General features: G+C 41.2%; 4 protein-coding genes, 1 long non-coding RNA gene and 1 pseudogene across 10 annotated transcripts; 5 read left to right on the forward strand and 1 right to left on the reverse strand.

Moving 5' to 3' along the window:
- Positions 1 to 20,603: 20,603 nt before the first annotated feature.
- Positions 20,604 to 47,961, forward strand: PSMD11 (proteasome 26S subunit, non-ATPase 11). 2 transcript variants are annotated; one of them, XM_020963284.2, is made up of 14 exons: positions 20,604 to 20,631; positions 24,284 to 24,385; positions 28,922 to 29,046; positions 34,601 to 34,672; positions 35,153 to 35,210; positions 37,575 to 37,769; positions 38,917 to 39,061; positions 40,318 to 40,378; positions 42,196 to 42,258; positions 43,637 to 43,762; positions 44,545 to 44,580; positions 44,815 to 44,866; positions 46,035 to 46,177; positions 46,302 to 47,961. In XM_020963284.2, exons 1-13 carry the CDS (start codon positions 20,619 to 20,621, stop codon positions 46,175 to 46,177), a joined length of 1,191 nt encoding a protein of 396 aa, XP_020818943.1. In that variant the 5' UTR covers positions 20,604 to 20,618; the 3' UTR covers positions 46,302 to 47,961. The 2 variants fall into 2 exon arrangements, with proteins under 2 accessions (XP_020818943.1, XP_020818942.1); XM_020963283.2 differs by lacking the exon at positions 20,604 to 20,631 and adding an exon at positions 21,784 to 22,285.
- A 4,860-nt stretch (positions 47,962 to 52,821) lies between these two features.
- CDK5R1 (cyclin dependent kinase 5 regulatory subunit 1) lies at positions 52,822 to 57,592 on the forward strand. 2 transcript variants are annotated; one of them, XM_020963359.2, is made up of 2 exons: positions 52,822 to 53,069; positions 53,436 to 57,592. In XM_020963359.2, exon 2 carries the CDS (start codon positions 53,616 to 53,618, stop codon positions 54,534 to 54,536), a length of 921 nt encoding a protein of 306 aa, XP_020819018.1. In that variant the 5' UTR covers positions 52,822 to 53,069; positions 53,436 to 53,615; the 3' UTR covers positions 54,537 to 57,592. The 2 variants fall into 2 exon arrangements, with proteins under 2 accessions (XP_020819018.1, XP_020819017.1); XM_020963358.2 differs by having other exon boundaries at positions 53,439 to 57,592.
- A 1,653-nt stretch (positions 57,593 to 59,245) lies between these two features.
- Positions 59,246 to 469,468, reverse strand: MYO1D (myosin ID). The gene is made up of 22 exons (XM_020963220.2): positions 469,273 to 469,468; positions 343,027 to 343,235; positions 331,622 to 331,715; positions 328,838 to 329,003; positions 327,228 to 327,281; positions 322,155 to 322,250; positions 321,438 to 321,554; positions 319,611 to 319,814; positions 317,042 to 317,187; positions 316,848 to 316,962; positions 310,897 to 311,067; positions 304,305 to 304,375; positions 301,906 to 301,980; positions 297,756 to 297,888; positions 283,788 to 283,954; positions 269,456 to 269,663; positions 221,421 to 221,644; positions 215,155 to 215,299; positions 213,885 to 213,989; positions 202,810 to 202,923; positions 179,480 to 179,634; positions 59,246 to 62,224 (listed from the first exon to the last, which is right to left on the reverse strand). The coding sequence occupies exons 1-22, from the start codon at positions 469,365 to 469,367 to the stop codon at positions 62,068 to 62,070; spliced, it is 3,021 nt and encodes a 1,006-aa protein (XP_020818879.1). The 5' UTR covers positions 469,368 to 469,468; the 3' UTR covers positions 59,246 to 62,067.
- Positions 112,033 to 131,440, forward strand: LOC110192209 (uncharacterized). 2 transcript variants are annotated; one of them, XR_013486835.1, is made up of 5 exons: positions 112,033 to 112,394; positions 116,156 to 116,279; positions 118,006 to 118,072; positions 126,203 to 126,285; positions 128,959 to 131,440. It is a non-coding gene; the product is annotated as an uncharacterized LOC110192209 (long non-coding RNA). The 2 variants fall into 2 exon arrangements; XR_002320111.2 differs by lacking the exons at positions 116,156 to 116,279; positions 118,006 to 118,072.
- LOC110192208 (adenosine 5'-monophosphoramidase HINT1-like) lies at positions 350,942 to 351,387 on the forward strand (annotated as a pseudogene).
- A 34,888-nt stretch (positions 469,469 to 504,356) lies between the features above and the next one.
- TMEM98 (transmembrane protein 98) lies at positions 504,357 to 533,342 on the forward strand. 3 transcript variants are annotated; one of them, XM_020963336.2, is made up of 8 exons: positions 504,357 to 504,419; positions 510,005 to 510,060; positions 513,766 to 513,960; positions 517,040 to 517,171; positions 518,390 to 518,423; positions 519,535 to 519,650; positions 528,560 to 528,619; positions 530,444 to 533,342. In XM_020963336.2, exons 3-8 carry the CDS (start codon positions 513,830 to 513,832, stop codon positions 530,649 to 530,651), a joined length of 681 nt encoding a protein of 226 aa, XP_020818995.1. In that variant the 5' UTR covers positions 504,357 to 504,419; positions 510,005 to 510,060; positions 513,766 to 513,829; the 3' UTR covers positions 530,652 to 533,342. The 3 variants fall into 3 exon arrangements, with proteins under 3 accessions (XP_020818995.1, XP_020818994.1, XP_020818996.1); XM_020963335.2 differs by lacking the exon at positions 504,357 to 504,419 and adding an exon at positions 508,370 to 508,504; XM_020963337.2 differs by lacking the exons at positions 504,357 to 504,419; positions 510,005 to 510,060 and adding an exon at positions 508,370 to 508,504.
- The last annotated feature ends 43,374 nt before the right edge of the window (positions 533,343 to 576,716 follow it).

Below are 576,716 nucleotides of genomic sequence, written 5' to 3' on the forward strand. Positions count from 1 at the left end.
CAGACCTCTCAGTGAGGTTGGTATGTGGCTTGATTTCTTTCTGCTCCCCAACTCTCAACCTTAAATTAAGGAATTTCAACATACTGATTACTCAAATGCCATAACCCCTCAGTTCCTTGTCCTCACTTCCCATGACCTACTCCCCCAGCTTGCCTCAGCCACATACACAGTCATCTCTTTGATCTTGCCATCACCCATAAAACATATTAAAGCATTCCCAAATCTTCTATTTAACCATCATCTATTGGCTTTCTGCCTCTTCACCCCTTACCAAGCCCTCATCTGCGTCTACATTGTGATCTCCAGTTGTAGTGCTCATTCCTTTCTCATCTTGACCTCATGGTGAACCAGTTCAGCTCTGCACTCTTGAGTCTTTAGCCCTTATATATTTGCAGTTTGCAGCCCCTGGCCCCCCCCACTCAGCCTCAGCCTTAGCCTTGAACCACTCCCACAAATCTGCCACCTTTGCGCCTATGCAGTGTGCTGCTGAATGAAGGTGAAGAAAATCATGCATCAACTCTGACTTGTCTGCTACAGATTTATGTCACAACTTTAACTGGGCTCTCACTAGTGTTGGGCAATCCTACAGCACCTCCAGCAGTTCAGTGCTACTCTCTTCTTGTGACAGCTAGGTGGCATGGTGGATAGAGTACCAGGTCTGGAGTCGGGAAGACGTGCGTACAAATCTGGCCTCAGACACTTAATAGCTTGGCAAATCATTTAACCCTGTTTGTCTCAGTTTTGTCTTCTGGAAAATGAGCTGGAGGAAGAAATGGCAGAGCTCTGTAGTATCTTTGCCCAGAAAACTAAGGAGTCACAGAGTCGGGCGTGACTGAAAACTGGCTGAGCAATAACACAAGCTCCATGCAAGGAGAGACTGTTGTTTTCATTTCTGTATTCCCCGTTATTTAGCACAATTCACTGGCAGCTATGTGGCATGGAGGGTGGAACCTGACCCTGAAATTAGAAAACAATATATACATTAAGTGCTATATAAATAATGTTATTCTTATTAAATGGTGGGCACTTGATGTTTATCGAATAAATATTTGTCATTTTTGTCAAAAGTGTAGTCAAAAGTATCCATTTAACTTACCCAAAAGCCCAGGTTCTGTAGTGAGAAATCCAGTGAAATTATATAACTTTTTTTCTGACTTAGCCGCTAGAAAGCCCTGAAATAAGTTCAGTTCTTATTTGCCCTAACTTGTGAAGGAGTCCAGTGTTCTTTTTTCTGTCCTTTAAAGATTTTAATTCATCTTGTTTTGGGGTGTATCATTGTATGTTTTAATTTTGCATTCTGTAGTGCTTTTTGCAACGTACATAATCTAGGCAAAAACCATAAAGGTGGTGGGGGGAAGGAAGGGGATATGATGTAGTTGAAAGAACAATGCATTTGGAATCAGAGGCTGCACTTGTCAAGGCCTAGCCCTTCCACTAAGTCTTGGCTCTCTGCCTATGGACACACTCTTAATCTCTGAGCTTTTTTCCATAATAATATTTGCCTAACTCTCTACCTAACAGGGTTGTATGACCCAATATTTTTCTTTTTTCCTTTTTCGTAAGTAGTATTTTATTTTTTTCCAATTACATGTAAAATAGTGTCTAGCATTCATTTTTTATAAAGTTTTGTGTTCCAAATTTTTCTCCTCTCCCCAAGACAGCAAGCAGTCTGATATAGATCATACATGTGCAAATATGTTAAAACGTATTTCCACATTAATCATGTTGTGAAAGAAGAAACAGAACAAAAGTGAAAATCCATGAAGAAACAACAAAAAGTGAAAATAGTATGCTTTGATCTGCATTCCAACTCCATAGTTCTTTCTCTGGATGTGAATAGCATTTTCCATCACAAGTCTTTTGGAATTGTCTTAGATCATTGTATTGCTGAGAAGAGCTAAGTCTGTCATAGTTGATCATTGCACAGTGTTGCTGTTACTGTGTACAATGATCTGGTTCTTTTCGCTCAACATCAGTTCATGTGTGTCTCCAGGTTTTTCTAAAATCTGTCTTTTCATCATTTCTTGCAGCACAATAATATTCCATTACATTCATACACCACAACTTGTTCAGCCGTTCCCCAATTGTCGGGCGTCCTTCAGTGTCCAATTCTTTGCCACCACAAAGAGCTGCTATGAATATTTTTGTACATGTGGGTCTTTTTCTTTTTAATATCCCTTTGGGATGCACCTAGTACTGGTATTGCTGGATCAAAGGGTGTGCTCAGTTTGATTTGCCCTTTTGTGATCCAGTATTTTTTTTAAATTTTATTTGTTTTTAGTTTTCAGCATTCACTTCCACAAGATTGTGATCCAGTATTTCTTATAAAATCTTTTGTCAGCACTAGGTATTAGTATCAGCCAGTCACCAAGCATTTCTTAAGCACTTACTGTAGGTACTGGCGAAATGAAAATCAGACTCCCTGTCTTCAGAGTAACTCATATGCCAAAGAGGCATGGACAGGTTTATTTGTAAGTTTTGTGTATGTAAAAGAAACATAACCACTGCAAAAGCACAGAGATGGAGTGGGGGGTTGAGGGGGGAGGAGAGAGCATCGATAGAACCACAGTGCAGGCCAGTATAAATTAATAGATTGGACTAAACAAGTGTTAGGGTCCCTCCTAGCTCTCCTGTTCTGTGATCTTTCTCAGGTTGACCTTTAGAACCATACCATTTAATGATTTTTCATGTGGGGGTGGAGGAGACAACGATAATGATTCTTAGGTAGAAGGGCGCTAGCTTTATGGTCCCAGGCATTGCTCATATATAGGTCATGAAGTAATTTTTTTCTAACGGAAACACTTTTATTCCTGCTCTCAGCATTTTGTAGGAGTCACATGTGTGATCTATAGCACCAGCTCAGTGAGTGGTTGGTGGCTGTGGCTGTTATTGTGAGAAATTAACTTGAAGTCATGTTAAGTTTGTTGAAAACAGGCTGTGGGGTAACAGATCTGATGAGTATCATTCCCCTAATCTCCATGTCAAGATCCAGAGCATCTTCACAATTCTGCTAGCTTTCATTCATCTGAGAGTTAAGTATAGATGATAACATTAGATGTTTATAAAGTTGGGGTTTTTTTTGTTATTGCACAAATTTTAAAGCTATCGTGTCATCTATTTTTAAAAAAATATTTAATTTTCAGTTCCAAATTCTCTCCCTCTCTCTACATTCTCCCCCACCTATTGAGAAAGCAAAAGTCATGTCATCTGTTATCGTTATTACCTTTCGCCATGGGAAAAGATTCTGATAGATTAGCCAGGGTGGTTCTTTATCATGTTGTACAGATCTAGTGTGACTCCAAAGCTATTTGGTAGTCTTATGGCAAACTCGAAATGTTTTGGGCAATTATGGTACAATAACAAATCTCTCTCAGCAAACCAGGCAGAAACTTAATCAGTCAAATAGCAAAGCATCTAGGGACAGAATAGCAAAGTATGTAACAAAGAAAATCAAGCAGCTGAATCATTTGACTCTCCCGTCCACCGTATACAAAAGGGTACAGATTCCCGTGTTAGTAGGGAAGGGAACTTGCTCTTTTGAGGGAGGTTAGTGTTATCCCTGAAACATTTCTCAGGGTTCTGTTTTCTGGTAACCCACTATGCCTTGCTGCCCTTCCAATCTATCTCTATCACCATCTGCTGGGGATGTCCCCAGCTACTATGATAGAAGTTTGTCTATCAAAGTTAACATGAAACAGTATGTTAAAGACAACATGCCATCTGTGGAGCTGTGAACTGGTACCCTCTCTCAGGAGCAAAAAAATGTTATTTCTCTTTTGTGGGATTCCTCCAGGAGTTTGGCATGCTTGAAGGTGCTAATCAGCACATTTTCTGCTCTTTTTTTGTTTAAAGGGCTTCACCTTGCCTGGCTGACAAACAGGTTATCAGGATCTTTTTCTCCCTAATTCATAACACCCTCTAGCCCCCCAGTAGAAATTCCCCAACTCTCTAGTTGGGTTAGGGTGAGTGAATCTCTTCAATTTCAGTCCCATCAGTCTTGTCCTTAGCATCTGGCTGTATAATTAACTTGAAGTTTCAGTTAAGCCTCAAGAACACACAGGGTTGGTTGGTTATCCTTGCCCTACATACCTGCTGCTATGACAAAGGTGCTCCTTTTAGACCATTTCTCCATCTGTGAGACAATTCTAAGATTTGGTGGGTTCTTTGTGAGTCGCAGTGTCCAAAAGCCATGGTTATATAGTTTGGGGTATATATTTTTTTGTTTTAAAATTTTAATTTTTCTTATTGACAAATGTTTTCTCTGCCTGCCACTCCTCCTTGTACCCTATTGGGAAAACAAAAACAAGGTCTTTGTAACAAATATGCATCATCAAACAAAACAAATTGTCATTGGCAGTGTGCTAAAAATGTTTCCTTCTGTACCTGGAGGCCATCACCGCCCTGTCAGGAGAATGTGAGTAGCGTGCTTTGTCATCTGTCCTTTGGGGTAGAGACTGGCCATTGTGTCGTTGATCATAGTTCTTAAGTCTTCCACGGTTGTCTTTTTAATGTTGTTATCGTATAAATTGTTCTTTTGATTCTGCTCACTTCACTCCACATATCTGAAACTTTTTTTTCCTGTTAAGATTCCCATGTGCTGCCATGATGGAATACCACCTTTCTACGCCATGAATCTTGTGCTGAGTGACTCTCTCCTCCCTTACCTCTGGTTTAAGGCCTCTGGAATGCATCATGTGAGAGACATTTGGGGCTTTTATGCTTCCACTGAGCGCTCTTTCTTTTAAATTTTTTCTGTCATCTTCTGGTGTGCATGTGTGCAGCAACTCCCGCTCAAAACGTCCTCTTCTGAACGTGGTGCTCCTAATGTGACCCAGCGTAAGGTTAGCGATGATTTTTACTGAAGCTTTGCGGTTTTTTCAGGTATCCTCCAAACAGAACACGTATTTCATCCGTGAGGGGAGCATCCGGAAGTCTCGTTAACCCGTACTTTGCCTGGGTCTTGTGGACGTTGTTGTTCACAAGAACAAACCCTAAAATCTAACATAGTTTTAGCGAGGAATTTATTAGGTCATTGAGCTGGAGAGGAGGCATGGCTTTCTCTCTTCCAGCCTCTGGAAGGTTTTCATGATGTAGGATTTAGACAAGGGCGCTGCTGCACACAAACCACGTGTACACAGTTAAGGTGTATTGAGATAGATGTGAGTGGCTGTAACTGTTCAATAAAAGCCAAGACACAAGCTTGGGTGATAACCCAAAACGAGAATGCTTTGGGTAGATCCCAGGACCTGAGAGAACCCAGAATACCTTGTAGTGATCTTCAGCATTCCTAGAGTCGTTGGGGTCAGGGACATTCTGGGTATGGCATTCTTTAAGCAGTATAGTAATTGTTGCTGAGCAATATAATAATCATTTCCCCACAAGATCATGATACAAGTTCAGGTCCATGTAATTTTTGAGGAACACCATTTTTTCTTCTTTAAAAGGTCCATCTTTATACGGATTCAAGTGTATCATCCCATGCTCATGTCCTCCTAGAAGTCAAGTAGAGGAAATTTTTCTTGATCTGTCTTTATTTCAGTTGTGGTGGTGCTGAGATGCTGCTTGCTTACAGGTTTGTAGTGAAGGTTATAATTGGGGACTCACGACTATGTCTGCTCCCAAAGGTGAGGAATATACTTCAGTAAAGGTATGTGACTGGTCAATGCTGAGTCATCACTCTGTATATACAAGATGCAAATAATGTTTGTTAATATGCTATGTAAACTTTAAAGCATGCATAAATGTTAGTTATGTTATAAATTATCATTAAAGTGGTGTTTACAGTAAATGTATATTTGTAGGTTGACAACATCTGATGCTACTTCAAGGAATCCTGTTGAAGTTGGAACCTGTCCCATTACACACTTCTTCCCTTCTCCCATCACCCCCTCCAGGTTCCATATATACTTATTATAGGGGGAAAAATCATAGTTGAATTTTGTTCTAAGATGTTAGGGACCAGAATTCATGTGTTCTTCTGCATCTTGTACTATATTATAGTTGGATTGGTGGTTGTCTATACACATACACTCACATGCATTCATGGTCTTCTTTTTAAAGGCAGCATTTTCAGGAAAGGTTTGTAGGCTCCAGTGGTACTCAAAGCCCACACAATACCAGTAGACATTCCAGCTTCAGGGAGAGATTAGATGCAGTGGTGGAAAGCACCTAACAGTCATTGCTGAGAAGAATCCAAGAACGGTTTAGTCCAACTTTTGATGGAGCACCCACCATTTCACCTGATTATCAAATGAGATAATGTGTCAAAGGCTTTGCAAACGTTAAGGTGCTGTACAAATGTTAGTTATTATTTCTTATTGGTTCTGGAGTTTCAGGTTCTTCAACCACCTGTCAAATTGTTGAAACTGCCCACCCATTTTACTGGAACAGTCTTGTGCAGGCCACTGGTCTGGAAGGTTTTGTTCTCCTATTTAACAAACAGGATCCTGCCTAGGACTTATCTTTTGTAATTCTTCGGGGTAAAAAAGCATCAGTAATTGCTGCACTGTCATACCTTTTCAGCTTATATACAGGCTACCACTTCCTAGTAACCACTTCTTTCACTATAAAAAAAATCATTCTTGAAAATATGTGCAAAGGGAAATTTGAAATGGGGCATAGTTTTTGATATTCCCCCACCACCACCTTTTTACATAAAAGAGCTTGTTGTCTCTTGCTTTCCAAACCTCTTCTCAGTTTGCCAGATAAGGCAGACATTAACCTTTAATGACTCCTCAAGCTGTAGGAACGATTGAAACCCTTCATTCAACAACTACTTATTAATCACCTTTGTACAAAATGCTGTATGGAGGCCTACACCACTATGGAGGTTGGTGCTGGTGAATGAGTTCTCTAAGTGGGAGATTTGAATAAAAATAGTATACTAAGTCTTTACTGTATTTACATTGGGCATGACAGGGTGAAGAACATACAAAATTTAAGATAAAATCCTTGGTTTTTTTTTTGTAATTTCTTATCTAGTGGAGGGTTAAGATACACCCAGGTATGCAAGAGAGGGGCAAAAAAATTACTTTTCATCTAAGGGGCACATCATTACTTAAAGGGGGAACAGGGATAGCAAGTAGTCCAGTTTGGTTAGACCTATGTGTTATAAGCCTGGAAAAATGGGCTGGTTCCAGACTGGGGTGGGGTGGGGGTGGGGGGTGGGGGGCTTGACTAGACTGATGAGTTTGGACTTCATTTTATGAATAATATGAATAATAGAAGGGTGAGATGATCAGATCTTTGCATAAGGATTACGTAGCTACATCAAGGATAATTGGGAGGGCCATAGACTAGGGAGACCTAGTTAGGAGGCTATTGTGGTATCAATCCCAGGCAGGCTGTAGTGAGGGTTTGTAATTGGATGGTGGCAGGAAGATGTGTTCAAAAGACATAGCAAAGATACAGTTGACAGGCTTTGGCAACTGATTATCTATAGGAGATGAAGGAGAGAGAAGAGGGTCATTGAGGTTTAGAGCATAGTTGACTGAGTAAATGTTAGCACCAGTGACAGAATTTGGAAAGTCAGAAGGTATTGCACATTTTGAGAGAGAGACGTTAAGCTCTCTTTTGCATATATATTGAGTTTGAGGCGCTATTGGGACAATGAGATATTTTTAACCATCAATAAAATTTTGGAAGGACGTAATAGATTGAAATTAATTTTTAATTTTGATCTGTGAATTAATACTACATTCCATATTTCAAAATCCCACTGAAGCGTCATCTACTTCTACATTAGCTTTATTGTTGGTATCTGGGTTCCTGTGTGTGTGTAAATGTGTTCTACTAGGAATCTTCCTCTTTAAGAAGGAGAAATCGGTGGAGTATGGCCTATCTCAGTAAAGTATGAGTGGTGGCTGCATGTGAAAGTATCCTCAAGATCTGGCTGGGTACTACATCACCAGGTCCATGATGAGCCTATGTGTCACAGGTTCAGTAAACATGTCTCACATTCTCTAATTGGAGACCATTTTCAGTCCTATAGAGGGTTCTGTCTATGTAGGATAACAACAGTGGCATCATGAAATCGACACTTGTAACCACAGAGGGAACGCAAGGCTGAGTGAATGATCTTGTGGGTGCACTAGGGATATAGCACAAGCACCCAGTTCAGGTCATGGTGGCATCTTTGTTGACACCCCTGTCTGTGAGATAGCTGTGCTACTGCTCTGACTCTTTTCTCCTTATCTTGCCAGGGTCATGGGCAAATTGACATTTAAAAAACTTTTTCCTTTTTTATTCACTGGGGGAGGAGAGGGGGGTTGGAGAGAAAATATTTATTAATTGGAAAAATAAAATTTAGACTTTAAAAAAAGAAAGCTCTGGATAAGCACATGTAACTTCTATGTGTCTCTACCCCAAGACAACCATTAAGAGTTAACCTGGAAGGAAAAGACTTTGTGCACACACAGACTTCATTCCTCCCTTTCTCCCCACAAAATTCCGCTTACTTGCACTCTGGTCTGTCCTTTGAAGAAATGAAGGAGAAGAAAAGTCCAAAAAAGGGGACAAAAACACTCTTACTTTCCTTTATAGTAGGCCGGTAGAAAAGGAGTGAATTCTACAAATCTATTCTCCTGAGTCCTTGCTAGCCATCCATTTTAGGGGCAGCCCCAGTTGTTGGAAACTGATCAAGGCCTCAGTAATGGAAATCAATCAGGAGTTGTCAGTTGTCCTCTTTACAAAGTTGTGACATGCATGTCCAAACTTTTGAGGAAAAATTGCGCTCAAACTGGGATGCGGAGTGGGGATGAGAATCACTTTCATCATATTTATCTCACATATAAGGTTGCTGTGAATGTCTTTGAACTGAGATGTGTGTATATTTTAAATGGTACATTCAAAGTATGTTTCCAGTAATACAATTATAGAAATAATAAAATTATCCTTTCCTTCCCCCCAGTGAATGGAACACTGGACCTGGAGTCAGGAAGACCTGGGTTCAAATTTGGCCTCAAATCCTAGCTGTGTGATTTTATGTAAATCACTTAATGTTTCTCTGCCTCAGTTTCCTCATCGGTAAAATGTGGATAACAATAGCACCTGCCTTACAGGGTTGTGAGGATCAAATGATACAAGATTGGAAAGGGTTCTTACAAACTTTAAAGTGTTGCATAAATGCTCTTCTTTTCCTTCTTCATTATGGGGGAAGAAAGTCCCCTTTCAATAGAAGTGACAGTTGGAAACCATTCTGGTTTTAAGTATAACATTAGATGACATTGAAATAGCATTTTAAGGTTAATAAAGCACTTTCCATATATTATTTTAATTTGTGCCTCATGGGGATTTGAGGTTTGGACCTAGGTAGTAGTATCCCCATTTTACAGTTGATGAGACTGAGGATTAGAAGGTTAAGTGATCCTAACTCATGGGCTGCATTGGTAGAAGGAGTTCTCTGCACCAATGGAATCACGATTCTACAACCAAAATAAATGAGCAAAATGATACAGAACATTTTTAGGCTCTATTATGTTATTACCTACGTGATAGGAGGCACGTCATTTTCCCCTCTGCAGCTCTAAGTTGGACCAGAAGATCTCTAAAGCCTCTTATATCTTTAAATCTTCTTACCTGAATTGAGCGGGAGAAGCATACCATCTTCTCTTAATGTGACACCTGTCTCTTTTGATCATGAGTCCATAACCCTGGCACCGTGTTCCACCTGATGGCAGTTGTTTAAACTACAAACTTGGATACTTTGATGAACTTTTATCAGAATATCTGCATATTCCCTTCAGCAAATGCTGTCTGGTTTCTGGCCCCTGCTTTCCACTCACACCACCACCATTTTAATTCAGGCCCTCATCACCTGCCACCTAGATTTTGCAGCAGCCTCCTCATTGGTCTCCCTGCCTTGAATCTCTCACCTCTCCAATCCATCTTCCACATTGGGGCCAATGTAATAATCTTCCTAAGCCCAGAGGCTTCCTATTGCCTTTTGGACAAAGCAGAGACCACTATACCATGGCTCCAACCTACTTTTCCACCTCTTCGGAGTTACTCCCCTGCCAAACTGGGGAGATCCGGCCAAACTGGCCGTATTCCCTTTCCTCACACACCCATGCCATTTTATAGCCCACCCCCTTGCTCCTAGGCTCTCTGAACAGTAGTGGGACTCTCCCCGCTACCTTGTCTGGTCCTGGGCCTCTGCCCTTGAGTGTCTCATTCCTGTTGTGCCCCCGTCATGGGGCATAGCTTTCTGCACCACCACCATGCCACCTACCTCCTGCCTCTCCCCTAACCCCCAGCTCCTGAGGGTTGGGGACCCAAGGTTGTCATCTGTACTGCAAGGTCATGGACCGTACCCAGTCTAGGGGGACTGGTTGCCCTTTCTCCCAATATAACTGCACCCAGTTAGGGCATAATTCCTACCGCCACACCTAACCAAGCATTGTTCAAATGAATTTTCTTCAGGTCTGCATGCGGTGTCTATATACCAACATATGTATGTACAGTATGTGTGTAAGTACACACATGTTTAGACACAGTTGTACATACACGCATGTATGCTTGGGTGTGTGATTTTGTTTTATCTTCTAGAATTTTGGAAGGAGTTGACATCAAGCCTAATTGGTCTACAGTTTGCAAAATCCACCTTTCGCCGATTAAAAGAATCAGGATATTGATAAATATGAAGCTTTCTGGAACTGATCCCATCATCCACAGCTTCTAAGAGCTTACTTTCTATAATTCATGTGTCACATCTCCAAGATTTTTTAATACCTTGGGGTACCATTCACCTGGACTCCAACTCAAAAGTTAGTATGAAAACAACTAAATCTCTATCAATTTTGGACTTCTGAAATCACCTTTACATAATCCTTCCTAATCATTTTCCTTGATGAAGAAGGTAGAATATGGGTTGGTTGAATTTCCTGCTTTCTTTCTGTTGACCACTGACATCTTACCATCTGGCCCTAAGCAGTAGATACGTAATTTTCTGGGCCTTACTTTGAACCCGTTTAAAAAAAATTGTTCTCTATTTTTTTATAACCTTTAGGCTAATTCTGGATTTTTGCCTTCTTGACACTAGAATGCTTTGTAAACCTTAAGAAATGTTAGTTATTCCTTTTGTACATGTTTTTAGTTCTGAGCTCATCAAAGAGCTCGCTGTCAGTTAATAAGCTGTTATTAATTAGCACCTGCTTTGTGCTGGAGACACTGGGCTACAGAGAAAAAAAATGAAACCATCTCTGCCCTTAAGGAGCACACATTCTATCTGAAGTCAGTGTGTAGTCACCCATTTAGCTGCATCTTTTTTTTATCTTTCATCTTTATTTCATTCATGATTTTCTTACTTGAATTTCATTTTTGAAAAGCTCTAATCCCTCTTGAATCGTCGTAACTTACCATTAGCCATGAAATGACTGCAGTTTATTTGGCCTCGAATTCTTTCCTTAAAGTCTAGAATACAGATTCCATTTTGTCTGATGTGACAGCCTCCTTGGCTGCTGTAAACTGACGACGAGCTCATTTACCCCTCTCTGCCTGCCGAGGTTCCTATTGCTTAACACTTCACCAGTTGTTTTTCCTCATTCATTCATTCAGCAAAAATTAAGCACCTGTTATCTAGTATAAGTGGTGGCGATTGTTCAGTCCGTGGGGTTTTCTTGGCAAAGACTCTGGAGTGCTTTGCCATTTCCTTCTCCAATGAATTAAGGCTAACAGTGGTTAAGTGACTTGCCCGGGGTCGCACAGCTACTGTGTCTGAGACTGGATTGGAACTCAGGTCTTTCTGACTCCAGGCTCAGCACTCTATCCACAGAGCCACCTAGCTACCTCAGTATAAACTGCAGCACGGTGCATTAGGCAGTTTCTTGCCATGAAAGCAGGAAGACCTGGGTTCAAGTCCTACCTATGACACCTGGTTGTGTGACCCTGGGCAAGTCACTTTAATACCTCAGTGCTTTGGGCAACTCTTCTTAGACTGTAAGTGGCAGAGCAGATGCCATCTGAATTGGGAGACAAAATTCCTTCATCTAGAAGTTCTCAGTATCAGTGAAATAGTCTATCCTATGTACATCACACAATATTAGGTCTTCAAAAGTATATTAATCACTCAATAAAAATTTATTAAGTATGTATTATGTGCCGGGCACTGTGCTAATTGCTCGATACAAAAAGAGGTGACAATCCTTGTTCTCAAGGATCTTATGATTTAATGAGGGAGACAACAATGTGCAAACAAATATGTACAAAGCAAGGTATATATATATAGGATCAATGGGAAGTAGTTAACAGAGGGAAAGCACTAGAATTAAGAGGGATTGGGGAAGGCTTCCAGTGAAAGAAGGAATTTTAGTTGAGACTTACAGGAAGCCAGGAAGGTCAATAGGTGGTGTGGAAGAGAGGAGAGCATTCCAAGCATGTGGGATAATTAGGGGCAATGCTCAGAGCAGAGAGATGGAGTGTTTTTTTCATGGAACTGCCAACAGGCCAGTGTCACTGACACTTGACAAGAGAATATGTTGGGGAATAAGGTGTAAGAAGACTAGAAAAGTTGAGGGCTAGGGTATGAAGGGCTTTGAATGCCAAACAGATAACAACAATAAATAAAACATGGGCCCTGCCCATAAAAAGCTTATAGTTTAATGTAATTACATAATGGTTAAGACAGAGGAAGAGGTTGCTGTTACTTCTCCTACCTTCTAAGATGAAATTGTTGGCAAAGCAAGTTAAGTGTAATGGGCATGGAGCAAGCTCAGCTGTGTCCATGGTTGTGGTCAACCACCTGGAAGCTTTGGGTCTTCTTCCAGCTGTGTGATGACCCACTGCTGAAAGGGATTTCAGAATGATGTGGCAAATACGAAGTGGATGCTAGGTCTTTCCCCACCCAGTGAGAATAGCAGGGGATGAGATGCTGTGTCTATTAAATTAAGAAATAGGGTCCAACTCACCCTCTTAGCTTTGACTCACCTCATGACAAATATATCTCTGCTTTTACTCCACTATGCTGAAAGAAAGGGGGATAGGTTGTGTTCTTCCCATTCTTCCTACCCTGCCATATGAAGCTTATACTCAACTGGGTCAGCTTGTGCCTGGGCCCCTATCAGCTTTTTCTGCTTCCTATGTTCTTGTGTGAGTGGGATGCTTTGTGAAATCAAAAGGTCCAGAGGTCCGCATGTTAGCAGCAGAATCCACCAAGTTGAGGTGGCAGTATCCATCAGGACGTTTGAATGTGGCAACAGCAGGTATAGGACTGTGGAAGCAGCTGAATTAAAAATTGAGAGGAGGATCAGGTTAGCAGTGGAGTGATAGTATGGAGCCTAGGTGGAATGTGAAATGCCTAATTAGCAGATGTGCAGACTGCTTTATATTCTGATGAAGTTAAACATTAGCCTTCTAATAAAGTGTAACAGTCATTATCAGTTACTGAATTCTGTTCAAATAATTTTGTTAATGCGTATTTGGATTCTTTTATGTTTACCATCCCTTTTTTGCGTGCAGGACTAAATTACCTGTCTCATACCCTGATTCATATTGTTCATTGAGTACGTCTTTCATTCTCCCTTTTGGGGAGACCCAGACACCAACCATGATAGAAGTATTAAGCAATTTTTCCTTTGGCCCTGGGATAGGGGACTTAATGAGCTGAGAAGTATGAAGAAAAAAGGAGACTAATCCTCTCAATAGAAGAAGGTTCTGGAACTGACTCCCATCACAAACTGCATGGCTGGTTACAGGACAGGGAAGAGTGAACTGCCAGACCCCTATGGGCCCAGTCTCAGCACTAGATAAGAATGTATGAAAACCTATTTTGCTTGACTGTGTTTATTTATTATAAGTAAGGGTTTATTGGTGGAGAGGGATTGAAGGGAGAAGGGTTAATGATAATGATTTCCAAAAATAAGAGAAAAAAGAAAAGTGCATCATTGAAGAATTTTAAATTTAAAAATGGAGAGGAACAGAAGGCATTTCAGAGAGAGAGAAAAATAAGCAGGGCAGCTTTGAAACTAACATGTTGATTTATTTTATATTTTAAAATAAGCTATATGTGGGACATCTCGATGGTGTGTGGAAAGAGCTCCAGCCTTGGAGTCAGGAGGACCTGAGTTCAAATTCGGCCTCAGCCACTTGACATTTACTAGCTGTGTGACCCCTGGGCAAGTTACTTAATCTCGATTGCCTCACCAAAAAGAAAAAAAAATAAGCTATATGTAATAGACTTATGGTTTCATATGGCTTATTTTTCTGATCTTTGTAGGTGGAAATCTTTATATTTGTGTTTATCAAGTTCAGAATAACAAAAAATTAAAAAGGATTTACTAAGTTCTCTGCTTTCATTAGCATAAGAATCTGAGGTTTTGCATTAGTCATCCACTATTTCTAGAAGTAGTCCCTTCTTGACCTGTATTTTGTATGCATTGCTATTTGTTAACTTCGCATTTATGTTGTATATAGTTTACATGTACTTATCTTCCCAATTAGAATGTAAACTCATTGTGATTAAGGATGATTTCATTCACTGTATTTGTATCCCCAGGGCTTAGCCCAGTGTCTGGCACATAGCAGATTGACTGATTAATAGCTGAAGTTTCCTGTCATTATTGTAGCTTATCTCTGTGTCATTTTTGAGGGTTTATTAGCAAAGTATCATGCATATCCTCTTTCTGCCTGGGCAGTTTGTAGTATATGTCTACAATGTTGTTTCTTTCTCCATTATAGCTCATTAAAATATTTTCATTGTTGGTCCCTTCATTGGCGATGTCGCATGTATGTTTGTAACACTGCTACTCCTGTGTTCCTTCTATCTATCCTTCCTCCTCTCAATTTTTAATTCAGCTGCTTCCACAGTCCTATACCTGCTGTTGCCACATTCAAACGTCCTGATGGATACTGCCACCTCAACTTGGTGGATTCTGCTGCTAACATGCGGACCTCTGGACCTTTTGATTTCACAAAGCATCCCACTCACACAAGGTTTGTCTTCCACTGCTGCATTCTCATTATTAATCCCATCTCGAGACTTAGTAATTCTTACGATATCATATTTGCCACTTGGTATTAAAATCTCAAGTTAATTTTTGTTTTTGTTTTTAGGCAATTGGGGTTAAGTGACTTGCCCAGGGTCACACAGCTAGTAATTTGCAAGTGTTTGGTCTGAGGCCAGATTTGAACTCAGGTTCTCCTGACTTCAGGGCCAGTGCTCTATCCACTGCGCCACCTAGTTGCCCCCTCAAGTTAATTTACCTTGTACAGTGTTACTAATAATAACTACCCTTGCATCTGTGCTGCTTATTATTATCATCAGTGACTTAGATGAAGACCTAGATGTCAGCATGCTTATTCAATTCAACGAATATTTAAGTATCTGGTATGTGCAAAGCACAGTGCTAGGTGTTGGGGATGTATTTATGTCATGTTTTGCAGCAAGGAAGTTATCTTATCTGCATTATACAAGTCAGGAAAATGACACTCTGACATCGTCACTTGCCCACAGACATACAGTTAGTAAGTGATAAAGCTGGAATTTGAACATGGATCTCGTAACTTCCAGCTGTTGATGCTTTTGGTATCACCTCTCTGTGAACTGGTATGTAGACACGTGAATTCAAGAGTATTATTCCTCAGATTGCCAAACTCTTTCCCAGTTTATCTCTTCCTGTGAATTACTGAGCAGTTTTGCAAATATTTTTCTTCCTTTCATAGTATCTTGTTTTACAGTGTCAGCTAAATATCTCTGTTTTCTTTAATTTCGAGTTAATTTCATGAGCTGCACTCTACTGATTTTACTACTAGATAGTGATACTTGGTAGCAATCAATCAGTCAGAATTTATTAGGTGCCAACTTGGTGCCAGGCACCAGGGACAGAAATACAAAAGTGAGACAATCTCTGCCCTCAAGGAGTTCGCAGCCTACTGGGGGGATACAACTTGCTCACAGATAAATAGAGGATGTGTACAAAAAATTCAAGGATTATTGAATTTTTGGAAGAAATTAGAAAGGCAAATTATAATTATTAAGCATGGACTCATCGAGGATAGGGCATGCCAAGCACTGGGGATGTGACAGTTGCAACCAGAGATACCCTGTTATCTAAAACACACACACACACACACACACACACACACACACACACGCATTTTGTAAGTCTTTATTTTTCATGTTTGTATTTTTATAGTAAAGCTTTGTTGCTACTGATTTTTATTTCAGTTATGTTTTAATTTGATTAATACAAAAGATTAACAAACAAAAAGTTTATTATGACTGGGGATTCAATAAATGCTCACTTTTAAAAAAATAAAATTCTTTGATTAAATAAGCCAATGAGATGTGCTGTGCATGTTTATGGTGTTCCTGAAAGTTACAAGTGAATTAAATAAAATGCAAAAATTTTTTAAAACCCATGCCAGATTTAGCTCATTTCCCTTTTTGACAAAATTATTAGACTGGCAGATTAGAGAAACGTTGCATACATAGTATACCTACATTTTAGTAGGTAGAGATTTAGAATTTATGAGTCTTCTGCTATTATGAGTCTTATGCTATTCTTATGGACAAGATGAAGGAATTCGGGTTAGTTCATAGAGGTTATGTGGATTCATAGCTAGTTAAAAGACCAGGCTGAAAGAGTAATCAATGGATTAAGGTCAATTGAGATTGAGGTCTCTAGTAGAGTGTTGTGAGATCTACCTTTGAATATGAGCTGTTTAATTTTCTTAACAATGACTTAGATGAAGGCAGAGATGGTATACTTATTGGATTCAGCAAATATTTTAAGTATGTGCAAAGTACCTGCTAGTTGCTGGAGAAGTAAAAAACAGAAATGAAAGTCCCTGTCCTTGGGCGGTTGCTATTCTGCTGGAGGGGTGGTGGTGGTGGAGTGAACCAACATCTATGCAGATAAATAAATACAAAGTAATTTGGGAAAAGGATGAACACTGACAACTGGGGCAGGGGCAGATGAAGGAAGGCTTGTATGACGTTGAGTTGGATGAAAGGCTTACATTTGCAGGCAATGAAGCTAGCAAGGATAACTAAATGTGCTGAGTGAGAGGCCAGCATCCCAAAAGGTGTCAGTAGATGAAAACAAGGGGCCAAATAGCATAGTATAATTTTTAATAGGGATAAAGAAAAAGTTCTGCATTTGGATTAAAATAATCAGCTTTGCAAATACAAGATGGGGGTGTATACCACTAGATGTTTCTTAATGAGTAAAGTGTTTGACTCACGATCAACCCAAAGCCTGTCTTCCTCCTAGAGGACTTTCCACATTATGAAAGCATATAGCACCAAGGCCTATTTCTATTTCATGTCTTTCCTGATCAGAGGGTCTTTGAACTGGATTATTTCTGTTATGTCTTTCAAGTTTTGAATGATTTTTGATGTATGGTGGAGAGACACTTCATTGCAAAAGAGCCTGTAAGCCAGTGTTTTCTTCTCCTCAATCAAATAATTTCTCATAATTAACACACATTAAACCCAATGGGCTTACATGGTCTTCAGCTTTCAGTCAATTACAAAATAGTTAAGATGCAGTCCATTGTTGAATACTGATTCCAAAAGCCGAAGATGTTCACATTTTGATGGAGGGGATCCATCACAGATTACAAGTTGAAGATTTCTCTGTGGATGCTTATGTCCCTGAAATGCATTTGTTTGTCAGTAAATCCCTGGAACACTGCAGAGTCTCCTGGAAGAAATATATAACCACCCAAAAGAGTTTGGCTTCTCCATACATGAAGGAAAAACTGAGTGAATGATGAATATCTGTTGCCCAGATTGTGACATGTATTTGGATGGAATACGTATAAAGCTTCTTCATCAACACTTCTGTCTGGAGTGGACAGTATAAATGAGCAATATATTGGTCCTGGATTTGAACAAGAGGAGAGTGGGCAGGATTGCCCACTACAAAAAACTACAAAGCTCTTTTATGACCCCAAGCTTTCCATGGAAATAAAACCCCATCTATTTAATACCAATGATCTGCCAGCATTTATTTCTATGTGGTGGCAAGACATGGAAATATAAGTGACTGAAGAATTAAGAACGAATATCACACAGAAGGCAGTGGAGAGGTATACAGTGGGTGTGAACAGGCTGCAACATATAACCAACACAGACCTGTGAAGAAAAAAGATTTCAAGGAGATGTATGCTAGGAAGAGAAGATGGACTGGTTGTAGCGAGTAAGGGATGACAGGTGGACAACCAGAATGTTCCTCTCACTGATAGCCTTGGACTGTCAGGAGAAAGTCAAGAAAGCTTCTACCACATAGGTTGGGTCTCCTGTGATGAACAGATAGACAAGAGTTACACAATGTGGGGAGGCATGGATGGGATGGATCTGCAATGGTCGAGGCAACTTCCATATTGATGAGGTCATAGATTCGTTTGAGTATTTGAAGATTCCCTAAACAGAGATTATTATTTCCCCATTAAGCCTACTCTTCTTCCAACCACTCCCATTTGTGTTGAGGACACTGTCATTCTTCTAGTCGCCTAGGTTTGCAAACTTGGAGTTACCCATGACTGTGACTTCTTGCTCGTTCCTGAAGTCAGACCTATTCTTGATGCGACCTCCACGGCATCTCTTGTACCTCTCCGCTTCCCTCACTCAGGTTGAGATTCTCGCCTGAACTATCGTAATCACATCCTATTTTGCCTTCTTGCTTCTAGAGCTTGTTTCTGAAATGTAATCTAGTCTTCACTCAGCTGCCAAAATAGCCTTCTGTAGCTCAGGTTTGACTGTGACTCCCTTGCTCAAAACCATCCCTGCTGAGTCTAGGATAAAATACAAACTCTCTATCCCACCTACTTTTCCAGCCTCATTCCACACTCCTCACCTTTGCACATTCAGTATTCCAGCCAATGTGAAATACTAGGTGTACTCTGACTTTGACACTCTGTCTCTTGTTTTTGGGTATTCATACAAACAGGTCCCAGGCCTGGAGGACGTTCATTCAGCCTCACCTCTCAGAATTCTTCTTTCACCTCAAAGCTCAGCTCAGGTGCCCATATCTTCTATAAGGCCTTCCCTGGTTCCCCGAGGTGTTGGCCCTCTCTCCCTCTTCCATTTTTCTTGCATTTATTGGAGTATATATTTGATGAAATAACAATTCTGCACAAAACACGAACAGAACTTCTATGTGTGCATGTCTTGCTTCCCCCTCCAGTATAATTTAAACTTGTGGGAAAGGACTGTTTCCTTTTCATCTTTGAATCTCCATTTCCTGGCATGGAGCAGACATTTAATAAAAGTTTACGGAAATGTTTTGTTGACTTGACAAGCTGAAGAGAGTTCAGAGGATGGTCTGGGTGGATGGTAAGTGTTCTGGAAACCAAGCCATGGAGGAATCTCTCGAAGGAATGGGCAGATTCATCCCCGAGAAGAAAAGATGGGGGAAGGGGCAGGAAGAGGGCACGAAGAATCGAAGAGCTGTTACATGGAAGAGGGATCATATTAAGAAGATCTTAGATTTAAGAGCTGGAAGGGGCCTGAGGTCAACCCTCACTTTATGGGTGTGCCACGAACAGTGCCAAACACTTATCCCCTTTGGTCCTCACAACAACCCTGTGAAGTGGGTGTTATTATTTCTCCCATTTTACAGATGAGGAAATGGAGGCATATAGAGGGTAAGTGACTTGCCCAGGGTCACACATCTAGTAAGGGTCTGAGGCTTCATTTGAGTCAGGTCTTTGTGACTCCAGGCCCAATGCTCATTGTGGTGCCCCCTAGCGCCTGGAAACTAAGTCCGAGAGAGCTTAAGAGAGCTTGCGTCTTGGTCGAGTTTACCCAACTGGCTAGTAAGCACTTGGGGCAGGATTTAAACCAAGATGGATAGATAGAACGTTGAAATGCTTATTCTATGCCAGACACTGTGTTGAGTGCTGGGGATATAAATAAAAGCAAACAAGAGAGTAGTGCCTGCCTTCAAGGGGTCAGCATTCTAATAGATGACAGTAGACCATCCTGCCTCTTGACTTTGTCAGCAAACATTTATTAAGCCCTATCTGCTAGACACCATACTGAGGGTACAAAGAAAGGCAAAACCTACTCTTCCCTACTCTTCAAGGTGCTCATGTTCTAGGAAGGGAAACGACACGCAGAATGTCGTACATGCACAATAGAGACTGTACAAAGGGGAGGCAGTCTATAAGAGGCTGGGGCTGGGGGGTGAGGTGCGCAGAAGGTGGGATCCGAGCTGAGTCTTCAAGGAAGCCAGGGAGGTCGGGAGGCAGAGATGAGGAAGGAGAGCATGCCAGGAAGGGAAAAGGCAGGAGATGGAGGAGCATGTGTGCGAAACAGCAAAAGGACCAGCAAGTCACGTTGTTGATTTGCAGTCTATGGAGAGAGGTAAAGTGTAAGGACTTTAGAAGACAAAAGGGGATTTTATCTAATCTTGGAGTAATAAGGAGCCACGGGAGTGTGTGTGTGGCTTACGTGGTCAGATACGGCTTTAGGCAGATCACTTTGGCAGCTAGGTGGAAGATGGATTGGAGTGAGAAGAGACTTTGGGCTGTAAGCCACGGTGAAGACATGCATGAGGTGATAAGGGCTTGCAGCAGGGTGGTGGTTAAGTGAGAGAGGACTTAGAGGAGAGTTGTGAAGGCAGCAATGCAAGACTTGTGGAGAGACTGACTCTGTGAGTGCCACTGAGCTGACGAGGATGACGCTGAATTGTGAGCTCCGGGTGACCGGGAGGATGTCGGTACCCTGGGCAGTGAGAGAGAAGCTGGGAAGAGGGAACTGTTTGGGGTAGGAGGATAAGTTCAGCTTTGGACACGGAGAGCAAGGCAACTGGTGGTGCAGAACCGGAGTACGTGGGGAGAGAGCCCCGGGCTGTGTCCGGAGATCTGGGAAGTCACCTGCATAGTGACACTGATTGTGATGAGATCACCAGGAGAGGAGAGAGAAGTTAAATGCCCAGGACAGCGCTGTGGGGGGGACCCACCGTTGGTGGACACGACCTGGAGGAAGATCTAGCAAAGGGGACTGGGAGAGGAGAGCGCTCAGAAGGGGGGGGATGGTGTCAAAGACAGAAGGCTGAGCATCTGGGAAGGGCCATAGAGGGGACAATGGAGAGGGCGGGGAGCCGGACCGAGGGCGGGGAGGGCGGGGAGCCGGACGGAGGGCGGCTTCAGTGGAGTGCGGAGTGGGGGGAGGAAGGAAGGAAGGAAGGAGGGGGAGGAGGAGGAAGGCCAAATTATTGTTCGGTGCTGGGGGCGGGATTAGGAGTAACTGGTCAAAACTACAGTGAGGCCCCGGAGGGGGTCCACGGACCCCCGGGCGGCCCGGATAGATTTCCGTGAACTTGGGTGCAAAAAATACACCGTGGTGTTCACCGACCTCTAACTGAGACGTAGTTATTTCCTTTGAGTTTTAAAAAGCTACCACAGCTTTCACCACACTGCGGAGGTGGTGGTGGGGGCAGCACACAAAAAAGGTGGGTGGGAAACGGTCCGCGCCGAAAGTTAATGAGCTGTGGGAGGTGTCGTGTCCTGTTCCGGGAGGCAGGGACTGTCCTCTGGGGGCCCTTCTAACGTGGCAGGTGTTGGGGAAGTCGTCCTTCCTTTGGGACGCGCCGGGCGTGAGAATGCCAGCTCGGGGCTGCCATCGCTCCAGAAGCGCACATGACTCCCTCGCTCTCGTTCGCGCGCTCGCTCACCCTCCCTCCTTCGCCCCGCCCCTTTCCCCCCTCCCTCGCTCGCGCTCCTCCTCCCCGGCACCTCCTCCCCTCTCTCGTCGGCGCTCGCGCTCAGCATCCCTAACACTTCCTCCTTCTCCCTTGCCCCGCCCTCCCTATCTCGCTCTCGCGCCCCGCCTCCTTCTTCCGTCTCTCTCATTCGCGTCCCCCTTCCCCGGCGCTTCCGCCCTCCTTCCCTCGCCCTCGCGCCTCCTTCCCCTCTCCCAGAACTCGCGTGCTCCCTCGCGCTGTCCCTCGCCCCGCCCCCAAGCCCTGCTAGTCCTGCCCTCCCTGGCTCTGGCGCCCCCTCCCCTCCTCCTTTTACCAAACTCGCTCGCCCTCCCTCTCCCTCTCCTTTCCTCGCGCCGTCCCTCGCCCCGCCCCCTTCCCCATGCCCCTCCCTCTTTCTCCCCTCGCGCTGCCTCCCGGCCGGACCCTTCGCCTGCCCGGAGGAAGGACTACAACTTCCATGATGCTCGGGGAGGCAGGGGGCGGGCCGGCCGCGCTGGTGCTTCCGGCGGCGGCGGCGGCGGCGGCCGGGGACGGTGTGAGAGGTGGTAAGATGGCGGCGGCGGCGGTGGAGTTCCAGAGAGCCCAGTCCCTGCTCAGCACCGACCGGGAGGCCTCCATCGACATCCTGCACTCCATCGGTAAGCGCCCGGCCCTCGCCCGGCTCCGCCGCCGCTGCCGCCTCGGTGTGCGGGCCGGGGCCCGGGGCCGGGGCCGGGCCGGGGGCTCCGGGCGCCGCTGCTGACTCACGGTGTGTGAGGGGGCCGGGCTCGGCCGGGCCGGGGCACAGGCCGCGCCACCGCCGCCGCTGCCCGGAGAGAGGGAGGGACGGGCGGAGGGACGGGCGGACGGAGGCCCGGGCGTCGCCGCCGCTGCTGACTCACCCAGGGGCCCCGCCGAGGCCGCTGGCGGGACGGACCCTGGGGCGGGCGGACGGATGGACGGACGCACGCGCGCTCCCGAGGGCCTCCCCCCCGCGCGCGGCCGCCGTGACTTTGGCCGCTCCGAGGCCCCCCCCCCGAGCCCTCCAGCCCGGCCGGTCCCCGGGTGCCCCGCGATCTGGGAACGCCGCGAGGGCTGCCCCGTGCTGGAGATCAAAGGATGTGGATTAATCGTGCAACAAGTAGCCGGGCGATTGCGGAGGCTCAGCTTGGTCACCTTCCGTGGCCCGAGGACAAAGGTGCCCCGGCCTGGCGTGGGGTGCAGAGCAGGGTGCCGAGCCCCGGGCGAGGGCCGGCTCCCGAAGTCTGGGAGGGAGCTGGAGGAGTGAGTGGTGGGGCGGTGTAATACCCCCTGCCAGGGGAACCCGAGAACTGGAACACCAGGCCGACCCACCCCTTCATTTGACCAAAGAGGAAACTGAGGTCCTCGTAGGCCGAGACTTGCCCAGGGTTACATAGTAGTCAGCATCAGAGGTGGGATTGGAATCCAGGTTCTCCCAACTCATTCTCAGCTGATTTTGTGAGAAGTTTTCCGTCCCGTCTTCAAGCTGACAAGAGTAAGGCAGGCCTAGGGTCTGCAGTTTCAGATGTGTTTTTTCTTCTTTGGAGAAACTGAGCTAGAGTGTACTTAGATCTTTGTGTTTCCCTGGGCTTCATAGTATATTTTAGGAGACCTAGTTTAGCTGGGATTGCAGTGACAACACTGTACTTAGACCGGGTCCTGTGGTTCCAGTCCTAGGAAGAAGGTAAACTTGAGACCCAGGAGTGACACTCAGCTGCACTTTTTCCCGGCTCCGTCATGGTGCATCTACACTTGGTTTTGTCAAGTCATGGTAGCCTCTAAAATCAGTGATAACTAATGGGAATAGTTATTCTCTGGTTGGTAGTTTGGAAATAGTACTTTTATCAATAGCTGGACTTTTTTGTTCTGCTCTGGTAAAGAAAGCACCAAGTTGTTTTAGCACAGTCTAAATCTTCTCCAGAAAAACCTCCTTCAGTAAATGTTGTATAAATCGGACACTGAATCTTGATCAGTGCTCTACAGGCTGACTTGTTTTTGTTTTGTTTTGTTTTTTAATGAATGACTTTGTAGAACTGCTTGTATTTTTACATTACCTCTAGCTTCCCTATTACCTGGCCAGCATTTTTTATATTAAGGCTGTTGACCTTAGAGTATTAAGTATCTTGTGCATTTTGATTATAGTTTGCTGTCTGCTGAGATGTTGATTACGCTGGGCATATTTCATGGTTTTATGTTGTAGGAAATAGCTTTTTATTATCCTGCCTTGGCCAACATAAATCTGTGGCCATGGTTAAGGATAGCTGCTACAAGCTGACATTCTGATTATTGGGGAGGAGAAAAGGGACTTCCTTTTGAAACAAGAAAAGTTTGTTGTTTTTTTTTAAAACGGGTTTCCAGAGTTAAAACTTTGTATCCAACCTATTTTCATTACATAGATTGGACCTGAATTGTCTTTCAGCCTTGTTTAGAATTTACATTGTTTCAGTATTGTGATTTTAAAATTTTCACTTAATTCTGGGATAGTACATCTCATTAAGTTTTACTTTACATTGATCTGTACCTTACTTATTTTGTTAGGTAGTTAAGGGTGAAGTGAGCTAAAGCTGAGTTTGCTGAGAGTGTTGGGTCTCAGTCTTCATTCAGAATTTCAAGAGGGTTTTTCATTTTTCTCCTAGTGAAGCGTGACATTCAGGAAAATGATGAGGAGGCAGTGCAGGTCAAAGAGCAGAGCATCCTGGAACTGGGATCGCTTCTGGCCAAGACTGGACAAGCTGCAGGTAAGTGAGACAAATTCCAGTGCCTTCTCTTGGCTCAGGAAAGAATCATTGTTTACAGTCTCGTTTTTTTGTATAAATCAAGATGCATAGAAAGGTATACATAACTCAATTCTGTGGTCATATGATATGTTCTGTTTTCCCAGATAAGTTTGGGAACTCTGTGGACAATAAACTGAGGTCAGAGTTTTGTTCTGGGCAAAGTTCTTGCAGTCGTAACTGTCAAGTCACTATTTTGCCTTTGGTGTGATTCATGACTTTTTTCCAATGCCTTTACTATTCTGAGACTTCACATACTGATCTGAAGGAGTACTCAGTGATCTCAGCAAACAGCCTTGGTATGTGTATGATGGGCTTTAGGATCTTTAACCAAGACTGTAAAATAGCTGGGACTTTGCATTTCTGTGTGACTCACCATCCTTGCTGTCCAAAATGAGTAAGAATCTAGTTGGACAAAGCTTTCCTGAAACTTCTGCATTGAGACTCAGTGCTCTGTGCATGTTGCTGCTCTGAAACTACAGTTGGAGTCAGCTCATTGACTGTCAGATCCTGTACGAGGTAGAATTCTAGGTTGTTGAGAGATGCTGCAGGCACTGGTCCTGGTATGCCCTGCAGTTAAGAGAGCGGTGCTGTTGCTTCTTAGGAATGGATTTTTCTCAGACTGAAGTTTGAAAAGTCCTCTTCAGTTCTTGGTGTGGAGTTAGACAGAGTTAGCATAGCTAAATCAGGTAAATGCTGCTAACTTTAAAGGAAGCTTGTCTCTCCTTTAAAAAAAATAAGTGCAGAAAAAGTAACTTGATTAGTAATTTGCCCAGATCATAATTTGATGCTTAGAAGTTGATACCCTAAATTGGCACATTCCCTTGATTTTGATACTTTTAATGTATCAAATCAGAACAGAACTCACTTCATACAAGTGGAGTTCTGTTGGTGGCTTGATGGCAAAATAATCTACAGGGTGCATTTGTGTGAAATTTGTGTCTATTTTGTGTGTGATTTCACTATACTTATATAGTCAGTTTTCAGTTATAAGAATTGTCTGTTAGAAATTTTTAATCCTAGACCAGCTTCTATCTGCTTTTGAGCCACTTCTTGCATTCAGTTGGTTATGAGCTTTAAGAATGCAAACTGGTGCTAAGATTTGTGGAATTAAACCATAATTAAAATAATAATTTTGTGGAAAAGGCTTTTGGCTTATCTGTTTTGAGTTACTCCCATCTGTAAACTTGAATAATGAAGAATTAATGATATGAAACATACTATTGTCAAATAGTTTTCCATGAAAAAGATTGTAACTGATCCTTAAAATTTTTTGTCCCTTTTGTTCTCTCATCCATCCCACTCACTATCACTGACACTTAAGACCTGTGGAGTTGGGAAGGGTGAAAAGAATGAAGGTTGCTAGGAAGTTTGCTGTTTCTGTGGCCATAGTCTATGGTGTATTGGTGTATTCTCTTATGCCCCTAACAAAGTTATGAGTCTTCCTTCATTGATGTGTGTATGGCTAGATAGAGTCTATCTTGTTTCTTTTTATTCTAAACTCTTTGAAGATAGGAACCATATCTTTTCTGTCAGTAATTCATCAGGTACTTATGAAATCCTGTGTGTCTGCTAATATGTGAGGTACACGTAATGTGACCTATCCCATGCCTACAAAGATATTTGAGTCTATTTTGGGAGACTGGATGCATTTGTGAATCCATCAGTGAACAAGGCAGTATTTTATGTATCAGCTTTGCATAGTAGCAGCTTTGTCCCAGAAGGTAGAAGTAATGAAGAAAGCAGCTACTTTGTTTATTTATTTGTTTGTTTATTCATTCATTCATTCATTCATTTATTTAATTTTGGGCTAGGCAGTGGGGTTAAGTGACTTGCCCAGGGTCACACAGCTAATAAGTGTTATGTGTCTGAGGCCGGATTTGAGAACTCAGATCCTCCTGAATCTAGGGCTGGTGCTCTATCCACTGTGCCACCTAGCTGCCCTGAAAGCAGGTACTTTGGATTTAATTCTGACCAACAAAGTTTGGTGATCTGAGAGTGAGTGACAGGAGCCTTGGGAGAAAGTGACCAGGCCATTTTGGAGGTCAGACATGTACCCTTGGCTTCAGGGAAGTATATTTTTGAAAAGTTAAGTATCATTTCTGTTGCTAGGGAATAGAAAAAGGAACATGGCTCAAAAGGGTTGAGAGGTACTAAACCATAGTTACTGACCTTATTATCTCATTTGTCCCTGACAACACCCTAGTGAGCGGGATGCTGGGCTGTTAAGTGAATGTTAAGTGAATTGCCCCTGGTCACATAGCTCGGGTCAGAGGCATGATTCTGACCCAACTCGTTCTTGATTCCTCTTTCAGCACTGTATTACTTCTGATAGGAAGTTGGGAGAGAGAGCTATATGGCAGATGAAGGCAATCTAAACCTTTTTAGACTAGAATGTTAGTAGAATCAAACAAGATTACATTTATCCCGATTTAATTTTAAGCCCTATGTTTAGACTTAAAATAATTCAGTCAGTATGGAAAAGACTATTTAGTAGTTTGTGTGGAAAAGACATGGGGAGAGGGGAGGGTTCAGTTGACCATAGGCTTAATGGGAGCCAGCAGTGTAAGCTAGCTGCTAAAAAATGGCAGTGTAGTTTTGGGGCATATGAATAGACATTTCAGGTGTGTGAAAAGAAATTTAGCGCAAGGGAGGTTTTAGTTCCCCTGTACTCTGTGCCGGTCAGACATCTTGGAGCATTGTATCCCCTTCTGAGTATTATACTTGCAAGTGGGCCATTAAGAAACTGGAGAGTCCAGAGAGTAGTGGCCAATATAATTAGAGAGGTGTGGAAAATTGTCATATGAGGGAGGGGTCAAAGGAACTGTAACTGGGCATAGATGTGGGGGGAAAACTTCATAACTGCCTTCAGATACTTGGAGGTCAGTCACATGGAAGAACGTAGCAATTTGTTCTTAAGGGAAAACTGGACAAATTGCATAGAAGTTATAAGGAGGCAAATTTTTGGTTCAATATAAAGAACCTTCTAACAATTAAGACTGTCTAGCATTGGAATGAGAAGCTACTCTAGTGAATTCTCAGTCCCTGAAAATATTCAGACAGAGGCTGACTGTCAGGAAAGGGATTTCTATGTTGGGTGAAAGGCTGGACTGTTTTGCTTTTGAGATCCTTTCCAGTTCTAGGAGTGGGCTACTCTGTAATAAAGCACTCAGTTGTGTGGTACAGACAATAAATAACCAAAACAGAAATTAGCAAAAGGAGGTGTTTGGAGTGGTCATCAAGGAAGACTTCAGGGGAAGCAGGAACTGAGTCAGGGTCTTGAGGGCTGAGAAGTGGCCCAAGAGGTCATCAGAATTTCAGGTGGGAGGAGTGTTGTGACCAAAAGCATGAAAGCAGTAGTGGGAGAGGGGGTTTTGAGGGGACTGTTGAGGAGGCAGATCTTACTGAGAGCAGAGCAGGTTGGGCACTTGGAGAAATCAGAGTCTCATCCCTTCTTTGCAAAGTCTCTGTAGTATGTAATAAACTACAATACAGTATGTAATTGTGACACACTACTAATACAGTACTTAAATAGCTAGCATATGCTAGTTATTTAAGTCTTGGCTAACGAGGACTCCAAGGACCTAGTGGTAAGAATAGACCATGTCCCTGAACTGTGGAAGGGTAAGGTTTTTATTGATCTGAGGAGAGAAACATTAAATTGAAGACTTATCTTTTGATCTCTGATTCTTCTGGATCAAGAAGATTTGGTCTTGATTTCTGTAAATACTTGGAGATCTGTCTGAGATGAAAGACCATTATTCCTGGGGGTTTGGGCTGAACCATTTTCATAGTTTCATACTTTTTACAAGCAAAACTCTTGCTTTGACCTAATTTTTTTTTAAGGCAGTTGGGGTTACGTGACTTGCCCAGGGTCACACAGCTAGTGAGCAGCAAGTGTTTTGGTCTGAGGCCAGATTTGGACTCGGGTCCTCCTGACTTCAGGGCCTGTGCTGTATCCATTGTGCCACCTAGCTGCTCCGTGACCTATTTTTGTTTTTAAAGAAAAACTTTCCTTTGTAACTTTGATAATACTGATCATTATTTTAAAAAGGCTTATGTTCAGCAGTTTAATTATGAAGTTTTGAAAGGATGTCATAGCTCTTTAAAGACTGACAAGCAAGAAGATAACCAGGGAGAGTAGTGGTATTCCCAAAAGAGGAAGGGAATCGTGTAATTTCAGGTGTGGAAAGGATCATAGGGGCTGCCCATCCAGGCCAACCTGAAAAACTGATCCTTGCTACAATAAGGTGGTCTGGAACTGAAAACACTACCTAATAAAAGTGGGAGACTTAGAAATGACAAGCCAGCTACTTAGCTCCTTCCTTCCTCTGCCACTAGAACATTTCATTTCAAGGTTGTGGGAAGGTGACAGAAGCTCCCTAAGGTGAGATCAGGAAGAAAAGGCATGGAGAAATCGTGTCCTCAAGACTGTTTGGTATTTGTATTACATCCTGAGTGACTAACAGTTTTCTGTTTTCTGATTTGCCTTACGTACAGAGCTTGGGGGGCTCCTGAAGTATGTGCGACCCTTCTTGAACTCCATCAGCAAGGCGAAGGCAGCTCGTCTGGTCCGATCCCTGCTGGACCTCTTCCTTGACATGGAAGCAGCCACAGGGCAGGAGGTGAGTCACATTGAGTGCAGGGAATAAACAAAGAGAGAGCCGGTTTGGTTGAAGCTTTTTGCTTCAGCTGTGGTGCTGTTATAGAAGGGACAAGTGCAAGGGCAGACTCGGGCCTGATCACATCAGTTTCCCTTTGTTACAGGGTATTTGATACTTTGGGTCTGTTCCATGCTTGGCTTTGTAAGTGGAGATTGACAGTGGTCCCTAGAATCCTCATTACATCAGGGTCAAAACCAGATTCTTGTCTTTGAGGTGTTGTGTTTTGCTGTGCCTTTGTAGTGTCTTCTGCTTCTGTAGTACCTTTCATCATCTGTCACAAAGCCGCTTGGGAACACTAACTCTTGAATTGTGTCTTTTTGGAACATTTCACACCTTGGCTCTGCCTTTTACTAGGGATCAAGCATCTTTCTGTATGTGTCTACGCACGAGTGACTAGGGCATTCTTGTCCATGAAATTAGACCAAAGGCTGTAATGAAATTTGAGTTTTGGGCGTCAGTGATCTTGTTTTCAGACTTTTTCAAAGGTAACTGCCATTTTTTTTTCATTTTGAAGAGAAGGAAGTGAAAAATTACAAAGTTACAAAGTGAAAATCATGCTGCAGACAGTTGTGGATTCATTTTGGCCACTGGTTTCTTTTTGTAGAGCTGGTGCTATTGGGGTCCCTTGTGGAGGTGGAGCTGACTAGTGGTCCTGGGTTGTTTAAATAATTGAAATTAGCTCTGACCTCTGTGGTATAGGAGAGAAAGAAAAAGTCACATCAATTTATAGGGCCGTAGTTCTGTGGTGTCAATGGTGGAAGATTTGTAGAAAGCTTTGAGCCAGTGAGGTCTCATCTTGATCTCCCAACTTTTTAAAAATATCTGATTTCTTATTGTGACATCTCTAAAGTCTAGTTAACATGTCAGGTACTCAGAAAAAATTAATTCTGGAATAATTGATTGCCAAATTCAATTATATTGTTTTTGGCAGGGCCAAATTGTGTAATAAGTCAATTCATTAACATATTCTCTTAGATGTTTATTTTTTGGACATTGGTATTAAAATATGTTTGATTAATTTCAGATAAAAAATAGTGATGTTAGAAGTAATCATATTCTCATTGATTATTCTCTTTTCATTAAGTGGTATCAGTTATTTGGAATATCAGAACTTACCATGGGCTGATGGACTGATAAATGCAATGTTAATTTGGAACTCTGCACAGCAGAATTACAGAAACTGATGTGAGGTTTTTTGCCATTGCTGTCTTTCCTTAGAATCTTTGATAGTCTCTTAACATTGAGCTGACTCATTGGAAGGGGTCGCAGTTATTGAATGAGCTATAAGATTTCCTCTAATGCCAGTTTTGGGGGCAGATTTCTTACCAGAGTTATAACTTGGTCTTTTCCTGTGTAATGCATTCATTCATTTATTTAGTCAGCCAGCAGGCATTTATTAAGCACCTGCTATGTGCCAGGCACCGTATGAAGCGCTGGGGTTACAAAGAAAGGCAAAGACCAGTCCCGGCCCTCGAGGAGCTCACAATCTAATGGAGGAAAAAAACTAAACAACTACAGACAAGATATATACAGGGTAGATTGGGTGTAGTCTCAGGGGGAAGGCACAAAGAGTGAAGACTGGGGAAAATTGCTTGCAGAAAGTGAGACCTCAGGTGAAACTTGAAGGAGATGATGAGGAAGGAATGCATTCCAGGTGTGGAGGACAGTCTGTGAAAATGCTTGGAGGTGGGAGATGAAGGCGTATCATGTGTGAGAAACAGGGAGGCCAGCCTGAGCGGAGAGTGTGCAGACGGATGTAAGGTGTGAGAAAACAAAAGGGAGTAAGGGCCCAGGTTGTAAAGGAGAAGTTTGGTTTTGATCTTGAAGGTGGTAGGGAGCCATTGGAGTTTATTAAATGGAAAAGTAACAGAGTCAGACTTGTGCTTTAGGAAGATCAGTTTGACAGCTAAATGACCACTGGAGTGGGGAGAGACTTATGGAGGGCAGACCAACCAGCAGGCTGTTTTGACAGTCTTTGTGTGAGGTGATGAGGGCCTGTACCAGGGTAATAACAATGTCAGAGGAGACAAGGGGGCACATACAAGAGATATTGGGAAGCTAGAATTGTTAGGATTTGGCAGCTGTTTGGATATAGGAATGGAGTGAGAGAGAAAGAAGAGTTGAAGATGACAAACACCTAGGTTATGAACCTTAATGACCGGGAGGATGGCTGTTCTCTTGACAGTAATAGTGAAATTAGGAAGAAGAGAGGGTTTAGGGCAGGGATGAGGACCCTGCAACCTCAAAGCCACATGTGGCCCTCAAGGTCCTCAAGTGTGGCCCTTTGACTGAATCTAAACTTCACAGAACAAATCCCCTTAATGAAAGGATTTGTTCTGTAAAACTTGGACTCGATCAAACCATAAAACCTAATCAAACTTTGGGTGGCCACATCCAAGGACCTGACCTGCAAGGCCACATGTTGCCTTGAGGTGACAGGTTCCCTACCCCTGATTTAGGGGAAAGAATAGCAGTTGTTTTGCACATGGTGAGTTTAAGATGTCTACGGGCTTAAAGTTCAGGATGTTTGATAGGCAGTTGGAGATGTAATACTAGATGTCAGTGAGAATCATCTGCATGGAGATGATAATTGAATCCCTAGGAGCTTATGAGATCATCATGTGAAATAGTATAGGTGTAGAAGAAGGTCCAGGACAGAGGTTTGGGGGACATCCACCATTAGTGGGTACAACCTGCCTGAAGATCCAGCAAGCAAAAGGAGATTGAGCAAGAGCAGTCAGATAGGTAGGAGGAGAGAGCAGAGAGGGTCCAAGAGAAGGGAATGATCAGCTTTGTCATAGACTCCAGAAAAGAAGGATGAAGATTGAGAAAATGCCATTAGATTGAAAAATTAAGAGATCATTAGTAACTTTGGAAAGACCAGTTACCATTGAATTATGAAGTTGGAAGCCAGATTGCAGAGTTAAGAGAGTGACAAGCACCTATTACAGATGGTCTTCTCAAGGACTTTAGCTACAAAAGGAAGGAGATACATGGGATGATAGTCATTGGAGACAGATGGATCAAATGAGAATTGGTTTTCTTTTTGTATGGGCTGGGGGAGACATGGGCATATTTGTAAGCAGTAGGGAAGCAGCCAATAGACAGGAACAGGTTAAAGATTGAGAAGACAGGACGGAATGGAATCACTTGTGCATGCATCACTCGGTCTTCATGTGAAATGGGGGTGAAAGAGAAGGTGGTGGCATCTGAGTGATGTGAGCTGAGGAGGAAGAGGGGAGAAGCTAAGGGTCTCAGTTTTGCCAGTGAACTATGAGACAGGGTGTTCAGCTGAGAATATGTGTGGGAGCTATGGAAGTTTGAGGAGGGATGAAGAGGTTTGGAAGAGAGAAAGTGTTTTGATTAGGGACATATAAAAGGATTGCCTTGCTGTAGTGTGGGTCCAGTTGAGATTACATAGCATAATTTGTACTGGATCTACTCAGCACAATTTCCTAATTTTCTCTGGCTTCATTGGGTAGCATGTGAATTCATGAGCAAAGACTGGGTAGTGGTGGGAGTAATCCAAGTGTGGGGTTTGGCAGGGCAAGATCTTCAGTAGGATCAAGGGGCCAGGAGCTTGAGAGAGTTGAACTGGGTCACCAGAGAGTCAGCATTGGGAGAGAAGGACAGCGTAGGGGTGATGGCTTGGGAAAGAACTAAGAAGTGAAGGGATTGGAGGTTGAATGTTTGGAGGATGAAGAGAAGTTAGAAGTTGCAAGGCAGAGGGAAAAGTGGAATGACAACAGATGATGAGGAGATAAAAGCATTTCAGAGTTCATGAATGTGAAAGTGGACTGCTTATGGGTGATCAAGGGTCTCACTGGCCATCTTTTTGTGTAGCTGAGGTGGGAGGAGGAGCAGGTCATGGGAAATGAGTAAGCTGAAGAATTGGGAGGTTAGGGGGGTTTGAGGGAGTCTCTGTGTATATGTTGATCTCCCCTTGTTTTAGGGCAGGAGTGGGAGTGTAACTTAGGTTTGCTGAATCAATACGCCTTCCATTTTGGTAGTCTTTTGGGGTGGTGATTTTAGAAATTCAGAGTTGTGCAGCTTCTGAAAAATTCTTCAAGCATTTATCACTTTAAGGCAGTGGCCAGCAGGGACCCCTGATAAAGACCTGTAACTGTTTGATTGATCTCATCTTGCTGGGAGAGTACTGTGGTATTGAATACTTTTAAACTGTCACTGTTATTTGCTAAGTTTAGTCTTTTGTCTGTGACCTAATGGCCAATAAGCAGGCTGATGGAACAAGGACATATTTTTTAGAGTTTCTCTCCTTCTAGTGGTTCTTCAGGAATCCCCCAGTACAATGAGAAATTTTTATTGGATAAGGCTAGCCTCTCTGCTGAGTTCTTTCCTCTCTATATGTCTGGGGCTGTAACGATGGTTCCCAGTTAGGAGTCATGATACGCTATACAGAACCACAGTGCTGAATGGTTTTGTTCCTTGTGCTGGCATAAATTTGAAAAAGTTGATGGTAACAGTAAGGGCCAGCAGCAAAACCATTGACCCTCTGATTTTGGTCCTGTTTCTGTCTGCAGTTTAAGAATCTTTGTGTTTATGATAAGATCCAAGGACCTCTGCTTTCTTCTCCTGGTCCTAAAGCTCATTCTGCATACTGAGTATTGTCTTTCCTGTGTCTAGATTCCTATAGGTTCAGCTGCAGTAGTTCTTTAAATGTCAAAATTTAGATCAAATATCTGCTTCTTAGATATTGGTTAAAAATTACTTACCCTCCCACATTGCCTCAGTGTTCCTTCTTTTGCAGGGTCCCTTCTTTACCTGGGTAATTAATGCAACAGGAAACACAGGTGACTTAAATAAAACTTGGAAAACCTTTTTTGGTTGTAAGCTTATTAGAAATTTTGTTCAGTGTATTTAATAAACAGCTAAGTTTGATATGTCCACAAGAGTGCCCATGAATTGGCTAGTTGTTCTGCCCAGAATCTGAAAGGGAAATTGCCCAGCTGGGCCTTTTGAGTCTTAGAAGCAGCTGTTGGAAACAAAAGCATTTATGTTGGAACTGTGACTCTCTGCTCTTTACTCTCACAGTGTGCGGACATTTGGAGGAGAACATTGTTACTTTAGATCTTCATTGCAAATTTACAATGACTTGCTAATTCTGGGAAGGTTCTTCAGAACCACCTCAAGACTGTTTCCTCCTCATCTTGCTAAAGGGACCTCAGCAGTAGGGGGAGACCAAGTGAATGGTGTGCTGCTGGAGCTGTCCATTTCCCAAAAGACTACTATTTAGCCAAAAGGACTTTTAATATTTCGAAAACAAAAACAGCATAGTAAGGCCCCGTTTTAACACAGCTTGTCACACAGCTTGGGATAGTCTGCAGACTAAATATAACTATGTGGAGCAAAAATCTGGGACCAGGACGAGAAGGCCTATAGCACTGTGTAGTGTTGGTATTTACTCCTACCCCTCCAACTAGTGTTACAAGTCGGTACTCTGTGATGGGACTGGAAGGATTTAGGTTATCGCATGTATTTTCTCTTCCCACTATAGGTGGAACTATGCTTAGAGTGCATTGAGTGGGCCAAATCTGAGAAGAGGACTTTTTTACGTCAGGCTCTGGAGGTATGTGCCCAGTGGATATGACATAGGCCTCAAATATCTCATATCTTTGCTGAATATACAAAAGAAATTTACCTTCTTTTAACAACCCAGATCTCCTGTGTTTGGCAGAGTTGTAGATTGTATCAGGGTGCTCCATTGTGAGAAGTGCCTAAATGATTAACTTGATTAGGCATGGCTCTTGGAATTAGCAGGACAAAGAAAGATTTTGCCTTTCCTGCTTAGAAGTTCCGGAAGTCCAATTCCAGCATTGAAGCAGATGCACTGCGGGCCTAGATTTGGTGGTCCTGCAGTGGCCTCATCAGTCAGCTAGCCATCCTGTACATTCTGAGCTGCTGCTGTCGATCACATCACTTCTTAGGTTGGAATTAGTGTCACCAGCAGGAATTACATACTCATCATTAGCAGCTTGGCGACTCTTAATCTCTGGTTCCTTTCTCCAGCTTTTCCCTCCCTCATATCAGTCACATTTTTCTTTTCTAGGCAAGGCTGGTGTCTTTGTACTTTGATACCAAGAGGTACCAAGAAGCATTACAGTTGGGTAAGTGATCTTGTGGAAAGCAATAGGCCTTTATGATAGTACAAAGTTCAACATGTGGTGACTCTTCCAGGAAGTTTGAAGAGACACCCTTGACTTAACCTTCTTAATTTAGGGATCTCAATGATAAGCATCCTAATTAATCCAAATTTAGAGAAGCAAAGGATGATTCTATTGTAAAAATTGAATTTTACTGAATTTTTTTTTTTTTACTAAATCTTTAATTTGCACATTGTCATCATCTCTGAGTCTAAAGTTGTAGGTGCTGTGCTGGGGATTGTAATAACGACGCCTCTCTTCACATTTGTTTTTAAAAAGTTCCACTTAGCTGGGGGCAAGAAACCAACAAGTTGATGAGGACCAGGTTAAGTGAATCTTTGCTCATTCCCTCACGTGGAGCTCCTGCCTTCCTTGTGCAGTCAGTTACTGCTGAATCCATGGAGCCTTCATGCACTCTGAGCTTTAGCATTGCATGCTTATGGTTCTGGGCTGTTTTGAGGTGTGTGACTTCTCACTGGAGAGGCAGTGGTGATGGTAGTGGAAAGATTGTTGGGTTTGAGATCAGATGACTCAGGTTTGGATAATACCTCTGCCATTTATGGTTTGTATAACCTTGAGCAAGTCACTTAATAACTTCTCTGGGCATTAGGTTCCTCAACTATAAAGTGAGTGGTTGGATGAAATGGCCTTTCAGATCCTTTTCAGCTCTAGAGCTATGATCCTATAATCCAGATAGAAAAGAATGTTTTCCGTAATTCAGTGGCCTCTTGCAAAGTCAGGTGGGAGTAGCTGTTCTGGAATTATATTTGTGGGTTTACAAAAAGTTAGTCTGAATGATGGTCAGGGAAAATGAACCAGGGGAACTGGGTAGCTAGAGAGCTTCTGTGATTGTGGGGAGACAAGACTGGTTGTGATGTCTCCTTGTTTCTGTGTCAGTATGGCCTAATTAACACTGATGGCCTGGTTAACTGACTGAGAATTAGAGCAAAGAAACACTTTGGCCAGGCAGTGTCATGTAAAGTGATTTACTGCTTACCATCTGGAGAGCCAGCAAACTGCACCTCAGGGAGGCTCCCAGTGACTCCTGATTTCATGGCAGACCATGGAGTCCTTGCCAACCCTCACTCTGGTGTTGTAGGCTCACAGCTACTACATTCAGGTTTGCAAAGCACTTTACTTATATTTTTTCATTTGATCTTCACAACAACTCTAAAAGGTAGGTGCCATTGTCCCTTTTCAACAGATGAGGAAACAGGCTGAGAAAGCTTAAGTGACTTGCCCAGAATCAAATAGCTAGTAAGTGTTTGAAACAAAATTTTTAACTTGGCCATTCCTCTTTTCAAGTCCAGTACAGTTTCCACTGTGTTACCTAGTTGGTGTTTCCATGTACATCACATGCTTCTTTCTTCTTAACTAATTTTGAATATTGCTTTGTTACTTCCATAGCTATTCATGCCAAAAGGTTTCAGGCTCCAGATTTGCCTGTTGGGATTTGGTTCCCTTCTTTTAAATGGAGAGGAAGGTTCCTTTGGAGGGACACCAAATACCTGGAGAAACTCCCTGTCTCCTCAGCCTTTGGGTCTACTGTTTTCTCCTGTAGTCTGAGAAAGCTAGACAGGTGAGGTCAGGTGACAGGTGAGGTCAGGGGGCCCTGGTCTTTAGATGTGGGCATTCCTGCTATCTTTAAGTCCTAGAATGGGCCTGTTTGTGAGTTCATGTTATCTTTAGAAAATACAGAGCGCACAGGTACATTATGGACTGAATCCCTCATGTCAGCTAAAAATCTCCTTATATACCTCTTCTTGGTTATAGACCTAATACCTCCGCTTTGAGGTCCAGGCAAGACCTCATCTTAATCCATTTTGTTTTCCCTGCAGCCCTGAAGGCAGTTCCATGCATGTACTAAGTATTCAATCACTAACATTTATTAAGTGCCTCCTGTGTGCTAGGCCCTGTGCTGAGGAGACATAGGGATTTAAAAGGGGCCTGTCAGGTGAGAGATGTTCTGAGCTCAGCCCTCCCCTTAAATGGAGATCTGGAGGCCAAAGCCCCACCCTCCTAGCTGAAAAGCTGAGGAAGGTGATGAGGTAGAGTTCCAGGGCCCTTCAGTTTTGAAGGATGATGAGGTTTTCCTAATGAGCTTTCTGGGGACTGGGGGAGAAGTAGAGAAGGCCCAGAGTAGTGACCACAACAATGAATGAAGGGTTGCGGTGTGGAACATTTGGTGTTTGGATCCCCTACTCCTTAGAGGCCTGTGCCTAAAGGAGAAATTTCTTTGGGAGGAAGAGGGCAGCACTTAATCAGTACTTAACATGTGATGGTTTGAAAGGAATCTAATAGAGGGATTATGCATCTTTTACTCGCTAGGCTCTCAGTTGCTGAGAGAGTTAAAGAAGATGGATGACAAGGCCCTTTTGGTGGAAGTGCAGCTCTTGGAGAGTAAAACATACCATGCCCTGAGCAACCTTCCCAAAGCGCGAGCTGCCTTAACGTCTGCTCGAACCACAGCAAATGCCATCTACTGTCCTCCTAAGTTGCAGGCTACCCTGGACATGCAGTCAGGTAACAGCCTCTTACCTACCTTGGGGAACCGTTGTCTTGGATTTTCAATGATACAGCTCTTTTTGATGTGTTCTCACTCTTTCCATGGTGGGCAAAAGGAACTCTTTACCATCCTGCCTTGTCCTCTGACTTTGTTTTACTATTCATTGGTATTAGTCTTTGTGGAAGGTGGAGAAAGAGGGACTATTATTTGAGGATCACTGGCACTTCACAGTTCGGTTCAAGTAGAAAAAAAAAACATTCATTTAGCACTTACTGTGTTCGGAACATACCATTTCCCCCTTCCTAACTAGCTGCTTCCTGGGCTCCTGACACCTCCTCATACCTAACCAATGTAGAATGAGTGCTCATATGTGATCAGCCAAGGAACTTGACATTTAGGGGAAGAAACTAGAAGGTGGATTCCAGAACTGTAGCTTTGGTTCAACTTTTGACTCATCCAAGATTAAAACAAATTCCTAATCTCTCTCATTTTTAATTCTTTGTTTGGTTGCTGGAATAGTAGCATCCCTATCCCAGGATCATCAGACTCAGATCAATTATCATTTTGAGGGCCTTTTGGAAGATGCCTTTTGCCCAGTGCATGTCTAGGGCCTGGTACCTTGTTGTACCAAACCAAAGAACTCAAGATGGCAGTCACTAGCCTGGAGCAGCAGCCAGACTGGGGGAGGGGGAAGTGCTCAGAGATCTGGGGTGGGTGGTGGCGTGACCACCTGGAGGCGAGCAGATCACCCGGGGATGTCGCCTTGCTGGGCTAGCATCGGTGTTGTGTCAGCCATCCGGTTGTCTAACATTGTCTGTAGAGTAAAATAAAAGAAGCATCATCAGAGACGCCGAAGGCTAGCCAAGGGTCACAGTGGGCCTGTAATTTCTCTCCACTTTGCCCCGTGTTTATCAATGACTTGAAAAAAGTCATGTTTACCTGTTCTGAAAGCCATATTCTACATTTTTAACTAAATTTGACTCAACGTTTAAAATTTACCAGCTTGTTTCCTATATGACTTCTTTTTAGACCTCCTCTCTTTTCTAGTCCTTGGCAGTGAGGGTGAGGCAGTACCAGTTTGTCCAGCTGATGGAGTTTTTATTGTAGGATACTGGGGAGAAGCTGAGTGAGCTCCTTGTGATTTGAATCTCTCTTTATGCCTAGGTATCATCCATGCAGCAGAAGAGAAGGACTGGAAAACAGCATACTCTTATTTCTATGAGGCATTTGAAGGCTATGACTCCATTGACAGCCCCAAGGCCATCACAGCACTGAAGTACATGCTGCTTTGCAAAATCATGCTCAACACGTAGGTACCTGAGCGGAAGGGACGTGGGAAGGGGCTGCAGGAGGGAATGGGGGGGACGGCAGGGCAAGAGAAGCAGGGTTAACGTGCCCTCAGCGGCCTCTGTTATTGCTTAGTCCATGCCTGCCTAGTGGTAGGCGTCCGAAACTGTTACCCAAACCTGTACTGCAGTTTTTCTCACATGGTGGATGGCTTGCCCTAAGAGGCAGCTGAGCATTGGATAAGGGATAGCACTGAAGATTGAGTCTGATGGCTTGAGTTCAAGCACTCATTCTCCCCTACTGTGAGCCTCAGATTCCTCCTAAGTAAAATGAGAGAGGCTGGTCTAGATCAAACTTTTGTAATCTCAGGAGTCCTTTACACTGGTAAAAATTATTGAGGATCTTCCCCTAAAGAGTTTTGTGTATGTGAGATATCTATAGATATTCACCATATTAGAAATTAAACGTGTTTGTATTATGAAAATACTTTTGACCTCATGAACTCCCTGAAAGGGTCTTGGGTTTAGAGGTCTTCCAACCACACTTTGAAAACGACTGGTGTAGATGATCTTCAGGGACTGTTCCACCTCTGAATTCTGTAATACTTATCTAGGGCCAGCTCAGTTGGGCTGTTTTCCAGAGGTTGTGGCCTCACACCACATGGAATGGAGATAAGGAGAATATGTAGTAGAGAACAAAGTATGATAGCTGGTTAAATAATGTTACGAAAAAGCTCCAAGAGACTACCCAGATGCTTTGCTCTACTGAAATTTAATTTTTTTTTTTAACATTGAAATAGCCATTATTGGGGCAGCTAGGTGGCGCAGTGGATAGAGCACCGGCCCTGAAGTCAGGAGGACCTGAGTTCAAATCCGGCCTCAGACCAAACACTTGACACTTACTAGCTGTGTGACCCTGGGCAAGTCATTTAACCCCAGTTGCCTAAAAAAGCAAAAAAAAGAAAAAGAAAGAAAAAAGAAATAGCCATTATCATTTGGGACTAAATACTTCATTTTATAGGATTTTGATGTAATCGGATTCTACCTGTGTCTTACTTTTGTTTTTTCCAAAGCTGCTTTCTTTGTAACAGTGCAGTGAGAAGTAGTCATAAAAATCTAGGGGCTCATTTGCATTTGTAATGAACAAATTGGATTGAGAGTCTAGGGCTGGCTCTGTTCTGGAGTCTAGTCTCACATCTAGGGCTCAGGGAGAACCACGGCTCAGACAGGATTGACAGGCGAGTGACCCACTGAAAGGGCGTCTCTTTTTTTCCTCCAGGCCGGAAGATGTCCAAGCCTTAGTGAGTGGGAAGCTTGCACTGCGGTATGCAGGGAGGCAGGTAGGAAAGACCTTTTGTGTTCTGGGCGAGCCCGCTGCAAGGTGCGGAGCTCAGCTAACCCCGTCCTCAGTTGGGAAGGCTGGAAAATGTGGTTGGTGCCATGTTCTCTCGTTCGCTCAGCAACTCCTTCCTTCCCTACCAATCTCAAGTCATTATGACTTTTCCTTCAGTTCTTGTCCAGAGTCTGATGTTCTTAAGAGTGTGGCCCTGATCTGTTGTGATTGTAAGTTTGAGTAAATAACAGGCACATGTAAGATGAACATTGATGCCAGGCCAGTCACCATTACCCGACTCTAGCCTTTAGCCTGGATGGCCTGGTCGTAGTATCTCTGTGTTCAGCCTGTGAAATTGTGGGTGACCCCAGAGTGATCCAGCGTGCCGTAGAGCCCTCACGCATGCTGCTCTGATCCCATGACTCGGTGCATTAGGGTTACTGTGTGTGCATCCCCTTAGAAATAATGCTGCTGCCGCCTCCGCTTGGGGAGCTGTCAGTACAACTTAGTCTGTACCTTTTTGCTGGGTGTGGTTAAAAAAAGAGGGGTGACACATGCTCTTGTTTAAGGTAGCTTAATGCCGGAGTAGGTATGAATCATTTTCTTGGAAAGGTAGTATCTTGGTTTCTGTTAAAATTGCGCTCTAAGGTCTGCTTCTGTGCCTCCCCATCCCCCCCACTTCCATCTCCTTTGATTCGAGCAAGCCTCTGTCCTTTTGGGTTCCAAAGACAACTGGGACAGCTGAAGGTGATCTGTTGTAGTGAGCACTTAGCTCTCTAGGGAAGCGACGATACCGATACCGTAAGAAAGAACTTTCCCTCTTCTTCACATAGAACCTTAATTGACTTTACTTCGAGAGGCGCTTCCAATGTCAGCCACAACTGCACTCTTTATTATAGTGGTGAAAGCCTCACCACGCTTACTATTTATTGGCAGTAAACCACAGAGATTCAGTGTAATGGACTGGGCATGTCCTCTTCGGTTTCTCCACCTCTCCTTCTCTCCCTTTCTCCTCTCATACACACACCCACACTCATAAGAGATGGGCAGAGATTGATAGAGTGAGCTTCTTGGTGGGTCAGGGGCTTCAAGGCAAAAAATATCTTGAGTCATTTTTAACCTTTTCATGAAAAGTAGCTTCTCCTTTCTTGTGTATTAGCTTTCCACTGAGAATTAATACTTTCTGACTTGCCTTATGGGTGGGTAGGTAGGTAGTTGCCTTTAACACCTAACAGCCTTTTAAGATTTCCTATAACAAGAATGTTATGCTGTTACAGGTAACATAATATTCACTTGTTAGCACTGGACCTTGTTCATAGTGGATCTCTTAGTTGTGACAGCTCACCCTAAGTCCGCCTCCCAGTACCTTCTCTAGCAAGTAGGATAGTACCAGTAATGTTCCTGGCCTTGGACCAAACCCAGAATTCACTCTGTCCCCAAGAGAATATGTGGTGTAAATCTAGAAGGCACATGCAGAATAAGGACAGTCTTTGGGGAGCAGCCTGACCTCTCAGTCTCTGGGGATGGTCTTTGGTTGATTGGAGAATAAACTGCTAACTCTGCTAAAAGAATCGTTCCTATTTTTAGCTCTACCTATGCGGGCCTGCCATTTGTGTTCTTAATTATGCTGAGGTCAGTGTCAAGTTTCTCTTATTATGCCCAGGTGAAGAAAGCCAGATTGAATGTTCTGTCTTTGTAGTCAAAATTTGTATGGAAATCACACTGCCAGAAAGAAATAGAAGGGGAAAACCCAAGACGTTTGTGTTTGGATGAGTGTGTGAGTGTGCAAAAAGATCACCTCGGCTCTTTCCTCCTTGTTTGCAGACAGAGGCATTAAAATGTGTGGCTCAGGCTAGCAAGAATCGATCGCTGGCAGACTTTGAAAAGGTGAGCCCATGGGTAGTACCAGACTGGGTTACGAGGTGGGCATGGACTTGAATAGCTAGGAGGCACAGTGGGTAGAGTGCTGGCCTTGGAGTCAGGAGGACCTGAGTTCAAATCCTACCTCAGATACTTACTAGCTGTGTGACCCTGGGGAAGTGTTTGCCTCAGTTTCTTCATCTGTAAAATGGCTGGAGAAGGAAATGGCAGAACTGCTCTACCATCTTTGCCAAGAAAACTTCATGGGGTCACGAAGAGTCGGACATGACTGAAAAATAACAAAATGGACTTGAAAGATTGCAGCAGAAAAGAAGATCAGACTGTCATTTGATAATTATGGATCAACTGGCATCTGCTTCTAGGTTTGCTCTCCTGAAACAAATCTGGATGACACCCTTATGGTGCCAATACATTTTCTGAATCCAGAATTTATAATTTCTCTTGCTCAGAGCGATTAGTGATTTAAATGGAAGCGATTTGCATTTTTTTCCTAAATAATAAATGCTCAAAGTATTTTTCTTAGAAGAAATTAAGTTTTGCTGTGAAAAATCTCTTGGAACAAAGGATGTCTCAGGCATAAGCTAAGCCTTCCTGCTCTGCTTCCTTTGGCCTCAGTAATTACGTTCATCACTTCATGTGACCCCTTGTTAGGCCTCGTACCTCCAGAAAGTGTTTGGCCCATTCCTTGTATGGATAAAAGAAGAAATATTGATGTTTGAACATGGGCAGAAAGAAGCTGTGGGCCTCAGAATGAATGCCAGTGCATCTGTATACGCATTACATAGCACGGCGTGGAGAGGCAGCCTCTGAGCACAAGGGCCTGGTCTCCAGACCCCACACGCTGGAGCACTGGCTGTGTGACCCTGGCCAAGCACCTGACTGCTAGTGCTCCAGGAAGGGGCTGGCTCACCTGTATTGGTGGAGGACGTTTCCTCTCCTTGGAGTTCTTTGTGCCAGGGCGGTCAGGCTCAGACGCTTAGCCCTATCCACATGAGGTGGTATTATGTACAAGAGCTTCCCGTGTCATAAGCAACTGCCATTATTGGCCTTGAAAAGTTGGCCGAGACCCATGAGCTCATTTCCCTTTGATTTAAGCACTTACTGTTTGCTGGGCACTGTGCTGTGTCCTGGGAATACAAAGACAAAAATGAACCAATCCTTGTCCTCAGGGGACTTACATTCTATTGGAGTGGGGAGACGTCATGTCCATACTAAGTATATACACCAGTACAAGAGAATTTGTTGGGAGGCCCGCACCCAGCCTTTCTGAAGGGCTGTCCCCCATGGTCGTTGTCTTTGGACTGTGCGGAGGTGACTTTACGCCCCACGGGATGAGCAGTGGTGATGACCTTTCCCATTCTTTGTTGATGTTTTTCTCCTGTAGGCACTGACAGATTACCGGGTAGAACTCCGGGATGACCCTATTATCAACACTCACCTGGCCAAGCTGTATGATAACTTATTGGAACAGAATCTGATCCGTGTGATTGAACCCTTTTCCAGAGTCCAGGTAAAACTCTCCTAAGGACAGCAGGCAGCTGAGGGCTCCGGGTGGGCAGAAGGCATGTGGGGTCAGATGGCATGGAGGGCAGGCCTGGATAGCTCAGTCTCCAGCTGCTCCCAGGGCTCACAGACTCTCTGAGCCACTGATGATAGCTTTTGGACTTGTACTGATTGGCATACCTTCTGAAGGGACTCTGATGGTTAAGGGAAGTCACTGACTGTAGCACTTGAAGAAAAAGAGGATGGGAAAGGGTGATGTGTGATCAGACTGCTACAGAGAGATAGAGAGGCTTCTGAGGATTCAGTTAGACATGATGCCATGGCTGGCTGGATATTTGAGTATTTGGGAGGTGACATCCTTGTTTCTTAAGAGCTATAGTCTTCATTGCTACCTTTTGTTTAGCACTCGCTGTGCAGTGTGAGGGCGAAATGTTTCCTGTTTATATTTTAGAGGGAGACCTACACGTGCACATGAACAGTTGCAGTGCCCAAGGCCTTCCTTTCCTTGTTCTGAAGTGAGGATAGTTTTACCTGTCTGGGGGCTCCTCTCCCATTTAGTCAGTCAATCACAAGCCCAGAAGATAAAGGAGGCCTGAGTTGTTCTAGAACAATCCTAGGACAATACAATTCTGTCGTGTTCATGGAGGATGAAAAAAAATAAGAGCTGTAGAGAGACAGACTGAATCAGTACTGTCCAGTTTCTTCCTTCATCTCCCTTTCCTGCCTTATTCTTTTGGTTGAAGGCACACATTTCTTCTTAACTGTTGCTGCCTTTGCCTTTCCTTTTAGATTGAACATATATCCAGTCTCATCAAACTCTCTAAGGTAAGTTAGTTACGTGGAGTCCTTGTGAAGCTCCGTGGGAGAGGGGCTGTGGAGTGGGAGGGGAATGTGCCATGTGTGCCTGCTCGGTCCTTCCCTAGACGAAGACGGCTTCTCTGTGCTTTTGCTGAGGCCTGGAATTGGCTTTGGCCCTTTCCATTAGTTCTGATATACAAACCTGGGCTTTCTGGTTAGTGTCTGGAGACTCGTCTCCTTAATCCTGTGCTTCGATTTTAGGCCGACGTGGAAAGGAAACTGTCACAGATGATTCTTGACAAGAAATTTCATGGTGAGTGAGTGAATAGTTAGTTGGGAAAAAGGGGATGGAAAGGAATTGAAGGAAGCACGCTGTGTGATCTGTCGGTCCCCAGATTGTTCCTGTCTCTGTGTCCGGGCCCTGCTCTGCCCTGGTACCCTGCAGCCCAGCCTGCGATCCTCACTTGAGGACTCTTGCTACTTAGAAATGAGGCTAGGGCACTTCTCAGAGTAATAATAGCAGCTAACATTTATAAAGTGCTTTACAGTTTCAAAAGCCCTTTATTTCTATAATGGTACTTCATTTGGTCCTCACAACAGCCTTGTGAGGTAGGGGCTGTTATTACTCAGCAAGTTTTCCCTGTGCTTTTCTGAGGTGGAGAGATATAGATTTAGCTGTCTAAGTTGAAGAGGAATTTGGCATAAAAAGCCAGCCCTCTAGTTCAGCCCCTCCATTGATGTGCCCCAGCATCACCTGCAGTCCTTGGTGAGGCAGCCTGGTTTAGTAGAGGGCTGGCCTTGAAGCCAGGAAGAGCTGGGTTCAAGTCCAGACTCTGAGCTGTGTAGGCTCTGTGACTCGGGGCGAGTCACTTCCAGTCTCCCTGGGGGCAACTCTTATGAGATTATACATGATAGAAATGGTGCTGACCTGCACTGATAAGGGGAGTTCCCTGTACCAGTGCAGTCATGAGGCATAGTCTGTAAAGAGTGGAGAGTGCCGGCGTCCAAGCTTTTGTGAAGAAAAGATATGAGAGAAGTAGAAGTGGCCAATAAGTGCACAGTCCTAAGATGTTTTACAACCTGAACATTCAAGAATGGGTCACGTTAATTTGTACATCAGTAAAGATTCAGCAAAGGGGAGGGTTTGTGGTATGATCTCGGAGCACATTGTCCCACAGATTTTTTGACAAGGCCATGGTTAGTTTCAGTATTGTTTTGAATAGACTGTAGTGTTTGACTCAATACTCCCATTTTTTACTGATTTCATGAGACACCGAATGTGTGTGCGTGTGCGCGCTTGATTAGTAAATTCATCAGGAAGGCCAGTGTGAATAGGATATATATGTGTGTGTGTGTGTGTGTGTGTGTGTGTGTCTCTCCCCATTTCTGGAGAAAGGAGAGGTGATTAATCTGCTGATGTGGAAATTCCCCATAACGGGCCATGGTTTTTATGTTAGATGCCCTTGTTGTCTTTCCCACAGGGATCCTGGACCAGGGGGAGGGAGTCCTGATTATTTTTGATGAACCTCCAGTAGATAAAACGTACGAAGCTGCTCTGGAGACGATTCAGAATATGAGTAAAGTAGTGGATTCGCTCTACAACAAAGCCAAGAAGCTGACCTAGGTGAGTGCAGGCTCCGGGACCAGGGCTAGCGACAGCGTGCTGTCTTCTGCCTGGCGAGACGAAACGCCTCCTCCTTGTGCCCCTGCGGCTTCCCCGATTGACACTGCTCTGTCTTCTCTTGCAGAGTTGGATTTGGTAGCTGTCGTTTGGAGAGTGTGTGTGGCAGGAGAGTGAAACCTTTGGGGAAAATGCTAGGAGATTTTTTTTCTTTTTGTTCTACTTTTCGCTCGGAAAGTTTTTAAATTTCCTCATTCGGTGCATCTGTATTCCAGCCGATAGGTGTGCCAGTTTCCATGTAATCTTTACTGGCCCAACTTGGGAGTGGGGAATATTGTTTAAAAAAAAAAAAAGAAAAAAAAGAGGTTATTCTAAATAAAAAGAAAAAGGCTTACACTACCTAATAGCTGTGCTCTCTGCCTCCTGGGAGAGGGCCACAAAGGCGGGCATCATGGCCGACCACCAGGGTGCAGGCTCCATCCGCCGGGCTGTCTCTCTCCTCCTCTTGTCAATTGGATATTTGCTGACCGTCCAAAGCAGCCAACTTTATATTCTGTTTGTACTGAACCAAAACAAACGACGGTGTGTGTAGACTGCTCTTTTCTTTTCTATTGGAAATGAGGCATCTCAGTGTTCTTTCCCCTGCCGTGCTTCGCCCCCTCCCCTCGGTCCCCCAAGAACGTGGCTCCAGCATCCGGGCCTGAAGGGCCTGGCAGCTCCAGTTTTTGGGGCCTGGAGCTGGCCTCCATCATGGCCACTCGAGGGATCATTGCAGGCCCTCCAGACCCCTGGGGCCTGCTGTGCATGTGGCTCTTACTCTTTTTAAAACTCGAACAGAAAACTAGACTAGACTTCAGTGTTTTAACGGCCCCCCTTTGCCCCTGGCATACCCTGGACCCCAGTCAATAGTGGAGGCTGTCAGCTGTCTCCTCCTCTCCTTCTCCTGGCAGTCTGTGTGTGGAGGAGAGAGGCTGTTCTGAAATTGACCAGCTTCTCTTCATCTCTTCCACTCCCCTTTCTCCTGCTGTCAGATGGATTTATTCCTTTTTTAAAACGATGAACCTTGGAAATGAGACTGTGGGGGTGTCTTTAGGGTTTTTCTTTTCCTTTTGTAACCGTTTGCGGGGGGTAGAGTGGGGTTGGGGTTTCAAATGACCTCCTGTCACCCTCCCAGGGAGCTTATTTATTTACCTCTTAAAAATCCAATTGGTGGGAGGCGGAGCACTGTATTCCAGCATGTCTTGTTTTATGATGAGATTACTCAGCAAGGTTTTAATGCCATTTGGGCAGTGTAAGCTTCTGCATCTTTGTTGTGCTGAACTCTCTTATTCTTCCTCTCATCTTTCTCACCTGTGCCCATTTTCTCTCTCTGGTCTAATCTCTTTTCATGTCTTCTGCCTTCCCCTCTCCTCTCTCCTCTCTCTTTCTCTCTGTTTTCTTCTCTTTCTCCTACTTTCTGGTCCTTTTTCTCACCCAGATTTTCTTAATAAATTTATATTTTGTAAAAGGATTTTGTTGTACCCAGTTTTGCATCTTCACCTGATCTCTGACTGGCTAAATTCCTTTTTCCATCTTCCTGTCATTCCCTGCCCTCCTCCCCCTTCCAGAATCATTTCTTTTTGTTCTTAACATCACCTCTGCCCCCTTTCCTTACCAGTCCCTATCATGTCCAGTCACTGTTTTGGTTTTGGCACCATCAATATCAAATGTACAAACGGTTCTTGCTAACCAACACCAGGTATATCTGATGTTCAGATGAGTTCCAATAAAAAGAATTTTTTTTTCAACCAGTGTCATTTCTTGAGTGTTGGAAACCCAGAGTGCCTTCTGGGCATTCTGAATCCCTGACACCCTTGAGTGTCTGGATGTGAATCTTGGGTCCTAGGCATTATTCTGATCAGAAAAAGATAGGTTTTTCTGTTAATAGGAAGGGTTCATGGTGAGATATTAAGTCCAAACTGGGGTTTGGGGAGAATCTTCTAAACTGAAATCCAGGATTTCCAGGATGGTAACCAATCTTTACGTCTTGAGAATCCTATAAAGCAATATTTCCCAACTGGTTAGCCACAGAATACTCTTGATAGAATTTGATAGGGCTTGACAGAACACAGAAATCTGAGTCCTGAGGTATTGAGCGCTTTGGGGGTGAGAGTGGGTGTGGTTGTGGAAAATTTTGGAGCAAAATGGAGGAAAGTAAGCCTGTTTTCATACTGAAAAACTGGCACATGTCAAAAAGCATTTTTGTTACATAATTGCATGTTAGAAACATTTTAAATGGGAAATAATCATGCGTCAGATGTTCTCGGTGTAACTCCATTCACGTTTCTTTTTTGGGGGGAAATACTCTAAAGGGACCTGGTGGGGTGGGTGGAGGATGTCAGGTCAGTTAATTTTCACAAATACAGAGTATCGAGTATCTTATAGGCTAGTCTTAGGTTCCTCTCTCCCCATGCCAAGCCCCTCGATTTCCTCATTCTTTGTTCATCACTTTCCACCCCCACATGGGACCTCTAAGGGAGCTGGGAAGCAGCTGAAGCTTTTGTATCCTGCTCAACGAGGCTCCTTCCCTTGGGGCCTGTGTTGTGCCCTAGGGTCTAGAGGAGAAGGCTGGGGCCGGATTCACCTGTTAGGGGCTTATTGTGAAGGTCAGGCGAAGAAGACGCACAGCTGGCTGTAAGCCACGTGGTTGCGCTCAGGGGACAAGGAGGCTGCCGGGCCAAAACAGCGAAGCCATGTGGTCCACTGGATACACGCAGTAGTTTCGTGATGTGTTGCTTAAAAGAACCGCTAGATGTCGCCCTAGGATCCCATTAGGAACAAAGACTGGTTTGGTGGGATCTTGCTTGCCGTTACAGGCCGGGGTTGGGAGGGGTGACGGGCACGCAGGATGGTGAAGGGCTTCATTTCTTCCCTGATTTATGGCGATGGGCCTCAGGGATCTTACTGTACTGGGCTCTTAGGATAGGGAAGAGAAAAGCAGGCCAACCCTGGCCTCTTTGATCCAGACATTTCTGGCTGCATTGTAACACACAGACAGACACACACACACACACACACACACACACACACACACACACACACACACACGAAAGAGAGAGAGAGAGAGAGAGAGAGAGAGAGAGAGAGACTGTTGTGGAAAGTAGGCTCAATTCCACTGGGCTGGTACTAAGTGAGGTTAATTGAGGGGTATAAAAACTATAACAGGAGAGGGCCAGCTGTCTGGCCAAGGTGGTGGCCTGCTGCATAACCCTTCTTCCTCTGCAGCCATTGCAGAGCTGTGATAATGGAAACACTTCTGGACTTGGAATCTCAGAAGACTTGGGGTTTGTGAGGATTTGGGTTTTACTACTTGACTGTTACCTGTGAGACCTTGGAGAAATCACTTCAATCTTTTGGGGCCTCCCTTTCTTCCTCTATAAAGTTACTGGATTTTAGAATGTAGCTAGGGTCTCTTCCAGCTCTAAATCCTGTGATCCTTTGAAGGCAGTCACTAGCCTGTTCCAAAGGTGCCAACATTAGGGGCAGCTAGGTGGCACAGTGCATAGAGCACCAGCCCTGAAGTCAGGAGGACCTGAGTTCAATTGCAGCCTCAGACTAAATACTTGACACTTACTTGCTGTGTGACCCTGGGCAAGTCACTTAACCCCAATTGCCTAAAAAAAACCCAAAGGTGCCAAACCTTTAAAACTACACAGACTTGGGGGCACCCTATAGAATGGCTACAACCTCCCTATTTGGAGGGCAGGAATGGGGCCTATGTGGAGAAGGCGCAGATTCAGCCAAGGGATGCCTCATTCTCATAGGTCAGGATGTTATAGAACTTCAAAATGTCACAAAAACAATCCTGATGTGTTTAGGGGCTTGTGAAAAGGAACCTTTTCCTAAGGTGTGTTGTGAGATGGTTTGGAGAGGAGTGGAGGGTAGTACTCTTTCTAAAATTTTTTTTGGAGTCCAGTAATTAATTCTCTTTTGCCACTGAATTTGAAAGCAAAATCTCAGACTTTTGTAGAGCATTGTAGAGAATTCTAGCGTAGCTGAATTTTATGGCAGAATCAACAGCCTGTCTTATTCCATCATGCCTCTTACCTAATTTTTGCCCCCTTAAGATTAAAGGGACAGACCTGACACTAGCTAAAAAAGTAGCATAGGAAAGGGCCAGAGGCTTAGAAGTCAGGAGGCCTGAGTTCTAGGCCTATTTTGGCCCCCTCTAGCCTGGGGAACTTGGAGTCACTTCTCATTAAGCCTCAGTTTCCCTATTGGTAAAATGATGAGTTTGGACCAGATTATTTTTAAGGTATTTTCTAGTTCCAAAATTCTGTTCACATCTGGATCTCAACTGAATGTTTTCACCCTTGACTACCAAATCCTTATCTCAAAATTAAAGCTCCAAGGTGAAGTAAATTCAAATTTAAGGGGTTGCCAAGAAAGGATCCCAGTTACTGGTCTATGGGAGGAACAGTTGATGGGGAAATGCTTTTATTCTTTCTTCACTTTCTGCTAAATGAAAAGCCCCATGTCATTTGGGACTGTTTTGGATATATCCCACAAAGTCTTCAGTCCGTGTATTTGATTTTTAAAAATTTCAATAAGAAACTCGTTTGTGATTTGGAGGAGGGGTCATGGGGTTTGGCATTTATGAAGTAAAGAGAGACAGACTCAGGTCTTGTGTGTTGCTGGTAGAAAAAGGTGGGATGTGACTTCAGTAGTCTTAGGAACTTGCCTCCACCAATACCACCAACTTGGTACTCTTAAGAGTTACCTAGAACAAGCTAAGTTAAGTAATGCCCAGGGTCACAAAGCTAGTATGTGTCAGAGAATTTGAACTGAAGGCTCTTTAACAGACAGGGCTGGCTTTCTTCATATGTCACATTACCTCTCAACAACATAGAAACACCACGTGAGCTCAAAGTCTTAAAACTCCTGTATTAGAACCTCCTGTCACTTTCACGTGGCAAAGGCTCAGGGCCAGCTTCTTTGCAGACATAGTGTACTTTCACTCAGGTTTTAGTTCCTAAGTGCCAAGGCTTGGCTCTGTTCCAGTGTGTGGTATAGAAAAGCTACCTTTGTACCCGAACCCGCATTTGAACTGTTCTCAAACCACATTGAGCCTCCTCTGGCTTGGCAGAGGCCCTGTCCTAGTGTGAGCGACAAGGGGTGCTCTGAAGACACAAACAACTCCAGGGAAGAATGTGCTTTATTTGTGAGGTCATTAATGTAGGGATGGAAGGGACCTTAAATGAGTTTAGTGCCCATTATGGGAGAAGCAACAAGCCTGCTGCTGTGAGAGCATTTCGGGTGGGTGTGTGTGTGTGTGTGTGTGTGTGTGTGTGTGTGTGTGTGTGTGTGTGTGTGTGTGTGTGTGTGTGTGTGTGTGTATGTGTGTGTGTGTGTGATCGATCGATTTTTTTGACGAGTGGCCCAGGGATGGTCTATTGTCTACAGACCAGCCTGCCTAAATTCCAAGGGGCTCCTAACAAGGGGGCCACTGTCAGCTCTTGTTTCTCTAACTTGCAGAGGGGTCATCGATTCAGAGCTGGCAGGGCACTTACCCATCATCTAGCTTAGCTCCCTCATTTTAAAGAGGAAAACCGAAAACCCGAGAGATTTGAAGGCACCCGGGCCTTCTTTGAATCCATCCAGTGCGCTTTGCCCAAGCACAGGTGTCATGTCGGTGATATCACCAATGATGGAAGTATTGGTTTTTTCTTTTGTTTTTGAAGGGTCATGAGAAAGTAGAAAAGACTCCAGCGCCAGTAGCCCGACTGTCAGCCAGATGTCTTCCTTCACTAACCATTAACGATCGCCCGCCTGGGAGGGTCTGGAAGTGACTTGGATGGGGAGAAGGGATCTAGCCGCCGGTGCCGGTCCCCGCCTCTCGCCCCGCTTGGTGGGGGCCGGGCGATCCTGGGGTGGGCACCGCTAGGCGCGGTGACTGGCAGCTCCGGCAGGCGGGGCTACTGCGGGAAGACTGCGGGGAAAGGAGCCCGGCCAAAGGCCGGCGGCGGCTTCCCGAAGCGGAGCCCCCAAAGCTGGACGAGGGCCGTCGGCCAGGGGCAGCGCCCTCCTCGGGCGGTCGGTCTGGGTCCCTCGGGCTCCGCCTCGGGTGGGAACAAAGGCGGCACGTGCGTGGGCGGGGCGGGGCGGGGCTGGGTCTCCTCGGCCGCAGTCTGGGAGCTGCGCGATTGACAGCCCCCGGGACCCCGAGGCCGATGCGGCAGCAGCTGCTGCTGCAGGAGCTGCGACGGCGGCCAGGGGCGGGGAGAGGAGGCGGAGCTCGGGGGGCGGGGCAGGGGCGGGGCCGGGGCCGCGTGCTGCTGCTGCCACCGCCTCCGCCGCCGCCGCCGCGGGTGTCTCGGGATTCTGAAATGGAACGCGGACACTAGAGGCGCTTCCTCCGGCTCCGGCTCCGGCTCCGGCTCCGGCTCCGGCTCCGGCTCCCGCCCCGGCCTCCGAGCGGCGGCTGCGAGCGCGGACAGCGGCCACGGCCACGGCGGCGGCTTCCCCAGCGGAACGAGGCGGGCCCGGGGGCTGGTCGGCCGGCGCGTGGGCAGAGCGCGCGGCCCCGACTGGGCGCTGGGCTCCGGGAACGCGGCGGCGGCGGCGGGGGCGGCGGCGGGGGGCGGCGGGACGGCGGGGGACGGCGGGGGGCGGGGCTGGAGCAGCCGGCTGCAGAACCTTGGACAGAAGCTTGAGCCAGAGCCGGGAGCCCCGCGTCCCTCCGCGCCCTCCCGCGCCCCTCCGCGCCGTAGCCGCCGCTGCCCCCGCTGCCGCCGCCGCCGCGGGCGGGCCACCGAGGGAGCGGCTCCGGGTGCGCACTGCGGAGGGCGGGAGCCGAGCCAGCTCCGAGGAGGAGCCGCGCTGCGCTGCTGCTGCAGCCGCGGGGGCCGCTCTCCCGGTAAGCCGAGCCGCCGCCCGAGCCTCTGCTGGCGGGGACTACGGGGAAGGGGGGGGACTGGGGGACCGGGGCTCCGAGTCCCCCGGAGCGCTGCTGGGAGCGAGCAAGGGATGCAGCGGGGGAAGGGAGGGAGGGAGGATGGGAAGATGCTGCAGTCAATGGAGGCCGGAGAGGGATGCTGCGCCCCGAGGGGGCTGCGGCGGCTGCGCCCGGCCGAGGCGGGGAGGGGGAGCATCCCCCGGTTTGGCGTGGAGTAGTTCGGTATCTTATTCCTTTCCCGAGGAGAAGGGTGGGCACAGAGAGATTGAGGATCCCGGGAGGCTTCAGCTTTCCTGATGCTAAGAGAAACCATCTTGTTTTTATCAGCAGATCTGAAGGGGGCCGCTTTTCATCAGAGTCCAGCCCCTCCCTGAGTCCCAGCCCCCAATCCAGGGGCACCTAAGGAGAGGCTCTTCTGGAACGGGGTTCTGGCCCTGGCAGGCTGGGCCCCCAGGTGGACTGTCCCTACCTCCTCCCAGCCTCCGCTTGTGCTTCCCACCTGACACCATGGGCACGGTCCTGTCCCTGTCCCCCAGCTACCGGAAGGCCACGATCTTTGAGGATGGCTCGGCCACCGTGGGCCATTACACCGCTGTGCAAAACAGCAAAAACGCCAAGGATAAGAGCTTGAAAAGACACTCCATCATCTCCGTGTTGCCCTGGAAGAGGATTGTGGCCGTGTCAGCCAAGAAGAAAAACTCCAAGAAGGTCCAGCCCAACAGCAGCTACCAGAACAACATCACCCACCTGAACAATGAGAACCTGAAGAAGTCGCTCTCTTGCGCCAACCTGTCCACGTTCGCCCAGCCCCAGCCCACCCAGCCTCCGGCCCCCAGTGCCAACCAGCTGTCTGGTTCCCAGACTGCTGTGTCCTCCGTCAAGAAGGCCCCCCACCCCAACTCCACTGCTCCTGGGACGCCCAAGCGGGTCATCGTCCAGGCCTCCACCAGTGAACTCCTGCGGTGCTTGGGGGAATTCCTGTGCCGGAGATGCTACCGCCTGAAGCACCTGTCCCCCACGGACCCAGTGCTCTGGTTGCGAAGCGTTGACCGTTCGCTGCTTCTTCAAGGCTGGCAGGACCAGGGCTTCATCACGCCGGCCAACGTGGTCTTCCTGTATATGCTCTGCAGGGACGTCATTTCCTCCGAGGTGGCCACGGACCATGAGCTCCAGGCTGTCCTGCTGACCTGCCTATACCTCTCCTATTCCTACATGGGTAATGAGATCTCCTACCCACTCAAGCCCTTCCTGGTGGAGAGCTGTAAGGAGGCATTTTGGGACCGCTGCCTCTCCATTATCAATCTCATGAGCCCCAAGATGCTCCAGATTAATGCTGACCCCCACTACTTCACTCAGGTGTTTGCCGACCTGAAGAATGAATGCAGTCAGGAGGACAAGAATCGGCTCCTTATCGGACTGGACCGGTGAATTCCACTCACACGTGTGCGGCTTATGGGAACAGTACATTTTTTTAATTTATTATTAAACGCAAAGTTTTGTGAACATATGTGTCTAGCAAAGCCACTGAAGGGCCTCCCTATTCTTGGCCTCCCCCACCCTGGTTTAGTCCAGCCCTGGTCCTTAACTTCTGACTCTCTGGGGAGCATTTTTTTTTGGGGGTCTGGGAACCTTTTGCAAAGTTTAGGTGATGATTTCCAAGTTGTTTTCTGGCCACCGAATCCTTGCTCTCCGTAACTTCTAAGTACTGGCTATCCTTGCCCCTTATTACACCCCCTTCGCCCCCTCCCCTTTGCCTGGTCCTGGGAATGGGGTGAGGTGAGGAGGTATTGAACTTTGAGATGGAGAGGCCTTAGCTTATCTCACAAGAGACCCCTTGTCCTAGAAATAGATCTTACTCTTCCTGGCTGAAGTCCCCTTACTCACCCAGCTCTACCCCTATCCCCTCGTGCAATCCCAGGGAGGGGGAGGAATTCATTTCCCCAAATGGCAGCTGTGTCCTGAATGACTGGGGGCTCCTCCCAAGGATATCAGCCTGGGCCTTGCTAATACAGTGAACTGGAACTTGTCAGTTCCTGGCTGCCCTGGAACCAACTTGTAGCCCACATCACTCTAATTAGCAGAAAATGGCTGCTAGAGGGAAGAAAATCAATCTTGAATTTTTTTAAACCTTATGTTATTATGCTGGGTGTTTTTGGGGAAATTTCTCAGAGTGGGAAAAGGGAAGGCCTGTAATTTAGAGTTCTACCCTCCCTGTCCTGCTTCTTATTTATCCCAGGCCCTAGGTGTTCACACCTGTCTAGTGAAGCTGGTCAGGCTCATTAGACTATCTGGATTATGGGTAGCAGCTTCCTGAGTCCCAGGACACAGTCCCTGGGACTCTGCTTAGGGATACCTTCTTTTTTTTTTGGAGAATAATTTATCTGAATAATGCCACTGAGTTACCTTGTGTGTCATACCTATGGATGGGGGATACTGCTCTAGCTGCCTGGCAGCAGCCTGGCTCCCTTGAGTTGGTGCTTAGCTCAGGACGGGGGCCACTTGCAGGTCCAAATGGCACAGGGCCTGCAGAGCTCAAGCAGCTGGTTCAATTGATCTGGGCTGGCCCTGGTGTCAAGGTGCCTCACTCTCCCCCTCCCCCCTGCCAATTTCAAGTTGTTTCCAAACAGCTTGTATGAAGCCCCCACAGGCCCCAGGATGGGAACTGGATCTCCTAGACAATTATGAAATCGGGACTCACACTCTAATTGCTTCTGGAGCCTGTTCAGTTGACAATGTGTCATCCAAAACCACTGGTCCTCACCTTTTCCAGTGGCTGCCATGGACACCACATTTGTGACATTGCAGGTGCTTGGCCCCTTAAGGTATCTTTAGTAGCTCGGGTCATTAGGGACAATGAGAGGAGGAAGCAGGTCTGTTTCAGTAACCCTTCACCCTGGCCGTGAGAAACAAAGGTGACTAACACTACAAGATGTTCTTCTCTTTGGCCTGGCAACCCAGGGGGAAGGTTCGCCCTGTTGGTGCTGGAATTCGTCCACAATGGGAGATAAAGGGTCATTTTGTGTAGGGTTAGGTAGAACACTTAATTAGATGGTTGCTGGAGTCAGCAGCAAGCAGTTCTGGAGTGAAAAGTCAAAATGGATTTTTTTTTTAACAAAAAAAAAAGGAAAAAAAGGAAGAGAAAGCTGTGAAATCGGCCTTTGTCTTATGATGTCTGGAGCAGGCAGCCAACTTGAGTCAGCCTGCGGTGCCCAGATTGCACAGGTAAGGAAGGAGAGCGTCTGCCCAGCCTCAGAAGTGAGGCCTAAACTGAGCCATTAACGTGGACTGGAAGATATTCTTTGGATGAGGAACTGGAAGAAGGAGCCTCTGCAAAGTGACCAGCACGACGCCCAGCTGGACAGCTGGAGTCTCCCTTGATTGACTTTTTCTGTGGTTTATTCCCCAAAGGAAGGAACTTTGGGTGCCAAGTAACTGAAAGAAGAATGAAGGTGACTTGTTTTTAATCCCAAGTCGGGCTAGCTGAGCCTGGACTGAAACTCTCTGGTTGAGCTCCTTTGATTGGATTCCGGTTTGGGGTCTGTTCATCCTTCTCTTTCCCTGTATTTATTTATTTTTTTTTCCCCTAGGGGAGGAGGAGGAGGCAGAGGTGCAAGTTTCAGAGGTGGTTGGGGCCTAAAGGAAAAAGATTCAACCATGTAGTTAAATCATTGTAAAGTATATTGTTCCCTGCCCCTCTCCTTCCCTGCACCGATCACCAGTGTTGTGTAAAGGACCAACTGATATACTTGAGTGTGCAAGCAATGAACACGACTGACATGCTGCTATGAAGAATACTTTTAGAACAAAAAGAAAAAAAAAGAAAAAAAGAAACTAACCGACAAAAAAACAAAAACAAAAACAAAACCAAGACAACCCCTTTCTTCTTTGTTGCTTTTACAGTGATCTTGTGCATGCAAACAGGCACATTTTGTGTCTTCAGAAAATAATCTTAGAACAGATGGCTGGGAACATGTACACCCATGCACAAACCAAGTCAGAGGAATCTCTCTCAGTATCTGGTTTCTCTCCTTCCCCCCCCCCTTCTTCTTCCTATCAGCCCTCGGGGGGGATCGATGGATTTCTTACCATGCAGTTTTTAGGGTTCAGTTTGATTCCAGCGATTGTTAAACTTGCAACGGAAAAAAAATGTGCCGTTTCCCCCCTTCTTCCCTTGCCTCCCCGACTTGAAATGATCCACAGCTGTATATTTGAAACTGCTAATTGCCCATGTGCGTGTGGTGTATGTTGGTTTCTTTTTTAGTGCAATTTCCTCTGTAGATCTCCTTTGACCAAATTGTGGGTGTTGTTAATATTAATTTATATTTGTCTCATTTTGTATGTATGTGTAGCGTGTTTGTAAGTATGTGTGGTTTATAATCTGACAAAGTCATGAAGCTCAGTCTGGCTGTAATTTAATTCCCTCCCCTTATTTTTATTTATTTTTGTACCGTGCTGATTAAATAAAATGCACTGACCATCCATGATGCAGCCCCAGGCCCCTCTCTGTGGTTGGTTATTCAAGGTGTGTGTATGGGTTGGCTTCAATCTAGGGGGAGGGAGTGACTCCCAGGGAAAGGAGGGGACATAATTATACTGGCACACCCTCAGTCCCTGGGCTTTGATATTCGAGGCAAGAGGGCTTGAATGGAGAAGCAGGATCTCCAAGTGGACAGGAAAGCAGGAAGGGGGGGGTTTCTGAGAGATTTGACCTGGAGCCAAGTGGGAGTGAGGGACATCCCCATGGCTAAGCAGCTGTTAACAAGGTTTAAGGGCTGGCTCCACTCAGCCTGATGGGGGAGGAGGGAGGGTGACACTTGTGTCTGCCTCCCATTCTGACACTGAGGTCCCTGCTCCAGGTGCTGTTTGCTCATGCCATTTCCTGCTTCCCGGGGAATTCTCCATATGAATTGGGTTTGAATCTTTTTGCTATGGCCCTCCTGGGTCTGTCAGTTCCATTCAACTGATCCTTGTGAGACAAGCTAAGATCAAGGTCTGGGAGTCCAACTAAGGCCCTATAAGCTGGCAATGTCTCACTGGAGACCCAGAAGGTTTCAGGATCTGTGATCATGGCCACATTTCAAATCCTGATAGCAAAAATAGGGATAAAGAAAAGCCCTGCTTTTCTTTTTCCCAGGTTCTAATAGCAATCATCTGCTCAAAGTTAGATCTGTCCTTACAACATTTCGATGAAAATCATCCCTATACTTCAGGGAAGAGAACCAAGGGAGAATTAAGAGCCCTCTCATCTTTTTTCCTGCAGGCCCAGCTCCCTGGTGGTGGCTGGTAATAGCAGCAACTGAGGAACTCCCCCTCCCCTCAGCATCCCCACTCTGGGCACTAACACAGCTGGATGGCACTGATGCCCCCCCATCTGAAAGGCACAGGAGAAGGCGTTTCCTGTCCTACGGCCTGCCAGTCAGAGAGCCGTGATGGTCTTTTGTCTGCAGAACCACTGGGCTTTCCCAAGGCTATCCTCATTACTTCATATAACCGAGGGAGGGAGGCTAGGCACATGTGGTCTTCTCTCTGGGAGGGAAGGAGTGGCACTGAGTTCCCTACTGGGCATAGATTACCCTGCTGGTTCTGTGGCAGACCTAGGAAGATGTTTCAGCTCATTCTGGCCCCCCCCCCCAGTTTTTCTCCTTCAACCTCATAAAGTTTGGTTTATTTGCTTTTCCCGCTTCCCCTTTGTGCCCACTTTGCATTGGTAGGGGCTACAAGGTGGTGGCCTGGCCTTGTTCCAAAGTCTTCGCTGGTGTTCTGGGAGAAGTGCGCTTTTCAAATGGGTCGTTGCCACAGAGCAAAGGATAAGGAACTGGAAAGTGCCCATTCAGAGGAGACGCCTCAGCAAGGTGGAAGACAAACTTCTGAATTTAGCACTATCTTGATTGTCTAACTTGGTTTTGCCATTCAATCTTTTCATTCCAACGCCCTAGACCAATTCTCCATTTTATGTAACCTGCCTTCCAAAGTCCTTCAGCTGACCTGGAGCTGGCCAGCTCCTGAAGGGTCAGTCTGACATCATTTGTTTTTGTAGCCCCAGTGCCCGGTACAGAGTAGGCACATAGTAAACATTTGTTGCTCTAGAAGACCCCACCCCTACCCCCATTTAAAAATGACACAGAACTAGAACAACCTTAAAAATAAGATTCAATGCTTTATTGCTCTTCGTGGTGAATCAAAATAGGCTTTGGAAATAAAGTTAATTTAATGAAAAATAGGAATATATGCACCAACAAAAAAAACCTGCATTTAATTTAATCAAGAGAAACACTTCATTACATACAATCACCATATATATCCCTTTCCTCTCCCTCCTCCTCCCTCCACCACTGCCCAGATGCCAAGGCATTATCAGAGCTCCAACTTTGCCCTTCAGTCACAGTTTCCTGCGACCTCTTTTTGCAGCAGATCAGAAGCATGAGCTCATCGGACAGCCAGGCACTCCCCTGGCCCTCACTGCGGCGGTCCTAGGCTGGGGTGGGGACTCTGGCGCTGGGCCAAGAGAAACAAAATAGATCTTCCAAAAGAAGGGCCTCCCTTTATTTTTCTTGTCAAGAAGAATTAAAAATAAAAATCTGAAAGGCCTCCTTCACCCCCGGCCTTGAAGACGGCTCGTTTGGCAAGTTTTAGGAGACTTTAACAAACGCGTAGTTCGAAGTAAGATACTTGGGTGAATATATGGAAAGGAAGGAGAAGGTTATCATCGGTCTGTTCTACAGGCATCTACAGGTAATCGGCACCACTGAGAGTATTGCTGAACTCGGTATCAGGTGCCCGCTATTAAAGCAGCTGTGAGAGGCTTGCCTCTATTTGCCAATGTTTGATATGGCTTCTTTAATAAGATTAAAAAAAAAAGGAAGGCAACAAGGAGAATGCCAGTGGGAGCCCTTGTGGGGGAATCCCACACAGTGCAAATGCAGGTGGGCACCTTTGGGGCGGACCCCGTGCAAGGGGGACAAGCTGGAACCAAGGGAATTTAGGGAGCGGGACCTCAGGTTGGGCCAAGGCACCGGCAGGCACTGGCGACTTGCCGCTGCTCCCTTCCCTCTGGGCTGCACAGGGGAACTTGGCTTGTCCTTTGTGGGGTCGGAGGAAGGCTGGGGGATGGGGAAAGGATCTAGAGGAAACAGGAGTGAGTGGCTAAAGAGAATCCCAAATACGAGCCCTTCCCCCCTCCCCCAATCATCCAAGCTCCTAGGGGCAGAGTTCACTTATTCTTGCTCCAAGATGGAGTCCCCAGTTTTTGCCTTCCTTTTGAGATGCTAATGAACCATCCTTCCCTGGGTAAGCTCATACCTCAGCACTCTTTTTTTTTTTTCAGTGACACGTGAGAATGCTCAGCCCAGGGAAGTGCTCCTCTCTACCGATCTGATCCCAGGTTTGTGCCACTCCCAGGACAACAACCATTTCTTGGCTTGGCCGGCTTAGAAAATAAGATATGTAGTCTTGGGAGGGCTTTTCTCCCTGCTTAGGCCTGATATGCATATACTTTTAGCTGGGCACAGAAAGGCAAAATGGTTGCATTTCTCTACTCTAGGGATCTTTGCCTGGTTTCATATTATCAGGCTTTGTGCAGCATGAAGGGTGGGAGTCCTGGCCTGGCCCGCAGTGCCAGGATCCATCACTAATCTCTAATTATTAATTACTTATTAATCTCCCCACTTTCCATAATCCCATAATGCCACTTCCTTCCCACCACATTCATATATCTCAAAATAAGCCCAGTATACAATCAGATGTACTAAAAAAAGGCTCCCAACCCCCTGAACCCCTCTGGCCCCTAACCTACACCTCTCATCAGTACTGACAAAAAGTGTTTTACAGAAAAGGCATCTGATGAAGAAACTCTCACAACAGTAAAAGTAAGGGCTGAGACAGGTTATATGTGCAACACAGAGAAGGGAATGCTTGGTTAACTAAAGAGAATGGTTTTTAGCATAACACACTTCTCCTCCACTGGACAGGTGATAGAGAAGGCCTCAGTGGGGTGGGGCAGCCGCCCAGGTACAAGCATGATAGATAGGCAGGTGGTGCAAAGTGCAGAATCCCTAAATCCGACCTTTTGTGTCCTGGGCTGGGAGAGCCGCCTTGCCGGGAGATTTGGAACTGGGGGAGACCTTGGCTTTTGGGTTCTGAACACGATGGCCTGCTGTTGGGTGGTGCTAGGGAAAGGCAAAGCCCACGTGCAGGGCTTTCAGCCTCCCATCAAGCCTCCGGGCCCGGAGATAAGTGTCCCAGGCAGACATTCCTGAAGGCACAGCTGACGTTTGAGTCGGGGGATGTGAGGATCAGAGGCCCTAGCCAGGTAGGCACCACTCAGTTCCAGGTCTGAGCAGGTTACATTCCCAATCCTTTGGTGCTGTTCTCTAAAGAACACCCTTTTAAGATGTGGGGCTCCTTCTCCCCATCCTTTTACAGGGTTGCATCATGCTCACTAGTTAGAAGTAGCAACCTGAGCAGTCAGGGGAAGGCTTTAAGTTACTCTTGAGTTGCCAATGTGATTTGGTTGTTAGCCTTGGTGCTGTGGGTGAGCCTCCCCCCCCCCCCCAGCTCTTTGGTTTCTCTAGTGGAGGTGACAGAACATTGGGAAAGAGGAAGTGGAGGATAAAAGGAAGCCAGAAGAAGAAAAGTTCCCTCTCGGGAGTGGTCATGGGTCAATGGAAGGAGGGGTGAGGGGGAGGAAAGAGAAGGTACAGTCAGAGCGCTCTCCCCCCGAAAGCCCATTCTGAGTTCATTCCTAGTCAGGTTGCCTGAACCACATTAGCAGGCGATTCAGCAGATTAGATTTGAATCTATTATGCTTAGCAAGGACAAAAAGCTTCCTGGGAGTCTGCTCCCTAGCCTCCAGGCGATGGGGGTGTAGGGCAGCAAGCCTCTGCTGAGCTGATTGAAACCTCCCCCCCCCCCCCCCCCCCCGGCCAAGGTCTCTGTCTCTCTCCAGCTTGGGGGCTGCCAGCTAGTTCCCTGGCACACTGAGAGTGAAGCCCGAGCGGTTCTTGGTGAAGTCGGGCTCCGGCTGGTTAATGCGTGTTTCCACGGAGACGGTGCACTTCTTGCCATGCAGGCTACACTGAACGGGGTTGTTGACGTTGACTTGTAGGTGTCGTTTCTCACTGAAATGACAAAAAATCAAAAACCGCACACACATCAGACAGGCAGGCTTCCAAGTCAATGTTACCTCCCTCCCAGCCTTGTAGCCTTGGCAAATCCCCGCCCTGCCAATGCTGAACAGCCCCTTTGGGGAGGAGAAGGGCCCCTGATAGACTGCGCGGAGGCAGGTGGGCTCCCAGCAGGCCTTGGAAATGCTAACAGCCCCGGACCTCAGGGGGAGGATGAGCAGGAGGGAAGGTCAGCCACTGAGCCTCTCCGTTCAGCCATCTCCAAAGGGAATCTGGGACGGAAAGCCTCCGTCTGCCCCGCAGTCAGGTTCCAGAAAACACCCAAGGGTTAACCGAGGATGTGCAGTGAACTGGAAATTGCTCCAGCCTGTCTGATGGAGAAGGAGGCTAACACCGACAGTGCATTTCTGGTGGAGATTCACACATGGGTTTGCCATCTGACTGGGATGCAGCCTGGGTGGGAGCAGAGCCCTGTGGGGCTCCAGATGGCTTTTTTTTTTTCCTGGAGAGGGGAGGGGAGCCGATGTAAGGATCACTTCTACTTACATACATACACACACACACGCAGAACAGTCACACTCATGTCTTTTTTTAGCCAAATAATTTTGTCTCTTCCACCTCCTCCCAACTGCCTGGCCTTGCTCTGCAGACAAAAACTAGCTATGCCCATCCTTGTCTCAAGCCTTTTGCCCTCCCACACTGGAGCTGGGCCAAACAAATGGGGTGGGCCCACAGTTGCATGGAAAGATAGGAAGAGGTCAGGTGACCGATGGCCCATTTTGTTTCCCAGTCCAAGGCCAGGGCAATGAGCCCTGCTTCTTTCTCCCTCCTTGCTCCCCATATAACAGCTGTGCTGGGAGTTACAGATCTATTTTTTGCCCCTGGTGGAGGCCCTGTTGATGTTGAATTGTTGGCTCAGTCAAGCTTTCTCTTAGCTGCTGAGATGCCCCAGTTAGACTTGAGGTGGAAGAACTGAGAAAAACAGCCCTCTCTGCCTTGGCTACCTTCTTGGGGTACAAAGAAGGCACCTCCCCATCACTGAATTTACTTAAGAAGCTGTCTGCTTTAGAAAAAGACAAAGAAACTTGTCAAAGTGGGCTGAGACCCAATATTTACTATCGTCAGGTAGAGGCCCAGGTGAGCTAGCTGGGGTCCTACCTTCTCTGAGATGCTCAAGGGGAGCCCAGAGACATATAGGTCTCAGGTGGGTGACTTGGGTGGCCTTGAGTTTGCAGGATAGGACCTTTCTTGTGTGTGTGAAGGCAATTGGGGTGAAGCGACTTGCCCAGGGTCACACAGCTAGTAAATGTCTGAGGCTGGATTTGAACTCTGGTCCTCCAGGGCCAGTCCTCTATCCACTGCACCACTTAGCTGCCCCCAGTGTAGGGCCTCTTAAAGACACGACTCTGACATAAGACACTGTCTATGATTATTTGTGTGTTTTCTATATGATATGTACAAATATATATAGGGCACATCCAAGCCAGGTCTTCCTCTGGGTGTTCATCTGGACTCCTTGAACTGAATAATGGGGTGCAGAATAGGTAGGGGCCAGGCACTATGCAGAACAACAGGGATACAAGTGCAAAGAATGAAACAACCCCTGCCTACGATGGGCTTCCATTCTAATGGAATTAACCAATGGTCCTTGTCTTGAGTCTTACCCCCCAGGGAGTCTGCAGTGACAGGGAGCTTTTGGACAGCTCACAATGCTAAGAAGTTTTTCCTTTTGTCAAACCGGCCACGGTGCTACTGGGTCTTCTCTCTAGAGCCAAGCTGAATAAATCCAGTCTCTTTCCCCACATGACATTCTGCCTTCATGGTTCCCTTAAAGCTACTTTGAGCTGGGCCAAGCATTCCCAGTTTTTTCAGTTGATTAATTATCTCAGGCCATCCTCTTACCATCCCAGTTGCCCTCTCTTCTGGATATACTCTAACTCGTCAAAGTCCTGCCTAAAACATGGTGCCCAGAAGTGAACAAAGTGCTCCAGTTGTGGTCAGACTAGGGCAGAATATTAGTGGGGCCTTTTACACCCTAAACACATTTATGTAGGTAGTGAGTAGAGTCAGGAAGATCTGAGTTCAAATATGGCCTCAGACACTTATTAGCTGTGTGACTCTGGGCATGGACAAATTTTTTTTTCTTTTTGGCTTAAAAACTTTTTTGAAAATTAAATTTCATTTTTTTTTCAGTTAATGAAAGTGGACCTTCTTTTCTTCCCCCTCCCCCACTGAAAAAAAGAAATAAAAACAAAACTCTCATGACAAATATGGATTGTTGAGAAAAATAAATTTTCTGGGCAAGTCATTTAACCATTGCCTGCCTCAGTTTCCTCATCTGTAAAATGGGGTTAGCAAATAACATCTACCTCCCAGGGTTGTTGTTAGCACTGAATAATATTTATAAAATTCTTTTTAAACCTTAAAGCACTATATAAATGCTAGCTATCATTATTATTATTAAGGTAGCACTACTATTACTAATTATATTATTAATTATTACAGTTATATAGAGCTTTAAGGTTGGAAAACATCCTATAATGGGGGTGAGGAAACTGTGGCCTCGAGGGCCAAATCCCTTTAATTTAATTAATTAAATAATTAATTTAATTTACAAGGGATTTGTTCTGTGAAGTCTCAATTCGGTTAAAGGGCTGCCCTTGAGGACCTAGAGAGCCACATGAGGCCTCGAGGCTGGGCAGGTTCCCCACCCCTGCCTCCCACAGATCATTTCATTTGATCACTTTAAACAGGCTAACTCCACTGAGCGTCTGTGATGGGGAGGATGCTGGGCTGGGTATCAAGGTGGAGACAGTGGTTACAAATAACACCTAGTTTCTGCTCTCCTCAGGCTTCTTGCTCAGTAGCTTTCGCTATCACCCTAGGCCGACCTGACCATTGTGATGGAGCGTTTGGGTCTGCAAGTCATCAATGGCCACTTCTGCTGCAGCCAAACAGGCCCACTGTAAGGAGCTGACCTGCAGGGAGTCACTCAGGGCGAGTGGAAGGCATCACAAATGGCGGCCAGGCTGTGTATCATGACTACGTGGATGAGTGTTCCACTGGGTCTTGCTGAGAGTAAAATGATTGGAAAGCGACCAGCTCCCCAAACCGTCTCCAGCCAGTGTTCTACTGGCGCACTGCAGGCATGCTGATCACCTGACCATGGCCAGAGAAGCAGCCTGAATTGTGGGATGCGTGTCTACTAGGATTTTCTGCTCATCTCCCTCACTGTGCATGCCATGGGGGCAGAGGCCAGGCCAGAAAAAGACATGTGGTCCTCACTAATGGGATGTCAGGTATTTAATACTGAATGTATTCTTGCTTCAGTCAGCTGCAGCAAAAATCTTGGCTTAGGGAGCTATTTTTAGCCAGGCCTGGCCACAAAAATAGCAAAGCCCGTTAAAGGCACTGACTCGGGCACTTTTCCATTAGAGCTTGGAACTGGGGCCACCTACCTCTAGACAGGTAGACTCAGGAAGGCTCCAGCCTCCCTGGCAAGGCCACCACTTGCCAAGCCAGCCATTGGCACAGGCCACAGAAGGGGGGCAATGCCTGGGGGCCCTCCTGGGCACAAACCAACCAACCAGAGCACTGGTGAATGTGGCCCCTCCGCCCTAGCCAACCTGGTCTCCCTGCCAGCTCTGCTCTGCCCCCAGGCAGCCAGTCAACAGTCACTCTACACCTCTGCTCATTTGCACCTGTGGTGAATGCACTATTTTCCTAGCCCTGGATGGCTCCTCCTGCCTCTGCCAATTCCGGGCAATCACTTCCTTAATCATGCTTCTCAAGACTCACGTTTGATAAGAAATGTTTCTTAAGAACTCCACCCTGACCAGAGCACGTTCTCGGCCTTTATGCAGACAATGTTATCGTGAGATCCTGGATGCTGAGCTGGAAGGGGCCTCACAGGTCACCTGATCCAACCGTCTCATTTTACAGGGGAGGAAACCGAGGCCCAGAGAGGCTGTCACTCGCCCGTAATCACACACCATAGGAAGTGTCTGATGGAGAACTAGAACCCAGGTTCTCCAATTCTGGAGTCAGGGCTCTTCCCATTGTACCAAACTGGATCACTGGTTTATATGTTACTTGGAAAGAACTATGATTTCATAATTATATATTATTAAGTATATTATACATCTATATAATATATTTCATAATTATATGTTATGCACTGCTTCATGAAATCATGATTTCATAATTATATACATCATTAAATATATTATATTGTATTAATATATAAAACTATAACATATTAGAGATTTCATAATTATATTATGTATTTGCTTATATATTACTTGGAAAGAACCATTTCATAATTATATATTATTAAATATATTATATAGTTATATTAATATACAAATATATCATATATTATATAATTCTGTATTATATGTTTACTTATATATTACTTAAAAAGGACCACAATTTCATAATTATACATTATTAAATATATTATGTATTTATATTATACTAACATAGAACATATATATTTCATAATTATATATTGTACATTTGCTTATATATTGGAAAAGAACCACGAGTTTATAATTACATATTATTAAATACACTGTATCGCTATATAACATGCAAACACGTAGTTCACAGTTCTGTATTATGCACTTGCTCATGTTCCTTGGGAAGACGTGAAGGTGGCAGGCCCCCCCAGACCTTCTCCCTCTCTAGGGTTCTCATGCACATTTCCTTATGAATCCCCCCCAGAGAAGCCTTTGGAGGGTATCTTTCTCTTTGCTTTTTGGTACCTCAGGAGTCCTGGGTTCCTAGACCAGGAGCTTGGAGGGGGCCTCAGAAGCCATCCAGTCCAATCCTCTCATTTTACAGATGAGGAAACTGAGGCCCAAAGAATTTAAGTCATTTGCCCAAGGTTAAGCAGGTAGTGAGTACAAAGGCAGGATCTGAACCTCGTCCCCTGACTCCAAATCCAGCATCTTTTCCACTGAGCTATGGGACAAGAGATTGTCACAATTGGTCAATTTTCCTCCCTCTCCACCTTTTGGGCCCACTTCCTTTTCCAGCCATATATAGACTCAATGATGCTCGCACCCACTGCCTTGGGATTTTTCCTAGTCATTTGACACATGTGCGTCTTATCTTCCTAAATAGACTGTAAATTCCTAGAGAACACAATCTCTATCTTCTTTTTATATCCTCAGCTCTCCTAATAACATTTAATATAGTAATTTGCCACATGGCAAATGTATAATTCAATTCAACGTTGATTAAGCACCTACTATGTCCAAGGGACTGTGCTGGGCTCTGGGGTTATACAAACAAAATAAAAGTCTCATCTGTTAAAGAGATTACATTCTGAATGCTCATAGAATGAGTGAGTTTGGTGGGAGGGCCCTGGAGGAAAAGCTGCATGGAGCGTCTTGTTCGAGAAACTTACTGGACCTTGCTCCAGCATCATAGAGCGGAAAGAACCCTGGATTTGGAGTCAGAAGACTTGGGTTTGAATTCTGTCTCTGCTTATTCCTTGAGTTGCCTTGGGTAACTCAGTCTAACCTCTTGGAGACATCTACAAAATGATGGAAATGGCCCATATGATCTCTCTAAGGTACCTCCCAGCTCTGAATCTTATGGTCTTCTGACCTTGGTGCAGAGCAGGGGACACCTTAGGCCCACTGTAGTCACAGGAAAGGTGTGGGTTTTAGTGGGAAGGGAAGGTTAGGGGTGCTGGCATGGCCTCATCCTTGGCTCCTCCTCGCTGCCGCATTCCCAAATTCAATGCCAGCAGGCCTTGTGGTTTGTGGCCCCCCAGTGCTTGGAGAGGATGCTTCATACTGTGGTCCAAGGAGGATTTTGGGTGGCCCCTGACTCTAGGTATCTGATAGAATAATAACAATAATACTAATCCTACTAATAATAGCATTTATATAGCACTTTAAGATTTGTAAAGAACTTTACATATGTTAACTTGTTCGATCCTCATAACAACCTTGTGAGAGTGATATTATTGTCATCACCATTTTTCAGAAACTGGGATCAAGTGACTTGCCCAGCGTCACAGTTAGTAAATGTCTGAGGCAGGATTTGCATTCAGATCCTCAAGTCCCAAGGTTTATTGAATGTGATATCAAACTGCCTGGAAGAATGAAAATGAAGATGTTGGGTGGCCTAGTGGATAGTGTGCTGGCCCTGCCTTACACACTAGTGGTGTAAAACCCAAGGAGTGAAAGCTATGCATGATCCAAAGTCAGTCAGTCAGTCAACGAGCATTTGGTTGTATTTACAGTGTGACAGGAGGTACAAAGAAAGGTAAAACAGTGCCTGCCCTCAGTGAGCTTCCGTTCTAACAGAGGAAACAATATGTACATAAATAGTCTCATTTGAGATGGAAGGTCACCTGAGAGCAGCAGGCGCTAGCTGCATGAGGACAGAGAACTGGGACAGGCCTCCCACAAAAGAAGGTCTTTGATCTGAGTCCTGAAGGATGCCATGAAATCACCAGACAAAGGTGAGGAGAGAAAGCGTTCCAGCACGGGGATGGCCAGTGCAAAGAAATGCGTGATGAGTCATGTGTTCGAGGAGCTGCAAGTAGGCTGGGGGAGGAAATCATCATGGAGAGATGCAGAGTGGGCGTAAATAGGTTCTAGCATGTTACCAACAGTTTTTGTTCAGTCTTTTTCAGTCATATCAGATCCTTTGTGACCCCATTTGGGCTTTTCTTGGCAGACATACTGCAGTGGTTTGCCATTTCCTTCTCCTGCTCATTTTACAGAGGAGGAAACTGAGGGAAATGGTGAAGTGATGCCCAGGGTCACACAGTCTGAGGCCAGATTTAAACTTGGGTCCTCCTGACTCCAGGCATAGAGCTCTATCCACTGCACCATCTAGCTGCCCTTACCATCAATAAATACTTGTGCGTGAAAAGTGGCAGGAAAAACCTAAGTGAATAGATCATGTCATCAGACGGAGGGCACTTATGGTGCCAGGTGCTGGGCTAAGCACTGGGGATACAGAGAAATACTCCTCCCCGAATGCATCTCATCTCAAGATTAGGTTGGCCTTCCTGCGGATGCAGGCTAATCTTAGTATCATCCTTGCTAATGGCTCCCACTATTTGTGTGAATGTGTAAGAGTTGACCGGTTCCTCCTCTATAGTCATTCTGAGCTCTTGTGTGCCTGTCCCACTAGGAGCTCCTCCCAACACCCCTAGTTTGAGAAACGGTGACCTAGAAAAAGTCAGCAGACAGATTAAAAAAAAGTTCTCTTGCGTGAAATTTCACTAGTCCTAATTTCACTAGTCCTCATCACCCGCGTTGGTTTTACCTCTGCTGCCCCCTCTCAGCTATTCTTGACCCTCTTCTTACACCCTAGACAATAAACATTTGTCCAAGACAAGCAGACCCAATGTCCCCTTCCTGATACACATTTCATGAGAATCAATTATGAAGGCAACCAAAACAAGCAACAGCATTGACTAGTCTTTTTCGGCATGGCCTTCTGCTGGGCTTTCCCCAAAACTGCTCTGAGGACTCTCCCCATTTCTCTGCTGTCTTTTATCACATGACAATTTATCAAAGGCTGTTTGGACTCTTCAGAAATGGTTCTCCTCCCTTTCCCACAGAAATGCAGAGAATTACCCAAAACAAGGCCAGGGAAGAAGGCTGAACGACTTGCTTCTGGGCACGGCCAACCACATGCCTCATGAAATCAACCTGTACCGAACAAAATGAACTAAGGACGGAATGAACTCATCTCACTGTCTTTCAAATGTCTTTCTCAATTTGGGTTCCTTCTGGTAGCCGGGTTCTTTCCTTTTTTAAATTATGAAGCTGAGATAAAATAACATTCAGGTGGCTTTCAATAAGGTTCTTAGGATCTCAAAGGCCCAATCCCCTGGCCAGTGCAGACATCCTTTTCACAGTATCTCTCACAAGTTGGTATCTATCCTCTACTTGAATACCTCCAGGGATACGGACCTCAGTACCTCATATGGCAGTTTATTTATGTCAACTGAGGCAGCTCTACTCTATCCCATCTCATCCCACTCCCCAAACGTTAAACACCAATGATTGTCCAACGAGGTCCTATGTTAGGTGGGAACAGAAGACAAAAAAGAAAGAGGATTACATGCCCTCAGTGAACTCCAGAAGAAGATAAGGACTTGGCCATACAGATAAGACACTGATAAGCAAATACAAGATCACCGGAGTGGGGAAAGAACACTCACAAGTGAGAGGGAGCAGAGCCTGGAAAGACTCTAGAAGTAATAGTAGGGAAGGGAAGGAATGCATGGGGACAGGACAGAGAGTGTCACATGCAGGCAGCAGCGACTGCAGCAACCTGACTGCTATGTAGATTTCATGAAGGGGAGGAATGTGAAATAATTTGGAAAGATTAAGTAGGAAATAGATTCTGAAGGGTACCCGGTGGAGAAGTCTGTATTTTATTAAAAAGGCAATTAAATAGGGAACCAATGAAGGTTCTGATGCAGGAGAGTGTCACAGTCATAACTGTGTTTTAGGAAGATGGATTTGGTTGTTGTATGGCAAATGGACCGGAGAGGAAGAGGCTGGAAGCAGAGAAAGCAATTAGGAGGCTGATGCATAGTCCAGAGGAGAAGTGATGAGAGCCTGCACCAGTAGCAATGGAGAGAAGAGGGTACATGCAAGAGATGTTGTGGAGGTGAGACACAATGAGATCTGGAAGTGGACTGGATATGGTGGGGAGGGAGAGGAAAGAGTTAATAATAATAGTGACAGCTGGCATTTATCGGCCTACTGTGTGCTAGGCACCTGGTTTAGCCCGTCTGCCAAGGCGTTTTGCTGGGCGTGGCTATGGCACATGCCACAGCTACTTGGAGCTACTGGTGAAAGCTGGGTGAAGGTAGACACCAAAGGTGGACAAGCAGCTCTTACTTGGAGAGCCCTGGCATCTCCCGGGTGAGGGCTTGCCAAATCCTTTTCAGGGCGGCTCATCCAGGTTAACTGGGAGGAGATGGATAATTATCCAGAAGAGATGAGGCCGGTTGTTAGGAAGTATCTGCTCTGCTCTGTAGCCCAGCACCCTCTTGGATAATTGCCCTTTCTGGGCTGTAAGCCCCAGAGGAGCTGGGAGCAGGCCTTGTTCTTGGATTCTCAGAATCCGTGAAGTCTCGTGCCCCCTTGTGCTCTACTCCGAGGGCAGCCCTTGTCATTCTTACAGCCTGGATCTTTCAATCACAGTGCACTCACACAGCAGTTTGCTTTCCACAGTCCTGCCCAATTACAGCCGTCACTGGGACAGACCCAGCAGCCTCCCTGTTCACTGCAAGTGTAGAAATGGGAAAACTGATGAATGCGTACAGTTGGTAAATAAGGTAAGGGAGTGGCTAAGGTCACCAGGCCTCATTGCCTCAAGTTGAAGGTTGGACAGTAGGATCATGGAGGAGGGGACAGGTCCCCATTTTGGGTCCATTGCCTTGTACCGAGTGGAATTCCAGATTTACCAGGCAGGGTTCATGGAGAGGATTTCTGGGCCTCTGATGCTTTCCTGAGTAAAGTATATCATCAAGGAAGCCTGTCCTGACCTGCCTGTACATTCACAAAATGGGAAGAGAATGGGCAATCCTTAAACCACAGAATTTGCCAAACATTCTCTCCTGGAAATGGGAGCCCCCCCCAACTTCAGCAACTGTATAGTAGGGAGTGTGGTAAAGCAGGCACACAAAGGAAGCCTTTGGCCCCTAGAAGTCTACATAATTAATCTGCAAAGACTTTCCTTTCCTGAGAGCATCCCCACACCACTCTCCAGGCTTCTCATCATTAGGAGACAAAATGTTTGCATAGCTTAGTCTGATAAGAAAAACAAATTAGGAGCTTCCTCTCCTTAATTTCATTCAAAACAACACAGCCCAGGAAGGAGTTACTTGTGTCTCTTTTGGGGGCTGGTCAGCAGGCAGGAAATGGGCACACCAGGGATGTGAGACTTCATGTTACCATCTCTCCAGCTTCCTCACAATAACATTGATCAGATCTCTCTTTAGAGCTTTTTGTTTAAGAAAGGAAAAAAAAAGGTTTCAGTGCATTTTTGGGAATGGGGTGTGTTTCTTAGCCTTTGGGGAAAACGAGGGAGAGAGAGAGGGAGAAGGAGAAGGAGGAGGGGAAGAAGAGAGGAAGAGAGGGAGATGGAAAGAGGAGAGAGAAGGAGAGGGAACACGGTTCCCTTTACTAGCTTGGCAAAGCAAGCGACAATCACTGATCGGGCTGGTTGGGGGGGTGTTTTTTTCTGTTACTAGGATCTAATAGCTTCACAAATTTGCTCTAAACCATGATGGCAGGCCACTGACCTTTATCCAATTACCTGTCCCTTCTTTTTAGATTGAAGCCACTGTCCATGTTCAAGAGAGGAATCAAACGGTCAGTCCTAGATTTCTGACACTTTCATGTAATGTGTAAAGCATAAATGTGTTTCGACATCTGTGGTATGTCTGTGTGTGATAGCAGCCTCTGCAGAGAGGGGGAAGTGGCACCGTGTGTGGAAATATGTGGTCTGACACGGAGATGAAGGCCCCTCCCCCAGGTGGGAAGTCGGAATTGGTCACAGATAGAGCCAGGCGCTCTGGAAGGCCTGACTCTAGAGCAAACAGGAGGCTTACAGGTCATCTAAACCAAGGATTCTTAACATTTTTAGATGGCACGGACTCCTTGGGAGCAGTCCCTTCTTAGAATCATGTTCTTAAAGGCATAAAACAGAACACACAAGATTACAAAGGAAATCCATCATATTGAAATATAGTTATCAAAATATTTAAAAAACCCCACAAGATCACAAATCCCAGGGTTAAGAACCCCTGATCTAGTCCATCCTGTACAGGAATAAGAATCCCTTTCAATAGCAACAGTTCTCAAAGTGTGGTCTGGAGACTTTTTCAAGGGGCACATTAAGTCAAAACTATTTTCCACAATAATACATCTTAATTTTTAACACAGTAAATGTTGATGGATCTAACCCATATAAACAAAAGCTTGGCTCCCCACATTTTCTCAGACTATCCACCATGCTTTGGAACACTCTCCCTCCTCTGACTACTGACCTCCTTGGCTTCCTTTAGATCCCAACTAAGATCTCACCTTTCTACAGGAAGCCTTTCCTAACCCATCTTAATTCTAGTGCCTTCCCTCTTTTAATTATTTCCTATTTATCTTGCATCTAGTTTGTGTTGTACATATTTACTTGCATATTGTCTCCCTGTTAGAATGTAAGCTCCTTGAGGACAGGGACTGTCTTTTGCCTTTTTTGTATCCCCAGAGCTTAGCACAGTGCCTGGCACAAGGTAAGCACTTAATAAATGTCTATGCATTGACCGATTAAGAGTATAAAGAGGTCCGGAGAACAAAAAAATTGAGAACTATTATATCACAACATCCTTGACCAGTGCCCATCCAGCCTTGCCTTGAAGACCTCAAGTGCTCCCCCAGCAGCCCCTCCCACTTTTGGAGAGCTCCAGTTTTTAGGAATTTTCCCCCTATTATTAAGTTGAAACTGGCTTTGATGTGCTTTCCCCTCCAGGTTTCTAGTTCTCCTCTGGGGGCCAAGCAGAGAAAACCTAATCCCCCTTTCACAAGATGGCCCTTCCTGTTCCCTGAAGGCTTCTCTTTTGACTAAATACTCTTAGTAGCTCCCATAGCTCTTTGTACGGCCTTTCTGAAGGCCCACAGGCTTTGCCAACTACATTAGCTCCTCCTGTAGCTACTGATGGCTGTGTAGAAGAATCAGGCTTTGGTCCCCTGACCATATCATGGCCCCCTGACCATATCATGGCCCCTCTTCTTGGGACACATAACAGTTTGTCTAGCTTTCTTTTTTTTTTTTCTTTAACCCAAGGTGGCAAAGATTTATTGTTATGCTTTTCAGCGGGCATAGCTTTCTTCTAAAACGTGGTGCCCAGACCTAAACACAATATTGCCAACATGGACCAGCCAGGGTCAAGGTCAGCAGTTCATTAAAGTCCCTTATTCTGGTCACCTGGCTGTTGTTACTGCAGCTGAAGTCTCCATTAGTCTCTGAGCTGCCGAATCCCACTCCTGACCTCACTGAATGGTCTTCAGCTCTGTAGCATCTCTCTGGTTCCTGGGATTGATCAGGGGGTCACATTCTGAATGGAACTCAGGAACCACATGGCAAAGAGCTTTTGGGACCCTGGCCTGCAGTCCTTGAGGCCTGGTAACAACTCTTCGAGAGCGGCTAAGGGGCCCTCTTCCTAATTGATCTTGGGTGCCAATTTCCTACCAATCAGGTTTGTTCCATAGCTTTGAAGAGAAATCATTTTTCTTGTTAGACTAAACCGGAGCCTAGGAAAGAGGAAATAGTTTTTCTTTCTCTTTATCATTCTGAGAATTCTTTGATTTTTCCTTCTGCCTCTAACATAGCTTAAACAAAAACACAAATTCCCATACCTATTTTCCTCCTACCCTTAGCATACTTGGCAGATGTCAGTTCATCTGGGCTTTGGCCTTCCTGGCCATCATATGGAGGGACATATCCCTTTTCTATCCATCTTTAGTTGTCTGCCGAGCAAAAGGCAAAAATACTTTTTATTTACAAAATGAGAATTTCTGTTTTCCCTTTCACTGGAAGACTAGAGAACACATCTTCTGTGTATGTTTTCCCAAGCCCTAGCACATCCTGAACCTTCATCGGGAAGCAGCAGAGGCCCACACAAAAACTCAGCAGTTTCTTGCTATACTAGTTCTTCCAAATTTGGGCTGACAGCAATTCACATTTAATAATAATAATAATAATAATAATAAAAACCTGTCTCTGTTCACCTCGGTTTCCTCATCTGTAACATGGGGATGATAAAAGCACCCACCTCCCAGGGTTGTTGTGAGGATCAAATGAGACAGTATTCGTAAAGTGCTTAGCATAATGCCTGGAATATAGCAAGCATTATGCAGGCATTAGCCATTATTATCATCATTGTAATTAGTGTTTACCTCAGTTTCCCCAACTGTAAAATGAGGATCATAATAGCGCCTACCTCCCAGGTTTGTTGTGAGGATCAAATGTTTAGCATGGTGGCTGGCCCACAGTAAGTGGTATAGAAATATTAGTTATTATACTACTATTATTATTATTTCCCATACCACTGTGGCTTTTCCTCAGAGCCAAATGAAAATCAGGCCTGGCTTAAATAAATGAGAGAAAAGACATAAAAGAAATTCTAACAAACTCTGTTTCTTTCCTTCCTTCCTCTCTTTCTTTCCTCCTGATAGTCATTTCCCATAAACTCTAACTTAAGGTGAGGCAGGATTTGCATCATAGGTGAGCCAGGGGAGGCAGTGACTGGCAAGTCTGGGAGGGGTCGATGCAAATTTCATCGACTGGTGAACGTTGGTGGGGAATCCAGGGGGCTTTTCTGTCTGTTGAAAGGGAAGTACAATGTTTTTTCCTGTTCAACCACGGCTGTTGCTGTGAAATGCCCAGCCTGGCACCAAGTATAATACAGGCAGGTGCTTAAATAAATACTTCTGGAAATTATGACATTATTAACCATGTTTCCTTATAAACCCTGGAGTTATAAAAGATAATCTATTAGCTTTTTTTTCCCCCACTGGGGTATCATTGACAGGAAATCAACTCACTTCTGTTCCTACCAATGAAAAAGAGCTCTTCATATTAACTTCTGCACAGTGTGTAAATACTGTTTATGATGTATCCTACTTCCTTTTGAAAAGTACACCCAAGGCCCCTATGCTGATGTCAAACCACAGAGAACATCTCTTTCAAAACCCAGACTGAAGGAAGTCTATTTTGGTGTTTGCTCGGCATCAATGAGAATGCTTTTACCCTATTAAATTTTGAAACCAAAACTCCAGAGCTCATGCAATTAGAAAGTGATGGCTTTGGACCACTTGGTCTTCAGGAGCTCTTACAGTCTGAACCAGGAAAGGAGCATGGCAAACAAACCTTTTCTTTAGAAAAGGAAAGTTCCTGTCCTCCTTAGCATTGGAAGGGAGGAGGGAAAAGGAAGTGTCTCTCATGGGCCCTGACCCTTAGCACATCCTGAGTCTTCAATGGTAAACATCCTCGGCCCAGACGAGATGCATTGGCTAACTGCTCTATAAGGAATTGACCAGAGCCATGACCGGGCCTTCTCCAAAGAAGGAGGGTCAACATGAGCTGTAACAATGAGTGGAGACCAAGGTCCCAAAATAGAAACAAGGCTATGCCTGAAAAAGATCAGGGAATTGGGACATCTTGTACAATACTCCATATAAGGTGGGGTTCACTTTAGACAATTTGTGCTTGGGGAAAGCTGTGTGCAATGGAATTAGGTACTAGGGAGCTCAACATTTTAAGAATCGTTTTGTGAACTGGAGTCTTTCTGTAGGGTGAATAATCACTCTAATTTACTACCCTATTTTACAAAATTAAACTTTCACTGGGTTTCGCTTAAAATCAAGGTAGGCCCATGTTGGACAGGGGATGGAGACGGGACTTGCGATCTTCTTGGTCTAGGAATCTTTAGGGTGAAGAAATTCCCTTTGCCCATTTGGGATGGTGCCTCTTTTGCAACTCATAGTCTTAAAGAATTACCTTGACCTCCAAGATGTGACTTGCCCAGCACCACACGGCCAGTAGGTAAAGCAGCCAGGAATTTCTTTAGTCAAATTTGGGATGAACTATCTAATTTGAAGAACGTCTAACTTTGACAGATGCCCACAGGGGATAGGAACTGGATCTCTGATTTCATTGGTGCATGGAGCTGTTGGGAGAGAAAACCTCATCTCTGCCAGTGAAGATTGGTGCCATGGTTGCAATTTATAGTCTTAAGAGCTGAGTATCAGACACATAACACTTACTAGCTGTGTGACCCTGGGCAAGTCACTTAACCCCATCGCCTAGCCAAAAAAACAAAAAAACAACAAATGAAGAGTTGAGTAGATCACTTATATGTTAAGTGGCTTTATAGGTCCACATTGCCAATATGGGTCGGAGGTGGGACTTGAACCCAGGTCTCTCTGGCATCAAGGACAGTATGCTATACTCTAACCGTTGGGATCTGGGGAAACAGAAATGCCTAGCAAAGCATTTTGGCTGGGCAACTTAAAAAAAATCGAGCCCCACCCAAAAGCAAGGTGCCCGAGCCCCAGAATGCACACAAAAGAGCACAGTGTACCAGCTGGCTTTGGTTTCTGGAATCCTGACAACGATGAATTCACAGCCAGCTCTATTCAGACCTTCCAGAGGCATCTCAAGTAACCTGGAGACAGGTTTCCACTCATCACATGGTTTATTTCTAGCCTGGGCCAGCATTCCACTGCCACGGTTGTGGGGCCAGCAATGTGAAGGGGCTAGAGGAATAGCAGAAATCTTGATGGGAAGGAAGGACTGCATCCAGCTTGAACCCTTCAAATTCCTTCTTTTCAGGGAAAAAAAAAAGGCATGACTACCACTGTTATGGCTGGGGTTGTGTTTTTGGCTTTGCATTAGGGCACTCTGCTCCCTCTAATCAAAGCTGAGTTTTGGGAGGGTTGTCAGGTAAGAAAGGGAGGAGAGTCACACCCAAGCTCCAACCAGTCCCAGTGTGAGCGTTACCTGGAGGCAGCTGGGCCAGAGCTCACACATAGGGTGACGAGTCGCTGCATCGGTGCCCAACATTCTCCGATACTGGCTTCCTGTCATTCATGACTAATCCTACTAGTCTCCTGGCTGCAGGCCTATAAACTGCTCTCACATATACCATCTTGTTTGTTCCTGACATCTACCATGGGAAGTACTATTATACCCAATTTTGCAGACGAGAAGACCGAGGCAGAGACAGAAGTGACTGGCTCAATTTAACTTAGCTGAGGAGTGAGAAGACCAGGATTCCACTTTAGTTTTCCTGACTCCCTATTTGCTGCTTTCCCTACCATCCTACGCTGCCTGGGAGGGCCAAGAATTCTCAGGGTAGATGTAATCGTGACAAAGCTGGTACCTTATAATCAACCATCATCCCAGGATTAAGTAGCTATGTTTACTCAAACGCAGTTGGTCCCATTCTCCAAGGATCTGCCCCTTCCAACCCTATTTCTGATGGTTATCTCCCCTTAGATTTCATCTAACCAAAGACTATATAGGTAGCCTTGCAGGGAGAGATGCCATGAAGTCACCTTTGACAAGCCTCTACCCTGCATCTTACTCTTGAACGGATGCTGGCTTTTGAGGTGGTGTTTCCACGGGAATCGATGGCCTCCATGAGGTTTGGGGATCCTGTGTTTGGCACCTAACAAGTCTTTAATTCCTCTGGATTCTAGTCAACTCTAGTCCAGGGGCTCTTCCCCTTTTTTTGGGTCATGTACCCCCTTTGATATGCTAGGTAGGCCTATGGACTCTTTCTCTGAATAATGTTCCTTTTTTTAAATTTAAAGCATTTTTACTTATTATTACTTTTGAATAATGTTCTTAAAACCATAAAATAAAATAGACAAGATTACGAAGGAAACCAGCTATACTGAAATACAGTTATCAAAATATTTACAAAAACAAAGAAAGTCACCGGTCCTGGTCTAGAAACGAACTGCTGAGCAGCAGAGCTGGGCGGCGCCTGGGCATTCATCTGCTTCCCTCTCTTGTGCCAGGTCACTTCCTCACTCTCACTGCATCACACAGCTCCAATGGAGGGGCCTAGAGGCGGCTGCTTGACTTTCGGTGACTTGGCTTTTCTCCCTCACTGGTGCAGACAGTGATGTGGGTACTACAGCTAATTTTATAAACTTTGGAATCTGGGTCTCTAAATATAAAAATTAATGGTTTCTATTGTGTAATTTTTTGAGGGGGGGCTAGGTAATGGGGTTAAGTGACTTGCCCAGGGTCACACAGCTAGTAAGTGTCAAGTGTCTGGTCTGAGGCCAAACCTGAACTCAGGTCCTCCTGCCTCCAGGGCCAGTGCTCTATCCACTGCACCACCCAGCTGCCCCTATAATTTATTTTTTAAATAATATTTTATTTTCCCCCCAATTACATGTAAAAATTTTTAAACTTTTTTTTTTTTTAAGTTTTGAGTTCCAAATTCTCTTCCTCACTCCTCCTGCCCTTCCCTGAAATGGTAAGCAATCACATAATTTATACAAAATTAATGGTTTTAAGGAACCTTTTGGAAACAAATTAAAAGGATAATTCCCTCTTCCCAAAGAGCTATACCAGGGAATCAGCATCAGAATTCTGAAAAGTTTGATAGCCGTCCAGGCATGACAAACCTTCAAGGAAACCTATAGGCTCTCTGTAGGCCATAAAGATCCTAAACCAGGCTGAGAGGAGAAAAGTTGAAGTACATAAGAAGGATATGGCCAGCTGAAGAGGACGGGTGGCATTTCTCTTTAAAAACTCAGCCAAATCCCTTTTCAGTTAAATTTCTTTTAATTGACTTGATTTGGTTTTGTACTGGGGAGCTAGCCCAGGTACCAGGAGACTGATATGAGAGACAGGGAGCAATATTTTCTCTATCAAGTGGTTAGTGGCTTGGAGAATGCAATCTTTAGGGTCAGCTTCTAATTCTGAAATGATGTGGTTTGAAGTGATAAAGATAGATGAATCATGATGTGGTGAAAAGAACATGGGACTGTAGGTGAGGAGCTCTAGCTCAGCCACTAACTTACTGGTGGGTATCAGACAAGGCAATTTCCCTATTTCTTTTCTTTTTTTTCTTTTTTTAATTTTTTTAGGCAATTGGGGTTAAGTGACTTGCCCAGGGTCACACAGCTAGTAAGTGTCAAGTGTTTGGTCTGAGACCAGATTTGAACTCAGGTCCTCCTGATTTCAGGGCTGGTGCTCTATCCACTGTGCCACCTAGCTGCCCCTCTAGTTTCTTATTCTGTAAGTTAAGGGGGTCTGTTCTAGGTCAATTCTAAGGCCCCTCCCAGCTGAGTCTCTATTTTAAATCCCTAGTGCACCATTTTTTTCCTGTTGCTTTTGCCCATCATGTCACATGGACTTTAATTTGTCATAAAGTGCTTTTCTTCCTTTTTTTCTTCCTTCCTTCCTTTCTTTTTTGAGGATCTTTCCCCCTTTGTTCTATTAGTGACATTTTAAATTTTAGTTATTTCCTTCCCACATTTCTACCTCCTTCCCCCCTCTCTTAGCCGTGGTGCCAACAGCACTTCCCAATTTAGCACCATCTGTGAACATTGCTAGCGTGTTATTTGCTTGCTGTTCACATCATTAATGTTCGTCCAGGCTGAATCGAACCCAGCCCCAACAGATCCTCTCTTTTCACTTTTAACAGAAGATGATTTGGAATGACTTATTAGGAATAACATTCTATATCACTTATTCTACTCATTCTCATCAAACAGCATTTTGAGTTCATTTTCTTCCAGGGGTGGAAGAAGAAGATGGTAGGAGGAGGAAAGGGACTATAGCGAGTTCAAGCATTCATAATTTTTGCCCTTAATAACTCAAGAAATTGGTTACTTAAAGCAGATCACAAGTAGACCCAGCCACTGAAACGATGCCTAAGCAAATAAAAGCAATATTTCTATGAGATTCTGGACATTGGATGGGGTTTGGAATAGAGGGTTTCTGAACAGTGTTGAAGGCTAAGGAACATGGGACTGGAATACCATGTGTATTATTTAGCCCTAGTGTATTTATTTAGCTCTTGCATACAAAGGTGGGAATGAAGAGCGTTTCACAAATGCAACAGAGAGAGCTGTTAGAATGCAGTAGAATAGAGTCTCCATAAACGTTCTGTGGTAGCATCTCACCAGAGGCACACTCTGAGATGTACTTGGAGCAGGAAAAGGTTCAAGCACAAGCCTGGGGGAACACTGTGTGCCTCTGCTTTCTGAGGACCAGCCTCGCTGACTCTTGTGAAGCTCACCACCAGTGGGTTAGCCAGTACAGGGTGACTCCCAAACAGCCCCTATTCCTTGTGAAGCTCCCTCTGACTACCTGTATAATCCTGGCAGGTCACTTAAACTCGCTGGGTCTCAGTTTCCTCCTCTGTAAAATAAATGAGTTGGGCTAGGTGGCCTGTACATTTCCTTCTAGCTCCAGATCAATGATCCTATGAACCTTTCCTCCTCTGCAAAGGGATGGTGACAGAGATGCAGAAAATGGGGCAGATGAATGATTCTGATGTGGAAGTGAGCACAGGAGAGTATTGTGAAAAGCTATGGTGGAAACGAAGAAGTCAGGGAGGCCAAAGGCTTGTAGGTTAACTCAGAAGGTTTATGCCTGTAAATTATGGTTACATTCTTCAAGGAGACAGCAGAAGGGCATTGGATTTGGCAAGCTCTGAACAATATTATCTAAAAAAAGAAAGTGACATTTTTATCAGTGATTTGGACAAAGGTATAGATTGGGGTGTGCACCCAATGTGCGGATGCACACTGGAAGGATCCTAGAGGATGTTGATAAGTTAGAGCACTGAGTTGGAGCTAATAAGATGTAAGTCAACAGGAATAAATGGGTACTAAAAATAAGCAAAATTGGGCAGCTAGGTGGTGCAGTGGATAGAGCACCAAGCCTCGAGTCAGGAAAACCTGAGTTCCAATCTGGCCTCAGACACTTCATGGCTTTATGACCTTGGGCAAGTCACTTCGCCTTATCTGCCTCAGTTTCCTCATCTGTCCAATGAGCTGGAGAAGGAAATGGCAAATGACCTCAGTATCTTTGCCAAGAAAACCCCACATGGGGTCATGAAGATTCAGACACGACTGCAAACGACTGAACAACAACAATATATTTGGACTCTACCCTGCTCAGCACTGAATGTACTATGCAAGGAAGCTAGCAAGGGCAGAATCTGACCCAACACACGCAGAAGAAAGCTTTATTTGCGGTGATACAATCTAGACACTTTGAAAGACAGGAGATGGCAAGAGAAGAAGGAAAGATGCCATAAGCCCCTTAAGGGCAGAGACTTCGGTCTTTGCCTTTGTACCCACCAGCACTGCACACCTGCTACACAACGCTGGCTCGGTTAGTGTTTGTGGAATTGAACTTAACTGATTGTAGCCATTGCTTTTACAAAAAAAGGGGGGAGGAAGTAACCAAGAAGGTATTAGCAACCTTATGAGAACAGTCTGAGTACACTGAGGGTGCCCTTGATGAAAACCAGGCCTTCAGAGGCATTCTTCTATAGCATTCCACAGCTTTTTGGTCTGTCAACTGACACAGGCAGAGAGAATTTAAGATCTTGGCTTGTGCGGATTTTTTTTAAATGGGGGAAAAAGCATTTGACTTGATAGAACTTGAGGGCTCTCTGCAAACAAGGTGTTTATCACACATATGTAGAATTATGTAAGGCTGTGACGGATGTCGCTGCAGAGACAACTTATAAAGAAAAGTAAAACTGGGTGTGTGGGGGAGTACGGTGTGCTGCTGAGCTATGGAGTTCACGGTCCCACGAAAGGTATACTTGGCAGAATGGAGTTAAAGTATGAGTTTCCTACTCATTGAGGGGGAAGTTCTCCCATTGGTCAGTGATTGCACTCATGAGCTCTGGAATACTCCAAAGCCTCTGCAGTGAAATCCACAGCAATGGAAAAAGAAACAGAAAGAATCTAGACCTTTAGAAGACCACCTACAGCTGGATGGCAGTCACACTGAGCAAGTCCATCAATAGATGGACGCAGCCCTCAAAACCTTAGTCCCATTTTAAGATTTAATAACACCTCTATTTTGGATGGGGTGATGTAGAGGGATCACAGTATCATGGATCTGGAGCTAGAAGGAAAATCCCAACCTATCCAGTTCAACCCAAACATTTAACACATGTGGTAAATGAGGAAGAGGGCGATTATGACTTGCCCAAAGTCATACAGGTAGTAAGATTCCCAAGCAGGATTTGAACCCAGGTTCTCTGGATAATGATCTAGGCTTGGAATTGTACAGTAGAAGGAAACAGGTCTGGAGTACATTTAGGAAAATCTATAATACTTCCCATGACCCCTAAATTGCTTGCTATGGAAAAATTTCACTTCTAACAACTCAGGTTTTCCTGATAATTTTATGTTGCTGTGAGTCATAGAACATTACCATTTTGGAAGAACCAAAATTACAAGTGACCCAAAGGGCATAGGAAAGACATAGGGTAGGTGTCAGTAACCTGTGGCATCTTATTGATGGTGCTATGTGCTAGAGGTAGCAGCAAAGAAATCACTGAAGTCATGTACAATTGGGAAAAAGAATCTGAGCTCTTCAAGAGGGAGGGAAGAATGAAAACCACCTGCCACAAGGCTACACAAAGCTATTGGGGTGAGAAAAGCTTCAGAGGAGGGCCTCTGGAAGGATTCCCATGGAGGGCTTTGGGAAAGACATAGACAAGGGGAGAAGAAAGGAAAGCTCATTGATGAAGTGCCTAGACACTGTGCTCATTGGTATCTTAGTAAGATACTAAGATGATATCAAAGCATCTCATTTGATAGTAGGTAATAAGAATCACATAAGCTGAAAAGTTGTAGGCAGAAGAATTCTTTCTCCTGATGGATATCACAAAGGCAAAGAAGAAAGCAATGTTTCTCTTCCCCAAAAATCTGTTATAAAACTAACAATAACTAGTTGTAAAGGGAAGAGAAAGGAATATGCCTTTATACAATGCCTGCTATATGCTAGGCACCGTGCTGAATGCTTTATAAATATTTGATCCTCATAATAACTCTTTGAGGTAGGTGTTGTACTGTTATTACCTCTGCTTTACACTTGAGGAAACTGAGGCAGACAGGGTTAAATCACTTGCCCAAGGTCACACAGTTAGTAAGTGTCTGAGGCTGGATTTGAATTCAGGTCTCCCTGACTCCAGATCCTTCGACCTCTCCACTGTATCTAGCTGCCTCTTGTAGTGAAAACCTTTCTAGCAATCCCCAAATAAAAGGGGTTGCCTCAGGAAGTGGTGCTTCCTCTCCTAAAGTAACAGGGGAATGTGAGAACTAAGAAATGATTGTATTTCCGTATAAGGAAACTGAGAGGAAGGTAGGGTCAGGAGCTTCAAGAACCAGCTAAAATTGGGTGAAACTGGTTGTTTGATTAAAGAGGCTGGCAGGAGGACAAAGGTTAAGCTTTACTTAGAGTGTGTGGGCTTAATAGGCTCATGAACACCAGCCTCTCCACCTCCGGGTGGGGTTAAGATGCCATTTTCTTTGGGGTTTTTTTGGCTAGGCAATGGGGTTAAGTGACTTGCCCAGGGTCACATAGCTAGTAAGTGTTATGTGTCTAAGGCCTGATTTGAACTCAGGGCCTCTTGGCTCCAAGGCTAGAACTCTATCCCTTGTGCCACTTAGCCGCCCCAAGATGCCATTTTCTAAACATGTGATGTATGAAGGAGGGAGGAGAAACATACCAAGGCGAACATGTGGTAGGCGTTTCAGAAAGTCTGTGACCTGTGCTGACTTCTACCAGTGAAAGTCAACTAGGAGGGACTTACGGCCAGGAATAGGGATATAAGGTTTACTCTCCCTTCTGTAGGGTGTGTGTGCTTTAATACACTTCCACACCCGGAAGTGTGTGAAAGGTTTCAACTGCTTCACTCATCCTGAGTCTGTCTAACTTACTCTGTCTATTTAGCCACCAGAGGTTATTTCCAACAGTAAGATTCTGGGACTTAAAGGGGAAAAAAAACCAGACCTTTCATGAAACAAGGGCGATACTACTCAAAATATTAATAATGATCTTGGGATATACTCAACATGGGACCTTTGGACTTTAGTTTCCTTGTCTAGTAGGTTCAAGTGAGATTATATTTGTAAAGCACTCAGTACAATACTTAAAAAAAAAAAGATTTGACTAGGTGATCTTCTAGCCCAACATTTTACATTCTGATGAGACGAAAATCCAGAAGGTGAGAACGCAGTCCAACAGTACAGACCTTAGGCAGCATAGTAAAGTCCTCTAACTTTTGTAATTTCAATATATTTTTACCATCCAGTACTTTCCTTAACATTCTTAACTTTGCATCTGACGAATGTGTTTACATTTTGGTGACTTAAACTCATTGGATTCTTCGAAAAAGAATTAGGTTATAATAATAATTAAGTTATTTCCACTGGATAACTCCTCTATAGTTTTTACAGTATCTTTGAGATGGTGGAAAAAACAGAAGATAAAGCTAAGCAATGAAATGTTGAACCTTTGCTTAGAATGGAGATTCACTCCCACTGAGCATTGGGGACCAGTGGCTGGCTAAAATGGTGATGGTACAAAAATAATCAGAAAATTAATAGATTGTGTGTGTTCACAGTTAGGATCTGAACTTAATAATAAGAATTCCATGTGGTTAGTGTCCTCATTAGGGACAGTTAGCATATCGAAAGTGTTTGCCGAGCCTGGCAAAAGGCTGAGCATCAGTACCGTTTGTTAGACATTTTGGCAGTATGGTTATAAAACACGAAGGAGTGGGAAGCTACTTCAGAGGCCACAGTGGCAGGGAAAGGATGAGACCTCTAAATTCTATAATTTCTGGGGATGGTTCCCAAGAGTCAACCTGTGATTTCAAGTTTGGCTAACCAAGAGGCCCCTTTCCCTGCCCACAATTATATTAGCCAACTGTCAAGGAAAACATCACGTTCTAAGACTGACTTGAGGACTGAAGCCCCACAGAGCTTCCAGAGAGTCCCCCTTTCACCTGAGTGATTTGTAATGCTCTTTCTACTGGCCACAGACTAGGATTAATTTATTTGTTAACAGTTATAATTCCCCAAAACCTGACATCCTACTACTAAATTCAACTCAGCAGCCCTACTGAAGTCTGTCGCTCAGCCTAGCAAGTTACCACAATCAGGAACATTTGATTAGCAGCTGAAATAACTGATAGATTCTATTCTACAGGGAATTGAAGAGTTTTCAAGTGATTTTAATCTTTTGGAATTAGGAGTCTACACCTGTCGTTCTACTCACTTTTCCACTTTAATCCCAGCCCCAACACTCTACTGAAACTGTTCTTTCAAAGGCAACCTTTCTCCTCATCAACTGTATTGCCATTTTTGCAGCCCTTACATTCCCTGACCTTTCTGTAGCATTTAACAATGGTAATTACCCCTTCTCCATTCTTAGCTTTTGTGATCATTCACTCTTTGAGTTTAATTACTTCTCTGATTGTTCTTCTCTCTCCTCTTTTTTTCTTTCTTTCTACCCAGGGTCTGTGGCTGGTCCTCTTCTTCCTTCCCTCTCTCTATACTAGGACTTCTTAACCTGGGGTCCATTAATTTATTTTTTAAAAACCATTCTGATAACTGTCTTTGAGTATAATTGGTTTCCTTTGTAATACTATCTATGTATTTTATTTTATGCACTTACAAACATTATTCTGAGAAAGAGTCCATAGACTTCCCCAGACTGCCAAAAGGTCCATGACCCACAAAAAGGCTGAAAGCCCCTACTTTATCCTCTCTTCCTGGGTGCTCTCCTCCATTCACCCAACTCCATTTGCACAATTCAACTACCACCTCTCTGCAGATGACTCTCTAATCTCTATTGCCAGCCCCAGTCTCTCTCCAGTTTCAGAACCGTATTTTCAAATGATTGTGGGCTATCTCTACCTGGACATCCTGTTGCCATTTCAAATACAACACATTCAAAAATGGACTCACAATTATCCATCGAACCTGCCTCTTCCCCGTCTTCATTAATGACACCGTCATTCTTCGAGAACAGATTCAAAACTTTTGATGCCTCCTCTTTGCACTTCCTCCATCCCCCATCTGACCAGTTGATGCCAAGTCCTACGTATGCTCTGTAATCCGTCTCAAATCTGGATCCTCTGTTCAATTTCCACTCCACCAAGCCTCGTCCAGGATTTTGTTAACTCTTGTCAAATTGGTCTTCCTGTCCCCAGGCTCTCCTCCCTTCAATCCTTCTTATAAATGGAATCATAGGATCCCAAAGTTAAGATGCCATCCATCTCACCCTATACCTGAGTAAAAATCTCCTACATAAATCAGATGAATGACACCTGAATATAAATACCTGATGTAAATCATGCCTGAAAAGTGGTCATACAGCCTTTGCTCGAATTGAAGATGCCAAGTGAGGGGGACTTTGCTACTGCTGCAGGCAGCCCACTATACTCTTTTTTTTAGAGTCTAAACCCATGGTCACACCAACACTAAAGAACCATTGTTGGGAATCAAACTGAGGTCCTCAGGATTCAAGAACACTTCTCTTTCTATTTCACCATGTGGGCTCTTGTCCGATATACTGTTTCTCCTCATTTGGTACTGAAAAAAATCTGAACTTTTTAGTTTAGGTTTTAAGCCATGCTCTATTATCTGACTGTAACCCACTTTTGTAGACTTATGTTCCACAACTACCTTCTTCTCATCTATACTCCAGTCAAATTGGACCATCTATCATACTACAAACTCATCTCCTTTCCCACCACTGCACCTTTGTTTATACTGTCCTCTATGTATAGTGTGCTTTTCCTTCACATCTTTGCCCAGTGAAATTCTTCCCATCTTCTGAGGCCCAATTCAGGAGCCAGCACCTTCTTGATGACCTCCCCCCTAGTCTGATAGCATCATTCTGAAGCAATCTATCCCCTCCAATAGTCCTTGCTTTGTGTTTTTTATATATATTTATAATCTATTTTGAATTGTAGTCATTTATGAACATTTCATATCTCTCTTGTAAGCTCCTTAAAGGCTGGGAGTTTTAAATAGTCTTTCTCTTCTTTTTAGCATCTTGCGTAGTATGTTGTACATAGCAGCTGCTCAATAATTGTTGAATTGTAGTTAAATTAGAAGCAAACATTTCTACAATCTAAAGCCATTTGCTAAGAGAACAAGGTCCCAGGTACCCATTTTCTTCACCTTGTTGCAGAATGAAAGGCACAGTAATCAGCACTCTAGCTATATAGCTACACCCTCTTTATCCTGGGGAAACATTAACCATTTGTGTGTTCTTAATGGGAATTCCACCCCTCTCCCTTATGATACTATTCTAATGGATACAATATCCCATGTAGCTTCATTTTCTTTTTCCTAGGCCAGGACATCTATTTTGGGGCTAGAATGAGAGACATACTGGTGGCTAGAGCCCAATTCTTCTTGGAGGAGGATCCCACATCACAGGACCTTTCTTCCACACTGGCCTTTTTGCTGGTAGACACATCAAAGATACAGTGGGATTTGCTCTTTTTTTTTTTCTTCCCCAGAAGGAAGTTGTCTGGATCCAGCCTAGGGTGTGTGTGGCTGGAAACAAGGGTGTGTGCACTCTCTTGCCACATCTGCACTTTTACTGCCTACCCTGAAGAGTTTTCATTCTTTTCCTCATCACTGATTGATAGCAATCTATATTTTCCTCTCTCTATGCCCACCAGGAGACTTCAATCTGAAGGATTTCCCATGCTGCCTCCACCTGAATTGGACCTGACTTTTAATAAAGATATTCCTCTGTTAAAAAGCCAATTGCTTGAGCTTTTCCTCTGGGCAGTTTAGGCAGTTTTTCCTGCTGTGTCTGTCGATGGTTTTAGTGACTTCCAATACAGGCTTCATGTACCAACTGTAGGGTTCTCTGGTTGTAAGAACACAATTCAGCTCCTCTTTTAATCACAAATATACTGTCACATTTTCCAGTGATTTATCCTATATACTTGGTCCAGAGGCCTACAAGGGTCAGAAGGGAGTTAGGTATGACTCCATTTTACAGATGAAGAGATAAAGACCCAGAAGGGTGCAGAACACTGCTGAGGATTTGAGCCCAGGTCTCCTGACTCCAAGTTCTGACAGAGTGCTTTCCACATTAGAGTTCAAATATCCAGAACAACTGCTCCCCGACCTTTGATCTTTACTTATTTCGTCTCACGTCAAGAGAAGTGCATTATAGGGGGCAGCTAGGTGGCACAGTGGATAGAGCACCGGCCCTGAAGTCAGGAGTACCTGAGTTCAAATCTGGTCTCGGACCAAACACTTGACACTTACTAGCTATATGATCCTGGGCAAGTCACTTAACCCCAACTGCCTTAAAAAAAAAAGTGCATTATAGATGGCACATTATTAAGGTTGACTGTTGGCATAAGTGATGTAAAGGAAGAATCGGTGTCAATGAACACCCCACCGGAGCATTTTTCAACAGAGAAGGCCACTGACGTGCCTAGCAATGTTGGCACATTGGTATCGGCATTTGAGTTGTCAAACCCAGTGCTGTTCTTCTTTTGGCCGGTACATCAGAATCCTTACTTAATATTTAGGCCAGCACTCCACAGGCTAGCTGCAAAAAAGGTCTGTGCCCTGATTAGACAGTTTTGTGTTTGTTTTAAATGGCTGTCCTGGGAGAGTATCTGGGGATTTCAGGGCAAAGAAACGCTCTAGGAACAGAACAAAAATGATAAAGTAAATAACACCCTTGTGATACTGATCAGAAGGGAATGATACATCTCATTTTTGCATCAGAAGAGCAATGAAAATCTTATCTAAAGGTTTGGAGTAGGCACATGACCTTTCCTCATTTCGTCCTCTCTTCCCCTTTGTGGGTGTGTTGGGGAGCGGAGATCACGAGTGAGCAAAAATGTCATCTCTACTTGAGATGAGCAACAGGAGTGTCCTCTGCCTCTGATGTGTACACAAATCTCCTGTCCTAGAGGCCTTGCATTTTCACAGTTTCTAATAAGCCTCAGTGTATCAGCACAGTGAAGAGTCCAGATTTCCAGAAACGTGAGCGTAAATCTCATTGATTGTATGCAAGCATTTTCAGTCTGAGAGTCAAGACTCTCAGACTGTAAGACTGTGGAACCTGCATATGATTTATTTCTAAAAATAAAAAAAATGTCTTTTGTTTTTACATTGCATTCATTGCTTAATACATCTGTCCTCCATCCTTTATTCAGGGAGCTTTCCATTATAATGAAAGATTACCCCCCCCAAAATCTGTACAACCCACTGCAACATACACGTGCATCTTCTAGCATGTGCGACATTCCGCATCCATAGCTCCCCACCTCTTCAGGGAAAAGAAGAATGTTATTCATTTCTTCATCTCTTCTCAGGAGCCAAGGTTGGCTATTATTATTCCACAGAATTCAGTATCATTTTATTTGCCTTTTAATTACAATGTTGTTGTCATTATGTGCATGTACTGGGTCTGTTTACTTTATTCTATATTAGTTTATAGAAGTCTTCCCATGCTTCTCTGAATTTCTCATATTCATTTCTTCCTTTTTTTTTTTGGCTAGGAAATGGGGTTAAGTGACCTGCCCAGGGTCACGAAGTTAAGTGTCAAGTGTCTGAGGCCAGATTTGAACTGAAGTCCGCCTGACTCCAAGGCTGGAGCTCTATTAATATTCATTTCTTTAAATTTTTTTTTCTATTAATTTTTTCCTCCATCCCATTGGGGAAAAAAAAAAGGTGAGGGGGAGAACCAACCTTGTAACAAATATTCACAGTCAATCAAGACAAATTCTCACATTGGCCATGCCCCCAAATGAATGTCTTATTCTGCATCTTGAGTCTGTCACCTCTCAGTCAGGCGGTGAGCATGCATCCTGGTCTCATGGGTCCTTCTGGAAATGAGATTGGTCACTGTGTTGATCAGAGTTCTTAAATCTTTACGCTGTTGTTATAATATAAATAGGTTTCATGCTTCTGCTTATTTCACTCTGCCACAATTCATACAAATCTTCCGAGGTTTCTCTGAAACAGGCTCTTTTGTCATTTCTTATAGCATGTTGCAAGTAAAATTCAACAAAGGTTAAACTGAGGCATGCTTCTCTGAGCAAGCTATTTTATTAATATGAGCTACCTGTCAATAAAAGGGTCAGTGGTTTGCCTCCACTTATGCCAAAGACCCGAGCTGAAGACTTAACTCATTTTTATAAGGTTAGAATAAAGAACAGAGCCTCAGGGTGGGTGACATCATGGGACTGAGGACAACATGACTGGTTACATGGCTGAGCTAAGAGGAACAAGATGGTTGGTTGGAAGTTGGGAATTAGTGGTCTAGCAAAACCCTCCTCTTGCTCTCTTGTGACTAAGAAATGTTCACTGTTCGAGTCCACCTCTAAGTCCACCAGAGACAGTGGACCAGACTTCTCTGGATAGCAAACTAGACATCGTTGAAGGATGGCTCGGTGGCGTTGAAATAGTAGACCCAATTCCTTGACGCCCACCTGCATCCCCCAGGGAAAGCAGAATTTCTTGAGGTGAGAATAGAACAGTGATTAGCAGGAGAGCTGGATTTCTAAACTTAACTCATTACAGGCCAGATGAATTTTGACACTAGATTCAGAGATAAAGAACCATGACTTAGGCAGTTATAGGACAAAATCAATTAATTGTAAACAGGATCAATAAAAAATTTTAAAGAATCAATTTAATCTTCTCAAGCATGATATTATATATTCATTATTTCTTAAAGCACAACAATAAATATTTCATTACATTCATGTGGTGTTAATCAATGGGCACCCACTTTATTACTAGTCTTTGCTGATATAAAAAGGAAGCTATGAATATTTCGGTGTGTATGGGACCTTTCTGTCCTCGACTTCTTTGGGCTAGAAGTTCAGTAGCAGGTCAAAGGACAAGGATATTTTAGCCAATTTTTTGGGGGGGTTAATTCTCAATTATTTTCCAGAATCAGACCAATTCACATCCACCACTGAGGCATGAGAATGTCTGTCTTCCTGCAGTCCCTCCAACACTGGGTATTTATTTCCATCTTGGGTCACCTTTTGTCAAATTTCTGGGTAAAAGGTAAAACTGCAGAGAGGTGTCAATTTTGCACATGGCTCATTAACACAAGCTTGATCACTTTTGCCCTTTCCATGCCTCCTTCCAACCATTCATTTATTAGATTTTATTTCTGATCGAGAAGCAACAAAGGGACATGAAAAGTGCCGGGTTAAAAAAGTTGGTCAGGGGGCAAGTAGGTGGTGCAGTGGATAGAGCACTGGCCCTGAAGTCAGGAGGACCTGAGTTCAAATCCGGCCTCAGATCAAACACTTGACACTTACTAGCTGTGTGACCCTGGGCAAGTCACTTAACCCCTAAAAAAAAAACTAACAAAAAAAGTTGGTCAGTTACTACACTAGGACTATATCAAGAGCAATCCAGGGTTTCTGTGTTTCCATCACAAAATGCCTTTATCTACTTGTTACGTGTCTGCCTGGCACATAACAGCTAATTAATAAATATTTATTGAGGGACTTATTGATTATAAGTTTCCCAACTGGTCTCCCTGTTTCAAATGTCTCCCCTCCACACAACTGCCAAAGTGATATTCCTAAAGCACAGGTCTGGACCATGTCACTCCTCAGTAAATTCCAATGGCTCCCTAATCCTCCAGGATCAAATGGAAATTCCTCTGTTTGGTGCTGAAAGCTCTTTATAACCGGGACCCAACTTATCTTTCCAGCCTTTAAAAAAAATTTTTTAAAACCCATTTCACACACCCTATGGTCTAACTCAACCCTGACTGGCCTTATCATTGTCCCTTATAGGTGGTATTCCATTTTCTGTCCTACGCATTTGCAGCAGCTGTCTCCCATGCTTAGAACGCACGCCTCCCTCACCTCTGCCTTTCTGAGAATCTTTTTGTCTCCTTCAAGTTGTCATCTTCTATGAGACCTTTTCTGATTCATGTCCCCTCCTCTCCCCTAGTGCCTTCCCTCTGTGGGGTGTGTGTGTGTGTGTGTGTGTGTGTGTGTGTGTGTGTGTATATGCCTGTGCACGTATACACATACCTGTTGTCTCCCTCAACAGGACGTATGCTCTTTGAGGGCAGTGAATGTTTAATTTTGCCTTTCTATCCTCAGCTCCTGTCACACAGTAGGCACTTAAAAAATGCCTGTTGATTGGTTGATGAAAAATGATCTTTTTAGAATGTGGTGTGAGATCACATTAAAATTTATTCTTAGATCAGTGTATTTAACCTAGATAGTTTATGGACCCCCCATCATATGAAAACACTAGAGAAAAAGCACTAAACTTGGGAGGCAGAGCTCTGAGTTCCGATCCAGACCCTGCTGCTTACTAGCATTGTAACTGTGAATGATGTATTTGACCTCCGTGCAGTTCAGTTTTCTCATAGGTAAAATGGACATCGCATTTGCCCCACTGGCCTACCAGGCTGCGAGGAGGAAAGCCCTTTGTAAATCTTACAGACATGATGACAATTCATTGTCCATAGTGTCATCCCATTCACAATCACTTGATGCAGTCTGCCTTGTATGCCTCACCTCGGCGTGGAGGTGACCAAGGGGAAGGTGTTCTACAAGGTTATACCTGTGGAGCTCAAGTCCCTGCAAATCCAATCCAGCTGCAGGCCCTTCTCCTCTGGTTTCCCAATGGACTACTGCTGGCCAAGAATCAACCTGCTTAGGTTTGGAGAGACTTCGTGCTGGGATTAACTATAGACCCGATGAAGATTTATTTTGGTCCCAGCAATTCCTGACAACTGTCTACTAAGGGTGGAGAGGGCTGCAATCTATATATATATAGAAGGGATGCATACCCACGTTGATGCAATAATGGATCCTGGATGCTCCTGAGTGGCAGCAGACCGGCACCTTTGCATTGGCAAGGAAAGGGAATCACGTGGCGAGGCTAGAATGCTCACATAAATATGAAGCAGTCAGAAATTTTAAACCAGTGGTCCCCGACTGCTCTGTTCCTCTTAGGGAAATAATTATAAAGAGGATGGTGATTGGTTCCCCTTGTTACAAAGTCCCAGGATCCCTTTTGTTCACTCATCATAACGTGACTTACAAATGGCAGTCCTATGCTGGTCCTTTTGTTCTGTCTGCTAAGCTCAAACCTCTGAAGCCGCCACCATCTCAGGCGGGGGAGGGGCACCTTCATCTAGAGCAGGGAATGGGAACACCGAGTCATCGACAAACGCTTCGACTCGGGTTAGGGAAGCCATGGAGCCGTCCGTGGCAGAGCTGGGATTGGAATTCTGCTCTCATGCCTCCCACTCCTGTCCTGAGGCATTGGGCATCAGCGACATAGCTGGGAAAAGAACCCGGAGATCAAGGCTTTTCCTCCCCCTGCTCCCATATGAGTGCACCACGTGACATCCACTCCCATTCAAAGGAGAGAAGCAGAGGGGGAGCATTAATCTCCTTGGACCTTTTAATTGTTGGTTTTCATTCCTATATGCCACATTTTACTGCCTGCAGGAAAACAGCCACCGTCAGGCCCAGCAGAGGCTGGAGCCGGGCAGACCACAGGGCTAGGAACCGTATGCTGCTACCGACCCTTCTGTAAGCCCTACAGACAGCTTCCTGGGCATCCATCTGCCTCTCCTGTCTACTTTAATATCTTGTCAACTATGGTTGAGGATATAATAAAAACAGGAGGAAAAAACAGCCATGTGAGATAGAAGGAAGGGTCTGGGTTGTACCTCCATTTCCCTGTAAGGGTGGGGACCCCTCTGGCAGGCAGTGTAGTGAAGCCTATGCACCCTTCTCAAAAAAGTGTTTTTAAATTCATAAAACAAAATACATAGGATTGCAGAAGAAACCAATTATATTGAAATAAAGACGTAACTTTTTTTTTCCCCTTTCAAGGTCACAGACCCCTCGATCCATGAATCCAAGGAGTCCTTAAGAGTCTGTGGGTTCAAGATTAAGAACCCCAGCTTTAGATATATCTCAAGGAAGGTTCTGATGGAATTATGTGTATATATATATATATATATGTATATGTATATATATTAAATTTGGACGTGATCACTGTGGGAATATGCTTCCTTCATTATAAAGGTTTTCAATTTCTTTTTGTTGTTAGATTAGAGGGGCAGTAACTGAGGATAATAAATATTTGCATAAATGAATTTTATTTTTAAATTTTAAAGAAGGGTTCTAATTACTCCAATTCAAGAGATTCAATTCTACAAATATTTACCAAAGTATCTATGATGTGCAAAGCACCCTAGCAGGAGCTTTGAAAAATAAAATATACAGCTTAAGGCCGGCCTCAGACACATAAAACACTCACTAGCTGTGTGACTCTGCCCAAGTCACTCAACCCCAATAGGCTCACCAAAATACAAAAAAAAAATACACATAAGAAAGTCTGGGATCCTGTTTGCAGGCACGAGAGAAGAGGGGGAGTCCACAGGACACCCTCGCTTAGCCTAGTTTAGGGCAGTATCCTGCACAGTCCCAGCCTAGCACCGCCGCCCCCCCCCCCCTCGCGCAGAGTGAGCCAGGAGGTCCCTTGATTTTGTTTTTTTGTTTTGCCCACAACAGTAGCATCCAGAAGTGCTGGCTCTACTCCCGGGCAGTGCATTTTTTTTTTGTGTGTGTGTATGGAATTGCTTCAGCCCTACAGACAGCGGTGGGGGTTAATGGCACTGCCTCCATCGCATTCTGGACACATCCTGCTCTGGGGCAAGAGAATAGAGCCCGGGTAGTGGTGAGCTCTCTAACAACCTGGGAGCATCTGCTGCTGAAGAAGCTTATTCAGCAGAGAGCATCCCTTCAATCAGAGGACTCCCCCTCCCCCCCTTCCCCATTATCCCAAGTGTGCCGCGCTGCAAGACAGAGGGAGCCAGGGAGGGAGGGGGGGAAGGAGAGAAAGAGACAGACAGAGAATAGGAACACAAGGTTGGCCGGGGAGCGCGTGGGGGGAGTGAAGCGGGGGAGGAGCTGAAGCTGCCGCTTTTAGCTCTATAGCTGCCTCGGTCACTATGGCAACCTGGACATTAACGATTCCATCTGACATTAGGATTCTGCCGCCTGACTGGGGGGGGGGGGATGCTGTGTACAGTGGGCAGAAACATGTGCGCTCTTGTGCACGCCCACAGAGGAGGCCCTGCAGTCTGTTGTTTTATGCATCATTAATGGTCCCCTCCTTCCGCTTGCTTTGGTTTATCTGCCTCTTCTGGGGAAGGTGATTGTCTGGGGCTTGGATCAGGCAATGCCCAGCTAGCTGATGGGGCCAGGAGGAGGCTGAGGATTTGGCCAAAAGAGAATGAGAGTGCAGATTCAATTCAGTGCTGGGTCGGCTTAAGACACACACACACACACACACACACACACACACACACACACACACACACACACACACACACACACACACACGAGCAATGATAAAAACAACAAATCCCCTAAGAAATGGATCCTTGGGGCAGAATATCAAGCTTGTTAGGGAGATATATCAGAGAGGAATAGTCTGAGGACTATTGGGGGGAGGGGGCGGCGGTTCTTAGCCTTTTCTATGCTGAGGTACCAGCCTGGGAAAGCCTATGGACAGGCTCAGGATGTTTGTACATGCTGAAATAAAATATGTAGGATTGCAAAGGACACCGATTATACTGAAACAGTTATCAAGATATTACTATTATTTTTTAAGATGTCTGAACTAACGGAAATCTTGAAGAAACCACATTGGCCCAGTGCTACAGCCTCCCCCTGGAAGCGATGAGCTCAAGTTTTCTCCAGGAGGCCGGTCAGCACTGGGTAGATAGGCCTGGTGCCTGCCTGGGGCTGCCCTGGAGCTTCCCTCTCTGCCTTTCCCAGCATTTCTGTGTAGGCAAAGAGGCAGAGAAGGAGGCACTGTTACAGAATGGGGCCTGGGAGGCGACTTGGATGAGAGGACATCTGTCCAGATGCACCAGGGAGCTAAGCTCAGAGAGAAGGACATCTCAGCTCAAACTGCCTTAAAACCAAGGCAGAAGGGGTGTGGTTATGTTTCAGAAAACCAGCAATCCAGGTTGTTCAGTACCTACTGGAACTAGGGCAGGGGCTTTCTTCCCAGAAGACATGGTATGACACATCTCACCTAGCTTTAAGCCTGGGGGTAGACAATAGAAATGTGCCTTGCTAAAAGACTGGTGGGGAACCCTGATGTCACATGATTCTTTTCTCTTGAATTAGACCTGGTTCACAGTTGATGCAGTATTGGGATGGACCCCTGGGGACGGTAGTGCTAGCCAGGAGCCCATCCTCTAATATTTCATAATTATATTGCTTTTTAAAAAAAATTATATTGCTCCCCCCCCCACCATTTTTCATGAGGCATTAAGTGACTTGCCCAGGGTCACACAGCTAGTGTCAAGTGTCTGAGGCCAGTTTTCAATTGAGGTCCTCCGGACTCCAAGGCCGAAAGCTCCACCCACTGCGCGGCTTAGCTGATGGGGTTTGCATCTAGGCCCCAGAAAGGAAAAACCCTGGACTCTCCCACTAGGACAAATCTCTGCCATTTACCTGAGGCTATAATACCAACAACTGGCCTTTCATTGTAGCTACATCCAATCTATTAACCTAGCCAGGCCTTCCTTTGTTTTACCTCCCTATGTGTGGCCCCTGGCCATTTCCCACCCTTAATCCTAGCTAGGCTCCATTCTCCCTAGGCCAGGAGGTCCAGGTCCCAGGAGTTAGGTTCATCCCAGCTTACTGGCCACTCCTAGGTCCCTCCCATAGTCTTTCTGTCTATAAGGTCTACCTTGTCTCCATTAAGATGCTCAGATTCCTAAAGTCTAGTCACTGCTTACCCATGTTCAGACTCCTTAAGAGTCTGCCCAACATGATGGATGTTCTAATAAACCTTGCCTTTGGCTGAAAGAAGGCGTGGGTTGAATTCATTTGGGCAGGACCCACGTGTCGTGATTTTGGGGTCCCAGCACCCCCAAACCTCTAAACCTCAACAGTATCCTACAGTCAATAAACAAATGTTTATTTAAGTGCCTACTACGTGCCAGGTACTGTGCTGAGCACTGGGGGAAAAATATAAAAAAGACAGCCTCTGCTCTCAAGGAGCTTACAATCGAATAGGGGAAGACAACATATGAAAAAGATAGCTGAAAAAGAGGGAGGGTGGGGGGAGAAGGTACTTTATAATCCTATGTTTTTTTACATATAGTCTTTATGTATTTTATTTTATGCATTTAAAAATATTATTCTGAGGAGGGATCTATAGGCTTCACCAGGCTGCTGACAAAGGAGTACAGGACACACAAAAAAGATGAAGAACCCCTGATCTATGACAGTCTCTCTTAGTATAGTCCAATAGACCTAAAGTGCTCCTTGATAATTTTGGAAGCGACTCAAATGTTCTAGGGTAGAAAGTCTGAGTTCTTTAAAGATGGTGCTGCTGTGGGCAATGGGGGAGCAGTAGGTCCCCAAGCATTCCCTGGAGGAATGCCCAATCATCGTCCTCTTGAGATCCTAGCAGGATTTTCTTTTCAAGCTACCTCCTGGCTTTTAAAGCTATTGTATGAATCAACTTGATATTACATCAAACCACCTGCAGAAAAGCCTCTGGGGCTTAGCTGGCTACAGCATTGAGGGGATAAATGAGCTGGACAGGATCACACAGCTAGGAGGTGTCAGAGGAAGGACTTCCTGGATCTGAGGTCAGTTCTCTACCCATTGTACCACACTGCCTCTCAATTCTTTCATTTATTAAATTAATTTTATTAAATCTATTTCTTAATTTAAAATTTAATACATTTGCATTTATTAAATATGATCCTTACATTTAGTAAATACCCACTTACGTATGGCACACTATATGAGATGCTAGAGGGAGAAACAATGCTTAGGGAAGGCAGTCTCTGCTGTCATGGAACTTATGGTCTCTTTCTCCTTGCAGCCTGTACTTGAACCGGGCTGGGGAAGTAGAATACCAACTCACTTCTTTTCAATGGAGCTTAAAATCATTCCACTGTCTTGTAGTACACTTATCTTTCCTCTTCCTCTTAACTCTACTTTGTAGTCTGGTTTGTGATCTCGTCATTCAACTGAAACTCCCCTCGCCAAAGTCACCAATGATATAACTGCCCAATCCAATGGTATTTTTCTCATCCTTTTTAACCTCTATGCAATCTTTGACTGCCAATCACCCTCTTTTCTTTCCCACTCTCTTCTCTCTAGGGTTTTCTTTCTTTTTTTTTTGCCTTTGTGGGGAGGGTACTTTTCTCTCCTGGTTCTCCTCTGACCTATCTGACCACTTCTCAGTCTTCTTAGATGGATTGTCATTCAAGTCTTGACCACTAACTGTGGATGACTCCCAGTGCTCTGTCCTGGGCCCTCTTCTCTACTTCCTCCTTTTATTTTTCTTGGTGTCCTCATTGGCTCCCATGGATTGAATGATCATATCAACACAGATCTATTTATCCAGCTCTGAACTTTTTCCCAACCTCCAGTTTCACATCTCCAACTGCCTGTTGAACATCTTCAACTGGATGTCCTGTAGACATTTTAAACCCCAAGTGTCCAAAACCATTCTCATCTTCTCCTCCAAACGTCTCAATTACTGCCGAGGGTACCACCATCCTCCCACTCACCTGGGCTCAAACCTTATACATCATCCTCTAGGTCTTCACTCTCCCCTTCCCCTCCACCCCCCACTCCCCCACCTCCATATCCAATCTGTTGCTAAGGCCGGTCAATTCTACCTTCATAACATTTCTCAAATACATGTCCTTCTTTCCTCTATTACTACCCCCACCTGGTACAGACCCTCATCATCTCACTCCAGGACGACTGCAATAACTGCTGGGGGCGGGGCGCGGCGCGGCGGCTCTGTCTGCCTCAAGTCTCTCTCCATTCCAGTCCATCCACCACTTAGCTACCAGAGTTCTTCCTACAGTGAGACTTGGACACAGCACTTCGCTACTCAACAGACTCCAGAGACTCCCTATTACCTCTAGGATCAAATATAAAATCCCCTCTTTGGCTTTTGAAGTCCTTCCCAATGGGCCCCTTCTCATCTTCTCACACCTTATTCCTCTTCACATGACTCCATGGTGGAACGACACTGGCTTCCTGGCTTTTCCTCACACAAGATTCTCCATTTCCTGACTCTTCACTGGCCGTCTTTCATGCCTACAATGCCCTCCCTCTTCCTGGCTTTCCTGGTTTCCTTTCTGCAAAAAGTCTTTCCCATCCCTCTCAATGCTAGTGTCTTCCCTCTGAGATTAATTGCAATGTATCTTGTGTATATATTATATGTAAAAGTTGTTTGCATGTTGTCTCTCCCGTTAGACTGTGAAATCCTAGAGAATGGGGACTGTTTTTGCCTTTGTATCCCCAACACTAAGCCCAGTTCCTGGCACATGCTGTTGTTATCCAACTCTTCTTCATTGTCGTCATCGTTGTCATCGTCATCATCATCATCATCATCATCACCATCACCATCACCACCACCACAACAATAAGCATTTATATGGTGCTTGAAGGTTTACAAAGAGTTCTTTTTTTTTTAAACAAAGATCTCAATTTATCCTCACAACAACTCTGGGAGGTGGATGTTATTATTACCCCCATTGTACAAATGAAGAAACTGAGGCAGACCTAGCGGGCTGAGTGACTTGTCCACACAGCTAACAATCAGCTCAGGTCTTCCTACCTCCAGGTCTAGTGCTCTATCCTCTCTTGCTGTTGTTCAGTCGTTCAGTTGTGTCGGACTCTTTGTGACCCCATGGACCATAGCACCCCAATGCTGTCCATGGGGTTTTCTTGGGGACAGAGATTCCACAACACCCTGTAGTTAGCCATTCTGGGGCTTCATCATCCTGACAGTTAGAAGTTCTCCCTAAACCATGACAACCCACCTACTCCTTAGAAACACATCTAAAATAAGGGAAGAGAAGCCAAAAATACAGCCTTGGGGATCTGTAACCTAGAATGAGTTTTTCTTATCCTGCTGAAGCACAGAAGATTTTGTCTGGTGTTTTTAGGTGACAGAATCATAAATTCTACCCTCTCCCCATAATCGGGTATGGATTCCCCATAAAGAGGGAGTCTGAATGAAGTTAAAAGGATTTCAAATGCTATTGAACAGCTCTTGAATTTGGGATCAAAGTGATAATAAAATTTATACCACAGTGAAAATAAAATGGAGACCAATAATTTAGAAGGTCTTTACCAGAATGCCTTACAAATATTGATCAAATGTTTTACAAGTTACAAAGGAGCTTTTCAAATATTTGATCTCATTTAGGACTCACAACCACCCACTGAGGTTGGGGGTGGGGAGGGGCAACTGGACATCTAATTCCCCATTTAGGTAAGCAGACCCACAGTCCAGAGAGGTCAGGTCAGTTGGTCACCGTTCCTGAGTTTGCTAGTGACAGAGGTAAGGAAGGCCTGGCTAAACTTATTGTTTTCCAGACTGAAAAGAATGTGGAAAAAACAAATTGCCTCACGTAGGATGATACTGCAGCAGATTTCAACATTAGAAGCATCATAGAAAACATTTGTGATTTCTTCCTCATTCGTGAAAACTCAGGTACTTAGACTAAGTACAAGCCCAAGCAGACAAAGTGCATTCAAAAATACATATTTTTTTATACTGAAAAGTGCCCTGAGCCCCATGCCATCCAAATGCTAATTTTAATGAGATGCTTAATAATAGTATTTCCATTGTGCCTTAAGGTTTGCAAATCACTTAATATAGGTTACTTCATTTAGTACCCACAACTCTGTGAGACAGTTATTCTATTTTACAGATAAGGAAACTGAGGCTGAGAAAGGTCTTGCTCAGGGTCACTCAGCCAGTAAGTGCTTGAGGTTAGATTTGAACTCAAGGTTGCCTGACCCCAGGTCCAACTCTTTTTTTTTTTTTTACTTTTTAGGCATTTGGGGTTAAGTGATTTGCCCAGGGTCACACAGCTAGTAAGTGTCAAGTGTTTGGTCTGAGGCTGGATTTGAACTCAGTTCGGTCCTCCTGACTTCAGGGCTGGTGCTCTATCCACTGCGCCACTAGCCACCCCCAAGTCCAACTCTTTACCCACTACATGCCTGATGCTTTTATACTTTAGGAATGATATTATTTATGATTAATCCCAGAACTACCTCCACTTCCAATCTCCATGAAGAAAATACTAATAACAAAGGGACAAAATAAACTATTTCCACCACTAGTCCTTTCCCCCAACCTCTTTCATGATTGTTGTCGAGGCAGTTGGTGGTGTAGGTATAGTGAACAGAGTACCAGGCCTGGAGTCAGAAAGACCGGAGTTGAAATCCAGCCTCAGATACTTCCTAGCTGTGTGACCCTGGGCAAGTCACTTAACCTCTGACTGGCTGACCAAATGGACTCACCAGATCCACTGGAGAAGGAAAAAGCAAACCACTTCAAGTACCTTTGCCAAGAAAATCTCAGATGGGGCCACAGAGGTTTGGACATGACCGCAATGACTGAACAACAAAACATGGGGATAATAATACGTCTCCTTGCCACGGCTGCCGAGAAGATCAAATGGGAAAATCTATGCAGAGAGATGAGGAAACCTGAAAGTGCTCTAGAAATATCTGCATTGGCAAGAACTTGTATATAACAGATTTGCAGTTCCATGTGCAATCATCTTTTTAAAAATTATACTGTTATGAGAATTTTAAATAAAATAAGTAAAAATTCAAAAATATTTGTATCTGCTCCTATTAACAACAGCAGCTGCACAGCTGGGCCAGGAGCTGCGCGACCTCCCGGAGCAGTGCTATCATTAACTGGGGCTCAGAACCTCGCTTTCTACTTCACCTCCCAGGACAGCTGCATTATTGACACCATCAAAGAGCTGGCTGTCAGGGCCGTGGGCAGTCCTGAGCTCTGCAGGCTCCTGAGGGTAGCCTTGAGCATTACTAATAAGGCCTTGATCTCCCCCCATAAGACTGCAGGGTTGGTGCTTAATCCATCTTTGTCTCTTCCATGATTAGCATAAGAGTTTTGCACGTAGAAGGTATACAGCCAATGTCTGGTGAATTAGAGTCAGGTGGTCCATAGTTCTGGCTTTGGCATGGAATATCTTCATGGGCTTTGGGGTAGGGCCAGACCACTCAGAAACTGAGGAGTCATCTGCCTGCACAATATAATTTCAATGGTAATGAGGGGGCCACTCTGTTCAAAAAGGTTTCTCACAGCGGCCACGGGTCTTTCCTTTAGGACCGCCGTGAAGGCCTTAATACATTTACAATGGGTTGAGGCACGCATGTCATGAGAGAGGGAGCATACCTTGGTTCTAGTACAGGGGCTCTTACTTGGCGCCCAAGGCATCTGCAAATAGATTGGGGGGGGTGGAGGTTGGGAGGTGGGAAAAATGACATCTTTTATTTTCGTTAATGTCTAACTGAAATTTAGCATTTCTTTCAATTATTTAAGAACATTATTCTGAGAAGGAGTCTATTAGGCTTCACCTGATATGCCAAAGGGCACAAAAAATAGTTAAGAACCAGTATTGTCTAGCAGAATGAAAGTAAGCTCCCTGAGGACAGGGACCAATTGTTATTATTGTTTCTGTCTTTGTGTCCCCAGGACCTTAAAACAGTGCCTGGTACCTAGTAGGTATATTTGTTTAATTAAATTTTTGAATTAGCTAATGAATACATTATTGGAAACTAGCAAAACACTCACTGTTCCCCAGCAGAGAGTAGGGCCTAGTGGAAAAAGGACAGGAAGGTTTTGATTAGTGGTGTGGGTGAGAGAAAGTTTTGACCAGAGGGTAAACCTGGTCAGGCTAGTGGGGTGCTAGAACAGTTTCTCTGCTGGAAAGTACAGAAAAGAAAGAAAAAGTGAGGGCTGTTGTTTTTTTTTTTTTTGGCATGTGTGAGAAATTGCAATCATTTTTCTTCTTATAAAGAAAAGCATCCCTCTGTTAACAGAAACCACCTTTGTGATCAGTGGAGCCTGCTTCCTGCTGGGTCAGCTTACTTTCCGGCCCCTCACCCTGACCCCCATCTGGTAGAAAGTCTCAGTTTCAAAACTGCCAAAGTCTCCGTTATAGTCACAGAGTCACAAACCTTTTCTGACAGAACTGAAATGGGCTTGGTCTGTCACTGACCCTATGAACAAACCACTCATTTGCACATTTCACTACTGTTATTTTTTCTTAGTAGTAGTAATGATAATAACCATTCACATCTACCGAGTGTTATATTTATAAAGATCTTCCTTATAATAACCCTGCGAAGTAAGTAGTCCAAGAACTTACTACCCTTTTAAATGGGTAAACTGAGGCTCTGAGAGTTGACACGACTTGACCATGATCACAGAGCTGAGGAGAGATTTGAACCCAGGTTCCCTGACCCAAATCTAGTGCTCTATCCACTAAGCATAATACTCTGAGACAGACTAGCAGGTACGCCCAGATGCTGGATCTAAAACTGCTTGGGCGGTGACTTGTTAATCCTCTGTTTCCTGGCTTTCTTCAAGTCCCAGCTAAAAGCTCTCCTTCTATAAGAAGCCTTTCTGAATTCCCTTAATACCATCCTTCTTTCTTCTGATTATCTCTTATTTATCCTGTCCAGAGCCTGTTTGTGGATTGTTGTTTGCATGCTATTTCCCCATTAGACTGTGAGCTCCGTGAAGGCAGGAATAGCTTTTGCCTTTTTTAATATCTCCCGAATGTAGCACAGTGCCTGGAACACAGCAGGCACTTAATAAATGCTTACTGACTTTTGGGATAAATTCAACACCTATAAAATGGGGATGCATATGATCTACTGAACAGCTGCTGTGACTGAGCAATTACTGCCCCGGGAGGGAAGCTCAGATCCCTGGCTCCATCTCATCTGTCTTTAGGAATGATGGTATAAGCTTGGGCTGACCCTCTTGCCTCAGCCTGCTAAGTGGGCTGCTGTGGGCATCCCATCCAGAGGTGTTATTCTAGGGCTGGTTTTATATTTCTGCATTTTTTTTGGCCTCAATGATTTTTCAAAGCACGTTGCACTGGGGCCTCCATCTGTGCTGCTGCTATTCTTCATTTGGCGATTATCCTGCTCCTTCTGATTTCTCACTTTATCTGAAATTCCTTTTCACTGTTCAGAAGATCTCAAGAGCTAATCCATTTTTTTTCCTCTGGGTACAAGGAGTGATCACTCAATGTTCCTTTTAATAAAAATAAATGTTGGGGGAAAAAAGGCAAATACCTGAAAGCTGGCATTAAAACTGTGCAAAGGCTAAGCTTCTTCATATCAAAAACTGTGCATTTTCAGCCTCCCTCAGGAAGGGAAAGTCATTCCAACCTTCAGAATCCACACTTCCCAGTTCTGCAAAGAATAGATCTTTTCATTTAAATGGGCTGGCAAGGACGGATGGGGGCACCTGCTCCGTGGGTTACACACAGCCTAGCAAAAGCCTTTTTGGCCTCTCTGGCTTCCTCAACTGGGCCTAAAGGTGCTAAGCTGTTCTCCAGCCTTCTCAGACACCAAAACAGGAGCCAGAGAGACAATCCCAGGCAGGGGACAGCTTGAAGGAATGGCTCTGCATGCCCCCCTTTCAGCTCTGCTTTAGCTCGGCTCCAGTGACAGCAGTTAAAAAAAGCATTAGCAAGGGAAAAAAAAAAGCATCAGCCGACGAGGAGAAGTTGGAAAGAGAGGCCCGCTGCTCTTCAATTAGGCAAAGCGGCCTCATTTTATCCTGCCTTTGGTTTTCTCTTTTATTCGCACCTGCCTCTCTGTCTCAACCTGGCTAGATCCTTCCTCCATCAACAGCCCTTGTCTCTCCTGATGTCAATCAATTCATCAGTGGGCATTTGTTAACCACCTACCATTGGACAGGCACCATGCTTATCCCTGGGGAAAAACAGGGTCCCTAGCCTCAAGGAACTCACATTCTAGTGGGGGGCAGGAGGAAGACAACTATACGTACAAGACACATATAGTGTAAATGGGATGTGGTCCAGAAGGAAGATGCCAGTGGTGAGGTGGGGGTGAGAGAGGGACAGAGACAGAAACAGAGAGATACAGAGAGAAATAGATAAAGAGAGAGAGGGAGAAGAGAGGGGAGACCAAGACAGACAGAGAGACAGACAGAGAGAGAGTGGGAGGAAGGAGAGGGGAGGGAAGGGGAGAGAGAGACACACAGAGATAGACAGAGAGAGAGAAGGAGGAAAGGGAAGGGGAGAGGTGGATGGGGGGATGATGAACACAGGAAAGACTCCTCTCACCTCTCTTCTCCCTTCAGTCCTTTCCAGGACTCACTTAACCCTAATTTAGCTAATTTGCTTCACTGGGCACCGCCTTCCCTTCCTCCCCACTATCTACCACACTATTTAGGTCCCTCCAATTCAGTGAATATTTCTGAGCTTAAACTCTTCCAGCCCCGCTACAAATGTCAAAGGTATGGGAACGCAAACTAACTGGCAGAGACTGCCCTCTGTAAGACAAACACTGGGGAGAAAATGGAAAGAGTTAACTGTCGCGATATCTGGATAACTGAAGTACCTAGATAGCTTTCACATGTGGAAATTGTATGACCACAGCCTTAAGCAGGCCATAGCCATTCTGAAGGTTAGTGGTATGTGTGCACATGCCCATGGGACATGTGTTTGTGGGTCTGCCTGTACGTGTGCCTCTACCTGGAATGTGTGTGGTGTGTGTGTACAGTATATGTGTTTCCTGCGTGTGGTGTGTGTGTGCATGCATGTGCCTCTGTGTGGCACGTGGGGGGGGGGTGTGTGTGCACGCGCCAAGAAAGGTCTTTTGATGACCATCTGGATCTGTTTTTCTTCTCTGTTTCAAGATAATCCTTTTTACAGTAAAGAGGGCGAAGTTTTCAGTTCAATATAATTTCCATGGACGCTCTTCCTTCTCCCCGCCCCCAACCTTCTGCCTTGTGCAGATTGGGACGATGCGGAGCAAACATTATTGGCAATTCCATGCAGCCCCAGTGCCGGTTTCTCCACAGCAAACCAAACTTGCCTCCAGGGACAGGGGTGCCATGGGCTTGGGAGCCCAACATCCTTCCCTGCTCCCAAACATCTCGCAGTGTTAATAAAGCAGTGTGTGCCACAGTGGGTGCTCTGTGTGTGTGTGTGTGTGGGGGGGCGTTCCCTCCTCTTCATTCCCCCCAAATCCTCTGGCACAGGGTTAACCTTTTGTTTGTCCAAATGGATTTGTGGAAAAGATTATCACAAGAGGGAGGCTTCCAATGAATGCCATTTGCATTCTGAGGATTTGTGCCCAGCACTGTGAAGCATTTATATGTACCTGCTATGTGTCAAGTACTATGCTAAGTGCTTCACAAATATTATTTCATATGATGATATTTGTAAAGTGCAGAAAGTATCCGAAGCTGGATTTGAATTCAGGTCTTCCTGACTCCAGGCCTGGTGTTCTATCCATTGGGCAACCTAGCTACTCCTTAGTTGTGAAAATCAAAGGAAATAGAAGGTATAAAATGCTTTGTAAACCTTAACGGACTTTATACACATAATATAACTAATAATATAATAATAACTAATATAACTATTATTATTATTTCATCTCTAGTTCTGATTCTGGGTCTGACCTCTCAGGTCACAGCTACCAATCAGCAAGGCTTCTCTTACTTTACATCTTCCCCCACTTTTCCTAGTCTCTTCAGGGTAAGCTCTTGGTAGGGTTACACGCAAAAGGAAGGAGAAGTGGTCAAGCACCTTCTGTACTTTCTCTCCTTAGTCCACTGACGGTGGTCAATTCTGGTCTCCCCTACTTCTTGGCGCAGCTAGGGGGGCACTGGTATCCCCTGGCTGGGGGACAACAGGAGAACAGTATGGCCCCCTTCTTTGCTCCCTCGTGGCTGGCAGGGATGTACCTTAGGCCGCTGGCTTCTGGACAGAGCTAAAGTATTCCCTGGAGCCTTGGTACACGTGCGTCTGGGTGAGTGGGAGGAGCAGATGTGACCTGTGATTCAGCTTTCCCAAGCGAGCGTTATATAAGGTAGGACGGACAAATACGAACAGCAAACATTTTGTATTAATTTGTTTGAACACAGTGATTCCTGCCGTGCCAGGATCAAACCCCCTAATTCAAATGCACAGCCTGACTCCTAATCAAGAGTTCCCCTCCTCTGAACTGCTGTCAGCAGTTCAGTTTTCTTACAGGGATGCGCCAGAAAGGGAAGCTGTGAGCAGAGAACATTTGGCCCTGTCCCACAGCCTACTCTCCTAATCCCAACCTCCTCGGGGTGGGCTCCTGGTGAGCATCAATGACAAACAGTGGGAAGAAAAGGGAGGGGGCTGTCAGAAAGGCAGATGGGAGTCAGGCTGAGTGTGAGCAAAAAGGTGTCAAAGCAAATAGCCCAGGAAAGACAGGAACATCTCAGGAGGAAGAATCACCTTCACCTCGACACCTAAGGCCTTTCTGGAAGGGTCCCAGCAGTCCCCTAACTCAGGCATCTGCACTCCCAAAAAGTGAGGGCAGTGGGATAGTTTATTTCAAGTTCTGCCAAATGTAAGGCTCAGGGATTGTTGGGGTGGAGGTGGGAGGTGCTCTCAGAATGGGTGGTAGGTGGGGCCACGGGGATCTCGTGGCCTTTTGGGCTGGGTGGCAGTGGGGTATGTGGCATTTCCTTGGGAGGGGCATTTGGCACTGGAAAGCTAGAAAGGCGAGGGTGAGGCCCAGAGAAGGAAGTGGCCTTTTCTGGCTTCTTAACATTTACCCTAAGAGACAAAAGCAAAGGGAACCACCAATTTTCCTTCTAATTTGTCCAGTCCCAGTCAGTCCAGCCAGTTAGTCAGTCAACAGGCATATCCCGGTACTCCGGTTAACCAGGTTGTGGCCACTGCCACCGTCTTCTGCAGAGGAACACGGAAACAAAAGGCGCTGTAGACGTACCCGTGCTGTCAAGCGCTCTCCCATTAGTTATGTCGTATCTGGCAGCAAGACTAGAAAGGTTAATGCAGCGAGGCACGTACCAAGCACAAATAACTATCAACAATCTCGCCCAGTACTGCAGTCAGAGCCAGTCCGTCTAAAATGACTGAAAACATCAGGCCCTTGGAGAATGAAGGCATGGTGAAGAGACTGCAGACCTAGGCAGCAGCAGCTCCACCCAAGCATCCACATCAGCAACGGAACCGGCATCTCTCAAAGGGGTCGCGCGTCAATCAGAAAGCCACCATCAGACCTGCTGGCACAAATGGCTGATGCCGACCGGAACGAAGAGGTTATTTGTGGCAAAGAAAGTGATGCGTTATTAACATCCTGCAGGAACTCATGCTCTCAAGAGGGATGCTCACAGAAACCTGTAGTGAGAGATTTAGGTCAAGCTGAGAAGGATGGATGACCAGTGGGAAGCCGAGAGGAAAGAGGTGCAGGTTACGTCGGTGACCAAATGAAGTACTCTATGTAATCCTTCCAGCGAGGGCCGATCCATGTTTGGACACCTACTCTCAAGGGTCAAGCAAGATCTCCTAATTCCTAAATTCGCTGACCTTTTCTTTATCCTCATTTTCCAGTGTAGCATAACGAAAAGAGTGATGGACTTGGAGTCAGGAAGTCTTGGGTTCAAATGCCACTTTAGACACTTACTAGCTGTGTGACTCTTGGCAAATCACTTCAATTCTTTGTACCCCAGATTCCTCATCTGTGGAACGACAGCGTCAGACTTGATGGCTTCCAAGTTTCCTTTTAGCTCTAGCTCTGTGGACATGGTACCCATGGCCAGCCACGTGACATGACTGACCAATCCCTTTCCTTGACATTCTCTTCCTCCTTGGATCAGATAATCTATGCAAAACATTTTGTAAACTTTCAAGTGCTACATAAATATCAGAATCATCATTACTTCACTGTCATAAATACCTACCTTGCTGACTGTTTTTCTGTCTCTTCTCCTTTCCACCGCCTTAATGTCCTTGGTCCTCTTTTCTTCTTTCCCTCCATCTCCAATTCTGATTCCTAAAGTTAGTAGCACTGGGCTCCAGTCTTTCTCCTGAGTTCCAAGCCACACATTTCTAACTGCCTACTGGACACTGCCCCCTGGATCTCCTGTTGGCACCTCAAATTCACCGTGTCCAGATTGAATTCATCATCTCTTCTCTCTGACCCTGAAATCTTCCCTTCCTCCTAACTTCTATCATTGGGTCAAATTGTGAATTGTGTTCAGTTGTGTCTGACTCTTTGTGACCCCATTTGAGGTTTTCTTGGCAAGGGACTGGAATGGTTTGCTATTTCCTTCTCCAGCTTATTTTGCAGATGAGGAAATGGAGGCAAACAGGGTTAAGTGACTTGCCCAGGGTCACACAGCTGGTACATATCTGAGGCCAGATTTGAACTCATTAAGATGAGTCCTTCTGACTCCAGGCCTGGCACTCTATCCACTGCATCACCTAGCTGCCCAAACTATGAATGGTCCTACCAGTTCCCCAGTTACCCAGGCTTGAAATTTTAGAGTCATCTCCAGACATCTCCCCTTCATTGTATACTTCTAATCAGTCACCAAGTTCTGTTGATTCTACCCCCACTGAATACATTCCCAGCACCACCACCCTAGTTCATCCATTCATTACCTCTTGATGGAATAATAAAATAATCTAATTAGTCTCCTGCCCTTCAGTTTCTTCCTTCTCCAATGCATCCTACAGAGTGTTACCAGAGGAACCCTCCTAATACATGGCCCTGATCATGTACCTCCCACCCTGCTCAAGACTCTTCAGAGATTCTCTACTACTTTATGAATAAAGCCCAACCATCACAGCCTGGAAACTGTTGAACGTATTGAGTTTCACAGCCTGGTGTTAAAGGTTGGCTCCACTCCTCTTCCTCTTCATATATTTTATGCTCCAGCCAAAATGGAATATTTATGGTTCCCCAACCTCCTCCCACCTCTATGCTTTTGCTTAGTGTCTCCCCTACTCTAAGAAAAAGATGGGGAATGCAAGATTCAGGGTGACTTGTAACTGATCCAAGAGATGATTGGAAGGGAAGAAAGTGCTGGGCTGCAGTTCTGCGTCTAATACCTAATGAAATCCTTCCTGTGCCCTTAAAATGATCCCAAATGATTCCTTTTTATATGTGGAAAAATCCAATCAGCCTCCCCAACCTGAAGCCATCTCTCTGTCCCTTGGACTGCTATAGCAATTTATTTCCCTCTCTCCTACATTTAAATTTCAAGTCATGATTTCTTTTGGGTGAGTGTCCCCTCCAACGACAGAACCAAATCCTCTGAGCATTAGCAGACAGGACCTCACGAGTGGCTGTGACTAAAATAGACAATCAGGGGGTGGCCATGAGCCTCTATGATCTTAGCTGAGCCTGGGTTCTCAGACCACAGACATACAGTCAAGCCCTGTGTCTGTGTACTTGAACCATTTTTAGCTTGGGAGGTCCTACAAGAGCTTACAGTGCCTGATGTAGCTTTTGAGAATTCAGGGTCACATGCCTGCCATGATAGGGCATTAGAGCAGGAATGTAGTAGAGGCCTAAGCACTAAGAAGCCCAGATTTAGATCATGACCAATCCTGCCCTCCTCCTCTTTTTTTTTTTTTTAGTGCAGGGGTACAAAGGGGGAAGCAGGGAGTATTCCTCAGAGGTTGTAGTAGGGACAAAGGTTTAGAGGTACATAAAACAGATAAATTAATAGAAAGGCATAGATTTTATGGGGCAGGTAGGTAGTACAGTAGATAGAGTGCTGGGCCTGGAGTCAGGAAGACTCATCTCCCTGAGTTCAAATCTGGCCTCAGATACTTACTAGCTGTGTGACCCTGGCCAAGTCACTCAAGTCACTTAACCTTGTTTGCCTCAGTTTCCTCATCTGTCAAATGATCTGGACAAGGAAATGGCAAACCACTCCAGTACCTCTGCCAAGAAAACCCCAAATGGGGACACAAAAAATTGGACATGCCTGAAAATGACTGATTAATAACAAATGGATTTGATAATTAGGTTTTTAAAAAAATTAACCATTACTCTAATTCTTCTTTACAACACGACTAATGTGAAAATATGCTTAATAGGAACGTATATGTAGAGCCTATATCAGATTGCATGCTGTCTTGGGGAGGAAGGTGGAAAAGAAAATTTAAAACTCAAAAGCTTATGGAAGTGAATGTTGAAAACTAAAAATAAATTATTAAAAAAATTAACCATTGCTCTGTAACCTATAATAATTGTGAGTGACCTCTATAAGTCTCGGGTCAATTTGCATAAGGCATACCAAGCCTGAGTTTGAATTGAACAAAGGCACCTCCCCTTTGGGTGTGTCTCAATGTGGCATGCAGGTGACTAGCTTTTTCAAGGCTATGTTAGTAGAGGCTCATTAAGCAGGAAGACTTTTAGGTGTGGAGCCCCAAGATACACCACCATCTGAGACCAGCACCAGGACCCCGAAACCTCTTGAAAGAACAGAATGTGGAACTGACTCTAAAAAAGATAAGATTGAATGTAAAGCCTTTATTGAGGGCCAGGCAAGAAGCTCTGGGCTTGAGTTCTGCCTTTGAAATGTACTAGCTGTGTGACCAAATGCCAATCAGGTAACCTTCTTTGGACAAATCTCCAAGGCTATAGGTTACAGGAGTCTGCAGGAGAAGAGTTTTCCTACTGAGATGTCTTTACACTACTGAAAACGCAGTTCTGGAACAATAAGTAAGTGATTACTGTGTACTAGGCCTGTACCAAGTGCTGGGATTACAAAGACAAAGATGAGATAGTCTTTGCCATCAAAACGAACTTATAATATAGTGAGGAGAGACAGCTTGTACATACGAGGTTCTTAATTTTTTTTTTTTTGGTTATGGACCCCATGGGGAGTCTAGTGAACTAGTTTATGCTTTTAAATGCCTAAAATCATATACATGGGACTGCAAAGTAAACCAATTATATTTAAAAAGAGAAGGTCATGGACCCCAGGTTAGGAACTCATAATATAGAGGTATATAAAAATAAATCCGAGATTTTTTTTTTTTGTGAGGGGAAGGCAATAGCATGTGGAGGGACCAGGAAAGGCTTTATGTAGAAGGCAGCATCTAGAATTTCTTGAGTATAAGAGTGACATGTTCACACCTTGGGCAACTATGGGGAGAGTGGATTGGGGTGGAGAGACCAGTGAGGAGGCAATTGTAAGAGTGATGAGGGCCTGGCTAGGACGGCAGCTATGTGAAGGGACAGAAGGGTTACTACCAAGGTAGAAACAAGACTGGGCAAAGGATAGGACACGTAGGGTTAAGGAGAGTGAGGAGCAATGTCTTAGAATTCCGGAAAGTCATGACGTAGTAAGATTCCGAAGGGCTTTAGACACCACAAAGGGGAGTTTGTGTGTGATCAGAAGAACGACACATTTAGGCTTGTGCTTCAGGAAAACTAATTTGGCAGCTGAGTGGAGACAGAGGATTTATTAATAGCTTAGTATGAGATGTTGTGGCAGAAGAAATCTGCCAAGTGATTAGATTTGGGAGGTGAGGGGGAGTGACCAGTAGAGGAGGATTACAAGGGTGACTGAAAGAATGACGGTGGCCTAAAAAGAAATGGGGAAATTGGGAAGAGGGGAGGACTTTGGGGAGAAAGATAGTGGGTTCGGTTTTGTTGTTGAATTTAAGATGCCTATGATAAACCTAGTAGGAAATGTCCAATAGAGAGTTGTTGATACAGTAATGGAGCTCAGGAGAGAAGTGAGGCTGGATATATAGATCTGGGAGTTATCTATAGACAGATAACAATGGAATCAATGGGCACTGAAAAGATCACCAAGAAAGGAAGGTGGGAGAGAGGGGGGAGGGGGGAGGGAGGGAAAGAGAGAGACAGAGAAAGAGAAAGAGAGAGAGAGAAAGGGGGGAGGGAGAGGGAGAAAGAAAGAGAGGGAGGGAGAGGGAGATGGAGAGAGACAGAGAGAGGGAGAGAGTCCAGAACAGAGTCTTGGAGATCACCCACTGTTAGGGGCTAGGTCATGATTAGTCCATATTTAGATCAATACAATACTCTTCCCTCTCCCCACCCAAAACAAAAAGTATGGGTAAGTATATTGTATGTTACAAGGCCAACTTTTTTCCAACTAGAATGATCTACCAGCCTTAGCTATAGTACTCTCAGTAGACACCCCTGGTAATTTGGTGCCAGCCACTAGAGGTAAAGGCAGAGTATCTGGAAGGAACGAAAATAATTTCTCAAATCTAAGACTTGACGTCAAACCTCAGTGATGAAAATGTCATTTGAGTAGTCAGATAATTCTGCAAAGATCTCATTAACACAAGCTTTCTTTTAAGCCTGTTTTCACTACAGGTGGTAAAGCTCTTGAAAAATTCTAAGGACTCGCAAAGATGTTAGAACTTATCTCATATGTCTTTATCTTTATCTTTTTTTTTTTTAATGCTTGCTGATGTTTTTTACACATGTTCTGTCTTCTCTCTCCCATTTGACCTCTTTGGGGGGAGGGACTGTGACTCTTACTTCTTTGCATCCTTTTTAGTACCTAGTACATATAACACTCTAAAAACATTTATTGTGAATGACCAGTTTGGGAGATTTTCAGCATTATGATCTCATGTACTTTAGGTCAATGGCACATACACTGTGCCCATTAAATTCCAGAACAGCAGCGTGCCTTGCAGAACACCATTTATTTATTTGGGCCAAGGCTGGGCTTATGGTTAGGCTGAGGATGTCTTGGAATTTGAGATGGGCTGGAAAGGTCCTCCACCAGCAAGGGCTCTTTTTATTTGGGTGTCTCATGCCTCTAAAATCCCACTCTTAGAGATTTATTTCTTGAGTGAAATACTGGCCTCCTTAAAGTCTCCTCTTACAAAATGAAAATACATGTTAAAAGGTTAAGATAGGAAATATTTAATACATTACAATGAATCAAGATAGGCTAACCCTTTCTACCATGACAGGAAGGGTGTACTGGAGACTTTGGAGAAAGGGAGGAGTGGGAAGTGGGAAACTAAAGACCAACTATTCCACAGCATTGCCTAGGATCGATCAAAGGCCCATGTGAACAGTAAGTCATCCCTACCAGAAGGAGACATTTAAGGAGGTAGTGTGGCGTAGTGGAAAGACCTATTGGACTCTAGAGTCGGAGAACTTTGGGCAGGATCCTGGGGTCACCGGTTTAGATCAAGGTCCAACGGGACCTTGGAGTTTTGAGTCAAATCCTCTCATTTTAAAGGTGAGGAAATGGACATTGAGAGTGATTAAGACTTGCCTTGGGTCCCACAGCTAATAAGTGCCTAAGGAAGGATTTGAATTCAGGTCTGACTCCAAACCTAACACTCAACCCGCTATGCCGCCTTGCTGCTCAGATGCTCTCTCTGTCACCTACCTGTGTGACCTCAAGTCATGTAACCTGTCTGGGTCTCAGTTCTCTCCTGTGCAAAATAAAGGGGGGGAGGGAGGTGTGTGTGGTGGAGTCAGTGGCCTCAAAGTTTCCTTCCAGACCTAGATGTTGGAGCCTATGACCCACATCTCAGGGGTCCCAGCGCTCAGGTCCATTATTTTATGGGAAGTTACAAGTCTACTTACATGGTATGATCTCATAAGTAATGATGATGAAGGGAACTGAAATGAAGTCACTTCATTATAGCAGATGAGTTAAAAGTAAGAAACAGCTGAAAGGGGTGGGGGGGGAGTTCTTGCCATCTCTCCACTGACAAATGCCAGAGCTAATATTAATCTCTCATTTTTCAATAGGTGGTATGTGTGTGTTTCTAAGCCTGAACAAATCCCTCTTCATTTCTCTCTTCCTTCTCCCTTCCTACCAAGCTCCCCCCCCCCCACCCCATGACGTGTGCACATGCTTTTGGTATTATTAAACCAGCTGGAGGAGGCCAGAAAGAAATGGAGCCGAGAGAGCCCAGAAAAAAAAAGGAAGAAAGAAAGAAAGAAAGAAATCCAACCCCTAGTTAACTCTCTGAAACCCCAGCTGCTGCTGCTGCAGTCAGCAGGGGACAGCAGGTGTCCTTTCATTCAATCTGGGCATGGACTTATAAATAGAGACTAGGAATTTCAAATACAAAAGTTTTGTCCCTCAGAAAAAAGTAAAACCTTCTCGTCCTGCTAAAAGACCTAACCTTTGAGCAGCTGAAGAAAGTGGCCTTGGATACTGGGCCTGCCTCTATGGAGGAACACCAAGTGAAGTAAAAAGTCAGGTTCATGGGACCCTTAGTTCTTATACGTCAAAGTGGTATACGATATGAAACCAGGTTCGCCCCATCTGGAGTAAAGACTCATTTCAGTCCTGATTAGAGCACGGGTGCTATTTAGGAGAATTTTCAAGTCGTGCTCAAATGTAATCAATTGCATTTTTTAATAGAAAACAATCCCAGACCTGCAGCTCACATAAATATTCGTTGATCTGATTAATAATGATCACTTACATTAGGTGCATGTCTTTTTCTTTCTTTTTTTTTTTTTAGTGTATGTTTTTGTAATTTAGAGCATCTCAGAGCACTCATCATTCCATTTAATCCTCTCAAGAAGCCTGGGAGTTAGATACTGAAAATGTCATTCTCTTCAGTGAAAGGATCACAGGATCATCAGGTCAGAGGCCACCTAGCCCAAAGTTCTCATTTCACAATTGAGGAAACTGAGGCAGAGAGAGGGGAAAGGACTTGTCCAGGACCACATAGCTAGTATCTGAGGCAGGATTTGGACCCAGGCTTTCCAGTCTCTAAGCATGGTTCATTCCCTATGCCGCTTAACTGCCTCAACAATTCATAGGAGAAGACACAAATTCTGAGATGTTAAGTGGCCCATGGCTAAAAGGGAAGTGAGTGACAGGACGAGGATTCAAACTCAGGACTTTTGACTCTAAATGAATGACTTTCTCCTATTCCACATCTCTTCATAATAAAAAAGAAAAGGCTGGGCTGTGGACTCCACATTTCTAGCGCTTATTGTGATATCACGCTTCTTTTCCTACAGCTGTGGGGGGAAAAAAATGAGACCAGTACGAACTCAGTCAGAAGTGATATCTTGAAGGAACAACAAAAGAAGCGGCCAGTAAGTGGCAGGCCGTTTTGTACGGAGTTGTCCTTTGTCATTACTGCCGGGTGAAGGAAGTCACTTCTCACTGGTTCAGAGCTCAAATTAAATGAATTCTAAATAGAGCTGCCTGGGCTTGTTAATGACTAGTTTTATGGGCAGAGTTAATCTCCCAGAATCTCTGATGGGTGATCGATTAGTTCCTCAGAATTTTGGATCTGGCTTGGAGATCAGAACTGGGGGGGGGGGAGAAACGGACGCCAGGGAACAGAAGCCACTGCATCTGGTGCTATTTTTAATACCTAGACTCTCTCTTTGGAATCTGACCCATGTCACAGTCATTAGAAATGAGACAATTTGCTATGGTTCCCCCCACCTCCAATTTTAAGTGTTGGTAATTTTCCAACGGTGATTATAGATTTTACTTTTAGATTTCATTATGCAAAACTTAGATCCCATGAACTGAATTCTTTCACAATTAGAAGGCTAAAGGCTCACACTTCTTGTCAGCAGGAAGTGGAGGTTGGGGGCCATTCTAATTTGGGAGATGAAAAGCCATCTTTAACCCAGAAAAAACGAAGTTAGTTGAGAGAATCTCTCTATTGCATCTGACATGATTTACCCACAGACCAGGGAAATGTGAGAGGGCAGTTTCAGAGAGGGATTCACCTCCTGGGGCTCTGAAATGACCCATATTTCCTGTGCCTCAAGGACTCTGCAGTTACTCTTATCTGTTTTGGTCTAGCAAAGCAGAAGGAGGGCCAAGATTCAGAGGACACGCGGAGGGTTTTCAGGCTGGACACCAGAATGAGTGATAAAAAGCAGATGATGTAAATACATGTGTCATTAATATTGCATTTTTAGCGCAAATTCTAACAAAGACAGCCAACATTTTAGACCCTTAGGTCGTGAACTGAATGAGCTGAACTGGGGCAATGGAAAAATTATGAATTGATAATAATAGCTCAAGTCAGTGCGCATTTATTAAGCACCTACGCTGCGCCAGGCATGGTGATAAGCACTGGAGAAAGTCCTCGTCCTGAAGGAGCTCACAATACTGTATCATGCTTTACTCTTCCTTACTGTTTTCTCATCTAAGGACAAGAGTCCTTACACTACCTATGTTGACAAGGGTGTTTTGAGGAAAGACTCATAAACTGTAAAGCACTATATAAACAGAGGAAGTTTTTTAGTTGTTTTTCAGTCATGTCCAACACTTTGTGACGTCATTTGGGGTTTTCTTGGCAGAGATAATGGAGTGGTGTGTCATTTTCTTCTCCAGCTCATTTTTACAGATGAGGAAACTGAAGCAAACAGGGTTAGGTGACTTGTCCAGGGTCACACAGCTGGTAAGTATCTGAGGCCAGATCTGAACTCACATATTCTTCTTGTCTCCAGGCCCGGTGGCACTCTATCCAATATACCACCTAGATGCCCAATAAGGGAGAGTTCCTATCCAATGTCTGTCTATGTATACAGTGCTTAAAATTTATGGATAATGATAATATATCATTATATAGCAATATATAATAAGTATTTGTTCCATTTGTAATAACATTAGCTAGCATTCACATAGTGCTTTAAGTCTGGTAAAATGCCTTGCAAAAGTTAACTCATTTGATCCTCATTACAACCGTGGGAGATAGGTACTACTATGATTCCATTTTACAGATGAGGAAATAGAAATGCTTGCTCAGGGTCATAAAGGTAGTAAATGTCTGAGGTCAGATTTGATCTCAGGTCTTCCTGACTCCAGGCTCAGCGCTCTGTACACTATAGCACCATCTAGTCACCTCCTAACAATACTCTGATAAAGGTAGTGGAAGCACTATTACCATTGTTTTACAGTTGGGATAAATAAATGAGCCACTGTGTCAGTGGCTCAGAGGGGTTGACTGAGTACTTTTGAGTCATGAACCTTTCTGGGGAGGCAGTGCAGTATAGCGGATAGAGGACTGAGTCAGAAAGTTCTGGGTTCAAATTCTGGCTTTGCTACCTGGGTGACCCCTGTCAGTAGTGGGGCTCTATCTACTACCCCTACAGACCAAAAGAGCTGGGAAAGGACTAGGTACTGAAAACTATAACTCCCCCTCTTGGCCAATAAACTTGGGATTAGGATGGTTCAGAAGATGAGTGGGTATGTGATGAATTACAAGTCATAGCCAGTGAAGTTTCTGATCAGTGTTGGGAGGGGGTGAAGAGGGTCCACTTAAACATCTGAGAAGCAACTTAATGTACAGAACCAGGGGAAGGGTGAGAGGTTAAGAATGAAGATGTCAGTTCCTGCCCAGAGGAAGGAGGTGATGCCTGAAGGCAGAGAATCAGTAGCACACAGGCTACATTTTTGTTTGGGAATTTTTAAAAACAACTGAGCTTGTGATTCCACTGGTGTAGGACATTTTTGGTGAGCAAACACCCTCTTCCAAGGTTACTATGGGTGAAAATGCTTTTCTGCACATTAAAAAAATGTAGGAAGATGGCACAGGACCATCAATATTTTAATGGGAAAATTCCCAAGGGTTTCTGTGGTCCCTTCTGTAGCCTATGTGAATGGGGAGGAAAGAAGCGTGGAGAAGAGGGAGGACCAAAATCTCTTTCTATGTGATTTTCTCTAGCGGCTTTGACCTGTGGGTCAGAAAATACACTTCGAAAAAAAATGTCTCTGAGAACAGATTGAGTGGGTTAGCTCATTTTGGAATCAATCTCATGGGAGACACCTACAATCACAGTGACTTATTCTGACTTATGATTTATACATGAACGAGAAACTTCTATTTTCATAACTTTGATATATATAACACCTCCTTGCATTAAAAAAAATATTGTTGATTGGAGGCACTCATAATTACAGGACTCTATTACTTCAAGTACCTTTTCTGTGAAGAACTCAAGGTGTGAGACAGAAACTTGTTCATGAGGAATACAGCTAAGTATCTCAGAGATGACAAAGAGGAGGTGGTGGTGATCCCCCAGTATAATCCTAGAATCTAGCCTCATAGTCCGAGGAGGGTGAATTTTAAAAAAATCTTTTAAAAAATCATGAACTTAATTGTCAACAGACATGAACATTTCAGCATACAAAGCACAATGAGTAATTTGGACAATGTAGGTTCAATGGGAAGGGAGTTACCTATCTCACAATTTCAAGCACATTTATTTCTCTTTCAGTATGTCCAGGTCCTCAGAATAGTGACATCATAAGCCTAAGTGTCTCTATGGGTCACTCTGGGGTGGAAGAGGGACTCATTAGAATATGTGATACTGGGGCAGCTAGGTGGCACAGTGGATAGAGCCCTAGCCCTGGAGTCAGGAGGACCTGAATTCAAATGTGGCCTCAGTCACATGACACTTACTAGCAGTATGACCCTGGACAAGTCACTTAACCCCAATTGCCTCACCAAAAAGCAAAAAACAAACAAACAAATAAATAAATGAAAATATGTGATACCAGGGAGGGGTGTTGCCTGAAACGTGTTTCCCTTTTGGGGAGGGAAAGGGAAGTCCAAACTATAGGATGTCGCTAATATTCTGGGAGGATTGCATGTATACCTGTGTAAAGTAGTGTTCACTGAAATGTTAAGGGCAGCCCCGTTGGCTACCCCAAGTTCAGTCCCCTGCCAAGATGAGTCCAGTGTTTAGGGTATTACTAAGTGCCAAGGATTTTAGTACCCTGGTGGAAAGCAGGATTTAGGGATAGGACAATTGTACTGATTATGGGCTACTGTGAGTCATTACGTGTTTTCTGCATTTGTTAAGGGGCTTGCATAAGTTTTAAGCATTTTCTGTATCTTTTATGTGGTGCAATAAATGTACCGTTACCCTGAATGCTGATATGGGATCTGAGGGGCTCTTTTACCTGCATCTGTGGAGACCTTGACATAAGCTATACCTGGAGATTTTCCTAGGGTAAACTCTGAGGGGGCCATAGTGATCCAGCAATGATCAGATCAGTCTTGAGTGCTGGGTATCACATTTTAGGAAGGACATTGACAAGCTGGAACATGTGCAGAGGAGGTGCCTGGGTGGTGAGCAGCTTCAAGATCATGCAATCTGAGAATGAGCTGAAGGAGCTGGGGTGGTTTAGTCTGAAAAGAAGACTTAGGGGGATATGATAGTAATCCTTAAATATTTAAAGAGCTGTCAAGGGGAAGACAGATTACACATGTTCCATGTGACCTTAAAGGGCAGAATGGGGAGCAAGGGGGATAAGTTGCAGATTTCAGCTTGAGGAAAGGAAAGATTTCCTAACCACTGGAGCTTTCCCCAAAGGGAAAGGGCTCTTCAGGGAGTCAGTTCATCCCTTCTCACTGGATGTCTTTAGGCAGACGGATGATCCAAGGCCAAGTAAAGATTGGACCAAATAGCCTCCGAAGTCCATTCCAACTTGGGGATTTTATGATTCTGCTCAAATTTAATTTGGCTTCAACAACCACAAAACCGAATCCCTTTAAGAAGAAAAAAATAAATCATGCTATTTCCGCTTCCCCTTGATTACAGAGCTGCTTTGCCTCTTTCTCTGGGGCCAGGGAGTCTGGTGCTACTCGCTTTGTGGCTTCTCTTAATTGAACAGCACATGTTCAAACATGCTAGCCTGCTTGCTTTCCAAAGACTGTGACAAGGATCCTGGGGCGCATCCCTTCTCCGGTAACACTGGCCAGGCAGTGAATTTCAATTTTGGCACTGTCTCTTCACATTTCAGTGATTGAATATGGCTCACATTTGTATAGCATTTTATATAGTTTACAAGGAGCTTTCCTTACTGTCCTTGGGAGTAGTTTAAATATAATCATCCTCATTTTATAGATGAGGAAACAGAGGCTCAAAGGTATGACCTGATCAAGGCATACAGTAAGTCTCCTGACTGCTATCCCCTCCAACTATCTCCTTATTCACAACTAGACTTAGAGAAAGACTGTCTGTGCTTGTGGTCTTCATTCTTCACCGCTAACAAACTCCTCACCTCCCTGCAGTCAGGCTTCCAGCCCCATTGCTCTAAACAAACTGCTCTTTCACCTTCAATTCCAAACATATCTATTCCCTGACCCTACCAGAGAGCTATATACTCTATAAGAAGAAGGGGGATGGGGGTGAAGCAGTCAGGGATACTAATCAACATACTGTGTCTGACAATCAACGCAATATTCTGTACCCAGTCCCCTACTTTTGTGTGTGTATGTGTGTGTTTGTTTTTTGGTTTTTGTCTAGGCAATGGGGTTAAGTGCCTTGCCCAGGATCACACAGCTAGTAAGTGTTACATGTCTGAGGCTGGATTTGAACTCAGGTCCTCCTGAATCCAGGACCGGTACTCTATCCACTGTGCCACCTAGTTGCCCCTCCAGTCCCCTACTTTTGCAAAGAATGGAGGAAGATGAATTTTTTTTAAAGGTACATTTTCTCATTTCTATTTGAGGACCAAGCTTGGTCATTATATTTATACAGTGTTCAGGTTTTTCTTTTTTGTAGTTCTTCCCATTTACACTGTTGTAGTTATTGTATATATTGTTTTCCTGATCCTGCTTGATTAACTTTGCATCAGTTCATGCACGTCTTCACATGCTTCTTAATAGCCATCCTAACAGCACACTCAGATTCTATTTCATTCATGTACTACAATTTGCTTAACAGTTCCATAAACAATGGGCATCTACTTTGTTTCCAATTCTTGCCTACTACAAATAAGTTACTACAAATGCCTTTATCTTTAATCTCTTTGAGGTATAAGTACAACAGTAGAATCCCTGGGAGAAAGTGTATACGTATTTTAATCACTTTCTTTGTATAATTCCAAACTGCTTTGCAGAACATTCGGACCAGCTCACAGCCCCACCCATAGTCTGTTAGCAGGTGTCTCCTTCCCCAGCCCTGTCAACACTGATCATGCCCATCTTCTGTCATCTTCACCAATTTGGGAGCATTTCTCTTATCTTAGTGACTTGTAGCAGTATTTAATGTGGTAGCTGATAGCTGGCAATGTTGAGAACTGTTTATTCATGTTCATATTCTTAGACCATTTATCTGCTGGGGCACAGCTCTTTAACCATTCCTTCCTAATCTTTTCCCTTGGTTTCCATGAGATTGTTTTGTCTGAGCTTTCCTTCTACCATCTCTAGGGATGATCCAAGATCCTTTGGAACCCTTAGTATGAGTATCCACTGACATTCCATCTCTGAGGTCTCCCCTCCTCCCTATACAATCTACCCGGGGATTTCTTCTACCTTCATGGCTTTATTTGTTAAATCTACATTGATGACTTCCAAGTTAGCTAGTAGACCCATTGTGTGTGTATTACATGTAGGTAGATACTCCTAATTTCTCAATTCCAGTTCCTTACCTTCAAGTGTTTGCTCTAGTCTAGATGCTCTGCCAGCTGAATTAGCCATCTGACCCTCTTCTCAATGACCCTATTTCTTTCAATGACACCTTGTGCTTCCTAGTGTTAAAACTTTGGCTAATTCTTTCTTCTCCCTCATTCCCACATTGAATCAGTAACTGAGGTCTGTTGATTCTCTCTTATCTATCCCTTCCTGTCCACTCGAAGTGCCAGCACCCTAGTTCAGACCCTCATCACTTCTATTGCAAAAGCTTCTTAACTAATTTCCCTGATTCTAATCTCTCCTTTTTTCAATTTAACCTATAACACAGTTGCCAACATAATTTTCTTAATGGATAGTTCTTCCTGTGTTACCACACTGCTCAAAAACCTTTGCTGCTGTCCTGTTGTCTCTTGAATGATAAACTATAAACTCCCCAGCCTGGCATATAAGACTTTCTATAACCTCATTTTAACCTACCCTTCCAGTTTTACTTCTCACCAGTCTCTTTCACACAGCCTACATTCCAGCCTCCTGATCTTTGCCCTCTTGTATTATGGCAAGTTGGGTGGTGCAATGGATAGAGGCTAGACTTGGAATTGGGAACTAGACCTAAGTTCTAATCCTACCTCAGATACTTAGTAGCTGTGTGATCCTGGGCAAGTCATTTAATCTCTGTCTACTCCTGTTTCCTCATCTGTAAATGGGGATAATAATAGCACCTACCTGCTATGGTTATTGTGGGCAATAAATGAGATATGTGCAAAGCATTTTCCAAATCTTGAAGTGCTTTCTAAAAGTTGCAGTGATGAAGATGATGCTCTCCTGCCTCTGTGCATTTATATATAGGCATTTGTTGTTCAGTTGTTTCAGTCATGTCTGACTTTCTTGGCACAGATACTGGAGTGGTCAGCCATTTCCCTTCTAGCTCACATTACAGATGAGGAAACTGAGGCAAGCAGGGTGAAGTGACTTGCCCCAAGGTCACAAAGCTAGTGTCTGAGGTTGGATTTGAACGCGGGAAGATGAGTCTTCCTGATTTCAGGCCTGGCGCTCTATCCAGTGTGCCACCTAGCTGTTCCTGTGCCACTGAGATTCTTCTTCAAACGTTGAAATCTTTGTTCCAATCCTTCTCTTCCTTCAAGATCCAGCTCTACTGCTTCTATGAAGTCTTTCTGACTGTTTCACCTGCCCCATCCCAGCTGCAAGTGTTAACTCCCTTGCTCCATCACTCTATACCTTGTGCTGTAATGATTTGTATGCATCTCATATCTTCATATTGAAGTCACAACTGCGAATTTTCAGTAATGGAGAAAAACCGCATGTACCCACTTTAGGCTAAGTATAGTGTTTACCGGATACTGATGCCAGCCACAAAGAGAACATTTATTTAAACGTGCCTTGGGTTGTCCCGGGTCACTGGCTGGTTCCAGAAAGTACATGAGTTGGTAGCTAGAACCCAGGTAATCAGCATGGCCTAGGCAATCAGTTGGTTCTGGATGGTCCAAGGCTGTTTAGAGGCAAGGCAGTTTTATGTGAGCAGAACCATGGGAGGCTGGCTTGGGGGCTAGAGGCATCAATGTAAAATTAAAAACAAAACAAAACTTGGGGCAGCTGGGTGGAGCAGTAGATAAGAGTTCTGGCCTCGGAGTCAGGAGGACCTGAGTTCAAATTCGACCTCAGACACTTCACACTTACTAGCTGTGTGACCCTGGGCAAGTCACTCAACCCCAATTGCCTCACCAAAAAAAAAAACCACTCCCCTGTTTTTCCAATTATATTTGAGTCAAGAAAGGCACATTTGGATTGGTTGGCATGCTGTCTTGAAAGCCGGTGGCTCTATTACCTCCAGCCTCCCCAGAGAGAAAAACTGCTGAGCCTGCCTGAAGTAGCCAGCATCCCTCCCAGATTTCCAACTCCTTGAGGGCAGAGATTCATAGCATGACTGAACCACCTTGGCAATATCTTTTTCTATAGAGGTCATTTGAAATGGGAAGGACTTGGGTTAATGTATATTTGGTTAGAATAAAGCACTGTCAGTAAACATTATCAAGCTTATTTACTTCAGTATCTCGTGGCTGCCATCATTTTGGGGGGTAGGGTAGGAGAAAGGTAGGGAATCCTGATGTGATCTCTCACACTCAGTACTTTTCATGCATAAAGACAAACGGGCCACGCATTTACATGCTCTTCATATATATGCCACTAGACAGGTAACTGCTTCTATTTTTCTTTATTAAGACAGAAGGTGATAACTTAAAGAACAACCTTAAATCACACTTGATTCCACATATCTGTGGATTCTATACCTTTCTTTTTATTTTAATTTTTAAAAATTTTAAAATGCTTTGTTAGCACTTTTTTTGGGGTATTTATCACTGTTCTACCAACCAACTCTCTCCCAAGTACCAAGCAACCAGTACTAAATTGCTTTGGTGATTATTTCTTTGCAGTATAGTTTGAGATATAGAGGACCTCCCCCTTCATTTCTACTTTTTCCATTATTTCCTTCAGATTTTCCACCTTTCGTTCCTCCAAACTAAAATGTTTATTTTGTCTAGATCTACAAAATAATCCCTTGATTGTTTGATTGGTATGGCACAAAATCTGTAAATTAATTTGGGTAATAGCCTCATTTAAATGTAACTCTCCAGTTATATATCTTATTTCTTTTCTGGAAAAAAAAAGTATTTTGTAGTTTTAGTCATATAAATCCTGAGGTTGTCTTGGAAGATGAATAACCAGATATTTTATATATTCTGTACCTACTTTGAATGAGATTTCTTTTTCTATCTTGTCCTGATGAACTTTAATAATAATTTTCAGAAAGGCTATAGATTTTTATAGGTTTATTTTATATCCTATTACTTTATTGAAGTTATTGTTTCAATTAATTTTTAGTTGAATATCTAGGCCATAATATCATCTGCAGATAGTAATAATTTTATTTTCTCTTTGTCTATGAATATTCATCAAAATACTTTTTCCTGCCTTAAATAATAGTGGTGACAGTGGGTATCCTTGTGTTACCCCTGATCTTATCAGAAAGACCTGTAGTGTTTCTCCATCACAGATAATGCTAGTTATTGGTTTTTTTGAGACACCATTTACTCATATTTTGAGGAAAGGTCCATTCATTCCTATGCTTTGTTTTATTGTATTTTGCAGATTCTGCAGTTTTGCATCAAGCAAGTCTATTGGCACCATTTTGCCAACACCTGTGTTCACCTGTGTCTCTGTGACACATTTTGGTAATTCTTGCAGTATTTCAAACTTTTTTGTTTTTTGCTTTTTGGTGAGGCAATTGGGATTAAGTGACTTGTCCAGGATCACATAGCTAGTAAGTGCCAAGGGTCTGAGATCGGATTTGAACTCAGGTCTTTCTGACTCCAAAGCTGGAGCTCTATCCATTGTACCACCTAGCTGCCCCTTATTTCAAACTTTTTCATTATTATTATATCTGTTATGGTGATCCGTGATCAGTGATCTTTGATGTTACTATTGTAATTATTTTGGGGTGCTACGAATTGCACCCATATAAAATGGTGAACTTAATCAATAAATGCTGTGTGTATTCTGACTGCTCCACCAGCCAGCTGTTCTCTCTCCCTGTCCTTGGGCCTCCCCATTCCCTGAGACACAAAGATCTTGAAATCGGGCCAATTAGTAACCCTAAAATTGTCTCCTTTCAGGTGAAAGGAAGAATTAATTAATGTAGCCAACTTCATTGTTGACTTATTTTAAGAAATTACCACAGCTACCCTAATCTTCGGCAACAACTACACTGATCAGTCAGCAGCCATCAATGTGGAGGCAAGACCCTCCTAGAACAAAAAGATTACAACTCACTGAAGGCTCAAATGATGGTTAGCAGAAACTTAGGCCCTGGGGTTCTGCCACACTAATTGGTGACTGCCTCTCCCAGACCACTATCCCCAGCCACCATACTTCACTTCAGTCCTTCCTCTCCAATTATCTCTTCCGCAGTTTTGCCAGCTACCTTGCTGCTCACCCCTCTCCACTTCTAGAACCATGAACCACAATCAAATCAACTCTACCACTTTTCCTGGTGGACTGTGTCATTTACTTCTCTATGGTCCACCACTTACCATCCCTGTAACTTTCATGACCAAAATGTCCTTCTCTGTCCATCACTTCCCTTTGTGTACTGTTTCTCTCATTAAAATTCAAGTTCTTTGAGATCAGGAATTGCATTTGCTTTTGAATTTGTATTTGTATCACGAGTGTGTAACACAGTGCTTAGAATGTACTTAATAAGTGCTTTTCCGTCCATTCATTTGGTCATTCATCATAGTGGGCAATCTTTTTAATATGGTGCTCTAGCTTCCTGGTGAATATGGTTGTTTTTGGGCTAGGCAATGGGGTTAAGTGACTTGCCCAGAGTCACACAGCTAGTGAGTGTTTTGTGTCTCAGACCGGATTTGAACTCAGGTCTTCCTGAGTCCAGGGCCAGTGCTCTATCCACTGCACTACCTAGCTGCCCCCTCCTTGTGAATATTTTACTCAAAATTTTAGGATCTGCATATCTATATATATTAGCTGTATTTATTAGCTATATAATTGAGCTATAGCTTTTTTTTTTTTTGTTCCCTGCTTTATCTCTCTGGTTTAGATATCAGGATCACATTTGTTTAATAGAAAAAAAAAATGGTTGGATACTTTTTTCTATTTTTACCAAAAATTTATGTCATTTTAGAATTAATTTTTAGTTGAATGTTTGATTGAATTAGCTAAGAGACCCATTTGGGCCCATGGTTGTTGTTATTGTTTTTTTGAGGGGGGAGAAGTTTATTTATGGCTTGTCTAATTTCCTTTCTGGAACTAGGTTAATTGTTCTATTTCTTGTTTTGCTAATCTAGGCATTTTATATTTTTGTAAATATTCACCTATTTCTTTTAAGTGATCAGTTTGTTGGCATATAATTGGGCAAAATAATTTCAAACAATGTTTTTATTTCCTGTTCATACGTTGTGATTCTTTTTTCCTTTTATTAATGGTGATTTGGTTTTCCTTTTTTTTTTTTTTTGGTGAGGCAATCGGGGTTAAGCGACTTGCCCAGGGTCACATAGCTAGTAAGTGTCATGTGTCTGAGGCCAGATTTGAACTCAGGTCCTCCTGACTTTAGGGCCAATTCTCTATCTACTGCGCCACCCAGCCGCCCCAATTTTCCTTTTAAAAAAGCAAATCAACTAATGGTTTCTTTTATTAATCTTAATTTTGTTTTCAATACTGTTTATACATGTCTTGCTTTATTTTAAAATTTTATTTTTTTTGTGTTTATTTGGGGATTTTTGATTTGTTGCTTTTCTAGTTTTTTTTCTTAGTTGAAAGCTCAATTCATTATCTCTTGATTCTCTTTTTTGTTGATGAGTATGTTTAGATATATACATTTTCCCCTCAGCACTGATTTGGCTGTATCTCACAAGTTTGGTGCTATCTCACTGATACCATTTTTCTTTGCACAATTTAATTTTTTCTACAATTTGTTCATAGACCCACAAAAATATCTGGGATGATATTAGTCTCCTTTTATGTCTTAATTCTTTCCTCAAATTACCTTTATTGTTTATAATTTTTATTACATTATGGCCAGTAAAGAATTTGTTTGTCAGTTTTTTGGGGGGCCCTGGTACATGTTCAATTTTTTTGAAGCTGCCATGTATAGCTGAGAAGTAAGTATATTCCATTTGCTTCCTACTTACTAATCCCCCAAAATTTATCATATCTAACTTTTCTATTCAGACCTTTATTTGACTTAACTTTTCAGATCTTTACCTCTTTATTGTTTATCTTTTGGTTAGATTTTTCCAAGTCTGAAATGGACACATTAAGTTATTTGTTTGGAGGTGATGACTGTTCACTGGATTCTGACCATATTTTCCTCTCTGTTTATTGTCTTACAGGCTGCTCAACAGATGCCGGATAAACAATATACAAAACTACAAAGTTGCAATTCTATTCAACACAATTATGGGCCAAAATTTTTTCCCCCCTTTTCTTTACTGCTAGAAATCTGGAGCCCACGCGTCTCTTTTAAAAGTTTCATTGCTACCATTTGTTTCATATCACATTCATTTCCTGTTATCTCCCTACCCCCACTTTTCTCTTTTATCAAAGATCACTCCTCACCCACAACAGTTCAGCCAAAGCAACTGATACATATCTATATCTATATATCTATATCTATCTATCTATCTATCTATCTATCTATCTATCTATCTATCTATCTATCTATCTATACACACACACACACGGTTTTTTTTTTCAGCAGTCCTCTTGGGACTTAGGGATCTTAGAGGACTCAGATGTGTGGAAGGAGCCCCACTGTTCAAAGTTCATGTGTGTACCTGAATGTGATCACCAACATCATTGGCTTGGCCCTCTGCCAAGCTAATAAGATAGTCTTCTGACTATATACCTCTCATATCCCTGAACCATCATCATATGATGGCCCTAAACACCATATGGCTTCTGATCCATAGGCTGGGGATTACTGAATTTTCCCCTCTTAAATGCAAATGGTATATAGGAACCCGGCTGCTGTTATCCAAAGGAGTTCAGATGAAGCCCACACCCAAATGCTACATTGGTTATAAATGGCTTCCTCTATATAGATTCAGGGTCTCAGAGGATTGAACAGTAGCTCATCTGCTTTCATGTTTTCCTTTGGAATTCAGTAATGAACTCATTAAATCACCAACTTGTTGTGACAGAAAGTCATTCAGATGCTGATGCCATTGCCATGGAAACCACTCCTCTGCTCAGGAGATCTGTCTGTCTCTTCCTGAGGAGTGCTGGCTCCATAATTACCAGCACCCCAAATAACACAGAGGTATCACGACTGCGAGTGCATGCAGATCCCAAAGTGGGGATGTAAAGCAACTCCACAGAGGGGCTGTTTCTTCCTGTTTCTTCTCCCTAGGCCTAAGTGGGAAGGGGGTGTCCTTGCTCAGTGCAATTTGATGGTTAGCAAATAGCTCCCATTGAGAGAGCTGGGCTATACCGCCAGCTGGTCCACACCGCCTTCCAATTTTCCAAGCTGCTGGCTAATGACGTTTGGACTTGCACCGAACAATTGCTTTGCTTGGTATCTGACAGATCCTAGAAAGTCAGACAAAGGCTGTTCTTTTGGAAGCCTCTCAAGGCTGCTCTTATAAAGTGAACCTACTGTTCCCTTATCTCTTTATGTCTTCAAAACTCACAGAGGTGGTCTCAGTTGTGATTATTCTTGAATTTTTAGATACCAAGCAAGCTACTGTGAAGCACAAATTCAAATGCCATTCACTGGCAATTGGGAAAATTGCAAAGTAGTGAGGACCAGTGCTTTCTCCATGCTGCTGTTTGCTCAACATGTCATATTTAACTAAACTTCCTCTTTGCCCTTCCCACCTACCCACGGGGAGAAAAGATGGATAGAAGCAATACGTCTTTGGATCTCAAGCTACGATTTTACAACGAGATTGTGACATCTAGCTCTTGCCCCTCCCCATAGAAACATTAATGGCTAAAAGTCAAAAGTAGATGAAACACTTCATTAACCTATTACTGCAACTTCTAGACTAAGCTTGTATTCCTTTATCCAATCCCTCTTTGGTGAGGTAACATCATTTTGTTTCTAGTATTGCATATATCCAGATGGATCACAACTAGACCCAAAGGTCAGTGCCAAAATGTATTCCAGAGACAATACAAGGATCAGTGTTTTCACCCTTAAAATTATTCTTAATTGAAAGTCGATGAATTTGCGGACAAAAGAACCATTCTGTAGGTCATTAAATATTGTATTAATGAGAGGAGGGATCATGTCTTTAATGAGGTATACAGAATATGGCACACTGAGAATGACTATAACATTTCCTCCATATATTTCCTAACCTTTGTCTGCTGAAATCCTTCTCCTTCTTTCAAGGTCCAGGTTGAGTTGCATCTTCTCTGTGAACTCTTTCCTGGTTCATAGAGCAGAAGTGACCTTTCCCTTCTCAGACCTTCCTAGGGGACTCTCCCTTGACAGCCTTATGGTCTAATCACACTCTACCTTATGTTACATTTATTTACATAGTGATCTTTCCACTATTAGATTTCAAGCTCCTGGACAGTAGGAACTTCTTCCCCCCCCCCCCCATTTTTGGATCCCAGACCTTTAACAAATACTTGTGGAATTGAATTTAGTAAAACACAGACCTGAGAATATCACTCTCTTGTCCACAGGCATAATGCTAAATCCTGTTATTTAATGTAAACGGTTACAAGTACAATGAGGTATATTCCTTGAAGCTAAGAATGTGGCTCACTCAAGGCCCTCCTCACTCTAGCCCTAGCTTATTATCACTTGTAGAAATCCCTTTGGGACTGGAGCAGTGTAAGAAACAAATCTTGCCAATCACATTATGTTGAATTCATGTATGTGTTTGTGTGCATGCTCGCGTATGTGGTAATTTGGCAGGGGAGGGGAGTGGAGCAACAGCATTGGGAAACAGCCCAACTAGGGAAGTTTCAGTAAAGTGTTTTTTTCAGATTTTTTTGAATTAAGAAAAAAAAGAGCTCATGGAATTCCTGTTATATTGTCTCACTTTGACTACAAAGAGGAAAAAACAGTTCATCAGAGACTATGGGAAGATTTTGGTTGTGAAAAGCCATCAAAGGGGTGATGTCTAGTTTTTCTTACAATTCATTCTCCAAATAACAGTGTGGCCATTGTCATATTAGCAACACGAATACTCAGAGGTAGCGTGTAGAACACTAGTGATCCCAAACCTCTACTTCACTTCTAATTTATGGGTTAAATAGTTTGTGTTGGTACCAGGTTACGCATTTTGGTCTGATTAGTTTCTCTCTGCTTAGACCGTGAGCTTCTTGAAGGCAAAGGCTTTTCTACAGACACACAAATTAACTGTATGACCTTGGGCAAGTCTCAACTTCATAGTACCTGATGGAACGATGTACTTAGCTAATACTGCTCAGTAAATGCACATTGAAGTTGTGTGCTTCAGGTCTCCTGTTGACCAAACAGGGCTAATATCTCCTTCCTTCAGAACAAAAGGGAGGACATGATGAGCAGTGAAACAGTGTGTGAAAGCCCTAACATTCTATAATTCCAAGCATCTACTAAACAGGGGCAGCTGGGTGACATAGGGGATAGAGCGCTGGGCCTGGAGTTAGGAAGACTCATCTTCCTGAATTCAAGTCTGTGTTTTTATTTGCTGTGTGACTCTGGGCAAGTCACTTAACCCTGTTTGGGGTTCTTCATCTGTCAAATGATCTGGAGAAGGAAATGGCAAACCACTCCAGTATCTTTGCCCCAAAATCCCAAATGGGGTCACGAAGAGTTGGACGTGAGTGAAATGACCGAACACCACCACCAAACACACACCTATCATCGCTTTAGGTTCTGTGGGGGATCACCAAAGTAGTGGAAGACAGGCAGATTTAGACTTGACAAAAGGAAAAACTTACTAACAAGAGGGCTGTGGAAAGGAGAAATGGGACTTTCCATCCCTGATGGACTCTTTAGTCCAGTGACACTGGCCTCCTTGCTCCTCTCACAAGACACTCCATCTCCAGACTCTGGGCATTTTCGCAGGCCGTCCCTTATGCCTAGGATACTTTCCCTCTTCATCTTGATCTCTGGACTTCCCTGACTTCCTTTGAGCCCCAGCTAAACTCCCATCTTCTTATTATTATTTTATTTTATTTTTTTTTTGGTGAGGCAATTGGGGTTAAATGACTTGCTCAGAGTCACGCAGCTACTGAGTGTTACATGTCTGAGGCTGGATTTGAACTCGGGTCCTCCTGCCTCCAGAGCCGGTGCTCTACCCACTGCACCACCTAGCTGCCCCTAACCCTAAACTCCCATCTTCTAGGAGTGGCCTTTGCTGATGATGTTTGTTACAGCACAGAGCCTTGCACATAGTAGGTGCTTCATAAATGCTTATTCCCTTTCCTTTCCCCTTTAATTCTAGCGCCTTCCCTCTATTGATCACCCCAAATTCACTCTGTTTATGCCTTGTTTGTATGTTCTCTCCCCTAACCCGTGAGCTCCTTGAGGGCAGGGGTTATCTTTGCCCTTCTTTGTATTCCCAGCGCTTGGCACACTGCCTGGCACACAGCACACATGTGATAAATGCTCATGGACTGAGTGACTGAGGAGGTAGGGAGTTTCACACCTCTGGAGGTCTTGGAGGAGAGGCTAGCTCATGCCTTATTTTGTGTGTGTGTGTGTGTGTGTGTGTGTATGTGCTGCAGAGCTGATTCTTATCTCAGTATAGATTGGACTGGGTGGCCTTCGAGGTCCCGTCCAAATCTGACGTTTTGAGAAGAGGATAAAAACGCAGACAGCTCTAAAGCGGGGCCACGTCCTAGTGTTCCCATACGGTGCTCGGCATGTCGTTGTTTCTGACATATTCTGTTTGTATAAACAACTTGACGGAAAATTCTGGAGGAATAATATCAACGTAGGCCTAATCTAATTATCACAAATATAAGAAAGGGGTATTTTCACTTCATTTTCATATAATTCAGGCCCTATTTAAAATTGATAATAGCTAGAATTTAAATGACATCGACTATGTGTTAGACATTGCGCCAAGTGCTTTAAAAAAGCTACCTCATTTGATCCTCACAACAACCTTGGAAGGCGGGTGCTGTTATTATCACCCCCATTTTATAGTTGAGGAAACTGAGGCACGCAGAAGTTAAGTGACTTGACCAAAGTCCTGGAGTGAGGAAGTGGCTAAGCCCTTTGAATTCAGGTCTTCCTTATGAAATGATAATATAATATGTGCAATATATTATATATAAAATGTATAATATACAATCCTGTAATGTGGGTGGCCCCTTGGTGTTTACTGTATCATGAGCAAGCATTCATCAGAAGGTCTTACGCCGCTTTTCACAGTCTCCATCAGCAAATCAAAGTGTAGCACTGAGACACGAAGCATCGGTCCAGTTTCTACGATGCTACACCATTCCAACAGAACGAACCCCCATCACCAAGGTGGCCCACTGTGTTTGCTTCCTTTGGCTTTGTTTTCTAGGGAATTTTGTAACCATCAGCTTGCTTTTCCACTCATGCCTTCTCATCTCAGCACCCAGGGATAGCCTTGAGTAACACATGTGACCCTACATTTTTGGACACTGAAAATGTTATCGTAATAACTAGCATAGATAGCATGGTTTACATTTTGCAAAGCCTTTCCATTTGTCATCTTATTTGGTCCTCCAACTCACTCTATGAAGCTAGGAGTATCCCTGTTTTACAGACAAGGAAACTAAGGCTGAGGGGGGTGGTGAGTTGCTCAAGGTCACTGAATTCACTATCTTCACTATGACTCAACAGGCAGAGTATAAAAAACCACAGCTTTGTGGCAGCTTGTGAAATAGTCCAATGCTCGGATACAAATGCTACAGAGATTGAATGTCAGCCTCATTGAGGGCGGCATTATTCAGCTCTGCAGAACATGCCTGGGACACATGTTTTGTTTACATCCAGAAGGGTACGTAGACAGTCCTAGGCAGAGTGTCTGGATTAGGGAAACCACACCAAAAGAGGATGACTCATCTGCCAGAGACAGGAAAAGTCTTCCTGGGCTGACTGGTTTCACAGACTTCACCAAGCCTGATTCAGCCTCGGCTTCCTTTTGATTTATCCTTAAAGCACACCACCTTGTCTGACTAATAAAGGGGAGAGGGGTGGGGCAGGGAGAGACATCACTGCCAAGATACAGGCCTCTGACATACAGAACCTCAAGATGTATGGAGTCAGCTCTTGTTTACCCACTTCAGCGGAATCAGCGCTGGCACAGAGAATCCGAAATCCCCAGAAAATTCCAAAGCACTTCTTTCTGGCTTTGGGAGACATTTTCTGTCTTTGTAGTAGCACACTTAATTCCCTAGTTATGTTTCCTTTGGACTGTGTTAAATGTTAAAATCAGTTTGCTTTCCCTGGTCATGCATCAATTGATACTATAAGGAAATGGAGAGAATACCAGATTTGGAATAAGAAGATATAAATCTGAATTTTAGCAGTGCCAATAACTATCTGTGTGACCTTGGGAGAGTCACTTAACCAACCAGGGCTCCAGTTTCTTCATCTACAAAATGAAGGTGACAGAAGTAGATGATCTCTAAATTTGCTGGCCCTGGGGTGTCCTAGGTGTGACGTGGTGAGAGAATCTGATAGAGGGTTAAGTATTTGCTTTAAATAATAGAGATAAGCAGGAACTCATTGTAACATGTTTATTTGTTTGTTTTCTGCTTTTTGGTGAGGCAGTCAGGGTTAAGTGACTTGCCTGGGGTCACACAACTAGTAAGTGTCAAGTATCTGAGGCCACACTTGAACTTAGGTCCTCCTGACTCCAAGGCCAGAACTCTATCCACTGAACTACCTAGCTGCCCCTTGTAACATGTTTAAGTCAAAAGTTTCTCATAGTTCATCAGAAAAAAAAAGGGTTGGCAGTTTATAAAGGAAAAAGAAAAACATTTTAACTACATTTTTGTGTAATCACGAGGCTAGTAGTTAACCCTTTCCTAAATCTTGAGTTCCAAATAAAAAAACACAATAGACACGTAGGACTGAAATAATGTGAGAAAGGTACTTATAATATTTTTTCTTTTTTGGGGTATACATGTATACAGAGCCTGAAACCTAAATACCTGAGCCATGGAATTTAGAGGTTTTTTCCTGGCATTATGCAGAAAAATGCTCACTAGTAATGCTCTCTTTCCTTTGTATTATATTTTTCATTTCCAAAGATCCAAAAGCATCACCATCATTATTGTCATTAAAATTAAGGTAATTTGAAGAAAAAATAAATGGTAATTTAAAAAGCTTACAACAGGCATTTTATTGTAGAATGAATTTAAAACCTGAGATATTAATCAGTACAATCATATAGATTGGAATGAAACTACTTTCCACTTTCCACTCTGTGGGCTGGGTCTCTGAAAGTACAGTCCTGTTGGAAAGCACTGACCTACTCCAATGGTCTACTTCAGTGGAGTCTGCCCATATGGCGAAGCCATTCCCCAGGCGGAGAGTATGGCGAGGTACCTGACATGGATGGCCTTAATTCATTTTATAACTTATGCATTTTGGAGGAAGAGCTAGGGGATATGATACATGAGATGGCAAAGCACTCAGGTAAAGAAGAGCTAACATTTAGAGATAGTACACTTGGATTTCAGCAGGGCATTTGGCAAAGTCTTGCACAATATCTATATATATCTATATATTTTTTTGGCACAATATTTTTGTGGACAAGATGGAAATATATGATTGAATGACTGGACCAAAGAGGAATGATTACTGGATTTATGTTAACCTGAGCCCGTGGTGTGTCGGGGCCAGCTTCAACTGGGCCTATTGTTAAACATTCAGAGTGTCCACGCACACCTCACAGATCAGCAAACACTACTTACTAGTCAGGGCTTAATTTATTTCCTGCTTGGTTGCCTAGACTGTAGGCTTAAGAAGTTGAAAGAGAAAATGTGAGTAATGTAGTTTACTTTTAAAAGTGTGTCACGCATATGTTGCCCCCTACACCCTGGAAAGCCAGTTGTTAGATGTCTACTAGCAGACCCCTGACCAGAAGGGGCTTCTCTGGTAGCTCAACCCAGACATCTACACTCTTAGCTGTGTTCAGGTTGACATTTTTGACTCTGAGGAGGGACTATCAATGCCTTTGACCTGGGTCTTTTTTTAAACCTGGGTCTGGTTTTTGTTGTTGATATTTTAGTTACTATATTTAACACGTTTGAAATAATCATCAAAATAATTACACTATTTTTATTGTGGGCATTTCCCCAGACACTGTTGAGAGGTCCATAGGCTTCACCTGCCCGTGGAAGCCCATACCCCCAAAAAGGATTAAGCACTCCTGACTCTGCGGAGAGCATGGATACTGTGCCTACTACATCTGCAGGACATCCAAAGCTGGGACAGGGAGCCTGGTGGATCACAGAGTCAGGATCCAAGGTCCTGACATAAATCAGATGATATTTAAAAGGCATAAATGGTTAGGCTGAAAACTCTCCCACCCAAGTGCTGGAGAGAGGGGGCATGACTTTGTGTAGACACTGGATGACCAGCTGATGGGGATCCTGGAGAAGGGATTCCTATACAGGTGTGGGCTGGACCACACGGGGAGTGAGGCCCTTCTGGCATCCGGGCATAGGGCTGGAGGGCGCTGTGCACTTTGTAATTCACTTTCACATCTGTCTCACTGAAAGTCTCCCCTTCTCCCCTGACGCTCCCACATCAGTGCACGTTGTGGGGGGTATGTGGGGTATTCGTTACTCTGACTTTACAGAGAGATAAATGATTTTTTCAAGATCACAGAGCAAGCACAAAGTACAGAGGCAACTTGAACCCTAGTTGAAGTCAAGGGGGTCTTTCTACTACAAAGCATTCATTCACACAGCAAGAGGGGCTGTGTGGTAGAGCGGATGGTGAGCCAGCCCTGAAGCCGGGGTTGTTGTCCTTTGTTTCCGAAGAGGACCAAAACGACATCGCTATGATAGCGCCAAGTTTTAGAGCGTCCAACTGTGGCTGCTCAGACCAGTACAGACTTGGAACGTTCAGGTCGGGCACAAACAGTCCATGTGAACCTCGGGGGTGGATTCTCTAAGTTTGTGTATCTTGCGTTTCTCTCTAGCGATTTCAATTCTGCTTTGCTTACAGAGCACAGCACCTTCTCTGACCAAGCTCCACCTCTGACACATCCTGCTGGGTGATCCCTGGCAAGTCACTGGACCCCTCGACACTCTAGGCAATTCTCCAAGACCATAAGTGGCAGAGGTTTCGATACGCATTGACAGAAGAAGTTCCTCAAATGGGAATTCCACATATTAGTCCAGTTCCTACCCTTGGGTTTACAGAACATGTAGGTGGCACATTGGATAGGGAGCTGGGCCTGAATCTGGATCTGAGTTCAAATAGGACCTTAGTTACTAGCTATGTGACTCTGGGCAAGATATTTAACTTGTGTCTGCCTCAGTTTCCTTATCTGTAAAAGGGGGATAATAATAGCACTTACTCCCCAGGATTATCGTGAAAGAAAGCGCATCAATTGTTTGGCAAACCTGAAAGCATTATATAAAGGCCATGATGCTTATATTACCTTGCTGCACTCCCTAGCCCCATTGTGAGGAAGGCAGAAATGCAATGATCCATGAGATCTTCAAGCGCCTCTGACTAGAAATGAACCAAAAATTGTTAACATTTCCGTCAAAATACAATGCAAAGTAAAGATGCCTTTTGGGAGGGAGGGGTTGCTTTTTTGTCTTTTAAAATCTGATGAGAAGTGTCTTCTTTCACACTTTTACGAAGCATAGCCTCCACTCAGAGAAAACAGACAATCAAAGAGTGCTTGGCCATCATCATATGCTCATACCTGTGGTTTGAAACCAGCAAACAGATCTCTTCACATTCAAGAGTTTATTGTCAGACTCACACAACTGCTGACAACTGAGAGACCAGAAATAGCCCTGCTTTTCACAAGAGAAAGGCTTCTTGGCCAAACCCCACTGGTTTTGCTGTAGAATAAATGAATTCCCAGGGATATGAGAGGAAATACAGGTCATTCAAAAGGTCACATGCTTCTACCCCTTTTCATCCTCTCATTCTCAGCTGGCTTCCTCTCTATTGCTTGGCTTAACTATTTCTTGACCTCTTTCCTGAATACCTGAACTTATCTTATTTGGACACTACAGTGTGGAAGATCCCAGACTTCCTGCCCTTTGTTGGTGCTGAAGACTCCGGTTGGGGGTGGGGTGGTAGGAGGACAACCCTGAATTTCAGAAAGGTTTCAGTGCAATTACATGCTTATAATCAATAATCAATCAATGTGTGTTTATTAAGCACCTATTATGGTGATGAGTACTGTGCTAGGTGCTAAAGAAAAAAGTGAAACAGTCCTTGACCTCAGGCAGCTTACATTCTATCAAGACACACACACACACACACACACACACACACACACACACACACTCTCTCTCTCTCTCTCTCTCTCTCTCTCTCTCTCTCTCATACATCTCTCTCTCTCTTTCTTTCTCTGTCTTTTTCTGTCTCTCTGTCACTGTATCTCACATAAATACAAGCAGTTCATCTCAGAAGGAACCAAACTTGAGGCAATCCTTTGCCATTCTGCTAAATCCCTCTCTCCCACAGAGTCCTGAATAGTTCTACCCATACTCATAATGATTTGGTTTTCTCCAGAAGGCATAAAATACTTTAGACATGGTGGCTAGGTAATCTTTTTTCCTATTAGTCCCTGTATATTTACTTCCTGTAATGTCAATGTTCTGATCTGTCCTCCCCTTCTTCTCCTTGCTCCATGTTGTGAATTTACTCTCCAGTTGCAGGATTCATGAGGATGATTTAATTCTGTCTTCAGAAGAAACTCTCCTTTCTCTAGAATGTCTGATTTCCAAGCATTCAAACTGGGAACTCTGGAGGGTGGTGCTGCCCAGGTAAGATCCATTTTCTGGCTAAAAGGCTAGATTCTAGGGTCATGATACCGGGGAAATTCAAACCCCCATTCTTCTACACCAGGGTAGAAGGTGGCGTTCAGGATCATTGTCCAATACCCTGTAGTGTCATTTGGGTAAACATATGCTTACCTCTACCATGTATTCTTGCCCTAAGTTGCTGGGTGAAGTTCAGAAGAAAGGCACAAGGAGAAAGATAAAAAAGCAGGATCCCCCCCCCCAAAAAAAAAGATCACAAAAAGGGCTGAGAGCAGTGTTCCTTTTTAGTTGTCTTTTCTTTCTTTCTTTCTTTCTTTCTTTCTTTCTTTCTTTCTTTCTTTCTTTCTTTCTTTCTTTCTTTCTTTCTTTCTTTCTTTCTTTCTTTCTTTCTTTCTTTCTTTCTTTCTTTCTTTTTTTTTAACAAGAGTTTATCTTCCTGAGTCCCAGCCCATCAGGCATCTTGGGTAGCTCCAGTCTCTGAGGGTCATTCGGGAGTTGTCTATGTCATCTCAACAACGCACTAATGGTCATGCTCACGTTCTACATAGTGAGAGGCTGTCCTGATCTCAAAGGTTCACACTCATTAAATCCATCAGCAACTCCTCTGATCAATACCCCTTGCAATCATTTCATTTCCCTGTTGGTTATAATACTTTGGACTTTATCATGCCCACAGGAACTTCATCTTTTAAGATCAAATTAGCCTTGTTATTCATATCTAATCAGTACCGTCTTCCCCGTGACCCTGATTAATGAAGGGTGAAGCTGAGAGTACCTCCCAAAAATCTCCATTTAAAGTGGGCCCCCAGGCCAGTCACCTTTTCATTTCCTAACTGTCTAGAATATTGTAAATGGTGGTTAGCCCATAAAGCCTGACTCCTTACATATTTGAAGTGTAGTACTCTAATACAGAACCCAATCACTATGTAAAACAATGCTTCTATGGGAAAATGCTTAGGCACCCCAGGAAAATGTCTCCTTTTGATAGAAGAATAGATACTTCTCTAGCTCCAAGCCATGAATGGTAGCTGGCACCTGCGCATTGGGGGGGCCGAACCAGAAAGATCTGAGTTCAAACTTGACCTCAGACATTTGCTAGCTGTTTGGTCCTGGATAAATCCCATAAACCTTATTTGCCTCAGTTCCTCATCTGTAAAATGGGGACACACTGGAGAAGGAAATGGCAAACCATTCCAGTATCTCTGTCAAGAAAACCTGAAGGAAAAGAATCAGATGCAACTGAATAAGTGAACAACAAACTTGGGCATTGGAGCAGGGAGAGGAGAGGTAGTGTAACTTTTTCATCTGGCCCTCTTGCTCAGGACCTCTTCTTCAACTCTGTGGTAGAGATAACAGAGCTCAGACCAACACCAAGTATCAACCCAAGATGACCAGAGGCTGTATAGGGTGTTCCAGAAATCTCAGTGAGTATCACAGTATTACAACTCATTATTTTGGTTTGACTGGCTTCCTGCTAGGCTAGAGTCTGTATGAATCAGTAGAAGTAAAGAGTGATCATGAGAAGTAAGAAAATTACTATAATCTACTCTACTTAGCTATGTCGAGAAGAATTTGAAAAGTTTTCTAGGTATAATTCTCTCCCCGATAAGTGCAGAGGAGTTGTCATACAACACATGCTTTCATAGAAGGAAATGAAAATGAAAATAAGAATGTTGCCTCAGGACAAAGAAGGCCAGTGATGTTGGCTTGTTCAAGCTAGTAATGACCCCCATCCCATTAGGATTAATTGTCTATAGGCAGCAGGGCTGAGAAGGATGAAATGTAAGATGTAGGCCTATATGACTATTCATTTGCAAATTCTGATTACTCAGAAAATCTGGAAAAGAAGTTGACTCATCTTTTTCTACTCTCCCTTACAAAGTCATTTACATTTGGAAATCTAGGTCAACATGTGTGGCCATCCTTCTTTCTTAAGCTGACACCATGTGCTTACTAATGATGATTAATTGTTGTATCTTTTTATTTTGGTTGGATATTCTACATCCCAGTAGCTACAGCAGATCTTCTCTTCCCCCTAATAAGATCCATTCTGTGAAGGTCCATTCTAAGCCCAGAGGCTGACACATTAGAAGGAAAGATCATCAAGCAATTCTGAAACACATCTGCTCCCCCTTCCCCCAAAGGGCCTAGATATATTAATTCCAGAAGACCAAATAAAAATCATCTTGGATCCACAAATGTACAAACATTCCATCATTCTCAGTGAGAAATCTTTCTAACTCAAAACCCTGATATATCTTTTTAAGCAGTAGAATTCCAGATTTATTTTGTTCCTTAGAAAACCATGCATGAAAGACTTAAAAAATGTATTAACTTAACAGGTAACTTGGGATATTGTTAAAATGTTAACTTATCATGAGAAGGGATTGTTTCCTTTACTATATTTGTATAGTGCCTGAATGTTGGTAGATGCTTAGTTGAGCTCAGTGCCTGGCACATGATGAAGGCTTCATTAATGCTTGGTTGCTTGATTGATTATGGCCACGCCAATTTCTTCATTACTGCCGTAAGAGGCAGCAAGGTAAAGTGACTGGGAGGATGGCCAATCTGGTCGGTCATGTCTGCACTGATGGGCGGTGGCTCTGTGATCATGGACAAATCTCTTAACCTCCCAGTGCCCTACACAATTCTCTAAGACTATAAAGTATAAAACAGTTGCTTATCTCTCTTGCTACACAAAGTTTTCTCACTGGCAGTTCCCTACATGAATGAAACAGAATTTTTTTTTTTACAGAAAAGTTTGGAGGTAGTGGAAACAGTGTGAGGGAGAAGATGGGCTAGAAATGGTTCTTGGTCTGTCCAAAGTGGACCCTCCCCCGTGTGCTTCCTTTCAATCCCTTTCCTTTCTCCAGGTTCTAACAATCCTCCTTTCTCTTTCTTGTATCTTCAATCTCTCCTCTCACTCCAGCCGCTGAACTCTTTCTTCTCTGCTCACAAGCTCAGGTTTTCCCTCTCTGCTTTCCCACAATCCAACTTCTCTCTCACTGAAAGTTCTCCCTCTCACGCCACACTTCTTAAAGCAGGCCACACTGGTCACCTGCATTTGTTTTTTGGCTTCTGTCCTGCCATCCTATTGAGTCCTTATTCCAAGAGGTCAAATCCAATGGTCTTTTCTCACTCTCCCTTCTTGATTTCTTGGCAATATTTGGAACTGTTGATTTTCTTTTCCTTGACATTCTTTTAAATTTGATATTATCCTAGTTCCTCTACATGGATCCTACTGAGAAAAATGATTATTTTCTATTACATTAATAGCCAATTTTATATACCAGAACCAAAGATTCCCTCTTTTTTTCTTGCTCATTCAAAGCCCAGCCTCTCAAGGACATTTCTGACCTCACCCCAAAATTCACCGGACCCAGATCATCTTATCTAGGTGGAATTCTTAACGCAAGGCATCATTGTTCCTGGAATGATTGGGGTGGAGATGAATCTCTTTGTCTAATAGTAACGAGATCAGAGTCATGTCCCCTAGCACCTCATTAGAATAAGCCCACCTTTCATTATAATAGTCATCCTTCATCAATTGTTAACCAATCAGAATTGATTTTCACCCTCAGGGACACCTCTTTTCCAAGGGTGTTTAAACATTCAGCAGCCTCTGTGCAGGACTCTGGTTTCTGAGAGAACCACTGACATCAATTTATTGATTATCTGCTATCCTAATTAATAAACTGATTATTAATTACCCAGAAACTCTGTCAGATTTTCATTCTTACCACTCTCTGTTTTTCAATGTTTCCTCTTCTGCCTACTCTGCCCTTAATCCCCTCAAGGCTTTCCTTGGCCTTTTTCTTTTTATATATCTCTAGCCTCAATCTTTCTTCTGAGCTTTAGATCTGTATTCCTAATTGTCTACTGGATATCTCCACATTAATGTTCCATGGGCACCTCAAACTCGACATATCCCAAACTAAAACTGGTATGGTATTCCTTAACTCCCAGTTTCTGTTAATGGAACTACTCTTCTCCCAGTCACCCATGCAACATGCTAGCAGCATCTTTGGCTTCTCATTTCTTTCCCCACCATTAATTCTAGCACTCCATTATCTGTTATGTCATTTCTTTGGCACTTTCTATCAGCTGCTTTGCTTGGTTTTAACTTCATGGACATCATGCCTCCCCCCGGGAAAAGCTCATCACCTGAGATCTCATCATCATGAAGCATTGACACCTAACACCTTCTGAGAACCTCCAGTTTCCTCTGCTCTCTGATCAGAGGGACTAGAGCACATGCTTCTTTTTGTGTATTATTTTTCCATTAGATTAGAAGCTACTCAAGAGCAGACATTGTCTTTCTTTTTGTTATTTGTATCCCTAACACTTAGCACAACATTTGGCACATAAGTAGTCAGATCTTAATAAATATTTATTGGCTATTGACTATTCTCACTGCCATCACTCCAAGCAAGATATCCATCATATATACTCCATTAGAATATTCATTCATTCATTCATTCATTCATTCATTCATTCATTCATTCATTCCCACTAGCTTAGACTGCTGTAATAGCTCCTTAACTGCTATCCCAGGCTTCCTATGGCTGCCAGAAATACTTAGCCCTAATGATAGAATTATAGAATGTTGGAGCTAGAAGCAAACATAGTAAACATACAATAAATATTTATTGAATATTTAATTCTATTACAACTGAAACGTGGCTCTTTGTGAGTCTATTGCTAATGTACTCCCCCCCATCCCAAGTGGTTTCAGATCCTTCTCAAATATGTCTCATAAGTCTTTGTAATCTCTCTGAGAGGTAAAGAAGTAGACCTGCAGGTAATTAGTATCATCTGCAGGAAGTGACCTGTTAGGTATATGCAGCTGAGTCATAGCATTTTTCAACCTTGCAAGTCTTTTTTTTTTTTTAATTAGAAGTGAATCAGATACTCCCAGAATGAATTCCTGGCCAAGCTCATTTTCAAAGTATGCCTGAGTTCCAAGGCAACTGATAGCAAATTGTTTTTCCTTCTATAGATAAATTTCCCAAACAGGCTTCCTGGGTCCTTTTAAGCAGTACACTATAACATATATTTTGAAGGAGTAAAATGTCTATATGATATTTTCTCCCATGCTGCTGATTAATGTAGCAGCATGAAGACTGCAGTAGGATTTTCTAGACAATATGTATATAGGGAAAAAGAAATATCCTACGTGCAATTTATTTTCTCAGCAGTGATGATGCGAACAGGAATATTTCACTCCACATTGTTTTGTTTTGTTTTTAAATGGAGAACATGGAGAGCATTGCTCCAGGCTAAAAAGCTGAATCACCTAAGTAGTAACTAACTGGAAATTCACCAAAAGTCTCTTGTATTCTGCTCACCTGGCTGAGGGATTCTCAGATGTTAGTGACAAATTCTGGTGTAATGTCTGGTTTTCTAGGAGCCTGGTCCCAGGTAATATTGTTTTGAGGCCTTTCCTTACCTAACCAGTTTCTTATAATAGTGAACACCCATGGACAGTGATGAATCAGTCACATTAAAAAATCCTACCTCCCACTGAATGAGCAACGGGGTGGATATACACCCCAAAGTGCAAAATTCCTGTCTCAGTAATGTTTTTCCCCTTCCCAAGGCATTCCTCTTGAAGTGACGAGCAATGTATTATAAACTGATATATCTAGACATGACCTGTATTTCTTTTGTAGAGGTGGGGTAGTAAATTCAATTAAACAAATATGGTCACCTCTCCTGGATCACTGTCTTGCTAATGTGCACAGGCTTGAATAGCTCAACGAAACTATAAGCTATGCCATGCAGGGTGACCCAAGATGGACAAGTCATAGTGGAAAGTTCTGACAAAAGGTGATCCACTGGAGAAGGAAACCACTCCAGTATCTCTGCTAATAAAAGATATGACACCAGAAAATGAGGCTGTCAGGTTGGAAGGTGTCCAACATGTGACTGGGGAAGAGCAGAGGACAACCACAAGTAGCTTGCTGGGCTAAAGCCGAAAGGAAGCTCAGCTCAGCTGCGGATGTGTCTGGTGATGAAAGCAAAGGCTGATGCTGTAAAGATCAATACTGAATAGGAACTTGGAATATAAGATCGATGAACCAAGGTAAGCCAGATGTGGTCAACCAGGAGATGGAAAGATTAAACATCGACATCCTCAGTAACAGTGAGCTTAAATGGATGGGAATGGGTGAATTTAATTTAGGTGATCACTACATACACTACATATAGAATCCCTTAGAAGAAATGCAGTGACCTTTATAGTCAATAAAAGGATGAGGAAGGCAGTACTGGGGTATAGTCTCAAAAAGGACAAAATGATACCTGTTCAAACTGTTTTATATCACAATAATACAAGACTATGCTCCAACCACTGATGCCAAAGAGGTCAAAGTTGATCAGTTCTACGAAGACCTGCATCTTCTAGAAATAACACCAAAAAGAGATGTCACATTCAAAATCAAAAGATAGTGAGAATAACAGGCAAGCTTGGCTTTGGAGTGCCCAGTGAAGCAGGGCAGAGACTAACAGAGTTCTGTCAAGATGACTCTCTGGCCATGGCCAACACTCTTTTTCAACAGCCCAAAAGGTGGCTCTACGCACAGACACCACCAGATGGTCAATGGCGAACGTGGACCGATTAGCTGCTCCGCATGCAAAGGTGGAGAAGCTTCATACAGTCAGTTAAAACAAGACGCGGAGCTGAATACGGCTCTGATCATGAGCTTCTTATTGCAAAATTCAGACTTGAATTGGAGAAAGTAGGGAAAACCATCCATCAGGTATGACCTAAATAACATCCCTTATGAATATGAAGTGGAAATGATGAATAGACTGAAGGGATTAGATCTGGGAGATAGAGTGCCTGAAGAATTATGGATAGAGGCTTATAATATTGTACAGGAGGCAGCAACAAAAAACATTCCGAAGAAAAAGAAGAGCAAGAAAGCTAAATGGTTGTCTGATGAGGCTTTACAAATAGCTGAGGAAAGAAGGAAAGTAAAGGGGAAAGGAAAAGATATACCCAACTGAATGCTGAATTCCAGAGAACAGGAAGGAGAAATAAAGTCTTCTTAAATGAGCAGTACAAAGAATAGAAGAAAACAATAGAATGGGAAAGATGAGGGGATCTCTTCAAGAAAATTAGAGATATCAAGGGAACATTTCATGCAAAAATTGCCATGTTATAAGACAAAAACAGTAGGGACTTAAAAGAAGCAGAAGAGATTAAAAAGAGGTGGCAAGAATACCCAGAAAAACTGTACAAAGATCTTAACATCACGATGATGGTACAGTTACTGATCTAGAGCTAGACATCCTGGAGAATGAAGTCAAGTGAGCCTTAGGAAGCATTATTAACAATAAGACGAGTGGAGGTGACAAATTCCAGCTCAGCTATTTAAAATCCTAAAAGATGATGCTGTTAAAGTGCCACATTCAATACGCCAGCAAATTAGAAAACTCAACAGTGGCCATTGGATTGGAAAAGATCAGTTTACATCCCAATCCCAAAGAAGGGCAATGCCAAGGAATGTTCAAATTACTGAACCACTGCACATGCCAGCAAGGTTACGCGTAAGATTCTTCAAGCTAGGCTTCAGCAATATGTGAACCGAGAATTATCAGTAGAGCAGGCTGGTTTTTGAAGAGGCAGAGGAACTAGAGACCAAATAGCCAGACTTCTACAATGTTTTAAGGGATACAGACGGACTTTCCTTACAACCACCATCCGAGTTTGACAGTGCAAGTGTGAGCATCTCCATTTTTCAGATGAGCAAACTGAGGCTCAGAGAGGTTGACTACATGTCCAAGGGTTACATAGTCAGTAAGTGCTGGACTTGGTTTTCAAAGCCTCCTGACTTCATGTCCAGTGTTTGTTTTGCTCCAGCACTCTCTCCCTCTCTAGCCAACCTCCAAAGCCTTTCATCTCCATGACTCTATGATGATAGATTCAGAGTTGGAAGGGACCCGAAGGAGTGCCATTTTGCAGATGAGGAATCTGAAGCCCCCAGAAGTCAAGCTTATCAAGCCTATCACAGATCATATGGCAGTAGCTGAGTTAGAATCTGAACTCAGAACCTCTGACCTCAAATGCAACTCTGTCCACTGTACCATACTGCCTCTCCATCTTATCCCACAAAAGATTAGAAAATCAAAAAATCAGAATAGACCCTCAATATATAGTCTGGCTTAGTTCTCAGACAGGTCAATGCATAAACCATATGGATGGTTTTCTTTCCTACTGCTAAGCCTCTCCAGGGACAAAAAATCTCATAACCTCTTTCTGTAGCTTATTCATATTTAATTACTCTGATAGTCACAAATGCTCTTCTTTAATGGAACTATTTCTTGCTACCATTTAAACTGCGGTGATGGTGTGCAACTTTTTGGATGTCATCCTTATAAGACCAATAACATGAATAGCTAACATTTCTATAGCTCCTACTATGTGCCAGTTACTATGCTAAGTGCTTTAAAATTATTATCTTATTTGATCTTCATGACAACCCTACAAAGTAGGAGCTATTATTATTCCCACTTTACAGATGAGGAAACTGAGGTTAAGTGACTTGCCCAGGGTCACACAGCTAGTAAGTATGCTACTGCTGTTGTTTAGTTGTTTCAGTCATGTCTGACTCTTCATGATCCCATTTCAAGTTTTCATGGCAAAGATACTGGAGTGGTTCGTCATTTCCTTCTCCAGCTCATTTTACAGATGAGGAAATTGAGGCAAACATGGTTAAGGGATTAGCCCAAGATCACCCAGCTAGTAAGTGTCTGAGGCTGGATTTGAACTCCTGAAGATGAATCTTCCTGATTCCAAGCCTAGTGCCCTATCCACTGTGCCACCCAGCTGCCACGTGGAGTTCCATAGACTAATAAAATGAGAGAATGTGCAGAGAATGTAAGTAAAGGAAAATAGGGGTAAGATGAGTGGGAGATCAGAGAAAGTGAGTCAGTAGATGAATGGAAAATTAATTGACTATAACAATCTTGTTAAATATACATTTTTACTACACCACATGGTACCTTTACAATACAACTATTAATTATTTATTAAGCATATATCCAGAAATGAATTATTTGTTGGATTCTGCTATGATACACCTAGTCCCTGCAAGTTCACTCATTATAGCTTTTGATTTTCCTCTCCTTTAAGGCCCTAAACAGTTCAGATAAACTGGAGCTCTTAATAGGTGTGTGCCTGTGTGTGTGTGTGTGTGTGTGTGTGTGTGTGTGTGTGTGTGTGTCTGTGGTGTGAGATATCAGAGATTCCACTATCTTTGCATTTGGCACCAGGTTCCTTGTATTGGATGAGGGCCACTAGACATAGATAGAAAGCCTCCTAGAAGCACTGAACATGTTTTCCATAAAGAAAGTTGCAGACAGCCAACCTTTTCATTTAGCCGAGGATGGCACACTTCCACTTTCCAAAGTATTGTACACCTGGAATTGCTTGGCATCTTTTGAAGAAATTAGGCTTTTGAAAACTTAAAAGGATTTTTAAAAAATCCAGACAGGAGCTTATTTTTTCCCCCCTGGTAAGAACCACATTTATTTAGCTCTTAGAACAATCTGTTATTGTCAAGGAAATTCATTTTTAAGAAAAATGATCCCCAAATACACATTTTAAAATGTTATAGCCTAATGCTAATACTTGGGCTCAAACCCCAATTCTGAAACTCTTAACAATGCTGGAAAGAGACGTGATGTGCATAGCTTAGCATCAGCTTAATCAGGGAGGCTCTTTTTATCTCTAAATTTGGGTGTCAATCTCTCAGATTACTTAGGGACTAAGAAAGTGAGAAAATGTGTTGGTTTTAAAGGTTTTTCAAATAATTGAGCCAGAACAGCTTCTCACAGATTTACAAAGCAGGCAAGGGGGCAAGCATCATAACTTGTCCTAAGAGTGTGAGTATCAATTGAGGTACAGAGACTATACTGGTAAAGCTCACTAATTTGGGTTAATTAGTAGGAAAAGAAATCTGAATCATAGAATATTAAAAAGACAAATTTATCATTAGCACCTTAAAATATATGCAGCTACTCCAATTAGCTGCTTAAAAAATATCGGCAACTAGAGGTTCTGCCCACTCTGCTTTAATGAATAGGTAAGACTCAGTTTGTAATTAGCACATTAATTACTTGGACTTCCATTCATATGCAAAATTCTTGTCACTTTAATTAAGGTGAAAACTCTACTTTGTTTTATTATTGCTATTAATTTGCACAAATAAGCCTTTCTTCAAAGATAAAAGAAAAGTATCCCTAGCTCAGGTCAAATCACCAGAAATTCTAAATCTGTGGAATTTAAATCAATGAGGCTTTACTACATGCAAATTAAGCACACAGAAATGTGAATACTCTGTAAAAATGATGTAACTGTAAGGTAATGAGGCTGATTTCTTTGGGTGGTTTGCACAGGCCACCATTATTTTGCAATAATGTACTAAATACAGGCACTTTTCTATTACCCAATATGCTTTGGGAACCTTTCCTTCACATTGAATCAATCTTTCGGCAGTTATAAACTCTTCTCTTTGTACATGCCCTGTCCCTCCCCCCACCATGGTGTTTTTCTGTTGCTTTCTTTGCAACCATTCTGTTGGCACAAAGAGCTCCAGGTTCTTAGGAGCTTGCCTGAGTCGTCCATTGGTTGTCTGGATCGCACCCTGTTGTAACTCTTGCATGGGATGCCCTCTCCCTCCTCTCCCCTCCTCCTTCTTCCCTCCTTTCCTTTCTCTCTTCCTCCCTTCTTCCATCATGACTTGGGTGCATGGCCTGAGCTAATCAGCTGGCTAAGGTTCCAAACCAAAAAGAACTAAACAAGATCCCAAATAGGAAAAGTTAAATGCTTTGCTGTGAAAAAGTGAACACTGGGGGTAGAAAGTCTATTATTGCAAATAGGTGCATGAACATCCTGCAGTCCCAGGTGCTCAGGGTTGAGTAAGTATGGACATGGCCATGGGGTAGGTTAGGTGGGGATAGTCTGGGCTGGCAGATGTCAGTAGCTTATTAGCTGTGGTATAACAGAGAAAGCACGGTGAATTTGGGGTCAAAAAGCATAGGTTCAAACCTCGGCTCCATCACTTACTCCTGTGAGACCTTGGTGAACTTACCCAAGCTCTTTAGGTCTCTGTAAAATGGGGGATTTGAAGGTCCTCTCTAGCTCTAACTCCTATGACTCTATGAGTGCTGTTAAGTGATATCTAGCTGGAAGGGCTTAGGGAATAGAATTTTGCAACAGGCTTCAGATTCTGTAGCACAATCACTTACCCATTTTGCTCTATAACTCCTAGTGTTCATGAGTCAAAGGATCTCAGATTTGTTGGGGGTCTTGGAGGTCTTTTAGTCCAAATTCCTATCTGACGTAAGAATTCCTTCAATGATATTGCCCACAAGTAGTCATTCAGTCTCTTCTTAAATACATCCATTCATGGCAATCCTCATTGCCTCATGATATAGTCTATTTCATTTCAGGGCAGTCTAAATGGTTTTATGGGTTATGGATGTACTCTTTTGCCTTATGACTTCTACTGATGACCAATCTAGTGGCCATGAGAGCAACTAAATAGGAAAGGAGATTTGAAATGGGCAGATCACCCATTTTATCTGTTAAATCACCCCACAAATCAATGCGAAGCTGTGGAAGGAAAACAAGTTTATAAGAGGCTTGGGGAAAGACTCAACAAACCCAAATCATCCTGAAAACGTTTACGCATGAAATTAGGAAGACAATAGGCAGATGAAAAGGGATTTCTAAAAGAGGCTCTGTTCTCCTACCAATGAGAGTGAAACAACCACAATTGGACTGATGAGTTACATGAAAACACAGACATGTAAATAAAGAAAAAACAGAAGGATTATACAAAACACGCAACGAGGAAGGCTGTGCTGGAACTAATACAATTTTGAGGGCACGTGAGGCATTCCTTCTCCTGATATACGGAAGAGGGGAGGATACTGAAATCCTGGAAAACAACATGGGTTTTATCATCACTAAAAGATGGTGACTTAGGAAATAGCAATAACTACTCATTCAAATGCCCACTTTCCCACTTCAACAAAAGCCTTATGAGAACAACTGTGGACACCTTTGATGGAGAAGAAAGGCAGGCTTTTATAAACAATACAATATGGCAGACTATATCTTTACAGTCAGTATAACTGACTAAGGTATAGAATACAAAGCATCCCACTGCACTTAGTGTCTGTTGACTTAAAAAAGCACTCGATTTGGTAGAGCAAACCATCATCAATAATTTGTCTTTCACGCGTATGTTAAAAGCATACAAGTCTAAGAAAGATGTAACAGACACAACTTTGTTGTATGTCCCTATGACTAATAATATTAAGTAAGGCATAAACAGGGAGAAATACGTTCATCAAAGGAATCTGTCACTGTCCTGTAGGATATCCACTAGGAAGTACAAATGGAAGAGGGATTCCCTATAGAAAGTGAGGTCCTCCAGATATTTCCATTTGCAGATGACAATGTTCTGATGGTATCAAGCACTAAACACACTACACAGCTTACTAAATAAAATCCAGGAACTGCTCAGAAAAGTTTGGCTGAACTATCTACTTGGTAGAACTAATCTACAAGTGGATTAACAGTGCCTATTATGCATCTTATTAATATACCGCTGAAAGGACAAGTCATGACAAGTCACAGAGCTGGTCCATCAGTGTATATCTATATATCTCTCTCCATCTATCTATCTCTTTATCCATACATACACACATGTATGTATGCATGCATGCATGCATGTATGCACTGGACAGGACAGAAGATAAAATGGTCTCGGTGGTGTTGACTAGGAGAAAATGAATGGGCTAGATTGCGTTTGAAGAGCTATCCAGTTCTTTTAATGATATCAGGATTCTCCCTTCAGTGAAAGAAAGGCTCACAAAAAAAATCATTAACTCCCTCGTTATGCTATATGTCCAAGAGTCAAGGAATACCACAGTCTGAACAATTAAAGCTATAGGTCAAAGGACAATGGGGAGGTCCATGGGAGACAGAAGTAGACTGAGACACATCACCAATGAAAAGCTGGGCAGGGGAGGTGGCATAAATCAGAAACGAGTGACCAGTAAAGGAAGGCAGCTGGTCACGTAGTGAGGTGGAGGGATACCTGATGGAGCTCTCAAGATCTACCACAGTTTACAACAGGAGGAGGTCTACAGTAAGGCCCCCTACCACTGAAGGCAGTCTTCTAGGATGGGTGGAAGACATGGATATGAGGTACATAGCATGAGAAGATATAGCTGGTTGTGAACTGCACTGTTGGAGAGATCACAGATCTGACGACCCGAGGTGTCAGTACTCCCTCTTTCCAGACAAAGGGAAGGCACATTTAAGTGTGATAGAGTAACAATGTATCCCTAAAACCTGCTGCCAGCAACAGTTGGCAAATCTTCTGAAGAAGCTTCTGACTCTCCCATGCCACTCTCACAAAGGAGAGATGAGGAGTTTTCTAAATAGTACAGAAACTCCAAAGCAAAGCAAAGCAAACTCCACTGCTTAGAATTTGGAAACGTTATTGCGTGGAATAGGACTGAAGAATGCAATGGTCTTATGTGTGACCAAGATAATGGGTTTGTTCGGAGCTCATAATTTTACAATCTAATCGGCCTTGTAATAAGGACTTCCTTTCTTTTAAAAAGAGTAAGTGATTTGGAACTGAGATAATACACCACATTGAAACATTAATCACAGCCTGTCAGTGGCACAGAGGTTTTTCTGGCAGATTTCCATTAACTGGAGATACAGTTTCAGGCTTGGGTTTTGCTACAGCACACAAGATGCGTATCATGCTACCTAACAACACTGAGTTTATTTACTGCTCTGATGGACTCGCTCAGGCTCCTTCAGGACAGGGTGGCTGTAGGGAACTCCAATGGGAATAACTTGGAAAACGCCTCCAATCCGAGTGTTTGTGGGGGATCTCGAATTTTAAAAACAAAATTTAAGGGAATGAACTAAATTTTGTTATTCAATTATGAGTTTTTGAAAAACAAACAAACCAACCAACCCAGCAAAGATTGTTCACAAGAAGAATATCATTTAGTTCCGAGATACTGTGGAGAGAAATTACATGAAAAAAGTTTCTAAAGTACATATTAAAGCAGATCTTGTATCTATGCTACCTCGTTTCTTCATTCAATCAATCAACAAGCATTTAAGGGCCTACTATGTGCTGGGCACTAATTGGAGTAGTAGATGCAAAGACCAGTAGAGGTCTCTGCCCCTAAGGAGCTTATATTCAAATGGAGGAGACAATATCTGCATAATAGGCATTTTAATTTTTTTTTCTTTTTGGTGAGGCAGTTAAGTGACTTGCCCAGGGTCACACAGCTAATAAGTGTCAAGTGTCTGAGGCTGGATTTGAACTCAGGTCTTTCTGACTCCAAGGCCAGAGCTCTATCCACTGTGCCACCCAGTTGCCCCCATAATAGGCATTTTAAGTTTTAATAGCTCAAACCTCTACCAAGACTTTTGGGACATTTTGTATAATAAACCACATATGGTACGAAAATGGACTCAAGGTAACCTGACGGATGTTGGGGAGGAGGCCCTAGCTCCTGGGGGGACCAGGAAAGGTGTGGGCTTGAAGGAAATCAGGGGTACTAAGAGTTAGAGGAGGTGAGAGAGTGCATCCCATTCACTGGCACAGCCAGCAAAAAGGCAAGGAACGAGTACTTATTAAGTGCCTACCATGGAGCAGCCTGGTGGCACAGCAGCCCTGGAGTCAGAAGGACCTGAGTTCAAATCTAGCCCCAGATACTTACTAGATGTGGGACCCCGGGCAAGTCACTTAATCCTGTTTGCCTCAGTTTCCTCACCTGCAAAATGAGCTGGAGAAAGAAATGGCAAACCAGTCTAGTATCTCTGCCAAGAAAACCCTAAATGGGGTCACGAAGAGTCAGACATGATTGAACTGTAGACCTATGGGTCAAGTATTGTACATCTGACCAATGTTACCTCACAGAGTTGGGAAATAGGCATAGACTAGGAGGAACACCAAGAAGGATGGTTATGTGAAGTAGGGAATAATGTGCAATAAAGATGGAAAGTTAGGACAGAGCTCTCTTCGTAAAAGAAAAAATTCATTCTGTATACATACACATATAAATATATATATACATGGATGTGTACATGAAAAGTCTATGAAGTCTACAAGTCTTTTTTAACTTTGTGTGACAAAAATTATACAAGGATTCATTAATAGGTATTGCTGCTGAGCCAGAAATTCTCTTATCCCAAGTGAAACACAATTTCTATCATATTTTTGCCATATTCTCTTACGGCCACCTTTGTGCTGAAGTCACAGAATACTGAATTACATGTTAAATAAATAATACTGATAATACCACACACTTAATATAGTGCTTTAAATCTTATAGCACTTTCCTCACAACAAGCCTTTGAAATTGGAAGTGTCAGTATTATTACCTCCCTTTTACACATGAAGAAATTGAAGTTTAGAGCAGCTGAGTGACTTACCTAAGGTCACACATATAAGTGTAAGAGCCAGGAATTAAATCAAGGATTTTTTTAAAATCCAAAAACCTTGTGACTCTGTGATAAGAGAACTTTAGTACTGGCTCTATTGCAGTCACTTCTTTGAGAAAGCAAGTCATGTCTCTATCTGGAATAGGCAGAATTTAGCTGAGACATCAAACTCGATTTCAGGTGAGTGACAGGAGAATTTCTGGCTCAGCTTTCTATCCCTATTTACTTAAGATGAGCATTTCCTGTCACTAGCTATAGCTTTGGTGTTGATGGTTAGTCTATAAATTCCAGCTTTCCCTCGGATGTTTACTGACCAGTTTATAATTTTACCTGATACAGATCTTCCTCTTCTGCTATCTGTTCTTTGATATGGAAATCTTCACCTTCTGCTTCTGATCTCTGTAACATTCCATCGTATCTATTCTGTCCACGTAACTAAAACCTATATAAGGTAGCTGAAAACTACTGCTCAAGGACTACAGGGCTTTGTATACCCTAGGTTTAGGGAGGCACATAATTAAAGAGTTATTCAAATGTCTCTATATGCTGAGAAGTATGACTGGCAGCATCAGCTATCATTGAATCCTTGGATAATTTTTATATCAATTTCTACTGCACCTTGCTGCAATTTAATACTGGTAGAGGAGAGGTGTCAGACTCCCTCATGGCCCAGCCACCCAGATACCAGCAAAACTCCTGAGTGAAGCCTGTACTAGATCAAAATGTAATTGGGGGAAAGATGGTGGAGTAAAGGCAGGGACTTGCCTGAACTCTCCCAAATTGCCATCTAATGTTAAAATAACAACTCAGAATGAATTCTGAAGCAGCAGAACCAACAGAAGGACTGAGTGAAGCAATTTTCCAGCTCAAGACAACTTAGAAAGTAGGCAATAAAAAAAACTGTCTTACTGATGTGAGAGTGGAATGCAGTCCAGGGCAGGCCACTCCCTGTCAAGCCAATAGCAGGCCTTCGGGGTGACTGAATTGGCAGTAGGTGCTTCCAGAACTCTCAGTCCACAGATGGTAATGTGGTCCATTGACAGGTCAGAAGAGGTTTACAGGTGACCCATTACTGGCACCGGTAGCAGGACTCTGATACAGTTCCATGGATGAAAAGAGTGCTTATGCAAACAAAGTCAATGCAACCAAGATTAGGAGGGAAGCAGAAACCTGGGAAAGAATTTTTTCAACCAGTGTCTCTGATAAGGGCCTCACTTCTAAAATATATAGAGAACTAAGTTGAATTTATAAGAATATAAGTCATTCCCCAATTAATAAATGCTCAAAGGACATGAACAGGCAGTTTTCAGATGAAAAAATTAAAGCCATCCATAGTCACATGAAAAAATGTTCTAAGGGGCATCTAGGTAGCACAGTGGATAGAGCTCTGGCCTTGGAGTCAGGAGGACCTGGGTTCAAATCTGATCTCAGACACATGACACTTAATAGCTGTGTGATCCTGGGCAAGTCACTTAACCTCAATTGTCTCACCTCCCCCCTCAAAAAAAGAATATCAAAAAATGCTCTAAATCACTATTGATTAGAGAAATGCAAATCAAAACGACTCTGAGGTACCACATCACACCTATCAGATTGGCCAACATGACAAAACAGGAAAATGATAAATGTTGGAGAAGATGTGGGAAAATTGAAACACTAATGCATTGTTGCTGGAGTTGTGAAATGATCCAACCATTTTGGAGAGCAATTTGGAACTATGCCCAAAGGGCTGTAAAAATGTGCATATCCCTTGACCCAGCAATACCATTTCTAGGGCTGTATCCCAAAGAGATCATAAAAATGGGAAAAGGACCCTCATGTACAAAAATATTTATAGCAGCTCTTTCCGTGGTGGCCAAGAATTGGAAATTGAGGGGATGCCCATCAATTGGGGAATGGCTGAACAAGTTGTGGTATATGAATGTCATGGAATACGACTGTGCCGTAAGAAATGACGAGCAGACAGACTTCAGAAAAACCTGTAAAGACTTGTATGGACTGATGCTGAGTGAAGTGAATGGAACCAGGAGAATGTTGTACACAGTAATAGCTATGTTGTTAGATGACTAACTAACTTTGATAGACTTAGCTCTTCACAGCAATGCAAGGATCTAAGACAACTTCAAAAGTCTCATGATGGAAAATGCTATCCACATCCAAAGAAAGAACTATGGAGTTTGAATGCAGATTGAAGCATATTATTTGCTATTTTTTTTCTCCTGTTTTGTTTTGTTTCCTCTTTCTTGTGGTTCCTCCTATTGGTTCTAATTCTTCCTTACAACATGACTAATGTGAAAATATGTTTAATAGGAATGTATATGTATAGCATGTATCAGATTGTGTGCCCTCTTGGGGAAGGAGGGGGAGAAAAATTTTAAACTCAAAAGCTTGTGAGAGGCAGCTAGGTGGCACAGTGGATAGAGCACCAGCCCTGAAGTCAGGAGGACCTGAATTCAAATCCAGCCTCAGACCAAACACTTGACACTTACTAGCTGTGTGACCCTGGGCAAGTTACTTAACCCCATTGCCTAACCAAAAAAAAAAAAAAGAAGCAAAACACTTTTGAGGAGGGACATAAAGGGTGATATAAGCATATTACAGGAGCATGAAAAAGTCAGATCAATGGATAAAGGAAGAATTTAAGAACAAACAAAAGAGAGATCATTACAAGATGTAAAATGGATAATTTTCATTGTATTAAATTTAAAAGTTTTTGCACAAACAAAACCAATGCAGTCAAGATTAGAAGGGAAGCAGAAAGCTGGGGGAAAAATTTACAGCAAGTTTCTCTGATAAAGGTCTCATTCCTCAAATGCATAGAGAACTCAGTCAAATTTATAAGAATACAAGTCATTATACACCTGATAAAATGGTCAAAGGATATGAACAGGCAGTTTTCAAATGAAGAAATCAAAGCTATCTATAGTCATAAAAATGCTCTAAATCACCATTGATTAGAGAAATGCAAATCAAAGTAACTGAGGTATCACCTCACACCTATCAAATTGGCTAATATGACAGAAAAGGAAAATGACAAATGTTGGAGGGAGTATAGGAAAATTGGGACAGTAATGAACTGTTGGTGGAGTTGTGAACTGATCCAACCATTTTAGAGAGCAATTTGGAACTATTCCCAAAGGGCTACATAAAACTGTGCATACCCTTTAACCCAACAATACCACTACTAGGTCTGTATCCCAAAGAGATTAAAAAAAAAAAAAGGAAAAGGACCTATGGGTACAAAAATATTTATAGCAACTCTTTTTGTGATTGCAAAGGATTAGAAATTGAGGGGATGGATGTCCATCAATTGGCAAATGGCTGAACAAGTTATGATATATACTTGTGATGGAATACTATTGTGTTATAAGAAATGATGAGCAGGAAGCTTTCAGAAAAACCTAGAAAGACTTACATGAACTGATGCAAAATGAAGTGAGCAGAGAACCAGAAGAACACTGCACAGTAATACTGTACGATGATTGACTGCGAATGACTTAACTATTCTCAACAATATAATGATCTAAGACAATTCCAACAGACTTGTTATGAAAAATGTTACCCACCTTCAGAGAAAGAACTTATGGAGTCTGGATGTAGATCAAAGCATACTTTACTTTCATTATTTTTCTTTTTTCACAACTTGACTAATATGGAAATATGTTTTGTATGACCAATATCAAATTGCTAGCCTCCTCAATGAGGGGGTGGAAAGAAGGCAGAGAATCTGGAACTCAAAATTTTAAAAAACAAATGTAAAAAATTTTTACATGTATTTGGGAAAAATTAAAATATAAAAGATGCAATTGAGAAATGTTTAAGAAAATAAATAAAAATACAGTACAAAATAGATAATGTTAGTATGTGGTTTTCTAAGCCAGTACATAGTGGCAGAAATAACTTCTATTTGAGTTTGACGCCATTGTGGTAAAATCTCTTAGAGGCCATCTAGTTCAACCTCCAAAAACTATGGCTATAGAGAAGCTTCATCTGTAACTTAGTCCAAAGTGACATGATTAGTTAGGGCAAAGCTGGAATTCAAACTCAGTTCTCTTTCCTCCCAGTGCAAAGCTATTTATACTAGACCAGTTAATTCAATTCATATTCTAAAGGGAGAAGCTCGAGAATATTGTGCATTAAAGAAAGCACAGTTCTGGAAAAGCACTTTCCCCAAGAGTTGCCGGTTTAGAACGGAATGCTTCCACTGATTTTTGCTTAGTTTGTTTTGCTTGTGTATATTAGCTTGCAAAGATCTTCCTAGAATAAATGGTTCCTTCACCTTTTGTTGACAAGAATTCTTCGTGGCTTGGTTACTCTTTTCAGGTTTATATATAACTTTCTCCTCTCTTCATACTTTAAGCCAAGATTCCTAGCTTCATGATATTGCTGGTCCCATGTTCTTTTTCCCTTAATATTCTGCAAACACTAGTTTTTCTTCAAAACACTCTACTGTCTCAGTGTCTATTCGATGCTCCTTTCCTCTACTCTAGTTAAAAATATTCTGTTCTCTCCTTCCATTAAGATCTTCTGATTCTAGGGACCCTTGCCAACCAGGTCCCGCTGATTATTTTGAGTCAAGGAAAGGAAATTTCTAAAATAATTTTCCATACAATTTTAAGCCAAACAAGAAAGGTATATTTCCATATTAAAAGGAAGAGCTCAAAAAAGAAACTTATAAATGGCAAAACCAGAAAACATATCCTTTAAAGGAGAAAAATACTCTGGTTGTTGGGTGACTGTGGTAGTGAAACTCTTTTTCAGTTTTACCATTTAATTTTAACATGAAGAAATGAAGGCTTGAGGCAATTTTCTTCAGATGGTAAGGGCAGTTCAAGTGAAGCAACTAGAGTTTTTAGGGAAAGTCAGAAAATGGGCTTTACATGTGACAAATGCTTTACCTTTATAAAAGAAAAGCCTCTAATCCCTGAAGAGTCTTTTTTGGAAGGAAAATGCCATGAGTAGAGCTGAGAAAAAGAGAAGCACTTGCCTCTCTATTTTTCAAAAACAGATTTTTTTTAAAAAAGTAAAAGTGTGAAGTGAAAGACCTGAGAAAACATTCTCTTACGTATAATTTAAAGGGGGAAAATTTCCAGTTATTTTGGATTGAGGTTACTTTAGCTTCTCTGTAATAAAATCTTTCTTAATTCTGAATGCTTAAGGTAGAAGGCCCCTGAGAGGTCATTGTAGTACAGTCTCCTTCCTGATGCAGATATCTGTATAATAATCTGATAAGATGGTCATCCAATCTCTGATTAAAAAAAAACGTTCAATGTTGGAAAACTCACTACCTAATACAGTACTATACTAAAGCATAGTTGCTAAGAATAAGAATGTTCTTTATTTGTTTAATTTTCTTTTCGTATCACTGTTTATTACTAAAAGTGATCTGTAGTTCTTTAATTTATCTCTCCCTGGTTTGGGTACCAGGTCCATATTTTAAAACTTGTAAAAATGAGTTTGGTGGAAACCTTCCTTTCTCTATTATTTAGAACAATTTTTGTAGTATAGGTAATAATTGCTCTTTAAACATTTAATAGAATTCACTTGTAAATTTATGAAGACCAGGAATTTGTTTTTTCCCTTTTGGAAGTTCATTTATGAGATGCAAAATTTCTTTTTCTGAAGTTGTATTGTTTAAGATGGCTATTTCTTGTTTTGTTCATCTGGATATCTTCTATGTTTGTTGATAATCATCTATTTCCTTTAAAATTTCAGTATTTCTGGCACAAAATTGGATATGATAATTTCTAACAATTCTTTTTAATTCTCTCTCTATTCATTGTAACTTCACCTTTTTCATTTATTATTTTGGTAATTTGATTTTCTTTCTTTAAAAATTGGGTTAACTAACAGTATACCAATTTTGTTTACATTTTATAAAGCCAGCTGTATAGTTTTAAATTTTCTCTATTTTCCATTTTATTTTAAAGATTTCTTATTTCACGCTCATTTTCAAGTTAATTTGTAGATTTTTCCGGTTTTCAAATACTAAATTTATTAATATTCTTTTTGTATTTTGATAATGTTTTCAGAAATAAAATTTTCCTCTTATAATTCCCTTTACTGTATCACACAAATTCTGGTATGATATGTCATTGTTATGTAGTTATTTATGCTATTACTTAATTTCCATTTAGGTCTGTTCCTTTTTCTCACAATTAATTACTATTTTTTTTTAATTGTATTATGGTTGGTAAAGGACACGTTTAATATTTCTGCCTCACTATGATTATGACTTCTTTATGCTCTATATAATAATATACGATTAATAATTATCATATAGTAATTTTTTTGTCTGGACCTATGATTTCATCAGTGTATGAGCTCTTGGTGAGTAAACACCTTCTACTAATGCAGACTGAAATTCATCCTCTCAGACAACTGTCTGGGACACTGAAAGGTTCAGTGAAATTACCCATCTATCAACAGCCAGCACACGTCAGAAACGGGACTTGAATCCAGGTAGTCCTGACACTAACGCTTGCCCAGTCTATCCAATGCTCCCTACTGCATCTCCACATGATCAGTCTTTGTTAAGCCACAGTGAAGATAATGATGACCTTGGACAATGACACTGATAGAGAATGGCAGGGAAGAGGCTGAACTACATGCTTAGATGGGCACAGAAGGAGAAGGGTCAAAAATGGGGGAGAAGGAGACAAAGAAAAGAGGAAAAAAGAAAACAGCAATGTAAGTAAATTTAACGAACTTGAGACAAGTCAGGTTATTCAGAAATCAACACAGAAGAAACAAAAGGAAAACACACGCCTAATAACTATAACCTTAAGTGTAAATGGATTAAGTAAGCCAATAAAATAAGTAGCAGAATGGATCACAAAACGCAATCATGTTCCATATACAAGAAACACATGAAGAAAAAGGCCTATACTGACTGGGAAAAAAAGGAAAAGTGGAGGGTTAGTGTTAACAAGGACCTAATATTCATCAGAGGCTAGAGGAGAAGAGGAAAATATGAGGAATGATAAAGAAGGTCTCTGAAATGTGGAGCAGGGGAGAAGTGAGACCTTATGACAGATGGTCTCTTTTCTCAGGAACATAGGAGAGTTAAGTCCTCTGCTGAGAGACACAGGAACTGATTAAAAAAAAAAGGCTTAAGGAGGATGTGGGAGAGAATCAGGGAAGAACAAAAGGATTTCTGAGCAACAGTGCAGGTCCAATTGAGATCAGACAGCACAACTATATGAACTTCTTGCAGCGTTTAGCCATACATGAGTAGGTGTGGAGAAGGCAGATGGGGGCAAGGAGGGTGGTAACCCAGAGCTAGGATTTTTTGGTGACAAAACAAAGGGCTAAGGGATTCAAGTGTGGCTGATGGTTAACCTAGTTAAGATGGTGAAGGGATTGAAACAAGAACAGAGCAATAGTGATGGATTGGAGGGCAAGTTAAGGATGAAGATTAGGTTTTGGAGAAGTAATGAAGATAGAGATATTGACAAAACAGAATATTATGATCAGAAAGAAATTTTGGAATTCTGGATCCGAGGGATGGACCACTTAGGAGTGATGCTCAGATCAAGTGGATTTGTCTGGCTTACATATAATAAAGATGAAGGCTGTAGTCATGTAGGAATTTAAGAATTGGGAGGCCTTAGCAGACATTGCCTCTAAGTCACAGGAATGAGGGGAACAGAAGCTGGGAATTCTCAGTCATTAATCATCATCTTTTAGTTTGGTACAAACAAAGAGAAAACTTAAGCAGTCTTGGCTGGTTGTGAAATATAACACCTTTTAGCTTTTTACAAGCAGTTTCACAATCAATGAAATTAAGTGAGACAAACTACATGCCCTAACAACACTGACTAGACTATATACAGAGAAGTCTAAGATTCTATTTTTAATGTTACTATGAACTGTCGCCCTGCTAAAGGTACCATGATTGACTGAGGAAAAGTTTTGACATTGTCACCCATTCTAAGAGTCACACTTTTGATTATGAGATGCCATCAGCAACCAGGTCCCAGAGCAGGTAGTCTGTCAGCACTAAAACAAAGCTGGGTGTCCACCATTGCTAGGCTGGGCATTCGAGAACAGAGGACAGTAAGTTATTTAAGGAGATGCTACATATAAGGGGCTGATGGATGGGAGGGAGGGGGATCTGTAGCAGGTTGGGCACAGGAAATACAATGACTGTATGGAAGTACAAGTTTAACAAAAATACTTGTCATTATACATGCTTTATCTTTTTTATCTATCTATCTACTGACAATTGGGGTTAAGCAACTTGCCCAGGGTCACACAACTAGTAAATGTCTGAGGCCAGATTTGAACTCAGGTCCTTCTCACTCCAGGGCCAGGGCTCTATCTATTGTGTGCTTTATCCTTTTTAGAGAAGTGTTGTGGAAACAAAGAATTCTGGGTTGAGAGTAAAGAGATGACATTATGGTCTTACTTCTGTGTCTTTTGGCAAGTTTCTCAGATTCGTTTTTTCATCTGCAAAAGGGGAGGGAGGGTGGGAATAGATCAGAAATTGTTAACCTGGGGTCCATGAACTTGTTTTTAAAAGAGTTTCTTAGGCTTCACCAGACTGCTGCCAAAGGAGTCCAGGGCAAAAAAAAAAAGGTTAAGAAACCCTGAAATAGGTGATCTTTAAGGGCCTTCTAATTCTAATATATTATGTATTTGCTTTTTAAAAAGGTTTTTATGGATATCTTTTATTTCAACATCACCTAGATTTTCTCCTATATCTTTTCCCCTCCAGAGAGCTATCCTTTCTAACAAAAAGATTTAAATTTTAAAAAAAAGAAGAAAAAGAAGAGAAAAAATTCAGCAAAACCGATCAATATATTGGGAAAAAACCCTGTCATTATATGCAATGTTCCACACCTGTGGACCCCTTCTACTCTACCATCTCTGCAGTGGAGTGGGGAGAGGTGTCTTCTCACAGCTCTTCCTTGGGACCAAGCATGTTCTTTATAAATCTGAGACATTTATTTTTGATTTTTTCGTGGTGGTTGTTTGTGTTTGCATTGTCGCAGTTATTTTGTATGTTGTTTTCCAGATTCTGCTTACCTCATTTTGCCTAAATTCAAATAATTTTCCTTGCTTTTATGCATTCATTATGTTCATCATTTCTTATACCACAGTAATGTTCTATTACATTCATGTAGAACTTTTTTTTTTAGCCATTCTCCAATCAATTGGCTTTATTTCCAGTTCTGTGCTACCACAAAAAGTGCTGTCAGAAATGTATGGATATACATTGAGCCTTTCTTTTTGTCAAATGCATCCTTGAAGTATATGCCCAGCAGTGGAATCTCTGAGTCAAAGCTTAGGGACATTTATTCATATAATTCCAAGTTGATTTCCAGAAGTTAATACAAACTTACAGCAATGTATTAGCGTGAATACTATGCATTTTCAAAACACTTTTATTTCTATTTGCTTCTCTCATATAATATAAGGAGCCTGTGAGGAAAGTAAGACAGGTTAAAGTTAGGGTTGCAAATGAGGAAACTGAGCCGCACATTCAAGTCAACAAGCATTTATTAAGAACATACTATGTGGAGGCAGCTAGGTGGCGAAGTGGATAGAGCTCTGGCCTTGAAGCTGGGAGGACGTAAGTTCAAATCTTGCCTCAGACACTTGACACTTACTAGCTACGTGACCCTGGGCAAGTCACTTAAATCTGATTGCCCCACCAAAAAGAAAAAAAATTAAAGAAGTTACTATGTGCCAGGCACTGTGCTAAGCACTATGGATACAAAGGAAGGCAAAAACCAGTTCCCATTCTTGAAGAGCTCAAAGTGTTTTGGGGGATAACATGTAAACAATTATGTACAACATCCATCTATCTGTCTCTCTGTCTGTCTATCTATCTACACACAGGATAAATTGTAGATAATCACATTACCATACAGGAGTTCAGGAAAGGCAGCTGGGCTATCCAGTGGATGTGGTGCTAGACTTGGTGTTAGGAAGACCCAGCTCAGATCCAGTCTCAGATACTAGCTGGGCAAGTCATTTAACCTCTGTCTGCCTCAGTTTCTTCAACTTTAAAAAAAGGAAAATAAAGCACCTACCTCAATGGCCCTATATCACAGGGTTGTTGTGAGGATCAAATGAGATAATATTTGTAAGATACTTTGCATAACGTCTGGTACATAGTAGGTGCTTAATAAATGCTTGTTCTATTCCTTCCCTTCCCTTCTTGTAGAAGTTGGGACTTGAAAGAAGCTGGGAGGCAGAGATGAGTAGGGGAAAATACTTGGAGTTGGGAGGTGGAGAACCTTATTCAGGGAAGAACAGAGTGTCACTGTACTGCAGAGTATGGGTGGTGATGTGTGTGTGTGTGTGTGTGTGTGTGTGTGTGTGTGTGTGTGTGTGTGTGTGTGTGTTTCAGGATTAAAGCATAAGAAGACAGGAAAAGTAGGAACAGCCAGGTTATGAAAGGCTTTAACTACCAAATAGAGGATTTTATATTTGATCTTGGATGTATCTGAAAGAATCAATGATCGTGAAGGACAACGAAATTATCACCTGAATGGAATAGCTATCTGTTTTGTGCATATTCTATTTTCTTGGCTCTTAGATACAATTAAATTTAGGAGAATGAACAATTAGTTCAAATATAGGGCTCAGATTTAAGTGAGGGAAATCACTAGTGAGTAGGAAAAAAAGTAGCATTTTGAAGAGGAATTCATGTGGATACTAATGGTTTCCAATTCAAGAGGCAGCTTGTTAGACGGGAAAGGGCAGTGGACAGACTTGGAGGTTAGTGTAGCTGTGCCACTAACCAGTTGTGTGATATAGGTCAAGTCACTGGATTGTATTATGTCTCATGATGATAACACCATCTGCCTGCATACCTTCCAGTCAATCAATCAATCAATGAGCATTTATTAGGTGCCTAACAGTGCTAGGCACTAGGGTTACAAAGACAGAAATGAACAACAGTCTGCTCTCCAGGAGCTTACAATCCAGTGAAAGGAGATGCTATGTATATCCTAGGGATGTACAAAACAGATCCAAGAGTTGCCATGGGGACCAAGCAGAATAATGCATATGCCCATGCTTTATAAATGGAAAGTGTGATGCAAATGCATTACTAATATTATGTTAGGTAGCAGCTCTCCTTTCCTGGAATATCTGCAAGAATTATCCTTTAAAAAGTTGGTCTATTTTTTTAATCTCAAAAAATTGACTTTTTGCCTTAAAATATGATAGATTTACTCAACTGATTTTTATCATTATTCATTGATTTACTCAGACAAGAAACAATGAAGACTCCAGGCCAAGCTCACGACACCTTTTAAAGCACAGAGACAGGGTAACTTGCTCGAGATTTTGACAAGACCTCTTAAACAAAGTAGTAAACAAGATTTCTACAAGTATGTTAAACTGAAAATGCAAACGAGATTTAACACTTCCTCTACAGGGAAAAACATTTTCAAAGAGAAATAAACAAGGGTGGGAATGGGATAGTTTAGTGACGACTCACTGTGTACCCCTAACCAGGTGACTTCCCTTTGAAGAAATGCCATTCTCAAGCCTGGTGCTGAGGTTCTGTTGTTTTTTAGGTAACGCACTTTTTTAGGTACTATATTTCTGTTAGTAAGAAGCTCTGAAAAGGTTAGTGATTACAAATTATTCCAACCTGAAGGCTATGTGGATAGCTATACAAGCCCACATGCAGAACAGGTATATTTGCTCGGCACAAAAGTCTTTACGAAAAAAAAGAAGTTTTTTATGATTGTGTACAAATAATTGTCCTTTAAGTAACATTGGAGGATATTTCACTTCTAATTTCAGCCTTTTACATTGTAGCGTAAGGGAATAGGCCAGTCAAGTGTTTGTTCACATAGGATAATATTTGCTGTTTGGTTGTTTCAGTCATGCCTGACTCTTTGTGACCCAATCTGGGGTTTTCTTGACAAAGATACTGGAGTGGTTTGCCATTTCCTTCTCCAGCTCATTTGACAGATAAGGAAACTGAGGCAAACAGAGTGAAGTGACTTGCCCAAGGTCACATAACTATTAAGTGTCTGAGGCTGGATTTGAACTTCTGAAGATGTATCTTCCTGATTCCAAACCCAGCACTCTATCCACCATACCACCTAGCTGCCCCCTGGTACCATATTTAAGATTATTTAAATTTATTTGATTTAACTATTGTGAATTAAAAAAATTTTTTTTGGTCATCTTTGCCAATCTAGTGAGTATGAGGTGGAACCTTAGAATTGTTTTAATGTGAATTTTTCTCTAATTGTTAGTCAGTTGGAACATTTTTTAAAATTAATTTCATTTTTTTCAATCAGCAAAAATCTGCCCTTACTCCCTCCCATTCACATTTCCAATTGATAATGAAAGAAAAACAAAACCCCCATTATAAGCATGTACAGTCAAGTAAAACACATTTCTGCACACGCTATGTCCAAAAGGGAAAAAAAAAGAAAAAAGTATGTACACATATGTGTGTGTGTCATTCTGCCTCCTGAATCACCTCTCCGCCAGGACGTGGGCAACACGTTTCATCATCAGTTTCTTAGAACTGTGTTTGGTCACTACTTTGAACAGAGTTCCTAAGTTCTCAAAGTTGCTGGTCTTTACAATACTGCTGTCATTATATAAACTGTTCCACTGATTCTATTCACCTCACTTTCCATCATACAGTCTTCCCAGGTTTCTCTGATACTATCCTCTTGTTCATTTTTTATAGCACAATAATATTCCATCATATTGATGTACTATAACTTATTTAGCCATTCCCCAATTGATCACCATCCCCTCAGATTTCCATTCTTTGCCATTCCCCAAAGAGCTATGAATATTTTTGCACATTCTTAGCCAGAGTTTGTTATGCTTAGGACCTCCCTTAATGTATTGTCCCTGGAATTTTCCCCTCCCTCCTTTCTCCCCTATTTTCCTGTTGAGTGAAACGTATTTCTGTACCCACCTATGGATGGATAGCCTCTCCTTTGACCAGTCTGGATGAGACTGAGGTTCCAGTTTCAGCTGCTCACATTCTTCTTCCTTATTTGCACAGACTTGTGAATCCTGATTATATATAGTGATTTTACTTAACCTTCCTTTCTCTTCCCCTCTTGTGCCAGCCCCGGTGTTAGTCTCTTTTCTTCTCTTTCTATTTTTCTTTAAAGACCATCAAGAAATATCAGACCCATTCACAGGCCTTCTGTCAAATAGACTCCCTCTGTGATGCCTGATGATGACAGGATTCAGAGGGGACACATGTATCATCTCCTTATATTAGAATGTTAAGTAGTTTATCCTTATTTAGTCCCTTATGATTTTCCTTTTTTATATTTCTTTTAATTCATGTTTTGAACTTTACAATTCCTCCACAGCTCTGGTCTTTTCATCAGGGATACTGAAAGTCCTTTTTTCTTTTTTTTTTTTTGGCTAGGCAATGGGGTTAAGTGACTTGCCCAAGGTCACACAGCTAGTAAGTGTTCTGTATCTGAGGCTGGATTTGAACTCAGGTCCTCCTGAACAGGGCCGGTGCTCTATCCACTGCGCCACCTAGCTGCCCCTGGAAGTCCTTATTCCATTAAAGGTCCATATGATTATACTTAGTTTTGCTGGGTACATTATTCTTGGCTGTAAGTCTCCATTCTTTACCTTTGGAATATTATATTCCAAGCTCTCTGCTGCTTTATAGTGGTGGCTGCTAAATTGTATGTGATCTTGATTGTGGCTTTTTGGTGCTTGAATTCTTTCTTTCTGGAGGTTTGGAGTATTTTTCCCTTTGTCTGGAGGCTTTGGATTTTGGCTATGATGTTTTTGGGATTTCTTTCAAGGAGTGACCAATGGACTCTTTCTATTTCCATTTTGCTCTCTGGTTTGACAGAGTATTTATTAAGCACTGATTATGTGTCAGGCACAGTGCCAAGCACAAATACTGTATAACCATGCAAGACAGTCCCTCAAGGAGCTTCCCTTCTAGTAGAAGAAGAAAACACAAAAGATGGAGCTGGGAAAGGGTGGGGTAAGGGGTATGCATGCAGTGGCATTGTGGAGACCACTGAGAAGAGGCTTGGAATTTTCTGGGAAAAATAAGGTGAAGGTTTCCCTATCAGAGCCTGGCACCCCAAGCACAGGTCTGCAGTGGGGTTGGGGGAAGACAGGGATGATGGCATAGTGTAGGGAAGAAACAGGAAGGTCTGGTTCCAGGTAATTTGTGTCTTTGTGAACTTTTAGTATGCAGTAGGTGATATACTCTATCAGCCTTGGTATTATACATATTTTTAATATCACTTACTGAGCACATGTTGTCCATGGGTATAGCACCAGAGCTAGGCTAGTGTCAGTGGCCATTCTTGCTTGATTAGGGATAGGTCTGAATATATACCCATGAATTGGGTAAAACTAGGAACCTGGAACCTGATTGAGCCATGGCCCCCAGTATCCCGGAACAGAGATAAACCTTGCTAGCTAGATGGAAGAACAGCATGTGCCCGGAAACTTGGGGCTGCTGACAATAAGAGTGAAATAAGATTTGGGGAAACTGCTTTAGATCTAGGAAACAAGAGCCTTCCGTTTAGTTGCTAGGCAGATACTTTGTTAATGCCTTAAAAAAATCATCTATATTTTTTGTGAATTTTCCTATGAGTAAATCCCTTGCCTAAGACACCATACTCATTCAAATCTATAATCAGGGTTGGGGTAGAGATTCCCAGGGCATCTTGGTAGAGGGGAGTGCTAGGAAAGGTGCCAAGAAGGGATTGGAGAGGAAAAACGTGGGACTTCAGGACCAATACTAGTGAAAATATTTGTCCTGTGAGTGACAGACTGCTGGGATTGGACCCTGGCTCTAGCATCATGCCACATATTATGGAAATGGATTGTGTTCCAGTTAACAGTTTATTGCAAATTGATATTGTTTTTTAATTTAAAATTGTAAGCTTCTGGAGAACAGAGACAGAGTCTGTAATTATTATTATTTTTTATGCACCAGGCTAGCCATAGTGTGAATACTAAAAAAAATTTGCTGAATTAAATTTGCTCAGCTGTCTGTGCCATCAAGGCAGAATTCTGAAAGTCTAAGAGAGTTTGACAAATATCTACCTGTCTGGCATAAATAAGCCATTCAAGAACTTGAAGGAGCATTAGAAGTGGTTTAGTCCGATTTTCTCACTTCACAAATAAAGGAACCAAGGCCTGGGGAGGGGGTTTGGGGAAGGGATGGGTTAAGTGACTTCCTTGAGGTCACATGGGTAATGGGTATTAGAGCCAGGACTGGATTCTGGGTTTCCTGACTCTTAAGCATGCTGCTTTCTACTAGACTTCATCACTCAGAGGTTATGACATTTATATGGACAATCATACTCTTCCAAATTCTGATGTCATTTATGCTACAATTTTAAACGGTCTCTACAACTGTCACAGCATAAACACTGATTCTCACCTTGGCGTGCCTAGCTGTACGCTAATACACTCACCTCAATATGACTTTACCATAAAGAGAACGGTTGACAGTGGTCTATTGAAACTGCTTTGTATTGGGGACTGGAATAACCAATGTGGAGAAAGGAACGCAGAAATGCTGTAAGAGAGAACCCACCATGTGGTGCAGCTGTGGGCTTTGATCACACATTGCCTTGGGATATTTCTTGGTCCTCTGTATTGTCACTTAGTATTCTCTGTATTTCTGCTTCACCTCCTCAACTAAGCTGTAAGCTTCTTGGGGGCAGAGACCAATTCTTATTAATCTTTATATGCCACATGGAGCCTAGTATGAGGCCTCGTCTGGGTTGGACAATCACTGGATTGACAGATTCCAACATGTTAGAATTAGGAATTGGGTGGTTGTTTTTAGTAATGGTTTGAGGGCAATTACCATCACGAGAAGTAGAATTAAAATCATGAACAGAGTCTGTAAACAGCAGCTGTGGCCACGGATCAAAGAGCAACGTGCACATGTGCATTTTAGCACCCACCATATGCATAACATTGAGACACTAAAGGATGCAAAATAGGTGGGAGCAAGTTCATATTTTTTACTCCCTTCACCCTGGGACAAACAGGATTCAAACAGGTAAATTCTGATCAGGAGAATAATAGCACCTGACTCTAAGTCAGAGAGAGAGAGAGAGAGAGAGAGAGAGAGAGAGAGAGAGAGAGAGAGAGAGAGAGAGAGAGAGAGAGAGAGAGAGAGAGAGAGAGATTTTGTGTGTGTGTGTGTGTGTGTGATGGACCTCTTTGGCCAGTTTGGTGAAACCTGCATATGCCTTCTTAGAATAAGGTTTTTAAATGCACAAAACAAAATATACAGGATTTAAAAAGGAAACCAATTATATTTCAATTGTATTTCAATATACAGTGATCAAAATATAAAAAAAAAAAGTTCATGGATCCCAGGTTCAGAACCCCTACTCTAAGTAGTGCTTTCTAAATTTGCATACAAATATATAATGTTTCAAGGGTTGGGTTTTTTGTTGTGGTTGTTTTAAATAGAATGCTTTGCAAGTGTATCATCAAGGTCAGGGAAACCCAGTGCAGTTGGGAAGTCAGGTTAGGGTACTCTGCAAGTTGGGAGGTGGCTGTGAAGGATGCTTCTGGGCTGGGGCTACATGACCAGGTTGCCTTGGGATAAAGGCTTGGCAATCTTTTGCTTCTTTCCTCCTGTGTTTCTGTTTCTCTCTCTCTCTCTCTCTCTCTCTCTCTCTCTCTCTCTCTCTCTCTCTCTCTCTCTCTCTCTCTCTCATATCTTTGCTTTCCTTTCTCCTCATTCTTCTTGTCAATCCCCCCTTTATCCATCTTGGTGCCAACATAGCCTGAGAGGCTGGTGTGATGAATCTTTGTCTGAATCTGTTCCTCTTTTTAGAGGAGATCTTAAAAAGCCCACAAGTGAAGTGATCCCTAAACTCAAGAAACCAATGACAGAGAAATAGGTCAAATTTCCAGCCTAAATTCAGTGATCGTACTTTCCCTCCTCCTTTAATTAAGCAAATATTAAAGATATTAAATGTGAAAAACAAGAGGCAGATGGCATTGACTTGCTGGCTCCCTTCCATGAAAAGAGAAGAGGAAAAAGAAGAAATTTCTATGCTTGAGATTGATGTGATGCTGAGACTCCCGGCATATAGACAGGCAAATGCCTGGACAGCTGCTTAAGGCAGATGGGTCCTTTGAGAGCTTCATATTTGCCAAGCTGATGGTGAATCCATAGTCAGGGCAGCCAACTTGAGACCATCTGTTTACTAGTGGGCAGAAAGGCTTCTAAACAGCAGGTAGCTGCTGCTCAGGGTGAGAAACCAACCAAGAGCTAAATCAGCAGTATTTATAACCTCTGTAAAGCAAACACATCTAGCAAACAGCTGGCACGCAGGCCATAGAAAGGAAACCTCATCTTGGGTTTACGCCATCCCCAGCAGGGTATCATGGGCCACAGGATTTCAAGAGATTGCATGTCACAGTACTCAGCTATTACAAGATACACCATTCACTTAAGAATGCTCTTTGGCCTTTTCTACTTGCCTAACTGGAAAAAGATAAGAATAACAACAATAATCATACATCTTATTTACACAGCAATTTCAAAACCAGGAGTTGTGGTGTAGCAAGTGTAATCAGCACAAAGCAGGGCCATTCAGGAAGACTAGATTTATGAAGATGCAGAAAACCCGCTATTGATGAGGACACCTTCCAAAGATCTGATGGTTTCTCAGAAGATTTTGATCATAATCAGAAGTAGAAATAATGTAAGAGGAATAAAGCTGCACAGCGGGATGATGAAGAGAAATTATTACATTAAAAATTTGAAACATGAAGTGAAATAGAATCAAATGTGCCAGGAGACAAAAGCTGCAGCTGAGATTTCTTGGGGGCAGTGGTGGTGGAAGGCAGCCACTGGGGACAGATAAAGAAGGGTGTGTGTGTGTGTGTGTGTGTGCGTGCGTGTGTGTGTGTGCGTGTGTGTGTGTGTGTGTGTGTGTGTGTGTGTGTGTGTATAAGGTCTACAGAAGGGAGATCTTTGCTACAGGATGGACATTAGGTACTAGAAAAAGACAGAGATAGGTTAAAGGCTTCATAATCATAATCACTTCTTTTTTTACAACATGACTAATGTGCAAATATGTTTAATATAATTGTACATAGCCTATATCACATTGTATGCCATCTTGGGGAAGGGGGAGAGGAAGGGGGGAAAAATTCAGAACTTAAAATCTTATAAAAGTGAATGTTGAAAATTAAAAATAAACAAGTTTAATAAAAAAACAATAAAACAAAGTTAAAAGAATAAAAAAGACATCATTATCAAAATCATCATCATTATCCCCACCATCAATATTTCCATGGACTATGCCTTTCAGGAAGAAAAGGTCCTCCTGTTTAGGGGAGAGGAGGAAGGGAAAAGTGGGCCAGTCATGGCAGTTCAGTATGACTTCAGGGCCACCCTGTTTCCCTCAAACAGTCAATTGCTGATATTCGCAATTCCAGTTCCATCAAGAAAAGGGAAATGGGAAAAGCCTTCTACACCACAGCTCCCGATAAAGAGCCTAACAGGGACAAGGTGGAGCTACAGTGAAACCTGAGTGAGAATGAGTTTCTGTGGAGTGTTAAACTATCATCAGTCAGTCCATCAACAAGTAGAAGTGAATGGTTCGGGAAAGGCACTAGGCTTCTGGAGGCCATTGAGGGCATACCACTGAGAGACTTAAGAAGGCCAGAAAGACTGCACTGGGAACAGGACAGCTTCAAAACTGGCCAGGTCTAAACTTCCGACGGATTTAAACAGAAACTTCTCATTGAAGTATTTCTGTCATGCAGTTACAAAGGCAGGCAGTCTGCTTTCCATTGTTTGTGATATATCTTTCTTTCCTTCTCTCCTCCCCTTTCCCTTCTCTCTGTCTCTGTTTCTCTCTCCTACCATCTTCTCCTCCCTTTCCCTCCTTCTTTATCTCTCTTTCTTTCTATTTCTCTCCCTCTTCCCTCCCCTCTCAATACAGCTGATTTTGTATGAAAGAGATTAATTCCCAGGGAATTTACTATTTGAGGCACCAAGGTACTGGGTCCTGTCTATCTCAGATAAAGCATTCTAGAAACTGCAGTTTCCAAGCATTTTCATTCTTGGGGGAGGGGGACAGGAAGGGTGAGCAAGGCCTTCTTTTAGTAAATAACACGTCTCTTTTTTCACCCTCATTTCTTCCTTCCATAACTCCACTAAGAATTTGCCTGTCTACTTCCACTCCTAATTTGTCCTTACAACTGCACACACTTATTTCCTTGAGGCTGCGACCCTTGGTGTATCTCCAATCAAATTATTTTGATTCTGTACCTCATGTCATCCTTGGCCAATGAACCATAACCTTCTTCTCACTGGGAAGGTGATCTGGAAGATAAAGCACTTCTCTACTGTTCTGCCCTCAGCTCTCCTATCAAATGATTTTTGTGACTATGAGTCATCTTGCTTCTTTGGTCTTCAATTTTCCATTAGTTAAAAGAAGATAAATGAAAGAATCTGGCTTGTAGAACTGTGGTAAAGCCCCATGGAAGCTGGTATGCTGATACGACAATTAACTTGGCAGTTCTCTCTCCCTCAAAAGAGAAATTTGCAGGTAGACAAATGTAACCAGAGGCCCAGTATTTATACTTACGAAATCAGCTAAATGAATGAATGAATGAATAAATAAAATATGTGTGTGTATGTGCATACATACACACACACACATATGTTGGGTTATGTAATTTTCACTTAATCATAGCCCTAAAACACACTTTCTTCTAAACCTTATGAAGACTATGTAATTTCCTTTTATACAATCAGGGATGCTCCAAAATCTACGAATTTAAAAATCTTCAAACATGTCCAAGGGAGTCAGTGTGTATCTAAGTTTCATCCCAAATGTGTGCACAGAGAGAGAACATCTTCATTAGTCTCAGAGACAGAGAGGCTCATATGCTTGTGGTTTTGAAGGCAGACTTGGGCTTCTTGCTTGAACTTTGCAAAACAACAATGGCAGACTCTCTGCATCACTTGTGCCTGCCTGAAAGGAAGTCTCTAAAGGCCCCAGAGTTAAATCTTGGTCCTCACTCTTGTATTCCCTTCCCAGGACTCACCAAATTGGCATTTTTGCCAAGGCACACAGCCCATACCAACAAGCACTGTGTTCTGGCTCCCAGGTGTGTTTTCCTTAAGGACCCTTAGGTACAATAGCTTTCCTTTGTTTTGAACATTCACTGTGGCTAGGTGAAAAGTAATAGTTTAAATAGACTACTCACTTTTTCTAATAATACCCTTATAATTGTTATCTATTCTCTTTCTCCGCTAAATAGCCAGTTAAGTATTGATGTAAGTAGATGGTGAAGTAAAGAGAATTCTGGGTTTGAAGCTAGGAAGACCTGAATTAAAATCCTACCTCAGATGCTTACTAGCTGTGTGACCTTGGGCAAGTCACTTAAACTGTTTGCCTCAAGGGTAAAATGAGGGGGTTAGACCTGATGGCTTATAAGGGCCTTTCCAGCTCTGAGTCTTCAATCCCATGATTCTCTGGTTTAAAACACATCGGATCCCATGAAAATGCTGAAAAAATTAAACTGAACCGGATTTTAAAGTTTAATGCCATACAACGACCCTGACTGACTTCCATCCATAAATAAACTCTAAACATTTATATGAGGAAATGAACAAAGCTGAGTCAGGCAATTGTGCACCTGGTTCCAAACAAATGACATCTGAATCAACTTTGTATTGAAAAATCCAAGTTAATGAGGACATCATAAAATGGTCATAAAATATCCTTAGCAGTTCAGGAAATATCATTTAGCAAGAAGAAGTAATTGGCTATTTATGTAATTCTGTTCCTCCCCTCCTTTTTATAGACTGGACCTGGGATTTCATTGGTATAGCAAACCTCTCCATGCGGATCACTCTGTAGCTTACACTCTTAGCAACTTGTTGTGGGGATTGAGTGGCTAAATGACTTGCCAAGGGACAGTAATATTAATACTAATACTAGTTATTATAATTTTATTATTAATGATTTAATAATAACATTTATATAGTGCTTCCTATGTGCCAAGCACTCTGCTATGCACTTTACAATTATTATCACATTTAATCTTGACATCAAACCTGGAAGGTAGGTGCTACTATTATGCCCATCTTACAGATGAGGAAACTGAGGCAAACAGAGGTTAAGTGACTTGCCCAAGGTCACCCAGCTAGGAAGTATCTGAGGCCACATTTGAACTCAGGCCTTTCTGACTCAAGGCTCAGTGTTCTGTCCATTAGGCCAACTTAGCTAGGCAAGCCAATATACATCAATACAGATATTCTAGATATGAAGGCCTAGCCCTCTATCCATTATTCCACAACAGTCCTCTACTTACTGACTTCCTTAAAGACTGAGTTGTAATATGGAGTTTCCCAAGACCGGAAAAGTTTGGTTGGAAGCATAGACAGAATCTTTGGAATGACAACTGATGAAAACCCATTCCAAAGTACATACTGAGAAGATAAATGGTGTGAGGGTTAAGAACTGCGATTTCATACTGAAGCTCTAACTTCTCAACTTAAAAACAAAAACATCTTTTAAAATCCTCACCTGGAAGGTTTCCTTAATTTTTTAAAAGATAATAATGAATGACAAAAGAGTCAGGATAGACTTGCTGATTAACGTGTCTCAAGAATAATATTTAATGACAGAGAAACACAATTACATAGTATAGTGGGAAAGAATCAAGTCTCTTAACTGTTTTAAATAAATGAATGGAGTCTATGAAGCAAACGCGACATTCTTAATATGTATGTTTGCTGCCCTAGATTTTTTAGTGCCAATAGAATTTAGGTTTGAAAGGTTTTCGTGATTGTGGCATATTGTTGTTTAGTTGTTTCAGTCACGTCTGACTCTTTGTGACCAACTCTTCATGACCCACTTTGGGGATTTCCTTGGCAAAGATACTGGAGTGTTTTGCCATTTCTTTCTCCAGCTCATTTAACAGATGAGGAAACTGAGGCAGACAGGGTTAAGTGACTTGCTCAGGGTCACACAGCTAGAAAGTGTCTGAGGCTGGGTTTGAACTCAGGAAGATAAGTCTTCCTGACTCCAGGCCAGGCACTCTATCCACTGTGCCACCTAGCTACCTCCTTATGGTATGTATCTCTTTAATAAAATTGTCACTAAATCTCAACTTGTAAATTAGTTGCATAAGAATAAATAAACTTTAAAGTTTTGGCCTACAAATAATATTTTTAAGATGTTCTGATAATGATTTCTCATACACCATTCAACTACCTTAAGCAGGGGTCCCCAAACCTGGGATCTGTGAACTTAACTGATTTCCTTTGTAATCCCATATGTTTTATTTTATGCTTTTAAAGCTATTCTTTTGAGAAGGGGTTCATCAGACTGCCAAAGTGGGGGAGGTCCATGACAACAAAAATAAAGACCTCCTGATCTTGAGTGCATCCCTAAGACCAAGCAATTTACTTCATAGCTAGGCCTTGAATTTTGCCTCCCTACATATACAATAAATTAATGAATAGATGTAAGAAATCAATATTTGACACCTATTGCAATTAAAAAAATGGGTTCATTCTATGGGTATAAAATGAAATCCCTCTGTGATTCCTCCCTAGCAACACTGAAATTCTTTCGCACTGCTAGGTGATAGCTTCATCCATCCTAACAACTGTAAGATTTTTTTTTAGGCTATCTAAATTATATAACAACCTTATATAACTCAGGATCTGCTGTCTACATTAGGTTTTCCTTCTTTTTTCCCTCCAGATTCCAGTCCTTTCTTTACCCTCTCAGCCTCTAAAACACAGGCTACTGGGCATAGGTCAAAGTCACAAATTGACAACTCACATTTAAATTTCACAAGCAGCCTGAGGAATGGAGAAGGATGTCAGCAATACTGTGGACAGGGTCAGTTATTCAGAACTTGGAGATCCTTGGACATCATCTAATCTAGTACTGGCAAGCTCTGTTCTATTCTGTAGAAGCCTGACGTTCTGCAGGATACGAACAGGAGTTCCAAGAAAAGACTGTCATCAATATAATTCAGAGCCAGCCTAGTGCAGTGGAGACAGAGTTGGCTCTGGAGCCAAAAAGATCTGAGCTCAAGGCCCATCTCTGATCCATACTGGCTTTGTCACCCTGGGCAAGTCACTCGACCTATTAGTGCATCTCTAAGTAGCAGAGAAGGTGCCATTAGGCACCTGGAGTTCTGCACATCAATGAAATCACAGGTCCAGGTCCTACCCCATATTATCCTTACTCATATTTGAAACATTTTTAGAACCTAGGATCTTCCCTCCTTTATCCTTCCACACCCATCATCAAACAAACAGAGACTTGCCCAAGCTCACACAGCTAGTAGGTGACTGAGGCTGGATCTGAACTCCCAAAGATGAGTCTTCCTGACTCTAGGCCAAGCACTCTATCTACTGCAACGCCACCTAGCTGCCACCTTGTGGTATGTATCTCCTTAATAAAGTTGTTACTAAATCCCTACTTGTGGTTCAACTGCATAATCTTTCCCTCCACAATCTTTTTTTTTTTCCAAATTCATTCCTTCCCATCTATTTTCACAATCACTGTCCCTCTCCAAGCCTTTATCACCTCACATTAGGATGACTACAAGAACCACCACCTTCTCCCTTTTAATGTCAGAACAATCTTCCGTAAACAGACTTCATATCATGCTTCTAGTCCCAAGACTGCACAGTGATTATTTATGGCTTTTTTCTACCCAAACCAAATTCCTCAGCCTCGTATTCAAGGCCTTTTGCCAAAAGGTTGCCTTATTTCACGTAACTCCTCACCATAATACTCCATTCCACCCAAGACAATTTGCTGACCACGCCCTTCCCTCCCTTAATCTGATTTCCATTTTCTACCTCATCATTTAGATATTAGAGTTATACATTTTTTTCTTTACTTAAAAACAAAACAGTGAAGTGGATAAAGCACTGGCCTTGGAAGCAGGAGGGCCTAAGTTCAAATCCAGCCTTAGATACTTACTAGCTGTATCACTTTGGGCAAGTCACTTAACCCCAATTGTCTCAAAAAAACAAAACAAAACAAAATGAAATAAGATTCATAAGTTGTTTTAAATTTGTAGTTTCTAACTGGCAGGCATTAGGTATCCCCTAATTCTTTTGTACTTAGAGACACCAACCGATTAAGGAGAAAGGATGGCTTGATTGGGGTTTAATAGTAGAATTCTCAAGTATTTTTTCTATCTGCTAGATTTCATTCTATGTGGATTAACAGGAAAGAGATTTTACTTTAAGTGTGACGTTTTATTATTGGTTATGCTGGAGGAGGGAAGATCTGGGAACAATTCCTAATCTTGAAACCAAACCAAGCGTTGACCAAAGTATTCTATGTGGAACTTTCTTACGTTAAATAGGCTCTCTTTAGAGAAGAAGATTACTGGACAAGATTAAAATGGCATAATGTAAGCTCATCAATAATTGCAATGAAAGATTTCAGCTCTCTTAGCTTGCTTTCCGGAATGAAGTAAAAACTCACCTCTTGAAATGATTTGCCAGAACGCCTACGAGTTCACCAATTCGACTCTCATTGGTTGGCTGTTTGCTGAAAAGGCAGACAATGAGGTCTTTGTTGTCTTTTGTATGGAAAACCACAAGCTGGTCCTTTCCATTGGAGACACTCAACCCAGTCAACTGCAAAGAGTTAAAAAATATTACAAGGTTTGTTTTCAAACATGTGATCAACATACTTATATTTGGTATTTCTTCTGTCCACTTGTGATTAGAAACAACCCAGAGATCTTTTCTAGAAGAGCACAAATGGTTCTTTGGTCTTTTTTTGTCTATGCTGAAACTATTCCATTAAAACCTACACCTGATGTTTACACCTTCACAACCATATACACTGGTGCCTTCCATTGTAAATATTAACACTTTCCAGAAACAAGGTGAGGATTTATGTGCAGAAGCTAGATGAATACAACACATTTCTCTCAGTAAATTTAGTTCTGTTCTTGCAAACCCACTACTGTCTTTTTCAATTTTGGAGATTATTACTCAGAGTTATTATCATGAACTATGAGGTATCACAAATAACAATAGTCAAAGACTTTTAAAGATGAGGTTTAGTTCCAGGGTCCCAGTATTAGGCAAAAACCTATGAAGAATCCTTGGAAGACTGAGAAAAATGAAAATAGTTAAAACACTGGGAAGTAGCATCCATGAAAAGCTAACAGAATGTGTCTTATTTAATCTGAAAAAAAAAGAAGGGGTCCTAAAAAATTTTACAGAATGCAGAAAAGATTTGTTACTTGTGGTAGTAAACACTGCCTTCTCATTTTCAGAAAGATGAACTTAAATTGCAGCAGATTATAATCTAAATCAGGAGATTTATGTCAGACTTCAGAAAATATTTCTTACATAGATGGATCTTAAGTGTCTAGAATAGTGAAGCTTGTAGAATCTTCTTAAAGACTTCATTGAGCTTCTTGTCTGTAACCAAATGGATAAACCAAATCTACTGGGAAATTCTGTGGCTATTGGGTTGTTTCTGTCATGTCTGACTTCTGTGACCCTATTTGGAGTTTTCTTGGCAGAGATAATGGAGTGGTTTGCCATTTCCATCTCCAGCTCTTTTTACAGATGAGGAAACTGAGGCAAACAAGGTTAAATGACTTGCCCAGGGTCACACAGCTAATAAGTACCTGAGGCTGGATTTGAACTCACAAAAATGAGTCTTCCTGATCCCTAGTCCAGTGCTCTATCCACTGTGCCACCTTGCTGCCCACTGAAAAAATAGGGTTCCCTTGTTCTGATAGTCTTCTCTGTAAAATAAAACAGACTTGCAGAGTGGCCTCTCCAATTGTGTCCTACTTGTATACTGCAGAGAACACTGAAGTGCCCCCTTCTGGTCACTCTGGTATGTCAATAATGATGGATTCTTTCTGTTCTATAGCACATAAGTGTGTGTGTGTGGGGTGTGGGGAACCCTTTCAGAAGTCTCATGGACCCCTTCTCTGGAAGAATGTTTTAAAATGCATAAGATAAAATACAAAAGATTAAAGAAAAGCAATTCTATTACAACCGAGTTTAAGGACCCTGGATTAAGGACCCTTTGATAGTCTAGAAGAAAAGCCTTTAAGGAGTTTATAATCCAGCTGTAGAGACAGAAGAGAGGTGCATGAAATGAGTGAAGCATACTGTTGCTAGATGCAAAAGCACATAAATGGCACAGAGAATCACAGCATCACAGACTGTGAGATGAAACCACAGGTGAGGCCCCAAAAGGTTCAGAGATTTGTCTGAAGTCTCACAGATAATAGATAATAGAGCTAGGATTTGAACCCAGGTCAGTGGATTCCAAGCTTGGTGCCTTTTCCACCATCTCATGCTATAAATACTGAGAAAAGTAGTTAAAAACTGGGTACAATAGAATGCAACAATGAGGTTTTGGCTGCTTTTAAAAAGGGAGTAAGAACATGGGCTCATGGAGAGGTGGGGATAGGTATTCTAGGGGAAGGGAATGACTCCTTAAACCTAGGTAGATATGTATTATTTCTACTATACCACACTGCCTCAATATAATGTAAATTGGCTGCCCATATTACCTTGCTCGGGCAGCTAGGTGGTGCAGTGGATAGAGGCTTGGAGTCAGGAAGATTCATCTTTGTGAGCTGAAATCTGACCTCAGACACTAATATGTGACCCTGGGCCAGTCACTTAACCCTGTTTGCCTCCGTTTCCTCATCTGGAGAAGGAAATGGCTAATCACTCCAATATAACTTGAGGTTATAGATTTTACTACTAGATTATACTCTCCATGAGGGCAGGGGCTCCATTTTCTCTAAACTTTGTCTCTCTGATAGTACCTACTCTAGCAGAGGGTACTCGGAATATGGCTGCTTAATTATTGTTGAAATAAAGTGCCTAGCCCCTCAGGAATGGCCTCATTCAAATGATTTAAAATGTAATCTAATTGAAACGATATTTTATTTTCTATTAAGTTCAGTACCTGAGCTATCTACTCTCACCTGGTGATTTTACATATGACATTAGGAAGTGAGATTATTAAAAACATTTCACCAAAATGTTTGATGACAATCTAATAAAATTCCAAACCCAGATGTCTGGGGGTTTTGGCTCCAGGAGCGTTAAATGCAGGACTAGAAATGGAGAAATCTGGTCTTCCAGAGGATGATCCAAAGGTCTCTTGAACAAAATCAATTCAACCAATATATTAATATGTGCAAAACACTGAGGGAAGGGGACAAGGTCAAGTTTAGAAATAACTGATATGAAATATAATAAGGGCACATAAGGGGGACAAAGAATTATCTACATGAGCTCCAAAGAGGCAGTGATTGCTTCCAAATGGAAGGAATCAGATAACCTTTCATGGAAGAAATGGCATTTGGGCTAAGCCTCAACAGATGGGTAGGATTTGAAGAGCAGAGTCATGGGAGGAGGGGGAAGAGAAGGAGACAGGAAAGGAAAAGGGATGACATTCCAGCCACATTTATACTGGGCCTTTGAGTTTTTACATACATATTACTTCATTTGATCTTCACTGAGGAAAGAAGTTTAAGTATTATTTATTATCCTTATGTAAATGTAAGGGACAAGGTATCATGCTCCCACAATTTAAGATAACCTTCAACATCTTACAACATCAGCAAAGAAGTTAGTAATAATGTAAGGGCTCCCACAATTTAAGATAACCTTCGACATCTTACAACATCAGCAAAGTTAAATTGTTTTAACAAGCTTGCAAAACCTTGAAAGGGCAAGCCCATGAGAAGGGCCCTAATCTTGTGATAGACCCCAAAGTTCTAGAAGGCAGAACCGGTTATAACCAACCCTAAGTAGGACAAAGAGCACGGGCTGATGAGGGATGGGGGACATGAGATGGGTGGATGTGTAAGATTGTAACCTGGAAAGGAACAGACCAATCTGGGCCTGGAAGGGAGGAGCCGAGGCATTCTAACAGTATAAAGCTGTCTCTCCCTTCTGTATTGGGCACAATCTCTTCTGAGAGATGTGCCCAGGGAGAATTGTAAATAAATGATTCTTCACTCACTCCAAGCTTAGTTTCGTTTTTAACTAGAAGGCTTTATTTCTCTAAGGTCTTATTTCTAACATAAGTGAGGAGGAAATGAAGGCTCAGAAAGCTAAAGTGAATCTGAACACTTGTTTTTGACTCCAAGTTGTATTATTTCTACTATACCCTACTGTCTCAACATAATGTCAATTGGCTGCCCCTATTACCTCATTAAGGGGCCCAGTGAATACAGCACTGGGCCTGGAATCAGGAAGACTCATCTTCTGAGTTCAAATCCTGCTTCACACACTTACAAGCTGTGTGACCCTTGGCAAGTCGAGTATCTGTTTGCCTCAGTTTTCTCAGCTGTAAAAATGAGCTGGAGAAGGAAATGGCCAACCATTCTAGAATCTTTGCCAAGAAAACTCCAAATAGGGTCATGAAGAATCAGACTGAACAACAAATTTACCTCGTTAAGTATGTTTAACCCCTAAGGTGACTGAAATATCTTACATCTGCAATGAATATTGACATAAAACAATATTGGTCTTCTAATCTCCAGTGTTTAGTACAGTGCTTGGAACAGAGTAGATATTTAATAAATGTTTATTGATTGATTGGCTCACTGTTTGTTGAATTGAAAATAGAAAAACAGTGAAAATGAATTAAATGTTTTATTTATCTAAATTTCTGAGAAATGAGGTAAAGCTAGAAGCCTGAAGAGAACTAAATACTTTAAAAGGCTTTACTGAGTGCTGGATTCCATTGTATACAAAGGAGCTGGAAGCATGGGATTGAAACCCTGAGTACAAAAAGCAGCAAGACTTTATAAAAATAGTTTCAGGAAAGAAACCCAGTGTGAGCAGAGGCTCTCCATCTATTCTAAAGGCAGCCGAAAGGGGCCTTTTAGAAATCCAAGTTGGAGCAAGAAGAAAGTCAAGGACGAGATATGTTTTATGTTCAGGGGAGAGGGGACAATAATAATAGACGATGGTGAGAAGACAGAACTACTCTTCTTTTGCTTCTGTTTTCTCTACCAAAGCAAATTATCTTCAAACTGGTAAGGACAGAACAAAAATAGCTACCTGGACATCGAAAACAAAGGTAAATAGTTACTTTCAATGAGTTCTAATCACCTGGTCCAAACCTTGAGTGACCTGCAAGCATACTGAAAAAAAGAGGGTGTGATCACTGAACCACTTTTTATGATGTTTAAGGAAATGAATTGTGGGAGGTGATCTATGGAATTAGAGGTAGGGAAAATGTCTCATTCACTTAAAAAAAAAGCAATTGACTTTGATACCTAGTAATTTTTCTAAAATACATAAAAACCTCCACCAGTTTCGGGGTACTTTGCAAAGGAGGAGGTAACCATAATGAGACACCAATGGCTCATTAAGAGCAAAGTCATACAAAACCGAGAGAAGAACAAGTCATTTCTCCAAAGGACTCATGATGAAAAATGCTATCCACCTCCAGAGAGAGAACTGATGAGCTCTGAATGCAGACTGAAGCATATATTTTTTCTCTTTCTTTCTTTCTTTTGCAATAGAGCTAATGTAGAAATGTGTTTTGCATGATTTCTTATGTATAATGGATACTGCATTTCTGGCCTTCTCACTGGATGTGGGAGGTGGAGAGAGGGAAAGAATTTGGAGCTGAAAATACAAATAAAAATTTTAAAGGAGAAAACAATCTCCTTAATGGGAGTATATTTGACATAGCACAGCCATCTATAGTTGTGGATTTCAGTAAGGCATCTGGCAAAGTTTTACATATCTGTTTGTGTGAACAAGATGAATTATAGTATTCTTAGGAGAGTTTAAGACTAGCTCAGAACTAATGGCAATGATGGCTGGATTGATATCAACCTGAAAGGAGTTCACTAGTGAAATGCTGCAGGACTCAGTTTTCAGATCCATTCAACATTAAAATGTTAAATGAAGGCATAGGAAGGCATAAAATCCATTAATTACACAAATCTAGAAGAGAGAGATTTGGGATTCCAAAGATCTCAATGGGCTAGGAGATAGAAAAAGATGAAATTTGATAGGAATAACTGTGAAGGTCTGCATATGGGTTCAAAAAGTGAACTGCTGGCAAGAAAGATGGCTGGCAAGCAGTTCACTGAAAAGAACTGGGTATTTTAGTGGATTGTGAACTCAATATAAACCAGCAATATTATGTGGCAGCCAGAAAAGCTATTGCGGTTTTCTAACAGAAGCACAAAGTCTAAAGTGAATGAGGTGGTAGATCTGCTCAGCTCTGTCCTGGTAGGACCAGACCAAAAATACTGTGTTTAGTCTTAGATATAACACTACCAAAGAGCTATTGAAAAGCTAGAACAGGTTCAGGGAAGAGCAATTAGAAATGCTGCCTTCTCAAACAGAATATACGGTAGTAAAAGAACATATGGGAAAATTGGGAAGAGAACAATAAGGAAAATGATAGATCTAAGTGATGATGAAATGAATTTTAAAAAGCTCTATTCAAAATAAAGAAAATATGGGAAAATGTTCAGAATAAATATTTTTAGAGAGTTATTTTGTGTTTTCTTTCTATTGCATATTTATATATTTTTTCCTTTTCAGAGAGATTTCCATCTTCTGTGCTTGTGTCTTCTCAGGGGCTGTTCCCCATGTCTAGAATTCCTTCCTCCTTAACTTCACCTCATGGAATGTCTAACTTCCTTCATCACGTAGTTAAAGTAGCACCTTTTGTACAAAGCTTTTCTTGATTCCCTCAACTGCTAGTGCCCTGCTCCCAAGCTACTTTGTATTTAACTACCATATATTTATTTTTATACATATTTTGTACATAATTATATACGTCCACAGGGCTGATTAGAGGGCTAGAGGGTGGAGAACCAAACTCTTCCCAAATGCCTTCCTTTGTAAAGGACAGAAAGTGGACTTCTTTTTGGTTCACTCCACTCTGCATCTGCTGCCCTACCTGGTTTCAACTCCATGGCACAAGATTGCCCCTGTGTTGGGTTTGCCTCCCCCCCAAGGAGATTGGGAACTCCAGTGCCTAGCACATAGTAGCCACTTAATAAATGTTTATTGGATTGGATTATTTTCCTGGATGGAATGTAGTTTCCTTCACAGCAGGGATGGTTCCTCTTTCTCTCTCTCTCTCTGTGTCTCTCTCTTTCTCTCTCTCTCTCCCTCTCCTTCTCTCTCTGTCTCTCTCTCTCCCCCTCTCTCTCTCCCTCTCTCTTCCTCTCTCTGTCTCTCTCTCTTCCTCTCTCTCTCCCTCTCTCTCTCTTCCTCTCTGTCTCTCTGTCTGACTCTCTCTCCCTCTGTCTCTCTCTCTGCCTCTCTGTCTCTGTCTCTCTCTCTCTCCCCTCTGTCTCTGTCTCCCCCCCCCCCCTTTGCATCTCCAGGGCTTAGCATACTGTCTGGCAGGTTGTTGGTGCTTAATAAATGCCTACTGACTAAAGGTATCACCTACATGATAGGTGGCCTATATTTGCAAGAATATCACAGATTCAACATGGGTGGACTTGGCTTTTACTGGGATGACTCTGGCACCAGCAGAATTTTTAACATTTGAGCTACCTGAATAGTCAGTCAGGAGCACTTACTAACCCCCTACTATTTGCCAGGCATTATGCTAAGTGCTATGGATATGAAGACAGTAAAAAGCATGATTCCTGCTCTCAAGGAGCTCAAAATCTAATGGGGGATAATATAGTTATCCCTTCTACATCTTGACTTTCCCCACTGTGGTTTCAATATATGGTAGGTTAACATAAGAGATTAAATGAAAAATTTTTGGGAGTTCTGTGGAAGCCTCAGATCACATGTGAAGGCCAGCAGACATCGCAGAGCCTATGACCAAGTACTTAACTCAAATTTTACAATAAGGTACTGTAAACATCCCATAAAAGAAAAAGAAAGAGTCCACTTCTCTGGGATGAAGGGAGGGCCAAAAAATTTTACGCAGATTTTCTGGATCGTGGGGACACCTTATTCCTAACCTCTGCAATGTGGAAGGGATAGCTGTGTATAAATATCTATGCATACATACAGTGACTTCCTGGTGCATACTGAGAAATATCACAAGTGTAAATTAATATACTGAGTATATAAATGCTGAAGAAACTCAATAGGAATGAGCAGACAAAGGTGGAATTCATTAAGATGGGATTCCTGCATCCAGATGAGTTTTGAGATGACATAATAGTTTATTTCTGCATATTAAATTTATATTGCCAATTATTTGTATTGATAACACTTATGTTCACATAAATAATTAAAATAACATTGTAACAATTTATAATTACTTATAAAACTAAGCACTCAAGAACATGAAATAAACACCAAGAGTCTTTTATCTACTAATTCTTCCCACCCCTCTGTTATGTTGCTCATGACATAGCCATAGGTCACTCTGTGTGTGTGTGTGTGTGTGTGTGTGTGCGCGCGTGTGCGTGCACGTGCGCACGTGTGTGTTTGTTCCATTTCCCCAAGGAGGCTGGATTTCTGAAGGCCAGGGTCTGTGTCCTCTTTCCTTTGGTTTCTCTTCTTTACATGTGCTGCTGGCTGGAACTCATGGATCTATAATTCTCTCTCTCTTGAGCACTACCATGTATCACAGATAGTTCTAGACAGACAGACACACACGCACGCGCACACACACACACACACACACACACACACACACACACAGATTTGTTTAACAAAGAAATGACCTCCATGGAGCTCTCATCATATTTTCTTTATGTGTCCATGAAGTTTGACTGACTGGACTGACTTTTGGGCTTTACTATTCAGAATCTCAAATTCAGATATTTTGTATAACTAAAATATTTATGCACTTCTGCTCTCACTGAATAGACTTTCCTGTTCAACAATGAAGCGTACTGTTTTCCACTGAGAAACTCAGAAGGTGAATGCTCCCACATTTTGTAGACTGCCTGGGGCAAATAAAACCTTAGCTATATAGAACCCTGTATAGAATGAGTCATTGTAGAGAGCCCAGTGCTGGGTATGTGGGGGTTCCCCTCTTAATTAACAAAATCTTTTATCTTAGCTGTGTTGGATGGAAGTCTTCCTAAAATGTACCACATGCTGCCCTGCCTTCTTTTAAACACAACTTACTGGGTATAATTTGGCTTGCTGTTGACAACCAAGGGTCACCCTTATGAAGATAAATGACTATACTGTGCTGTAATACAATAGGGTCCTAAGGGTCTACTGAGTAAGGTAGGGTGATTTGCTCACATATTAAATGTCCTCAGACTGCTTTATGTGCACAGCCTTTGTGGCATCTTTTTAAAATTTTTCTTTTTGGACTGCTCAGAAGTTGTTTTTGTTTGCTCCTTAATTCTCAGCTATGTTCTAGACCAGTGGTCTATAAACATTTTTGATTATTCATCCTTTTTGAGCCACATTTCAATATATTTACAAGTGTTATTATATATGACATATGTTTTAAGGTATATACAACCTAGAAATAAAAATGAGATAAAGATGAAATAAATATTTAAACTATTATTTTAATAGTGAATACCTTTTGCTCTCACTAAATATAGAATTATTACTTATTAAATTTTCATTAGAGTATTTTAGTGTGAGCAATGTAATTGATAGTTTTCATTATTTTTGAAAATCTTGCTTTAATACTTTAGGATACAGTGCCTAAAACATCTGGTTATAACTTCAGTTTATTTCAATACTCGGTTTAATGACTGATGTAGATGACACTACATAAAGATATATAGATTCAAATGGAAGAAATATATTGGTGGCTGTGTTTACTAAATCATGACACTTGTTTTTCAATCTCACCCACCAGTTACACAAAATTTTTTGTTGAAATTCAGCAGTAAAGATACTCCTTTACTAATGTCAATTATTTGTGCTGAAAATTATTTGGAATGTGTAGCATTACTTTTTTTTTTCTGTCAAGAGTTCAAACCCCATTGGAATCCTTCATTTGGAAGATTTTTAAACAGGTTAGAAAACTCTATTTTCAGACTAAATATGCAGATATGGGAGTTTTTATTGGTGACATACTAAGGTATCTTGGCAACAAAAGCTTAGTTTTTTATATATCTAGCTAATTTTGATGGCTTCATACTCTCAATGGCCAAGCATCTCAAGGAACAACATATACTTAGGGCAACGTTCAGCATTTATAATATCTTGCATAAATCTGTCTTTGGAATAACCTTGATCATTTCAAACATTCTCGCCTGAATTCTTGTTAGCTCTGATTAAATCGTAATTGCTTTTGCCTTGTAATGTGGTTGACAATGAACCCGGAGGACTTAGGCAGATGGGTATCATCCCCTCTGCCATTTTCTCATTGTTCACTATAATACTAATGCTCATGTTATTAGTATTATAGTCAATCCATGAGTTCTTTGCAGGAAACTTTTAAAGATAATTGTCTCTCTTCTTTTTTGAGGATTAGTTTACTTAAAACTATACAATATAATCCATTAACTCACTTAACCAAGTACACATAAATCATATTCTGCTGCAGACACCATTGTCATCTCCAACACATTGTACTCCCATTCTTTCCTCAGGATACACTGAATACCACCTGTAATGTGTGACTCTGATATACAGAGTGAATGATGGAACCACTGTCAATTTGTCTATTAAATAATAGTAAAGCTTAATTTTAAAAAGATATAATAAATGTAAATTGGAGTTCAGCTATTTTCTTCCCACTCCTTAAGGGATCAATGTTGCATATTCCACTTTGGAGACCGTTATTCTAGAATATAAGGCGATTGGATAAGTGAATTCTAGTAAAGGGAAATATTACCGTATAACTTTTTAAAAAATTGCAATAATTGGTTAGAATGCCAAGTTCTTTATTTTTTTAGTTTTGAAAGTAGGTAAGCTGATGAATATACTTGAAGATTTAAAAAAGAGAAATAAAGGTCCCATATAGACCAAAATATAACCAATATCGCCTTCTGTGGTAGCAAAGAGCTGGAAACAAAGTGGATGCCGATTCGGGAATGATTGAACAAGTCATAGTACTTTACTGAACTGTAGGAAATGATGAATATGAAGAATCTGGAGAAGAATGGAAGGATGCATACGAACTGCTGAAGAGTGGAGTAAGCAGAAACAGGAAAACAACATACACAGCTACAACATTGTAGATGGAAAATAAAAAACCACCAGCAACCCCTGAAAGTCAACACCGTAATTTCAACCACTAAGCTTGAAGCCAAGTTGGAGAAGAAATGGAGAAAATGCATCTCCCTCCCTTTGCAGAAGTGGGAGGCTATGGCTGTGGAAACCCACATGTACTATGAGATGCTGTTGATGTTAGAAAGTTTTGCTGACTCCACCTCTTTCTTTTCAGTTTTTTTTCTTACAAAGGATGGCTCAGTGGGTAGGGGAAGAAGGACGGCTATATTAAGAAATGAAGGTGATGCAAAAGCAAAAGCTGTCAGTACAAACTTAAGACTGACAAAAAGCATCCACCCACTCTCACCACTGAATCTCTGAATTTGTTCCATCTAGAATGCCCTTCTTTCTTTTCTCTGACAAACCATTCCCCGCTCTACTTCAAAATATGCCTGCTGCGTGAAGCTTTCTCAAGTTAACCTTGTTCCAGTTAACTCAGTTACTCTTGGAAACTTCGGTGGGTTTTGTGCGACCAGTGGAACACTTGTTTCTCTTGTGGGTCTTAAGTTTCTTGTTGTCGTGTAGTACGCAGGCCGTCTTTGCGCTCTATTATCAACCCCTTTGTAAGTCATGTCTGTCTTGTTACAGAGCCACTTGGCGCAGTTCATAGCTCATTGGACTCGGAGTCATTCCAAACTAAGTTTGAGTCCTGTCTCTGATACTTCTGGCCGTGTGAGCCTGGGTGGTCTGTAAAATGGAGATAATAAAAGCACCTGTCGACCTTAGAGGGCTGTTGGAAACATCAGATGAGATCACATGAACGGAGCACTTTGCAAACTTGGAAATGCATATAAATGTTTAGAATTGGTTATTATCAGCAATCACTAGCAATTGATAGCAGCGATTATTATCAGCATTGTTAATACTACTCCTTCAATGTTTTCCCACAATTCCCCTGACAGCATAACACATCACAGAGTAGGCATTCAGTAATCACTCCTGAAACGTCCAATTTATTTGAAGGTCTATCAGTCAGTCAACTAGCATTTAGTAAGCACCTACTATGTGCCACTCCTTGACCAAAGTTTGCCAAAATCAGGGTTGTTATTAGCAGAACGATATAGTATCTCTGAAGAATCCACCAAATATCCAATCAAGTCCAACAATGATCCACCACAAGGCTGGGCCACATATGTGCTGTAAAGCAGCAATTTTAGATAACAATTTTGGAAGAATATGAATAACAAGGAAAAATGTGGGGGTGGTCTTAAAGGTCCTTTAAGGTCCCTTAAAGTTCTAAATCTCTGACCCTATGACTATGATCTCCATGTGAAGTGGTTATGTTAAATTCTTCTTCCAACACTAGGTATCTTTTAAAATCTTCTGCATTTCACTAATAGTAATTAAATTATAATGTGAGGCTGCTTTCAAAGCTTCTAACAGTGATGTAAGAATAATTCAAATGCACACATGCATCTCCTTCTCTGCCAAGTTGTACCACCCTTTAAAATGAATTTGCATACATAAGTATCAATCTAGGCTTACAATAGGATTCCACAGATTAGTACTCTCCGGGCTTTAAGTGTGCGTCCACTGTGGCAGAAAAATGAGTAAGTTGTTCACTGAATTCATAAAACCTTATTTAAAGACTGATGATTAGCTGAACCATGAGAGATAACTAATACTGCCTAGAGCCAAGCATTTCTTTTTTATATCTGCTCTTGAAATATAACTGAACTGGACACAGGGGCACAGAATATAAAGAAAATTTATAAGCCTCTTCAGGAATTACTTATGGAATATCATTATAATTTAAAAGAATTTCCCACATATACCAGAAAACTAAAATATGTGGCAAACTTCCAAGTGAAATGTAAGGTTTTGCTGTGCTTTAACCAAAATATCCAATAGATAGAAATTTAAACTTATAAAGCAGGCAATATAGAGGGTGATTAGAAAAGGATTTTTTTGCTTTAGAGTCATTGCAGGAATCCTCTAATTAGCTATGCCGTAATTAAAAAATGATCTGACTGCAAAAGAACCCCATTTGTTTGCAAAAAGTGAGAAACAGGCACGTCGAGGTAGAAGCCCAATTTTTCCCTCTTAACCCATCCGGAAAGATTTCCCCTGTGACTCAACAAATAAGGCTGAAAATGTGGCTTAGACGCTGCTTTTGTCACAAGGTCTTCTAGAGAAAAGAGCTGACTTAAATGCTAAAATCACCAAAGACATCTTAAAAATAATCCTCAAGTGCAGAGCAGGGGAGTTTTATAATTCTTCCCCACCCTTACTAGCAAAAAGACAGAAAAAAAAATCTGGAGCAAAATATTCTAAAAACCTGCTGACTGCAGCACACTTATAAATTTCTCATGCTTCATTTTTATTAGTTCTGCTCCAGGCAAAAATAGCACCTTCCCTAAGAATACAGTTTTTCATATGCCTAGTGTTTCTAAGGAAGTACTTTTGTTATCCAAAGTAGAGACAAAATATCAACACCAACAAAGAGATTAAAACCACTTCTAGGACCTGCAGAGTATTAATTGGGCTGACATTAAAGGATTATATACTTCCCAATAAAGAAGAGTAATAAATAGAGTTTAAAGGCCAAGGGGAGGTAAAAAAGGGGGTAGAAAGCTCACAAACCTCTGGGTGCTCTTTTTAAACACACACAAGCCAAGGCAGTACCAGACGTCAGCTGACAGCCTCCACTGAGATTACCATGGAAACAACATCCCTTGGGATGTTGCCATGTGGGTAGGGTGCTTTAGAAATGGTGATGGTGAATATTGCTGGCAGGCAGATGAGTGTCAGTGGGGTTCACTCCTGTACACATTACAAGGGCAATCCATCTTTCAAACGAAAACAGATCTTTCTCGTGAGGCATATCCAATGGAGTAAGAAAGCACTGAGGCTGGTGTAATTCCGATCCATTTACCTCTACAAAACAGTCACATCAGTCCAGATAATCGTCTCTTTCCTCTCCCCTGCCTGGCCCTCATTCTCTAAGAACTAAAAGACGGATTTGTGTAATTAATTGGCGACTTCCTCAGCCATCATGCACATATGGATCCAAACCAGGACTGTATCAGAACCCCCATTAATGGGCAGATTTCAAACATTCTTCAAAAACACACTGGGCAAAGCCAGCACAAGTTACCATCAGAAAAGGGGTAGGAGGACTCTAAGCCCAGGTGAGTTCATATCATCCAAGCAGAAAGAAAAACATCGACTGGATTTTATGTTTATGCAAATTAAATCCAATCCCGGCAGCTAGACTCACATGGACCCATGTCCATAGGAAATCAGGAGCATAGAAGTGCTGTTATTCAAGGAACATGTCTGAGCTCTGTGACGCCATCTCTCCCATCCATTTTCTAGTACTCCCCAGGGCAATTCATAGTGTTCCAAAGACCCTGCCAGCTAAGGGAACTGTGCAAACAACAAGCCAGATTCACCGCTTTCTCCTCAGCTTCTGTTCACAAAAAAGCATTTACCATATCAAGAAGGCAGGATCTTATGTCTCCCAGCTTCACAGAGCCCTCAAAATCTGATCTCCAGGCCCTCAGCTAAAAATTTCCAGACATCTTGACAACTACATTGGGACTGGTGCTTTTCAGTAATAGTTGGTTCCAGGCCACAAAGAGAGAGAGCCCTGAAGATTGAGGTGACAGAGCTAGAAGGAGCCTTAGGGTTCATCCCCTCACCAGCCCTCTTCATTTTATACAAGAAGAAACTAATTTGCCCAAGGCAGCACAGCCCAGTGGCATCGGAGATAGCCCTAGAATCTGGCTCTCCCCTTCCTTTTCTACCACTCCACAACCGCCTCTTTCCCAGAAACACCGATTTGTTGTTTGGCTGAAACCTGTCCATGAGTGGCAGTTGAAACTATCCAGGCAATCAATACTGTCTGTGAAGGGCAGGAATCTCCTGCTCCATCCCCCTCCATATAATCTTAGCTCTCCCTGGAGCAAAAGGCACCAGCCTGCCTCGGCCATCATTGACTTAGAAGAGGCCCAGGTTTGTACTAAGTGCACAGGGATAGAAAGCTGAAAAATGCCAATACAGAAACTTGTGGGATGGATGGATTAATGAGGACAGTTTTAACCTGGGTGGGAACACTAGTTAACTAATTAACCCATGTGCCCTTGAGGAAGCTACTGTACTGGGACTCAGTTTCTTCATCTGTAAAATGAAGGGAGCAGGATTAAATGACATCTGAAGTCCTTTCCAGCTCAAAATCTATCATCCAGGACAGGTTCCTGCAGAAGTCTTAGTACAGTTTTGTTATTAAAAGCTTAAAGCCACATTGAGACTTTTGGGACAGTCGTATCTATATCTGCACACACACACACACACACACAAAACTCAAATACAAATTAGAAAATAATTAAGTACATAGGAAAGGTAACTTCCTTGTTTAGAAACCTTTAATTGTTCCTCATTTGAATAAAATCAAAATTCCTTTTTTATTTTCGCATTTACAAAGCTACAATCTGTCTCCAACCTACATTTTCAAGTCTTACTTTGTTTATGGTACTTCTCTCTACAATAATAACAACGAACCCCTTGTTGTGGCCAACCTTCACCCAATGGTGTGCCGCTTGGCCACAGGGATAAAATCCTTCTGCTTCCCAATCTAGTTCTGGTGCTACGTCCTCCATGATGATGATCCCTGCAGTGACCTTCAGAGACAGAATGCTGCACTGGAAGTCAGGAAGAGCTGCATTCAAATCCAGCTCCAGTCACTTATCAGCTGTGCCTCCCAAGTAAGTCACAACCTTTCTGAGTGTCTGGGATAATAACAGTACCTACCTAACAAGGTGGTTATAAGGACGGAATGAGACGCTGTATGGAAAGTGCTTTGTGAATACAAAAGTCATATATGAAAGAACTGTTATTTCCTGCCATCCTTTCCTGTTTGAATTTCTCTATTTGCTTCTTCTTATACATTTAAAAACGACCTAACTTACAGTGTAGTTGTGTCCATGTCTCAGGTCTCTACCAGAAGATATGTTCTTTGGGAACAGGAATTGTGTCATTTTTCATTATTTGTATTCCCAGTATCTAGCAGAGGGCCTTGCACAGAGTAGACATTGAATGCACGTTTGTTAAATTGGATAGAATAAATGAGTGGCACGTTTACTCATCTAAACTTGCAACACATTTGTGACAAGGGGGTGAAAACTGAAAACCTTCTTTAGCCTCTGGTACAATTTCCCGTTTTTCCTTTTACATCTTCCTGAATGCTCCTGAAATGGCAATAATATACTGTTTAAACCTGTCTTTGCTGAAGGAAGGAAACAGTGACATTCCACTTTACTTATTTAGTTAGCAAATATACCTCACCAATTATATTTTGCTTAGGCTTGCAACAGAGTGAGTTAGCAACAGAATTAGTCTGAGGCTGCTAAGTGCCACAGTAGGTAGAGGGATGGATTCGGACACAGGAAGATCTGAGTTCAAATGCATCTTCAGTCACTTCCTAGTTGGGTGACTGTGCAAATTGCTTAATCTCTGCCAGCCCCAGTTTGTCTTAATTGATTGATTTATTAGAGACAATTGGGGTAACACAGCTAGGAAGTGTCTGAGGCTGGATCTGAGCTCAGGGCCTTCTGATACAGCACTGCTCTATCCACTTTGCTACCTGGCTGCACTCCTCCTCCCAATCAGTTTTTCTAAATTTAGACCAATGCTTCTTTCAACTTAGGAACTGGTTATGTTCTAAAAGTCAGCTGCTTGGAATTAAGAATACATTTTCCCATAAAACAGTGTAATGGTTAGAATCTTCTTTAAGCTCACAAACACTCTAACGTATGGCACTTATTATCTATAACAATTATAATGATTTTGTCATAACAGAGGCAGATCTGAATCCTCTACCCCTCTCTGAGTCTTCAGTCACCCTAAGTCATGGGAGCGATGAAACAGAGGGGTGGGATCTATGTGGATAGCAACACTGGCCTCCTGGCTATTCCTCACATGAGATGTTTCATCTCTGAGCTGCAGTCATTTTCACTGGGAGATGCCTGAAGCTCTCCCTCATCTTCTCTACTCCTTGTTTCTGTGGCTTCCTTCAAGTCTCAGATAAAGCCTTCCCTTCTGCAAGAATCCCTTCTTGATCCACTTTCATGCCAACGTCTTCCCTCTGTTGAGTATGGAGACTGTCTATAGTTTGTTTGTACATGGTCGTTTGCATGTCACCTCCCCATTAGCTCCCCAAGGTGAGTACCTTGAGGGTAGAGACTGTCTTTTGCTTTTCTTTGTAACTCCAATGCTAAGTACAATGCCTGGCACACAGTAGGTGCTTAATAAATGCTAGGTAACCGACATGACAGTATTGAGAGAAAATGCCCAAAGCAAAAAGATGGGGAGCATAGGGGGAATGGATGGCAGGGGATTTCTCTGGTTGTTTCCAAAGAAATAGCAGAGGGTTCTGTTGACAAGTGAGCTGTTTCCAAGTCAGATGCGTGGTGAATGAAGAGCATTTCAAAGTAATGTGGGATCAATGGACCTTCCTTAGGCAGGTGAATTTGGAGCAGAAGTTTTCAGATTGGTAGAGTCCCAGATTAGCACTGAAGAGAAGGAATGGAATGTGAAGCGAGGAAATATGCGAGTCAGAAGCAGCAATAAGCAATCACTTATGAGGGATGGAAGGCAAACTCTTGATAAGAACAGACTGTACAGATCAGTAATAGAAGGGAGGCTTGTATGGTGGTGGAATGGGGGAAGAAAGCAGGCCTTGAAGACCTCTGAATACATGATAAAATGGGTATATGAAACCATTACAGCTTTCTGTGGAGATGGGAAGGTGGATGGAAAATTTTAGAGAAACGGGGCAGCGAGGTGGCACAGTGGATAGAGTCAGGAGGACCTAGAGTTAAAATCTGGCCTCAGACACTTACAAGCTGTGTGACCCTGGACATATCATTTAACTGACTGCCTCAAAAAAGAAAAAAAATTTTTTTTTTTTTAGAAAAACGAAATCATCCACAACAGAGATGTCACACTCAGGCACCTCAGATGCTGTGTTACCAGAACTGGATAATATAATTGGGAAATGTTTAACAAAATAAACATACAATACAATATGGGATAATGCTAATCTGTAAGTGTTCTAAGCCAATATGCAGCCCGCAAGGATCTGTTTCTATTTCAGTTTGATATCACTGATCTAGAAGTTCACCACAACTAATCCAAGGGTAAGATGATAAAGGCTCTAAGTGGGGTAGAGGGGATAGAAATGTAAAAAAAAAGCACAGCACTGAGACACCAGGGAACAAATCTGGAGGGCTGGGATGACTTGATGGAGAGAGAAGAGAGATGAAGGTAATATAATCTGGACATGTCTCACGAACCAGAAGGCTCCAGCTGGGGTACTGACTAGGAGGGAGGAGGTCTGGCACCCCACTCAGGCTGTACGTACTTACCTAGCCATGCGACAATAGGCAAATTACTTCATCTTCCTGAGGCTGTTTTTTTATCTATAAAATGTGCCTGGACTTTCTGTCTCTAAAATTCTGCGATTCTGAGTTGAGAACAAGTGACCAACTGGGGATGGTAAATGGTTAGGATGACTTCACTTTGTGACACATGATGCCCAGATAAGAGCAGGACATCCAGATGGAGATGACCTGGAGACAGCTAGAGAGAGGCCAGATTGAGTCTAATTGGCTGATAGCCAGCCTGTCACTAAAAATGTGTCCAGAATGATACAGAAAGGAGATTAACTCAACTGTGGATAACCTACTGGGGACAAACATGCATGCACCATTTTATATGAGTAAGTGCTTCTGCAGCAATACTTGCTTTATTCTCCTCTTAAGCCTTGACTTTCATGCTTCAGGATGTGGAATAAGAAATGAAGACTGGGACGAAGTTCTATTTCTCAGGTAAAGGAAATAGGGGACAGATTCATTTTCAAGGAGATGTAGGACAGGGCTAAATAGTCTACACAAATGATTACTATCTACCTAACCATTTTGCTGCAAAGAATGAGTAGAGGGAACAGGAGTAGGTGGAATGTTATCACCTACACTGTACATTTGTACAGTTTTCAAAGTACTTCCCCCCACATATATTAGTGTCTCCCCCGGATCCTGATAACAGTCCCGAGGTAGGCAAGGTGGGAAACTGGTATTCTCATTGTTCTAATGAAGATGGTGAAGTGTGGAGATATAAAGAGACATATTCAAGATTTTCAGAAGATTTGAAGCTGAAGGGGCCTTAGAGATTCTTGTGGGCCAGGGGTTCTTTACCTTTTTTGTGTACTGGATGCCTTTGGAAGTCTTGTGAAACTTATGGATCCATTCTTAGAATGATGTTGGTAAATGCATAAAGCAAAATATGTAGGTTTACAAAGAAAACCAATTTATTTGAAATATGATTACCAAAATAACAATAATAATAATTTGAAAAAACGAGCTCATGGACCACAGGTTAACAACCCCTGAATTAGGCTGAGTCCTTTATTTTATATATGAAGAATCCAAGGCCAAGAAGCCATAGGTGACTTTTCCAAGGACACACAGGTGAACATCAGACCCCTCACTGCAGAGCTTCTTACACTATCCCACAATGCTTCTCACTGTCAGTGGGGATCTACAGGAGAAATGTAAGAACCCCACACTGCATAATTAAGCAAAAATAGGCTTCTAATTGGATTTGATATCAATCTGAATTTTGTACTTTTCTCTAAAGCACAAAGGAAAAAAAAAGAAGCACTAGCTTTAAGTACAGTTTTTTTTAAAGTTTTACTTTGAATATGTATCTTTGCTAAGAAAATCAATCTGAACTCAAAAGAAGAAACTACTCAACATTCCACTGACAAAGTCTTTTTGGACAACTATGAGATTTACGCCAGCCCAGAACAATGTGAGTCGTAGAAAACATTCCTACAGCCGCTCCATAAATGTCAAAGATGTAGACAAAGCAAAGGTGTCTAATGTTACCAATGGAAAAATCAGTAACTGAACTAAAATTCTGCAGCAAAGCGCAAGGTTTCTGTTCTTCCTTTCTTGGAGCTGGCTCTTCGTCCAAGGTCACAGGAAGAACCACATGACCAATGACCACCTGAAACGCTGTTCAAACGCCCCGGAGCAATGTGATGAAAACATCGCTAAGATGCAGCAGTCACACTCTCGCTAAAATGGCAACAGCAGTGAAAAACGGTAAGACTCAGTAAAGGTGGAAATGTAAAGGAGCCCTGTTTTCTGGTGGAACTCTGAATGAACTGGCGTGACTCTTTTGGGAAGTGTTCTGAGCATATAAAATTAGAGCTGCCGCCTGTTCATACCCTGTGGCTCAGTGAACCCCTTACTAGGACTGTGACTGGAAGATATAGTTAAAATTTTTAAATGACCATATCTATAAAAATACTTTTACTCCAAACAGTCAAATGGATCTCTGAACTGGGTTGATGTGGGTAGTGTGGCTTAACAGCTAGTTGGACTTGATATCAGGAAGACCTAGGTATAAGCCCTATCACTGACACATACTGATTGTATAATCTTGGACAAGTCATTGAATCTCTCAGTGCCCAGGCAGCTCCCTAAAACCATAAGTGGGGGAGAGGGGACAGCATTTTAATAAACACCTACTATGTTCTGGGCATCGTACCAAGTGTTTTCCAAATATTACTTCATTTGATCCTTATAACAACCTGGGAAAGTAGGTGCTTTTATTATGCCCATTTTGCAGATAAGGACATTGAGCCAGACAAAGATTAAGTCACTTGCCCAGGGACACACAGCTAGTTTAAGTGTCTGCCGTCATATCTGAACTTGGGCTGTCTTGATGGTAGATCCAGTGCTCATCTTAGCTGCCTTATACTATCTTTGCTGTTTGCTACTATTCAGTGATTTCAGTTGTGTCCGGCTCTTTGTGACCCCATGTGGGATGTTCTTGGCAAAGATACTGGAGTGGTTTGCCATTTCTTTCTCCAGCTCATTTTACAGATGAGGAAACCAAGGCAAACTGGGTTAAGTGACTTGCCCAGGGCCGGACAGTTATTAAGTGTCTGAGGCCAGATTTGAACTCAGGAAGATGATTCCAGGCCCAGTGGTCTATGCACTATGGCGCCACCTACCTGTCCCCTGTAGTATAAGAAGGTGGTGATCCACCCAGGTAGAGAGAAATTTCCTCACTAGGAACCCTCCACACCAAATGAAATCACAAGACAGGACAATCCCCTTGCATAAAGCAGATCATGACCCGTCCAAGCCTGCTTACCCTGTGTCACTCTGGTCCATGGCTTCCCAGAAGTCTGCGTCCAGGCCTACAGATGGGAGCCATCCTTGAGCTCTGCTCACATCCAAAGGACGCAAAGGAAGCAGGCTACTAATCCCTTGTTCTCTCCATATGATCAGTCCTCAGCTTGTCCCCTGAAACACTTCTTTGATGCCATCCTTTCCACCATTTCTTTTTAATCCCTGGTTTGTAATGAGTTACAAACTGCTCAGACTCCCACTGCATGATCCTTTGTTACTATTTTTAATTTTTTTAAAAAAATGACAGTAAGTCTCACACACACAGACACACACACCAGACCACATCTTTACTATCATGCAGCTGCACTGAAAGACGGTGCATCAGTTTTGTATTGTGTTTGTTGTCTGTTGGAGAGCAAACAAAACCTTTGATTCTGCAAAACAAAATGCTGCCTTCAATGAGTCTTCTTGACTTTCAGACACGTGGAGAAGGAAGCCCCTATCACCCTCACAATTGTTTTGTCTTCAGCATGTTATCTCCTCTATGTATAATTTGGTCTGCTCCAGTGCCTTTCCCTTCTCTGTTCTCTTAGGCAGCTAGATGGTGTAGTGGATAGAGCCCCGGGCCTGGAGTCAGGAAGACCTGAATTCAAATCTAACCTTACACTTACTAGCAGTGTGACCCTGGGCAAGTCACTTGACTTTCATATCCTCACCTGTAAAATAGGGATAATAATAACACCTACTTCAAAGGGCAGTTGTGAAGATCGAATGAGATAACACTTGTAAAGTGTTGGCACATAGTAGGTACTTAATAAATTCTTGTTCCTCTCCCCGATTGTGTCATTCCTGCCTTCCCCAAAATTGGTAGATAGCCCAAGTGTCCCACTGGCATCCTCATGGAGAGGATATATGTCACAGGAGACTTGGAGCCAAGTCCCCAGGACATTGGTGGCTTGCAGGAAGTCACACATACAACACTTGCCCAGGATGGGCGGCCAGGGATGGGAATGGCATAAGTCACACTGACGAGATCATAGACCCATTTGAGGGTTTGAGTTAAAGTTAATAAACTCTTAAACATGTGTTTAAGGATGCCATGTGCTCCTTGAGGCCAAGGGCTGTTGGGTTTCCATCTTTGTATCTCCAGGGCTGAGTACATAGTAGGTATATTAAAAATGCTTATTGACTTTAATTCAACTTATTTTTGCATATTTATTGTGTTAGTTATGAAACTTTTTAACATTCAAAATAAAACCTCTTCCTAAAGATTAGGAGCATCCAGAGTGTGGTGGAAAGAGTAAGGGGTTGGTTATCTCTTTTCTCTCTATGATTTCTCTTTCTTGGTGATCTCGGCAACTCCACTGAGTTCCACTACCATCTCTATGCAAATGACCTCCAAGTTTATATACACAGCCCTCACCTCTCTTCTGAGCTCCAGTCCTGTAATCTCCAGTGCCGGCTGACCATTCCACCTGGATGTCTCTTTGGCATCTCAAACTCAATATGCCACAAACTGAACTTGTTATCTTTCCCCCTAAACCCACCTCTCCCTCCAAACTTCCCTGTTTCTATAGAGGGCATCACCTTTCTTCCAGCACCCAGGGAAACTTCGGCACCGTATTTGATTCTTCACTCTCACTCACCCCAGGTATCCAATCTGTTGTCAAATCCAGAGGATTCTAGTTGCTCTCCACCTCTCACATCTGTGCCCTTCTATACACTCACACCACAACCATCCTACTTCAGAGCCTCTTCTCCAAATCCAGGGCTTTTCCCAATGTACTAAATTACTGCCTCAACACTGTACCATCATGAAGGAGTGCTGGGCTTGATGGAGTCAGGAATATGTGGGTTCAAGTCACAACTGTGACACTGAGCTGTATATGACCCCAAACAGATCACAACTTCTCTGAAACCCAGATTTCTCATTTATATAATGATGATTACAAATCTTTATAGTCTCTACCACCTAGAGCTGCCGTGAGGCTCAGCTGAGATAATTGTGCATGGCTAGCATTCTGGAAACCTCAAAACACTATGCTAATGTCACCCATTAGTGTTATTCTTATAAATTATTTACCAAAATGAATGGAAGCTTCAAAAACAGAGTCTCTATTTATATAACAAGATATCAGGGAAGACGACAGTTAAAATAAACTGAATAATGAAAGGCAGACAGGGAAACACAAAAGTAACTTACTTCTCTAATTAGACATTGACCAATGAGCTATGTATTCCCAAGATACAAAATTGTCATATTGAGGCTTTAGTGATAACTAACAAGCATGAATGTGAATAGGTACCCAATGGAAAGGACTCTAGTGAACTGTGGGAATCTTGTAATGGCAACTGTGTTATGTGGCCTCCCTATGACATCCTCACTTCACCTCCTCTCCCTACAACTTCCAATTTTAACACAAAATCAGACAAGAGGAGCACTATGATATTCATGTCACTGGACAAGGCAGTAAGATCAGAGATGCACAAGAACCACAGGGACTGGTCAGTAGTTGGTACTTACATTATAGAGGGGGATGGTTTTCATCACTTTATACTGTTTGGTGGGGTCCATCTTGTACAGGTGGCGATCTGTGACAAAAATTGCTCTATCTTCCACTTTACTAAATCGATTTACCTAGGAGAAAACCAAACCAGAGAATCCCCTTAGGCAGGAAGAAATGTTGTCTTAAAAAACATCCAGAAGCTATGAGGAGTGGTTTTCGAGACCCTAGGAGCAGACTGTCAGCAGCATTGACTGATTTAAGTCTATGATGTTCAAAAGACTCTGTGCGGAGCCCTAAGATGAAAGAGACAGTTTCTGCATTTGTGGGATTTTACATTTTAATAGGCCAAATGCAAACAGCAGCAAAAAATACCAGCATAATGAATAGTTATACAGGGTGTCCCAAAAGCCTTAATGCACTTGTTAAGCTATTGAAGCTTATCTTTAATGACAGTAACAATATTATGATTCTATGACAGTGATGTTAAAGATAAGCTTTAATGGCCTAAAACTGCACTATTTTTGTATTGAGGAAACCCGGCCTCCTATTATCCAGTTAAGTCCAGGAATTCCTTCTTGTTTCTACCCAATGGAGTCCCAGAAGATTCTAGTTCATCTCATATCTGATTGATTAGAACACCGTACCCACTTCTCCTCATCCTAAGGTTCTCTCCTACCCACTGCATACCAATGTCTGTACTGATCTTCTTGAATCACTGTTTTTTTTTTGTTTTGGTTATGAAATTGCATGAAGATGGATCATATTAGAGGAGGAGAAGAGAAAAAGGAGGCCTTAGAGATTGGTTATAATGTATGATATAACATATATACAATATAATAGCATGTATCACATATTATATATCATTATACACATATATAGTAACATACAATGACATATTTAAAGGGCTGTCATATATATAATAATTATACACATATATAGTAACATATAAAATAACATTTAAAGGTCTGTCATATTGGATTATATTATATGTTACATTATAACTGAAGTTAGTTATGCCATTAAGTTTCAAAAATCCACTGCATAAAGGCCAAACCACTCCATAATCTACCTGATTAACCTAACTCAGGAGTCAGGAAGCCTGGGTTCTAGCCTCAGCTAACCTCTTTAGGCCTTAGTTTTCGCATTAATCTTTTTTTTTCCCCCAAGGAAACTGGATGAGGTGAGCTCTTCAGTCTATTTCTATCTCTGTGATTCTAACCTCATTTCCGACTTCTTACCAACACACTCTTGTCCCCTAGCTCTGCAATACTCAGTCCCAGCTGACAAAGATGTTGTCTCATCCTCTTTTGCTAATAATCTCAGGCCCAGCTCAAGCCCCATCTCCTCGCTGAAGATTTCCCCAATGACTCTAGACCCACACTTCACTCCCCTTCCTGAACCCGGACAACACTTAGAAGCAATACGGCAGTTTGTCCTTTACTGTTCATTGCTTTCCATAGGCCAGCTTTCTTCCTAAGCTCTTTGAGGGCAGTGAAAGGGCATCCTACTCTCTTGAATGGATCGAGTGCCGGTACTCAATGATGAGTTGTTGACTGGTCCTAATGCTACTTCTCTTCTCACACCTGGTGGGATTTTCAGGAATCCCTGCTTCCCCTTCTCCTGTCCTGAGTACTATCAGGCCAATTCAGGATGCTGGGGAAAGTTTTATAGGACCAAAAAATTCCCAAGTGCCGGACAGAAGAGCCCTCAGGAGGTAATTTCTGAAAGTTCCATGTGTTCAGCTTGGTCTCAGGCCAGAGCTTCACCTTTGGATTAATACAAGGGAACAGTGCATTGGTAGCTTTTAATTAGTAATGCCACAGCTCTACTTTATTACTGTAGCTAATTGAGATGTGAGTATATGGCTGTTCACAAGTGGCCTGGGAGTTTGTGGAGAGTGATTTATTTATTTAGCGATGCCCCCTCCCCCCAGGGAGTCGGAAGTTATTTGTATTAATTTATTTCAACATCCATTCATTAACTTCCTCTTGTGAGTGAAGGATTGGCCTAGGTGCTGAGTGGTACTAGCGGCTAGATGCTGAAGGAGATTAGATATCTCTATCTAGGGGCCTGCCTTCAAGGACCTTATAGTCTATCAGGGAGCTATAACACATACACAAACAACCACAATACCACCTCATTAATAACGTAGTCATCGATGCCTGTGAGGTGGTACAGTGGATTGAGTGCCAAGCCTACAGTCAGGAAGACTTGAGTTCAAATCCTATCTGTGTGATCCTAGGCAAGTCACTTTTAAGTCTGTTTGCCTCAGTTTCCTCATCTGTAAAATGAGCTGGAAAAGGAAGTGACAAACTGCTCCAGTATCTTTGCCAAGAAAACCCCAAATGGGGTCATGAAGAAGAGTCAGGCACAACTAAAAACTACTGACCAACAAGAAATTGCTGCCTACCTTCGTCTCTCTTTCCCAGACCTCCCAGATTAGCAATATTATCTTCCCATGATTTGTAAAGTCATGACAATGGTACATTTTTGTTTCAGTAGCCTGAAGAAAGGTACTAATAATGTAGAGCATTGTCTGTACAGCAGCCACTTTAAAAACAACAACAACAACAACGATTTGGAGATTTCCACAGAAGAAACAGGGCCAATAGCATGAAAAAGCAATAGGCCTTTATTATGGGAGACATTTTGTCTCATACAAAGGAAGGCACTTAACTTGAAACACCAGGAGTAGAGGGAGGAGTAAGGGAAGGTGGGGCACTACTATCCTAGATCCCAGGAGGGGCTGTCTACAATATATATAATGTAGTCAGCGGAGAAGCCTGGGCAGTGGATGAAAGGCTGCAGCAAAAGGAGGGTGCTGGTGACTGAGGACACAAGAAGGATCCTGAGGGATCAGGACCCAGTCCCGAACCTATACCAGGCCCTCACCCTTCCTCTCAGTTTGCTGCCTGTACCACAGACTTGTCCCATACAGAACTGCTCACTGATGCAGAAGTGGGTCAGAGGCTTTACAGGGAGGGGCAAGAGACTTTACAGGTTGTCTGGTTGGTTTCCTGCATCTGATGTCACAGACAGGTAGGAAAGTGGAAGTGTCCACTATGGAAGAGTCCAAATATGGGTTAAGGAGGGGCAGTTTCCACAGAGAGGGAGCAAGGATACTATGAGCAAGAGTTAGTAAAACTGGCTCTCTAAAAACAAAAGGTTTTTTTTTCCCCTAGTACTACATATCACTTTTGGTTTACTTTTGGCCTATTAGGCCTAATTTAAATCAAGCTATAAGCCCAGGATGGCGTCTAGGTGGCTCAGTGGACAGAGTCTTGGAGTGAAGAAGACTCATCTTTGTGAGTTCAAACCTGGCGTTAAACACTTACTGGCTGTGTGACCCTGGGCAAATCACTTAACCCTGTTTGCCTCAGTTTCCTCCTCTGTAAAATGAGCTTGAGAAGGAAATGGCAAACTACTCCAGTATCTTCACATCTTTGCCAAGAAAACCCCAAATGGGGTCATGAAGAGTTGGATATAACTGAAAAACAAGTTAACAACAATACCTGAAAAGAAATTGAGGCTAATTTGGTATAGCAGGCTTAAAAATCTTAAAAACGAGAGAGAGAGAGAGAGAGAGAGAGAGAGAGAGAGAGAGAGAGAGAGAGAGAGAGAGAGAGGAGAGAGAGAGAAAGTATTTTGCAGGATCAAGCAGGATGCTGCTTGCTCAAATTTAAAATGACCTCTGAATTTACCTGGCCCAACCATGACCTCCTTTAGACAAGCTTGCTGCGAAAACAACTAACGGAGGGCTATGCTTGTCAGGATGATGGAGTTTCTGGAAAGACCAAGGCTTTTATCCAAACTCCCAGGACACTTTTTACTTTGGAAGAACTCCATGCCCAGATGACTGTAAGGATTGCTCTCCGTCTACAAAAGGTAACTTTCCATTTAATGTTTAAGGACAACTCATTCCTAATTCCATAAAATTTTTCTATTTTTCTTATTTCTCTTACTCTAAATCAGTGATTCCTAGCATTGCTTTTTGGATATCTGAGTGTCATTTCCCTTGTTTTCATCTGTAAAATGAGAGGGCTATTCTAGAGCCTTCCTAGCTTGAAATGCAAAGTCCAGCAAAGGCAAATCCAAGGAAGGCAAGGGGACAATGTGGACCAAGAGAAAGAATACAGTATTTGGGATGGAAGGACTTGAATTTGGGTTCTAGCTCTAGCATTTGTGATCTGTGTTATGTGACTGTGTTATCAGTCAATGACCCTCTCTGGGCCTTAGGATCATAGATACAGATACAGAGCTGGATTAAGCCTTAAAGGACATCTGATCCAACCTCTTCATTTTACAGAAGAGGAGACTGCGGATCGCAGCAGTTAAGTAACTTGGCCAAGGTCAGACAACAGTTGGTGGAAGATCTGAATTATGGTCCACTGCCTCCAAATTCAGTGCTTTTTCCAGTGGACCATCTTAGTTTCTCCATCTGTAAAACAAGATGTTTCACTACATAACATCTTAAGGTCCCTTTCAGAATTGGAATGGAGAAGTTGATGACTCTGTGGGGCATCAGAGAAGACAACATGAAAGAGGTGTTGAGTGGGGACTCAACAGTCACGGTTTTGGGGAGAGGCATGTTCAGAGGTGAAAGAAGTCATCCTGGCAACAGTCTGATCAAAGGCAAGGGGGATCACAATGTGTGTATATGGTGGATGGGAGTCCAGTCAAAGTGATGGTAAGATCATACAGAGCATGTTGGGTAATACTGCTAAAGTGGGAAAAGAAGTGGTCCAGATTCCTGATGGCCATGAGGGTTAGCCTACGGAATGTGAACTGACAGCAAGAAAGAGCCACGATGGGATGTTTTTGAACATTAAACTGTTGAATTAGAAAGACTTATTTGGCAGTAGGGAAAATCTAAGTAGTGGAAAGACCATTACTAAGAGGATGTCAAAATAACCTTCCTAAAGAGCAGGTCTGATGACCTTGGCACCCTGTCTCCATTCAATAAACTTCAGTGGTTTCCTATTGCTTCTAGCATCAAATATAAAATCCTCTGTTTGACATGGAAGGTCCTTCATCACCACCATTCTTACCTTTCTAGTCTTCCTGAGGTTCTTTCTCCTCCCTCTCCCCAATACTTCCCGATCTAGTCACACTGGCTTCCTTGATGTCCCTTGAACATCCATTTCCCAACTCTGGCCATTTTTACTGGCTGCCCATCATACCTGGAATTCTCTGCCCCTTCATCTTCACCTGGATTCTCTTCCTTCCTTCAAGTCCCAGCTAAAATCCAGCCTTCCACAGGAAGCTTTTCCAAAGCCCCATAATGTTAGTGCCTTTCCTCTCCTGACTATCTCCAATTTATTCTATCTATAGCTTATGTGTATTTTGGGTTTTTTTGCATTTTTTTCTCCCCCATTTAGACTGAGCTTCTTGAGAATAGAGATCTACCCCCCTCCAATATTCCCAGAACTTAGCTCAGTGTCTGGCATATAGTAGGGTAGGCACTTAATAAATGTTTATTTGCTTATTGATTTATAGCATCTCTTTTCATAATAAATTAGAAATTAAAAAAAAGCACCTATTTGAAGTCTTGCCCCTATTTTATTACACCTGCCAGTTAAAAACAAACTTCTATTTTATTATTAAGAATTATTAATACTCTCAATTATTAAGCATTATTATTAAGAATTTCATTGAATAGCTACATTTTATTAATGGCTGACTTCTTTTTACATCCCTTTCTTGCCACCTACACACTATAATAAGCAGGAAATGTGGTTTTCATATAATTGATATCCACTTAAGGTATATTTTGCATGCTGACATACAAGTAAATCACAGGTTTAGATTCTAGGCATTGCTTAGACTGGCAGCAAAAGCTTAATGCAGAACTAGTCCATGGCAAACAATTGCCAATTTGGTAAATGTGATGTAAGGAGACTGTTTACCTTCAACAATGGAACAGAACACTGTATCTGATACATAGTTTTATGGAACTGATACAGCAAAACTTGAATTTGATAAACACTACTTGAAGACTGTTCTAAAATTCTGCAACTGAGAGTTTTAAAGTTGTACATTCTAAAGTCATATCCTAACTTAGAATTCTATAAGATTAAAAATTTCCCATATCAAGGGATCCTTGAAATCACAAGGAAGCCTTGCTCCTAGGAGACAGAACTCTTTCCAAGGCATTTTAGAATTCATTAGGTACTTGCTGGTTTGGGTCATACAATCTTGTACTTGGGGAATTTTTTTTAGCTAAGGCAATTAGCCTCCAAAACTTCAAGCTGCCTCCACAGAATGTTTTTCAGATGAGATAAATCATAGTATTTGAGAGAAAAGGAAGAAAAAGAGATGGAAAAAACTGGAACTACCCAAAATAAGGAGAAAAAGAAGCACATGCAAATTGTTCAAGTTGTAATAAGAGAAATAAATCTTCCTAGGGAAGAACAACTGCCAGGTAACAAACAGGAAACACTGAGTGGAATCAAAGGGCCCCATATGACAGACTAGTGACTTGTAGGTAATGTAGAAACTCTCAAATTCTCATGTATAATGGCCTCAGAAAGAATACTGGGTCCAATGACTTTTGGTGTGAGGGTGACTATCAGTGATACGGAATCCCCTTGAGAGCAGTTTGCTGAGTGTTGGTACCAGAGCACGAGAGAGAATTTCAGAGTTGATTTTTAGAGACCATCTAGTGCAGGCGATCCTTAACTGCCCTGGTGTCTCAAGACTCCTTTTGGCAGTGTGGCAATGCCCATGTGTCCATTCTCAGAATCATATTTTCAAATGTGTAAGATACATAGGATTACAACGGAAACCAATTAGGCTTAAATGGAGTTATCAAAATAATAATAATTTTTTTAAAACCTAAAGTGAAGTACCTCTGATCTTGTCCAACCTCCTCCTATTGCAGATGAGAAAACTGAGGCCCAGAGAAATTAAATAACTTGCTTTATGGTCACATAAGAAATAGAAGTAAGATTTGAATCCAGAAGCTCTGACTCTAATTATAGCACATTTTTTTAATTAAAAGAAATTAACATTCATTTTAACATTTTGAGTTCTAAAATCTCTCCTGCCACTCCACCCATTGAGAAGGCAAGCAGTATGATACCACTTACACATGTGAAGTCATGCAAAATCGATTTCAATATTAGGCATGTTGCCAAAAAAAAAAGCAAGAAAAATAAAGTAAAGTGAAAAACAGCGTGTTTCACTGTGCATTCAGAGTTTATAAGTTCTCTCTCTGGAGATGGATAGCACTGTTCATTGTATTGATCAGAGTAGCTAAATCTTTCACAATTGATAATCATTTCAATATTGCTGCTACTACACACAATGTTCTCCTGGTTCTGCTAACTTCACTTTGCATTACTTTATTTAAGTTTTCTTAGCTTTTTCTCCCTCCCTCGTCATTTCTTATAGCACATAGTATTCCGTCATAATAATTTAGCACAACTTGTTCAGCCATTTGCCAATTGATGGGCATTCCCTCAATTTCCAATTCTTTGCCTCTACAAAAAGAGTTGCCATAAACTTTTTTGTTCATATAGGTCCTTTCCCTTTTTTGTTAATCTCTTTGGGACACAGACCAAGCAGTGGTATTGTTGTGTCAAAGGGTATGCAGTTTTACAGCCCTTTAAGTGTAGTTGCAAATTGTTCTTCGGAGTGGTTGGATGACTTCACAACTCCTCCAATACATTACATTAAGGTATCTGTTTTTCCCCATCTCCTCCAGCATTTGTCATTTTCTTTTGTCATGTTAGCCAAGCTGATAGATGTGAGGTGGTACCTCAGAGTTCTTTTTAATCTGCATGTCTTCAGTCAATAGTAATTTAGGCTATTTTCCCCCTATGATTATTTATAGTTTTGATTTCTTCTTCTGAAAACTGCCTGCATATCCTTTGACCATTTATCAATTGGGGAATGGTTCTTATTTCTATTAAGTTGGCTCAGTTCTCTATAAATTTGAGAAATGAAGCCTTTATTAAAAAAACTCGATGTAAAACACTCCCTGCCTCAGTTTCCTGCTTTATTTCTAATTTTGGCTATATTGGTTTGATTTGTACAAACCCTTTTTAATTTGATGTAATCAAATTTATCTAGGATTCTTTCTACCTCTTCTCTGGTCATAAACTCTTCCCTCATCAATAAATCTGACAGGTAAATTTTTCCATGATCTTTTAATATCTTCATGATATCACTCTTTCTGTCTAAATCATGTATTCATTTTGATCTTATATGGTCTGAGATGGTGGTCTATACCTAGTTTCTACAAGACTTCTTTCCAGTTTTCTCAGAAATTTTTGTCAAATAGTGAGTTCTTGTCCCCAAATCTTGGATCTTTGGATTTACCAAACATTAGATTACTATAGTAATTTACTACTGTATATTTTGTACCTAACCTATTGCACTAATCTACTCTTTTATTTCTTAGCCAGTATCTGATTGTTTTGATGATTACCTCTTTGCAATGTAGTTTGGAATTAGGTACTGCTAGGCCACCTTCCTTCACATTTTTTTTTCATTGATTCCCTTCGTATTCCTGACCTTTTGTTTTTCCAGATGAAATTTATTATTATTTTTTCTAGCTCTATGAAATAATTTTTTGGCAGTTTGACTGTTACGGCACTGAATAAGTAAATTAATTGAGGCAGAATATTCATTTTTATTATATTGGCTCAGCCTACCTATGAGCAATTAATAGTTCTCCAATATTTTTGTAAATGTGTTCATATAGTTCCTAGGTATGTCTTGTCAGGTAGACTCTCAAGAATTTTATACTCTGCAGTTGTTTTATTTTATTGAATTTCTCTTTCTATCTCTTCCTGCTGGGTTTTGTTGGTAATATACAGAAATGATGATGCTTTATGTGGGTTTATTTTATATTCTGCTACTTTGCTAAAATTGTTAATTGTTTCAACTAGTTTTTTTAGTGGATTTTCTAGGGTTCTCTTAGTGTATCATCACATCATCTTCAAAAAGTAATAGCTTTGCTTTTTCATTGCCTACTCTTATTCCTTCAATTTATTTTTCTCCTCATTGCTATAGCTAGCTTTTTTTTAGTACAATATTAAATAGTAATGGTGATAATGGACATCCTTGCTTCACTCCTGATCTGACTGAAAAGGCTTTTAATCTATCCCGATGAAAGATAATGCTTGCTCTTGGTTTTAGATAGATACTACTTATTTTAAGAAAAGCTGTATTTATTCTTATGCTTTCTAATGTTTTTAATAGCAATGGTATTGTATTTTCTTAAAAGCCTTTTTTGCAAATATTGCTATAATCATATGACTTTTGTTGTTTTTGTTATTGATATGGTCAATTACACTTAGAGTTTTCTTACTACTGAACCAGCCCTGCATTCATGGTATAAATCTCACCTGGTCATAGTGTATGACCTTTGTGATATAATGCTGTAGTCTCCCTGCTAGTATTTTATTTAAAATTCTTTTGCATCATTATTCATTAGAGAAATTGTGTGGTCTATACTTTTCTTTCTCTATTTTTGCTCTCCCTGGTTTAGATATTGAAACCCAAATATAGCACTCTTTCAAGAGCGCTAGGCAGTCCTCATTACATTTGAGGACTAAAGAAAATCTTCAAGAAGAATAAAGGCTTGCAATTAACAGTAGTGGGGAAAATTAATGAAATTAATAAAAAATTTTGTTACTTGATAAAAAAATTTTTAAAAAGCAAAAAATTTGCATAATGTAGCTTAATTAAATCTAGCATAAAGGATGCCACATACATATTTAGATCTGTCATCCTTAGATCTGCTTCTAAGTAAAATAGTAATGGAATAAGAAGAGCATTTTTCCTTCACTTAGCTTCTAAGGCAACTGAAACATTAAATCATGGGAGGGCTAAAAGGTACATTCAAAGTTATTTAATCTAAGCTCCCACCTGATGCAGGAATCCTCTCTACAGCATTCTTACCATTTTTGTCAATCTCCAAACACTTCCAGTGATGGGTAAGTAAATGACTTATATCTACAGCACATTCCGTTCACGACTAATTATAATGAATTGAATGTTGCTATTTATATTAAGCTTTAATTTAATCTATAGAACTTCTACCTTCTTGGTACTGTCAAACACATGAACTTAAGAAACTGGTATGATTTTATTAATGGGCCTGGAATTAAAGATGTGTGACCATATGGTTTGCCACTACATCCTGAGGAGCCCTGGGCCTTTCCATCTGACTTGCAGCTGAAATTTCCTTCCTGTATATCGTTTCCCCCTATTGGAATGTGAGCCCACTGAGAGGAAATATTGTCTTGTCTTTCTGTTTGTTGCCCAGGGAATAGTTGAGTGTTATAAATGGTTAAGTGATCAATAAATGCTCATTCATTCATTCATTTGTGCCTAGATGCCCAGCATGCCCCTCCTTCTTTATCACCAGTTCTAAGATGGCCTGGTCTCTTCCTCCCCAGGTTCCTGATAATTCTGTTTCACTAGGCAGGTCATCCTTTGTGTATCCAGGTGGTCAGAACTGTCCCCTCTCCCTGCAATTATTTCCTCTGTCTTCTGAGAAATGAAATTGTCAATAGGACAGATCAAGAATCAATCTACTTTTAGCAACCTGACTTCCAGCTCAAGTCCAAGGGCAGTTGAAGTCCCCCAATGATGCTCTATCATTTGTCTCTGTGCCAGGTTTCTATATCTGTAATTCAGCATCAGATTCTTCCATTACAGTGGGTAGTCAATAATATATTTCCACAACAATAATATTTCTCTTTTTCTCATTTCACCCTTTCCCTTACGTTCTCCAACCTATTTCTCCTGTCAAGTTTGTGAATTTTCACAAGATGTATAGCAAAATGGTACTTTTGTTATTGAGTAGGACATCTTAATTTAGGGTCTTTAGAGGAGTAACTCAACCTTTTTTGAATCATAGATCTCTGGCAATCTGGTAAAGCCTAAGGACCCCTTTGCAGAGTAATGTTTTTAAATGCATAAAATAAGATATGTAGGATTACCAAAGGAGCCAATTCTGCTGAAATACAATTACCAAAATATTTTTTAAAATGAAAAATTTTCACAGAACCACAGTGAAGCTTAGTCTTGTTCTAAGGTAACCAAATCAACACATGCTTGTTCTTTTATCTTTCCTTACCTTACGGACATGGCAGGAAAACAGAATGTTCATGTATTTGTCCTTCCGTTTTAGTTCATTGGCCACAGGGACAAAAGTGCCTGTGGTCTGAGGTGTGTCTGGCTTCTGGAAAGAAAAGTAAAGCAGAATAAGCTGAGGTGGAGATTGATGAGAGGATGGGTAGAGATAGCTGAGGCATGGGGTCTGTAATGCCTCACAAATATTCACTATTACCATTTACCACACACACACACACACAAAATAACAACTCCTTCTGATATACTTCTTTGTAACAACATTCATGCCACTTCATTCACGTCTCTTTTTGGTCTTCCCACTTAGACTCTAAACTCTGCAAAAGTCAGTGGAAGTCCAAGTTGAGAGAGGTCTCCTGGGCCAGGGGTTCTCCACCCTGCTTGTGTCATGAACCCCTTTGGCAGTCTGGCCAAATCTATGGACCCCTTCTCAGAATCGTGTTTTTTTTTTAATTCAAAATTGAAGGGAATAGTTGTCATGGTTGTGAAAATAAATGTAATTTTTTTTTCGCTACCCAAGTTAATGGACTCTATGACATCAATCCACAGACCCCAGGCCTAGATACCTTGTTTTAGGCAGACATAGGGAGAGGGTCAGAAGTCACAGATGTAGATCTGTAACGGTGGAGTAATTTATATATGAGTAATAACTGAAAGAGAGAGCAGACTCCCTAAGGAAGTAAATAAAGAGGAAGAAGAAAAAGGGGTCATTGATGCTCAGAAGAATACTGATAAATATGCATGTGTCATAGTGATCAAATTTTTTTTAAAGGTGGTGAACCTGAAAGGCAGCTAGGTGGCGCAGTGGAGAGAATGCCAGGCCTGGAGTCAGGAAGACCTGAGTTCGAATGTGAACTCAGACACTTACTAGTTGTGTGACCCGTAGCAAGTCACTTAACCTTGTTTGCCTCAGTTTTCTTATCTGTAAAATAAGCTGAAGAAGGAAATGGCAAATGACTCCACTATCTTTGCCAAGAAAACCCCAAATGGGGCCATAAAGAGTCCAACAGAACTCAAAATGACTGAACAACAATGAAGGATTTACCAAACACAGTATGTTTGAGGTATACGTTAATTTAGCAAATTTTCACCTTAAGGAAAATCTGTCAAATTATTTAAGTTATTTTCTTTCAACAGTTTCTCAGAGAAAAAAATGTATGTGTGTGTGTATGTGTGTGCGTGCGTGCGTGCATTCATGCACATAAGCGAGTGCATGCAGAAAAAGGGCAGATTTCCATTTCCATCACTATACTCACTGCTGCCAGGTAGTTTCCCTCCCAGGCTCTCTGGAGGCCAAGGTCAGCTCTGTGACCTTTCAGCATCTCCATGGCAGCAACCTTTGCCCTCACTTGGGGCAAGTCTGCAGGGGGGATGCTCCGGATAAGCTGGGCTGCTCTCCATCTACAAGAAGATCAGAAAAGATGGAATACATATCAAAATGACATTCTTGTGACCTTTGGCAAGATCTCTCCGTTCCTAGAACAATTAGATTTCACATTACACAGGGTGAGTCAAAGACACCTGTCCTCCTCCTATCCTGAAAAGGGAATACTAGAGGCCCCTTTGAAACTTATGGTAACTTCGACAAAACACAAGCAGCTGGAGTCAATAAGTATTTACCAACTGCCTACTAGGTTCAAGATATTATCCTTCTTTCTCATAAATAAATATAGATACATCATAATGAGAAAAGGGCAGAAGGAGAATCAAATGGAGAATCATGGCAGTGGGAGAGGGAAGGATCTCATGTAACTGGTGAGATCAGGGAAAATTTCATAGTGACAGAGCTAGTTCTCCAAAGCAGAGAAGGAATTCAGCAGGCAAAGATAAAGAGGGACTCTCTGCAGAGGTGGGGGAAGGATGTGCAAGTGCACAGAAGTAGCAAGGACCGTTCTAGGATGGGGAATGCCTCATAGTACAGTGTGGCTAGATGATAGAATCCATAATGAGAGACAGTGTGAAACAAGGCCATAAAACTATGTCGGAGTCATATCACGATTATCAGAGAAAGAAGTCTGCATTAAGTCTGTGGGCAGTGAGGAAACAGAATGTTCTGGACCAAGGGTGATGTGATCAGGCATGCATTAGGAAAATTATTTTGGCAGTGCGCATTGTGAAGGACAGAGTGAAGAAGGAAGAGGCGTGGGGCAGGGAGGGCAATGAGGAAGTCGATAGCATAGTCTGTGTGAGAGGTAAGAAAGGAGTGATTCAGGAGGGGAGCAATCAGGATAGAAAGCCAGGAGAGGATATACATGCCAAACAACAGGTACAAATTTAACGGCTGTGGGAATTAAAATGAACAAGAGATTACATGGACAAATGTTTATGTGAAAATGATGTTGCTTAAGGCTTGAGTGTTTGGGGTAGAACAAGCACCTGGTCAGTAGTATAGGACCTCTGACAGTATTTATAATGGAAGGATAGATTGAGAAGGGACTTTAAAGGACATTGAATACAACTCTTTCAATTTGTAGTCAAGGAAACTGAGGCTTGGGGTTGTGGAGGGTTACATGTCTAGCAAATGTCAATGACAGGACATGACCTCTCTGGACTCTAAGTCTATCCACTGAATCCCCAGGCCATCTGCTTTGCTCGGTGCACAGAATCTTTGGACATACTTACGGAATATCATTTTGTTCTTGCTACTTAGACAAGAGAAAATAGAGGTAATGAGTAGAAGCTTTCATACACACACACACCCCCTTTTAAATGCCATCTCTTTTTCAAGTTTCCACAGGTCTAATCTTTACATTGACAATCCCCATTTGGGGCATAGCCTCAAGCCCCATTATAGTTACTCTGGATGCTATCTCTTGGATAAGGATTTGATATGATCAAGGTGATTCTGTAGCTGGGTTTGGACAACTTAGGGTGCTCAGATGGCCACTCACACTTTGAGGAAGGTTTCTGAACTCAGTGACACATGACAGTTGACCTGGAAAACTAGCACCAAGAGTTGTTTTTCTCACAAGGGGAAACATCTCCAGAAGAAACTATAGCCAATGCTTATTTCTGTTCCTGTGCCTTCATTGGCACAGCTCGTGCTCAGTTTACATTCAATGACTTCTTTTTCAGAATAACGACAGCTGTTTTCATTGCCTCCAGAGCATCCTGGGGCTCCATAACACAATGTATGCCTCCCCGAAGGAGCTTTAATGCTTAGCTATCCCACTGTCAGCAGGACACGTTCGGAAGCTTTCTTCTTTGGTGATTATTAGAGGTGAAGCTAAGCCATGTTTTGGCACTCATCTGACATACCTATAACATCAGTGATAGCACTGGAAGCAGAAGATTCTGCCATACCATTTATTTGAATCAGAGTTGCCAAAACACCAGAGAGGAAGAATTTGAAAGGTGACTTTTGCATTAAGAGACTGGGAGTAAAGAGTTGAAAATTCCCTTCTGCTTAACTAATGCTCTATATTAGGATTGAGACTTCAGGTGATATACAACTAGATTCAAAAACATTCCACAGAGAAAAGAGATTAAGGGAGCCAATAGATAATTGTCATGTTCTCAAAGTAATAGACTGGAAATCCCTAACAGATCAATAATTAATCTTCGGGTTTTTTGAGTTTAGCTTACTATACTTTGCATCTCCTATGAAGTAGCACTAGTTCCTTTATTTCCTAAAAATCTAAGATGTGCTTTGGTGTTTACTGTTAATACCCATTTCCTTGAGGAATAATATTCTATACTCGTGCTCCCAATTAAATTACTTTGACTTCATGACAGAAATGATGGACTAATACACAAAATAAGAATAAGAGATGCATTTTCAGATTGTCCTACGTGAGAATGTTTTGCTTGATTGTGCTCATATGATACAGAGGACCCTCCCCCCTTTGTTTCCATCCCAGCAGTTAAAGAGAAGTGGTAGGAGAAAAATGAATGCTTGATCATTGTAAAAAATAAAAAAGACATGTATGAACAACATATAGCATTTTTCTTCAAAGGCAGTACAGGTGTTGTTATTCCCATTTTTAACCAATGGGGAAACTGAAGGTCACAAATATTAAGTGACTTGCCCAAGGTGATACAACTAACAAGTGTTGGAGCCTGCCTTCAAGAATATCTCTTTGCACTATGTTACACCATCAGTGTCCAAGGACTTATTATACTGGACATTAAGGGAATTAGACAGGTTGATACCTGCAGGGGGGTTGCTCAGTCCTAATGTAGTTATGATAGAAATAGTTTAAATCAGTTTTCTATTTTAAACAATCTTGTTTCAATGTTGTGGTTTACCTTGTTCTTTTCTGTTTAATGCTGGTGGTCCCTTTAACATGTAACTGAGGCATTTTGTATTCCACATTTTCAAATTTCAAATTTTGTATTTCAAAATTCAGGACCATTAGAAAAATAAATAATTACCATATGTAAATAAACTTCAACCTAAGCAGCAGCTTCCATGAGAGAATAACAAAGGGGAGAAAACCAAGAGTAAAATGGAAAGATTTCAGGCTGAGGTAGAACAGTCCAGGGATTGTCATGCTGTCAGTGGCACTGCACCAATACTTAGCTCTCTGCCTTCTCTTTCTTCTGCTTCCACATGTTTAATTCAATTTTTTCCAATTCAACAAACATTTTCAAACATCTATTCTGTGTAAAGCATTGTGACAGAGAGAGCTCAGGGAGCAGAGAGGCTAAAAGGCAAGCTACGGCCCTCCCCATGATGAGCTCAAACACAGTAAGCTAGAGAATAGACTGCCCATGGCTAAAACTGAGATAAGCAATCCCAGGGCACACTCAGTTAAATGTGAAGGCTGAGGACAAACCTCCGGAAAGGACTTTTGATCTGAGGCTAAAATTCACAGTAATTTGATAAAGTTAAAGATTAGGAAGAAAGGTACCAAATTGTACTTATGAATACATCTCTTAAAAGCCTGCACTAGAATTCTTTTTTTTTTCATTCAAGTGATTTCAATTTCTCTATTTTAGTCAAGAGTTTGAAGTCTGCTAATAAACCAAGGTACGAGAAAGCATATTAACCTTCTCTTATCCAGAAACAAATGCTATCTGATGGACGTGGCAAGCCACTGCTACCTGGTGGCAGGATACCTAAATTCCAGGTATAGTTATTTTGAGAGGTAAGTAGATCCCCTTCCATTAAATTATCAAATATATTCATTAAGTGCCTACTATATGTAATATATGGCATACTACTATTTTATAGATGATACATAATATTTATATGTAATCTATATATACATATGTATGTATATTTATATATGTATAAATGTTGTATACGTGTGTGTATTTACACACACACACACACACACACACACACACACATACACACAGAGTACCAGGAGCTGCAGGAGACGCCAAGATAAAGAAGAGAGTGCTCCTGCCAACAAGGAGATTACCTGAATCTGGTAAATTTCCATGAAGTGACAATCAGTCAACCATGCCTTATTAAGTATTGACACTATGCTAGGTGCTGGGGATGTGAAGACAAAAATCAATCAATCCATGGGAAATGTGTATACACATATTAACAGATACAAAATATAGATGAAGTAGACCAGAGGTCATTTCAAGCAGGGACAAGCAGCTGGGGGATCAGGATGGGCCTCAGGAATGACACAGTGACTGAAGGAAGCTTGATATTCCAAGGAGTAGAGGCAGAAAGGAGTGCATTCCCAGACCTGGAGAGACAATGTGTTCTCTCTTAGGAGACAAAGTACCGAGTGTTAGAAACAGCAAGAAAGGCCATCGAAAGTAATGAATAATAAATATGAAAGGGTAGACTGAGACCAGACCGTGAAGGCTCTAAATTACAAAAAGAGGAATCGATATGTTATCCAGGAGTTGATATGTTATCCTAGAGGTAACTGGGAGTGACTGAAGTTTCCTGAGCAGGGGAGTGACTTGATTCAACCTGTGCTTTAGAAATATCACTCTGGCAGTGCCAAGGATAGGCTGGAGTCATGGATGCCATTAGGAGGTTATTTCAGTAGTCAAGGAAGGAGGTGATGAGGGTCCAAACTAGAATGTGGCTGTGTGAGTAACTAGTAGGTGATAGATGCAAGAAATACTATGGAAGCAGAATAGACAAGCCTTGCCAATGTTTGATGAGTGAGAGTGAGAAACAGAGGGTAACTCTCAGGTTGTAGACAGAGGGTATTTGAAAAGATGGAGGTGTCCTCAATGGAAACAGGAGAGTTTGGAATAAGGGCGTGTTGTTATTTTTTTTTGGGAGGGGGAAGTGAGGGAAGCTTTATTATTCAATCAATTAATTAAATTAATAATTGATTATCCTGTTTTAGATACATATTGAGTTTGAAATGCCCATAGAAGGCAGGAAATGGATCCAGCACAGAAGGCTGACAGGAGTATCAAGAAAGAAACCCAGAGAGGAAAAAATGCCCAGGAAAAGAGAATGGCCAATGTAGTGTAAAATACTGCTCAGAGTTCGAGACGTACAAAGGCTGAGGAAAAAACCCAACCCAATAACATTTGACTTGGCAATTAGGGGATCATTGGTAACTCTGGAGAGAAAAGTTTCAACTCTGTGACAAAGTCAGAAGCCAGACCATGAGGGGCTTAGAAGTCAGTGAGAGGAGAGCAAGGAGAAATGTGTAGCTCTTTTCTAGGAGTTTGGGTATGAAAGGGAGGAGATAAAGGACAATAGCTTGAGGGGATGGTGAGATTAAAGGGTGGTTTTTTTTTTAAAGGATGGATAAGACCTGGGGATGTTTTTAGTCTTCAGGAAAATGTCCAATAGATAGAGAAGAAAGATTTGAGAGAGAGGAAAGCTTTGGTTGTGGGCTTTATCTGCTAGAAGAGATGAGAGGGGATGGGACCAAGGGTAAAGGGGTTGGTCTTGGTAAAAGAAGGGCCATCTTTTCATCTAAGCTTGGATTAAAAGAAGAGACAATAGGGGAATAATACCAAGAGTTTTTGAGATTTAGAGAATGGGAGAAGAGACAGATATGAATAGTATCTATTTTTTTCAGTAAAGTATAAAGTGAGGTCGTCTGCTAGGGGAGGGAGGAAGTAGGATGATATGGTATGGGAGGTTTAAGGAGAGAAGAGAAGGTTTGGAGCAGCCCTAGTGGGGAATGTGATGTAGAGTCATTTAGGGAGGAGTAAAAAGACTTGCTTGCTACAGGGAATGCCCAGTTAAGATTAGGTAACAAATCTATAGTAGACCTAGTTAGCATGACTGCATGATTTCCTTCGGCTTCATTCAGCAGTACTGCTTAGAAATGGAAGAGGTGATCTTCCATCCAGAGGTAGATCTTGAAGGTAATGCAGGTTTAGGGTTTGGCAAGGTAGGAACACTGAGAGAACAAGAAGGCAAGGCTCTCAAATGAACAGAAGGCTATATAAAGAGGAAACAGTTAGTTCAAGAAAACATTTCAGACCAACACCAATTGTATCATTCATCTTTTGCAAAATACACTTTGTGTCATCACCACTTTTGCATGTTATAGGACACAAAGCAGAGATAACCTTTTTGCTTTGAAAAATGAGAACTAGGTTGATGTAATAAATGGCACCAATATGTTCCTACCTCTGATAAATTGCCTTGAGGGCCTCTTCAAAACAATGCAGAACTTTAGGAGGAGTTGGCCACTTCACATGCTTCCCATAGTCCTTCATGTTCCTAACACCCTGCAAGCGTCTGTTGACCTCCTGGATGTACGCCTTGACTTTGTAACGCCGATGGTACCTGACAATGGTCAGGGCAGCCTTCGTTCTCTTGTATTTTATTCGGGCTATGGTGCCCCTCCACACCTTTATATGTAATAGAAAGAGAAGTGAAAAAGATGAAAATTGTACATTTGAGAGTGGCCATCTTTGAAGTTAAACAGGCATATTCAAGTCATAACAGAATACTACACAGTTGTTATTTGTCATAGATCTTTTGTGGAGGAGTAAAAGAGAGAGATTAACTTTGGGAAATGGAATTGTAAGAAGTTCAATCAATTCTCAATTAGTCATATAAATCATGGTGAGGGGAGAGGAGGAAGACTAGTACCAACAAGCCAAAATTAATTTATATTTATCTTTGGAATATCTCCTGACATTTGAATGAGCACATTGGATTTCCTAAGATTTCATAATATATACTTCCAACAGAATAATGAGATTATGCTGTGCACTGAGGAAGAACTTGAAAGTAGTCATACTTTTCCAATATGCTCTCTAATTCAGTAATCAATGAATCAGCAAACATTAAGTGCCACCGTGTGCCAGACATTGTGCCAGTTATTGGATATACAAAGATGAAAATGAAACAGCCCTTGGCCTCAAGGAGCTTATATTCTATTGATGAAGGCAATATGAACATATACAAGTAAGTATATACCAAAAAATACCAAATAAATGCAAGGTTTTTCTTTTAAAGCTCTAGTTGCTAGGGGGTAAAGGCTTCATGTAGGAGGTAACACTTCTATATTTCTCAATTCATGGTGAGGACAGACGGCATCAAACCTCAAACTATTGCAAATCACTAACTTAAGTTTGACTGCTACCCAGTTCATAGCTCTGGGCAGGATAGAAAAGTTAGAACTAAATGCTTTACTTTATTTTTAAATAATTAATTTAATTTTAGTTTTCAGCATTCACTTCCAGAAGGTTTTAAGTTTTAAATTTTCTCCCCCTCCTTCTTCTCCCCCCTCCCCAAGACAGCGTGCAATCTCATATAGGCTCTACTTACACATTCATAAGTAAATGCTTTACTTTAAAGGGAAAGAATTTTGAGCCTTCTTTTTTTTTGGGGGGTGAGGCAATTAGGGTTAAGTGACTTGCCCAGAGTCACATAAGGTAGTGAATGTTATGTGTCTGAGGCCGTATTTGAACTCAGGTCCTCCTGACTCTAGGGCTGGTGCTCTATCCACCGCGCCACCTAGCTGCCCCTGCGCCTTCTCACATGAGTGACAATGCAAGCCAGAATAAAGACAGATGCTAATGATAACTATCAAAAAGAGATACCATTTTTGCATTTTTGATACTAAAATTTTTTTCTTTTTGATTATTAACTTGACAAATATCAACAAATGTGATTTTTCCTTATATAAATGGCAGAAAAAGATGACCTTATATGACACTGGGCATCAATTATGTGTGTACATACGTACATAAAAGTATAAAATAAATATAATAAAGCACTGTCAATACTGACTGTCCTGCTTGCCCAACTCCTCTTCTGAAGTGCCTCATCTACTCTTCAGATATTGAAAATATTTCATTGACATTCTTCTCTTTTTTCTTCTTCTTCTTTGTTTGGAAGCGCCAGTACAACCATTTCCCTCACCCTAATGGAACTTGCGTAACACCTTCTAAAAGCCTTTCATTTTAACAAATATGTATAGTCAAGAAAAATGAACCTACATACTGCTCATGAATGAGGATATATATCTCATTCTTCACCTTCAATCCATCACCTCTTTGATAAGAGGCAGGAAGTATGATTCATCTGCTCCTTTCATTCATTCTGTGTTAATTCATACAAGTCTACCAAGGTTTCTCTGAATCCATCTTTTTAAATTTATTACAGCAAAAAATGTTTCACTTTGTTCAAAATTAGACCCTTTCCTTTCTAATACCAAAAGCTATTTAGCGATTCTCCAACTAAAGAGCATTTCCTTAGTTTCCAGTTCTTTGCTACAAAAAAAGTACTGCTATAAATATTTTTGCACATCTACATCCTTTCCTTCTTTCTTTGATCTCTGCATATCTATCGTATGTAACACACACACATGCACACGCACACCCACACAGAGTATATATACTAGTGGTGTCACTGGACCAAAGTATATTCATTTTTAATGACTTTCTGGTAAAATTTCAAATTGCTTTCAAGAATGAATGTACCATTTCATAGACCTAACAATACATGAGTGTTCTTATAGTCACATAGTTTCTCCAATAAATAATTTTCCTTCTCTGTCATCTTTGACAGGCTGATGTGTATGAAGTGGAACCTCAGAGCTTCTTAAAATTTGTATTTCTATTATTAATAATTTGAAGCATTTTCTTAAATAATTGTTGATAACTTGGATTTCTTTCCTCTAGAATTGCCTGCTCATATCCTTTGATCATTTATGTGATGGGGAATGGCTCTTATATTTACACACATGCATAAATTAATTATATATCTTAGACATCAGACATTTATCAGAGTAATTTGCTGCAAAATTTTTTCTAGTTCACAGTTAACCTTCCAATTCTAACTGCGTTGATTTAGTTGTGCAAAAACTTTCCAATTTTACATAATCAGAACTGTCAGTTTTATCTCCTCTGATTCCTGGGTTAGTTAAAAACATTCCTTCTATTAATAGAGAAGAAAAATATCTCTTTTTCTTCTCTAATTTGTTTATATACTGTAATCTTTTAGTCATGTATCCATTTGGAGTTTATTATATTGGGAGATACGGTATCAACTGCTGGTCTAAATTCAATTTCTGCTAGAGTGTTCACTAGTATTTCCAGCAGTTTTTGCTGCATCATATATTCTCTGTAGTGAGGTACATGGCTTTATCAAATACTATATTATTACTGCTCCTGGATCTTATATATCAAAGCAATTTCAACGATCAACTTTTCTTTTTTTTTTTTACAACTAATATCAAATAGTTTTGATGATTATTCCACTGTAGCAGTTTAAGATCACTTACTGCTACTTCCCCTTCCCACTTTTTCCACCATTTTCTTTGAGATTCTTTACCTTTTGTTCCTCCAGATGAATTTTTAAATTAATTTTTCTGGTTCTATAACCAATTTATAGTTTGATTGTTATGGTGCCAAATGTATAAATTAAGTATTTTAATTTTTTTCTATATTGGTATAAAACAACTATGAGCAATTGTTTAATTCTATTTCTGTAAAAAGCGTTTTATAGTTATATTTCTATAATTCCTGCATGTGTCTTGGTAGGTGGACTCTCAGATATTTTAAGTTCTCTGTTGTAATTATGAATTACATTTTTTAATATTTTCTTATTGGGTTTTGTTGGTAATGTTGAGAAATTTGTGTAAATTTATTTTATGTCCTGCTACTTTATTAAATTATCATTTTAATTATTTTTTTTAATTGAATCTAGAGATCTGTTAGCCAAAAGCGATAATTTGCTTCCTTTTTGTCCATTCTTATTCTCTCAACTTTTTTTTTTTTGGTCTTATTGCTGTAGCTAGGATTTTTAGTACTACGTTAAATAACAGTGTTGACATTGGACATCTATGATTTATTTATTATCTTATTAGAAGGTCTCTGGTGTTTTCCCTTTAAATATATCCCAGCTCTTGGTTTTAGATAGACACTTTTTTATTTTAAGGAATGGTACAGTTTAAAATGTCATTTAATTTTTTTTACATAAATAAGTGTTGTTATTTTGTCAAAAACTTTTTGGGTTCACCTATTTTTATTGTTTTTGTTACTATTATATTACATCATTTTGATAGATTTCCTAATATTGAATCTACCATCCTGCATTTCTTGAATAAATGCAACCTGATCACAGAGTACAAATAAATGCAATTATGGCCTCTTTGCTAATATTTTATTTAACATTTTTGTATTGATAGTCATTAGTTATACTTTGCTATCATTTTCTTTCTCTGTTTCATGTCTCCCTGGTCTTGTTAACAGAAACGCATTTGTCACATAGAAAAAGTTTAGTAGGATGCCATATTTATTTTTGCATACAATCTATATAATGTTAGAATTAACTGGGGTTTTTTTTGGTATGAGAGAATTAATATTAAATTCATCTGGTCTTGGGATTTCTCCTTTGGGAGTTTCTTTATGGTAGCTTAAAATTATTTTTCTGTTTTTAGTTTACTGAAAGTCTCTATTTCTTGTGCGGTTAATCTGAGTATTTTATATTTTTGTAAACACTCATTCATTCTGTTTGTTAGCAGTTTTGTTGGGAGATATTTGAGCAGAATAGTTCGTAACAGTCTCCCTTACTTCCCCTTCATTTGTTGTAATTCTTTTTCATTTTTATAGGCACCTAGATGGTACAATGGAAAGAGCACTGGAGCTGGAGTCTGGAATATCTGAATTCAAATTTAGTCTCTGACACTCATTAGATATATGACCCTGGGCAAGTTACTTAAACTCTGTCTCAATTTTCTAATCTATAAAATGGGGAGAAAAGTAGCATCTAACTCCCAGCATGGTTGTTAGGATAAAATGAGATATTTGTGAAGCACTTTGCAAACTTAAAAGTGCTATATAAATGCTAAGGATGTTCTACTTTTTGATAGTGGCACTTTAAAATATCAAATTAGTTAAAGGTTTATATATTTTATTTTTTTAAACAGATCTTAGCTTTATTAGTTCAATAGTTTTTTGTTTCCAATTTAGTTTATCTCTTTGGGATTTTAAAAATTTCTTTTTAGTTGGGGCAGCTAGGTGGCGCAGTGAATAGAGCACTGGCCCTGAAGTCCAAAGGACCTGAGTTCAAATCAGGTCTCAGACCAAACACTTGACACTTACTAGCTGTGTGACCCTGGGCAAGTCACTTAACCCCAACTGCCTAAAAAAAAACAAACCAAAAATATAGATAATTTTTGGGGCAGCTAGGTGGCGCAGTGGATAGAGCTCTGGCCTTGAAGTCAGGAGGACATGAGTTCAAATCCAGTCTCAGACACATGACACTTACCAGCTGTGTGACCCTGGGCAAGTCACTTAACCCCGATTGCCTCACCAAAAAGTAAAAACAAAAACAAAAACAAAAAAACAAACGCTCACAAAAAAAACAATTTCTTTTTAGTTGCATGCTCGGTTAATTGACATGTTCTTTCTTTTTTTTTTCTTTTCATTGATGAAATTAAGAGATATAAATTCCCCTCTAAGGATTGCTTTGGCTAAATCTTAAAAGTTTTGGTACATTGTCTCTGTGATGTTACTTTTTTAATATCCATTATTTGTGTTATTTGTTCTTTGACCTACATGTTCTTTAAAATTAATTTACTATCCCTCTAAGTCTAAATCCTTTTTTCAAATGCACTTTACTGATTATAGTTTTTGTGTTCTGGTCTCTAAAGAATGTGTTTAATATGTCCTCTCCCCCCGCCTTTGATTATGAGGTTTTTATACTATAGCATCTAGTCATTTTTTGTAAGGGTCACATGCTCTATTGAATAACATGTATATCCCCTTTTTTTCCCTCCACTGACTAATTAGTAGAGAAGTATCTCATCCAGCTCTTTGAAAATCCTACTCAGGTACACTCACTTCTTTCTTGCTTATTTTTGTTACATTTGTCTAGGTCTGAAAGGGGCACAGAGGTTCCTACTTATTAGAGTTTTTTCTGTTTCCATCTATAATTTGATCAACTTTTCCTTTTTGTATTTAGATGCTATGACATTTGGGGTGTGTATGTGTGCGCGTGTGGGTGTGTGTATTAAGTACTGATATTTCATTGCCTATAGTACATTTAAGCATAACGTAGTTTTATCTCTTTTAATTGTCTTTTTATTTTTACCTTGTCTAGAAACAGCAATTTAAAATGACAGAAATCAAGTGTTACCTTTGGATAATTGACAGTTGACTGGATTCCACTATTTTTGTGCTCTTTGTAATAGCTTCCTTGATAAATTCACTCTCCAGTCTCCTTTCCTCATTATATGAGTAATTCCCAAGTCACGGTGACCCTTGAGAAAGCAATACTAAACTCATCACCATCCTCCAATTGCGACCTTGCTCTTCTACCTTTCATCTTCAAGTTCTTATAAAAGGTTATCTGTAGCCATAGTGTGATTGTTCCTTCAGTTGATTTGTTTCTGAATCATCAACAAATTATTTCTTAAACTCATCACTCTGCAGAGCATGCTACTAATCACGATGATGTCCTCTTTGCTTCCATATTCAATGAGTTCTTTATCATCTTAATTCTCCTTACTTGACAACTATTAACACCATAAACCATTATTCATTAATCAGTATTCTCCCTGACCTCAACATCCAAAATACAGTCTCCACTCATTTTGCCTTGTATATGTGTAGTCACTTCTACTAAAGGTCATCCATCAAAACCACCCATTGGCCATGTGGTTCACCCAGGACTTTGCCTCTTATTCTTAACAACAGGACCTTACAATATTAACTGTTACAGATTCAGTTATGATCTTAATGCACATGTTACACGAAACTATTTATAGATCACTGAACTTTTCCTTTCAACTGCTGGGGAGATATAAGACATTTCTACTTAGATATCACATTGCTAATGTCAACTAAACATGGTTAAGGCCAGAGTTACTTATCTTCTATTGTCAGGCCCTCTCTTGGGCCAGTACTTCTATTTTTTCCAATCCCTCAAGGAAAAATATTGAGATTATCTTCATAATTTTTTTAAAAAAGAATTTATCTTGAACTGAGTAGTTTGGACTCATTTCTCACCTCCACCTCTTAGATTTCCTGGTTTCCTTCAAAGCTCATCTCTAGTGCCACATCCCACATGTGATTGAGCCCTCATCTGTTAGTGCCAGCACCCCAAATTATCTTGTATTTACTCTGTATTTTGTGTATTATTAAATCAGTCAATCAACAAACATTTATTAAGCACCTACCTTGTGCCAAGCATTGTGCTAAGTGCTAGGGATACAAAGAAAGGCTAAAAAAATAAATCCCTGATTTTAAGAAACTCATTGATTGTTTTCCTTGATATACTATAAGTTTCCTAAGGGCAGATGCTTTTTCATTTTTGTCTTGTATGCTCAGTATACAGTAAGCACTTAATAGAAAACTGTTTGGCAGCTAGATAGAAAAGTAGATACAGTGCTGGTCTTGTAGTCAGGAAGACTTTGAGTTCAAATCTAGCTTTAGACATTTACTAGCTCTGTGATTCTGGGCAAGTCACTTAACCTTTCTTTGCCTCAGTTTCCTCAACTGTAAAATGAGGATAATAATAACACATCTCATGGGGTTGTGAAGATAAAACGAGATATTTGTAAAATACTTAGCATAGTGCCTGCTCTATATTAGGCACTATATAAATGCTTATTCTTTTTCTTTATCTTTCCCTGCTTCTATATTCTCCACCTCCTTTCAAGTAAACTTGTTCAGTTTCTTCTTTAGTCAACATTTTACTCTTGCTCCAAACTTTCTCCTAATAAACTATTATATCTTCTCTATGCTTCCAGTCTACTTCACTGCAAAGTTTGGTTTTTTAAATGTTAGTTGCCAGGAAGCCATCACATGAGCCACTTATGTGAAGGAGCGCCCAAAGAGTCAAGAGAAAGCAGAATATATATGGAAAACATACCATTTTTAGTTCCTTTATGATGAACACCTGCCATCAAAGAAGCAAGGTACATCAAAATAGCAGTATTTCATGTGGCCTTCACAAGCCATCCAGCCATCTCTAGGCAACAGTTATTCCCATTTCCCATCTAGCCCAATACACTGTGCAGATGGCTTGTCACGCCTCCATGCCAGCATGAAGGTCTTTCCTTCATTGTTCTTTGAAAACCAAAGGGCTGAAATTATAGGGTGGAAGTTCACAGTGATTCAGTTACCTAACCAAAATGCAAAATGCATTTTAAGTTCCAAAATTATTTTTTTGTTGCTGTTGTTTGTTTTTTTAGGGAGGAGGAAAGATAGGAAGATTGGAAAAAAATTAAGTTCCATAGAGTAAAAAAAACTACAAAGAAAAACATTTTAATTGAAACAATTTACCATTCCTTTAGAACTCTTTAATTTATTTAAAAGTTTTAGCTAGTATCTATTACTAAACTTGATTACCAGTTTTGGGGAAAAAATTTGTTTCCTGAAAATACTAATTTCTTTCATTTTGCACATAAAATATAAATAGGGGCCAGTCACCAATACTGTTCAAGGGGCAGTCTTTTTTTGATTGTTCCCTTTCACATTTGGCCCTCTGGTAGCTTCTATAGATTATAGCTCACCTATAAGAAGGAAGAATGCAATATAAAAAAAAACCCAAACCAACAACCCCCCCCCCAACATTCAGATCCCTGAGAAACCAGTGCTGGAAACAACAAATGATATCTACAGCCTTCGTGAATAGCACCTTAAAAAACATGTAGATATTAGAAACTAGTCAGAATCATGTAATCTGCTCATCAAAGTGTCCAACTATATATAAAGACTGATTGAGATTTGTGCATTTCATATGTAAGATCAGGGAAGTGAACAGCAAAGGGGAAAATCTGTAAACACAGGAGGAATGATATGTGGAAGATAGCCTCTTCTTCTTTGATCAAAATAGATTGATTTATTTTTCCAAGTGAGTTTATTAGTCAGGCACGTGGCATATTTATGTAATCCTCACCACTGGGGGAGAATGTGGCTGGTGGACTCAGGAATACTGAGTTGCAGTAGGGCTAAAGCCAATTTGGGGTCTATACAAGGTCCAGCACCAATATGGTGAGCCTCTGGGAGGGGAAGACACCATCAGGTTGCCTAAGGAGTGGTGAACAGGTTTATGCTGGAAATGGAGCAGGTCAAAGCTTCCATGCAGAACAGTGATGGGGAAAGTCAACGAATAGCCTTGAACTTCCAGATCCAGTGAGACATGGAGCTGTTGAGTTGTTTCAGTTATGTTTGACTCTTTGTGACCCCATCTGGGGTTTTCTTGGCAGAGATACTGGAGTGGTTTGCCATTGCCTTCTCCAGCTTATTTTACAGATGAAGACACTGAGGCAGACAGGGTTAAGTGACTTGTCCAGGGTCACACAGCTACCATGTGTCTGGGGCTGGATTTGAACTCAGGAAGGAGTCTTGATTCCTGCTGTCTATTCACTGCACCACCTAGCTGCCCCAAGATGGGAGGGAACAATCAAAGCAGTGCTGAGGTTTGGACAGGTAAATTTTAACTTGAGCTTGAGCTGGAAGAGATGTCAGAAGCCATCAAATCTAACACTCTCATTTAACCAATAAGGAAACTGAGGGAGAGGTCAAGAGACTCAGCCAAACTCACACAGGGAGTTAAGTGCCAGAGGCAGGACTTGAACCCGGATCCTCTGACTCCAGAACCAGTTTTCAGTTGGCTAGATTTAACTTCACAGCTGAGAGAGATCAGCTTTGAATTTCAGCAGCAAATCTTTCAACCCTGAAGCCTCTTTTGATACTTCATCTTAATAATCATCGCCTCCTTAAAAAAGAAAATGACTTGTATGGCTGCCTCAGCAATGGTAATGTAACAGCTGAGCTTGCTATGGGACTGAGGGTTCATGGAGCGCTTGACACACGTGGCACATTGGAGCCTCCCAACAATCCACTGGAGGCAACTGTCAGGACTATTGTTCTTCCTAGTTTAATAGATGAAGGAACTGGGAGTCAGGAAGACCCAGAGTCCTGCCCTTAGGTCTTCTGACTCTAAACCCAGAACAGCTGTCTTCCTACATCAGACAGTCACACTGAGCAAAACAACCTCAACTAGCCTGTCGGGAAATACATGAACATTCTCCTAGGACTGAGGAGATTTGCCCAGATTGCAGCATTTTATTGGCTTTTGGGACAATAGGTTAAATGTTTCTATAGAAATATTAAGTTCTATGCTAGTACCTTAAACACAGATACATAAATACATGTACATATATGTGTACCTAATTGTGCGTGTATATGTAAAACATACTTCATAGCTCCAAGGAAGTAATAAGATTAATGGCAGCAGCCTGAAAGAAAGTAAGAACAAAGGCAAAAAAAAAACCAAACCCATGGCTTGGTTTAAGAAATAAATATATCTATTCCAATAAAAATATGCTGGGTTTTGCTCATTTATTTTTCATTTTGTAATCTGAGATAATAGACATGTGAGACAGTCCATGGATACCAGGGTAAGAACCCTTGATCTCAAGGAAACACTTCCTTTACTCTGTGTGTGTGTGTGTGTGTGTGTGTGTGTGTGTGTGTGTGTGTGTGTACAGACATGAAATTTTAAAATAAATTGTAAAATGAAAAATTTAAATTATGACATGAAATTTTAGAAGAAATTATGACATTTTAAAATGCATTATAAAATGAAAAATTATAATAAATATGCATTTTATATATTTATACATGCATATATTTATTATGAATTATAAAAGGAAATAGTTTACTATGCATGTAATGAATATTTAGCCCTTAGCAAAACACTAAAACCCTGGGGAAGGTGGGGAGCCACCATGATCAAAGCAGATTGGCTTTAGGATAATGGGTGGCAAGCTCCACGTGACTAAAATAATTTCATTCATTACATTACAGTTTAGTTGTATGTCACTCTTTTGTTGTTCTCATAGATATAAAACAAAACATGTTGCGCTTTCTTACGTATGTAATCAAAGTAATAAAAGAAAATCCACAGGTTCTCCTAAGGCTGATGAAGTATCTGCTTTGATTATAGAATTTTTTTGGCCCCATTGTTTTAAATGTTTATAACATTATGGATTAGAAGTTGCAGTGACCTTAAAGGTCATCCAGTCCACCCTCTCATCTTACAGATGAAGAAACTGAGGCCCAGAGAGGCTAAGCAGCGTGCTTCAAGTCATACAAATATTACATGGAAAAAGCAGGATTGAAACCCAGATTCTTGGACGTCACGTCCCGACTGTTTTCTGCCTCACCACATCACATGTGTGAGCTAAACCATCTTCTGTGCCAGAAACGGGGCACCAGCACAAAGGCCTGGTGGGTAGAAAGAGTTTCTGACTGGACCATGGAGTTCAGGTAAGTAAAACATACAAACAAACTACTTTTAATACACTATTCCTCAACACTTTGTCCCACCATTTTGGGATGTGAGCTTGGGCTTACCATCCCATTAGGTAGCTTGATCAATCTCATGTGTTACCCATACAAGATAACACACATGAGATAATGGCTAAAAACAGGCCAGTGTTCTGACATATCATTTATCACTTTAGTAAAGATAGGTGCATTAGGTCGACTACATCTCACGAAGGGAGGGGGCTGTAATTCTCCAGAGAATTTTCTATCCCCAGGTGGATGATGAGAATATTTTAGGAAATGCCATAAAAAAAATTAAAATGCTACCAGGGCAAAATTTGAGGACATGGATTATCCAAACCTCAGTCACGGAAATTAGGAGGAAAAACATACTCTTTATCACAGCTGACCCTGTGATTCAGTCCAATTTTGTGAAGAACATCACATGAAGGCTAAAAAAGAAAAAAAAAGGTCCAAGCAGGGGAAAATCCTGGCACAAAGCTCAGATAACATCAATAGCACAGTTTCAGTGGGACACCTGAGATTGACTCAAAGGCCCTATTTTTAGACTGCTCTAAATATCCACCTAGGTTTGATAGTTCAGGATCTGTAAATAGGCAAACTTTATAAGCCTCAGAGAAAAGGCAGTATTTTTGTCTCTTCTCTTTCTTGGATGGAACCACCACATCCCTGCCCACCTCTCTGAAACTTTAGGTGATAGGACCTTTCACAGTAGGATTTAATCATCATCATTATTGCTATTTTTGGTATAATTTTCAAACAACCAACTCCAAATATTTATTGAACACTAAAAGTACTGTATTCAGGGTTACAAGGAATGTAAGTTGTCAAAAGACATGATCTGAGCACAAAAGATGTTTATAATTATATGAAAAGTTACACATATGAAAAAGAAGCAGTACAATCATGTATATAATAAGTACACAATTAAGTGAAGAGGAGAGAGAAATCCTTTCACGCTATGGCAGCCAAGGAAGGCTTCTAGAGGAGATGGAATCTGAGCCAGGTGTTAAAAGGCTTGGTATTGTTTGAATATGTAGAAAAGAAGTGGCGTGTGAAGGCATTCCAGAGGCAAGAATGCAGATAAATTTAGGGCCAATAAATTGACCAACTTGGAATAAAACGGAGGGTTCATGTTGGCAACTACCAAGAGACTATGGTGGGAAAGTAGGTTGGTGTCAGAGGGAGGTGAGTCTCAAATACTAGACTAATGAGTGTGGATTTGAAAGTTTAGGTAAAGAAATTCAAATTATTAATAGCCATTTGAAAATATTCTCCAAATCATTAATAGAGAATTGCAAGTGCCACTCTGAGGTCCTTATCTCACACTCATCGGATTGACAGAGTTGAAAAAAGGAAAATAACAAATGTTGGAGGGGCTGTGGAAGGCAGGCACATTGACACACACTTGACATGATGTTCATTTTGGAAACTATGTCCAAAACATTACTAAATTTTGCATATCCTTTGACCCAGAAATACTACTACTTGGCCTATACTCCAAAGAAATCAAAGAAAATAGGAAAAAGACAATATGTACAAAAATATTTTAGCAGCAATTTTTTTTTGGTGGTGGCTAAGACCTGGAAACCGAGGAGGTATCATTAATTGGCGAATGGCTGAACAAACCATGGTATATGAATGTGACGGAATACTGCTCTGTCACAAGAAACGATGAAAGGGATGTTGATGTTGAGGGGCAGCTAGGTGGCGCAGTGGATAGAGCTCCAGCTCTGAAGTCAGAAGGACCTGAGTTCAAATGTGGCCTCAGACCAAACACTTGACACTTACTAGCTGTATGACCCTGGGCAAGTCACTTCACCCCAATTTCCTAAAAAATAGCAACAACAACAAAAAAACCCCATACAAACAACAAAGAAAACCTGATGTTGAATGAGGTGAGCAAAGCTAGGAGAACAATTTATACAATGACTACAACATTGCAAAGATAAACAGCTTTGAAACACTTAATAACTTTGATCAATGATCAGCTATGACCCTTGAGGACCAATGATGAAACATGCTGCCCACCTCCTGACAAGAGAGATGATGGACTCAGGGTGCAGAATGGGACAAAAATTTGTGGAAAGAGCCAATGTGAAAATTTTACTTGATTTTTTTTACAAGGGTTTTGTTTTGTTTCTTCTAAATGGAGAGAGTAGGTAAGAGAGAAAATAAAATGCTTGATCATTGACATTTTTTTTTAAACAAAAAGAAGTTTTAGGAAATATAAAGCCTTTGAAGCCATGGGTTGGGGCAGAGGAATGAAGTGGAGAAGGTAGCATTTGGGGATAATTTACCAGGTGGCACTGTTCTGGATGGACCAAAGGAGAGACAGCATGAAGGTGAAGAGATCAACTGGGGGAATCATCACAGTCCAAGCTACTGAGGAGCTCCAATGCCCAATCTACTGCACTACTTCCTTAGAAAAGCTGCCTAATCAATGCCTCAATTAAATGCACAAGGCTGTAACATTGGGAAGGCATAGGTGACGCTACTGCTGGCTTTGGGTAGGAAATACAGCAGGGGTTCCTGAGGCAATACTGGAGTGATTTGTGTTAGTTTTAACTATGGTAGGGCGGTTATGGGCTGGGTGCAAATTAGGAATATAGTTTTTTTTTCCTTCATGTTTTTGTGATGCTAAAATGTGTTCAGCTAGTAGTCTGAGAATATTCATTTCCTTTTCCCCTTTTTGGGGGGGAGAATGGGGAAACACGTATCTTTTGGCACTTGATACACTGATCATAAATCTCCAGTTGCTGACCTGCATGGGATGCTTTCAGGGAAACCTGTTCTAGGAATTAGGAAAATGAAAAAGCAACAAGAGGGTATGAGGGGCCAACAAGATCTAGGAATTTGAGACCTGGGTTTGCCATAATATCAATTGTTGGCCAGGCTGCTAGAATATCATCTATGGATTTCACGTTAAATAGACCGTTTTGGGTACAGTCTTTCTAGAGCATGGATTGCTCTCGTTCTCTCTCTCTCTCTCTCTCTCTCTCTCTCTCTCTCTCTCACACACACACACACACACACACACACACACACACACACACACTGTGTGTGATGGACCTCACCGACAATCTGGTGAAGTTCATTTACCCTGCATATGGTTTGTTTTGTATATATTTGTTTACACGTTCTCAGGATATCATTTCTAACGTCCTAAAACAAAATACATGTTTACAAAGGACACTAAAGGGTGGTGAGGATAAAGACGTAATTTCTTCCCCTCACAGTTCATGAACCCCCTGAAGTGATTCAGTGGACTTCAGATTGAGAACCTCTGCTCTAGAAATATAAATTTCATTTCTCTCACACTTTGATCACTGCAATAGCCTGGGGGGGGGGGGAGAGGGTCTGCCTGCCTCAAGTCTCTCCCCACTCCAACTTCCATTCAGGCACTACCGCAATTTTCCTAAAATGTAAGGCAGATCATGTCATTTTCCTGCTCAGTAAGTTTCAGGGGCTCCCTGCTGCAGCCAGGAGCAAATGCAGAACGCTTTGTTTGGTCAAAGCCCCTTCATGACCTAGCCTTCTCCTACCTTTCCAAGCTTCTTATACTTTATTATTCCCTGACCCATACTCTTCAATCAGTGACACTGGCCTCCTGGCTGTTCCACAAACAAGACACTCCATCTCTTGGCTCTGGGCATCTTCTCTGGTTATATCCTACGCCTAGAATGCTCTCTCTTCTTTGTTCTGATGACTGACCAGTCTGGCTTCCTTTAAGTCCCAACTAAAATCCCACTTTCTATAGGAAGCCTTCCCCAACTTACCTCAATTCTAGCGCCTTCCATTAATGACTTTCTATTTATTCTGCATACAGTTTGTTTTGTACATATTTGTTTGCATATCATCTTCCCTTGTTAGATTGTAAGCTCCTTGAGGGTAGGGACTGTCTTTTCCCTCTTCCTGCATCTCCAGGGCTTAGCTTTGTGCATGGCAGGTAAGAGGCACTCAGCAAATGTCAACTGATTGAGTACATTGACCAGGTGATGGAAATAGCTTTAGCATTCTAATTATATGAAGGCCAAGAGACAAGACTAGCTAAAAGAGACAAAGTGGGGATTCCTAAGCCTCCAAAGGATGGATTTTAGGTATAAGGATGGTGGTTATGGGGCTCAGGAACCACATATCAGTCTTTTTTTTTTTTTTTGGTGAGGCAATTGGGGTTAAGTGACTTGCCTAGAGTCACACAGCTAGTGAGTGTCTGAGGCTGGATTTGAACTCAGGTCCTCCTGACTCCAGGGCTGGTGCTCTATCCACTGCGCCACCTAGCTGCCCCACACATATCAGTCTTTAAAAATAAGCTCTGTCTAGCTAATACTATAATAAATTTTATTTTACCTATAGATTACCAGAAATTATTTACTGTAACATTCTGGTTAAGCCAAAGGCAGAAGCATATTTGGTTCTCATGGTTTCCTCTATTGACTTTTGAGGCTATGTGGTCAGAAAAGAGGGCTGTATGCTTACAGTATTATATATACATATTTTTAAAAAATCAATGCTTGGGTCAATTTGATGAAAGAAAAAAGCTAATGTCCATTTTTATACAAGTACAATAAAATCCGATTAATTTTTAATCAACTCCTTCCTCCCCTCCCTGAGCAAATTTGCCTTTGCACGATACAGAAAAGTGCTAGCTGAACAAATTTATCGTCTATATAGGACAGCAGGGAGACATTAACATATGGGAAAGAACCAACTTTTCAAGTGTTCATTCTCAGACAAGATACCAGTTGCCAAAAATTTTCATCTATTTATTCTAGTATAAAATGACCTCTCCTTGGCAACTCGGTGTTAATTATTAGCTTGCCTTAATGTATTTATCTTAAAGTAATGCTAAATTTATTTTTTTTAAAGATATTTACTGTTTTGGAATAATTTTTCCCATTCCCAGGGAGGCCTGACTGTAACAATTACATTTTTATTCAGAGCTCTTTGTTCACTGATTTATTCAGCAAACACTTACTGAATGCTTATTATGTACAATGCACTGTGCTAGTTTCTACGAGGGATTCTTTAGTTCTTTGATGTGGGAACACTCAACTAGTACAGATTGTAACACCTCACACTGTGTGACTCTCTTCCATGTACTCCGCAGAATCTTTGGAGGTGTGAAGGCTGTTGCGCCCCAAGAATTGAGAAGTGTTTACCTCTCCTGGCATTGCAGTGGGTACCAAGGAAGCACAAAGAGTGTCTTTTAATCATCCCTTGTACTTGCTCTATGTCTAGACTATATCCTTTCTTAGTCATTTTCTCACTTATGCTGCTTTTCCTGCCAATTATTTGTTGGCAATGTGTTTTTTTAAAATAAGTTTTTATTGAAGTGTTTATTAATGTCCTTTTAAAAATATCACCTAGTTTCCCCAGTACTCCTTTCCTTTTCCATTCTGCTCCCCTTCCCAGAGAGACATCTCATATAACAAATTGTTGACAATATATTGAAGTCTACTCATTTCTACCATGCACTTCTCTATTACCCTTTGGGTGACTAGTAAGTTAAATTCTTCAGAGACTTTGGTATTCCATGACTTACAGATGTTCAGTAATCAATAAACATTTATTAAGCACTCTCTATGTGCCAGGCACTGTGCTAAGTGCTGGGGATACAAAAAAAAATGGCAAAAGAGCCCACCCTCAAGGAGCTTACAATCAAATGAGAGAGAAAACACACAAATATATAAAAAGCAAGCTATATACAGGATAAAGAGGAAATAATAAAAGAGAGAAAAGCATTGGAATTAAGAGTGGTTGGGGAAGGCTTCCTGTAAAAGGTGGGATTTTAGTTGGGATTTAAAGGAAGCCAGGGAAGTCACTAGTTGGAGCAGAGAAGGGAGAGCCTTCTAGCTGTGAAGGACAGCCAGAAAAAATCTCCAGAGCCAAAAGATGGAGCAAAAGATGTTTGTGGAACAGCCAAGAGGAACCACTGGATAGAAGAGTACATGTCAGGGAGTAAGAGGTAAGAAGCCTGAAAGGGTAGGAGGGGGTTAGGCTATGAAGGGCTTTGAATGTCAAACAGGGCATTTTTTGTATTTGATCCTGGAGGTGATGGGGAGTCACTAGAGTCTCTTGAGTAGGGGACTGACAGTTTGGACCTGTGCTTTAGGAAAATCACTTTGTACATGTACAAAAATATTTATAGCAGTTCTTTCTGTGGTGGCAAAGAATTGGAAATTGAGGGGATGCCCATCAATTGGGGAATGGCTGAACAAGTTGTGGTATATGAATGTTATGGAATACTATTGTGCTTTAAGAAATGATGAGCAGGCAGACTTCAGAAAAAACCTGGAAAGACTTGTATGGATCGATGCTGAATGAAGTGAGCAGAACCAGGAGAATGTTGCATACATTAACAGCCACGTTGTACAATGACTAATGTTGATAGATTTAGCCCTTCTCATCAATGCAAGGATCTAAGACGTCTCCAAAAGTCTCATGATGGAAAATGCTATCCACATCCAGGGAAAGAACTATGGAGTTTGAATGCAGATTGAAGCATACTATTTGCTCTTTTTTTCCCTTTTGTTTTGTTTTGTTTCTTCTTTTTTGTGGTTCCTCCTATTGGTTCTAATTCTTCCTTACCCTATGACTAATGTGAAAATATGTTTAATAGGAATGTATATGTAAAGCCTATATCAGATTGCACACCATCTTAGGGAGGGAGGGGGGAGAAGTTTAAAACTCAAAAGCATATGGATGTGATTGCTGAAAACTAAAAATAAATTAAAGAAAGAAAGAAAGAGAAAATCATTTTGGTGGCTGAATGGAGGATGGATACATAGATAGCGTCATTGGAAGGATGTTAAAAAAATTAGCAAGAAGGGTCTTTGTTTCAGAGAGGAGCTCTGGGCCATTTAAAACACAGCTAAACATCTGACTATGGGGCATGTACCTCAAGGATGTCAAAGGTAGAAAGTAAGGTCCTATAGCCACCACAATTTTCATAGTAGCACTTTTTGTAGTAAAAAAAAAAAATTGCACCCGAGCTGCCCAAGGAGTGGTGAGTGGCTGAACAAACTTCTGTCTGTAAATGTAATGGGATGTTATTACACTATAACAATCAGCCAAAATGAGGAATTCAGAGAATTCATGTAGAGTGAAATAAGAACAATATCCACAATCACTACAACAACATAAACAAAAACAACAAAAGGAAGTGAAACTGATTCATTATAACTGCCAATCTTGGGTTCTATGAGAACATAGGATGAACACAAACAATTCCTCGTCTGTAAAGAGGTAGGAGATGGTGAGCACAGAATGCTGCACACACAGACATCGTTGCTTTGTTGATTAGTATTACTAGCCATTCTTTTGTTACAAGGCAGTATTTAATGGTGCTGGGGTATATTGAGAAATGACTGGTATAAAAATAAAAAGCATCAATAACACTTAAAATGCAGGGCTACGAAGGAGTCGAAGAAAATATTAACTCCCATTTACATAGTACTTTTGCAAAGCACTTTCCTCACTGCAAACCAGTATTAGGCACTACAGATGTTATTTATTATGATCTTCACTTTACAGGTGAGGAAACTGACAAAAGCTTAGATGATTTGTGTAAAGTCCCATAACCAGGAAGTATCACAGAGGGGATGTGAGGCCAGATCTCACCTAATTTCCAAGTACAATGCTCTTTCTCTTATACTACCCTTTCTCCTACTGAGGAAATAAGGAGATGGCCTCTACTGTGAAAATTCTTTCTTAATTTCTTCCTTTTTTAGGGGGGGACGAGAACTGTGATTTCATTGGTATATGCAAACCCTACTTTGGGAACCTGACTTTACTAATGTATATAAGCACCTGTTCTGCAATTTAAGAGTCGCCAGAGGGCAAATGAGAAGTAAAGAGATTTTCTCGGAATCACACAGTGGGAATGTGTCAGAGTGCTGACTATGAGGTTAGCTCTCTATCTACTATCCCTGTCTCTTTCTTCTGTGAAATTTATTATCTAGGGAGACTAAGCATAATAATTAAAGCCATTATTATCATAATCATTGTAGCTATATAGTGTTTTAAGGCAGACATTATTTCATTTGATCCTCATTAACAGCTTTCTGAGCCAGATACTGCAGGTATTTATTCCCATTTTATAAATGAAGAAGATGGAGCTTAATGAGTTGTTCTCTTGTGAAGTGATGTAGTAGAAAGAACATTGGTTGGGTTTCAGGAGACCTAAGTTACAGTCTTCACTCTGCCACTCATGAACTGTATATTCCTGGCCAAGTTATAATGGGTTTTAGCTTTCTTATCTATTGAAGGCAGGGTTGATAGAGAATTTGTAATTGATTTTTAAGGCCCTTTTCAGTGCTAATGCTTTATGGTTCTAAAAATTAAAATAGTTATAAGTTGTTGATGCCCCAAAGAGGGAAATGGATAAAGGAAAGGGCATTGATATCAATTAGAGAAATTTTATGCAGAATTGCCATAATGAGAACAAAAGAGCTTAGAAAAAATCTGATCCAGCAAAACATTTGATTTCTTTACCAAAAAAGGAAAAAAAGTGGAAGCAAAAGGTAACACCAGCTTAGAACAGAAACTGGTTTGTAAAATCTACTAATGAGAATGGGACAGCGAGCAGTATTGTCTCATACACTAGTAAAAAACAGTACAAAAAAGATTAAAGTAAGCTTGACAAGAAGCTCTCTAAAAACTTATTACAGTTAATGTATCAAAACTGTATTGTAATTTCCTATTTAAAATGGGCACAGAAGTCATACAATTGTTGACATGGGTCTCCCTGCAACTAGGAAGAGTGCTGGACCCTTGCTCTCCTCTGCTGCTATCTCCTCCAATAGACTAGATTATCCCCATAATCATTTCCTCTTATTGCTGTATTCAATTTCTGGCTTAATCCCTGCTACCTATAAAAATGCTCTTTAAAAATCCTCACTTACCACTCCCATCCCCTTTCTCTTTTCCCTTTCACAGTCAAACCTCTAGAAAAAGTTGTCTACACTCATTGTCTCTACTTCCTCTCCCCTTACTCTTTGACCCTTTGCAATCTGGCTATGGACCTCATCGCCCAACTGAACCTGTCCTCCCCAAAGTAACCAGTGACCTACCCCTTCACTGCAAAACTCAATGTTCTTTTCCAAGCCTACATTCTTCTTGACCTCTCTACAGCATTTTACACTATGGAAAACCCTCTTCTCCTTGATACTCATATCACCTTGGGGGTTTTTGTAACACTCCTCTCTCGTGGTTCTCCTCCTATCTGTCTGTTGCTGGATCATGATCTCACATGATGCCCACTAACTGGGGGACCACCCCAGAGCTCTGTCCTGGGCCCCTTCTCTGCCTATGTTTTCTCTACTAGTAATCTCACCAGCTTTATCATCATCTTTATGCACATGACTCCCAAATCTATATATCTAGTCATTCCCCCCACTCCTCCCCTCCCAACCTCCACTCCCACATCACCAAATGTCTACTGGGTTTTGAACTGGATTTACCATAGGCATCTCAAATTCAATATGTCAAAAAGAAAGAGGAAGAGCTCATTATTTTTCCTCCTCAAATGCATTCCTCTTTTGAATTTCCCTCTTTCTTCTAAGGATGCTGCTACCATCCTTCCAATCACTCAGGACACAACCTCAGAGCCATCTCAATTCCTTAGTCTCTCTCACTTCATAAATGTAATAAGTTGCCAAGTCTTAATTGATTCTTCCTCCATGACATCGTCCCTTCTTTCCCTCACCTTAGTTCAGACCCTCATTGCTTCTCGCCTGAAATGCTGCAGTAGTCTTTTAATTGGCATCCTTGACTCAGGTCTCCACACTCTCCAACCTATCTGCCATATAGCTGCCAAACTGATGTTCTTTTTTTAAAAAATTCATTTTTACAAAATTGTGAGTTCCAAATTTATCTCTCTTCTTCCCTGCCTTCCCCTCTTCTGAAAATGTAGGCAATCTGATATAAGTCACACACGTGTTAACATGTAAAACATATTTCCCTATTAGTCACAGTCGTGAAAGAAGAAACAGAGATCAAAAGGAAAAAAGCCACAGAAAAGAATAAAGTGAAAAAAAATATGCTTTGATCTGCATTCAGAGCCCATCAATTCTTTTATCTGGATGTGGACAGTACTTTCCTTTGTGAGTCCTTTGTACTTGTCTTGGATCGTGGTGCTGCGGAGAAGAGCTGAGTCATTCATAGTTGATCATCACACAATGTTCTTGATACTGTGGGCAACGTTTTCCTGGTTCTGCTCATTTCACTTTGCATTCCAAACTGATATTCTTAAGACAAATCTTTCCTCAATAAAGCACAACTGACTCTAGGATAAAGTACAAACTCTCTTGTTCGGCATTTAATGCACTCCAAAATCTTATTGAAACCTATGTTTCCAGCTCTACTTACTTACCCGTCACACATTCTACAGCAGAGTCAAACAAGCTTTGATGATCCTTCTAACATTCCATCTCCTGCCTCTGGGTCTTTGCAGTGGCAGTCCCCTATGCCTGGAATACCCTCCCTCCTCATCTTTGCCTCTTATAATTCCTAGCTTCCTTCTAAGTTCACCTTAAGTGCCACCTTGTATTTTGGACCTTTTCTGATTTTTCCACTAGCTAGACCCTCTCCCAGACCCCCTCAAAATTACCTTAACATTTTTTTCCCCACATCCTTTTGCACAAATGTTGTCTTCTCTGATAAAATGTAAGCTCTTTGAAGGCAAGGACAACATCACTTTTATCACAACGCCAGAGAGGAGGCACTGTACAAATGTGTGTTAAGTGAGTAATTGGCCCGGAGGCAGGAAGACCTCAGCTGAAATCCCAGCACTGACGCTGGCCATGGTACTGTGAGTGAGTCAGTTCACTTCTCTGCATGTCAGTTTCTCCAACCATAAAAGGAAGATAACACCTGTAGTGCCTACCTGGCCAGACTGCTGAGATTCAAATGAGATAATGTATATAGGGATCTTTGCAAACCTGACAGTCCTATATAAGTGGTAACTAATGCTTTTATTATTTTGCATACTTCTGCTCTCTAACAAGCCCACAGCTTCAATTTGCATCTTGAAAGCTACTGCTATGTGACAGTTCACTTACTGTAAATCCATCATAACAGAAATAGTAAAGTAGGGAATAAATTAGACAGATATTCTTGCAGGTAATGGATTTCTGCTGGCAGACGCACAGCTTTAGAGAACTTTTCCCCATATCTTTATTCAGCGGTCCACATCTCATTGCCATGGTGATCGGCATGCTGTTGATGCTTGCCTCTCCCTTCACTGAAGCCTAATTCTGTTGGTCCTGTGATTTCATATAATAGCTCACACGAATATAAATAATGCTTTTCAATTTACCAAGCATTTTCCTCACAACAATTCTGTGAGGTGGAAAGTCGGCCTATTATTATTCCCATTCTCTTTTCTTTTTCAAAGCAAAAGCATTTACTAAGATGGCCCAGCAAGATCAGTAGCTACAAAACATCCCCCCGACCCTGTAAATGTGTGCCACACTCTCCCACACACAGACACAACACCAGCAGAAAGAATGTGCGTCAATTTTGAGTACACTGGTAGAAAGAAACACAATCACCTGGTTATGGTAACTCACACCTCTCACACTCAGAGCCCCAATGGCCTTTCTCTTCTTGTCCTTTCTTTTTCTATTTCCCCCTCAGTTGAGTCACTTTTCTGGGTAGGTAGCTCATCTGGGCTCCAGAGTCTGTTCCTCTCTATACCTTGACTCTGGATTGCCAAGACTAGTTCTATTTGGAATCCAGTCATCCCTCTTCCCTGTGGCCAAAGGTCATACTCCTTGAAGCTCATTCCTGCCACCGACTGTCTGTGTGTCCTATAGGACAAGTAGTTTCACCAAAAGATACCATGTCTTGTTACCAAATTTAAGTGTTTCTGTGACCTCTGGAAGATGTAGTTAAACTGGAGGATTCCATGGGCCAGTGAATAAAGGAGAAAGGAGAACTCCTTCCTTTCATTCTCTCTTTACAGATGAGACTATTGAGTGGCTAAGAGATTAAACTGTGGTCACACAATTAGTCAATGATGTCTGGAACTCTAAGAAGGCCCAGTTTTTTGGCCTTGAAATCCAGCATCCTTTCTACCATACCAACTCACAGAATATGAGCTTCTGTTCAGGACAAGACTCTTTCCTATAAGAAGACTTATGCCTTGGGGCAGACACTGAATATTTCTGCTCCTCTTTTATGCCTGCCTTATACTGTAAAGTCACAAGGCAAGAATATCAGAATATGGAAATGAATCTCCTTATGTGAAAATAGGATTCACTTGACAATCAACTCTTCTGGGATGCCTACCTTTCTGAAACTGAAAGCTTACTGAGAGAAATAAACCATGTATCTTACTTGTAAAAGGACCAAGAATCTTTTTGTGTTTACTTTTTATGCAAGGTGTAAGCACAGGATTGCATCCTTCGCAAGTGGTTTACACGTAACAGACAAACAGATAAATCTTTGCAGACATTCTCCAGTAAAGCAGTGAATGCCTTGGAAGATAAGCATCCGAAGTTACTTGATGGATTTGAGAAAAGATGTCACATATTGGTCAGACCTCTGTGGTTGCATGGAATCAAACAAACATAGAGAGAATGGTCACCTTTACGTGGTAGATAATGCAAGGGGTTAGAGAAGCATCTCTGGTCTGAACTTGCCAGGGCTTCCCCTTTGGGATAGTTCAGTTGATAAGACTGTTGTTTAGAAGTATAGCTCCAATGAATGAATGACCCATGCTGCCAAAGGGATTGCTGTTGTATTACAAATTGGACAAGACGGTGTTTGGGGTTCTTTCCAATTTTGAGTATTATATGAATAACTTTTCTATTATCCATTTTTAAAAAATATTTTAAAAAAGTTTATAGTCAGCTAAAAAAAGAGAACAGTTTATGGGCTATGGAGACATACAAACCTTCAAAAAAGTACAATATTACCTTTAGGTTATACCAATTTTGGAAAATAACATTAGTACAGAAATAATGGGCCACTCTCTAAACAGTATAGCCATGGATGTTGGTAAATGTTTAACAACTGGCTCTCTGGTAGGGGTGGACAGAATGTACAAAATAATTTAAGCTCATTCTGAATTATTAACATTTTATCCATCACTTCCTTAAGTGTAGACAAGCAACAAAACAATAAATCAAGCCCCAATTTGTGGTGTTTGCTGATGTCCAAGGTATAAATGCTCACACTGAAAACTTAACAACTGGCTTCAGTAAGCCAGTTAGTGCTGGCTCTCGGACATCCCTGTAGATAGCCCATGCTGGGTACAGGTTTGTTTGCAACACTCCGATAGGGCAGAGGTTATATCTGATAGGTTCTCTTAGTTTGGTACCTAGCACAATATTCTACCAAATTAGGCTCTTAATAATTATTCTTTGATGATAATAAAGAACTGAGCTAACGCACATGGTGAGGATATACTATTACCATTCTGAAATAGGCACTTTTGTTTAGAAACCGAATGAGCATTTCATAAAAAGGGAAAAAACACAAACCAGGTTAATCTCTTCATCCTGAATAAGCTGATGAGTGAGGGTTATGCTACATGCACACAGTGCTAATTAACACACAATCAACCTGCATTATGGCTGCATTATAAACTGTACTATTACGAAGATGTGGCTTAACATATTCAAAATACCTGTGAATCAGACTATACCTGTGGATAAACTTGTTAGACGATGCATAAACAAAGCACTTTAATCTTCATGGCATTATTTTGGCTTCTAATGATTAAGACCTGCCAACAGAAGCAGAGCTGCCCCACGTCTCCATGTGCCCCGTGTCTCATCTCAAAAGCTATAACCTAAAAAGAATGGGTTGTGCCAGTCTACTAGACGTGTTTCACATTGTCAGCAAGCACATTGTTAGTTCAGAAACCAGTACCCTATTCCTTTCAGAAGGACGCCAACACTATGCTGCCTGAGGAGCGCTTCATGTGTGCAGATCTTGCCATATTTTATGCTCATAGAAATCCACCCCTTCCTTCACTTGCTGACTGTTGTGATCAATATTTCATGGAACCCGTGCATGGTTGCCCTGCAGGGTTCCTCACAGAGCACTGCCCACTAAACTCCTGCTAGGAAATTACAAATGTGAGCCCGGCCACACAACACAAAAAGGGTCTCCAATGGGAATGGAAAAAGAAAAAATTAAAAACGGCCACAGCACAATCTATGTGGCATTGTTTAGAAAGCCTTCCAAATGTTACAAGATCATTCTAGAGGACTGAAAGGATTAAGCATCCTTCCTGTGTGTTTAAAACAGTTCTTCCATATGCAAAAAAAAAAAAGGCCCTCTGGGTGATTCTGATACCCAAGAAGAGCCAAACAATTCAAAGATTATACATTATACCCATTTATACTAAAAATAAGATACAGATGCTTTTGCTGTACTAACATGGGAATGGATCAAATAGGATTTAAAGATATATAAGAAAAAAAAGCATTTGGTAGCTGCCACATTTCTCTAAAGTCTTAGTGTATTTTAAAATAAATTTAAGTTCAAGGGAGACAGTTCTCCTGCATTGTAGCATTAATACATATCCACTGTAAATGTTGCTGATTTACTGATGTGCAAATGAATGCATGAAAAGTGGCCTGCCTTTCAGTAAATATTCCTCTTGCATAGAAAAAATATTTCACCAAAAGCATGAAATCTGCATGACAAATAAGAGGCTTCTGTTTTAGTAATGAGGGCAAGCTGCACTGTATTTTGAGTGTGAAACATGACAATGTGGGCATCCTAATTTTAGTTTCTGTTCCCCAGTTAATTAAAGTTACAGTATTTCTCTTGACAGTTTCCCCCTGTGGTTTCTTAGACCGTATGAGGATTCAGACATTCTGCATCTCACCAACATTCTGTACCAACAAGAGACCAAGGGAAGTATAGCAACATCACCCTGGACGTCTACTCTGCCCCTGTCGCCCCTTCCACTGACTGGCTGGTTCCTACTGGAACCTTAAAAAGGAAAATGCCCACACCAGCCATGTCTTCATTCCTCTCTGGATTCCAGCCTGGACTCTCTGCACTTTTGCCACCATGCACCCCACCTCCCCCCAAATCCCACTTGGCTTTTCAGCTCTCTTTTATATGCCTTTCCTCATTAGAAATAAGAACCCTGAGGGCAAGGACTGCCTCCCATCTGGCTTGTTTTGGTATTCCCAACACTGGGCGTGATCCCTGGCACATATTAATTGCTTGATAAATATTTATTGATGTGATTTGAGTAAAGTAACTGATTTTCTCTTTGGATTCAGTGGACTCCAGAGAGATTACATCAGGTTATATGCCTGTGTGTTACTCTCTTCCCACTAGACTCTGACAGTATGATAGGACTCCTCTTAAACATTCCTGGCATCTGTGTTGAAAAAGAAAAATTAGGATGGGAGATCTGATCTGAATGTCTCACATATCACGTTAGCCTTCAGTTAAGAACAGTCGTATCCTACTTAACATGAAAAGGCACCACTATGCCTGGGCATGTTGATTAGATTAGCCAGGAGGAAGATGTACTCAGTGCCAACACCAACAATATGGATGGCAACAGTTAGGGACTCCTGGGGCTGCAGTGGCAACTTTGTATCTTCCCAGAAGGCGCCTTCTAACTGCTTTAGAAAGGCCCAGAGACTCCCCACTAGGTGTACACGCGACTCAACATCATGGGACGAGAATCATGTTTTCCCGACTAGTCTCCGTCGTGATTGCAGGAAAGTGTCTTCTCCTCAACCAGAGCGTGTGGAATGTGACCTGAAAGTCTCACATCCAAGGGTATGCTTCACTTAACTTGGACCACGACCACAGGAAGCCTTGAGGTTTCAACTACTGACCAAGGAGGATGAGAAGAACTTTTTTTTTAAATACTCTTTAGTCCTAGCCTTGAATTTACTTCCTTCAATGTCTATACCTGCCATGCTATTCCTTCTCTACAGTTAATTTTGGAGAAATTACGGAAATATAGCTAACTATCCAATTAGCTAACTCTCAGCAGCAAACACTGACATGGATGAAAACAGTATTAAATCTGACTCATTGAAAGCAGAGCCACCTACTGTGGGCAGGACTCCTTGCTACCCAAATAATGTGGACATGCTCGCCAGCTGGTCAACAGTAGCCTTGACACCTGGGACGATGTCAGTAACCACAAGGTTCCACTTCAAGCTGGGGATGCCTCCTGTATCATTCAACTTCAGATTGTTTTACTCCACTTCATGGGTGTTATAGGTACTTCCTCCGAATATACAGCTCTTGAATACTGATACACAGAAAGCAATCAAGAGAACCGATAATTTCCAAAGGAGAATAGTAAATTATTGGCCTCATATTGGCCTATCATATCTTGCATCAATCATTTAAAAGTAACATTAGCTCACATTTATATATGGCACTTAATTTGCAAAATTTTTAAGCTTTAATAGCTTAAAATTGCTTTTAATGCCTTAAAACTTTTCAGCTACTAAAGTTTAAAACTGCCCCAAGATTTTTGGGATACCCTGTATAAATAAACTTTCAACATACTGTAATTAAAAAAATGGAAGATAGAAGGGAGAGAGGGAGGAAGGAAGGAAGCCTTGAGCAGGCATTTTTACTCTTTTTTGTGTGTGTCATGGACCCTAATGAAAGCCTGGGGAAGCTTCTGGACCACTTCTCAGGAGAAGATTTTAAAACTTATAAAATAAAATATATAGGATTATAAAGGAAACCAGTCATATCAAAGCACAGTTATCAAAATATTAAAAAAAAAAAGTTCACGAATGCCAGGTTGGAACATCCTGTATCAAACAACTTGAAATGGCATAAAGACTTTTGGGACACTTTGTATATGTCAGGCACCATGTAGGTCTTGAGAGCGAGAAAACTGAGGTCTCCATATCAGAAGTGACTTGCCCAAAATCACATAGGTAGCCAAGTGAGGATTTCAGCCTAGGTTTCTTGACTCTTATTCTGGGGATCTTTTAGCTACTTCAAGGAAGCACATAAGATGATTTGCCCAAAGAATGGAGCTGTCAGGCTAGGGTGGTTAGAGAAGGCTTAACGGAGGAAGTAAGATTTGATCTGGGTCTTGGGGAATTGGATAGAATTTGGATAGATAGAGCCCATCGGAGGGGAGGCTGAAGCTGCGCAAAGGTGTGGAGATGGGAAAATACGAGGCAGGTGTGGAGTATAGGAAAAACATTTTGTGTGGAGTTTGCATTTCTTCAGGTGGAGAAGCAGGAGAGAAGGCTGCAAAGGTGAGATGTTATACTTGTTCATACCTAAGTAGTTTAAATGCATAAATCTACAAGATTATCACCTCCAACATATACTAGTTTTAAGAAAACTTACTAATGAGTAGAGCTGTAGCTTGTCAGAGTATGCTTGGAAACCACAAGCAATTGTTTTAAGGTAATGTGAATTCAACCAGCAATCCTGTTTGTAGTTCAATGCACATTCATCAAATGCTTAATGTGTGCAGGAGACAGTACTGGAAACTGCCCCCACTGAAGTTCCTGCCTGCAGGGAACTTACAATCTTTTTTTTTTTTCCAGTGAGACAATCCGGATTAAGTGACTTGCCCAAGGTCACACAGCTAGTACATGTCAAGTGTTTGGTCTGAGGCCGGATTTGAACTCAGGTCCTCCTGACTTCAGGGCCAGTACTCTATCTACTGTGCCACCTAGCTGCCCCAGGAACTTACAATCTTATCAAAAGGCCAGTGTCACAGGTAGGTTTTACTCATTCTGCCCAGGCGTCAGGCTGAGCAGGCCACATGACCCATACACCACGGAGATCTAGATCAATGACAGGCTAAATGAGCTAAGGTAAGGCCTGCTTTTTGGTGCATGCTGGGTCACAGGTTGATGGGCCAATGAGGAGCCCAGGCCTCAGAGCACGTGCGCTAAGTAGCCTCTGCCTGCTGCCATTCCCATACGGCAACAACTACTGCTGTGGGCTGACTGAGTGAGGGAGGGGCCTTGGGCCCTTTCTACCCAACTCAATTGTGTCCGAGAACATAGGGTATGTCTATTCTGTCTTTATTGTTCATTCTTCCTTGAGTTTAGGTGAATTATCAGAGATGGAATGGACTAGGTTAGCCATCAACAATCCCCACGGGCAAGCAGACCCAATAACAACAGAAGCCAGGTCCAGTGAGAAACCAGCCCTGAGGAGGGCCCTGCTTGACCCAGCCCAGGCGGTCCAGTGAGCCGCTTGCACTGACCTGGCAGCCAAGTGACCATCACCTGCAAGCGAGGGGGGTAGCCTGTCTGTTGTGCATGCCACACCCAGGAATGAACTTGGTGGAGGGAATGTTCTGAAGGACTACTTAAAGGCTGAGGCCGCACCCTGGCTGGAAGGGGAGGTTGCTGCACTTGGCTTCATGCTGTCCCTTCTCCACAAACTGATGGTAAGAGGTTAACTGATACAGGGGAGGTGTTAACTGGGTGAATGAGATTGGGGGGAACGCATCCAAGATGGCTTCTTGTGACTGACAGATTCCTGAGCGGAGAAATAGTTTGGGGGGCTTTGGGGGCCTGATCTTTCAGTGCATCAATGGGGGTTGGGAGAGGGCACCACAGAGTCTTTGCTACACCTGTATAAACTAGTATCTAGAAGGAGGTGCAGCTTTTTGGACACGGCAGACTTTATCTCCCCAGGTGGGTTATTGGTGTTATCACCCTGGAGGCATCCCTGTGGATGGTGACCTATCAATGAATACATCCTTGCTAAGTGTTGGAGTGTTTGTTTGGATTTTGTAAGTGGGTTTAAAAAAAGCCCAAACCAACAAACTGACTCACTGACTCAATCTCCCCAAGTGGGGCCAGCACACCCTAAACATGCCCCCAAACAACCAATCAACTTGGCAAAGAAGCAGTGCAACAGAGTGTAGAGCTTGGTGGACTTAACGAATTGGGCTTGAATTTCATCTCTGAAACAGTAGCCATGTGTCCAGGGGCAAGTCACTTCACTTTTTGATTAGTCTCCATTTCCTCATCTGTAAAATTGGGATTAAGTGACTTGCACTACCTAAAGCAGTCGGGGTTAATGTATGGAAAGTGCTTTACAAATCTCAGAATGCAACAGAAACGTGTATTATTAAGGGGAGGGAGGAATAAAGGAGAAGCAGTCACAGGTCACAGGAAAACCACGAAAGGGGAATATCCCTCAAGTCAAAGGAGGAGAGAGAATTGAGAAAGAAAAAGGGGTAAATGCCACAGAGAGGCTAAGAAGGATGAGAAGTGGAAAAAGAGCTATTGGATACTGATCTCAAGGAAGTCATCAGTAACCTTTGTGAAAGCAGGATCAATAGAGTGGTAGAAACGGGAGGCAGATTGCAAGAGTAAATGGAAAGGAAGGAGATGCAGAGAGACAGAAAGATGCTCTGTCTAGAAGGTTAATAGTGAAGAAGAGTGAGCATGGGAATTTAAAATGGTAACAAGGTCAAGGGAAGTGTTTTTTTTTCTTTTAATGTTTCTTTCTAAGGATTGGGGTGGGAAGAACCTATTCATATTTGTACACAAAATGGAAGGATCCAGGAGACAGAAAGGTATCAAAGAGATGTGAAAGGGAGGACAGCTGATGGAACAAGATCATTGAGTAAAATGGAGGGGAAGGAATGAGAGAGATCAAGGGCATAGGGAGAGAGGCCGATCTATACTCTGAAATCAGAGGGAAGGAAGAAATGATGGTAGAGGACAAAGATGTTTAGGGACAGGAGAGTGAAGTTTATAGTATCATAAATTTACAGATAGAAAGTACCACCTAGTAGAATGAGATCACATTGGATGCCCACAATCTTCTCAGTAAAGTAAGAAGCAACAATATTTGCTGAAAGTGAGGGACAATGGTTGAAATCAGGACCTCACAGTTTAGAACAGATACTTCTAGGAATGTGATAGGAAGTCAATAAGGGATTTTTAAAAAATTGCATCCAAGAATCCAGCAGCTCTTTCCATCACTTATGGTCTTCTCTACTCAAAAACTATTGTGCACATACTATTTTCTCTGTCTTTTCCTGTTCATGGATAAGCTCATTCAAACTTAGTGAATGCAGACATGCATAGAGGATTTCTCTTTGTCTCTTACTTCCTTCACATCTCTCTTCCAAACTGACTTTCTTCCAATGCCTAATTCTTGCTCAGATCTCTCTGGAGAATCTCCATTCCTACTTTGCCTCAGCATCTTTTTTTTCCAATTCCTACCATTTTCATGGCTTTTCAAACACAGGGGTTACTGATTTGCAAACATCAGAGAAAAGAAAAAAACCATCCTAAGCTCTAAAGTGAAATCATCTTAGCAATCACCACCAACCACATCTTAGGGTACTTGAAAATGCAAAGAAGTACCTTTTAGAATCACCACAAGCATAAACCTTCTCATCTTCTAATTAGATCTGTTTTTATTCAAGCCACAGCATTCGAAATCCGTCAAAACTAGGTGTTATTCAATTTTATTTTGTTTTCATTACTAGGATTACAACCATATAAAATTATCTTACATGACAAATGTACAGTATTTCAGCTACATTATGGATTAAGCAGGCTTTTTTTGAGTACTAGCCTGGGAAGCTAATCATCATTAATAATAACAGTTCTGTGGGAAAATGCATTATGATTTCCAATCAGAACTTTCAGATGAGCATTTAGAATATAGCCTGTGTCTAAGTTGTTGACTGCCAGTACATATACAATTTAAGCCATACATCCTAACTTTTGCTTTCACACACAACCCTCAGGACATACACACAGACACTGAAAATAATGACATTTCAAAACATACAGGCAGAAGAAGAATCAGGAGAAGAGAAATGTCATGAAGACCCAGGGAGGACAGGGGGTGGTCATCAGTATCAAATTCTGCAGAGAAGTTGAGAATGATGGGGACATCAATAAAGAGAAAAGTAAATCTTAAAATCACTAGGCATATAACTTTCCATCTATCTAAGGGATGCACGAGGAACTTGTATTAGCCTCAGTTTCCTCATCTGTAAAACTGAGATCATATTACTTGTACTACCTATACATCAACTAGGGTTACTGTTTGGAAAGCACTTTGCAAACTACTGCCTTTGCATTCCCTAAGCGTTCCATATAAGAAAGAGGAGTATTTAAAAATGTTATATTTCTTAACAAGCACAAACAATAAAAACATCTGGTTTCTGGGCAGCTAAGATTAGTAATGGCCGTGGACAATGGGGACCAGCCTAGTAGAAATGCTGTAGCCTGTGGGGCACAGCTAGAATCTCTGCTGTGATAAACATAAGCCTGCCTGGGTGGGATTCAATTCAGCAGCAGTGGCCATTGCCAAATTCCTGATTAATGACGAGGCCCCTCTAGGCCAGTGGGACCCTACAGAAGGCAGTAGGTTTCTTCCCTGAGACATAAAAGCACTGCCCTCTCTTACCCTATGACTCTCAAAGTTCTTTGCAGATAAAATGCACTTTACTCAGTCTGAAATTCCTGTGTTTTCTAGGAAAGAAAAAGCATCTACGAATGCTCAAGCCATACACATGTCATTATAATTGGCTAAAATCCCAAACATACAATACTTTGCCAAGCTTAAAGCTTTTGAACTAACTGGGATATTTAGTGACCCGAATGTGCTTTGGTTTGGATGAAAATAATACACTTGGGTGAGGAAAATGATGAAATGTTTCCCAGACTCAAAAGGATTTTTTTTACATCATCCACTGTACGTGTATTTCCACACTTGCACAACATGTATCCTCCATCCAGATGCTTCTCATGTAAACTTCTGCTTGTGGATCAGAAGGGTAATCAGGTCTTTCATTAAGGCCATGAACTGTAGCTCTCAGTGGAATACCAAAGGGTTTGGCAGTTTAATGCAAAAGTCCCTTCTTTGTAGCAGACAATGGTCATTGCCCTTTCATTGGTTAACATTGCTTATAAACAAGTCCTAATAGTTTCCAGGGATGAAGAAAGCAAGCAAGATGAACTATTACATTATAAGAATTTTGCTAAGGGCTTTTTTCTCCTTCTTTCTTCATACCGCCCACAAAGGCTAGAGAGTTACCATGGAGACAACAGCTGCTAAGTTATGAGTGACAGGTCTCCAGAGAGGAGTCTCTGGGAACGAGAACCCCTGAAGTTAAAAAAAGGTGGGAGGCAAAAATAGGTGCGATATAATACAAGCTGTTTTTACCAAGTACAGGTAGGCTCATTTGAAAGGTACATTTCAGCCAGCCAGGAGATGATGGTAATCAGTTTATTCCATCTTATGCCTAATCCTAGAACACATCTTCCTTAAGAAGAACAAGGTTTACATTAAGAAAAGTTTAAGTACATGCATGTACCTTGGAATAATTTCATTTAAAAACTGGGAGTCACACTGATGCAGTAAATTGGTTGCCTTGGAAATGAGCTGTCACCAGGGCAACAAAACCTCTGCTGCTTCTGAAAGAGCAAATCATCTGTCTTCCAACTTGTGGGGGAATGAGTTGGAAGAAAAACTTATTGGCAAAATCTGACAGGAAAGACACGAGAAAAATGATTTCTTCACCATTGTTTTTGCTAGTGTGCTTTTCTCCGATATTTTTGGAGGAGGAAGAGGAAAAGGGGCAGGAGTGAAAAAATAGAAGGGTTTTATTGTTCATATACTTAAAATTTTACTGGTTCATTTTAAAATTATTCTTCTACACCTTTTCTATTTAAGCAGTGTTTAATAAACAAATGGTGTGAGTGGTAGGATATAACTAACAATCCTATATCTTCAACAAATCTTTCCAAGATTGTAAGAATCAACTAATTGTGCAAATGAACAGTAATCTAATAACACGGCTATGTAATAAGATAAAGGCAAAGCTTCCATGACCAATAATTAATGCTTGCCGGATATGCATTTAGCATAGCTACAGGGGGAAAAACCAGCCAAATGATGTTAAAATCAGCTGCTCTGGGTCAGCTGTACCACCATTCCCTCATTTGCTGACTTGAGGGCCAGCAAATACTGTAGAATTTAACTAGAATCAAAAACGCTTTTAAGTTTCCCATTATCTCAAAAGATTTAAGTGCTAATATAGGAGGACCAAAGGTTTAGCAGAATGTCAACAACTGAGTTATACCTCTCCACCAAAATAAGCTCCAAATGGATACACAACCTAGATATAAAAGGTCGCCTCCTAAACACATGAGAGGAACAAGGAAGGACATGTCTTTCACAACTACGATTAAGGGGAAGAGTTCATGATCAAACAAAAGATAGAAAGAACCACAGGAGATAAAATGGACAAATTTGATCACATAAAATTAAAAAGGTTTTATACAGAAAACCAGTGAAGTTGAAATGAGAAGGGAAACAGGGAACTGGGAAAAATCTTTGCAGCAAGTTTCTCTAATTTTTAAAAGTCTAATTAATACCCCAACTAGATAAAGAATGGATTCAAATATATATGAACAAGAACCATCCTCCAATAGAGAAATGGTTGAAGAATACGAATAGGTGGTTCTCAAAGGAAGATAGCCAGGCTATCACTAGCCACAGGGGAAAAAATAATCATTAAAGAATTGCAATTTAAAACCACTCTAAGGTTCTACCTTACACTCATCAGATTGGCAAAGATGACAGAAAGGAAAAGGAAAAGGAAAAGGACTGCTAATGGAGGAGCTGTGGGAAGACAGACACATTAATTTACAGGCTTAGTGGGACAGTTCAGTTTTGGACATGTTGAGGCAATGATATTGAATCACAAAGGAAGTATATGGCTTTTCCATAGTTCCAAAGGTGGAGCTGCAAACTGATACAGCTGTTCTGGAAACCAATTGGGAACCACATCCAAAAAATCACTAACCTGTATACATACCCTTTGCCCTAGTGATATCACTATGATGTCCATAACCCAAAGAGATAAAAGAAGGAGAAAAAGGACCCACACAGACATGTACACAAAAAATATAACAGCTTTTTGTTGAAGTAATGAATTAGAAACAAAGGTGGTTCCCGTCAATTAGGGAACAACCAAACCAATAAGGTTACATGAATGTAATGAAATATTATTGTGTTTTAAGAAATGACAATAAAGATGGTTTAAGAGAATGTTGGGTAGATTTATATGAACTGATGCAGAGTGAAGTGAACAGAACCATAAGAATAATTTATACAACAGCAACATAGTAAAGAAAAACAGTGTGGGGGCAGCTAGGTGGCACAGCAGATAGAGCACCGGCCCTGAAGTCAGGAGGACCTGAGTTCAAATCCGGCCTCAGACCAAACACTTGACACTTACTAGCTGTGTGACCCTGGGCAAGTCACTTAACTCCAATCACCTAAAAAAAAACCAGTGTGGAAACTCTGATCCGCCAGTCATGACTAACCACAGACCCAGAAGACTAATAGTGAAGCAAGCTACCAACCTGACACAGAGGTTGAGGACTCGAGGTAGAAATGAAACACACATTTTTGAACATCACCAATGTGTGGATTGTTTGGCTTGACTATTATTATTGGTTTTTGGGGAGGTAGCTGTGGTTAAATGACTTGCCCAGGGTCACACAGCCAGCAAGTGTTATGTGTCTGGGGCCGGATTTGAACTCAGGTCCTCCAGGCTCCAGGCCGGTACTCTATCCCCATTGACCATTATTTTTTACAAAGGTTTTTTCCCCTTGTTTTTTCAATTTGGGGTAGGGGTTTGGGAAAAGGGAATAACGATGGCATTGCCAAAAATAAAAAAAGAAATGAAAGTCAGTAAGCATTTAAAAGAAAATTTGAAGAAGAGAAAGAAGGAAATCCAGGAAGAGAAGCAGTAAAGCTTTGAAAGTAGCATGGCAAATATCTGCTTAAAAAGCAATCTGTACAGAATATAGATTCATGCTTTCATACATAATCAACTTTTTCTAATCAACTTTGTACATGGAAATGCTATTTTTTGGTGTTTAAGTGAAGAAAACATATAAATAAACTGAAAAGAAACATACCTCTCCTCTGCTCCATAGCTTTGGAAAAGTCATACATTTCCTCTGTGACACCTCAAAGTATGCAAAACTAAATGTTCCCCCTAAAATTGTCCCTTCTCCCAACTTTCCCTCTTATATGTTAACGGTGCCACTAACCTGTTACTCCAAACAGTAGAATTGCTGACTCTACCTTCTCTTTCATGTTTTGCTCCACTCAAATATCTTCCAAGTCTTTGAAATCCTACCTCTAACAATTTCCTTTTTTTTTTTTTGCCTTTTATTTCATTTTATTTTTGCTTTCTGATGAGGCTATTGGGGTTAAATGACTTGCCCAGGGTCACACAGCTAGTATATGTCAAATGTCTGGGGCTGAATTTGAACTCAGGTCCTCCCGATTCCAAGACTGGAGCTCTAACCACTATACCACCTAGCTGCCCCTAAAAAATTTATTTTTTATCCATCTCTCTCTTTTTTAAAGGCAGTTGGGGTTAAGTGACTTGCCCAGGGTCACACAGCTAGTAAGTATCAAGTGTTTGGTCTGAGACCGGATTTGAACTCAGGTACTCCTGACTTCAGGGCCGGTGCTCTAACCACTGCGCCACCTAGCTGCCCCCCCCTCTCCTTATCCATCTCTTACATCCCACTCATACTACCATCTTAGTTCAAGCTCTCATCACCACTTGCCTGAACAAATTATTATTAACCAGCTAACTGATCCTTCTGTCTCAAGTATTCCCTTCCATCCAATTCATCTTCCACAGAATGGCCAAAAATCTTCCCAAGACACAAATCTGACCATGACATTCTCCTGTTCCAAAAACACAAGTGGGTCCCTATTTGCCAACAGGAGAAATTGTTAACTCCTCAGCCTAGCAATTAAAGTTCTCCACTTTACTTAATAAGAATGCTTTTCAGACATATTCTTATTTCAACGAAACCAAACTTACAAGATATTTCCCTAATTCAGCAGGGCTTCTCTCATCTAAGTCCTCAGGGGTCTCATGTTCAGACCATATTTTCTCCTCATCTTTACCCTGTAAAATCTATCTTTTTCTTCAAGGTTTAGCTCAGCTACAAATTCCTCCATGAAAAATTTTCTGATCACACCTGCCTCCAACTCACTGTGTTCTCTCTTATCAAATTTTTAAGGGCAAATTGACAAGACCTTTCCTTAGCTTTAGGTAATGCCCACAAATCTCCTACTCCCAGTAGAATGTAAGCCTCTCAAGGATAGGGACTCTGTCATGTTTTAATATTATATCTTTAGTACCTGGCATAATACCTTGCATGGACCAAAGCTTAATAAATGTTAAACAACATGTTGGTGAATCCTGCTTTCTAAGCTGTTTTGCTTTTCTTTTCCATTTTATAGGTGAGTTTTCCCTATTCACATTCATGGTCATGATGGCTAATTATGTATGTTCCTCTATCATAGCCACTGCCTCTCTTTACTCCCTGCTCCAGGTGATGGAAGGTGATGGAAGAGAATGTTAAGTATTAGAGATCGATAATTGAAGCAATGTGTTCCCCACTTCAGTTTTCATCCTTTTCCTCCTCACCCAGTTCTTATGCTTCCTTTCTTTGCTTTTAATTGTCCCCTTTACAATTTATCCTTAGAAACTGAAGTTTATCTTGCTTGTAATATAAAGAAAACACTTGTTTTCTAAATGACCTTCCACTAAAATCCAATTTTATAGCCTTCTATGGCAGGTTCTCAAAAACCAAGATATCAGAATGTTTGCTATGGTAGGCTCTGTCCAAGCTGGAAAGAGTTAAGTGTGGCGCAGGTGAGAGATTGTGTGCCTGCCATCTGAGGGCTAAGTTAGCTAAGTTTTAAGAGCCTCAGTATCAGAAAGCTGGCTACCTGCTGATGATTTTTTTTTATCCCCAGATGAAAACTGCCCATTAAGGCTTTAAGGGACTTGTGATCAGCATTTTCAACCAATGAAATCAGAAATTATTGAAGGTAATACCCACCAACATTTTATTTAACAAATCAGACCAATATTGATAAAACAAAATTTTCCACTGTAAAACTGAATAGTTCTATATTCATTGAAGAATTGTTTTTTCTTTTCTTTTTTAGCAATTCTTAAAAATCACCTTTTTAACTTAAGTATTAAGTTGAGCACCTAGTGGTAACATTCACAACATATCCATTTACAATTTAGAAGGGATTGCTAAAGCAGGAGGATTTAGAGTCCTCTCCCTCAGTGCTTAACATAAAAGGGAACTGTGCTTTAAGCTGCTGCTGCTCCACATCAATTAGAGATCTCATGCCTTCTACCCACAATATGGAATGTTAAGACAGATGAATGGGGTGCCACTGGGGACTGGGCAGCTTTTGAATCCCTCCCGAGTCACACTTTTAAAAGGTAGTATCATTATTTCCTTTGAAGCATCAAAAACTTCTATGTGTGGGGACCAAGCATTTAGCATAGCACTGAGCACACTAAGTAAATAAAAATCTGTTCAGAAGAATGATTCAAAAGTGAAATGGGTTCCCTTATGAGGTAGTAGAATTCCTCCTCTCTGGAGGTCTTTAAGTAAAGGCTGGAAATGAGCATATTAACTTCATTTTTGACCCAAAGGTCCCAACTACTGGGGCAAGAACTCACTATTTGATGAAAGCTGTTGGGAAAACTAGAAAGTAGTCTGGCAGAAGCTAGGTATAGCTAACATCTCACTCCATATGATAATATAAGCTCAAAAAGGGTACATGATACAGACATAAAGAGTGAGATAACAGGCAAATTGGGGAGCATGGAAGAAATTACCTGTCAAACTTGCGGATAGAGGAAGAGTTCATGACCAAACAAGAGACAAAGAAGTTCACAGGAAGTAAAATGTATGATTTTGATTACATAAAATTAAAAAGTTTTTGCACAAACAAAACCAATGTAGCTAAAATTAGAAGAAAAGCAGGAAGCTTGGGAAAAAAAATCTTTGTAGGAAATTTCTCTTGATAAACACTTCATTTCTAAGACATATTAAGGAACCAAGTTAAATTTATAAGAATAAGAGTCATTCCCCAATGGATAAATGGTCAAAGGATATGAGTACGCAGTTTTCAAAGGAAGAAATCAAAGCTACTCATAGCCATATGAAAAAATGCTCTAAACCACCAATAATTAGAGAAATTAAAATTAAAACAGTTCTGAGGTACCACCTTATGCCCATCAGATTTACTAAGATAACAAAGAAAAATGACAAAAGCTGGAGGGGAAAACAGGTACACTAATGCATTGCTGGTAGAGCTGTGAACTGGTCCAGACATTCTGGAAAGCATGTGGAACTCTGCCTAAAAAGCTGTTAAATTGTGTACACATATCCTTTGACCTAGCAATACTGCTACTAGGTCTGTACCATAAGAGATCAAATAAAGAGGAAAAGGACTCATACATATAAAAAGAATCATAATAGCTTTTTTGGTAGTAGCAAAGAATTGAAACCTGAGGGAATGCCCATCAATCAAAGAATGAATGAAAAATTATGATATGAATATGATGGAATACTACTGTACTGTAAGAATTGGTGAAGGGGATGGTTTCAGAAAAACCTGGGAAGACTTGTATGAACTAATGAAATGTGAAATGAGCAGAAACAGGGTAACAATTTATGAAGTGTCATCAATACTGTCAAGATAATCAATTCTGAAAGACTTAGTACTCTGATCAACACATGCCCAACCACAGTTCCAAAGGACTCCTGATGAAACATGCTACTCACCTCTAGAGAGAGAACTGATGAAGCCTATTTTCTTCTCTTTCTTTCTTTTTTTTTTTTTGGACAAGGCTTATGCAAGTTGTTTTACATGACTATACATATTTGTAATGGGTTTTATTTTTCTTGCCTTCTGAATGGGTAAGGGAGGAGGAGGAAAGAGGAATAGAATTTGGAATGGAAAATAAAATTAAATCAAGAAAAATAAAGGCTGGATGATGATTTTTCAGGTAGATGAGATTCTTGTTCACAGCAGTGGTTAAAGTGGGGTCTACAGACCCTTGGGGGAGGTCACCATGACTCTTAGTGGAGGTATGAGGCCAAAACTATTTTCATAATAATACTAAAGACAGTATTTGTGTATTAAAATACTCCTCTCTTTTCCAGCTACCTATCTGTGTAAGGCTGGATTTTTTTTTCATATGCCAAAACAACAGATTACAAAAGATGGAATGCAGAAGTAGATATGAAGATCTACATTAAGCCAGACATTTCAGAGATTTGGAAAAATATATCAAACAACATCATTCTTCTCACTAAATGATTTTGTTTTAGATAGTTATTTTTCATAAAATATATTATTTGTGTAACTAATAATGGGTTCACTGTTATTTTTAACTAAATAATTTCAAAATTTTATATTTTAATTCCTAATGTGGTAAATATTGATAGATATAACTTACATAAACTAATGCTCTTTGGGGTCCTTAATACTTTTTTAAAAGTGTAAAAGGGTCCCCAGTAATTTTTAAGAATGTAAAGAGATCCTGAGACCAGAAAGTTTGAGAACCACTGATACAGAGGACAGATTAAATGGCTTCTGTGTATTAAATTTATTATTAAATTAAATTAAATCTATGTAGATTAAATGTGCCTTCTGTGATTCTACTGAGTTGCTCAAAAGAGTTTTGAAGTCTTATTTGGCACAGCTGTCATAGCAATCAACTTCCTTTTTGACTGATGATCGCCAATAATCATATTCTTAGGTTCAAAACGGAAAGATTCCTATTCAATACTTAGAAGTTGAACACTCTAGTCTGTGATCATTCCTCTACACAGCCTGATTTTTTGTTTTCCTTCTCTTCTTCTTTCTATTCCCTTCCTCTCTCCCCCATCAGAGCTTTGAAAATTGCCCTCAAACTGTTGAGGCAGAGCAATTAAGCTACTATCTTCCTTTAATTAGGAAAATGGGCAAAGAAGAATGGGGCCACCAGGCCCCAGGAGTCTCGTGTAAGTGAAGATTTGTAAGATGATGATTTTAGCATTTCCTATTTGAACACGTCCACATTTTCACACAGTTACCACAGAAGAAAGACTGCCCATGAGATATTAAAGACTCATGTTTGATTTTAGACTCAGCCATTCAGCTTACCATCACTACAGATGGCACAGCAGGCTTAAGGCTGAATTGTGAGGTGAAGTTGTGAGGGCCTAGTCAATAGCCCCAGAGAGCTCACAACATGGCGGCTGGGCAAGAAGTATAGAGTTGGTACTCGTTTTGGGTTTTCACAGTCTGGACACAATGGTCACCACTGTTGTTGTTTGGGCAGCTAGGTGGTGCCATAGTGCATAGAGCACCAGGCCTGGAGTCAGGAAGATTCATCTTCCTGAGTTCAAATGTGGCTTCAGACATTTACTAGCTGTGAGACCCTGGGCAAGTCACTTAACCCTGTGTGCTTCAGTTTCCTCATCTGTACAATGAGCTGGAGAAGGAAATGGCAAAGCACTTCAGTATCTTTGCCAAGAAAACCCCAAATGGGGTCATGAAGAGTTGGGCATGACTGAAAAACAATTCAACAACAACAAATTGTCTGATCTGAAATCTGGAAGAGATGGAAAGCTGTGATCTGCAATTTTCTAGCTAGCCTAACTACTGTGAGGACAGTTATCTCCCACCTACTCTTCCTACATTAAGGTAAGCTACAGGCGAGGACTCACTTCTGCCATGGACTGGCAGGCAGGCGACAAGCCATTTATCAAATACGAGGCATCGTGCTCAGCACTGGGGACAAAAATACAAGCAAAAAGGAAGACAGTTCCTGCCCTCAAAGAGATTACATTCTAACGGGGAAAGACACATAAAAAGTAGGAGGCAAAGTATAGGTGCATGGTGACAAAGACTGGAGAGTGAGAAGCAGGGCCAGGAGGGGGATGATGCATGGTTGGCCTGGGCCCATTCCCAAAATGGAGACTCCCTAAAGGAACTCTTCAATAGGAAAAGAGGTCACAGCAGAGTGGAGGGATGTTCCAGGGTTAGAAGATGGGTGGGCTGCGGTGGCAAAGTCTGGAGAGTCAGACTTCCCTCCCCAGCCAGGAGGGGAAATGATCAGAGCAGACAGGCAGCTAAGGGTCCCAACTCTAGCTCATCACGGATTGTACTTCAGGGAAAGGCTGCATCACCAAAATATAAAACGCAGAATCCAAAGACAAAATCTTGCTGTCAGTGACTGGGTAAAAGCTTCTTCTGGGTCACGTAACCAATTCTAAACATGCTACTGATAAGGGCTCCAAGGAAAAGCTGCTGGTTGCCAGGATTCTCTTTTTCACATTTCTGCCACCTCCCTTTGTATTTCCCCTGTATGACCATTTTGATATCACCCAATTCAAAACCTAATGGGCATACAGCTCAACAATTATTAGATAAAAAGCATCAGACTGAGTGCTGAGTAGATACAAAGTTAGAAAACACATGGCCCTTGCTTTCATGGAACTTGTAAGCCAGAAGGTTGTTTCAAGTCTTACCTAGCCCTTAGTCATTGAATGGGTGTTGCCTCAGGCAAACTGAGACCTGGGAAAGACCTCAATTTAAAAAGGTCACCCACCACACCCTGGGTCAAGGCCGGTTGTCTTGACCTTTGCCTTGTCCCTGGAATCTGATGACTCTGGAGGTGAGGTCAATGACTTTGTGCTTTTCTGCCTCATTCAAATCCAAGTTGCACAAGTCAAGACATCATGTTTGTGATGTCATCGGTCCTCTTCAAAAATGAAGGATGAACAACAACCCAGGAGGGATATACGATATTAACACAAACAATTCTAATACAAAATACTATATATGCAGATGCACATGTGGTTGGTACAAAGAAGTTATTAATAAGAGCATTTTCTTTTAAGGATAAGTCTTCTTTCAATATCCAGTAAGCAAAGTCGCAAATTTCATGATAGCCAATGCATCAGAAAGATATTCTGTTCCCTTTTCAAAATAAATACATAAAAAAGCTAAGAAAGCAGTGGAGAAAAAAGAATTATTCAGTTCAATACCCAATTTGAGCATGTACTATATACAGGACACAATTTCTCTGGAGAAATCTTATCAATGAGACTAAAAGTTCTAGGAGGGGAGAAACTGTCTTGTTTTTCTTTGTAGTGCTTCTAATACCTTCCTTATACCGTGCCTTGAATAAACTATGCATTCAAATGTGGGAAGGCAAGGGAAGGGAGAAAAGGGGAAGGGAGGGTGGGGGAGGGAACAGAGTGAATGGTAAGGGAAGGGAAAAGGGGGATGAGAAAGAAAGAAAGGGAGGGAACAGGAGGAAGTTAATGGAAAGGGGCAGGGAAAGTGAGGGAGAGGGAGTGAAGAAAGGGAGGGAAAGGGAAAGGAAGCGGGGAGAAAGGGAAGTGAATGGGGAGTGAAGGGAAGAAAGAGAAGGGGTGAGATAGGGAGAGAGGGGAGCAAAGAGTAGGGTTAGAAAAAAAAATCAACACATGGGCGATGACAAAAGGTCTAAAAATATCCAAAGACAGGACTGAAGAAAGAGAAGAGCAAACAAAAACCAAGAACTTGCTAGACAGTGTAAATGCCGCCAGAGCACCTGCTCCTGTTGCTGCCTGACTGATAGGAGCAGTCTATGGATTTCGCCGTCCCTTTCGTCTCGAGTCATAATCTCCACACCAAAGAGCTCTGCCTGTCTCGCCTCCTGCCTCTCTCATAGTCACACTTAGTAACAAACCCAAGAGCACAGACCAAGAGAGGTAGTGGATGAGAGTGAATCAGTGTGGGCTCTGAAAAAGCTAGAGGGTAGGAACTTTATAGTCACGGTGACTGCATTGACTCCTCTTAACCAAGCTGATGACACAAAAATTTGTCCAGCGTAACTAAGTAATTTTTATTTTTACTTTAATGGAAGTCCAATTGACAACTCCCAAGAAAATATTTAGGATGGTAATTGATTAGGCAAAGCTGCAAATAAATCCTTTTTTCTAATTTATAAGTGGGATTTTTTTTTGGTCAAATTACCTGACTCTTTTAAAGCAAACCACAAAATTTTAAAAAAGGGCATTTGCAGTGAGCTAATTTGATCAAGGCAAACAGGAAACCAAGTTCTCTTGCATTTGGTAATGATGAATCCTATGATTACTTAGGAACTTCTGACTTAGGTACACAATCCTGACACTGCAGGAAGAACCTAGCTGTGCCCTATACACCAATAATAAAGTCAGTTACTTTGTAACGCAAATGGCACCCAAATTAGCCCTAGCTTTGCAGTGAGCCTCTAAAAGAAGTCAATTGTATAAACCAGGAAGAAAAGCTAAATTACCCCAATTAGAACAAAATGAGCAGTTAGAGATGAGGAGCAGAGCACGCAGCTGCTACTCCCTTGACACTGCACCCCTTACATCTAACAAGTTGCCACCGGCTAATTGATGCGGCAAAACCATTATCTGCTTTTTGTTTTTCAAAGGGAAGTTGGAAGGAGAGAAGGCGGCCTGGGTCTCCCATCTTTTTTTTTTTTTTTGATGAACCTACCATCCAACTTACACTTTCAAAGATGAGCAGGGGTCCAATGAAGGGAACTGACAGACAAACGGGGGGGGGCAGTGATTTTAGACCCCCGTGCCACTTTCATTTTCCCTTAATTATAGCCAAATAACTCTGAAAAGGAAGTTAAGCAACAGGGTTCTCACGCCTACAGCTGCTCAAGAAAGAAGCCTAGCATCTCCCTGGGACAGGCCACATAGGCCAGACATTATGAAAATTTGGGCAAACCCCCTAATTTTTCTGCCCTGCATTACCCTAGACTTGCCTTCCTTTCTTCCACCCTTCTTCTCTTCATTTTTTGGGGGTGGGGTCTACATTTATGATTCATCTGAAACAGAGATTTCCTGGTATGGAGACTCCTCGGGCATCTATGTGGCACAGTGGATACAGCTCTGGCCTTGGAGTCAGGAGGACCTGAGTTCAAATCTTATGTCAGACACATGAACTTACTAGCTGTGGGACTCTGGGCAAGTCACTTAACCCTGACTGCCTCACCAAAAAACAAACCAACCAACCAAAAAAAAAAAGACTCCTTCTACTGACAGAGAGGCAACTCATCTTTAACTTTATAGTCTTACGGGGTTGCCTGGGGCATGGAGACCTCATGTCATTTGCCCATGGTCATACGGCTAGTACACGCCAGAGTCAAGATTTGAACTCTGGTCTTCCTTCCTCCAAGGCTGGCCCTTTATCTACTATATCACATGGACTCCTACTTAAAAACAGCTTGCAGCCTCCCTGAAGCTGTCACGGTCTGTTTATTTAATTATGGCAGTTAAAAAAAAAACCAAACCTAGGGAGAAGAACCTTTTTAAAGGAACACATAAAGATTCATTTTGTAGCAAAAAAGGAGAGTCAGGAAGGATCCCTTGCTAGACAGAGCCAATGACTTATGCTGCCTGTCATGTGTGATCTTCCAGCCATAAAAATACTTTGAACTTTGCTGGACTGGTGATTTAGAAGGAGGGTAATGTGGGGGAGGTAATCCCCTCACACTTTCTTATTCTGTGTGATTCATAAAAATAAGGGGCAGTCATGGACAAGTGGAGAGGTGGACTCACAGGAGAAAATTCTTCAACATGACTATGAATCTTTGAGGACAAGAGCTGCTATTATAAATATTCTAAATAACCGACTGGCTTTACCTCCCATTTGGAAAGAAAAAAATTCAGGAGATAAATCACAAAAAAATAGCAAAACTCAAAGCTTACGGTTTAATTTAATGCAGTAAAATTTAATTATTTAATGATACTTCTCAAGGATGTGGTTCCTTTATCAAGCAACCAAAAAGCCAGAACTTATTAAGTGGATACTCTGTGCCAGGCTAGAGATACAAATCTAAAAAAAAAAATCAATCAATAAACATTCATTACAGGCCAGGCGCTATGCTGGGGATAGAAACATAAATTTGACAATAGTGCCTGACCTCAGGGAGGATATAGTCAATCTGGAGACAGCCAGGCCTGGAGTTAAGAAGACATGATTTCAAATGCAGCCTCAGTCACTTGTTAGCTGTATACTCTGGGCAAATCACTGAAGCTCTGTTTGCCTCAGTTTCCTCAAATGTAAAATAGGAATATTAATAGTATCTACCTCTCAAGGTTGTTCTGAGGAACAGATAAAATAATAATTGAAAAGCACTTAGCACAGTGCCTGGAACATAGTAAATGCTATATAGCTTAGCTATTGTTATTATTTTTATTTGTAAGTATATAGAAAATGCAGATTACAAAATGGATAGAAGCAGACTTTGGGAGAAGGTGCTAGAAACTATAGGGATCAGGAAAGGGCTCATATAGAATATGGCACTTGAGCTAAACCTTTAAGGAAGTTAAGGATTCTTAAGAGGTGGAGGTGAGGAGGCAGAGGATTACAGGCATGGGAGGCAACCAGTACAAAGGTAAGGTGTCAGGATTTTATCTATAGTAAGAAACATGAGGAGGCTGGGATTCTTATAATCTAGCCACTGCTCAAATTCCTAAAATCTAGACACTGCATAGATTCTTATAATCTAGCCAATAAACCAATAGTTTACTAACGTTCAGACTCCTTAAGAGTCTTCCCAATATGATGGATGTTCTAATAAACCTTGTCTTTGGCTGAAAAAAAAAAAGAAAGAAAAAGAAACATAAGGAGGCCAGTTTGGCTGGACTGTAGAATGTGTGAAAAGGTGTGATGTTCAACAAAGCAGAGCGGAGCTGGGGGCAGCTTTCAGAGCACGCTACGTGCCAAGCAAAGGAGTCTGAGGGTCACCTTAGAGAATGAAGCTATTACCTGTGGGTCTGGGAATTTGTTGTTGTTTTTTTTTTCAGGCTCCCTCATTCTTTTTTCTTTCTAATGTAAATTGCATTTATTTTATCCAGTTACATGTAAAGAGTTTTCAACATTCATTTTTATAAGATTTTGAGTTCCAAATTTTTCTCCGCCCTCTCTCCCCTTCCCCCCCTCCAAGATAGCAAGCAATCTGGTATCAGTTATACATGTGCAATCATGTTAAACATATTTGTGAATTGTTTTCTTTTAAAAATATTTTGATAACTGTATTTCAATATAATTGGCTTCCTTTTTAAGTATGCATGATGAAAAGTAATAGTGTATCTCTTCTGTACCAGGGTTATTCCTAAAATGATGAGAAGGTGTTATAGCTGTCCCTTCTCTCTAAGAAACTCTCCAGGTATGCCAGTGTGAGTGCAGATTGGGAAAAGTGACAGGAAGGAGAGAGAGAAAGAGGAAGGGAGGGACACATAGAAAGAAGAAGGAAGAGAAGGGAAGGGAAAAGGAGACAGAAGGTGTGTTTGGGAGCCATACCCTATTTACCACTACTTCTATTTTTATACATTTTTTTAATTAGATGGAAATACATTTTGCTTTTATGATTTGAGAGTTGCTTACCAGTCCTTCAGAACGCACCCCCTTCTAACTTCTGCCTTTTTAAAAAATTTATTTTATTAATTTATTTTGATTTATCAACAATCACTTCCATATGCGTTTGAGTTTAAAGTTTTTCTCCCCCTTCCTCCCCACCACCCTCCCCAAGACGGTGCACAACCTGATATACGCTATACATTTACATTCCTATTAAACATATTTTCACTTTAGTGGTGTCTAACTTCTGCCTTTAAGAATTCCTTATTTATTTCAAAAGTCAGCTTAAGTGCCAGCTCTTATGTGAAGCCCTTCATGAACCCTCCCAGCCCAAGCTGCTCGCATCACCCACCTGCCCTACCAAGTGAGAACAGGGACTGCTATCTCTAGCACTTAGCACTGCATCAAGTTCATTGACAGTGCTTAATAAATGCTTATTTTTTGATAATAGGACATAAGAAGATAAGAGAATTTCCAACTGCAAGAAACCATGGAAATAATTTAGTACAACTTCTTCATTTTGCAATTGAGAAAAATGAAGTCCAAGCAAGGTGGGGGTCATTCTGAAGTATCTGAAAATTTATCCAAACAATCAACAACTTAGAAAGAGAATCCCAACACGTTGTTATGGATATGAAAACAGGCTTTCTGTTTCAGTGGAGAAGGCACAATTACCTTTTGTAGAAAGAGGACAATCCTTACAAGCATCTGGGCGTGGAGTTCTTCCAAGGTGAAAAGTGTCCTGGGAGTTCGGATAAAAATTTTGGTCTTTCCATAAGCCACATCATCCTGGAAACCACAACCTTCAATCAGTTTTTTCACAGCTTGCATGTCTGAAGGGAGGTCATGGTTGGGCCAGGTAAATTCAGAGATCATCTTGTACCTAGGTAAACAAGCATTTATGTTACTGGAGAATCTCTTGATCCTATAAAACCTATTTTTGCCCTGTTGATAAATCTGGAAGAGCTTAAAAATGCTATTCATTTCAAAATCTGTTGTGAAGATTAGCATGGACATCATCTGATATGAGTTAGGGATAAGAGGTCTAAAAGCCTTTTTAAGAAATGATTTTTTAAAAAAACCCTAAAATTCATCCCAATGTATGTTGTGCCACTGAAGTGAAGAACATTACATGAGCAAATACAGGGAGAGAAAAGTGAAAATGTAGTGGTTATGTATTTGTGTCTAAAGGTAGCAATTTCAAGGGCGAAGGAAAGCAAAGAAAAAAATAAATTAACATTATTATATATTTGAAAGGAATAGCAAGTTCTACATAATAGATTTGTAGCTTCATGTGCAATCATTTTTTAAAATTTTACTGTTATGGAAATATTTTTTATCCCATAAATTAAAAATAAAATAAATTTTAAAAAAATTAAAGGATTAAAAAAAAGAAAGAAACCAGGCAGACAGGAAATTTGTTTTAAGCAATGGTTTTAAAATATTTTTCAAAGTTCAATTTGATGGGGGTAGAAGTCCCTAGGGACCATCAACCCTACCTATCCACTTATCATTGAAAAGGCACTTCCTGTTCCTACCACGGAGGAATACCCACTCTATTCTTGGTTATACAACACCTTATAATTTCCAAATGCAAGTAGAGAAGTGGGTAGTAAGATTGGGCTTTGGGTAGGGGCTCAAAATATGTGGAAGAAGGGGTAGCTAGGTGGCGCAGTGGATAGAGCACTGGCCCTGAAGTCAGGAGTACCTGAGTTCAAATCCGGCCTCAGACCAAACACTTGACACTTACTAGCTGTGTGACCCTGGGCAAGTCACTTAACCCCAATTGCCTTAAAAAAAATAGGTGGAAGAAAAAGATAGACAAGATTTCCAACAAGGTTTTTGTGGAAACACTCCTGGCCTCTCCCTCTGAATAAGGAGATCGCTCCAAGAATGGAGGATGGTCAGGGAAAAGGAAGGGACATGAGAGATGATGTTCCATGTGGGAGCAACAAAGAGTAGACCAGTTTGGCTAGACTGAAAGGCGGGAGGGGGAGTAATATCGAACAAGGCTAGAAAGACAGGTTTCAACCAAGTTGTGAAAGGTTTTACAAGCCAAAGAGAGGAGTCTGTATTTTATTTTAGAGGCAATAGGAATTTATTAAGCTTAATGTTTATCAGAGGAAGGCTCTATAGCCTTCTATAGCTTACTAATTGAATAATTAGTCTGTAGAGGAAACTTTTCAGGAAAATAACATCTTTGTGTCCTCAGAAGACTACCTTCTAAGCTATGAAATAGCTTAATGTATTTCATTCCAGTGATTGTTAGAATACAAACCAGACAACCCAGGGATTTTGTAGGATCTTCAGAAGTTTAAAGGAACCCCAAAGTATAAATGCTGGGAAGATATGGAGGAAAAAAAGAGTACTACTTTGTGTGTGTGTGTGTGTGTGTGTGTGTGTGTGTGTGTGTGTGTGTGTGTGTGTGTATCATATATATATATATATATATACATGATGCCTCATGAATAATCTAGCAACAAAGGTTTACTGAATCATACAATTTTACAGATTGTAAGATGCTTCAAAGGCCAACCGACAGTCCAATTCCCATCTGAAGCATGAATGCCCCAGTCATCCAGTCTTTACTCCAAATCTTCCACAGAAAAAGAACTCACTACTTTCAAAGGTAGCCTATTCAATTTATGGGCAATTCTCTTTTTTTTTTCTTCTTACATTGAGTCAAAATCTTACTATTTCCATCTATTACTCTTGTTTTACCTTCAGAGTCCAAGCAGAATATAAGATGAATCCTATTTTCTTAGGATAAGCCTTCAACTATATAAATAATTATCATGCCTCAACTTAAGTTCTTTCTTCTCCAATTTAAGCATCTCTTGTTCCTTCAACCCTTGAACTATGGCATATTTTCTAAAGCCCTCAAGATTCTGGTCATTGTGCTCTGGACCAACTCCAACTAGTCAACAGCCCTTCTAAGATGTGGGGCTCAGAAAGAAAAACTACATTGCAAATGTGGTCTGGGCAGAGCAGGGTGATGGAATGATCACTCCACAGCACCACTAATACTTGACACTGCTGACTATTTCCTCTTTAGTGATACTCATTTTTTCGTGATTTCTGTGGTACAGTTCTCTCTGGCTTCTCTTTTCTTTCTGAATACTTTCACCATCTCCTTAAATGGTTCACCTTATTCCTCCCATCCATCAAGTACAACTGTACCCCAAAGCTCTCTCAGTTCATGGTCTCCTACTCTGGCTTTGATGCTGGCAATCTCATCTATTCCCATGATTACGATAATCATTTCTATGTGAAAAAAATTCCCAAATATTTATATGAAATCAATAATAGTAATAGCTATTTTTGCATTTTCTCTTCTAAATTCCAGTCTAGCACATCCAGTAACTGTTAAACATTTCCATATTGATATCTCATGGGTACCGCAAACTTAACATGTATAAAATTAATCACATCACCTTTCCTCCCCAAAACCTGTCCCTTTTCCCAACTTTGCCTAGTTGTTCAGGCTCAAAAGTTTGGAGTTATCACTGATTCTTCCATTTGTTTTTCCATACCTCTCCCCACCCTCCCCTCATCTAATTAGCTGCCAAGTCCTGTTCATCTGCCTGTATAGTATCTCTCACATTCATCTCCTCTCTTTCATTAATACCATCCCTACCTCAGCTCAGGCCCTCATTAGCTCTCAACTGGATGATTGAAGGGCCTCTTAGTCTACCTACACCAGTCTCTACTCTCTTGAATCCATCCTTCACACAGCTGCCAAATTAATTTCTCTAATGCAGAGCTCTCACCATGTGTCTCTCCTATTCTAACATTTTAGTGGTCACCTATTGTTGACAGGATAAAATACAAACTCCTTTCCTTGACACTTAAGACCTTCTGAGATTTGTCTTTAATCTAGCATTCAAGCCTTCCCTCCACTGCCACCCCATACTGCCCCTCTCTGTGTACTCTACATTCTAGCCAAACTTAATTACTTGTCATTTTCCAATTTCATTCTGCCCTCTTCTACCTTCCCACGTTTACACAAACCATCTCTCCAAAGCTTTGAATTTATTCCATCTATATCTCTGATTGTTAAAATCTCTTGTCTTTAAAGGCCAGCTCAGACACTACCTTCCCCACTTATCCCCAATTTCCTCCCTTCCCGGGGCTGAGCTGAACTTTCCTCTTCAAATTTTCTTGTCTGCCTGGATATTTATTTTCTCTATTGTAATTCCTACAATGATAACAATAACAACAACAATAACTAACACTTGTGTAGGCAGCCAGGCACTGTGCTAGGCACTTTACAATTATTATCTCATTTAATCCTTACAACAGCCCTGGAAGGTAGGTGCTATTATTATGCCTATCTTACAGATGAGGAAACTGAGGCAAACAGTTAAGTGACTTGCCCAGGGTCACACAGCTAGTAAGTGTCTGAGGCCAGATTTGAATTCAGATCTTCCAGACCTCCAGATCTATATCTATTGTACCACCTAGTTGCCTTGTATCACACCTGGGCACATGTCTTATATTAACCCAACCTTCCTCCAGATGGAAAGTTCCTTGAAAAGAGAAGTAATGATAACTTTTATCATTGTTCTTATCTCCAGCACCAAACGGACGGTTTTGCCCTGTAGATATTTACTATTTCTTGAATTAAACTGATGAAAGTACACTAGTATCTGCCAGGCCCTACACTGATGAAATCATAGGTGTAGACTCGTCACCTCTCCCCCAAGAAAGATTCCCTTTAACGTCTTTGTTTGCCACGTCATACTGTGGAATCACACTGAGCTGTGGTTCACCAAAACTTCTTTTGCACACTGACTATGGTCTAGCGCCATTGCTATCATGCACAGAATCCCTATGTCAGAAGGGACGCCAGAGCCCCCTGGTCCAACCTGCATCTGAACAAGAAGAGGGGACTGAAGTGCCCACCTCTTCCCAACCTCTCACTCTGCCCATCCTGCCAGAATGCCTTCTCTCTCTTCTCCAGTGTCCACATCATTATTCAAGTGATCCTTGTAGTAATGGGTTCTATAGGGGCAGCTAAGTGATGCAGTGGATAGAGCTCTGGCCTTGGAGTCAGGAGGACCTGAGTTCAAATCTGTCCTCAGACACTTGACACTTACTAGCTGTGTGACCCTGGGCAAGTCACTTAACCCTGATTGCCTCACCAAAAACAAAAAAAAATAATGCGTTCTAGAATCTGTTGAAGAATAGAAGTCAAGCTTGTTGGACTGTGGTTTGCCAACCTTGTTCTCTTCTATTTTCTGAGAACTGGTAATATCTGCCCTTCTCTTGTCTTCCATGAACCGACCCCACAGTTGTAGCCAGCAATACCTTCAGTACCTTGGTATGAGTTTTGTCTGGGCCCGAACCATCAAGGGCATCTAAGCATTCCCTTACTAACACTTTCTTACTGGGGTTTCAACTCCCTCTTTTTGTTCTCCTCTTTCAGTCTCCTGGGTCAAGAAAAGAGTCTGTGAATTCAAGCTGAAAAGCAGGACCACCTTTTCTCCACTGTCCATGAGGGTGGTCCCACACGCCCAGAGCAGCAGGTCGTCTTTCCTCCACCATAGCTTAAGTTCCCTCCTTTGGTTTTCCGTCACCTTCTCCAAGAGCCTCAACTCATTCTGGCTCCACCCTTCCTCTCCTGACACTGTCCTTAGAGAACCATATCAAGCTTTTGTACTCATCTTCCATTATCTGTTGCTAACTGCATCTTCCATGTGTCTTTTTAATATCTAAGTTGGTTATTATTTTCTTTAGGCAATTATCCTTTCTGTCCTCATCTGAATTCTATCTTTGTGTCTTGGAATTGCATTCTTCAATAGCCATCAGTCCCAGATCTTTATTTTCCCTAATATAAATCCTACCTACTCTGCTCCCCACCTTTCCACCCTCCCTTCCCTCTGTCCCCATCCCTGCCCCTACTACATACTCTTGAGTGACACCGGCCTCTTGGCTGTTCTGCGAGCAGGAACACTCCATCTCCTGACCAAGTATTTTCACTGGCTGTGCCTGACATGCCAGGCATACTCTCCCTACTCATCTCTGCTTCCTGACTTCCTTGCTTCCTCTACATTCTAGATAAAATCTCATCATCTACAGCAAATCTTTTGTAGCCCCTCTTAATTCTAGTACCCTCCTTCTGTTGATGATGCCCTACTTATCCTGTGCCTAGCTTGTTTTTACATAGCTGTTTGCACGTTGTCACTTGTAGATTGTACGCTCCTCAAAGGCAGGGACTGCACAATGACAGGCACGCGGTAAAAATTTAATAAATGTCTATTGGGTGACTTTCTCATACCACACTACCCCTGTATGTCTTATCCTATTCCAACTCTCCTCCAGTAGACTGTAGGAATGAATTATAAGATATTAGTTCTGTTGCTACTACTAATAGCTGGCATTTACATAGCACTTTGAGATTTATGAAGCAGTTTACATTTGTTATTCTCATTCGAACATCATGACGAGCTGTTGGCATTACAGGTAATATTTCATTGGGGAACTCACAAAACACTGTGAGGTAATTCCTTTACCTACCGAGGTCTGTAACCCAGAGTCTTAACGAACTGCCTAATGCACTGAGGACTTAAGTAATGCCCGTGGTCATGCAGCCATTCTACTTAAGAGGCTGGGCTTTGAAACCCTTTCTGGTTTGGGCTCCCTGTATGCCATGCTGCCTCTCATAACACAAATGAGACTAGAGAAAAGCAAATGAGTTTTTGTAAACACAATCATTTTGAATTTTGCACTGTACTAAGGTATTTTGCAAAACAAAGTATTCTTTTATAATGTAAATAAATCCTATTTCATAGTTAGTCAGCCAACAAGCATTTATTAGGCACTTCCTATGTGCCAGGCCCTGTGCTAAATGTGGAGATACAAAGAAAAAGCCAAAACAGCTCCTGTCCTCAATAAGCTCACAGTTTAATGCTGGAGATGTAAATAAGCAGGTATGAACAAGATACATCCAGAGTAGACATAAAGTAACATGAAAGGGGAAGGCATTAGTAGCAGGAAAAGCCTCCTGGAGAAGGTGGGTTTGGACTGAGTCTTGAAGGAAGTGAGGAGGTGATGGGGTGCTTGGGTGCCTGTGCTTGGATCCCAATTTCTCCCTAATCTCAAAACACTATCCCTGACAGTTTCCTTCCAGCCCAAGAACCCTATCTCTGGCAGTGACCCATGAGTGGGCCCAGTGAGGCAAATGATCTCTCCCTGTTATAAAAACAAGCTGACCTCTGTAGAATTTCCCTTGTACGAACAGGACTATCTTGTACCAGCAGAACTATCAGGTACTGATGCCCCACCGTTACCGTATAATCCAGAGGTCAAGCTATAGACGTCAATTCCTGAAGCTACCTTGTTTCAGACATAACAGACCAAAAATATACCCTTTCTTCCCTCCCTCCCCACCTTTCCAGTAATAAATGACATAGTTGTATGTTACCACCTAATTAGCATATTTGGCACATAATTCACTACTTTTCCTATATAAGCTTTAGCATCACTCCTGTCAGGTTGCAAGTTCCCTAAGGAGCTCTGCCCACCATTAAGGACCTCTGCCTGCTACATAGCATAACAATAAATCTTTGCTGCCTTGACTTAAAGAGTCAAGTGAATTCATTTCAGACGACCCCGTCCTATACTCTGGTCCTCTCAGCCCTCAACAGAGGGAGGGCATTCTAGGCCAAAAGGAGGGCTTTCCTTAAGGCAGAATCCAGATGAAGTGTTTTGTTTGAGGAACAGCAACAGGTACGTGTGTTATCAAACAGTCAAGTCTGTGGAGGGGAGTCAATGGTAAGAACAACAGAAAGATAGGAAGGGTCCAGGACGGGAAGGGATCTGAATGCTACACAGAAGGCTTTCTATTTCATCGTGGAATGTTGGAGGTTTTTCATAGAAGGGTGACATGGTCAGATGTCTACACCAGGAAAATCACTTTGACAGCTGAACAGAAGATGAAATGCAGTGGTGACAGACTTCAGGCAGGGATGGAGCCCAGACAGAAGGTTACTGTAATCATTCCGGTGTGAGGTAATGAGGTGCTGGACTAGGGTGATGGCTGAGGGAACTGAGAGAAAGGGACAAATAGAAGAGATACATTCAACTTTTTTGAAAGAGGGCATATCGTGCAGTATCAGGAGAGAATACCTTAAAGCAAAACATGGTGCCTCTCTACGCTCTTTGCCCCCATCTCTATTATCTTTTTGTTGTTATTCAGTCGTTTTTAAGTCGTTTCAGACTCTTCATGACTCCATTTGAGATGATCTTGGCAAAGACAATGCAGTGGTTAGTTATGTCCTTCTTTACAGATGAGGAAACTGAGACAAGCAGGGTTAAGTGCCTTGCCCAGAGTTACACAGCTAGTGCTTGTGATCCCGCTTGAACTCAGGTCTTCCTAACTCCCAGCCTAGTGTTCTATCCACTGCGCCATCTAGCTATCCCAACTATAATATTAAAAGGAAGAATAGACAGGATCATAGAGACAGACTGAATCTTAGGAGATCTAGTCTGAACTACTTGACAGAGAGAAGGGGTGAAAAAAAAAAGCCAAGCAGAAACAACACTAGACAGGTCAGAAGCCCTGGGTTCCAGTTCTGACTTTGTCATTTACCAGCTGATGCCTGTTCAGGGCCCAAATGTCTTTCTATAGCCAAGGCAAATACTTTGCTGACCTCAGGGGTTGTTGTGAAGATCAAACAAAATTAAATCATGTGAAACTGCTTAAATTGATGGTTGAAAGATGTTATTCTGCAAATTTCCCCCTTATGTGCTTCTGGGAGCCATCCAATTGTTTTGTTTATTTTCTGGCATCTTTACTAAACGCAGCTGCAGGTAACATATTAGCCAGAACTGTTTTTAAGGCTCCCTAGGTCAGTGCTAAGCATTTCAATGGTCTATAAAATATGCTGAATCTGAATTTTTCTCCTGATGAATTAAAAAAACCAACAAGATATGGAAAGAAAAATGAATAACAGCCTCAGATCACTTAAGAAAATAAACGTAAAATTTCTTTGAAAATATTTGCTATATTTGAGAATTAGTGAATAAATGGATCAAACAGTAAACAAGAGGGCTATGCATTTTAAGATTAAAACAATTTAACATCTGCAATTTCCCCACAACTTAATTATCAAAATTGTTTTATGATGAAACAGAGTAAGCAGTTTTAACTCTGCCCATTTTTAAAGTCTATGACATAAAAAGTCAGGTTTAATTCTTCAGGAAAATAAAGCTATATGAATAAATAACAAAAAAAGTAACTCAAAAATTTTTTTAAAAAGAAAAAAAACCTTAATTTATTATAAATTACTAAATTCCATTTTACCATAAATAAAAGAGGGTAAGAGGTTATAAAAATGATGGTATCTTCCATGTCTTCCTCGCCTACCTGTTAACATATCTCCCCATTCTAAAAAGTGGACAACTTCCCCAGAAACCTGCACCCCACTCAAGCTCCATTTCTTCCTTTTTCCCATTCATTTGTTAAGCCCATAATGCACGCTGGCTTCTGTTGAAACTTCTCTAAGGTCAATAATAAAACCTTTTCCCTGTCCTTGCTCTTGACTTCGTTATATCATTTAACACTGATAACCACACTGTTAGGTGACTCTTTTCTCTTGGCTTAAGTGACACAACTCTGATGGGCTAGCCACATTGTTCAAACGCCAAATGTACACTTGCCTAAAAGATTATTTTATGGAGAACTCACACAGGGTAAGCGCTCACATGGAGGTCAGAAGAAGTGATACAAGGACACTTCTCAAGGTCTCTCTTAAGAGCTTTGGAATTGATTGCATGACATGGGAGACACTGGCACAGGACCGCCCAGCATGGTATGCCCACATCAGAGAAGGGGGCTGTGCTCTATGAACAAAGCAGAATTGAAATAGCTCAAGACAAACACAAGATGTGCAGATTTAGAGAATCCACCCCAAATGTTCACATGGACTATTTGTTCCCGACCTGTGGGAGAACATTCCCAGTTCGAACTGGTCTGATCAGCCACTGTTGGACACACTGTAACTTAACTCTAACTTAGTGATGTCATTTTGGTCCTCTTGGAAAATGAAGGACAAGAAATAGTAATTTCCTGGCTTCCTATCTCTCTGAAAGATAATGGTGCCCTCAGCGGTAACAGAAAATTCAGAATAACAGCTGGTATTTATACAGCACTTTTAAGGTTTGCAAAAGCACTTGACAAACAGCATCTCATTTCAATCAATCATTAAACATTTATTAAGCACCTACTATGTGCCAGGCATTGTGCTAAACCCAGGGATACAAAGAAAGGCAAGAACCAGTCCCTGCCCTCAAGGAGCTTGCAATCTAATGGGAAAGACAACTTATAAACAAATATATACAATGCACACTATATACAGGATACACAGGGAATAATTAAAAGATGCAAGGGACTTGATTTAAGAGGGACTGAGAAAGGGTTCCTGTAAAGTTGGGGCTTTAAAGAAGCCAGGAAAGTTAGCAGGCAGAGTTGAGAAGGAAGAGCACTGCAGGCATGGGGGACAGCCAAAGTGGATCCCCAGAGCCAAGAGATGGAATCTTGTCTGTGGAACAGCCAAGATGGCAGTGTCACCGGATGGAGGGGTACATGGTGGGGAGTAAGGTGTAAGAAGACCGGGAATGGGGGCAGCTAGGTGATGCAGTGGATAGAATACTGGCCCTAGATTCAGGAAGACCTGAGTTCAAATCCAGCCTCAGACACATAACACTTACTAGCTGTGTGACCCTGGGCAAGTCACTTAACCCCCACTGTCCAACAAAAAAAAAGAAGACTGGGAAGGTAGAAGGACACTAGGGTATGAAGGGCTTTGAAAGACAAAAAGAATTTTGTATTTGACCTTACGAGGCAATAGGGAGCCAGTGGACTTTATTAAATATGGTCGGAGGTGGCATGATCAGATCTGCACTTGGGAAAGTCACTCTGGCGGCAGAATGGAGGAAGGATTGGAGTGGGGAGAGATGTGAGGCAGGCAGATCCACCAGCAGATTATTATAACTGTCCAGGTGTGAAGTGGCAAGGGCCTACACCAGGATGGAGGCAATGTCAGAGGAGAGAGGGTGGCATATTCCAGAGATGTTTCAAAGATGAAATAAAGAGGGGCAACTAGGTGGCACAGTGGATAGAGCACCGGCCTTGGATTCAGGAGGACCTGAGTTCAAATCCGGCCTCAGACACACTAGCTGTGTGACCCTGGGCAAGTCACTTAACCCCACTGCCTAGTCAAAAAAAGAAAGAAAGAAATAGGTCTTGGCATCAGATTACATATGGGGTTGGGGAAGGGTAATGAGAAATAATGAGGAGTCAAGAATGACTGATCCTCACAACACTCCTTTCTCACTCAGGTGCCCTTATTATCCTCATTTTTACAGATGATTAAAACTGAGGCAAACAGAGGTTAAGTGATTTGCCAAGGTTACATAGCTAATAAGTGCCTGAAGCTGAATTTGAACTCAGGTCTTCTTAACTCCAGGTCTGGAACTCTATCCAGTGTGAGAGGGACAGATCATGAGCTCTGTTTTGGACATGCTAAAACTGAGATGTCTATGGGACATTCAATTTGAGATTGATGCAGTTGGCAATGCAGGACTGTAGCCCAGGAGAGAATATGGCTGGATATGTAGATGCGGGAGTCATTTGCATAGAGATAACAATTGAACCCATGAGAGAGAGGGTATATAGTAGGGGTTCTTAATCTTTTTTGCTAATGGCAGTTCCATGAAGCCTGTGGACCCCTTTTAGGCATTTTAAATACATAAAATAAGATATACAAGACTGTGGGAAACAATTATATTGAAATTTTTTAAAAAAATTCATGGACCCCAGATCAAGAACGTATGTTTAGAGAGCAGAACGGGATCCAGTAAGGAATAACTTCAGTTGAGTAATGAGGTAAAAAACCAGATTACAAGAGGTGGAGAAATGAACGGGAGTAGAGGAAATGGGGGCAATGAGCACAGATTTTTTCTAGAAGTTTACCTGTAAAAGGAGGAGAGACAGAACATGAGAGGTGATAGCAGGTGATGGAGCTGAGAGGTGGATCTGGTGAGAAGGAGAGCTCATGACTAAACTGCGATAGAACAATTTTCTCAGTGGTGATGGGAAATGGAAGACGGATGACAAATGGCTGGAGTGTAAGTGGGTAATGAAAGACAGGTAGTGAATGGAAACTGTTCCTTCTGGAAAGACGCAAAGGTCTGGCATGCATGAGTATAGCAGCAAAACAGGATCAGAACAGCAGGAATTTATATCATCTCTTTCCTTCAAGGGGCGCAAGTACAGTGAAACAGAAGCATGTTCTCAGACTGTACATGTTCCTGCAATCCTACAGGGATGACCTCTTTAACCAAAAGAGAATTTGAGATACAGAGTAGTTACAATGACTTTCTGAAACCTACAGTTACCTAAAAATAGAAGGAAAACCCATGCTGCTCCCTTGGCTTAGTAATAAGTGGTAGGCTAATAAGTTCATTACTTTCAAATTCGGTTACAGTGAAAGTTCCCATTTCTGAAAATGCTACAGTTTAATGTTAGATTTAATAGGAGGGCACATATCTTAAAACAGTTTGAGCAAAAGCAATCCTATTATAAAAATACGATAACAAAACCAAAATCCTCTACTAAAGTAATGTCGCTCACAAGGATAAGAAATCTTTAAAAAACCATGATAATGGCATTATACGGGGGGAAAAAATCCATCAGGATAGAGAGAGGACTAGATGACACAGTTAGACATGAGAAGCAAATGTTAAGACTCATGACATGAAGAGATGAGCAAACCAAACAATGACACATGAAGAAAGGGCAAGGCCGGCAACCAGAACACTACAAAAAACACCAAGCCTCAGTAAGAAGTAGTGTGTAAAACAGAAATAAAGGTCAATATCTGAAGAGCGTTCTAGGTAGCAATGGCCCCAGCAAGTTGGAAAAAAGTTTCAGACATACTGTAAAAACTAGACAGGATGACACAGCCACGCTGCTCTTAAAGGTTTTCTATTTATCTAACAAATCAATGCAAAGTTACTCTTCTCTTCTTCCCTAAGGCAAAGAGCATGACCCTGGTACTCCAGAGAATCACATTCTGCCTGGTCCTGCCAATTATAAAACCGAACTCAGAATAAATCTGCCATTTGACAGCATCTTTTCCTCCCTAAAAGACCTCTGAAGCTTTCCAGCTCACTTGTACATTAAAAAGCCCTATCTCTCTCTCTCTATAAAAGACGTGAAGATAAAGGGAAGTGACAAGTAGAAACCTGGGTTTAAACTGATAATCTTTAACACAAACCTGCCCAACTTGAGACAAGAAATCACTGGGAAACACTTGTTTGAGCAAAGAGCAAGATAGTTCTCTCAGCTTCGCTGTCTGCTGGTCTAACAGACCTCTAGCTTCCATTCCATCCCCACTTTTGATTAAAGAATATGACTCTGAATGGATGTGGGACTGCAAATAGGAAAACACTGAAGGACATAATGAATCAGCAATGCAACTGATTTCCATTTCACGTGTGGTTTGAGGAATTAGTCTTGGTACTTTATAGTGACATGCAATTGAAAGCAGAAACTGGACCCATTCAACACAGGAGCTGGATTTTTCCAGAAACATATTTCTATCCAAAATAGATGGGTTTAGGGGCAACTAGGTGGTGTACTGTATAGAGCACCAGCCCGGGAATCTGGAGGACCTGACTTCAAATGTGACCTCCGACACTTACTGTATGACCCTGGGCAAGTCACTTAACTCCAATTGCCTCAAAAAAAAAAGATGGCTTTGGTGGAATAGGTTACATAGTAAAATGCTGAACCAAAATGTTATTTAAATAAATAATGATAATGAAATATGGAGTGCTTTTTGACCTTTCCAATTTCATGGCTACTGATAGGGTCCCACTAAACTCCACTTTCAAAATCACTTATGTACCAGCACATGAACTAGAGTTCATTGTCTTCTTGATATAGTAGCAAATCTAAAATTTGAGGGTAAAGGGAGGCCAAAGAAATAGCAAAGGCTGATTGAGTACATTTACATAGTTTGTAATTCATGATCAACAACCTTGGTCTTTATTGCTGTTTCTCTCACTTTTCCCATCTGCCCCCTTGAAGGTGAAGCCTTGCATCCTACCATTCTAATCATTTATTTCCCATCTCTGGTTTAGCCCAGACAATGCTCCCATCCATTTCCCCAACTAAACTCATGGCATTATTTAACTTCCATTCATTTCCAACAAGTTTCAGTTAGAATATACAAATAAACATCTTTGCATTGGCATAAGGATTAGACGTAAAACTTATCATTGGGCAGGTAGGTGGTACAGTGGATAGAGCACTGGCCCTGAAGTCAGGAGGACCTGAGTTCAAGTTAGGCCTCAGACTAAACACTTGACACTAGCTGTTGTAACCTTGAGCAAGTCACTTAACACCAACTGCCTAAAAACTAAATAATAATAATAATAATAATAATAATAACAATAATGATTAAAAACCCCCAAAAACTTATCATTAAAATTTGTTGTGTTTGCAAGATAATACAAGTAGATCACTTTTGCTATAAACTCTCAAAAACGAGGCCAAACTAAAACCACTTTTTAAAGTTGAAATATGAGTCTAATCAGGAAAACTGACAGTTCAGAAACAAGTGTCCTAAAAAAATACTTTTGTTCTGTCTAAGGTTTATGTTTGATTTAGTTCAGAAGTCTTCATTTAATGATGATATTTTATATTTTAAATGTTCTTTAAATTAAATATTTTTTAAATTTTAAATTAATTATTTGAAAATATTCTTGAACTTCTTAAAGAATCTCTCTTCCTCTGCTGCCCCCTGCAAAACTGAATTTTAAAGACCTCATCTCTTTTCTCCAAGAAAGGATGCACTATTTTCCAAGGCTCATTCATGCCAATAGATGAGGGACATTTTTCACTGGTTCTAGGATTTATTCATTGTTTCCATCATCTGAAATACAAATGTTAGGAAGATTATGTTGTTCATAAGGTACTTTGAAGATCTTTGCTCACCTGTGAAGAAACTTCTCATAGGTCTGACGGTAAGCAAATCCTGCCCGCCGTACTCTCACATTTTCCAGTAACCCGAGATATTCCACTTGATGCCGGCATCTCTCTTCATCAAACAGCTGGGGGGACTTTTTGTCATTTGGTTTAATGCAACGTACATAATATGGTTCCTTAGGATATAAAAATTGCATATGATAAGTGTCACTTGAGAATAAGCCCAGACTAAGGCAATAATCACACAACTTATCCTGGTTATTTTTGTGTTCCCTTTACCAAAGAGAAACCAATTACGACATTAAAAATAACTTGAAGGGCTCAGTGGAAAATACAACTTTTCACCTTGGTGACTGGTACCTCCATGGCTTTTCTCCTCACTCATCTGTTCTGTGATTAGAGTGGCTAAGTCATGGTCACAAATGGAGTACAAGACAGTCAGCATAAGGTGTGTTCCCGATCATAGGACTTAGAGTCTATTACATACATTTTTGCAATCTGCCTAAACTATGTGAGATCTTGACCCTTGACTTAGTTGGTTTTCCCCTTTACCTGTATTTCTACTCACTTGGTTCTTCCAAATGTTTTAATCTGGCACACAACATTTCCTTCATCTTGCACCCTTCTGAGACCACTGTATACAAATACAGTCATGGCAGAAAGTCTAAAAATGTTTTCAACACAGAATGACTCAGGACACCTAGGTGGCACAGTGGATACAGCTCTGGCCTTGGAGTCAAGAGGACCTGAGTTCAAATCTGGTCTCAGACACTTGACACTTACTAGCTGTGTGAGACTGGGCAAGTCACTTAACCCTAACTGCCTCACCAAAACACAAAAACAAACAAACAAACAAAAAAAACCAGAATGACTCTTAACACGGATGATGATTTGTAAACATGCACCCCCCCCCACCCTGTATGACTTTTCATTAAATACAATTCACTGGAAACAGATTAGGAAAGCACTTTACAAACAGCTTTAAAAGCCAAGGTTAAAATCATACTCCTTAAAATGGAATTCTATATGTAATTACTGAATACCATTGGTTTGCTGGGGAGCCCTGTTAGTCACTGCTGGCCATCCCTTATTAAGAAGCAGAAGCTTTTTCATGCTCTTTGGGAGAGCACTGTAAAACAACTAAAATATAATAGGCTTAATAAAAACACTTCCCATTTAACCAATTTTCTGTCCATTTATGTTTTTTTCTTTAGAAATAATCAGTTTGATCAAGCCTAATACACTAAAAATTCTACCTATTGTGGTCAATGATAAATGTTAAACAGAAGCCATGGTAGGTATTCTGGGGTGGAGGTGGGAGGACTCAAATCTTGCAGTCTTTAACCCTATCTTGTCCTTACCTTATTAAAGGTCATCTCAAGTAAGTCAAAAAGCATTTATTAAGCACCTACTACATGCCTGGCACTGTACTAAGCCCTGCTGGAGCTCCCAGTCTGCTGGGGGAGACGACATGCACACAGCTCTGCACACACAAGACAGAGACAGGACCACCTGAAAGCAGCCAGAAGAGGGAAGCCACGAAGACTAAGGGGGATTCAGAGACACTTCCTGTACAAGGTGGGATTTCGGCTGGGATCTGAAGGAAGCTAGGAAAACAGAGATGAGGAAGAAGAGAATTCTAGGGTTGGGGGACAGCCAGTGAAAACACTCCAGGATGGGGAAGGAGTGTCTTGTTGAGGAGCAGCAGAAAGGCCAGTGTCACTGGCTCACAGAGGACATGGACGCAAGTAAGGTTAAGAAGACTGGAAAATAAATGGGAAAAGGACCCCCACGTACAAGAATATTCCTAGCGGCTCTTTTTGTGGTGGCCAAGAACTGGAAATCGAAGGGATGCCCATCAACTGGGGAATGGCTGAACAAGTTGTGATAGATGAGTGTAATGGAATGCTATTGTTGCATAAGAAATGATGAGCAGGTGGACTTCAGGAAAAACCTGGAAAGACTTAACATGAACTGGTGCTGAGTGAAGTGAGCAGAACCAGGAGAACACTGTACATAGTAACGGCAACATTGTGTGATGACTAACTTTGATACACTTACGCTTTTCTCAGCAATGCAAGGATCTAAAACAACTCCAAAAGACTTATGATGGAAAATGCTATCCACATCCAGAAAAAGAGACATGGAGTCTGAATGCAGATGGAAGCATACTATTTACTCTCTTCTTTCTTTCTCATGGTTTCTCCCATTCGTTCTAACTCTTCTTTACAACATGGCTAATGTGAAAATGTTTACTATGAATGTACACGCATAACTTATATCAGATTACATGCCGTCCTGGGGGGTGGGGAGGGAAGGGAGGGGGAGAAAATTTAGAATTCAAATTCTTATGGAAGTGAATGATGAAAACTAAAAATAAATAGATAGACAGAGACAGAGAAAGAAAGAGAGACAGAGTGAGAGAGAGAAAGAGAGAGACAGAGACAGAGAGAGAGATAAACAAATAAGAGTGGAAAAGAATGCAGGGACCAGATTAGGTCTAAAAACTAAACAGAGGGTTTTATATTTGGTCTTGGAGGCAATAGGAAGCCACTGGAATTAGTTGACTGGGAGGCCAGGTCACTGTGTTTTAGGACAATCAACTTGATGATAGAAAGGAGAATGGGCCTTAAAGTGGAGAGAGAAGAGGCAGAGAAGCTGATAATCACGCTATTTTCACCTATTTCACACCACAGGTGTGAGGTTATGATGGACAACACTAGGGCAGTGCCAATGGTCAGATAGAGAGGGCATTGGGTTTTGAATCAGGAAGACTCATCTTTATGGATTCAAATTCAGCCAAGGACATTTACTGTGTGACTCTGGGCAAGTCACTTAACCCTGTTTGCCTCAATTTCGTCATCTGTAAAATGAGCTGGAGGAGGAAATGGCAAACCACTGCAGAATCTTTGCCAACAAAACTCCAAACGGGTTCACGGACAGTCAGACATGACTGAACAACAACAGTGCCTGAAAAATGCAGCTCAGTACACACAATTCATGTGAGATTACAGAAAATGTACTAAGATACTAGAGAATGGGGATAACCTCAATTTAACTTGCTTGGAACAGTAGGAAGGCACAGAGGCATGTGCAAATATCCACTTTCATTCATGCAAGCATTTACTGTGTGCATAGCACTATGTTAGGCAATTAAAGTAAGACGAGGTAAATAAACCCAAGAGTTACTTGCAACTTATCACTATCCTTCCTAAAATGGAACAGCCAAACAAAGATGATACCCTGGGGGCAGTGTGATTAGGGCAGAGTACAACAGCACTACCATTTTCCTAAACATAAACACTACCTTTTTTGTAATACAGTCTAAGATTGCAGAACCTTCTAAGAACAAAAGTAAATGCATGAACATTTTTTTAAAAAGTAAGTGGTTTTGGGCAGTGTGGAGACAAAAAAAAGCATTGGCTATAGACTTAGAACATGTAGGTTCCAATCTCACCATGTGACCTTGGACAATTAATTTCATCTCCTTGGGCCTTGGTTTCCTCATGTGTAAAGTGTATGGTTTGGACTACACTGTGGGTGGGGTCCCTTTCAGCTCTATATCTGTGATCTATAATGTAGCCCAAAATATCCAGAAAATATGATCTAACAGAGTGTTTAGAATGATTAGTGATTGTCCTGGTAGAAGGAATTTAATAAAGATGTCTAGCACTAAATACTGAAGGATGGAATAATTCATGTGCCACAGAATCACAGACTCTTAGACTTCAGGAAGGAATCTCTGAGGTTATTGAGTATAATCTGCACCCAAAAAGAAATCCCTTCTACAACATACTTTGCCTGAACATTGCCTGAACACTTCCAGTGAGGGGGAACTCACTATTCCCTCAGGCCACTCATTTCACTTGTAGACAGCTCTCAAAGTCAGGAAATTTTTCTTTAGAGAGAGTGGCAATCCTCTCTGCAGATTCCACATACTGTTCCTACTTGTGTCCTCTAGGGACAAGCGGAACAAATTAAATTCTTCTTTTGTGTGATAAGCCTTCATCAATTTGAAGAAAGCTATTATGTTTCCACCTAACTCTTTTCTGTCTCCAAGGCTAACCATCCTGTTACCTCCTACTGATGCCTGGATCCATATCTTGGATACAGCAGATGTTTAAGAATCTTTCTTGATTACTTTGTTGAAGCTTCACTCATTACCCCAGTCACTCTCTTCTAGGAACTCTTCGGTTTGTCATAGTTCTTATTTGTTGCAATAATAGTCAAGTATTTAAAGGGCTGAGCTATTGACAAGGGATTTGACTTGTTTTCTTTGGCACCAGAGGACAGAACTAGGCAGCTGGCAGTTACAAAGAAGCAAATGGAGATGATGTTGGGACAAATTTCCTCCCAATTAGAGCTGTCCTGAAGTGGAAGGAACTGCCTGAAGAGGAGGTGGCTTTTCCCTTCCTTGGAGGTCTTCAAGCAGAGGCTGCAGGGTTCCTTGTCAGGTATGTTACAGTGGTGATTCCTTTGGTGTATGGAATGGACTAGATGGCTGCGGAGGCAGGCTCCTTCTAACACCTCAAGTGGGTGATTCCTAGAACTGAACACAGTCCCCTGACCAGGGCCTGCCATTTCCCTTGTCATGACACTATGTTTCTCTTAAAGTATCTGAACATCAGATTCATTTTTTTTATTGGTGTATCCTACTGTTCACTCATCAAATTTGCAGCCCTTTAAAAACCCCAGATCTTTTAGAGACAAACTGATATCAAGCAGTTGCCACTTCATCTTGTGTTTGTGAAGCTGGTTTTTTAAAAAAATATTTTCTCATAACATTTCCTTTTTTTTTTAATTTTAATTTTTAATTTTTTTCCCATATGCTTTTGAGTTGAAAATTTTTCTCCCTTTTCCTCCCCCCCACCCTCCCCAAGATGGCGCACAATCTGACATAGGCTTTACATTTACATACCCATTAAACATATTTTCACATTAGTGAAGTTGTAAGTAAAAATTAAAACCAATAGGAGGAACCATCAGTAAGATGAAACAAAACTCAACAGAAGGTAAAAATAAGTGATAGTGATTCGACTTCCATAGTTCTTTCTTCGGATGTGGACAGCATTTTCCATCCCGAGGCCTCTGGAGATGTCTTAGATCCTCATAATGCTGAGAAGGGTTCATTTTAACATTCTTAGTCATTGCATAACGTGGCTGTTATTGTGTACAAAGTCCTCTTGATTCTGCTCACTTTTGTGAAGCTGGTTTTGTTTAACTCAACTGTAAATCTTGAAATTTCATCTTCATAGATTTAGCCCAAGGTTCATCTTTGTCATGAATTTGCAAGCTTTCCTAGCCTTGGAGCACTGGGCATTTGATAAATGTGTCACCTGTAGTAAGTGCTACATACATGTTTATGCCCTTCTCTTTCCCCCTATGCTTTTGCCCAAGTCAGTGACATGTAAGTTAAATATCACAAGGCCAAACAGATCCCTGGGGACACTCAACTAACTACATCCTTCTACACTGGCATCAAAGCACCAATAGACACCCCAAGTTTGGCCATTTATTCAGTCAATCCACTAACTAACCTCCTACTTAGCATGGGAGACTTTGACAATCACCTTGTTAGAATCTTGGTAACTAGCTTCATTTCCTTTTTTTTTCTTTTTTAACAGGGTTATAAAGCTAAATAGGTTAACAGCATTTTCTTTATTTAGTTAAGTAAACTTGTCAAAAAGAAAAAGAAAGGATGGAAGAACAAAAGAAAGAAGAAAAGAAGGAAGGAAGGAAAAAAAGAGAAAGGAAGTTTTCCTAGGAATATAGTACACTATGTTATTTTTATAAAATATGTTCTGAAATTTTTGCCAAGAATTAATATAATGCCTTAAAATTTACAAAGCAATTTCTTTACAACAACCTTTTGAGGTAGGAACGACTTTTCAGCTTTGTTTTTTAGAAGATGAGAGGTACTTATGGAATAGTGGACAGAGAGCTGCTCTTGAAGACAGGAAGCCCTGGCTTCATGTACTACTTCTGACATATATGGGCTTTGTGACTCTGGGCATGTTACTTAACCTCTCAGTGCTATAAGATAATTCTTTAAATTCTAAGCTATAAAGTACAGACCTGCAATGGTAGAGGGAGTTCCCTTTGCCAGTGAAATCCCAGTTCCACGCCTTTCTCCTATCGTTATCCCTAATCTTATCCTTATGCCTATTCCTATTTCTATCAATATTCCATTCCTTCATAGAAGATGAAACTGAAGTTCAGAGCAGAGGAGAGATTTTCTCATGTTTCTCTGATTTGTGATGGTCAGAGCTAGTTCTCAGGTGTCTCCTGACTCCCATGTCAGTACCTTTGCTACTAAATAACAATGTAATAATATAGCAGTTGTGGTCCTAGGTTGGTTTGGGGAAGTAGAAGAGAGATTTAATTGCAAATAGGAGGAAGGGCATAAGTCACGATCCAGCAGTGGAAACGAACAAGTTAGCAACCGAAGGACAATATGGAAACTTGATGCAAAGGAATGGAAAAGTTGGGTTAAGAAATAACAGCAACAGTGGTAGCCATATAAGAAGAAGACACAAATACCAAAATGATGATTTCCCCCCCGCCCCGATATTATCCAAAGACAATCAAGAATAGATTGTTACCAAGTTGAGTAATAAGACATAAATTATTTTTGAGAAATACTATCTTGCCAGCTGTGTACTAGGATAACATCCAAGAAAGGCCAGAGGCAGAGAGAGGAGCTAGCAGGCTTCTGTGTAAGTCCAGGTGTGAGGTGAAGAGAGCACGGATGAGGAAAGGGAATGATGAAGTGGAAAACAAAGGCTGTGTGAGGAAGAACACCAAAACACAAAACAAAACAGAACAGAATACTCGGCTGTTGGTGAGATGGGGGATCAAAACAGAGAGACTGAGGCTAAGGAAACCTTCAAGATTAGGAAACTGAGGAACAGGAGGATGTTGGTGGCAAGGAGGCTAATGGGAAGGAGCAGGGGTCGATGATCTTGGAAATGGGAGAAAAAACATTGGTTACACTGGTTTTCTTTTTGTTTTTCTTTAACTTTTCAAATGTTTTATTTTTGCTTTTGCCACAGATTTCACTGACTGTCAACCCACCATTCCGTAACCCCCAAGGGGAAGACCTCCATTATAACAAATAGAACATTAGTTGTCAATATTAATTTTCATGTGTGAGCAAGACCTTGAAGAGATGACACAGGGGCAGTTGGGAATTTATAATTGGAGAGGCACTGAATTTTAACTGGGTGATGAAGATTTAAAAACTAAAACCATAACATGAGCAGCTGAATTTCCTAGGGGAATGGGCACAGAAGGCCTTTGGGTATGTTCAGGATAAGATGCTTTTAACATTAAATACTTAGTGATGCTTTTGTATAAAATCACACTTTCCTCTTTGATTTCCATTACATTTTTAGTAATAATGTAAAATGGTAAAATGACTACTAAAAACATGATGCTTATTTGTATTATAGATGCTGGACAAATGAAACTGTTTGGAAGACTTCATGTTACAGTTCAGTAATAAGTAGAAGAACATTGGTCTTGGTCCAGATGTTAAATTTTTTCTTTAGCTCTATGGAGAATACTTTATCAAGCTACACCAAGCTATTAAAGTTAAAGTACACATCCCTCCATTTTGTAAACAATCCGTAAACCAAAACAGTGGGAAATGACATCTAGGATTGATCATAATCGCCATCAGGTGGTTTTGTTTAGCTGAAACATGATGTAAAATGTATGTCTTTTTTTAGTTTCTATTAGTACACATGGGAGGCAGCATGGCTAGGGAGCCAGTCTTGAAGCCAGGAATATCTGGGTTGAAGGAACACATCTTGACACCTTTATTAGCTGGTAGGATCCCAGGCAAATCTCTTAACCTCTCATGTTCTGTACAATTCTGTAACATTAAAAGTTACAGAGAAGGTGCCAACCTGCACTGATAGAGGGAGTTTCCTTATCCAGAAATCTATACCAACGAGTTTGCTGAATGAGTCCTTAACCTTAGTCATACAAAGAGGTAAAATATATTTTCAATCATAAGTAACTATTTATTTTTCAACCAGTAACTTTAGTATGGTCACTGACTGTAGAGAAACTTAAATTTAAAATTTAATGGAACAAAAGGAGAAAATTGTATTTTATACAGAAACCTTACTGAGTGTTCAAAGTAAAACCTTCCAAAGCTATTCATCTAGACATACTCAGGGCTTCTCACCTCCCCTCTTCCCCTTCTCCTAAAAAACTCCCCATGGTTTGCATTCTTAGGTTTTCATTGTCAGGAGATACACAAGTGAGAGAAGAGGGGCAGGTTTGCAGTTATAGATGAGTGGAGTGGAACATGTGTACAGAGGAAGACACTGCAGACACACTGTTACTTGGGAGAGCCCTTGGTACCAGGAGCAAAACAAACCTAAGGGGAATTTTTGCAGCTTTGCCCAGGACGTATCAAGAAATAAGGCAAACGAGGGTAGACAAGGACATCCCAAGTGTAGAAAGCTTTTGTGTGTGGACCTTTGGATCTTGGAATACTTCACTCAACTTGAAAGTCTCATCAGGGGGCAGCTAGGTGGCGCAGTGGATAGAGCACCGGCCCTGGATTCAGGAGGACTTGAGTTCAAATCCGGCCTCAGACACATAACACTTACTAGCTGTGTGACCCTGGGCAAGTCACTTAACCCCATTGCCTAGCCAAAAAAAAAAGTCTCATCAGCTGGTTCTACAGTCTTTTAGTGAGTTTAAACACCTTTTTAGAGGTAGGGTGGCACAGTGATTACAGTTGGCTTTAGCACCAGGAATACCTGAGTTCAGGCCTTACTTCTACCCCATAGTGGCTGCATGACCCAGGCCACGTCACTGAAATTCTCAGTGCTCTAGAAAACTCTTTAAGATTAAAAACTGCAGAGAAGGTCTCAACCTGTATTGGCAGAAGGAGTTTCCTTCCCTGAGAGACTCATGTACCCTATCACTAACCCTACCATCTTTTGAAAGCCTAATAATTTGAACATGAGGAAATCCTTTGTTTGGGGATGGAGCATCACCTGTGTAACATGTCTTTGATTTCGTAAAGTGCTTTTTTTAGTTGATATATTTTCTTGTGACAGTACCCACATGTCTGAACAAACACCCAGACAGAGGACATCACAAAGTACATGTCTATTTGTATTCACGAGAGTGAGGCACGCCTTCTACCTCACCCTAACTGGGGGCTAAAGCCATCTGTCACTATAGAAGAGTGAATTTTGTATAGCTGTTACCATGTTTGGTGGTTAAAAGGATTTTAGCCTCTAATACAGTCCAGAGATTATAGTCTTTCACGTCAGATCATTACATTTGGGACATTAATCAGCAAGAATTAAAGAAAGTAAACTACTTTTAAAACATTTACAATATAAGGTTTTCCTATTCCATATCTTTGAAAGGTTTCAGAAATGGCAGTGGCGCAGAAGTGCAGTGACTTCTAGCTGAGGGAAGAGGAGGTACATTTTGTCAACTAAGGCAGGGAGAGTAGTAAGGTAGTGGGTTTTTATACAAGGAACATATAGGTGAATCATAATACACAGTACCTGCATTATGAGCTAAGAAAATAAAGAATAAAGGCTTGACCAGAGTGGGATTCAAGGATGGAATATTACTGCCCTTTGTATTAGAGGAAGTCATTGCTTTATCAAGTATTTGTTTCTGCATGTGGAGATAAGGCTAAGAGATTATCTGTATGCTTAGCATTGTTTCTGACATTACATATACATGTGGTTATAATAGCCATTGTGTGTAAAGCTTTCCTGTATTCATGAGTCTGTTTCTTCTCCATCCTCAATCATCAATGACTGATGAACCATGGGTGGAACCATCTATTGTTCTTACTTCCCAGAATTCCACAACCATCAATTGCAATCCTTAAGGTGGTATATCTGCTAAGCATCTACCCCATACACAACTTCTCCATTGTCCATGGTTGCATTAATGTTCATTTTGAACTGGTCCACTGGTTACCTGCTCCATTTTTGGTCATTCTGACTCTTTCTACCTCATGGTAATTTTGATTTGCAGACAGAATGGAAACAAAGATCATGATACAGATAATGAAGATAACCACTGCTTTGAAGACTTATGGTTCCATCTGAAATCCGAAGTCATACCAAAAGCCACCTGGAATGGTGGCTTTCTTTTTCTTCTGCCATCTTGTAGCAGACTTAGTACTGGCCAAGTTATGGACTTTCAACTCTTTAGAAGGGGTGTGTATGTGTGTGTGTGTGTGTGTGTGTGTGTGTGTGTGTGTGTGTGTGTGTGTGTGTGTATGCATGCATGTGTGCAAGCAGGGTTTCTCTGGTGCAGACTGTATGACTTTATTTTCTTTTCACATTTATCATCAATTCAAGGCACTGCACTGACTCTGCAAACCCATCCCACAACCAAGAGGTCCTCTAAGCAGGTTTTTTAGAAAGGTCATAGCACATTCCAATTACTTCTTTATAAGCCCAAGGCCCTCTGATGAATCTCACACTGTTTTGGGTTAGAAGTATTCTGAAAAACTGAAAGTCTAGCCAACTACCAGCTTTCACATAATTTGTTAGATTCTCAAAAGTTCACATCATGATGCTTAAGTCCGGTGATGAAAGGGAATGGATGGGACAAGACACCACTAATGGTGACTTAACTGGAAATACATATTATTGAACATGCTAATGATTTTAATCAACTTTCACTGAGTAGTCAAACCTACTTATAAACACCTAGGCAGTTAAGTGGTACCGTGGATAGAGTTTTGGACATGGAGTCATAAGACCTTTTACCTAACTGTATGACCTTGTCCAAGTCACTTAATCTTTTTCAGTCAGATTTTCTTCAACTGTAAAATGGGAATTATAGTAGCACCTACCTCCCAGGGTTGTTGTGAGGATCAAATAAGATAACACATATAAAGTTCTTTGCAAACCTTAAAATGTTACATAGACACTAGTTATGAATATCCGAGTACAATTCTATAGTTGATAACAAATGTACTTTGACAGGCAAGGAAAACTAAGTTGAGATATTGATTTTAATTTTGTTGGGAACTAAATGCTACAATTACAAAGATCATGTTTTTGATATCATGTTGTGACTTCAAATTAAAAATCCCAACTCTGGAAAAGTATGGTTAAGTTTGCTGTACAGAAGCTGAGCCACAAAGACACCAAGCCAAGATTTCACTAGAAACAGCAACAAATGAAATCCCACTGCACTGACCAACCAGTGATTAATAGTCATCTTCACTGGTCCCTAATCGATTTTTTTATTTTTGCAACAAGATATCATAGATTGAGTTTCCATTGCATACCCAGCAAACTGGCAAAGATGGCAAAAGATAAATATAGCCAATGTTGGAGGGTTTGTGAAAAGACAGCACACCAACACATTGTTCTTAGAGCTGTAAATTGGTCCAAATATTCTGGAAAGCAACTTGGAATTATGCTAAGAAAGTGTCTAAAATGTGTGAACAAAACAGACTTCCTATTCTTGAAGGCAGAAATTAGAACGAAAAAGAAAAGTGAACAATTGGAATCTAAGGAGGACTGGAGTCAATATCCATAGTCTTTCATCTAAGAAAAGGGAAAAGGACCTATTTGTACAAAAGTATTTATGGCAGCTTTTTTTGTATTGGCTAAGAACTGGAAATCAAACAGATGCCCATCAACTGGGGAATAGCTAAAGAAGCTGTAGTATAAGATTGTAATAGAATACTATTGTGCTGTAAGAAATGACAAGCAGGATGATTTCAGAAAAGCCTGGAAAGACTTACATGAACTGATACAAAGTGAAGTGAGCAGAACCAGGAGAACATTGTACACGGTAACAGCAATATCGTTCAATGAAGAACTGTGAATGACTTCACTATTCTTAGCAATACAATGATCCAAGAATCCCAAAGGACTAATGATGAAGCATACTATCTGCCTCCAAAGAAAGAACTGATACTGACTGAATACAGACCGAAGCATGCTCTTTTTTCACTTTCTTTCATTTTTTTCCTTTTATTTGAATCTTCTTGTATAAAATAACTAATATGGAAATGTTTTATGTAACTGCACATGCATAACTTATATCTGATTGTTTACCGTCTCGGGGGAGGGGAGAGGAGAGGGAGGGAATTGTGGATAAAATTTGGGACTCAAAACTTTAAATAAAAATGTTAAAACACTGAAAAAAATATCCATAGTCTTTGATCCATAGATCCCACAGTGAGGCATGTATCCCATGAAGTCAATGACAGGAAGAAAAGTCTTATATACACCAAAATATTCATAGCAACACTTTTTGTAGTAGCAAAGGGCTAAAACAAAGTGGATGGCTATCAGCTGTGGTACCCAGAAAGAATGTCACTGTGTTATAGTAAACAATGGACATGAATCCTGAAAAACAAGAGAACTGCATGAATATGAACTGATGCAAAGTAAAGTAAGCAGGATCTTAAAAGCTACATATACAGTGACTAACAAACTGTAAATGGGAAAAAGGCAACACCAAAAACTGGAACTAAATGCTATAAAATTATAATGCTGAAATTTGGCCCCAAAGAGGAGATGTGAGAACACACCTTTCTTTCTTTGCAGAGGTGAGAACTATAGACATAGAACATTACATATAATGTCAGATTTGGCTGATGTGTTAATTTTGCCAAACTATTCCTGCCTTCCCCACTCTTTCTGGTCTGTTAGATAGGACAGCTCTTGAGAAAGAGGAGGGAGAGGGCTGTATTAGTAAATTAAGGTGGTGTAAAAACTAAAGATGTAGAAAAAAAACTTTTAAAAAGGAATGATAAAATATTAGAGCTGGAAGGGATATTTGGAGATTAGTAGAGTTCCTCAAAGGTCTATGATCCAACCTCTTCAACTGAGAGATGAGAAAACTAAGGTTAAGTGAATGTCTCATTCAAGGTCACACTGCAAGTTAGTGGCCAAGCCAAGATGAAAGACAAACCAGCTGCTTTTGAATCAGTCTTTCTAATTGACAATTGCTTATCATGTGTATGGTGGTTGTGAGCCCTTAAGAGACCCAAGCAATGCATTTAAGCCACATTTCTATTTTAACTCCAGTGATGGAATGACAAACATGCCATGGTTTAAAACTATTATGGGTAGAAATTGATAAATAATAATAATACTAACAGAGAAGAGACAGGAAGGAGAAGCCAGAAGCACACAGGAGTGCAAAACAGTTAGACAAGCATTCCAGAAGTGTTTGACGATTTATCAAAGTTGTCAGCAACAACAGTTAGAGCAAAGGCCTGATATTTTAGGACATAGAAAAGAAAAAGACAATAGACCTTAGGTGATCAGTCAAGCAGGATAAACCCCCAAAAGAAACAATGGAAAGAGGAGGCATTTATCAACACTACATCTTTATGTTGCAACAGCATAAATCAGAGCACAGCAGTACTTCAGGAAGGATAAAAAAATTCAACCTGCTCTTGGAAACTCCTACAATTTGTCTATTTCCAAAGGTAATAAAATGATCCCTTGCAACCATGAGCTATTTTTCACGAATATCTTTGGACCACCATTAGGGAATGTCATTGTTAAATAGCTTTAGTGTTTCTAACATTCAGAGCTGGAAGGCACCTTCCTCAGAGGTTTTTGTCCAATCCTTCTGTTTTACAGTTGAGGAAAATGAGGCTTATGACAATAAGTGACTTCAAGGTCACAAGGGTATTAAGGATCACAGCACATACCTTAAGACTTTCTTTTTGACCACAACAGACATCAAATATCAAAGTAATGTGAAAAACCCAACCAATTTAAGAATAGTATTCAGCCTGGGCAGTACTGTATTACAATGCCAAAAATGATAATGGTGAGAACTGCATTATTCATAAAGTTCAGTTTGAATCAGTGTGCTTTAATTTGAAGAGTAAAACTAAATGTCATTGCCTAAAGAAGCAAATGAGACACACATTACATGAAAGGCATGTCAAGAAGAAATCACATATTAAAATAGAAATTCAGGTCAGAAAATAATTACCTTTGATGCCAGGTTGTCTACTAAGGCAATCATGGAATTCTTAAACAAGGTAGCAGCTGTTAAAGGTCGTTTGGTAACCTCTGTGATGCTCAATTTGCCTTCAGGCCACATGTTCTTCAGCACAGGATTTGAACTAAGAGCCGGAGGAAAGGAAATTCAAATACATCAATTTCAATGAGTTCTGCCAGAAGTGGTAAGCCATCCTGCTGAGCCACATGCAAGCATCTTTATTTCAACTGCAGGAGGAACTCAAAAGATCCCATTTCAAGAAGACAAAGTGACAATGAATCCACAGAGACAAAAAGTACCTGGTTAGCGGACACCTGATTGAAAGCGGGTTTTCCAAAGTCTTTTGGACTTTAAACAATGTAACTATTTGAAGCAGCATTTAATCATAACATAGTAGACTACCTAAACAGCAAACCTGAGTTTCACAATATGATATGAACTAGGTGTTGAAAGGCGTAACAGCAGGGATGAATCACCTATTTCCTGGCTCCCTGCCTTCTTTGTGTAAGGATGATAAAAAGGGTCTTTCTTGGGAAAGTGACTTTGGGAGTCTCCCTCGGAGAGGATGCTCTGCCGTAGGGACTTTCCCAACCGAGACCCTGATGGCCGTGATACAGGACTCCCCAAGCCAGATGTTCAGGACTTGGTGCTTCCTTGGATCGGTGATGTATTCCTCCTTCTTTATCGCTCTACCTTTCTGTGATAGTCTTTGCTTCTAAGATTGTATAATCATACGTAATCACATTTATGTGCATGTATGTTTATGATTATGATTATCATTAAATCATTTATAAACCAGGAAAAGTGTGAATGTGTCTTTGTGGGTACAGATCCAAATCTGTGAAACGAACTCTAAGTGCTGCAGCCCCTAGCACCTTACTGTCACAGAAGGAAATCAATATTCATCATGACAACTAGGACAAGGGATAAGCCATTGGTAAAATGATGATTCCCAGAGCTGGGGCAGGAAAGGCACGACAGCTGTTCTCCAAACTGGTACAATGTTAACATCGACACCAGAGGACACTATTCCTTCTGTTAGTGTACTAGGGGGGGAATAGGAAGAAAACAAGACACAATCCTTCCCTTCAAGGAGCTCACAATATCCTAAAATGTCTGGAAAAGCAGGGGCATACTTGGGAATCTCTTTGAAATGGCCTGATAGCTATTTGCTTCTATACTTATAGGAAATATACAATAAAAAGTTGTTTAGAGTCAAAGAGAAAAACTGCTTTTGGGCAAATTTTCTAGTTAAAGAAGATACTAGTTAACTCCATTTTTTTTTTTATGTTCATGGTTGTCCATTTGGTCTGACCACGTCACTTACTTACTCAATAAACTCCAGGGGCTCCCAATTGCCTCTAGGAGCAAATACAAAATTGTCTGTTTGGCCTTCAAAGCCCTTCAAAGCCTAGCCCCCTCCTACTTCTACAGTCTTCTTACAGTAACCCCGACGCATATTCTTTGATCCAGTGACCCTGGCCTCCTGGCTGTTTCAGAAACAACAGACTCCTCTCAACTTTGGGCATTCTCTGCGGCTGTCCTCCGTGCTTGGAAACACTTTCCTTCCTCCATTCCAACTACTGACCTCCCTGGCTTCCTTTAAGTACCAATTAAAATAGTACCTTCTACAGGAAGCCTTCCCCATCCCTTCTGAATTCCAATGCTTTCCCTCTGTTAATTATTTCCTACTTTTCTTCAACATAGCTTGTTGTCTATTTGTTTGCATGTTGGGTCCCCTATTAGAGAGCAAACTCCTTGAAGGCAGGGACAGTCCCTTGCCTCTTTTTGTGTCCCCAGCACACGGCACAGTGCCCAGCACACAGTAGGTGCTTAATAAATGTTTATTGGTTGATTTATTTTTCTTCCCATTCCATTGTGTCTTTGATTTTATACCAATCACATTGCCATGTTCATAGGGACCATCTGTGCCCGACCTGTGCTAGAGCCTCCTGAGCTCCTACTGGTCTGAGCAGCCACAGTCAGACACACTGTATCTTGACTCCAATACATCTATGTCATTTTTGGTCCTCTTTGAGAACGAACGACAACAACCAAGTGATCAGATTGTGAAACAGCATTGCCAGCAGTATCCCCCTTTTTTGTAACAGGAAATGGACATTTTCCAAGTGGGGGGAAAAAACACAGTCTCAGCATTCTTTTTAAGTACCAGGTCTCCACTTGCTAGGACTGGACCCTTTAGCCTGTGTCAGTTCCTCCGTTATTAGGATGCGCACTGTGTATCACATGTGTTTATATTTACAGCACTTTATATGCAGGAGACAAATAAGATATGCATATACATTATACGTATTTCTTCCATCCTTCAGAAAAAACCCTGGGGTTTCACTGATGTGAGTACTCTCTCCAAAAGTGATGAGCACAACCCTTCCATGATTTCTCATTCTGTGAAATTCTTATCCACCTCCTGTCATAACTTGGCCCTGGGGGCAGGGTGGGGATGCCCAGCTTGCTTGGTGTCATGTGACATGATGTGGGTACTAAGACAGCATGCTGGCTGTCTATAGTTCTCCCGTGCTATGGGTATGATACGGCCCCCTGGAACTTTCTGTTCACAAGTCTCTGATAATAACTTATATGCCATGTTTGCCACGTACCTTGATGGCGGTAATCTGCCACAGTCTGTTTATGCTTACCTACCACAGTTTTACACGCACCTTAGGGTGAAGCACAATTTTGATTTTTTCCAGACTGTGATGCTGCAGGATCCCTGGCCTTATCACATCACCAGAAGAATAGGGATATTAAAAAAGATGGGCTTTTATTTCAGGGAGAAGCTTGAGGTCATTGAAAGTGTGTTCCAACTAGAAACCCAAATGTAATGCATTATACATATAAACCACACTCACTTGCTCTCAAATGACAGTTCACCATTAATTGAATCTGGTCAATCAAGGCAAGAAACTTGGTTGGAAATTATCGACGCATGCCACATACAGAGTACTTATTCTCACATACATGTACAAAAATCACTCTCTACGCATACATACATCTGGGCCTTCTTTGTTATCTGAATGTTAACGATAGTAATAGCTATCACTTATTAAGCATCCACTACGTGCCAGGCACTGTGTCAAGTGCTGTACAAATATTATCTCATTTGACCCTCACAACAACCCTGGGAGGTAGGCGCTACTGTTATCCCCATTTTTCAGATGAGGAAACTGAGATAAAGAAAGGTTAAGTAACTTGCCCAGGGTTGTGTAGTTAGTAAGTGTCTGAGGTGGGATTTGAACTCAGGTCCTTCTTTCTCCAGGACCTTACAGGAGTTCCTGCAGTTGTGAGAGCATTTTCTTTCGGTCTAGATTTATGATTTCATTAGCAGAGAGTAACTCTGAGGGAGGAAATTCCCCCCACCAATCCAGATGAGCAACTCCCCTGCAACTTAGAGTCAGAGCTGCCAGAAGCACTAACAAGGTAAGTGACTTGTCCAGGGTCACAGAGTCAACACAGGTCAGAGGAAGGACCTGAACCCAGGTTTTCCTGACTTCAAGGCCAGCTCTCTATGCACCATAACACTACCTTCTTATAAGGTATCATAGGGAATGAAAAGCCACCATACCAAGGAAATATTCACTAGGGAACCGACCACTTCTAAAATAAGGTTCCCCCTTAAACATCCTTCCCAACTTAACACTAGTGTCTCTCCCTAGTCATTGTGTCGATAGTTTTGCCAGCTAGAAAGAGAATGATGTGAATATCAAATAATAAATAGAAACTTCTCAAACAGTTGATCGGGTTGTCAAATATTTATTCAGCAATGACCTTCTTCATTATCATTCTGCAAATGTTAAATTTTAAGTGAGGGATGATCACATATTGTACCAGCACCCAATTTTGAGAGAAAGATTATAGCAAAAAAATCAACATTGATTCATTCTTTATGATTCAGTCTTCTAAAGATTACTTCAGAGTTGTAAGCAAAACCCAATTTTGTTAGGTAAAAGATAAAACAAACTTATTTTCACAGTTCCAATGAGACCTCCCTCCCATACTATTTACTCTGAAATCATCGTCCCCAGATTAAAGTGGTCTTTTCCCAGCATCAGTTATCCTCAGAGAACAATATATAACATCCTCTATTATACATTCACAAAACATGACTCAATGTCAACCCTACCTGTTGTACATGAGGCGTTTGAAGTCTTGAAATAAGGTGTCTTTGTTTTTGTCAATGAAACCAATGACTGAATAGCTAATGAGGAAAAGAAACCAGAGTTACTGAGCAGATCTAGGGAAGGGCCACCTTCTGGCTGGTCTACAAGTAGACTAAGAACTCTAAGTCATCAATGCAACTTTCATTAATTGCTTACTGACAGGCTGAAGGAATCACCAAATTCAACATTTATGATGGAGTTCTTTTTGTTCCTAAGGGGGAATGGAAAGGAATAGTGTTCCAGTGCCTACTACATGCCAAGTTCTGTGCTAAAAGCTTTAGAAATATTAGAAATGATACAAATATTACATCATTTAATTTTAACCCAAAGGAGTGAGAGAAGGAGCAGAACTAAGATGGTATAGGGCCCCGGAAGTAGAGGAGTTTCTTTTTATTGTTGTCAATTAAAATAAAAAATTTAACATTTAATTCTAGAGAACAAAACATGGCACTTAAGGGCATCTTCAGACAAGATGCCTCACATGAATATTTCAAAACCATGAAAGATTTCTGGTAGATGCATCATCAGAGAGAATTTCCTGATTGAACTTCAGAATATCAGTATCAGGCAATGTGTAAAACAAGAAGACCATGCTTGCCAGCAGCGCCATGAAGGATGTGCTACAGAAAGTCCAAATGGAAGAATAATTTTCTATAGAAAGCTATCTCCAGATGTTCCTGTTTGGTGATGGCATTTTCCTGATAGCATCAGGCAAAAGTGGAGAGTTTTAAGCAGTGTCAAAACCTGCATGGAGGTCAAAGAGAATGATGACCAAAAAAAGAAAAGATTCTGGACTGGGCAAGAATATAGACATGGGGGACATTTCACACACTTGTTCTCATGAAATGGTGCTTGTGAAAACCAGACTGCTGGGAGTTAAAGAGATGTCATGCTCAGATGTAGAGCCAGGTAGGTTATGTGGAGAGCAGATCTGGATTCAAGAGCAAGCAAGAATATATGGATAGGAGAGGTTAAGGATGACCCTAGTGTCTCTCCGTATTTATTCACTGTGTCAACATTTTAATCAGCCAGAAAGAGAATGATGTGATATTGGTGGAATTTGGTGAGCTGTTTTTATACTTTTTCATATCTTTTTTTTTTTCCACAAAGAAATTGAATATGATGTAAAAATAAAAAGGATCAATAAACATAACATTTCTTAAAAAATTAGCAAGTTAAGAACCCACCTGAAGCCTCTGGACTCTTTCCTCCCTGCCTATGCCCTAGTTCCCCATTCCATAACCAGTTACAGTCATTCCAAGTGTTTGCACTATTGGACCCAGTGCTGTCTGCACATGGGTTCAAATCTTGGCTTTATCTGTTACCTATGCAATCTTGGTCAAGGGACCTGGCCTCTCTGGGATTTCCCTTCCACAACTCTAAAACAAGGGGGTTAACCTAGATCAAAGGCATCAAACTCATGGCCACCTGCAAATAGTGGAGCCCTGAACCACACGAAAATGTAACGGGGAAATGTTGAACAAAATAAATTTAAAATTAATTAATTTAATTTATATAATTGTGTGTGTGTGTGTGTGTGTGTGTGTGTATACACACACTGTATATAATCACATATATAATTAAGAAAGTGGGTGCTAGCAGTGTGTATATGTGTGTGCATGTGTGCGTACACGTGTATGTTGTATATGTACACGTTTGTATGTGTATGGGGGGGGGAGGGGGACAGTAGGGACCAGGAAAGATCTCTTGAAGCAGGTGGGATTTGAACTGAGACTTGAAGAATGCCAGTGAAATGAAGAGGAGGGGGTGATGAAAGAAAGCATTCCAGCCATGAGAATAGCCAGTGAAAAGGCAGGGGAGATAGGGTGTCATATGTGAACCAGTGTAGCCTACCATGGAGTAAGTATGTAGAGGGGAGGACAGGGTAAGAAGACTACAGAGGTAGAAAGAAGGCAGGTTATGAACAACTTGAAATGTCAAACAGAGGATTGAATATTTGATCCTGGAGGTGATAGGGGACCACTAGATGCTATTGTATAGGCAGGGGTGATATGCTCCAACCTGCACTCTGGTAGCTGAGTGGAGGATGGGCTACAAAGTAGGGAGAGATTTGAGGCAGGGAGACCATCTAGTAGACCACTGCATCCATGCCTATGGCTTGATGCTTTGCAGATAACTCCCCAGATTTATATCTACAGTCTGTATCTGCCTATATATAATGTTAGCAACTAATTCAGACTGGAATCATCAAAAAAAATGCAATTAAATTGAAAATGCAATTAAATTTTAAAAGAATGAGGAACTATAATGAATAAGTGAATAATTTAGAACAGATTTCCTCTAGCTATATTTTCTATATCAAGTCATTAAAAAGATTGTTACAGAAATAAAACATACTCACACTACATCTCCAGCATAATGCCTAATTCGAAAATCTCGATCAAACTCTAGGGTTTTATCTGTGGCACAGAGCTAAAAGAAAAAGTTGGATATGGTTAATAAGAATACATTTCCATTTCCCTAAAAACCCAGGCCACCCTGACATTGAAATGATAAACATTTCCTCTGCTCCCTATCTGTCTTCTTATTTTTCTGGTCCATCAGTGCCATCTCACTCATCTCTCCTCGGCCACTTTAATGGTCCTCTCACATGTCAGAATCCCTCACTCCCTGATCACTCCTTGACCTTACCTGCCTTGCCACTAAGTCTTATTCCTGCGGAATACTTATTACCCATATCTTGGTTCCCAGACCGCTCAACCCTGGAGACAGGCATAAAAGCTGCACTTGTTGGGTTCACATAGTTGGTGCTATTGAAATAACTACATCTGGGTACGCACTGTCTTTTAATAATTATGTTACTAATTTCTTAGCAATACACACATGTGTATATATATATATACATGAATATATACTCATTCACTGAGAGAGCTCAGAAAGTTATTTCTCAAAATCACATACCTAATATTACTACATATGGGAGCCAAGCCCCATGTCCATCCCACAGTTTCCCACCACCTTCCCTGGTGGGTGAGGGGACAGCGGGGTGTGTCAGTCTCTCCTGAAGCGGACAGGTATCTCCTGCTGAAGGTGGGCGGAACAACCTCGGCATGGAACTTGGCCCAAGAAAGAATCAGCCCCTGTCAAGGTACAGGGAGCAGCATGGAGAGAAATGGCTGTCCTCTCCTTGGGGCCAACGCCTTTTCCGTTGACAGGAAGACACGATGGATTAGACACGTCCTCCAGGTCTGGCCTGCCACCTAACCAGCAGCACTCAGAACAGTTGCCCAACCGGAATTGTGTGGTCTGAGACATGGAGTGCATCTTCTGACCAACTTGTGCTCCTGGATGACCAGGACGTGCTACTCTGCCTCCACCTGGAATCCTTCACTCTGGCCACATGACTAGTCCATCATTTCTTCCTGCCATAAAATTCTTTGATGGCATTCTTTAACTTTGCTCTTTAGAATTCTTTCTTGGTTATATACTGAAGCCTGTTCATACTCACCATGCACTTCTACTATCTGTAAATGTGTTTTATGGATCATTAGAGGTCCCCAAAACTTTGGGTAATTATCCCTTATTGGATGGCTTCATTTACTTGGTCCAGGGACCAATGAGGAATCCATGAATCAGCTTATCTAACAAGGCATAACTGCACAAAGCCATCAGAGACTTCTGTTCATACAATACCCATGTCTTCTAAAAGTCTTTTATTGAGAGGACTGAGAATTGGAAAAGACTGCAGCATCTCTCCAGACCACTTAAATCAGTCCCAACCAATCTGAAAGGACAAGGTTTTGTTGAATGGTCTGGATTTTGGTTCTTCTCATGATCTGGGACAATAAATGACAGTTAAATATTGTCAAATATTTTAAAATCCCAACCATTCATTTCATAGATTACTGGGTTGATTGTGGTCATCTCCATGACATTTCCATTGAACCAGAAACAAATGTTTGGGAAGACTACAGCTTCTTAAAAAAAATTTGTCCTTGACTCTAGCTAATTAGTAACTTAAAATATGATATTACTTGGCACAAACCAAAACACCATAAAATAATTCAACAGGAAGCTTATTCAAGTATTCTCTTAGTACTAAATTATCTTTTTTGGGCCCAAATCCCAGAAAACAACACTTTGGAAACTTCTTTCTGTCTTCTTACTTTTCTCTTCACCCCAGATCTCCATGTTTAGTCATTCCAATAAAGTTCTTTCAATCACCCTAGCCAGGAGAGGGGAACCTACGGCCTTGAGGCCACAGGGGGCCCTGTAGGTTCTCAAGTGCAGACCTCTAACTGAATCCAAACTTCACAGAACAAATCCCCTTAATAAAAAGACTCTTTTCTTTTAATCATGAAATTAACAATCATCAACAAACAGAAATGTGCCAACACATAAAGACGAACAAGAAAGAAATTTGTACCTGAAATCACAAACTTCTTTCATGTATGATCTGTTAGAGCAATTTAGCAAGATAGTGACAAAGTTGCCACGTTTGTGCCCCAGACCTTTAGCTACTTGACCTAACGCCATTTCCACCTGCTGATCATCCCCCAACCCCACAATCTGCTTTCTTCAGTTTGTTCTGTCTTCAGCACACCAGGAAAGTGAAGGATTGAGGCTTGTTGTTGTTATATCATAACATTCTGTTGATGATCTGAATGCCTTTCCTCTGCTGATTATTTCTGATCTGCCCTGTCTGTAGCTTGTTCTCACATAGCCGTTTGCATGCTGTCTCTCCCATCAGACTGAATGAGAGCAGGGATTGTTTTTTGCCTTCCTTTGTACCTGCAGTGCTTAGCGCAGTGCCTAGAACATAGTAGGGGGCTGAACTGTCCCACCGACTGGCCGATTGCCTGGGGCTTTCACTGCTGCTGGGCAATCCTTCTGTTAATTTCTTTGTTCCTCATCTCATCACCCACAGCCTGCCCAAATTTCATGCTTAAGCCTTAAAACCTAACTCTTACTCTGAGATAATTTCAACTCCTGTTATAATTTACTAAGACTGGGATCATTTGCTTCCCACAACTCCTCTTCTCTACACCTCAAAAATGATCTATTTTCACCTATCCTCTTCTGTCTATCTCAGAGAAAGAGGTGGCTCTCCTGACCAAGGGCCACCTGGACCTTCTGTCTCATCCTCTCCCATTTCTTCTGGAATCTGGCACCACCAATCAACTCATCTTCTATCTTTCTCTATTAACTGACTACTCCCTTTTTTTCTAAAGTTAGCCTAAAAAAGAAACCTTTAACACTTCCACCGACTTCGCTGAGCCCCATCTCTTGTCTCTTTTTTGTCGGGAGCGATGATCCAAGCCGCTCCCTCCACTGCCAGACTTCTAGACGGTTGTGTTTATGTCCTCGGCACTTTGCACAGTGCCTGTCACATGGTAAGGGTTTAATGAATTACTCACTGCTTGATTGCCTTAGTTTTTAATTGGCCTCCCTGCCTCAAGTTTCTCTCTATTCTAACCCATCCTCACATAGCTCTGACCATATAATACCTCTCTCCACCCTGTCCCTGTGAGCAACTGCAATGGCTCCGTGTTAACAACACCACCACCAGCTCACATTTATATAGTGCTTTATAAATGATTCGCAAAATACTTTATATTTTTTATTTGATCACAACAACCTTGAGAGATAGTTGCTATTATTATCCTCATTTCACAGATGAGGAAACTGAGGCAGACAGTGGTTAAGTGACTTTCCCAAGGTCTGAGGTTGGATTTGAACTCAGGGTCTTTCTGATTCTTGACCCAGATCTCTAGCCATCATACTACCTACTTGACTCCCTCTAACTTCTAGGGTCAGCTATGAAGCTCTCTTTGTGGCACTGAAAGCTGTTTACAAACTGGGTCCTTTCTGTCTTTTCCAGCCTTCTTATACATTATTGTTTTCTTTGCATTCTATACTGGCCTACGTCCTTCCTATATGATCTACTTTCCATCTCTATACCTTGGCGCTGGCTGTCCCTCCATGCCCTCTTTATTTCTTCCTCTTGGAATCCCTGAATTTCTTTAAGATTCAGCTCAAGCAACGCTTTCTGCACATCTTTCCCGTGTCCTCCCCTCCCTCCTCCACTGCCTTCTCCTCTAAACTCCCCACCCCACACATACCTCTGCCCCATATGTAACCTATACAGACATTTAGCTACATTTTGTTTCCCCCATTAGAATATAAACTCCTTGAGGGTAAGGACTATTTTTATTTTTCCTTTGTATCTCCAGCACTTAGCATACTGACCAACACTCAGCATGTGCTTCATAAATGCTTCTTTATTGACTGAGAGAAAGGGCAATCTGTACTCCTCCCTGGCTTCTATCTCTCGCCCTTCATCAGGAACCGCTTTTGTAAAAAGTCACTAATGATCACTGATTTTCAAATCCAATTTTTCCAAGCTCCTGTCCTCCTTGACCTCTCTGTAGAATTTCCAATCCAATCCAATGCAATTCAACAAGCATTTATTAAGCGTCTACTATGGGCAAATCACTTAACCTCTCAGTGCCCCAGGCAGCTCTCTGAGCTAGTTGAAGAATGGCAGCTGATGTGATTAGCAGAGAGAATTTTCTCATTCAGAGTTCCTCAAACCAATGAAATCACAGACCCGAAATAACCACCCAAAAAGTTCAGGGCATTGTGCGAGGTGCTTGGGATACAAAGACACAACAAAAAACCACCATCCAATCTGCTGGGGAGTGGAGCACCACAGGTAACTATCTACACCTGACACTGAGGAGGGAGAGAGCTAACTAACGTCAGGGTCACAGTTTGCCCTTGTGCATTGCCCTCTCCTTGCAGATGTTCTCCTTTCCCTTATCTTTCATGATATTGTCCTTTTCTGCTTACCTGGTCTCCTGACTCCCTTTATACTACCTACTTGCTTAATACAAGCATTCCCCATGATTCTGTCTTTGGCCCCTTTCTACTCTCTCCTTTAATGTTACCCGTTCCCACTACTTTAGCTGTCAGCTTTCTAGGGAGGATCATGAAATCTTTATCTCCTGCCCTGAACTCCCCTGAATTCTGAACTCAACATGTCCAACAGGGCTAAATGTCATTTCTACCTGGATGTACCACTAACACCTCAAACTCAGTAATTCTAAAATTGATTTAAAAAAAGTCTTCTTTTCCAGGAAACCTGCTTTTCTTCCTGATACCCTGTTTTTGGCTAGTGATAACGGCTAGCATTTATACAGCACGTTAAGGTTAGCAAAACTCTTTATAAATATTACATCATTTGGGCCTCACAATAGCGCTGGGAGGTAAGTGCTATTAGTGGCATTTTGCAGAAGAGGAAACTGAGGCAAATAGAGGTTAAGTGACTTACCTAGGGTCACATAGCTAATGAGGCCGTATTTGAACTCAGGTCTTTCTGAGGCCTTTCCAGGCCCAGTGCTCCACCTACTTAACCACCTAGCCAGGTACCTCTAACTAATGGCACCAAAATCTTTTCAGTCATCTATCTTTGTAACCCTAGTCATGTTTATCCTTACCCTCTCCCTTTCTCCTCACATTCATTTAGTTACCATACTCCATCCATTCTGTCTTCTAGATACCACTCACATCTATTCTCTCTTTGCCATTTCCACTGCCATTATTCAGGCCATCAGTTTCTGTCACCAAGACCACTGCTGTAGCCTCCTAACTGATTTCCTAACCTCCAGTCTCTCCACCCACTTATGCATTATATATGATTATTAGATTTAGGGAGGAAGAAGAAAGTTCAGATTTGGGATTTCCTTAGTGTTGGTAACTCTGAGGAAGGAAACTGCTTCTACCAATGCAGATGTACAATTCATAGTCTTAGAAGCATCGTCTAGGCAGTGGTTTCAATCTCAAATAGAAATAGGGTCAATAAAGTTTACATAAGGGCACATACTGTCTCAGATAACCACATATTAGCAGTGTTGTATTCTCATTTTGTATTGTATTTTTATTTATTTTGTTAAATATTGCCGAATTACATTTTAATCTGATTTAGGCAAGATTTGTCCGGGGTCAACCATTCAGTATCTGACTCTTCTTGATTCTAAGGCTGTCATTCTAGAAGACAGAGAGGGACCTCAAAGGAGTGAGAAGAATCATGGATGATTCAGAGGTCATTTGCATCACAGAATGGTAGAACCAGTAACAAAAATAAGGAAGTCAAGAAAAGGAACAGGTTTTTAGAGGAAAATGAGCCAGGAGTTCTCTCTTGCACACAGTGCTGCCCCAACCTAGTCTCACCCTCTGTGTTACTTATCACACACAGCCTGAGCAGAAGAGGGCTTTTCTCCAACCCTTTCCAGATTCCTCAGCGTCACGTTAGAAACACAACAGAACAGTGCTTGAGCTGGATTACACAATGCCACACATGACAGAAGAGCAATCTGCCCATGTAAGAAAGTGTAAACGTGAAGAAAATGCACAGAGAGGATGCTTCTCTTCTCTGCACTCAGGGAAGAAAAGGTCTTTCCCTCTTTGGAGATGAAACCTCTGTTTTCAAGAAAGAAAGGATACTTAGAGCTCTACAAGCATGAATAGCATTGAAAATCCAACACATTTTGTAGCAGTTGGGACCAAACTTCACATCCCAGTAATACATCAAGGACATATGCTGTTTTCACTGTAACTGCTATGGGATGCAGGAGTAAAAAAAAAAGAAAAAGAAAAAACCCAACAACAATGAAAAAAACCTTGTCACATGGGCAAGAAGTCGGCACCTATTGGTTATAAATTACATCATAATTTCTAAAGAACCCGGTTCACATTCCCGGATTGTGCAGCACTGAGTGAGCAAGAGCTCCCTCTCCTGGATTTTCTGATTACTAATCCAGTAACAAATAAGCCCAGAAAGAATTTATCTATTGGATCAAGTCAAACAGTAGATGCTTATAGACACCCTCCTCCTCCCTGCTGTAAAGCGTGTTAAGCTATTTAGCGAAGTCAATAATGGAGGACAATGTTCCAGATGAAAAGAACGGAGGAAATCTCATGAAACATGTTACCTTCCGGCTGGAGAAATGGGCGTGCTTGTTCAGTTTTGTGTTCAGGGCTTCCAGGAATATTTCATCGGTCACTTTGCCCACATTCACACAGGCATCATCTAGTATGGCAATGATCCCTTTATGCTGTTGTTCCACCAGGTCAACAATGATTTGATTGTTAAAATAATCAATCTGTAGAATACAATAGAGTAGAGATTTATGGGTCTTCAATGGCTTGGAAGAATAAGAGAGGAAGAGAAAAGAGGAAGCTGATGAGCCAATAAAGCATGAGCACAGACAAGCAAACAAATGGTGAAACAAGAGAAAAAAACCTATCAGAGGGGCAGTCAAGGCACCTGGGAATTAAGCACTTATGTTTACTTGAATACAACGAAATCATCACCTCATTACCAAAGTCTGGTGCCCAAATGAACAGACCTAAAAATACACTGTTAAAAAAATCTGGAGGTGTTACGGAGCAGTAAACATACAGGTGAAGGGCAAAGGAAACATGCATTTTTTATGTACCTACTGTGTGCCAGACTGTGTCAAGTGCTTTATAAATAGTCTCATTTGATCCTCACAACAACCCTGGAAGGGAGGGGTGCTATTATTTCCCCCACTTTGCAGTTGAGGACACTGAGGCTAAGTGACTGGCTTCAGGTCACACAGCTAACAGAGTGTCCAAGGCTGAATTTGAACTCGGGTTTTCCTGACTCCACCTCTAGTGGTCTATTCACTATACCACCTAGTGCTGGATTTGGAGTCAGAAGACCTGGTTTGAATCCTGATGACCCGAGTGACCCTGGACAAGTCCTTTAACTTCCCCAGAACTAAGGTCTTCAAGAGTACAATGAGATGTTCACTAAGATTCCTCCGAATTCTATGATCCAGTGTGTGTGTGTGTGTGTGTGTGTGTGTGTGTGTGTGTGTGTGTGTAAATGTCCAACTGGACTTCTCTAAATAAGTTCAGTACATAACAGAACCCAGGCCAAAAAGATGGATCCTGGTGGTGACCTCCTCTGAAACCATGACTTGTTTCTTGCCTGTTTAGTGGGCTCACTAAGACCGTCTGAAGAGACAGGACTTTTAAAAGTGTTATTTTACTTTTTTAAAAATGTTGTTAGATCCATAACTCTGACTTTGGCACGTCTAGAAGGTGTCATATGGTGAAAAGAGGCCCGGGCTGGACGTCACAAGACTTGGGTACTCTTCAGAGTTAGGCCTCTAGGGGGCGCCATAGGGCACCCGCAGTAGACCTGGAGTCAGGAAGACCTGACCTCAGGCCACTGACTGGGTGTACAACCTGGGCAAATCGCTTAACTGCTATCTGCCTCAATTTCCCCAACTGTAAGATGGCGGTAGTATCTACCTAAATATAGTAAATATAAATAAATGTAGACGCTAAAAATAATAGCATCTACTTTCCAGGGTTGTTGTGAAGGTTGTCCGTGGTTATAAAATAAAGATAATGACAGCTAACATTTATGCAGTGCATACGCCAGGCACTGTTTTAAAAATGTTATCATTTGATCTTCTTAACAACTTTGGGAGGTACTATTCTTTCCTCTATTTTAACTGATGAGGAAACTGAGGAAACGGGGTAAAGTGACATGTCCAGGGTCACACAGGTAGTGCCATCTGAGGCCAGATTTGAACCCAGGTCTTCCTGACTTTAAGCCAGGCTCTCTATCCATTGCACATACTTGCCCCTAGAGACATGATAAAATATTTGTAAAGTGCTTTGTAATAATAACAACAACAGGGGCAGCTAGGTGGTGCAGTGGATAGAGCACCGGTCCTGTGTTCAAATCTGACCTCAGACCAAATACTTGACACTTGCCAGCTGTGTGACCCTGGGCAAGTCACTTAACCCCAATTGCCTAAAAATAATAATAATAATAATAACAACAACAACAACAACAACAACAACAATAATAATAGCAATAATAATAGCTGGCATTTATTTAGCCCTTTAAATGATTTCTCTAGCCCTTTATCAGCTGCTGCTGATAATGACGATATTCTTTAAGAAGGGCTAATAAATGCAAGCTATTCTTCTACCTCTTCTTTGTAGTAGTAGTAGTAGTAGTAGTAGTAGTGGTGGTGGTGGTAGTGTAGTAGCAGTAGTAATAGCAGCAGCAGCAGCAGCAGTAGGAGTTCTTAGCACTTGCTCTCTGTCATGAGACTTTTGTGAATCCAATGAAATAATGGTTACCATGGAATTTTTAAAAATTATAAAGCACTAATCAAACATTAGATTTTTATTATTATTTTCTTTAAAAATGTGTTGCCTCCACCTTAGAAAAGGGCTGGGTACTCACTACAGGCAATGCTATAAGGGTTCATGCTTTGGGTTTTGTAAATTTAATATGGAATCTAAAACCAAAAATGGATTTCAGCTTAAAGAAGAAAGTTCTATTCATCCCACCTAAACTAACAATGGATCATTTTCAAGGGTAGGTTTACAGTGAGGCAAAATTCCAATCAAGTGCCCCATAAATTATGTCTCCTGTAAAAATTTGCATCTTAAAATTTTCTTTTAACTACTAGAAAGCAACTCCAATGAGTCAGAGACTAGATTATGCAGGAAGGCCCATGGAGCGAAGTGAAAAAGGAGACTTATTTAAATGGCGACAGTGGCACGGGTAACAAAGAGCCAGGTAAGGGAGCGGGGCAGGAAGGGGAAGCAGCCTGGGATTCCAATCCCAGTCCCTCTCTTCCAGTCACTGCCCATGCAACCTGGGGCAGCTCATTTCACCTCTCCCGGGGCCTGGGTTTTTTCATCTGTAAAATGAGGAAGTCGGACGAGATGACCTCCAAGGTCCCTTCCAACCATAAATCTATGATCATCAAGTACTTTGTAGCAGCATTTTACATATGCAGCAGGGCAGGGGGAAGCTGAACTCCTGATCAGCTGAGCCCTCTCTAACACACTTGAGAAATGAATGAAAGAAGAAACGACAGAGACAATAAGGTGAAGGTTTATTGGTGCCATTTTGGAGTAGTTGCCTTAATGGCTTATAAGACCTCAAGTGGGGCCCACTCACCTTGAGTGGCCTTTCACACGTGACAAAATATGTTCCCCTTTCAGTCTTTGATGGCCACTGTAAAGAGGAGTTCTTGATGGAATTAAAGGCTGCTAGCCACTGGCTGGCATGAACATGGATCAGCCATGACCCTGACGGCATTGAAAAAGCAAAGACAAACTGAGAAAAGAGAGGAGAGTCAAGAGTGGAAGAGCCCAGCTCTTGAAGGAAAAACAGTTTGCTTTTTCCCTTGTTCTTTTTTCAAAACGCAATGAGGTTGAAGGGGAGGGGATTTCTCTCCCTCCTACTCTCTCCCTTCACTGGAGACGGCATCTTGTAGCAGATTGGCTGGCTTGGTAGGAGATACCTCATTCAGCAGAGAACAGGCTGAAAGCCTCATTGTGTTTTAGATAAAAGTATGACCAGCGATCCCAATGGAGGGACGGGCAGAGACGTTGGACTCGAGGTTCCCCCCACGTGAGGACAGAATACAGTACTAGAGCTTTGGGTTGCTTGGCCACCTGGGTTCTTTAATGTCCTCTCTGTGAGTGCCTATTCTTTTAATGACACTGGGTATATGTGTGAGAAAATATGCCCTGGGATCATGGGAGGAATCTTTTGTGACTATGATTCATACTATACCATTTCAGTGAATGCCTCTGCCTTGAGTTAATTGTGTTTTGTGGCTGACTACCAAAGGTGAATGCATTAATGGTGGCTTGTGAACTATACCTTCAGAATGGTGGACCTACAAAGTACCTAGAACCTCGGGTAAATAGTTGGTAGTTGAAGGACCCAACCCGAGACTGCAACTTGTGGTGGGGGCCCCCAAAGGGTTGCTCTATCTACATGATTGAACTGGATCCTTAAAACAGTCTGCTGAGGTAGATGTCACACCTGTTATCATAATTTAATGGGTAAAGAAAAGGAAAGAGAAGTTATTTGACTTGCCCACAGACACACAGCTAGTAAATGTCAGAGGAGGGACTGAAATTCAAGGCTAACATAATGCTAAGCCCAGAGTTCTTCCCACTATACTACACTGTCTTTTTGTACAATGAAAGACAAAAAAACAGTACTCTGAATGGTTTGTATCAGATATAAAGTCTCCAACTGACTGACATAAACATGACAACCATATGTGGAGAACATTAGGTTGTTAGTCAACAATATTTATTAAATGCCTAGCCAGGGCTTTAATCTATCACTACAAAAATATCTTCAAAATTCTTCATACCATGCCATACAAAACCAATACAAAGAGCTTTGCTTATATATTATTCTGGTAAATAAAAAAACCAAAAACAATAACTAAAGAATATGTCGACAAACCGGGCCTGGGGGTGCACGCTTGCAAACCCTGCCACCAGGAAGGCTGAGGCTGGCGTGTCTCCTGAGCTCAGGAGTTCTGAGCTGTAATGAGCTGTCTGCACTGTTTGGTGTTGATATGGTAAGCCCTTGGGGAAAGGTTGGGGTAGGGGGATTGGTTTGCCTAAAGAAGGACTCAGGTCAGAAATGGAACAGGTTAAAATTCTTAAGACAATCACAGAGAGGTCAGGCCTAGGAACGGCCCCTGATTTTCCAATCCTAGCAAGACCAGGATACCCAGTCTTAAATACAGACAAGACTGTGAGGTGGTACAGTGGATATGATGCTGGACTCAGGGTCAAGATCTGAGTTCAAATGTGGCCTTAGACATTTATTAGCTGTAGGACCCTGGGCAAGTTACCTAACTGCTCTCTGCCTCGGCACATCAGGATAAGAATAGCACCTACCTCCCAAGGTTGTTGTGAAGATAAAATGAGATAAAATGTTTGTAAGATACTTTGCAAACTATAAAACACTATAAATAAAATCATGATAAGAAATCAATGATTAAAAAAATCATCATTATCATCATCATTATACCACATACAGGGCGTTCCAAAACTCTTAGTGCCATTTAAAGCTTAAGTTTAAGCTTCTGTATGTGTGCATACACACATATATATGTGCATACACACGCATATTTATACAGACACATACATACCTATACATGTGTGTGTACGTATCTCTGAGTGGTATCCCAAAAGTCTTAGTGCAATTGTAAGCTTAAGCTTAATTTCTGCTTCATTTCTGCCCTCGGGCTGTTTTCCCTTCCTCAGGCAGTCCCTTTCTCCCTAAGCCTCAGCCACGGGGCAGGAGCTTAGGTCAATCGAGCCCCCCAGAGATGAGGAAGGAGCCTAGCAGAGGCCTTCACAAATGGGAAGTGACCGGCCACAGTCTTACCACCTGTCCCCCTAAAGGGATCATCCAATCTCTACTTGAAGAGCTTCCTCAGTGACAGGGAAACTATCCCCCATCCCCCAGACACTCCATTCAGGGGTATGCTAGAGCTAGCTGGAACAGGCTTACCAGAGCTGATCATTAAAAGTTCAGGGTGAGCATTCACACCTTGGAAATACAGCAAACCTACAAATCTGGGTTTGAGTTATTGTTTTATCTATTTATCCTCTACAGGGATGCCAAACTTAGTACAGAAAATTCATCACATCTCAGAATTTCTGCACCCAAACTTAAGTGTAAAACTGCACTAAGACTTTTGGGACACCGTGTGTGTATGTTTATATATATGTATGATATTTATTCGGTAATACTGACAAAGCAGAATTCCATTCTGATTAACATGATAACAAACTATGTTTAGATGCCATAGCAAGGGTGAGCAAACTGATGTCTTCAGGCCTGGCTACAATTTAAATTATATAACAACCAATAAGTCTCAAAATGGGGCACTGAACCTGCATTAATCAGCGGAAAGGAAGGACGGCCTCACGGACTGGGGTCCCCCTTTGCAGGTGCATTTTGGCCCTGATCTTTGGCGGGGGTCTGTCTGTTTCTTGGGCGGGAAAGACCGGGCGGCCCCAGAGCAGCAGCTTGCATGCTTTCTGCGCCCTCACTCACATGCTTCCAGGGAATCCCTTCCCGTTGGTATTCCTCCTGCTCTTGCTTCAGAACCAGCTGGATGAAGAGCTGCTGCAGCTTCTCGTTGCAGTAATTGATGCAGAACTGCTCAAAGCTGCGAGGGGGGGGCACAAGTTAGCTTTCTCGGCACCAAACCCCTGAACCCCAATCGACCCCCTCCTCACTAGACTCACCTGTTATTGTCAAAGATCTCGAACCCATAGATGTCCAAGACCCCGATGACCGTGTTCTTCCCGTGGATGACGGTGTCATAGTTCTTCACCTCAATCACATCATTGAGGCGGGTGACGATCCAGCAGAAAAGACGCTCATAGATCGCCTGGCAGGAAAAGAAAACTTGGCTACTTCTGGATGGTTGTCTTTTTGCATCATAAAAGGCAAAACTAAACCCCAGCCACAGGCCTCCTGGCAGCTCGGTGCAGGCTTGAGTGTAAACGAGTGTGCACAGCTTTTAAGCCCTTCACAGCCTGGCCCCTTCTGACCTTGCCTGCCTTCTTACCGTTTTCTTCCCTCCACATTCTCCACGTGCCTTCCTGCCGGTTCAAGCGACACGTGATGTCCCTCATACTTGAACGCCTTCCCTCTGAGAGGAATTCCCCTTTACACTGTACAAATCTGTATCACAGAACTGCTTGTCATGCTGTCTCCTCCATCAGGAGCTCCTCTAAGGCAGGAAACTTGCTTCTGCCTTTCTTTGTAGCCAGTGTTTAGCACACAGCAGGCACTTCATAAATGCTCTGTTACATTTCAGCTGTCTCAGACTCTTCAAGACTCCATTTGGGGTTTTCTTGGCAAAGATACTGGAGCAGTTTGCCATTTCCTTCTCCAGCTCATTTGACAGATGAGGAAACTGAGGCAAACAGGGTGAAGTGACTTGCCCAAGGTCACACAGCCAGTAAGTGACTGAAGCTGGATTTGAACTCAGGTCCTCCTGACTCCAGGGCCAGTACGCTATACACTGCATCACCCATATACACCCACATATAGACGAACTGCGCACGGGCATCCCAGGGTTCAAGTCTCACTTCTGACACATATTTGCCACGTGACCCTCGGCAAATCACTTAATCTTTCTGGTCCTCTGTGTCCTTATTTATGAAATGAGGTGCTGGGCTTGATGACCACTAATGTTCATTCTAGCTCTGAATCTATGATCTCCTGTAAGAAAACTCCCTCCACCAATTCCAGCCATGAGCCCCTCTACCATTTGTAGGCTCAGAGAATTTCCCAGAGGTTAAGTGACTTGCTTAGGGTCACAACACAGCCAGAATGTGTCAGAGACAGAACTCTGTGGTCTCAAGGCTGGTTCTCTTTGCTATATGTCCGTCTGTTTGCCTGTCTTCTTGGGGATGGCAAATTGGGGAAGGTGGACATGTAACTTAGGATGTGTTGAGACTAAGGAAAGAAATGGGCATGGAAGCCAAGTTACCAAGTGGTGACAAGTGGTAAAGGTCTTAACAAGGAGTTTAGGAGTGACATATAAGCCCCCACCCACAGCTCCAAAAAGGGCTGAAAATCTCAATCAGTACAGAAAACAGGAAAGGGACTGAAGGACATGGAAAGGGGACACGCACCAGTTTTCCAAAAAGGGGCAAGACCAGCATCTGAAAGCTACTGGCCGTTGACCTTGGCTTTGATGCCCAGGAAATTTCTAGAACAGACCACCAAAGAGATGGCTCACAAACACCTAGAAAAAGCTACACTGAGCGCTGAATCAGATAATATGGCTGCTAGTTCTCCAAACTCAAGTTGGGTCCTTTCTCAAATGCCTTATTGGAGATAATCTCAGGGATAACATTAATAAATGAGATTTTTCTTATGAAACTATGTAGTGTATGGAAAATTCTATTTTAACAAATTCCAAAGGAAATAAAGATAAAAAAATTTCTAGCAGAATTTTTGTGAAAAGTCCATGGCTACAATAGTTCCTTGGACCACAAGGAATTTGTCACCTGCCATTTGTGCATTTAGAATTTTTCTAAGTTGTCAGCCAGACTCTAGGATGGCAGGGGCTGTGTTTTAGCTACATGTGTCTCCTCGCTATTAAGCACAGTGTTCCGCACACAGTAGGGCCACATAAATGTTTCTCGAATGTGAATGGTTACAATTACGTTCTTAATATAAAGAAATTGGACCTTAAATTTAAGAAATTTAATGGAGTTCTTTAAATAAGGGAAAGAGAAAATAGATAATATGCCTTTAATTATACTTCTTCCTTCCAAGTTCCTGGACTTTTTTTAGGAACTACATTATGGGTTTCCTTTCCTTTTTTTCTTTTTTTTAGGTGGCATGTTTATTTTTGGAAGAGAGCGACATATATTTAAAGTACGGAAGAGTAATGGGATCTGAAGGGTAATTGCTGATTTGGGGTTTAGCTCTCCTCTCCCTTTCTACAGTCTTAATGCATAAGCAAATACTTCTTTTATAAAGAACCAATGTTATAAAGAAGCAATGTTTATGGAGCTGGAGAAAGCAACTGATTTGCTCAATTGCTCAATGTGGAGAACAAATTCTCATCTTATAGGCAAGGCATTGTTACTATAAAGGCATCTGCGGTCACATAAAAATGGTGGACTTATACGGAATCTTTATCACTATAGTGGAATTTTCCCAACACAAGGGAGTCAGAAAAGTATCAGCACAATCTGCAGGATACCTGACTTACTTCCAGAGAATAACTCACTGATGGTATCTAACTAAGGTTAACACTAATGAGGTCCGTGGAAAGGCAACTGGAATTACCTTTGCAAAGGCATCTCGGCCATAGCTGGCTTCCTGCTCAGTGTGCTGCTTGTCAATGATATCACGTCCTGTCGCCACCGTCCGGTAAAGCAGGGCTTTCTCAACCAAATCAGACTTAGTAGAGAGCAATTCTGCGATGACAGATACGACTTTGCCATTTTCAATCAGAGTTACATCACCATCCATTATAAATTTTAAATTCCCCTAGGGAAGAACAGTATGTACAATACCTTAAAAGAGACAACTGACACTGTTTTGGGAATCAATTTGTCATTCTAAATTTTAAGCTGAGTCAATTCTCTTATGGTATTTGTTTGTCCAGATATTTTTGTTCAGTCATTTTGCAGTCGTGTCTGATTTTCCATGACCCCATTTGGGGCTTTCTTGGAAAAGATACTGGAGTGGTTTGCCATTTCCTTCTCCAGCTCATTTTACAGATGAGGAACTGAGGCAAACAGGGTGAAGTCACTTGCCCAGGGTCACACAACAACCAGTAAGTGTCCAAGGCCAGATCTGAACTCAGGAAGATGAGTCTTCCTTACTCCAGGCCTAGCACTCTGTGCATGCTGGTGCCACCTAACTGCCATGTCTAGATATAGGACATCCTTTACATACAAAAATTTGTTCCACTACCCTATTTGAATTCAGATCTTCTTGCCCCAGGCCCACTCAACCACCAGGTAGCCACTAGAAGTTTAAACATGACCTTAGACACTTATGAGCTGTGTGACCCTCGGCAAGTCATTTAAACTCTGTTTGCCTTTATCCACTGGTGAAGGAAATGGCAAACCACAATAATATCTTTGCTAAGAAAAGCCCATGGACAACACTAGCCTGCTATGATCCATGGGGTCATTAATGGTCAGATACAACTGAACAACTACCTTATTTTCCTTCCCTGCCATCACATTGTAGTTTTTAGTCTGGCCACTAGATGGCAGGAAGAATCAGGCATTGAGAACAAACCAGCCAGTGATGGCAGGTAAGAAAAGGGGAAACAGTGAAAGCAGGGGTGGAGCGAGTGCTCAGACATTGGGCACAGGAAGAAACCTGGGGGCTTGGAGAAAGGCAGAAGAGAACTGATGCCTAATGAGGTTTCTCATTTACAATGCAACGTTGTGTGTAATTGAACTCTTTAGTCAACTGAAGATATATGACAGAATAAAACGAAGCCATAATGAAGATGTGGTCACGTATCTATCACCTTAAAAGGCGCCATAGCTACAAAGGGATTGGTACATCCAACTTTGGAAGCATCTGACTACATCGAAAGGCTCTGTTACAAATAAGACTGTGCTTTGCATTTAGAAAATGAGAAATAAAGACAAAGGATGTGGACTGTCATTACATAGCAACAATGTGAGGAATAAAGAATTCATAATTTTGTGTTATCAGAAAAGAACAGCCCAAAGTCATGAGGAAAGAGACAGCACCTAAACAGAACTTTTCATCTACTCAGATTTTTGGTGGTTGATACTTGAAAAAAAAACCCAAAACAAAAAATCATCTTTCTCATTCTCATCTTCCTCAGAATTATTATAGTATAAAATCATGCAAGTTTCAGCTGGAAATTACCCAATTTTTAAAAAGGCTAAAAGCATGGCTTCTAATCTACAGAGCTGGGGAGAAGCCAGAGTTACAGTATAAATTTCATTGTGGAAATTTTAATAGAAACATCACGGCTGTGGAGAAGACAACAGGCACTCTTGTTTCTTCAAAAATCTGAGATTTTTCCAAATCAAATTCCTCTGGAGAAGTACCCAGTACAGCCAAGGCCTCCTGACATATTGCATTGCGGGCACGCGTTGGGGGAAGCGTTCTACTCACCAAATGGAGAATGGTAGCCAGAATTTTATAAACGGTTTGAATCTCCTCCGGCTTGAAGCCTATCACCTTCATGGCTTCCGCTACACCTTTGAAATCTGCAGCATCATTGATGGAAGACTAAGAACAAAACCCCATGGCACAAGTCAGGCAGGTTTGTAATTCAAGAATCCCAACACCCTGGATGTGAACCTGAATCCAAAACTCCCCCCATGCCTTAGCCCTATGAGGTAAATGATGACAGAGGCAGGTTTCTACCGCAATCAAAATGACATAATTAGACTGAAGAGAGCCCTGAGAAAATCAGGTAATGTGAGGGGTGAAAAGGAATAGGAGTTAACTTGAAGAGGAGAAGGCTGCAGGTTGGCTTAAGTGCAGGCTTTTTAAAAGTCAATGTGGAACACAGCAGCTGTCTCCATTGTCTTTATAAAACAGAAGAGGACATGTGCTTAATGTAAGAGATGTTTCAGGCAGGCAAAGAAAGAACGGACTGATTAACTTAGTGATCAAACACTGGAGTAGACTAAGAAAAAAGTTACAGGAGCTCTCTCCATGGAGGTTTTAAAAAGAGAATAGGCAACCAGCTCTCTTGAGGGGTTTACACATTTATCTGACTGAAGTCGGGGAGGGGAGGGGAGGGGGCGCTGGACCAAAGAGCACTGTGAAGCCCCTTTTGACTCAGTTTCTCTTCTAGAACAATCTCAGTCAGTAAAACCTCACCTTTAGCTGCGCTCCTCCACGGATGTAGTTGTATGACGAGAGACCCTTCTGGAGATGTAGAGAGCGCAGCAACTGCTCAGAACTCCCTTGAAGCAACTGGCAAAGATCAAAATGTGGATGATTATCAAGAACTAAAAGGAAGCTGGAGACAGGCAGGTCACTGGTTTGGTGCTTTTTAACCTGCAGTCATTTCCTGGGCTTTGTGCACTCTAGATAATTCAGGCAACTCTGCAACTCTGACCTGGGGCAGGGCTGCCTGGACTGGTGAGTCTGAATTCACTTAAATCACTCTACTCAGCTGGCCCTAGACCACCTTTCACATCCCTTCCAGTGATCCACCCTGGACATCCTGTCTGCCCTTCTGCTAACCCCCTTCTCCCCACATGGCACAGCCCCTTATAGATCAGACCTCTGCGGACCAGGACCTCCTCCCTAGTGCGGTTGAAATTTTCACTTTTGGAGTACTACACTGGGGCTGACCTGTCCATTGGTGAGTGAGGGAATCCAAACTTGACTAACCCTGTCTATGTCTCTGTCTCTGCCTCTGACTATGTCTATGTCTAACTTATGTCTAGATGCTTTAGACATCTCTAGCCATCCACCCCAGACATCTTACCATTTACCCCGTGGAATACTCTCTAGTTGCCTCTCATCCTTACTTTCTACCTTTCCTCTGGGAAAAGGAATCTAATCAGTCAGTCAGTCAACAAGGATTTATTAAGCACTTATTATGGGCCAGGCACTGTGCTAAGTGCTAAGGATGAAAAAAAAAAAAGACACAACATGATCCCTGCCCTCAGGGAGCTCCCATTCAAACAGGTCCTACCACTGCCAGGACTGCTACAGGAAATGGCATGACAATCACTCAACTCTCTCATGGCTCTACTCACCATCCCTGGCCACCACTCCCTTTTGTGTGATTTCTCTCATTTCGATATGGAAACACCTTGTGGGCAGGTATTACCTCATTTTTGTATTTATATATCCTTGTAACCTAAGCCAGTTCCTGGCCTATAAGAGGCAATTAATGTTTTTCCCTCATTCCTTCACTCCTCCTGCTTTTAGAGTATGAAATTTTTTCCCCTCGGAGACAAATGGCTTCATTGTCTTTCATTATGGAGAAAATGATACAACCGTGGTGTAAATCACTTTAAGGAGAATCAGGTCATCTGACTCCAAGACCACAGTAAAAATGCCTGACTTCTAATGCTGCTTTTTGGAAGCAGATTAGATCCCCTTCAGTACTCTCATTTTCCAGGTAGCAGGTGTTTTGGGATTGAAGCCCTTCTTTCACTAGCCATGGAAATAAAGGCATCAGAAGGGCAAGTCACGTTCTGAAAGAGACTCAAAAGAAAAAACTTCACATTCCCAACTCCACCATTTTAGATGGCCAAGAGCTCATGTGCCAAGGAGCTAAGCAGTCCTCACCTGAGTCATTTATGAAAAACATCAAGGAAAGATAAGGTTCTCTGGGTCAGAAGGCCAGGCATATTAGCCTAAAACCATAAAAACAACAACAACAAAAAACCCAACCCAAACCAAAGACACTGAGAATGAAGACAACTTTCAACAAAAGCCCAAAGGCAACACAGATAACCCATAACGTACAGAGCAGATGCAGCCTAGAAAAATCTTTAAAACTAAATTCTGCATATTGTACTTGGCACATAATAAGCATCTCTCTGTGTGCCCACTGAGATGTGAGTATTAGGGAAGGCTATGCTAGGGATGCTGAGAAGCCATGGGGTCTAAGAGAAAGAGCGCATAAGACGTGGAGTCGGTCACATCCCAAATTAAAATCGCAGTTCTGATAGTACTTCAGTTGTACAACGATGGGCAAGTCATTGGACCTCTCGGAACCTTTGTTTCTTCATCGGTAAAATGGGGACAGTAGCTGGCACTCATAGAGCTCTTTAAGGCTTGCAAAGCATTTTACACACCTTATCTTATTTGATCCTCACAACAACCCTGTGATGTGGATGCTACTATTTCTCTTGTACAGGTGAGGACACTGAAGCTCAGGGAAGTGAAGGGACTAGCCCACAGTCACACAGCTCATAAATGTCAAAGGCCGGATTTGATCTCACCTTCCTGATTCTAAGTCTAGCAGTTTATTCACTGTGTCACCTCTGCCGTCTGCCACAAATGCTGCCTCCGCTGCCCACCACAAATGCTTCTAAGTAGAGTGTGGTGGTTGTTTTTTGTCCAACTGTTACATAATAATTGCCCCCAAAATAGATGAGGTTGGCCTGGGTGGGGCTCGATGGGTGGGTGGGGATTTGACTCAGGATTTAAAAACTAGCATAAGGAAGGTGACAAGCAGTCAAAGTCTACTGAACCCCAAAGGTTCTCCAGTATATTTGCAGGTCTCTGATTGAAAGCCTGCAGACTTCCTCTACAATGATATAGTAACTTCTCCACCCTGGAAGCTCACTCTACTCCTGAACTTCACATACTGGAAGCATCCTCTCCATCTTCCCCCCTTTTATTGGCTGGTTCCTCCCAGAAACTCCATTAGAAGGAGGACACTGCTCTTTTCCTTTCCTCTCCTCTCCTCTCTCCTCACCTTTTCTCTCTTCTCTCTCCCCCGTCTCTTTCTCTCTCTCTTTCCTTCTCCTTCCCCCGCCACAGGTCATGGTTGAGCTTTAAAGATCCTACAGTTCCATCAGAAGTCCTACCAGCATCTAGAACCACCAGAAGATGGTGACAACTTCAGGGAATAAGACCCCTTGTGGCAGAAAGAAGTGCTATCACTTGGAACCCAATGGAGAGATTCACTTAAGGAAAATTTCCTGAGGAATCTACAAAGGGCTCCAGAGGAGAAAATGAGGCTGATAACTTTGCACAGCCCTCCCTCACTTAAATCCAATTCACTTGCCATCGTGGCATCACCTCCCTGATGTCATGGTCCTCTCCGAGAACGAAGGACAAATAACAGCTTTTTAATTGGGGGGCTTCTGTGGAAACAGCAACTCAGGGCCTGCACTAAGGACTCATTTAAGGATAAACATTCTCAGGTTCTTCATCTGACCTTCATATGACATGGACTTGAAACCTTTCACCATCCTACTTGCCCTCTTCCGGACCATCTCCAGCTCAGTGTCCTGCTTAAAATGGAACCATGCCCAAGACTGAATATAATGCTCTGGATGCCGCAGGTCTCCGATCCAAAGGGGTCAGATTCTGATTTCTGCATCATACCCAACCCAAGGTGGCTCCCTATCCAATCAAGGGTGACCTAGCTTTCCACTAGCCAGATGAGACTACATAGGAAGCTAATTTGGAACAAAGCAGCTCCTCTACTGCACAATCAGCAGCAGTATCATTATCATCATTGCCTTTTACAAATAAATGACTAACAACAACAACCAAAGAAAAAGCCAAAAGAAGGCCGTCCAGGCCAGCCAGCTCTTCACTCCTCTCCAGACCTTGCCTACCACACTTCTGGGTCAAGCACCTCCAGCTCTCTCCCTCCTGACACTTTTCAGTTCCCTTTTATGTGTTGCCTTCCCTATTAGAATGTAAGCTCCTTGAGGGCAGGGCCTGTCTTTCTGCTTGAATTTGTATTTGCAGGGCTTAGCCCCTGCCTAGCACATAGAAAGTGCTTAATAAACGACTGGTGACTTGACTAGATTATATATCTGATTTTTTTAATTGTCATTCCAAATACTTTATAATGCATTGTCACAGGCAGTCACTTGCCTCTACAAAGGCTGCCCTGCTTTAAAAAAGGAGCTAAACATATAAATATAAATGTATATAAACATACACATATACACATACATATATACACACATAGGCATATATACACATAATACATATATGTATACATCCATACATATACATATGTCTATGTATATGGGAAGAGGCGGCAGTGCCCCTTAATACTATCTATTGCACCTACCAGAGAAGGCTGTAGTGACAACCAAACAAGGTACAAAGTGTCCCTCTCAATCAAATGGATCTAAGTACCACATAACTGTCAGCTACCATTGTTACTGTTATTGGGGCTGGCAGGTGGCACAGTGGATAGAGGCTTGGGGCCTGGAGTCAGGGAGACCAGAGTTCAAGTCTGAACTCAGATACTTCCAAGCTGTGTGACCCTGGGCAAATCACTTAACCTCTGTCTCAGTTTCCTCATCTGTAAAATGGGGATGACAATAGCACCTAACTCCCATGGTTACTGCGACCATCAAATGAGATAATAATTATAAAGTGCTTAGCATATGACTGGCACATAGTAACTGCCATATAAATGTCAGATTTTATTATTACCATTATTGTTCTTAGAAAGAAAAAAAAATTATGTTGTTCCTTAAAAAAAGGACTTTCATTTTTCTTCTGCAGGAAGTCTTTACCAGCCCTTCTCAGCTGCTAATGTCTTCCCCTTTCAGATTTCATCTTACCCCATACATATCTTCTATATCTCCCTCATTAGAATGTATACTCCTTGAAAATAGGGGCTGGTTTGACTTCTGTATTTTATTTGTGTCCTTGGCACTTAGCACAGTGCCTGGCACATAGTAGGTACTTTAAAAAAATACTTCTCTAATGATAAGACATACATAATGGTATTAATTTGTAAAGAAAGGAGTCATATTTTTACATAGACAGGTCATATACATTAAAACATCTCTATAACTACTAGGTTTTTACTAATGTAATTGCCATTTTTAGACACTTCAATTACTCTTGACTGCTGCCTTTTAAATAGCGGCAGCAAAAGCCATTTTATGAACTGTAAATTTAAATATGCTAAATTTGCTGTTTTATAAATTCTCTAACAAAAAAATTCTTGAGTTTCCAGGAAACACAGACTCTATAAGCCCTTTATTTTGTATTATAATGGAAATCATTGGTTTTACCCTTCATGTCTCTAAATTTCATTGGTTACACTACCCATGGTAATGAGATACAGTATGTTTATCCAAGTGGAGCAATGCCTCTGGTTAAATACTCATAAGATTACCTAATAAAACCCCCCCCTCAGCCCAGAGGAAGCAGGAGAGAACATATTTTTTCTTGCATAACAAAATAAACAATTACCTACTTGTTCAACAAGGAAAAACTAACCTGGTAGAAGGAATGAAAGCTTCTTTCTCCGGGCTGCTGCACGATCACTCGAGACTAAGAAAAACACACACATTCTCAGAAACGTCAAAATGGTGATTTTCTGAGTGTCAACCTCTAGTAATACAAGGGATTAAAATTTTTTTTTTTGCTCTGAGAGAATCCTATCGGTATTACTGCCAAATCCGCACAAGACTTTCTTGTGTAATATCCATTTGGGATTTTATCCTTCCTAAGGATAAGTAGTAGTCTGATCAATTTCTCACTCCTTAAGGCAGGGGGCCATAAACTTTAGGGGATGCAAAACTACTGTGTTCCTAACTCAGTCTTAAGATTGCCTTAGGAAATGGGATAAGAAGGGCGTGGAAAGAGATCTTATCCTTAAAAGCCAAGAGAAGGGCACAGCCAAAAGGTAAAGAATACCACATGCCCATTCCCACACCCTATTTTTCAAGTAACAGAAGTCACTGGCCCAGAATCAAGCCATTATCAATAAATGATCAGAATGGATCAAAATAAAAAAAAATATATTCTAAAGAAATGACCACCAGAATATGGCTTTAGGTGATTGCATCTTCAGAAGGATTTTCTATTTTTAATGTATATATAAGGCCAATTGGAGAACCCTTTGGAAAATATGTTGATAATACTCAGCCTTTTATGTCCTTCTCAAGGGATTCTGATAATGCGGCTGTGCCCCATCTGGCAGAGATTCAATCTAGAGAAAATGGCGATTATGCTACTACAGAGTGAAGCAGGAACCTTCTAAGAGAATGTGCTGGGGTATCATTTTTCACCTCAATCTGAAAGAAGACATCAGCACTGCTAGCACCTTACCTTCCTACTCCTCGTCACTCTCTTTCAGAGCATAATTCAACGCAGTGAGACAGGTCTATAAAATGTTACTTGATCTATAAAATCAGAGCATTAGAGTATATGATTTTCAGGCTCTATGATATCTTTTTTCCTGGCAATCAAGACTGATTTAGCTATGGTGGCTGACAATTCCCCCAGAAGGAGGCTTTGCATAATCTCTTGTAAATTTGGCCTTATAGTTACATGGATGAAGCAGGATGAAACATATTCTCAGTTTTCACTAAATACAAAACAGTGAATGTCAGGACTAAGATTTTTTTTTCCAATAAGTCTATAGCAAACAATAGTGAGTAAATCGAAAGTAGGCAAAGAAAATAATATGGCTCCAAAAGAATTAAATAAAAACATGGGAAATGGTGGTTTGCAATCATTAGAAAGATTATGACATTATTGCAAATAACCTCTCAGTTTGATCACTTGCACCTTACCCAAAATGCAGGCCACAAGTCTGAAAGCATGAAGAATAAGCGGAAAAGAGAAATTTTATCTCTGTCACATATAGCATCTTCAAAATTGATATTACACAACAAAAAGCTGATTTTAAAGAATATAGGAAAAAACATCTTCTGCCATGAAGGAAAGCATTAACTAGAGGGAAGGAAAGGAAGGAAAAGAGGGTAGGACAAGAAACTACTTTTAAGCAGCAAAACAAATGTATTATATTGGGCAAATGACATTAAGGAAGATTAAACATGAATCTGACATAACACTGCTGTTGGAAATAAGGCATATTTTACCTTCTCTAGTAAGTAATTATTGATGTGTCCTCCTATAGGATCCCCTTTGAAATCAAAGTTGATATCCATATACTTTCCAAATCTACTGGAGTTGTCATTACGGTTAGTTTTGGCATTTCCAAAGGCCTCCAGTACACAGTTGGATTTCAACAACATATTCTTCACCCTTTAGCACAGAGGAGTGAAAGGACATAGAAACAGGTTCAGAAACGCATTTGTAAAAAATCTAGACACTCTGCCTCTTAAAAGGATGCTGTTGTTTAGTCATTTCAGTCATGTTTGACTCTTTGTGACCCCATGTGGGGTTTTCTTGGCAAAGACACTGGAGTGGTTTTTCATTTCCTTCTCCAACTCATTTTACAGATGAGGAAACTGAAGCAAACAATGTTAAGTGACTTGCTCAGGGTCACACAGCTATTAGATGTCTGAGGCCAGATTTGAATTCAGGAAGATGAATCTTCCTGACTCCTGGGCTGGAATTCTATCTACTGACCCACCTTGATGCCTTAAAAAGATATATTTAATATAATAGCCTAAGCAAAGGAGTGATCCAGTGCCAGTCATACCAAAATGTGTGTATTTCTTGTGCTAATTAAATGTGTTGACTCCCAATTTTGTGTTAATTTTACTCCTCCAGATAAGTCTTCCTCAAAGGACAAAAATTTGTTACTGTTAGGGATATTTAAAAGAACGTACCGAAGTCTATAGAGGCAATTCCAAACAGGAAATTCTAAAAATATTCTGAGTCGTTGCAGAATGTAGGAATGTCTTTGGCCTCCCAAGATGGCTACTTGGAAAGGGACGCTCAAATGGAAATTTTCATTCTGATATATTTACTCTCCCAAAATGAGTGACCTTCTTCCAATGAAGTCTTCTGCTGGTGATGCCCATAAGGGACAGAAGAGAGCCTAGGGTCTCAAAGGCTATGCTAACACAGCTCAGACTCCATCAGCTCCTTTCAAGCAGAAAAAGTTTTGAGGTTTCTAGCAATAGACTGTATGTCTGTCATCTCAGGAGCAGCCAAGCTAAGTTTTGAGAAACTCATTACAAGTTGTCAGTGTAGCAGAGTAGATAGAGACAGGTCCTTGAAGCCAGGAAAAGCTGGATTCATTGGTTTCTGACATATACTGGCTGAAAGATCCTGGAAAAGTCATTTACTCTTTAAATGTTCTAAGCCAGAAGTGTTGTGTGACCCAACCAGATTTAAATGTAATTGGGAAATATTTACCAAAACAAATAAAAATACAAGATAGATAATGTTCATTTGTGGTATTTTAAGTTGACATGGAGCCCACAGAGTTCACTTCTACTCGAGTTTGATGCCAATGCTCTCGGCCAGGGCTTCTTTCACTCTTTCCACTCCTAACCTCTTCTCACGTTTCTGGTAGCACTTGTTGGCCCTGCGGGGCCTGAAGGCGTGCACAGCACAAAGTGAGCATACTTTGTGTTCAGAACCAAGACAGCAGCGAAGCTGTGCAATGCAACACCGGCGAGCACTGCCAGAAACACCTCAGATTCATCATGCAACTGATTTTTAATTAATTTTAGGCCACTGGGCATTCAGAAACTTTTTACTGTTGCCAAATTTTTCATGACCCCATAGGTGGTCGTGACCAGCACATTAAGAAGTGCTGCTCTAGGCAGCTCTCTAAGACAGGGAAGCTATTGACTTGCATCAGAAGGTTGATTTTCCTCAGTTGGGAGTTCCCTTTACCAATGGAATCACAAGTGCAGTTCCTATTCTACAACAATTCTGGCCACTCAGTGATGCCTTTTTGTTTGTTTCAACCTTAGGCATGCATGAAGACCATTTAGTACAGTGCAGAGGAGGTACATCTACTCCAGGGATTGAAGGAATATTCTTACCAATAAAATCACAGACTCTAATGTTGATGTTGTCATATAACTTTACAGGCATATTTTATGTGTTGGCATGAGGACAGTCACTATGTCCTTTTTATAAGGTATTTTGTCTTTTATGCCTACATGATGTGAATAGGGCAAAAATCTTGGGTTGCACTGTAGTCAGGCCTCACACTGGGACTTCTCAGCCTTGTTTTAGCCCCTGATCACAGACGGCCATCCTAACCCAGTCTGCCTGCAAAAATCAGTCAGCCTCTGAAAGAAAAATGGCTCTGTGCATACTGCATTAATGGTAGTATGGAAGGTATCAAATGATTCCTAATCAAGGCTAGGTACAGAAGAGTTTTTGGGAGGTAGCATTTATATATTAGAAGTTCAAAACCTCCATTCATTTCAAATAAACTTTTCTGTGGAATGCTTTCTAGCAACAGCTAATACTTTATAGAGAGAGTTGTCTGGGTTAAAAAATGCTTTCCATCCATTTGAACTTCACTGTGCCCTGGGAGGTATTTAGTAACAAAAATAGCCAGTATTTATGTAGCACTTTAAGGTTAGCAAAGTGCTCCACAAACATGATCTCATTTTAGTACAGACAGCAGGGATATTATTATCTGCAATTTGCAGATGAAGAAACAGAAGCACAGACAGGTTTAGCAACTGGATTCAGAACCCAGAGTTAAATAGCAGACCAAAGATCTGAATCCGAGACTTTAAGCTCCAAACCCAGAGCTCTTTCCAAATACCAGAGCTGCCTCTTAGAGAAATAGCTAAGTATCTGAAACACAGTAGCAGGAGACACCACCCAGTAAGACTGAAGTGGCTTGGTTATCAACAGATAGTTACTGAATGACTGGACAGAATTTAAAGATGTAAGCTTATGCAAAAAATTTGGCTTTGATAATTTGCAAAATATACCCTTACCTTTCAACCTCTGCTCTCTGGCTGGGATTGGTAATGGCAGCAATATACTGCATTATATATTTACTGGCTTCAGTTTTCCCAGCACCACTTTCACCTAAAATAAACCCATAAACATGAATTACACAGCACATAATCATTCAAGCTCAAAGCAGCAACTAAAATAATATATATTTTTAAAAAAACACATCATCTAACATTATCATGGGTCACTTAACATGACTCCCCTTCTCACTCACACTTGGGTGGGCTTTGAAATACTTGATATGACATCTGACTTCTTATAGCTTTAGAAAGAATAGGTCACTGCAAAAGGAAAAAATAATACAAGATGAAGATTTATAAGGATTGTTTTTGAATTCAAGACATAAAAGGTCTGAAATAAACTTCTAAGTTTGAAAGATGAATAACTCTCAGGACTGACTGCTAATCAGGTGAAACAGAAATATTTTAAGAATTGAATAGCTGTTCATTGTTAAGATCACTGACTTACAATAGAATTTTAAAGACCCTGGTTGTTTAAAAAAAGGAAGAAGATGTGATTCTTTCAGGCCATAAAGGGGGAAAATTACATTCAGTGGCTTCAGCAAGGAAAGAGCTAGAAAATTAGGGAGTTACAATTAGGAGTGTGTAATACAAAAAAAAAATGAATCAGGAATCATAACATGTGGGATCTGATCTGGGCACACTGACCTTACCAAGCTGTTTGCATGACCTTGGGGGAAATCACACATTCTTTCTGAGCTTCAGTTTCCTCATCTGTAAAATCAGGATAATAATAACTGCCCTACCTTCTTTCCATGGTTGTCATGACAACCAAATGAGATAACAGATGTGAAACTACTTTTAAAAGCATGAAATGCTCCATTGATATATGGTGTTATTACTAGTAAAGGCAACTTTCTGTTTGTGGATGGTTTGGTCTATGAATACAGAAATCTCAGAGTATTGTGCTACACACAAAGGAACAATTGTTCCATAAAATGCTACAGCCACCTACTTTTTACTCACAGCTCCCCTTTTCAATATATATGTGTGTACATAAATATATATACACATATATTTCAATTCTTCAGTTACATCTGTGGACAAAGTCTCTAGTAAATGATAACCTCCTTTTTTTTTTAAACACCATGTAGTTTCAGAATAGGGGCGTTCCCTGCTTGATGATGGTAACTATAAACAAAAACATTGTCAGATGAAATGATGTGATTGGAAGCAAATTATAAAACAGTAACCAGTTAAACAATATTACACTGGGATATTGCAACTTTATGGCAGGAGTTGGTTATAACGTTGTTGTTCACCCTTCATTTTTGAAGAGGACTAAAGACATTACGGTTGATGTCTTGACTTGCTCATGAATTAAGATTTAAGTAAGGCAGAGTTGTACAAAGTCATCAGCCTCCCTCTTCCAGTGGCAGGACAAAAGTCAAGATGACTGCTGATGACTCAGGATGCAGTGGATGACCTTGGCATCTTCGATGCCTGACCAAGCTCTAAGCACTCGTCAGAATCTGTTTTAGCCACTTCCATGACCACTGGGACATACTTTTCTCCTCTGCCCATTCTGCCAAAGGAAGTCTTCACATGCTTATAGTAGACATCTCCCTAACTCAGCAAGAGGTCTGAGGACTGTTGGTTGTCCTTAACCTGATTTATCCCATCTGCCTAGACGTTTTCACCAGGGTGTGGCTGCTGTGCATGCTACAACTTCTTGAAGTCACACACAGGTAAGAATTGGGTGAAAGGTGGACATCAAAGGTGTCCTGAAAAGGGCCCGGCAAGCCCTCACACCAGAGGTGTTAGTCGTCCCCGACACCTCCCTATATATCAAGATTGTAATATATTGATGATATTATTGCCAAATGCTGTTTATCAGGGGAGCCTTATGGGCACATGTTTATACATTGCTAGCCCACCTGTCTCCACTTCCTACAGTGGGAAGGCCAATAACTTCCCATCTTAGCTTGCCCCCTGATACAGGGAAACATCCTTCACTCACAAAAAAGGGAGTTAGCTCCATTGCTACAATTGTTGGAAATTTCTAACGGTAAATCCTAGAATAAGAAGGGTTTCCTATATGTGGATATAAATATAAAGGTAAGGAATCCTTGAACAAAATGAACGCATAAGAGGAGTAGGAAGACACCAGTAAACTATTAGGGAGGCTGAGGAAGATTTTAGTTTAAAAGAAAAATGCATCCACCTATTAGTTCTAATTCTTCTTTACAACATGACTAATGTGAAAACATGTTTAATAGGAATGTATTATTGCATGACATCTTGGGGAGGGAGGCGGGGAAGGAGGGAAATAAAATTTAAAACTCAAAAGCGTATGGAAGTGAATGTTGAAAACTAAAAATAAATTAATAGAAAAAAAGGAAAAAAGAAAAGAAAAATGCATACTTATATAACCCTACCTCAATGTGACCATTTCTTGACTCCCCTTATCACATATGTGAAACTGATTTTTTTTTTTTACTTGTTGATAGATGGAAAGTAGAAGATCAAGGGTTAGGAGAAGAGAGGAAGAAACAGAGTAGGATAGGAATGACATGATGGGCAAGTCCCATTAAGACAGTCTTCCAGGTGTTGTTGGGACAATCCTTTTTAATTACTTGCATTACACAAGTATCTTAGAAAGTGGCCTAGAACCAAGACAGATTGTTCTGGGGCATTTATCTGCACACAATCTGTGACATACTATAGATTTATCAAACTCCTCACATCAAAATCTTAAACTGGAATAGAGTAGTTTACAAGTGGTTCACAGAGTTAAGAGCTTTGCCTACAGCTTAGAGCTTGGGATATTGGGTCCTAAGGAAAGGCATCCTTTTTAACTCAACTGCTTTGTATCAAGAGAACATGGGATAAATAAAACAAAATGAGAAAGCTATCCAACTCACTGAACCAGTGTTGTATAAGTCCCAAAACATCAACTATTCACAGAAGGACCCTGTATTTAATGAAAGCTGCTGTGAAAACTGGAAAACATCTGGCAGAAATGAGATTTAGATGAGTACCTTCCAACATATACCACAATAAGCTCAAAATGGATATCCAATTTGAATATAAAAAAGTCACATCACAAGAAAAAAATGAGAAGGAAAGTAGATCAGGTACCTTTTGTAACTGTAGCTGAGAAAAGAACTTTTAACCAACCAAGGGTTGAAGATTACAAAAGATAAAATCAGGTCTAAGAAATAGAGTGGTGGATCAGTGGAATAGATTAGGTACACAAAACACAACAGTCAATGACTATAGTAATCTACTATTTGATAAATCCAAAGATTCCAGCTTCTGGGATAAGAACTCACTATTTAACAAAACTTCTGGAAAAACTGAAAAATAGTAAGGCAGAAACTAGGCATAGACCAACAAGTTATACCCTACACCAAGATAAAGTCCAAATACATACATGGTTTAGATATAAAGACTGATTCTATAAGCAAACTAAGAGAGCAAGGAATAGTTTACCTGTCAGATCTATGGAGAAGGGAAGAATTTATGAGCAAACAAGAGATAGAGAACATTATGAAATGCAAAATGGATGATTTTGATGACATTAAATTGAAAAGTTTTTGCACAAAGACAATGCAACCAAGATTAGAAGGGAAGCAGAAAGCTAGGAAGCAATTTTTACAACAAATGTCTCTGGTAAAGGCCTCATTTCTAAAATATATAGAGAACTGAGTCAAATTTATAAGAATTCAAGTCATTTCCCAATTGATAAATAGCCAAAGGATAAGAATAAGCAGTTTTCAGAGGAAGAAATTAAAGCTATCCATAGTTATATGAAAAAAATGCTCTAAATCACTATTGGAGAAATGCAAATCAAAACAGCTCTGAGGTATGACATCACACCTTTCAGATCGGCTAATATGATAAATGTTGGTGAAGATGTGGGAAAATTGGAACACTAATGCATTGTTAGTGCAGTTGTGAACTGATCCAAACCATTCTGGAGAGCAATTTGGAACTATGCCCAAGGGGCTATAAAACTGTGTATACCCTTTGACCCAGCAATACCACTTCTAGGTCTGTATCCCAAAGAGATCATAAAAATGGGGAAGGGACCCATATATACAAAAGTATTTATAGCAGCTCTTTCTGTGGTGGCCAAGAATGGGAAATTGAGGGGATGTCCATCAACTTGAGAATGGCTGAACAAGTTGTGGTGTATAAATGTCATGGAATACAATTGTGCTATAAGAAATGATGAGCAGGTGCACTTCAGAAAAATCTGGAAAGACTTGTATGGTCTGATGCTGAGCGAAGTGAGCAGAACCAGGAGAACATTGTACGCAGTAACAGCCACAGCCGGCCATCTCCAGTCATCCTGATGAATATCTAGCCACTGGACCCCGAAGGCTCTGGAGGAGAAACTGACGCTGGTGACCTTGCACAGCCCTTCCTCACTCAAATCAAAGTCAATTGCAAGTCATGTCATCATCTCCCTGATGTCAGGATCCTCTTCTAGAACAAAGGTCAAACACAAACTGTGAGCAGTTTGAGCTGCCTGAATAGGGACCCAGCTGACCAGTTCCAGTTGGGTAACTCAGCTCACTATCCCCTCTCCCCTCTCCTCTTACCTGAGGGTGCTATACCCAAAGGAAGGTAAATTTTGATGGCCAAAAGCTGCTTATTTAACATGGGGTTTACTGACTAGATTTCTCTCTCAAAGACAAGCCTTAAATCCAATTCATTCTGGAGCTCATACAGGTCACTGCTCAAGCACCACTTAGTGGTTATTTTTTGGGCCCTCCCTGCAGGGAGTAAATGTAAATAGTAACTGTTCTTCTTTTGGCCAGCAACCCCTGAGGCTCTTCCCCTCTCAGTTTGATTTTTTTTTTAATTAAAAGGGCCATCCCTAGACTCACTTCTTAAAGGCGCCCATTCACTGGATGGGCATTACCTCACTCAAAGAGAGAACCTGTAAAGACCTTCGCTTAAAAGGACCAGGGTCTCCCACTGCATCCTGGGCCATCTCCAGTCATCCTGACGAATATCTGGCCACTGGATCCTGATGGCTCTGGAGGAGAAAGTGAGGCTGGTGACCTTAACAGCCCTCCCTCACTCAAATCAAAGTCAACTGCAATTAACGTCATCATCTCCCTAACGTCATGGTCCTCTTCGAGAATGAAGGACAAACACAAACAAGACAGCCACACCGTTCAATGACTGGCCTTGATAGACTTAGCTCGACTACTCCAAAAGACTCATGATGGAAAATGCTGTCCACATCCAGAGAAAGAAATCTGGAGTCCGAATGCAGATGGAAGCATACTATTTACTCTCCTTATCTTTTGCTACTTTGTTTTGTTTCTTCTTTCTTGTGGTTCCTCCCATTAGTTCTAATTCTTCTTTACATCATGACTAATGTGAAAATACATTTAATATGACTGCATAAGTAGAGTCTATATTAGATTGCACGTCATCTTGGGGAGAGGGGAGGAGAGAGTAGGGGAGAAAATTCAAAACTTAAAAATTTTTGGAAGTGGATGTTGAAAACCAAAAATAAATTAATTATTAAAAAAGATAAAATCAATAATTTCAATCACATGAAATTAAAGAGCATTTGATCCAACAAAAGCAGTGCAGTTAGGATAAGAAGGGAAAGTGAGAACTGGGAAAAAAATCTTTGCATCTAATATTTCTGATGATGGTCTGATATCATGGATATATTAGAAATTAAAACAAATATACATAAAAACTAAGAGTTATTTCCCAATAGATATGTGGTCAAAGGATATGAACAAATGGTTCTAAAATGACAAAATAATCATAATCATGAAAGATTGCTTTAAATTGCTCATAATTAGACAAATGCAAATTAAAACAACTCTCAAGGTTTTACCTCACACCCAGAAAATTAGCATCAGTGTTAAAGGGGATGTGAAAGATCAGGCATACTAACACACTGTTGCTGTAGCTGTGAATTGGTCCAACTATTCTGGAAAGCAACTTGGAATTAGGCTAAAAAAAAAGTGACTGAAATATCAATACTCTTTGACCTCTAAATACATTTTCTAGGTATATAACAGGAGAAGGTCAAGGACAGAAAGAAGGAATCTATATATACCTAAATATTAACAGTGGTACTTTTGGTGACAGCAAAAAATGGAAAACAAAACAGATAGCTAGAAATTGGGGAATGGCTGAACAAATGTTTGCATATCAGTTTAATGGAATAGTAATATGCTGTAAGAAAAGACTAAGGTGAAGAAAAACTCAGAGGCAGAAGACTAATATGTGTTGATTCTGAATGAAGCAAGAAGTACCAGGAAAATGATATACACACTGACAATAATGTAAATGGAAAGAATAAAAAACCAAAGCTGATCATTGTGTAATAATAACAACCAAACTTGGCCCCAGGAGAAGAGATAAGGAAATGCACCTCCCTCCTCTTCATTGCAGAGATGAGAGATGATGGGTATAGAATCAACTCAATCAATCAGTCAATAAGCATTTATTAAGGGCCTGCTATTTGCTTGGCACTGTGCTAGATGCTATGGATACAAAGACAGAAATAAAATGGTCTCTGTGCTCAAGAAGGTTATGTTGTATTGGGAAAGACAGCTAAATTATATGTAGCATATATGAAGAAAAAATACAAGATCATTTGAGCAGGAAAGAATCTAGCAACTGCGGGGACCGGGAAGGGCCTTATATAGGAACTAGCACTCGAGCCGAGTTTTGAAGAAGCTTAATGATTCTAAGAGGCCAAAGCAAGGAAGAAATGCATGGGGAGCCTGTTCAAAGGCTTGTAGTTGGAAACTGGAGTGTCATGTGTGTGAAACAGCAGGAAGGCCAGTTTAGTTGATTCACGGAGTATTTAAAGGATAATGGTGTATTATAAGCCTGGAAATGTAGTCTAGAGTCAGTCTGTAACAGGCTTGAAAAGCCAAACAGGGGAACCTGTAATTGATACTAAAGCAAAGTAATGCAGAGTCAGAAGAATTTATTGAGCAGGGGAGTGACCTGATCAGACCTGTCATTTAGGAAAATCACTTTGGCATTTGTGGGGAGGATGGATTAGGGGAGAAACTTGGGACAGGGAGACAAATTGGGAGAATATTGCCATCAAACAGGTGAGATGTGATGAGTCTGAATGAAGACTGTAAGCATATAAGTGGTGATATGAGGATGGATAAAAGAAAAATTGTGGAGGTAGATTCAACAGGATTTGGTAACTTTATTTCTCACCAACATCCTTCTAGTCATCCAGGTTTGCAGGCCAGGAATAATCCTCACTGGTCATTCTTCCTCACCCCACATTTATCTAATCAGTTACCAAATCTTGTTGAATCTATCTCAGTAACAGAGACTTTTGAACAAGGGGAGGGTATAGAGTGTGGGTGTGTAGAGATAATGCATTTTTTTAACATGTTGAGTTGGAGATACTTATAAGAAACCCTGTTGGAAATATCCAATAGGCAGTTGGTTATGTGAGACTCGAGAGCTCAGGTCAGAGGTTAGGGCTGGATATATAGATCTGAGAAGTTATCTGCATAGAAATGATAGTTAAACCCACAGGATTTGATGAGGTCACTAAGAGACAAAGCATATGCTGAGAAAAGGACTGAGGACAGAGCTTTGGGGGACATGCACAATTAGGGGGCATGACGTGAATGATGATCCAGCAAAGGAGACTGAGGAGGAATGGCCAGTCAGAGAAGAGACCCAAGAGAAAGCAGTTGTATGAAGATCTAAAGAGAATGGGTTATCAAGGATGAGAGGGTGGTAAGTGGCATTAAATGCTACAGAGAAGTCAAGGAGGATAAAGATTAAGGAAAAACCATGAGAACATAACTTCAGAGAGAAATGTTTCAGTTGAGCGATGAGGTAAGAAATCACATGCAAAGGGTTAAGAAGAAAGGAAATGAAACATTAAGAAAAGAAAGCTTTTTCTAGGAGTTTGGATGTGAAAGAGAAGGGAGATATAGGATGATAGCTTGAAAGGATGGTAATGTCAAATGAGGGTTTTTTTTTCTTTTTTTAAGATGGGGAAGATTTGGGCATGTTTATAAGTACCAGGAAGGTAGTCTATAAAAAAAACAACAGATTAAAGATTGGCCAGAGGGGTGGTGACAATACGGAGGAAATTGGAGGGGATGGGATAAAGGATGGATCTATCTATTTATCTATGTATCTAGATATAGATATGGAGAGAGATATCCTTTATCTCATCCCTTATCTGTATCTATCTAAATATAGATGATAGATAGATAGATAGATAGATAGATAGATAGATAGATAGATAGATAGATAGATAGATAGATTGATTGATTTACAGACAGACAGGTAGATAGATAGACAGAGAACTGATCATGGTGAAAAAAAATGCCACTTCTTTATCAGAAGTTAAGGGCGAAGGCACAAAAAGTGAAGACACATGGCTTTGAGATATAGAGAAAAGGAGAAATGGGACCTCACTGGGAAATGGTCTTAATTTTTTTGGTAATGTATGAAGCAAGGTCTCTGCTAAGAGGGAGGGAGTGCTATGGGGAGCTTGAGAAAAGAAGAAAAGAAGATATGAAATAATTATTGGGAATGAGATAGAGATAGAATAGAGATAGAGATGAGAATGAGATAGAAAAATATGAAATAATTTCTATGGGGAATGAGATAGAGAATGATTTAGAGAGGACTAAAAGGACTGTCTTGCTGTGTGAGGCCCCCGTTGAGATTAGATAGCACAGATCTTAATGGACTCAGTCTACAGCATTGTGTGACTTCCTCTAGCCCCATTTGGTGGCATATGAGGAGTGGAGGAGGCACACAAGAAGAATAATTCAGTATGGTGTTTGGCAAGGTATGAGCAGCAACAGGACAAGGAGGAGAGGGATTTGAGAGAGGAAGACAGTACCATTCTGAACTGGTTAACTACAAGGTTGAGACTGAGAAGGGAGAAAAGTATGGCCAAGATAAGAGTGATATCCAGGGAGACTGCTGACAAGTGGACACTAGAGGGCACAATGAAAATGGACAGAAGGAACAGGAGGGCTGAAGCACAAGGAGAGGTGGAATGATAGAAGTCATGGTCAAATAGAGGCATTTCAGAATTCTCAACCAGGCAAGTAAAATAGTAGTGGGTGATCATGAGCTCAAAGGCATGATGGTCTCTTTGAGCGTCTTGGAGTGAGCGAAGAAATAGGTCAGAGGGGCTGAGGATATGGAGGAGCTTGAAGATTGAGGAAACATCCATAGAAATGCTCAAGACTCCCAGTAGGAAGGCAGGGATTGGGATGGAAATGAAAACTAAGCTTGGCAGTGAACTCTGGGAGAAAGGAAGACATGACCTGGGTGCCCAGAGATAACTGGGTCAGATGCAGCTGATATGCTTATTGGCTTGGCTGAGCTATATTCCTTCTCCCCAACCCCCTCCCCCTTTTTAAAAATCCTTAGTTACAAGAGATGGGTTATTGGGCTGGAGTGGAGGAAGGAATATATTTGAAAATAAATGTGATATAACAACAAAATGCATTGATATGGGAACATGAGAATGTCATAGACCAGGATTCTTCAGAGTACCTTCCCCGCAACTACAGCCCTTTTTAGGGCTATGATGATGGGAAAAGGGGGCAGCTAGGTGGCATAGTGCCACAGAGCGCCAGGCCTAGAGTAAGGAAGACTGTCCTTCCTGAATTCAAATCTGGCCTCAAACATATAATAGCTCTGTGATCCTGGGCAAGTCACTTAACCTTGTTTGCCTCAGTTTCCTCATGTGTAAAAAGAGCTAGAGAAGTAAACTGCAAACCACTCCAGTATCTCTGCCAAGAAAACCCCAAATGCGGTCACAAAGAGTTGGACACAACTGAAAATGACTGAACAACAAACGATAAAAGAATTAAGCTTTTCATTCAAACTGTGTCTCTCCCCAGAGGCAACAGCCATATGGCTCAATCTGGAGGCCTATGAAGAAGGCAGAAGCTTCTTCCATCTCTAACTTTACTGCCCTTCTTGTCCCAAATCGGTTAGTCAAAAATATGGCAACTTCATACAAGAAAAAGTATGTAAGTATGACCAAGATTTCTGTACAGCAAGGGCCTACAGAAAGGGATTAGTTTTGGACTTCTTTTATCGTTTTAGAGCAATGAGTATACCACTAGACAAACATCAGCTAAAAGTAGGCAGCCATTACTGAATGAAGGCAAATGGGGTCAGTAAAGACATTTTGGGATTCCTTAGTTTATAGAGTAAAGGTTTTCTTTGGCTAGGTCCACCTCCTTAACAGGAAGTTGGTGAGATGGCAGGATAGTACTCAATAAAGCATTCCCATTTATTTTGTGCCTGCATAATAATTTACATATTTATTGATAGCCTTCCAATGGGATGTCAGATTTAACCAATTCCTCTGTATGTGGTTCTTATCTTAAAAAAAAAGTTTTATTGGTGCTTTTTGTTTTTACATCTCATTGATTTCCTGACACAACCTTCCTCTTGTCCTCTATCCAGTGAGATGCAAAGATACAAAATAAATAAAAAATAGTTCCACAAAATCAATGCATTAACTATGCCTGACAGCATGTTCAACATGCCGTACCCATAATCCCCTACTTCACCAATAAAGGGATAGACGGATGTACCTCTTGTCATCTCTTCTTAGTTTTTCTTATTCTGTTTAATTTGTTACAGGTGTTATGTATGCACACATACATGTGTATACATGTTGCATATATGTCTGTATATAGAAATGTGGGTATGTATAATATATTATTATATATAAAACATATATGTGTATATGTGTTTATTCATTCATTCATTCGTTCACTCGCTTGTTTGTTTTCCACCCTACCTCCCCCCACTTCTAAGGCCAGTTCTGCACTGGCCCACTTAAGTCTTTGATGAGTTTCCTCTTTCTAGCAATAACAATTTCTATGAAGCTGTTCACACCACTTAGCTTAGTGATCCTACTTTGGGGAACATAGCATGAAGAAACCACTCAAAAGAAAGAAAGTAATCTGCACCAAAATGTTAAACACAACCCAATGCCAAAAACGGGAGGGGGGGGGAATGGTCATGATCTACAAACACAACAGAACCAATGTAACCATCAGAAATGTTAAGTGTGTAGACATAAATGTTTATGTAAAACAAGGCTTTGTAACCTTTTTGTGTGCATCATGGACCTCTTCTAGTGAAGCTCATGGACCCTTCTCAGAATAATATTTTAAATATATAAAATGAAATATATGGGATTTTAAAGGAAACCAATTCTATTGAAATAGTTATCAAAATACATGAAAGAGTCACAAACCTCAGGTTAAGAACCCTTGATGTATAATAATAGTGATAAAAAAATCATAAAATAAAATGGAATCCACATGGATTCCACTTGTATAAACATACACGTATGAGCACAAAGAAATATGAGAGGCAAGTGGCCCTCTCCAGCATACCAGATATCACAATACAGGTGTCTTTTGATCGCCTCTTCATCGCTTTGTAAGCAGCATCAGCAATAGCAAAAAGATGAGGTGGCCTTTCATAGAGCTCACGCCCTTTATACTGCTCAATTGTGTCTCTTCCATAGATGTTCAAGGATTTATATGGGTTCACAGAAACAACGACTTCTCCAATAAATGTGTAGATGCGTCCTTTTTCAAACCTGCAGTAAAGATGTCAAAGAAAAAGGAAGAGTTAGCTGGAATAGATAAATGTTATTTCTTTCACATATGATTATTTCTCTCATGTCATGCCCACGGATACCAGGGACTATCTCTTACCTGGTACCTTTCCTCCTGAGCTACAGTCCTCTATCTCCAACTGTCTTCTGGACATTTCCACCAGGATATCTCTTAGGCATATCAGACTCAACATATCCAAAAGAGAGTTCATTACCTTATTCACCAAAAAACCCACTCCTCCTCCTAACCAGTATTTCTTTTGAGGAACACCAGGGTTTTTTTTTTTTTCCTCGATAGCATAAATTACTTTGGCATTGGCCTCAAGAAGCTCACGGACCCATTGGCAAAATATTTTTTTTAATTTAAAACTCAAAAGTATATGGAAGTGATTGTTGAAAACTAAAAATAAATTAAAAAAAGAAAAATTATATTTGAAGGAAATGCTAAATTTTAGTTCCAGGTTAGTGAAACTAAAGATATAATTTTTTTTTCTCCCATTCAAGTTCATGGACTACTTGAATTCTAGCCATGGACCCCAGGATAAGTACTCTTATTCTAATCACTCAGGTTTGCAAACTAGGTGGTCTCCCTGGCTCTCTCTCACTTCCCCGTATGTCCAGTTGCTAAGTATTATTGATTCTGTACTACCACATCTCTCTACATGTCCTCTGCCCAAATTCACACGGTTCTCATCTTGACTATCGCTTTTGCCTCCTAATCAGTTTCCTGTTGTTTGGTCTCTCCTTTCCAAGCCACTCTCCAAAGTCACCCAATTAATATATCTGAAGCACAGGTCTGGCTCTATTACTGCCTTGCTGATAAAACTTCAGTAGTTCTCTAGTTCTTCCAAGATAAAATAAATTTCTGTAGTTGGTTAATAACAAAAACAACAATAGCTAGTATTTACTAGTATCGTGAGGTTGGCAAAGCATTTTACATATATCACCTTTTTTTTATCCTAACAACCACCTTGGGAGATAGGTGCTATTATTATCCCCATTTCACAGATGAGGACATTGAGGCTGAGAGAGTTAAGGGACTTGCCCAGGGTAATACAAGTCGGATGTGACTGAGGCAGGATTTAAATTCCTGTCTTCTTGACCAGAAGGACAACACTCTGTCCACTGTGCCATCTGTTAAAGTCCTTCACAATCTGGCCCTAGGAGGATTACATGTCACAGTTGCGCCCCCCCCACACACACACATATGGAGTTTCCGACAAACAAGTCTACTTTCTGTAGACCATTCAAAACACTGGTCTCCAAGTCCTTGCACAGGCTGCTGCTCATGTGTGGAATGCTCTCTATCTAAGACCAAGAAGTCTTTCCTGATCCCCCTGCCCCTATTGTGCTCCATCTGCCCAAATTGTGGGGGGTTTTTGGTCTATATTTCATATTTAGTTTTCTCTATTCCTGGTCTCTCTCTCTCTAGTAAGCTCCCTGAGGGCAGGAACTGTTTATTTCCATCTTTACATCCCTAGTAGCTAGCACATAGAAAATATGCTTAAAGATAAATGCATAAATATAAACACATTAAATAAACAAGTGTAAAAAACACGCATAAAATGCACATAAACAACAACGTAAGACAATTTAAAAGTCTTCTTGTTGAACTGAATTCACATTTCAATAGGCTCAGAATTTCCTTTGAGAATCAGTGACTGCTGTTTCTCTTCACACATGGTTAGGGAGAAAAGCCAGCAGAGCATAAGACAGAAGGGAAAGGTAACCAACCATCTGGAGCATAGGGAATTCCTACTCCTAAAAGAGAGGGGAGAAATCAGGAGACGAAGAATAAATTTCCCCAGGTAAAGAAGCCACAGTGGAGAAATTAAACTACCTCTAGAAAGGCAGATTACAGGAATTAAAGTTAGCCTGGAAGCTTATTCAAGAAATCATTGGGAGAAACTAGGTGGCACAATGGATAGAGCACCCTTGCTCTGTAGTCAAAAGGACCAGAGTTCATATCTGGCCTCAGACACTTACTAGCTGTGTGACCCTGGGCAAGTCACTGAACACCAATTTAGGATGGAAGGCAGGAAGGAAGGAAGGAAGGAAGGAAGGAAGGAAGGAAGGAAGGAATCAATCAATCATGGGAAGTGTAGACACAGACACAGGATGACTGATTATTGGGTCTGGAAGGGAACTACGGAGGACATCTATTCTACCACCTCCATTTTAGAGATGAGGAAACTGAGGCCTAGTCAGGTTAAATGATTTGCTCCTGGCTCCACGGGTAGTGGCAGAAGTGGTGTTTGAACCCAGGTCTTCTGACTGGAGAGCCATTGCTCTGGGATACTTCATCTCTTCTTCCTACACTCATTCTCAACTAAACAGATATAAATTCATATCTACAGACATACACACCAAACCCAATACTGATAAAGAAGTATGCTCATGTGGAAAAATATCTAGGGGGAACCCCCCCTCAAACTTTTAATCATTGAGACACATACCGCACACCCTTACACATACACACACACACACACACACATATACCCTATACATACACCCACACTCACACACACAAACACACACACAAACACTCTCAAAGGACAACCAGGGGTTGCCAAATCATCTTCACAGCATGAGCCTCCATAGAAACTTTTCTCTGAACTTCCTTGCTGTCTGGTTCATGGCTCTTCCAGGGATATCAGTGGTAATTAATCATTTTAGATTAAAAGTAGGGAACCTCAAACCTCCTTTCAGCTCTTCCTGGGCTTCAGGTTACAGTATGTAATTTAGAGTAAGAGTAAACACAGATGGTGAGAATGTCAACTAAGAAACTGAAATCGAGATTTTCCTCCACTGATACAGTCAGTCCATTTCTCAGTAATCAAAATCATTAGTATCTACTTACAGTAATTTGCACATGTAATTTTTTCATATACTGTCCCCCTTCCCCAGTTAAGATCAGAAGTTCCTTTATAAGTCACTCTACCACTTTCCTTCTCTTCCCATCCAACAGATAAATGCAAAAAAGGCTTATGAGACATGTTGATCTAGCTATTTACATGTCGGCACTACAAACACATCTTAAACATTGTATCTACACCATGAATTTATAACATCTTAGGCCTGTAAGGTGAAGTGCTGATTGCTATTCACCTTCCTCACTCAGTTGCCGATTCAATATAGGATCTTAAAAAGTTCCTCTTTAAAGGAGATGTAGTGAATGAGAATAATGACATCAACTTGATTCCCCTTCTATATTCCATCCCACATATCAGGCAAGAGGTGGTCTCCAAACGTGAGCAACGAAGAATTGATAACTCTAGCCTCATGAAATATAGAGACTAGACCTGTGTCTTCTTTGATATCGAGAACTCCAGATGAGAGAACTCCCTCTCTATCAGTGCAGGTGGGTGATGTAGAGAACGTCACCTAGAGCACTGACAGGCTGTGACTTGCCCAGGGTCACACAGTCAGGATGCGTCGCAGGCAGGATGTGAATGCAGTTCTTGGTGGGTCCCAGAGCAGTCCTCTATCTATCCACTATACCAGTGGTTCTCCAAGCTTGGTGCAGGGATACCTGGGGACCCCAACACCCTTTTAGATGGTCCAGAGGGTCAAAACTATTTTCATAATAATCAGATGTTGACTTTCTAATATATCAATAGATATTACCCATATAAACAAAAGCTCTTTGAGTTCCCCAATAATCTACAGTATATGCAAAGGGCCTAAGCCCAAAAAGTTTGAGAACCATTGGGCTATATACACCAGGCTGCTTCCATGACCCAAATACTAGGGAGGAAAAGCAAGAGCCAGTTCTTCAAATTCGGGAGCAAGACACTTCACTTCACACACAGAAGACTCAGAGTTCAGTGAGGGTTCTGGTTCCACCTCTGCCACTAATTAGCAACCTAGACAATATCAGGTCACTCCACCTCTCTGGGGCTCAGCTTCCTTGTCTGGAGATGGAGCGCAAGGGACGATAGAGGATCAGATGACAGTCAATGTTCTTTCCAGATCTATTATTCTCCAGACCTAGGAGGAGCTGTTGTTGAATCAGAAATGCATGTATCTAGAAGGCATAAGTAAATATATACACACATGCACTATATACACATGACTGTACTTTGCACTTCTTCCACAATGACCCAGCAACTTCTTCATCCTGAAAGCTGATACCTGTTTTGCAATGGACACACCGGAAGTACCCTCCAACACCTATAGCCTCTTCCTCTGACTGGATGGCCCTTCCAGAACCTCTATTCAAGGCCACCCAGGCTACCACATCTTATTCCTTGACAGACTGCATTCCAGACTTTCTACACCATTACTCTAGAGCTGCAACTCCCTTCCTTTCCCCCCCTTCAGCTTCCTTTTCCCCTCTTTACCTATAAGAAAATTAGCTCCTTAAGGGTAGGTACAGTCTTTCTTTCTGCTTGTATTTGCATTCCCAGCACTCAGAAACAGGGCCTAGCACATAAAACGTGCTTAATAAATGCTTGTTGACTGATTATATCATATATCTATTTCCCTCTTTGGCTCTGGCTCAAGATCAGGTTTAGAGGTTGTCATTAACTAGCACACAGTGGCACAAAGGATAGAGTGCTAGGCCTGGAATCAGGAAGACTCATCTTTCTGAGTTCAAATCCAGCCTCAGTCACTTACTAGCTGTGTGACCCTGGGCAAGTCACTTAATCCTCTTTGCCTTAGTTGTCTCATCTGTAAAATAAGCTGGAGAAGGAAATGGCAAACCACTGCAGTATCTTTGCCAAGAAAACCCCAAACGGGGTCATGAAGAGTCAGACATGACTGAAAATGACTGAACAACCACCACTACAATAAAAACCACATTATAGAGAAGCAGCAATCATCTCCCAAACACCCATTTTATTCCTAAATTAAAACTATATTAAGTACTCTTGGATGTTGTTACTACTACTACTACCACCACCACCACCACCACCACCACTATAATATAAGCATTAACAGATCACCAAATAACATCACAAAGGAAAGGCCAATGATGCTGTGATTAAGGAAAATGTACCAAGTTCTTAATGTCTATTAGCAACTTCTAAAATGCTTGGAATTGGGGCAGCTAGGTGGCCCATTGGATAGAGCACTGGCCCTTAAGTCAGGAGGATCTGAGGATCGGACCTCAGACCAAACATTTGACACTTGCTAGCTGTGTGACCCTGGGCAAGTCACTTAACCCCAATTACCTTTAGAGAGAGAGAGAGAGAGAGAGAGAGAGAGAGAGAGAGAGAGAGAGAGAGAGAGAGAGAGAGAGAGAGAGAGAGAAAATGCTTGGAATTGATTTTCCTGAAGTTCTAGCAAGGTTTTTTATGCACATTCCCTAACTAAGCTCGGCATTGGAACCACCACTAGATGGTGCCCAGGGACACTTTATAAGCACATAACCTTATTTATTCATTTGCATTTTGATAGCCTTGGGGCAAGCATAGTCTCAACGGGGAAATCTAGCCCACTTTTCTGTCACCAGATAGTACTGTACCCAAGCCAACAGGGGCAGACAGCAAGGATAGCTTCCCTCCCCAAGGGCTTATCAAGGAAAGTTCTTTCTGCAAGCTCTCTCAGTAACTCCTTTATGCCACAAAGGGTGAACCTAAAATAACCCCACGGATTTAGGGTTGGGGTTAGTTTAATTGTGACTAACATGGCAACTAAACTAAAGCTTTCTGTAAATATTTTATTGCCATATAGTAGCTACTTCCAAAAATACACCAAAAAACTGGTTTATTAGGCAAGTGAATTTCTCTACAGCTATAAAAATGTGACATTCGATGAAATATATAGTTATTGAGTGGTGAGGGGAATGTCCAGCCATGCTTTTACAAGGAGCTCTTATTAGGTGCACCTCTGATGGTCTCACTTACTCCCTGGATTCAGTTCAAGTAAACAAACATTTAGTGCCCAGTATATGCAAGGGACTATTCCAGCCTGTTTTCTGACTGAGTTCCAGTGCCTTTGCTGCTCCCAGAGTAGCTAGATTGGGTATAAAGTGATCATTTAGTATAAAGAAAACTGGTGTAGGAATCAGGAAACCTTGACTCAGAATCAGGTCTACTACTAATTAGGTGGGTTCACTGTAGACAGGTTTCTTCACCACCTGTCTTCTCCCTTCCCAAATCTAGAGAATGAAGAGGTTGGACCAGGTTGACTCCTAAGATAACCCATCTAAAACCATACCACGGTAGGATGTAAACATCCTAATGGGTTGTTTCTATCAAATTGGGAGGCCAGAGACTTTCACTGCAACTCAGTTCAAGAAATGTTTCTTAGGCGAGTACTGTGTATAAAGACACTGTCCAGGGCACTGAGAATAGAAAGATAGTTCCGTCAATCATCAATGACATCATTGATCATTGATCAATGATCTAATGGTCTCTTTGTGCTAAGGACAAAAAGGAAATGGTACTTGCCTTTAAAGGGCTTAAATTTTATGGAGGAAAATAAATACACATCTAAGGAGATAAGACATGCATACATACAAAGTTTATCCAATATAATTTTGTTCTTAAAATAGGTAACACCCACTTGTCGAGTGTAAGATTTTAAAAAGCATTTTGCTCTCAACAATCTCAGACAGTGGGCAGTCCAAACATTATCATCTTCATTTTACAGAAGAGGAACTTGAGGCTCAGGAGTGATTTGTGGACAGGCAGGGTTAGAGCTGAGATTCTAAGACTGCCATCTCTTGGCTACAGGTCCAGTGGCTCTCTCACTGATATAATGAGATAAGCAACTGAAATACCAGACAACACAAATGCTGTTCTCAAGATATTAAGCAATCTAATGATTGTAGACATTCACAAATAATAAAGCAAGCCAACATATATTAAGAGCCTACTATGCACCAGGTACTGGCGATACTAAAGCAAAACAGACCCTGCCCTCAATCAGCTGACAGTTGAACTGCGGAAGAAGGCACAGAATGCACATATCTGGGTATATAAAGACATAAAGCAGATACCGGATAATCTTGAAGGGAAAGGCACTTACTAAGGAGGCCAGGAAATGCCTTGAGCAAAAAGGAAGTGTTGAGCTGGAGTCTAGAAGGAAACCAGGAGGCGGAAGTGACAATGAAGGGGCAAGACAGATGGTCAGAACAAAGCACAGAGATGTAATATTATGTTAGTACTAGACAGTACCAGTAGGGCTGGACCACAGTGTACATGGGATGGAAGAATGCCTATGAAGGTTTCAAAGGTTGGGCAGGGTTAGGTTTGAAGAATTTCCTAGAGGAAATAGAGAACCATTGGAATGCATTGAGAAGGGAAAAGGTGATACAATCAAACCTATGATTTAGGAAAATCACAGCCAGGAGGGGAATGAAAGAGTATAGAGAGAAAAGAGGAACAAAGACAATGCCTTAGGGGACACTCACAACCTAGGAGATTGAGAAGAAGCAATGAGACAGCTTGGAGGAACACCAAAAGGCAACAATGTCATGAAAACCCAGAGAGGAGAGAGCATCCAGGAGGAGAAGGTGGTCAACAGTGTCAAACGCTGTAGGAAGCTCAAGAGGGATGAAGGCTAAGAAAAGATGATGAGAGCTGGCAATTAAGAGATCACTGGTAACTTTGGAGAGGACGTTTCAATTGAATGATGAGGTCAAAAGCCTGATCACTGAGGGTTCAGAAGAGAGTAAAGAGGAATGTGATGGAGGCTGCAGCGGAAGGTGGTAGGAGCTAGCTGTGGGCACCACCACTATGGCAGATGAGGTCAGCAAAGCTCAGACTGCCCAGCCCGGGGGAGACACCATCTTCGGGAAAATAATTCTCAAGGAAATCCCAGCCAAAATAATTTTTGAGCATGACCTGTGTCTTGCTTTCCATGATGTTTGCCCACAAGCCTCAACTCATTTCCTGGTGATACCCAAGAAAGCCATTACCCAGATATCTGTTGCAGACGAAGATGATGAAAATCTCCTAGGACACATAATGATTGTTCACAAGAAATGTGCAGCTATAACTAGCTGTATGACCCTGGGCAAGTCATTTATCCCCAACTGCCAACAAAAAAAAAAGAAAGAAAGAAATGTGCAGCTGACCTGGGATTGAAGAGAAGATACTGAATGGTGAGCAATGAAGGTGCAGATGGGGGGCAATCTGTCTATCATATTCATCTGCACGTCTCTGGAGGATGTCAGATGTGATAGACTCCTGGATAAATTGTTGGAATGATTTGTTTTACTTAGGGAGCAAGGCAGGTTTACAACATATATGTTAAGCTGAGTATACTTAATGTTTTCTGTGAAACAAGAAATTGGGAAATCACTTCAAAATGTACACAATAAAAGACAGTTATCTCTTTCCTATGGTTAAAAAAAAAGAGAGTAAACAGAGAGGGACTGGAGGCAAGGAATGAAGACAGCTTTTTCAAGGAATTTGGCTAAGAGGAGAGATAGAGGATGATAGCTAGCTATAGATTACTTGAGACGAAGGAGAGTGAGATAACTGTAAGAGAGTGGTCCAGGCAAAGAACACTGGAAAATCAGAGGAGGAGAGATCACTGTCATATGAGAGAATAAGAGAAGGCATCATAGAGGCATCTGTGTCCTGAAAGAATAATAATAGTTAGCATTTATATGGCACTTGAAGATTTACATGTTACACGTTATCTTATTTGATCTTCACAACCCTGTGCACTGCTATTAACATCTCCATTTTACAGATTGGAAAACTGAGTTTGAGAAGTTGTGAATTGGGGGGCAGAGCCAAGATGGCGGAGTGAAAGCAGTGACTTGCTTGAGCTCTCCTCCAAACCCCTCCAAATACTCATAAAAAATGGCTCTAAACAAATTCTGAAGCAGCAGAACCCACAAAATGACAGAGTGAAACAAATTTCCAGCCCAAGACAACCTGGATGATTGATCAGAAAGGTGTATCGCGCCAGGCTGGGAGTACAGCGCAGTGTGGGAGTGCAGGCCTCAGCGAACCTGAAGCAGGCCTCAGAGAACTGAATCTTGGGCAGCTGTGGAGATTTCCAGACTCCTCAATCCATTAATGCCAAAGACAACTTAGAAGGTCAGTGGGAAAAGTCTGTTTCTGTCGGTGCTGAGAAAGGAAGGCGAGGTTTCAGCTCCATTCCTCAAGAACCTGGCCGTGGGTGGGCAGCTGCTTCCTGAGCTTCCAGCCCAAAGACTGAGGGGGAATCCAGTGGCTGATCAGAGAGGGACTGCAGGGATCTCTTTGCCAGTGCTGAGGCAGTAATCTCTTGCTTTACCCGTGTTTGGATCTGGGCCACAGTTCTGGGCGGCGGTGCTGGGGTGAGGAGGAGCTCTGGCATGGTGGAGCTCGTAATGGCTGTGGAGAGGAATCCCCTCCTCACAGTTACAGGACAGAAAGGAATACTTGTGGTCACAGGCCAGGAAAGGAGTAAACACCTTGCCCCTTATCATACCACCTTGGAAGAAGTGAAAATTTACAGGTCCCTACAAGTATCTCTGAAAACAGCTGTACAACCCCCCCCCCAAGCTTGAGACAATACATTCTCCACATTGGAAGCAGACTCTTACCTTAACAAAGAGTTTAAAACTCAAGTAATTGGCCGAGATCATGAGCAAGCAGCGCAAAAAGAGTCAGACCATAGAATCTTACTTTGGTGAAAAAGAAGATCAAAATATACAACCAGAAGAAAACAACAAAGTCAAAGCTCCTACATCTAAAGCCTCCAAGAAAAATATGAATCAGTCCCAGGCCTTAGAAGAGCTCAAAAGGGATCTTGAGAAGCAAATAAGGGAAGTAGAGGAAAAACTGAGAGACAATCACAAAAAACAAGTCAACAGCTTGCTAAAGGAGACCCAAAAAAATACTGAAGAAAATAACACCTTAAAAAATAGCCTAACCCAAATGGCAAAAGAGGTCCAAAAAGCCAATGAGGAGAAGAATGCCCTAAAAAGCAAAATTGGCCAAATGGAAAAGGAAGTCCAAAAGCTTACTGAAGAAAATACTTCCTTAAAAATTAGAATAGAGCAATTGGAAGATAGTGACTTTATGAGAAATCATGACACACTAGAACAAATCCAAAAGAATGAAAAATTAGAAAACAATGTGAAATATCTCATTGGAAAAACAACTGACCTGGAAAATAGATCCAGGAGAGAGAATTTTAAAATTATTGGACTATCTGAAAGCCATGATCAAAAAAGAGCCTAGACATCATCTTTCAAGAAATTATCAAGGAAAACTGCCCTGATATTAGAACCAGAGGGCAAAATAGAAATTGAAAGAATCCACAGATCTCCTCCTGAAAGAGATCCCCAAAGGAAAACTCCTAGGAATATTATAGCCAAATTCCAGAGTTCCCAGGTCAAGGAGAAAATATTACAAGCTGCCAGAAGGAAACAATTCAAGTACTGTGGAAACACAATCAGGATAACACAAGATTTAGCAGCTTCTACATTAAAGGACCGCAGGGCATGGAATATAATATTCCAGAGGGCAAAGGAGATAGGATTACAACCAAGAATCACCTACCCAGCAAAACTGAGTATAATCCTTCAGGGGAAAAAATGGTCATTCAGTGAAATAGAGGACTTTCAAGCATTCTTGATGAAAAGACCAGAGCTGAATAGAAAATTTGACTTTCAAATACAGGACTCAAGTGGAACATGAAGAGGTAAACAGGAAAGAGAAATCATAAGAGACTTATTAAGATTGAACTGTTTACATTCCTGCATGGAAAGATGATATTTATAACTCATGAGACTTTGTCAGTATTAGGGTAGTTGGAGGAAAAAAATTATATGTATGTATATGTAGATAGATAGATAGAGGGCACAGGGTGAGTTGAAGATTAAGGGGTCATATCTGGAGAATAAAATTAAGGGATGAGAGAGGATTATACTCGGAGAAGAAGAAAGGGAGAGGTAGAATGGGGTAAATTATCTCACAAAAAAAAAAAAAAAAGTCTCTTACAGTGGAGGGGAAATGGGGAAGGTGAGAGGGAATGAGTGAATCTTATTCTCATAGGATTTGGCTTAAGGAGGGAATAACATACACATTCAATTGGGTGCGGAAATCTGTCTTACCCTACAGGAAAATAGGGGGAGAAGGGGACAAGAGAGCAGGGGGATGATAGAGAGGAGGCCAGATTGGGAAAGGGGGTAATCAGAAGTAAATACTTCTGAGGAGGGACAGGGTCAAAAGAAAGAATAGAATAAATGGGAGGGCAGGATAGGATTAAGGGAAATAGAGTTAATTTTTCACAACATGTCTACTATGGATGTGTTTTGCATAACTGCACATGTACAACCTATACCGAGTTGCTTGCCTTTTCAGTGAGGGTGGGTGGGGAGGGACAAAGAGAGAAAATTTGAAACCTAAAGTTTTAAAAACATATGTTTAAAAAAATATTTTCACATGCTACTGGGAAATAAGAAATACAGGAAATGGGGCACAGAAGTCTATCCTGCCCTACAGGAAAACAGAAGGAGAAGAGGATAAGAGAAGGGGAGAGAGATAGAAGAGAGGACAGACTAGGGGAAGGGATATTCAGAATGCATGCCATCTTGGGGTGGGAAGAAGGAGGAGATGGGGTGAAAATTTGGAACTCAAAAACTTCTGGAAGTGAATGTTGAAAACTAAAAACAAATAAATTTGTATTTTTTAAAAAAAAGAAGTTGTGAATTCCCCCAAACCACACAGGCAGTAAGTATCAGAGAAGACTTGAACTCAGCTCCTAATTTTATCAAGCATCCCATCCTCTGTGCCATCTAGCTATCTATAACAGGGAAAAAGAAGAGAGTGACTTCAAGAGGTGTGTAGGAGGTGAAGGAAATAGGGCAGCAGCTGGAGGGACTTGCAATGTAGGGGAGAGGAAGCAACAAGGAGCCTGGGGGAAGACACAGAATTGGGAGGGAGCTCTGTGCTCTCACAATTACCATAGTGCCCAGCACAGAGTGAGTGCTTAATAAACACCTGTTGACTGACAATCTGTATCGAAAGGCAAGTGGCATGAGAAAGCTGAAAGGCGGACTGGCGACAGCTGGGGGAGGGCCTGATTAGGACAGCAGAGCTGGCATTTTGTTATTTGGGAGGCAAGGGCAAGGCAATGAAGGGTTGAGACCAGATGAGGAAAAAAGTAAAAAGAAGATGAACAAGATTGTTCTGTTCACTTCAGATTGGAAAAGCTCCTAGACTTAAAGATTTACAGCTGGAAGGGACCTTGTAAGCTCTCAGCAGCTGATTTCTTTAAAGATGAACGTGTATCCAACGCTCCCAAACTATAGCAGTCAGCACATAAATATACATACACACGTACATACACAGTTAAGTTTTGTTGTAAAATTTTTTTGTAAGCACTATAGAAGCTTTTAAAAAAAGGGAGAGGCTGTAATGGGAGTAAAAAGTAAGTAAAAATAGGGAGTAACCAGGAAATGTTTCCTGATCTGGGACTGAAGCTGGACTTTGAAAGATGGGAAGAAGACAGAAGGAATTGTATTTCATGCCAAGTAAATAATCTAATCGTAGGCATGGGGGGAAGGTGGGCAGAGTTCATATGTAGGTTGATGAGGAGCCTGCCCTGATTACAGCAGAGTCTATGTCGGGGAATTAATGGTTGAAAGGGTAAAATCTTCATGACAGTCTTTCTGTTTCCTAAGCCCAGCCCAGGTAGGGATGGACAGGCTTATCACCAGTAGCCTGGCCACTAGGAGATGAATTCATTGACCATGACAATCCACGAAGCAAAGAAAACACAAAAACAAATGAACAAAAAACATCCTTGTCCTTCTAGAATCAGGGGTGGGGTGGGGAAGGTCTGCTCCTGAAGTGATGATAGCAGAGAGAGCCAAGCATCACACATGTTTAAGAGTGTCAATGTCAAATGGCTGCTGAAACACGAGACCTTTGCCATTGAGTTGCCATACCCTTGGAGGAGCTGAATCATACCAATCCTGACATTCTCACAATCAATGAAACCATGACACGAAAGCAAATTGCAGTGAAATAAGAGGATGACTCACAGGTTCTCCTTGAAAAGGCAAATAAAGGAGTTGGTGAACCTGATGTTCTCATGCCTTCGAAGGCAACAAGAAATGTGATTTCATGGGACACTTGCTCATCTCATGTTACAGAGCTCACAATGAGAACTGGTAAAAAAGAACATCATGAATGAAAGAATGAGAAAACATTGATTAGGCACTTACTATGTGGCAAGTACTCTGCTAAGTTCTGGGACACAAATTAAAAAGCAAACATACTTCCTACCCTCGGAGAGCACACATCCTAACTGTTCAGTCATTTCAGCTATTTCTGACTCTTTGTGGCCCCATCTGGGGTTTTCTTGGAAGAGATACTGGGGTGATTTGCCATTTCCTTCTCCAGCTCATTTTACAGATGAGGAAACCGAGGGAAATAATGGTGAAGCAACTTGCCCAGGGTCACACAACTAGTAAGTGTCTAAGGCCAGAGTTGCTTTTTTTTGGGGGGGTGGGGGGAATGAGGCAATTGGAGTTAAGTGACTTGCCCAGAGTCACACAGCTAGAAGTATTATGTGTCTGAGGCTGCATTTGAACTCAGGTCTTCCTGACTCCAGGGCCAGTGCTCTATCTACTGCACCACCTAGCTGCCTCTGAGGCCAGAGTTGAACTCAGGAAGATGGGTTTTCCTAACTCCAGGTCCAGCATTCTATCTACTATGCTACCAGCTGCACATATTTTCGAATGGGGGAAAACAAAATATACAGGAGTTTAGGGTTGAAAAATTACACGGATGGTGGAGTGAGAGCCGCAGGGAAGTAGATTGGCACATTTCATTGAAGAACGATGACTGAGTTGATCTGATCACAGTTACAGAATTGGAAAAGTTGGGAAGGGATGTCATAGAGGGTAAATGGTGGGGAAGGAGGAAGCAGTATCACTGAAACAGTTAAGACCTCCAAGACATGCTGGTGAGGAGATGGCTGAAGCCTGCAGAAATGGTAGGCCAGGGGAGGCACTCAGGGATCAGAGTAGCCAGCACGTATTGTAAACAAAGAGGAGGTAGAGAAATTTTACTGAGCACTAAAAAAGATTTCTCTTACAAGGAACTAAGTTCAAATCCTGCCTCAGACACTTACTAGCTGTGTAACCTTGGGCAAGCCACTTAACTTCTCTCTACCTCAGTTTCCCTTCCATGTCTAAATCTATAATCCTCTGAAGAAATGGAAGAGGCTAAAGGCCTGTCAGACTACTCAGGAGGCTCACAACTACTTATCATAAATACTTTTTTTCAAGTAGCAAATAGGGAGGTGAGAACCAAATATAAAACTGAAATTGACCATCTCTAACACACACAAAACAACGGTTACTGAGGTCTGACCACATCACCTCTCAGTGCATCCCAAAGGTCTCCAGAATTAAATACAAACTCCTCTGTTTGGCACTTAAAACCCTTTATATCCTGACTCCAACCTACTTTTCCAGGCTTATTGCACACCACTGCCTTTCACAAATTCTACAGTGGGGGCAAAGAACTCTTCTTGCTGCTGCTCACAAACAACATTCCCTTTCTCATCCACTTCTTGCTCACCTCCATTTTTTAGAATGCCTTGTTCAAAACTCAGTTCAAGTGCTACTTTCCACACAAAGTCTTTACTCATTCTCCTAGCTTCACTAGCCCACTCTTCTAACGAGAAGAAATTCTTTGTATTTATTTCTATGTGTACACATGGTTTCTCCTGTTAAAATGTAAGCATCCCAAGGGTAGGTCCCGTTTCATTTCTGTCATTGTGTGCCCAGCACAGTTGCTTGACACAGAAAAAGCCCACAATAAATTAATTTTGATTGATTGAAGCAGGAGTTATTTCAAATTAAGTTCTCTTGGGGCAGCTAGGTAGCACAATGGATAGAGCACTGACCCTGGAGTCAGGAAGACTTGAGTTCAAATCCAGCCTCAGACACTTGATACTTACTAGCTGTGTGACTCTGGGCAAGTCACTTAACCCCAACTGCCTCACCAAAAAAAAACATAAAAAAAGAAATTAAAATCAAATTAAGCTGTCTTGTGTAATAAGACCATTGATTTATTAGGACAAAGATCAAAATTAATACCAAATTAGAAGAACAAAGATGTGAAGATATTACATACAAGTAAAATCCGTGACTCCAGTCTGGCTTATTTAAATAAGCTATTAATGCTGAAAAATAGGAAGCAGATAAAGAATATTTATCAGTTACCCAGCTTAATTGATGTAAATCAATCACCTCAACATGGCTGCCAAGATGCCACTGCCAGCAAACACCTGATTTTCTTGCCAAGTAGAGAGATGTAATACTGAAGAACATTTAGGATATAAACTCATTTGTAAAATCCCATGGAAGAAGGATTTTAGAAGATTATTAGTAATACCACTTCATAAAACAGTAAGAAGCAGGGAAGTGAAAACAAGGTTATGGAAAGACCCAAAGAAGTCATAACATTCTGACAGCAGATGACTTCTAAATCTCCTCATTCAACCTTCATCTCTCTCTTGAGCTCCAGTCCTACATCTCCATTTGCCTGCTGAACATCTTTATTGATTCATTAATTTATATTCATTACAACATTTATTAAGCACAGTGCCAGGCATTATGCTAAGCTCTGAGGATACAGGAAAAAAGGGGGGGGGGAAGTCAGTCCCTGACCTCAAGGAGCTTACAATCTAATAGGGAAGACAACATGCAAGCAAATATATAAAGCAAAATATTGACAAGATAAATAGGCGACAATTAAAAGAGAGAAAGCACTGGAATTAAGAAGGGTTGAGAGAGGCTTCTTGTTCCATAGGCATCACAAACTCAGCCTCATCCCAGAGGTCAACCCTACTCCAATCCTTAAACTTGACAGAAGATCTATATTGAAAGTTATTAAATGAAATTAGGTTTTTATTCTTTTATTTCTCTCACATCTCCTCTCAAGGTCTAGCACAACGTTCTGTATACAACTGGAGTTTCATTCATGCTTATCAATGAATTCACCTCCAAAGAGATAATCTAAACAAAATCTCATTCTCAAGGCCAGTACTGGAATAGTCCCCAGGAAACATAGGGGCCAAAATGTTGACTGAATTACATATACTTGACTACAGTCTCCTTAAGGATTGGAGACAGGCCAAAGAGGAAGAAACCCAGGAGGTAAGTAAACAATTTAGCCTGAAAGAACAGAGAAGGCATGATTGTCACAAGGTCAGGGCCCTAACAATAGTAAAGCCCAGTGTTAGCTTGTGGACCACTGAGAAGCAGGTCCCTTTGGGGACCAGTTTGGGATCTGGCTAATCCAGGCATTATTAGCTTATTTGATAACTGGGTCTGAAACTGGAACCCCACAATTATCTAATCACAATGCTACAGGAGAAAATAAGAAAAGAAAGAACACAAATTGCAGTCAAGTTATTGGAGGTCATTTGGGGTATGAAAGACAGGCTCTAAGTGGCGTAAGGAACAAGTTTAGAAGAAGACATTGGTAGCTGGGTGCAGGACTGATTAGAAGACTAGGTCATCTGAGAAACTGAGAAAGATGTTAAAACAGAGCCTGGATGAATATATATCCAAAACAAGCCTGGTCACACAGAATATGCCGTGTACAGCCCTGGACTAGCTAATGAGAACAAAACCAAAACACAATATTTTCAAACTGCATCGAGCACCATAATGAATTTTACTTTGAGGGTACTTTGCCTCATTTCTTACCTAGCCTTATTCATTGCATGAGCATTGCCTCAGGAAAACTGAGACCTAGGAAAGGCCTTAGCATAAAAAGGCCAAGGTCTCCCACTGCATCTGGGGCCATTTCTAGTCGTCCTGATCTATATCTGGCCACGGGACCCAGATGACTCCAGAGGAGAAAGTGAGGCTGATGACTTTGCACAGCCCTCCCTCACTTAAATCCAATTTGCTTGCATGGTCCTCTTCAAGAATGAAGGACTAACGAATGAGGAGATTGACAAGCTTAATAAACAGGAAAAAAAATGACTGCTTAATTCAAAGAGTCATATTTCCCATGCCTTTGTTCTGTCATCTCCCTTCCTGCCCCTCCCTGGCCTTTAAATAATGAAAAAGAATAGACTGAGCCCCTCACACCATCCAATTTATGTTGATCTCTACCACATAAATGGAGCCATTTGTTCAACATCTTCAAATGCTCAAATATTCTGCCTCCCGGTTACTAAGCATATGATATGTGAATAAAGAAGTCCAGGAGATTGTTACTTAGATTAATTCACTAACTTGATTTTGGTGTCAACTGATGAGGGGAAAAGTGTATGTGTTTGTGTGGAAGCACGGCAGGAGGAAAGGGTCGGCAAAGATTATTTGAAGATAAGTTATCCGAACAACAAACCCAGAACTTAATGGCACTGATCCATGCAGGAGCTCAGATTTTTTATCTTTATTTGATGGATCTAAGGAAAAGGAGTAGAGAAACGTATGCTAAGCTAGAATTGGGATTGAAAATAAAGGGAATAGAAATGCACTCAGAGGGGCAGCTAGATGATGCAGTGGACAGAATGAGGAGCCTGGCATTAGGAAGACTCATCTTTGTTAGTTCAAATCTGGCCTCAGACACTTACTATCTGTGTGACCCTAGGTAAGTCACTTCACCCTGTTTGCCTCAGTTTCCTCATCTGTTAAATGACCTAGAGAAGGAAATAGCAAACCACTCCGGCATCTCTGCCAAGAAAAACTCCCAAAGGGGTCATGAAGAGTCCCAAAAGAAAATCCCAAATGGGTCATGAAGAGTCAGATCTGACTGAAAAGACTCTACAACAACATAAAGAACACCAAGATTAGCTGAGGCCCTAGAGAGACTTTCCCAAGGTCACACCGGTAAGAAAGTGGCAGAGCTGGATTGTCAACTCCAGGCTCCACGCCCCTCACCCCTCAGTACTGCCCCTGGCTGCCTCCATTTGTTCCAACTTCTTTGGGAATCACTCCTTTATTATTAGTAATTTCTACTTCTTTTGAAAATGGAAAGGGAAAATTCACCCAAATTTTCAAGTTAGCCTCTTGAAACAGCTGCTAAAATACACTAAACAGGAACATCATAAAATGAATACGCCCCTTTACCTCCTTTTCTGGAGGATATTTTACTTATTTTAGGCTTTTCAGAGAAGTGGAGTAAATCCTTTTTCTTCCCAGGGCAAAGAGAACTACATTGTTACCAGTTCTACCAGCTGGGTAGTTTTCCTCTGTGCCTAATCCTCGACCACTTTGCTCCTTCATTTATTATGGTATTTGAGTACACAAGGTCCTTGAACCCCTCCCTCCCAGCTGGGCTTTTGACTCTCAGGTTCAGATTTTCTAACCTTGGCCAACACGCCCCTCCCCCCCCTTTCATCTCTCTTCCAGGTGTTGTCTTCTTCCATTTGAAGGTAAGCTCCTTGAAGGTAGGGTCATGCTTCTTTTCCCTTGCATTTTTTGGGGGGGGGTTAGGCAATGGGGTAAAGTGACTTGCCCAGGATCACACAGCTAGTAAGTGTTTGAACTCAGGTCCTCCTGATCTAGGACCAGTGCTCTATCCACTGCACCACCTAGCTGCCCCTTCCCTGCATTTTTATGTCCAGACTAGTAAAGTGCTTAATAAATGTTTACTGCCTGGCTGCCTGAATACCAAGCACCTTCCTCTGCTTTCACTTCAGCCCGACCAGCTCCATTCCCCTCTCTTCCTAAAGCTCTCTAAGCCTTTGGGTCTTTGCTGCATACCAGTGTACAGCACTGTGGGATAGTGGATGGAGTTCCGGGCCTATTCTGGGCCTAAGGAAGATCTGGGTTCAAGTTCTGCATCTGACCCTTCCTAGTTCTGTAACTTACATGTCACACAACTAATATCGTTGAGTCTTAGGTAACTAAGACTGATCTACTACTATAAAAAGGGTTGAGATTGACCTTCATAAGTTATTTACTCCCTTGGAAGTTCCAAGATCCTTAATTCAATAGAATAGTCTGGACATTTTTGCCCTTTCTTTGAATCACCAATGCTTAGCACAATGCCTGGCACATAGTAGGTGCCTAATAAATGCTTGTTAACTTGACTTAAATGGAAGAATAATTCAAGAGGTTATGTGAGGGTTTGAAAAATCAGCCTGTTCCCAAAGGACAGCCTCAACACAGGTTTAATGTTCAGGCACACAAGACTTCGACCCTTTCATTTCTGACTATGTCACTGTGGAACTTTCAGAAGCTGGAGTCCACCCTTCACTTGTGTTCAGCTCAACACCCCCTTAGCTCTATATTTACTTCCTGCAGATCTCTTAGCCTTTTGAATTATGCTGAAGTCTATTGCAAGCATAACATTTAAACTCCATCTTAATCAGTAAGATATAATTAGTTTTAAAAACTGCCCCAGTGTTAAGGATAGAGAATTGATATAAAGAGAAATAAAATTGGTACAGTAGAATCACTTGAACAGAAATTTGTTTTTGATTCTAGAGAGTTTGGAAAGTTGGGTATAAAAATAGGAAATGTTAGGTGACAGCAGGGACATCTGCCTTCTTTAGTGGGGCGTGTACCAGAAAGGGTAAGCAATGCCTTGGGCACAGCAGTAGATCTGTAGCATAAGCAGAGAAAGAAAAAAGAAAAGACAAAGACAGGGAAGGGATGAGGAAGGAGCAAAAGATCAGGAGGAAGAAAAGACAGAAGGAAGAAAAAGTTAAAGAACCAATATCCACCAAAAGGATGGTCTCAGGCAGTGGTCCACAGGGCTTTCTGTATATACCTGGGTCTATTTATACTTTTACAAATTAAATTAAATTTTTTTCAACTAACAAAAATATAAATTTTCACCTACTCCCTTCTCCACACCACCGGGAAAGAGCAAAATGGAAAAACAAGTGGTCTTCAAGAGTTTCTGAGGCCAAAATATTTCCTCAACCTGTAGCCAACCTGGCAAGCAACCTCTGAATTTAACTATATTGACCCTCAGACAACAGACCTAGAATCCATGGCTATCATGAGACTTCATACAATATGTTAAGACCTGAGAAAACTCATCTTTTTAGCACTAATTATTCTCCATGGCTATAAATCATAGAGCATCATAATCTCCAAAGCATATTACCAGTGATTACTGGCACAGACAAAATGGGTAGAAGATGAATGATTAGAAAAAGAGAGATGTTCATGGCTTTCAAGGGAGGGCTATCACATAGAGTTAATCACATGTCGAGGAAGGTAGAGTAAAGGCCTCCAGCATGTAGGGAGGCTCCCCAAAGGAATTTCAGGACATGGACAAACACTGTTAGAGAGGAAGAAATGGCTAACTCCTCATGTTTCATCAGCAGCTCTGCTTGGACTCCAAGGAACACAGTTCTCCACCCAGGATAAGCTGATCCCCTGAAATGTCATCACCATGCTGGCAGATATAGCTTTTGATACTCAACACTTTCTCAGTTCCCTGACTGGAGGGTTGAAGCTTTCCTTTATGGAGGGCTGGGCTCTGAGCTTTCCAGCTAACACTGCACTTCCCATCAGCATCTCTGCTGGGTTTGAATCTGGGGAACATGGTATCCTCAAGCTAGGTACCCCCTAGTTCCCATGTTCTACTTTCCAGCTTTCTTTTGCGTGTTGTCTTCCCCCACTAAATTGTGAGACCCTTGAGCTGAGGGACTGTCTCTTATTGGTGCCCTCAGTCCTCAGCAGAGTGCCAGACATGTAACAGGTGTGTAATAAATGTGTATTGAATTGAATGGATAGTTGGAATCTTTGTCACTGGAGGGAGGACCCACACTAATGAGTCTTGCATCTACTAAAGAATGTTCATGACCTTAGGCAAATCTCAACTTCTCTGGGAGTTTGTTTCTTCCACCCTTCTTTAGAGTCCTGGGGTTAGAGTCAGAATGGCCTGAGCTCAAATCCTGCTCAGATACTTACTAATTAAATGACCCATGGAAAATCACTTAACCTGCTTGCCTCAGTTTCCCCATCTGTAAAATGAGCTGGAAAAAGAAATGGAAAACCACCCCAGTATCTTTGCCAAGAAAATGCCTAATGGGTCATGGACTGAAATGACTCAACAACAGAAGTGTCACAAACGTAAAAACTTTCTTCACACTCAGACACTTCTAAAGCATTGAGCAAAGACAGAATAGACTTTGCTGTCCTAAAGTTCTCATCCTCATTGCCACCTTTATTTTAAATCATTGACGTAAGATCTAAACAACAACAACAAGCCAGGAGATGATACTAAGGACTTTCGATTCCTCTGCCTCTTCCCTGTTCATACCTTCTTTTCATCATGCAGAAAGTCTTGGCACTATCGCCAGTTTAAGAAAAAAGGCAACAATTGTTTCTCGAACCTCATTTATTCAGAGATATTTTTTCTTTAAAAAAAAAGCTATCATCTGATCTCCAGTGAAACATGTTTTCCTAGAATGCTTGTGATTCAAGAATGATTGGGACAAGATTACACTGAAAACACTCAGAGACACGCTCAGACACTCATGCACATACATCCCCATGCTGACTCAGGGATGACACAAACATGAGTGGAAATGCTGGGGTAGAACTGGCAGGCAGATTGCGGGGGGCCCCAGGAATGAGCAAACCCAACATTCTAAGTGAGCTCCGTATATTCCATATGTGAAGCCCCCAGCCCAGCTATCACAAAACTATCATCCTCGCTGATGTTTCTAGGGCCATGTAATAATTTTGTTGTTGTGGGGGCAGCTACATGGCTTAGTGGATAGAGCACTGGGCTTGCAATCAGGAAGACTCCATCTTCCTGAGTTCAAATCCAGCCTCAGACACTTACTAGCTGTGTGACCCTGGGCAAGTCACTTGACCCTGTTTGCCTCAGTTCCTCACCTGTAAAATGAGCTGGAGAAGGAAATGGCAAACCCCTCCAGCATCTTTGCCAAGAAAACCCCAAAGGGGTGACAGAGAGTCGGACATGACTGAAAAATGACTTAACAACAATAATGGGATCGTAGATCTAGAGAAGGAACAGACCTTAGAGGCCTCCGAGTCCATCTTTCTTACTTTAGAGATGAGAAAACTGAGGCACAGAGGTGAAGTGACTTGCCCAGGATCACACGGGTAGCAAAGAGCCCTTTCCTAACTCCCACGTCCCAGGGCTCTACGCTATACTGCCTAATCGTCCAAAAGAAGGAAGCGCACAGCAGCATGCAAAGAAGCCAGCTCTGCATCCAAAGAATCAGGGTTCAAGCTACCTGGGAGTCACCTGAGCTCTCAATCAAACTCTGCCTCCTCGTCTGAAAAAACAGGGAGGGGGCGGGGTTAGATCAGAAGGCCTCTGACCTCGCTTCCGACTGGAGAGCTGAGAGCCTATCTGGTAAATGGTGTCAGCGTTTGTAGAGGACCACGAATTACAGGGTTGAGCTAGATGACCTCGAAGGTGGATTTCAGCTCTAAATGTATGATTCTAAGAGAGCGTAATCAAAGACAAGAGATCAGGCTGACAAGAAAAAAGCTGGCACCGGTCTCCAGGCTTTTCCATTTCAGAGAGATACAGGCCTTATATAAAATGCCTCTATGTTTGTCTTTACAAAAATGTCTGATTTCATATTCTATAACACTGCACAATGTAAAGAGATTTATTTCCCTGGAAAGGGGCCTTGGGCTTGCATTAAAATACTGAAAAAGATGGAAATTGTGTGTATGAGTGTGATTGTGTAAGTGTGATTGTGCATATAAGTGTATAAGCGTGAGTGTGAATGTGTTGGTATACATACAAGGAAATTCACCAACTGATGTAGCTGCTGCTTTTGAACGGCTCCTTGTCCAGAGGCACCATAGTTTTGCCATTTATTTGAAATAATGACCTCATGATTCTCAGCTCTATGGTCTAATGGACAGAATTCTAGACTTGGAGTCAGGAAGAGCCAAGTACGAACCTTGCCTCAGATGACTACCTGCGTAATCCTGGGCGATTCCCAGAAACACATATGCCTCAGTTTCTGAATTTGTAAAACATGGAGATCAGACTCAATGGCCTCTAAGGTCCCTTCTAGCTCTAATCCTATGATCTTATGAACCCCTCAAACACTGCCCTTTGGATCTGGACCAAAACAGTAATTGTGTGGATGCATTCATTCTGAAGAGGATTTTGGCCTATTTTATAGTCCACTTTGAAAGGAGGTAGAGAGGGTTGTTTTCTGAGAGGATTGATTTTCAAGAGATAACCATTATAGGCTGGAGCAAAGGAGTCAAAGGCTGCAACCAGGTGAACTCTCCAGGGCGTTGCTGGAACCAGAGGCTTCCATTTTTATTGGAGTCTGATGTCACTGTGCTAGAGAATATTGATGTGTTATATATTTGCATCAGGAACAGACAGCTCTATACTGCCAGTGGTTTAAAGGTTTCATTTGGTTTAAATGCAGGCCTTGAGCTCAGGCTGGCACCCATTTCAGCAGTGGATATGCATTCCTACAAGCATCTCAAGCAGCCTCTGAACAGACATACAGTCAACAGGAAGAATGGTTATTACTGTTCTTTTACTGTTGAAAGAGCCCTGGTTGGTGGTACTTTTGTTAATGCCTGTTGTCATTTACTGCTTCTTACAAAGTGCCCTGGGAAGGTGAAAATGAACTGTTACCCAGAGTAACAGCCTTGTAAAAATAGCAAGAAAGACTAGGTGAATGTTAAAAGGAAAAAACAAAACAAAACACTTAACTTGGAAAAATTAAGCTAATAGACATTCACATCTGCAACAGACAGAGCGCCTGGTCTGCAGTCAGGAAGATCTGAGTTCAAATCTGTCCACAGACATTTACTGCTTGTGTGACCCTGCACAAGTCACTTAACTCCTGTTTGCCTCAGTTTCCTCATATGCAAAGTGGGGATAATAATAGCACCTACCTCCCAGAGTTGTTGTGAGGATCAAATGAATTAATAACTATAAAGCGCTTAGCACCATGCCTGACACTTACTAGGTACCATATAAATGTTAGCTATTATTATTATTATGAGCCTTCACTCTCTCTGTTTACTACACATAAAGAAACTTCCTTAGTGTTCCATGTGGTCTATTAGTACAGAATAGGTTGTGGAGTGTTGAATTTATAAGGTCAGACTTTGGGAAGTACTTAGTGCATTATAAAACAGCTTCATTAGTTTGAAGAGAAATCCCCCAACACCATACACACATGCACAAGACACTTCTCATCTCTTACCCTCAATTTTCACTGGCCATCTCTCCCCTATGCCTGTAATTCTCTCTCTTGCTGTCTCTGCCTCCCGGCTTCCTTCAATTTCTCCTAATCTCAGCTCCTCCAAGAAACCTTTCCCAACCTCCTGTAATGTTCGTGTCTTCCTTCTCAGAGATGATCTCCAGTTTTTCCTTGTCTGTGCATAGGTGTTTGCATGCTGTCTGCACCATCAGCCGTAATCTTGAAAGCAAGGACTGATTTTGTCTTTGTTGGTATGTCTAGTGCCTGGCACACAGCTGGTACTTAATAAATACTTGTTCACTTGACACACATTCAAATTAAGATAGGGATAGGGACTGGACCTGTGATTTTATTGGCTTAAGGAACTCCGAAATGAGGGAACTCCCTCCCTATTCTTGAGGGGGGAAAAAAGGTTTAGATTTCCCAAAGTAAGAGGAAAATAATTGAAAAATTTTATGCGCAATTGTTGTATTAGTAAACATCCTTTATCATGTCTATGTATATTATTGCATCTCAGTTCCTTAAATTATGCATATGATGCAGGTTGGCATCATAACTACAACTTACAGTCTTAGAAAGTTATCTAAAGCATGGAGAGTGACTTTACCAGGGTCACACAGCTAGTATACTTCAGAGAGATAGGATTCAGATCCAGGTCTTCCTGATGCCAAGATTCACTCTCTATCCACAATGCTATGTTAATCAGGCTCTCATATTTTTTATTTATTATTTATTTATTACATGAATGCTCCAAAGGCAAATACAGACTGGATAATACAGGCTCAGCTGCCTTCTATCAGTGAGAAGAATAGAGTTAACTGTACTTTTTGGAATAGCAGAAGGCAAACTGGGGCAATAAGAAGGTAGAGAACACAAAAAAGTGGAACCAAAGCTAACAGAAAGGGCAAAACCAAAATCATTTCTATTATATCACTTGAATAGCAAGAGCAAGAGGGAGTTCCTTTTTAGACTGGGAGAAGAGCCTAGAGAGCACTGCTTCACCAGCAGCCTGGGACACAAGAGAAGGTAGGACACTAGAGTAATGAGGGACTAGGCTGTGGCTGCAGCACCAGCTGCAGTGGGACTGATGTCTTTCTCTTCCAGGGAAATTGCCTACATATGAACAGTTCCTTAAGTTTAAGGCTTGTTTATTTAAATAAATATTCTTTTAAAAAAATTTTAATATAGTTTATTTTTCCCCCAATGGCATGTGAAAACAATTTTTTAACATTTCTTTTTTCAAATTTTGAGTTCCAAATTCTATCCCTCCTTCCCTTCCCTTTTCCCTCCTTCTAATAACAAGCAGATACAGGTTATATATGTGTAATCATGTGAAACATTTCCATATTAGTTATTTTGTACAAGAAGACTCAAATAAAAGAAAAAGAATCCAAGAAAGAAAGTGAAAAATAGCATGTTTCAGTCTGTATTCAAACAATATCAGTTCTTTCTCTGAAAGCACAGTATGCTTCCTCATCAGTCCTTTGGAATTTTCTTGACTCACTGTATTACTGAGAATAGCTAAGTTATTCACAGTTCTTCTTTGAACAACATTGCTGTTACTGTGTACAATGCTGTCCTGGTTCTGTTCACTTTGCATCAGTTCATGTAAGTCTTCCCATGTTTTTCTGAAATCATCCTGCTTGTCATTTCTTATAGCACAATAATATTCCATTACAATCAGATACCACAGCTTGTTTAGCCACTCCCCAATTGAGGGGCATCCCTTTGATTTCCAATTCTTAGGCACCACAGAAAGAGGTGCTATAAATATTTTTGCACAAATAGGTCCTTTCCCCTTTTTTGGATGTCTTTGGGAAATAGACCAGCAATGGTATTGCTGGATGAAAAGGTATGCACAGTTTTACTGCCCTTTGGGTATAGCTCCAAATTGCTGCAGAATGGTTGGAATAAATAATATTCTTCAAAACAAACATCAGCTGAACATCACATTTCAAAGATGAAAAGCAACACCTGAACCTGTTTCTACATCATCTTTTAAATCAATCTCATGTGCTACTCTTTGGGGGGGAAAAAAGGTTAAGATTTCCCAAAGTAAGAGAGAAAAATAATTGAAAAATTTTAAGCACAATTGTTGTATTAGTAAACATTTTTTATCATGTCTATGTAATTATTGAATCTCAGTTCCTTAAATTACATAATTCTCTAACAGAAAAAATGCAATGAATGAATGAAAAAGCATTTATTGTCTACTTCATGCCAGGCACTGTTAGGTCCTGGAGATGTAAAGACAAAAGGGAGAAAGTCAAATGCCCTGCAATGTTAGCTTACATTCTGAAAGGAGCAGACAACATATATAAATAAAGGAGAAGTGACCAGCAAAAGGAATTTTTGTCTATCCAAGGAGTAATGGGATGGTGCAGGGAGCCGTTGGGTAGTCAATCATCACGCCCTTTCGAGAAGCAGGGACAGTACTGATTTGATTATTGTTCCCAGAATAACAGGCAAGTGACAGGGAGGTTATATGATCGGTGGCATTACAGATAGCACAGTGTCCAGGATGGATGGATTTGAGGCATGGTCTGGGGCAGGCCAGATGTGACCAAGACTAATTGACTTCTGTGAAGTGATTTTCTGTTAATGGTCTTAGGAATCACTTCCTAATGATGTGTCTTTTAGTCAGAAAATAAGAAAAAAGGAAAAGTTGGTGGAAACTATAATGATGTGGGGACAAAACACAAAACTCACCAATAAAAACTTATTTAAAAATTTTTTTTAAAATAAGTTCCTTGAGATTAGGGTCTTTTCATTTCTGTCTTTGTATCACTAGTACCTGGCACATAGTGGACATTTGAAAAACACTGGTTGAATGTAATTTAAATGAATCTAGATTAACCAGATGTTAAGCTCTTTGAGGGGAATGGTCATGTCTTATACTTGGTACTGAGAACATAACAGGGGCTCAATAAATACTCACTGATTCATATGCATTAAAAAAGGGGAAAAAAACATTAACTGGTCATGAATAACCCAATTAATTGGCACTGTAATCTGCAACAGAAAAATGAAAATGTTTTCGTTAAGTTATTATTAAGATTCAAACTCAGAAAACAATTTCCCAACTTCATTAAAAAATAACAATACATCTCTATAAGTATCTATTAGCATATTAGCCATGGCCTCAAATCATAAATATAAATCGTTTCCAATCTCAGTAAAAATTTGTTACTAAAGAGCGCATATATATGTATGTATGTTATATATGCATGTTACATATGTATATCACATATGTATATATTATATGTGTGTACATGCTTCTGGGCTATTTGTTACCTTTCCTAATTTAAGCTGTTATCGTTTCATACAACTAATGATTAACAATGGATTACCTTTATACACACACATATATGCATATTCATAATTATATGGTTCTTCAGAATGCCTTAGACAAATTATCCTATTTGAACCCCATAACCATGGTGTATGCAAACTACACACACACACACACACACACACACACACACACACACACACACACACACAACACACACACACACACGACCCAATTGCTCTACCATCAGGACAGTTCACCCTTCAGGTGGTTTGTTCATCAGCAGTCATCAATTAGTACTGTTTCATTTACATGGTTTAGCCTATTCCTCCATGTAAACAAGAGTATGCACTTGCAAGGATAGTCAAAGTTCAAAGCGTAGCTTGTACCCGAGATGCACCAAAAAAAAAAAAAAGAAAGAAAGAAAGAAAAAGTTACAATCTATACAATCTATCTGAGCCTCAGTTTCCTCATCTGTAAAGTGGGGTAATATATAGCCCTACTGGGATTGTTTTAAGTGCTTAATTAACTGTTCAACAATACTGACAGGTACGTTTATGTTTTCAAACATACCCAGATAGTCATCCTAGTAAAGAATTCTGATAGCAATATTATTCTTACTGAGAAAATGTTGTAATCGGAAAGGCACTCAAATAAAAAGGGAAAGAATTTAGATTCTAAATTCTCACAACAACATTTATAGAGTGGACGCTGACAGACAGCCCCAGAGTAGGTTTCAAGTCTCTGATTCAAATACAGTAATTATGAAAGAATTTGTAATGACTGAGGAGAACAGGAAGTTTCTTCTGCATTAAGAGCAAGGCTGTTGATGAGATTCGCTTAGTGAAAGTGTGTTTACAAGGCGATATTACAAGTCAGTATTATATCTGATGAGTCTATGACTGGTGTGGATCCTCCCTCCTTCTAGGTCTTTTCATCTTACACAATTTTTGTCCATGACTTTCAGTAGATCCTTCACATGGGAAGCATCTTTAGCTCTTTTGATATTTTGGGGCTACATGGGCAACACAGTAAATCAGGCTAGCCATCTGTTATCCTTCACTGATGATGTGACATTTTAGCCTTCCTCTTCTGGTCATACCTGTCACTAAGATCTTTTTAACAACAGTTATCTCTTCCCCCCATCATGACTTTGCACATCACAGTTTCGATATATCACAGGTCAGCATAAGAAATTAAATGAGAATTTTTGGGGAGTTTTGTGGAAGCCACAGATGACACATGAAGGCCAGCAGATGACACAGAGCTTCTGACCAAATACTCAACCCAAATTTTACAATAAAGGTACTGTAAACACCCCATAAAAGTAAAGAAAAGATTCAGACTCCTTCTCTGGTACAAATGGAGGGCCAAAAATTTTTACTCGGATTTTCACAGGGGTGCACTGCTCCTATCCCTCCTATGTGGAAGGGATAACTGTACTTCTCACACAGAAATGATCATTGGCAAATATTCTCTGGCCTACTTGAATTCAACAAGTTTCATTGTCCTTTCTGGTATCTGCAGTTCTTCTGTGATCATGTGGTTCCACGCTATTAAGGCACACACTATTACCAGGAGAACACTGGTATCAATATGGCTTTTCCAGCAGCATCCAACTTTGGATCATGGAAAGCAACATAGAATCTCCTAAAACCCATGCAGCCTAACTTCCTCATACCAGTGTGACTGAACCAGCAAAGCGCCATGCCAACTAGCCTAGTGCACTCACAACTTTTACTCAAGGTACAGGTTTGAGCAGTAAAACACCCAGACTCATCTCTTAAGGGATCAAAGATGTTTATTGATAAGGACTTACAATTTCCAACATATTTCATGGCAGTGGGGAGGTTCTAAATGAATCAAAAGATTACATATGATGCTATTAAATGATGGCCAATCAAAAAGAGTTCTTAGAAGATCTTAAAAAGGAATTAAAAAATCAAATAAGACAGATCAAGGAAAAATTCAGAAAAAAAATAATGGCAACCCAAGAAAATTAGGAAAAGAAAGTTAACCAATGGTGACCATGAAGATATTAACACCAATCAACTCATACACATCCTTTGTCATGAGATTCAAATGAGATAATATATGCAAAGAGCTTTGCAAACCTTAAAACACTATGCAAATGTGAGTTACAGCTATAGAATCTTTACAAAAATAGACTGTATACATTGAAGGCATACTTGGTGAAAATACAACAATAGGGAGGCTTTTACAAGCAATTTTTACTCATATTACTAAGTTTAAAGATATTTTTGGACACACACGGAACATTTAAGCTATTGTGACACGAGGGATAACTTGCAGGGACTTCAGGCAGGGACCAACAGTTATGAAACTGAGCTACATTTTTCCTTCTATATCCCACCTATCCTTCAAGTCAGTGGTCAAATTCCACCCTTCCTATGAAGTCTTCAGGAAAGCAATCCAGCCCAACGTGATCTCTCCCTTTCTGACCTCCCTATGTGGTTATTTCCTGAATTATTTATTTGGTAATTAATCATGTACTGTCTCAAACCACCTCTTCTGTCGTCTTTTATCGCTGTGTAAATCTGTCATTGTAACTTAACTTTTTCTGTTTTTCTGTCTATAGTCTGAGTTACTGGACACAGCTCCTATTTCTGTCTATCTTTATATAGTACTTAACACATTGATTTTTGTGCAGTACTCAATAAACAGTAATTAATTTGATTTTTTTGCTCTTTCAGGAGAATTTCTTTAATCTGAATTTGCTGACCTCCATTAGAGCTTTATCTTTAGTGGAGGATGAAAAGAAGTTTGTAATTCTTCAATAAAAATCTGCATTCTTCAGATGGAGAAAGAAAAAGATAGGGTGATGAGGAGGTATGGCCTTCATACTGATAAATCCATAGTAGTTACCTAAGTATACTTAAGAAAAAAATCTTTTACAAGTATGGAGAGCCGAGATGGCTCCCAAAAGGAAAAGGAGTGGTGGTGGAGACACAAGGATAAATTTAGGTGACGTAAAAACAAAGTTACCAATAAAATTTTTTTTTAAAAAAAGTATGGAGACTATACCTGTTGAGACAGATTTTAAGACTTAATTTGAAAGTATATTTTTCTCAAGCATAGTAAAGAGTAAGAAATGTGCTTTTATCAGAATGATTAATATGACACATGGGATAGTATGGTAGAATGGTTTAATAATTAAACCAAAAGCAAATTTCACATTTCTAATAGTATGTGTAATTCCTAGACAACTTTCTTAGTGTAATTCTTCTGGGGTTGCTTGAAATCAAGTTCTGGGAATGTTTCTAATCTAACCTCTTTTCCAAAGGCCCTTACAAAACAGTGTTAGTAGCTAAATTGTTCAAGGTTTGCTTCTGAAAAGCAGAGAAGTCTTTTACCTGTACATTGTCAGCTTTTGTTACTGCTTTAGTGAGATAAGAATGTTCTTTTATAAGCCTTGGATTGTGTGTGCAGTGAATATCGAAAGTGAATAGAGGTTATAAAAATACAAGGTGATCTTCCCAGCTTCACCTGCTCAAAGAAATCAAGTGAAAATCTTGTACACCTATCCTGCTTGATTTTAATTCTTGCCTCATTTAATACAAACAGATTTATAGTAGCAATAATTTCTGGCTCTTCCTTTCTTCAAAAAAAAAAAGGTGGGGGGGGGAGCAAGCAACTCATATTTCTTGTTTCTACTTTTAAAAAAATGCTTTAATCTCAGAATGCAATACCAGTAATACTAGAAAGCAATTCATCAATATGAGTTAAAAATTTACCAATATACACAAAATCCCATGCCAGGTCTACTCTCGACAAATCTTGTATTCTTTTTCAAAACTCACAGAGATTGCCAAAGGGATGGCTGCCATTTTGGACAACATATCACATACTTAATTAATTTCAATTCAATACAATTTAAAATTATTGAGAAGTCCCTAAAAACTATTGATACCCTAATCAGAAACAGAATTATTTAAGAAAAGTCACTAAATAAGCACAGTCAAGAGAACATAGTTTATAGTAACAGCAATATTGTTTTAAGAACAACTTTGAGGGGCAGCTAGGTGGTGCAGTGGATAGAGCAATGGCCCTGGATTCAGGAGGACCTGAGTTCAAATTCAGCTTCAGACACATAACACTTACTAGCTGTGTGACTGTGGGCAAGTCACTTAACCCCATTGCCTAGCCATTAAAAAAAAAAGCAACTTTGAACAAATAAGTCATTTTGACCATCATAAATACCCAAATTAACTACAAAGGACATACAAAGAAAGACACTATCTGCATCCAGAGAAAGAATTGATAAATAGAAGTATGTGTAAAATGATTTAACACACACATTTGTGTCTAATAGCAGCCATGGCGGGGGAGAAAAAAGGAAAAAAATTTATATGATAACTTAATGATATATTTAAAAGAAATAGCAAATTGTAAGTAGATTTGCAGTTTCATGTGCAATATTTATTATTATTATTACTACTACTGCTACTACTGTTATTATTATATTACATTATAGAAATTCTTATTTTATTCCATAAATAAAAATAAAATAAATTAAAATCTTTTATAGTTACTAAAAATCATAAAGTCAGTATTCCAGTCCTTGGTAAACATTCTAGAGATATCAAAGACAGAAACTAAAGCCTAACATAGACTAAAATATTCATAGCAGCAGTTTTTATAATGACAAAAGAAGTGGAACAAAAAAAAGTAGGTAACCCTTGATTGGAAATTTGGTTGAATAAATTGTGTTATATGAATGTAATAGAGGGGCAGGCAGGTGGCACAATGGATAGAGCACTGGGCTTAGAATCAGGAAGACTTATCTTCATGAGTTTGTGATTCTCCATGACTCCATCTGAGTTTTTCTTGGCAAAGATACTGGAGTGGTTTGCCATTTCCTTCACCAGCTCATGTTATAGATGAGGAAACAGAGGCCAACAGGGTTAAGTGACTTGCCTAGGATCACAAAGCTAGGAAGTGTCTGAGGCCAGATTTGAACTCAGGAAGATGAGTCTTCCTGACTTTAGGGCTGGCATTTCATCTACTACGTCACCTAGCTGTCCAGTAGAATGGCTAAGGTCATGGTAAAGTTGAATAATATTAACAAGTTGTTAAGGTTTGCAAAAGAGAGGAAGAGGAGGGGAATAACTGATCCATTGGGGGAGGGGTTGGCAGAACATTCTTTTTTTTCCTTTCTAAAAAATATTTCATTTGTTTATTTATTTTGTTGCATTTTAAGTTCCAAGCTGTCTAGAACTGTTGCATTTTTAAATGAAGACTTTCATCCAGGTAACAACTTGTTCAGAGAGAGAAGAAAGAGAAACATTCATTGTTTCTGAGTGAATTTATGTGGAAAAATAAAATAATTTTAAATACTTAAGGAGTCTGGAATGATAGAAAAGACTAAGTAGAATTTGAAGCATTTGTAGGTTGCAGCCTGGTTCTAACCACCTTCCACTGAAGAGTTCACTAAGTACAGATTACCTACAAAGGCCCTAAAAGTCACATTACTATCAAAGATAGTCTGACCTTGGTCAGGGCAGCCTGTATAGTACATGAAGTCAGAGCTGGACTGTCTGAAAGAAGCATTTGGCCATGGGCCTTCTTTCTAGCAGTGACATTCTCTTCCTTGGACTTCAGTCTCCCTCTACCAGAAATTGAGGGAACTGTCATTTGGTTTTTTGGTTTTGGGGTTTTTTTTTTGGCAGCTGGGGTTAAGTGATTTACCCAGGGTCACACAGCTAGTAAGTGTCAAGTGTCTGGTCTGATTTGAACCAGATTTGAAATCAGGTCCTCCTGACTTCAGAGCTGGTGCTCTATCCACCCTCTCTACTCTTTAGGGGAAGCCTTCTTAACCTGGAATCTGAACTTAACTCTTCTGATAACCACATTTCAATGTAATTGGTTTCCTTTTGTAAACCAGTATGTTTTATTTTATGCATTTGTAAAATTATCTGGAGAAGGGGGCCACAGGTTTCTCCAGATTATGACTACATGTTACCATGAGGTGAAGAACCCTCTGCTTGAAGACAAGATTCTGAGTTCTCAGTTAATAAACTCTCTTCATTATTAACTATGGGAGTAGAAGTGAAGGTTAAGATTAAGAGATGGATAGTAGTAGTTATGAAATCATAAAATAGAACTAGATTTATTGTTTAATTTTTCTTGTAGAGGCACTTTTTAAAAAGCACTGGAGTCTCAAGACTTCTTTAATTCTGCCATATAATTCATATGTGCTCATATTTATGAATCAATGTGAGTTGTATTGAAAGGAGGAATTGGCCTTGAAACCTGAGCTCTCAAAACCTTGAACATCTAAAGAAATGGGTGAATTTGTAGATTTTAAAATTTTATCCTAGGAGTGACAATCATGTCATCTATTAGTATAGTTCGGGTAGGGTTTGTTTTGGGTTTTTTTTTTTTTGGTGTTTGTCTTTTAAAAAACACTCTAGCCAGTTCCTTACTCGTTCACTGTGAGAACTGCACATGAATGAATTACTTATTCCTTTCCCAACCCTTTTTAGTTCCAGCACATACAGGAAAGGAGTGGTGCAGAGAAAGTGGTGAATGGCATTTCCTATTTTAGAAAACTGGCAACATATAAAACTAACCTAACAGGGCAGTAGAAGCATAGGCTTATTGGGTTCCCCTCCCTAAAGATCTATATACAAAGCCAACAGCAGGAATTCTATAAAGCCATTAAATTTAAAACTTGAGCTAAGAATTCGAGATACAGTTTTCCCCTAAAATGAAAACCTAGGATTATTATTATCAGCACATGAGACATCAATTTCATTTGAATATAAAGCCTGAAAAATCCAAAGATAATGTTTTCGTCAAATATGAGCTTTTAATAAACAAAAAGCTTTTAACCATGTGCAGGACGGGGATCAATATACCAGGCACAATCCTGACAATCACTTTCAGCTGACTTCATCAGTTTTATAGAACGAACACATCAGTGGCAAAGATTCCAAGTTGGAGGGAAAGGGACTTGACCTGTGATTTCATTGGCACAGGAATCTCTCAGGTGAGAGGGGGAGGGTGAGAACAAAGCACTACTATCTTCCAGGAACTATGCTAAGTCCTTTACAAATGTTATCATATCTGATCCTCCCAATAATCCTGGGAGGTAGGTGCTATTATGACCCTCATTTTAGAGTTAAAGAAACTGAGGCAAACAGAGGTTAAATGATTTGCCTAAGGTCACACAGCTAGTAAGTTTTTGAGGCCAGATTTGAAGTTAGGTCTTCCTGACACAAGGCCTAGTGCTCTATCCACTGTACCACCTAGCCACCTCTGAGGAGCTCAGTACAATGCAGGTTAGTATCTTTTCAGCAACACAATCCTAGAATAGGGATTCTTTATTTTTTTAATTCAATTTTATTTTATTTTCATTTTCCAACTCTCTCTCCTTCCATCCACTCCCCCACCCATTGAGATGGCAAGAAATACAATACCCATTATGCATATGAAGTCATGTAAAACATATTTCCACATAAGCCATGTAGAACAGAGATTCTTAACTTTTTTTTTTAATGTCATAGATATCTTTGGCAGTTTGGTAAAAATCCCTTTTCAGAGCATGTTTTTAAATACATAAGATAAAATATATAGGATTACAAAGGTTTACAGATTCTAGCTTAAGAGGCTTTGGCTCAGAGAACTGTCTTGGGCTCTAACAAGTTAAATGCCTTGCCCAAGGTCATACAACCAATATGAGATAGAGGTGGGATTTGAACTTAATTCTTCCTTGTTCCAAACCCAGCTCTCTAAGCCACAACATTTTCACCTAGGAACAGGACTTAGAGATGCTCTGATTCTCTTCATTTCATAGATCAAAAAACTCAAGCCAAGAGAAGTTAAGAGATTTGTCCAATGTTTTAACTAATTAATGTCAAAGCTGGGTTTACAACCTAGGTTCCTTTTGTTTGTTTCAACACAAAACACTTACTTTTTGTCCTCTATTCACTGTACAATCCATGATTTATGGATACAGTACTGGTTTGTTACCCTGACAATCCTGTTCCCAGGTGGAGAACAGGACAAAGGACACAGGGGAAGAAGACACAAGAAAACAGGTTATGAGCATGACCTCTAGCTTGCTGATAAAGCACTAGGAAAGGAGATTTTCCCCATAATCTTGTCTGGAGCTCACAAAATTCAAGTAGTCAAGGAAGGAAGGAAGGAAGGGGTGGGGGGAAACAACACAAAAAGAGATGATGCTATTATAACTGTGGGACAGTCTAATTTTGGGGAAAAGGGGAATGGGTGGGATGGGGATCAAGTAAAAGTCTTGGTGCTACCATAGTACTGATTGGTAAAAGGAACTTCAAAAGTCAGGAAGCTAGTGTAGTGATATCCTCATTTTTCCTACAGGTCTTGAGCACCTCCTGTACTCAGCTGAAATAGGGGCAACACCCAATCATCCCTTGGCTCCAAAAGGTTTTAAGGTCCTGGTTAAGACACTTCTGGTTGAGATGGCAATGGGGAAGAGAAGCCCAGTTCTGTCACACCCATTCCAGCTAAGATCTAAAAAGAATCCTGACAGCTCTGAACACAGTGTGTAGTATTTATTATATAGGCTTTCTCAAAATGGAAACTTCTTGCTGCGTATTTTGAATCCTCTCTTATGTACAGCTCTGAACGCAATGCATAATATTTATTACATAGGCTTTCTTGAAATGGAAACTTATTGGGGCAGCTAGGTGCGAAGTGGATAGAGCTCCAGCCTTTCAGTCAGGAAGACTTGAGTTCATATAATCTGGCTTCAGACACTTGGCACTTACTAGCTGTGTGACCCTGGGCAAGTCACTTAAACCCTGATTGCCTCACCAAAAAGAAAAAAGAAATGGAAACTTATTGCTGTATATTCTGAATCTCTCTTACATTCTGTTGTGAACACAGCAATGCTTTTTATCTTTTCTTATTTTTAATTTAAGTTTTAATACTTAAGTTTGTTTCTTTTTCATTTCTTATTGTATAATTAAGTTTAAAATCAATTGATGATAATATTTAAAAAATTAAAAGAACCCTGGATCTAATACCAATCAAAGAGAAACAACAGTAATTACCTTCATTTAGCCGAGGACTATACAAATGCGATGAAACATTTTTAAAAAGTTAACAGAAGAAAAAAGAACGAAGTTCAGAGGGAGATATAGACAAACGAGAATATTGGAACAAACGTGAATTCACAACATACTTTTTAAAAGCTGTACATAATAGAGATTCATTGTTTCATATGCAATCCTTTTTCTATTCTGTATACATGAAATGATCGATTTTGTTGAGGTTGTCAAGTTCAGAATAAGAATTAAAAAAAAAAACCCAGCCCTTAAAAAACCTCCCCAACATAGGTCTCCTAACTCCTCCTGTACTTCCTTCTAAAACATGCTGCCAAGTAGAAGGCCCAAATGGGTTTAGTTCAACTCAGCAAGTCTTTCCCAAGCAGCTTCTCTTGTTAGGGCACCAAGGCCTCTGTACAAGAAACAATCAGAAAAATATATGTTGATAAATTGAATGTAATCAAATGGAATTTCAATAGGGTCCCTAGTAAGATGTGACTGGGCGTAGGGGACGGGTCAAAAAGCATGAACAAAGGCAGGACTGAGTAAGGCATGAGCAGAGTCCAGGATGCAGACCAGCCCAGGTGGGGAAGAAGAATAATGAGAAATGAGTCAGCTAGGTAAGGTGGCTTCATAAACAGTGGCAGCTTGTGGTTGCAGGATTGGGGCCAGGATCAGGACAGAAGAACACAGCACAGAAGTGGACTAGAGCCAGAAAGTATCTATATAGTCATGGTAAAGGTGGGGTAGGGGATGAGGGCCAGGTACCCAGTGAGCTATCCAGACTAGGAGTACAGCCAGGTAGAAGGACTGGGCAAACAAGGCAAATGTGAATAGTGAGGGTGAGAATCCAGGTAATCAGGGAAAGCTAATGCAAGGATTCTGAAATATTTGTTGATTTTTTTTAATCAAAGTATCAGGAAAAAATCAAAAGTCAGGCTAAGCAAAAGATCCAGAATGTAAAAAGATAATTTCATCAGCAGAGATCAGGTTAAGAGCGGGCAGAATCCAGGCAATGAATCTGAGTGAGAGGTAAGGGACATTGGTTGTAAGCAGAGAGAACCAAATCTTGGCCTTGATCCTAAGTAGGAAGTCTATCTATAATCTCAGCCTAGGCAAATTACCAATCACCAGCACTTGTATAAGACCTACAGGGAACACCTGACTAGATTGGGAAGTGATAGATGTTAAGAAGAGTACAGCTATTAGTAAGCAATGTTTGACTCAAGAAGACCCCAACGAGGGGATTGGCTGGCAGAGGGCCTTGATGGTTTGGGTGCAAAGTACAGACTTGTTCCAATGGTAAATGAGGAGCCACTTATGAGATTTTGAGTCTGGGAAGGACATGATAACCACAGGGTCTTAGAACAGATTTGTCTAAAGGCATCGTGGGTGTAACTAGAGTGGAGACACACTGGAGGTAAGGAAAACAGGTGAGAAGCTGCTGCAGGAATAAAGGGAGGAAGGCCTGGGCAGGGGGAAGGAAAGGGGAATAGATAAAAAATGATCAAGACATCAGGTAATGAGCAAAGAAAAGTCAAAGGGAGCTGTGGGCTAAAGGAAGCAGCTATGATGCATAACAAAGAGATTTGGTTTTAACCCAGGTTTGAATTCCAACTTTGCCACTTACTGCCTGGCCACCTCATTTCTCTGAGTGTCGGTCCAGCCATGACCCTCCCTTCCTCAAACTACAACCACTTCCTACTGCCTGGAGCATCAACTATAAAGTCCTCAGTTTGGCATTAAAGCTCTTCACAACCGACCCCTTCCTATCTTTCCTGTCATATACTTCTCCCCTTCAAGTACTCTGCAGACCAGCCATACTGGGCTTACTCTTCTTCACAAACAGTGATCTCCCTCCTGCAAGCCTTGGCACAGGCTGGAATGTTTGCCCTTCTCAGTTCTGCCTTGTGGAATGCCTGGCTTGCTCTACGACTCCACTCAAGTCCCACCGTCTGCAGGAGGCCTTTCCCTATCTCCCCAGCTGCTAGTCCTTGCTTCTCTCATGGTGTGTGTGTGTGTGTGTGTGTGTGATTTATATGTATATATACACGGAAGACACACACATATATATCTACACACACACGCGCTCCATCAGAACACAAGCTTCCTGAAGGCAGGGCCTACTTCCCCTTCTTCCTCACGTCCCTAGTGCTTAGTTCACTGCTGGTTAGCTGACTGAAGTAACCTGTAGGATGTGAATGAGGTAGCGCCTGCAGAACGCTTCCTAAGTTGACGTGAGCATCAAATGGGCCAACACGTTCAGCCGTTTGTAAATTCTGCACGTACAAATGCGTGTCCAAGTTACTGATGGACTAACTCAAGGGGCAATTGATTCCACTGCCTGTCAGAGCCTAGACAACAACCCTTGTCTATTTGGATTTTCTTGATAGCTATTAAGCCAATCTAAGAAGATCCAGTTTGCTGGATCTGGGAAATAGCACAGCATTTTCAAGAAGTTCAAGCTGCTCCATCATTGAACATCATAATGTCTGAAAAATCAACATTACAGGAAACCCAAACAGCAATGGAAGGATACCTTGGAGAATTAAGTGGGCTACAGGATATTACTTATGATGCCTTATATGCAAGAAGTGGCATCAAAGACATGGTCCAGGAGATATACTGTCAGAAATGGAGACAGGCCAGCCATGTGGAAAGAAAGGGTAGTGCAGACGGCTGGCTGGAGTGTCACAATGGTGTTCAAAGTCCTTATGGAAGATCTCCAGCAGGTTGGATAGATCTTTTATGGAGGGTTGGTGGGAGGGAAGACATGAGGTAAGATGAAAACAGGGTGTGTTTGGGGAGGAATGGAGGAAAGGGAAAGGGAGAGAGGGAGATCTGAGCTGATGGAAGGAGCACCCACATATCAATGAAACCATAGTTCTACTGCACTGGTGAAGCATAAGAGGTCACATGGTTTATGGAAAGAATGTTGAACTTGGAAGTCAGAAGACCTAGATTCAAAACCTTGCTCCATCATTTATGTGTTTTAAGAAGCAAAATGAATTCACAGAATTAAAACAAAAGAATGCTATAACCATAAGAAAACCATAAGACCATAAGAAAACCATAAGACCATAAGAAAACCATAAGAAAAAAAAATCCCCAACAAACGAGGGAACTTCTAAAGTGGGAGTTTTTAACTTTTTTTCTTTTTCTTTTTTTTTTTTTCATTATGGACCCTTTAGGCAGTCTGCTAAGCCTATGGATTCTTTCTCTAATTAATGTCTTTAAATGCATAAAATAAAATAGGAATATAAATGACAGCAATTATATTGAAATAAATATGTAATTTTTCACTATCCAAATCCATGGACCCTCCCTCCAAAAAAAAACTCCTATCCACGGACTCCACATTAATAGGATTCATCCTTTCCTGTCTATTCCCACTGCTACTATTCTAAGCCCTCAGCATGCTTGGATAACTGGAAGTCTTCTGATTGCTCACCCTTTTCCAGTGTCTCTTCCCACTAATCCACGATGATGTTAGAATCTTCCTAAAACTCTGCTTTCATGTCATTTCCTTATTCAAAAATCTACATGTCTTTGCTTCCTGGAAATGACTATTCCTGTTCATTAGAACCTTGCCATCTGCTGAATTCCTCCATTTACAGGCTCTGCTACGCATCTTAGTTTTTGACTGTTACTGGGTTCCTTTGCCGGAAATTCAGAAGAGGAGGAAGAACCAGTTAGTACTGAAATCAGCAGGCCCTTTTTTTGTGATGTTTCAAGGCCACATGGTATAAACAAAGACATTCATGGGAGCACAGAAGGGGAGGCATGAGAAACAAAGGAAGGGTTCTGGGGCCAAACCGGGGTCAGAGCTAATAACCCCAAAGGGAGGTCAAGGATGACCCCTCCAAGGTGGTACAGAGAAGGACACAATTAGGTCTATTACCAGAGAGCCTTTGGCACAAGTTCTTCAGAAACTGGCAAAAAGAGGTAGCCCATGGTTTCAAGAGGCTGTCTCCCAGACTTGGTAATTCTTTTTCCAAGATATCACCATTTTGACAGTTGGGCCTTTTGAGTCCATCTTAACTCTATGGGACAGGGCAGCCCATGGATCAAGACTGCTTGGGAAAACTGAAGAGGGTCAGGTGTTTAAAAGGGAATCAATTATGACCTGATTTCCTTACTTCTAATATCACAGTTAAGGGATTTCCAATTAGTTAGAAAGCTGGAAACTTGCATGAGGTTTCTTCAAGGACCAGGCAAGAGGCAGGGCATACCAGAGAGGAGAAGCATGGTGAAGAGGGAGACAGCTTTTCTATCACCTGTAGAAAAGGCTAGATCTCTCCAAATAGTTTTTGCCTAGGCTATGACAGATATATCTATGTTGTCTCATTATTTTCCAGTGGTTTCATGTGTATAAGTTTTACCTCCTAACTAAACTGTAAGTTCCTCAAAGACTATGACTTTTGTTTCTTTTGTTATCATCCGCAGTAGCTAGCAATGATGCCTGGATGGTTTTATTTCTCCTGACATGGAAACATAATAGATGCCAAATATATCACAGGAATTGGAAGGGACCTCAGAGGCCATCTAGGACAACCACTTCATTTTTACAGATAAGGAAACTGAGGCTCAGGGAGGTTTAAGTGACTAGCCCAAGGACACAGAAATTAATAAATGTACCTCACCAAATGAAAAATGATGGCATTTTGGACTGACATAAAAATAGATAAACATTACATTCCTGCATGGAAAGATGATATTTATAACTCATGAGACCTTTGTCAGTATTAGAGTAGTGGGAGAGGAAAAATTATATACATGTATAGATAGATAGATAGATAGATAGATAGATAGATAGATAGATAGATAGATAGAGGGCACAGGGTGAGTTGAAGATGAAGGGGTGATATCTGGAGAATAAAATTAAGGGGTGAGAGAGGATTATACTAGGAGAAGGAGAAAGGGATAGAATGGGGTACATTATCTTGCACAAAACAGACAAGAAAAGGTTCTTACAGTGGAGGGGAAACAGGGGAAGGTGAGAGGAAATGAGGGAATCTTATTCTTACAGGATTTGGCTTAAGGAGGGAATAACATACACACTCAATTGGGTATGGAAATCTGTCTTACCCTACAGGAAAACAGGGGAGGAAGGGGACAAGAGAGCAGGGGGATGACAGAGAGAACAGCAGACTGGGAAAGGGTAATCAGAAGGAAGTACTTCTGAGGAGGGACAGGGTCAAAAGAAAGAATAGAACAAATGGGGGGGCAGGATAGGATTAAGGAAAATAGAGTTAGTTTTTCACAACATGTCTACTATGGAAGTGTTTTGCATAACTGCACATTGACTTGCTTGCCTTTTCAATGAGGGTGGGTGGGGTGGAGGGAAGGGAGAAAATTTGGAACCCAAAGTTTTAAAAACACATGTTTAAAAAAAATGTTTCCACATGCAACTGAGAAATAAGAAATACAGGAAATGAGGTACAGAAATCTATGCTGCCCTACAGGAAAATAGAAGGGGAAGGGTATAAGAGAAGGGGGAGCAGAGCTAGAAGGGAGGGCAGACTAGGGGAAGGGGTATTCAGAATGCATGCCATCTTGGGATGGGGGGAGGGGCAAGATGGGGTGAAAATATGGAATTCAAAATCTTGTGGAAGTAAATGTTGAAAACTAAAAATAAATAAATTTATATATTAAAAAAATAGACAAACAGCATCAGGCAAGATGGAGAACAGAAGAAAATCAGTAGCTACCAAGTTGTGCTTAAGGAGGCAATGAGAAAGTCATTTGAGAAACGATGGACTGCAGAATGAGAGATGGTATGGGATGGAGAGTGGTTAAGAAGAATGACTAGAAAGGGGCATCGAGGTGGCAATAGAGCTCTGTCCTTGGAGTCAGGAGGACCTGAGTTCAAATCCGGTCACAGACACATAACACTTACTAGCTGTGTGACCCTAGGCAAGTCACTTAACCCTGATTGCGAAAGAAAGAAAAAAGAGAGAGAGAGAGAGAGAGAGAGAGAGAGAGAGAGAGAGAGAGAGAGAGAGAGAGAGAGAGAGAGAGAGAGAGAAAGAAAGAAAGAAAGAAAGAAAGAAAGAAAGAAAGAAAGAAAGAAAGAAAGAAAGAAAGAAAGAAAGAAAGAAAGAAAGAAAAGGAAAGAATAACTAGAGGAGTTAGACTAAGGGTCAGAGAAGAAGAAATATACATTGAAAGTGGGGGTCCATGATAAGACCATTTTAATGTATGTTTGTAGAGAGGTGGCATGGTAGAGACCAGTGGTGTCAAACTCAAATAGAAATGAGGCCACTAAATTACATAAGGATCCCTGAGGGTCACATGCTGACTTAGTTTTTAAAATATATTATCTACATTTTATTTTTACTTATTTTGTTAAATATTTCTCAAGTATATTTCAATCTGGTTCAGATGACACTCAGGAGTGTTGTGGGTCACAGTGCTGATACCCTTAGCTTGGTGGGTAAAGAATGAGCTTTGGACTCAGAGGACTTGGGGTCCAGTCCCGCCTCTGACACTTACTTGCTGTGTGAACCTAGGTAACCTCTCAATACACCAAAGCTTCTTTTGGGTATGAGGTAGGAGAGGGTAAACAGAATGAGTAATAATTTCCAAATGACTAATAATAATTGGTCTTTCTATGCAGAGTCCTCTAATGTATGTTGGTAATTGTATATGCTTCATCCCTATTCCCAAAGTGATCATGGTCAAATGCTGCTGCATGCACACATCTGCATTTAATACATGCAGACATGCCCCTTGATCAAGCCCCTTTCTTGAAGTCATAGGCAGGCCTTGACAGCATATTGGAAAGGTTAGCATAATATATCATTGTCATCTTCTACTAGGATTTTTTTTTTTTAGTAGTGAGTTTCCATCTAAGTAAAGGTCAGGTTTGACCATGCTGAGCTGTTATGTCTGATTCAGGTATGGCAGGGTAAGCAATGAATAATTAGGGAGAAAAAAAATCAACAGAGTTTTGGAAGTGGGGAAAATTCTGTTTTGGAAGGGCAACGTTGTCATATACTCTGAGATAACAATTCTAATAACAGCAAGCAGTTACATGGTGCTTTAAAGTTGGCAAAGTCCTTTACATATGTTCATCTCCTCTGAAAGCCCTACATGGCTTTGGACAGTACAATCCTTGTTTTAGTCATCTCCTTCTAGATTTCTTCAGTGGAATGGTATTTTTTTTAAAGTCCTTATATTAATTACTTTTAACTATTTCAATTTGAGTTATATTATGAAATGATCTCATTTTTATTTTGTAATGATCTTACTTTTATTTGAGTATTTTCCGGATTGAGATGGAAGGGAACTTTAGAAGTCTGCTTCAAGGCCCTCATTTGGCAAAGATCTATATTCTGAACATAACTCTCTCCTTTCAAGAGTTATATTCTAAGCTAATAGGTCATTGTGATATAGAGCTCCTCTCTAAAAAAAACAAAAAACAAAAACAAACAAAAAAAAACCCCTTAACTAGCAAATCAGGAGACCTCTGACTTTATAACACTACTTTTGAATGAACAGGGAAGTGTGTCATGAACATGAAAAAGTCTGTATATAGTACAACTCTGATAGCTCACTAATTTGAGGATCTGTGATTTCCTCAGTGTGAACATTTCCTTCACAAATGTAGATGGTCATTACTGCCTTAGAGGGCACTCTAAAAACCTATGGGGCAAAGAGAGAAAAAAAACCATCCAAACATATGTGGGCCAATATCCCACTGATGAGTTTCTCCATCCTAAGCTAGTCTGGCTATCAGAAGACATACTGTGATCTCCTTGGGCTGTACTCAAAACCTCTCTAACCCGGAGGACCTGATCAGATTTGAACTTTGCAGGCTTCAAATATCCCAGGGTATTTCCCCACTGCAACAGAGCACTGGAATAAGAGTGTGGCAAGGAAAAAGTCTGACATAAAGTCTCCTGCACACCAACTACTGAACTCCATGGCTTTCTTTCAAGTCCAACTAAAATCTCACCCTCTATAGGAAGTCTTCTCCAACTCCTCTTAATTGCAGTGCCTTGGCACAATTATTTTCTATCTATTCTGTACAGGGCTTGCTTTGTACATATTTGTTTGCATGTTGTCTCCTTCATTAGACTTTAAGCTCCTTGAGGGCAGGGACTGTCTTTTGCCTCTTTTTGTACCCGCAACACTTAGCATGGTGCTTGTCACATAGTAGGTACTTAATAAATATTTACTGATTGATATAATTGGTCATATTTACATGTTCCAAAGTTCCAGGTCCCCCTCTGATACATACTGGTTGTGTGATTGTGGGCATGTCACCTAAGGCCCCTCTCAAAGAATAAGTCAGAGAAGGTACTGGCCTGTGATGATGAAATCATAGGTCCAGTCCCTATCTTTTTTTTTTTTTGCTTTTGCTTTTTGGTGAGGCAATTGGGGTTAAGTGACTTGCCCAGGGTCACACAGCTAGTAAGTGTCAAGTATCTGAGGCTGCATTTGAATTCAGGTCCTCCTAACTCCAAGGCCAAAGCTCTATCTACTGCACCACCTAGCTGCCCCCCTATCTTTTTTTTTTTAAGTTTACTGTGCACTCTCCTCACAACAACCCTATGAGGTAGACATGGTGGAAATATGGTGATTATGCCCATATGAATATATGAAGACATAAAGGCTCAGGGAGATCATGGAATAAATCATTTAATGAATAAATTGATGTCAATTGATGGAGGGAAGTGCTTCACAATTTACAAAGGGTTAGGAAAAAAACCTTCCTCTCCCGACCTCCTTGGAATGTCATGGCAGACCAATGGTGAACTTTCTTCCCATGCTAATTTGGAATATTGTTTTTATATACTGAACTAGCAAAAGGAAAATGAGGTTACTATTATCAAAACAGATACTTTCTCATAAGTGGAGTGGGTGGTGTTTTTATTAAATCACACCTACCCAATATTAACAAAGGGATAACATTACTTTTGATGCTGTCAGTGATGGCAATGATCTAACTTGGCTGTAATCACATTGCTAATAAGTAAAAGAGCTTAGGTTTTTTGATTCCAAGGACCATGTGCCATTCACTAGATCACCCTTAGTCTCTTAAATTCTAAGGAAGACATTAGTTCTCTCACTCCACATTAGTGTCAGAATGAAGTTCTAGGCCACATAAAGGATAACTTCAGGGCTTCTCCTACCACTACCCTCCACCCAATTTCATTATAGCTGATACTGATACCACGGAGAAAAGCAACTGCCAGTGGAAACTTGGGGAGGTGTGAGCTCTTTCCCAATCTGCCCAGCAAGGATAAACACATGAGGTGAGGAAAACAGTTTGCTGAACAGAACGTGGGAGGTTATTCAAAGCCCTGAGAATAAAATGAATGGAGTCAAAGTCTATACTGTCTCATTACAGCATGGAGCTGACTCTGGGTTCTCAGAAGCAATGCTAATAGCAAAAAATCTGTCAGGTCCTACCAAGCTAGAAAAACTTCTGGTTTTGGTCCAATGTGTCCACCCAGTTCTGAAAAGCTTGTCACTGGGGTGGTTGCAAAGTAAGGATTTTTGCTTACAGAAACTATCAAAGACAGTGTTGAGTTATATGAATGAATGAAGTATTTATTACGTACTTCCCAAACATCCTGCTAAGTGCTGGAGATACAAACAGGAAAGTTAAGCCAGTACTCGCTTTGAAGGAACTCCCATCCTAGTGGAGAGGCAACACCTATGGAAGATTTCAGCTCTAAGTCAGATGGAAAGATCCCATGGTCCTTAGGGTAGAGCAGCAAAGCAGATGGTAATGCCGCTTCTTTAATGTCATTATCAATGACAAAATGATGTCCATTTCTCCTGTTGTACCATTTGACACTGCCAAGGATTCTGGTGACAACAGCTTTATTTTCTAGGTCTTCAGAAACTGTGCTTGTAGCACCTGGAGGAAGAGTTGCCAGGCTGCATCTTTGTGGCTGTGGCTTCCCAGGATGAAGGCTGAAGACAGTGGGTTGGAAGCACTGTTATTCCAATGGTTCTTAGGCCAGGGTCCTGGGTTGTCACCATCAGGATCTGGGGGAAGATGGTGGCCAAGATGGTAGTGGTGGCTTGATTTGCTTGGTACATGTTTTCTCCACCTTCTACCTCAAGTGGCCTTGATGCTTCATCTAGACTGGCTTGCCTACGCTGTGTGTATGGCAGTTGGTTGGCAGTAGGTGAGGATGGCTGACTTCTTCTCCACAGGAGTTGTTTCCCCAGATGAAGGCTGTGAGGACTGGACTAGTATGGGAGGTACTTCCACTTCCACTTCCAGTGAGTGGCTAGGTGGTGAAATGGAGAGAGCACAGGGCTTGGAATCAGGAAGATGAATTTTCCTGAATCCAAATCCAGCCTCAGACATTAGCTGCGTGACCCTGTGCAAGTCACTTAACCCTGTTTGCTTTTGTTCCTCATCTGTGAAATGAGCTGATGCAGGAAATGGTAAACCATTCCAGTATCTTTGCCAAGAAAACCTCAAATGAGGTGATGAACAGTTGAGACATGACTGAAATGACTCAACATCATCACCCCCCCATCCCCCACCCCCACCAAGGCTCCCGTGCCTTTCTGCCTATTGGTGGCAGGTGGTTAGTACCTATTGCTGGTCCTCCCATATGAGGAATATGGGCTCCCGCTCCACAGTGATTTCTCCCCTCAATGGTGGCTCTGCAAAGGCTGAGATGAAGCAGGACTAGTGGTCTAGCAGGTATTGCCAGCCCTGAGACCTCTGGGCCCAGGCGCCCAGGCTATCTCCATCACTGTCCAAGGGAAGATGGTGGCTAATGTGTCTGATGGTCTGATCTGACTGGCACATGCTTTCTCCCCTCTCTCCCTCAGGGTGCTCCACTCAGAGCAGTTGGGCTAGCTTGTCTATCTTATGAGTCATAGTTGGCTGGCTGTTGGTAGGAATGATCAGCCCCCTTTCCATAGGAGTTGGTTCCCCAGATAATAGCTGGGAATGCTGGGCTGGAAAGAGGACTTGCAGCACAAAGGGTACTGCCACTTCTAGGGTTCCTGTGCCTATCCATACATGGAGGAGTTGCACGATCTTTATCAGAGATAAATGAGCACCCATGCCAACTAAGTCATGAATCTGAAGTGTCAAAGTAAGGAAAAATGTGAAAAGGTGCTCGAGAAGAAGGGGATGCTGTCCTCCCTTCTCATCTGTCCATTCCCAGAAGCCTTACTTCCGTCAAGGCTCAACTTGGGCGTCACCTAGTCTGTCCTGACTTAATCAGTCAATCAGCATTAAGCGCCTACACGACAGGCAGCATGCTAAGCACTGACAATACAAAGAAAGACAAAAAAAAGGTGTCTGGTCTCAGTGAGCTCACACAGCCTGGTGGAGGAGAGAGTACGCAAAGGACTAAGTATAGACAAGGTTCAAAGAGGATTAACTGGAGATAATCAGCAGAAGGGATGCACCGGCGCTCATTAGGTGCTTAACATTTCAGGAAGCGCACCAGGCGCTGCCAGAAGAAAGACAGAACTATCGCATGATTGCACACGCATAACCAAGATCATGTTGCTGGCCTTCTCAATGGGTGGAGGGGGGGGGGAGGAGGCGGGAGGGAAGGACAGAATTTGGAACTCCAAAACTTAAAAGCAAAGGATGTTTAAAATAAACACATAATAAAATTTTTTAAATTAAAAAAGAAAAGGCAAAAGTAAAAATAACCCTTGCCCTCAAGTTGCCTAAAATCTAGCCAGGAGAGGTAACATGAACACGTATAACTACATACAAAACACAGATACGAGGATATTTGTGTGGAACAAGGGAAATCGGGGATGGCTTCATGTAGAAGGTGGTGATTTCGTTGGGACATGAAAGAAATTAGGGATTCTGACAGAGCTGAGGAGAAAGTGCATTTCAGGCTTGGGGGGCAGCCGATACAAAAGCACAGATGTGGAAAATGATGTGTTTAATATATAGGAACACCAAGAAGACCGGGAAGCCTAGTTTGCAGTGAGCATGGAGGAGAATCATGTGTAACGAAACTAGAAAGGTAAACTGAGGCCATAAAGTGAAGGATATCAAATACCAAACCAAGGAGTTCATATTTGATTCTGGAAGTAATAGGGAGCCACTGCAGTCTGAGTAGGAGAGTGACATGGTCAGCTTGTCATTTTAGGAAAATCATTTTGGCAACTGTGTGGAGAATGGATTAGAGCGGGGAGATATCTGAATAAGAGAAACCAATCAGGACGCTACTTCGATAGTATAAGCAAGAAGTAATGAGGGCCTGAAGTCGGGTAATGGTTATGGGAGTGGAGAAAAGGGGTGGACGTGAGATATGCAGAGGTAGAAATTACAAGAACTGGCAGTTGAGGGGACACGTGGGGTGACAGTGATGAATTAAGGATGATGAGTTGTAAAGCTAGGTGATGGGAAGATGGTGGCGCACCTGACAGAAATGGGGGGGGGGGCTCAGAACAGAGACACACGTGGGGTTAAATATATTCTGACATCATACACACACGTCACTAGGGAGCAGGATTTGGATGTCAGTCAACTTCTCGGGACACTCAAACTTTTTTATTTCCTTCCAAAGCCCAAGTCTATTTACAATAGCAAATGTTTTTATGAGGTTCCCGAGCTTCCTTTAAGTCCCAACTGAAGTCCCATTTTCCACAGGAAGGCTTTCGCAACCCTTCTGAATTCTAGTGGCTTCTCTCTCTTAATTATTTCCTTTTTATCTTCCACATAGCTTGTTTGTACATATTTGTTTACTGGTTGTTTCCTCCATCAGGTTGCAAGCTCTTCAAAGGCAGAGACTGTCTTTTGCCTATTTTTGTATACCCAGCATTTTAGCACAGTGCCTGACACATGGGAGGTGCTTTTTAACAAATGTTTATTGACTGAGGTTAATAAGCAGCACTGAAACCTTAATCTTATCTTTATTTTACTCATAATCATAATAGTAGCACTTCACATATTTATAAAACCTTTACAGTTTACACGACGAAGTTCCACTTATTTCTTGAATCTGTAAATACTTTAAGAGATGTGAACATATAAAATGGTAATAGTAGGAGAACCTGCAAAGGAAGTTGGATAATACCTCTAAAAACCTCATTAATTTAGAATAATGAATGGAAGATCAAACCAAATTAGCAGAGAAGCTGACTCATATAATGGGAATATGGACTGAAATTGTGATTGCACTGATACAAGGAGCCCCTGGATGAAGAAACTCTCTGCCAATGTAGAGCAGCACCTTCTCTAACACCTACAGGCTTTAGATAGTTTAGCTGAATAGAACACTAACAGAAGCAGGACTTCAACTTAGGACAGCCTGGCTGTAAGGCTAGCTTTTGTTTTCTTAAAAGAAATTTTATTGATGCACAAAATGTTTATAGCAGGTTTAAAAAAAATGATGTCAAAGAACTGGAAATTGAGGAAGTTCCCATCCTTTGGGGAATGGCTGAACAATTAATGGCATATAAATGTGATGTAATACTATTGTGCTGTAAGAACTGATCAAGAGGATGATTTCAGACAAACCTGGAAAGATTTGTATGAACTGATACAGAGGGAATGGAGCTAAAGCAGGAAAACAATTTATATAATAACAATATAATAAAGATGAACAACTTTGAAAGACTTAGAAACTCTGATCAATAAAATAACAACTAGAGAATTCATGATGAAACATACCATCTACCTCATGATAGAGAGGTGAGGGACTCAGAATGCAGACTGACACATATTATTTTTTTAAACAGCCAATGTGGGAATTTGTACATGTTTGTGACAGGATTTTTCTCCCTTTCTCAGTCATGGGGAGAGGGGGAGAAGAAGTGAGAAGGAAAGAAGGAAAATTTTTTTGATTAACAAATAAAAACAAATAAAAAATATGTATAAATAGGAGCAGCTAGGTAGCGCAGTGGATAGAGCATTGACCCTGGAGTCAGGAGGACCTGAGTTCAAATTTGACCTCAGACATTTGATACGCGCTAGCTGTGTGACCCTGGGCAAGTCACTTAACACCAACTGCCTTGCCAAAAAATAATAATAAAAATAAAAATAAAATACAAAATATGTATAAATACAAAATCTATGGGTGGAATGAGGTAAATTTAAAAATTCTAATTTACAGGAGAATTACATTATAAGACCCTTTATTATTTCATAAATATAAAGGGACTTCATGTTGAAGTTCACATAAGAGATTGACTTACCATATACAGAAGTCCGCACCCCTAAAAAATTTAAGGCTTAATTTTTAATTCTTTGGGTTCCAGAAGTTCTGATTTTCACTTGTTATGCCTTTCCCATAAGGAAAACTGAAATTTAGAGAGAATTTAAAGTAATTTAAACGTTTTTCTAAATAAAAGTCACAAATATTATCCCTAAATTATGTCAACTACAAATTCACAAAGTTTTCTGTATTCTACTTATCAGTCCTTATTTTTATCCTTGAACAGATCTAAAATCCTATTTGTGAAGCTTCTTTTATTTGTCAGAAATTTAGCCCAAGTTTAACAATCAATTTGGCATTAGCCTTTTACAAATCACTTAAAAGGGCTTTTATGTCTACATTTAGGTCATTCTCATAAGGGACCATCCACTCTCACCTCCCACTACAGCATCACCAAAGTTGAACCTTGAATTACTTTCACACTTGATGAAAACTTTCCAAACAATACCCTCAAACATCAGGCCAGAACAAATGCCACACATCCTAGACAATTTTTCTTTGTAGATATTTATAATCTCCATTTACAGTCAGAGGATCACAAGTTACTGATGTCCAAGCAGACACTTCATTGTTCTGATAAATGGCCTCCATTTGTTAACTGCATGCATACAGTTCAGTGACAGACATTGCTGAAAATTTCTGAATATAACATTGTTTTAAGGCGTGGAAGCTCGATGTAGTAACAAGAGTGCTAGACTTTGAAATAGGACCCAAGAATCCAAATTCTACCTCATCTCCCTATTAGCTGTAGCATCATAGACAAATTACTTCACCGTTTTGATACTTCATCATATTGATTTATAAAATGGTGTCACTGTGCTATACCAAACCACCAGGGGGCATTTTATTGAGGTAGACAAAAATAACAACAAAAATCATTTAAAGAAACATCAGATAGAATTTCAAGGAACGTAATGAAAAAGAATAAGAATGAAAGAATTGCAAACTACTAAGATCTTTCTGGGAAGCAATTTGCAACTATGCTAAAAAAATGATTCAAGGGATCCATAACCTTTGATTCAGAGATAGCATGATTATTAATGTCCCATATACACCAAAAGATTTATAGCAGTGCTCTTCGTATTTGTAAAGAACTGGAAACAAAATCAATTGAAGAGTAGAAAAACTGTAGTACATTAATGTATTTGAATGCTCTTGCAGTATAAGAAGTGATGGATATGAAAATGCAGAGAAAAGAAAGAGTTCTATGAAGTAAAAGAAAAGTGAAGCAGAACCAAGAAACAATATACTTAGTGACTACAATGGAAAGAGAAAGAATAATCCTGAACAATTAGATGTCGTGAAATAATGGCTAAGGATGATCCTAAGTTTTGAGAATATAACTCTCCTCCTTTCTTTGCAGAGGAGGGGTACTATGGTTGTGAAACATGGCATGTAAGGCCAAACCTGCTTGATGTATACATTATTTTGCTGATTCTCCCCCTCCTTTTTTTTTTTCTTTTAAGTAAGGGATAACTCTGGGAGGGGGAGAAGAGAAGATGTGTTAGGAAATATCCATTTTAGAAAAAAATCGATAAAAGTTAAAACACAAAAAGTTAAGTGAAAGAATTCTTAAGCATTATGGGGATTTGAGTTCTATATTCTATAATAGTATAAAATAATATATAATTTGTTTTCATAATTCTTGCATTTTAATTCTTATTTTGACAGTGCAAAAATAAGGGCATTACCATGATACAAGAATGACAATTTATGATAGTAGAGGATTAGTGGATGTTCAGAATGATTAATATCCACAGAGTCCCTGCCATTCACTGCTAACTCTACACCAAGGACTTCTGCCCAGGAATGCATTTTGAATGGAATAGACAGGGAACATTTGGATCCATACAAGCAAGCCAGAAGCCAAACTTCTAGTCCACTAGAGGGACATAGTGTGTTTTCAAGGTGGGGGAGCAGAGTAGTTTAAAAAGAGAAAGACAATAGTGAAAAGGCATCAGAGAGAAATTAAAAATCTATTTGGCTTACTCACTGTATCCCCAACTGAAATCCAGTACCATGGCCTTAGACTCTTTTGACCATGGATTATTTTATTTTAAAAACTATACCCAACTTGGCATATATATCTTCACCAATCCTAAAACTATTTAATGTAATTGCAATGAGAAAAGACAGACTTTTGACTTAAGAACTTTGGTTAATCCAATAATCAACCATGATTCTTCTCTTCACAGAGAGGTATAGAATAAGACAGCTATTTTATGGATATGGCCAATGTGGGAATTTATTTTGCTTGATTATGCATATTTGTTATGAAGATTTCTTTTTTTTCCTGTTTCTTCCCCACAGTAGGATAGGTAAGAGGGAGAAAAATAGATTTTAGTTAATTGAAAAAAAATTAAACTAAAAGTTATCATGTTGTGGACTTAAAGTCATGAGAGATACAATCTACTCTGCTCTGCCATTAACTAGCCAGTGAATCTGGATAAGTCACTTCTCTCTGGCTTTCAAGGCCCACATATGTATAACGAAAAGGTCAGAATGTATAATGTTTCTGAAATCTCTTCTAGGACTGGCATTTTGTGATTCCGTGGTTTTTAGGTGGAATAACCAAAAACTGGTATGACAAGTAAATAAAATGGAATTCCAGTAACAGTGTAGATATTACCATTGCTTTCTGCTGTTAGCTGAGCTGTAAAAACAAAAACAACAAAAAAAGTGTGCCTAGAAAAATGCCCAGTTAGCCACCCCCTTTTCCAAGAAAAAATTAAACTGTCTTTTCAACAGCAGTTACAGCTGGTTATTCACTTTATTCTCCACTGGTCATAGAGTCATTCTTCCGAAATAACTTCATACCACAGTTTCAAAGCAATCTGGGCTGGCAAAGCAATGAGTCTGGGTCATGAGGAAGTTTGTTTCCCTGCTGTGCTGCTGTCTGATTATAGCAAGCACAAGAATTTAAGCACTGGAGACTTAACTTCCAGCACAAAATTTAAAATAATGAAAAAAAACCTGCTACCTACTGAAGTTCAAGGATAAAGATTACTGGTACAACATCTAATTTTGTTATGGCTACCATGAAAGGAAAGATTGCTAAAAATACTTTTGCTGAGGAGAAAATCTGGTCTGATTGGGAACACTGAAGCTCAGAAGCTCAAACTCAAGCCTCAGATGGCTCAAATTAACTTGTGAGACTTTATGACTCTATTATTATTATCATTGATAATATGATCAACAAATGTTTGTAGAGAATCATTGATGTTCTTGAATGAAAGGTATCATTCCAGCATAGCCAATCCTCATATTGTTTGATAATTACTATAAGGTAAATGTAGGTATTATTTCTCTTTACAGAATGAATTGGAATTCTTCCTCAAACACTTTGGCTGTGTAACCCTAGTCAAGTGATTTAACCTCTCTGTGCCTTAGCTTCCCCATCTGTAAAATGGGGATAATAATAGCACCTACCTTTAAGGGTTGTTGTGAAGATTAATTTAGTCTTAAGTCCTACATTATCAAATGCAAGTTAATATTATTATTATTAGTCTAAGAGCTTGAAAGGATCTCAAGAAATCCAGCAACTTTGGTATTTCCTCCATTTTACAAATGAGGGAACTGAATTTAATAGAGATTACATGACTTGTCTGCCTGACGTAATACAGAGTATTACAGAGTATTTACACCAAGACTCCCCTATGGTAAGATAATACCACAAGTTATGCCATAGGATCTTTAAAATACTATGATTTTGTATAACTTCTATTACCTGGTACTGTCTTCTGCGTCCAATGGCTGCTCAATAACTTTCTACCAGTAGGGTTTAGCATGGAGGGGAACTTTAGCAGCCCAAACCTCCAAGCTCTAGCTCAGTGTCATGTCAAAAGCTGTACTACCATTTATGGCAAAAAGAGATAGAGTCTTGAGCATGAGTAAGATTGAGGAAAAGGGTAAAATTTTCTGCTAAACTGAATTCTGATGCAACTCCAATTGGAAAAGTGTAGCTTTATAAAAAGAAATATTTTGTAGCCTTCTCTACAAACTCTACAGGAAAGACTTCATTATAGAAGAACCCCGTGGTTCTTCTCAGTCCAAACCTTTGGTCTTTTAGACCATCTCACACCAAAGCAAAGAAAGTGAAGAGATGATTATGAAGTTTTATAGAGACAAGTCCCTATGATCCACAGCCCACAAAACAGATGGTCAGTGGCTATGTGTAATAGGGATGGTTTGTTTTTTATGCCAAAGAAACAAAAGAACCATGAGATTAAAAATATTTCACTCAAGCTGACAAACTTTTTTCAAAAATCTTTCTTAGAATTTGAGCAAAATAGCAAAAATGTTTTATCTATGTTTATTTGGAAAGCTTTACCGAAATAAAAAAAAAGTCATGATATTAGAAATCATCACAGAGTTACCACAACAATTTCCATGACCCAGTTAGGATCACATGATCGGCCAAAGCACATACTCTTTGAACACAAAATAACAGGACAAAAGAATTGAAGAGAAGAGTATAAGGGAAGCTGGAGGGATAAGTACCAACTGTATTTCATCAAATGTAGGGGGCCAATGGCTAAGACTGCACCAAATTCATTGATAAGTAGTACGAATGGCTCGATCTAAATTTTTTTTGCATTAATAAAATCATTTTTCCCTTGTTCTTCTAGCCTTCAAAATTAGAATTTAAAAAGGTAAGATTGTACCAAAAAATAGACCACCTCCCCAAAATGCAGGGCTAAGTATCAATGATAAAAATGATAAAATAACTCACTGTGATGGTATTATAGGTCCATTTTTGTTCCTGCCAATGACGCTGTACCATAAAAAGATAAAAGTGATATACTTCTAACCACTGGAAAGAGTGTCCTCTCAGAATTACAAAAAAAAAAAAACCCTGAAAACAAAAAACCAATTACAAGTATTTGTTCAACATCTACTATGTTCTGGTCATTGGATGAAACAAAAGTCAATCCAGTACCTATGTCCAGACACTGGGGGGTCAAATGCAAAGAGTGAAATGGTCCTCAATTCCATTTGACTAGGAAAGTCAACAGAAAAAAACGTAGGAGAAAAAAGATAACATAAGAAAGATGAAATTAGAAAAATCAGAAGTGGAAGCCAAAGAAGAGTCTCCAGAGAAGTCAATCAAATAAGCGCGATGTGAGATCCTGAAGGTGTAACAAGGTGGTAGGAAAGACCTTGGGCAAATCATAAAGACTCTTCCAACATCAGCTTTTAGATGTGGAAAATGAGGGGACTAACTGAATCATCTCAAAGGTCCCTCCCAACTCTAAGAATCTTGAAGAGTTCAGTGGGGGATGAAATAGGGGAAATGGCTGGCCTGTAGAGGATTCTAAGCCTTGACTCTTTCTGTCTGTTTTGTCCTAGAATATCAGAAATATCTGTGTGCACCCAAATATTTTGTATCCATCTCTCCATTGGGACAAAACTACAGCCCCAAAAGAGAAAACAAATTATTGTTCTTCCTTTTTCTTTATCTATTTTTTGGATGGTTCCCATCTCTGCTCCACCTCCTTTAAATAAAATATTTGAGAGCCTAATGTATTTTAAAAAAAGGGGGGGGAAGCTCATTTCCCACAGCTTTAGAATTTTTTTTTAAATGAAGTCATGAATAATGGTACAGTAGAGGCATTATTTCTTCTACCATATTGCTACTCTAATGCCTCATCACAGCATATAAGAGAATCTACGTGGATAGAGGAGAAGGTCTTGTAGGTGGTACCACACTTGAAAGTTTCAAATGTGGGTCAAAAATCATCATCCAAGGACCATCTGAAGTCTTTCTTAGCACTTAGCACAATACCTGGAATGTTCAGTTGTGTCTGACTCTTTGTGACCCAATTTGGGGTTTTCCTAGTGAAGATCCCAGAGTGCTTTGCCATTTCCTTCTCTAGCTCATTTTACAGATGAGGAAACTGAGGCAAACAGGGTTAAGTGACTTGTCCAGAGTCACACAGCTAGTAAGTGTCTGAGGCTGGATTTGAATTGAATTCAGGAAGGTGAGTGTTCTTGACTCCAGACCTGGCACTCTGTCTACTCTGCCGTGTAGATGCCCTGCCTGGCACACAGCAAGCACTTAATAAGTGCTTGTAGCCCTCCTGCTATGTAAGGCTCTTTGGCCCTACACCAGATGATCCTAGACTACTCTATTCTTTGGGTAGTCAGTTTTCTCATAGTTCTTTAAATAAGCTGATGTATGTAAGTGATCAAATGAGATATTATATAGAAGTCTTTGTTTCCTTCTCGTTTCTTGGGCATGCTCTGGAGAATGGACCCCAAAATAATGGAGATGGTAACTCTGATTATTACCACCTTTGCTTCTGACTCTGAAGCATAAGTAAGAGGGTCCTCTGATGAGAATCAAAACATCTGGTGGTGGTGTTGATCAATATGGACAAAGGAGACAGCCAGACAGAAGAAAAAGCCAAGGGCATGATTAATATACCAATTGTAAAAACAGCTCCTGAATAAATAAATAGTTGACTGGAATGCAGTGCTAAGAAACTCACAGAAAGCATTAAGAGAATATAGTCCTAGAAGCATTTTCAACATGTTTAGTCTTCAGATATGTTTTTTTTTTAACATCAATCTGGTCTTTCATGAAAATCTTTCAGTGTTTCTTATGTCTTCCCCATCACGAGGAGGATACCCAAAATGGAAAGAGGAGAACAAACATAGTTGAGAGGTCGCTGTAGTTAAGTAGACAGCACCTGACTGCTTTAAATAAATTCCAGTCTACAGTTCCAAATTATATCCAAGGATCATGAAAGAATTTTTTTTACCACAAGCCTGTAGATGGGCAAATAGTGTCCTAACCATAAAAAGGGGGAGGGGGGATAGAGTAAATTCTGGAAATTACAAATCACTAAAAATTCACATGATCTCCAATAAATTCTCAGGTTATTAAATAGGTGATGTATAAGAACATGAAGGGCAGGTAAATGCTAGGGTAGAGCATTGGGCCTAGGGTCGTGAAGACTTCAGTTTGAATCCAGCCTCAGACACTAACTAGCTGTGTGGCCCTGGGCAAGTTACCTCTTAACCTTTGTCCACTTCAGTTTCTTCAACTGTAAAATGAGGATAATAACAGCCCCTCCCTCCCTGGCTAGTAGTAAGGACCAAATGAGGTAATATTTGTAAAGGGCTTAGCACAGTGCCAGATACATAATAGGTACTTAATAAGTGCTCATTTCCTTCTTTCCTTCCTTCCTAAAAGAGAAAATGTTGAACTAAAAGTCAGAATGATTTTACTAAAAAAAAAACAACCACAAACACACGCCTAATTCACCTCATTTCCTCTTTTGATAGGATTTAGCATAACTCATATTTATATGGATTAAAAGTTATCACCTCCTTACAAGTGTCCTATGAGATTGGTAGTAATAAATGTTAATATCTCTATTTTACCAAAAAGGAACCTGATGCTCAGAGAGATTCCTGGTCATACAGCTAGTGAAGTGCTGAAGCTGGAACTAAAATCCAGGCTACTCAATTCAAATCCAGAGCTCTTACCACACTGACAGACCAGGGGAAGGAATACTGCAGACAACATGATCTGGGTTTCAGGAAGGCATCTGACAAAGTCACAACATACTTATGGAAAAGATAAAGACAACATGGAAGCCGTATAATAACCCAGTTAGGAGACCCATTGAAACACGAGACATAATTCCAGATTGCTGTTCAAAAATGGTTGGATCAGTTCACAATTCCACCAACAATGAATTAGGGTCCCAATTTTTCCACATCCCCCTCTGACATTTGTCACTTTCCCCTTCAACGGTTTGAGCCAAAGGAGAGGAATAAGAGAATAGAGGATGAGTGTTTTGGAAACATTAAAGCTCAATACCAATGTCTATTATTATACTAATTAAGAGATGCCAGCCTGGGTACTTGGAAGGCTTGCTTTCTTTCTTCATAGTTGCCAATATTGTATTAATAGTCATTATATGAGTGAAGACCTTGTAGTAAAGGACGAATCTAACGTCACTAGTTTAAAAGGTCCAGGAGCTATTAATATCTTTTACATATTTTAATTCTGTTATTTATAAAAATGAATAACCTAAGTGTTTTACAACTTGGGATTTTACATGGTGGATTGTTTTGAGTTCAATAATCAAGAACCATTTAAAAACTCCTACCATTAGCAGGTATTGTGCTAAGCACCATACATCAAAGGAGACAGCTCCTCCTCTCAAGGAGTTTATACTCTAATGTGTGTGTGTGTGTGTGTGTGTGTGTGTGTGTGTGTGTGTGTGCGCGCGCGCGCGCGCGCGCGTGCGCATTAGATAAAATAAATACAGGGTAAATTAGGGGTGAGCGGGAGAACACAAGAAACTGGAAGGAATGGGGAAAGGCCTTCTACAAAAGCTGTTGCTTGGGTGGAGATCTGAAGGAAAGAAGAGATTCTAAAAAGTGGAGGGCAGGTGAGAGGCCATTCCAGGAATGGGGCACAAGTGGATAGACAGAAAGAGACGGGAGATGGCATACCATGTGTGACTGGATCTTAGAGTCCAAGAAGGGTAACACTATATAATGTGACTGGAAAGGTAGGTGGGGACCGAATGTGAATAGCTTTAAAATCTGAAGCAGAGGAATGTAAGAGTTGATCCTGAAGGTAATAGGGAGCTATTGGAGTTTCCTGAGCAGTGGGATGACATGGTCAGAGCTGTACTTTAGGAAAATCACTGGAAGCTGGAGGGGGGAGGTGGATTGCAGAGGGGGAAAAGCTTGAGGCAGGGAGACCAAATAGGAGGCTACTGCAGTAGCCCAGGGGAGAAGTTGTGAGGGCCTAAACTAGACCAGTGAAGGCAATGGATGAGAAAGATATTGTGGAGGTAGAAATAAATAACAAGATTTGGCAACTGATAGGCTATGTGGGTGGGGACTGCGAGTGAGGAGTCAAGGAAATCACCAATGTTGTGAACCTAAGTGACTGGAAAGGAGATGGAGCCTTCACAGACAAAATTTAGGAAAGTTCAGAAAGCAGGGAAGGAAGGGGGAGAGCAAGATAATGAGTTTAGTTTTGGGGCATGTTCCATTTTCACTGTAGGAACCAGGCTCAGGAGAGACCCTAGGGCTATACAGACAGATTTGGGAGCCATTGGTATACAGATGAGAATGAAACCCATAGAAGCTGATGAGGTCACCACGTGAGTGAGTATGGAGAGAAAACAGAAGGGAGACCAGGACAGAGGCATGGGGTCCACCCAGCATTAGGGGTTTGAGACGGAAGATGAACCAGTAAAAATGGAGGTTTATAATAAGAATGAGTAGCAACAGTGGCTCACATGATGAGTATTTTGGAAACCTTAAAGTTCAATACCAATGTCTATTATTATACTAATTAACAGAAGCCAGCCTGGTTGCTTAGAAGGCTTGCTTTCTCTTTCTTTACAGCTGCCAGTATTGTACTAACAGTTATTATATGAGTGAAGAACTCATAGTAAAGGATTAATCTAACTAAAGTCACTAGTGTAGGGCCTGCAAAACACTTTACAAGTACTGTAACAACTCAGGGAAGTAGATGCTATTATCTCCATTTTACAGATAGGGAAACTGAGGTCAAAGGAATTAAGTGACTTGCTTAAGCTCACAGAGGTACAGAATTCTGCTTGCCTTAGTCTAACATTGTAAATCATCCTGGTGCAAGAAAGTCTGGTAGGAACAAAGAATTTGTGGGCCTGTGAATTTTGGTGAGGTCATACCAGCACATTTCTGAATCATCTATCTTAAATAGCCAATTAAACCTTAATAGTGTAGATTCCACTACTTTTGTGGGAGTGCCTGTAAGTACTCACATACTTGGGTGAATTAACTGTTCTCTTCATAGTGATTAATACTAAGGGAGGAAAATGTCACAATGGATAGAAAGTGACTGTGGAGTTAGGAAGACGTGGCCTTTGACTCCCATCTCTGACATATCCAGGCTGTGTGACCCTGGGCCAGTCACTTCATCAAATCAGTCACCAGGCATCTCTCTGAGACTAGAAATTTCAGAGCAGTTGTTGACATGCATTTGTGAAGCAAGTTTCATCCCTGGGAGTTCCCTATCCCAATGAAATCAGGGGTCTGATCCCACAATTGATAGACATTAAGCAATAAGCTTCAGCCCTCAGACTCATTGCCACATTACCCAGAGTGAAATTAACAACCTCAAGGGATTTTTTTTTTGCCTTATTAAAAATTACTGTTTTCCCTCCAGGATTTCACCATACTGGACCTCTAATATGGCTTTCCTTCTCCTAAGTCACCAGATGAGTTTATCCGGAAAGGTGGTGGCATGACACACACAGTTCAGGAGCAGCTAGGTGGTGCAGCGCGTAGGGGTCCAGCCTTGGAGTCAGGAGGACCTGAGGTCAAATCTGGCCTCAGACACATGACACTTACTAGCTGTGTGACCCTGGGCAAGTCACTTAACCCCAACTGCCTCACGAAAAAAAAAAGCATAATATATACAGTTCATACCCATATCAATGTTTTGTGGCTCACAAAGCACTTCAACATACAGAATCTCACTGGATCCTTTAGTCAACTCTCGAAGGCAGCCAGGCGGGTGGGCAGGGGCTTTGGGCAGAGTAGGGCAGGCAGGCAGGTGAGCAAGCAGACGAAGGGCTATTATCCTCATTTTATAAAGAACCTGAAGTTCAATGAGATCAAGTGACTGGCCAAATTCATGATAGTGAGTGGCAGAGTCAGAACCTGAACCCAGGTCCTTCAATATATAATATAGTACAGCAACTATTTACTAAGCACCTACTCACTATAAGCATAGCTGTGGGGTACAGTGGATACAGCACTGGGCTGTAACCAGAAGACTCATCTTCCTGAGTTCAAATTTGGCTTCTGATACTTACTAACTGTGTCGCCCTGGGCAAGTCATTTAACCCTGTTTGCTTCAGTTTCCTCATCTGCAAAAATGAGCTGGAGTAGGAAACGGCAAACCACTCTATCTTTGCCATGAAAACCCTCCAAAATGGGGTCATGAAGAGTCAGACACGACTGAAACGATTCAACAACAACAAACACACGCCAGGCTTCTAGTCCAATGCTTTCCCCACATGTACAATGACAATGTTAGCAGCCTCTGATTACATTACAGGTTATTATTTCCATTTTACAGATGAAGAAACTGATGTCAAGGAAGTGACTCGTCCTCAGTTCCCCGGCTAAGGAAATGTTCAGGAGGAGATTCCAACCCAGGTGTCGTTATTCCATGTCCAATGCTCTACCTTTCCTACTGCCTCTCCCATATAAACCAGCAGCAGGGCTTAGCACAGTGCCTGGCACATAGAAGTACTGAATAAATACTTCTTGAATTGACTTCAAGAGAAAAACAAAAACTAAACCTCTATTTTATTTGTCTAAGGGATTCAGATTTCGTTACCCCAAGGCACCTCTTTTGATTTAAATACTTCTGACTGTATTAGCTGAAAATAGATAAATCATGAAGAAATCACATTTTGGGTTAAAAGGAAGGGTGTGTAATGGGTGTCGGGTTTCAAAAAGGAAATGGAAATAAGCACAGGCCAAAGGAGGAGTTCTCTCCATTTCGAGGTCATGGTCCTAGCAAATGACAGAGACAGAGACACACACACACACACAGAGACAGAGGTAGAGGGGAATGAATGTGTTTACTAAATGAACATTTTTCTAAACAAGCAATATCCATTTGCAGGAAACAGAAGGAGTGTCTAGATATTCCCTGTTGGCTAACACACCAGGCAGTGTCTTTCACTGCAGGATTTGTGAGAAAGGAATGTCAACTTTCTTCTCTCTCTGATCCTCCCTTCACCAATTTCAGGCCTGGATGAAATCTGGGGCATTTTCTCCTGCTAGTCAATGTAAACATCCACAACCACGTGCAGACAGATAAGCAATGAGTGGTTTTTGATGACTGAGTATGTAGATATCCCACTTAGACATCTGCTTTTGAAGGAAGGACACCCTAAGACGATGTCCAGTCCAGCAGCACCTACTCTGTGCCACGCACTATGCTAAGGACTGGAGATACAAAGAAAGGCAAAAACAGTTCTGCCCTCAAGGAGCTGACAATCTACTGGGGGAGACAACAGGCAAAGAGACTGTTACATACAAGATAAACTGGAGATCGTCTCAGAGGGAAGTCACTAATACTGAGGGAGAAATCCATAAGGTGAGATTTAATTTTGAGGCTTGAAGGAAGCCAGGAGGTGGAGATGAGGAGGAGAGAGAGTTCCAGGGAGGACCGATGTTCCCATTATTGATTTGCTTTTTGAAAAAATTGCTACCACACCTTTCACACATGGCAAAATAAAGAAGCTAAGTTCTTTCCCTAATAGATAAATGTTTACTGACTGAAATGACTAAAAGATGGCATGGTGAAACTATCAAGGCTTCTCTCACACCACCTATTCCTACCTCCCCCAAATGCTTTGAATGCCCTGAACAACGACAACAGAATAATGATAATTCTTTGGATTCAGGAATTGACCAGAAGGGCCACTTATGGAAAAAGTACCAGAGAGAATTAGTAACATTTCTACTCCTTTTTAAAAAAAAAAAGAGGCATGAGGAAACCCAGAATCCTGACCTGGGTGGGCATCTAGTTCAGCTTATACCAGAACAAGACTGCCTTATATACCATGTGGGGTAAGAGAATTATCTGCTAAGGTCCCTGCTCCAAGGGGAGTCTTGTTTTCCCCCAAAAGGCAATGAAACCATCTTTGAGACTTAACTGGAGCTCTGGGATGACATCCTGCACCAGGGGACTGTAACATTTTAAAAGGAGAGCCAGTTTTCAATCACTCTCAACTATGTGGTATTTTCTCTTTTATCTCTGCCCCCCACACTCCTGCACCCTCCAACACTCCCCCCTCCTCTCTGTCTCTACCTCTCTCTGCCTCTTTGTCTTTCCTGATCACTTTGAGTGATAGATGGGTTAAAGGTGCTAGCAGAATGGGCCCTGGAGCATGGGCACACACCCTTTCACATTTTAGCAAGAATGATGACTGCATATGCTAGCTAGACTACATGTACTAGCCAGGACCAGTCTCTGGCCACCTCTTCTGCTGTGTGTCTCCTTCTGTGAGCAGAGATGTCTGAACTGCAAGAGGTCATGAGTTCCTCAGCCAGAACTAAAAAGCAGCAGCAGGAGCTTCTACACTGGAAAGTATACTAGAGAAATGGAGGAAGAGTACAAACTTTGATTAGTTAGAACCCCTTGGAGTTGACAGAATTATTCTTTGACTGTTCAAGAACCTGACAGAGTGACACCCTGTCCTAGAGGCACCAGCAGCCAGGGTACAATGGCAGTACCTGACCCCAGGAGAAGGGAGGGATTAGGAGCTCTTCAGTGTGAGGAGAGCAGCAGCGAGAAGCCCTGGTAAAGATTATGGAAGAGACAAGGCTAGGGTATCACTTTAGTTACTGTCATCTGGAACAGATGAGGTCCCCTCCACATTGCTGTCAATATAGTACCCAATGAACAATGAACAATTCCTTCCCAGGAAGGAGGAGAAGGGGTAGAATTGCTAGGAGAAACCTTGCTTTCTAATGAAAGGGAGAGGGATGCAAAAACTATGTCTGCATAACTACCTGGTCCTCTTGGAAGAAGGGGGAAGTCATTCAGCAAAGTCTTCTAAAGGGGCAAAGACTTGGTACCCTTCCCTGGCTGGGGGTAGATCTAGAGAAGGGAGGTCCTGGCTGGTGAACTGGGAAATACTGAGTGGGTGGTGGAACAAAGCAAGTCTTGGTACTGATCCTAGCACCAGGAAAGGCTATGGGCTAGAAGGGAATGACTTTTTGACTCAATCCGATATGAGGACTGGTGACTGTGCCCGATGTGTCATCACCTGCACTACAGCCCTGATTTTGTAGACATGTTCCTGATCGTCATCAGCATCCTGCACTGGGAGACTCACTGGTATGGACGAGGTCCATACCATGTCGACGGGGTCCATACCATGTGGACCAGGTCATTAAACTTTTACTTGAAGACCTTCCCTGAAGGGGAATCCATTTTTCCCCCCAAGGGAATCCATTCTTTTTTGGCACAGCTCTAATTGACAGGCCATTCTGCCTTACTTTGTAAGGCCTGATTTTCTCATTTCAAGTGTATTAATTCCAACTACTAAAATGTGGAAATCAATAAGGCATTTTTCTCAGACAGGTGCCACTACTTCTCAATACTTCCCACAGTCCCAGGCCCCAATACCTGCAGTACTTTCCACATTAGTTCCTTACCTCAGGATATATTCAGATTACTGCCACTTAGCTTGTCAAGCCTAAAGAGTTCTCCTACCTCCTTAAATTTATGGGGAAAGGCTTATCTCTCCCTTGCCCTGACAAAATGTTGGGAGTACATTTTAGAACCAAGGTGACTTCTGGCCAAACCCAGGATATTCTGGGAACTTTGTCAATAGAACTTCTCTGCTGAGCACGCTCAGGTAGGATGCCTGCTCTCAAAGCTATGAGGTCACATTTTTCAATGAGTGCCACTGTTTATGATGGACAGGAGCTGCTGCCGGAAAAGATGGAAGAGTTCAAGACTTAGCTTGAGCAGACAGTTGGGAAATGGATGCTGGTCTAGACCATCAACTCAGCACCTCTAACAAGAGAGGGACTTGGTGGCCCTACTCAGGTTCTGAGCCAAGAGAACCCAATGTACCGGTTCCTGGAGGGGCTGGCCAACATCATTCAGGATTATGCAGCCACATGGGAGTGGGGCTGTCCTTGTCAACATTCATCATACTTCTCAACCCTCTCTGATGTCTTTAGCCATCACTTCTTATGAAGTAATGATACTCTATTACATTCACATGACCACACTTTGTTCAGTTTTTACCCAATCAATGGGCACCCTCTTTGTTTCCAGTTCCTTACCACCACCACAGAAAAAAGGTTGCTATCAATATTTTTGTACACGTAAGCCCTTATCCTCTCCCTGACCCCTTTGGGGGGCAACTACAGGAGTGGTATCACTGGTCAAAGACCCTTCACTTTCCCACCTTTACTCCTTCACTCATGTTACTCTCTATACCTGGAACACCCTCCTTTTTATTTCTTCTACATTGCTAAATTTTCACCCATCCTTCAAAGTCCAATTTGAATGGCATCTCATATAATTTTCACAAATACTCCTATCAGTAGCTGCCTTCTCCTCTCAGACTTCCTATAGCATTTTCCTTCACTCCTCTGATGCACCCTTCATATTGAGTACCAAATCTCTTTTTTGGATGTATTAAATTTACAAGATTACAAGGTCCATGAGCACAGGAAACAGTGACTTAGGTAAACTTTCTACCCCAATCAGCATCTAACACATTTCTGCACAGACTATGTACTTAATGTTTCTTGAGTCGGATTATACTGGATGGATGGGTCAAACTATGGATAATCTAAAGGAGCAAATAATGTAAAAATTATTTACATATAACTCTGCAACATCATACTCTTTTCCACAGTCCACTTAACTTGCTGGATACATTCTATTAGACCTATTCTAGGTCTTTATTAAAATTATTTTGCATTACCAAGCATCTCCAAGGTGAGGTAGGGGACCACAGTGTGTGCACTGAGAGGAAACAAGCTTCAGATCAAAAGCTGGTCACAGAAAAATTGGCAAAATTGTTTACATCAATTTTGAAAACTTGAGAAATATTTTAAAACATAATTCTAAAGGGCAGTTTTTTGGGAACACTAAAGAAATATGAAAGCCATCTGAAGCTCAAACCAAAATTTCCAAGTGAAATTGTTTTTCAGTACAAGTTTTAACTTGAACCCAATAGCAGCATATTCCACAATAATCCTTTGGGATGTGCAAAATGTATTTGTGCCTACAGTAGAATAATCTATAATTATCCCAAGGGATATTTTTTGTGTTTTTGAAGAAGTGCTAAGTATTATCTCATTTAGACCTCAGGTGTTTAAATTGTGAGCCATGTTTACATGAACTAAATGTCCCTCAGAATAATTTCTTTAAAAACTCACGTCTACTAAAATTCAGTATCTTATCAGGCCTGACAAAGACTAATAGCTACGTACTGGAGAAAACAAAGCCTGTGCCAGTGATCTCTATCAGAATCAACAAACTGGCATGCTGAAGTTTGGAAAGCAAAGGAGAAAAGCTCCTATACACACTCCATGCACTCCCTCCACCCACTTGGTCCCCCTAAAGTTACTGTGAGTTGTGGAGCACCCACACATAGGAGAAGCCAAAGTTTTGACATTAAAATGTAAAGTGTTTTAAAAGCAGAAACAAAAGTAAATGAGAGCATGAACTGAGGCAGAGTGAAGAAGGGCCAAGAAAACAACACATATGGTGACTACAACAACAGAAATGGGAAGAACAAGGACACATCAAAATATCAAATTAAATGTAAGAAAATTATAACCAGCCAGCAGAACCTGAAAGAAGAGAGATGGGAGGGCACCTCCAAATGGCCCCTTCGTGTCCAGGGGAGGTCCGCAGGTCTTACACCTTGCCTGTGTTTTCAGACTTTTTCAATGTACTGATCAGCTGTGCTGACTTTTTTTCTCTTTAAAATAAAAAACACCTCCACCCTTAATTGTAGCCTCCTTTAGAGTGATGGGGGTATAGAGGGAGAAAAAAAGTAAAATGTGCACAGCAGAGAACAAAAGAAAACCAACAGGGAAGTAAAGAAAACCGGGGTAGCTTGGAAAACAATGTGTAGTATTTACTATGTAGGTTTTCTTGAAATGGAAGTTTGTTGTTTTATAGTGAATCCTCTCTTATGGTCTGCTGTGTATATGGCAATGTTTCTCTTCTTTTCTTATTTTGTATTTATGCTTAAAATAAAAAAAATTTACCAAAAAATACTATTTGTTATAAGGGATTGTTTTCTGGGAGGGGAAGGGATGCTGGGCATAACCATGGGGATGGAAGAAACAGAAAATATCAATAAAAACTTAGAAAAGAAAAGTAAATGAGGGCTTCCCAGGGCCAAGTAGGAATTGCCTTGAACACATAAGGGTGTATTGTGAATCTCTGAAAGTAATATACCTGCCACGAGATTACGGATTTTTGGTTGGAAGGGTCCTTGGCTCACCTATTCCTATCATCTCACTTTATAGATGAAGAAACTGATATCTTGAACAGTAACATGACTTGTCCAAGGTCATACAGGTAATAAGCTGCCTCCATTTTTTTTCAGGTCCAATGATCTTCACCTTTCTTCCACTTTGGTGACCCTTTAGGGCAGCCACTGCTGGGGCTTCATCTCCATTCAGAATTGCTTTGTCTTCCACTCTTGAATTCAAATTTAAATCTCTGAACACAAATTCCCAACACTTACATGCCATCCTATTATTCCTCCTAAGCCTGTTTTTTACACTCATTAAGACCTCCAATCCCTTGACCCTCCCCTCCTTTCTCAGTCTTTCAGAATAATGCTCATTTAAAAAAGATTCTGAATGACATCTCCCAGAAGCTAGTGCATGAGCTCAGCAGCTTTTAGTATGCTCAGTGTACATGGGCTGAGTATTGGGGCATTAAAGCCAGATATAGAGAGAAGAAAATGGCTGCCATGTTTATCTTATGTTGGCGCTGATACCCCCAGAGAGAAGTAGTAGCAGAAGATACTTGGCTGTTGTGTGGCTGCTCACTCCAGGCACTTGGGCTCTAGCATGTGTGCCATGGAAAACTGTCTAAAAACATTCCCCTTTCTCTAGGCTGCAAGGTAGTAGTGTGGAACAACAAAGGGAATGGATACCATAGGGCTCATGGTCTCCAGTCCCTGAGAGTTAGAGAGATGACAATTTGGGGAAATGGGTGGGTAGGAGTTTGCTTTATCTTGTCTTATGATTGAAGTGAATGTCCTTCAATTTACTGTGATTTCATCCATTTCATTCTGTTTTACTGGGGGAGATTCAATGGAAAAAGCAGCTCATGAGCTATGCACTAAGGTAGATAATGACCATTTCAGCACCATGGACCTGGGAGAAGTCAAGGCTCTTAGGGACAAGTTGGGGAGTCCTGTTGTACTAATATCCTCAACTTTCTACAATTACTTTATTTATAATTTCCATTTTTCTTCAGACTTTCACAATCTGTTTTCTACACTCCCTCTTTGGGGCTGTTAAATGTTTCTGGAAAACATCTAAAAGTTGAATTGACAGAAAATGTATACAAATTTATAAAATGCAAATTTATACTATTCAGCCTCATCCAGGTCCTCACTGGCTGATGCTCAGCAATCTCAATCTGCTCTTTTTTTTTTTTAAGGTCATCTCTTACTCTCATTTGCTAAAGTGAGTGTTCCACTCTCAAGGTCTCTCTTAAGAACTTTGGAATTGATTGTGTGACAGGGGAGACACTGGCATAGGATCACTCAGCATGGCGTGCCCACATCAGAGAAGGTACTGTGCTCTATGAGCAAAGCAAAATTGAAATAGCTCAAGAGAAACACAAGATGCATGAACTTAGAGAATCCACCCCAAATGTTCACACAAACTATTTGTGCCTGACCTGTAGTAAAACATTCCAAGTTCATATTGGTCTGATCAGCCACATTCGGACACACCAAAACTTGACTCTAGCACAGTGAGCTCATTTGGTCCTCTTAACAAAGGACAACAACTGGCTTAGATTCCTAAAATCTAGCCACTGCTCAGATTCTTAGAATCTAGCCAATACTTGCAGACTCCTAGATTCCTCAACGGTCTGGCAATACGGCAGATCTTTAATAAACGTTGTTTTTGGCAGAAAGAAGGGTTGGGTCGAATTCTTTTGGGCAGGACCCGCATGTCATGATGTTGGGGTTCAAACACCCCTCACCTCTAGACCCCATCAAATGCAATGATAAAATATGACTTTAGAAAACTGATGGACCAAGAGATATCCCTCCTCAAGGCCAGCCTCCTTCTCCTACTGGACATCCTATCCAACAGCATGGACTCCCTGAAATATGTCTATGGAACCATCATAGCCAAAATCCAGAAAAGCTTCTAAGGAGGAGTCCCTACCTGAAGAAGACCTAGAAATGTGTATGGGACAGCTAGAAGGACCAATGATAGCACTGTTGAACCCAGAGTCAGGAAGACCTGAGTTCAAATCTAGCTTTAGATATTTACTATGTGACCCTGGACAAGTGTTTGCCTCAGTTTCCTCAACTGTAAAATAATGACAATAACAGCACCCCCCTTATAGGGGTGTAGTGAGGATCAAATAAAATAACATTTGTAAAGTACTTAGTGTAAAGTATTTGTAAAGTTCCTAGCCCATAGTGGACACTATATAAATGCATATTTCCTTCTCTTCCTCTTCCTTTCTCTAAGCTGGAAGTAAGTTTCACCTTTCCCAACTTCTTGCCAACTCTGCCCTTCACCCAAGTATTCAGTATCAAGTAATCATTTTTTTCTACTAATGAGGAAAATTTTATTGAAATGCACCAGGCTTGAAACCCAAACAAAAGTAGTATGTAGCTATATTTTGATAGCTATCACTGGTATGCTTTATACTAAATATTAATAACAGCCAATAACAGTTTGCATTTATATTATGCTTTAAGATTTGCCAAGGACTTTCAATATACTAGCTCATTTATTCTATGTTTAGTGCATAGAAAGACCTGTACTATAGATCTTTATGATACTTTTAAAAGATAATGAGGGGCAGCTAGGTGACATAGTGGATAGAGCACCGGCCCTGGAGTCAGGAGGACCTGAGTTCAAATCCGGCCTCAGACACATAACATTCACTAACTGTGTGACTCTGGGCAGGTCACTTAACCCCAACTGCCTCACCAAAATAAAAAAAAGAAAGAAAGAAAAGAAAAAGATAACGAGTCTACTCTTTGATCCATTTATTCATTCATTCAGTAAGAATTTATTAATCTAATCTTGTAAATAAATGCAAGCTTACACATATGTTCTAGGCCTATCTTCCCTAAGAAGGTTGTACTGGTATAAAATAAACACAGTCTACCTTTTTATCTCTAAAAAAAAAAAACTAAAACAAAACAAAAAAAAAACAACAAAGGACAACAACCACCCACCAGCCAATCAGGAGATGACCTTGCCTATTTGATTCTGATAAATGTAAACTCCCTCTGATTATTTTCTGTACACCTCCAAACCTCCGTAATATTCTATTCAACTTGCAGCACTTACCAGAAACTAGTCTAGTGCCTGGCAAAAAATTGAAGGGAGAGGGAGAGGTCTAAAATTCCCCTACTGAACAGAGGTCCATCTCCCAAATCTGTCATTGCATTAGCTGTCCCCATACCTGAAATAATCTCTCCCTCCTTAGCTCTTAGCTTCCCTGGATTACATCAAGATTCAAATCAAATCCTGCCTTTACAGAACTCTCGCCTCTTCATCCCCATCCTCCCAATGCCTTCCCTCTCTGATTATATGTCATCACGTATGTGCCTAGTTATTTACATGCTGACTTTACACGTGAATAAGAGTTTTTTTCCCTTTCTCATGTATCCTCAGCATTTAGCCAGGCATCTGGCTGGCACATATCAAACTACTTAGCCATTGCAGTGTGGTGGCTTACTTCAGGAGTCATTGATACATTCTTCAAAAATATAGCCCTTAAGTTGAAAAAAAAAAAGGCAGACTCAGAAGAATGGATCAAATGCTAACTACAAATATCTCATAGAAAAAGGGCAGCAGAATGTACAAGGAATCTTGATGAGGACCTTAAAGCAACTGAAAAATTGTTATGGTACTTAATGTGTTGAAATGAATTAATTAAAATGTAAATTGTTACTAAGCAAGTTTAGTTGGCTGCATTGATGGTCAATCCTAGGTTGTTAAAACTTTAATGAACTAAATCAAATTTGAAATAAAGAATTAAAATGAATTTGCAAAAGTGGCACACAAGGTCGGTCAGGCCACTATAATATTACATATTTCTATTTTTAAAAAGAAAAAATGTAAGAGCGGAGCCATGATAGCAGAGTGAAACCAGTGCCTTGCTTGAGCTCTACCCCAAATCCCTCCAAATACCTGTAAAAAATGGCTCTAAACAAATTCTAAAGTAGCAGAATCCACAAAAAGACAGAGTAAAACAAATTTCCAGCCCAAGACAATGTGGATGGTTGATCAGAAAGGTATATCGTGCTGAGCAGTGAGAGGAGAACAGTGTGGCATGGGCGCGCAGGCCTCAGAGAACCTGGAGCAGACCTCAGAGGACTGTAGTGGTTTCCAGACATCTCAGCCCACAAATGCCAAAGTCAACTCAGACAGTCAGTGGGAAAAATCTGTTTCTGCGGTGAGAGAGAAGCTAGGTCTCAGCCCCAATTCCCAAGCGAAGCACAGCCCTGGGATGATGGTTGCTTCCTGAGCTTCTGGCCCATAGACTGAGGAGGAATCAGGTGGCTGATCAGAGGGGGATTGTAGGGATCTCTTTGTCAGTGCTAAGGCAGGAATGTCTTGTTTTGCCCATGCCTGGATCTGGGTCACAGTTCTTGGGGGTCGTTCTGGGGTGAGGAAGAGCACTGGCGTGGTGGAGCTTATAGTGGCTGTGGAGAGAAAATCTTCCTCACAGTTCCAAGACAGAAAAAAGTGCTTGTGGTCACTCACAGACCAGAGCACAGGCCAGGAAAGGAGTAAACACCTCGCCCCTTATCATACCACCTTGGAAGAACTGAAAATTTACAGGTTCCTAGAAGTATCTCTGAAAATAGTTGTACAAACCCCCGAAGCTTGGGACAGTACACTCTCCACATTGGAAGCAGACCTCTACCTTAATAAAGAGTTTATGACTCAAAGTAATTGGCTGGAATCATGAGCAAACCTCACAAGAAGTGTCAGACCATAGAATCTTTTTTTGGTAACAAAGAAGGTCAAAACATACAACCAGAAGAAGACAACAAAATCAAAGCTCCTACATCCAAGGCTTCCAAGAAAAATATGAATCAGTCCCAGGTCTTGGAAGGGCTCAAAAAGGATTTTGAGAAGCAAGCAAGAGAAGCAGAGGAAAAATTGAGAAGAGAAATGAAAGTGATGCAAGAAAATCATGAAAAACAAGTCAACAGTTTGCTAAAGGAGACCCCCCAAAATCTGAAGAAAATAACACCTTAAAAAACAGCCTAACACAAATGGCAAAAGAGGTCCAAAAAGCCAATGAGGAGAAGAATGCCCTTAAAAGCAAAACTGGCCAAATGGAAAAGGAAGTCCAAAAGATTACTGAAGAAAATACTTCCTTAAAAATTAGAACAGAGCAATTGGAAGCTAGTGACTTTATGAGAAATCAAGACACTGTAAAACAAATCCAAAAAATGAAAAATTAGAAAACAATGTGAAATATCTCATTGGAAAAACAACTGACCTGGAAAATAGATCCAGGAGAAAGAATTTAAAAATTATTGGACTATCTGAAAGCCATGATCAAAAAAAGAGCCTAGACATCATCTTTCAAGAAATTATCAAGGAAAACTGCCCTGATATTTTAGAACCAGAGGGTAAAATAGAAATGGAAAGAATCCACTGATCTCCTCCTGAAAGAGATCCCCAAAGGAAAACTCTTAGGAATATTATAGCCAAATTCCAGAGTTCCCAGGTCAAGGAGAAAATATTGCAAGCAGCCAGAAAGAAACAATTCAAGTATTGTGGAAACACAATCAGGATAACACAAGATTTAGCAGCTTCTACATTAAGGGACCACAGGGCATGGAATATAATATTCTGGAGGGCAAAGGAGATAGGATTACAACCAAGAATCACCTACCCAGCAAAACTGAGTATAATCCTTCAGGGGAAAAATGGTCATTCAGTGAAATAGAGGACTTTCAAGCATTCTTGATGAAAAGACCAGAGTTGAATAGAAATTTTGACTTTCAAATACAAGACTCAAGTGGAACATGAAGAGGTAAACAGGAAAGAGAAATCATAAGAGATTTATTAAGGTTGAACTGTTTACATTCCTGCATGGAAAGATGATATTTATAACTCATGAGACCTTTGTCAGTATTAGGGTAGTTGGAGGGAAAAAATTATATGTATGTATATATAGAGATAGATAGATAGATAGATAGATAGATAGATAGATAGATAGATAGATAGATAGACAGACAGACAGACAGACAGATAGAGGGCACAGGGTGAGTTGAAGATTAAGGGGTCATATCTGGAGAATAAAATTAAGGGGTGAGAGAGGATTATACTAGGAGAAGAAGAAAGGGAGAGGCAGAATGGGGTAAATTATCTCACAAAAAAAAAAACCAGAAAAGAAAAGGCTCTTACAGTGGAGGGCAAACAGGAAGGTGAGAGGGAATGACTGAATCTTATTCTCATAGGATTTGGCTTAAGGAGGGAATAAATTACACACTCAATTGGGTATGGAAATCTGTCTTACCCTACAGGAAAATAGGGGGAGAAGGGAATAAGACAGCAAGGGAATGATAGAGAGGAGGGCAGATTGGGAAAGGGGGTAATCAGAAGCAAACACTTCTGAGGAGGGACAGGGTCAAAAGAAAGAATAGAATAAATGGGGTGGGGCAGGATAGGATTAAGGGAAACAGAGTTAGTTTTTCACAACATGACTACTATGGAAGTGTTTTGCATTACTACACATGCATAACCAGTATCAAATTGCTTGCCTTTTCAATGAGGGTGGGTGGGGAGGGAGGAAGGGAGAAAATTTGGAACCCAAAGTTTTAAAAACACATGTTTAAAAAAATGTTTTTACATGTAATTGGGAAATAAGAAATACAGGAAATGGGGTACAGAAGTCTATCCTGCCCCTACAGGAAAGTAGAAGGGGAAAGGGATAAGAGAAGGGGGAGGGAGAGATAGAAGGGACAGCAGACTAGGGGAAAGGATATTCAGAATGCATGCCATCTTGGGGTGGGGGGAAGGGTGAGATGAAAATTTGAAACTCAAAATCTTGTGGAAGTAAATGTTGAAAATTAAAAATGAATAAATTTTTTAAAAAAAGAAAAATGTGAAAGATTTATGGTTTTTAGGTATTTTGAAAATGCTTGGCTGTTATTTTCCTATATGTAACAAATGAAAAAAAAAGTAACTACAAAGAATACAAAGAGTTCAGCTCTCAAGGAGCTCACGCTGTAATTGGAGGAGAAATCACACATGGGTTCATCTGCACGGTGGTTGGAAAGGCCCAGAAGCGCTAAGCCTTCACGGGCATGGAAGACAGAAAAAGACTAAATGGAAAATTATGCTAAAATAAAAATCTTAAAAAAACTCATCTGAACCATGTAGCTTCCTTTCTCTATTCCCATCTAATATGATACTTTTTATGAAAGAATAAGCACATACCCAAGACTCCTATTTTAATGCAAAATTAAATCATCATATTAAATATCTGAGCTTTTAATGTGGAAAAGGTAGGACGTCACTTCCATGTTCCAAAGTCTGTAATTATTGGCTCTTCTATCAGGTCCAAATGCCACCTAAAAGTCGCTTTAGGCTCATGTATCAAATTGTTCCCTCTCTATGTAACTATTCTCATCTGAATTCCTCTACTCAGGTCCTGCCCTGGTATGGTAGAGCCCCCGGCCTACTGATCTTTGTGGCAGAAGAGTGAATGTACTCACAGGTCCTACCTAAGCTGGAAAGGTTTCCATTACCAGTCTGGTAACAAACTGTCTATCTATCATGCCAGGGCTGGATTAAGAAGCTCATCAATAGGTCAGCTCATAGGAGACAGACAAGTGTTCCTGGCCAAAACAACTCCCAAAAACTATCTCTGAAAGCACAAAGGGACTGTGATCCCTATCAGTGCACAGAATGCCTGCAAGGTGAAATCACAAATCCTTGAAGCATTACTCATGAATTCCCTATCTCAAACATTCTACATTAGTCAAGAAAACTTACATTCTTTTCCTAAAACATATTTTGCTTGTGAGAACAAGCAAAATTCTGACCGTGATGTTGCCTACCTTACCTCCTCTACCACAGAATACAGTTTTTTTAAATTTTTCATGGGACATAATTTCTAATCTTAGTCTCAAACACTATTTCTTCATTGCTTCAAAATTCTGATGAGAACATCTTTCAGGTAGGTTTTGATGATTCCAAACAACTTTAGTTGCTATTGTCTCAAAAATCTTCCCAGTACTTCTTTGTTTCTCTATATTCAATTTAATTTAACAAACCATGCCAAGAGATAAAAAATGCACAATTTAAAAATCTTATCTTCAAGAGGTTTACACTCCATTTGGGAGGAGGGAGATATACAACAACTATACAGATAGGAGTTAGAAAGTGATGAGAACAAAGGAGAGATCTAGAGGAAGAACTGTCAGTAAATCTGAGCAGAGAAAAAAACCATTAATTCTAAAATAGTTCATGGCTAGGTCATGCCAACATAATAAAAATGGCAATACAACCTAAATTTCCATATTTAGTGCCATACCAATCAAAATACCAAAGACTTACTTTATAAGAATAGGAAAAAAAAGAATAATAAATTTCATCTAGCACAAGGCCTCTTAACCTGGAGTAAACAGACAGGATTTCGGGTAGTTTATAAATATAGAAAAAAATTTACACATTTTTACTAATATCAAACTTACCTTTGAATAGCTAAATGGCTCAGTGGATAGACTGCTGGGCCTAGAGTCAGGAAGACTCATCTTCCTGAGTTCAAATCTGGCCTCAGATACTTACTAGCTTTGTGACCCTGAGTACGTCACTTAACCCTGCTGGCCTTAGTTTCCTTATCTGTCAAATGAGCTGGAGAAGGAAATGGCAAGACACTCCAGTATTTTTGCCAAGAAAACCTCAAATGAGGTCACAAAGAATCATACGTGACTGAACAACTGACTTGCCCTCAATAATTTAAAAATATGATTCTGAGGTGCATGAGCTCTACCAAAATGCCAAAATGATCTATGATGCACCTAGGCCTACCCACTCAGGTATCTTGGGGAGCTGAGTATTTACCAAGGTTGGCAGCAGCCCTTGTTACTGTAAGGGATTTGTTGTGTGTCTGCAAAATGACAATCTATAAGAAATTCAGTAAAACAATGCATCATGAAGTAAACTGATTACTCTCTTTAGGACACAGGATGAGAATTTTAATGCTTGGTTACAAATTACTAATGTACTTTGCTGCAGGATATTAATAAGATTGCTCTTTCAAAAAAAAAAAGAACGAAAAAATTGTGCGTGGTCTAGCATACCAAATCTCAAACTAATATTACCAAGCTGTAATCATCTAAACTCCTTGATACTGGCTAAAAAATGTAAGATCCAGAAACATTTAAATATATTAGAAAAGTGTTTGTTAAGCCCAAGTATTCCAAGAGCTAGGACAAGCACTTGGTATTCAACAACTGCTAGGAAAATTGGGAAAGGGTGGCAGCTAGGTGGTGCAATGGATAGAGCTCTAGCCCTGAAGTCAGGGGCACCTGAGTTCAAATCCGACCTCAGACCAAACACTTGACACTTACTAGCTGTGTGACCCTGGGCAAGTCACTTAACCCCAACTGCCTAAAAAATTTTTAAAGATTAAAAAAAATTAAAAAATAAAAGAAAATTGGGAAAGAGTAGTCTAAAAATTAGGTTTAGACAAACACACTACAATAAGGTACAAATGGATACATGTCCTAGATACAAAATGGTAAATCATGAAAAAATTGGAGGAGCAAGGAAGGAGAGACTTTTCCCAGCTCTGGATAGCGGAAGAGTTCTTAGCCAAAGAAAGGACAGAGAACATCACAGGAGACAATTCTGATTACATAAAATTGAAATGGTTTTTGTCAGAACAAAATTAATGCAGCTAAAATTAGAAGGGAAAAGTTAAATGGGAAAAATTCTTTGTAGTAAATTTCTCTGATAAATGATATCCAAAATGTATAGAGAATTGATACAAATATATTAGAACAGAAGACACTCCCCAACTGATTAATGGTGAAAGATTCTGAATAGGTAGTTCTCAAAAGAAGAAAGTCAAACTATCAACAATCATATCATTTCACTGGTATAGGGAACATCTAAATAAAGAAACTCCTTCTACCAGTGAAGGTCAGCACTTTCTCTGAAACTTAGACTGTTAAAGAGTTATATACATCACTGAGAGATTTAATGATTTGCCCAGTGTCACACAGCTAGTACATATCACAGCCAAGACTTCAACCTAGATCTTCCTGACTGAGGTTGTCCCTCTATCCAGTATAATGCACTGCCTCTCCAATAACAGGAGAAATCCAAGTGAAAACACCTCCAAGTTTTCATCTTGCACCTATCATATTGGCAAAGATGACAAAAATGGAAAATGATAATTGTTAGAGAGGCTGTTATGTACTATTAATAAAGCTACAAACTGATCCAACCATTCTGAAAAGCAATTTGGAACTATGCTCCCAAAGTGTTTAAACTATTCCGACCCTCTGACCCAGGGATACCACTTGAACGTAAGAAGTGCTCAAGGAGGACTAGCACCTCTGATATGAGGATTCACTGATAGCCCTTTGCAGGGCTGTTCATCCACCTTTGGTGTCTACCTAGCACTCAACTTTCACCTGTGGCTCCAAGAAGCTGTGGCATGTTCAGTAGCCACACCCTAGCAGTGTCTAGTTGGTGAATTTGAAGTCATTACCCTGTGATGTCATTGGACTTCTTCACAAATGAAAGACAAACACCACCACCACTGAAGCATTTACTCCAAAAAGATAACAGAGGGAGAGGACACAGGTGTATAAAACTATTTGGAAGAGTACTTTTTGATTGTAGCCAAGAACTGGAAAAATATAGATGCAAACCATCTAGGGAATGAACACATTATAGTAAATGAAAAGGAATGCCATGGAGAAATGACACAAGGGACTCATTCAGAGAAACTTGGGAGGGCTTGTATAAAATGATGCAGACTAAAGTGAGAAGAATCAGGAGAACAATTTATACAGTGATTACAATACTATAAAGGAAAACAACTGTGAAAGAATTAGGATCTATGATTGATTCAATGACTATTTACAACCCCAGAAGATGATATATGATGCGTATCACCTAACCTGAATCTGGAAGGAAGAGGTAGATTCTGAAAAGCAGAAATAAAGGGCTTATTTTGGATATATTGAGTAAGTATATCAGATTTAGGGAATTGTTACTAGTTAAGTTTACCTGGAAAATATGGTGCTCAAAAGGAAGTAATGTGAAAATAGGTTTGGAAAAATAGGTTGGAACTGTGGTATGGGGAAGAGACCTTAATTTCCAGACTGTGTTTTTTTGTTTTTTTTAAATTCCTTTACCCTTGTTAACCTATAGGCAACAAGGCATCATTGAAAGTATTTGAGAGGAGGAGCAACAGTCAGAATGTCAGATTAGGAAGATCATTTTGGAGCAGTATAAGGGAAGGATCAAGAAAGGAGAACCTGGAGGCAGGAAGACCAATTAAGAGGTTCAAATAAGAGGTTAAGAAGTAATGAGGGCCTTCATTTTTTATAGTAGCAGTGTGAATGGTGAGAAAGGGATGTATGCAAGAAATCACGAAATTAAAACTGACAGCACTTGACAACTGTCTGGAACAGGGAGACCTGAAGAGAACACAGCGAAAGGATTTAAGGTTTAGCTCTTCAGTAACTGGGAGGTGAGTACTGCCATCAAGAGATAGGTAAGTTTGCAAAGGAAATATGAAAAGTAATATATAACCATTATATTAACTTTCCCATGCACTGTTTTTATGCCAACATTTCTACTTTGTGTATGTGTTTTGCTCTTTTCCCATATCAGGGTGTAAGCTCCTTAAAGACAGAGATTTTTTTTTTTGTGGTCCTCTTTAACCATTTGGCAATATGTTTAATGATCTGCCTATGATAAGAACTTTAAAAATGGTTTTATAAAAGCCAATAACATATATCCTCTATTAAGCTGATACAAATGAATTGGTTATCCTTGGAGAACAAATTACTCAAAGTATATGCCCATAGTTTGGGGAATGGCTAAATAAATTGTGGCACATAAATGTCATAGAATCTTGCTGTACTGTAGTAAACAATGAATTTAAAGAAGGCAAAGAAGCATGGACAGAATTCTATGAAATGATGCCGAGAGAAGTAGGCAGAACCAAGAAAGCAATGCACTAAATGACTACAGCAATCCGTAAGTGGAAAGAACCACAAAACAGCTGAAAGTCAATATTGCAGAATCACAAAGAGCAAGGAGAGCCCTAAAGAAAAAAAAATAAAGGATAATGCCTCCCCCAACTCCTTTGCAATGGGCAGGGGGGGAGGGAGCCCATGAGTGTGAAACATTTCATATACTTTCAGACTTTTGATTAGTGGGTCAGTTTTGCTGACTTTTTCACTTCTTTTTTCTTTGAACATATTATTTGTAATATGGGATGGCTCTCTGGGAGGGAGGAAGAATAAGGATGCTGAGAGAAATCCACACAGTATAAAAGCAAAAGATAGAAATGATTTTTTAAAAAGAGAACAAATCACCCTACCAAATGGTAAATAAGTGAATAATGGGAAATGAGTCAATGTGCTAGTATATTTTATTCAGTGTTGCAGAATAGCTTGCCAAACCAAAAATGGAATGTGGAATGAAATGGAATGCAGAATACGCACTACTAGTCTTGTGCTTTTTAATCACTAGATTGCTGTCTCCCTCTAATATTCCAGAGAAATCCAACATTTCAGTGCTTTGAAAGAATAATGGACTATGTTTTGGAAAGAAGGAAAGTCATGAGAAAAGGAAAGAAATAATCCACAAATTCTAGCATAATTTCAGAAGGAAAGAAAGTGGTATATCAGAACACTACCAGCAATTTCTAGCAAGATGGGTAAGTAAAAAGTTATATTTAAGTCCAATTCCCTTGCGCCAACATAAAACAACCAAAACTATACCAAAAAACTAAAAGAACAACGACTAAATCATGGCAGGGGTGGGAAGGGGGGAAGAGAAGAAAAATTCCCACAGAAAGCAAAGAAACTGAGAAAGTGAACAAGAAAGGAAAAGGTCTTAATAATCAAGAAATATTGTGAGTTAAAAGAATGCCAAAAGAAATATCCAGAAAAGAATAATTATGCAATCAATACAACTACAAAGCCAGAAAATAGAAGGAAATTGACCAAAGAACCTCAAAAGTAGTTGCAAGACAACAAAAGAATGAAGGAGGATATACAGTTAAAGTAGAGTTCTTACTAAAAAACTTGAAAGAAGAGCCAGTGGTTTATCACACAAGCCAGAAAAATCTTACCAAAGCAACAGATACCCCCAAAAAATAAAATAAAAAAGTGGAACATCTGGAACTCAAAAAATTCAATAATATAATAATCACAAGAGCAAAGTCAGGAAACAACAAAATTGGAAGGACGTATGAATGACTCAAGATATATAAGAGTACAGTAAAAAAAATTAGAAGAAAATGTGAAGCCTCTATAATTAAAAGATTGATCTGAAATACAGGGCTTCAAGAGATAACTTAAAAATGATTATCTGCTTAGAAAAAAAATTATTGTTATTGTTTAGTCATTTTCAGTCATGTTCAATTCTTCATAACCCCATTTAGGATTTCTTGGCAAAGATAATGGAGTGGTTTGTTATTTCCTTCTCTAGCTCATTTTACAGATGAAGAAACTGAGGCAAACAGGGTTAAGTGATTTGTACAGTGTCACACAGCTAGTAAGTGTCTGAGACCAGATTTGAACTCAAGTGGACGAGTCTTCCTGACTCCAGTCCCAGTGCTCTATCCACTGCACCACCTAGCTGCTCCCCAGAAAAATATGATGAAATAAACAAAAAAAAACCCATCTGAATACCAAATTTTAGGAAGTTTTCAAAGAATATTGCCCAGAAGTATTGGAGCTAGAAGGTAAAGAACAAATTGGTGAAATTAATGATACACCAACAGAGAGGAACCCCAGGATTAATTCACTCAGAAATGTAGTTATAAAGTTTGAGATCACCCAGATTAAGAAGAAAATACTGTAAGCTGCCAAGAATAAGCTCAATCTGCATGCAGGAAGAAACTCCAGTCAGAATCACTCAAGATTATTTATCACTGATGAGAAAGGAAAGGCTGGATTATGATATACTATAAGGTAAAAAAATAGTTTGAACACAAGTATAACGTATAATAAAGTTGAACATAATTTTCTGGAAAGGGGGAGGGGGCAAGAGACTTTACAAGAGTTGTTTACTTAAAAAAAAGAAGAGTTGTTTACTTGTAAGCATCCTTATCAGAAAACCAGAATTGGTGGGAGCAGGTAGGTGGCAAAGTGGATAGAGCACCAACCCTGGAATCAGGAGGACCTCAGTTCAAATCCAGCCTCAGAAACTTAGTAAGCTGCGTGACCCTGGGCAAATCACTAAACCCCTATTGCTCCAAAACCAAAGAAACAAAACAAAACAAAAAACTCCAAAACCAGAATTGGACAGTTTTGAAATGCAAGCATAACAGATAAGAGAATGTTAAGATCAACAAGTCCAAATTACTTAAAAGGACTAGGTGACAATCCAATTCTTACATATATACTGAAAGGAAAATAATATACTACTGCCCCTTAGGAATCCTACCTCATCTAAGGGTTTATTGAGGAAACCAAAAGAGAATCTCTGGATTTGGGGCTTCCAAACTATGTGAAAAAAGTTTCACATTACTAATAACAAGAGAAATAATAAGTTAAAAGTACTCTGAGTTTCTACCTCACACTTTCAGACCAACAAAGAAGATAAAAATGGAAAACAACAATTGTTGGGTTGCGTCTATAGGAAGACAGGTAATGTTTGGTGGTGGTGGAATTGCAAGCTGATCTAACCATTCTGGAAAATGACTTGTAACTCCACCTCAAAATTCATTACACTGTTCATACCCTTTAGCCCAGTGAAACCACTACTGAGGCACATACTTCCTAAAGATCAAAGTTAGAGTGAAAGAATAAATATAGACAAAAATATTTGTAGAAGCACCTTTTTGTTGTGGCAAGGAGCTGGAAACAATGATGGGACAAATCAAGAAGGGGAAGTCTAAAGCTAGTACAGCACATGAAAATGCCATATTACTGTACCATAAAAAAAGACAAAAGGGGCTGATTCAGAGAAACCTGGTAGGACTTATATGCAATGATGCAGACTGAGCGGAACAGAACCAGAAGAATAATTTACACAGTGAGGACAGTACTGTAAATGAAAAAAGCTGTGAAAGACTGAAGATCTGTGATTGACTCAATGACCATTCATGACTCCAGAAGACTGATAATAAAGCATATTTCCTACCTTTTGACAAAGAGGTGATGAACTAAGGCTATAGAAACAGACCTACATTTTTGGACACTGCAAATGTGTGATTATACTTATTGTTATAAGGAAGGGTTTTTGGTGGGGAAGTTATGGAAGGGGCATAATGGATAATAATGGGAAAAAAACAAAGAAAAGAAAGAAAAAATCATTAAGGAAACATTTTAAAATGTACAGAGGACAGCTAAAAAAGTGTCAGAAGGGAAAATACAAAGTAGTGTTGGAACTACGTAGCCAAATTTATATGATACTCTTAAAAAACCCAGCTGTACACAACAGATTTATGATTTCATAAACAATTGTATTTTTTTGTTCTCTTTGTATATAAAAATGTTCGTGTTTGCCAAGTTCGTAATTTTTGAAAGAGAAAGAAATTTAAATAATAAAATTTTAAATAAGAGTTAGTGGCAAAATCTGTGATCTAGATTCAGAATTTTTAAGAGCAAAAATGGAACTGGGAGATCATCTAGTCCAACCATACCATATGATATATGAGAAAATGAAGAACAGATTGGTTAAGTGAGTTGTTCAATATCACAGAGCTAAGCTGAAACACAAACTCAACTCTTCTGATTCAAGGTCTACTTCTATCTTTACTTGATTGATTCCTTAAGAAAATAAATATGCCAAACTTAAAGCTGTGGTAGTGGGTCAGGGCTAGTGCAGATGAGGAAAATCCACAGAAGGGAAAAAAAACACCTCATTTTAACCCAAAGCTTCAATTTCTTCATCCACCAAACCAAATAATAAGGAGTGAGCATGACTGTTTAGCTTTTTCTCCTCTTCCGTCCCACCTTCTTTTGGCTTACCATTAACAAAACTGCTAAAAGAAACTGGCAGCAGCAGAGGGAATATGGAAGGAAAAAAAATAAGCAGCCAAGACATTCAGAGAATTGGGACAGAAAAGCACCAAGGGGCATCAGAAAATGGCACTTGCAGAGGTTTTCTAGCTTTGCCAATTCATACTTTGCACCATTTGGAGTTCTCAGGAAAATTTCTCACATTAATCATGGACCAAAAATAACACATACTAAAAATAGAGTCCCTATGCCACTTTTTCTAATGATGAATATAAAGATCCTAGTTCCCCGCCACAACCTAAGTGATTATGCAGTGAAGTCATTGCTAATTCTTACCTCATAAAAGAGAAAGGTATTAAAACTATAATTCAAGTCATATATAATATCAACAAAAAGCTTCATAATCTGTCCTCTTGGAAGATCACAAAGGTCTGAGATTTTCTGACTTTATAATGACAGGTGAATTTCCCCAAATGTGTATGTGGATCAAATTTCTGTAACATTTTCACCACTGATATTCCAAAGGATCCATTCTCATTCTCTCTTTCCCCATCTCTTTTCTCTATCTCCCATCTCCTTTCCCATCATCTTTCTCTGTCTTCTCTGTGTGTGTCTATCTCCTTCTCTGTTTCTCCCTCTCTCTGTCTCCCTTTCTGTCTCCCTCTTCCTCTCTCTCTCTCTCTCTCTCTCTCTCTCTCTCACACACACACACACACACACACACACACACACATACACAGAGTTGCCTTAGGAAGTGGGCAAGTATCTAGTATTTTAGTTCTGTCCCACAGAAAACATAGGAAATTCCCCCTTCCAAGCCAGCCACCACCCTGACAAGTAGTCATCAAACCCATGCTTGAAACTTTCCAATGAAAACTCTACTCACTACTTCAGGAACTAGCCCATTCTATTTTTAAAGTGCTCTAATTATTAATAAGTGACAGATGAGCATCCCAAGCAGGGCTTCTCCTTTTTGTTTCTACCTTATGAAATAACAATTGTTAACAAGTCAAGAATTTGCCTAACATTGGGCTTTTAGCAGACAGACTCCCATTCTAGCAGATATGTGGATAGCTAAGTCTTTCCCCATCTCCAATTATTGCTATGCTCTTGCCTTTACACCATGAAAGCATCTACCATATGCCTCCATAGTTGGGCAGTCTATAATATATTCTCCCAGCATCATCACTTCTGTTTATTTCTTCTCTTATCCTCCCATCATGCCAGGGGAGAGAGCAATGAATTTTGGAGTTAGGAAAACCTGAGACCAAATCCAACCTCAGATACTTACTGGTTTGTCTCATCCTGGACAAGACATTTAACCTCTGTCTGCCTCAGTTTCCTCATCTGTAAAATAGCGATAATTTTAGCACCCACCTCCCAGGGTTGTTGTGAGCAGCAAAAGAAATGATATTCATAAAGTGCTTTGAAAGCCTGAAAGCACTATATAAATTCTAGGTGCTATTATCTGTTTAGCTTCATGGATTTCTACATAGGTATACCTTCTTGACATGCAGTTCAACTCCTTTGTCTCTTCTATCAGATGCATTTCAATTAAACGAGATGGGCCTCCCTGCTGTATTCTAGTTAGGAATCCTAACCTCCCAAGCCTTAGTCTTCTTGATCCCCATAAAGCCATAGTCATTTCCTAGTGTTAAGATTTGAAATTTGCTTTATTTCCTGTATATAAATATCTGAGGCAACTCATTGTGATCCATCCTCCTGTTCTCCCCAGTTATTTCCTCATGTGAATTTCTTTGCACACTGCTATTTGGAATCTCTCCCCATGCCATATCTAATGCCCTTCACAAGATCCAGTTAGTGATATGGGTGTTTTTGACTCTCATCCTTCATTTTTAGTTTCACTTCCTCTTGATTGGATTATCAAGTCTTCCAGAGGCAAACACTCTCTTCCCATCCTTCATAGGATGAACCCAGAAAACTAAGGTCCTCAAGTAGGGAGAAGGTAAAAAAAGTTAACCTTAGAAAGCAGAAGTTTTCTGTCTCTGAACAGAAGCAAATGGAAGACAGGCAGAACTACTGAGACTCCAAAAATGAACAGTGATGGTTTACGTTCCCTTCTGATTGATTCTCAAAGGGCATGGACTCCCAGGAGAACACATGCAAAATAAGAGAACCATATCTATGGGCTATTAAAAGTAATTCCTGTTGATCCTCTAAAGTGATGTAGAGAAGTATAGCATTTAGAATTAAAAGGTAACTTTGCTACCTAGCTCAGCACCCCAGGCATGAGGAACCTGGGGTCTGGAAAGAAGTGACTTGCCCACCATCACACAGGAAAGCCAGGATCCCAACAAGACTCTCACTTCAGGCCTAACTCTCCTTCTGACACATCAAACTGCCTTGCAGGCATCTGCCAGCAAAGGAACAATAAATCTCAAACAATCACTGTAGCTTTAATTCTGACACCTTCTGTCAAATTGCCCAGTGTCTAATGGTCATGAAAACATTTTTTCAGAAGTGTTTTCACTTTGAGATGAATATTAATGAATGTTTTCTAAAGGGAAACATTACCCCTCCCATTTCCTATTTTGGTTTCCTTAACGTGAAGCACACCCCTACTATACCTCATTGTAGAGTGCATTGATAGTCTTGATGTGGCTATAAACCAGTCAAAACCTCTGGCCACCCATGGGACCAAAAAAGAGGGTCCCCAGAATCAGAACAGACCAAGTTCCTCAATCCACATTTGTACCATGAATAGGCTGTTTCTTCAGTTTATCATTCACCTGGAATGACTTTTACTACACTTCCCTGACAAGTTTATTTTTTTCTTCTTTTACTACTTTCTCACACCATGAACCGGATAAAGAATTCCAAGGCGTCAATTGCAAAGGAGGTCTTTATAGCATTTGGAGAATCCCATCATTAACTTGTCCCCCATAAGATGCTGTACTTCTTTCTCCCCCAGCTCCCAAGCTATGTAATTTTCTCCAATCATCTGCCATTATCCTGCCTCAAAAAAGAACAACAGTAATGGTTCCCAGTAGGCATGGGATGCGATAAATCCCATAGTGAGCCAATGGTGAGGTTAGCTATGTTCCTTTACCAACTAAACAAGGATTCTCCAAGTGCAATTGTTATCAACACAGAAAAAAGAAATCTTAATGCCTGTACAAGAACTTCCTTCAATTCTCTCTCTAATACTCAAAGGTGAAAGAGTGCAATAGGTCATCATTTCAACAGCTCCACCATTGTTTCACTGACACAAATTCCTTCTGTTACAATAAACTTGATATCTCTCAGTAGCTTTATTCTAAGACACCTTTATGCCTCTAGCTATAGGTGTACTTTGACAGTTCTCTCTATCCTAGCCTACATAAAGTTACTCAGGCTACGTACTGAATATACGATTTCCTTAGTCATTACACCCACACAATTATTTACATGAATATCATAAAAGGGATTTCTATTACTTATTTTCAATCTTCCCTTATCCGACTCCTTCTGTACTGCCTACAAACATGCCTACTTCTTCCCAATCCACCTAAGATTCTCACTTGATCCTTCCAAACTTCTAGGGAAGGCTAACCTCCTTGAAAAGGCCATCTACAATCTAATCTTTTATAATCTGGCTTCCCAAATCATCCTTCCTCTGAAAACTGCTCTCTCCAAAGTTACCAATGATCTCTTCATTGTCAAATCCAATGGCTGTTTCTCAATCCTTATTCTTCTTGACCTTTCTGCAGCCTCTAATACTGTTGATCACCTTCTCTTGGTTGAATATATTCTAAGTTTTCAGGACACCACTCTTTTCTTCCTTATGTGATTGTTCATTCTCAGTCTTCCTTGCTGGATTCTCATTCAGCATGGGGTTGCAACCCATAGTTTAAGAAGCACTGAAGGGGTTGGGAATGAAAAAAGTTTAAGAAGCCCTCCTAGCTTGTGCCTTCTAATCATAGGTGTCCCACATGGTTCTGTCCTAAGCCCTCTTCTCATATTCCTTTATACTAGTCTTCACTTGGTGATCTCATCAGCTCCCATGCATTTAACTACCATTTCTACATCAATGATTCTTAAACCTACCTATCCTGTCCTAACCTCTCTTCAACTGCCTGAACTGATGTTCAGGAGACATCTTAAACTTGACATATCCAAAACTAAACTCATTATCTTTCCCCTAAAATTCTCTCCCTCTCCTACATTCCTTATTACTGTACAAGGCAACGCTATCCTCCTAGCTGCTCAGCTTTGCAAACTAGGTGTCATCCTGAACTCCTCCCTATCTCTCACCCACCATATCCAATCTGGGGCCAAGGCCTGTCAATTACACCTTTACAAAATCTCTTGAATACACGTTCTTCTCTCCTTTGAAACCGCCTCCACTTTGGTGCAGACCCTCATCATCTCATATCTGACCCAATACAACAGCCTGCTGGTAGGTCTACCTGTTTCAAGTCTCTCCTAACTCCAATCCAGCCTTCAATCAGCTACCAAAGTCCTTTTCCTAACATGCAGCTCTGACTATGTCACCATTCAATTCAATAGACTCCAGTGGTCTCCTGTCACTTATCAAGTTTGTTTCAGAGTCTAATTGATGCTATCAAGAATATTTGGAAAAAGGACATGTTTTTACAGAGATAAGGGAGAAGCAATGGGAGAAAGGTAAAAATTGAGACTAAAAGTTACCACATCATGACAACTCGTGAAGAACATCTATTAAGGTGTAGGAAGCTTGTGCCCTGCAGCAGTTGAGGAAGTATTCACAGCAATGAAATTATAGATCCTTTAAAGACTGGAATGTAGATACAATGAACCTGGACTTGTCCAGCAACTTCCAGAAGATGAGAACTAAAGGACATTCCTAAAGCTTGATGAAGATATTTTTAGGACAAATAAAAGGAAGTACCATTTTCTCTTTCTACTTAGGGTAATTGACAAATGCGCTAAAAGCACAAATGGGTTTCAAGAAGGATTCAGGAAAACAGATTATATAGACTTGTGCATTAAAGGAGAATTAAGGTTACAGCCATAACCTGATAAGATATTATGGAAAGCAACTAGGAAACACTGGAAAAAAAATACCCTTTGGTACAAAAAGACTAGATGGCCTGCTGAGCTGACACAGCATGGCATCCAGGTATCACAGTGACAGAGCACTGGACCTGGCATCAGAAAGACTCGAGTTCAAATCCAGCTTCAGATACTTGCTGTGCAACCCTGGGCAAGTCATTTAACCCATGGCCTACCTCAGTTTCCTCATCTGTAAATAACACCTACTTCCCAAGGTTGTTGTGAAGATAAATAAGACAATATTTGTAAAGTATTTTGCAAACTTTAAATCATTATTCATTATTATTATTATTATTATAGATAGGGAAATCAGAGAAAACTAAAGTTTTCAAAATATAAATCTTTTTCATATTCAAACATTACAATTAATTCCTTATAAATTAATCTTAGTTCTATTAAGTTAAACTTATATTAAGATACACAGAAAACATTAAATAAAACCTATAGTAGTACAAATTTCTATTTGCTAAATTTTATAAATGCACCTCAGCTAAAATTATTTTTAAAAGCAAACTAAAGTTGAAACTATGTTTGAATGTTTTTCTCCAAACCTCGCTGAGTTGGTCATTTGAATCCTGCAAATTCTTAATTTATTGTTATTTCTCAAAGTATTTTATAACTAAAGTATTCATCTGCATGTGAGGGTTTGGGGTTTTGTTTTATTTTTGCTTTTCTTTCAACTGCTAAAATTAGATTTATTATATCCTTTCAGTTACCAAATTTATCTCTGCAAATTGCAAAACTTCAGCAAACTGCAACAAAAGCCAAATCCCCAGATCACAGAGATTCAGAGCCGTAAGGGATCTGAAGCCATCCAGCCCCTGGTTAGGACTAGCCAACAATCAAAGAGGTTAAGAGATCTGCCCAAGGACTTATGTACACAGGTTCTCTGACTCCCAATCTAGAGCCCTTCCATACCATGGAACCATACCATGCTGCCTTCCCCAGAATTCTTCAGAAACAATTTGGTTCTTTCACATTCTGAACTCTGAAGCAGCACAAGATTGGGAAACGCTGAAGGCCTACTGCACGCTACATAAAGAGATGAAATTGAGAGATGCTGCTGAAGAACGAGTAGCACTTTGTGGTAAGCTAGACGATGGGGTACACAAATAAGAAGTGGAAGCGCAAATTAAGGTTTTGAGCCTGTAAAATGGGGCAGGGTTAGTACTGTTGACAGGGAGAAGAAAAATGGAAATGGTGACTGTGTGCTCATAGAGAAGGCAGGGTGGGATAATGGCATGAGAGCTAGATCGAGAATCAGAAGAGCCAGTCCAATGGTAAGAGAATCCAGGTTCTCATCCCAGTTCCTTCACACATAAACTGAGCAACTCATCTGGTCATCAGCTGACCTTTAAGTGTGGGATTAGATAATATAAACTTCATACAGGAGTGGTGATTGATGATGAATTAAAGGAGTAAGCCCAGAATGGGTGGGCTCAATATGGTTGGAAGAGGCTCTCAAGCTGGGTCATGAGCATCGTGGCTCCTCTACTCCAGCCAAGCCAGTCAGACTGCAGCCGGGCCTGCTAATTCTCACCTCTACATGTTTGCTCAAGAAGCCAGATATGAATCTGTATCAAGTTCAAGGCTCAGAGTCATCCAGAATATTGCCTTTTCTCCTCCTACCCCTCCCCCCCAGCTGCTCTTCTGTTGACTTTCAGTTTGGTCTGGTGAGCGCTTGATGCAATTTCCCCATATTCTGTCAGCAGGCCCCATACTGGCTTTTGAACTGAATTTTTAAAAGTTGTCTATCAGCTTATTACTGGTTCCTATATTAGCTAGTAACAGTGCTGAGTAGTTACTGTCAAAGGAGTGAAATCTTTAAAATCTTTAGCTTCATGTATAATTTCTTTGACCTGTACAACCTGAGCATCTCCCCAAGTCATATTGGCAGTACATTTCCAACAACTCTTAAAAGCAGCGCCTTTACCTCACTCCAGTCCTCAAATACGTGCACCGAGAGGATGGGCACCAAAGTAAGCTTCTGCTGATTTCTCAAGGATGATTTCAAACTCCTCGGCATCCCTCATATTATTTTGCAGATGGTGAACTGAGTGCTAAACCTGGACCTGGATTCAAGCCCCAGCTGTGATACTTCCTCTTTTTATGACCCTGGGCAAGTCACTTAATCTCTTTCAGCCTCAGTTTCCCCATCTGTTAGATGAAGATATTGATACCTGAACTTTCTACCTGTCAAAGGTGCAGTAATAAATGACAAAGAGCTAGAGAAATGTGAATAGTTTTAACAAGATGACAAACAACAGTCACCGAGAGACACACTGTGCCATGGAGTACCCAAATGATATAGTTACACAGCCCGTTAATTGACTCTGCCCACGTCATAGCTGTAAACGTGGCTGCATGTTCCCAGGCTGCATTAAGGAGTTTAATTTTTTTTTCTACAATGGAGACAAAGCATCCAGAGGAAAACACGCTTTCCTATCAAGCCATGTCATCCACAAATGATACGTCTAACCCTTGAGCTTATTTTAGACAGTCTCCTCACTAATTTGCCTGTGTTTTTGAATTGTAAGTAATATGTTTTCAATTTTGAGGGGTGAGATGGAAATTTTTGCGGTCAAACTGGCCTTTCATTTGCATAGAAACTTTCAGCCTTACAGAAATACTTTGGGGAGTAAGATTTTTTTTCATCAGTACTAAGCAGTCTGACAAATTTTAATAGCTACTGTTTCAAGGAATGATTGTTTCTGTCTACTGAGAATTGATAGTACTTACGGCCCTTGAGGGGAAAAAAAAAGAGTAGGTAGTTCAGACAAAACAAGACTTCTTTGCTCACTTTTTAAAAGTAAAACAAAATGTGTAACTTAGAAGAAATGGCCAGTGACATTTCAACATATATTTTAAAAGAATAATTGTCCATATACCAGATTTGATATATGAACCAAACCACACAGATTCTTGTTAAAAGTCACCTAATTTTTCTATAGCTCTTATTCCAATGATGTGAACATTTGACTTTGAAGAAAAAATGATTAGTCTATGTTTATTAATTTGTCAATGAAAAAATTCTTTACCTTGAAAAATATTGTGCTAGTAGCATATAACAAATTACTATTTGCCTTCTTGCCTTGTTTTATCACATGATTAAATAAGTTAAAGTGCTCTAATAATATTTATTATTTCTGAAGGAAAAAAAACTATTGGCACCATCTCTAAAACAAAATTTTTAAAAAACTGCCTCAATTTGTTTTTTTTTTTAAATGATATGCATGGAGTGACAGCAATGGTGTTGTAGAAAGAATATGGAATTTTGAGTTAAAGGGCCTAAATTCAAAAACCTTTCTCTGGTACTTACCAGACCTTGGATAAGTCACTTAACCCTTGTGGACCTCAGTTTCCCTTTTTGTAAAATGAGAGGATTGGATTAGATCACAGCTTCTTAACCTGGAGTCTGTAAACTTTAAAAAAATAACTATTCACTACTGATTAGAGAAATGCAAATCAAAATGACTCTGAGGTACCATATCACACCTATCACATTGGCTAAGATGAGAAAACAAAAAAAATGATAAATGTTGGAAAAGATGTGGGAAAACTGAAACACTAATGCATTGTTGCTGGAGTTGTGAAATGATCTAACTGTTCTGGAGAGAAGTTTGAAACTACACCCAAAGGACTATAAAACTGTGCACATTCTTTGACATAGCAATACCACTTCTAGGTCTGTATTCCAAAGAGACCACAAAAAACGTGAAAAGGACCCAGGTATAGAACAGCTGCTCTTTTTGTAGAGGCAAAGAATTGGAAATTGAGGGGATGTCTGTCAATTGGAGAATGGCTGAGCAAGCTGTGGTATGTGAATGTAATGGAATACTATTATGCTATAAGAAATGATAAACAGGCAGACTTCAGAAACACCTGGAAAGACTTACATGAACTGATGCTGAGTGAAATGAGCAGAACCAGAAGAATATTGTACATAGTAACAACCACACTGTGTGATGAATGACTTTGATAGACTTGGCTATTTTCAGCAATTCAAGGATCTAAGACAACTCCAAGACTCATGATGGAAAACGCTATCCACATGCAGAAAAAGAACTATAGAGTCTGAATGCAGATGGAAGCATAATGCTATTTGCTCTCCTTTTCTTTTGTCACTTTGTTTTGTCTCTTCTTTCTTGTGGTTCCTCCCACTAGTTCTAATTCTTCTTTACATCATGACTAATGTAAAACTATGTTTTATATGAATGTATAAGTAGAGCCTACATCAGGTTGCATGTTGTCTTGGGGATAGGAGAGGGAGGGGCAGAAAATTTAAAATTCAAAATCTTATTGAAATGAATGTTGAAAACTAAAAATAAATTAATTAATTGTTAATAAATAATAACTATTTCTATATAATTGGTTTCCTTTGTAATCCCATGCATTTTATTTTATGCATATAAAAGCAATATTCTGGGAAGGGATCTAGAGACTTTGTCAGATTGCCAAAGGGGTCCCTGACATACAAAAGGTCAAGAACTCACGAAGGATTCAATGATCTTCAAGCTGCAAGTACCAGACTCATGGAAACATCACAAGAATGGCCACTACATGATTAACTTTTTGACCATCGCAACAGTGAGTAAGGTTGTAGTCTATCATTAAGGCCAGGTAGTACACTGGAAAAAGCCCTAGATTTGGAGTTTAAGGACCTACGTTTAAATCCTGACTCTGCTACATTCTACCTGTGTGATCTTGAGTAAGTTATTTAACTTTTCTGAACCTTAGTGTCCTCATCTGTAAAATAAAGGGGAGTGAACTTGAAGGCTTCCAAGGTCCTTTCTGGTTCTAAATCTAGTATCCTCTGTCTGACCCTTCCATTAACTCAACATATATTGAATAAATGCCTATGTACAGGGCACTATGCTAGGTACTGTGGGAATAATGGCAAAAAACAAGGAGTTTACATTCTATTGGAGGCAGGGGGATGATGTACAGCATATATACAAAAAAAGTAAATACAAAGTAATTTCACGGGGGAAATTGTGCCAACAACTGAGAGGCACTGAAGAACTTGGGAAGTTGTCAGAGGGTGAACGACAGCAAACCCAAAAGGTTAGCTAATCATGGTTGACTTGCGGAATATTTGTTACGCTTTCTATTGAAATAAGATAGTTAAATGGTTTTATTTAATCTAAAAAAGCTAAAAGCAGACCTTGCATATAGTAGGCATTTAATAACTGTTTACCGAAGTGAATTAGATTTATCCTGGATATTTTTCTGCAAGAATAAAATATTTTGACATGTTAAAAACATAAAATATAGTACACAATAAAAATCTGAGTCGACATGGGACAACATACAGGTTAACTATCTTCATCTTTCTCATCCCTTTTGTTCAATAGGCTGGAAAATAAGGACAAGGCTTGTTTGTTTATTTGCTTTTGTAGGTCCCAAGTGCTCTCCTTTACAAGTAATTAGTTTAAAAAGGAAAAAAAAATACCGCTATGTTTGCAAATGGTAAAGGTATTTTCATTTGAACAACTGCTGATAAGTCCAATGAATGAATGAAAAGGTCTTAATTAAATGCTATATATATCTGGCAGGCGCCTTTGCTAAGCACTAAGGATATAAATATAGAAGTGAGACATTCCCTGCCTCAAGAAGCTTACATTCTAACAGTGAGAGATAGCACAGGTAGGAGAGTGGTGGCCATAGATGGGAAGTTTTATATGGAGAATCATAATCAATTTGGCTGTAACAAAATTTAACCATTTTATTGACAAGATTAAAAAAAACTCCAAAGCCAAACTTATTTTTTAAATGTCTGACTCTGACCAGTAAGGTTTTATTATAGTTTGCTATAAATGTCTACATCATCAAATGATTTTAACAACTAGAAAAAAAGTGAAGTTCACACTCTTGTGAGTAAGGTTTCCAAAGTAATATTACTTAATCAGGAATATTACTTAATCAGGGCAGATAGGTAGCACAGCGGATAGAGCACCAGCCCTGGAGTCAGGAGGACCTGAGTTCAAATCCAGTCTCAGACACATAACACTCACTAGCTGTGTGACTCTGGGCAAGTCACTTAACCCAACTGTTTCACCAAAAGAAAAAGAAGGTAATATTATTTAATTTAAAAATTTTAAATCCTTTATGCAAAGAGTAAAGGTTCTGACTCCTTAAAACTTCTTGAAAATTACCTCTACAGGGAAAAATGAAGGAAACACAAAAAGAAAAAAAAAACTGCAAAATATGATAACAATTTCAAAATAAATACTATATCTATATCAAGGCCTTCTGTGACCTGGGATTCAAAAGTAGGTATAAATGCAAAGTATCAAATATAGAAATAAAATATTCTCAATCTGAAAGACTGACTTACTACTAACAGAATTGCTAATAGCAATTTTTATTAAATCATAATCAACAGAAACAGGAGTAGGCAACCTAATAATATTTATTATAACCAGAAATATCTTGTTAGACAAAAAAAAACTAAAGTGCATCAGTAATATATTTTCAATTTAATTTAAAATTCATTTCTAAGATAATTCCTTTGAGATAGAATCACTTTGGTAGATTTTTAAGAAAATCCCCACAGACCTTGAAAAGAACTTGAGGAAAGTCATCTTTCTCAGAATTCCATAAAGATAACTAATTTTCTAGATATGTTGTAGAAATGCTAAGAGATGTATAATTGCACAACAAATTAACTTAAAGACTTCTCTCAGGAAAAAAAAAGACTTCCCTCAGAAATGTTCTTATATATAGTTGACAAAGAAAAGAATCACCCTCATAACCAATGGAAATTCAGAAGGAAAAAGAAAAAGAAGCAAGGAGCTGTGTGGTACATATGTAAAAACATTTCTAGGTGACCACAAGGTAATGTTAGATAAAGCTTAGAGGCAAATCACAAACAAACAACAAAACCTGGGTTTTATTTCTATGTGGCTACTCAGTTACTGCTATAGTACTATCACATATAGATGTTTGTCTGTCTGTCTGTCTGTCTCTCTCTCTCATACCTGTTATTTACTGGATGAACCACGGACAGAATCATTGAGGCTAACTCCACAAAAATATTCTTTCTTCAAAAAAGGTATATTTGCCTAACAAGGACACCAGAAAAATCTGAGTGAATTAGACACAAAATCTTGATCTTGGAAACTTTTTAATTATGTTAAAAATGTAATACTGTTGACTAAAAATTGCTTTTTTAAAAATAGAACACATTTGAAAGCCACTAATTCACAACTACTAATTTAAAACAGGCAAACATTATCCATTTCCTCCAAATAAAAAGTCAAGGCCTTTAACTCATGTCAATAATAATTTTTTTAAAACTTCCTTCTTAAATTCACCAGCCAAGATCAAAATGGAACAAGTACAAAGTAAAAAAATCAAATTTTTATTTGACAAGGAATTTTCATTCCATTCATTCCAGACACAAGCAAAAGGTGCCCTTTTGACATTTAAATTATTTAGTCGAATCATTAAGATCTCCAATACCTCCTTACACAAGCAGTTATGTGGGAGTGAGAATTTTATTCTGAAAGAAGCAATTGCCAGTGAACATCTATGCAGCTATAAAAATCCAAATCATTTCCTCTCTAAATTGTTCAAAATCCCTTAAAGAGTGAGTCACATTACTCCAAGAAAAAAAAATGAAACCACCTCAACATGAAAGTGAAGAAATCCTTGCTTACCCAATATTATCAAATGGATCTATGATATCAAACATTTGGTTACTTTCTCCAACAAAGCATATTGTACACCTTCTTTAATAAGTTCTCCAAAGTGGGTCTACCTACCATGCCAGAGGCCTTCTTCGGTCTGTTGATCCCAAGATGGAACCAGTGGAGTCATCCATCTGTTACTCCTTGCCTTTGCCATGTGACTAGCTCATCTTTTTTTCAATGATACAGTTACCTAATATCTTTTATTCCAATTTTTTTAGAACTCTTTATTACATATGTTGCAGCTTTCTCACACCCACCATGTCTCTCCATGTAAAAATCTGTGTAAAAATGATTTAAATTCTTCTGATATGCTAGAGTTCTATGATTCACAGATGGACAATTACACTGGTACATACTGATGTTAAAAAGATGTGCCCTTGTTTCTTGGAGAAGTTTGTAGACATTAAAGGACTCCACAATTTCCTGAAGGCAATCCAGCCCACTCTCCACTTCCTGTTTAATTCTGGGCCCAACTCATTATCCATTTGTTCCAAATACATATACTGACAGACATGCTCAATGTAATAGGGATACACTTACATTAGGATTCAAAAAACCACATTCAAGCTGGTTCAAGCTGGTTGTGGCATGGTTATGATCTGTCAAAGATCTGGATGTTTTAATAATGAGTTAGAAGAAATGGTCCTGCCATTACTTCTCTGTACCATTCATTCACTTGGCACCAGAATAACAGTACAAGGTAGCATATAAAATGGCAGCATGCCCTGAAGAGAAATTCTATGTATATGACCCATCTTCCCACGTACATTACAAGCTTCTTGAGGCCATACTGACATAGCCAATGCAGTTGATAGGATAACTGATTTAGAATTGAAAGGGATGACAGAGGCCATTGAGTTCAATCTCCTCATTTTACAGATGAGGAAACCAAGCCTGAAAGAGGTTACGTGACTTTCCCAAGCTAGTTAAGTATGGGAGGAAGGATTCAAACTTAGATCTTCCTGCCTCCAAGTCTACTGATCTACCCACTGTATCATCTAACTACCATTTTATACTTCTAGGGCAGATCATTAAGCTTTGCACATAAAGGGTACTAGATAAATAGTTCTCATCCATTTTCAAAGTAAGAAAAAAGTAGAATTCAATTTAATCCAATATCAATTAGAAAACAATCACTTTCAAATAGAACTGAACTACACATGACTTCAGAACATATACAGAGTACCCCAAAAGTCTTAGAGAAGCTTTAACAGCTTAAAAACAGCACTAAACCTAAGACACCCTCTATTTTTCCAACAGAAACAAAAAGAAAATTTCAAGTAAACACAAAGCATACAAACCATATACTGTACTAAATAACAATGGAAAGTCGTCTGCAGGGCCTGGATACCGTAGCTTAAAACTCTGGAATTTCCCTTCCCTGTTGAGCAGCTTGAGAGTTTTGATGTCTCTTTTGGACCCAGAGTAGCACAGTAAAAAGAACAACGGCTACTAATTACAGCAATAATAGCTACTTCCATGGAGTATTTTCAGGTTTGCAGAGCGTTTCACAAATATCTCATTTTGATTCTCACAACTCTGAGAGGTAGGTGCTATTATTATCATCCTCATTTTACAGGTGAGAAAATGGAGGCAGACAGGCTTAGGTGATTTGCCCAAAGTTACCACTTAGAAAGTTTGAATTCAGCTAACTCCTGGTTCAGAGCTTCTATCCACTGAACACCCCAGCTGCCTCAAGGCAAACTGGAACCTAAAAAGAGTCAGGAAATCTAGGGTTCAACTTAGCCTCAAACCTACCTATTGTTTACTTATGTCTCTGAACTTTCTAAAAAGTGACTTCTTAGGGTCCTAGACTTAGAGCCGGAAGGGGCTTAGGGATCGTTCAGCCCGGCAGTTCTCAAGATTATTGGCCTCAAAATGACGGAGGACCTGAAATAGCTTCTGATTATGTGGGTTATATCCATCAATAATTTACCACATTAAAAGTTAAAACACTTAGTATCTTGAAAATAGTTTTGATTTCACTAACTCCTGAAAGGGTCTTGGGGATCCCCAGGAGTCCCCAGAACACCCCTTTGAAAATCCTGGATGGAGTCCAACCTTTTCATTTTATATATATTGGAGACAAATGAGACCCACAGAGGACACTGACATAGCAGACAAATCCGAGATTCAAACACAGGTTCTAACACCAAATCCAGCACTCTTTTCCATGATACCTTGTGGCTGCTATTTATATCTCTATGGGTGCTGGGACAAAGGTGTTTATAGATACAATATAACAATATGATTATGTAGCATTATATATCATTATATTACATTATGTCATATCATATTTTAGCATAACTTCAAGCTGAGACCCGAAGCTTTCATAAGTCTGATATCAAGTTTCTTATGTAATCACAGGGTTACCTACAAGACCCATCAAACATTACCAAATCACAAACAAGATCCAGGAATGTAAACACTGATATATTTATTCTACTGATAATGTTTACTCTAACTTTTCTGGATTCTATACCTGAGAGCATTACTTCATTACAGCACAGTATGAGAAGTTATGTTTATAATAATGGTCTTTAGTCATCAAAACACACACACACACACACACACATATATGTATGTGGATAAGGATATGGATATAAATTTTTATCTATTTCCCTCTCCCTGCCATGGACTGTACTGGAACAACCACAAGGAGAAAAGAGATCAGACTCTGTATACATTTAAGGATGCAACAAAGTAAAAAGCATGACTAAAAAATGTTTTGAACATATCTGCCACAATTTAAATATCCAAGCAAGTGTGATATTTCCAAGCCATCCCCTTGTCCTAATGACAACACATTTTCCAAACCAATTTTTCAATGTCTTAGCTGTCTGGGGCTCCTAGAGGTTAAGTGAGTTACAAGTGATCAGAGAGTCCAAGTCACCACTGAAACACTAATGACTTTTTTGGGAATTCTCCCATTCAACCAGTTACAAATCTATCTGATTAATGCTGTAGCTCTCTACCTCTTCCACAAGAAGAGCAGATTTTTTTTCAAATGCTTAGCTAGAAATAAGGTAAACTATATCTTCATTCTCATCTTCATTCTCATCCTGCTTTTTGGAAATGAGCACATTTCCTCTTCAAATCCTGTGATAGCTCTACAATTCCCCATTCTCAGTAGATATCTTTAAAATTTCTAAGCTGGTTGCCAAGTTCCCTGTATATCTATGCTGTTCTTCTTAATACTTCCCCTTTTTCTGCTTCAGGATGATTTCTCTCCATGTTTTCAAATTTAATTCATGAATTTCCTATCCTGGACTTTCCCCAACCGCCCCCCTCCACAGAACTTCAGGTCATGGGATTCCACTTATTCTTTCTCTGAAGTCTTTGAAAACTACTTTCCTAAGATCTCATCAGCTTCCCTCTACTTCTCTTTCACAAATTGTAAGATGGAGTAGTTATTGCCCCCTCAAGCTTCAGAACCAGCAAAGAGTTCACCAATGTTGGTCAAAGGTCAGTCAACTCCAGTTCCCTTTACTGGTTCTTCTATCTTTTGAAAGATGAAATTATTATTAAGCAAGTAAAGAGGCTTCTCTGCCTTTAGTAGAAGTCCAGTAGACACCTGAAGTTTCCTCTCACTATTAGAGTATATAATGGTTCTGTGTCAGGATTGTGATCAGTTTCCCCAGTTCCTCATCTACTCCTCTTTTGGTCCAGGTTGTCTGTAGGATACTATGATGACTCTATTACTTCTGTTTCTTCATCTTCACCTAAACAGCCTCTACTATGCTTTCCCACTTTGTTGCCTGGATTTTTTCCCCATCACTTTCACATAAATTGGCATTTTTTAACATACAACACTACTCCACAGATACCTCTCCTTTTACCCATCCTGCAGCATTTGAATAAAACATACACTTCCAAAGCAATATCTTACTCAACTATCTTATACCATCAAGTTTCTATGACGCCCAAGAGGTTGTATTAGCGTCTTTGCATTAGGGTTTCTAGTTCATCTTCACAGAATCACAGAATTTGTGAGTTGGAAGGGACATCGGGTAGTCATGTAGTCCAATCCACACACGAATGAAATCTTCACTATAACATGCTTGACAGGTGGTCATCCAACCCTCTGCTTGTTTATTACACATACTGAATACTGTCGCCATGAATATTATTGCTGACTTCATTATATTTTCTGCCCTCTGCAAACTTCTGGATTTCTCTTCTGCTATTCTTTTTTCTACATTATGCCTATTCTCTATGGCATCCAGCTTGGTGGCTATACATCAACAGTTTTCTCCCTCCCCCTTGTCCTTCGATTTCATTGATATTAAACTCTTAGATAAAGGAACTCCCTCTACCACTATAGGACAGCACCTTCTCTATAACTTATGTTGTCAGAATTACCTAGAGCACTGAGAAGGGATGTCTTTGCCAGGGTCACTGAAGTGCTAAGTATCAGGGGCAAGACTTGAACCTGGGTCTTTCTGGCTCTGAGTCTGACTCTGTTTACTACACCATGATGGCTCTGTATTTAAAAATTCAATTCCCATTTTCAAATGTCATATTCTTTACCAACTTCCCAAAAATCTGCTCCACTCTTCTGAAGCCCTTGCCCATGATTAATAACAGTGATGACACCACCACATGGGCTGCAAAGCTCTTCAGTTTCTTGCCGAAGACTTTCACGATCTTTGGCAGTTTTCTATATTCCATTTGCGCCCATATGAATCACAAGAAGTGGGCAGTAGTCATCTGGTTTGACAAGTCTTGGGAGGCACTCTGTGACATCTTGGATACACACCCTAACCAGGCAGAACTCTTTATTGTTGTTATGGTGTCAACCCATAGCCACCTTAAAACTCATTAACAGGGAGCAAACCACCACTAATTATCTTATCTTTATCTGAACCTAACTTGACTTCTCATTTGACAGTCCCAGAGGATCAATGCCATCTTTTCATGGAGGACAAGAAACTACTTCTTCCTTGGAGAGTCCAGCATTTTCCTCTCCAAGAACAGCCTCAAACCTATTATTTAGCTCTAGTGGTCCTCTTCCCTTTCTCCTCTCCATCAGTTACTTTCCATACAATCTGACACATCTTTATAACAACCATCCCTCAAGGATACCCAACAGATGATGTCATCAAAACTGTGTTCTGGTATAAAGCTGTAATTCAGGAGAGTATTCTATGCTACTAGTATCATAGTAAAAACAAAATAGTAGCATTACCACACTGATTAATTTTTTTTTTTTTTAGAATGCCAGTAACAGATTTTTCTCCTTGAGACAGTATCATGGATTACCGATTACCTGCTCTTAAACTCTGCATAGTTTATTGCTATTTCCTCCCTTTTGGAAGTTAAATTGTACCTTTCCTAAAGATAAATTTTTTTCATTCTATGACTTTTTTTAAGAGAGAAAAGATAAACAATAGTCTTCCTTTCACAAAAGAATAGAGTTACAGTGATTGAAATGTTAGTTTATACAAATATTACTTAAGAAAAGAAAACCCTAAAATATATTTTATCATAGTATGAGTAAATGGAATTTTTATGATAGGAGAGCCTATTCAACTTTGAAGATTTATTCTAAAGTTTATCGAACTCACAAAAGTATCTATCAGTAATTGCAGCAATTTGGTTACAAGCTAAATCAAGCACAATATCCAGGACTATATGCACATAAATTGTTTTTTAAAAAAGTTTTGAGTCAATTTCTTAAATTTTAGGATTAATTAAAATAAGCTCGATTTTGGGGGGTTTTTTGCTTCCTTTTTCTTTGAAAATGGCCTTTTCTTGGCATTCTTATTGAACAGAATCCACTAATTACAAGAAGTCAGAACCTCCTCCACCGTACTCTTATAAATGACATTGTATTGTACAGCTAGGTGGTACAGCGGGACAGTGGATAGAACAGTCAACCTGGAGTCAAGAAGACATGAATTCAAATACAGATTCAGATACTCATTAGCTGTGTGACCCTGAGCAAGTCACTTAACTTCTTTGATTGCCTCAGTTTCCTTTTTTTTTTAAAAAAGACATGACTAATAACAATTAAAATAGTGATAAATAGTAACACATACCTTCCAGGGTTATTGTGAGGATCAAGTGAGATAGTATTTATAAAAAGCCTAGCACAGTGCTTGACTCATAACAGGCACTTAATACATGCTTATTTCCTTCCTTCCTTCCTTCCTTCCTTCCTTCCTTCCTTCCTTCCTTCCTTCCAGTTACTCAAAGCATACTCTGTGGCTAGGGGAAACAATTTATGACTCTCCTTTAAGAAATGCTTTATCATTTTAGGAGACTTTTAAAATTAATTTCTTTCAATACTAATAGGAACCTTGTAATAATAACAGTTTCCTTTTAATTCCTAGTAATGGGATTGTATGGGAGTTTAGTGAACAGAAAGGAAGGCATGAAGTATGGTTATGCCCTTTGGTATAACTTTTATTTATTTCAGAAGATTCTTCTCTCTCTTTTTAAGGAACACAAAAGTATCTTGAGTCTTAAAGAAAAGGAAGAAAATATATACATATATACATACACACACACACACACACAGTTTCATGGATGCCAAAACTTTAAACTCATCAAATGGATATTTAAATAATTTCACTTAGATAATTATGTTCCAAAAGTTTGTTTTAAAATGAGATCTCAGAACACAATTTCACACACACACACACACACACACACACACAGATAGTTACTGAGTTCCCGAGCCAGTCAACAAAAGCTTGCTTAGCCCATGAGGATAACTAGAGCCTTGGATTGATTTTCTAGGAGTCAAAGGATGATAAAATGTTGAAGGAAAGAAAGAGAAGGCAGGATCCAGATCCAGCCTTAGGTAACAGGTGAAAACAGACAAAGTTTGTGTTTGGCTTCTCACCTTACCTCGCTGTATCCCTTTCTTCCCTCCTAGTCAGCGTCTCTCTCCCCAAGCCTACCGTTTCTTCGTGCTGTTGTAAATAGCTCTACCGTACTTTCCAAGGTACTTCATCACCCAAGCTTACTTACATAGCTCCCCTCAATCAGAATTCCTGTTCCTCTCATGCAGCTGATCCCAGCTAGGCAACAAAAAGCAAGCAGACCGAAATAATCTGCACCAGTTGTGAATAACTGAAAGTCTTTAGCTCCCGGAGCTATCTGTACGCCTAAAAGAATAGGCTTACTAACCCAGAAGAATCTCTAATAGGTGGTGCTAGTAACTGGTCAATATAATTCACTGGAATTTCAAGAGATACAATAGACAAGTTAAAAATAAAAAGCAGCCACTGTAAGATAAGATACATGAGATAACAGAAAGATGATCAGATTTCAGAATCAAGGGACCAAGTCTGGGTTTCAGCTGTGTCCCTTACTATCTGTGCAAAATTGGGCAAGTCACAACCTCTAAGGATTTCAGCTATAAAATGAAGAATTTCAGATAGATGATCCTTCTAAGATCAGCTTCTCCTTTCAGCTCAAAATTCTAAGGCTAAGATATGTTGGGCTGGGGAAAGAAGATGGAACAAGTTAAGATAACTAATTCTGAAAGTCTCTTCTCTAGGACAAGTTCTCCTAATTCATGCCTGCTTGTAATAAATATACATGGCCAAGCAGAAGAAATAAATTCCCTCTTTGCTCGTGTCCAAAAATGTGCCTCACTCTATACCCTGAGTTCATCATTCTCTCTCAGGCTTCACTGATGCATCTGTCCCATGCTGAAACATGGTCGGTCCAGTTCTTAAAGTCCACCAAAGTTGCCTTTACAATGTTGTCATTAGAGTAAAAATTGTTCTGGTTCTGTTCACTTCACTCTGTTTTAGTTCCTATGAATCTTCCCATGTTTGTCTGAAACTGCCCTTTTCATCACTGGGTATCTTCTAAAGGCAGCTAGTTAAGCAGATTGTCAAGTGCCATTCTATTTAAAATTCTTTCAAATTTGGATTATCTGTATATGATGAAGCCCCTTATTCCCTAACAAAAGGTCAAACTTCCTCATCCTGATCATATAAAGCCCTCCAAGTTATGGGTCCTAACCAGCCATTCCAATCTTATCTCTACTACTCTCCCATGCAGACCTTCTGTTCTAACCAGACTGCTTACGCCCCGGCCCTGTTCTTTATGGGTTTGCCTCATGTTGGGAATGTCCTCCCAACTCAAGTTCCGTGCAGTCTGTAAGGCCCAGATAAACTCTCACCTGCTCCCCGAAGAGCCCCCTGAGCACTTGATCTCAATGATTTCGTGTTCCAAAAGGGCTGACACCAGGTGTTACGCTTTCTTTTTTTTTATTCCACAGAGCACAAAATATATTACTCAAGACTTACAGTGTGGTACGGTACAATCAATCCTGGATTTGGAGTCAGAAGACCCGGGTTCAAATTCCAGCCCCTGCCACTTAATACCTGTATACCCTGCAATAAGTCACTTGACCTCCTCTGGCCCCTGTTTTCTTATCTCTAAAATAATGTTTTGTACTATATAATCTCTAAGGTCTCTTCCACCTTTAAATCTATGATCCTCCTTAATATGTTCTGAAATATTTTATTAAATGAATTGCTTATGAAAAAATGACAAGTGAGTGATTTCCATGATCCTAGGGAGGTGATGGAAAGGCTTACTTGGCCTAGATTTTCAGAAAAGCTCTCCAGAAATGGGCAGGAAGTGGGGGGAGTGGGTGGGGTGGTACTTTACTCATAAGCATGCTCCCAGCTGCCAAGTCTAGGTAGTTTATCTCAGTGTTCCATTAATATAACATAGTAAGTTGCAGAGAAGGTGTCAACCTGTTTTGGTAGAGGGGATTTCTTCACCGGGGCCTTCCCTATACCAGTGAGGTCCCAGATCCAAACCTTACCCATCCTCCTAGGACAGTGCATCAGGGACATGTTGATGTCTGCCTTACCTAGATTTCAGCAAAGTTGCTGATCAAGCCTCTCCTGCTATTCTTGCTAACAAGACGGAGAGATGTAGGCTAGATCTCCAATTAAGTGGGTTCAGGACTGATTCCCTGACTTTTAGTAGCAGCAAAGAACTGGAAACAAAATCAGTGCCACCCACTAATCGGAGAATATCTACACAAATTATGGTACATAAATGTAATGGAACACTGTTGCACGGCAAGGAAAAAATAGGAGGAATTCATAAAAACACCAGGAAGACTTGCGTGACCTGATGCAAAGTGAAGTAAGCAGAACCAGGAAAACAACAGACACAGTGACTACAACAATGTAAACCAAAAAGACGCCAAATGGTGCGCAATTCCAATGAGCAAGGCTGCAGGAGAAGAGTTACGCAAATGCACTGCTTTCCCTTCAATACAAATATGGGGAACTATAGGTGTGGAAATTGCATATATTGTCAGATGTGGTCAATGTATTGGTTGGTTTTACTGAAAGGCCCTTTTCCTTCCTTCAAATTTTTTGTTGTTGTTGTTACAAAGGAGAGTTCTCTAAGAGTAAAGAAGAGAGATATTCAGAAATGTATGTGATATAAAAACAAGAGACATCAATTAACACTTGAAAAACAGGAACTCTGGTCACATGAGTAGATCCAAAGAATTGTCATTATGACTCAATGTCAACATGGAAAGAAGTCTCCAACAGACTACCCCCTAGAAGATCCCTTCTTAGCCCTGTGCTTTTGAAACATTTTTATCAATAACCTGGACAACGGCTAGATGACAAGCTTATCAAATTTGCAGGCTGGGAAGAACAGCTAACAATGAATGGCAGCATGCAAAAATGTGCTAAAAGGCCAGGATGTTGGCTTGTGTCTAATAGAATGAAATTTGATTGTAATAAAGTCCAAGACTTGGGCTCCAGTAATCAATTTCACAAATACAAGATAGAGAAGGCATGGAGAGAAGAGCAATTCTTCTGACTACAACAACAACTTGAAACCTCAGGGTTCTGGTGAATGCAAGTTCAATACAAGTCAACAATGTAACAAAACAGATTAAAAAGCTAGTATGATGTTAGGCTGCATTAAGAAAGAAATCATGTTCAGAACATAGGAAGGGGCAGTCTCACTAGAATCTTCCTTTTCAGACCACATATGGTATATCATACTCAGTTCTTTGTATCATATTTTAGGAAAGACATTTATTTGCAAGATGGAGAAGACTTAGAGGCAGGTGACCAAGATGGCAAAGAACCTTAAGATAATGTCAAATAAAGACTCACTGGGGGCAGCTAGGTGGCACAGTGGATAGAGCACCGGCCCTGAAGTCAGGAAGACCTGAGTTCAAATGCGGCCTCAGACCAAACACTTGACACTTACTAGCTCTGTGACCCTGGGCAAGTCATTTAACCCCAACTGCCTAAAAAAAAAAAGACTCATTGAATGAAGTAAGGATGTTTAGCTTGAAGAGGAGGAGACTTGGGGATTCCGTAACAATGATTTTCAAGTATCTGAAAGCTCCCCTACTTTTTTTTCTTTAAAGAAGCAATTAGACTTGTACTGCTTGGCCTCAGAGAGCAAAATTTGGAGAAATGGGTGGAAATGATGGTACATCAGATTTGGGCTCAAAGAGAAACTTCCTGCCATTTATGGTTGTCCACAAAGAAGAATGAGAGGCCTCAAGAGGTCTTGGGTTCCCCATCACTTGAACTTCTGTTCTAGAGGCAGGATGAACATTTATAGGAGATGGTGTAGATGGGATTCTCAGTAAGGGATGTGAGAGATGATCTCTCAGAAGTGAAGCCTCCTCAGGGGGGTCAATGGTTCTTGTTAATAGTTCTTGATTGTTGCTTTCAAAACCCTCCCCAGCTCAGACCCTGTTTTTAAACACATAACAGAAAGAACAAGCCCTGCCCCCAACCTGAACTGCTTGCCCTTAGCTTCCAGCCTTCTCTTGTCTCTGGGATAAGGGGGAAGAGGGTTAGGGAGGGGAAATTGCAGTAAATTTCGGTTTCCTAGGAATTACCTAACTCATGGGAATTCGGCCCTAAACCCCCTCCTGATCACCATACCACTGCTACATCAGCATTAGGCTTACTAAATAATAAGGACATGTATGTTTGGATTGGCTATACCCTGTTTCCTTGTTCTTTCTCTTTGAATTTTCAGGCTAGAATGTAAGCCCACCTCCCAGCTAATGGGACAGGAAGATTTTCTTTCATGCCTAGACTGTGAGCTCTGAAGCCCAGCCAACGGGAAGAAGAGCCGGGGGTGGGGTGCCATCTTTTGGATGCTCTGACGGAGCCCTTTCTCAAGAAAGCCAATAAATGAACTATTCTTTTTGCTAATATCTCTGAGTCTGTGATTTATTGGTAAGGGTCTTCATACCTCACACAGGGACAGGGTGGGCTAGATGGCGTCCGAAATTCCTTTCATCTCTGGGGTTCTGAGAAGTTCCCTACATTCCTGATAATAAGAAGTTCAATATCTTCTATGATTTCAGCTTGTTAGAAATGCTTTATGATCATCCCCATTGGTTTTTTGCAAAAGAAGACCCAAAGAACAAAGCTATCGAGCTATCAATCTGTCAATCTGTCTATCGCCTCTCATCTGTCTACCTATCTGTCACTGCTAAATACTGAGCACCTCCTTTGGAATTAGAGACTCCCTCATTGTAATCTCACAGAAGGGCATTATTAATAGCCTATCTTCGGAGATACCTCGAGCACAGAGAATGAAGCTGAGATAATCTCTCTCTTGCAAACGCTCAGTTAATTTCCTGGCATGAGGTAATACACATAATTGACCACTTAGCTCCAACTCTGCAATATACTTTATTTCCCAATGGCCTGAGCATGTGATTTCATTGGTACAGGGAACTCTCAGGTGATTAAACTAATACAGATTGGCAACAGCTTTGCAAATGAAAGGTAGAACAGGGGTTCTTAGCTTGGGGTCTGTGAACTTTAAATATATATAATATATATTTTTGATAGCTATATTTCATTAATTGATTTTCATTGCAATCCTATGTATTTTATTTTATGCATTTACAAACAATTTTCTGAGAAGGGGGCCGCAGGTTTCACCAAACTGCCAAATGGGTCCATGACACAAATATGTTAAGAATAGGGGCACTGGGAGTTCCAGTGACCTGCCCAAGATCACATGGCCAGAATGTGTCAAAGACAGGATTTCAACCCAGCTCTTTTCTGTTTCCAAGGCCAGTTTTCTATCCACTACAGAAATATTTCCCATTTATACCTATATGTCATTACTAATGTTAAATATCCAGTTTTTAAAAATTAATCTTCAAATTATAAATTGCAAAATTTGTAATGTTTCTCTCTAGTCACTGAACAAATATAAGAAAGATTTAAAAAAAACACTTTACATATGATCTGTTCATCCTTGATGCTTACCTAACCCCTGGACTTCTCACATTGGAAGTACCCAATTTCACCCTGTAGCCTCTCCCTCTGATTGGCTGGTTCCTCCCAGTGCCTCCATTTTAAGGAGGATGCCCAGGCCAGCCATGTCTTCATTCCTCTCCAGGCTTCTCACTCCTGACTCTGGAATTTCTCTCTCTTGTCATCCCTCCCTTTCTCCTCTTAGCTCGCTTTCATGGGTTGTCTTTCCTCTACAGAATGTAAGCTCCTGAAGGCAGGGACTTTCTTTCTACTTTTATTTCCATTCCCTGGACTTAGCACAGTGCCTGGGCATACAACAAGCACTGAAGAAATGCTTGTTGACTTGACTTGAATAAGATGACAACTAATATGTTCATATTAGTTCAAGTTTTTTAATGGATTTGAAGACAGATTTGAAGAGGATTATAAATAAAAACATATTTTAAAAAATACATCTGAGGACAAAAGTCACCAAAAAAATGGAATTAGACATGAGTCTTCAGTGAGTCAGAGGCAAAGTCAAAAATAGACCTCAAATTCAGACCACCTGCTGTCTAGCCTAGTGCCTGTCACTACATGATGCAAACTTTCCAGAATATCTGAAAACTTTCTGAAAGAAAAAGGAACAGCAATTATTATGGTAAAAAAAACATTCCTGGGGGAAAAAAAACTGATTCATACACAAACAATCTTAATAAACAGGTGCATCCCACTTCACAAATATCCATTACACAGCAATCACACTTAAAGGAAAAATAAATCAAGTTACTTCCTTTTATTAAATTAGGCAACTTCCTCTTTAATGTGACTGTGACCCATCATGTTTATTTGCCTTTCCCCAGACAATACTGCTCCATCTCAGAGATTTATCTTCTGTGAAAGTATTAAGGAGCAGATAAACTTCTCCCAATTTTTCCAACTGGGACTTCCAACAATACCATTCCTTCTTCTAATATTCAGTAATCATTAATTGGAGGGAAAATACTGTTTGCCAGCAAAGTAATCTTCAGGATAAGTATGTAAAAGAAAAATTTCCCCCGGAGATAAGCCTCCATCTATGAATCTGAAATTTTTTTTGTAGACATTGGGCCATAGACACTAGTACACTTCCTTTGGGCCAACATGACTGCTAAAAGAAGGAAGAATAGTTGCCAGCTGCTTAATAGATAAGGAACCAGGGTGCCCAAGTTCATGAGAGTTCCCAGAATCACAAAATTTTTGCATTGGAAGAGGCCACCACATTCTCGAAAAAGTATCCTTTCTACAACATAACCAGGAAATGGCCTACCACCTCTAACTTGAAGACAATTTAAGTAAAACAGATTTAGAAAGGAAATATTAAAAAACTAAATACATTATAGCACCAAATATATGTTTTTAATTACCTGATAAGGTTTTTATTTTCTAAGTGGGTAAAAATGAATAAACAGTGATAAAAAATATATCCACTACAGATTATGGCTTTTTCATTTGTTCTGTTTTCAAAAACTGTCTTAAAATATTGCATTATTAAATCACTATTTGGCCTTCTCTTCTCCAGGGTAGATAATCCCCTGTTCAAAATGTTGCTCTGATAATGGTCCAACAATGTCAAGTATAAAAGAAAATAATCAACACACATTTGTTGAGTGTAAAACAAACAAAACCCCAAACCTGTAAGACATAGCCCACAAGAAGTTCAGATGAAGACATAAAAAGCTGACAATTTATAGTGGCCTCAGATTTGCATAAAATACAGGGCTAGAGTAAAGAGAGTTGACTGACTCTAAATTTAAAAGTTTCCAAGAAAGGCTATTTATTCCCCAAACTCCTTTGATATTTTGCTTTTACACACATTCACTTCTTCTATTATCAGTGGATATAAAAACCAGTACTTGCCAACCTCCTTAGAAGACTTACCCATATTTTGGAAAGTTGCCAAATAATGCCAAAGTTCTTTACTTCCTACATGGTTCTACATGGCTTCCCAGGCATGAGAGTCTCCCCTCCTCCTCCTCTTCCCACCTTCTCCTCTTTGCTAGCTCCTTTTCTTGGCCCCTTTCTGAAGGTTTGCATGAAGGCCCTTGACTTCTCTATGCCTATATTCACTCCCTTCAGAGAAGTCATCTTTCACGGATCAATGTTCACTTTCATGCTAAAAACCTTCACATCTCTATTGTTGTTATTCAGTCACATCCAACTCTTCATGACCCCATTTGGGGTTTTGTTAGCAAAGATACTGGAGTAGTTTTCCATTTCCTTCTCCAGCTCATTTTACAAATGAGGAAACTGAGGCAAAGTGAGTTAAGTGACTTGCCCAGAGTCTGAAGCCAGATTCGAATTCAGAAACATTGGTCTTTCTGACTTTAAGGCCTCTATCCACTGAGCAACTTAACTGCCCCCTCATATCTCTAGCTCTAATTAATAATCATCAAATATGATATTTATGTAGTGCTTTATTATACTTAAAAAGGCTTGTTCCCAAGCAATAATTTCAACGTGGGGCATAACAAAAATTGCCATTGTGTGTTACTACATCCTGAGCTTCCTAGCATCCCTTTGATGGAGGCGGTGGTGAGTCTCAGGGAGGAAACAAGGAAGATAGCAGGTATGTCTATATATGTTGTTAGGCGAGGACAAATATGGATATAGGTAGGCTGATCAATGCATTGTGGATGGCATATGTTCTCTTTCTTTCATAAAGTCTCAAATATTTCTGAAGTTTGACACTTACACAAATTTACACTGCTTTACCCAAATAACTTAACCAGCAGTTGAATGTTCCGTGACTTTCTCTTGGGAAATAAATCTCAACCCAAGGGAAGCAACATTTATATGGTCATAAAATTAGAGGTGAAAGGTCCCCTGGAGGCAACCAAGACCAACTCCCTCACTTTACAGATGAGGAAATAGGCTGAAAAAGATTAAGTGCCTTGCCCTGGGTTTCAGAGCTACTAAATGTTTGAAGAAGGATTTGAATTCAGATCTGTCTGACTCCAAGTCCAGAAGGTTATCCATTATGTCACCTAGCTACCTACCCAATACATATCCATTTTATTCACTCATAAAGAGTCCCATAATATGACAACAAGTCTACTGCCACATATCTGTTTATGAACACAGTTGGCATTTGATGTTCCATAACAACGAAGGCAAACACTGGATCATCTACCTGGTAGAACTGGCACTAAAACCTCCTTCTTACAACAAGGTTTCCCCTTTATCCAGATGGCAGAAGTCCCACATAAAAAGATGTAGCCTGGGCCCAAAGGCACCACACAACAGCTGGGTGGGAGGGAATTGCCATGGGCAATGGAGCCACTCCCAATGGGAAGGACATCCTTTTGTCAGGTTCAAACAATAAGGAAGCAATTATGGGCACTAGAAGAGTAGAGATAATTCACAATGCAAATAACTTATACAAAGGCAATGCAATATATTTTCATTCCCACTGAATTAGGTATTTTTCTTCCTAAATTAAGCACAATGATGACAAACCTTCCCTCACTTCCACCAGAAGTAGATATTGTAGAAAGCTGTAGTGAAACCAGTAGCCCTTTCTAAAGAGTCCCCATTCCACCCGCATCTGGCTCTATTTAAAGCTAAATTCAGCAGAATTCTCCAGGGTCAACAAATGACCCTGAGTAAAAATAGCGTTGGAAATCTATCATGAAAAGGAAAAGGGAACAAGGGGGCGGGATGATTCACTCCAAATGGAAGCTCTAAAACCAAATTCCCATTTTAGTCCCAATATGAAACCAATGTGCAAACCAGGCACATGGTAAACTATCCCTTTGAAAATACTTCTGCAGTGAGTGGCCAAAGAATTCTGTATAAGATCTAGAGATTTGGTGGGCCATGTATGTCTCCTTTAAATCAACCAGAGCTTATGATACTCCCCCCAATTCCAGTCAAAGTTCCACTTGCCAATAGACACAGCTTAACAAATGTTCTTCCCTAGACAAGAGACCCAGGTGTCTCACTGTGTATTTTTCAAATCACACAAAGTACAGAAGATAAACAATGAGAAACAAAGAAACAGCCTTCCATGTATTAATTTCATAACTGAAAGAGTAACATGTCAAAAAAAATTCATTAGATGCTAAAAAAAAAACCCTATTTAAACCCTGAAATTAGTAGAGGCACTCCTTTAATGACTAAAGTCATTAATTAGTTCCACAAAAACATGATGCTAGGGAAACATCATCACAGGGCCTGGCAAGTTCCACAGGAATAAGGTCATGAATATAATGACATTAAAATAAGGTACTGCAATGGTCAGGTTTGGTTTTAATGTATTAACAATGTCATTGTGAAATGATGTTGTTATGAAATGATACCATCCCATGCAACATTTTACAGACTGTGCCTGTGTATCTTCTGGACTTAATTTTTTTATCCATTTTTAACATGCTACCATGTCCATCAACAAATACTGTAGATATTTCATTTCACTGGTTCCAATTGTGCTTCATGACTCATGCCTGTTTGCCCCTCTTGAGATGCTGCTAGAGAGAAAAGTCAATGGACAGAGGAGAGAAAGAAGTAATAAGTTCCCATAATCAGGAAGGGAAAGAAAATTAACCTAGGAAACTAGACCTACATGTCATTTCATTTAATGAAATATTTATTGTGTACATATTATGTTTGAAGAACTCTGGTAGGTAGGAGAGAGGAGATACAAAAAGGTAAAGCCATGGTTCTTGCCCTCAGGAAGCTTACTGTCTACAAGGGGAGACAGATATACACAAATCAATACACTATAAATGAGAATGTACCTAGTGTACTTTCCACCCCCTCCCTTCAGCCATGCTGTTCAATTATATTCAGCCTTGTTCTTTTTTATCAACAAGTCTTCATCAGCATGCCTAATCAGGTCATCCCCTCATTCAATAAACCCCAGTGGATCCTCATCACCTCCAGGATCAAATACAGAATTCTGTTTGCTTTTAAGAGCCTTTCAAAACCCAACCTGTTCTTACCTTTCTGGTTTTCTTATACTTTACTCCCCCTGGAGTGTGCCATGATCCAACAACATTGATCTCCTTCCTGTTCCTCCAATAAGACATCCCCATCTCCCTTTATCAGCTGTGTTCCGTGCCTGGAATTCTCTTCTCTCACCCCTCCTCTTGGCTTCCTTCAAGACATAACTCAAATCCTACTTCTGTAAGAGGCCTTTCAAGGTCCCTCCTTTGCCCCATCCCCACTGCTACATCTTCCCTCTGAGATTACTTCTCAGTTATAATTTCTATATCCGTGTCTATCTATATTGTCTACATCTATCTTTTTTCTTTCTTTCTATCTATCTATCTATCTATCTAATGACCTCAGGGAGGTAAGGAACCATGTTGTTGCCTTTCTTGGTGTCCCCAGCATTTATCACAGTGCCTGGCTTATAGTAAGTACTTCATAAATGCTTGTGGACAATGATGATGCTTGATTCCAGGAGGCAGAATTAGGAGCAATGTGTAGAAATCATAACGAAACATTTCTCAGTAATTAGAGTTAGGCCAAAATGAACTAGGGTTTCCCCTCCCCACTAAAGGGCTACAAGCAAAGGTCAAATGACCACTTGTCAGGCATACTGTAGAAGTGATCCTTGTTCAAATACAGTTAAGACTAAAAGGTCCCTTCCAAGGATCTGAGATGCTGTGATTTATTTGTGACCATGTTCTATCCTCCCTAATGGGATCTTATGTCCACTGGAGTCTGCTTCCAGTGATACTTCCTCATAGCAGGGAGGTGATACTGGATCTTCAAAGGTTCTGCCAGCTGAGCATCAGCACTGGAAGGTCCTATGCAGGCTAGAGAGGCTTCTAATTAGGGCCCAGGGGCAGACTATATGCTTGTTGTTCAACAGACAACCTAGCTAAGTGTGGAGGCTCACTACTAGGAGAGTGGTAGGGGATGGAGGATTGCTGTTTTTTGCCACAATATCTCCCAGACCATCTACTTAATCTCCTTCAGTGGCATGAGTACCAGCACTAAAAGCAAAATCAAAGACCTCTGAAGTATTTAAATAGCAGGTCATAAGCTTCAACTGGGCAAGGATCCATTTTATTGCCTTTGGGCCCCCATCAAGGTACCCCTTACACCCCAAACGGTGCTCAATAATTGTTACAATAAAAGTGATGTAATAAAAAGTACAAAGGGCTATGGGAGCTCATTACTACCTAGAAGGATATGGCCCTTGAGCTAAACCTGGAAGGATGCCACAGACTAGATTAGAGCAAGTGAAGACTGGGAGAGGAGGGAACTGAGAATTCCTGGCATCATCCTGGGTAAGGTACAACCTCCATCTTATGGCAGTGGGCAGTGCTTCCTAATCCAGACCACACTACAGAGGAGTCAAAAATCTCAGTTTCTATTGTGAGCCAAAGCATCCTCTACAACTTCAAGGCAGCAGCTTTACCTGGAACCCAGGGAGAAAGGAGCCAGAAGGGAAGAGTAATATGAAAAGGGAAGGGGGAAGTGGTGGGGCTGTCCATTAAAAAAACATTTAATGGTTTTAAGAAAGGCCTCTGGGCTGTGTGGACCTGAAAACTTTGCCATGGGCAGGCAGCTGGGAAACACTGCAATACACTAAAGTTCATAATTCCTTCTTTTTTCATCTGTTAATGCTTGCTTCAGCTCATCAGCCTTTCATTAATTACCCTCTCACCCTCTTATATTATTAAGTGGTTCCTGGCACCTCCATGTAATGGTAGCACCAGCAGGCACCCCCAGCCATGGATTGATCCTGTACTGTTCACCTAGCACACTGTCAAAGCCAAAGGTTCAAAAAGCTCTGATTTGTACAGGACACCAAGCTAGCATCAATACAAGAAGTTGAATTCACCCAAAAAATGCCCAAGCATGGAGTGGAGAGGGGGAGAGAGGAAGGAACCAAGGATTCCTTGGCTACAAAGGAAAAAGCTGCCATGAAACCACCATATGAAGATGTCACAGTTGAAGTTTCGATAACCATTGCTGAAGGAAAAAACAATTTTGAGAGCACTGAATATACACTGTGCTCATACCTGTGTAGACAAATGAAAATGGCAAAAGGAGCTTCTCTCTTTCACTGCCTAATCTAAACCTGCCAGAAGCAAAGAAACAGGCCCAGCCTCCCAAAATGGGGAGCAATGCCACAGAACTTAACTAAAGATGGCCAGACCTGGAGTTAGAAGATCTAGTTTCAGATCCTGAGTCTTCCCCTACTGTTTGCCTCATCCTGGACAAGTTACTTAACTTCTCTGGACCTCAGTTGCCTGACTTATAAAAATAAGGGGGAATGGACCAGATGGCTTCTAGCGTGCCTTTCAGCTCCAATTCTCTGATTCTATGAAAACAGAAGTCACTGGGGTCGTTGTTCCATTTCTGGTATATACAGGGAGGGACAGATATACAAATGGCATCTTCATAGACAGAAAGATTCAGGCAGACTCATGTTCAAACAGAAATTTAATCTCATCGAAGAAGTAGTTAACAGAAGAAAGATTCTGACCCAATTCAACAAATATTTATATATACATAACTAGAAATGTTCAGATAATATGGGCCAGGATAGACTTAAGAATCCATCAGACTCAGTGTTTCAGCACTATGCAATACCCAGACCTGTGGTGGTGGGCTCTCCGAAACATGGTTCTACTGTCCACAGGTCCCCTGTAGCACTGGTGCACACCTCCAAACCTGGGACAGCTGCAGGAAGCTCCCCGGGGTCACGTGGCCTAGGGAGCCACAGGAACCTGAAATTATCATAGGAGATCCCCCTCTCCCCCTCCCTCCCTCCCCTATGTATGCTGAGGGCTGTACCTGAGCCGGGATCATCTAAGCTCCAAGGAACCTCTCCAAATTTCTGTTAGATGATGATCTCTATACTTCTAATAAGCCACACATACTTAACCTGCAGTAAGACAGCACATGGTTTGGCAAGCACAGGAGAGAACAAGGAAATGGGCACAGATGACAGAAAGTGGAGAGAGGGAAAGAATGGAGTCAGGAAAACGTGGGTTTGAATATACCTCAGATACTCACTAACTCTGGGACACTGAGCAAGTCACTTAACCTTTCTGTGCCTCAGTTTCCCCACCTGTGAAATGAGGATAATAATACCACCTATCTCATAGAGTTGTTGTGAAGACTGAATGTAATAATACCTGTAGAATGCTTTTCAAACTTTAAATTGCTGAGAAATCTCCAAGTCATCATTAGAAGGTGAAAAAAAGCAAGCGTATGAGAGGAAGGCAGGCATTCCAACCTATCCTGATCGGCCACTAAATTAGTTGTAAGACCTTGAGAAAGTTAATTTCACCTTTGGGTTTTAGCTTTCTTATCTATTTAACAGGGAGAATGGAGTAGCTATAAAATTCTATGAGCTAAACATTCATGAGCATTCCTACCTCCACTGGTTGCTTCTTTTTTCTAAAATACTGCATTTAATGACTGAACTAGTCTATCACTTAGCTACATTCTGCCTTATATGGTCTCTAATTGTTTCACTATGTTAATCTTATTTCTCCAATTAGCCTATAAGCTCTTTTTCACCCTCTGTAACAGTCACCAGATAAATACAGAGTTGAACTGCAACATACACTTATTAATGTGCTCACTATGGTTAAATAAAGCTTTGCTCATTCCAATATACATTTGGTTCATGAATGCTCCCAAAATTTAAGATTCTGTAACCACTCAATATTCACTGAACATATATTTGTCAAGCATTTATTACGTGCAAGGTATTGTGATGAGCAATAATTCCTGTACTCCTGGAGATTGTGTTCTCCTGAAAAAGGGGTAGGGTGGGGAGAATGACAACAGGTATACTGAAAAGTAAATACAAGATAACTAGAAGTAGAAGGTACACTAACAATTTGGGGGATCAGGAAAGGCTTCATGTAGGAGATGTGGTACCTAAGCTGAGCACCTGTCTCCCAGGGTTGATATTTGTAAAGCACTTTGCAAACTTTAAAGCAACTATACAAATGCTAGCTCTTTTTCACCATTACCATCACATCACCATTATTACCATCCCCATTATCATTATCATCACCATCACCACCACCATCACATCACCATTATTACCATCCCCATTATCATTATCATCATCACCACCACCACCACCATCACATTACCATTATCCCCATCCCCATTATCATCATCACCATCATCACCACTATTATATCGCCATCACCCCTTTTACCACCACCATCACATCACCATCATCACCACTATTACCACCACCATCACATCATCATTGCCACCATCAACATCAGCCACCATCACTATCATTAAAGGGAGGAGGAGAAGAAAAGATAGAGCATTTCAGTAATGAGGAATAGTAATTTGTGTGAAGGTACTGACTGGAGATGGAATGCTTAGTAGATCAATTTCGATGGAATGCAGTGTTCAAGAAAGTGAGGAATATGCAATAAGTCTGGAAAGAGTGGCTGGAGTGAGACTGTTAAGGGATTCAAATACCAGACTGAGAAGTTTGTGTTATATCTTAGAGGCCACTAAAGAGTCTTTTTTCCCCCCTTTTAAATCTTTTTTTTTAATATCTTTTAAAAATAACTTTTGAAGATTCTTGAGCAGGGAAGTAACATTAGGGAGCTTGAGAGACAGCAGAATATAATGGATAGGGCACTGGACCTGGAGTTAGGAAGAATGTTCAAATGCTGCCTTGATAGTTATTGGCTGTGTGACCCGGGACAAGTAATTTATCTTCTCTATACCTTATTTGTCTCATCCATAAGATGAGGGGAGAACTCACTTTTAAAGGAGTCTTCCAGCTTTAAAAATATATGATCTTATAATTTGGTCAGCTGTATAGAGCAAGGATTTGAGAGAAAGGAACGGGAGCTCGGAGATGAATTAAGAGTCCAAGTGAGAGACAATGACAGCAGCCTTCACTACAGAAGAGGAGCAGCATAAGTGCAGAGAGAAGGGGGCAGTCGGATGTAATAAGTGTTTATATAAGTGATGTAAGAACCTAGAAAAAAACAGTTCCAAGACCTGTATATGCCCCCATGACAGTTATGTTGGAAATGTGAATCAACTATTCAGCTAGTGTAACCAATCTTGGAACTCTCAGTCTGCCCGTTCCAACATTTTGCAAACTCCACATACCAGTTAACCAAATCATACCAAGGAACAATGTTTTCAAATAGCATCATTAATACTTTATAACTCCATTTCTAACATTGTTTCCATGGAACTAAATGCCCCCTGTAATACTGTTTCATCTAACAGCATACTTTATCAAGGAACAGAGGAAAGATAGGACAGTATAACATACAGCTGGAGTGAAATTGAGCTTCCAATCCTAACTTTGCTAGTCTGCATGAGCCCAAACAAGCCAACATACCTCTTTGGACCTGAGTTATAAAAGGAGGGACTTGGACCAGCTGATCCCCAATGTTCCTTCTACCAACAAGTATTACTAAACACCAGCCACTGTACTAGGGAGCCGAGGACACAACTATAGAAAAAAGGATTCCCACTCACAGTGAGCCTTCCAGCACTAGATCCCATGAAATTAACAACGATGTCAAGATAGGGATGACTTTCAATATTTAAAGCACAGGTAGTAATTTCATTAATGCCATGTTTTTACTGAAGTTAAAAGAAAACTAAATGTCTCAATCTTCAGTGACATTATCACAACAGACTTTCATATGAGCTCATGTATTTCGTATTCTCAGAGAGATTAAACTACATAGGCAATCCCCAACTTGCACTGGGTGGGACTCCAGGACTCCTGTGTTATTACTTTATACAACAGGCAATGAGTGAGTTACATCACCTTCTGCTTCCCAAGAAGTTCTAATACACAAAGCCCTATTCCCTCAGGTCTGTGCCTGAGGTAGCCTTCTGCAGTCCTAGTTGTATACCCTATGGAGTTTCTCCTATGTCCAGCCTCAGGTATGATGCCTACCAGCCAGGGCCTACTTTCTTATGTCCCACAGTCCTTCTCACTGATCTACACAGCTGTCCTCATTCTATCCTTCATCTAACCAATTAAAAAAAAACCACCAATCCCCTAAATTGTGTGCCTAATTATTATATGGCCTGACTTGATATACATGTATATATATTTGTATAACAAATACCGGTACTTCTATCCACCAATGTGGCTCATATCCACTGTAAGCCTCTGTTAATTGTTTCATGTGCTTAGCACATAGTAGGAACTCAATAAGTGCTTCTTGATTGATATACACCATTTTAAGGGGGTAGTTAATACAATAACTGAAACAATGTTATAAATGAATGATCCATTGAATCCAAAAAAGGTTATAGCAGTCTTTAGTTCTAATGTATTAATGATGGAAACACTGTTCACTGAGATGATGTTATGTGGAGTTCCCAAAATACAGGAATGGGCGTTCTGGGAAGTCATGAGTTGTTGTGGCTGAATAACCGAACTGGGCAGGGCAACCTGGTGATGGGCCTCTCTGAACTATGTTAGTTCTCAGATGCGCTGTCATCATGCCCCTATCAGTGGATCCAGAATCGATGACATCCTAGCTTGAAGGATTCCGTCTCCTTGGATGTCAGCAAGCTGAGGTCACTACGTTACACTGAGGGCTCCTTCAGGTATGCGTTAGACTAGATGACCTCTAAGGTCCCTTCTAACTCTCAGAATCTGTGACCTGGCTTGGAACAGAATGGAAGAAGCATTTATTAAGCACCTACTGTGTGCCAGGCACTGAGCAAAGTCCTTTACAAATATTATCTCACTTGATCCTCCCACCTCTATGAGGTAGGTGTTATTATCATTCCCATTTTACAAAAGAGGAAACAGGCAGAGGTTAAGTGACTTATCCAGTGTCACACAGCTAGTAAGTGCCCGAGACTACATTTGACAGGCTCAGAACTCTATCTACTGCATCACCTAGATGCCAGGACTCCTGTCCTAGCAGATCTTTCAAAAACCCAGAGTCGCTGTGAAGCCAAGATGAAGCGACTGATTTATAGATTCTTGGGAAAGCCCTATAAAGCACGGGATAGATGTCAATGGCTCACAGTCTCATTAACCTTTCATCCACCAGAGGTGGCCCAGCCGACACGTTGGAAAAGATGTTCCTCTGGATTTTTTAAAAAACGTTCTTGGTTCGGATACCAGTTCAATTCCTAGGCTGTCCATCTGTTATCCCTCCCTCTCAATGTCTGACTAGATCTCAGTTCCTTTCTGTCCATATTCTAGAGGTTAATGTTTATGTCACTTTTTGTGTGTTATATCACCACTGCGAAGATGTTGCAGCTTGACTATGCCCACTATTCGTTTCTCCACTGCCATCTGGGTCACCTGCAATTTTGATTTTTCAGATACTATAAGCATTCCATGATTCACAGAATCCCCACAGATAAAATTGACAGGAGCTACTAAGGGAAAACCTTCAGTTGCAGTCAGTACAACCCAACCTGTGATCTCATGAAGGGAAGCATTCCTAAGTCTTCCCTTATCCAAAACAAGCATCCCCAGACTGAGCCACCCTATCTATATATCTCATTATCTTGAGGACCTTCATCCTCCTCTGGACACTTTCCGGTTTGCCAGCAGCTATAAAAAAAACCGCTAAAAGGTGGACTGAACACAACACTCTAGATATAGGCCAACCGCTATAGGCCTATCACCTCTCTACCCTCGGACACTATACTTTTCTTAAGGCATTTTGAGACTTACATTAGTTTTTTGTGGCTGTTGCATCACAATGCTACCATATACTGAGCTTGTAGTCCACTGAAATCCCCAGATCTTTTTCAAATGGTCTATCTAGCTACACCTTCCCCACTTTCCACCTGCAAAGTTGATTTAAAGAAAAAAGCAAAGGACTTAAAATTTATCCCTATTAAATTTCATCCTCTTAGATTCTGTTAACCAGGGTGTCAGCTAATCTTCCCAGCTTTGTGTGTGACGCCAATTTGATAAGCATATCATCTGAGTCTATACACAGGTTACGAATAATAATATCTTATACTGATAAAAATGTTAACACCACAGGCAGAGCCAAGCACAGATCCCTGCGGGAACTTTGTTAAAGACTTCCTTCCAAGCTCACAGATGATCTCGGAAACATTAGATTGAGAACCAGAGGGACTTCAGAGGTCTCTGAGTCCAACTTCCTCATTTGCAGATGAGAAAACGGAGTGACTTGCCAGGATCACATAGGTAGGAAGTATCTAAAGTAGGATTTGAACCCAGATCTTTCTGACTCCAAAGCTGGTGGACTATCTCCTACAACATGTTATCTCTACTACTGAAAGCAAACTGTACCATTATCATCGTCCACTTTTTTTTGCCTATGTGACTTGTTAGACCAAAGTCTTTGGAATGCTTATGGATCTCAAAGAGGAGGTTCCTTAAGCTTCTGGAAATCAATGTAATCAAAGTAATGTCATCTACAAACAGGAGCACGTGGACAACCTCACCATAACATACTAGGGAGAATGCTAAAATTGGGTTTAGGACAAATGTGGGCTTAAATCCCATCTCCTGTATTGTGTAGCCATAAGCAAGCCACCTAACCTTTGGCAGCCTGTTTTCTCATTTGTAAAATGGGGTGATAATAATATTATAGTACACACCTCACAGAGTTGTTAGGCAAGTTATATGTGTCAAGTGTTCGGAAAACTTGACAGCACCATATCAATGTCAGTTACTGTTATATTATCTCAGACGGAATCCTTCTTCATTTGGACTCTGGGCTGGTCGTCCACCAAGGACAGTAGCAGATGGCTTGGTTGAGGATATGGCTCTCTGTCTCCCTGATTTATGCCTTCTTTGATATCAATAATAGCTAGCACTTAGTAGCACTTTAAAGTCTGCCAAACGCTTTCATGTTATTTCTTTCAAACCCTCACAACGTTTGGGAGCGAGGTACTAATACAATGCTCATTTTATTGATGAGGAACCTGAGGTAGAGAGGTTGGGTGACGAGCCCAGGGTCATATAGTTAGCAAGTATCTGAGGCAGGATCTGAACTGAGGTCTTCCTGACCCCAAGCCCTGCAGTTGATGTATTAAGGCATCTAGCTGCCTTGATATTCAAAAATTTGAACAGAGCCATCTCTTTTGTTGTATCTTTCAAAGGAATATGATGTGATTTCTTTTTTTTTCTTTTGCCTTTTTTTTTTGGTAAGGCAATCGGAGTTAAGTGACTTGCCCAGGGTCACACAGCTAGTAAGTGTCAAGTGTCTGAGGCCGGATTTGAACTCAGGTCCTCCTGACTCCAAGGCCAGTGCTCTATCCACTGCGCCACCTAGCTGTCCCTATGTGATTTCAACATACATGTATAACACACACAAATATATGTACATATAACAGTATACTTACATGTGCACAAACTGTGTATACGAGCATGTATGCACATGTGCTTGTATGCATATGCACATATGTGCACATATACATGCATATGCAGACATATATACATGCATGTGCACACATCTATACATGCATATGCAGACATATATACATGCATGTACACACGTATGCATTGGGCAGGTAGGTGGCACTGTGGATAGCATGCTGGGCCTGGAGTGGCCAGGAAGACTTAAGTTCAAATCTGACCTCCAACATTTGCTAGCTGCGTGACCCCAGGCAAGTCATTTAACTTCTGTTTGGCTCAGTTTCCTGTAAATAGGGATGAAAATAACAGCCCCTACCTCCCAGGGTCGTTGTGAGGATCAAATGAGAGAGTAATTGTAAAGTGCTTAGAATGGCACCTGGCACAGAATTAGCACTCTACAAATGTTATTATTATCCTCACCATTATATATATGTGTGTATTATACATATACACATACATGTATTGTGTATTACATATCCATACATATACATTATATAGAGATAAACACCTTGTCAGAGAAAAATCTTTAAGAATGAAATACTTCTTTATAAACAAAGAATAGAGTTATTTACATTTCACACCTTTCAGGCACTGTGTGAAAGCCTGCCTCTCCTTTTTCAAATCTTCTGATCAAAAATACTCTTAACATATGGATACAACATTCTCAAGATTTTATGGAGATGAGAAGGTAGCCAAATGTGAATAGTTACTTCTACTGTATAGCTTGTGGTTCCTAGAGGTTAAATAATTTGCCCAAGGAATCAGAGGTAAACTGAGGTCTTTTTTTACTCCAGTGCTGACCTCCCATTCTCTGCACTTTGAGGCCTAGTTCTCTCTCTTTCATGTAGTTATATCATGTACAGTTTGTTAAAGATGATATTTATGCCCACTGTATTAAAAAAAATTGAGCATCAGGCCCATACCAGGATAGCCTCCTATTATAGCCTCTTCTATGAGAGAAGACAGCATAATATGATGAATAGAGAGTCAGACTCAGATCAAAAGCAGCTCCTTTTGAAGGCCAGTGGGGCCTAAAATAAGTCACCTAACCTCTCAGTGGCTCAGACAACTCTCTAAAACTAGATAAGGTGGGGATCTGCATTGGAAAGAGTTTCCTATTTCCTTGAAAACAGGTAACCAGGTATGGATGGAGAGAAAGAGGAATAGGGAAAAGGAGATTCAATTTGCATAATTTCAAGATATAGCCCTCTTTCTAGGAAGGTAATGTTCAATAAATTAGAAGGATGCTATTTTGAATCATAGATTTTAGATATAACAGTAAAAGCTTACATGAAAATAATACTTGATGGTTTTTGCGCCAGCATCTCAGCTGATTATCAAAACAACCTTCTGACAAAGGCAAGACAAGTATTATTCTATTTTACAAATGGGAAAGCTGAGGTTCAGGGTCTTATCCAAGTTCAAAATGCAGTTATTAGAGAACTAGAACCCAGGTGTTCAGACTTCTAGGAAGTGCTACCTTTTCAACCCATCATGCTGCCTCCCAACCTTGGGTACAATTCGTAAAGAAGACTTAAGTTTTACATTTTAGAAAGATGGGGTGTTTAAAGCCTCAGCTGCTATGCTAACAATTGTTACAAAGAATTAAAGTATTGAATTTTTTTTTTTACAACAGACTACAAAAAGTGAAGTTTTTGGTCACAAAGCAAAAGTGAAGATCTCAGGATCTCTTTGGGCCTCAGTTTCCCCATTGGTAAAATAAGGGGTTTGGATATGATTATCTCTGAGATCCTTTCCAGCTGTAAAATCTATAATTCCAAGTGAACAAACTTGGATCTTGACCTTACACTTCACAATTTTATGGACTGTCATAATGTGCTACAGGCTATACACCTTTGAAGGAATGGAAGAACCCAGAAACTATAAAAATTAGAATTCAGATATATGGAAACTTCATTCAGAGTAACATAAAAACCAAGTCCAAACTACTTCAATGCTCTGCATCTCCATTCAGCACTAATTCTACTCTTTAAAATTTCATTCAAAAGAAAATTTCAGTATACTTCTAATAAAAAAAAAAGTATGGTGTATGGAAAAGAATGCCGAACTTGGAGTTAGGATGCTTCAGCTGCAATTCTGGCTCTGACATTTAAATGCTGTGTAACTTTGGTTATGTCACGTGGCTTCTCACAGGCTGTTTTCCCATCTGTAAAAAGGGGGAATGAGTTTGTTCTGAGCAGCAGAAGAGCAACAGGGAATAGAACACCTGCTTTGGAGACAGATCACAGAATCACATATTTGGAGTTGGAAGGGACCTCAAAGTCCACTGAGTCCTACTCACTCAGCTGAGGTACAAACAGATTAGTCCAGGGTTGTGTGAAAGACTAGTCCAGGGATGGGGAACCTGCGGGCCTCGAGGACACAGGTAGCCCTCTAGGTCCTCAAATGTGGCTCTTTGACTGAATCCAAACTTCGGATGTGCGGCACTTGAGGACCTATGGGATATTAGTCAGTGACTGAGGCAGGATCTGAACCCACTGAGGCTGACTCCAGCTTCAATGCCCTATCCATTACACGACATCGACACACATGACATGGATTACACATCCTGCCTCTCATTATCCCCCTAGGTAACTCTAATAGCTGCAAAAGCGCTTTGTAAACCTTCGAGTGCTTCTATACACGCCTGCTACTAATGCCACTGGGAACTCGGTTGAAGAAACTTTAGCTACCAATGCAGACTGGCACCATCTTTGTAACTTAGAGTCTTAAGGAGGGAGCAGCCCTCAGCACTGAGAGGCAGGGTCCACGGAGACTCTTTCGGTAAGTATGATGAGGTCCGGAGTAAATCACCTTAAAAACTAAAACTATGGAAAACCCCTGTGTTAAAAACAAACACAAATCGCTCAACTTGGACAGCTGCTCTTGGTATCCGCAAGTACGTGAAGCATTCCTTTCAACCTCTGGGACTTTGTCCGCTTTAGTTTAAAGCAACTTCGAAAACGGACAACGCCCCGGAAAACAGCGCGCTGGGAATCCTCGCCTCCCAGCCGGAATGACGCGACGGGCTGCCTGAGCTTAGGGGATACCCTCGGCGGAGCCGCCCGGTCCCTCTCTTCGGGCCGGGGCCGCCGGAGCTGCGTCCGGCCCCCTCCCACTCCCCCCGCCCTTCCTCGGCCCGGGCCAGGCGCTGAGCATCCTGCCCTCGCAGGGGGTCGTCCTCCCTCCCCTCCCCTCCCCCCCCGCCTACCTGAGCCGGAGGTTGGCCATGAACTCGGACATAGTGACCGAGTCCATGAGCACGAAGTCCGCCTTGCCGAACTCGAGGCTCTCTTGCTCCGCCATGGCGCGGGCGGCACAGGTGGGATCCCGGCGGCCAAGGATGCAGGCGCGGGCCGGGCCGGACCGGGCTGAGCTGGGCTGGGGGGGAACCTGAGGCCGCTTGGGGGCAGCGCGCCTGGCAGCGGCCCGGACTCAGGCGGGCAGGGCCGGGGATGCGCTGGCGGGGCGGCCCGGTTCGTGGCGGAGGCGTCCCCGAAGAAAGCCCAGACCCAGCAGTTTCCGCTCCTCCCGCTGCGGCTGCCCGGGCGCTGTGGGAGACGGGAGACCGAGACGGAGACAGCGGCGGCTGGTCCCGCCCTGGTCCGGCCCGGCCCCGCCCCTGGCTGGCCCTCTCCTCTCCTCCTTCCCCCTCCCTCCGAGGGGGCCGCCCCAGCTGGGCCCGCAGCCTCCGCCTCCTCCGCCTCCGCCTCCTCCTGCTCCACACCTGGGCCGCGCGCACGCAGCAGCGCGACACCTCCGGGGCCCGGGGGTGCGCGCGCGCCCGCGCCCTGGGCTGTCCCCGCCAGCGCGCGCCCGCCTGCCCACCCACTCGAGCTCGTGAGCCCGCTTCCCCGAAGCCTCTGCGCCCTCTGTGGGCCGGCCACGCGTCTGGGCTTGGGTGGAGGTGGAGCCTAGGCTGGGAGTTTTCCAGTTTTTACTCGACTAGGGAATGTTGGGAGAGCCCTCGGGAATCACAAGAGCATAGATTTAAAGTTGTAAGGGACCTCAGAGACCCCCTGTTACAGGTGAGGAAACTGAGGCCCAGAAAGTCCTGTAACTTTCCCAGTGTCACACAGAGGTAATTGGCAGAGGCAGGAGAACGATTACATCTCAAAAGCTACTGGAAAGAGTGTTGGTGTCAGAGCCGAGAACACCTGGGTTCAACTCCCACTTTCTCCCCCCACCTCCAGCAGTGGCTGTGTGACGCTGGTCAAGTCACTTATCAGTTAAGTGCTCTAGGTAAGTCTCTAAAGCATTTCATTGGTAGAAGGAGATTCCTGGTCCGGGAGTTCCCTCTATCAATGAAATCCCAGTTCACTTCCCCTTGCCCCAAACAAAACTAATTTTTGGCTGTTTTGTTTGAATTCTGTTCCCCTTCCTCCAGTTGACCAACGCAGAAGCAGCACAATTAGGAGGATTAGCTTGTACTCCTACACTTTAAGGGTAAAAGAGAGCTTCACTTAAAACAGTCTTGCAAGACAGGTAGCGCACTTTGAATCCCGTTTTACAGAGGAAGAGACAAAAGTTCAGAGGCATACATGATGACTGATCCAGCTTCCCAGCTCCAAATACTGACCTCTTCCTAATGATCTCCTCCCAGACAAGTTTTGCCTTGCCAAGTTCCATTCCCCACCGTGGTATTCTCTGTATTTGCTCCAGCCGGTATTGATCTCTCTTCTTAGTAGCTTTCGAAATCACTTTTGTCTAAGTTCTTCACCCAATAAATAATACTGCTAATAAGAGTTATTTGACCTTTGTGTCTGTCTCATCCCTTTCACGTGGACTCGGAGGGAAGTGTCAGCTAGATGGGAAGCTCCTTTAGGTCGAGAATTCAAAAGATCAAAGATCTAGAGCTTTTAGGTCTTAAAATTTTTACTTCTTAAAAGCCTTCTGTTCCAACCTTCTCATTTTATAGATAAGGAAGCTGAGGCACAGAGGTTAAGTGACTTGCCCAAGGTCTCACACAGCTTTCTGAGTGGCAGATCTGTGATTCAAATCCAAGTCCTCAGTCCTTTCCATTGAACCCCAATAACTCTGTGTCCCCATAGCCACAGTGCCTTGAACAAAGGTGGGTCCATTAGCACTGAATACCTCCCTAAATGATCAATGAATAGAATTGAATGGATTGTATAAGACCACATAAACTCATAGCTCTTGAGATGGACAGGACCTTGGTCCAATCCCTTCACTTTACAGAGGAAGAAATTTGCCTAAGGTCACACAAGTATTACTCAGATCCTCTGTGTTCCCAAAGTTCAATAATAAGTTATCTATTTGGAGCTCAACATAACTTTTCCTCTCTCACAGAAATAATATTGTCTGAAGCAGTGGATAGAGCACTGGACCTGGAGTCAGGAAGACCTAAGTTCAAATCTGGCCTCAAACACTAGCTGTGTGACCTTAGGCAAGTCATTTAACCCTGTTTGCCTCAGTTTACTCATCTGTCAAATGAGCTAGAGAAGGAAATGGCAAACCACTCCAGTATCTTTGCCAGAAAACCCCCAAATGGGATCATGAAGAGTCAGACACAATTAACAACAAATTGTTGTAGATAGAATCCTGGATTCAGAATCAGAACTGAGTATAAATCCTATCTCAGACAGGTTACTGTATGATCTTGAGCAAGTCACATAAGACTCCCAGAGTTTCAACATCCTCATCTATAAAAGGAGGGATAATAATATTTTTACTACCTACTTAGCATGATTGTAGTGAGGCAAATCTGTATCTGCCCTTACTTCCACTAATGAGAACAGACCACAAATCCTGTGTCCATGGCTTTTGCCCATAGATGCTCTGCCAAGGGGAGGCCCCAAATAGGCTTTTGTGGATTGGCTTACAAAGTCAACCTTTAAGGTAAGGTTACCTTAAGTCACTTCATAAATGTGTCACTACCTGTGTGACCTTGGGCAAGTCAACCTCCCTGGGCCTCAGTTTCCTCATCTGTAAAATGAAGGAATCAGACTTCGTGGTCTTTCAGGAACCTTCTGGATTTAGAGCCATGCTCTTAGGCTATTGATCCTTATCTCTACCTGTTGAAATCCATCCCTTCCTTCAATGTCCAGATCTATGGCGTATTGGTTAGAGCACTGGACCCAGAGTTGGGAAGACCTAGATTGAAATCCTGCTCTTGACACTTCCTAACTATGTGACCATGAGCAAGTTACTTAATGTCTCTCATTTATTTAAAAAAAGGGGGGGGGGGAATAAATAAATAAATAAAAACAAAAAATTTTTTTTAAAGGAGGGGAGGAGGGTTCGGCTACATGGTCTTTAAGATCACATCAAGCTCTAAATCTAGGCTCTTATACTATGTTCTTAGGTGATTTCTTCCTTCAATTTTTATAAAACATCTTTTCTGTATTTCTCTTCCTTACCTATACAACATTCTGCTTTGTATCATATTTACTGGGGTACATGTCTTAGACAACCTGTGGTGTACAGACATACCTCGTTTTATTGTGCTTTGCTTTATTGTGTTTCATGGATATTGCATTGTTTACAAATTGAACATTTGAGGCAACCTTGCCTTGAGCAAGTCTGCTGGTAGCATTTTTCCAACAGCATGTGCTCATATCATGTTTCTGGGTTACATTTTGGTAATTTTCATACTACTTCCCACCTTTTTCGTATTATTATGTATTATGGTGATCTGTGATTAGTGATCTTTGATATTACTATTGTAATTGTTTTGAGGCACCATGAACCTCACCCATATAAGATGGCAAACTTAGTTGATAAATGTTGTATGTGTTCTGACTGCTCCACTGACTGGTCATTCTCCCTCTATCTCCTTCTCTTGAAATTAGGGTAATTAATAGCCCTACAGGGGCCTCTAAGTGTTCATGTGAAAAGAAAAGTCAATTGAGTTGGCAAACTTGGTTGTCATTTTAATGAATTGCCGCAGCCACCCCAACTTTCAGCAGCTACCACCCTGATAAGTCAGTAGCCATCAACGTCAAGACAAGACCCTCTAACAGCAAAAAGATTATGACTCACTGAAGGTTCAGATGATGGTTGACATTTTTTAGCAATAAAGTATTTTTAATTAAAGTATGTAAATTGTTTTATTGCACACTTAATAGACCACTGTATAGTATAAGCATAACTTTTATATACACTGAGAAACTGAAAAATTTGTATGACTTGCTTTATTTCAATATCCCCTTTATTGTGGCAGTCTGGAACTGAACCTGTCATATCTCTGAGGGATGCATGTTTTGTAAGGTCCTCGATGGCAGCACAGAATAAGTCCTTAATAAAATGTTGGTAGGACTGAAATTGTCTGCACTGAAGAGCCAAGAAAACACTGTACGTATGACTACATCATTAATAGAAGGAACAACCACAAAGAAAATTCAAAATGTATGTTGCAAAATGATAAAGAACAAGCATGGCATGAAAGAAGAAACATAGGAAGATATCCCCACTGCACCTCTTAACAGAGGTGGAAGGGCCCACTTATGTTGGCCATATTTTCAGACTTTTTCAATGTATTGATTGGTTACGCTGATTTTCCCTCTTCTTCCTTTTTTTATTTAAAAAAATACTGTTTATTATATGGGATGGCTCTCTGGGAGGGGAAGGGAAGGGATACTGGGGGAAACAATAGTGAATTTTTAAAAATCACAGGTAGGATTTGAACTCAGGTCTTCCTGACTCCAAGTTCAGCACTCTATGGAAAATCCCCCATGTAAAGGATGCATGCATACCTTTCTTCCTTGGCCTTAAGAAATAGGACTTTACAATATTTTGAGTTGGAAGAGACTTTAAGGTCATGTTCATCAAGCTAAGGAGTTCTTAATCTTTTGTGTGTCATGGACCCCTTGGGCAGTCTGGTGAAGCCTATAGATCCCTTCTTAGACTGATTTTTTTCAGTGTGTAAAATGAAATACATACGGTTACAGAGGAAACAAATTATATTGAAATAGTTACCAAAATATTTTTTAAAACCCCAAGTTCATTAACCTCACATTAAGAACTCCTAATCTAGTTAAACCCTTTCACTTTACAGCCAAGGAAATTGAGGGCTAGAAAGGTTAAAGATTGTCCAAGGTAGTAGTTAGCCCAACTGGGATTTAAATTACAAATTTGATCAGAACATAAGTACCTTAAGGCCAGAGATTGTCATTTGTCTTTGTTTCCCCAAAACCTAGCCCACAGTGGACGTGCAATAAACACTTGATTAATTGAACCCAGGTTCTTTGATTCCAAGTTTGGAGCTCTTTAAATCATTCCCTTCTCATGCCATTTTTTTAAGAGGTGGGGGAGACAAATCATCCATCCCTAGAACAATGTAATAATCCAGTACAAATGACCAGGTATAAGGAAGGGTGTGGTGTCCACCCAAAATGGACTTCTGTGGACTGCACTGGCTCCCTAACCTCTTTTTAAGGAATTCCTTATGAATCAAGCCAACCAGGTCCAGCAACCTAATTAGTCAACAATTAGCCAACAAATATTTGGGATGTATCTTCTGTGTGACAGGCACTGTGGCAAGTTTTCAGGATACAAAGAAAGGCAAAAACAACCACAAAAATAATGAAGAAACAAGAAAACAGTCCCTGTTCTCAAAGAGTTCATCATCTAATGAGGTAATGAGGGAGACACCTGGGAGGGGGATAGAATTGGCCCCAGAGATACAAAGAATAGATGGGAGATAATCTCAGACGGAAAATCAGGATTGGGCATAGAGGGCATAGAAAGGCTCTCTGTAGAAGGTAGGAATTGAGATGAGTCTTGAAGGAAGCTAGGAGACAGTGGTGAGGAGTGAGGACATTCTGGGATGGAAGACAGACCATAAAAAGGCAAGGAGTCGAGAAACGGAGTCTTGTGTTAGAGGAATAGCAAGAAGGTTAATGTTGCTAGATCCTGGAGTACCTGGATGGGATAAAATCTAAGAAGATTGGAAAGGTGGAGAACAGGTTGGGAAGGGCTTTAAATGCCAAAAGGGAGATTTTATTTTTGAACCTGGAGGTAATAGGGAGAGCTATTGGAGTTCATTAAGTGTACGTGTGGCCTGTTCATACTTGTGTTTTAGGAAGATCACAGGCAGCTGAGGGAGGATAGATTGGATTGAGAAGAGACTTGGTGCAAGATCAACTGGAAGGCTATCTTTTTTTTTGAGGCAATCAAGATTAAGTGACTTGTGGAGGGTCACACTGCTACTAAGTGTCCACTGCGCCACCTAGCTGCCCCAGAAGGCTATTTCAATAGCCCTCCCCTTCCAGTTTCCCCGGCTTCCTTCAAGTCCCAGTTAAATAAAATGCCACCTTCTACAGGAAGCCTTTCCGGATCCCTCTTAATTCTGATGCCTTCCCCCTCCTTATTATTTCGGATTTCTCCTGTCTATAGCTTGTTTGTACATAGATAGTTGTCTCCCTCCCCTCCACCCACCCACTAGACTGTGAGTTCCTTGGGAGCAGGGACTGTTTATTCCTTTTCTTTGTTACTCTAGCATTTACCACAGTGTGTAGCACATAGTAGGTGCTTAAGAAATGTTTATTGACTGACTGAATAGTCCAGGTGAGAGGAGAGAGGACTGAACCAGGGTAGAGACTGAAAAACATAAATATCTTCACATGGCCCATTGTGTATTTCTGTTTCAAACATCCACAGGACTGTGCACACCAGAGGTGTTTCATTGACTGGCTAATTGGGCAGTGATTTTTTTCCCTCCAAGCTCCTTTCTAGACAACAATTGCTACATAAAATAAACTCTTTATTATCCACAAGTGGATTATCTATGGCAGAAGTTTGATAACAGTTTAGTTTCTCTTCTCAGCACCCGCCCCTTTCTGTCAGTTGGTGTGTGTTAGAGGCAGATAAACTCATTTCAATATTATCTAAGCAAAACCTAAGTGGCAAGGCAAATCTCTGGCTGCAAAATAAGCATATAATGTATTCAAAGACGAATGTAAATGATTTGGGTACTGTCTGCTGCTCTGAGATTATACCAGACACTCCCTCTGCTTGTAAATTCAGAGAACTGAGAACTGATTCTGGGCAAGTATTACTGGTAACGTTTACTTCTCCCCAACCTCCACACATATGAGAGATGTCTGAGAGGAAAGGTCTCTTGGCCAATGGAGCTGTTGTCAGGCACTGTAGAATCCCAGGCCTAGCAAAGGTTATTTTTTCAGCAAGATCCAGAAGTCAGTCAACAAGCATTTATTGGGTGTTTACAATATGGCAGGCCCTGTGCTAAGTTTTGGGGGTACAAAGAAAGGCAAAAGATAGTTTCTGCCTTTAAAGAACTAATAATCTCATAGGGGAGACATTATTAAAAAAAAATCACATTGTGAAGAGCTTCAAATGCCAAGCAGGATTTTCTATTTGATCCTGGAGGTAGTAGGGAGCCGCTGGAGTTTATTGAGTAGGGGAGTAACTTGGTCAGGCCTGTATTTTAGGAAAATAAATTTGATGAGTTGGACTGGGGAGAGACTTGAAACAGTGAGGCAAGGAGACCAGCCTGGCCACCTGGAGCAGAACCTCAAAACCAAGCCAGATCAATCAAGAGTCTATATTAAGCACCTGCTATGAGTCAGGCGCTGTGGTGGGCCCTGAGCATAAAAAAACAAAAGAAAAAGAAATACTCCTTGCTTATAAGGAGTTTCATAAGAGGAAAATGAGCTCTGAGGGTTTATGATATTTAAAGTCATACAAAGTCCTTCCCAAGGAAGCCAGTTTCACTTTCAAAGTCCTGGAATGATTCTGAAGGCTTAATTGAAGGGTGACTTTGACCAGCTGGTCCTGCTTCTTGCCCTGTGGGGCCATAGAGAATGAAGGAGTTGGTGTGACAGAAAGGAATAGATTCCCAGACTTGCAGGCTTGAAGATCTGTGTTCAAATCTTTCCTCAGACACTTGTGTGACCTTGAGCAAGTCACAACTTCTCTGAGATTCATTTTCCTTCTCTGTAAAATGAAGGTGTCAGCCAGAGGACCTCCACATTCCCTCCTAGCTCTGAATCAATGACGCAGTAAATCTAATTCTTCCTCCCACATACAAATTTTGCATATACCAAAGACTTCTATTATATCACCTCTGAGTCTTCTCCCATGTAAGCTAAGCATCCTCAATTCCTTCAACTCACTTTCCTATGGCTTGATTACAAAATACTTTCACTATCCAGGTAAATCTCTTCTGGCTGTGATTGAACTTGTTAATATGCAAACACCCTGAAATATGCAGGATCCTACTCATTCAACATTAGTGTGAATCTTTCAACTGGTATGGATTGCTCTTTCCCCTTTTGCAAACTTCCTCCACTAGTGTGATTCTTGCTTATGTCTCTCCAGAAATCTAACAGGGAAGATCTGCCCAGCTCATGAAAAAAAAAAGCTAGCATTTATATATTACTTTAAACTTTGCAAAGCAGTTTACATATGTTATCTCATTGATCCTTATACCAACCCCTGCTATTATTGTTCTCATTTAACAAATGAGGAAACTGAGGCAGACAGAGTTTAAGTGACTTGCCCAGGGTCACTTAACTGGAAAGTGTCAGAGGCTGGATTTGAACTCAGGCATTCCTGCCTGATTCCAGGTCTGGTGCTCTATTTATTGTTCCACTTAACTAAAGGACTTCCTCTGGATTTATAAATTTTTCCTAGGTCCCAGGGCAACACTCAGCAATCCATTGGTTTTTCTTCCCTCTTACTACTTGACCAGCCCCCTTCTTTTTCTGGCAAAGTATCTCCTTAACAACGTCTTTTAATTTTTTTTTTTTTTGGCTAGGCAATGGGGTTAAGTGACTTGCCCAGAGTCACACAGCTAGTGGGTGTCAAATTTCTGAGGTCACATTTGAACTCAGGTCCTTCTGATTGGAAGTGCTCTATCTACTGTGCCTCTTTGCTGCCCCCAACCATGTCTTTTCTATTACTTCATGTGCAGACGACATTGTTGGTAGTACACTCCAGCCTGCTTGGAGTTACCAAACTCTTTCTATTGCTCTGGAGGTTGCCTGTAACTTTGATTCTTCTGAGATCATGGTATTCCATGATTCACACTTGTATGGCATTACTAGGAGAATAACTGGGGTTCAATATGCAATTTGGGCTCACTGAATACACTACTGAGTCCTCCTTCGAGTACTATCCAGATCACGTTCCTTCTCCTATTTCCTTCTGGATCCAGTTCATAGTTCACCTACAGCACCTAAGGCATCAACATCTACCTGCACCCAATGTGGTATCATGGGTAGAGACAGCCCCTCTCCCAAAGCAAAGGGGGTTCAAGTCCTGACAATGACATACACTGGCTGTGTAATAAACTTTCATGCACTAGGCAACTCCAATAGAAATTGTATTGGTAGAGAGAGTTTCCTCATTCAGTAGCACTCCATCCCATTGAAATCACAGATTCAGTCCCTATGCCCCTATCTATGTCTTTATATTTCAATGGGCTAACTACCCAATTGCATCTCCTAATCTGTGCAATATGTGCTTTTCATCCACTTCATTTTTACAGTGTGGCTAGTTAGGCTTGTCTTTATTGACTGACTAGATTTTATTGAGAAGGTTTTGTAATGTTTCCAGGCTTGAGGCAATTAGGACAATTACATCTGTAAAAGGGAGCATATTGTTAGGGTAGGAGGCAGCTGGGCAGCTCAGTGGGTAGAATGCTGTGCCTGGAGTCAGGAAGACCTGAGTTCAAATATGAGTTTGAGTCTCAGATAATTACTAGTTGTGTGATCCTGGGCAAGTCACTTAACTTCCGTTTGCCTTAATCCACTAGAGAAGGAAATGGCAAACCACTCCAGTATGTTTGGCAAGAAAACCCAATGGACCACAGGGTCACAGTTTCCTAATCTGTGAAGAGGAAAATAATAATGATACCTAAGGTTGTTATGAAGATCAAATGATAGTTGTATACCAGGCTTTAGATGTGATTAGTATAAAATGTGAAAAGTAATAAGATAGAGATAATAAGACCAAGAGTCAGATACAAATGAACAACAACATTGTTAGGCAAAGCATTTTCTGTTTCTATTCTGCTCAGGATACCCATTCCCCAGGACAATGGAAAACACCTTAGGTGACTATATGTTTCCATTGATATTGATACACAGCAAATATCTCCATGGTTACAGTTATCACTTAATCCCCTTTTGACTCACCAAGGCTGCTTTTTTTTTTCCTACCAAGTCAAGTGCATTTTTCGAATTAGCAAACAGCAGATTTTATACTCCACATTTCCAAGTGATTGTGTGGTCATTGTGAAATTGAAAATTGATTTTAATTCTATATTTAAGACTTTGTCAAGCTGACATAGGTTTTCCTACTCTCCCATACCCTCTAAATCCAAACTCCTTATTCTTTAACTTTACCCTTCACCTGCATTCTGGAGAAACTTGCCAAAAGGCCAAGCTTTTGTCATGTAATTGCTTCCTTTACACAGGTAGTCTCATTTCTATTATTTTAGTTTGTATCTCCATCCGGTATTATCTTTGTAACCTCACCCATCATTCATTTAACTCAAAAGCAAATTGATTCAATCAAAGCCTTGGCAGACTACAGAAGACTAATCCTATAATCTGAGAATTATTCCTGTCTCCTAAAGAAGTACTGGGAGGGGCTGAGGTAACTCAATTCACCTCCTCATTAAAATGTCTATCAATCAGAATTGTCTTACCTTTGTCGGGGAAGGCCCAGATGATATATTGTCAGGCCAGTCAGAAGTTTAAAACACACCTAAGTTTAAAAGACCCTGTCAGCTCTCACTCAGGATCTTTGGTAATTGAGAGAGGCCATTGACCCTATTTATTGATTACTGCTAGCCTAACTAATAAATTGATCACGGTCAGACCACTGTCTCCCAGTTTACTTTAATTTTCAAGTTATTGAAGTTATTGTCTGTTATAGACCTACCTTCTTATGCTTTAAGGAAAATTTCAGTGAACATGTAGACTATTCTCACAAAGACTTTCTAGAAACGAGAAAATAGAAATATCAATTAGTAATTGCTGATGTCTCTATAGTCACTGCTCCACTTTTTTTTTGTAAATGTAACATCTATGATCTTTCATCAGGTTTATAATTCAGTCCTAGTCTCTCTTCTGAGTTTCTTTCCCTCTACCATTTAGATGTATCAAACTCAACACGTCTAAAACAGAATTCACTATTTATTTCTTCAAATTCCTCCTTCTTCCAAATTTCCCCGTTGCTGTTAAGATCACTATTCTCTCAGTCACCAAGGCTGTCAGTCTCAGTACTCTCTACTCAATGTCACTCACCCTATAAATCCAGTCCAATGGCAAATCTTATAATTTCTGTCTTCGTAATAGCAATCGTATATGTCCCCTTCTCTCTGCTTACATGGTCACTGCCTCAGTTCATGCCACTCGTGGTCTCTTGCCTGGATTATTACAATAGCCCTCTAATTGGTTTTCCAGCCTTAAATCAACTTTCTGATCCACATTGCACTCAGTTGTACAAGTGATTTTTTTTTCCTAAAGAGATTTTTTTCCCTTAATCAATAAACTCTAGTTGCTCCCTGTTTCCTCCAAGGTCAAATATAAAATTTGCCATCATTTAAAGCTTTTCATAACATGGTCCCTTTTTACCCTTTCAGTTTTCTTGAAATTTGCTCTCCTCCACATACTCTGTGAACCAGAGACACTGGCTTTCTTGCTGTTCCTTCAATGTAAGACTCCATCTCCAATTCTGTGCCTTTTCATTGGCTGACCTTCTAGGCCTGAATGCTTTCCCTCCTCACCTTTGCCTCTTGACTTCCCTGGCTTTCTTTAAGTCTTAGCTCAGATTTCACCTTCTACAGCTGACCTTTCCATTCCTCTTCTTCTCTTCCCCTACCCATTGCCTTCCATCTGAGATTACCCTCTATTTATACCATAGGGGTGTATGGCATGTTCAAGAAAGACTAGCACCTCTGGAGTGAGGGCATGCTGAGCCCTTTTCAGGACTGCTCATTTACCTTTGGTGTCTACCTGGCATTAAACTCTTACCTGTGGCTCCAAGAAGCTGTAGCCACACCCTGGTAAATTGTTTCAGCAGATGGGCTAAACCAGGTTGATGGTAACCAGCAGGGGCACCTACCCCAAGTATGTGAAGACTTTTCTGACAGAATGGGTAGAGGATAACAATTTGTTCCAAAGCTCATGAAGGTGGCTGAAGCAGATGCTGTGAATCACTTAGAGCTTGGTCAGACATCAAAGATGCCAAGATCATCCACTGCATCCCAGACCATCACCAGTAATCTTGACTTTTGTCTTGCCGTTGGACTTTGATGACTCTGGAAGAAAGAGTGAGGATGATGACTTTGTGCAATTCTGCCTCACCTAAATCCAATTCATAATCAAGTCAAGACTACCCTGTAATGTCATTGGTGCTCTTTAAAAATGAAGGGCATCAACTCCGGCCTAAGACACTTGACACTTACTAGCTGTGTGACCAAGGGCAAGTCACTTAACCCCATTGCCTAGCCAAAAAACTCCCAAAAAAACAAACAACCAAAAAAAAAAAAAAGAAGGGCAAATAACAATGGATGTTCGTATTTGTATATTGATTCCTCCATTGGAATGTAAACTCCTTGAGGCTGGGATTATTTTGTTTTTCTTTGTATCCTCAGTGCTTAACATTGTGCCTGGCATAAACTAAGCACTTAATAAATGCTTATTGACTTGATTTTTCAGGTCTTTTGAAATTTTTTCCTTTTAGATATCTTGAAAATCAGTCTCTAAATAATGTTTATTTTCAATGTGTATTTCTTCTATATGCATTTAGTCAGGTTTAGGTCTTAGTCAAAATTTTGTTTAATGTCCTTGACCCTTCCTTCCACAGTACCTTCAGATATAGCTACAAGAATTCTAAAATTGCTTCTGAGAGGTGGCTGAGCCAAGATGGCAGATTAGGTGCAGCCACCAAGCTGAATTCATCCAATGTTGCTCTCCAAATAACTTTAAAAATAATATGTCAAATCAAATTTTGGAGCAGCAGAGCCAACAAACAGTCTGGATGAGATGTTTTTCTGACCTAAGAACACTTCAGAGGTCAGCAGGAAAACTGTGATACTGGGTGGAGGCCTGTCCAGAGCCCACACATAAGGCATTGGCAACAGTGGCTATAGCAGCAGTAGCAGTAGCAGCTTCAGAAGCTCTCAGTCAGAGAACTGGACAGAAAGAGAATACAGGGCACCCTTTGCTGGCACTGGGTATAGCTGGTGCTGATTGGCAGCTCTATGGCCCATATGCAGTTCTGAGTCACAGTTCCAGGGTGGATAGGAATGCTAGTGGTCAGTCACAAGGGAGCAGGGGCCCTGGTCACAGTTCCAAAGCAAAGAGGAGCACTAGCGCTTGTGGCTGCAGGGGACGAGGGGCCCTTCCTGGGTAAGGACCACAGTGCAGACCAGGAGATCAGTGACCACACCTCTCCCAGGATTACACCATCTTGAAAAGACCAAAAAATTGCAAACCCCCAGAATAGCCCTGAAAACAGCAGCACAATAAAGCCGGAAGCTTGGGACAGGGCTTCCTCTCCCCAAAGTGAGCAGAACCCAACTTTAACATAACATTCAAAGCCAAGAAACAGACTGGAAAAATGAGCAAACAACAACAACAACAGCAAAATTGGCCCACAAGAAGCTACTACAGCGGCAGGGAAGACCCAGACATAAACTCAGAAGAAGACAGCATTGTAGAAATAGCTACCAAAAAGCCTCAAAGGAAAGAAAAATACTAATTGGACCCCAACCCAACAAGAATTTCTGGAAGAGTTAAAGAAAGAGACAAGATTGGTAGAGGAAAAATTGAGAAAAAATGATAGTGATACAAGAAAATTATGAAAAGAGAATTAACAGCTTGGTAAACAACACACACACACACACACACACACACACACAAAATGCTGAAGAAAATAACACCTTAAAAAGCAGAATTGGCCAAATGGTAAAAGAGGTACAAAAATCCACTGAAGAGAACTTCTTAAAAAGCAGAATTGGCTCAATGGAAAAAGAGGTACAAAATCTCATTGAAGAAAATAATTCCTTAAAAATTAGGATTGATAAAAGAAAATGTGAAGTATCTCATTGAAAACACAATTGACCTGGAAAATAGATTGAGGAGAAATAATTTAAGAATTGTTGGATTACCTGAAAGCCATGATCAAAGAAATAGCCTAGATATCTTATTTCACTAAATTATCAAGGAAAACAGTCCTGAACATCCTAGAACTCAGAGGGTAAAATAGAATTTGAAAGAATCTACCAATCACCACCTGAAGGAGATACCCAAATGAAAACTCCAAGGATAGTACAGCCGAATCCTAGAGCATCTAGGTCAAGGAGAAAATACTTCAAGCAGCCAATTCAAATGTCATGGAGCTATGGTCAGGGTCACACAAGATTTAGCAGCCTGAAGGGCTTGGAATATGATATTCCAGAAGGCAAAGGAGCTAGGATTACAACCGAGAGTAACCTAGTCAGCAAAACTGAAATAATCCTTCAGGGGAAAAATGGATATTTAGTGAAACAGAAGACTTTCAAGCATTCCTGATGAAAAGACTGGAGCTGAATAAAAACTATGACATCCAAACACAAGACTCAAGAGAAGCATTGAAGGGTAAACATGAAAGGGTAATCATAAGGGATTCAATAAAGTTAAACTGTTTGTATTCCTCTATGGGAAGATGTTACATATATCCAAGATTCTAAGATTTTTATAATTATTATAGCAGTTAAAAGGAGTTTACATAGACAGAGGGCATGGGTATGAGTAGATTATGTTGAAATGATCTCCAGAGAAAATGAAGGGGTAAGGAAGAGGGATGCACTGGGAGAAAGGTTAGAGGTAGAATGAGAAAAATTTTCTCACATAAAAGAGGTATGCAAAGAAGGGCTTTTACAATGGAGAGGAAAATAGGGGAGGTGTTTATGGGCAATGCTTGAACCTCACTCTTATCAGAATTGGTTCAAAGAGGGAAGAATACACACACCCATGCCCACACCCACACACTCACACCCACCCATCCACCCACACTTGTTTGGATATAGAAATGTAACTTATGCAATAAGGAAACAGGAGGGAAAGGGAATATAAGAAGGGGGGAAATGATAGGGTGGATTAAGGGAGGCAGTAGTTAGAAGCAGAGTAGACTTTTGAGGAAGGACAAGATGAGAGGGAGAGAGAAAGAGAGAGAGAGAGAAACAGAAGAAAATGGGATAGAGGGAAATATACAATAATCATAACTGTGAATGTGGATGGATAAGTTCACCCTTAAAATGGAAGCAGATAGCAGACTGGATCAGAAACCAGAATCCAACAATATGTTTAAAAGAGACACACTTAAATGAAACAGAAGGATGCATATGTAGAGTTAAAATAAAGAATAGGAGCAGAATCTAATATGCTTCAACTGAAGTGAAAAAGGTAGAGATATCAATCATGATCTCAGACAAAGTAAAAATAGACATGATTAAAAGGGACAATTATGGAAACTTCATTGTGCTAAAATGTACCATAAACAATAAAGCAATATAAAAAAATTTACCGCAAGTATCTCCGATAAAGGCCTAATTTCTCAAATATATAGAGAACTGAGTCAAATTTGTAAGAATACAAGTCATTTCCCAATAGATAAATGGTCAAAGGATATGAACAGGCAGTTTTCAGATGAAGAAGTTGCAGGATATAATATAAACTAGCATAAATCATCAGCGTTTCTATATATTGCCAACAAAAGCCAGCAAGAAAAGATAGAAAAATTCTATTTAAAATAACTGCAGACAATGTAAAGTACTTGAAATTCTACTTGCCAAGACAAACCCAAGGATTAAATGAACACAATTATAAAACACTTTTCACACAAATAAAGAGAGATGTAAACAATTGGAAGAATATTAATTGCTTATGGGGAGGTTGAGCCAATATAATAAAAATGACAATTCTACCCAACTTAGTTTACTTATTCAGTGTCATACCAATCAAGCTACAAAAGAATTATTTTATAGAGCTAGAAAAAATAGTAAAAAAAAATCATCTGGAAGAACAAAGAGACAAGATTACCAAGGGAATCAATGAAAAAAAATGTTGAGAAAAGTGACTTAGTGGTTCCAGATTTCAGACCATATTACAAAGTAGTAACTGTTAAAACAATTTGGTGCTGCCTAAGAAGTAGAGTTGTGGATCAGTGGAATAGGTTAGGCCAACTATATTGTTGACTTTCAGTTGTTTCAGTCACGTCTGACTCTTTGTGATCCCATTTGGGGTTTTCTTGGCAAAGATACCAGAGTGGTTTGCCACCTCCTTCTCCAGCTCATGTGACAGATGAGGACACTGAGGCAAACAGGTTAATTGACTTACCCAGGGTCACACAGCTAGTAAATGTCAGAGGTTACATTTGAACTCAGGTCTTCCTGACTCCAGCCCCAGCCCCACCCTCATCCACTGGGCCACCTAGCTGCCCCCCTATTGACTTAGGAAAACACATATTAATATTATCTAGATTCTGTATTTCCCAATTACATTTTAATCCAGTTTCAGCCACAATCAGAAGTGCTGAAGGCCTTATAGTGTATTTTGACATCTCTGGTCTGGATGACCTCTAAGGCCCTCCCTATTTAGGTTTAAATCTGCTCTTTCCCCCAGGGCCCATGATATCAACCAGCTAATCTGAGAAATGAATCAGAAGTGTTGTATTTAGGGAACAAGTCTAAAGAGTAAGTCAGATACACGTTAATAGTGGCCTCCAGGAGACAATGAAGGTTATCACCTCATTATCTCCACCTTTGTCATTTTATACATTAGTACCCGCTCACAGAAGTTCAAGCTCACTTGGCTTCCTACCTCCATTCTCTTCCCCTCCCCCATTTTCTCCTGTTTAGATCAGGTCATGCCAATACACTGCTCAAAAATTATCAGTGCTTTCTGTTCCCTACTGAATAAAATTTTGTGTGGGATTCAAAGCCCTCCTCAGATTGAAAAGACCCTATTTCTCCAGCTGTAGCTCACGCTATTCCCCTCTATGTACTCCATGCTCTAGCCAACCTGGATGCCTGCCTGTCCCCTCAAAAGATACAAGCATCATCCCACAACCATTCCCTAGGCCAAGAATATCCTCCCTCTTTACCTGTTTAGATCCCTGCTTTTGAAGACCCACTCAAAAACCACCTCCTCTCTGAGCTGTCCAAGCAGTAACAGCCTTTCCTGCCCCCAGTACTTATATAACACAATTTTTTTTGGCTAGGTAATGGGGTTAAGTGACTTGCCCAGGGTCACTCAGCTAGTAAGTGTCAAGTGTCTGAGAATGGATTTGAACTCAGGTCTTCCTGACTCTAGGGCCAGTGCTCTATCTACTGTGCCACCTAGCTGCCCCTATTTTTTTTTTACCTATTATGCATATTGTTTATTATTTTCTGTATGACAATTATCTACACAGGTATCATATCCCCATACTAAATTCTAAGCTCCACAGGGACAGGAATTTTATATTCAGAGATGATGTGCTAACGGGAAAGGGGCTAAAGGGATACTTGTAGGGCAGCTAGGTAGCACAGTGGTTAGCATGCTGGGCCTGGAGTCAGGAAGATCTGAGTTCAAGTCTGCTTCAGATACTTACTAGCTGTGTAACCCTAGGTGAGTCATTTAACTCCATTTGACTCAATTTCCTCATCTGTAAAATGAGCTGGAGAAGGAAATAGCAAACCACTCCAGTATTTTTGCCAAGAAAACCCCAAATAAAGTCACAAAGAGTCAGACATGATAGAAAACAACTGAATGACCACAACACAATCAATATGCCTCCCCCAGGAGTCCTTATGTATGATTTAGTGGCCTTTGTTTCTATTTGAATTTGATACCACTGATCTAAACCAGCCCTTTCATTTTATAGATGAGAAAACTAAATCCCAGAGATAACAAGTGACTAGTCCAAGGTCACACAGATAGTAAGAAGCAGGGCTGGTATTTGAACCCAGGTCATCCAATTCAATCTAGCACTTAGTACCATACTGCCTCAGGTAAGATTCAGGTTTATCTATGGAATAAGGAAACAACAAGCTTTAGGAGTCACCCAGGGTTTCCTGGCCAGGTAGGGCAGGTCTAAGGAGATTGACCCCTGAGAGGAATTGGGAACATAAGCAAGGGATGCTCTTCCTCCTCTACTCCAACTACTGACTTCCCTGGCTTCCTTTAAGTCCCAACTCAAATCCCACAGGAAACCTTTCTTAAGCCCTCTTAATTCCAATACCTTCCCTCTGCTGATTATTTCCTATTTATTCTGCATATAGCTTGCCTTTGTACATATTAATTTGCATGCTGTTTCCCCCATTAGATTGTAAGCTTCTTGAGGGCAGCAACTGTCTTTTGTCCATTTTTATATCTCCAGTGCTTATCACAGTGCCTGGCACATAGTGGGCACTGAATAAGTGTCTATTGATTGATTGCATAGGAAGGGAGGCAATGGAGAAGGGTCACAAAGTTCATTTATTTTGTGGTTCTGCCTCGGGTCAGCCTGAATTACTTGTGGGAGAAGGTAGAGGACCATAAAATGTTAGCTCAATACAGGTGCCACCCTCAAGTTGTTTACTCTCTCCTGGTATAAGTAGGCAGATGCCCAGTGGTAGACAATCACTATCTATGTGACTCCCTGCTTCCCTGCTCCCCCTGATTTTCATGACTTCTCTTCAATCCTACCTTTACCTCCTATATGGCTCAGCATGGAGAAGACGGTGCCAAGTTGGCAGCAGTGGCAGGAGCAGTCTGGATGGCAAGCTGAAAGTAGTCTTGGCATTGGGAATTCTATCACAGGTACTTACTAGCTCATGACCACTTCCATCCCCAGCTATCCATGCACACCTTTTGTCATTTCACTTTTTAGGAAACTGGAAGCAATTCTCTACTTATCATGTGGTAGAGCTGCAATTTTATTTTTGGTCTAAATCTGTGATTTCCTTGGTGTAGGCAGCTGCTGGTATGTAAATTCTTTCTACTCATACAAATCAGAAGGATCACGAGGCAGCTAGGTGGCACCATGGTGCACAGAGCAAAGGGCCTGGAGTCAGGAGGACCTGAGTTCAGATCCAGCTTCAGATACTTACTAGCTCTGTGACCCTGTTCAAGTCACTTAACCTGTCAGCTTCAGTTTCCTCAGCTGTGAAATGAAGTTGGTCATAATAACCTCCTAGGGTATTTGGATCAAATGAGATATTTGTAAAGTGCTTGGCAAAGAGTAGGTGCTTAATAAATGCTTGTTTCATTTCCTCCTTTCATTCTATTAGCACAGGAGCCTCCTTTGCCTATCCCCTGAGCTTTGCCTGAAGAATCAAGAAGAAATTTACTTAAAGTAGAATTGTTGTTTGTCCTTCATTCTGGAAGAGGATTGATGATAACTGATGAGGCCACAGATCCCAAAGATTCCCAGTAATACAAAGCTGCATTGCCTTTCTACACGGCAAATATTGTCTTCTTTACCTCTGTTCCTCCTTTCTGGGATGTTACCTGCCCAAGCCTTGCTTTAAAGACCTTAGGTGAAGATCCTAGAAACTCTTGGGCGGTGAGAAGTTAAATGACTTACCCAGGATCACATAGTTACAATATGCCAGAGGGAGGATGCAAACCCTCCTCACTTCAAAATGCCTTTTGTCTATTATCACATGCCCCAGGGAGGCACTGGTAAACATGCCAGTCAACTGCATTTACTATAAACCTTTTTTGTGCATGAAAGGTGCTGCAGGGATGGTGCCCTTGACACTTCCTACCTGTGTGATCTTGGGCAAGTAATTTTATGTACTGGGTCCTCAGTTTCCTCATCTGCAAAATGTGGGGGGGGGGGTTGGACTACATGCCTCCTGTGGTCCCTTCCAGCCTTAGCTCTAGGATCTATGACCTCATGATAATAGAAGTCATGGTCCCTGCCCCTAAGGATCCCACAGTCTAGTTGAGAAGGCAACACACACACACATTCGCTCCAGGACACATGTATGCAATCATACATGCAGACACACCCATTCACCCACAAACATAAACACAATGACATTCACACACACAGGTACACGATACCTTAAGAACACTATCAAGAACCTTACCACCTATGCTCAATGATATGGTACCGAGTCCTTTGGTGCCAAATAGATGTCAACTCAAAGAGTGAGCAATTTGGCAGAGTTAATCACAGATGACTTCCTGCTGGAGGTGGTTTCTGAATTGGATTTAGGAGGTGATGAAAGGAGAGCACAGGCATAGAGTGGTGTGAAGTCTGAAGACCTGGGTTTGAATCCTAGCCCTACTGGTACCATCGGGGGTCTAGGACTGGAAGAGGCCTCAGAGGTAACCTAATTCAACCTCTTTATTTTACAGAGGGGAAAAATGAGGCTCAGAGATTTTAGGTGGCTCACCTAGGGTTATACAAGTAGTGTGGTAAGGAAAGAGACAGCTCCCAAAGTGAACAGGATTAAAAAGGAACAGACCTTAGAAGTCATGCAGTCCAACCCTTTCATTTTACAGATGAGGACACTGAGTCTCAATTGTATAACCTGGGGGGAGTCACCTCCACCCCCCAAACACTCTAATGTTATGGATTGGGGATTAATTGTGGTGGAGGGGAGTTCCTCACTAGAAATTCTCCACACCTATGAAATCACAGCTCCCCTGGAGACACACACACACACACACACACACACACACACACATATACACATACATATACACATACATATTCATATACATATACATATATACAATATAACATCTATACCTATATGCATGTGCACACATGCATATATGTGCAAATATACATATAGGCACACACAGATATCGTATACACACATACACATATAATATACCTATACACATATACATACACAATATAATATACGTATCCACACATTACATATACATATGTACACATATGCATATACATATACACACACTAATCCAGGGGAGGGGAATGGCATTTACAAAGGCCTAGAGAAGGGAGGTAGGTGGTTGAGCACCTTAACCATTTGGGATCCTAGTAGAGTGATAAGGGAGGGAGAAGTGGGGTGAGGAAATGGTTTGTCTATTATTGCAAGAGGACTTTGATTGCTCTCTTGGGTTTGCTATGAATGATAAGAAGGCCCACTTTCCCCTCCTCCTACAGGCTTCCCACCTATACCTATTTAGGACCTAGAAGAAGGTGGGGGAGGGCCACTTCCTGCAGCTGCAGTCTATGATGACCTGATTGGAGCTCTCCCTCCTGACCCTAATGGTTTAACACATATAAACCTTCGAGTAGCTCCTCTCTGAGCAAGTACCTTCAGGCTGGTGTTTGAGCTAATCTTGGGTTGGGTTTTTTTTGTTTATTTGTGTTTTTTTTTTCATTTTGAGTAGAAGCTTTTATCATGAAGGGTAATTATTATTGTTGTTTCTCTCCAACCATGATTTGTTTTCTCACCTTATATCCTCTCAGTGTTGGTTTCCACTCTCTAGGAAATGGGATAATTGCTTTGATGACTAAGGGAGAAGGGAGAATAGATAAGGAAAGACTTAGAGGATACTGGGAAGAATAGTTGTCACTAGATTAGTTCTAAGGAATCAAGCAAGACTAGCATGGGGAAAGTGGCTACTTTGGCAGTCCCTATGGTATTCAAAATGTAGAGTTTCACTTGGTTTGAGGGAATGAGGCTAGAAGAGATTCATGTTCCTGGGACTAGTACTTTCTAGACACATTGGGCTCTAGAACTACAACTCTGCTTATAACATTAGGATTTTCAGAAGTGGATGCTGAATCCAAGAGAGGTGAAATGATTCACCCATAATCATACAGGTAGCTAAGAAACAGAATTAGCATTTGAACCCAGGTTTTCCACCTAGGCAGGAACCTCAGAACCAACAGCTGTTTAACCATTACTCCAAATGCTCCCCAGAAGGATTTGCTTCTCTGATACCACCTGGCTCTTCCTGTGGTTTGTAGCTGTGCATTCCATCTCCCTCTGCAAGGTAGAGTTGGGATATCACTCCCTCTTTTTCTCAAACTTGGCTCTCTCAATAGGAACAGTGATGAAAATTCCAAGGGTAGCAGCTACAGTTAACAGAGGCTTCATCAGTGCTGAGAAAAGGAGTAGATGCATGAGGACAATCCCTGGGAAGAAGAAAGAGTTCTATTCCAGTTACATTGCTAAAATCCTAAAGCAAGTGAGTTGGGGTCACCTTGGTCTGGAAGGGCAGCTTGAAAAACAAATGGGAGATCAGAATGGATTGTAATCCCTTTTCTTGAAAGTGACTAATGCCAGATGCAGAAATTCCTCAGTATTGGTCCTCTGAACCATCTGGAAAAGTTGTGTGCAAAGATTCTGCAAAAGGAATCCCATTTTTTTTTCTATTTTATTTAATTGGAACTAGAAGGGGAGGAGGGTGGCATTTATATAGCACCTACTATGTGCCAGGCACTGTGCTAAGTGCTTTTTAAAACTTTATTATTATTTACAAATATTATCACATTTGATCCTTACAATAATGCTAGGAGATAGATGCTATTATTATGCCCATTTTATAAAGCAGGAAACTGAAGCTAACAGAATTTGACTTGCCTCTAGGGTCTCCCAGCTGAGGCTGGTTTTGAACTTGAGTCCAACTTCAGGCACAATGCTCTCTCCACTGTGCCACCAGCTGCCTCTGATAAATCAGAGGATCATGGGATTTAAGAGGGAATTCTAGTCCATTTCCCCTTCCTCCATTTTCACTTTGCAGAGGAGGAAACAGGATCAAGGAGGGGAAGTGACTCATCCAAGGTCACACATAGGATCATGGCATTAGAGCTGGAAGTGAGCTCCAAGGCCATCCAGTCCAGCCCTCTTGTATAACAGAGGAGAAAACAGGCCAGGAAAGGCAAAGGGACCTTTTTTTTTTTAATTCCTAGTGCTTGGGCTTTTCCTCTCTTCTCCTTAGCATTTTTGTCTAGCAATCAGCAAAATGTTTAAATATGCTGATGAAACTTTGTTGGGGAATGAATGATTCGCTCCTTAATTGTTTTTGATTTGCTTTCTCCTCTACCGTCCCACCTGAATCTCTATGCTCCCTTATTTTTTGGGTTTGTTTTTTTAAAATTTTTATTTTTAGTCATAGCAGCTCTTGAAGACTTTCTGCTAATACTCAGAGGGTGGGAAGTGTGGCAGAGTGCAGACAACACTGGTTGCCTCTGGATTGTGAGGAGCTGGGTTCACATCTCGCCTCTGGCACTACCTGTGTGTGACCTTGGGTGAGTCACAACCTCCTGCGCCTCAGTTACCTCTTCAGTAAAATGAGAGTTGGACTGTACAGCCCCTGGGGTTTCTTCCATCTTTAGCTCCAGGATCCAATGATCCCGTAGTCTGGATTTATGGAAGAGGTATCTGCAGAAACAAAATTGGAGTTGCTTAAATTGACAAAATAAAACCAGTCAAATTACCTGCCAGGGTGAAGCTGACCTGAGGGCTCTGCTTTGATTTTTTTTTTTCCCCCACAGGTTCATCAGGATTTCAGTGGCTATAGCTGGGCCCTGGATATCCTGTGGTCGTTAGATAACTGGCTGTTTGAGCAGGCTATCCTGGAGGCGGTCAGGTTATCCTTCTTCAACCACAGGCAAGTGGTCACCATCAGAGAAGTGATAGAGGCATTGAAGCAGGTGCTCCCAGAAGGATGGACATGAGGCTTCTGCTCTGACAGCTAGCTGACAATGGAATTGCATCACTGAGTGCAGTTATTAATAAAGTACTTCTATAAAAACAAACAAAACCCAGAGTTATTATTATGTTATAATAGCAGATGGCCAGTCACTGTATGACTCTGGGCCCCAATTTCTTTATTGTAAAATGAAGGGGATGCACTAGAACTCTAAAACTACCTCTTCCAGCTATGACATTCTAGGGATCTCTTCCGAATATATGTTGAGTCACTCACTCTACCTAGGCTCTAAGTTGTCAGGTATACTATAATGCATAGGGCACAGGATCTAAAATCAGAGGATGTGGGTTCAAATTTCACCTCTGATACTTACTACATGTGTGGCCCTGGGTAAGTCACTTAACCTCTTTGGGCCTCAGTTTCCTCATCTGTAAAAAAATGAGTGTTGAACTAAATGGCTTCTGAGGTCCCTTTCAGCCCTAAAGCTATGATCCTATGGATCAGAAGAGACTTGGGTTTAAATCCCTGATTCCAGCAGACAGGTAATTGCCCCTGAGTAAGCCACTTAACCTCTCCGAACCTCTGCTTTCTCCTCTGTGAAATGGAGACAATGTTGCGCTACCTAATTTATAGGCTGAATGTGAGAAATGCTTTGTAAATTTTAAAACATTCTCTAAATTGGAGCTGCTACTTCTTGGTTGAGCACTGTACTTGGGAGTCAGAAGAGTCAAGTATTTCTGTCATGTATTAGCTGTGTTACCTTGGGCAAGTCACCTCTTCCCCCTCCCCCATTAAACTGTGGTCAAAATAACTTCACAAGTATAAGATAGAGGCATGGTCATTTAATGGTCTGCCTGAAAAAGATCTGGGGTTTATGATGGACTACAAGCTCCATATGAGTCAACAGTGTGACATGGTAGTAAGCCAAACTAATTTAATCTTGGACTATCTTAAGAGATGTACAGATTCCCATATTAAAAGGGTAATAGCCTTGTTGTACTTTGCCCTGATCAGATCATACCTCTGGTATTGTGTCTGGGTTTTGGGTACCACACTTTGGCAGTGACGTTGATAAGCTGGAGAGTTTCCAGAAGGGAGCAGCTGGGATGGTGAAGGACCTTGAATTCATGCCACCTGAGGCATGGATTCAATGAGGAAGATTAGCCTAGAAGATTATGGGGGTGGAGCTTGATATCAGGAAAAGCTTATAAAGATTAGAGCTAGTTCTTTGTCATTACAAAAAGGAGCTGCTAGAAATATTTTGTACAAATTGAACTTTTTCCTCTTTTGGGGGTTTAGACCTAGTGGTGCTGTTGAGTCAAATGACATGTGCAGTTAAGTTACTTTGGAAGCATTGTTACATATCACTTTCCAGAATGGTCAGACCAGTGCACAGATCATCAACGTGCATTAAATATGCCTGTTTATCCCACAGCCCCATCCAATATTTGTCATTTTCTTTTTTTGTCATTTTTTTTTATCAGCTTCACCAATATGATGGATATGAAATGGAACCTCAGAGTTGCTTTAATTTACATTTCTCTAATAATTAGTGTGGCAGCTAGGTGGTACAGTGGATAGAGTACTGAAATTGAAGTCAAGAAGACTCGCCTTCCTGAGTTCACATCAGGTCTCAGACACTTGCTAGCTGTGTGACCCTGAGCTGATCACTTAAGTCTGTCTCAATTCTTCATCTGGAAAATGAGCTGGAGAAAGAAATGGCAAACCACTCCAGTATCTTTGCCGAGAAAATTTCAGATGGGATCACAAAGAATCAGATGTAACTGAAACAACTGAACGACAACAATAATAATAAATAATTAGTATTCTGGACATTTGTGGAGGCTAAGGAGATGCCCATTGTTTGGGGAACAGATGAACAAGTAATGGCATATGAATGTAACAGGATAGTATTGAGCTGTAAGGAATAATGAGGGGGACAGTTTGAGAAACCTGGGTAGACTCGAATGAACTGATGTAGAGTGAAGTGAGCAAAACCAGAACTATTTATACTGTAATACCGATATTGTAAAAAAAACAAAACAAAATAATTCTGAAATACTTAAGAGCTCTGATCAATGAAATGCTCAACCATGATTCCATAGGACCAGTGGAGGGTAACATTGCCCGATTCATAAAAGAGAAATGAAGGACTAATTTGTTTTGCATGACTATTGGTAGATATTATATGACACAGGGGTTCTGTCCGTCTGTTTCTTTCCATATCTCAGTGTCTTTGCCCAGCCTCTGTCTTTCTCAGAGCTGGGAGGGAGTAAAAAAAAGAAAAGCTTGATAATTGGGGGGAGGGGGGAGGGGGTGGAGAAAGATAAGAGTCTCCCCAAAGGGAATGGTCTGAGCCTTCAGGTAGTGAGTTCTCCCTCATATAAGATTTTCGAGCAGTGAGTCGAAAATTCAACAATTCAGTTAGAGAATGTTGAGTTTTTCATTTGACACACAATCTACCTTAATTATCAATCCCAGGACATGAGAGGACTACATGAGGGGAGAAATCATGGACTTCAGAACCTCAGTGGCCATCTATCCAACCCCTTATTTTAAAGAAGTAAAAGGCTAGAAAGGATGACTTGCAGTAGTTACTTGCCAGAGGTGGCATTCGATCCCAGGCCCTCAGACTGTAGGGCAGCTGGGTGGCACAATGGGTAGAGTGCTGGGCCTGGAGACTCATGTTTACGAGTTCAGATCTGGCCTCAGACACTTAGTGACTGTGTGATGCTGGGCAAATCACTTAACCCTATTTGCCTCAGTTTCCCCATCTGTAAAATGAGCTGGAGAAGGCAGTAAAAAAACTATTCCAGTGTCTGTGCCAAGAAAACCCCAAATGGGGCCACAGAGAGTGGGACGTGACTGAACAGCAGCAACCTTTGGCTCCAGAGCCAACGTTCTTGTCGTTGTCCCTACAGAGGGAGCCAGCTGTTCTCAGAGAAGGAAGCTGAAATGCTAGATAAGAATGAAAAGGCAAACTTTGTCCCTTCCTCGAGTGCACCCATGAAGGCACAGTGTCTTCAAACAAATGATTAGCTTTTACAATTCTGATCCATGAGAATCTGAAAACTTTATTATAGGGTTTTGATCTTTGGGGCCCCTAACCAGATGAGGAGGACCCTTCCCCTAAGAAGCGCTACTGACATCTAGTGGCCAGTTCTAGAAATTCACTTTGCATGAGTTGGTACTATGTGACTAGAACCCGGATGGCCCTATGATGCTTCCAGAGCTTCCCATCCGGAATTGCCCAGAAAGTAACCAACTGATGGTACCTTTTGAGAGTTATTATTGTAGTTGTAGATTCATAACATAAGGGACGTCAGAGAGTTAGAGAGTCTCTCTATCACTTTCTACCTGTATCACTTTAGGCAAGTCACTTCATTCTCTGGGCCTCATCTGTAAAATGGAGGAAGGCACTGGGCTTGTTGACTTCTAGGGTCCCTTCCAGGTCTTGATTTATGAGACTATGTGTGATCTTGGGAAATCACTTCCCCTTTCTGGGTCTGTTTTCCTCCCTGCAAGATAAGGGAGTTGGCTTAGATAACCACTAGTTTAGTTCCTTCCAGCCCTAAGATTCCTTCATTTGACAGATAAGGAAACTGAGGCCCAGAGAGAGGAAGTGGATTTTCTAAGGATGAATAGACACAAAATAGCAAAGTCAGGAACGGAACTCGGGTTCTTTGACTCCAAATCAATCTACTTTTCTCTACCCCAAATCCCTTTCCCACTTCCTCTCATTAAAGTAGAGCAAATAACCTAGAAGCAATGGTCACAGGGAACTTCTTTTATTGGAGCAAAGGCAAAAGATTATTGCAGAGAAAGTACTATTAAGAAGAAACGTGTCAGACTTATGGATAGGAGAAGAAATTATGAATAAACAAGAGATAAGGAACATTGTGATATGTGAAAGGGATAATTTTGATTACATTAAATTAAAAAATTTTTGTACAGATAAAACCAATGTAGCCAAAATTAGAAAGAAAGCAGAAAATTGGAGAAATTTTTTTACAGACAGTTTCTCAGAGAAATCTCCCATATATCAAATATATAGAAAACTTTGTCAAATTTATAAGAATATGAGTCATTCCCCAATTGATAAGTGGCCAAAGGACATAAACAGGCAGTTTTTCAATGAGGAAATCAAAACTATATATATTATTGATTAGAGAAACATAAATTAAAACAACTCTGAGATATTATCTCACACCTATCAGATTGGCTAAAATGATAGAAGGGGGAAATGAAAAATGTTGGAGGGGATGTGGAAAAATTGGGACATTAATACACTGTTAGTGGAACTGTGAACTGATCCAACCATTTTGGAGAGCAATCTAAAATTATGTCCAAAGAGTTATAAAACTGTGTATACCTTTTGACCCAGTAATATCAATATTAAGTCTATTCCCAAAGTGATCAGGGAAAAAGGAAAAGAACCTATGTATTTTAAAATATTTGTAGCAGTTCTCTTTGTGGTGGTAAAGAACTGGAAATTGACAGGATACCCATCAATTGAGGAGTGGCTAAACAAGTTATGGTACATGGTTGTGATGGAATACTATTGTGCTGTAAGAAATGATGACCTGGTTGACTTTAGAAAAAACATGGAAAGACTCATATGAAATAATGAAAAATTAAGTGAACAGAACCAGGAGAACATTGTATATTGTAACAGCAATATTGTTCATGGAATAATTGTGAACAACCAAAGTTATTCTGAGGACTATATTCATATCAACTGCAAAGGACCTATGAAGGAAGATGCTATCCACCTCCAGAGAAAGAACTGATAAATAGAAGTATGTGTAGTATGGTTTTGCATGTATTTATAAATCTGTATCAAATGATAGCCTCTAGTGTGGGGTGGGGAGGGAGGGAAACAGTTTGGAACTTAAAATGTAACAAAATTAAATGAAATAAAAATACCAATGTAAACAAAATGATTACTAAAATAAAGTTGTCATTTGAGTAATGGAAAAACCAATGAAGATTCCCAAGAAGAGAAAAAGCACAAATCTCCTCCCTCATGGCAAAGAGATGGGGAACTACTATGACAGAATATGTATACGCTGTCAGATATAGCAATATGTTGAATATTTTTGCTTAGTTATCTTTCTTTTTCACAATCTAAGGGGTGGAGTGTTATGAGAAAGAAATGTGATTAAAGTCAAAAGACCAATAAAATGCATTAAAAAAAGAAGAAATGTGAACTGGTGATGACCATTCGCTGGGCTGCTAGTTCAAGGTAGAATACAGTCACTTTTGGGGTAGGGTGGGTAGGGATGTATAGGGTAGGCTTGAGGCAGGTAAGGTGTTAAGTGCCTCTTTTGAGACTACCTGGGGTGTATGTGTTAGGAAAGTATTTAGACAAGAATGAAAGACTGGGTTTACTGTTGAGAGTAGGATTATCCCAACAGTGACTAACTAGTCTCTCTTCCTCCAGCCTCTCCCCTCTTTAATCCCTGTTCCACATACCTGTCAATGTGATATTCCTAAAGCATGTCTGATTGTATCATTCCTCTGCTCATGAAGATCCAGTGGCAATGATAACTTACCTGATGATTAGTAAACTCCAACCCCAACATATTCTTGTTGTCCTAATGATTGTCCTGGCTCATATTTTTTAAACCCCCATTCTCTATCTTCCCACTGATGACCCCTTCATTCCTATCTCTTCCAAATCCCCCCACCCCTCTAATGTTTCATTCTAAAATTACCTACTCTGTGTTCTCTGGAATGCCTTATCCATAGGTAACAAACTAGCTTTCATCTTATACCTTTTCCTTTCTCACTCTCTCCATCTTCTTGAATTCACTGAGACCTGGTTTCCTCCTGATGACACAAATTCCCTGGCTACCTTTTCTACCATTGGTCTCACTTTCACACAATTTCAATTCCCTGCTCCTGGTAGGGGAGTTAAAATCCTCCTTCCTCCCATTGCTACTTCTAGTCTCTCCCTACACCACTATCACTCATTATTGTCATCTCCTTTGAGGTGCATTTAATCCATATTTGTCCCTTAATCAAGAGTCTATTGTCTTGCTGACCTCCAAAACACTCTTTCTTTCTTCAGTAAGCTCAGTCCTTAACTCACATTCATTCCTCCCCATACTAGAAGACAGTGATATATATGTACTGATACTTCAAAACCCTAACCTTCCGGTTTCTTAGCGTACTCATTTCCCATGAGCCATTCATCCTCCCTGTGACCTCCAATTCCTCCACTCCTTAGTTATTTCCCAGACCTCTGTATTGGCTATACTCTCCTCCATTTCACATCTTGGATCCTTGATGAGCTGGTTTTCTACATGTCCTCTTCTCTCAAGTCCCTTTGCCCCCTTCTTATTCTATCAAACATCTTGTCCTGCCAAACTTCCACCTTGGATTACTTCTGCCATCCACTACATCCCTCCTACTCACATGCTACTAAATGAAACTCTGCAGATAGATCCCACTACAAGTTTGTGTTGCATAAACTGAATGGGGCTTTCACGATGGCAAGGCAATCCTTTTACACCTCTCTAAAAGAATCACCATCGAATTTTGCCCTGAACCTTTTCCAAATCTTTTCAAGCCTCTTCAAACTTCCCATGGCTGTCTCCCCCCGCCCCACTCTCTCAGCTTAGAACTTTGACTCATATTTCACTGAAAATATTGAGGCCCTTTGCAGAGTCCCCTGTTCTCTACTCCTTATCTCAGATGACCTAGCTACCTTCTGCCACTATTGTCTCCACCCCTGTCTTACATGATATGATAGATGGGGGAAATTATAAAGGCTAGCCCTTCTCGCTGCCAAAGTAAACCCCTTTACATGCACAAATGATCCCATTCCATCCCATCTTCCCCAACAGGATGCTTCTGTTATCATTCCCTCTCCCTCACCTCTTCAATCTCTTCCTATCTACTGGCTGCTTCTTGATTACCTACCAACATGCCTACATTTCCTCATTCTCAAAAAACCCTTATTAAATAATTCCTCCCCACTAGATAGTGTTCTCATATCTACTCCCTTTCACAGCTAAACTCTCTAGAAGGCCATCTCCTCTCTCTTCTTAACTCTCTGTGATATGGCTTTCAATTGTATTTGCTCCTTCTAAAGTTGCTGGTGATCTATTAGTTGACAAATCTAATGCCTTTTCTCAATCCTCATCCTTCTTAATCTCTCAGCAGCCTTTGACCTTGTCGATACTTCTTGATACTTTTCTAAATTTTTGTGGTGCTGTGCTCTCCTGGTTCTCCCCCCACCTGTCTGATCACTCCTCAGTCTATTTTGCTGACCATTCATCCAAGGCCTGCCTGTGTGTTCTCCAGGGCTCTGTCCTGGGCCTTCTTTTCTCTCTCTCTAAAACGGTATTTTTCTTGGTGATCTCAACAATTCCCATGGATTCAGCTGCCATCTCTATGCATTTCTATGCAGACAACTTGCAGATCTATTTCTCCAGCCCTAACCTCTCTCCTGACCTCCACTCTCACATCTCCACCTGCTTATTGGACATCTCAAACTGGATGCTTCATAAACATCTTAAATTCAACATGTCCAAAACTGAACTAATTATCTTTTCCATAGAACGCTTCCCTCTTCCTAACTTTCCTATTACTGTTGAGTTTACTGCAATCCTTCTGGGCATTTAGGCTCAAACCTAGATGTCATCCTTTACTCCTTACCCTCTCACCTCCCACCCCCATATCCAATCAGTTTCCAGATCCTGTTATATCTATCTTTGTAATATATTTCACATATGACTCTTTCTCTCCTCTGACACTGCCACCACCCAGCTGCAGGCCCTTATCACTTCATGCTTGGACTAATAGATGGTTGATCTCCCCATCTTGTGTCTCCCCTATTCCATATAGAACATAGGACAGGTTTTACTTAACACAAAAGAAGATACATAGAACTGATACCCGAGTCCCTAAACTATCTTGACATCTTAACACTGTGATGGTCTCAGCCACTTTACTCCCTGGGACCTATAGAACTGTTCCAATGGTAGTGCTACCCTTTTGTGGGATACAAATGTAACCAAAATGACCGCTAAAATAAAGTTGTCATTTGAGTAATGGAAAACCAATGAATATTCCAAAGAAGAGAAAAAAGCACAAATCTCCTGCCTCATGGCAAAGAGATGGGGAACTCCTATGACAGAATATGTACGCGCTATCAGATACAGTAATATGTTGAATATTTTTGCTTAGTTATTTTTCTTCGTTACGATCTAGGGGGTGGAGTGCTGTGAGAAAGAAATGTGATTAAAGTCAAAAGACCAATAAAATGCACCACCCCACCCCTTCCAGGAATGGAAAAGAACCGGAGCTTGTTAGTAACCTGTAACTGAGGACGCAGGTTCAACTTGAGAGCACCTGACGTGTTCGTTTCATTTTTGCCCCCCATGCAAGGGAGTTTCCTTTGGGAACATCAGAATTTTTTTTTCATGCCATTCTCCAAAAAGGCTTCCTATGCGAGTATGCAGACTAACTAATGACAGATTTTTTTTCCCCAAAATGGCAGTAGCATCGCATATGGATAATAGGAACAGCTGAAAATTATATGTGTTATCTCATTTAATCTTTATAATAACCTTGTGAAGTAAGTGCTGTTATTCCCATTTTCCAGATGAGGAAACAGGCTTAGTAGATTAAGTCATGTGCCCAAAGTCTCATACCTAGTCAATGTGGGATTCAAACCTAGACCTTGCTGGATACAAATCTAATGCTCTATCCCCCATGACACGATGCCTCAGCCCAATAGTGCTTCCAAATGCTCTGGAGGTGACAAAGCGGCCCCTGGAAACTAAAATAATATGGTTGATGCCCGTGTCACTGGCAGGAACCACATCATAGATTTTATGTAGAATACTGAGCTTACCATGGTGGCCCTTCTACAACTGCAGAATGCACTATTATGCAGAGTCTGCATCCACGATCTTCCTTTCTACTGCATCCCTCAGGGGCTAGAAACCCAGCGGTCATGCCAGCTAGACAACAGACAGCAGGCATGCAAAAAGGGCAGGCATTTGAGGAAGAGGATTCTTTATTGAGCTTAACATTGCTTTGTTAGCTATTTAGTAACTATGTCTTACTATGTAATTATTAAAACCACATTTTCTGCGCACCACCTTTTCCTCTTGGTCTTAGTGTAACCACACAGTATTCTTGAAGCTTGTCTTGGTATGAACTACTGCATTTGGTAGATTCTCAAGTTTCAGCAAATGGAGCATAGTCGTGGTTAGCTTTGCTTGTATTGGCTTTTTTTTTTAATAGATACATGGACAGAGAAGTTTGCTGTCTCAAAATTGACCAAAGTTGCAGCAACTGCTCCATATGGTTCCTTTTATCTCAAAGGGGATATCCCAAATCCAGTTCCAAATCTTGGGGAAGCAGTGGCCCATCCTCTGGGGATTGGTTTTTTTTTTTCCTTTTGCTTTTTGTTGAGGCAACTGGGGTTAAGTGACTTGCCCAGGGTCACACAGCTAGTAAATGTCAAGTGTCCGAGGCCGACTTTGAACTCAGGTCCTCCTGACTCCAAAGTGGAGCTGTATCCACTGCGCCACCTAGTTGCCCCTTGGGGCATTGTTTCTGCACAGAAACGTGTGCCCATTGGAGCTAAGGAATCCATAGTTTTGGACTACATGTTGGGGCTTACACAGGGACTATAGACCAAGGATTATGTTTGAAGGGGTGTTGGCTTGAAGGAACTCAGCCTGGTCCGGGTGTTTATCTCACTGAGTGTTCTCTGATTTCAAGTGACATATTTACAGTGGAGGAAGTTGGTATGGCTCCCCACTTACACGTACCTTCGGAACAGAACTGTCCAGTGAATACAGGTTCAGCTTGAGGGCATCTGATGTGTCACCTTCATTTTTGCCTCCCCACCCCGACCCTGTGCAAGGGAATTTCCTTTGGGAACATCAAAAGGCCTCCTATGCAAGCACAGTATCACTCTCTTGTTGAAGGCCCCTCCCCCATCTTCAAATGGAAAAGAACCAAGTCCTAGCGTATGTGCAATTGCATCTGACTCCCCATTAGTTTGTGGGTTTCCACATTGGTAGATCCTAACTCAGGCTCTGACCACCAAAATTCAGGCATCAACTTTAACTGGTAGGCAAATAATGGAATAGTAGTGAGGCATAGATAATAGAGAGTGGGGGAAAGAGTGATTTGGAGTCAGAAAGGTGACTCATGTCCAAATCTTGGCTCTGCCACGTATAAGGTGGGTCATGCTCGGAAAGTCACAGTGTACTATGAGTCTCAGTTTCTAAATCTGTAAAATGAGAGAATTGAACTAGAGGGCCTTTAAGGTCACTTTTAGTTCTAAATCAATAATTCAATGACAACCCATTCAACTTAGGAATTTACTCAAACTGGACATCCACATCCATTTTTCTTCTGACCCATTTATATTGATAGCAGTCTGGGACCTAGTACAATGGAAGGGTGTGTGTGTGTGTGTGTGTGTGTGTGTGTGTGTGTGTATGTGTATGTGCGCGTGCGTGTATTTTGCAGATTGCAATTCATTGGATACCTTGCTTACTGATCGCTGAATGCCATATGACATTTGGAGGAAGAGATCCCTGGGACCCAGAGTCTGTGCTCCTCTTTTTTTTTTTTTAAAGGCAGTTGAGGTTAAGTGACTTGCCCAGGGTCACACAGCTAGTAAGCGTCAAGTGTTTGGTCTGAGGCCATATTTGAATTCAGGTCCTCCTGACTTTAGGGCTGGTGCTCTATCCACTGTGCCACCTAGCTGCTCCTGCCTGTGCTCCCCTTGCGAAACTATTAATGCCTTAGCCCAGAGGTCTCCTTGCCTGGACCAGATGAAAATGTAATTGGGAGTTTAACAGTGAATGTACCTTCTATGATGTCCCCCATCCTCCAATTTGGAAGTTCCCATAGAGGCACTGATTTGAATGTCTCAGGGAGTTTTCTTGTAGGTGGTGCTGGTGGTGCTGGAATGAATCCTGTGGATCGGCCTCTAAAGCAGAAATCTAAAGGATTTTTCTTTGTTCTGATCATGGAAATGCTTCTAGCATCCATGTTAGAGTCCACATTGTAGTTGGAGTCAGAAAAACCCAGGTCTAAATCCTATCTCAGACACTTAGAGTACCATCTATTGCCTCAGGTACCTTGGACAAGTCACTTAAACTTAGCTTCAGTTTCCTCATCTGTAAAATGAAGATAATAAATAAGAAATATAATACAGATAAGTTAATATGTGGTTTTCTAAGTAAATATGCAGCCTGAAAGGATCACTATATATAGGTTAATGGCCCCTCATTTCCATATGAGTTTGATACCATTGCCTTGGCCTATACCTTGCAACTTAAATTATTGAGAGGGATCCCAAATGTTCTCTTGGGATAAGGACTACAATCTTGCCCTTGGATATCTGCTTTGGTTAGAACCAGGGAGCTGGCAGACTCCTGTATAGATGTGGTTCTGATGTCTCACTGGGTTTTTGTCTGCTTGGGTCTGGGGTAATGGCTCCAGGGCACTTGGATTGAACCCGACTCCTCCAGGACTCATATTGCAGGCTTAAAGATGAGAATCTTGGAGGTACTCCAGACCAGAAGCTGGCCCAGCTTGGTGAGAATCCCTGAGGTTTCTTCTCAAATTCTACCAAGCACTTTAAAGTCTGGACTTGGCTTTGAGACCAGGAAATGAAGTATCCGTTTGCACAGAAGCTCTTTGCAGGAAGTTAAGTTACCTGGACTGCACGGGCTAAATACCTGCTATCTAGCGCTGCTGTTTACAATGGCCCTTTAAGAGACCAGTGAGTCCTGTTTCAAAGTTCAAATATGGGGTGGCTAAATGGGCTATGGAGTGTTAGTCTGGGAAATATCAACACTGGGGTGGGGCAGGGTGAGAGAACCGACTCCTGGGACAATGGAGTTATGTAGGAGAGTTCTTCTAGCTTCATGGAGAGTCCTGGGCCTTCCTCAGCCCTCTCTGCTTCATTGTGATGGATTTGAACTTGGGGAACAGGGTCTTGGCTGACACGTTAGGGGTTAGAGATCTATGAGGATCAAGGTGTATGTGCCCTCCTCCCCCCTCATTTGGTCCTGCCCAGGGCATTGATGGGAAAGTCTTGAGGAGCCAGCTTGTGGGCGGTGGTGGCGGGAGTGAAATGGATCCTATGGGTTGGGCTGTAAGCTGAAAGCCAAAGGATTTTTCTTTCTTTTGATCATGGAAATGTTTCTAGTATCCAGGATCAGATAACATTTTGTAGCTTTGTGAAGTGGATAGAGAAGCTGGCATTGAGTCAGACTAACCCAGGTCTAAATTCTAACTCAGACTTTTATGGTGCTGCCTCAGAGACTCTGGACAAGTCCCTTAAACTGTCTGAGTTCTCAGTTCCCTTATTGATAAAATAAGGATAATAATAGCCCTTATACAGCAGCAAGTTTTTGATAAGAATCAAGTGAAATTATGCACATAATGCGCTTTACAAGTTTTAAAACTCTTTATTGTTATTTTAGTAATATTGTTCTCTCTCCTCTTCTTAGAACCTCCTAAGCTAAAGATTCTTAACCTGGGGTACACAGGTGCCCAAGGGATCTGTAGTTCTCCTCCCCGGGAGTGGGGTGGGTCTGTGAACTTGGATAGGAAATAATTTCATCTTTATTTTCACTAATAATTGGTTTCCTTTGTCATCCTGTGCATTTCATTTTATGCCTTTAAAAACATTTTTCTGAGAATGGAACCATTGGTGGTCACTGGGCTGCCAAAGATGACACCCAAAAGATTAAGAGTCCCTGCACCAAGTTCCTAAGTTAAAACAAGAGAGATTTCTGTCGGTTTTAAAGACTTTGCCCAGAAGGTTGAGGAACGTGGGGGATCCACTATAATAACAGGTAGCACTTGGGTAGTACTTTAAGGGTTGCAAAGGGCTCCACACTCTTTCTCTCATTAGAACCCCGAAAAAACCCTGTGATGTCATGAGACCACAGATCTAGAGCTGGAAAGAACATCAGAATCACATTTTAGAGAGGAGGAAACTGACACTCAGAGAGATTAAATTAGTTGTTAAATAAGTGACATAAGTAGTTTTTTTTTTGGGGGGGAGGGATATGTAGCCTATAATCTCAACAGCACATGACATAGGTGTCAAACATGAAGCCTGTGGACCGAATGTGGCCCACAACACTTCTAAATGTAGCTAAAACCAGATTAAAATGTACTTGAGGAAAAGCTAACAAAATAAATGAAAATAGAATAAAACAGATATTACATTTGAAAATTTTTGTAGTTGTTTAGTCATTTCCATATGACTCTTTGTGACCACTTTTGGGGTTTTCTTGGCAAAGATACTGGAGTAGCTTTTGCCATTTTCTCCTCTAGCTCATTTTACAGGTGAGGAAACTGAGGCAAACAGGTTTAGGTGACTTGCCCAGGGTCACACAACTAGTAAGTGTCTGAGGCAGGATTTGAATTCAGGTCTTCCTGACTCCAAGCCCAGTGCTCCATCCACTGCAGCACCTCAGTATATAGCCTGTAGGGATCCTTCTGTATGGCTTAGTGGCTCCTTTTTCTATTTGAGTTTGACTCCACTGGTATATACAACTTATTGTAAAAACTCCCCCCTCCCCAATGCAGATCAGCCTTTCTGCTGTTGATGATTTCCAATTTATCTTGTATGTAGCTTGTTTGTACAGAGTCATTTGCTTTTCTCTTCTATTAGATTGTAAGCTCCTTGAGGGCTGAGATTGTCTTTTGCTTCTTTTTTGTACCTCCAGCACTTATCACAGTGCCTGGCACATAGTAGGCACTTAATAGATGTTGATAGACTGCCTTTATTGACCAACTAACCGATTTAATCTCAGGGCAGGCTTAGGGATACTGAGAGTCTGAGTGAATAGCCAATGGTTGTATAGCTACACAGGACCGTAGATTTAGAGCTGCAAGTGACCTTCGAGGCCATTGAGTCCAACTCCTTCATATTACAGGTGAGAAAACTGAGGCCTGGGAGTTTAAATACCTTCTCTATGGTTACACAGAATATAAGATGGGATTTGAACCCAGGTCTTAACTCTAGAGCTGATTCTATTCATTACGCCTTGCTGCTTCTGGAGTCAGTAATATAGGTTATTTTAACTTTTTAGGTAAGTCTCAGAGAGGTTAAGTGCCTCCCATAGTCACTTTGTTAATAAGTGTCAGAGGTTGGATTTGAACCCATGTCTTCCTGACTCTAAGTCCAGTGGTTTCCACTATGCTATAGTGCCTCTCAACAAGTCTCCAGGGGAGAGAGGGCTACAGCCCTCTCTCTCCTGGCCCCAGATTCTACCTCCACTGTCTTGAAGGGAAAGGTTGGATTAGGAGAATATTTAACATTCTTTTTTGATCTCACGTTCTGAGCCTGCCAGGGAGTGATCTGAGCTCCAGAATGAGACACTTTCCCCAGAGTAGGGTACTCTTCCCACAGTTATCATAGAATGTCCAGTGGCTCAGGCCACTGTTTTCTTGCTTCCCATCCTCACAAAAACATATAGAATAGGCTCCCTCTGGGATCTGGAATGTAGGATCATCGGCCATAGAGAGTGTCAAGTGAAAAGCCAACCCCCTCATTCTAGAGATGAGGAAACTGAGGTACAAAAAGATTAAGGACTTCTCCAGGGTCATACAACTAGCAAGTGTCTGAGGCAGGATTTGAACTCAGGTCTTCTTGACTCCCAAGTCTTCAGTGCTCCATCCACTGAACCACTCTCATTGTCCCCTGGGGAACAGTACCATGCCCCGTGGTCCAGCTGCCTTTAGCTATCTCAAGATGACTTGTTGGAGACTCTACTCAGAGAAAATGAAACCTCTGCAACCCTCTCTCCAGAAATCAAGCTTTCTCCAGCGCTGACCCAGGCTCGTTCCTTCTCCTTACAGCCTTCTTTCCAGATCTTGTCTTTGTTCCCTGTTTTCTATTCCTTACCTTTTACCACCACAGTTTTCGCAGCAATTAGAGTGTTTGCTGGTAGATGTCCCTGAACATACCCCTTCAGGGTGTGATTTGAATCTAGGAGCTCTGTTTTAATTTTAGTTCATTTCCCCTTCTTTTGTCTCAAACATGGCTCCCACCTTCCCAGTGTCCTCGTCCTAATTCTTCACAGACCTTCAGAGAGTCATCAGGGTAGTCAGTTCAGCCCTCATCCTTTCCCTCTCCAGGCTAAAGAACCCAATTCCTTTAATCTTTACTCAGAAGACCAACTTTCTTTGCTACTCTTCCCAGGTCATTCAGGACAGGGCTCTGAATTAGCAGACTCCCATCCTTGTTCATTTCCTCATTAGTTCTTCCTGACCATCCAGCTCAAAAATGTAATTTGTCCCTTTGTATTCCCAGTACCTATCCATACTTGGGCAAATCTTGAGATGAGATGATGGCAGGGGTCTCTGGTAACAGGGGGCATGGCAGAGATGTTGCCAATCCTCTGCACAGGCCATAGTGGATAGGGTGCTGGACTTAGGATCAGAAGGGCCTGAGTTCATACCATATCTCAGACATTAGCTATGTGTCCCTGGGCAAGTCCTTCTTTGTGCCTTAGTTTCCTCATCTGTAAAATGAGGGGGTTGGAAGTGATGGCTTCCAAGATCCTTCCAACTCTAAATCTATGATCCTGTGGAGTCTTTACTAACCCCCTTTATGGGCCTCCAACCTCATCCCCAGGAGCTTTGCTTTAGTCTTGGGAATTTATCATGATTCCTTCTGTCAACCAAGCTTACTTCCCAGCATGCCCTGCTCTCTTGGGGAGCTGCAGCGGGGAGCAAAGCTCACAGCCGACTTTTCTAATCAGTCTGGCGTCAGTTTGGAGCCTGTTCACTTTTACTCTCTACACACAAGAGCCAGGAATGTGTCCGGGAGCCTGCAGGACTGGGGTAAGGCTCACCTCTTCTGTGTCTGCCCCAGCCCCTGGCTGGAGAGGGCCACCTCAACTTTCCGTCCCTCACCATGGACTTTGATGAAAGGGACTTGTTCAGGGAACTTTGCAGAGGCGAGCACCTTTTGTGTGAGGCTCTGGCTGGGGCTGCTGGTAGTGAAGACTGGGGAGGGCTCCTCCTCCAGCTTCCTTGGGGGGGAGGGGAAGGTTGGCCGGTTGGCTGGATTGCTCCCGACCGTTCCATGCCAGGCACCATGCGAATAACTCACATTCCGATCCCACAGCGGCTCTTAAAGAACCAATCTGGGAAAGAAAGTTCTGTGTTAAGCTAGAAACTTCCCTGGGGAGGCCAGAAAATGGGTGAGGGTTTCTGGGTAGAGGCCTCTTGGCTGTGATTTAATTTGGGTGCTAGATATTCCAGGCTGTGGTGTCTAAAGAGATCTGGGCACTCTAGGGCTACCCACTTCTCCCATTCTTCCTGAGGCCCTCTGAGTCTTATGTGTGCCCTGGAAAGAAAGACGCCCAGGGATGTTTTATTTTTGCTTAAAAAAATAAATTCCAAAGGAAGGGAAGAGAGAATGAGAGAGAGAGTGAGAGAGTGAGAGAGTGAGAAAGAGAGAGAGAGAGAGAGAGAGAGAGAGAGAGAGAGAGAGAGAGAGAGAGTGAGAGAGAGAGAGAGAAAGAGAGAGAGAGAGAGAGACACAGAGAGAGAGAGAGAGAGAGAGAGAGAGAGAGAGAGAGAGAGAGAGAGAGAGAGAGAGAGAGAGAGAGAGAGAGAGAGAGAGAGAGAGAGACTGCAATGGCCATTTGGTCTGCTCTTCCTCTTCTACTCTTCTATGCCATGGAGAACCCTCCTCCCCCAGCCAGGATGAGGCTCTTTGAGATTGTGGGCTATTACTCACTTCTCTGGGTGTTAGAGATTGACAGATTAAGCTGAAGTGTGGGGGTGGGGTGGGAATTGGCAGCATCTGGCCCACCCAGACTAGAGCACAAAATGTTGAGTGCAGCTATGGAAGGGTCACTTTCAGTGACTCACAGGAGCTAGAAAGGCCTTTAAATCAGAAAGCATAGGGGAGAGAGCATTTGGACCCAACTGGAACCAGAAAGACATGAGTTTGAAATTGACCTCATGCATTTACTAGCTATGTGACCCTAAGCAAATCATGTAACCAGTTCGTGCCTTCATTTCCTGGCCTGTAAAATGGGGATAACACCTACCTCACAACATTGTTGTGAGGTTCAGATGAGATAACATCAATGAAATGCTTTGTAAACCTTTAAGTGTTATATTAATGTTAGCTATTATTAGTAGAAACTCTTTGGTTTATAGAGGAGCAAACAGACCCAGCCAGGGGAGTGGCTTGCACAGAGAAACTAACTAAGAATGAAAATGCACTAGGGAAGGATGAAATTTTATTCCCCTCAAGACCAGGAGATTGAGCTTGAATTCCTGGCTTGAAGCAATATCTGTTCCCCCCTTTCTCTTGTGTCTTCTCAGCATCTGGTTTTGTGCTTTGGTTTTGCTCATGGACAAATGCATGGAGAAACACTTTGGTAAGTTTTGACTTTTTCTCCTACTTTCAGGTTATCAAGCAGGATCAGCAAATGACCAGCCACTTAGGGCTATCTGAGGCTTCTCACCAGTATGGATTTCACCTCCTTTCTCTCCTTTTCTTTCCTTCTACCTTCTTATGCCTTCTCACATTTTCTTCCCTTTTTCTGCTTTCCTTGTGGATCCTGTAATCATCAAGAATTATAGAAGTATAGAATGTTAGAGCTGGAAGGACCCATAGAATATACGTCAGAATTAGAAGAGATCTCAGAACACAGGATGTTAAAACTGCACGAATTCTTACAACATAGAATGTTAAAAATGAAAGAGACCATAGAACGCAGAATGTTAGAACTGGAAGAAGTGAACAGACATTTATTAAGCACTTACCATGTGCCACATACAAATATGATCTCATTTGATCCTTACAACAACTGGGAAGGTAGGTGATATTATTCTTCCCATTTTATAGTTCGGGACTCAGGTAGACAGAGATTAAGTGGCTTGGCAAGAGTCAAAGAGCTAGTAAGTGTCTGAGGTTGGATTTGAACTTGGGTGTTCCTGACTTCGGGCTCATGGATCTATCCACTGAACCATCTAGCTAGCTGCTGGAGAACATAGGATGTTAATAATGGAAGAGATCACAGAAGACAGAATGTGGGAAGAGACCTTAGACCAGAGGATGTCAGACCTGGAAGCAATGTTAGATCAGAGAGGACAGAGCTGGAAGAGACCTTGAAACAGAGAACATCAGAGCCTGAAGGGATATTAGAACATAGAGTCTTAGAGCTACAAAGTACATTAGAACATGGAATGGCAAAGATAGAAAAGATCTTAGAACATGTAATGTCAGAGATGGAAGGTGTCTTAGGTTGCAGGGTGTGAGTACTTCATCCTAATCAGAACATGCCTGGAATATTATTCACTGTTCAACGTCCAAGTTCTAGACACTCCATTTTTAGGAAGGACATCAATATCCTGGAGGGTGGTGACCAGAAAGATAAGTGTCCCCAAGACCATGCCATACAAGGATCAGTCAAAGGAGTCAGTGATGTTTTCGGTTTGATTTTTTTCCTGCCATGTGCGCTAATTGTTTAATATGTATTGTTTTTGTTCAGTCATTTTTCAATTTTGTCAGACTTTTCATGACCCCATTTGAGGTTTTCTGGGCAGACATACTGGAGTGGTTTATAATTTCCTTCTCTAGCTCATTTGACAGATGAGGAAACTAAGGCAGACAGGGTGAAGTGATTTGCCCAGGGTCACACAGATAGTGTCTGGGGTCAGATTTGAACTCAGGAGCATTAGTCTTTCCTGGCATTCTTTCCACTGCACTACCTAGCTGCCCTTGGTATGTATTAGTCTTATATAATTCTGCTCCTACAGATCCTCTGCAGAAATGGCCTAAAAGCCTACCTTTGGGCCTTTTCAAAATATTCCTTGGGTACCAGTGGAGCACAGGAGAGGGCCCTCTGGGAAACCTTATGTTTGTAAAGGCTCATCGATCACTTGAAAGGACAGACCTTACAGGCCATCTAGTCCTACTCTGCAGATGAGAAAACCAAGGCCCAGGAAGATTGTGACTTGTCTAAGATCACACAGGTAGTAAGAACCAGAGGGGATTTGAACCCAGGTGCTCTGATTCCAGAGTTAGTATTTTTTATACTGTACCAGGCTTAGTCTGCCTTATGTTATAAGCCTTGCAAGCCTGACCAAATTCTTTGATTTTCTGATTCACACTCATACTTCTAAGACTGGAAGGAACCTCAGAGCTTATCTAGTTCAATCTTTTCATTTTGCAAATAGGGAAACTGAGGCCCAGTGGTGAAGTGACTTGTCTAGGCAAATAGAGTAACCAACAAGTAAAATTGTGAACCCAAGCCCTGACTCCAACTCCAACGACTTCCACGATGCCACCATCAAAACCAGATATTTTTACCACTTTGAGTGATTTTTAAGTCTTTCCCCACCCCAGACTATAGAAGGAGGTTAGATCTGAGGAGCAGGGTACCTCAGTGGAAACTGACCATATGCAGTTGTCAATTTCAGCTCTTGGAGTTGTCGATTTCAGCTCTTGGTAAACAGGCATCCTTTCCCATGTGTTCATTTAGAAGTGAAAACAGTGTTACTACAAATAAAGTTTCCATTAGAAGCTTGACAGGTCAACCTAGTTCAAAGGGCGGAAGAACACTTGTTAGTGAAGAAATAAGCCAGAATTTGACCCTGACCTATAGTAAACACCCCACTTTACTAGGCTCTGGTTTTTTTTTTTTAAGAGATCCTTAGGTTGATAAAACTGAATCCAGACCTGAAGGGGGTGGGGTGGCAATGTGTGAGCTCCATGATGCTAAGTTCCAGGAAGCTTGAATTAGCCATCACATTCTTTTCTGGAGCCCAGAAACACTGTAACTTTTTTAAAAAAAGTTTTTAAACCTTATTTTATGAGTTTTGTTTTTATATCCCTTCTATTTAAGAATGTAGCTTTTCTCTACTTTCTCCCTAACCCTTCCTGCCATACCTTGTAACATATTAAAAAAGAAAAAAGTAAAAAAAAGCATTTCAGCAAAACTAACCCAAGCTGTTGACTGTCTCTGATAGTGTATAGAACAGTACACATCCAATGTCTCCTAATTCTGTAATGAAGGGATGGAAGTACAGTTTTTTCAACCTTTCTTCCAGGACCAAGCTCAGCAGTTGTAATTATACAATGCTAAGTTTCAGGGTTTTTTGTTGTTTTGGTTCATGTTATTTTAGTAATTATATATTTATTTCCCTGGTTATGCATTCTTGACTCTGTAGAAGTTCATATAACTCTCCTCACGCTTCTCTGAAGTTTTCATTTCCATTGCTCCTTATGATGCCATAGCACTCCAGAGAAAGAACTGATAAATAGAAGTCCGTATAGCATAATTTTACATATAAATACCTATTTGTGTCTAATGGTAGCTATCTCTAGGGTGGTGGGGGGGGAGGGAAGGAAAAAAAGAAATTTACATGATAACTTTATTGTATATTTAAAAGGAATAGCAAGTTGTACATAGTAGATTTGCAGTTTCATGTGCAATCTTTTTATTTATTATTATACCATGCTATGGAAATGATTGTTTTATTCCATGAATTATTTTTTTAAAGTTTTAAAAAATAGGTACAGCCCGGTAGCACAGTGGATAGAGCACTGGCCCTGGAGTCAGGAGGACCTGAGTTCAAATCCAGTCTCAGACAAGACACTTGATACTAGCTGTGTGACCCTAGGCAAGTCACTTAACCCCAATTGCCTCACCAAAAAAAAAATAATCGTTACTAGCATTTACATATTTATTAAAGTTGCAAAGTATTTTATATTAATTATCTCATTTAATCCTCATAACAACCCTGGGAGGTAGGAACTATTATTATCTCCATTTTGTAGATGAGAGAACCAAGGCACAGGAGAGGTTAAATGACTTGTCCAGAATCACACAGCTAGTAAGTATGTTTGGCTTGATTTGAACTCAGGTCTTCCTAGCTCCAGTCTCAGTACCACAAATCTGTCTCCTATATGAACATTTCCTTAGCCATTTCTTTTTATTTTATTTCTTTAATTTTAATTTTTGTTTTTATTTATTTTTTTCCTTAGCCATTTCATAGTCAATGGGCATATACTTTGTATGATACTAGTTTTTTACTCTCCCTTGGTTTTAATGTTTGCTCTCTGACTTTGATTGCAGAGATCTAACATGTTTTAGGGGAATCCTGGGATGTAACCGGGTCTAGGACGTGCAACTTACAATCATGGAAACCGTTGTGATCGTCGCCATTGGTGTGCTGGCCACAATTTTTTTGGCCTCATTTGTGGCATTGGTTGTGGTTTGCAGACAACGCTACTGTCGGCCCCGAGACCTGCTCCAGCACCATGACTCCAAGTGAGTGCCCTGAAGGGAGGGGAGAAGGATCAGAGATGCAGAGCAGGAAGAGACCTCAGAAGCCAGCCAGTTCAGCCCTGTCGTTTTATAGAGGAGGAAACTGAGTCTCAGACATTCAGTGAACGGCTCAAGGTCACACAAATTAGGATACCTCTTGGCTCCTGGAAGAAGAAATACACACTTAAGAAACATCATGTTGGGTCTATCCTGCCCAGAGTTGTATGGTCGAGTGTTATGAAAGTGGGTTTTCTGGGTTATGATTCATGATGACAATCTATACTGATTAAGGATATACCCTGAGAATCAGAAGACCTGGGTTCAAATCACACCTCTGATACTTTACTACCTGTGTGACTCTAGGCAAGTCATACAACCTCCTTGAGCCTCAGTTTCCTTATCTGTAAATTAGACTAGATGGCCTCTGAGGGGTTTTTTTTGGCTCTTTATCTATGATCTTGTTCCCTCTCTGGGCCTCAGTTTCTTCATCTGTAAAATGAAGGGGTTGAATTAGGTGGTTTCTGAGGTTCCTTTCAGTTTCAGATCTAGGATCTTATGTTCTTTCTTTCTTTCTTTTTTTCTTTAGCAATCCAAGATTTTCATACATGACCAAAAACCCAAGTGAACCCAGCTCTTGTCCAAACCCATAGGGAAGGGAAGGTGTCAGTGGGATGGGGATGAGGGAAGGGCGGCAAGCAAAGTCCTCAGAGATACTGGACCCTGTTGAAACAAAAAACACTATGGCAGAAACTTCCGTTAGACAAAGAAGATGTTGGAACCTGGGCTAATGGATCACTTGAAGCAAGTGCTGTCCAGTGCTGCAAATTCCCAGTGTCCTGCTTTATACAAACAAAGGGCTCATGAAAAAAAACATATTTAAACTAACTTACACGATCAACCCAGTGATGCTTTATCTTCATTTCTGAAGATTTCCCAGTCACAGTGGCTCCTACTCTCTCAGTTCTAAGTTTGATTCACAGGACCAATGGATTGTTACAATTTACCAGTGCTGGAGTGGATTGTTACAATTTCTTCTTTTTTTTTTCTTTTTGGTGAGACAATCAGAGCTAAGTGACTTGCCCAGGGTCACACAGCTAATTAAGTGTCAAGTGTCTGAGGCCAGATTTTAACCCAAGCCCTCCTGACTCCAAGGCTGGAGTTCTATCCACTGCACCACCTAGCTGCCCAGATTGTTACAGTTTCAGTGTGAGAATTTACACCTTGGAAATCAGCAAAGGTGATTACATAAATCAGGACTTGATTTATTGTTTTTTGGTTCTTTAGACTTAAGAAAGTGATGGAGAAAATGTTAATAATGCACATTAAATTTTACAATATGTCATGTATACTTTTTTTTCCTGGAGAGCCAGTTGTTAAACATTTATCAGCATACACCTGTCAATCCCCTTTCTTCCAGCCTCTTGTACTATTGGTTCTTAATTTATAATTCAATCACATCTTCACAATGCCATTTGGGGTTTTCTTGGCAAGGATTTGGTTTGTCATTTCCTTCTCCAACTCATTTTACAGATGAGGAAACTGAGGCAAACATAGCTAGTAAGTGTCTGAGGCCAGATTTGAACTCAGGAAGATGAGACTTCTTGACTCCAAGCCCAGTGCTCTATGCACTATGGTGCCACCTCCTAATTCATAAACAAATATTTAAATGTACTAGCAGGAGTGGCCTTCTAGGTCCTTGGGTGGGGCCTTTTGACTGAGTCCAAGTTTTACAGAACAAATCCTTTGTTGTTGTTGTTGTTGTTTTTTGGTGAGGAAATTGGGGTTAAGTGACTTGCCCAGGGTCACACAGCTAGTGTCAAGTATCTGAGGTCACATTTGAACTCAGGTCCTCCTGACACCAAGGCCAGAACTTTATCCACTGTGCCATCTAGCTGCCCCAACAAATCCTTTTATTAAGGGGATTTGTTCTGTGAAGTTTGGACTCAAAGGGCAAGACCTAGAGGACCACATGTGGCCTCAAGGACGTAGGTTCCTTACCCCTGTAGGGGAACCCTACTATTTAAGAAATGCTTATTAGGAACAGCTAGGTGGTGCAGTGGACAGAGCACCGGCCCTGAAGTCAGGAGGACCTGAGTTCAAATGCGGCCTCAGACCAAACACTTGACAATTGACACTTTCTAGCTGTGTGACCCTGGGCAGTCACTTAACCCCAATTGCCAGAAAGAAAGAAAGAAAGAAAGAAAGAAAGAAAGAAAGAAAGAAAGAAAGAAAGAAAGAAAGAAAGAAAGAAAGAAAGAAATGCTTATCACAGGATCTCAGATCTGAAGCTAGAAAGGATTACAGAAGCCATCTAGTTTTACAGATGAGGAAACTGAATTAACTTGCCTATAGTTAAACAGGTAGTAAGTGTCAGAGGCAGAATTTGAACCCAGATCCTCTGAGTCCATAGGCACGGAATCTTTCTGTCAAACCAATACTCACTAATTTGTATGTTTAAATCAGATTTCTCTTCTATATTAAGGATAACATGCCTGTTTTACTGAAAGAATGTGGACTGACTCTTGGGCTTCCTTGTAATGAGACTCATTCCACATAGTGATTCCTAACGGGATGTATATTTCTAGGGTTGAGATAGATGGAGAGGGACTGGGACAAAATGGTGGGGTAAGTATTTACGATGACAATTTTGAGGGCAGGGTTAGATGAATGTGAAAGTAGTTTTAGGGAATTCAAGGAGAGGCCAGGAGGAATGGGGAAGGGCAGGAGTTGGGTAGCAGAACATTATGGACCATGAGCCATTTGATGGTGGTGCACAATCCTATCTGATTTGTCTTGGGAATGGTGAATTCTTTTGGACTGACTGTGGGTGTATGGATCTCAGGTTGTTTCTTTGTTTTTTTTTTTTTTAAATCTCTGGCCTCCTCCAATCATTGCCCAGCAGGAGAGTTCCATCCAAAGTGTGAAGCCTGCCCTGATGTCTTACACTCAGTGGGATAACCAGATCTAGGACTGAGGCCTTCTTCTTCTGTCCTCCTCACCTGTTTCCTTCGAATTGTTTCCTCTCTTGGAGGTGGTCAATATGAACCCCCCTAAGCCATTTAACTTTGCTCTTTCCTTGTAGACCAATCGTGGACCTAATTGGTGCTATGGAGACCCAATCAGAACCTTCTGAGTTGGAACTGGATGACGTTGTCATTACCAACCCCCACATCGAGGCCATTCTAGAGAATGAAGATTGGATTGAGGATGCTTCGTAAGGCAGCTTTTCCCATTAGGTTCTCCAAAGGTTAACCTCCTTGCCCTCTGGGGTGGGCTCCTGTAACTCTGGGCTTCTGCTTCCTCATTTGTAAAATGAGGGGATTGGATTAGATGTTTTCAAAGATAATGCCCAACTCCAAATCCTATAAACTTTTCATCCACCAGGAAGCTCTACTTTTTGACTAGCACCCCATCACTTTATTATAGAACTTGGAATCAGGGGACCTGGGTTCTAATCCAGGCTTTAGTAAGTTCTAGTCATGTGTTCCCGGGCAAGGCACTTAAACTAATTGAGCCTCATTTTCCTTTTTTATATCCTTTTTTATATATTATGCATGTACTATGATAGAGTTGTATGGAAAACACTTCATAAACCTTAAAATGCTGTAGAAATGGTAATCATTATTATTGGTGGGAAACAGCAGTAGAAACAGGGTACTGGCTCTGAAGTCAGAGGACCTGGATTCAAGTCCCATGTCTGACATTCACTAGCTGTGTGACCTTGGGCAAGTCATTTAATTGCTGTTGGCCTCAGTTTCGTCATCTGGAGACAGCTATAACACCAACCTCCCAGGGTTGTTGTGAGGATGAAAAGATAATTCTGAAGTGCTTAGCATGATGCCTGGTACACAGTGAGCACTATATAAATAAACATTAGTGATGATGATGATAATAATAAAAGGGAAAAGACTTTATAAGCTCATTGGAGAGAGCCTGGATTTCTGGGAGGTGTTATGATGGGGCGGCTGGGAGGCGCTTCCATAGATAAGACCACCTGACCTTGGTCAATGAACTTATTCCATTTTGATTACGTGGGATTATTGCTGATAAGGGCAGCTAGGTGGTACAGTGGATGGAGTGCCAGGCCTAGATTCAGGAAGACTCATCTTCCTGAGCTCAAATCTGGCTTCATACACTTACTAAATATGTGATACTGGGCAAGTCACTTAACCCCATTTGCCTCAGTTTCTCCATCTGTCAAATGAGCTGGAGAAGGAAATGGCAAACCAGTCCAGTATCTTTGCCAAGAAAACCCTAAATGGGGTCATGAAGAGCCAGACACAACGAAACAACAGCAACAAATTGCTGATAAGGGAAATCTGGCTGAAAACCCTGTCCTTGGGTCAGAGGCAGGGGAGGCAAGGGTGCCTGCAGGGAGGGAGAAGGGAGGATGGCTTCTCTCTCAGTCACTGACAAGCTCTTTTTTCTCCAGGGGTCTCGTATCTCACTGCATTGCTATTCTGAAGGTAATCATTTCTCATTAGCAGATCCTGACCATCGTGACCTGCTTGCCATCCATGGGGGATAGCCTGGGGCAGGACCTTACTTTGTCTGGCTCTCTCAGAGGATACATTCAGTACTTTGGGTTGGAGGGTGGGGAATGGTTCTGCATGGAATGAGCTGAACTTGACTGGAATTGACAAAAATAACTCCAGGTCCATCTCCTCCCCTCCATCATGCAATGTTTCATCCGTTTGCCCTTATAAAGAAAAAAGATCTGCTCTCTTTGAAACCTCTGAGATAGAACATGGCAGAGTGACTCTGGACACAGCAGACCTAGGTTTAAATCCCACTTCTGGAAAGGATCAACTGTGTGACCTTGGGCAAGTCACCTCACTTCCCTAGACCTCAGCTTCTTCACCTGTGAAAAGAGTGGGTTGGACTAGATGGCCTCTGAGGGGTCTTCCAAGTCTAAACCTATGATCCCTGCTCTGTCACTAGCTGCCTGTGTGACCTTGGGTATATTAATTAACCTCTCTGGGCCTCAATTTTTCTCATCTGTAAAATGCGAGTATCAGATCAGAAGATGGGTTTTTCTACCGGTAGATCTAAGATTGTAGTTTTTTGCCCATCCCTTTCAACTCCCTAGCTCTGGGATGGAGGGGAGGGGGGGATTCAGGCATGGACTGGGCTCTTGGGCCTTATTGATTAGCTAATAGAATAGTTATGCCAGGGTCTTGAGAGAGTATAAGGTTGGGGGTGGGGGGGAGACGGTTTAGGGAAGCTTCTGCTGAAGGCAAAACCGTGGAAGAAAGATGAGGGTGAGGACTTTTCTACTAAGCTCTAAGGGGAAACTCAATCATATGATGTTTCTCAGTGTTTTTATTCCAGATTAGAGTTCTTTGATCCCAAATTCCAACGCTGATCTCTGATTGCCAACCCCACCCCCATCTCACTTTGCATTTGCTTCTTCCCTTTCCAGTAACATGCTGACTCCAAGTCTGGGGAACCAGGAAACCTAGCTAGAGGTTAGAGAACTAGCCTGGGTCTGCATTTGCTCCCCCAAAGGAAGACAGAGAGCCCTGAGAAGAGCAAGTCATTGTCATTTCGTAACTGCCTGCCTTCACTCTCCATCAGATCTGCCATACTCTGACGGAAAAACTTGTTGCCATGACAATGGGCTCAGGGGCAAAGATGAAGACTTCTGCCAGTGTCAGTGACATCATTGTAGTGGCCAAGAGGATTAGTCCCAGGTAAGAGAAACTGGCCATGTCTGTGTATGTGTATGTGGGTGTGTGTGTCTCCTGTGTGGAAGGGAAGGTCTGGGGGTGAAGAGGATGGGGACGGGGGATACATTTAACAGTTATTCACACTAATGGATGGGTATGTTGGTAAGAATGATACCCTTGTTCTCTTCCCCCTCCACCCAAATAAAACTCAGTAACAAAAATAGATTATCCATAATCCTTTATGTTACCTTTATGAATGCACGTTATGGTACCGTAGGAAAAGCATGAGACTTAGAGTCTGGAGACCAGGGTTCAAGTCCAGCTTCAGTGGCAGCAAGGCAGTACAGTAGATAGAGCCCTGAATGTTGGAGTCAGAAAGTTCTCACGCAGGTACTTACAAGTTAGGTGACCCTGGGCATCTTTGTCTGCCTCAGTTTCCTCATCTGTAAAATAAGATCATAATAGCATCTACCTCTAAGGTTGTTATGGGGAATCAAACAAGTAATATTTGTAGGGTGTTTTATAAGTATTTAAGGGCTATATAAATGTTCATTGTTATTTTAATCATATATTACATATAATAGATCATTACACATTATATTAAATATACTATAATCTATTATGCAACATGTTATTATATATGATATATACTATACATAATATTATACCCATATTATATAATATACAACATGCAAATTATGTATATGCATATATGTGATATATACATGTATATAGGTATGTTTACATACAGGTTGATATATACATACATGTATACAACCTATACATATATGTATACATTACATACACATATAATATTAAATGATGATAATTCTGACACCATATACCGGCCGTGCAACCTTGGCGGATTATTTAACTTCTCTGAAATGGAATTGAAAACACTTGGACTAGTTATATCATAGGAGTTTTATAAGGAAGGTGCTTTACAAACCTTAAAACACTGTATGCTCTGATTTTAAGACTCCCTCCCCCCAAATAGTAGATCTCAATTTATGATGTCCATCTTTGGCTAAATCAGTTGATCTTCCCTAAATACTTAGGAGGGCCTTACAGTCAATTTCAGGGGGAGAAACTCTCTGCAACAGTTCTGGCTGATTCATAGATGCCAATTTGTGATTAAACATTTTCCAAGATGGACACTGTATTGGGATGAATTGACCTCAGACAAGTCATTCAACCTTTCTGAGCCTCAGTTTCCTCATTTCTATAATGGGCTAGTAATACTTGTAATAGGTATCTCATAGGGTTGTTGTGAGGCTCCAATGAGCTAGAACAGTTTCTATTACATACATGATCTCATCTGATATCCACAGCAACCTTGTGACATAGGTCCTATTATTCCCATTATACAGATGAAGAAATTGAATTTGAGAAAGGACCTCTTTTACTATTATGTGACCTTGGCCTGGACCCTCTCTCATTCCCAGTTTCATCCTCTGTTAAATGGGGGTCATTGGGTGGGAAGAGGTTGGATTAGATCAGGTTAAGAATCTGAGGTCCAAATCTGGCCTCAGACCCTTGACACTTACTTGATACTTACTAGCTGTGTGACCCTGGGCAAGTCACTTAACCCTGATTGCCTTACCAAAAAAAAAAAAGAATCTGAGGTCCACAGACCTCCAAGGGATCCATGAACAGGTTTTAGGGGATCCTTGAACTTGAATGGGGTAAAATTACATCTCTATTTTGACACATCAGTTACTGAAATTTATCATCCCCTTCAATTATGAATTTAAACCTGGCTCCATTATTTCAAGAAGTGATGTATAGGTTCCACCAAACTGATTGAGAAAAGAGTCCATCACAAAAAAGATTAAGATCTCCCAGACTAGAGGCTCTTGAAGGTCTCTTTCAGCTCTAAATTTCATGATCCCAAGTGATTACGTACTTCTTTCTCCTCCTCTTTTCTCCCTGATACATCCCATACCGGATCTGCTTTGCTCTTCTCTTCTCCTGACTTTCAAGGAGATGAAAATGAATGGGTGGGACAGTGTCCAACACCAGATACTAACATATGAGAAATCTTCTCTGTCTCTACATTTGTTAACCTATGGGGTGACTTGACTGCCCTGGGCCTTAGTTTCCTCACCAGTCAGTCCAGTGAGGGGGTTAGACTGAATCACTTCTAGGTTCTCTTCCTGCTCTGAATCTATGCTCTCTGCTGCCTGCTTTAAGCTGGAAGGTCACCTACTATAACCTTTTCATTTTTCAGTTCAGGAAATTGAGGCACAGAGAGGCTAAGTGATTTATCCAAGATCTGCCAAGTGGCAGAGATAGGATTTGAACCTAGATTCTGTGACTATGGATAATCCCATGATACTATGTCAACTCTCTCTTGTCCATTCCCTCATTTGGGGTGGGGAAAGAGGAGTGTAGTCCCAATGTAACAGGAATTCCATATGCCCAATGCCAATTTAATCTCAGTAACCAATAATGCCCCTGATTTGCGCTTGGTATTTTGATGAAAAATGAAACCAGCTTCTTCCACGAAGTCTGGAAGTCTATGGTGGCACTGCCACCTAGTGGTCACCTTGTGAATGTGAGCCATGAAATGCTTTGCTAGTCCTGTTCTGTGTTGGTGGTGGTGCGTCACCTGTGCTTTCATGGGTGTGAGGAAGTTCCAGTGAGAAGCCTCCAGTGCAGACCAAGTGCTTTGCTGCTTAGAATCTCTGTTCGCCTCTTATAACTTAGCCCCCTTCTACCTTTCCACTTTATTTTATTTTATTTTGTTTTTTTGCTTTTTGGTGAGGCAGTTGGGGTTAAGTAACCTGCCCAGGGTCACACAGTTAGTGTCAGTGTCTGAGGCTGCCTTTCCAATCTTTTCACACATTACTCCCCACATGTATTCTTTGATCCAAACGACGCTGGCCTCCTGGCTGTTCCGTGAACAAGACCCTCCATCTCTCAGCTCTCTTCCCCATGCCTGGACTGCTCTCCCTCCTCTGCTGACTACTGACCTCTCTGGCTTCCTTTACGTCCCGACTAAAATCTTGCCTCCTACAGGAAGCCTTCTGAACCCCTCTTAATCCCAGTGCCTTCTATCTGTTAATTATTTTTTTTGGAATGTATGTCAGGATTTTCTTTTAAAAAATTTAAATATGTATTTTTGGTTACATTTAATTCCCAAGCTGTTTCTCTCCCTTCTCCCCAATCCCACACTGGAGAAGGCCGACATTTGACACAGATACATACACATGTGCACACACATGTGAAACTATGCAATACATAGTTCTATATATTAGTTCTTTCTCTGGAGGTGAGTAGCATCTTCTTTTGTGGGTCTTTTGCAGCTGATTTGAATTTGCTAATTGTTTCCTATTTGTCCTGTCTATAGTTGGCTTTGTATATATTTTGTATGCATTGGTCTATATTGATCGTCTCCCCCCTGATATGTAAGCTCAGTGAGGGCAGGGACTGTCTTTTGCTTCTTTTTATGTCCCTAGCACTTAGTGCCTGGGACATAGTAGGTGCTTAATAAATGTTTCTCTATCGATTAATGGACTGATTGACTCTTACACAGTTGCCTGGGCACTGAGAAGTTGTCATCTTACCCAGGTTCACACAATCAGTATGTGACACAGGGTGACTCCAACTCAGAAATCTTTCTGGCTCTGAGACCACCTCTCTATCCTCTAAGGCTTCTGGCCTCTCTGCTTTCTACTTTCCCAGAGGTAGGGAAGCCCCAGCTCCTGGAAAAGAGGCAGAATTCTGTATTTCAGCATTCTATGTGAGCTCCAGAAGTTCATTTAATCTTCTGGCCCTTGAGAGATTGGATAATACAATTGAGAGATTTGGTGTCAGGAAGACTGACTAACTCATGATGACCAAGTTTTCAAGCAGTCAGCAACATTGACTGGCACTACAGTAAGTAGTGCTGTGGGAGGAATGTAATAGAATTAGCCTGACTGTAAGGTCTTGGGGAGGGGAGGTGACCATAGAGATGCCAAGTAAGGGCCTGGTGACTCTAAGAAGGAAAGGAAAAAGGAGACACACTTCTGCCTTCCCTTTTGGTGTTGCTCATGGGTGTAAGCAGAGGTAGGGAACCTGCGGCCTTGAGGACACATGTGGCCCTCTAGGTCCTCAAGTGTGGCCCTTTGACTAAGAGTATAAGTCTCTCACCTATGCTGGCCTAGATGGACACTGCACCATAACTGTAATGTACAGACAAAGTCAACCATGGGATTCCAAGCTGAAGGAAAGTAATAGTTGATTTGCTCCAACCCCATCTTTGTCCTTTTGCCCCTGACCCTGGAGACTCAGCTTTGTACAATCTAGACACTGCTCACTTATTTCTTAGTGACACTTCTTCTCAGGGATAGATGACCCTCCCAACCCCAACCCTAGCTCTGCTTAAGCAGGCCAGGCAAATTTCTGAAATACCAATCCATTGGCAGATAATAATAGGAGCTAATAATGGCATCTGTATAGTGCTTTAGGGTTTGCAAAGCACTTTGCAATATGACCTCATTTCCTCCTCACAACAGTCCTGGGAAGTAACAACTATTATTATCCTCATTTTCCAGATGAGAAAAGGAGGTAGACAAAGGTTAAGTGACTTGTGCCTGGTCATGCAGCTAGTAAGTATCTGAGGGTGAATTTGAATTCAAGTCTTCCTGACTCCTGACTCATTCATTGCACCACCTTGGAATTTAGGGTTAGGTTAGCTGACAGACGTGCTATGCTGGGGGATATCTGTGGTGCCTAAAGCTGGGATTGGGTTAGTGAAGAGCTCAGAGGCTGACTGCTGCTCTCTTGATCTTCCGTCATCCCCTTAAGAAAAGCAGAGGATACAATGGCAAGTTCCCTATATATCTTTTTCTGCCTTCGTTCATATACTTATAGCTCTAGAGCTGAAAAGGACCTCAGGCACCATCCAATCCAATTGCCTTCATTTTACAAATGAGGAAACTGAGGCCCAGGGAAGTGAAGGGCCTTATAGGGACATAGAGCGAGAGCTGGAAAGGACCTCAAAAGCTGTCTAGTCCAACTAACTTCATTTTACAAATGGTGAAACCGAGGCACATGGAAATAAAGCGATTTGCCCCAGGTCACATAGGCTGTAAGCATCAGGGCAAAGATCTGAACTGACATCATCGGACTCTTTCTTCTTCACCGATCCCTTCCCTCTTCTTCCTGTTGCTCAATTCCTCATTCCTCACCTCTCTTATTTCTGTGTACTCCAAGGACTGTGTTTATCTTTTGTCAGATCCAGGCAGAGTGGAGTCAGATTTGAAAGCACACAAAGAAAGTGAGGGGCTGACTATCCTCACTTCTAATTTTCTCAGAGGACAGTCCCAACAGGCTGGCTTGAGGGCTTTCTTACTCACCAGCTCAACAACTCCTGGAAAACATCTGAGTGGAATTCTTCCTCAAACGCTTCTTGGAAATTGAACAATAAATCTTTCCTGCTTCCTCTCTAACTAGTCACCAGGGTGACTGGGAGCAGGGCCTAGAGTTAAACCATGCCCCAAAGGCAGAATAGACAGCATTCATTTATTGAACCCATTTTATTTTTAAATTGAACCCAATATCTGAACTCAAAGAACCATCAACTGATTTGAAAGAGGATTTAACTTATACTGAAGCCTGGTACAGTGAAAAGAGAAATGCCCATTGAATCAGAGGATCTAAATGGGTCTAAATCTCCCTGCTCCGTGTTTACTACTCATGTGATGTTGGTCAAGCCACTTAGCTGCTCCTGGGGCCTCAGTTTCTTTAAATGTATAATAGGGGTGTGTTTGGACTAAATGAGTTCCAAGGTCCCTGCCAGCTCTAGATCGACGGTCCTTTTTGTTGTTCAGTCATGTCCGACTCTTCATGATCCTATGGACCATAGGACGCCAGGCCCTTCTGTCCTCCACTGTCTTCCGAAGTCCATCCAGGCTCCTGTTCATTGCTACCATGACACTATCCATCCATCTCATTCTCTGCCATCCCCTTTTCCTTTTGCCTTCAAGGCTGATTTGATGGTCTCAGTTCCCTTTAGTGCAGAATGCAGCTCTTCCATGCCCAAGAGGTGCTGCGGTCAAAAAATTCCTGACTTTATAGATCATTGATTTAGAAATGAACTTTACAGCTTGCCTGGCCCACCCCTCCTCTTCATTTTACATTTGAGTAAACTGCGGCCCATTCAGATTCGTAGGTTCTTGTATTTAGAGCTTGAAGGGGCCTTAAGGTCATCTAGTCCAACCTCTTACTTGCCAAGGACATATAGGAAGTAATTAGCAGAGCTGGGATTGTTTGTTTATAGTTGTCAGGGCCCTTAGAGGCCATGGAATCTACCTCTCCCTTCTCATACTTTACATATAAGGAGACTAAGGCCCAGAGCAGTGAGATGATTGGTCAGAGATTGCATAGCTATCAAATAATGGAACCAGAATTTGAACCCAGACCCTCTGGTTCCACATCTGATACTCTTTCCACCATACTGCATTCTCTCCAAGTGCAAGTTTGTTGGAGCCTGGCGATGACCCCCCCTCAACCCTGTTAGGCTGGTTTTTGGGTGACAGGCACACAATCCAAAGATCACTGGCCCATACTCAAAGCTTGTTGGCAGAATAGGACCATCCAGAGCTGGCATAGCTTCAGAGCAGAGGACCAGGGTAGCCTGGCTACCAATGGGGAGGCATCCAAGTAGGACATCAGTGGGTCAGGTCAAAGTTCAGAACAAAGCAAAACCAGGACACTGAAATAGTATTTGAAGTGAACCTTAGCAGATACTTCCCTTTATAGGAGTAGCCTCTGGTCTTGTGATCCTGCCTCCAACAGAACCCCCAAAGATATGTCTTGAATTAGTGGTATGTTGAAAAGGACGTTGGCTTTGGATTCAGAAGACCTAGCTTCAAATCCTGGCTTTTGCTTTTTTACTTACATTACCTAGGATCAGTCATCTTATTTCTTTGGACCTCAGTTTCTCCGGGTGGTTAATGAAAGAGTTGGAGTTGGTGATCGTTAAGCTTCCTTCAAATTTTACATTTGATTAAGCACTTACTATGTACAAAGTCGTAGGAGCACAGATTTATAGCAGAAGGGACTTTGGAGGCCTTTCAGTAAATGGCAAGTAGCAGAGTCCCAAGAGCTAAAATACAAAAGAGTGAGGGATTGAGCAATAGCAAGAAGGGAAAAAGGTAATGAATTGGAAAGAGTCAGAGGACAGTTCAAATTCTTCTTCTGATGCAAAACCCTTTATTCCCCTGGGCCAAATAGCCCCTTGTTTTATAAATGAAGAAACTAAGGCTCAGAGAGGTTGTTTTGCTCAGGGTCACACAGATAAGAAGTGTCAGAGGTGAGCTTGGCCTTGTGGATAGTTGGAATAGTGAAGGGAGCTTCCACACTGGGATCTCTCTCTCTTTTTTTGGTGAGGCAATCAGGGTCAAATGACTTGCCCAGGGTCACACAGCTAGTAAGTTTCAAGTGTCTGAGGCTAGATTTGAACTCAGGTTCTCCTGATTCCAAGGCCAGAGCTCTATTCACTGTGCCATCTAGCTGCCCCCTGGGAGCTCTTTTTGCTACTAAAACCTTGGGTCTGGGTCACTTCCCCTTCCTATGCCCTGCAAATAAAAAGAAATACAAGATAATGCTATGGGATCATAGAATGAAAGCTGAAAGAGATTTCAGATGTCATCTATTCGAACCTCATTTTATAGATTAAAAAAGCCTAAGTGGTGAAGTGACTTGCCCAGGGTCACACAGATAATGAGGGTGAGGTTTAGGACTTGAACCCAGGTCTTTCTGCTGCCAAACTCAATGCTCTTCCCTTTGGCTAGCTCTGCCTCAGCAAAGGTGCTTGGGAAAGATAGAATGAGCATCATCATAAAAGCTGCCATTTATATTGCGTTTCACGTAAACATGATCTCATTTCATCCTCATAATAACCTTGTGACATAGGTGCTATTACTATCGCCGTTTTACAGATAAGCCTCCTCTGAAATGACTTTGTATGTATTTTTTATTATATATCTCTATGTATCTATGTATCTATGTATCTATGTATCTATGTATCTATGTATCTATGTATCTATGTATCTATGTATCTATCTATCTATCTATCTATCTATCTATCTATCTATCTATCTATCTATGTATCTATCTGTGTATCTATCTATGTATCTATGTATCTATCTATCTATCTATGTATCTATCTGTGTATCTATCTATGTATCTATGTATCTATCTATCTATCTATGTATCTATCTGTGTATCTATCTATGTATCTATGTATCTATGTATCTATCTATCTCTGTATCTCTGTATCTCTGTATGTATGTATGTATGTATGTATGTATGTATGTATGTATGTATCTATCTATCTATCTATCTATCTATGTATCTATCTATGTATCTCTCTATGTATCTATGTATGCATGTATGTATGTATATATGTATGTATGTATCTATCTATCTATGTATCTCTCTATGTATCTATGTATCTATGTATGTATGTATGCATCTATCTATCTATCTATCTATCTATCTATCTATCTATCTATCTATCTATCTATGTATCTATCTATGTATCTCTCTATGTATGTATGTATGTACGTATGTATCTATCTATCTATCTATCTATCTATCTATCTATCTATCTATCTATCTATCTATCTATGTATCTCTCTATGTATCTATGTATCTATGTATCTATGTATGTATGTATGTATGTATGTATGTATGTATGTATCTATCTATCTATCTATCTATCTATCTATCTATCTATCTATCTATCTCTATGTGCATGTTGTTATCGTAATAGATTGTAAGCACCTTGAGGGCAAGACACTGTTGGTTTTTGTCTTTGTAGCACCCATGCCTTGCACAGTGCCTCACCTATAGCAGGTACTTGATGCAGGCTTTTTGGTTGAACTTCAAAGTTAATAGCATGTTTACAAAACACTTACAAAATGTTTTTCTCTTCACAGGGTGGATGATGTTGTGAGATCAATGTACCCTCCGCTGGACCCCAAGCTTCTGGATGCCCGGTGAGGAGGCACATCATGACCCGGGCCATTTGCCTAAGGTGGAGGGGGCGGTGTGTGAAATAGACATTCAGGAAGTTGGGTGGTGAGTGAGCCAGTGAATCAACTACCCAGTAATCAAGCAGCTGACTGGTCAGTCATACAGTAACCTCTGTTCTTCCTAGGGCTGGGTCTTTCCATGGGAGGTAGTGAGACCCTATAGTGACTGTCATACTCTTGACCTTGAGTCACAAGGGAGCTCCTTCTGGCCATGTCCCAACAACAGGAATGACATCTTATTACATTCCTAAGGCTCTACCTGGATCCCATAGGGCTAGAGCTGGTTTTCGGAATTTGGAGTAGCATTTATTAAGTTTGGGCTCGTGCACGTTCCAAACCTCCTAGGGGCTAACCAGTCATCTTGTTCACCCCTAAGGGTGAGATAATACCATTCTAGGGTCCTTGGAAGTAAACAGAGCCAGTCTTAGGTTTTAGGTTTCAATCTCTAAAAATAGGCTAGATCATGTCCTTACCCCCAAACACTCCAATACTTCGTCAACCCACAACTTAGCACAGTCTTGGGTTGTTTATTAATTAATAAGTGTTTATGGATTGATTGATTGAACCTCATTGGCCACTCCACAGACACCAAAGGCTTGCCTCCCTTGGTTCTGGCTGTTGTCCAGCTGACAGTCTTTGGCGTATGGTTATAGGATGATAGCTTTACAGCTGGGAGGGATCTCAGAGGACATCAAGTCTAACCTCTTCATTTTAGAGATGGGGAAACTGAGGCTCAGAGAGGTTGACTCGCCCAGGGTCACACAGGCAGTAAGTCAAACTCAGATCTGGTAATTCCAAGTTTAGTACTCATTCCACTGTACCATACTTCTTCCCTTTTGGACCAGGACTAGAGTTTGATCAGGTCAACACCAGATGGTGGTAGTAACTGTTTCTCTCATGTTTGTCCTCTCCCATACCCACCGTTGTTATTGTTCAGTCATTTCAGTCATGTCTGACTCTCCGTGACCCCATTTGGGGTTTTCTTGGCAGAGATACTGGAGTGGTTTGTCATTTCCTTTTCCAGCTTATTTTACAGATGAGGAAACTGAGGCAAACAGGGTTGAGTGACTTGCCCAGGGTCACACAGCTAGTAAGTGTCAGAGGCCAGATTTGAACTCATGAAGATGAGTTTTTCTGCCTCCAGCTCTGGCACCCTATCCACTTTCCACCTAGTTGCCCGCTATGAGGCCCAAAGCTAGGCACTTCCCCATTCTGGCATCCCCCAGGCTTCATGTACGGCTGACTCCAGGTGGAAGCATGCAACATGTACCTCGCTTTCATCCTTCTGCAACATGTATAAATTGATTTTTAAACCATGAAATCCTAATTTTTTCCCCATTGACTTGTCGTGACCTCTTCAGAGATGCTTCATCTTCATTTTTTGATGGATCTTCAGGATACAATGCTGGATTCAGAGTCAAAGGACCTGAGTTCAAATCCCAGGCTCTACCACTTACTTCTATGGACAAGTCAAGAGAGGCAGCAAAGTGGTACCATGGATTTGAGTATTGAGTTGAAGTCAGAAAGATCTGCATTCAAATCCTTCCTCAGACATTTACTAATCAGGTGACCCTGGGCGAGTCACTTCAATTTCCTTATCTATAAAATGGGGATAATAATAGCACTTACCTCCCAGAGTTATTTTGAAGACTCATTAAGTTAATGTATATAAAACACTTTGTAAACCTTAAGGCTCAATATAAATACTAGCTAATAGCAACAGCAGTAGCAGTAATAGTAATCTCACCTCTCTTAGGAGGGTAACCTGATCCTGTGGTTTTTTTCCAGTACAACTGCCCTCCTTCTGTCTGTCAGTCACCTGGTGCTGGTGACCAGGAATGCGTGCCACCTGACTGGGGGTCTGGATTGGATTGACCAGTCACTGTCAGCAGCTGAGGAGCACATGGAAGTCCTCCGGGAGGCAGCTTTGGCCTCTGAGCCAGAGAGGGGCCTCCCAGGCGCCGAGGGCTTCCTACAAGAGCAGTCTGCCATCTAGCCATGACTCGCTGGCCACAAAGGGGCAGACCTCTGGCACTCCGGTGAATCTGCAGTCTTCTTTTTTTTTTCTGTAGGATTAATTGGCTTGCTCAGCTCCCAAGTGAAGCTATTTGTGCATAGATGAGTAGGGCAGCATGACCCACTGGCCTCGCAGCTACAGTGGCCATTCAGTGGCAACATGTCATAGAGGTTCCAGCATCTGACTTTGACCGACACTTTTAGGGCTTGAACACTCTAGCAGTGATCATTTCCTCTTGGGCTCCATGCCTACACATTGGATACACTGCTACCAGCTGGATAGTCATACCTTGGCAGTAGCCTGCTGGTCTGCACAGTTTGGTTTTTGTTTTCTAGGTCTAGTTAACTGAGTTACATTAATTATAACATATAATCCCAGAAATAGGAGAGGGGCTCCTTTCTGTCCAGAGATGTGTTTGGAGAATAACAAAAGAATAAGTTGGCCAGAGGGGTGTGGGTGAATAATTCTCAGTCAATGAGCCTTGGGGGACTCAGAATGGAAACTTGAAGACCTTGATGTCTCAAGGACATATAATGGAGAAAAATGGCTAGAAAAGAGGCTTTGGAGCCAGGAAGATCTGGGTTCAAGACCCACCTCTGACATGCTGGCAGGGTGACTTTGGGCAAATCATTTAACATCTCAGTCCCCATCCCCAAGCCCCTCTCTGGCAGCTCTCTAAGATTAGAAATTCCAAAGCATTTTCCAACCTGCTTTGGGAGAGGGAATTCCCTATATCAGTGAAAGAGGAAAGGGGACAAACATTCATTAAGCACCTACTATGTGTCCATGATTCTGCTAAGTAATCTGTATCAATGAAATCTTAGGCTCAGTTAAAAAACCTTATTCAAAACCACTAAAACAAGCAATTTATCAAGACAGGCAAGCCATTTGCAGTCATGGGCATGACCCATCTTTGCCTGCTCTGCTCAAATATTAAGAGGAGAGGAATCTCTTCTCCCCAGTCACCCTGAATACCTATCTTAAAGCTGAGCTTCTGAGGACCTTGCCCCTGCTCAGAAATCTACGTGAAGGTAGAAAAGGCAGAGTCACATCATCTCTCTGGCCCTCAATTTCTTTCTCTGTAATATGAAAGGAATTGGACTAGATGGCCTCTAAGGTTCCTTCCAGCTCAAAATCTATTATCCTGTAAGTCACTTAGCCTTCCTGGGCCTCAGTTTTCCCATCTGTATGATGGGGAGGTTGGACCAGATGGCCTTTATTTTCAGATTTGTAATCTCATCAGTTATTTAGCCTTCCTGGACCTCAGTTTCTTTCTCTTTAAATTGAAAAGGCTAGATCAGACAGCCTGTGAGGTCCTTTCCAATTTTAAAACTGTGAGATACTGTTCTAAAACAATTGATGCAATTCAGGAACATTCAGGGCTCCCCCTCTTTCCTGAGATCTATTTGGCAAATGACAAAGGGTCAGCTGATGTGAGGGGTGTGGGTACTTCTCAAGCACTGAGCCTTCAGAATTGAAACTGGAAGACGTTGATGTCTCAATATTTATGGCCATTTTATGGGACAGTGCACATTCCCAGGGCTGCTTAGAGCCTGTTTTCTGCCCTTGGGGGGAAAAGAAGGCATTTCCTTAACTCCCCACTCCCTGCCTGGGGGACAGAACTGGTTCTGTACCAAACTCTACTATTAAAGAGATGAATCCATCTCTTTGATGTCTTGGCCCTAGGCTGAGTTGTGGAGACTAAGACCTGATTCTGGGAGATAAAGGCAATTTTGGTGCCTTCTTCAATGCACCCAAAGGCCATAGTGTCCTGGCGTTTCAGTGGGGAAGTCACATTTTTAGGTGATGGGAACTTGCAGGCTGGTCCATTGTTGAGGCTAGGGGAGGCCTTTGGTTGGGGAGAGGGAAGGAGAGAGGGAAGGAGAAATGGAAGATCCCTTATGGTCATCCATGTAATACAGACTAACAAGTTACTCAGATTCCTATTGGGGAGCTAGGGATCAGGGGAGGAAGGCTGGATTTCAGCATACACAGAGCTAAGAGATGCCTTTCAAGCTTAGATGAGACCCTTATTGATTTGAGTTCCTAAGATCTTCACTTCAGAGACATCTATTTCTGGCTTTCTGAAGCTCAGGAATAGTAGGATCAACTTGTGGTGATAAGGCCAGTCAGTCCTGGGAAAACTGTAACACTGAATTGGATGGTGGCCCCTTTCTATTACTTCTCAATTAGATACTTAGATCTCTCTTATTTTGTTCCGGCCCCCGTCAAAATATATACTCAGGAAATATCCAAAACTCACTTTAGCTACAGTGTAAATGATTGCTATCAGATGATCCAAGGGCCTCTCATTTTCATTTTAAAAGAGATCAGATCCTTAAACTAAGAAAATGAAGGTCTGACGTGGAATTTCAATCTTTAGCCAGTTAGTGGAAGAATTTTTTTTGGGGGGTGTCTTTCCAGTGGCCTGGAAATCACCCCACAGCCCACAAGCATCATACCTGTGGCATCCACACGTAAGGTCTGAGTGCCGACATAACCAAGCCCATATTGACTCACAATTGGAAGGGCCCTTTTTTCTCCAGATGTGTTGACCCTCACTCTCCAGATGTTGCTTCCTTGCGCTCCCTGCTGCTGAGTAGTTTTGCTTTCATTTTATGTGTTGAACAAGTAGAAATCACTCAATAAAATGGATGCTCATGAATGACAGATGAGAACTAAAGTCTGTTGACTCTTCTATCCAGACCCCTTGGGAACTGGATTCAGGAGATCCCTTCCTGCAGCTAGGGAGGGGTTGACTTCAACCTGAGGATTTGCCTGTGAACTAACCAACTTCCTGGAGGTGACTTCTCTTCTTGAGAGGCTCTGTGCTACCAGCTTAAAAGAGGTGGAGGGAAAGGTTTTATGTAGGTTGCCAACATCACAGCTGTCCACTAGGACAGTTTTATAGCCCTTTGGGCATAGTTCCAAATTGCTTTCCAGAATGGTTGGATCATTTCACAACTCCACCAACAATGCATTAATGTTCCAATTTTCCCACATTTTCTCCAACATTTATCATTTTCCTGTTTTGTCATGTTAGCTAATCTGATAGGTGTGATATGGTACCTCAGATTTGTTTTGATTTGCATTTCTCTAATCAATAGTAATCTAGAGCATTTTTTCATGTGACTATAGATAGCTTTAATTTCTTCATCTGAAAACTACCTGTTCATACCCTTTATCTGTGAGAGGCACGGTGACTGGTGTTATAGACCTCAGAGCCAAGAAAACCTGGGTTCAAATCCCTTCTCTGACATATACTGTTTTTGTGACCCCAGGCAATTGCCTTAATCTCTTATAACTCTTAGGTAACTCTCCTAAGGCTAAGAGTTGCAGACCTGCTTTGATAAAGGGAATTTCCTCATCTGGAAATTCTCTATCTCAGAGAAATCACACATCTGGTCTTGGTACACATATGTGTACATGTTCCTATCCCACATCTCTGTCTGTGTACTGTTCCTCTTCAACATCTGTAATACACCGTGAACTTTTAGAGGGCAAGGAAAGTTTTCTGTTTTGTCTTTGCATACCAGTAAATAGATTGATGAAGAAGTAGATCTTCTGGGAGGTAGATAAGGGAGTCATAGAATGTTAGAGCTGAAGTACACCTCAGAGATGAGTCATTCTCTAAATTGTCAGTCAATTAACATTTATTGAGTGCATACTGTATACCAGGCACTGTGCTGAGCCATGGAAATATAAAGAAAGGCAAAAACCAGTCTCGACTCTCAGGGAGCCCACAGGCTAATGGAGATGATGACATGCAAAATGACAACATAACTATGTACATGTAAGCTATATAGGGGATAAATTTGAGATAATTAACACAAGGCAGGCAGTTGGGAGAGACTTCTTGTAGAAAGTGGGACTTATAGCTGAGATTTGAAGGAAGCTAAGGGGCAGATAAGGAGGAAGAGAACTCCAGGCAAGGGGGACAGCCAGTGGAAAGGCTTGGAGTAGGAGAGATTGGAGTGTTCTGGGTGAGGAATCACAAGGAGGTCAGTGTCACCGGATCACAGAATACAGGAGGAGGTATAAGGTGATAAAGACTGGAAAGATAGGAAGGGCCCAGATTATGGAAGGCTTCATGCACCAAATAGAGGATTTTATTTTTGATCCTAGAGGTCATAGAGGATGACTTTTGCATTTGAGTAGATGGAGTAGGGAGAGGCTTGAGGCAAGGAGATCATCTAGCAGGCTATTGCAGTACTGGAGGTATGAGGTGACAAGGACCTGCACCAGGATATGGCAATGCCAAAGACGAGAAGAGGGGCATCTATGAGAGATACTACAAAGATAGAAGCAACAAGACTTGGCCACTGATTGGATACGGGAAGGGAGTGAGTGAGAAGTAGAGGATGACACCTAGGTGCCAGCCAGGGTTACTGGGAAAACGGTGGCGGGTAGCTAGCCCTGGAGTCAGGAGGACCTGAGTTCAGATCTGGCCTCAGATACTTACCAGCTGTATGACCCTGGGCAAGTCGCTTAACCCTGATTGCCTCCAAAACCCCAAAACAAAACAAAAACAAACCCAAAACAAAAGAAAGTTAGGAAGAGGGGAGGGTTTGGTAAGAAAGATGAATTCGATTTTGGACATGTTGGGTTTAACTCTATACGACATCCAGTTCAAGCTATCTGATAGACAGTTGGAGATGCTGTGTGAGGTGAGTGGAGAGATTAGAATGGGACAAGCAGATGAAGATCCAGCTGTGTAGAGATGCCCATCTGCCGTCTACTAGGAATTCTTGACCTGGGGTTCGGGGAGGGTCCATGGATGGGTTTCAAGAAATTTTAGAACTTGGATCAGAAAAAAACAATAGCATCTCTATTTTCACTAACGTCTAACTAAAATTTAACATTTCCTTCAAATATAAATGAACAGCAGTCAACAAAACATGATTCTGATGAGGGATCCATGGGCTTCACCAGACTGCTAATGGGGTTCATGACACACAAACCTAAAGAACCCTTGACTAATCCATCCTCTTCTTTTGACAGAAGAGGAAACTGAAGCAAGATCAGATGAATGATTCCTCTGAGGTTTTATAGAAAGAACTATAGGAGATTAGCATGCCAAAAGGCAGTTCCTGGGGTCTGGAGCAGAAAGGGGCTTTAGAGAATGCTTACCGAGAATGGTTAATAGATTAGCTAGAGATTGCTCCCAGGTAGCAAAACCATAACTGGAGGGCATTGAATGAAAAGGCAAGGAATTTGAAGTCTGGTAGGTAAGACAAGCTTGAAGGAGTTCTGTTTTTTTTTTTTATCCATTTTGGGAAATGAAGTCTGTCTTGTGATCCTATCCTCCTCATCATCTTTGCTAGCATTTGTATAGCACCTTAAAGTTTGTAATGCGCTTTACAAATATCATCTCCTTTGAAACTCACAACAACTTTAGCAGGTAAGTACCACCAGGGTTAATTACACAACTAACAAATATTTGAGGTTGGATTTTTTTTTTGGAGGTAATTGGGTTAAGTGACTTGCCCAGGGTCGCACAGCTAGTAAGTGTCTGAGGCCAGATTTTAACTTGGGTCCTCCTGACTTCAGGACCCATGCTGTATCTACTGTACCACCTAGCTGTCTCTTGAGGTTGAATTTGAACTCATGTCTTGCTGACTCCAAGCCTGATGCTCTATTCCCTGTTCCACTTAGTTGTCTTATCTCTTATGCCCTTAGAATTTTATTATTGTTCAGCCTGGTCTGACTCATCTTGGATGTTGTATAAAGACTGTTGGGAGGAGACAAGGTCCTGGAGACTTGGGGACAGCAGTTAAGTCTTAAGGGGCACACCCAACATTGAAATCAGAGGTTTCAAGGGGATCCCCAGCCCCAGTTCAGAGCTGGTACTTCTCTCTAACCTATAAAGTCAAGGCCAACCACAGAGACCAGGATCCCTTCCCTGCCTACTCTCCACTCCCCAGCTCCATTCTAGTCCCTTGTTAGGCTAATAAAGAACTCCCTTCCCACCCCTTGATAACTGAATTTTTTTCTTCCCTTTCCCTTCTATCCCTCTCTTTCTTGCCCCCCTCTCAGTTTTCCATCCAATCCTTTTTTCGGGGGGGGGCCTAGGTAATGGGGTTAAGTGATTTGCCCAGGGTCACACAGCTAGTAAGTGTCAAGTGTCTGGGGCTGGATTTGAACTCAGGTCCTCCTGACTCTAGAACCGGTACTCTATCTACTGCATCACGTAGATGCCCCCATTCCTTATGTTTTAACACTTCCTACTTCTCACTCCCAACTCCCAGTGTTCTTCAACCTATCCCAGAAACAGGATCCAGTAGAGGTAATTGCCCCAGGATGCAATGTGGTGTACTAGATTTTGCATTAGTCTTGGAGTCAGGAAGACCTGGATTCAAATCCTGTCTCGGACACTTTCTGGTTGTGTGATTCTAGGCAAGGATCATAAATTCTCCAACTGTGTGACTCTGGGCATCACTTAAATTCTCCAAACCTCAATTTCTCCACCTATAACAAGATAGGGTTTGCCTTAGTGACCTTAAAAGTCCCTTCCAGCTTTAAATCTATGATCCTATGACCTCTAGTTTCACTTAGCCTTGGGGGAGGCAGAGATCCAATCACATGGTCCATTTTAGTATAGAAAAGGAATGTGTGCAAGTGCACATGGACACATTTCACCTCCGCATGGAATGAGCGGTTTTAAGTTACTACTCCCAGTTTGCTACAGCACATTCTTGCCCTTTCAAGGGGGTTAGTTTCAGAGTTGCAAGGGACCTCAGAACATCAGGTTCAGCCCCACCCCTTCTTATGTCACAGATGTGCAAAGTGAGGCCCAAAGGTTTGCCCAAGGTTAGTTAACTCCTGAGATAGTACTTGAACCCAGGTCCAGGGCTTTTTCCACTGGACCTCAGTGAAGGTTAATCTCTGCATTCTGCATCTTGATAGAAGGTGAGTTTCTGGAAAGAGAGGAGTCTGTTTTTGGAGGGGCATGGTTTGGGAGAAAGGGCTTGTTAGACTCCTGTGTGCCTTTCCTACCTCTTTAGAATAAGAAAATCAGAGTGTTTGAGGTGGAGTTAGAGTGAGATGGTATGGCACCCCCATTTTATAGATGAATCCCAGAGAGAGAAAGTAACTCAACCAAGATTACACAATGGATTACTTTCAGAATTAAGACTAGAACCCCAAGTATCTGTGTCCCATCTTATAGCCCCCTCCCCAGTAAAAACCTCACCCTGTTGTAGGGACCATATTAATTGGCTACTATCCAATACAAATCTATTTTTATTTTTTTCTTTAAAAAAAAGTAAAGCTATATAAGTATAAAGAAAAAAATAAAAATAGATTTGTATTGCAACTTTTTGCTTTTGTTGCCTAAAATTTCCCCTATATCTTCCCTCTCCTCCTGCAAAGAGCCATCTTATATAACAAAACTTTTTTCAGAGAAAAAAGAAAGCAAGAAGAGAACATGAATTCCTTCCTTCCTTCCTTCCTTCCTTCCTTCCTTCCTTCCTTCCTTCCTTCCTTCCTTCCTTCTTTCTTTCTTTCTTTCTTTCTTTCTTTCTTTCTTTCTTTCTTTCTTTCTTTCTTTCTTTCTTTCTTTCTTTCTTTCTTTCTTTCTTTCTTTCTCTCTTTCTTTCTTTCTCTCTTTCTCTCTCTCTTTCTCTCTCTCTTTCTCTCTTTCTCTCTCTCTCTCTCTCTTTCTTTCTTTCTCTCTTTCTCTCTCTCTTTCTCTCTCTCTTTCTCTCTTTCTCTCTCTCTCTCTCTCTCTCTTTCTCTCTCTCTCTCTCTCTTTCTCTCTTTCTCTCTTTCTCTCTTTCTCTCTTTCTTTCTTTCTTTCTTTCTTTCTTTCTTTCTTTCTTTCTTTCTTTCTTTCTTTCTTTCTTTCTTTCTTTCTTTCTTTCTTTCTTTCTTTCTTTCTTTCTCCTTCCTTCCTTCCTTCCTTCCTTCCTCCTCCTTCCTTCCTTCCTTCCTTCCTTCCTTCCTTTCTTTCTTTCTTTCTTTCTTTCTTTCTTTCTTTCTTTCTTTCTTTCTTTCTTTCTTTCTTTCTTTCTTTCTTTCTTTCTTTCTTTCTTTTCTCTACCAATCACTATCTTGGAGCCCCTGAAAAGGAGGGAGCATGCCTAAGAGCCATCAGAGACAGGACTTTTCTGACTACGGGACCTCCCCATTCCTTTCTCTAGCCCCCCCACAATACCTCTTAATAAGTCTTTTTTAGACACATAAGTCTTGTCTGTGGGTTTTATCTTTCTCCTTCTCTGTTACATATACTGAGTTACTACATAATCACTCATTGGATGAGGCCTTTGTTGCTAAATTTTGGAATTAAAGAGGATAGGAAGAATTGATCAAGTCCCTTCAAACTCACACAAAGGACCAAAGATCTAGAGCTGAAGGGGCCCCCAGAGGCCATCAGTTCAAACCCTCATTTTACAGATGAGGAAACTGAGGCCCAAGGTCATATGGATAGTGAACATCAGAGACAAGATGTGAACCCAGGTCCTCTGACTGGGGAGGCAGTGCTTTTTCTGTGATAGGACTCACAGTAATTGTAAAGGCTGCCCTGAGTGGACCTATTTTTTTTTATTTTTAAAATAAATTTGTATTGATATCCTTTGTTTTTACAGCACTTACATTTCCCAATTCATTCCGCCTTCTCCTGCCATGGGACAATTTCCTTTAACAAAGAAGAAAGAAGACAAAAACAGTTGAGCAAAACTAACCAGTACATAGAAAAAATCTAACGTCATCTGTCGTTTTCCATTTCTGCAAAGAAGGAAGCAAGGTGCCTTCTCCTAACTTATCTCTTCTTTGGGTCCAAGCTTGTTTGGATATTATAACTTTAAGCATTCAGTTTCAGTTGTTTTAAGAAATAGTTTTCAGAGTGGCATTCTTCTTAACATTCAGATTACTTGAGTGTTTTCTTTTTTCTTCCCCTGCATGTATATCAGTCCTATTGATGGGGCTAGGATCTAGACTCCAGAAAGGAAAATCCCTGGACCTTCCCACATGGCCAAATCTCTGAGTGGCCCTAATTAACACCTACTTCCTGGATCATGCTCTGGTGACTGCTTGTAGTGTTCCTGTCTTGAGTGACTTAGCTAGGAATGGAGCCAGGAGCATCTGGGTAGGGATGTGGTCATGGCCCCCTGGGAACCCTGTGCAAACCTGAATAGAGCCTTCTGGGCCTGATTGCGGAGGGCAATGGTATAGGAGAAAACTGAAGCTTGGGAGCTGGGAGTAGGTGAGGTGGGTGAAGGTGGGCAGGGGAAGAGTCTCTGTTCAGTTTCCCTTTCTGAGGCACTTGAGAGTTCTTTCTCCACTGTGCCTCTGGGAATCTCAGGACTTTCTCTGCAAGGAACTCACAGGAACAGGGGAGGCATCTACTAACTAACCAGACATCAGAGTGAATGATTTCCCTCTCTGGCCTGTGACTGCCCTCAGGGCCAACAGTTTTTCCCAGGAGGCAGCAATGAGGCCCATTGAGAGGCCAGCAGTAGGACTGTATTCTTCTCCTCAGGGCAATTGGGATATGGCTTGACCACCCACACACACTGGACACCATTCTATCAATGTGCTTTGCTCAGTCCTCTGACATTTGATATTTCAGCAAGGGGGTATTGTAGGGGATGGGAAGTTCTGGAGAGAGGAGAGAATTCTGATCCCCAAAAGTCATTGATATGAATAACATTGAATTCTCTCCCTCTCTGTGTTTTTATGTGCATTTCCCTCCAAGAAAACAAATAAAAAATAACAAAACACCCTCAACAAAACCTCTCTTCTTCCTGCCTAAATAGCTACCCCTCCAAGAGAATAAATGAATTTTCTGTGTCTCTAATATAATAGCTTATTCTCTTGCCATGCTTCCAGATTGCTGTCCTCTCTCCATGGCTCCCATATGATTGGATGTAGGTGCTTTCATTTCCTTTTCTACTTCTTCCTTAACATTATTCATTCAGGAACTTATTGATAAATCATCAGTAACAATTTTACATTTTGCAAAATCTTGTGACAATATAATCCCATTTGATGCTCACAGTGACCTGCAACCTAATGATTTGTCATCATCATCATCATCATCATCATCCCCGTTTTTCTGATGACCAACCTGAAACAGAGAGAGGAATGACTTGTCTAAGGTCTCATCACTAGGCACTGGAAGAGTCAGTACTGGAATCCAGGTGGTGAATAGAAGCTGACACGTCTATAGCTGTTCTAAGATCTATAAAACGCTTTAGGTACATCTCTCATTGCATCTTCCCAACAACTCTGTAAAGTCAGTGCATTCTTATTATTACAGATGAGAAAATGGAAGTCTAGGTAGTTTATCAGTCACGTGCCCAGCATCAGAGGTGGGATTCAAACCCAGGTCTGTTCTGACGCCAAGTACAGTGTTCTCTCCATTATATCAATCAATCAATTAATCAACAAGTGTATATTAAGCTCTTACTATGTGCTGGGCATTGTCCTAGGAGCTTGGAATAGAATATGAATGGAATGAAAATGATACAGTCTTTGTATTCAGGGAGCCTATAATCTATTGGGGAGAGAAAATGTACATAGGTAGATATAACAACAACAACAATGACCAGCATTTATGTAGTGCTTTAAGGTTTTCAAAGCACTTTACATCTATTATCTCATTTGATTTTCATAGGAATCCTCAAAGTAGGTACATTTATTATTGCCATTTTACAGATGAGGAAACTGAGGCTGAGATAGTTTAAGTGACTTGCCCAGGTTCACACAGCTGGCAAGTGTCTGTCCTGATTCCAAGTCCCACTTTCTATCCATTATACTATGTAGCTGCCTATACCTCCTTGGGACTCAGTTTTTTTATTTGTTAAATGAAGAGGTTGGATTCAATGACCTCTAAGTCCCTCCCTTCCAGTTCTAGATCTGGGATCCCATGATCTCTCACAGGACTCCTTCCCCTCCCTCCCCAACTGTAACATCTGCTCTTGACCACTTCTTGCTTAGAGGCTAGTAGAGCTAGGAGACAAATTGAAGTTAGCCCAAGTTGCTTTTCTATTTGTACCTTTAACACTTAACTCAGTGTCTTGAACATAGTAAGCACCTAAAAATGTGTGTTCTTTTTTCCTTTCCTTTCCTTTCCTTTCCTTTCCTTTCCTTTCCTTTCCTTTCCTTTCCTTTCCTTTCCTTTCCTTTCCTTTCCTTTCCTTTCCTTTCCTTTCCTTTCCTTTCCTTTCCTTTCCTTCCTTTCCTTTCCTTCCTTTCCTTTCCTTTCCTTTCCTTTCCTTTCCTTCCCTTTCCTTTCCTTCCCTTCCCTTTCCTTTCCTTTCCTTCCTTTCCTTCCCTTCCCTTCCTTCCCTTCCCTTCCCTTCCCTTCCCTTCCCTTCCCTTCCCTTCCCTTCCCTTCCCTTCCCTTCTTCCCTTCCCTTCCCTCCCTTCCCTTCCCTTCCCTTCCCTTCCCTTCCCTTCCCTTCCCTTCCCTTCCCTTCCCTTCCTTCCCTTCCCTTCCCTTCCCTTCCTTCCCTTCCCTTCCCTTCCCTTCCCTTCCCTTCCTTCCCTTCCCTTCCCTTCCCTTCCCTTCCCTTCCCTTCCCTTCCCTTCCCTTCCCTTCCCTTCCCTTCCCTTCCCTTCCCTTCCCTTCCTTTCTTTCCTTTCCTTTCCTTTCCTTTCCTTTCCTTTCCTTTCTTCTCCCTCCCTCCCTCCCTCCCTCCCTCCCTCCTCCCTCCTCCCTCCCTCCTTTCCTTCCTTCTTTCCTTCCTTCCTTCCTTCCTTCCTTCCTTCCTTCCTTCCTTCCTTCCTTCCTTCCTTCCTTCCTTCCTTCCTTCCTCCTTCCTTCCTTCCTTCCTTCCTTCCTTCCCATTCATTCCCCTTCCTTTCCGGACAGAGTCCAAGAGCCTTCCATCTAAGATCAAAGCATCATAGTTTTAGAGCTGGGAAGAGCCCTTAGAGACCTTGGAGATATTCTAGTCTTTCCTCTGACACTCAGAATCCCTAGTTTCCTTAAAAGTTTAGCTCCAATGCTTCCTTCTACACGAGGCCTTTCCTGATTATCCTTAGCTGCTAGTGCTGCTCCCTAAGTCATCTTATATTTACTTTTTTACATTTATTTTCCCTATACTTATCTGTTTACATGTCTCATCTGATAAAAGATAAGCTCCTTGAGGGTGGGACTATTTCATTTAGTTTTTTTTAATATCCCTAGTGCTTAGTATAGTGACTTGATATAGTGCCTGACACATAACAGGTACTTAATATTTGCTGATTGATTTATTGGTTGATGAACTAAGACAGAGAGAGAGAGAGAGAGAGAGAGAGAGAGAGAGAGAGAGAGAGAGAGAGACAGAGACAGAGAGAGTGAGAGAGAGACAGAGAGAGACAGAGAGAGACAGAGAGACAGAGAGAGAGAGAGGAGAGAGAGACACAGAGAGATAGAGAGAGAGAGAGAGAGAGAGAGAGAGAGAGAGAGAGAGAGAGACAGAGAGAGACAGAGAGAGACAGAGAGACAGAGAGAGAGAGAGGAGAGAGAGACACAGAGAGATAGAGAGAGAGAGAGAGAGAGAGAGAGAGAGAGAGAGAGAGAGAGAGAGAGACACAGAGAGAGAGAGACAGAGAGAGAGATGGACCTTGTCTTTCAGCCATGGAGCTCCTCTGGATTCTGCTGGAATTGAATCTGCTCCAACCCTTGGCAAGAGCCTCATCAGGTATTGTGCCTACACTTTCCCCCATGTGCTTTCTCCCTCTCCCTCCCCTTCCCCAAACATTTCACCATTTTAGGGTTCTAAGCTTTTGTTCACGCTGGACTGTTGAATTCATTGAGTTATAACTCTAGAGCTTGAAGGAAACCCTTCATTTTACAGATGAGGATGAAGCCCAGGGAAGCAGTCACTTACCCAAGTTCTCACAGGGAGCAGAAATGGGATTTGAACTGTGTGTCCCCTGACTTTGTCTGGACTCAGTGTTCTTTCCACCAGACCATGCTGCCTCAGTAATAGCCTCATTATTTCCCATGGGTCACTGTGGCTCAAGACTTCTCATGGATTCCCAGATGTTGGGAAAGGGTTTCATAGTATTCTAGGATTTAGAGCTGGAAATGATCATAGACTTGATCTGGAAAATGGAAATAATAAAAAAAAAATAACAATCACTAGTATTTATAGAGCACTTTAAAGTTTTCAAATCCTCAGCAAATATCTCATTTAAATGTCATAATAACCATGAGAGGCAGGTGCTATTATTTATTTATTTTTAAAATTAATTAATTTATTTTTAGTTTTCAATATTCACTTCCACAAGATTTTGAGTTCCAAATTTTCTCCCCATCTCTCCCCTCCTCCACCCCAAGATGGGGTGCATTCTGAATAGCCCTTTCCCTAATCTGCCCTCCCTTCTATCACCTCTTCCCCTTCTCTTATCCCCTTCCCCTTCTATTTTCCTGTAGGGCAGGATAGATTTCTATACCCTTTTGCCTGTATATCTTATTTCCCAGTTGCATGTAAAGATAATTTTTAACATTTATTTTTAAAACTTGGGGTTCCAAATTCTCTTCCTCCCTCCCTCTCCATCCACCCTCGTTGAGAAGGCAAGCAGGTTATACATGTGTAGTCATGCAAAACACTTTCATAATAGTCATGTTGTGAAAAACTAACTATTTCCCTTCATTCTATCCTGCTCCCCGTTTATTTTATTCTCTTCCTTGACCCTGTCCCTCCTCAAAAGTGTTCGCTTCTGGTTACCCTCTCCCCCAATCTGCCCTTCCTTCTATCACCCCCCCCATCACTTTTTCCTTTATTTTCCTGTAGGGTAAGACAGATTTCCATATGGTAGGTGCTATTATTATCTCCATTTTACAGATGAGGAAACTGAGGCAAATGGAGGTTAAGTGACTTGTCCTGATAGTAAATGTCAAATGGATTTGAACCTAGGTCTTCCTTACTCTCAACTCCAGCATTCTGTATCATCCAGATGCTTCAGGAAATAATGCTACCTTTACTACTTCCACTGCAGTTGTTGAGAGAAAGGTGTTTTGTAAACCTTAAAGAAGTATAGAAATCGGAATTGTTTTTGATTGGTCTAATCCTTCCATTGTGGTGGCACATATCCCTATGCCAGGGGAGGTTGAGGCTGGTGGGTTAATTGAGTTTGGGAGATCTGAGCTGCCATTGTGCTAGAGCTGATTGGATGGTCCACATTAGTCCCCTGAGAGTGGGGAATGTGCCTATCAAGCAGCCTAAGGAAGGGCAAACTGGCTCAGGTCCCAAAAAGAGCAGGTCAAAACCTCTCTGCCTCTTATCAGTGAGGCTGGTCTGTGAGTGGCCTCTATACTTTCAGCCAGACAGGGAGACCCATCATAAATACAAAGAGAAAACCAACTCTGGCCCAACATCACACAAATTCTAAGTTCCTGAACTGTAATTAGGATCCAGATACTCTGTCAACAAATCCAGTGATCTGGAGCATTGTTTCTGGAAAATCTGTATGTTACAATTAGAAAATAGAGTGGCTGACTAGGTGGTTCAGCGGCAGAGCAGTGGTCCTAGAGTCAACAGGGATAAGAAATAGACCTGTGATTTCAGGGATACAGGGAAATCCCTGGTGAGGAAACTCCTTTCACCAATGCCAACTGGCCACTATCTCTGCAACATATACTTGCAGAGAGTTGTCTAAAAGACTGACATGTGAGACAAGCCAAGGGTCATAAGTCAGTATGTGCCAGGGGCAGGATTTGGATACAGACATGCCTGACTTTGAGGCCAGCTCTCTAGCTGCTATGCCATGCCATTTCTTAGTACAAGTAACACCACTAATTGAGGCTCTCTCCTTGACATAATGAGGAGAGCTTTGGAGAGAGAGAGGGTTGCATTTTTTGATTCTATGCATAGCTACCTTCAAATATTTGAAGGGTTGTCATGGGGAGGAGAGATTATTAGACTGAGATCATAGGCTTGAAGTCTTATCTCTGGAAGAGACCCCAGAGTCCATCTAGTTTAACTCCTTTGTTTTACAGTGGAGAAAAGTGTCTTAGGGAAAGCCTCAGTTTGTTCATCTGTAAAATGAGCAAGATCACATTTACCTCACCAGGGAAGTGAAGTTCCTTGCCCAAGATCACCACATCTTGGTAATAAGTAGAAGAATAAGGTTCTCTACCTCCAAATGTGGGACTCTTTCTATCACACCAACACCCTCTGGTCTCTCTCTACTCAAATCTACCCTTGACGTGGCAGCCAAATTAATATTTCTGAAGAGGAGGTCTGGCCACATCATTCCTTTGATCAAGAAGCTTCAGTGATTTTTCTATTCCCTTTAGGTTAAAATACAAAATTCCTTTGTTGAGAATGTAAAGTTGTGTGCTGGTTGGCTCCATTCTGTTTTTCCAGGTGTGCACTCTTACACTCCAGAACAGCTGGTCGACCTGCCATTTTCTGTATTGGAAATTTGATTTCCCTGCTTGGGGCCTTTCTACAGCCTGCCCTCCAGGCTTGGAAGTCTCACTCTGCTCACTTTTACCTTGCTGAGCTCCTAGGTCCCTTCAATGCTTAACTTAAGAGCCACCTTCAAGAAACTTTTCTTAATGGGAAGAGAATAAGTGTTTATGTAGTGCCAGGCACAGTGATATGTACTTTTTACAAATTTTATCTCATTTGATTCTCAAATGTGATGTCAGTGCTATTATTATCCCTATTTAACAGTCAAGAAAACTGAGGTAAACAGAGATTAAATGACTTGCCCAGGGTCACACAGCTAGTAAGTGTCTAAAGCCAGATTAGGATTCAGATATTTCTGATTTCAAATCCAGTGCTCTATCTACTGAGCCACCTAGCTGTCTCCTAAATCCCCTACTTGTTAGGCTTCTCCTCACCTCAATCACTCTGTATGTGTGTATATATGCTCTGTATGTGTGTATATATGCTCTGTATATAAACATATATACTCTGTGTATATATATATATATATATATATATACTCTCTCTGTATATATATATATATATATATATATACTCTCTCTGTATATATACTCTGTGCATATATATATATATACTCTGTGTGTATATATATATATATACTCTGTATATATACATATATACTCTGCATATATATATACTCTGTGTATATATATATATACTCTGTATATATATACACACACATACATACACATGTATATGTATGTATATATACACATATGTATGTATATATGTGTATATATACACATACACATATGTATGTATATACGTATATATATATACACATATATAACTATATACTATATCTATCTATTATCTATGAGGGTAATATCTATCTCTTGTTTTTTTTATTTGTGAACATGTTATATTGAGAGAAGTGATTATTAATAAGCAATGATTTGAAGATATCCAGAGTTCTCCCCTTTTTCTACAGTTCTGATTTTAAAAAGTTCAGTTTCTAGGAGGACATTGTTGATAAAGAGATTGGACTTGCTTTCTAGTTCAGGCTCCACCTAAGTGGAGAAGCCATTGTGTTCTGCTCAGGCTTGGGTGGGGCTTACATTCTTTAATAGATCGCCCAAGTCTGGGAGTGGTCTGGTTTACAAATAACTCTCTGTGTGATACGATGTCATTCTCAGCCTCTCATTGAACACCCACTCTTCCAAGGGTATAGAAACTGTGAGCCCTACCACCATGATTGTGTTTGGTCTAAGAGAGATACACCTAAATGACCATTCTTTTATTAATAATGCACTGGTGTTATTAATAAAATGATTAAATTACCCAGAAACTATGTCTCTTGAACCTTTTCAATTGTTAAAATATCTTCCCAGTCCTTGAGGGCAGGCACTGTAGTGTCTGACACATTGTAAGCTCTTAATAATTGCTTGCTGACCTATTCTGTTTGGCCCCAAGTGCAGAATTAGGGCAAATAGGTAGAAATCATAGGGAAGCAGATTTCAGCTCTGTGTAAGAAATAGTATTCTTTGTTAGAGAATAAACTTTTGCAGATTTGTCTACTCTCAGGGATCTCTAGAACCTGTGAATGGGTTATATGTTGATATGGAGGGATGTACATTGCACCCTTGTGTAGTTGGGGGCTGTGGTTGACCTAGATCACTTGTGGTGCTTGAGGTTTGGGGAGGGGGAGGGAGGGACTGAGAGAGGTAGGATGCCATTTCACTTTTGCTTCCAGCAGCTTTAATTCTATACTTCCACTTTTAAGTAGGTGCAAATCAGCACACTTTCTGCTTTTGTATTCATTTCTCTTTTCCCAGCTCCCTCATTCTCCCTACTTTAAGGGGAAAGGTCACCTACAGAGGGTGAGTTGGGTTTGGGGGCTTGAGGAGAGCAGAAAAGGTCTGGTTCAGTTGCTATGGGAAACAAGATGCAGTCAATTAGGAAAATGAATTGAAATGGATTGCTAAGCATCGCTGAGACGGCTTGATTGAGGTTAGGCAGGATGAATTTATAGTGGAAATAATTGATTTGACTTTCACTGGTCATGCTCATGGCCAAAGGTCAGAAGCAGAAAAAAAGAGAAAACAGGGCTATCCTAAGTTCAAGGAAAAGTGGGCGCGGTGGGAAGGTATGAGGTGAGGAGGAAACCAGAGTTGCTAATGAAAACATTAAAATGGTCGATAAAAAACTCGGTATGGAGCCAGGATGCCGTGATTTGAACCCTAGCTCTGACATGAGCTGGGTGAGCAAGGACAAGCCATTTAAACTCTCTGGTCCTCAGCTTCCTTGTCCGTAAAATGGGAATATTAATTCTCACCTTTTTCATAGCATTATTGCAAGGCAAGCACTTTTTCAGCCTTCAAATGTGAGCTGTTGTTTTTATTGGTAAGTAAACACATGGCAGGTCTGATACAATGGAAGTTTAAATGGAGTCAGCAACTTGGATGTCATAGTGATGGTTAAGAATGGATTCAGTAGGAGTGAAGGAATGTGATAACATATCACAGTCAAAGCAGGGAATTTCAAAGTTGGAATCTTGGGGGTGGAGAAGTTCCAAGTGATAAAGGCAAGCACATGGCCTCTCCTCCAGCTTCAGTGAAGTCAAATGAAGATGAAGGTCATCACAGTTGAGGAGGACCCTAGTGTCACCAGCGTTACTGGTGAAGTCTCTGACAGCACTGCATGGGGGGGGAGGGGAGGAAGCCTGTGAGCCAGGCCAACAAGGCAACAAGCTTGTTGAGTTCCTTGAGGAAGGGGAGAAAGTGTCCTAGTACAAGGCACCAACAAGATGGAGAGAGGGTGAAGAAAATGAAAAGTATGGACTTCCTGTTTTTTGAACATTTAAAAAAAAGATATATGAACACTTTATTTTTGTGTCACCAGCATTTCTGGAGAAACCCTTCCTGTCTCCCTCTCTCACCTGTGAATCTCTTTTATACCCTAAAGAGAACAACCAAAAAGGTAAAGAAAAGACTAGATAGTTTAGGGAAACCAAGGAATAGAGGCTAGATTAGGACGCAGGCATTTCTGACTCCAAGTCCAGAGCTCTATCCACTGAGCCACGTAGCTGCCTCATAATTCTCCCAGTGGTTAGGCTTCCCCACCCCTCAATTGTTCTGTGTATATATAATATATGTATAGGTATGTATCTGAATAGATATAGATATAGTTATAAACACATGCAACTATATAACAATGTCTGCCACATTACACACCCATAGTTCCCCACTTCTCCAATGAAAGAAGGAGGCTACGCTTTTCTCTTTTCTTAACTCTTCACCAGGTCCAAGCTTTGGCATTGTAACTACATTATGTTCAGCTTAGGTTTGTTATGATTTTCTTTGGTATTGTCATAATTGTGTGTATTGTTTTCCTGGTCTTATTTCACGCTGCTCCAGTTCACCTATGCCTTCCAATATTTCTTTGGAGGGAAGGGAACAAGTATTTTTTAAAGTGCCTACTATGTATTATGTACTATTCAAAGCATAAATATTATTTCATTTGATCATCACAAAAACCCAGGGGGGTAGGTGCTATTATTACCCCTATTTTACAGTTGAGGAAACTGAGGCAGACAGAGGGTGAATGACTTGCCCAGTACCACATAGCTAGTAAGGGTCTGAAGCTAGATTTGAACTTAGGTCTTCCAGATTCCAGGCTTAATGCTCTATCTACCGCACCATCCAGAAGAGTTTGAATTCATTCATTGTTTCTTACAATGCAAACTATTCCGTTGGATTAAGATACCTAATTTATCAAGCCATCTTCTAATTGTTGGTCATCAACTTAGTTTTTTTGCTATCTGCAAACTGTTTTGTTTTTTTTTTTTGGCTAGGTGGTGGGGTTAAGTGACTTGCCCAGGGTCACACAGGTAATAAGTGTTATGTATCTGAGGCCGGATTTGAATTCAGGTCCTCCTGACTCCAAGGCTGGTGCTTTATCCACTGTGCCACCTAGCTACCCATCCCTGCACTGTTCTTATGAACAACTTGGTATTCATGGAATCTTTTTTAAACTTTGGTTTATCAGGGGAAGAAAGGTATGGACTTTTAAGGAAGTGAAATTGCTCAAAGAAGATAGCCAAATAGCCCAATATATGGAGGTAGCAGTGGTATGCCAACCTCTCCACCTGCCCCTATAAGTTAGTGCACTGAAAAGAGTGGCATTTAGTGAGGTCATTTATGTCATTGGGGAAAGCTAGATTTTGGTTAAGGCAGAAAGAGGAAGGCACTTGGAGGAAAAAGTGAAAAACGTTAGGGTTTATTCATGTTAGAACATAGATTTCATCAGGCACAGTGGAAAGACTTCAATGAACACTCTGACTTTTCCTTTCCCTGTCAAAATTTGGGTCATGTGCCATCCTGGTTCATTACTCTCTGACTCTGGAACCTGACTTGGATCTTTTGGAATCAGCAGCCACAGAAAATGTCTTTACATTGTATTTGGAAGGCAACGTAATGTAAAAAAAAAAAGATAGCAATAAAAAGAAGATTTTAGAATTTGTGCCTGATCAACTAACTGGATTAGTGGTAGAAGTTTTAGTTTTTTAATGGGTTTGAGAGAGGATACTGGAATTCCTTACAGGGGAGCAAGATGGTCCTTCATACAGCCATTGGGCTCCCTTGTGCTACAGAGACAAGGGCACCTGTGTATACTCAAAGGTATTCTCTATTTCTGTCTTTCTGTCTTTTTCTTTCTCTGCCTGTCTCTGTATTTGTTTCTGTCTCTCTGTTTCTGATTCTATCTGTCTTTCTGTGTCTGTGTCTCTGCCTCTCTCTGTTTGTGTCTGTCTCTTTCTTTCTCTGTCTGTCCCTGTATTTTTGTTTCCACCTCTCTGGTTCTGTCTCTGTCTTTCTGTCTCTCTGTGTCTGTGTCTGTCTCTCTGTCTTTTTTTTTTCTGTCTTCCCATTTCTATCTTTCTGGCTCTGATTCTGTCTCTATCTCTCTGTCTGTATCTCTGTCTGCCTCTCTCTCTCTCTCTCTCTCTCTCTCTCTCTCTCTCTCTCTCATTCTCTCTTTCTCTCTTCTTGCTCTTTATCATTCGATGATGGTAGAGAAATATTCTTGTGGACCCAAAGAGTGTCACCGTCTCTAATTCCTTTAATTGCTGAAAGGTGAACAGAGGCAGTTGTTTCTCTTATTCCCCGATGAAGCAGAGAGACTTCATAAGGATTAGGCTCTTGGTTTGAACCAGAGTGGTAGAAGGCTTAGGGCACTGGCTCGAGGCAGGATTATACACTTCATCAGTTGTCCATGAACTCAGAGATGAGGGCAACAGCTGCTTTTTAATCTGCTTTAAATGAAAGGCTGATTTCTCTTCTTCCTATATTTGACTTAAGGTCAAGTGGGCTTGGGGTTTGGGGTCACTCTAGCATCTGGTATGAGCCCCCAACAATGAGCTTCCTAGAACCCTACTACACTTGTTTTTGGCTGCATTCTCAGACGTGCTCAGCACTTATGGGCATTCCACAATAATGATAATAATAATAGTAACTAGAATTTATGTAACACTTTAAGTTTTACAGAGCACTTTCCATATGTTTCATATGTTAACTCATTTGATCCTTACAACAACCTTGTGAGATGAGTCCTATTATTATCCTCATTTTACAGATAAGGAAACTGAGACAAGGTGAAGTGACTTGTCCAGGGTCACACAGGTAGTCAATATCTTACCAGGATTTGAATTCAGGTCTTCCTGACTCCAAGTTCCCCATTCTGCAATTACTGACATGTCTGTGCCCGCCATACTGTAGCCATTTCTTGAAGCTGTCACTCCTCCATATGCAGCTGTGCCTGCTTTGAGTTATTACTTCCCTGGTCCGTTTGAAGGGATGGGGACATCTAGTGCTAAGGTATTACTATTTATGAACCTCTTGCCTTCTTTCCTATTCCACACTAAGTCCTAGATCAGGTTGCATTGACTTTCTGATGCTGGCTGGTTGCTGATGGTGGTGGGGAAGTCACTGATGTGAAAGAGCTGCTTTTGTAAACCTTAGAACCAGGGGAGATATACTGGGAAATTCTTCTCCCACTAACTAGCTGTGTGACCTTGGGCAAATTGTGTCAACTGTGCAGGTTTCAGTTTCTTCTTGTAAAATGAGGAGAAACCTGGGATGATTTCTATGAACTGATGCAGCGTGAAATAAGCAGAATCAGGAGATCAGTTTAAACAGTGACAACAGCATTGTAAGAACAAACAGTTTTGAAAGACATGAACATTGAATAACCCTGTGATCAATCATGATTCCTGAGGTCTGATCATGAAGCATGTTACCCATCTCCTGACTGAGAAGTGATGGACTCAGAGTGTAGAATGAGACATACTTTTGGCCATGGCCAATGCAGGCATTTGTTTCATGTGACTATGCGTGTTTGTTTCAGGGCTTAAGTTTTTCTTTCTCACTCCCAACCCTCAGTAGGGGAGGGTGGGTGGGATAGAGAGAAGATGGATTTTTTTAAATTTAAAAAAAAAATCAAGCGTGTGTGCGTGTGTGTGCGTGTGTGTGCGTGTGCGTGTGTGTGTGCGTGTGTGTGTGTGTGCGTGTGTGTGCGTGTGTGCGTGTGTGTGCGTGTGTGTGTGTGCGTGTGTGTGCGTGTGTGCGTGTGTGTGTCTATGATCCTGTAATCCTGTATTCTACTTCCTGTTATTGTTTCTCCTTAGGCTAGGCGCTACTGCCAACATGCTGACCTATGAGGACCTGATGAGCAGTGTGGAAGAGGCAAAAGAGATGGCGGAAGCAGCCTGCACGAGCAGCCGAAAGAGGTGAGGTCCTAGGAACCGGGCTTCTTTATCCCCAACCCCAAGAGCTGAGTTCCTTCCCTCAACCCTGACAGGGAGAAGGATCTGATACCTGACGGAGTCCTACCCTGAGTCAAGACTCGGGAATTGTTACGTGAAGGAAGAGGCGAAGGTGACCACGGGGGATTTGACAGAGGAGGAAGTGACAGTGAAAAGCCTTGAGCTTAGAGCTGATGGAAGAGATGTGGCATTGGCTGAGGGCCAGGGAACAGAGAAATTGTCATTTGTTCCTTCAAAAATGCCTTATTTATTGAATTAAAATATAGCATCCATTGCATATCAATGTGAGGCTAGAGGGTAGAGGAATGGTCTTTGAGTTAAAAAGACCTAGGTTTAAAGTCTGGCCTCTGACATATGCAAGCCATGTGGCCATGGGCAAATTGCTTAACTGCTCTTCCCTGGGCAACTCTAGACTCATCAGAGCAAAGATCTAGAGTTGCAAGGGACCACTGAGGCCATCTAGTCCGACCCAATCGCTTTACAGAATAGGAAACTGAGGCCCAGAGAAATTCATAGGAGGATCATAAATCTAAAGCTGGAAAGCCTTCCAGCCCAACACCCTTATTTTGCAGATGAGGAAACTGAGGCCCAGGGAGATGATGTATATACACATATGTACACATTGACATATAACTCGTATGTATTCAGTAAAGAAAAGGTTGCCCATTATAATAGTTTTCTATCAGAGAACATTAATATATTTTCTGTATATAAATGAAAGACCATTAACATATACTTACATGTATAAATGTATATTAATGTTCTCTCAGAAATTTCACTCTGAGGCCAATAAATTTATTTTTTTTGCCACATAACTTTCCTCCTCTGGATAATTTAATTAAGAATCCCAAACCAGGGTAGTTCTTGCCCTGATATTAGCAGCAGTCACACGGCCTAAGCTGTCAATCCTATTATTAATAGCTACGCCATTTCTACAACTAAAAACCAGGCAAAGGGACATCATCGATACCCCAGGGATGTGAGTCATGCTGTAGAGGCAAGCACTGGGCAAAGAGCCAGGAGTCCTAGATCTCCGCCTCACTCATCCTTACGACTTTAGGCAAATCTGTCCCCCTATCCACATTCCCATTTTTAAAATGATGGGTCTGGAGCAGATGGTCTCTCATGTTCTTTCCTGGCCTTGGCATTCTCTGGGATGTGTGACTGGTTAGACACACTTAACCTTTTGCCATTTTGTATCAGTGAAAAAAATTTACAAGAAAGAACAAAACATCAGAGGGGAAAGGTGTTTCTACTTATACACTAAAACCCCAATCTAGCTACAGTGGAGGCTTTAGACCAAAGCTGAAAAACTGAGACAGAGGCTAAAAGCATAGGTTATTGGCTAATTAACAAACAATTATTAATCACCTCCCTCCTCTCAAATACTGAGCTGGGCACTAGAGTTACAAAGATAGCAAAGAAACATTCCTTTTCCTTAGAAAGCTGACATCGCCTGCCCCAGAGGAGACAACATATAAGCAATATGTATGTATGTATGTATGTATGCATGCATGCATGTATGGATATGTACAAATATATCCTAGTCCATGTAGATACATGTTAATTTTTTTGGGAGAAGGATATAGTTGATGGGGGAGAGTGGCATAGACCTGGAAAAGCCTCTTGTAGGAGGTATCATTGGAGCTAAGCTTGGAAGGAAATTAAGGATTCTAAGAGGCAGAAGGGAAAAGAGAGTGAATTCCAGGAATGGGGGCGGGATGGGCAGCTTGTACAAAGAATTGGTGACAGTGGATGGAATATTGTGTATAGGAAATATGAGAGTGGTTTGCAGAGTGTCTGAAGAGGAGAAATGTAAGACAAAAATGTAAAACAATTTGAGAAAGGTAGATTTGTGCTAATTCTGAAGATAAGAGAGAAAAGAGGAGGGGAGTTGTAAAAGGAAGGGGGAAAGGAGAAAAGGACAAAAGCGGGTTTAAGTTGAAGCCCTGACAATCATCCTAAATGTCATCTTTCAGTGACACCACCCATGATGTGTGTGTGTACATTAGGGGCAACTCTCGCCCCCGTTCTGGACTTGGCATCCATAAGTTTGATAGCATTGTTTTCAAGAATCTAGATGAGTTGAATTTCAGCCAGCAGAGGGCGACCACGATGGGGAGAAAATCCTAGGAGGATGTGTTGGAGGAAGGAGAAATTTTAGTTAGTTGAAAATTTTTGGGATGGGGAGGAGTGAGACCTGATAGCTTGTCTTCCAGGATGAGGGGTCAGATATATTTTGCTTCATGTAGAGCTAGGAACAGTAGACTAGAAATTCCAGAGAGGCACATCTGGGCTTGGTGTAATAAAAATTTTAATTTTTAATAAAATTTCTTAAGTTCAAACACTGTCTCCAATGTAAGACTCTCCTGATCCCCCCACTACTTCTACCTCCACCCTCCCCCCAATTATCTTGTATATATATTTTTTGAGGCAATTGAGGTTAAGTGACTTGCCCAGGGTCGCATAGCTAGTAAGTGTCTGAGGCTGGATTTGAACTCAAGTCTTATTGACGCCAGGGTGCCTAGAGTCTAGCACTGCCTAGCTGCCCTCATACATTTTTATTTTAAGGTCCTTAAGTGTCTCTACTGACAGAATGCAAGCTTTCTGAGAAGCAGTGTGATACAGCAGAAAGAGCTTTGGATTGGTAATTAATGGACCTGAGCTCAAATTCTGTCTCTGCTACTTGCTACCATCTCTCTAGGTCTTAGTTTCCTCATGTTGAATTTAGATGAGGTCCTTTCCAGCTCTAAAGCTGTGCACCTATGACCGCTCTGTGCCTCAGTTTCCTCTTCTGTAGAATGAGGGGGTTGGACTAAATGACCACTGAAGTGTCCCCTCACCCTTGCCCCCAGCAAGGGTGATCCTGTAGCCAGGGACTTTTTATTTTTGTTGCGGCAATTCCAATGAATGGCATGCAGTAGGTGCTTCATAAATGCTTGTTGATTTTTTCATTAAATGTTTAGAGCTATCCTGAAGGGAGATGGGCCATCTTAGGAGGGAGTGGCTTTCTCTTCGTGGGAGGTCTTCAGGCAGAGGCAGGAGGACTCCTTGTCGGTTACATTCTAGTGGGGATCCTTGGTCACTCGGACCAGGTGCCTTCCAAAGTCCCTTCCAGCTCTGGTATTCTGGGACTCCCACGTGCGTGTGGGCAAGGTCCATGACTCCTTTTTCCTTTCAGAGGTGACAATGCCCTGGAGAATGGCACGGCCACCCCTTTTGCTTTCATTCAATTCCTGAAAGCACCCACAGAGGGAACCGAGGAAGCCACGTGAGCAGCTGATTGCACAGAAACCACCCTGCAGATCTTGAAGCAGGAACTCTTGCCTATTCTGGGGGATGTGAATATCATAGATACTCCCAGCCCTGGGGATGGGGTAACCCCGGGGCCTTGAGCTGCAGGGAATAGTGTGATGGGGTGAAAAGAACACTGCACTTGGAGTCAGGGGACTTAGATTTGAATCCTGGCTTGTCTATTTCCTGGCTGTGTCACCTTGGACAAGTCATTTGACCTTTCTGAGACTCAGTTTCCTCATCTGTAAAATGGGGATATAACTGTTATACTACCCGCAGATTTGTAAACCAGATAGTACTAAGAGGTGTTATTATTATTATTATTATTTGTTATGCTGATCTGCCAACCCCTCCCAACACCAGAAGTTCTATGTGTTGTGCACAGGGTCCTAGGTCTTAGCTATAATGTATTGTAACAACACAAGAGATTCAAAGGAAGGTCTGGGTATAAATGAAGCAGCTGGGGATCAAACTTGGTTGTGATCCCCACGAACCGTTCCATCTTGGTTAGAGCATTGGTTTTGTGTGGAGATGTTGTCTGGGTAGCTCCCGTAGTCAGTGGTGTCAATGGCCTCCAGTAGTGGTGATGAGAAGTCACTGCCTTGAGATGAGGAAGAAAAGCAGATGCACTTAACCTCTTCGTGCCCCAGCTCCTGTCTAAGACAGTACCTTGCAAAGTCACATTGATGCAGGGAGTTTCCTCATCTGCTATCAGTGAAATCACAGGTCAAGTCCCTGCTTCTATCCCTTATTAAAGTTTATAGAGCACCTTATTCATAACAACCCTTTCAGGTAGATAGTACAAACTGTTATTATCTCCATGTTATCAGTGAGGAATCTGAGGCTTAGAGCAATTAAATGCCTGTGGTATACAAGCATCAGAGCCATGTCTCAAAAAACCTGTTTTCTGACTCCAAACTCGTTCTCCATTTCACCTCAGTTTCCCTTTAGAGGGCATTTGTCTTTTTAATCTCTCTTTCTTTTCCCACCTTTCTCTCTTCTCTTTTTTCTTTCTCACCTTCTCTATCCTCTATTCCCTTCCCATCTTCTGGTTCCTTTTTTTCCTTTCCATTTCCTTTCTTTCTTTTTTCTTTTTTTTGGTGAGACAATCGGGGTTAAATGACTTGCTCAGGGTCACACAGCTAGTAAGTGTCAAGTGTTTGGTCTGAGGCCGGATTTGAACTCAGGTCCTCCTGATTCCAAGGCTGGCGTTGTCTGCACCACCTAGCTGCCCCTTTCCATTTTCATCCCTTCCTTACTACTATAGGTCTGCATGACAGCCTTGGTAGGGGTTTTTCAGAGCTACAGAGTTAGCCAGCTCCTATCAGAAGATAACTGGGGGTGGGTGAGTGGAAACTCTGGCTGATGCCCTGTGGATTTAAAGAAGGTGACTTCCTAGCTAGCCATTAGCATTAGCCTCGGTAGATATCTCATGGAGACTTGAAAAATAAATGGACTTGCTTTAGGAGATAGGACTTTCTCCTAGGAGATAGGATACCCATTCTTCCTAACCCTAAGCCATCACTGGTTTCCCTACAGACATGCTAAGTCCACTGCAGAAGGGCCTTATTGCCCAAGCAACGGGCTGTGACTCCATTCATTCTACAGAATGCCCAGATATCAGCCCTTATTGGACCATCACTGGGAAATCAACAACTGGTAGCCAGGAGGCTACTTCCAAGGCTACTCACACCCCATCAGATCCTCTGTCCTGAGAACAGATGTCAAGAGTCTTAATAACTCCTGACATTTGCCTGGTGGTTTTAACCTTTCAATGCTCTTGCTGGGCTGGAAACGAACCACATTTGCCTCCTTATGGCCCCAGTGGGAGTAGCTGCCTCCAGGAGATGGGGAAGGGGGAGGACCAAACCTGGGACAGTGGTGGAATCAATCAATCAAGCAAGCAAGCACCCGCTATGTGCCAGGAACTGCTCTAGGCACTGGGGAATATAGAGATGAAAGTGAAATCATCCCTTTCCTCAAGGAGCTTATATTTTTATCAGAGAAGTAAAGAAATAAATAAACACTTACTAATTACCTACTATGTACCAGGCACTGTACTAAGTGTTTCAAAATAGTATCTTATTTGATCCTCATAACAACCCTGGGAAGTAGGTGCTATTATTATTTCCATTTTACAGTTGAGGAGACTAAGACAAACAGAGGTTAAGTGACTTGTCCAGGGTCACACAGCTAGTCATGTCTGAGGTCACATATGAACTCAGGTCTCCTGGGTCAGTACTCTATCCACTGAACCACCTTGGGGGTAGAAGTGAAGAGAGACAACATTTTCATAAACAAGTATGTACCACATGTGTAGAAAATAAATTCTAAACTTACGAATTACCAATAAAATTTATAAAATTTTCTCAATAAATATTAAAAAATTTCTAAATCATAAAATTATAAATGAATTTTTTGCATTAGCAGCTGAGGTGAGGGGCACCTGGAAAGGCTTAATAGGGAAGGTATTGCCTGAGCAGAGTTCTGAAGGAAAGGGGTGATTTTAAGAAGCAGAAACAAGGTGGGATTGCATATTTGCCATGGGTGACTAATAAGAAGGCACATTTGCCTGGAACAAAGAGGGTGGGAAAGGAAGTAATTCAAAGCATAAAATGGTTGGAAAGGGAAGTTTGGGTCAAGCTGTGGAGAGCTTCAAAAGCTAAACAAAGGAGTTGATATCTGATGGTTCTATTTTATATGAAAGAAGGGAGTGTGGTTGAGAGCTAGGGTCTGATGGCAGAACCCAGGGGAGGGGAGAGTCTCTAAGGTTGAGAAATGGGGGACTGTGGGAAGGTATCAGCATCATCAACAGAAATGGAGAAAGGGTGGAAGGATGGCTTTGGGGATATAGGTAGAAGTAGAGAGATAGAGAGGTTCCATATCTCTCTATCTCTAGAGATAGATAGATGTCTCTGTCTTTCTATCTCTATGTCTCTGGAGATACCTATCTATCTCTATAGACAGATAGTATAGAGATCTAGAGTTATATTTATATCTCCCTGCTGGGTATGAAGATGGAATATTTCTTCCTAAGGGGGCTACAGAAGGAAAGCTTTTTAATGGATTCCCTCTCCCATTGGTAAGAATGGTGTTATCCTCTGTACTTAGCAATAGACACAATGAAGACATCATTGTCTGTTCAATAAACACGCATTACTGAATGCCCATGGGAGGGAATGGGAAGGAGACAGAAGACAGAGTCTCTGCCCTTGAGATGCTTATGATCTACCTGGAGACAAATAATACATACACATTAAGCGACCACAAGTGGAAAATGATAGAATAAAAATGGAAAATAGGTGGACTGAGGATGTGGAGAGTAAGAGAATGATCCAAGCTGGCCAGTGGTCAGTCCAGACACCCTTCCTGGAGGAGGTGGGCTTGGAAGAAGGGGTTCGATTGATAGAGAGTAGAAGAGAGGGCATTTCAGGTGGGAAGGGCAAGTCAATTTGTCTAATCAGTGCTGAGCTATCCTTGGTTGGGGAGGAATAATAAATAATAACAGCTGAGATTTGAGACATGTGGCATGGTGCACAGTGAGCTAACCTTGGAGAAAAGAAGATTGGGGTTTAGATCCTATCTCTGATGCCCAAGGAAAATTGCTTAACCTCTCTGGGTCCCATATACCTTTCTTAAGGCTAGCTCTGGAGTCAGAGGGGGAGGAATATGGGTTCATATCTGATGTTCACCCTCTGTGTGAGGCCGGGCAAGTCATTTAGCTCCCTGGGGCCTCAGTTTCCTCATCTGTAAAATGAGGGATTTGGGTTAGAGATCACCATACTCCTTTTCAGCTCTAGCTCTTTGAGCTCATTAACCTTTGAGCCTATGACTATAAATTACAAAAAAGTATCTGAGCTGCAGTAGAGGGAGTTTACATACTGGGAGTTCCCCCCATGCTGATAAAATCTTGGGACAGGACAACCAAATAATTAAAATACCCCTTCCATTTCTATTATGCTTTAATGTTTTTATATTTTATACTAGGTAAAGTTTCTATATTATGTAAAGTATTTATATCATACTTAGTTTCCTCACCCCCTCCCAGACAGGCACTAATATCATTATACACATTTTATAGATGAGGAAACTGAGGGTCAGCATGGTTTTATGATTTGCCCAGGAGCATAAATAAATGTCAGAACTGGGATTTTGGAATCTAGGTCCCTCCTGACTCATGGTTCAGGAATTCTTTTTTCTTTAGTGTTTCTTAGGGAGATAGAGTTAGGAAAGTATGGCAGTGAGGGAGTGCATTAAGGGAATACTGGGCTGCAGACTCAGCAGGACTGAGTGGCACTGAAGAATGAGCGCACAGACCCCAAGGCTCCTTGATGATTGCTGGGAACTCACCAGAAAGCTTGGATTCAGTTCCTTTCAGTCACTGCCTCTGCTCCCTGGGTAGGTCTGCCAAGTGCCCAATGCGCTGGCCCACGTTTCCAATGACAACGTCACTCAGGAGCAGAACTGCTCGCTCATCTTCATGCAGTGGGGGCAGTGGGTGGACAAAAAGGAAGCTCCATGTGACTTCACCAGTTGCATTTTTGAACCCCCTGCTTCCCTATTAAGATGAGGACACCATTGGCCTTCCCTGGGTTTTCAGTGAGCACACCCTTTCCTCTCTCTCATATCAGGTCAGCTTTGGTCCTTGCATATTATCCCAGAGGGAAGGACGATAAAAGTTTCTTTCTTTCCCAAACTTTCTTCCTCACTGGACTACTGCCTGAAATTTCCAATATTAATGAACTACTTTGGATTAAGGAATTGGAGGCTGCTGTTTAAATATAAATATCTTACTGGGGTGGGCTTCCAGCCCTCATTCCCTTCTACACATGTAAACTTTTTTCTCTACTCTTTCTGTCCCTACCTTCTTTCCTTTCTCCCCTCTTCTCCCCTTTCTCTTCCCCTTCCCCTTTCTTGTCAGGGACCTTTGAGATCATCTGGCTTGCAGATTCTTAACCTGGGGTCCACGAACCATCACCCGGCAAGGGATCTGTGCATAGATTTCAGGGCGTCCATCAACTTGGATGGGAAAAAATACATCTTCATTTTTCACTAACATCTACTCCTTCAATCATTCAAAAACATAATTCTGAGAATTCTAAATCCACAGCTTTACCAGATTGTTCCAAAGGGGTCCATGTATGTTAAGAATCTCAGATCTAGCTTATTACTGTTGTTTCCTTCCCCCTGCCCTTGCCTAAATCATAGGCCTGCCCATGGCTCCCAGAGGCATGGGGGAACAATCAGGGCTGCCTTCGGGGGGCACTGTGCACGATGTAAGCCATCAGACCTACAAAGGGCCAGGGCTGGGATCAACATTATGGTAGAGAAGAGAAAGATTTTTAGAATGTTCACTGAAGACTTTGTGGCAGGAGGTGTCAGGGCTTGGGTATGGGTGGCGGGGAGGAAGATATGAAGAAGGAGAAATAAGATACGAACACTAGGGGTCTGAAGACACACTCTTGAGGAGTTTTCTGTAGGAAGAGCTAGGAATTAAAGAATGAATTAATCAACAAGTATTTATTAAGTTGACAAGCACCTACTGTGTACTAACTAACATGCCAGGCATAAAGGATGAAAATACAAAGACTGAATAAATTCCTACTCAGGAGGAACTTACGTTCTAATGAAGGAGATGATAAATACATATAGAAATGCGTGGCACAGAGGACAAGTGTAGGACTTAGAGTTAAGACTCATCTTCCTGAGTTCAAATCTGGCCTCAGACACTTACTTAGTTGTGTCACTCTGGGCAAGTCCTGTTTGCCTCAGTTTCCTCATCTGTAAAATGAGCCGGAGAAGGAAATGACAAACTTTGCCAAGAAAATCCCAAAAGGGGTCAAAAAGAATCAGATAGGACTGAAAGGACTCAATAAATACAAATATATGCAAAGTGGTTAAATACAAGCTAGTTTGGGAGGGAGGGAGCTAGTAATTGAGGGAATCAGGAAAGATAGAAGAAGATAGTATTTCAGCTATGTCTTACAGGAAAAGAAAGATTCTGTGATATAGAGATAAGGAGAGAGTCCATTCCAGTCATGAGGGATAGATAGTGCAGTGGGAGGAGATGGGAGATGGTGTCATGTGTGAAGAACAGAGAGAAGACCGGATTGGCTGGATCACAGAGCACAGGTTGGGGGGAACCCTCCTCTTTTCACCACCTCCTTTCCCAGCAAATGAACAGGTGGAAGGGTGTGAAGAGGGAGTTAAGACTCCTGGGACCAGGAAGTAAGCAGCAGTATCTTTCCCAAGTTTCTTCCCGATGACTCCAGGATTGACACCCTAGGTGTCTGTATGCCATTCACCCACATCTCTCCCACCTGCAACCCTGACTCCTTCATCCAGGAGCAGATTAATGGCATCACCTCATTCCTGGATGACAGTATGGTGTATGGCAGCGCGGACACCCTGGCCAATTTGCTTCACAACCAGAGCAGTGACATGGGCCTCTTGGCCTTCAATGAAGAGTTCCAGGATGAAGGACTTGACTTCATGCCTTTTGAGACCCGAGCCCTAAATCCTTGTTTGCTCACCAACAAGGAGGCCAACATCTCTTGCTTCAGAGCAGGTAAATCGAAGATACTTGACTCCTCTCCTGGGCCTCTTCCCCGCTCTTCCTTAGGCTCTGTTATGGTCCCCTTCCTGGAGAGGGCCCATTCAGAGTTCCTGGTCACAGAGAGTGGTCAGACATGGAGCTGTAATAATAATAATGCTTAAAGGATGAGGTGGGGTACGGTTGTAGGCATATCTCAGAGGCAGGCTCTTAAATCACAGGAGGGGAAAGGAGGGGAGGGGAGGGGAGAGGAAAGGGAGTTTCCTCACCTGGCAGTGCCCTGTACCAGTGAAATCACAGTTCCAGGCCTTGTGCCTTACTGGTAAGCGATGGGGTATGGTGGAGTGTTGGGTTCAGAGTCAGGAAGACCTTACTTCCTGTGAGACCCTGACGAGGAGTTCTCCAACCTTCTATTATTTTTATTTTTACTTATGGTATAGTATTGTTTTTTTGCCTTGAGAAGTCAGGCACATTCTGGGAGAGTGGGACACTTACAAATGCATATATGATTCCAAGAGTGTAAGGTTCCATACAATCCAAGGAAAGGTTAGTGAGAACTCCCAGCATGTTTTTTGAGAATCACTGCTGCTGACACTTAGCAAAGTGCCTGGCACATAGTAGGTCATTGTTGGTCACCCCTGCAGAAGTCACTTTTATGTGCTACAGAAACTTCCCAATGTCTTATTGTTTAATCGGTAGATCTGCTGTGGTCTATGTTGGTTGAAAAAGTTGCCATATGTAGCAAAAATTACAGACTCTCGCCATATTTCTAGGACCATAATATTTAGAGCTGGCAGTGACCGTAGATGATCAGTTTAATGGGTATGTGATCTCTACGCTCCCGATTATAATCTGTTTGAGGCAGTGAGGTTTGGAAATGAATGACCATGTTCTTAACACGGGGCAAGGGGCTCAGCCCAGTGCCTGAAGTGCCACAGATAGCTACCTAACAAAGGCTACTGATAATACTTATTTGTGATCATGGTTTCAGGGGAGAGAAGCCAGGAACAAGGTCAGATCCCTTCTATCTATTAAACGATAGCATGGGAGGGTGGGTAATACTCTCTAAGTCCTAGGTTCAAATCCTGCCTCTGACCCATACTGGCTGTAAGACCCTAACTAGGCAAATCACTTTATCTCTCAGTGATGTGGGCTTGGAGGCAATTGGGTTCAAGTGACTTGCCCAGGGTCACATAGATAGTGAATGTCTGAGGTCAGATTTGAACTCAAGTAACGCAGGCAAGTCTAAAAAATTAATAAAGGCAGTATAATATGGTGGAAAGATTAAAAGACCATTGGAATTGGAATCATATTTCCTGAGTTTGAAGCTTGACTCTGCCTCTTACCTTGTGTGTGACTTTGGGCAAGTCACTTAGCACCCATCTGGGCCTCAGTTTTCTCATCTGTAAAATGGAGTTGGATTAGATGGTCTCTGTGGTCTTTTGCAGGTCTTGAGCTATAGTCCTAGGTGGCTGGGTGGCATAGGGTGTAAATTCAGGGGTGTGGAAACTGTGGCCTCGAGGCCACATGTGGTCCTCTAGGTCCTCAAGTGTGGCCCTTTGACCAAATCCAAACTTCACAGAGCAAATCCCCTTAATAAAAGAATTTGTTCTGTAAAACTTGAACTCAGTCAAAAAGCCACACCCAAGGACCTAGAAGTCCACATGCGGCCTTGAGGCCACAGATTCCCCACCTTTGGTTGTAGATAAAGTGCCTGACTTGGAATTAAGAAGACCTGAGTTCAAATCCAGCCTAGTTGGACAAGTCACTTAACTTCCCAGCCTCAGTTTTCTCACCCATAAAATGAAGATAATTAGAGTACACTCCTCATAGGGTTGTTGCAAAGAATCAAATAAGATAATAGGCACGAAGTGCCTTGCAAACTTTAAAGTCCTGTGTAAATTTTAGCCATTATTATTATCATCCCTGGATCTTGTAGAGATTCAGATTACTGAGAGGAGTTCCTGGAATTTGAGTTGGGGATCCTGGAGAGGGGCAGTGATGAAGACTGGAGTTCAGGCAGAGATGAGGATCAGAGGCTGTCCACCACTGTTCTCCTAAGGACTGCGAGAAAGGGTCCTAATCTATTTCCAACCCCAGCCTGATTTGCCTGATTCTACCAGCATATATTTTAGTCCCTTGTAGGTAATTCAGTTCAGTCTAATTTTTCAATTCAGTTAGTTCTAATCAATTCAGTTCAACAGGCATCAATTAAGCACTTAACTGTAAAGAAGGAGGGGACTTCTGTGGAAATAGGACCTCTTCTGTCTCCTAGTGTTGGGACATCACTTCCCATGAAGCATAGACCTCAGAGGCCATCTAATTCAATCCCCTCATTTTACAGATGAGGAAACTGAGGTGCAGGCAGGTGAAGTCCCTTGCCCAAGGTCACAGAGATGAGTAAGCTTCAGACGTTGGACTCTGACTCCAGGGCCAGAACTCTTTCTTTTTGGAAGAACTAGATCGTAAGTAGAAGGAATGCCACACTTGGAGCTCTTTTTGCCCCATCTGTGTCCTTGGCCCATTAATTAATTAAGGCATCGATAAGCATTCATTAACCACCTACTGTACTAGGCATTGGAGACACAGTGGTAAGAAGTGAAGCAGTCTCTGCCCTCTAGAAATGACCCTTTCTTTATTGCTGCCTCATATTCTGCATCTATCTCTCAAGGGGACTCGAGGACAGATAAGCCATTAGGCACCATGGTGTTCCAAACTCTCTTCCTCCGGGAGCATAACCGCCTTGCCTTGGAACTTAAGGAGCTAAACCCACACTGCGAAGAAGAACTGTACCAGGAGGCTCGGAAAATCATTGAGGCCATGATCCACGTAGGTCCAGGCACTCTCAAGGCCCATGTTTCCCAGGAACCGGCTACCATGGAGTAGGCTCAAAGGCTCTTTTCCTCAGTTTCCTCATCTATAAAATGGGGATAATAACAGCTCCTACCTCCCAGGGTTGTTGTGAGACTCAAACAAGAATAATTGCAAAACACTTAGCACACTGCCTAACACGTGGTAAGTGCTATATAAATGTGAGTCATTATTATTATTATTTGCTCCCAGAACTAGCCTGACAACTGAGATGTAGCATGGAGTGGTTAGATAGAACATTTGACTTGGAGTTCGGAAGACCTGGGTTCAAATCCTGCCTCAGATACTTATTAGCTGTGTGACCCTGGGTAAATCACTTAGCCTCTCCATCTCAATTTCCAGTTCTGCCGTTTACTACCTTTGTGACTTTGGGTAAATCACTTATTCTCTGGGCCTGAACTTCTTTATCTGTATAACAAGGGGTTTTGGATCTCCAAGGTCCCTTCTAGCTCCAAATCAATGATGCTCAAATCCCTCCCCTGCCCCACTTTGTGTCCCCTTTCTACCCCTCATCTTCATTCCCCTCTTTCCCTGCCAATGTTTCACCAGTGCTTGAAATCCACCTCTCTCCCATACTGGATGATTTCTTGGCTTAGGAGACCTATCTAAGTTGACCTGTACATCAGAATACAGCTTTGGACAGCCTGCCTCTCAGCAGGTTTGACCAATGGGCCTGCCAATCTTCTCTCACTGGGCCTCTGGGGTCCCCAAAATCAGATTTATTGGGGGCCTTGACTGATCAGTAAAAGCCAGAGTTCTTGCATGTTCATATTCACCATGCTTTGAAATGATGGCAGCATTAACAATACCTTGTATTTTTTGCAGTGTTTTACACATTTTCAGAACATTTTCACACCTATTATCCCATCTCATTATGATAAGATTTTTATTTTGAATAGTATTAGCATAACATATTTACTTATTTATAATTCTTATCACACCATCAAAGAAGCCAACAAAATTTCCATAACCATTACATGCTGATTTCTTATAAATTTAAGTACACATTTTCATTGTCTTTCACTGAACTGTTTTATGCTTGTTTCTGTATTTATTTTGTTTGTATCTTTTCTGGTTTTTCTTTACAGGTCTGGGCCTTCCTTTTTGTTTAACAAAATAATGACAGCTTCTGTTTTTATATCATCTTTTTGCTGCATCTACATCTCCCACCCAGCAAGCCATACCTTGTAACATATACAAAAAGAAGAGGCAAAAGAAAGCAATTCAGCAAAATTAGCCAACATAGCAGTAGAATTTGACAATACAGTTATCTCTTCCACATTGTGGGGATTAGGGATGCAGCATCCCTGTGATCTAAAAAATCCATACTTTTTTTGGCCTTCCCTTCATACCAGAGAAGTTGTCTGAATTATTATGGTAGTAAAAGATAAAATATGTTGCTGTTATACAATACTATACACATATTTTATACATTTCTGAGTTTCTAAACTTTTTCTGTGTTACCTGCCAGCCTTTGTGTGTCATCTGCGGCTTCTGCAAAACTCCTCCCAAATTCCCATTTAATTTTTTATGCTGACCCATGATATATTGAAACTGAGATGGGGAAAGTTGTGATGCGGAAGGGATAACTATATGTATTGTTCAATACCCACAGCCCGTAATTTATCAGACTGGACTGTCTCTTTCATTCTTTGCCATAACCTTTTTGTAAATTGCTTTCTTTTTCGTCTTCATAAATTCTCTCATCTTCTAGCCAAATTTTATGGTTCATTTGCACATTTCTAGGTTATCTTCTTCCCTTTTTGTAATCTTTAGCCCCAAGGTTGTGATTCTCTTTCTTTTCCTTTTCACTTCATCCATCATGTCTTCTCCTCCCTCTCTGTCATTCTCTCCCTCCCACAATCTTGGCTCACTGACACCAAAAGTTTTTGGTATGGCCCAGAGACTATGTATGTGTTACTATGTCTCCCTCCCATCCACTTACTCTTGGACAGCTCCTTTTGTCCTCGAAACTTAGTTTTGCCTTGATCAGCAGTTTGTTGTATAAGATATTCCCTGGGACATCTCTGCTTTGTCCCAATTTTATATCCAGAAGCCTCTTAAAGATCCTTGTAACAACCTTATCCCCCAAATCCATCAATTTCTATTTTATAGCCATAGACATCTTCGGATGTTTCTTTGGATCTTTCCTGGTTTTTCTTTATCAGAGCTGTGGCTTTTCCCTTTGATTCTCATGTCTTAGAATCACAGAGCTGGAAGGAACTTCACAGGCTACTTATTCCAACCCTTTTATTTTACAGATGAGGGAATTAAGGTGAGAGAACTTAAAAGACTTGCCCAGGGTCACACTGGTAGTAACTGAAGCCAGGTCCTCTGGATGGCATAGTATAGATGGGATTTTCCTTTGACTCCAGTTTTTGAGGCTTTGCACTTGGTTGGGGTGGCTTCTCACTCAGCGAGGTCTAGTGAAAGGAATCCTGATTTGAAGCCAGAGGATCTGGGTTTGAATCTGCTACTGACTTGTGTCCCTGGGTAAGTCATTTCTCATCCTCTGGATCTCAGTTTCCTAATCTGTAAGATGGGAAATTTGGACTGTGATCCCCTCCAGCTCTAAGTGGCGAGTTCCAAACTTTCATGGGAAATTAGTTTACAGAACATTGTAGTTTTAGAGATGGAAGGCACCCTGGAGGCCTAGAGACCATCTATTTCAATCCCCTTCATTTTGCAGATGAGGAAATAGTCCCTTGGAGGTTAAATGATTTGCTACAGCTCATACAAATAATAAGGTGCAGAGCCAAAACTTGAACTCAGGACCTCTGATTCTCTAACTGTGCTCTTTCCACTGTACAATAATAGTTTAGACCTTATTTCCTCTTTTTCTCTCTGTTGCTGACGGAAATGGTACCGGCACATGGCATGATTAATTTCCAGCAGGGCCCGCATGGGCCGCCTCACCTCTCCCACCTTGTCAATTTCATGTCTTTTCTCACCCACCCACTGTGCCTGGGGATGCTGATCACACCCGATAGAGAATGTCTTCATGTATTTCAGCTTCCCATCTGGCAAACTCCAATGAACATTCTCTATGTGGTAGATAAATCATGGCTTGTCAAACGTAAGATTCTTCTAGGTATAGAGATAGTCAGTATCTTTCCCCTCTTCCTCTTTTGGCTTTTCCTATAATTTCTCAGATCACCAGATAGCCCACTGTTTGGGGTATACTCTGTGGCTTATGTCTCGGTTAACTGCATTCCTGCAAGAAGCTTGTAGTCGGGGTTTAGTAAGGTCAATGGCTTCCATTTTCAAAGTCTTCTGCTCTTCCTTCTAATATACCATCATTAACGCCTTTTGTTTCATTGTGCTAGTCATGTTACTCTTTCAAATAAGAATATAAAAGCCTGAGGTTAGCTTAGAATCCTCGGCACTGAGACTGCTAGGTATAATTCTTCTTTTTAAATTGTTCATGCCATTAGTTTCTTAAAAAAAAAAGAAAAAGAAAAAACCTTTTAAATTTGAAGTAGCTAGCTGGTGTAGTAGATAGAATATTGGACCAGGAGTCAGGAAGACCCGAGTTCAAATTCTGCTTTAGATACTTACTAGCTGCGAGACTCTGCTTCAGTTTCCTCATCTGTAAAATGGGGATTTCACCTGCCTTCCAGGCTTGTTGTAAGGACAAAATGAGCTATTTGTAAAGGGCTTTGCAAACCTTAAAGCATAATACAAATGATAGCTATTATTATCTTTTGATTTTGTGCCACCCTTTATTTCATATTATATAGCCCTTCCTCTCCCCTCCTCAGTGAGATATCCCTTGTAACAAAAAAAAAAATAAAAAGGCGTAAGGAAAAACAAAACAATTCAACAAAATGAATCAATAAACAAAATGACCATGACAGTGTCTGTGATGTCTTACACCTGTCGTTCCCCACCTCTACTGAAGGAAGGGCAGTGCATTTTCTTAACTCTTCTTTGGAGAGAACCTTGGTTGTTATGATTACATGGTGTTCAGTTTTGTTATTTGCTGTTGTTGTTTGTTGTCATTTCCAATTATGCCACTCACTTTTCAAGCTGTGAAGTCTACTGTTAGATTATTTGCTTTTTTCCTTCTCTGATTGGAATGCATTCTGGCATTAGCCCAGATGGCTTGCTTTTCCTCTGGAGGTACCTTAACTGGCTCCTGAAATGGCTCTCCCCCAAAAAGCTCCTCTCTTCTTCACATATTTTTTTGGGTTGGTTTTAAATTTGTTTTTCTCTGTTAAACCCAACCCAGCCTATCTTCTCTCTTTATTTCATCCTTGTTCAAAGAGATCTCTATCTGTGTTTGACTTTCTTTCTTCCCTCATCACCTTGCTCCTGTTTACACAGACTTCTCTCATTCTATCTGTTTCGCTGTTTCTGCTCCAGTTTCTTCACCTTGGTTTTTTCTCTGTCTGTACCCTCTATTATTCACTTCTGCTGCTGCTGCGAATACCTATTTTGTTCTTTGAAGTCTTTTGGCTTCACTTCTTCCCTTGAGAAACTTCCTTCCCATTAAAAAAAATTAAAGAAAGTTAGGATAGTAGAGTAAAAAGAGAATACAAGATTACATTCATTATGTTACAGCATTAATTTCTCCTTTTTTTTTTCAGCCAAAGGCAAGGTTTATTAGAACATCTGTCACATTGGGCAGTCTCTTAAGGAGTCTGAACATTAGTAAGCAATTGGCTAGATTTTAAGAATCTAAGCAGTGACTAGATTATAAGAATCCCAGCATCTTAATGGAGACAGGATGGACCTTATTTATATACAGAAAGACTATGGGAGGGATCTAGAAGTGGCCAAGTAGTCTATGAGGTAATAGAACTCCTGGGACCTGGGACCTGGACCACTAGGCCAAGGGAGAATGGAGCCTAGATAGGATTAAGGGTGGGAAGTGGCCTGGGGCTATAGAGAGGTAGGGCTAGGCTAGGTTAAGGGTAACAGAGAATTGGGAGGTTGGGTGTAGCCACAATGAAAGGCCAATTGATGGGATTATAGCCTCAGGGGAATGCCAATTGGCCATGTGGGAAAGTCCAGTGTTTTTCCTTTTTGGGGTCTAGATCCCATCCTCATCATTCCCCCCTCAAACAAATGGGACACAAATTCTTTGGTGTAAGGGACAAAGATCTTGGCTTCTGAAACTGCTTCCTGCTGGCAAGGGACGTAGAGCTGTCCCTGCCTCAAGGGGGTCCCAAAGAAGAAGTTGACAGTCTGCATCCAGGGAACGATGGGGGGACATTGGCTGGTACCCACTGTTTGTTACCAACTGTAGGTGAATGACCTGTAGTTTGGAGGACACAAATCTGACAGAAAAGACTGCCTGGCCCAGATATAAAGCAGGGACTAGATTTAGGGCCCAACTTTGAGAGGATAAAACATCCTTAGCTCTGTTTGGATTCAGATAATCCAGTTTTCCAACCATGCAGTATCAAATCCACCTCATAGCCAGACTCAGGCATAGCCAGGTGGGTAATATTCCCTTTCAAAGGAACATAATGGGGAAACTGAGCCAGGATGATCCCATCTTAGCATGGGGCTAAAATTGTCCTCTTAGCTTTCCCCCATGCTGACTTCCCCCCCGGTATCACATTCTCTGAGTAGCTTGTGGCATTTCTCTCAGATGGTGGATTATTGATTATCGATGGATTATGATCCATCAGACAGCTCAAAATAAAATCCTAGGAGCTTTTACCACAAACAGCAAGTTTTACTAACCACAGCTTAGGAAAAGCTTTTCCAGGATTTACATCTCAAACTTAAATTTGTCCTGGTGTAAAAAGCCAATCATTAGCGATTTCTGTGCACTTGCAAATTCTCAGCAAGCCATAACCGAAATTAGCTTACACAGTTTACACATGAAAACAATAACCAACGAAAGCCAAATTATTTTAGTGGCAACCAAATTATGAGAAGTTGCTTGACATAACTGATACAAAAAGTTCACCAACTTGAAACTTGAAACAAACCCATTTCCAGTCAGGTGACATCAGTTTTGTTAAATTCATTTCCAAATTACTTTACACAGAGAATCAACATCTCATCATTAACAGTTAAAACTACAAATTTAAAAGAGCGTGCTTACCCAAGTTCAGAGGCTAGCTTCTTTACCTTGAGCAGGATGTGCTGAACCTGGGTGATGTTTCCAGGCAAAGGCTGCCCCAGGGCCCAAAGCTGTTGCTAGTAGGACCCCACAGCTGTAGCTGCTGCATCTCCCCACTCCTTCCTTTCTCAGGTGGGGAAGGGCAAAATCAAAGGTGAGGGGGTAAAGGGTGAAACTCTCTTCTCCTATGAGAGGGGTTAACAGATATTCTCTTGACTCAAGGGAAGGGAGTGGGAGAAGAGAGTAACCAGGGTTGTAAGGAAGTGTTTCAAAACTCCTTAATGATCAATCACAAAATCTCTAGAATCTGCCAGAATATTTTTTAGCTGTTCTAACTTTTCCCTGTAACCTCCATGAAGGAGGATTCAGGGATGTAGAAGGGAGTAAGTCAGCCTCAAGGAACCAAAAAGCAACCCTAGTTTCCCCTAATTCCCTAGCGCTGAGGGAATTAATGGAATTGGGCATACACTTCTTGTCCTCTATGTTGCAGAAGGTGTACCTAGGTCCATGGCCTCGAACTGACCCAGTGGACCGAAAGCCTGAGAGCGGCAGGCCAAGTTCGAGACAGCCTTGTAACTATCTGCCTGAAAAGTACCTCCAAGTCTTGGTGCTTGGAGAGTGACTCCAACTGCAGAGCAAGAAAGGGAGTGAGAGGAGGCTTACATACCTTCCAGTCTTGGCTGGAGAAGATCTTGGGGTTAGGCAGTTTCCCCATACGGGCCACTAAAATGTTGAGGTTTAGGGGTGCTGAGAACCCAAAATCATTACACGCGGGTCCTTTCCAAAAGAATCTAGCCCAAACCTTCTTTCAGCCAAAGACAAGGTTTATTAGAACATCCATCACATTGGGCAGACTCTTAAGGAGTTAGATTTTAAGAATCTAAGCAGTGGCTAGATTATAAGAATCCCAGCCAGTTCCCCTTATTTCTTATGCTGGTCTTGTAATGCAAGGTTGACTTGGGCTTTTCCCAGAGACCTTTGTGTTATAGGGATCCTGGGGTTCTAGCTCTAGAACTGGGGACCTCAGAAGCTATCTCATCCCACTGAGGAAACTGAGCTCTATTGACTTGCCCAAAGTCATAAAAGTAGTCTACAACATGGATAAAGCACCAGCCCTGGAGTCAAGAGGACCTGAGATAAAATCCAGCCTCAGGCACTTGCTAACTTTGTGACCCTGGGCAAGTCATTTAACCCCAATAGCCTCAAAACAACAACAGAATTTGGGATTTGAATGAAGGTTTCTGACTACCTTTAGCCTAGGAATTAGATGACATGAAATCAAATCCCAGCTCTATCATTAATGAACTGTGTGGCCTTCGAACAGCCCCTTCTTCCCCTTGGATCTTAGTCTTCTCACCTATAAAAGGAGGAGATGGGGACATCATCTCTAAGGTCCCTTCCAGTTTAAACATTATATGATTTTGGTGTTTCATCACTACCTGGCTTCTTGAAATGGGAGTAGAACTTCTTTCTCCTGGGTCATTCCTGATCACATTTTCCATCTCTTTGTGTTCTGACCAAAATTTGTTCATCTTCTCTATGCCTCTGTCCATTCCCCTGATGTTTAAGTAATAAATTCCAGCTATTTTTGTAGCTTGGTCAGAAAAATGGCATCTTTCATTGATATGACCTGTTTAGTTTTGGCAGGCCCACATCAAAGAAGGCACTGTGTTCCATGAATGAAGAAGAATTTCATTAGCTCAGGAGAAACATGAGATGCACAAATTTAGAGACATCTCCACTCCAAAAGTTCATATAGACTATTTGTGCCCGACTTGTGGTAGAGCCTTCCAAGCTCATGTTGGTCTGATCAGCCACAGTCAGACACATTGTACCATGACCCCAACATAGTGATGTCATTTTGGTTCTCCTCGAGAAGGAAAGACAACCACCAACTGACCATACACACACATCTTGTCAGTTCCACTGGCCCACTTCTCTTTTTGGCAATAATATTCTAGACTGTTCAGATAAAAAGGAGGTTGGACCTCTAGGGTGTTGCCACCTGAAGTACCACAAGACCAGGGGTGGGGAATCTGTGGCCCCAAGGCCACATATGGCCCTCTAGGTCCTCAAGCGCAGCTCTTTGAATCTAAACTTCACAGAACAAATCCCCTTAATAAAAGGATTTGTTCTGTAAACTTGGACTCAGTCAAAGGTTTGCCATTCTTTGTGGGGTGGGGTTGGGGGCACCTCTGGTTCAGAAGCCAGGTCCAGGAAGAACCATGGGCTTTATTCCAGTCTGTAGGGTTAGAATAGGACAGATGTTGCTGATTGGGAGCTGCCCAAGGGAAAGCATTAGACTAGTAAGTTTTTCCCAACTGGGGGAGGGACATGGCGTGGGAGCTGGTTTGCTAGCATGGGAGAGGAATTTATGTATGTGTGGGTAGAATCTGAATGCCCTTGTAGGTTTGGATAGGATGTGCAAAGTGTTTCACACATAGTAAGCATTTTATAAATGCTTATTCATTCATTTACTAGAAGTATCTAAGGCATCTTCCAGACACAAAATTCTGTGATTCTAAACATTTTTTTCACTTTATATTTTTATAGACTGTCAAATGTTTGGCTTCACTTTTGAGCCATTTTTATCCCTATCATCATTCTCAGCTTAATTATCTTTCCCAACAGTGACTTTCACATTCTGTGCCTGAAGAATACCTGTTTCAAATTTATTTTGAGGAGCATAAACATTTACCAGTCTGATCTTTTCTTTCCCTAATTTCCACAATGATACAAATTTTAACTTTAATCTTTTATCTTTTGGACATTCATATTGAATGCATTAAAGAAAAGTCCTACCTCTGTACTAGAGCAGTGTGATATAATGGAAAGAGTGTTGCATATGGGGTCAGAGGACCTGGCTTTAGAGCTTAGCTTTGCTATGTACTACCTAGGATATAGTGGGAAGGGATTTTAGATGTCATTGAGTCCAAATCCCTTATCTTGTAAACGAGGAAAGTGAAGCCCAGAGAGGGTCATATATCGTGAGTGTAAAGGGATAGTAAAGGCCATCTACAATTTTGCAATCGAGGAAAATGAGGCCCGGAGAGGTCAAGGTCAAATAGTAAGTCTTACTACTGGAATTTGAACCCACATCCTCTAACTCCAAGTTTCCAGTATAATGGACAAGTCATTTCAATTCTTTGTAGCCCATAAGTAAAATGAAGAGATTGGATAAGATGATATATCTAAATGTAAAATCTTAGGATAATCCTATAAATTCATTTCTAAGTTGAGCAGTAGTGATAGGCAAGGTTGTTTGCTGCAGAAAACTAGCAGAAAACAGATGATTCTCTTCATCTTTATTTCATTTCAGATTATCAACTACAGAGACTATCTACCTTTAGTCCTAGGAAATGAGACTGAGCAACATATCCCTCCCTACACAGGCTACAATGAGTCTGTGGACCCAACAATGGCAAATATCTTCTCGGTGGCTTTCCGGTTTGGACACGGCTCCATCCCACCCTTCATGTCCCTCTTGGATAAAGAGTTCCAGCCAAATGACCCAAACTCAATGATCCCTCTCCACCTCACCTTCTTTGCTCCTTGGAGGGTTATCCTACAAGGTAAAGCTAGACTGATGAGTAATATGGGAGATGGAGCAAAGATGTGGAAAGGATCTGACATAAAAGGAAGGAAGGAAACAAGTATTTATTAAGTGCCTGCTATGTGCCAGGCACTGTGCTAAGAGCTTTACAAATTTTTCATTTGATTCCCCCCAACAATCTTGTGAGGTTGGTGCTATTATTATTTCCATTTTACAGTTGAAGAAATCGAAGCAGACAGAAATCAAGTGACTTGCCCAGGGTTACACAACTAGGAAGTACCAGAAGCCAGATTTGAACTCAAATTTTCCTGACTTGAGACCCAGTGCCAAATAGATTAGACCTTTTAAGTCTACAAAAGCAATGGTTTTCATGGTGTAGTGAAAAGAACATTGGACTTGGAGTGATAGGACCAAAGTTTAAACTCTTGGTTTGCCAGTTAACTGCAAAGTTTGACTTTGGGCAAGTCATTTAACCTCTCTAGGCTTCAATATCCTCATCTGTTAAATAAATTGCTTGGACTACTGGACCTCTGAGGCTCGTTCAAGGTCTGAACTCCAAGATAAGTAAAATCTATAAAACCTTGATTGGGATAGGGCCATAGATTTAGAGCTGGAAAGAACCTTGGGGGTCATCTAGTCCAATCCCTTCATTTTGCAGATAAAGACACCAAGGCCTAAAGAGATGGGATGGTAAGGTCAAATAGAAATAGAACCTGGGTCTCTTGGTTGAAATGTGTAAGTCCTGGCAGGAAATAGATTTCTTTCCTTTTTTTTTTTAAAAGAACACATTTCTGAATGATAGAGCAATGATTAGCTAGGGAGAGAAATGAAGATATACATATTCTTTAAAGGCTGAATGTAGGGAAGAGTTACCTTACCCTCCTACTTCATCACCCCAAGACCTCTTTTGGCAGTAGAATTCAGGTATAGATGTGCCAAGGATCTGATCCACCAAAGTGGCTCCTATTTTCCTATGTAAGATGTATGCCCTAAAGTTCCCTTGGCTATCTCCATTATTTATCCTAACAGATGGATGCTGCTTACAGGATATTAGCCTACTCAAGAGATTCCTAGGAATGGGAGGGGATGAAATTTCCTAGAATCCAGAATCATAGAAGGTCAGAGTAGGAAGGGACCTTAGGGAGCATGTAGTATACCTGCCTCACTTCACAGAAGAGGAAAACTGAAGCTGAGAGAGATGAAGAATTGCCCAACATCACACAGCTAGCCAGTTCTAGAGATGGTGCTAGAATGATCTCTTGTTCTAAGTTCAGGGTTGTTTCTGCTAACATGACTCTTCTACCTGACTTTCAAAGACTTTTTAAATCTGGCTCCATATCTGACTCTTTAAAACTAGGAGCTCGTGCAGTATAGTGGAAAGAACCAGTAGCCTCAGTTTCCTTCTCTGTAAAAAGGAGAGGGGTCAGAAGAATTGAGATCCTTCCAGGGCTGACATTCTATAATTCCATGAAATCAATATCTCAGGTGAGGGCAGATCTGTAATTGCTTAGAAATAAATGACTCTTCGTCTTACTGTTAATT

Source organism: Phascolarctos cinereus, unplaced genomic scaffold, assembly GCF_003287225.1.
Source record: "Phascolarctos cinereus isolate Bilbo 61053 unplaced genomic scaffold, phaCin_HiC Scaffold_5;HRSCAF=322, whole genome shotgun sequence".
NCBI classification, from domain to species: Eukaryota; Metazoa; Chordata; class Mammalia; order Diprotodontia; family Phascolarctidae; genus Phascolarctos; species Phascolarctos cinereus.

Bases quoted from the DNA above. Each gene is read 5' to 3' on its own strand.
- TMEM98 (XM_020963336.2), top strand. From the start codon at position 513,830: ATGGAAACCGTTGTGATCGTCGCCATTGGTGTGCTGGCCACAATTTTT. The intron at 517,172-518,389 runs GTAAGGCAGCTT...TTTTTTCTCCAG, and splicing joins GATTGGATTGAGGATGCTTC to GGGTCTCGTATCTCACTGCA. The intron at 518,424-519,534 runs GTAATCATTTCT...ACTCTCCATCAG, and splicing joins ACTGCATTGCTATTCTGAAG to ATCTGCCATACTCTGACGGA.
- PSMD11 (XM_020963283.2), top strand. From the start codon at position 22,027: ATGCCCCTCCCTCTTTCTCCCCTCGCGCTGCCTCCCGGCCGGACCCTT. The intron at 29,047-34,600 runs GTGAGTCACATT...TTCCCACTATAG, and splicing joins AAGCAGCCACAGGGCAGGAG to GTGGAACTATGCTTAGAGTG. The intron at 43,763-44,544 runs GTAAAACTCTCC...CTTTCCTTTTAG, and splicing joins AACCCTTTTCCAGAGTCCAG to ATTGAACATATATCCAGTCT.
- MYO1D (XM_020963220.2), bottom strand. From the start codon at position 469,367: ATGGCGGAGCAAGAGAGCCTCGAGTTCGGCAAGGCGGACTTCGTGCTC. The intron at 327,282-328,837 runs GTAAAATATGCC...TGTTTTTCTTAG, and splicing joins ATAATTACTTACTAGAGAAG to TCTCGAGTGATCGTGCAGCA. The intron at 319,815-321,437 runs GTGAGTAGAACG...GTTCTTCCCTAG, and splicing joins TGGCTACCATTCTCCATTTG to GGGAATTTAAAATTTATAAT.
- CDK5R1 (XM_020963359.2), top strand. From the start codon at position 53,616: ATGGGCACGGTCCTGTCCCTGTCCCCCAGCTACCGGAAGGCCACGATC.